This window comes from Saccopteryx leptura, chromosome 2, assembly GCF_036850995.1.
Source record: "Saccopteryx leptura isolate mSacLep1 chromosome 2, mSacLep1_pri_phased_curated, whole genome shotgun sequence".
Taxonomy (NCBI): domain Eukaryota; kingdom Metazoa; phylum Chordata; class Mammalia; order Chiroptera; family Emballonuridae; genus Saccopteryx; species Saccopteryx leptura.
The window spans coordinates 359,614,580-360,147,650 of NC_089504.1; the positions used below are offsets into that span (position 1 = coordinate 359,614,580).

At 50.4% G+C, this 533,071-nt stretch overlaps 8 protein-coding genes and 2 non-coding genes across 20 annotated transcripts in view; 4 read left to right on the top strand and 6 right to left on the bottom strand.

Moving 5' to 3' along the window:
- Window positions 1–3,250: 3,250 nt before the first annotated feature.
- On the bottom strand, window positions 3,251–228,925 carry STX8 (syntaxin 8). Its single transcript, XM_066364862.1, has 8 exons — window positions 228,794–228,925; window positions 223,773–223,872; window positions 219,598–219,692; window positions 208,234–208,344; window positions 181,596–181,720; window positions 171,918–172,010; window positions 97,769–97,870; window positions 3,251–3,425 (listed from the first exon to the last, which is right to left on the bottom strand). Exons 1-8 carry the CDS (start codon window positions 228,808–228,810, stop codon window positions 3,358–3,360), a joined length of 711 nt encoding a protein of 236 aa, XP_066220959.1. The 5' UTR covers window positions 228,811–228,925; the 3' UTR covers window positions 3,251–3,357.
- On the bottom strand, window positions 162,562–162,638 carry TRNAT-AGU (transfer RNA threonine (anticodon AGU)). The gene has a single exon. It is a non-coding gene; the product is annotated as a tRNA-Thr (tRNA).
- Window positions 228,926–229,618: 693 nt separating the features above from the next.
- On the top strand, window positions 229,619–270,010 carry CFAP52 (cilia and flagella associated protein 52). Of its 2 annotated transcripts, none has more exons than XM_066364860.1 (14): window positions 229,619–229,731; window positions 231,760–231,959; window positions 232,734–232,870; window positions 234,399–234,527; window positions 237,632–237,731; window positions 239,315–239,431; window positions 243,586–243,686; window positions 245,017–245,187; window positions 248,439–248,587; window positions 251,995–252,140; window positions 255,675–255,826; window positions 263,060–263,162; window positions 268,640–268,751; window positions 269,587–270,010. In XM_066364860.1, the coding sequence occupies exons 1-14, from the start codon at window positions 229,653–229,655 to the stop codon at window positions 269,760–269,762; spliced, it is 1,872 nt and encodes a 623-aa protein (XP_066220957.1). In that variant the 5' UTR covers window positions 229,619–229,652; the 3' UTR covers window positions 269,763–270,010. The 2 variants fall into 2 exon arrangements, with proteins under 2 accessions (XP_066220957.1, XP_066220958.1); XM_066364861.1 differs by having other exon boundaries at window positions 268,640–268,763; window positions 269,587–269,662.
- TRNAP-CGG (transfer RNA proline (anticodon CGG)) lies at window positions 253,391–253,466 on the top strand. The gene has a single exon. It is a non-coding gene; the product is annotated as a tRNA-Pro (tRNA).
- A 3,570-nt stretch (window positions 270,011–273,580) lies between the features above and the next one.
- On the top strand, window positions 273,581–341,667 carry USP43 (ubiquitin specific peptidase 43). Of its 4 annotated transcripts, none has more exons than XM_066364868.1 (15): window positions 273,581–274,277; window positions 281,872–282,003; window positions 294,561–294,664; window positions 304,745–304,837; window positions 306,684–306,819; window positions 310,895–311,030; window positions 312,520–312,655; window positions 316,666–316,780; window positions 319,699–319,802; window positions 324,526–324,603; window positions 325,856–325,982; window positions 326,099–326,447; window positions 328,765–328,923; window positions 329,826–329,993; window positions 339,924–341,667. In XM_066364868.1, exons 1-15 carry the CDS (start codon window positions 273,780–273,782, stop codon window positions 340,964–340,966), a joined length of 3,378 nt encoding a protein of 1,125 aa, XP_066220965.1. In that variant the 5' UTR covers window positions 273,581–273,779; the 3' UTR covers window positions 340,967–341,667. The 4 variants fall into 4 exon arrangements, with proteins under 4 accessions (XP_066220965.1, XP_066220960.1, XP_066220961.1 ...); XM_066364863.1 differs by having other exon boundaries at window positions 273,643–274,277; window positions 326,099–326,432; XM_066364864.1 differs by having other exon boundaries at window positions 273,643–274,277; window positions 319,768–319,802.
- Window positions 341,668–348,219: 6,552 nt separating this feature from the next.
- Window positions 348,220–365,092, bottom strand: DHRS7C (dehydrogenase/reductase 7C). The gene is made up of 7 exons (XM_066364870.1): window positions 364,912–365,092; window positions 364,530–364,689; window positions 356,393–356,505; window positions 354,102–354,312; window positions 352,364–352,456; window positions 350,380–350,535; window positions 348,220–348,477 (listed from the first exon to the last, which is right to left on the bottom strand). Exons 2-7 carry the CDS (start codon window positions 364,681–364,683, stop codon window positions 348,269–348,271), a joined length of 936 nt encoding a protein of 311 aa, XP_066220967.1. The 5' UTR covers window positions 364,684–364,689; window positions 364,912–365,092; the 3' UTR covers window positions 348,220–348,268.
- A 5,728-nt stretch (window positions 365,093–370,820) lies between these two features.
- GSG1L2 (GSG1 like 2) lies at window positions 370,821–389,460 on the bottom strand. The gene is made up of 5 exons (XM_066366455.1): window positions 389,154–389,460; window positions 376,993–377,040; window positions 375,892–376,044; window positions 373,764–373,875; window positions 370,821–371,487 (listed from the first exon to the last, which is right to left on the bottom strand). Exons 1-5 carry the CDS (start codon window positions 389,458–389,460, stop codon window positions 371,229–371,231), a joined length of 879 nt encoding a protein of 292 aa, XP_066222552.1. The 3' UTR covers window positions 370,821–371,228.
- Window positions 389,461–393,666: 4,206 nt separating this feature from the next.
- On the top strand, window positions 393,667–444,610 carry GLP2R (glucagon like peptide 2 receptor). The gene is made up of 13 exons (XM_066366456.1): window positions 393,667–393,855; window positions 401,919–402,006; window positions 403,996–404,100; window positions 406,857–406,978; window positions 409,936–410,042; window positions 412,732–412,885; window positions 414,496–414,655; window positions 415,553–415,613; window positions 416,783–416,852; window positions 428,791–428,879; window positions 434,377–434,515; window positions 442,336–442,377; window positions 443,337–444,610. The coding sequence occupies exons 1-13, from the start codon at window positions 393,667–393,669 to the stop codon at window positions 443,673–443,675; spliced, it is 1,665 nt and encodes a 554-aa protein (XP_066222553.1). The 3' UTR covers window positions 443,676–444,610.
- Window positions 444,611–450,057: 5,447 nt separating this feature from the next.
- RCVRN (recoverin) lies at window positions 450,058–458,146 on the bottom strand. The gene is made up of 3 exons (XM_066366457.1): window positions 457,618–458,146; window positions 453,622–453,733; window positions 450,058–450,609 (listed from the first exon to the last, which is right to left on the bottom strand). Exons 1-3 carry the CDS (start codon window positions 457,996–457,998, stop codon window positions 450,488–450,490), a joined length of 615 nt encoding a protein of 204 aa, XP_066222554.1. The 5' UTR covers window positions 457,999–458,146; the 3' UTR covers window positions 450,058–450,487.
- Window positions 458,147–464,659: 6,513 nt separating this feature from the next.
- Window positions 464,660–533,071, bottom strand: part of GAS7 (growth arrest specific 7) — a 220,422-nt gene continuing 152,010 nt past the window's right edge. For all 7 annotated transcript variants that reach the window (XM_066364871.1, XM_066364873.1, XM_066364878.1 and 4 more), the window contains exons 3-14: window positions 524,369–524,449; window positions 509,931–510,016; window positions 503,240–503,293; window positions 500,182–500,271; window positions 496,924–497,039; window positions 494,100–494,174; window positions 488,628–488,706; window positions 478,953–479,081; window positions 477,938–478,061; window positions 475,236–475,315; window positions 472,805–472,903; window positions 464,660–471,205 (exon numbers count right to left, since the gene is read on the bottom strand). In XM_066364871.1, coding sequence (XP_066220968.1) covers window positions 471,092–471,205; window positions 472,805–472,903; window positions 475,236–475,315; window positions 477,938–478,061; window positions 478,953–479,081; window positions 488,628–488,706; window positions 494,100–494,174; window positions 496,924–497,039; window positions 500,182–500,271; window positions 503,240–503,293; window positions 509,931–510,016; window positions 524,369–524,449 — 1,127 coding nt within the window. In that variant the 3' untranslated portion in view covers window positions 464,660–471,091. The remainder of the gene's footprint in view (window positions 471,206–472,804; window positions 472,904–475,235; window positions 475,316–477,937; window positions 478,062–478,952; window positions 479,082–488,627; window positions 488,707–494,099; window positions 494,175–496,923; window positions 497,040–500,181; window positions 500,272–503,239; window positions 503,294–509,930; window positions 510,017–524,368; window positions 524,450–533,071) is intronic.

Sequence of the window (533,071 nt, forward strand, 5' to 3'; positions counted from 1 at the left end):
TCGCCCACCCAAGGCCTAGACGGCCGGTCCTCAGGGTCCAACCTGGCCAGCCCCCCAACATGCAAGTCCAGAGAAGTGAAGTCACTTGTCCAGGTCACCCAGCTAGCAGCGAAGGGCCGGGCCTGGAGCCCACTCATTTAAAGAACAGAAGCTGTTGTGTGCGGACATCAGCTCAGCGTTTGGCTGGAAAAGGCCTTTCCGTGTGGCTGAGCCAGCGTGCCGGGCTCTGGTTCCAAGCCAGCCCACGAGTTGCCAGGGCTCCGTGCTGAGCAAGTCAAGAGGAGGTGAGAAAGTCAAACAGACCTTCAATGCTGCCTCCCATGAGCCCCAAAATGGGGGGGGGCTTTAAGGAGACACTGTTGATACAGTCTTGGGGTTTTGCACAGCAACACTGGGAAGACGTGGCTATCCAGATTCTTCATCTTCCATTGGGCGGTCCGTGGGCAACCACCCGGCGCCCACCCCACAGGCAAAATGCATCCCAGGACGCCTCACCGTCCAGGAGTCCTGACGAGCGCGGCGCCTCTCCTCTGGGAACTGAACCATCTTGACACAGCCCGCTCCCTTCTCCTCTCCTTCACCTTGCCACCCGACTCCCTGACAGCATGGCCCTGCTCACGCCCGCCTTCGCTCCCTGCCCAATCCTTTAGCACTGCCAGCAAAACAGCCCGGCCGTTCTACTAACGCGCCCAGGGTCTTGCTGTCCAAGGCCCAGCCTGGGTCTGCGGGCATGTGCGGGCGTCCCCGGAGGTCAGCGGGCATCAGGGTCCAACTAGATAGGAGAGCTTGCTCTGCCCTGACTGATTCACGTGTGTTCACCAGTTTTCTCTGTGGCGCTGGGTGGAGAGTGGGACAGGATCCCCGGGCGTGGATTTGGAGACCAGCTGGCCCGTTAGATTCAGACGTGGGTCGGCGAGGAGTCCTTTTTTGGCTCCCACATGTGGCAGTTCATCTGATCCTCAGAGCGACCCTCTGAGGCAGGACATGTGTTTCTCTCCATTCTCTGAAGCGGGAAATAGATGGAGCCCCTTGGCCACACAGGTGGAAAGAGGTGTGGTCATCAGTGGGGCCGTTCATCACCTAGTTCAGGCTCTCTGCCTTTTGGGCACTTCCTGGCCCCTTCATGGTTGATCAGGGCCAGGTGACGGTCCCGGCGGGGAGCTGTGAGAGGAGGAGACGGGCTCACGTCTGAACCAGACGCTCCACTGTCAGTGTCAGAGTTTCCAAAGTCCCCTTTCCCGTCTGAGCCCACAGTGGCCATTCCACTGGCTCAGCTTCTGGGTGACGGGGTGCCGTCAGAGCTCCTAGTTGACCTTCGGGGGACTTCGAGCAGAAGCAGGACACCTAGGTCAGGGGTGGTGGGTCTAGGCCGCTGCCACTGGGGTGCCTGTGAATGTAGCTCGGTCTGCTCTCGCCACAGGGAGCAGAGTCCCCGTGCTGGACAGGGCTAGGCCGCCCCTCCTGGGGAGAGACGTGTGTCACGGCCACACGCTCACACGGATGGAAGGAGGACTGCTCAGGTGCAGCAGGACCAGGTGGGGCCATGTGGTAGCCCAGCCCTCCTAGGGAAGAGGTGCCAGGAATAGGGTCACCCACATTTTGCAGGGATTTACAACTGACCAGTCCCCGGAAGTCAAGGTTCCACTCACTGCAGGCTGGATGTCTGGACCCAGGTCCTCCCTCCTCACCGGAGTCTCAGGCCTCAGGGTCCTAGGACGTACCCCTGCACCAGGCAGCGCCATGCTTTTGCTCTGTGCCTAGCTCTGGGCACAGGGGTTTGGGTCACGCCCTGTTGAGACTAGTTGCCCACTGTATTCAGAAAATCCATAGGTGAGCCCCCCCACTCCAGGACTTCCCCACCACAGGCCTGTATTTGCTTTTTCTCAGTGAAACCTTATGCTTTGGAACCTGCCCCGTCACCAACCCGAATTCTTTCCCCTTTTGCCACGGAGGGCAAAGCCAGGCCAGCTGGCAGCCTGCTTGCCGTACAGACAGGAGAGAGGGCACGGAGCTGGGCCTCTAGCCTCCACCCTGGAACCCCAGACACGCCCGTGGGCCTGCGGGCCTCTGCCGGCCTGCCCGTCTGCCCTGTTCCACACGCACACGCACACACACGTGCACCGTGCACACTCACGCACACCGTGCACACACACGCACACCGTGCACACTCACGCGCACCGTGCACACTCACGCGCACCGTGCACACTCACGCACACCGTGCACACTCATGCACACCGTGCACACTGGGCTGTCAGACCAGTTAAGGAGCCAGATGAAGGCACTGCTCCCCTGACTTCATAATCACACCTTTCTCTGAACCCTAACTAGTGCTTTCCAGAGTGACCCCTTCCCACGCCCCTCTCCTGGTCCAGCAGACGTGCTTCCGGCTGCTCACAGACGTTTCAGCCTTGGGCGTGGGGTGCACTAGGACCCAGCAAATGAAGAGGAACGTGCTCCTCAGGCTGGACCCCACCGAGCCCAGAAACAGTTCTTAGCAGCAGCAGCAGCAGCCCTGGGAGTGGCGACTCGCGGGGTGACCTGGGCAGGGTGGTGGTGATACACTGAGACGTGCGCCTGTGTCACACTGTGCCCATGTGCCTGTGTCACCGCCCTCATGCCACTCCTTCCTCCCTGCCGGGGCAGTGCGGCCAGGACTGTCCATTTATTTCCTACATGGACATCTGACTTCCTTAGCAGACCAGACATTAGTGTGGGTTACAGACCACCCATTAGTGTGGTGCAGGGGTCCCCAAACTACGGCCCCCTGAGGCCATTTATCCGGCCCCCACCGCACTTCCGGAAGGGGCACCTCTTTCATTGGTGGTCAGTGAGAGGAGCGTAGTTCCCATTGAAATACTGGTCAGTTTGTTGATTTAAATTTACTTGTTCTTTATTTTAAAAATTGTATTTGTTCCCGTTTTGTTTTTTTACTTTAAAATAAAATATGTGCAGTGTGCATAGGGATTTGTTCATAGTTTTTTTATAGTCCGGCCCTCCAACAGTCTGAGGGACAGTGAACTGGCCCCCTGTGTAAAAAGTTTGGGGACCCCTGGTGTGGTGTCATCCCCGAAGGCGCCAGCTCACCTCCGGGTGGGTGGAATCTGTTAGTAGCCACGGGCAGTGACCACGTGAGGAACCTTGGGCTAGCACCAGAACGACCAAGGTAGGACCCAGAAGCGCCTCCCGGAGCCCGACACCCGTAGTGGGTGCCACACAATTTGCTTTCACCAAAGCAACGCACACCAGGAGCTCTGAGCTTTGAGGGAGTTTATTTGAAGCAACTTTCATGTATCAAAACGGTGCTGGGCTTCTCTCCGTCCTTGGCAGGTGGCACAGCTGGAGGTCCCTTTATTGCCACTAGCTGGTAGGCCAGACCGCAACGACCACGATAGCCACGAGCAGCAACAAAATCACCATGATCATCCCTGAAAAACAGAAGCAGAAAAGACCCCTTTGAGTGATCCCCACCGGACGAGCATCACACAGCCCAGTGCGTGTCACACGTCGGCGAGGCTGAGGGAGGCAGGTCTCCGGGGCCCCCGGGGAGCCTCTGCTTTGTGCTTCAGCACCTGACGGGGCGTCAGCAGGTCCAGGGCGCCGCCGCCACACAGCTCTGGCTTTGTGGGCCCGTAGCTGCGGAAGGGAGGGACCTCGGGGGACACTGGTCGGCTCCCACCCCACCACCTCCAGGGCTGTGCCTGCCGGGGGCAGGAGCTCCTGACAGCAGGGCTGGGGGCCTGGGGGGCCTGGGGGGTCTGGGGGGACGCTCCCATTCAGCATTTGGATGGGCGAGGAGGGCCCCAGCTTATGCGTGCAGCCCGGCCCTGTTTTCTGTCTGCATTGATGAGACGCTGACAAAGCCAAGGGCTTCCGAGTTTACAAAGAAATCCATTCTAGAATCCCTTCTCTCCACTCTCCACATGGCTTTGCCTTTTCTTCCAGAGCCCAAGATACTGATGTCATCCATCTATAAAAATAGCCCACAGAGGGACTTCTTCTTCATCTATACATTTTTATGTTAGTATTTTCTCTGTTTTATTTCCCCAAGTTGTTGGCTGAGGAGGGGGGACAAGGGAGAGTTCCTCCCCTCCCCCCCCAGCCAGCCTGCTCCCTGTGCTCTACTCTGCCTGCCCCCCCCCAGCCTGCTCCCTGTGCTCTGCTCTGCCTGCCCCCCCCCCAGCCTGCTCCCTGTGCTCTGCTCTGCCTGCCCCCCCCCCCAGCCTGCTCCCTGTGCTCTGCTCTGCCTGCCCCCCCCCAGCCGGCCTGCTCCCTGTGCTCTGCTCTGCCTGCCCCCCCCCAGCCGGCCTGCTACCCCCCAGCCAGCCTGCTCCCTGTGCTCTGCTCTGCCTGCCCCCCCCCAGCCAGCCTGCTCCCTGTGCTCTGCTCTGCCTGCCCCCCCCCAGCCAGCCTGCTCCCTGTGCTCTGCTCTACCTGACCCCCCCAGCCAGCCTGCCCCCCCCCCCCCAGCCGGCCTGCTCCCTGTGCTCTGCTCTGCCTGCCCGCCCCACCGGCCTGCTCCCTGTGCTCTGCTCTGCCTGCCCCCCCACCCCAGCCAGCCTGCTCCCTGTGCTCTGCTCTGCCTGCCCCCCCCAGCCAGCCTGCTCCCTGTGCTCTGCTCTGCCTGCCCGCCCCACCGGCCTGCTACCTGTGCTCTGCTCTGCCTGCCCCCCCCAGCCTGCTCCCTGTGCTCTGCTCTGCCTGCCCCCCCCCAGCCGGCCTGCTCCCTGTGCTCTGCTCTGCCTGCCCCCCCCCAGCCGGCCTGCTACCCCCCAGCCAGCCTGCTCCCTGTGCTCTGCTCTGCCTGCCCCCCCCCAGCCAGCCTGCTCCCTGTGCTCTGCTCTGCCTGCCCCCCCCAGCCAGCCTGCTCCCTGTGCTCTGCTCTACCTGACCCCCCCAGCCAGCCTGCTCCCCCCCAGCCAGCCTGCTCCCTGTGCTCTGCTCTGCCTGCCCCCCCCAGCCAGCCTGCTCCCTGTGCTCTGCTCTGCCTGCCCCCCCCAGCCAGCCTGCTCCCCCCCAGCCAGCCTGCTCCCTGTGCTCTGCTCTGCCTGCCCCCCCCAGCCTGCTCCCTGTGCTCTGCTCTGCCTGCCCCCCCCAGCCTGCTCCCTGTGCTCTGCTCTGCCTGACCCCCCCAGCCTGCTCCCTGTGCTCTGCTCTGCCTGCCCCCCCCAGCCTGCTCCCTGTGCTCTGCTCTGCCTGCCCCCCCCAGCCTGCTCCCTGTGCTCTGCTCTGCCTGCCCCCCCCAGCCAGCCTGCTCCCCCCCAGCCAGCCTGCTCCCTGTGCTCTGCTCTGCCTGCCCCCCCCAGCCTGCTCCCTGTGCTCTGCTCTGCCTGCCCCCCCCAGCCTGCTCCCTGTGCTCTGCTCTGCCTGCCCCCCCCAGCCTGCTCCCTGTGCTCTGCCTGCCCCCCCCCCCCAGCCGGCCTGCTCCCTGTGCTCTGCTCTGCCTGCCCCCCCCCAGCCGGCCTGCTCCCTGTGCTCTGCTCTGCCTGCCCCCCCCCCAGCCGGCCTGCTCCCTGTGCTCTGCTCTGCCTGCCCGCCCCACCGGCCTGCTCCCTGTGCTCTGCTCTGCCTGCCCCCCCCCCCAGCCAGCCTGCTCCCTGTGCTCTGCTCTGCCTGCCCCCCCCAGCCAGCCTGCTCCCTGTGCTCTGCTCTGCCTGCCCGCCCCACCGGCCTGCTCCCTGTGCTCTGCTCTGCCTGCCCCCCCCCAGCCTGCTCCCTGTGCTCTGCTCTGCCTGCCCCCCCCAGCCTGCTCCCCCCAGCCGGCCTGCTCCCTGTGCTCTGCTCTGCCTGCCCGCCCCCCCAGCCGGCCTGCTCCCTGTGCTCTGCTCTGCCTGCCCCCCACCCCCCAGCCGGCCTGCTCCCTGTGCTCTGCTCTGCCTGCCCGCCCCACCGGCCTGCTCCCTGTGCTCTGCTCTGCCTGCCCCCCCCCCCCCAGCCGGCCTGCTCTCTGTGCTCTGCTCTGCCTGCCCCCCCCCCCCCAGCCGGCCTGCTCTCTGTGCTCTGCTCTGCCTGCCCGCCCCACTGGCCTGCCTGCCCAGCCAGCCTCCCCAGCTCCTGCATCTGGACGCAGGAAGGCCTGCTTCTGCAACACCAATGAAGGGACCAGGAGAACACAGCCCCTCGCTCACGGAGCTCCGTGTCCTCCACACGCGCCCAGTGTGACGAGTGCGTCCCACGGCCAGGCCCACGGGGCCCGCGTGGTCACAGCGTGTACCGGAGAGGCGCCGCTAGTCCAGGGCAAGCACTCAGTGAGCGTTCGCTCGCCGAAGGGTCCCTGAGCGGCCGAGGCCACAGGAGGGAAGCAAGGAGCAGGGAGACGGAGCACCTGCTCTGGAAAGTAACAGGTGAGTCAAACCCTTGGGCCCATGTGGTCTCCCGGCCACCAGGGTCGCCCACCCCAGACTGAGGAGCTGTTTCTGGGAAGGTCCGGGCCCTGAAGACTTCAACCACTTACTCTCAGAGGATGCCATGAACACTTATTCAGCTTCTTAGCTAGATAACCACTGACTGTTTAAGTTTCAATTCATTAAAAGGAAGCAAAGTGAAAAAGTCAGTGTCTCTATGGCACTAACTCACCCTATTCCAAGTGCTTATTAAGGAGCCACATGTGGCCAATGGTCACCATACTCTACGGAGACAGTCAGGGACCTTCCTATCATCACAAAGTGCAAACTGACCAAGTGGCAGCTTTGACTATTCCTGCCATGGCTGCGCCCCGGATACTCGGACAGATCCCGGTGTGGGGGCCGTTGTGGGGGCTCGGTGCGCATTTGCAGCGAGACCCTGAACGCCGGCAGGTCAGCGTCTTTGCTGAGCTCTCTCTGCGCCTGGACGGCTTCGTGCACTGCGGGCTCTGCTGCCCCTTCCTCTAGACCAGGGGTCGGGAACCTATGCTTGCGAGCCAGATGTGGCTCTTTTGATGGCTGCATCTGGCTCACAGACAAATCTTTAATAAAAAAAAATAATAACATTAAAAATATAAAACATTCTCATGTATTACAATCCATTCATTTCCTACTGGTCATGTGCATGGTTGCGGGTGGCTGGAGCCAATCACAGCTGTCCTCCAGGACAACACCAAATTTTTATTGGATAATGCGTAATGTACACAGGTCGTTGTATGGCTCTCACGGAATTACATTTTAAAATATGTGGCGTTCATAGCTCTCTCAGCCAAAAAGGTTCTCGACCACTGCTCTTGAGTTAGTTGTGCTAAATCATCTTTTGTCTGGGACATGGCCCGTTTTTCCTGAGTATTTGAAAGTATTGGCATAAAACAGTTCATTATATTCTTATAATTCAAACACAGTGCTTGCTGTATCTGCGTCTTTCTTTCCCTTTCTAACCACTTCTTTGTGCGTTCTCTTTTCTCTTGACTAGCCTTGCCCCAAGGTGTGCCTTTTTATTCATCTTTTCCCAGATCAAGTTGGACTTGGTGGATCAGCCTTCGTTTGTTTTGCTTTATGAATATCTGCATTTGTTTTCCTGAATCCTACTATTCTTAGACTTTCTCTGGATTTACTTTGCTGTTTTTTCTCTAACTTCTTGACTTGAAATGTAACTCATTCCTTTTCCAGCTTTCTTCCAAATATTACTCCCCTAAACCTTGATAGGAAATAATCAGTAATTGTTGTTAGTTTCCAAATTCTAAATACTTAAAGAATTTCAACAATATCTTCTTTGGTCCAATAATTATTTAGATGTGTGCTTTAAATTTCCAATTATATTGAAATGTACTTATCAAAATATTTATTTTTTTAAATTCTGAGATAACACATGTACAACATTTTGGTGTGAAAAGTATCTGTGATTTCTATTGATGACAAAGTTCTACTAACACCGCTGTGGTCTTGAAGAAAATGCTAAATCTCAGTAAGAGGCCAGTGAAAATAAGAACGCAGTTAGCTTTCTCCTCCACGTTCACAGACTCCCTGAATTCCCACTCACAGATCCCCAGGATTCACTGTGGTTCAGGCTGTGCCAATTTAAAACCCAGTACATCCATGATTTTAAATTCTGACCGCCTCAGAAGTATATAAAAAGCTTCCCTGTCGTCTCCTTGTGGCAGGCGGTGCATTTTTCCTAATATACCTCCTTTCTCTGATGACCCAATCTTTTGAGAGTACTCCTTCTGGGGAATTAAGACTCCCCCCACCCCAACTTCATGTGGCAGGAAACACTACATCAGGGGCCAGCAAACTGCGGCCCACCGACCACATCTGGCTTGTGATTTGTTTTTGTACAACCCATAAACTAAGAATGGTTTATATACATTTAAAAGGTAGTCAAAAAGAAAAAAAAAGATGCCATCCTGTCCGTGGTCTGCAGAGCTGTGCCGACCCTGCTCTGTGTCACTGCGGCCAGTGACGGCCCCGCCGCAGCCTGGGTCACGCCTTCGGGGTCTGGTTTCCAGGTCTCTGTCCGTGCACGCCACCTGGGGATTTCCGTCCTTCCTTGTAATTCAGCTACGCATTGACATTTCAGAGGCTGTTGTAATATTTTATCTAGCATTTCAAGATGCTGGTTGTAGTGAGGTGTGTGTGTGTGTGTGTGTGCGCGCGCACGTGTGTGAACACTATCTCCATCCACCCTTGCCAGAACCAGAAGAACAAATTTCTCTTCATCCATTTCTGCCTCCAGAAATAGCTGTGGGTTGACCACAAGCTGCACCTGGGCTGGAATCGCAGTATTTCTTGACTGGGGTGGAAGGTTTCTATGGCACAATATAAAAACGTAACAGAGGTGAGGGAAGCCGCCGGACCGGGGCAGAGCCCTGGGGAGATGGCGGGCCCTCCGGAGCCCCGGCCCACCCGCGATGAGGAGGGCTGCGTTCCGGAGGAGAGAAGAGAAACAACGAGCGGTGTTCCGGGAAGGGCTGGCGCGGGCGCAGGCGGGTGCCGAGTTGGAGGACGCCCGAGGCTGAGAAGTTCCCCAGTTCCCGGTGTCGCGAGCGTTCTGGACCGAGGCTGCGATGACCCAAAGGAGAGGCCGAGACAAGCGACCTTGAGTTTTCAGATCAGGGTGGTTATGGGGACAGAAGAACAAGTGATGAGAGCAAAGAAACCAAGCTCAGCCACTGGCTGGGGAGAAGAGACCACGCGTCTGGCTTTAAACACGGGAAGCTACAGCGGAAGGGCGGAGGCCGCAGCACCAGCGGTTCTGCCACCGTCTGCGTGCGCCACGGCGGTGGGCCGGCTCGCAGCTCGTACAACCCAGTCCATTCTCCACGATTCAGCTGGAATGGAGATCAGATCAGGCTATTTCCTGGCTTAAAACTCTCTGACGGTTTAAACTGAAACCCAAACCCTCCGTGGTGGCTGTGAAGGCCCTGGATAGTCTGGCCCTTGCCACCCGGGAGCCCCGCTCCGAACCGGTGCTCTAGCCGTCCTGGCCTTCGGTTCCTCCCGTGTGCCACAGTCCTTCTGCCTCCTGGCCTCTCTCCTGACATCCTTTCTACCCGAGGCTCAGTTAACCCCTCCGCACCCTCCAAACTCGGCCGCAATGTCAGCTCCTGTAGGCCCTCCATCCAGACCTCCCGCTGAACAGGCCCTGTTGTCCTTCTGTATCCCTGTAGTCACCCTTATTAAACCATCACGTAGGTCCTCAGTTACTGTCTCCAGTGTTGGCACATGAGCGCCTCTGGCGAGGACTGGACCTGTCCAATCTGCCACCATCTCCCCAGAAACGGGCACAGAGCCTGGCTCACAAAAGACACTTAACACATTCTTTTTATATAAGTAAATAAATGTATGAGATATCTGGAAGGCACAAGAAGAGCCAATAAGAAAGACACAGAAGCAACAATCAATAGTGAGAGAAAAGCTAAAAAAAATGTGTCACAGAGGCTAAGAAAAGAGACAATTTGGAAAGAGGCCAGTGCTGGTCTACATACACGGCAGAGACCCCAGGAGGACAGGGGAAAGGCCGGGACCTCTGAGAGCTCCACCAGCACAGGGTGAGCAGGAGGCTGGGCGGCTCTCCTGGAACTATTATTACCGAGTGTTTTCTCTTTAAGCTGCCAATTACTCTATCGCAGACACTGTGAAGTAGACAAACTGTGCCACAGCACAGGTGTGACAGGTCCACAATACCTGTGACAAATGAAAATGCACTTCAGCCAGAGTACTGTCACTTGATAATATGTGATAAACTGGGTTCTTGTCCCAAGAGGAAAAAGGGGACTTTGAGAACAAATGGCAAATAAGACTTTGCCATTGTCAATCCTTTCGGAACAAACAGGGGTCCTTTGGGTCGGAGATTCTCGCTAGGTTTAAGTAAAATGGTCAACTGAGGAAGTAATTTTAAATGGCAAGTGACAGTGATAAGCCAAAGCCACTCGGAGCCCTTTGGATTCTTTGGGACAAACACTAGGTGTTTACACACCTTATCACCCTTCCTCTTTAAGAAGTGTGGCTTTCCCGGAATGCGAGCCCAGCTCTGGCACCTGTCCTGAATGGAGGCTGTTTCTTCTGCAGGGTGCGTCAGAAAGAGTGACCAAGGGGCTGCTGAGAGCCAGGAGGGCGAGGCCACGCTGCACGCACGTGCGCGTTCTGCGCCGATGGCCAGGGGTGACACGCCTCGCTGGGTGCTCCGCATAGATGACGCTCCTCTCTGCAGGATACACCAGGAGCTGAGGTTCTCAGAGGGTCACGCTCCTACTTACAGTTCGCGCTGGTAAGAGGAAGAGCCAGAACTGGAATCTGGGTTGGGCTGAGCCCCAGGACATGCTCTCCCCAGTTCTCCGCACCTGGGGGCGAGGGGGGGCTGTGCAGAGTGAATTCTGACCCCCCCCCCCCTCGCGTGGGGTGTGACAGGGAAGGAGAGAGAGGTCCAGACGTCTTTGGGCTGCTCTCTTTTCCTACCTTCTTTTCTTTTCTTTCTCCTCCTTTCCTTCCTATAACTTCCTACGGTGAGAAAATGGAAACAGATACAGAAGTAGACAGAAGAGGATAGTGAACCGATTTAACAACGACCGATTCCCGGCCAACGCGGTAGACCCCTGCATTGCTCCCTGCCCCCAGGGTAGGATTTTGAAGCAAATCACAGACAGATTTCATTAACAAATACTTTTGTAAGTATCATCAGAAGATAAGGCATCATTAAGAAAAATAAAAACATAAAGCTCCACGGGCACATGAAGCACAGAGGGGTGGGTGTGTCCTAAAGACAGCGCCCGCGGGAACAGTCTCCGCCGGTTCGGCCCCAGGACACACGCGAAAGAGAGGACTTCTTCCTTTGGCCTCAGAGCAGTGCTCAGACCTCATCCATCTCCTCGCTAAGGAAATACGTGACATTTCAGAACGAGGAAAGACAGCCCAAGTCCTGGGCACCTGCCAACTTCCGAAACAATGGCTGCTCTTTGCCCCCAGCCCCAGCACGCCAGCACCTGGTGAGGCTCCGGACAACGGAGCCGTTCCCTCCGCGCGTGACGCGGCTCCCGGTGCCCTGGGGCCACGGGCACCTGGCGGGGCGGGTTTTCCTGTCCAGTACCCAGGTGCCCCTTCTTGGGGGCGGGCACGGGATGCCAGAGTTATAGGAGTGGAAAGAAATGTCCGTTTCCTTTGGTCCCAGTTTACCAGATGAATATACTATTGCTCAACCACTTATAATATTTGCAAGCCCAGCTCATGGCGATTAAAAAAAGATGTAAGAAAACAAACTCCCCCCTTTTTTTTCATACTGGGAAAGGGCATGAAACGCCGTCTCTCGGGAGCCGTGTTGTGTGTTCCGAAGGTGGTTCGTCTGGAGTCATGGTCCCTATTTTTTTTTCCAGTGGAATACTGGAAACCTGCAAATTAGGGAGGCTGTGCTGCCAACACCTCTGACACAGCCGAGCGTAGGTAACAGCTCGGCCCGTGCTAATGAGGACGAGGAGGAGGAGGACGTGGCGCCTGGCTGTTCTCGCGAGAGGGAGAGCTGACCTGTGTCGGCCACGTCTCCCTTGAAGCTGTAGGAAAGGTGGGGAGTGAGGGGGCGGGACAGAGGGGGAGGGAGGTGGGAGGGGGCGGGACAGAGGGGGCGGGAGGTGGGAGGGGGCGGGACAGAGGGGGCGGGAGGTGGGAGGGGGCGGGACAGAGGGGGCGGGAGGTGGGAGGGGGCGGGAGGTGGGAGGGGGAGGGACAGAGGGGGAGGGAGGTGGGAGGGGGCGGGACAGAGGGGGCGGGAGGTGGGAGGGGGCGGGAGGTGGGAGGGGGCGGGAGGTGGGAGGGGGCGGGAGGTGGGAGGGGGCGGGAGGTGGGAGGGGGCGGGAGGTGGGAGGGGGCGGGAGGTCGGGGGCCTGAGGGGCAGTTCTCTCTGGAAGCCTTCTTACCTGGCTCTGTTTATCACGGAGAAAGCCATACACTGGGCTATCTGTGGTTGGTTGTTTTGAACCGAAATACATAGTCTCCCTCCCATTGCCTGCTCGGGGTTTCACATTGGAAAAGGCAGGGCCAACAAACAACTCTCACGCGGCTAATAACCTTTAAAGACCCACAGAGGACCTTTATGAGAGGGTCCTGCAGCGTTTTCCCCCAGGGTGGCCATCCGTGGGTGACATTTGCTTATGTATTAACCGGTGGGCTCTTGCTGATCAAACCGATTTCTTCTTTTTTGCAGCAGACTCCTGAGTTCAGGTGCAGAGTAAGCAGGAGAGTAGATGAAATTGGAATATTTGTTTTCGAAAGTTCATGTAAATGTTCCCTTTAATCCCGTGCCTGGGCAAACACACTAAGACAAGAACCAACGCCGTGCAGGGAAGGGGCACATACTGACGTTTTGGTTTCCGGATTGGATGGCTGGAGGACTGCAGTGACCCCTGAGGTCACCCCTCGGCCGAGGCCTGCCCGTTCTGGAGCTGACTGCTTCGCTCGTTGGCCGCGGGGCGTGGGCACTCGCCACCTTCCTCCCACCACCCGTCCACGATCTCAGCGGCGCTGGGGAAGCCACCACAGGACTTGGGGTGACAGGCATCTGATGCCTCTGTGGAATCGATGTCACACTGTTCCACACCTTCCTTTCCCCCAGGAGTGCGTTCGCTAAAACACTGCACGAGGCTTCTCTGCTTTGCCGAGCTTGGTTTGGTTCGTACCGGGCATTCTTCCCACCCCACCAGGCTTTCCTTTCTCTGCCTGGGCTAACTCTGCCCTGTAGCTTCAGGGGGTGGCCATCTCCTCAGCTGCCCTCCACCCCTCTTCCCCACCCCCCCCAGTTTACACCCTCCCCCCGGGTTCAGTTTCCACTTCCTCCAGGAAGGCTGCCGGGCCCCGGCCTGACACAGCTCCCCTGCCAGTCACAACCGGGCCATTGCCCTTAAACGCCTGTCCTCCACCTTTAAGTTCTCATATTATTTACGAATCTGTCTCTCCTTAGGTCACAGGACCTCCGAGGACAGGGTCACGTGATCTGATGTGCTAGGAGGGGCACTGGTTTGGGGAGTCAGGAAGCCTGGCTTCAGACCTGTCACTCTCCAGCTAGGAGATGCTGGGGAAGTCCCTTGCTTTCTGAGTTTCACCATCTGGAAAACAAGCCTGGAAACACTGATTTCTTAGGCTCCTTGTGAGGGTTCAGTAAGAGGAAATACATGACACTCCTAGCACGGAACTGGCACTCCATGAACGGTCGCCATGACGATGATAATTATTCCTGCTGCAGAACCCACCACCCAAGAACGGGGCCTTGTGCTCAGCAGAAGCTCCGTCCACGGCCTCAGAGGGCCGGCCGCTCAGTGTGACAACAGAAATAAAGTGTCACTCGTTGCAGAAGGGAAGGAAGAGGAGCCAACACAGAGGCACACCTGGGTGGCATCTGGTTTAGAAACAGAGAGCCCAGTTCTGGCCGAGGCCCCGCGGTGACGACGGCGTCCAGGAAAGGCTGGACGTCCCCAGTGGAACATCTGGTGGCATCCGTGTCGGCTGCGAGCCACAGGAAGGGCAGCTGTGCTGGGCGGGGCGCTGGCTGGGGCGAGAAGGCCAGCAGCGCCCAGCATGCGAACACCAGGTGAGGAGAGCTGAGAGACACCGTGATGGGAAAGGCCACGAGGGAGGGAGGGAGGGTTGGGGCAGGGGCACGCGCCCAGGACGGGGTCGCGGGCACGGGAAGAGGTCAGAGCAGACTGAGGGGGCCTGGCGGAGCTCTGCAGCTGTCCCCGGCACTGTAGCTGGGTAGGCCGTGGGCGAGGCTGGGCAGAGGGGGCTCCGGGCTGGGCAGCTGGGCACGCTAGCTGTGAGGGCACAAATAATAATGACAGCAAAGATAGGAACAGTGAGGACAGATGTGAACGAGATAGGAGCTGCCGGCACGCCATAAGGCACGTGTGCTTAGGATGCGTGCAGCGCCTGAAGTCCTTTTTGCTGTCACCATGGGGACGAACTGATAGAACAGAAAGTTTCCCCAGTTTGCAGGTGAGAAAATGGCAGCTCAGTGCTTGCTCGCCCCCACTGCCCATCAGAGAGCCCGATGGAGGCAGGCGGCCGACAGCTGTGGGCACAGGACCACATTCTCCAGGGGCCAGGGCTCAAGATGGGAGGCGGCGACCGGGAGGCCACGAAAGTCCTTCTAGACAAAGATGGAAACTCAGGGGTTGTGACACAAAAGTGAGAGTGTAACTATAGAAGGGACAGTGTAACTCCTCAAAGAATTCGATGAGAAGGCAAAGAATTGGGCTAGAATCTGCCTGCGGTTTGGTTCTGACTGAAAACAAAGAAAACTCGAAACACGCTTGAACCTTTCCTGGCTTTCTGTCACACTGCCCGCACACATTTGTGCCTGCATCTGCGTCTCACCTGTCAACACGCGACAGTCCAGGGATGGCCCCAGGGGAAGGGGCATGGCTGGACACCCCAGCCTGGCCCCGCGAGCCCACGTGGGCAGGGGCCCCTCCGGCACCTCCACGCTCCGCCTCCTGGGGCCCAGGACAGAGACACACAGTCCCCAAGGCCGCAGGACGATGACGTGGTGTTTCGTAAGGGCCACGGGCCTGGCACACGGTCAGTGCTGGCTAAAACTGGCTCCGTTCGGAAAAGAACAAGCTTCCTGAAGGCAGAGACCGTGGTCCTCTCCCAGGTGGCTCTCTGGAGTGGCAAGCCCGGTGTCCCGGTGTGTCCGGGCTGGATTTGTGCGGAGGTGACGTGGGGAGGACGGTGGTATCTTCTTTCCGCTTGGCCTGTCTGTCTTCTGTCCCCGGGCTGGCGCCCCCGTTTGACGCAGAAGGAGGCGAAGTTCTGCGTAAACAGAGACTCTTGGAAAGCATCAGCTCCGAGGAGAAGGTGCCGGTTGTGGGAGAAGGGAGCAGCGTGGGGACATCTGGGAGCTAGAGTGAGCGAGAGCCGCCTCAGCGGGGAGCAGGAAGGTGACCTGAGAGGTGTGGGGGCTGGGAGGGAAGGAAGGACTTGCCGAGAAACAGGAAATTAAAAGGAATTAAGACGGGGTGAGACGGAGCGGAGCAGCGGGACGGGGGCCTCGCCAGAGGTGGGTCCTGGGGTCTGGGCATCAGGGGGCTCCATCACAGCCACAAGGGCGGTGAGGCGAGGACGCAGCCCCCGGAGACCCCCTGTGAGAGCTCAGCTCACTCTCCCAGGGACAGCTGTTGGTCACAAAGAAGGGGTCAGGCTTGTTGGTCAAGCTGTCGCAACAGGCAGCTGACCAGGGCACCGTGCTGGGTAAGAGTTAGCTGTATGAGACTGACCCACCCCAAAACCGAGTCCCACAACTGTTTATGGGGCGCCCACTGTGGGCCATGTCCAAAGGCTCGTGCAGGGCCTCCCAGTCTCATGATAGGGGCAGAAAAATCAGCCCACCCTGCCTCCCCAAGACAAAGCCAGAACGCTGTGCCGATGATGCCTTCCTTAGAGGGAGTAGGTAAAAACCTCACCCTGTTGCTCTTCCTGCCCAAAAGCACTGACTAGCTTCTTCTCCAGAGGCCCCTTTCCTGTTCCAAAAGTGTTCTCCTTCCTTCCCGTCCCTGAAACAACGGTCAGCCCGGCGATCAGCACAGTTCAGCAGCAGAATTCAATTATAAGTAGATAATCCTTCATATCAGCGCACCCAGAGCAGCTTACGATGCGTTGTCAAGTCAGAAATGGAATGCCACTTCTCTGGCACTGTTAATACTTGCTAAGAAACATCCCTCGCCGTGCCGCGTGCTGCCCCGGGAATGCGCGTCTGCCTGGAGTCTGGCAGAAGGTTAAGTGTCTTTGAAGAGACAGTCAGGAACTCGGCTATGAATATCTTGTTTGGACAATTCCCTCTTGACGGAGTGTCAGGAGATTTCTGGATGGCTCCAGCTGGGCTACGGATTCACCGTTACGGCCCCTTCGCCTGTGCTCTGCGGACTGGGAGGAGTCACCTGGCCCCAATTAGGGACGCCGGGCGAGGCGGCAGGAGAACCTTGCTGCCCAAGTCCCCCTCAGGTACGGAGAGCCAGCCAGAGGCGCAGCCGTCAAAGAGAGGCCTTTCTCAATATATCAAGTGCTTAGCCACCTGATTGTTTTCTTTTAGAACAAATCATTTGACCAAGATGCAAAAGGCTACCGGATGGTAGGTCTAAACTGAGTCTTTGAGCTCCAGACTTCAAAAAAGCATATTATTGGTGGGGGGCGGTGCATGTCTATTCAACCGGACCCTGGCTCCGTACACACAGTTCACTGGGCCAGCGGTGGGGCCCAAGTGAGGCTGACCAGGCCCTCTTCTCCTGGAATTTTGGCTTCTGGACTGACCGTGCTGGGGCTCGGTCACAGTAGTTGTGACACTCTAGAGGGGAGGTCGACAAATGTAGGCTGGAAGTCCCCGGGATGTGCCTTTGTTCAGACTCTTCCCTAAGACGTGGCTGGCCCAGTTACCCCTTAGATTCTTGCAAGTAAGCCAACATCATTCAAATAAATTACATGTTCTTTAACCCAAATGAGCCAGTCATTACCTCTGACTTGTAGCCAAGACCTTTCAGTAAAGACACCATCAGCAAAAGTAAAAGTTTGCCTCTAATTATTTGGAAAACTACAGGAGTAACAGGAGAACGATTTCGCCTTCTTGAACTGGGGGGGGGGGGGGGGGGCGCTAGTTCCAAGGCCCCGCCCCTTGGAGCACCCGGACAGCGCGCGTGGGCTGAGTCCCCGCTGAACCACGTCACTGGTGAGGGGGCGTCTCGGATACGAAGCTCCTCCCTGTCACAGGTACAGAGCTAGCCTGTTATTTTACAAGCATTCTCTGGTGAACGCTCAGATGTACTGAAGAGTCAGGTGAACAGGAGGTGCGTTCAGGTCTGGGACCAGCGGTATGTGGGGCAAAGATGAGAGCGGAGAGTGTCCTCGCTGCGAACACCTGGTGGGGGGTGGGGGAAACCGGCTGCTCAGGGCTTGCTCCTCGGGGATCCCCCGCCCCCGCCCAGGGCACACCACGGGTGAAGCCGGTCTCCGGTGAGGGCACATGGTTCCTGCCGCCGCAGTGCTCTTCGGAAGAGCCATTTCTACCACCTTTAATGGTGCTAGCCCCTTCATATACATGACAGGCACTGACACACTGGGCTGCTCAATACATGTTTAACCAGCCCATCCTCACGTGGTTAGGAAAGCAAACAGGTGGTCCCCGAGCCTCACGTGGTTAGGAAAGCAAAAATTATATCGATAACATCCGCGTTGGCACCTCTATTGGCTCTTGAGTTTTCTAAGAAACATTGAGCTTCTGGGGTTCCAGGCTCTGTTCTAGCCACTGGGGTTACAGCAATAAGCGAAACAACAAGAGTCCCCGTCCTCAACCTCACTGAGTTGCTACTCATGTGTGTGCACATGTGTGTGTGTGTGTGTGTGTGTGTGTGTGTGTGTGTGTTTGCTGAGGGGTGCAATAGGTGAAGATGGACAAAAACCAACATAAGTAAATTGTGTAATGTGCTAGGGGGCCACAAGTACTAAAAAGAAAACCACAGCTCCTCTCTCCCCGTTGTGACTGCGAGTGGTCGCTCAAGGGCAGGCACCCCGCCCCCTCGGGCCCAGGAGAATCTGGGGGAGGGCATGCGGACGCCTTCTCGAAAGGGGCCAGCGCAGCGGGACAGGTAAACACGCGGTGGGTAAGGCCAGGGTGCCTTCCTCCGTGGCATCGAGGAGCTGCCATCCCTGGATGTTAATAACATGAGCTTAGAAATAACACATTACAGAAGGTTGCTGGAATGAGGGTGATGTAATGACCACTGGAAACAGAAAAGGGACTTACTGCGGAGCGCGGGAAGGAGGGAGGGGAGGCGGGGCCGGTCCGTGGGCGCCCAGCGTGCCCAGGGCAGGGACACCCGGTCAGTGGGCTCAGCCACCGCTCCTCTTTTGACAGTTCTCAGACCAAATGAAAAATATGCTTCTCAAAGGGGTGCTGAGGCCTGCACTGGGGCACTGTTTCACTCTATGATAGCCCCGGCTGGGAGTCACCACGTACTGGCCACCAGCTGCTTGCTGCAATCGAGCGGAGGCCAGGTTGTGGTGGGAGAAGTAGCGTGAAGTAATTAGATGCAAGACATCAGCTCTGCAGAACTCTGCGGGCATCCTGATCGATGCCTCTGACGAAAGGGGGGTGGCTGCCATCACTTCCGGTACTTTGGGTGGCGAGCCACGATGTCATCCTGCAGGCCACATCTGCCCCCACCGAGTCTCAGCATTCCTCCGGCCTCCAAGGTGACATGGATTATATATAACCACGAGCCAGGGTGGGGAGGGCAGAAGAAAGATGACTGTGAGACGCTGTGGGAAGAAAGAACAACAAGGGCCGGAGAGAAGCAGCCAGACGCGGTCCTTTCACTTTAAGAGCCGAGCCTCCCCCCAAAGAGCGAGAGCATGTGTCACGATCGCTTAGTTTGGCTGTGAAGCCTGTCCTCATCGTTGGGGCAGGAAGAGTGTTCAGAAGGCCACCCCTGCTTTCAAGTGGGCACCGGGAGGTCACTGTGAGCTAGCTCGCGGTCCCACCAGCTTCCAGCGCCGTGCACTCCCTCCCAGCCGGGCAGCGACACGGGCCGGGGAGCCAGAGGGCTTGCATCCAAATCACGCAAGCACTGTCGTTTGGGTAAGGAATCCAACCTTCCGAACCTGACATCAGGCGACGCGTGCAGGGCTTGGTGCCAAGCACACCACCTGGCGCACGGCGCGTTCTCCACTGAGGGCGGCTGCTGTTACCGCCTCCGGGAAATCATTCTTGCTGCAAAAGGGGCATTCCCAATCACAAATATCTGTATGGAGGACACTTTGATCTGAGGAGGACCCAGCCGCCTGCCTGTCCTCAGGATGGACACGAGCCAGGTAACCAACACGGTGGCCACACCCTTGTTCAGATCTCTCTACTTCGCTCGTCACAGACTCCAGCACAAAAAGAGCTTTTGAAACGTACACTCATGCAAAAATCTTCCAACAGCCTGTATGCCGAAACGTATACAATGACCTAGATGAAGAGCACTGTGATTCGTATTTGCTCAATCAGAGGGGAAGGGAGTCTTCGGCTCAGAGTGCCACCCCTCCCAGTCCCCGTCTTCAAGCCTTGGGACACTCACTGAATGCCTTTGCTGCAGCCAGATGCTTGGTGGCAGGGACGGAGCGAAAACCACCAGGGACAGCGGTCAGCGGCGAGTTTTTCATTAGTAGCAGGAAGAGAGCCATTGGCGTTGTGAGCCCCATGGGCAGCAGCGAGATGGGCAGAGGAAGAACAGAAGAGAGACTTGGACGCTGCTTTGCACCAGGTCACGGAAAAAGGGCCTCCGACCAAAAGTTGCACCAGGCTCGCAGCTCGATCTAGGAGACACGCAGGCGCCCTGGGGACAGTCCGGCTGCAGAGCCCCGACTGAGTGCGCGGTGACGCTCTGGGCACCGCCCCACTGTGGGGTGGGAAACTCTCCCTTTCTTGTGGGTGACGCAACCTTGTCACCTCCGTTCAGTCCTATTCTCAGACACTCTCCCCTGCCCCCAGAGACATCCTTCTCTGAACAGCGGGCCCCCTGAGGGGCCGTGAAACCTGACCTTCATTGAGGGAAGTGCCCCTGGGTGTGGTGGCAGACAGTGAGACGGTGGCCCCGAGTGAAAACTGACAGTGGAAACTGGGTGCCCCCCCAAACCCTCTGACATTGTGCCCAGCTCTAGTGACATCACCCACGAACCCAGTGACAAAAGGCGGACAAAATCTCTGGCTCTACGACATTCCAGAATATGATTGGCCTGAAGATGGTTGAGCAAGGACTCGGTTGGCAAGAAGGATGACAAGAAGCATTTGAGGCCCAAGGATTCAGCGTGGCAGACTGAGGGAACCGGCCCAGAATTCTCTCTTAAATGTGGCTTATGTCACTTTTTTAGGATAAGGCAACCTGGGTAGAAGTCCTTCTTCTCTCCTCTCCTCTGAAGGCAGTGAGTGTGTAAGTAAAACACAGTCACAGAAGGGCACTCTGAGGGTCACAGCTGAGTGTCACGGGTCGCCCATTAGCCGGTTCCAGCCAAGACCAGGTATTGGCCTACCGCACGCCCGGCACAAAATAAAGGTGTTTGAAGATAATATGAAAATCGTATCATCAGCCTTCTCCTTATCCACTTTCTGAAAAAAGAGGAGGACGGTTCAAAATGTCAGATTTGGCTCTGAAATATTTGTTGGCTTACGTGGTCTGTCAGATATTTCTGAAGTCGTTTCAAAGGAAAAGTAAAAAGTGGGATTAGGACCCACTCCCAGTGAAACGGCCCAGTTTCCCCTCTCGCCCTCTCCAGCCGTCCTCCTCACACCTCTGCGCCTCGCCAGGGTCTGTCCACGCTGCGGAGAGCCCCCCGACCGCTCCGCCACGCCCGGGGCGCAACACCAGTGCACAGACACTCCTTCTCCAGAGACGTGGCTCTCGCCCCCCGGCAGCCTGAGGACTGCTCTCTCTGGGTCTCTTCTAAAGAGTGAAAGCACAGGCTACAGAAAGAACCGTATCACTCAGGTAGATTAACAACTGACTGGGTTCACGGCTTAAGTCTGTAAGCTCTTTGAGAGGACAGACCATGAGTGTCCACATCTGTGTGCCAGCAGGTTGTACAGAGGTGACCGGCACACACGTCATTCAGTGCACGCTCAGCATATCTTTGTGTTTTGGCTGACTGGACTCGGTTGTTTAGATTGTCTGGACTCAAATATTGCTCGGATATTAAGAGTCAGTAGTATGGATTTCAAATGACATCTTCACTCGGTGGTAGTTAATGTGGAGATATTCCAGCAGCTAGAACAGTTCTTGGCACATAGTAAGTGCTCAATAAATAAGTGTTGAAAAATGAATGAATGAAGGAATAAAAGAGTATGAACTATCAGTGAAGCTGGTTACTACGGAACCTTGGTTCTAAAGAACTCTAAAAGGATACAAGTAAAGTAAGTACAGTTGGTACTGCCAAAATCAAAATATACTGCCCATTTGTGGTTAAAAATTCTAGGAGAATAGATTCTATATGTATCATATATGTAAATGTAACAGAGTTACATTTTAGTAAAATGTTGGGATTTCACCAGTGTTCATGGGTTTCCTTCTATCACAGATGATTCAAACTCAGAATTCTCAGCCAAATGGATACTTTTTGTATCAAATCCAAAAGTTCCAGTTTAGACTTCATTCATTCCCTGTGATTTTTTTTTAATCACCCTCTCTTTGCAGATATTCCTGAGAAGGTGACTACCAAAGGTCACCTAATGCTAGACATGCTCTGCTTATGTTCAGAGCCGTGCTACCCATAGCATGACCTCAGGTGCATCAGCCTCACCTGAAAGCTGGTTAGAAATGTAACTTAAGGGCCTTGCCTTATACCTGCGGAGTCGGAGGCTATGGAGGTGGGACCCAGGAAGCTGGGTGTTAACAAACCTTCATGTTATTTTTCTGACACTAAAGTTTGCCAAGATCTGCTTTAGAGGTTAGAATCAAAAGTGCACTAGAGCCTGGCCTGTGGTGGCGCAGTGGATAATAGTGTTGACTTGTAATGCTGAGATTGCCAGTTCAAAACCCTGGGCTTGCCTGGTCAAGGCACATGTGGGAGTTGATGCTTCCTGCTCCTCCCCCCTTCTCTCTCCTCTCTCTCTCTTTCTCACTCTCTCTCCTCTCTAAAATAAATAAAAATCTTCAAAAAAAAAAAAAAGTTCCCTCGATGTTCCCTGCACCGTATAACCAAATACCATCTGTTAACATGCTAGGAAGAGCCGTGGCTTTCTCTGGGCGCCGTGAAGACAATGAGTTGGGGACCCCTGCTCAGAAGGCCACTGTCCTGGGGGCAAAAGAGGCACCCACCCACTGACTGCCCTCGCTGGAGACACACAGCCTCATGAGGAAGACGAGCAGCCTGCCTTGTGTTTGACCCACGAACTCACTTGTCATGGTTCGCCTCCAGTCCCACGCCAGGATCACCTTGGCCTCACTTCCTCTGGACAGAGCGAGTTCTGTTCTGAGGAGGTCTGCAGGACCAGCGCCGCAGCTGGCGTGGCCAGAAGACTGCTCTGGCCGAAACAGAGAGAGGCCCCATGAATCATCTCCACTGGACTGCCAGACTTCTCTACTTAGCATCAGGTGGAGCCAGATGGCCGTCAGTGCTCAGGAGCTCTGACCCACTTCCTTGTCCCTGAGGCCCGAGGAGAAGGCCCGAGAGGGGAAGAAGGACCCGAGACGAGGACAAAACCGGTGTGACTTCAGCTTCAAATGCCGTCGCTGGCTGCCAACCGGCCGGGGTGACACTTACGTCCCCACCTCAGGGGTCCTGGTCTTGGAGGACGTTTCTATTTCTAGTGCACCCGAGAATGAAGATTTGGGATGCTAAAAGCACTGGGTGCAGAGGGAGTCAAAAGGAGGGGCTTTGTCACCCCCACAGCAAGCCACAGCGGCCTGCCACCCCACAGGGGCCCTGGAGGAGGGACTCTGTCACCCCCACAGCGAGCCACAGCTGCCTGCCACCCCACGGGGGCCCTGGAGCCAGCGTGCCGGAGAGCTCGCGTTGGAGCGTGGGCAGACTCCCTGTTAGCAGCCTCCTTCGAGCACTGCGGGCGAGGAAATGAGAGGCAATGTCTAATGATTAGTTCCTTATGGTCCTGACATTCTTCAAGCGCACTCTTTACAGCCCCTGGACCACATCTGCATTCTTGGTGGCGGGCGGCGCTGAAGCCCTGCCCTTCCCGAGCGCGTCCTTCATGGACGCTGCAGTGGCCTCGGAGCCGGGCTGCCCCCCCCCTCCGCACGCCCCTCCCTCCCCGCGGCCACACTCTCCACGCAGTCCCTTGTTCTCTTTCTAAGAATGCAATAAACATTTCAGCGCAATCTTCTCAATCCACATTATTTATAATATTCCGAACATCCATCGAGCCTGGCGAGTATGCCGAGTAATAAATCAAAGTTAGCAACAACAAGAGAGCAAGGCGGGGGGGGGGGGGGGGGGGGGTAGAAAAATCACCCTTTGGCTAGGCGAAAGCCTGAGACGTTTCATTCCCCAAAGGGTTTAGTTATGTTAGGAAAACTGAGATGGGGATGAGACTCGGGGTTTAGAATGACAGAGCCAGGAACTCCAATCTGTAGGCCTAATCATAACTTCGTAGGCATCTCAAACAAACTTACCTCTGGGGTGTCAGGAGGATAAACGAGCTACGTGGGAAGCAGTCTGAGTGCAGCCGGAGCCCAGCTCTCCCTGCTGGGTCCGAAAGGTCACCTTCTCAGAAGGCAGGGGCTGAGAGCTCTCCTCCTCTGTGGCCGTCCGTCTGTGCCGATTCACATCCCCGCCGCGAGCCCCACGTGGCCGGGGGCACCTTGAGAAGGGGCCTGCCACAGGGCCCGGGCGGGCAGTGTGATTACGGCAGCCTGGCCTCGGGGTGCTGGCCACGGGGCCACCCTCCCCGTGTTGGTGGCAATGCTCCCCCTCCCCCGCCAGTGAGGACCGTGCCAGGCCACACACAGCCAGAGGTCTCTGTGCTGATGGGTTCCCCGCTTGCCCTGGGGGGTGGGGGGCGGGAAGCGGAACTGGCCCCACACCCGTACAGGGTGGCGCTAGGCAGGTTTATATAGTCTGACTTTCTCCTCACAAAAACGGGGGATCTGGCTCAACAGCTCGCTGATGATTTCAAAATTTATCTAAACAAATGTGGGGGCCAGCAGAGGCTATTGGCTAATTGCATAATTGGCCTGAGGCCTTCCTGCTTTGGCGATCTCCCCGCTCACTCTGAAGCTGGCCCTGGAAACCCAAGCTGCTCGGCCTTGCCGGGGAGCCAGCGTGTGTTTACGTGGCTAGACCTCAGCTTAGCAGCTCGGCGGGCGAGCGTCTGAGGCGCTGGGCGACCCGCTCCTGAGAGGTCCCCTCGCCCAGCTCCCTGGAGATGCGGCACGGCGGCTTGTCCGCTCCGTCCACCGTGCGCACAGACATCAGACGAGCCGAGCCACAGCCCACCTTGTCGGCGCTGGGCCGGGCCGGGCCGGGCGGGGGAACGGCCCTCCCTGGTTGGCCAGGAGACTGTTCTATAAGCGAGTCGGCCGAGAAAGTAACGTTTCTTATTAAAATGGTCAGGGCTGCCAACGAATCTCGCTTCTCCACTCGACCATTTTGCACTTCAACCTACTTTGCTCTTATTGTCGGACAGATTGTTGTCCTCTGCTGGCCCGACTGGGTGGCAGTGAGGTCTCAACCAGTGTTCCAGAAGGGACCAGATACCAGCTTTACTTTGTTCATCGTTTCCACCAACGTCCAAAAAAGAAAAAAAGAAAAAAAACTCAAAAACAAAACACCAAATTTATGGATGATATCCACATTTGTTTTTAAAAAGTTCTTCTAAAACACAATCATTTCAGTACAATGTTCCTCGGTCACAGGAACCACACATCTCCGCTGCTCGACTGTGACAGGTAACGGTCTGTTTGCAGCTTCCACCTCTTCTGCTGCCGATGACAGACGTCTGCTGTGGGCGGGGCCAGCGGGGCGGGGCTCCGCCCAGACCTCAGGATGTGTCCGCTCAGGGCGCCCGCGGGACCTCCTCCCACTCTTCCGTAGAGGGCTGGCACCTCCCGCCTGGAGGCCACCGCTGCTCTCTCTGCTTCCCCTTCAGTGCCCTCTCCCTGGTCACGCCCCGTTCTCCAACCAGACCGCTCATATACACCAGCGTTTGGTCTCTACTCATAGAGTGTCGCTGGTGACCACGTAACCACGTATGGAACGGCTAAGCCCACAACTTTCGAGCCATACTGCTCTGTTCTTATAATGCTAGCTACGCCAGTTCCTAGCTGTGTGACTATGGGCAAGCCACCCAACCTCTCTGGGCCTCACCATAAAATGGGGCATCAGTGGCACATATACTACACTGGGAATAATATCTGTAACACAGTAAGTGCTCAATAAACACTCCCTTCTCTTATTCTTAAGGCTTCGCCAGGCATGTTTTATGGTATGCCCAAAGCCCCCTGCGATGAGCTCTGTTTTTACCCAGCTCTGGCTGAGGGGTCAGCTAAGGCAGCTGTCGTGTATCCCCCATGAGCCCACCCGTCAAGTCACGGTGATCTGGGCATACACAGAGGTCAGCCAACCAAGCCAACCACAGAACCACACACAGCCTGGCCAGCCACCTCTGCCCATTTCAGTCAAGCTCACGAAGCTGCGTTGGGTGGACAGGCTCTTCTCTCTGGAGCTGAACTAGGAAGTGAGCCATGCGGTCTTGCCAGGTGTGCCTCGCTTCCCGACAACGGTACCACGTGCCCTTCCCACCCAGCCACCCTCACTGGGCAGTGGGGACGATTCTGTTCCTCCCCCTCACCCCAACCACAAGGTCTCCCAACGAACAAGAGAGCCCCCAGAAAACCGATCTCCACTGAAGAGGCTGGTTGACCAAAACATTTCTAAATTCCAACCTCTTTCTTACGAATCGGTCATAATCAAGTAGAAACGACAGTTTAAAAGTTTATCGATAACTCAACGAATGAACAGAGAACAAACAAATTAATCGAAATGGGCAGAACTGGTATTTTGACAATCCTGTGACATCGCTGAGGGACACAAAGAAAGAATTTGAAGAGAGAAAGAGAGACACACCAGATTCCGGGTGGGAAGACCCAGCCTGTCCGCATGCCAGTTCTGTCCAGGGGACAGAACACATTTCATTAAGCTGCAAAAACCAGTGACAGGATGTTTTTGGAACCTGGCGAATGAGGTGCGGCAACCAGGACTGGTCCCATTTTGCAGGTGGGGACACCAGGGTCCTGGAGCTGAAGGCGGAGCAGTCGCTCCATGAGGCCTGCTGCAGGGGGGTGTGCGGGCAGCAGACATGGGGGGCAGACCCAGGGCCCGGGGTTGTCAGAGGGGATCTGGGCAGTGGGGGTCTCGGAAAGGCTGATTCATGGAATGGGGAGAGGTGGTGAGGGCGGAGAAGGCGGATGAAAGCATCCCCTCGTTTTCCGAGGCTCACGCCGGCTCCAGGGTGGAGAGGGATTGGGAAGGGGCGGAACGGGAGACCAGAGGTGAGGTGGGAAACAACAGCAGTGACCCTGCAGGGGACGGGTACATGGAGGGGAGGAGGACAATGTGTCCACCTTCCACAGATGGATGCAAAGGAGGGAGAACTGACAAGAACGGGCACCGGCTTGGCTGGGCGCAGGGTCTGAGCGAGAGAGAAGCGCCGGGCACAGTTCCTGAGGACTTGGCTGGAGAAACTGAGCGGGTTGGTGGTCTTGCTCATCAGAAGTGGAAATCAGAGGAAGGAGCAGGGCTGGAGGAGATCACGGCCCAGTGCTGGACACCTTGGGCAGGGTTCTGAGCAAGCTCTGACAGCACACGATTTGCTTTTCTTCTACCGGGATTATGGAGAGCTCGTCTGCGGGGCTAGCAAGCCGCCCAGGGAAGTTTCCTGTTCTGGCAGGGGTCTGGGGACAGAGCTCCGTCGGCTTCATCCTGAATGTGGACCAGAGCCAGTCCTGGGGCGTGATTTAGCAGCGGTAAAGAGGCTCAGGGGTGGGTCCAGCATCAATGGCCCGCTCAGGGTCTTCTTCCCACACTTGCTCGTGCCAGAGGCTACGTGCTGGCCCTTCTCCATTTCCTCTCTCGGCCCAAAGACCCCCAGATAGTCACTTTACATTTCATTTATTTTATTTTTTGTATTTTTCTGAAGTTAGAAGTGGGTAGGCAGAGAGACAGACTCCCGCATGCACCCGACTGGGATCCACCTGGCACGCCCACCAGGGGGCGATACTCTGCCCATCTGGGGCATCACTCTGTTGCAACTGGAGCCATCCTAGCACCTGAGGCAGAGGTCATAGAGCCATCCCCAGCGCCCGGGCCAATTTTGCTCCAATGGAGCCTTGGCTGCAGGAGGGGAAGAGAGAGACAGAGAGGAAGGAGAGGGGGGAGGGGTGGAGAAGCAGATGGGCGCTTCTCCTGTGTGCCCTGGCTGGGGATCAAACCCAGGACTTCCACATGCCGGGCTCATGCTCTACCACTGAGCCAACCAGCCGGGGTCCATTTTATGTTTTTAAACATTTGGTAATATTCTGGCTGGGACTTGATGATATTTTCTTACGACAATCCCTCCTCTTTGCCATCTAGGATGCATTCCTTCACTTCATAATATTCCTTCAAACATTATGTTGTTTTAAAGTCGGGTAAGGAAGTTTTCAACAGGCATATGATTGGGGGCCAGCTTCTTATCACCGAAGCATCGGTGCCTCCGCGTACCCGTTTTCTTACAATGGCCCGCGTCACCCTGGGCCTTGGACTTAGCTCTTTATCACACTGGGGGAGGGGTCGGCCACAGAAAATCTGGCTGTTTGCTCTGTTGGACACCCTGCTGGACGCCCGTTTGTCCAGGAGCAGACCCGTGACACTCTGCTCACCTGTGGCCGCACGCCCAAATGAGGGAAAGGACCCGAGAGGGAACCCAGGGAAGAGCTAACCTGACCATCAGAACACGTGGATTGTTCATTTTTTTTTTTTTACCCAAACAGAAGAACTGCATGTACCTGTTGTCCAGCAAAAGGACATCCGGGACCCCAGCACAGGACGAAGCTTGTCGTGAACCTAGGCAGGGACGCTGGGGGGCAAGAGCACGAAGGACATCGGACACGTGTCCCCAGTAGGAAAGGGGGGTTTGACAACGATAGGCCCCAACATGAACGTGACCCCGGGTGATCAGCACCTGAGAGACTGCGTTTCACAAAGCTCACGCCACCGCCCAGAGTGACTTCTGAACCCTTCCCATCCCAGAGCGTTAACTCCGACCCACGGTCGTGGAGAAGTAGAAATGACTTTTCTTAAACGAAGGAGGTTTTTGGTTTCTAGAAATGTTTAACCTTCTGGGTTTGACACAGAGTTCTCAGAGTGTTCATTTCGTGGAGGTAAAGGACAGACTCAGGAAAAGGTCCTCTGCCCGCTGGGAACGGAGAGCTCCCGCCACGGAGGGGGCGGCGCCCCCGACTGCACGAGCTTACACTGGATGCATCTTTCCAAGTAAGAACAGTTTTCTTAGGCAACTAAATGTTTCCAACAACTTCTGTCTGCAGGGATTATATTATAGTTCCTTTCATTTTTCTGGAATTATTTTATTACTCTAACACAAAATTATTATTGTCTATTCCAAAAAGGCCTGATGGAAACTGTAACCTGAATAACATTCAAGGATTTTCTTTTGAAGCCGAGAGCCAGTAATTACCGTACTGGAAAAGGCCGTTTTTACTATGGTGCATTTCCTCAGGAGAGGAAATGATTTTTGAGAAGACTGAAGCCTTTTTTTATTCTAACGCAGGCCAGCGACACCTGTACACAATCTTTCTAGACAACAATAAGACTTTTCTGAGGTTTCATGTCATGACCATTTAATTTAATAGCTCTGAGAGTTTAAACAGGACACTAATACCTCAGTTAACTGGCACGATTGGCGAACTGGGGATTCCAGTTAATTTCATTTTTCCATCTGCTAATAGTAACCCATTTATGCAACAAAATTTCTCGGCAGGATACGGGGGACGTGGACATCTCTTTTCAGGTATGGACAATTGTATGTTTTGTCTTTCAGTTTTACATTAAATATATATATATATATATATATGTATATGTATATCAGCATTTTTCTCTCCATAAATTTTCAAGTTAGTAAACCAACAAGCAACCACCTAAGAGGCCTCACCAAGAGAGAGAAAGAGAGAGAGAGGGTGAGTTTAACTTTGATGGTTTTAGCTGAACAAAATAAACGGAGGAAGGAAAATAAAATGTATTTCTCTCACCCATTTAGCATTCATTTAACATGCTAGGCATTGATCTGCACGCAGGGGATACAATTCATGGTGTCTTCTGGACCTTAGGAGCTCACGGTTTACATATAGATAAAACTGAAAACTCCAGAGGATATGAGAAAGGACAGGTGTTTAAAATCTTTTTTCTTTCAAAGCATAAAAAAACTCTTGTTTTTGAAAGACAAAGCAAGTGAAAGGTAGTTTTTGAAATCATTTGCGAAAAGAAAATAAATTTAAAGTTGCCTCTGATCTTTTAACCAAGCAGAATAAGGACTTATGTTGTATCTTGATTTCAACTTTGCAGAATTAGAAGCCTTCAAAAGTTCTTCGAAATGCAAACAGGTAAACGGGTAAAAATAGCCAAAACGATGAAAAATCTTATTGGACATGCGTGGGACCCGAGGACACGAGGTCCTCCTCGGTCTCTTGCTAGTTTTATGTTTTATGTTTTAACTAGCAGATGCAGTCTCGGGTGGAGCTTGCTTTCTTTCCTCTGATGGCTTCACAACCTTGGCTCTAAGATCCTAAGATTTCTGGCCCTGGCTAGTTAGCTCAGTCAGGGCGTCATCACCAAGCACCAACGTTGCGGGTTCAATCCCCGGTCAGGGCACATACGGGAAGCAACCAATGAATGTACAACTAAATGGAACAACAAATGAATGCTTTCTCCCCCTTCCTCTCTCTGTCTCTCTAAAATCAAGGGGGAAAAAAAACCAAACCCTTAAGTTTTCTGTAATACTGAGTTCCATTCCCCCTGGTCGCCATGTCCAATCCCTCTGGGGTCCTGAGTCAGTGGTTCCAGAATGAGGCACAGGACTTTGTATGTTTAGTGAGAGTATCATGTGATCCTCACCATCAAGGAAATTGGGAAAACACGGCTGTGGGTAGCATGGTTTGCCTGAGAAGGCAGGGCTGGTGGTGGGAGGGAAAAGCAGACTCCAGGCCCTGGGATCTGGGGAGTAAGGTTCAATAATCCTGGGGTTGAGCTCAGGAATCTGAATTTTTAGTGAGCTCCTCAGGTGACACCTGTGGTCAACAGAAAAACTGCCCTTGCTGCTGATGAGCCATCAAAGTCTATTCTGCAAATGTTGGACACAACACAACCAGAATCAGCCCTTGCCAGGTAGCCTGGTTGGTTAGAGCATCATCCCAGTACAACCAGGTTGCAGGCTTGATCCCTGGTCAGGGCAGGTATAAGAATCAACCAGTGAATGCATAGATAAGTGGAACAACAAATTGATGCTTCTCTCTTTCCCTTCCTTTCTCTCTCTGAGATGAATCAATAAATTTAAAGTAAATAAATAAAACAACCCGAATGAGAAGAAACCAATGTAGAGGTCTGAAGTGATGACACAAAGTGGGGTGGCGTCCGGGACAGCTCCGTCCCCCTGGCCCCAGACTGCTTCCTGCAGTTCCTCATCTAACCGAGATGGGCTGTTTCTTCAAGAAGTGCCTCCAGAAGCCAGGGTAAGCCCAACGCATTGTGGGCAACGAGGTGCCCGTCTGTCCCTACATGGGGAACATCTAGGATGCCCATTGGTGCAACTCTGATATCCACAAGCAGCGATCACTTTAGGGAAGGAAACAGGAAAGTGGCAGAAGGTCTTTGGGAATGGTCACGGCCTGGTTATATCATGCCTGAGACTCGAATGGAACTATTAACACGTACCACAGCCTGGTCATAAACGAACACGCTGTTTACTACAAATGCCGTTGAAACAAACCTGTCTGCACATACAGTTGCTAAGGCATTCTGTGCTTAGAAAAACAAATACTTTCAAGACAAACAATACCTTCATATTTTCCCTTCGCAAGTGACTAATTTACTCAATACCTCTCAAAAGCTGTAATGAACTTTTTCTGGAATCCCCGTATTACTGCATTTCATACTTGCCAATAATTCTATGAACCTCTCCAGAATGCCAAGGGAAATAGAGAAAGAAATGGTAGAGAAAGAAAGAAAGGAAAGAAGAAAGGAAGGAAGGAAGGGAAGGAGGGAGGGAGGGAGGGAGGGAGGGAGGGAGGGAGGGAGGGAGGGAGGGAGGAAGGAAGGAAGGAAGGAAGGAAGGAAGGAAGGAAGGAAGGAAGGAAGGAAGGGGAAAAAGAAAGAAAGAAAGAAAGAAAGAGAGAGAGAGAAAAGAAGTAAGATCATAAATAAAATAAAAAATCCATCTGAATGCTTCCTCATGAAGTCAGTGTATGTTTTGTCCAAATGGTTGAACTCCAAAAGGTCCCCCTGCCTCTCAGCTGTCTTGATTTCAAAACTCTGCCCACATGGCTCAAATTTGCAACTTAAATATTCAGTATGAAAACAAAGTTACTTAACCATTAGCACAGGATTCTTCTCCAAGGGGAGACAGAAAGGCACATGGTTCAGCCCACACACAGATACTGATCCTTGACTTCTAACTATGGTGCACAGCACACAATGATTTTGGCTTTGGAAGACGACACTGTCTGCTACGTTGGGGTGGGCAGCTGAAAAAAATAAAAGAGCTTGCCTCAAATACCGCTGGAGCTGAAGGTTTTTATGCGTGTATAGAACAAATGGTTCTTTTTCATTTTGGAGAGAAAAAGCACTTTAAAAAAAACCAACAACCAGGTTGTGGGGAGGCTTTGCAGTGATATTTCACCTCACTACATCTTTCAAGTTTGATGGCTTGTAAGCTCACGGCTTTGGCTCTCGTCTTCAACCTTCAGACAACTGTAAGCTGTCCACAGCAGCTGTGGAGGCCGGGTCTTTAAATGAAATAAAGAAATAATTGCTTCAGGGAACAAAGGGAAGGGGAAAAAAAGCCCTGTTAGCTGAACTCCAGGGCCCCTGGGGACTGTGTGTGGTATGTATTCCTGATTAATACTGCTCAGTGTGGTCGAAAGGAATCCCTGAGCAATCCCAGAGAACTAGAAAAAAGAGGGATGTGATTGCAAGGGTGTGAGTTTTAGAGTCATACCTGGACTCAAGTTCCAGCTACGCCCCAATTAGCTACACGACCTTGACAAAGCCCTTCGCCTCTCCGGGGGCTTTTCCTTCGCTTCGATATGGGGCTAGCACTACCTACCCCACGGGGCTATAGTGAAGACTCCATTAAACACAGCAAATCGAACCCCCATGGTTGTCTCCACCCCCTCCCCGACTCCACCTAAAGGGAGCAAATAATACAGAAGCCATAAACCAAAAGAGTAGGGGAGAAAATGCTATCCGATCAGACATACCAACCCAGCGTTGAAGCAAAGGGACAGGGATACTGACTGGAGAGTAAAATGAAGCAGAGAACAGTGATGAGGCTGGGGGGGGGTGATCTGAAGGAGGACACCAGTGCCCTGGGTCCCCGGAAAGGCTCAGGGATGGGAGGCACCAGGTGTCGCGACAGGAAGAGTGGAAACAGGCAGACTGGCTCAAGACCGTGGGAGCACCAGTGACATGCCAGGTCTCTCCATCACTCACATAACTCAGCAAGCTACCTCTCCACTCTCCTCTCAGGGAAGAGCCTCGATGGAAAGACTGGACCAAAGGAGTTCTAAACATGGAGCAACAGGCTCAGAAGAAGGAAGGGGTAAGGCAAGAAGGTGAAAACAGGGAGATTAAACACTGGTTTTGATACAAAATGCTGAACTTGCTGTCCCCATCCCCGTGAGGCTCCCAGACACTGACAGCTCAGCTCCAACTCACCGGGCAGGAGACTCCGGGGCTCCTCTCGGCAGAACGGGACTCGGCAAAGAGAACAGACCTACCATTTGGGGCCCCCAGTAAAGTGACTGGGTCCTTCCCGGCTGGTAATCCTTTATGACACCTACGCCCATACATACAGAACTTCTAGATGTCTTTTAAGTGCTTTCCTCTTAAACATTAATGAGTAGCACTTGACATTTGATGAAAAAGGAGGCAAAAAAACCCCCACAAAATTATGCCCTCCGATGACAGCGACAACCAAAACAGAAAGACGAATTCACTGAAAAGATACAGTGCAGAGAACAGAAGAAAACTTCAGAGAAATGCCGATATCCTCGGAGACATATTTTATATCTATAAAACTAGAATCATATTTTGAAATCAGAAAACTTAAGAGTTAACAAAAATAAGCCAGCAGCAATAAAGACAGTCAATAGAAGAATTTAAAGATGTAGTTGAAAAAGCGCTCCAGGGATGAACTAAAAGATAAATGAAAAACAGGAGATAGCCTAATAAGGAAATGAGAAGATGTAACCAGGGAGCCCGATGTTGTCCCTCTCTCGTGCCCCTCCGCTGGAAAGGACAGCTCTGAGGGGCTCCCCTGCTCGACCTGGGGTCGGCTGCGGAGAGGGGACGGCACACAGCCAAGGGGAGCCAAGCTGGGGACAAAGCTTTCCGTCCGTTCTGAAAGGAGCATCAAGTCAGAATAATGTTGCTCTCAACCGAATGAAGGGAATTTCTGTGTGTTCCCTAAAATCACTGTTAAACGATATGCTTGAATTACTCTGATGAATATTCAGTACCAGGAAAAGCTTGCTTTTCTTGAAAAAGTATGTTTCTTTTCTAGCAGATACCATCGCTGGGTAACACGTCCTGGTTCCCTGGCTTGTGTTTTGGTTTCTCGGGATTCCATTCTTGGTGCTGAATCTGACACTCAAACCTGACATTAGTTTAGTATATATTCTATTTAGGTTCTCATAGACAGTAAGTTTAAACGTTTTCTGTTTCTTCTTTAAAAGCTTTGAGAATTTACATACACACACACTATTGAAAGATATCCTCTCTGGGATACAGAAGTTACAACTTACAAATAAAACTATCCCGCGGTAGAATCTGGACCGCCTTTGTTCAAGTTTGCTCTCCCAGATTCTTACATCTCAAGGTGTGGGCAGAGACGAGGCCCTGAAGGGTCTGCAAGCCGCGCTAGCCAGTCTGCATTCCTCGCTGTTTTATCCCTAAGCCTTGGTCAGCAGGCCGGTTAACCTCCGCGGACTTGCCCCATTTATTTATGAGGATGTGTATATTTTGCTGTTGTTTCCAAGGCAAAGTTCTCTTTGCAATCCTCCAGCCTTGCCTGAGCTGAACCAAGGGGGAGGCGGGATCGTTTTCCTCACATGACCATGCGTGCTGGGTGTTGGACACCGCCAGCTAACCGGAGCAGAACCGGAATTCGGGAGGACGCGTCACAGTGGGGGCAGCGGCCGCGTGGATCCAGGAGGGGCTGGACCAGGACAGAGGCGGCCAGATGCTGTGCTGCCCACTGGGCGATCCCTTCACGCGGGCAAAAAACAACTTCAGACAAATAAACTGATACTAAGTCTTATAAAGGGTAAGAGCAAAAGCATCATAAAAGCCAGCAACACGATCTCAATCTTTGGCACACAGGTCGGTGGGCTGCAGGATGCCCGGCTTCCGACACCCACCCCGAGCTCAGGTGGGCGCCACCATGTGGTGGGCAGAGGGAGTGACAGGCGCCCAGGACCCACAGGGTGCTCGTTCTTGGTACAAGGATTTAGAATGCTTTTTTTTCAAGCCAGAGTTTGAGACAAAAATAGAATCTGTTTATTAAACTTGTCTCCTTCCTAATACAACACAGACTTCAGAACGATAATCCTGCAGCAGGCCAAGTCAAGAGAAAGCACTCCATTTCCCAGGCTACCTGAGAAAGGCTACTCTCCGTCAGCGTTGTCCGGAGACCTGCAGGAGGAAGCTTCCTCTCCCCTCCTCCAAGAAGGAGAATCCCTTTGTGATTTTTTACTTCAAACCCTGCACCGCACAGCGCTCCGCTCTGCATCGGCTGACCGGCGCTCGCCAAAGCCGCCCTCGGCTACCAGTCCGGGCAAGGCGCAGTCAGCACGCCTTCACCTCACTGGCCTGCTCTGGCCGGTTACAGGACGCACCCTCAGCCCCTGTGCCCCGCATCTTCCCATACCATGAGGTCATTCAGATGTCAGGCTCCCTCCCCTTCTCCCCAAACTCGCGGTCTTGTACCCGGCCAGCAAGCTGCCTCTTGAAGACCATCTCCTTCCAGATTAAAGTAATCTGACAGAAAACCGAAGGAAACTAAGTGTTTGATCGCTTTCATGATGGGTCTCGGTTGGTTAAGCACATTTAAATTCAATTCACCAACATTGTTGACTTGAGTAGAATCACTAACTACAGAGCTGCAGGGAGACGGTAGCCCTATACCTACAAGTCTGTAAGTAACAACGCAAATAGCAACTGTGCAAGTGTGCTTTAACTCGTCACACCCTCCTGAAGCTCTTCTCAGAATCTCTTACCAGTTTCTCTCCCTCTGTCTCCTGTGTCATGCTGCCCTTCCCACCAATAGCTCTCTGCTGGCCCGGGGGTCCAGTCAGCAAGACAGAGCAGCAGGGGCCGAGAACTGGGGCCCTCGGTTCCCAGGTGACGGGAACAGCAAAGAGGGGTGCTCGGGGTCCCCTGCCCGGCTGGGCAGGAACAGGGCTGGTGCCCCACGCAGGGGGTCAGGCTGTGGGGCTCCCCTTGCAGCCCCACATCACACAGCCTCCCCGCGGAGCCGTGCGCCCTCCCCGACCAGCTTAGGAAGGCTGCTGGGCACCTTTGAGACTGTTTTTAAAGCGAGAGCATTATAACTTGGGCACGGAGAAGGATGCTTCACGTACCTGGGCCGGCTTGGAAAATCCTCAAATACTTCTGCGCTTGTACGTACTCTGACCTAGCAGATGTGGTCGCGTCTGCTGACCCGCCCAGTAAACATTATTGTGGGAAAGGACCTTGAAAAAGGCACGGGCAAAGGGCATGTGTGGAGCCCCAACGAGCGGCATCGGAGGGCCTGGGGGGCCAGGTGGGTCTGAACGCCACAGGGCCAGTGTCCTCATAAGAAGAAGAGACCCTGGAGGGTTCTCCCCCTCCGCGGGCCCACGGAGGACAGGCCACGTGAGGATGCAGCCAGAGGGTGACCGTCTATGCCCCAAGGAGAGGCCTCGCCGAACCAGCTCTGCTAGCTCCTTGATCTCGGACTTCCCGTCTCCAGAGTTGCGAGAAAATAAACTTCTATTGTGTGAGCCACCCAGTGAGCGCTATCTTGTCTGTCGTGTCAGCCCAAGCGGACCAACACAGGCAGCCCTGGCCTGGCTGCTCGAGCCTGGGCAGCACCCACTCCCCTGCTCAGAATGCAAGAATGCAGTGCTGTCCCCTCCGCGGTCCTTCTCACCCGCCTGCCCACTTTCTCCCCGGGGCCCGCACGACAGAAGAATGTGTCTTAGCACCCACAACACTTGCTTGACTTAATTAAAAAAGAGTCTGTCTGCCCCTCTTGGGCCCTGAGCCCTTTGAAAGAAGAGACTGTCTCATTCAGCTTTATATCCCTCGTCCCTGGCACAGGGCAGGCGTTTAATAATCGTCCATGGGCTGAACGAAGACATGGCTGAAGTTAGGGCACTGTCTTCAGAATGCACGAGTATACAGGCGGTCGGACGTGACTGAGTCACGTGCTCGTTACTTTAACGATCAAGAAGTAGGTGGCTGGGGCCCTGGCCGGTTGGCTCAGTGGTAGAGCGTCGGCCTGGCGTGCAGAGGTTCCGGGTTCGATTCTCGGCCAGGGCACAAAGGAGAGGCGCCCATTTGCTTCTCCACTCCCCCCCCTCCTTCCTCTCTGTCTCTCTCTTCCCCTCCCGCAGCCGAGGCTCCATGGGAGCAAAGATGGCCCGGGCGCTGGGGATGGCTCCTTGGCCTCTGCCCCAGGCACTAGAGTGGCTCTGGTCGCGGCAGAGCGACGCCCCGGAGGGGCAGAACATCGCCCCCTGGTGGGCAGAGCGTCGCCCCCCTGGTGGGCAGAGTGTCGCCCCCTTGTGGGCGTGTCAGGTGGATCCCGGTCGGGCGCATGCGGGAGTCTATCTGACTGTCTCTCCCCGTTTCCAGCTTCAGAAAAATACAAAAAAAAAAAAAAAAAAAAAAAAAGAAGTAGGTGGCTGGAAGAAAAACAAGAAAATCACTCAAACAGAAGACTAAAAAAATAGGGGCATGTCTAAACAATAAATGACAACACGAAGAATGAGCTGTGAGAACACAGCAACAGCTACCTGCATGAACAACCCGCCGTGTGCCATGATCACAGCCCACGACGGGATGTGGAGGTGGCCCGGCCGGGAGGGGCTACGTGACCCTCCGAGTGCAGCACGTGGGGGCCGGACCCTGCCTCTGCTCCTACCAGTTAGGTGGCTTTGGGCAAGTTCCCAAACCTTCCCTGGGTTGTAGTCGCCTCACCCTTTTATTTTTTTTATACAACAAAATTTTTAAACAATAAACACGTATACACAAAAGCACACGAGTTGTTAAGGGAAGAGCTCAGTGAGTTTTTTCCTAGTGCCACGTCTCATCAATGGCCATAACAACCGTTATGTGTCACGAAGGGTGAGTATGAAGGTTAAGTGACCTTGATACCTGTAAAGTAGTCTGAACGGCGCCCAAAACATAGGGCGTCCCCATGAATATCAGCTCTCGTTCGCTTCTGTTTGCCCCACGTACCTGCAATTCTAAACTCGGCTCCGAGGGGTTTCAACCTTGTATCATTTTTCATCCAGCCTAGTAGTATACACCCAGACTAAGAAAGAGTTGTGACTACTGCTCCCCAAACCCTTGTGAATGTGGAAACCCACCATCAGGACTGATACCTGAATCTCGTTATTGCCGCCTTCCCTGCCACCCTGGTTTTAGGGAGTGACTCTCCGTCCACATAAGTTGCCGAGCCAGCTTAGAGTTACAAATGGGGCTGAAGGAGGCGATCGAATAGATTTATTTGGACACGTTTCCTTGGTTGGTCCACGAGACAGAGGAAACGAACACTTCTCATTTCAGCTTGTGACTTCTGAAACCAGCTGAGTAGGGAGTCCGGTGCGGGCAGCGCAGACAGACACCCGGGGATGTTCAGTAGCCGAGGACACAGCCGGGACACTTTCGGAAAGGACAGTCCGGGACCCCAGTGTATTTTAAGCAGCAATTTCTATAAACAAGCTATTTCCATGTACCTAACAGGCCAGAGCACACGGTCACCTAGTTGGGGACAACCTGACGAGTGAAAGGAAGTAATTTCTGCTCCCTACTGTCCCCCTAGCACAGGTTCAGGGTGCCCTCAATTTTGCCGCGGGGGGGGGGGGTGTCATGCTGACGTCATGGTCTTTCTCTCACTCTGTTCCCACTAGTGGGGACAACGCTTGTCGCCAATGCCTGAGGGTGAATTTAGGGGGGCCCTTTGCTCTTAGGCAGAAGGGGGTGGACACAGGGCAGGCACACAATGGCTGAGGAGAGTGCAGGTGTGGAGGAGAGCGGGGAGGGGACCTGGGGAGGAAGGCCGGGCCTGGAGAGGCGCTTCCTGACCTGCTGTCCGGGGCCAGCCCTGGAACCCGCAGGCACGGAAGAGTAGCAAAGAAGGCTGACAGAGCAACGGGTCCAGGTGTTCCTCAGCGACTTTCCAACAGCTTCCTCGCCCTGACCTGTGGCTGCCTTCTTTTCTCCCTCTTCCACGTTAATTCCAAAGGGAAAACACCCTTCTGTTGTTCGACTTAAAGACAAGACAACAAAGCCCAAACGTGAGTGGCAGGCATCCGTGCAAACATTCCTCCGCGTGGAGACCCTGCAGAAGGTCCAGGTTCCTCTGAAGTAGCAAGGGCAGATGTGGCTTGAAAGAAAGACGCTCGAGGGGAATTTACAGCCTGTGACCAATTAGCCAGATGGGCGAGCCTGCCTACCTGGTTTTTCTCTCCTCCATGTGCTGTGAGCTCTCTCTCTCACTTTCATTCCCTCTCCATTAGTTGAGCAAGGTCACTTCCCTTTGGCCTCAGGGGTTCCTTGTCTGAGGCCATCCTGGGTTCACATCTGCTTCCCGGACCTCAGATGGCACTGGCCACCAGGACAAGCTTTCTCCGGCATGCATTTTAGCACAGGTGCCATGACCTTTTTCTCCTAGATTCGAGCTCACCAGCGTTTTCCACACGTTTGTGAGCTCCAACTTCAGCTGGTACAAATGTGCTTACGTGATTAATTCCCAACATATGTTGGATGGAATGCTAACTCTTACCCTATCTGCATATCATTTACAAGGCAAGCCGAGGAACCCGGTTTTCATGATGGGGGAGAGGGAGGGGGCGGGCTGCCCGTTTCTGTATTCACTCTCGTGCTGTTCAACAGTGATCACACTATTTCTTGCTTCCAGTCAGTGGGGCAGGGTAACTTATCTTTCTAGAAGCATTCCTTTCAAGTTCTTTGTTATTCTGAGTGTCATGTAAACTCCTCCACTTTCATCCTGGGTTTGCCTCAACCAATGAAATTTTCCAACTCTTGGAGATGAAGAGGACTTTAAATGGTATTAAACCATTTAATGAGCTTTGAACTTAGGCATGGTATGAACATAAATCACATAAGATAAACATTTATCTCGCCTATTTTTACAAATTTCCAGAGTTGCAAATTCCCCTATTGTTTCAAAAACCAAAGTGATTAGACATGACACATATTTACAAAGGCATTATCATGCATTACACATGCACTTTCCCTTTCAGACATGGGTTTCCTTTCCCAAGAAGAATGCATGCCACTTGGGCCTGACCGGTGGTGGCGTAGTGGATGAGGTCCCAGGTTTGAAACTCTGCGGTTGCCAGCTTGAGTGTGGGGTCGCCGGCTTGAGCGTGGGATCATTGGCATGGTTGCTGGGTTGAGCCCAAAGGTCACTGGCTTGAAGCCCAAAGGTCACTAGCTTGAAGCCCAAGGTTGCTGGCTTGAACAAGTGGTCATTGGCTTGGCTAGAGCCCCCCAGTCAAGGCACGTATGAGAATCAATCAATGAACAACTAAAGTTGATGCAACTATGAGTTGATGCTTCTCATCTCTTTACCTTCCTGTCTCTGTCTCTGTCTCTCTCTGTCTCTCTCTCTCTCTCAAAAAAAGTGCCATTTGCAAACAAAAAAAAAAATGACAAATGTCAGTTTTTCCGATCAGCATCTACTCTCCATGCACACACTTTCTAGGCGACATTTCCTCTCCATCTCCTGTTCCTCCTCTGGCTAGGGGAGGCAGGAGTGCATGCTGCCCTGCTATGTCCTCTCCAGCACCACTGAGAAGTTTGTACCAGGCCAGATTCTGACTGCTACTCCACAAATATCCTTATATGTCAACCCACGTCGTCAACAGTTCTTCACCTGCAACCCCTGAATTCCTTTATATACTGTAACTTCAGGTTAGATCTTTACACTTTCTTCCGGCTCTTTCTATTTTGGCAAACTTATTCCCTGATTCAGGACGAGGAATGAGCTACTATAATAATATATTGGAATGATATACCTTTGACCCTTGAACAACATGGGTTTGAATGGCATGGGTCCGCTTATATGTGGGTTATATGCAGAAAAAATCATCATAAGCAAAGTCAAGAGACAAAGAAAAAATATTTGAAACTCATTATCACAAAGGATTGTTTTCTAATGTATAAAGGGTGCCATAAAACTGGCGAGACAGAGACTAGCAGTAGAAAAATGCAGGACATAACAGACTTTTCAGAACAAAAAGAAATACAAACCTTCATTAAAACAGATTCAAAGGAAACCTGTTTTACTCATAAGAAGAACACAAAACAAAGCTATCAAGCTGAACCATATAAAATTATGGATGGTCTACCATTTCTGACATCCATACATTGCCATTTCATGTAGTTCAACCTAATACGACAAAATGATGTTTTTCATCTCTTAGACTGGCAAAATCCCAAAAGCTGGGCGACACGCCCTCCCGGGGAGGCTTCAGGGAAGTGCCCTCACGCGACCCTGCTGGGGGTGCCGCACTGTCAGGCTCTGCAAAGGGCTATTGGCAAAGTGATCCAACTTCCACGTCTGTGCCTTTATCCTACAGATATACCTATGCACCTATAACATAATGAATGTGGAAGATGCAGAATATATATATTATATATATGTAATATATATTATACATATATACTACATATATATAATATGCTGCTTTTCATGGGTGAATAGGGATATAATAACATGCACAACACATATACACCGTATCCATACTTTCCACATTTGCTTGTATCTGCGTTAAGAAACACCAGGAGGATGCCTGACCTGTGGTGGCACAGTGGATAAAGCGTCGACCTGGAAACGCTGAGGTTGCCAGTTCAAAACCCTGGGCTTGCCTGGTCAAGGCACATATGGGAGTTGATGCTTCCTGCTCCTCCCCTTTTCTCTCTTTCTCTCTCTCCCCTCTCTATAATGATGAAATAAAATCTTAAAAAAGAAAGAAAGAAAGAGAGAAGGAAAGGAAGAAAGGAAAGAAAGAAAGAAAGAGAGAGAGAGAGAGAGAGAGAGAGAGAGAGAGAGAAAGAAAGAAAGAAAGAAAGAAAGAAAGAAAGAAAGAAAGAAAGAAAGAAAGAAAGAAAGAAAGAGAAAAAGAAAGACCAGGAGGAGACGTGGGAAAGTCACGGAAGTGGAGGCCTGTAGTGGGAGGGAAACAGCCAAGCAGACAGGAGTAGAATTTCTCAGGGCATCCCTCGTTCCTCGTTGTGGTGTTTAACAACCAAAACAAAAAAGCGCATAGACACGTTAGAAAGTAAAACTGCAGGCGTTTGGAAAAACTGACCATTAAAGCAATTCATCCGCCACAGTCTTAAATAATCAATGTCACTACCATATATACTGCTCACAAAAATTGGGAGATATTTCAAAATGAATATGGAGCAATAAAAAGAAGCATTTGATTTTTTTTATTAAACAAGAACATCAGAAAAGCAAACGACAAGTTAAAGAAAGTTATTCGATTATGCAAATGAGATGCAGCACCAACTTTTATTGCGTTGGTGAAAATGCACTTGTACAAAGGGCTGAAAGTACTGGAGTAGCGGCACATTCCCTGGTCCCCTCGTTTCTGTGAGCAGTTTATAGTTTCTGTACTGACAAAGCTTTTGACCAGCAAAATAAATAAATAAATAATAATAATAATAAAAACCCCACGAATCTGAATTCCCTCCCTGGGCTGCCTGTTTTCCATCGGCCTCTCTGGATCCTTTCTCTACCCTTCTCTGCACTCTGGGGGTTTTTTGGTTTGTTTTTGGGAGGGAGGGAGGGAGGGAGGGATGACTCCTCCACACTGCATCCCCTGAGCTCTCCTGCCTTTTGGCTTCCTGTTGGGTTTGGCGAACAAAGACACTGGCGGAGGTCAGGGGTCAGAGGTCAGAGGTCAGGAGAGAGCTGGGCTGCAGTGTTTCCTCTGTTCTCCTCTTGCCTTAGCGTGGCCACGCTGGCAGTGGCTGCCACGCCCCACCCTGGACGCCCCTGTCACCACACTTGCTGTGGGCTACCCTCCTCTACGGCACTCGCCCCTGGCAAGCTCAGGGACACTGTTTCCTCCCCTTGCCGCTTGGGAACGGGGTGAGGATGAGTAATAGCTCCCCACTACTGCTGGTCCCTGTGTGACCCGATCTCTCCCGGGGGTGCACTCACCCCTTGCTGACACCTCTGCCGGCTTCCCAGCCAAGAACGCAGTGGAGTCCACACTGGGATCCAGGCACCACTCAAAATCCATTCTTCTCTCGTTTTTCTCTCCCCAGGCCAGTTCATTTGTGGGATATTTTACACATGCATCGTCACTACACTTTCTAAGTTCACAATTTTTCTCCCTCCATCTTCCTTTTAACAAGCCTCTCAAGTCCCTTCTGCGTAGCCATCAGCAAACCCACGAAGTCACCCCGGTCTCCTGTGCTGGAAATACTTGTGATCACTGTACTCTCATCTGTCCAGCCATTTGCTCAACAAACACCGTCTGAGGACCTAGATCAGTGGTAATCAGCCTCGTCCCTCCCGCCCACTAGGGGGCGCTCCAGCTCTCATGGTGGGCAGTAACGGAGCAACCAAAGTATAAATAAAAAGATTTAACTATAGTAACTTGTTTTATAAAGATTGATTCTGCCAACTTAGTGAAAATCAGACATAAAGTACTTGGTAAGTAATTGTTATTATGTTTTAACTTGCTGTAACTCTGCTTTATAAATTTTATAAAGTAAAGTTACTTCACTACTTTATAAATCACCATTACTGTGGAACTGGTGGGCAGTTAGAAAATTTTACTACTAACAGAGATACAAAAGCAGGCGGTAGGTGTAAAAAGGTTGACTACCCCTGACCTAGATACTGAGATGATAACAGCATGCTAAAAACAGATGAGATCCCTACTCACGGGGAGGTTAATCTTTCGCGCAGAGAAAGAGATAGGAATTTGACCACACCAGAAATGCACAATCCTCAGTGTGCGGGCGCTATGAAAACAAGACGTGAGGGTGCACAGGAGCCTCTGGGATGAGGACCAGAGAGGGCTTTCCGGAGGAGGTGATGGCTGAGCCGAGCCCTGAAGGGGGGGAGGGCGCCGCCCGAGCGGGAGGGAGAACGGAGGGGGGGAGGGCACCGCCCGAGCGAGAGGGAGAACGGAGGGGGGGGAGGGCACCGCCCGAGCGGGAGGGAGAACGGAGGGGGGAGGGCACCGCCCGAGCGGGAGGGAGAACGGAGGGGGGAGGGCACCGCCCGAGCGGGAGGGAGAACGGAGGGGGGGAGGGCGGAGGGAGAACGGAGGGGGGAGGGCGCCGCCCGAGCGGGAGGGAGAACGGAGGGGGGGAGGGCGGAGGGAGAACGGAGGGGGGAGGGCGCCGCCCGGAGGGGGGGAGGGCGCCGCCCGAGCGGGAGGGAGAACGGAGGAGGGGAGGGCGGAGGGAGAACGGAGGGGGGAGGGCGGAGGGAGAACGGAGGAGGGGAGGGCGCCGCCCGAGCGGAGGGAGAACAGAGGGGGGAGGGCGGAGGGAGAACGGAGGAGGGGAGGGCGCCGCCCGAGCGGAGGGAGAACAGAGGGGGGAGGGCGGAGGGAGAACGGAGGGGGGAGGGCGCCGCCCGAGCGGAGGGAGAACAGAGGGGGGAGGGCGGAGGGAGAACGGAGGAGGGGAGGGCGCCGCCCGAGCGGGAGGGAGAACAGAGGAGGGGAGAGCGGAGGGAGAACAGAGGAGGGGAGGGCGGAGGGAGAACAGAGGGGGGAGGGCGCCGCCCCAGCGGGAGGGAGAACAGAGGGAGGAGCCGGTGTTGCCGATCCCTTTCCTCCCAGCCTTCCTTCCAACAGGAACCTGCTCTTTTCCCCCTAAAGCTGTACCAGGCAGTCAGGTGGTAGTCAACCTGGATCTTTGTTCTGACCCCGGTTTGATTCGCTCTCCTCACCCTCCAGATCTTCCATTCTAAGTCAGGTCGCATGCAATGCTCTCTACCTCCAGGGACACTCTGCAGAATAGCCTTGTCCCCTCCTAAGTACACTGTATTGTATTCTAATGACATTTTCTTAAGTAGAAAGTCCATTTTGTACTTGCTACATTGATCTGTTATAGTATTAAAAACTTCAAGGACAAATGTGACATGAACCTAAGAAAATACAATCAGAAAAGTATCGGAAGAGTGTATTTTATTTTTTCCTACGTGACTTTTCTAGTTGTTTGCTGGCAATGAGCAGCTTATTCTTCAACTCTGACAACTAGAAAAAGGGGGGGGGGGAGGTGGGGACAAATTAGCATGATCTACTGGAAAAATGAAAACAAAAAGCCTCCCCGAACTTCTCTAAGTCGCCACCATCCAGCTTCTAGTCCTATCTCTGGAAGGACAGTTTTCTCACCCGTTGGAAGGGATGAAGGAAACATTTTTAAGATTGCAGCTTTTCAAACGCGTGGTACTTGTGATAAAGGGTGTTTTCAAGCCCCCTTCTTCGCTTAACCTGCCAACGAACATGGGAAACCATTAGCTCAGGCTGCTACAATTAACTCAGGGCTGCTTCTTGAAAGGCTCACACAATTCCCAGCTACTTATGATGCAAACAACCTGGAGGACCCATTTTCCTTGCCGTGGAGTAGGAGGGGTAAATTACTAAGATAAGTAGATTATTGGGGAAAAAGTCACACTCGGAGGCCTTATGAAATGATTAAACCCTGGGAAATTCATCCCCTGAGATTCCTGGCCCCTGATAGTACACATTCATTACTGCCTCCCGGATAACCCACAATGAAGAGCCTTCTTTGGAAGCAACAAACACTCCCGCTCTGCTGAACTTTCACTTAACTTCTCAGACCAGTGGGTTCTTTGGTTTTGATGGGTGAGAGTCGCCATATAGGAAGCAAATTAAAGCAATGGGGGTGGGGGTTCTTGGACTTGTAAGACTTTCAGAAATGGCTACAATAGAAGTGCGAACACTAAATAAAAAGCCAAGGAAAATAGAGTCTTAATGATTCCTTTGCTTCAACTTCAAAAACTCCATATCAAGAGAAACCATGTCACATTTGATTAACAGCCACAGTCAAGTCTCTAGTGACAAACCATATCTTCTCTGTAAGAAGTACTTCCTTACAGAGCATATTAGTCAATGATCAAATTGACTATTATTAGTCAGGTTGACAAAAAGCCTGAAATACTGTTTCAGAAAAAAAACCCAAATATATAGAGAAGTAACATAAATAAATATAAATATAACCTGGAGACAGAAAATGAAACCCTTATTCTCTGGCAAGAGGGAAAACCCAACATACCAACCAGGAGCTCTGATAACCAACATCAACCTAAGAGAACTTCATGGAGGAGGCTGTGCACATCCATGTGAACTTCATGCTCCAGCGACTGAACAGCTGGTACAAACAAGGACAGGTCCCTGTGTGGAAGAGCGCTCAGCAGCCGAGACTTCCCAAGGTGGGGCAGTGAATTCATTCATACTGCTGAAATTCATTCATACTGCTGAAATGCTCAGGGAATAACCAACTCTTTTAAGTCAAGCTTAGATGGAAATACTCAACTTAATGGAGTGAAATACTTCCGCTTCTTCTCTTATAAACAAACTATCACTGACTCCCAGGGACCCCGGCTTCCTCCCACCTGTCCGATAAAGCAGAAGAAAGACAGATCCTGCCTGAGCCGAAGGCAGGAGGCTGAGGACCGAGGGGGTGGGGGGGCTCCCAGGGAAAGAGCAGTGAACAAAACCGTGATTCTTCCTTCTCCTTCCTAAGGGAAGGCTGGCTTTGTGGGGTACAAGGGCACCTGCTCCTCGGTCTGAAGCCTTTAGCACCCTATCATCCTACAACGTCTGGAAACGGTGTTGTGTTTGTACGATGGGCATGTGCTTGTCGGGGAAGAGGGTGGGATATGAGGTACCAGGGTTGACCTTTGGGTTGGGTTGTTTTTGGGGAGGGTAGTGGCGGTGGGAGTCCATGATGATCTGTTCCCGTTCAGTTTATACTGTGGCTGCCCCCATTTTTTTTTGTTTGTTTGTTTGTTTTTACAGAGACAGAGAGAGAGGGACAGATACGGTCAGACAGACAGGAACGGAGAGGGATGAGAAGTATCAATCATTAGTTTTTCATTGTGACACCTTAGTTGTTCATTGATTGCTTTCTCATATGTGCCCTGACCACGGGCCTTCAGCAGACTGAGTAGCCCCTTGCTCGAGCCAGCGACCTTGGGTCCAAGCTAGTGAGCTTTTAGCTCAAGCCAGATGAGCCCGCGCTCAAGCTGGCGACCTCGGGGTCTCGAACCTGAGTCCTCCTCATCCCAGTCCAATGCTCTATCCACTGCGCCACCACCTGGTCAGGCTGCCCCCAATTTTATAGATAAAATACCTGAGGCTTACGAGGTTCAGTCACTTGCCCATGGTCTCAGTGCTTGAGCTGGGATCCAAATCGACACTGTCTGGTTTTGGAACTCAAAGTCTAACACCACACTCGACTTAGAAGACAGTACAGTGGGGAAGTTCCAGCTGGTCTCCCACACTGCTCCTCTTCATTTATGAAAGTGTGCGTTACTGGAGGCAACAGGACGGATATCTGTAGGGTAATACAGACAATCCATCACCCTAGATACTCAGTAGTTGCCTAAATGCATTTGTCATCAGTAGGATAACACTATATTCCACCAACAGAATTAATATTCAAATCAGAATGCACAGCAAAGAAATAATATGGGAGATAAAAAGGACATTTTTTTCCCATTAAATAATGGTGCTATATTAAGGGAGTACTACCTTTCAAAACCACAATATGAGAAAGTAACAGTGAGGTATTAATCATATTTATGCTTAAACAGAAAAAAAGTTTTAATTGGTTAATTTATTTTGAGAGAGAGAGAGAGCGAAAGAGAGAGATATCAATTTGTTGTTCCACTTATGGGTTCATTGGTTGATTCTTGTATGTGCCCTGGCCAGAACAGGGTCCACTTTATCTTTGTGGTCCTAACTACACTCTGGAACTAAACTATTGCCTTTCACTTAGTGGACAACATTTTAGTGTGGTTTATGGACAATATCAAATAAAGATATTTAACACTTCACATTTTCTATAAGGTCAGATGCTTTTAAAATTCAGCATGACAAGATACAGTAGCAAACTCAATTTGTTGTTTCTCTTAGTTATGCACTCATCAGTCAATTCTCATATGTGTCCTGACCAGGGACCAAAGCAAAGCCCTTGGAATATTGGAGTGACACTCTAACCAACTTAGCTACACAGCCAGGGCACTGTGAAGTCTTTAAGTCAGACTAACCTATGATTCAGAATTGTCATGAACAGCTATTAAAAACCAACAGTAGAATTACTGTATACGGGAGAGACAAGATGGCGCTGGAGTAGGCGGACGTACCAACATCTACCTCCTAGAACCAAAGTGGATCACAAACTAACTTTAAGAACTATCATCTGGAAAAAACAACTTTGGACTAAACTAAGAGGACTCTTCAACCAAGGAACACTGAAGAAGCCACACTGAGACTGGTAGGAAACGCGGAGAGGGCTGTCCAGCTCCCCGGAGCGAACGGTAGCCAGGAGAGACTCGCGTGGCGGGAAGTGAGTTTAGCAGAGGGGAAAGGGTCCTGAGCCCCAGGAATAAAGCCCCAGCCTGCAGCTCCAGAGCCCAGAAGAGGCGTAAGGACAGTATTTAGCTGGAAACAAGACAGGATACTGTTTGTGAGAAAGAGTCTGATTTCTCAGACCCAGGATCCTTCTTAAAGGGACCGTGCAGAACATCTCTCTCACAACCACTCACCCGGGGCTCCTGGGATGGGGAGAGAGGAGAGGACCAGAGTAACAGGAAGAGAGTGTAATCTAGGAGGCACAAGGAGAAACATTTTGGGAGATAGCCACCCTAACCCCTGGGACGAGTCACTCCCCAAAGCTGAAGTGAATATTTTCCCCGGAAACAGCAATACCAGCAAAGGGAAGCAGGAGAGCAGCCAAACAAGCTCCCCCGCGACACTCAGAGCAGAATCGCATAGAAGGAGGGAGCTTTTGGGTCTACAGTAGTGAGTCTTAGGGTCCGAGCTGCAACGCCCCCACCCACTGGGCTGAGGTTTCGCCGGAGGGCGGGCAGCAGCAGGAGACAAAAGCAGCAGGTTCTGCTGGCAGGGGCGGAAGCCAGCTGGCCACCACTGGGCTCAGGTGTGAGCTCAATCTTGCCCGGCTGGGGAGAAGGGGGCGTGCAAAAGCGGTCAAGCTCAACTGCCGGCAGCCTGTAATCCAGCCTGTGGGAGAAGGGCGGGAACCCGGGATAGGGTGGAGACCAGCCCCTGAGCAAGGGCGCAGGAGCACAGCCTTGCCCCACCGGTGCAACCCAGGCTTGCAGTTTGACTTGGTAGCCAGCCGGCTCCTCCCGCGGGGGTGGAGCCAAAAGCCCAGAAGAGGCGGAGTTCCGCTACTGAGCTGAGCTTGGGCATGCAGTTCTGCCCGGTGGCAGAGTCAAGGCAAACAGCCATTCCTCGAGCGGGCTCCTCCTGCAAGGGCAGGGCGAAAGCCCGGAAACAGGCTGAGACCCGCAGCTGAGCAAAGGTGCTCACCAGTGCCCTCAGGACCAAGCATAACGTCACACACGGGGGCGGGGCAAAGGCCAAGGCCACCAACGCTTGTGCACCCGAGCACGTGGTCACAGCCACTCCTGTGAAGAGAAAATGCGGAGGCAGAGAAATAAAACACAAATAAACCAAGAGAAATCCCCAGGAAAGGACCTAAGTGAATCAGATATAACCAAATTACCAGATGCAGAGTTTAAAATAACGATTGTTAGGATGCTCAAAGATATTAGAACAACCATAGATGGCCATTACGAAAATCTAAATAAAGAGATAACAAATATAAAAAAGGACATTGATGGCCTGACCTGTGGTGGCGCAGTGGATAAAGCGTCGACCTGGAAATGCTGAGGTCGCTGGTTCAAAACCCTGGGCTTGCCTGGTCAAGGCACATATGGGAGTTGATGCTTCCAGCTCCTCCCCACCTTCTCTCTCTCTCTCTCTCTCTCTCTCTCTCCCTCTCCCTCTCTGTCTTTCTCTCTCTCTTCTCTAAAAATGAATAAATAAAATTTAAAAAAAAAGGACATTGAAATAATAAAAAAGAATCAGTCAGAAATGACAAATATAATATCTGAAATAAAGAATACAATGGAAGGAATTAAAAGCAGGATGGATGAAGCAGAGAATTGAATCAGCAAGTTAGAGGACACGATAAATAAAGGCACAGAAGCAGAGCAGAAAAAAGAAAAGACTCAAAAAGTCTGAGGAAACAAAGAGAGCTCTGTGACAACATGAAGAGAAATAACATCCGCATCATAGGGGTTCCTGAAGAAGAGAAAGTACAAGGGATAGAGACTTTGTTCAAACATATCATAGCGGAAAACTTCCCTCAATTAAGGCAGGAAAACATTTCATATGTTCAGGAAGCACAGAGAACTCCATTAAGGAGAAACCCAAAGAAACCAGCACCAAGACACATCATAATTAAAATACCAAAGCTAAATGATAAAGAGAAAATATTAAAAGCTGCTAGAGAAAAAAAGACTATCACCTACAAAGGAGCCCCCATAAGGATGACTTCTGACTTCTCAACAGAAACACTTGAGGCCAGAAGGGAATGGCAAGAAATATTCAAAGTAATGCAGAACAAGAACCTACAACCAAGACTACTTTATCCAGCAAGGCTATCATTTAAAATCGAAGGAGAAATAAAAAGCTTTACAGACAAAAAAAAAAACTCAAGGAATTCACTGCAAGCAAACCAAGGCTGCAAGAAATGCTAAGGAACGTGTTGTAAACAGATCAAAGGAAAAAAAGAATATAGCAAAAGAGGAATACAGTTTTAAAGAAAAAAATGGCAATAAACAATTACATATCAGTAATAACCTTAAATGTTAATGGATTAAATGATCCGATCAAGAGACATAGGGTAGCTGCGTGGATAAGAAAACAGGATCCATACATATGCTGTCTACAAGAGACACACCTTAAATCAAAAGATGCACACAGACTGAAGATAAAAGGATGGAAAAAAATATTTCACGCAAATGGAAATGAAAAAAAAGCTGGGGTAGCAATACTTATATCAGACAAAATGGACTTTAAAACAAAGACCATAGTTACAGATAAAGAAGGTCACTACAGAATGATAAAGGGAGCAATCCAAAAGGAAGATATAACCATTATAAATATCTACGCACCTAATATAGGAGCACCTAAATATATAAAGCAGACTTTGATGGACTTAAAGGGTGAGATCAACAGCAATACTATAATAGTAGGGGATTTCAATACCCCATTAACATCATTAGCTAGATCCTCAAGAAAGAAAATTAACAAAGAAACAGCAGACTTAAAGGACATATTAGATCAACTCGATTTAATAGATATCTTCAGAACCTTTCACCCTAAAACAGCAGAATATACATTCTTTTCAAGCGCTCATGGTACATTCTCTAGAATAGACCACATGTTAGGGCACAAAAGCGGTCTCAACAAATTAAAGAAGATTGAAATCATATCGAGCACTTTCTCTGATCACAATGTCATTAAACTAGAAATCAACCACAATAGAAAAATTGAAAAATATTCAAACACTTGGAAACTAAATAGCATGTTATTAAATAAAGAATGGGTTAACATTGAGATCAAAGAAGAAATAAAAAAAATTCCTAGAAACAAACGATAATGAGCATATATCAACTCAAAATTTATGGGACACAGCAAAAGCAGTCCTGAGAGGGAAGTTTATAGCATTACAGGCATACCTCAAGAAGCTAGAAAAAGCTCAAATAAACAACTTAACCCTGCATCTAAAAGAACTAGAAAAAGAACAGCAAGTAAAGCCCAGAGCTAGCAGAAGGAAGGAAATAATAAAGATCAGAGCAGAAATAAATGACATAGAGGCTAAAGAAACAATACAGAGGATCAATGAAACCAGGAGCTGGTTCTATGAAAAGGTAAACAAAATTGATGAACCTTTAACCAGACTCACCAAGAAAAAAAGAGAGAGGACTCAAATAAATAAAATTAGAAACGAGTGGGGAAATAACAACTGACACAACAGAAATACAAAATATTGTAAGAAAATACTATGAAGAACTGTACGCCAAAAAACTAGACAACCTAGATGAAATGGACAAATTCCTTGAATCATATAATCTTCCAAAAATCAATCTGGAAGAATCAGAAAACCTAAACAGACCAATTACAACAAATGAGATTGAAACAGCTATCAAAAACTCCCAAAAAAGAAAAGTCCTGGGACTGATGGCTTCACAAGTGAATTCTACCAAATATTCAAAGGAACTAACTCCTATCCTTCTCAAGCTATTTCAAAAAATTCAAGAGGAAGGAAGACTTCCAAACTCCTTTTATGAGGCGAGCATAATTCTGATTCCAAAACCAGGCAAAGACAACACAAAAAAAGAAAATTATAGGCCAATATCCCTGATGAACTTAGATGCAAAAATCCTCAACAAAATATTAGCAAACCGGATCCAGCAATATATGAAAAAATCATACATCAGGATCAAGTGGGATTTATTCTTGGGAGGCAAGGCTAGTACAATATTCACAAATCAATCAATGTGATTCATCACATAAACAAAAGAAAGGAGAAAAACCACATGATAATTTCAATAGATGTAGAAAAAGCATTTGATAAAATCCAGCACCCATTCATGATCAAAACTCTCAGCAAAGTGGGAATACAGGGAACATACCTCAACATGATAAAGGCCATCTATGACAAACCCACAGCCAACATCATACTCAATGGGCAAAAATTAAAAGCAATCCCCTTAAGATCAGGAACAAGGCAGGGGTGCCCCCTTCCACCACTCTTATTCATCATAGATCTGGCAGTCCTAGCCACAGCAATCAGACAAGAAAAAGAAATAAAAGGCATCCAAATTGGAAAAGAAGAATTAAAATTATCATTATTTGCAGATGATATGATATTGTATATAGAAAACCCTAAAGTCTCAGTCAAAAAACTACTAGACCTGATAAATGAATTTGGCAAGGTGGCAGGATATAAAATCAATAGTCAGAAATAAGAAGCATTTTTATACACTAATAATGAACTGTCAGAAAGAGAAATCAAGGAATCAATCCCCTTTACTATTGCAACCAAAAAAATTAAGTACCTAGGAATAAATCTAACCAAGGAGATTAAAGACTTGTACTCAGAAAATTATAGAACATTGATAAAAGAAATCAGGGAAGAAACAAATAAGTGGACGCATATACCGTGCTCATGGTTAGGAAGAATAAACATCATTAAAATGTCTATATTACCCAAAGCAATTTATAAATTTAATGCAATACCGATTAAAATACCAATGACTTACTTCAAAGATATAGATCACATATTCCAAAAATTTATATGGAACCAAAAGAGAACACGAATAGCCTCAGCAATCTTGAAAAGGAAGAATAAAGCAGGAGGTATCACACTTCCAGATATCAAGGTATATTATAAGGCCGTTGTACTCAAAACAGCCTGGTACTGGCATAAGAACAGACACATAGATCAATGGAACAGAACAGAGAACCCAGAAATAAACCCACAGCATTATGGACAACTGATATTTGACAAAGGAGGTAAGGAAATACAATGGAGTAAAGACAGCCTCTTCAACAAATGGTGTTGGGAAAATTGGACAGCTACCTGCAAAAAAATGAAACTAGACCACCAACTTATACCACTCACAAAAATAAACTCAAAATGGATAAAAGACTTAAATGTAAGCCGTGAAACCATAAGCATCTTAGAAGAAAACATAGGCAGTAAGCTCTCTGACATCTGTCGCAGCAATATATTTGCTGATTTGTCTCCACAGGCAAGTGAAATAAAAGACAGGATAAACAAATGGGACTTTATCAAACTAAAAAGCTTCTGCATAGCTAAAGACAATAAGAACAGAATAAAAAGACAAACCATACAATGGGAGAATATATTTGACATTGCGTCTGATAAGGGGTTAATAACCAAAATTTATAAAGAATTTGTAAAACTTAATACCAGGAAGGCAAACAATCCAATCCAAAAATGGGCAAAAGAAATGAATAGACACTTCTCCAAAGAGGACACACAGATGGCCAATAGGCATATGAAAAAATGTTCAACATCATTAATGATTAGAGAAATGCAAATTAAAACCACAATGAGATATCACCTCACACCAGTCAGAATGGTGCTCATCAATAAAACAACACAGAATAAGTGCTGGCGAGGATGTGGAGAAAAGGGAACCCTCCTGCACTGCTGGTGGGAATGCAGACTGGTGCAGCCACTGTGGAAAACAGTATGGAGATTCCTCAAGAAAATAAAAAGTGAACTGCCTTTTGACCCAGCTATACCACTGTTAGGAATATACCCCAAGAACACCATAGCACTGTTTGAAAAGAAGAAATGCACCCCCATGTTTATGGCAGCATTGTTCACAATAGCAAAGATCTGGAAACAGCCCAAGTGTCCATCAGAGGACGAGTGGATTAAAAAGCTTGATATATATATATATATATATATATATATATATATATATACACTATGGAATACTACTCAGCCATAAGAAATGATGACATAGGATCTTTTACAACAACATGGATGGGCCTTGATAACATTATACTGAGCGAAAGAAGTAAATCAGAAAAAACTAAGAACCATATGATTCCATACATAGGTGGGACATAAAGATGAGACTCAGAGACATGGACAACAGTGCTGGGGTTACAGGGGTTGGGGGAGGGGAGGGGCACAAAGATCATGGCTTTTCAGCATTTGCCATATTCCCCCTTTAAGGAATAGACAGACAGCAAATATTTACTTATGGTGTTTCCACTATAAAGACTGCTGTCTTAGGGACAAATGCTGATGAACTATTTCAGCAGTTCCTCCTTCTTCAAAGACTTATATGTCAACATAGAGCTCCATGTTTCATAGGACATACTCAAGCTCACTCCATGCTTCCTGGAGCTTTAGCACAAGGAAATGCCCCCCCCCCCTTTTTTTTCTTTTTTCTTTCTTTTCTTTTTCTCTTTTTTTTTTTGTTGATGTATTTTTTTCTTTTATTTATTTATTTTTTGTATTTTTCTGAAGATGGAAATGGGGAGGCAGTCAGACAGACTCCCGCATGCGCCTGACCGGGATCCACCTGGCATGCCTACCAGGGGAGAATGCTCTGCCCAGCTGGGGTGTTGCTCTGTTGCAACCAGAGCCATTCTAGCGACTGAGGCAGAGGCCATGGGGCCATCCTTAGTGCCCGAGGTGACTTTGCTCCGGTGGAGCCTTGGCTGTAGGAGAGGAAGAGAGAGACAGAGAGGAAAGAGAGGGGAAGGGGTAGAGAAGTAGATGGGCGCTTCTTCTGTGTGCTCTGACTGGGAATCGAACCTGGGAATCCTGCACACCAGGCCAAGGCTCTACCACTGAGCCAACCGGCCAGGGACTAGGAATGCCCTTGTTGAGCAAGCTACCCAAAAGAAAATTATATGGAGCAACCATGACAGACTGAGCAAGTCAGTCTCATACTATTCATCACCAGAACGCTGCAGCCCTGTGTAAACAGTTTCAACTTTCTCGGGAAGCAGCACGGCAGATTGGGAAATCCTATCCAAGGGGTCCTATACTGCCCCTTCATTTGGAGTTAACCCTCAAGGACCTCTACCAGGACAACTTTGGCAGATGAATGTTACTCATATACCTTCATATGGCAAACAGTCGTATATCCACATTACAGTGGATACATAGTAACCTATGTCAGAACAGGAGAGGCTGCTAAGCATGTTATAGCTCATTGTCTGTATGCATTGTTCTATTACTGGATTTCCTAAACTGACTAAACTGAAAATGCTCCTGCATATGGAGCAAAAGCATTTACTGTATTTTGTCATGCTTACAATCTTTAAAGTTAAGGTATTATTAAAGTGTACTCAGCAAACATTTTAAGGTCAATTTAAAAAAAATTTTTTAAAGGGGGTAGTCATATCCTGGAATTCCTACGGGTCTACCATATCATACTTTTTACTTTAAAAAAAAAAAATTACATTTCTTTTGAATGCTGATGAACAGGAGACACCAAATCTTTTTAGCCTGCAAACTACTACCTTCTTTATTAGATCCAGCTAATAACACTGTTTTGTCTTTTTCCAAATAGCTCCAGATATATGGAAAAGATTTATATAGGCGGATGGGGATCCTCAAACCCCTCAGCGAGATCTTCTGAGCATGGCTTTTAAGATACCTAGAGGCAGAAAAAGCCCAATAGAGATCAGGGGAACTACCAGCTTTTAGGATATGCCCTTAAAGGCTCCAATACCCCAAAGGGGTCTCATAGGATGCCATCTGGGTCCTGCTTCAATAGTGGAAAGGAAGGTCATTGAGCTAAAGCCTGCCAGGCTTACATGCCTCTGCTGTGAGGAAACAGGGACACTGGAAGGTAGGCTTCCCCCTCACTCCTCTAAGGGAGGGTTCAGTCTCTTCCAGCCCTGCTCCAGCCACCTATGACCTAACCTTGTCCAGAAAGCTGGGGTTGGCCACTGAAGGCTGAAGGTGCCCAGGGCCGTCGGCCCTATCTACGACACTGTGGACGAGCCTAGGGTATTTTTTCCAAGAAGCAGGTAAACTGATCTCATTTACACAAGGGCCACTTAACTATGTTTTGCCTGGATAGTCAGGTTTTTTATTCTTCCCTCAAAGATCTCTGTTGTGGGTGTTGACAGTCCTATTTTCTGCTGCTTTGCTTAATATATAGTGTTTCCTTTATCCCTCCTACCTCAATGCCCCACTCATATTTCAGGCTGGGACCTACTCCTAATTTAGAGCTCTCTTTCCCCCTTTTGCCAACTTCTATTATAAATCTACCTTTGCCACCCAGCTTAGTGTATCCCAAGGTTCTCTTTACCATGCCACAGTCGCAGAGCTCCAGGGAAAAGCAACCAGCTCTCATCTCTCCAGGCAGAGGAGAACAGAAGCTCCATATCCACGCATGCTGCAAATGGCTTTTCCAGTCTACCTGAATCATTACCAGCTAGAAGCAGCGGTCATTGGGACTTGGACATGAGCTGCAAAGTATAGAATGGTGACAACAATTCCAGTGCCATGCGGACTTTTCCTGGATGTGGACTTTTCCTGGACTCCTGCTCCCTGTGACAGCTCCTAACAGACTGAACTGTGGTTGGGTTGCATTTTTCAGGGATTTGGCATGGTGATGGGGCCAACTTGGACTTGGTGAACATGTTAAGGACACTACTCTTTTATGGATTCTTGCTGTATTGGCCAAGAGTTTGCTTAAAGGCTTTTAATCACTGTAAAAAAAATAGAAGACTGGATAAAGAAGATGGGGCACATATACACCATGGTATACTATATTCAGCTAGAAGAAATGATGACATCGGATCATTTACAGCAGAATGGTTGAATCTTGATAACATTATGTGGAGTAAAATAAGTGAATCATAAAAAAACAAGAACTGCAGAATTCCATACATTGGTGGGACATAAAAGCGAGACTAAGAGACATGGACAGGAGTGTGGTGGTTACGGGGGGTGGGGGGAGGGAGTGAGGGAGAGGGGGAGGGGGAGGGGTACAAAGAAAACTGGATAGAGGGTGATGGAGGACGATCTCTCTTTGGGTGATGGGTATGCAACAGAACTAAATGACAAGATAACCTGGAAATGTTTTCTTTGAATATATGTACCCTGATGTATTGATGTTACCCCATTAAAATAAAAATTTATTTATTAAAAAAAAACAGAATTACTGTATGTGCATGACTGTTCATGGTGCTTTTGTCAACTCACTAGAAGGATTAAAGTACAGGGGAATATTTCAACACAAAATTGTAAAGTTTGTGATCATAAAGCTTAAGAGAATTAAAAACAAAATCAGAAGAAGAAGGAGGAGGAGGAGGAGGAAAAAGAAGAAGAAGGAGGAAGAGGAAGAGGAGGAGGAAGAAGGAAGAGGAAGAAGGAAGAAAGAAGAATGAAGAAAGAAGAAGAAATGACCCTAACAGCTTTCAAAGTGAAACACAAACAATATGACAATGACAGAATAAATAAAAACAGATCAAAAGAACAAGAATCAGACTGGCATGGACTTCTCATCAGCAACACTGAATGTTATTAGACACGAAAGTGAGTTCTGAATAATTTAGAACTGTATGCCTCCTCCAGCTATCAACTGAGCATGAGGATAGAATAAAGCATTTCTACACACGAGAATTCATAAAGCATGCATACTACTTTTGCCCCCCTTTTTAGAAAGTTGAGGATACTCAGCAAAATGAAGGTTAACAGTCCAAGAAAAAGGATGACATGTAATCAGAGACATAGTATAAGGACACAGGATAACAACAAATAGAAAATACAGGATGACAAAATGAGCAATAAGCCCAGAAAAAAACCAAACCAAACCAAAATCAATGTAATTTGGATTGAAGCAGACAGAATGGGGGTCTAGAGGGGAAAACACACACAGCAACAAAAGGTGAACAACAAACAAATGAAAAGATAAAAAATAAAAACCTAGAGAGATTATCTAATAAATTTTCCCATAGGGTTAGGGTTAGGGAAAATTTATTGTGAGGCATTTTAAAGAGACGTTGACATATTGGGAAGAATTACTCACCAGTACATTGAAAACAGAACAAAAGAAAAAAGGAGTTATCAAGATCTAGGAATCAAAAGTGACATAAAACAGGAAATATGACAGTGTCACACCACTTGCGTCAGTAGTAAGCAACAGTTACAGTCCTAAGCCCTTCCAGATCGGATCAGACGAGATCGGGCGCGTTCAGGGTGGTATGGCCGTAGACAACCAGATCGGATCAGGACTTCGGTTAATAGGAGAAGAGGGAGACTCTGATTAGAAACATTTTGAGATAAAATGAAGGCAAGGAATATAAGAAGAAATGAAAAGCATTTGTAAACTCCAGGAAATATAAAAGGCAATATAATTCTTTTTCTGGTATAAGTAAGAACCTATTTAAAACATGTTATTTATTTATTTGCTTGTTTGTTTCAAAGAGAGAAGGGAGAGAGAGACAGGAACATCAATCTATTCCTGTATGTGCCCTGACCAAGGATCAAACCCAAAGCCCTTTGTTGGGCAGATAAAATATATTATGCTCACTTTGTGAAAGATGGCGCTGTCCACATGGAAGCCCGTCACCCAGGTGATATTAATGTGTGTTGGGACCGGGCTGTGGGCAGGCAGGATCCTTGTAGCCTGGGGCTTGGTTTTGGGATTAAGCCTTTCCCACCCTTTTTGATGTGGGGTGGTGCAATCCCATCATGTCTCAGATAAGCGACTTTGTATTAGAGACTTCCCTATTTTGTATATTGGATTAAAGGTTTTGATTTCTGCACTATAAAGTTGGACAGACCGGGAGCTTGCTCTCTTGGTTCCTGAGATTAGCATTAGAGAAGAGAGCAGAGAAAGGCCATGTGGAGCAGAGGAGAAGCAGCCAAGATGGTGGAGTGCTGAGTGAGAAGCCAGTTTGTGCAGAGTTTGTGCAGGGAGAAGGAAGGAGATGGGGAACAGAGGTGAGTAAGTCTGGTGAGCTAGAAACCTTTGATTCTAGGAAACTCGGATAAGTCAGTAGCTTTGTGAGCACGGAATGAGTGCGTTTTGGAGCTCAGTGTGTGTTTTTACTTGCCCACTGGGTGCAAGCTAGGATTAAAGATGATGGCCCACCAGTTTTTGGCTCCATTGTTTCATTACTGACTGCCTGAATCTAATGTGAACTGGCATGGGCCAGGCGGCTGTGATGGTGGCCGTGGACACTGGCCATACACACTTGAATATTGAGATGACGCTCTAACCAACCAAACTATCTGGCCAGGGTGAGAAGCTGCTTAGAGCTAGCAAATTAGAACAGAAAGTCGGTGGGCTTCTAGAATAATAAAATGAGTTAGAAGCTGAAAGATATCCGGGGTATGGTGAAAAAGACACAGGCTGCTTCTCACGACAAGAGAGAAGAAACAATCAGAAGAATTACAAAAACACCAATAACGTCTAAAACTAACGCTTGGCAAACTGCAACGTGGCATGGTTTTAAAGCAACGATGGAATGCAGGAGAAGAGAACGGACCTGGGCGCTCTCCTCTGACTGACGCAGGGGCTGGGCGTGTACTGAGAAGGAAGCTACTCAACCCAACGCAGGGACTGGGCGTGTACCGAGAAGGAACCTACTCAACCCAACGCAGGGACTGGGCGTGTACCGAGAAGGAACCTACTCAACCCAACGCAGGGACTGGGCGTGTACCGAGAAGGAAGCTACTCAACCCAACGCAGGTCTGGGTTTCTCGTGTACCGAGAAGGAACCTACTCAACCCAACGCAGGTCTGGGTTTCTCGGTGCACGACGGCCATACAGATCTAATGACACGGAAGCTATCTCTCGGCGTCTAACTCGGAATCCACCTAACACCAGAGGACAGAAATACGCATTGTGGTCAAAGTGGAATGCAAACTGTCAGTTGCAGGCAGAAGAGAAGGGTAAGAGAGATGAGGAGAGGCAGGAGAAAGGGGAGGCCAGCATACCTCCCATAATCAACGGGACAGGAAATAAAGTTACAACAGTTAGGGCAGAGGAATAAAAACAATGACATTGGAAAGGGGAGAGTATGTGTGAAGTTGGGAGCGAAACCCTATATATCAGATCAGGAAATCAATAGGTAATGTCTAAAGCCGAGGAATAAAAAAAAAATGGTGTGTATAAATACATTACTTAGTATAGTACGCAAATAATCACCAAAAAGAAAGAAAAGCAAAAATGGTGCCGAGTGACTGACTGGGGATCAGGACAGGGAAGGAGGAGGAAGGAGGACTGGACACTGGTTGATTTAAAAACAAAAACAAATCCTGCATACATACATTATTTAATTCTTTTAAAAGTAAATATTTACTCTGGGACCTGGTGATTATGGATCAGGGCTGCTAAAAAGTTAACCTTTGACATGAACGCCTGGAGACACCTGTTTTTCCCAGGATGCTTTGTCTCTGGTTATCTAGACACTGGCTAGCAGTACACCCAGAGGGTATCCCACAGGGCAGGGTGTAAAGGATGTAGGAAGTACGAACGGTGGGTTACCTAGTCCTAGGGGATTTCTCCGACAAGTCACAGAAGAGGAAGATCTCCTCTAGGCTCACGCCAGAACAACCCTGGGTCTCACCAGCCGCCCCTGCTCCCGCTGGACAGAATAAGTAAAATGTCTTATATTTTCCCTTTGAAAGCCCTAGGAATAGCTCAAGGATTTGCACAGCAGAATGAAAGAAGAGCTGTCACTTAGTTCCTTAGGACTCACAGCTTGAAAGGAAAGAAGAGGCCCACAGGGGGCCTGACCATGCCCGGCAGGGGACACCGAGCACTTCCACAGCCCAGGGGGTGGGACCACAGCTCTTAAAGCCACAGATCTCCTCTGTAGGCACAGAGACCCTCTCAGCGGGAATCCATTCACACCAGTCACCCTTGGAGACTGCTATTTATGCTGAAGAAATTTATCCCATTCCATTGTATGTTTCTTGTCCTGAGTTCCCTTGGACGCCTTGTTTAAGGGCCTTAGTCCTATATTGTGAGCGGCCAAATGGACAGGCCGTTTAAGAGGGCAGAGATGGCGAATGATGGGTCTGTTAGCTTTGCAGTCAGTCTTTCTTTTGTGAACCAAACCCAATTTGGGTGCATTTGCTTAAAGAAAGAAAAAAAAAGAAAGAAAGAAAGAAAAAAAGCAAACCCCTATTCGAGGTTGAAGAAATGTTACTTGTGTTCCATTCCTTTTACTAATTGGGAAAAAAAACAACACTGGAAGGAACTTTATAATATTTATAACCCGTTCTTCTGGTTGAAATACATATCCGTTTATTTCAGGTGTAGGTGTAAATACTGCAGCTGTATAAGCTTGGGAGATATTAAAAACAACAACACAGGCCTTTTCATCACTAGAGAAATGCTAATTTTTGTCTTGCAAAAAGTGAGGGGAAGCCCCTTCTGAAATGTTTTCTTTTGAGGCAAAATTTAAACGTATGCTACTGCTTTCGTGAATTCTCAAGCCAAATCCTTATAAATCCTTTGAGTTGACAGATCAATTATTCCTTCTAACAGCTAATGAACTAATAACCCTTGGAAATTTCTCCCTCCCTGGGTTTAAAATAGAAAAAATATAATACTTTAGGGGAAAATTCAATTAAAGACTACATCGCAATAAAAAAAAATAATTCATTATAGCTTCTTTAAAAAGAGCTCTATTTTGTTCGAAGGCCATGATTTTAAAATTAAAAACATGTCCAATAACCTTGTGTTGTATAAACATCGTAAATTTTCCTAAAATGTACCTTAATCTCATATTGTGTCCTGTCAAGGGAAGGGAATTGAGAAAAGGTAGGAAAAATAAAAGAAAAGGAGAAAGATATTGGAGGAGACGCCGACCAGAACGGCGGGGTTGCTGAGTGCCTGCTTGGTATGTGACTCTGTGGTGGGCTCTCAGGGGACCAGAGAGGGGGCAAGGACACACCCCACAGCACTAGAGAAACAGAGAGACCAGAGCAAGGAGGAAGAGACCGTGTCACCCCGGGACTCACTAGACTCGAGTTGCGAGAGGAAGCCTGTCCCGAGTAAGCAAGCGTTTTGCTAACAATAAGGGGCCCTGCAGGGGTGGTGGTAGGAGCTGGTTGATAGTATAGGCTGGACATTCAAGGGGTTAGACCCAAGGTAACACTGAGGGTTAGAGCCAAAGGCAGAAAGGGAGCTGGAAGAATGTGAATGCCGAGGATGCTGGAGTGAGCCCTGCTCCTGAGAATGAAGTGAACGGATGGGTGCGCAGGGCACCACAGGGCAGGGAGGCAGTCATCCCACGCCGTGGGAGATCGGGGACTTGAATAGTTGTGAAAACTAAAGCAGGCCCTGGCCGGTTGGCTCAGTGGTAGAGCGCTGGCTTGGCGTGCAGGAGTCCTGGGTTCGATTTCCGGCCAGGGCACACAGGAGAAGCGCCCATCTGCTTCTCCACCCCTCCCCCTCTCCTTCCTCTCTGTCTCTCTCTTCCCCTCCCACAGCCAAGGTTCCATTGGAGCAAAGTTGGCCCGGGTGCTGGGGGTGGCTCTGTGGCCTCTGCCTCAAGCGCTAGAATGGCTCTGGATGCAACAGAGCTATGCCCCCGGAGGGGCAGAGCATCGCCCCCTGGTGGGCGTGCCGGGTGGATCCCGGTCGGGCGCATGCGGGAGTCTGTCTGATTGCCTCCCCGTTTCCAGCTTTGGAAAAATGAAAAAACAAACAAAAACTAAAGCACTGGGCAGTTGAGTAAATGACTTGTTCAAAGTCATGACCATTGTTCTTGTATGTAGAAGAAAGTCTGTCTGTCTGTCTGTCTGTTTTTAATTGAGGAACAGGAATGTGGTGATGGTCCAACCACTGGCTAGTGAACACCGATTCTCTTTCCTGCGATGCAGTTCTTGGAAGGGAAGCCAGTGTCTTGTTTTAAATCGAGTGAGTGGTCTCTTCTCTGCAACACTGACGTCTCTGGCGGATGATGCCCCGAGAGCACCATGGATGCTCCAGAGCCGGCCACCCAGCTCCCCACTCTACGAGGTCCTGTGCGCGTGGTGTGGGGCACAGAGGGGAACCTTGGAAGTCAGCAGACCTGGGCGAGACCCAGAGGGCAGTGTCACTCAGTCAGCCACACCGGCTCTCACTGGGAAATGGGGATGAGTATCATCACACCTCATGCTGTCGGTAGGAAATAACAGAACGCTGCTAAGGCAGAGTCTACTTATATAGCTGATGAAGGCCCCCAGCCCCAACTGTGGACGGACGCCCGGTCTAGGGAAAGCCGGGACTGGCTTCAGGCATGTGCGCCTCGAGCATGTGCACAGCGCCGTGTGCTTAGAGAGGCCCGTGCGCGGTCTAATGCTTTGATGCTGCCATCCTGCGGCTATCAGTAATAACTTCTGAGCATGGGATCCTCACTTTCACTTTTCGCACGGCCCCCCCCCCAAATAACGTAGCTCCTCTTGGGTAAAGAAAGCTAACATGGTTCAATGAGAGGGGACAGGAAGACGTCCCTCTTTCGCAAGGAACTCCTTATGTGGCCACAAGTCTGCAGTGGATACGGTTTGTCAATTGCTCAGCGTCTGAACCCGTTCCTTACTTTGGAGGAATTCTTAGCTATGGAGGCGTGGCAGGAGCCAGGACCCAAGCAGCCAGGTGTTGGCCCTGGCCTGTCTCCCTACCCACCAGTTTGCAGCCAGGCAGGTGTATGACTTTGGAGCTTGGAGAATTCATTTTGGCGATGGTGGCAGCAACAACATGGGTTCTCCGGGGCATCCATGGCGGTCGCTCTGGCCATGGCCGCTGGTGTCCAGTGCTGGCATCGCCTGCTCATGAGAGGTGTCCAGCAGTTGAGGCCCTGAGACCCCCCACTGGCTGGCCTGGTTCTGCGGCAGGGTTGTGGCTGTGGTTCTAGCTGGCCCGGTTCTGTGGCAGGGTTGTGGTTGTGGTTCTAGCTGGCCCGGTTCTGTGGCAGGGTTGTGGCTGTGGTTCTAGCTGGCCCGGTTCTGTGGCAGGGTTGTGGTTGTGGTTCTAGCTGGCCCGGTTCTGCGGCAGGGTTGTGGCTGTGGTTCTAGCTGGCCCGGTTCTGTGGCAGGGTTGTGGTTGTGGTTCTAGCTGGCCCGGTTCTGTGGCAGGGTTGTGGCTGTGGTTCTAGCTGGCCCGGTTCTGTGGCAGGGTTGTGGTTGTGGTTCTAGCTGGCCCGGTTCTGCGGCAGGGTTGTGGGTGTGGTTCTAGCTGGCCCGGTTCTGCGGCAGGGTTGTGGCTGTGGTTCTAGCTGGCCCGGTTCTGCGGCAGGGTTGTGGCTGTGGTTCTAGCTGGCCCGGTTCTGCAGCAGGGTTGTGGCTGTGGTTCTAGCTGGCCCGGTTCTGCGGCAGGGTTGTGGCTGTGGTTCTAGCTGGCCTGGTTCTGCGGCAGGGTTGTGGCTGTGGTTCTAGCTGGCCCGGTTCTGCGGCAGGGTTGTGGTTGTGGTTCTAGCTGGCCCGGTTCTGTGGCAGGGTTGTGGCTGTGATTCTAGCTGGCCCGGTTCTGTGGCAGGGTTGTGGTTGTGGTTCTAGCTGGCCTGGTTCTGTGGCAGGGTTGTGGTTGTGGTTCTAGCTGGCCCGGTTCTGTGGCAGGGTCATGGCTGTGGTTCTGGCTGGCCCGGTTCTGCGGCAGGGTTGTGGCTGTGGTTCTAGCTGCCCTGGTTCTGCGGTAGAGTTGTGGTTCTAGCTGGCCCGGTTCTGTGGCAGGGTTGTGGCTGTGGTTCTAGCTGCCCTGGTTCTGCAGCAGAGTTGTGGTTCTAGCTGGCCCGGTTCTGTGGCAGGGTTGTGGCTGTGGTTCTAGCTGGCCCGGTTCTGCGACAGGGTTGTGGCTGTGGTTCTAGCTGGCCCGGTTCTGTGGCAGGGTTGTGGTTCTAGCTGGCCCGGTTCTGTGGCAGGGTTGTGGCTGTGGTTCTAGCTGGCCCGGTTCTGTGGCAGGGTTGTGGCTGTGGTTCTGGCCACCTTCAGTTTCTCCCCACGTTCCAGCCTGATTCTCCGCTGTTCTTGATGACTTATTTTCAGACCACCCGATATACTTTTAATAAATTCCTTTTGTATTGGAGGAATCAGAGATGGTTTCTGCTGTTCGTTGCCAAAAGCTTTTTCTGATTTAAAGGTGGACTCCATTATGGCGTCACGACCCTGATGAGTGCTCAGCTGCTACAGAACAGGTGAGTCCTGTGTCCTGGGGCAGAACTGAGTGAGCCATGTGCTCCTGGTGAGGACACAGTGACAGTACAGGCCCCCATGGAAGGGACCTCGGAGGTCATCCAGTCCACACTCCTTCTAAAAGCAGGAATCTTTCCAGAACAATTCAGTGTCTACATAAGATAAAATAGAGCTGCCCCTGGTAACTAGAGGGGTGCTAAGTAGAAAGCCTTATCCTGAGTGACAAGCTTTAAGGCTTGGCAGTTCCCAGTTACACCTCTCCAGGTCAATGGCCATCTTAGCACTTGTCAGATATCCCTAGCTGTCACCACACTGTCACGGGCGAAGTTCAGGGAAATGCCACGTCACTCATGGCCGGTAGCAGGGCTGGCATTCCTTCGGAGCGTGTGATTAAGACGGCAGGTGAGCTGCTAATGGACTTCCAGAGCCCTGGGACCCTGAACACCAGGGCCACCCAGTGAAGACCCCACGCGAAGGTCACGGCCACGCAGGAAACCACAGGTGTCGGACGTGGTGGTGCCGCTCTCAGCACCTTGGTCAAGGACACTCCAGGACATTATTTTATTTTTCTCTGACAGGAACGTTCTCGCGATGGCGACAATACTCTACATTTTGCCAAGGGCTGGGAGAGGGCCACCAGGCTGGCCGCAAGACTTTCCAGGCACTGGGGGAGGGACAGCAGTTCCAGAATGGGGCCATCAGCCTATAAAAGCAGAAAGACCCAGCTACGAGGGGCCGCCCCAGGAAGCCCAAGATGCCACCCACCCAACTGTGATGGCAGATGTGTGAGCGGGGACGGAAGGGCGGTGGGAACAGAGGCGTAGTGGCTAAGATGTAAAGCCACTTGTGTCCCATCAGACCGCAAAGGTGGTTGCAAAGTGGTTTCCGGGCAGAACACTTCCTGCCTAAGTGACCAGCAGCGTCCTTCCCCGTCACTGCCAAGCGCATGGTGGCTGCAGAGCGCTGACCTGGGCGGCGGGAGTCACAGGGCAGGAGAGGCAGAGATGCAGGACTCCAGCAGTCAGTCATCTGGGACCTAAAACTGGGTCCCACACAGTCAGCCAGGTGCAAAGAGGGTCCAGAGGGTCCAGGCGAACAAGGACCAGCAGACCCTGAAGGGTGCCTGGGCCTGTGCAGAGGGCACAGCTGGGCACAGCCAGGAGGGATGCAGGCCTGCAGGGCCCCTCTAGGAGCCAAGGAGAGGGCAGAGGTGCCCTGGGAGGTCTGGACAGCTGCACAGGGAAAGAAAGAGAGGTGGGCAGGGGAAGAGGGGAGGTGGGGAGAGGGGAGGTGGGGGAGAGGGGAGGTGGGGGAGAGGTGGGCAGGGGGAGAGGGGAGGTGGGGGAGAGGTGGGCAGGGGGAGAGGGGAGGTGGGGGAGAGGTGGGCAGGGGGAGAGGGGAGGTAGGGGAGAGGTGGGCAGGGGGAGAGGTGGGCAGAGGGAGAGGGGAAGTGGGGGAGAGGTGGGCAGAGGGAGAGGGGAGGTGGGGGAGAGGTGGGTAGGAGGAGAGGGGGTGAGGGGAAAGGGGTGGGGTGGAGGGGGGAGAAGGGGGCGGGGGGAGAGGTGGGCAGGGGGAGAGGGGGTGAGGGGAAAGGGGGTGGGGGGAAGGGGGCGGGGGGGAGAGGTGGGCAGGGGGAGAGGGGGTGAGGGGAAAGGGGTGGGGTGGAGGGGGGGAGAAGGGGGGAGAGGTGGGCAGGGGGGAAGGGGTGAGGGGAAAGGGGGTGGGGCCGGGGGAGAGGTGGGCGGGGTGGGCAGGGGGAGGTGGCAGGGAAAGCGAAGCAGAAGGGAGAGCCGCTGGTGCCCTGGGCTTTCTTTCCAGCGTGAGCGAAGTCCTGGTACCAGGGCTTTATTTGAATTTATCACCTCTTATTAGCGCCTTTTGAAATGCGAATTAGCTGATTAACCACTGCTCGCGGCCTTCCCACTGCTCTTTATTCCCCAGCATTCAGCAACTTTGTTCTCAATGGGGCCGGCCACGGAAGCCCACCAGGGGGAAATTATTCTCAAGGTTACAAGAACAGTGACCAAGAGAACGTCCTCCCTGGCTGGGCGGAAGGCGGCGGGCGGCGAGGCTGGGCCCGAAGCCGGGCTCGACCCGCCGGCGGTTTACCGGCCGTGCCAGCCCGGGCCGCCGTGGTGGCGGAGGCGCAGGACGCTGGGAACAGATGACTCCCTTCTCCCCCCTCCGCGCCTTTGTTGTCTGTACGCCTCGTCTGAAAGGTTCATTAGTTCTAGGTCCCTCGGGAATGCCCGGCACTTGCTCTAGCTCTCTGTTTGGGCCCTGGGCGCCCATTTACGAACAACAAGGGCTGACCCCTGGCAGAGCTCCGTCCGCGCCTGCTCCCGCCGGCAGTTTGGCAACACGGCACAAAGGCGGCGTGGCCCGTACACGCCGTCCGACCTGAGCCGCTATTCAGAGGGGGCTGCGGCCTGCGTGGGACGGGCCCCCTACGGACAAAGCAAGCAAGTTCCTTAATGAAGTCGAAGTGAAAGACAGACCCCGCTTACGTCTTCAGAGGACCTTCCTGCAGAACTTCAAAACCACCCTGGACTGCCTATCAAATCCAGGCACGAACAACCGGCAGAGCAATTTCTCTCTTTCTCTCTCTCTCTCTCTTTTTAATATAGAAAGCCGAGCCTCGGGCGCCCACTCTTCAGCCCCCTCTCACTTTCCCTGCAATTTTAGACATGCCTCTGGTTTGTAAAACAGGAAACAAAGGGACTTCTTGTGTGTCTGAGACCCTTGGAGGGTCCGCCTTTCAATCCGGCCTTCCCCAGAGCACTGGGCTGTCTAAAGGGCTCTTTAACTGGTTTCGTCTCATTAACATTTCCATGAGGTATCAGAGGGCGTGCTGCGTACAAAACCAGCGCACGGACACACACACAGCACGGGAGGACGGACCCTCGTATGGAATTATATATATTGAAATGAATTATTAAGCTAATTGCCTTTTTCTTTTTTAATGTGATTTTTCACAACCTCCCAACCCCGCCCCACTTTCTAGCCCAGCCTCGGCCACTCTTCTCAGACAGACGGACCCTTCTGTGTTCTGGGCTTTGCTGTGATAATGTTCTTTGCAAACAGACACCAATTATTCTGCAGCAGTAAGTCACCGGGAGTATGAATCGCCTTAATTTTTCCCCCCTTTTACCAGCTGCCCAGGGTGGGTTGGGGGGTGGCCGGAATGAATACTAAAGCAGCCCCTGAGGCCCGGCATCCTGCAGGGAAAATGATGTTCAAAATAAAAATGCACTTTGGCTGTGATAAGCTAATCAATGAGTTAGAGAGGCGTTCCCCCCCAAACTGCGCTTTCTGCTCTGAATTTGCATGGGCAACGCGGCCTTTCTCCGGTGACTCCTGTGCACCTGACTAGCTTGTAAAAATGTCACCTCACTGTCAGTGCTGAAGGCCCCCTGCTTTCCCTCCCTGTTCTCTCCTCCCTGCCCCCTTTTGCCTTTTTTTTCCTTCTGCAATTCTTTGCTTTCTCATTAGAAATGCCCGGCAACGTCTGACAGACAAAGACACTACAAACAAAGTGTATGGAAAGGGGAAAAAAATTTTAAAAGGAAAAAAAAAAAAAGTGTTGAGGAATCCTTCATTCACCGATCTCTAGAATACATTAATATCTGAAGCTGTTGGCACAGCCGACGACACTTGGCCGCGAACAATGCGTGCAATGATTCCGAGTCTGGGATCCTCAAACAAACCGGGCCGCCCAGCCGCCCGGAAGGCGGAGAATGGCCATATTAGCTGACCTTCATCTCGTTGTCTCTTCAGACCTGACTGCCGGACCTCTGTTTGCTTGTTACTAGGATTTCTTGGCTACACTTCTTTCTCTAGCTTTTCCCAGGCCATACAAGAGCCAGTTTATTAGGTAAATAAACCGGCCTTCAGCAGTCTTCTCTGCTTCATCATGGGAACTGGGTGAACTGGCATGAGGGTGGGGTGGGCCGTCAGGGTGGGGGGACCGAGAATCAGATCGCATTGTCTGTCCTTCCTTCACCCGAAGCACCAGTGCGCGACGCGGGCGGACGCACGAGCCAGCGGATCACCACGCTGGCTTCGGTTCCTGTCACTGACCTCACGTGGGCAGGCAGGACCATAAGGCTCGCAGGGAAGGAAAGAGGAAACAGAGCACCTGTCATCCCCTAGCTAGGACATCAAGACCTTCGGTGACACTTCACCTATCTCAAGTTTTACGTGTGACCGGAGGCTACGTGGAAACACATTCCGGTGGAACTGACGATATGGTATTTCACTCATCTGTCATAATTACCTAAAGGCACCTATGTCATCCAAACCAGTGGTCCCCAATCTGTTTTGGGCCACGGACCGGTTTAATGTCAGAAAATATTTTCACGGACTGGCCTTTAGGGTGGGACGGATAAATGCACAAAATAAAATTATGCGACCGTCGTAAAAACTGTAGTATTTTTAAATATAATTGTTGAACTTACGAGACAAGCGTCAAGAGTGAGTCTTAGACGGATGTAACAGGGAATCTGGTCATTTTTTAAAAATAAAACATCGTTCAGACTTAAATATAAATAAAACGGAAATAATGTAAGTTATTTATTCTTTCTCTGCGGACTGGTACCAAATGGCCCATGGACCGGGACCGGTCCGCGGCCCGGGGGTTGGGGACCACTGATCCAAACCACTCTCCAGCCACCGTGTTAATGACTGTTAATAAAGTAAGTTGCACAGAGCTGGGTTCTTTCTGGGGGCCTTCAGGTCCACAGGGTGGGCCTTCTGGCTGTGCACACTGTCACAGTGCTGGTTATTACATGGATGTGTCTGTTTACTGCCTCCCTGCCCCCCCCCACCCCGCTGCAATAGAAGCCGGCAGAGCAAAGACCACTGTTGTGTCCTGTTCCACCCAGCACAGCACTAGCACCCAAGATATCCTGGTCGAGAACAGGATGTTGTTTTATTTTTTATTTGTTTGCCCATCTTTGGAAAAATACACCGTATCTTTAAAAAAGTTCAGCTGCCACACCCAAAGCGCAGGAGCTGAAATACTCTCCCTGAGGCCGGTATTTCTCCACCGAAAATGAACACAGGAATTCAAGTTTCCCGTGGTTCCCAGCTTTCAAATGAAAACATATCTGATGATAAATGCTAGAAATGTTTACTCTTGCTTAAAGCAGGAGGTCATGTAAAAAGATACATAACACACACACACTTTTCAAAACGTTAGAGTCATTAGAGTTGGAAGCTATGTGGAGAGAGAGAGAGAGAGAATTTCAGACTCCAGGAGGTAAGAAAAGCAAACTACATGTCATATAAAATATGACCTCAAAATGGTTTTCAAAAGGTAATACAGTCTGCCTGACCAGGTGGTGGCTCAGTGGATAGAGCGTCGGACTGGGAGGCCGAAGACCCAGGTATGAGGCCCTGAGGTCGCCAGCTTGAGCGCAGGCTCATCTGGTTTGAGCAAAGCGCACCAGCTTGGACCCAAGGTTGCTGGCTCGAGCAAGGGGTTACTCGGTCTGCTGTAGCCCCACGGTCAAGGCACATATAAGAAAGCAATCAATGAACAACTAAGGTGTCGCAACGAAAAACTGATGATTGATGCTTCTCATTTCTCTCCCTTTCTGTCTGTCTGTCCCTATCTATCCCTCTCTCTGACTCTCTCTCTGTCTCTGTAAAAATAAATAAATAAATAAAGTCAAAGGTAATACCATCTGACCTGTGGTGGCACAGTGGATAGTGCATCCGCCTGGAATGCTGAGGCCCCTGGGTGAAACCCCAGGCTTGCCTGGTTAAGGCACATACAAGAAGCAGCTATTATAGTTTGATGCTTCCAGCTCCTCCCCCCTCTTAATCTCTCTCTCTCCTCTCTCTAAATCAACAAATAAAAACTAAAATAAAATAAAAAGGTAATACATGTAGATGCATGTAAGCATGTACACACACAGACGGGAAACATAGACCCAAAATGTTAACAGTGCTTGTAGGCTGTGAATTTTTATTGTTTACTATTCTCTATTTGACCATGTTTCTACAGTAAATTTACTATGTTTAAAATCTGAAAAAGCCTTCAACAAGCTTTTTGTATTATTAAATGAGCTAGATCTCTGCCTTAAGAGTTCTGAGAAATAAATTGTAGCTCAATAAATACAACAGGCCCCCACATGGTGTATCTTATACACACACGCCCACACACGTTTCCTAAATCTATACAGAAACCTGGGCTCTGTGGCTATTTACTTATTCATTTATGCTTGAGCCTATTGAGACAAAACGGCTATGGGAGTCTGGAGGAAGTCTTCTCTCTCAGCTTGAGGCAACCTGGTTTCACATTTCTGGGTTTTAAAGGAGATTATATTCAAGGATGCTCAATTACTTTGAATAGGTGTGACATTCCAAGCTGATGGGTATTCATACCTGTCAACAGCTGTAAATTAGCATTTCAGAACCTTCCACAACCTTTTTCAGTAGGAGGATTCAGCACCTTGCAGAGAAGCAAAGGTTGAGTGCAAACCAGGGTGAAAACCCTCTCTGTTAGGGAGTGGTAGCCAGAAGGAATGTTAGAGACCCAGCTGCAAAATACAACTTCACACAGATGGATCGGTCCGCAGTGACCGTGTCAGGAGTTAGGAGAAAGAACAACTGCTTTACAAGGTGAACCGGGCACTGAGAGGGGCCGGGACTACTTACTCCCGGGGAAATGCCGTGTTCCGGCGGCGATGTGGGGATGTCTCCTGATCTTTACTCACCAAGGTTTGCGCCATTAGCATCGCTCTTTGTTCATTTCTGCTCTTACTCCTGCAGGGTCACAGCGGGAAACGGAAGGGGGTAACAAGTTCAGAACAATTAAACACCTATTTCAACCTAAGACGTTCCCTTGAAAATGTGATTTCGCTGCGAGGCGGAATTAGGTAGTTCCCCACTGTTCAGGAAACAATGGGAGGGAGCAGAGAGCTTCCCACATCAGAAAGACGCCCAGACAACGCCTCAGAAGGCTGGGAAGACCTTTCCAATAAGGTCTTCCCTTCACAGGCAGGTAAAAAAAAACATCCCTGTGGATTCCAGGGGGAGGAATAAATGAAGGGGACCCAGAGTTCGGCCAGCCCGAGGCCGCTGTTGGGGGTCTGGATTCTAAGCCGTGGTTGGGAAACAAGACGCAGAGAGCGACTCTGCCCCTCCCCCACTCCTGCTCAAGAATTCCGACAGAAAGACCTGCTTCAGGAAGGGCCTCCTAGGATGTTGTCCTTAGTCTGATATGAATTACGTGTGGTCAGTAGGAGGGCTCCAGGCAGGGGCCTGTTAGCTAGAACACCCTCCCCCCCCATCTGCCCCATTGTTTCTCAGCTGCCTGGTAGGAATTTGCCGGCCACCTGGGTCCCCCTCGGCCTCCGCTACCTGTAAACGCCCATTCTCACTTCTGAACTCAAGACGTGGGCCCCCATCCTCGCCTCCTTTGTCCAAATGTCACAGGTACCCAGTGCGGCCTCACTGTCTTCGGAATTCCATGCTTACTTGAATTCCTCATGAGCATGTATTACAATTTTTATTTTCTCCCATCAATCTGTTAATTTGATTATTGGCCCAGTCAGAAGAATTTAGAACAGGGGTTCCCAAACTTTTTACACAGGGGGCCAGTTCACTGTCCCTCAGACTGCTGTAGGGCCGGACTATAAAAAAAACTATGAACAAATCCCTATGCACACTGCACATATCTTATTTTAAAGTAAAAAAACGAAACGGGAACAAGTACAATATTTAAAATAAAGAACAAGTAAATTTAAATCAACAAACTGACCAGTATTTTTTTTTTTTTTTGTATTTTTCTGAAGCTGGAAACGGGGAGAGACAGTCAGACAGACTACTGCATGCGCCCCACCGGGATAAACCCGGCACGCCCACCAGGGGACGATGCTCTGCCCCCCCCCCCCAGGGTGTCGCTCTGTCGCAACCAGAGCCACTCTAGCGCCTGGGGCAGAGGCCAAGGAGCCATCCCAAGCGCCCGGGCCATCTTTGCTCCAATAGAGCCTTGGCTGCGGGAGTGGAAGAGAGAGACAGAGAGGAAGGAAAGGGGGAGGGGTGGAGAAGCAGATGGGCGCTTCTCCTGTGTGCCCTGGCCAGGAATCGAACCCGGGACTTCTGCACACCAGGCCGACACTCTACCACTGAGCCAACCGGCCAGGGCCTGACCAGTATTTCAATAGGAACTATGCTCCTCTCACTGACCACCAATAAAAGAGGTGCCTCTTCTGGAAGTGCGGCAGGGGCCGGATAAATGGCCTCAGGGGGCCGCATGTGGCCCACAGGCCGTAGTTTGGGGACCCCTGATTTAGAAGATGGGAGGAAAAGTATTAATTTTCTTTTAGCCCCTACATATGCATCCATTAAAAAAAAACTAAACAAAACTCGGAAGTACAAATAGTAAAGAGAAGCTCCTTTTCCAGAGTACAAAACACAGTTTAAGTTGTGGAAGGAAGAGCTCATCAGTATTTCAAAGGGGGGTGGGCAGTCTCTGGGACAGCAGGGGGCCCAGCGCACTCCCCTCCCCCGTGGACCGCGGCTCTCCCCTCCCCCGTGGACCGCGGCTCGCCCCTCCCCCGTGGACCACTGTTCGCCCCTCCCCCGTGGACCGTGGCTCGCCCCTCCCCCGTGGACCACTGCTCGCCCCTCCCCCGTGGACCACTGTTCGCCCCTCCCCCGTGGACCACTGCTCGCCCCTCCCCCGTGGACCGCGGCTCTCCCCTCTCCCACCCCCTTTCAAGTGGCTGTCTTCATTTTCTCCTGGGCATCTCCTTCTAGGGGGTGTTCCTCCTTCTTTTCAGTATTTGTTGCCTTTATTGATAGGTTTTTCAAGCCTTTTACTCCTAATTTTTCAAGTACAGTATAATAATTCAAGAATAGTAATTGCTTGGAATACGAGGGCCAAAGTTTCTAAAAAATCCCCACCAATGGAGAGAACTCAGTGAAGGAACTTGAAGTGTTATGGGAAAAGAACTGGTTTAAGGTGCTGAGTGGCCCTGAAAGAGAATGCGGAAGACAGAACTCCGGGTACGAGATCAGCAAGGGCACTCCCTCACCGGAGCTGAGTGACACCCAGCACCAGCCAGTGGCTTCCCATGGGTCCAACCTGCTCTCAAGACCTTGCAGGGTCGCCTCCTCCAGTTTCCAGCCAGTGCAGTCTGCGTGGGTGAGACGTGCACGCCAAGCAGTACTGGCCTCTCATGTCAGCCCTCCTTCCAGTTGCCGAGTCGTCCAATGGCACGACCCGGGGCTGGCGGACGGCTCCCAGCCTCCAGCCGCATCCAGAGACACAGGACGCCTGGAGTGGTCAGAGCGCTGTGGTGACAACCCCTTCTTTCCAGTCTCCCTGCCATCTTTCCTTCCGTTCTTCCTTCCCCCTTTCCTCCATCACTCACTGAATAAGTACTTATGAAGGGCCCGTCATGCTGGGCACTGCGTTAAGGGATGGGTCTCCTTCTGTACTTTAAATTGATTCTCTAAGCCCAGGGACCAGCTCTGGTTTGTATCTTCAGTGCCACGCACTGTGTATAAAATAGCACACACGCCCCATCTACCCTTCCTGAGTGAATGGATGAAGGATGAATGGATGAATGAACAAGACAGCCTCTGCTCTTAGCTAGCTAAGGGTCCAGTGAGGCACACAGGGAAAACAGTCCATGGTTGGGAACGAGGACCCATGAGATGGCCGTCATCACCCTGACCTGGGGAGTCTGGGAAGGCTGTCTACTGCAGTGGACCTCAACTGGAACACTGCAATCAGAATGAGGTTCTGATTCTCTGACTAGAATGTCCCCTGAACAACTTGAAGACCCCAATGTAGTATATACTCTCTAGAGCAGGGGTCCCCAAACTGCGGCCCCCTGAGGCCATTTATCCGGCCCCCGCCGCACTTCCAGAAAGGGCACCTCTTTCACTGGTGGTCAGTGAGAGGAGCATAGTTCCCATTGAAATACTGGTCAGTTTGTTGATTTAAATTTACTTGTTCTTTATTTTAAATATTGTATTTGTTCCCGTTTTGTTTTTTTTACTTTAAAATAAGATATGAGCAGTGTGCATAGGGATTTGTTCATAGTTTTTTTTATAGTCCAGCCCTCCAACGGTCTGAGGGACAGTGAACTGGCCCCCTGTGTAAAGAGTTTGGGGACCCCTGCTCTAGAGCAATTAACCTAGAATCTGCAGGGAAGGGGAACTGGTAGTTTTTCACTGTCCTGGAGATTCTGATGTGTAGTCTGGGCAGGTAGACCTGCAGTAGCAGGTCCTTCCCACTCACCTGTGGTCCCTGAAGCAGCAGCACCCACACCCCCAGAGCAGGTCAGACTCACCGAGTGCCCAGGCCCCGCTCCAGACCTGCTGAGTCTTAGAGAGGAAGGGAGGTGCGGGGACGCAGGAGAGAGCGCGAAGCATCAATTCGTTGTTCCACACGGGTGTCCACCCCCGATTGCTTCTCAGACGTGCCCTGACCCGGCTCGAACCGGAAGACTCGGCGCCCCGGGACCACGCGCCACCCGCTGCCCGCCAGCAGGGGCAGACCCGCTCCATCTTAATCCATGTTTTCAGAAGCTCCCCAGCCCCCCACCCAGGTGCTGCTAGGTGTGAGCTGCTCTGGAAGACCTGCCATTTATCCTGGATCCTGAAGGACGGAAAAGTTGGCAAAGGGACGTGAGGAAAAGAAAGAGGCAGGTGCTCCGGGTGGAGGTAGTGATATGTGCAAAACCAGCAAAATAAAGGAAGGTCCAATGGGGATTGCAACTGGCTCGGGGTGGCTAGATTATAGCTCATGAGGGGGGGGAGTGGAAGGGAGGGGAGGGAAGGAAGAGGGAACAGAGAGAGGGAGGAAGGGAGGGAGGGAGGGAGAGAGGAAGGAAGGAGGGAGGGAGGGAGGGAGGGAGGGAGGGAGGGAAGGAAGGAAGGAAGGAAGGAAGGAAGGAAGGAAGGAAGGAAGGAAGGAAGTTAGAAAAGAAGGAAGGAAGAAAAAGAGGGAGGGAGGGAGGGAAGAATGAAGGGAGGAAGGAGGGAGGGAGGGAGGGAAGGAAGGAGGGAGGGAGGGAGGGAAGGAAGGAAGGAAGGAAGGAAGGAAGGAAGGAAGGAAGGAAGGGAGGGAGGGAAGATGGGAGGGAGGGGAAAGAGGCAGAATACGAATGTGTGTGTGCATGCATGTGCGCACGTGTGTGTTGGGGCACAGTGTGGTTGGGGGCCTGGGTTCGGGTCCTGCTAAGTTATGGAAACTGTTTTGGAGTCGGCACTTGATCCCGAGGGCCCTCCCACATTGGACCTTCTCCCGGTCCCTGGTGGCCGGAAATCAGCTCTCTGGACCCGAACTTCAGACCCTTCAGATGGCCCTGACCACGGCCGGCCCTTGTATGTCTGCAGTCGTATCTCATCTACCGTCTTATTTCTAATACTGGACCCAAGCTTTTCAAAGAATGGCTTCCAAGGATCACCTATCTCAGGACCATCTGAGAGTGCTTCTTAGACAAAGAGGCCCGAGACCCCAGATCGGTTTCTCCGCATGTGGGGCTCAGATGTTTGCATTTTAAACAGGGTGCCGGTCGTGAATAACAAAGCTGGGCCATCCGGGCGCAACACTACAGCCCCCTTGAGGTCTGGGCCAGCGGCTCATAAATCCTGGAACCTGACACTGCACCTCTGTGGACAACCTTGACTTCCTCTCTCTACTCATCCACCAGGAAGTAACAAATCAAGGTGCTTCCACAAACGAAGCAAGAAAACTTCCAGGAAGTTGATGAAACGCAGAAAACTGCTCCCTCTAAGAGCCAGGACGGCGTCTGGTCTTTGTCATCACGGACACGAGACGAGACTGGAACCAGGCTCTCCCGCGGAGGTGATGGGAGGCGCCCGGGGGACAGGACCTGGCTCTCAGAAAGCATCGTGGGCACCTCTGCCTCTCGTTACTGTTACCTTTTCAAACAGGCCGTTCAGGAGCTAAGGAAGCACTGAGCGCATCCTCTCTGGATCACTGTGCTTGTGACGCTCCTTCCTCTCTCCGACTAGACTTGAAGTGACTTGCAGGCGGGACTGTGGCCGAGGCACCCGGGCCCTCTCCACAGCTCCCCGTCGGGGAAGGGACTCAATAAATACATGACGAATGGATGAAAGATGGCTATGTCACAGAAACCCAAATGTAATAAATAATAGTTCATTTGGAAGCTGCACCTGTGGGAGAATTCTGTGAACACCTGCTGTGGCCGGCACTCCTGTTTACCTCGCCTATCAAAGAGGGCAGCTGTTCTGTTCCGTTCCCTCCTGTGACCTCCTCTCATTCATCTAATCTGGAAGGGGCTGCAGTCCCCCCCCCACACACACACACAGACTCTCCCAACATTTAATAGGCCCCCTAAATAGACTTGCCCTTTAATGTCAATCTAGTAAAATTCCATTTAGAAACTGGTTTCATTGAATGTTTTCATAGAATGAAAATAACAAGGAGATATTAGGGTAGCTGGTTCCATTACTTAATGGACATGATGTTACACGGCTAATTTCGTCTGTAACAGGAAAGACTGACAAACGCTGCCATATTTTCCTCCTATCATTTAAACCCCAGGATCACAGGATGACATTCAATTCCTGATTTTCTGGAAGAACTACTTTTACAAATCCCGAAGCTGTCCTGAAAAGCAGAAGTGTTACCCTAGTTTGTATTTGTACACTGAACGCATCACTATTTCACATCTGTGTTGTGCATGAAGTAGTCTTTGAACTGTCATTTTAGGCCCTGGCTGGTTGGCTCAGTGGCAGAGACTTGGCCCAGTATGTAGAGGTCCAGGGTTCAATTCCCAGGCAGGGCACATAGGAAAGGAAAGGCAACCATCTGCTTCTCCACCCTTCCCTCGCTTCTTTCTCTCTCTCCCCCCCTCCTGCAGCCATGGCTCGACTGGAGAGAGTTGGCCCTGGGTGCTGAGGATGGCTCCATGGCCTTCACCTCAGCTAAAGAAGAGCTCGGTTGCTCAGCAATGGAGCGACGCCCCAGATGGGCAGAGCATCGCCCCCTAGTGGGCGTGCCGGGTGGATCCCGGTCGGGGTGCATGCAGGAGTCCGTCTCTGCCTCCTCTCCTCTCACTGAATAAAAATAATAAAAGTAAACTGTCATTTTAAGGAACTCTGTTCCTCTGCTTGACACCACCTTTGAGAGATGATGTGAAAATTTTTAAATTAAGCAATTTCACACGGATATTGAGACTTCTGGCTTTCCTTGAAAAGTGAAGGGGGCTTGTGGGCACCCTTACAGCGAGCACCTGGGCTGACCCCTCTGAGAGGGAGCCTGAGTCAGTGGCCCTTCACCTCAAGGTCACTCACATCAGTACCTGCCTGCGCTTGCTGTCCCGCAGTGACCACAGAGATGGAGGCATGGCTCTTTTCCCAAAGGCACTCATGCTTGAATATTGTAAAAAAAATACATGCTTGGCATAGAGTATTAGCCACAACAAAAACAAACCCTTTTTTCTCCCACTGATTGGGGGAGGGGAGTGAGAGAGAAGGAGAGAGAAGCATCTACTCATTGTTCCACTTAGTTATTCCATTTAATTTTGTTCTTGTTGATTGCTTCTTGCACGTGCCCTGACTGAGGGTCGAACCCATGACCTTGGTGCACCGGAATATGCTTTATCCACTGAGTGACCCACCTAGGGCCCAGAAACCGACTCTTAAGTGGAGCTGAAGGAAGACTAGAACAGCACCGGAGAGCAAGCCATCAGAGTCAACAAGTGCTCAGAGGCAGAAAGGAACAAGCTGGGTGAGGAGAAGGGAGACAACGGAGTTGGCTGGACGGGAAGGTTGTCACGGAACCGAGGAAGGAGGTGGCAGCTGAGACAAAGGGCAGCGAGACAGCACAGGGCTGAGATCCGGAGCCGAGGGTCCCAGGCGACCCTCTAGGGGCCAGCGGAGCCCCGGAAGGTCTGCCCCTACCGGCCGGGCATCATGACCGCGTGTTTCACGAGGCCTGCCCGGGCGGCCATATCTAAGATGTGCAGGAGAAAAGTGAGACCAGAGGCGGGGACACTGGTGCGCCCCCCGCCCCCTCACGAGTGGTGGACGGGGGAGGTACGGAGGGAAGCGACCACGTGTGTCAGTAATACTACGGCCTGGGCAGCCGAAGACACTGGAGGGAGAGGGACAGAACGTGAAAAAGTGGCCCAGCGTGAGCTGCCGAGGAAGGGGGCGCAAAGCCCAGACACGGGGCGGAGGCAGCGGCTGCTTCGCGTCAGTGTGTAACGGTGTGTGTGCTGAAGGTAACGGAATGGGAGGCAGCAGGGATGGGTTTGGCTTGAGACATGTCGAGTGCCAGGGAACGGCAGGGCAGCCTACAGGCGGAGGTGCAGGTCAGGGGTGCACACACAGGGGGCGACGCTGCGTGACGGGGACAGCAGAGGACAGAGGACGTTTCTGAGGAAGGAGAGCAGAGGTCTGGAGATGACGCCCCTCACCACCACCAAACCAGCCACAGCTCTGCCCCGTTCCAAGAAACAGTGGGGATCTAAGTCTTCCACACGGAGCCTTGGAAACCAGACCAAACTGTCGTCCCGGCTACTCCCAACCACTCCGTGCCGTTGGTGTGATGGATGGGACTCAGTTTACCCAGAGACAGCAACCGCAGATAAAAGGGATTAATTACAGCAGTTCTCTCTACCCGAGGTGCACAACAGCCACGGGGAAGTCATGACACTACATCTATGTACACAGCCAAAGTGATCACTGTAGCTGCTTTTTCTCTTAAAAAACAAACAAACTTGCCTGACCAGGCAGTGGCGCAGTGGATAGAGCATCGGACTGAGATGTGGAGGACCCAGGTTCAAGACCCCAAGGTCGCCAGCTTGGGCGCGGGCTCATCTGGTTTGAGCAAAGCTCACCAGCTTGGATCCAAGGTCGCTGGCTTGAGCAAGGGGTTACTTGGTCTGCTGAAGGCTCGCGGTCAAGGCACATATGAGAAAGCAATCAATGAACAACTAAGGTGTCGCAATGGAAAACTGATGATTGATGCTTCTCATCTCTCTCCATTCCTGTCTGTCCCTATCTATCCCTCTCTCTGTCTCTGTAAAAACAAAAACAAAAACAAAAAACCCAAAGAAAAAAAACCCCAACACCTTTTAAAGCCATATTCCCGCTTTCCAAAGCCTCTCAAGTCAAGAACCCGAAAGTGAAAGATGCCAACATAATAATCCTAGACCTCGACCCTAAGGAGGCCCTGATTTATCATCCGCAACTGGTTCCCACGCAGCCTCCCTCCCACACCCTTTCCACTCTTTCAGAACTTAACTATAAATTCTGCCACCAGATCTGGGGAGGCTGGCAGGGCAGTGGTGGATGTCAGACCTGGGGTGGGGAAGGTGGCCTGCGGACGGGCTGGGGACACAAGCCTGCACGCTGGCTGGCCTGCTGGCAGATTTCTCACGGGCTGCTCCAGTGGAGACCCGGCCAGCGAGCGCCCTCCGCCCTCCCGCGCCCTCCCACACGGGCCTCCCTTCTGCGCCCCGTGTCTAGCCAGGCTCACTCCTGTGCCGGGGAAATGGGGCTTCTGCTCCTGGTTTGGGTTCTTTTTTATTAAAAAAAGTATCAAGTTAATTCATCCTAATTTAAAACTAAAGTTAATTTTCACCTGGGGTTCCTTTAACTTAAAAAATTTTGGGAGGGGGTAATATAATTTATTGACTGATTTGAGAGCGAGAGAAACATTGATCTGCTGTCGCACTTATTTATGGCGTTCACTGATTGGTCCCTGTGTGTGCCCTGATGGGGGAATCGAACCCACAACTTTGGCATATCGGGATGATGCCATAAATGTTTTGTTTCGTTTTTTAAAGAGGAGATAATGCAAAATTGAGGCCCAAGCACAAGAACTGACTACAGTACAATGAAATAAGTTACAAAATATAAAAAAGAGCCACTTGAAGCAAAGTCCATACCTTGCTAGCGCCCCGGGACTTCTGCTGTGCAGGTGACGGGCTCTTTCTGCAGAGGCTCCACCTCTGAGCCACGGGGGGCAGGGGCACTTCCCAGGGACACGGGGCGGGGGACGGGCGGGGGACACGGGTCAGGATGACTGAGGAGGCTCCAGGTAGATGTGGGAGTCGGCTGTCTGCCCTTGACACCAACCCTCCCTTCCTTCCTATGCCCCTCTCACCTCCGGGCCCTCCTCTGCACTGGGCCTGGGTACCTCGACCCCACTCACAATGCCGTCCCTGGCCCGCACTGCCACCTCACCCAGGCCTCCCCTCTCTCCCCCCAGGGCATAAACTCGTGTCCCCATCCAAGCTCCACTTTCCCTGATATGGACTGATGTTCCGGTGATGTATATATTTCTTAATTGAATTAAGTTACTGTAATGATGAATAACAAACCCTTCGAGCTCCCCTGGCCCCCCACATCATGTCCAGCTTTTGCGTGTGTTATTAGTAATCTGGTGGCTTAATCACTGGTCCTAACTTGGCAGCCAGGGAGCCAGGTCTGGTTTGGGGTTACGTGTTGACCTGGGCAGTGTTTTAAAAACTGGCAGGTTTTACATAAAATCAGGTTTTTCTCCTTCTCCCTTTGCCTCGCCCTGCCCTGCCCTGCCCTGCCTCTCTCTCCTTTCACAAAAGGCAGCAGCTCACCTGGCAGCCCAGGGTCCCAGCTCCAGGGACTGGAGAGCGAGCATCTGTCTGTCCACAGGGCACACGTGCTCCAGCTCAGGGGGATCTTCGTCGCCTCCTGGTCTGTGGCTCTCCTTGTTTTTACCTGACAGACATTTGAATTCATGCCCCTGACCTAAATGACTCTTTATACCAGTGGTTCTCAAAGTGTGAGCCCTAGAAGATTTCCAGGTGTGCCCTATGCTATTCCAGAGAAATACATGCCTGTTGGGGACCAAAAAACCAATAGGGTTTTTGGAGTTTAGATTTTTGGGGGACAGAGGTGTGGGGAATTGGCTGTAAGCTGACAGTCTGCCCAACCCCCCACCTCACTTGAGTGATTAGGTTGCAAAAGGCTGTTAAGCTGTGGTGCTGGATTGTTTACACTACCCCCCATGTTCCCCGGAAAGACTGGAGGCAAGTTTCTTCTATCCTTTGTTTGGTGTCAAGTTAAGATGATATGTATGGTGGGGGTTTTCTGCACTCAACACAATTAAGAGTAAAAAGAGAGGAATTCTTCAATGTATTGACAAGGAAATGAGAGTTTGCCTTTCAAATATATGCCCAAACATTGAAGAAATCACTAGGACACATCAGGCTCTTATTTCTCATAAACACAAGAATGAAAAAACTTAACACATTCCTACCAGGACCTGCTGAATTTACTAAATCTTACTAAGAATGTATCTATATATATATAAAAAGATAACTTTTTTGTCATTTTTTAAATTTTTTTAACCCCTTTTCAACAAATTCTAAAAAGTATAACTCAAAAAATGTAAATAAAAGTGTTTTTTAATGTCAGAATAAATTTAATTTTGTCGTATTTATTTCGTTTAATTACCATAAAAGCATGCTTGGACTTTATATTTTTTTCTTTAATATTTGACTTAATCATTAAAACATATTTCTCAGAAATTTGTATATAGTGCACCTACAATTACTTGTAGGATTTTAAATGCGCCCCGACTTCAGAAAGTTTGAGAGCCACTGCCAACGACGGCACGATTAAAGATCGTCACAGAAGGAGGGAGGAGACCTACTCGAGGTATAGGCCTCCCCTCGCTTTCTGCTACAGATCGGGACCTCTGCAAATGCCTCACCCACAGAGCCCTGGTTTTCACGTTTGTAATTCATTCAGGAACTCTAGAAACACGTCCCTGCAGGGTCCCTCTCTCCTGAGACCAAGGACAGTAAACCCCGTGCAGGCAGCCGGTTCCACAGGGGGACATGGGAAGCGTTCTCAACAGTTGGCTTCCTCCTCTGCCTTTCCCTTCTGCTTTCCACCCCTTCTCCTCCTCTCTCCTCTTCGAAGTGTCTTTTCTTTCCCTTCTCCCCGGCCGCCCCCTGTGGCTCCCCGGGTCAACCACGGAGCCCTCACCATTCAGCAGTTTGCCTGGCCAGCCCGCTTAACCTCAGTCCTCAGCGCTCTGGCATGTCAGGGAAAATGAAGAACCTCTGAGAGGCACTAGGGAGAGAAAAAGTTCAGCAAGTGGTGCCCGCAGACCACAAACACTGGCCACATCTGGTCATTTCCGTCACAGAACTCAAAAACTTCATCAAACACTCACTGGGGGGTCTTCTAGACTGTGCAGGTCTAATGTTGATTTCACACGCATCCAACTCGTGTATTTTAGGAGCAAAGAAAACAAACCCCGAAACCAGGAAGGCAGGAAGTGAACAGGCTCCCCAGAGCGGCTAACTTGTTGACTGACCACAGGGACAGCATTGGAACGGCCGTGCGGAGTCACACCCAATGTTCCCTATGTGCCAGTTTCCACGACCGTGACGAGGGTCACACTCAGAGAGCAAAGCCTCTTCTCGCTAGCAGCTTCAAAAGTTAGATGTACCCACAACCTATCCGAGTTCACTTCAATAACCTATTGTCATTTTATATAAAACCGTTTTCAGCTTTTAAACTGGGACACCCCAGCCCTCCCAAATTGCCTGTGCTGCTTGGAATCATAGGACCCTAGAGATATGACTTTTCTAAGAATTAGTCCTTCTTTTTTTTTTTTTTTTTTTTTTTTTTTTACAGAGACAGAGAGTGAATCAGAGAGGGATAGACAGGGACAGACAGACAGGAACGGAGAGAGACGAGAAGCATCAATCATTAGTTTTTCATTGTGCATTGCAACACCTTAGGTGTTCATTGATTGTTTTCTCATATGTGCCTTGACCGCGGGCCTTCAGCAGATCGAGTAGCCTCTTGTTGGAGCCAGCGACCTTGGGTTCAAGCTGGTGAGCTTTTGCTCAAACCAGATGAGCCCATGCTCAAGCGGGCGACCTCAGGGTCTCGAACCTGGGTCCTCTGTATCCCAGTCCGACGCTCTTTCCACTGCGCCACCGCCTGGTCAGGCTAGTTCTTCTTTTTAATGGCTTCTTCTTCTTCTTTTTTTTTTTTAACCATTTTAACATATACATTCATTGGTATTATTTGCATTCACAATGTTGTACAGCCATTGCTACTGTCTTGATCCAGAATGTTTTCGTTACCCGGAAAGAAAACCTCATACCCATTAAGCAATCTCTCTATTCCTTCCAATCCCCTAACCCCTGGCAACCTTGAATCTGCTGTCTCTATAAATTAACCTATTCTAAACTTGTTGTATAAATTGAATCATTCTATATGTAGATGGGTCTGGCTTCTTTCAGTTAACATAATGTTTCAAAATTCATCCACATTGTAGCATGAATCGGCACCTCATTCCTTGTCCTGGTTGGATAATATTCCATTGTGGGGTGTATGTGTAAGCTTTGCAAAATGAATATTGTGGCTGAATTAGTAGGTGGCTACTGAATTTAAGGAATCTAGCTATGTGACAGGTGGTATTTCTCCTTAGTGGTCCTAGACATGTCAGTATTGTAGACCATGAGAACAGGATCCAAGGGTACCTGACCCACACCATTCACAATCCAATAACTTTGTATCTGTTCAAATTCCATCCTTCCTGACTCATGTGTTGCTAGGTTGTCACATTGCTAGTGACTGTTAAGTTTGATTGCTTTGTTTAAGTATCTTTCCTCCTTTGTAATCAACCAAAAATCCATGGGGTGGTAATTTGAGACTAAGAATATCCTGCTTCCCACAATCTTTTACCCAATAGTTAGCATTCACTGATGATTCGAAAACAATTATATTAGTGGCTGCAAAATGGTGATTTTTATAATTTTTAGCATTCTTCTACATTTACTAGCTTGCAGAAAGACTGTCTCCCTGTCCTCACCTCTGCCTTTTTTGACTATCATGGTGGACTCATGGATGCATTTTTAAATTTTTTGAGTTGATTTTTAGAGAGAAGGAAAGAGAGAGAGAGACATTGATTTGTTGCTCCATCTATTGATGCCATCATTGTTTGAATCATGTATGTGCCCTAATCAGGGATCGAACCTGCAACCTCGACATGTTGAGATGATGCTCTAATTAACCAAGCTACCCGACCAGGGCTTGTGGACTCATTTTTATAACTCAGTGTTAACTCATCATTTTCCTTTTTATTGCTCACTTTCTGCTACTAGCACACAAAGTAGATTCTGAACCACTCTATCAACATCACTCCTGACTGTAGGCAGAGCATCTCCGCAGTCCCGGGGAAAGAGAGCTTACGTGCCAGGAGTCACCTGCTGTTTCCCAGCCGCACACCTGCCCTCCACCCTGCTGAGGCTTGGAGTCTGCAAACTATGTTTCCCAGGCTCCTGTTCTGGAGTTTGCAGTTCCGTTCTGTCAATACCAGGTATTGTTAGGAGCTCAGGAAGCAGGAAGAGGGGTGAAGAGGCTCTTCCTCTCTCTTTCCTCATCCACTTCTAGCAGCATCTCTGCAGGTGTTTGCATGCCTTTGAGGAGCTGAGCTGCACCCACAGCAGCCTCTCTTCAGTGGTCCCAGGGCCACCAAGGTGAGCCCGCCTCTGGTCTGCCGGCACCACCCAGCAGTCACAGGAGCGCAGTGGCGGCTCTGCCCCTGGGCTCTGGACCACCACTGGGCTTCACACAGCTGCTAATTTCTGGGTCACTCTGCTGTCCCCCTTTTATTCTCGCGGTCCTTCCAACGGTCCTGAAACAAGTTCTCAGTACTATCTTCTCTCAGTAGGTTCCTCTTTTTTCCTAATTGGCCCTTGACTAATGGAGCCTCCCTGAGGATAAAAACTTTAAAACAGAAACAAAAACCAAAAAACTCTCTACAAGTACCAGAAAGCAGAAAGAGCTCAGGGCACAGTGGCCTGTCTGTGGTTATGATGGCAAAACTATAATCTGACTTGAACAGTCTTATCAACAAATCATACATCCCTAGAAGATTTCACATTTATCCTAATGGGAGGTCCTAAATTAAAGATATCTACCACTTTCCAAACTAAGCAACTAAATGCATGACAGGCCCATCTCCACAAAGTTTGACTGATAAAAGTGGTCACTAAGATGACCAAGAAACAAAAACACCTTTCAACGAGGAGATGAAACCAAGGTGGGAGAAAGAAGGCTGCTTCAGGTTTCCGTTCTCCGAAATGCAGCCAGGCTGCTGCCTCAGGCACTCGCTCACTACCTTCCAAGCACTTCACAACGAGTGACGGAGATGGCCAGAAAGCAGGTACAAAAGATACCTTTTATAAACAAGTAGCAGGCCCTGGCCGGTTGGCTCAGCGGTGGAGCGTCGGCCTAGCGTGCGGAGGACCCGGGTTCGATTCCCAGCCAGGGCGCGCGGAAGGGGTGCCCATTTGCTTCTCCACCCCTCCCCCGCGCCTTCCTCTCTGTCTCTCTCTTCCCCTCCTGCAGCCAAGGCTCCATTGGAGCAGGGATGGCCCGGGCGCTGGGGATGGCTCTGTGGCCTCTGCCCCAGGCGCTGGAGTGGCTCTGGTCGCAACATGGCGACGCCCAGGATGGGCAGAGCATCGCCCCCTGGTGGGCAGAGCGTCGCCCTCTGGTGGGCGTGCCAGGTGGATCCCGGTCGGGCGCATGCGGGAGTCTGTCTGATTGTCTCTCCCTGTTTCCAGCTTCAGAAAAATGCAAAAAAAAAAAATAAATAAATAAATAAATAAAAATAAAAACAAGTAGCAGAGTCTTTCATAAAGATATCATTCCATAACACATTTTAAATGCACTTCTTGGACTCTTCCTGCATTCTGTTATATTCTAGAACACATTTCCAGATGGCTCCACGCCCTGTAATACAGCAAAGGAGAAAGTGACCATCTGGGCAGACAGGACAAACCAGGGCACAACAGCAGGGTTTTGTACCTGCCGGCTCAGAGGCAGGGAGGAGGCTGCGGAGAGGGTGGGAGGAGGCTGAGGAGATGGCTAAGAACATCCCTTAAAGCAGGGGTAGGGAACCTATGGCTCATGAGCCAGATGTGGCTCTTTTGATGGCTGCGTCTGGCTCACAGACAAATCTTTAATTTAAAAAAATTACATTAAAAATATAAAACATTCTTACGTATTACAATCCATTCATTTCCTACCACTCACATTCATGGCTACGGGTGGCTGGAGCCAATCACAGCTGTAACTCCGGGACAACACCAAGTTTTTACTGGATAATGCGTAACGTACACGGGTCATTGTATGACTCTCATGGAATCACATTTTAAAATATGTGGAGTTCATGGCTCTCTCAGCCAAAAAGGTTCCTGACCCCTGCCTTAAAGGTACAGTCTTACAGAGATGGCGAGTAAAGAAGAACAGTGGAGAGAGGAAGGCTGGAAAGATGAGAAAACAGAAAAGGAGAAAGAAGAAAAGAAAGACTAGAAAGAAGATAGAAGAGAGGCGAGGGGGCAAGCCCAGGAGGACAGGGGGAGCCCAGCACCCCGCAGCCAGGAACGCACCTTCAGGGTGGGGGTTTCATGGCCCAAGTGACTGGCTGACGCAGAGCTCAGAGCCCACCGAAGCGAGCCCCTCCGCGGCAGCCAGTGCCACCGGGCTCTTTGCTCCGAGAAACCTACTTGGGGTTATTCGAGTCTCCTCTCACCGAAGCAAAAAATCAGAGCCTGACTTCCAACGTTAATACGGAGGAAAGAGATATTACTGTCTGTGGGCGTCGTCACCCTCAAAACAGACACAGCAGCCCTAGAGGAAAGGTTGAGCAGCCAGCCTCAAATCCCCACCCAGACATTCTCCCAAGGGCTCCTCATCTTCCTACGTCACCTGTCACCTGCAAACCTAGCAGCTTTCCAGGTGTCCGGTGTCGCCAGAGACACGTGATTGGGCTTAACTGAACAGAGCCGTGTAGACCAGCACAGCTGGTATGCCACTCTGGACAGAAAAACTTAGGTAAAACTACTGGGTGCATTTGAGTTACCATTGATAGATTAGTAGTGATTTTATTTCTTTTTCCAGAGAACCTATATATGCCTTTAAATAGCTAAATCCTCTAATTTGCCAAAGACAAGTCATACTATGTTCAGCTGGGTAGGGATTAGAAGAAGCAGACACAGGACAAAGAGAAGGTCCTCTCAGCGTGTTTTCCTTACCCTTCCCTTTACATAGAAAAAAAACTAGATTACCATAATAGGTTCCACTTTGCAAAGTGGTTAGAAGTATGTTTATTCAGTACTTACAAATGAAAAGGGCTTCTCTCCCAAAAAATCTGCCTACAGTCTAGAATTTATTTATGTAACTGGCAATGAAGGTACTTTTTTTTTTTGCAGGGAGGGAGACATATTCAAACTTAATCCCATTCTGTTAACATAGACTGGCACCATCACATGCCACCAAAAATATAAGCCACAGCTTAAGACCTACTTATGTAAGGAGAAAACCCACAGGAAGCAGTTAGACATCACTCTGGCCGGATAGCTCCATGGTCAGAGCATCGCCTGGATGTGCAGAGGCTATAGGTTCGTTCTGGTCAGGCAACACACACAGAAATACATCAGTGTTTCTGTCTCTCTCTCTCTGTCTCTTCTACTCCTCTTCTCTCTCTAAAAGCAACAAATAAAAAATTAAAATAGGGAGAGAGAAGTAGAGTTGGAAAAAACAGACAAAAGAGAGGTATAACTGGATCACAAAGGATAGCCCTTTTCTGGAAGGCCTGGAAGTTTAACCTTTCTCAGAAACCGAAAGTATAAAATCAATTCAATCTCGCAGCAAGATGTCTACTGCCAAAGAAAAAAAAAAGCTGTTACTGAAATCACCTAAGAGGTACAGTCTCAGAGGGCTGATACTAGAAATCGAGACGTTTCTGCAAATAGAACATCCCAGGCAGAAAATTTTCCTTCCAGGTTTTAAAAGTAAATTGCTAATATTTTAGATGTAGGGATACAGTATATCATCGACCAATTAAAGCAGGGGTCCCCAAACTACGGCCCCGCGGACCGCATGCGGCCCCCTGAGGCCATTTATCCGGCCCCCGCCGCACTTCCGGAAGGGGCACCTCTTTCATTGGTGGTCAGTGAGAGGAGCATAGTCCCCATTGAAATACTGGTCAGTTTGTTGATTTAAATTTACTTGTTCTTTATTTTAAATATTGTATTTGTTCCCGTTTTGTTTTTTTACTTTAAAATAAGATATGTGTAGTGTGCATAGGGATTTGTTCATAGTTTTTTTTATAGTCCGGCCCTCCAATGGTCTGAGTGACAGTGAACTGGCCCCCTGTGTAAAAAGTTTGGGGACCCCTGAGTTAAAGTATGCTTTACGAGTATTAGTAGGAATGGAAAGAAGAAGATACAGTAACAATAATGCTTAATTCACACGCTTATTTTGAAAACGGCCTCTATTTTTGGAGCCATGTTTGCTCCTCTTTCTCTTTTATTTAGGCAAATCAAACAGCTATTAAGATTCTGTTACCACATCATCTAAAAAATGGTCGTGTGGACTAGTGTGGCACATTAGATTAAAGATGCCAAGGAATTTTAGAGATATTATCTTAACTCTGCCATAATTTCATGGGATGGAAGATAGCAAGCAAGTATTTATTCAATTTTTAATTAGAAAAAAAATGTTATTGTGGTAAAATACACATAACAAAAAAATCTAGCTCCTTAATCAGTTTCAGTTCCAGTTCAGAAGCAGGAAGGATATTCACACTTTTGTGCTTACGGCCACCACCGTATTCACTCATTCTTTAAAGTGACCATTTTCAGTCTTCTTACCAGTTCTCTGTATATTTTACAGGTAAGAAGTTATACCAGACCAATGGCAACACAATGATGAAAGACCTTCCATCTATTCTATGATTTTTTTTAAAAAAATAAGACTTTTCAGAAGGCCAAGAGTCATTTGAAAGGAATGATGGCTTAAGGTCCGAAACAGGGAGAAAGGCTCCTGGAAGCACAAGAAGGGCTCTTGGAAGCACAGCAGGCTCAGAAGGACTCGTGGGGGCTGACCAGGGCGCCAAGGCCACCGAGATGCAGGCCAACGTGCGGGAGCTCCTCGCAGACACCCTCGGGGAGACCCGAGGCGCGGCCCTGGGAGGGGCCTGTGCAGCGGACTGCAATACCCGGTCTGCCACAAAGACCATCTTGCTGCTAATCCGGAGAAATGGATCTCAGCACTCACCTTCACGGGCAGAGAAAACCCAACAGTGATGTAAAATGAGCCCCAAATCAATTACACCAAGGAATTTAACACTGGTTCAATGACTGAAAATTGTCAGTATTGCCTGGCTCTGGGATACAAAGAAAAGCAGAGTAAAGAAAACAGGTAAGTTCTGAGTCCCCGGGGAGGGGCTGTTGGAGCTGATTCACGGGTCCCCAGACCTGATAAAAACGTTAATCAATGCAACAACGCCTAGAGTCAAGTTCTTTAATAGTATCCAGACTCAAAATACTGCATTTCCAAAGGGTTTGGTAAAGGAGAATTATCTGTTTTCTGAATACCACAAATTCCCTTAAACAATCCAAGCTCTCCTACTTCGTTTAAAAATGTGCAGTTTGAGCCCTGGCCGGTTTGCTCAGTGGTAGAGCGTAGGCCTGGTATGCAGGGGTCCCCGGTTCGATTCCTGGCCAGGGCACACAGGAGAAGCACCCATCTGCTTCTCCACCCCTCCCCCTCTCCTTCCTCTCTGTCTCTCTCTTCCCCTCCCGCAGCCGAGGCTCCATTGGAGCAAAGTTGGCCCGGGCGCTGAGGATGGCTCTGTGGCCTCTGCCTCAGGCGCTAGAATGGCTCTGGTTGCAGCAGAGCACCAGCCCAGATGGGCAGAGCATCGCCCCCTGGTGGGCTTGCCAGGTGGATCCCAGTCAGGTGCATGCGGGAGTCTGTCTGACTGCCTCCCCGTTTCCAACTTCAGAAAAATACAAAAATAAATAAAAAAATAAAAATAAAAATATGCAGTTTGAAGCGAGCCTCTGTGTCTTTAGGACAAAAAGAAGTTAGGAGGGCAGGTTCTCTGGACGGCAAGCACACTTTGCAATGGAGCGCTTTCCACATGGGCACCCCCCGAAGTGCATGGCGTGGTCAACAGCAGCGGGAGGAACGATTTACTCGTGGACAGAACAGCAAACGTGACCGACCGAGAGGCTTTGTAGAGAGTTAGAAATGACTACCAGGTATTAATTGCTATAATCTCTAAAAATATTTAACTTCTTTAATTTTGCATGTTAATAAGTGAACCCTAAGAAAGAACATACCTCCTAAGAAGGGTTAACTGAGCTCAAATTTTAAAAACAGAGCCTTGTGCCCTGGCCGGATAGCTTGGCTGGTTCATCTGGATGTGCAGAGATGGCTGGTTCGATCCCTGATCAAGGCATATACAGAAACAGATCAATGTTTCTGTCTCTTGCTCTCTCTTTCACTACCAACCAGAGCAGCTCTATTCTGATCGACCTGAGGACAGACCAATCAGGGACCAGGGGCAGGGACTTCTGCCTGTGTAAGCCAGCTCCCCTCACTCTGGGTGCACACTTTCCCTTTCCACCAAAGACTGAAGTCTGGCCAAACTGAAACGCCGGATATCTTGCCAGAGTGAGTGGAGCAGATAGCACCAGCCATGAGCAGGGCAGAGCTGTCTCGCTGGAGAGGGGTCTGGCCCCAGGGGTGCCGCATAACCATTCTGTTTTCACAACTGTGCTGTATCACCATTGAGCTGTTTTGCACTGAATAAAAGTTTCCTTCTTCACCACACCCAAAATTGGGGATGCCTGTCGGTGTTGAATGGGCGCCAACCAGATTGACACTATTCGACTCTATCAGTAGTTACTGTTTCTTGCAGGCAATATTGGGTATCACAGCTAATAATAAAGCGAAACAACCCCATTCTGAGCACACACTAATCACTAGCTGGGGCTGGAAGACCTCTGGCACAGAACGGCAAGCACTAGAAAGTCAAGAGGGCAATGTGACATTTAAATTTTTGTTTTGATAATACACAAAGAAGATGACCCACTTGAGAATAATTATGAGTTTAATAACCCAAAAAGCAGCTACATGTCCACTGAATCTCTTTTATAGTTGTTATAATTTTAAGAGGGGAGAGGCATGCAAATCTCTACCAAACCTTAAATTTTAGGGAACTGCCTCAAAAAATAAAAGACACCTATCAGCTCACATTTAAAAAATGTAACTAAAAATAGCCCCGGAGCTAAAACATCATCTTGAGAGGAAAGCGTAAGGAATCTCTATCCACTACCCACTCTGAACACAGGACTAAAGAGCTATTCTCAATAACCCTGTTCCTTTAGTTTCTTACCCGAACATATACCACCAAACTTTCTCATACCATCATTAAAACATTTCCCTTCTTTCTTGTTTTGGTCTGATGAGAAAAATTAGATATGCTTGTTAAAATTTTTTTTCAACCAACAAAGCAATACCTAACACGGTAAAAGTTTGTTTAGGAGTGATTGACCTCTGCAAGTAATCGTACCTGGCAGCGGCCACCCCTGTGAAAGGAGGAGATTGACAAAGGTCTGACCTAGGTCTGATTTATTGGGGGTGTGTGTGCACGCACGCATGTGCAGGAGAGAGGGGCGTGTCTGATTATCTTCAAAGGCGTATGGAGAAAGGATGAGAGAGTTGGTCAGAAGCTCAAAGACCCTGTGGTCTAAGCCAGGGGTCCCCAAACTACGGCCCCCTGAGGCTATTTATCCGGCCCTTGCCGCATTTCCAGAAGGGGCACCTCTTTCATTGGTGGTCAGTGAGAGGAGCATAGTTCCCATTGAAATACTGGTCAGTTTGTTGATTTAAATTTACTTGTTCTTTATTTTAAATATTGTATTTGTTCCCATTTTGTTTTTTTACTTTAAAATATGTGCAGTGTGCATAGGGATTTGTTCATAGTTTTTTTTATAGTCCGGCCCTCCAATGGTCTGAGGGACAGTGAACTGGCTGGCCCCTTGTGTAAAAAGTTTGGGAACCCCTGGTCTAAGCCATTGACTTTACATGGCAAAAGACATCAAGTGACTTCCCTCCTAGCCTTATCCAGGTTGGATAATTACAGTCACAGCAGAATCCAAGTCTTCGATTTACAGATATAAAATATAAAATAACATCAAGTGATGAATGAGAAGCACTTGAGGGTAATGGTCAGCTCCTGAAGGATCAGGCTGGCTTGGCAATATCTTGAGCGGGGATGGGGGGCTCTTGCCCCATTGGTAGTAGACCAATGACAGAGGTGACACGGACTTTGAGTACACAAAGCATACTCCGGGTAGCCTCTAAATGTAGCCGGTACTTTCTGGCCCCATAAGGCTGGGTGAGAGCAGATGAGTTCTTCGGTGAACAAACATGACCAGAAAACGTGCACAGAAACATCCATCAGCCGTAATGTCAGTGGAGGCCCATGCAGTGCCATTATTACTCCGTAACTACATAACATTATTACTCCATAACTATGTAACATTATTTTTTATTTTCTTTTTTTTTAATGTAACATTATTACTCCATAACTATGTAAGCCACTCTTGGAAATCACACCTTATCTTTCCCAGCCACACCAAGCAAAAGAATAATTTAAAAAAATGATTTGACTTTCTGATCATTTCTGATCTTCCCTTGATGAGAGCAAAAGTCACTGCCTTGTCACAGATCACAGAAGTGCAGGGGCCTCGGAGGCGGTCATGGTGACAGTCCGAGGCTGTCAGCCCCGATCAATCACCTTCCATTAAGTAAAGGTTTTCCAATTTTGTGCTTTTCCCCAAAGCTTCATGTTGCCTGGATTAAGCTGAAGCGTCATGTTGCCTGGATTAAACTGAAGTGTCACCATTTGAATTTACTGCTCCCTAAGTAAATGTTATTATCAGAAAAAAAACTAGTTTTTCCCCAGTAGGAACTCAAAATCGAAGCTGCCAGCAGTGATGTGGCCACCTATAAAAGCTATCTGACCAGACACTTCACAGGGGTGCATTACACAGACTTCACGAGCAACCGGGGGCCCAGGTGGGAGAGAGCATTCACGGGGCCAGGAGAAGGAGAGGCCTACAAGCTACACACATTTTAGCTTAATGAATATGAAGCAATTCCGGAATAGTCATGGTAGTGCCACCGTGCTCTCGGATTTCAGAAGAAGGTTTCCTAGGAGTTTGACGCTATATGGTTTTACTACCTGGTTCCTATTATCTTCATGACGGAAAAGAAGCCACTTTTTTTTTCTAAAATAAAGCAGATATGTCTAGTGGGCAAACAGTTTAAAATCAATTGAAAAGGGACACAGAGGACCAAGGTTCAAAACCCCAAGGTCACTGGTTTGAGCATGGGCTCATCAGCTTGAGCGCAGGGTGGCCAGCTTGAGTGTGGAATCACAGACATGACCCCATGGTCGCTGGCTTGAGCCCAAGGTCGCTGGCTTGAGCAAGGGGTCACTGGCCTGAGCCCTAAGTACTGTCCTCAGAAAAATGAAAGAGAAAGGAAGACAATTAGCACCAGAGGCTCTCCAAGACCTGGGCCCCGCCCTACCTGTGCAGCTTCATTTCCTGCGCCTCCAGCAGTCACTCCTGATCCCAGCCCTCCAGCCCTATTTGTTCTTTCAGACCGAGTACTGTTGCCTGCGTGGGGGCCCATGCTGTCTGGTGCTGATCTTCACCAGCAAACTGCTTCCCTTCCCTAAGACGTCCGCATTCCGAGGAGCTGAAGGCAGATTCAATGGTTCCAGGTTGGGAAAGTGTTAATGCAAGTGTTCGTTGGGCTGATTTCTAACCACATCCCTGAAACCTTGCTAAAACCCCAGTGTGCTCAGACAACATTACACAATGGTCAACATGCCGAGAAGCAACTCTGTCCCTCAACCTGAGTCATTGAGGATTCTTAGTCTGGCCTTTCACAATTGGCCGGGTCCCTCAGACTCAGACAAGGCTCTATTTTGAATTCTAATGAGAACAAGACACACTGAATATTTAAACGGAAATTACAAAGATCCCGCTTTCACACAGATATCTTTCATACGGGTAACAGATCTGGAAATACATACAGGTACCAACGGAAAATACCAGTCTAATTTGCATTTAGAGGCTGGAAAAAGACAACACTGTTTTCTACTTGGTGCTCTCAACAACTTGGGGTGGGTGAAGAAAGGGGGGGGACCATGCAAAGACCTCAGGAAAAATTTTAAAGCCCTGGCTCGGAGTGAAAGATTCACAAAGAGGTGCTTGAATCCTTTGTTAGCAACTGAACAAATTCATCACCACACCCTTCTTTGTGGTCCTCTTGCATTTCAGTCTGTACTTATAACTAGAAATTTCCTCACTGCGGAAGCATCTATGACAGATCCATTGGATCAGCAAGGAAGATATGCTGAGGACAGGGAAACAAAGGCCCATTTCATGGCTCACAACCTAGTTTTTCACCCCCTTAAGTAAAAGAAGGTGCCAGCTGCCGTCCTCAGCTAGCAGAAGCGCTCCTAAACAGTAATAGAGCGTCATGTGACAAGTAACCGAGCTACACGTGAGGGAGTTCCTAATTCCACCCCCCAAATAGTTAAAACATACCTTGCTTGCAGTTTCATGTATGGACGTGTATGTGATTGCATAGGAAATGATTGCTCTGGGCTTGCATTTAGGAAAAGCGGGCGATTAACTCTCCGTTCTGTCTGTCGTCCCAGATGCCTTTCTTATTAGGATCAGGATTTAACTTCCGTGGCAATGGGATAACCTCTTGCAAATGCTAGCACTCATGGAAAAGGAATTTGTCTTTGTGTCCAAAGTTTCGGGATCGAGGGCGAGGAACGGAGACCCTGTGCCCGGAAGTGACGTAAGAAGGTCGGTGAGACAAAGCCAAGGGTGCTCTGCCCCTGGCGGGAAGGAGGACGCGCCCGCCGCTAGGGACGGAGGCGGCCTGGGGGTTGGTACCTGACGAGTCAGAAGCGGGGTGGGGGGAGCAGAACGGGGGAGCACAGGAGAGCACGCCGGCCCCTCCGCGGTTCCGGAGTCCCTGTCCGCCGGGTCCTCGCCCACCGTGTAGTCCCAGCCTTCCATCTCGGCCGTCAACACAGGAGAGGGAGGCGGTGCCTCTCACCGTGTGCGTCTCAGGTGACCTCTGCCCAGAGGTCTCCGTTCCAAATAGATGTAGCAGATGGGAGGGATTCATTACACTTCCCCCATGGAAAGGGCTTCAGGTTAGGCAAAGGCATGTGCGTGGATCACTAGGTTTATTTTATTATTATTTTATTTTATTTATTTTATTTATTTTATTTTATTTTATTTATTTTATTTTATTTTATTGTACCGGATTTCTATTCACACTGAAAGCCTCCGCTTTATCAACTTGTGGCACCTCTGTGAGATGAAACGCCACACAGTAATCACGGCGATGGCCACCGCCGCGCCCACCACTGGGCTTGGCTTCCGTTCGGGCGAGAGCGCTGTTCGCAGGAGCGTGTATTTAAACTTCACAAAAGCCTGCATCGGAACTTCCGCAGAACAGCACCGAGCCGCCTCAGAACTTCCTGGCGTACTCGTTAGACAACGAACATTCTTGAACTCCAACCTCGCGCTGCTCAGTCAGCACCTCCAGGGAGGGCTGGGAATCGCATTTTAGAAATCACTCCGAGTGAGTCTTGTCTTGGCATGTGGGCGCCATTGCACTTACCAGGCGTTAGGAAGTAAAGCGACTGCAATGGGCACCATCACCAAAAGCAGGATTGGAACTCACTCGAACTCACTGGGCTCGTAACTGCTCTAGACTTCGGTCTTCAACAATGAAGCTTGTGGTTTAAATCAAAGCACTGCACATCCGTCAGCAAGATTGCCTTTAAAACCGAGATCTGCCACCACCAATCTGCATACGGTCGTAAATTTCCCAAACTGTTCTTCTCTATAAGCATACAGAAACGTGTCTTATTTTAAATATATATATAAGGTCTACCGGAAAGTTCTGTTTCTATCACAACAAGTTTCGACACGTAAGCACGTTTATTTGGCGCATGTGTGTCTATTTTTATCACTTAACGTATACATACTGACGTAGCAAATTAACTAAAACAAAGTTGATTCACGTTAGTCTTATGTGTGAAGTGATAGTGTACCCATGGCTACTGATAAAGTTCATTTACTCCACTGTATTGTATACGAATTTCAACAAGGAAGAAATGCTACAGAAGCATGTCTGTCGCATCCGCCATATTCCCCGGACTTAGCACCCTCCGACTATCACTTGTTTTTGTCCTTACAAAATTTTTTGAAGGGCAAAAAATTCAAAAATGAAGAAGATATCAAACAAGCACTGGTTCAATTTTTCGCATCGAAAGATAAAACATTTTTCAAAAATGGGATATACAAATTGCCCTCACGCTGGCAAGAAATCATTAATAATAATGGCAACTATATTATTTAATAAAGTTTATTGACGGTAAGAAAAATTTGTATTTTGTTTTAATTCCAAAAACGGACAGAACTTTCCGGTAGACCATATATCTATCTATCTATGCATTATACTTCCCCTGAACTAGTAACAACTCACTTCATCTGAACGAGATTTAGGTTATCTTCCAGCAATTTCGATGCTTCCTCAGACGGGACCGCCTGCTTCAGAGGAGCAACCAAAGCCCTGCAGTCATTAGACAAACGTGGGAACCTGACGCGGAGTCAGCCGCCCGCGATGGGAGGCCGAGCCCTAATAGAGCTCTTCCTTACCACAGGATGTTGACTTCCTGTCCACCATGTTCACACGCCTGGCTTCAGTGCGAAGTTTCTCATCTGTATTCTCCACTAGGTTGGCGAGGTCATCAATTATCTCTAGGAAGGAAAACAAAGATGGACGGTTAATACCCCAAATCCCCCGCTTCCCAGCAAAGCCTTGGAGCTGTGGCGGTCCTTCCGGTGATCATGCTCCCGAGTGCCGTGGGTAAAGAGGCAAAGGACTCGTGTGTGTTCTTTGAAAACTGCCATTCTGACTCAAAACTGGGGGGGGGGGGGGACAGTAGTGGTGGTAAAACAAAACAAAACAAAAACTGGTTTAACACAATTCCAGGACACAGAGGAGAAATGTCAAAAGTCCTGGGGAAAGAAAGCATGGCCCAACAAGTTTATGGCCAGCCGAGTTGTCAGTCAAGTTAACAGACAGACCGACAGTATGTATAGAAGACTTAGGAACAATTGGGATCCTTCTTGGTAAAACTCCTTGATGATGAAATCTAGTCAACGAAGAATGGAGAAGCCAGAGACCATAGCATAAGAGCTGATGGTGAGAACTGAATCCAGGTAAATACTAGGCAGGGAATACACAAATGCATGGATTAGGTTACAGCCAGGTAGGTGAGCATTATAAACAGTGAGGGTATAATTACAATGGAAAACCAGGAGCAGGGGGGGGGGGGTGGAAAGGAAAAGGAGAAAAAAAAATTGAAGGTGCTAATTTCTTCATCACTCACAGAACAGCTATATTAAGTTGTTAAAAAGTGAAACATGGAAATATAGCTTTATAAAATCACCAAAGCTTCAATGTTTCATGTCATTTTTTTTTGGATAATCTTAGATGTATTTTTCAGTCATCACTGTCTCTTGAAAAGAATCTTTTATATGGTTCATCTTTTTTAATATTAATCTTTTAGAAGTGAAATTAAGCACTTAACATTTAAGATAACATACAGAGTATGATCCTAATTATATAAAAATGTTTCTATCTGTCCTTTTATTTGTATAGACCTACAAGGATGTATCTGGATGATGTTAAATTAACCTAATGTCAATACGATTATTTCTAGGTGGTGGGATCTTGGGTGATCTTCCTGATATTTTCTTTATTGTCTGAATTTCTTATAATGAAAATACTATCTTTTTCCATTTTGATTATTTTTTCCTCCCTTCTTCCCTCTGTTCCTCTATTTTCTTTCCTTTTTTTTAGTGATCACTTTAAAGATACACTGTCCAATACCCATCACCAGTTTTATAGAATTAAATGAAACACACAAAGAGGTCAATAAAGCTTCTGGAACAATGTTAGAGTTGGGTTTTGAAGGCCACGTGGGTGAAGGAGCAGAGAAAGGGAATCCATACAAAAAGAACAGCCTGTGAGAGGCCGGAAGAGGTGGGTGTTCTTCCCGCTCACCTCTCGTGCACTTCCTGTAACTCCTTTCTACGTAGAGACCCTTATTTTTGTATTCCAATTATTTGTTTGCATGTCTCTCTTTTTTTTAATTTTTTATTTATTCATTTTAGAGAGGAGAGGGAGAAACAGAGAGAGAGAGAGAGAGAGAGGAGAGACAGAGAGAAGGGGGGAGGAGCTGGAAGCATCAACTCCCATATGTGCCTTGACCAGGCAAGCCCAGGGTTTCGAACCGGAGACCTCAGCATTTCCAGGTTGACGCTTTATCCACTGCGCCACCACAGGTCAGGCGCATGTCTCTCTTTTACAGAAAGACTATGCCAGAAATGAATTTATATTCATGTCTGTATCTCCCATCCCAGGAGCCTACCTGGTACACAGCAAGATAACATAAATAAATACTACACTATCAAGGCAATGAGTGCATGGAGTCTAAAAGATAAAAAAAGAAAAGCATTGATCAAAGCACTTTGCTGCTTCTTTAAAAGGTGGGTCAAAGCCAAGTTTGCCAGACGTTATCTACAGAGCACCTGTCTAGGAACCTTGCACTCTACGTAACTCCCCATTCCCACGTATTCAGTGACAGGCTCTCTCCCCGTTCCTCTCGCGGTAACGTAAGCTCTTCTAGGTTCTCCTCTTCCTCTGAAAGGTTGGCCATCCCAAGGGTTCTGTCCATTTTTACTTTGTAATACTACCGTGGTGATTTCATATACCTTTCAGTTCATCAATATTTACATTAAAAACCTGCCAACTTTCTGCTCTATAGAGCACTCCAAAATTCTTGACCGTACGAGCAGCTGCCAACTACATATCTGCCTGGAAGTTCCTCAGCCTTCTGACTCCCGGGTCTCTCAAGCCCCTCACCTTCCCCCAGATCTCGCACCGTCACCGTCACTCGTCTGTCTGCTCAATGTGGAGATCTTAGGAGCTCCTGGCTCTCCTCCCTTCCCCTCCTCTCCCATCATTCTATTTTTTGGCCATTCCAGTTGATGCTCCCTCCCCAGTGTCTCTCAATCCTACCATTTCTCTTACACTCTGTTTCTAATACCTCACAAACATTTGTCAGTGTTTCTGAGATGATCCCCTAACTCAACCTTCCTGTTTCTACTCCTGAATCCTTTCAATCTATTCGCCATACTATAGCCAGGGACAGATTTTTTTTATATATATTTCAATTAATTAAAGTTTAAATGGTCATATGTGGCTAGTGACTGCTAGCTCTAAGTATGAAAGAAAGAAAGAAAGAAAGAAAGAAAGAAAGAAAGAAAGAAAGAAAGAAAGAAAATGAAAACACATACCTACTACCACTATCACCACCACCACTGAGTTATGGCTTAAAAAAAAAAAAAATCAACAGAGCCTGACCAGTGGTGGCACAATGGATAGGGCGTCGACTTGGAACAGTGAGATCTGAAACTCCGAGGTCACTGCCTTGAGTGCAGGCTCATCAGGCTTGAGCGTGGGATCATCAACAAGATTTCATCGTCACTGGTTTGACCCCAAAGGTCACTGGCTTGCTCAGGGGGTCAGTGGCTCAGCTGCTGGCCCCAAGTCAAAGCATGTATGAGAAAGCAATCAATGAATAACTAAGGTGTTGCAACTATGAGTTAATGATTATCATCTCTCTCTCTCTCTTAAAAAAAGTCAACAGAGGGAATAAAAATAAATACTAAAAATGCATGATTGACTTAAAAGAAGTCAGAGAGGAAGTAGAGGGGAACAAAGAATAGACAGGACAGAGAGGACAGAAATGCCAAGATGGCAGACGGAAAGCTAACTCACATGACTAGTCTATTAAACATAAGTGGACAAACTGCTCAATTAAAAGACAAAGAATGTCAGGCAAGATAAAAGAAAAAAACAACTTTCACAAGAAATTCACTTTAAATATAAAGCATAGAAAGTGTTTGCATGAGAAAGCTGGCGTGGTTTTATTAATATCAGACCAGATAAACTTCAAGCCAAGAAGCACAATCCGAGATAAAAAGGAAGTTTTTGTCATGATGAAAGAACACAGGAGACAAAAACGGAAAAATTTCCCACATGTGAATATCAAGGAAACGACCTCTAAATAACCTGTGGGGTAGAAATCAAATCACAAGAGAACACAGAAAATGTTTTGAACAGAATGATAAGGACAACCTAAAATAAAAGTTTGTGGGATGCAACTAAAACAGTGCTTAGAGGGAAGTTTATTGCTCTAAACACCTAATTAGAAAAGAAGAAAGATCTAAAAACCATTATCAGGCTAAAGTAGATAATCATATGGTCATTTCAATAAATGCATAAAAAGGATCTGACAGAATTCTGTGTTCATTTATTTTAAAGATTTATTTATTTTTTAAAATTTATTCATTTTAGAGAGGAGAGAGAGAGAGAGAGAGAGAGAGAGAGAGAGAGAGGTGGGAGGAGCAGGAAGCATTAACTCCCTTATGTGCCTTGACCAGGCAAGTGCAGGGTTTCGAACTTGCAACCTCAGCGTTCCAGGTCAACGCTTTATCCAATGTGCCACCACAGGTCAGGCTATGTGTTCATTCATGATACAAATCCTCAGCAAACCAGGAATGAAAGGGGCTTCTTCAACCCGGTGAAGGACAGGTATGAAAAGCTTGGAGCTAACATCATACTTAATGGTAAACTCTGAACACTCTTTCTCTAAGCCCAGGAACCAGGCAAAGATAACTGCTCTGACAACCTCTGTTGAACCTTTTATATATATATTGCTTACAAAAATTAGAGGATATTTTATTGCTTCATATTCATTTTGAAATATCCCCTAATTTTTGTGAGCAGTATATACATATATATATTATATTATATACATTATATTATACATATATATACACATTATAATATATATAATATAAACACATTTTATTATAGGTTCTACACTGTTTAATATGAAGAAAAAAGGCAAAAAGATTTCAAAGGAAGATGTAAGTATATATATATATCTGACATAATTCTGTACATAAAATAGTCTATGGAATTTATTTTAAGACTACTAGAATAAGTGAATTTAACAAATCCACAGATATAAAAATCAAACATTAAGAGTACTGTATTTCAAAAAAAAAAAGTGCTGTATTTCTATATACTATGACAAGCAACTGACAAATGAAAGTAAAACATTTCATATAGCTTCAAAAACTATAAATCTAACAAAAAACATGCAAGACCTCTATGCTGAAAACTATAAAATGTTGTGGGAGACATCAAAGACCTAAATAAATGGAGTGCTGTACCATGGTTCATGGATTGAAGAACACAGTGTTCTAAAGTTATCTGTTCATTCTCTTCAATTGATTTATAGATTCAGTGCAATTTCAATCAAAATCCAAGCAGGCTTTAAAAATGAAATTGGCACCGTGGCTGTGTCTCTCAGTGGATAGAGTGTTGTCCTGGTGCGCCGGGTGGGAGGTTCAATCCCGGGTCAGGGCACATATGACAAGCAACTAGTAAGTGCACAGCTAAGTGGAACCAAGAGTTGATGCCCCTCTCTATCTCTCTCCCACCCTCTCCTCATCTATGGAAAAGTAAAAATAAAAAAAAGAAATTGGCAAGTCAATTCTAAAATGTGCAAGGAATGCAAGTCATTTAGAATTGCCAAAATAACCTTGACAAAGAAAAAATAAAGGTGGAAGTTTTATATCGCCCGAATTCAAGATTTGTTATAAGTATATAATAATCAAGATACCATGGTATTGGAATAAGTATAGACAAATAGATCAATGGAACAAAGTAGAATCCAGAGACAAACGTGTGTGTGTGTGTGTGTGTGTGTGTGTGTGTTCAGCAAAAGACTAACCATCCCACTGCCAAGATCTTAAAAGGAGGGAGCAACAGGTGATTCCTCAATGTCTTGAACTTCTAAAATTTAGTTAGAATTATTTGTATTGTCTTTCCAGCATCCATGCAAGTAGACCTGTCTGCCTCCTTCCTTCTTTCTTCCTTCCCTCCCTCCCTCCCTCCCTCCCTCCCTCCCTTCCTTCCTTTCCTCCCTCCCTCCTTTTTTCCTTCCTTCTTTTCTTCCTTCCTAGAAAATCTTAGAAATACCCAAAATTTATAAACTTTTTTGGATTTACATTTGTAATTGAGGTAATAATTTGTATATGACAAAATGCACAGATCTTTAGTGTTCAGTTCTATGTGTTTGACAACTGTATACATTAGTGTGACTATTTAGAACATTTTCATCATCTGAAATATTCTCTCATGGCCCTTTCTTGATTTCTATCCAATAGATTAGGTTTATCCTTATAGTCCATATAAATGGAATCATCAAGTGTATGTTGATATTATTTTCTTCTTTTAGCCAACAAAATGCTTTTGAGATTTATGCAGTTGGTGTATTTATAAAGTAGTGCTTTATTTTTATTGCTGAATAGTATTCCATTGTACAGATCTATCCCAATTTGCTTATTCATTCTCCTACTGATGGACGTTGGGGTTGTTTCTAGTTTGGGGTTTTAATGAATAAGACTGCTGTGTATATATTTTTGTACAGATCTTTTGGGGTAATATGTTTTTATTTTTGTTTGGTAAAAACTTAAGAGTGAAATTTCTGGGTCGTAGGGTAGATGTATAGTTAACTTGATTAAACTGACAAACACTTCTACAATTACCTCTGTGCCAAATCTTTTCCAATAATTAGTATTGGAAGTCTTTGATTTTTAGCATTCTAATGGGTGTGGAGATTTTCCCGATCTTGTGACACCTTGATACTTTGGGCACAATAGTCATTGTGGATACATCATTTCAGTTTTGTCTAGTCAGCAAAGACCACAGCTGAGTTTCTGTAGTATCCTATATACCAGTAGATACTGTTAGGATCCATTCTCCACAGCCTATCAGGATCTCCCACAGTAACACTCCCACTTCCTGCGGTGTCTTGGTACACGGTTCTCAGGCACCCCTGACGGCCAGAGTTCGATGACACACTCGAGCGCTGCACTATGGGGTATGATACTCAGGGTTAGCAAGCCTCTGGCACTATGTGAAAGTCAAGCACAAAATATTCCTTGTCAGACACTAAACATGTCAGCTGTTATATATTAACTGAGTTTCTAGACAGAGTTTTTTAAAATTTGTTAAGTATTAATGACTTAGAGGTAAATAAAAATATTGTAGCAGATTAGCTCAGCAAAATACAGCAGTAAACACTGAAGGGGTTAATATTTTAATATTAGACCAAATGTAAAGTTTTTCATTTTAGTTGGTAAGCCACTTCTGTTGACTAGTTTGCTGTTTATTTTTTTAATTATTAAAAAACTCTATTTTTACGTATGAGTTATTTCATTGAGGTTTATAAATGAGAAGGGAAAAAAGTATAAACAAATAATCCAAATGTCCTAGTAATCACTTCTATGTGCTCCCTTCTAAGATCTGACAAAACTATCTTTTTATATAATTGCAACATAGTAACATGATATCGTTTGTACCCTTTCATGGTGCCACACTGCCCGCACAGTTATACTTTCTAATGGTTATAAAACATCCATTCATTAAATAAACATTCATTAAAAATAACTCATTGTGAAATACTCAGAATGCCTCTCTATTTCTCTGTAATGAGTCAATGAATTCTTTCCTCTATTACCATTTTCCTTCTTTTGTGTCATTTCCTTAAGTTAACAAAGCATGATTATGATGGCTGCATGGACTTTGGAACACATTGCTAAATGGATTTTGTGTTTTTTGTTGTTTTTTATTAAAAAAAAGGTTTATACTGCCACTGTTGGTTGGTTTGATAGAATTACTCCACTTGTCAGTAATTATGACCTTGGAAGGCTATTTCCCAGGGCAGGGGAATTCCCAGCCTGCAGCCCACTGGCTTCTAAGGGGGGATTCCCCTAACCAGAGTCTATTACTAGCAAATTAAACACAGCTTTCAGAGTGCAGGTTGAGAAACAACCAGCTGATTCCAAAAAGAAACTGATCCTTGCTTCCCGGCAGGTACTCGCCTTGGTCTCCAGAGGAGCCTATACAGTTCTATCATGTGTGAACTTGAGGCACCCCGTGCCATTCCGACGTAGAACGGGAATAAAATGGACAATGTGAAGAATGATGCAAAATTAACAGGCTCTAAAGTGGTAACAAATATTTATTACATGGCCTCAAAATATCTGACTCCAGTTATATTTCGTACTTTTTCCTACTCCCAATTACAGTCTCAAAAAATTCTATGGAAAGGCAGAAAGTGTGCTGTATATTTTCAGATAAGTATGATGCCTTTTGTAATCATAATGGATGCTGGCAGTTGTAACATCGTTATGTTATTACGCCTTTTGCTTATATAGCTAATGACATTTGAAGACTGTAATGCCGGTGGCCAGGGCCAGGCAGGCCCACATGGGATTCGGGCAGACAGCAGAGGAACTGCAGAGCCGGAAAGCTTCGGGCCATTCCCGTTTAATAGATTCTTGCAGTGGCAGACGAGCAAACAAGCAGGGGAAACCCCACTTCTCACAGCAGGAGGCGAATGGCCAGCAAAACCGTGGCAGGGGCGGTAAGAGATCCACAATCCGCGCTGAGTGAAAGTGCCTGTAGCCTCACACGGGCTCTGCACACGTGGCTCTGCCACATGCTCACGCACTAATCATGCCAAGTGCAAGCGAGCAAGCCTAACACAGCTGTTTTCCCAACACAGACTACTATTAGAAAACACACAGTGAATGAAGAGCTTTTCTTCTTTTTTTTTTTTTTTGTATCTTTTTTCTGAAGCTGGAAACGGAGAGAGACAGTCAGACAGACTCCCGCATGTGCCCGACCAGGATCCACCCGGCACGCCCACCAGGGGCGATGCTCTGCCCACCAGGGGGTGATGCTCTGCCCCTCCGGGGCGTTGCTCTGCCGAGACCAGAGCCACTCTAGCGCCTGGGGCAGAGGCCAAGGAGCCATCCCCAGCGCCCGGGCCATCTCTGCTCCAATGGAGCCTCGGCTGTGGGAGGGGAAGAGAGAGACAGAGAGGAAGGAGGGGGGGAGGTGTGGAGAAGCAAATGGGCGCTTCTCCTATGTGCCCTGGCCGGGAATCGAACCCGGGACTTCTGCACACCAGGCCGACGCTCTACCACTGAGCCAACCGGCCAGGGCCTAAAGAGCTTTTCTTGAGGGTGTTAGTATAACTCCCTCTATTCCCTATGATGGAAACTAAACATGGGGGGAAGGGAAATGACCTCTAAAAATGCTTAATCCAAGGAAAAAATATCACGGAAATCTGGAACAGAAAGCCCGATCTGTGACTCAGCAAAGAGAAGCTCTAACTCACTGATGGTACCCTCCCTGCAGCAGGGCGGCTGGCAGGGAACTCCCGTACCCCAAGCAGAGCCCCTGGGAAGAGCTCTGGGGGCTCAGGAGACATCCCCTCGGCCACACCTGCTCCAGCAGCATAAGCCGGAGCAGGAGGGCCAGGCTGGGCAGAGAGCACAGGCTCCCTGCCTCTTTGCTCTCTACCAAGGCCTGTCCTTCTTTCTCCATCGGGGCCTAACGGTGTGTGCACCCACACTGAGGCAGCGTCCTACCCAGCTTCTAACAATAGACACATGCCGATCTCTGTGTGCGAAGATGAGCAAACAGCCAACAGGTGCAAATGAAGGCCTCAGAATGAGGGAGCGTCTGGGGATATCTGAGGGGACGCCCTCTCCCCATCCGTCCCTTGTCCCTGCTGCCCCAGAAAACACAGTTCCTTCCAGAGTGTCAGAAACCTTGAGAAATTGGTTTCTTAAAAAAAAAAAAAAAAAAAAAAGAATCAAGAAGATTGGTTAAGTCACGATAGGATAATACAAAATGTAAAATAAATCATGGTAAGTTATGAATCGATTAAATGTAATATAGAATTCACATACAGAAAAGGACATGCACCGAAATACATGTACAGTTCAATGAGTTCTTACGAAGTGAATGCCCGTTTCATTACCGCCTCGGTCAAGAAAGGGGTGTTGCAAGAACCCCAACACCCTCCCCCTCCCCACCCTTGGGTTCCCATCTAATCACCACCTCTGCCCTCTGCCCTCAGCACCTACCATTGCGACTTTTATATAACCACTTTTGTGCCTTCTTGCATAGTTTTAGCACTCAGAAATAACCACTTTTTGCCGCCGCTTAGGTAATAATTGGTTCAGGAAGGAATTGTCCATGAATGTTAAGACCACCTGGGAAAGGGCTGTTGAGAAGCTGCAGGGCCATCATCCCCGAGTCTCACACATGGGCTCCTTCTTAGTTCCACAGTGGAAACGGTACCTTTCCAATGATGAAGTATAGCAGTGAGCAAACTTACCGTCAGCAACAAGAGGACTGACTGTCACTTTAGATCTCCTTCGGTAATGCAATGGAAAGTATACAACTATATTTATGTGGTCTTTTACCAAGAAGAGTTGAACTTCAGTCTGATCATAGGGAAACACTCAGGCAAATTCAGACTGTGGGAAATCTTACAAGACAGCATGCATTCTTTAAAAGAGTCCATAGCAGAAAAGGGGGGAGGGGGAGATGCTCTAAATTAAAGGGCACGGCAAAGAAATGCAATATTTAATTTTTGAATACAGGAGTTAACCCTCAAAAAACAGAGTGATTAAAGAACATTATTGGGGCAATTAGAGAAATTAAATATGGACTCCATATTAAACAATATTACATCAAAGTAAGTCTCTTAGGTATGCTAATGACATTGTGGTTATGTAGGACAACATGATAGTTCTTAGAAGATTCATGATGAAGTATTTTGGAGACACTTTCACCTACTTTTAAACAGTTTACCATGTATATATATACACACACACACATATACATATGTATATGTATTATATATATGTATGTATGTATATATATATTCACACATACACAGACACTAAGAACAAATATCTGAGGGGTATATCTTCAACTCCCTGTAGATTTGAAAAGAAACTAAATAAAAAGCCAAAGATTCAGAAGACTGGTTAAAGAAAAAGAAAAGAAACCTTATTATATATATAGGAGGGAAGTACAGTGTACAGCAGAATGGGGTAATTAAACCCCAGTTTTCAAGCTGGAAGAACAGAAAGGGAGACCCTAAGAGACCAAAAAGTACTAAGAAAATGATGGAGAGGAAGGAGCTTAGGAAAGAAACTCCTTAAAGTTGTTTATAAACTCCTGGACTCCTCTCATCTATGCATTCATGGAGATGAACTACAAGACAGATAACCATCCAACTCCCAGACTGGCCACTCACTGGCACACCAACGGGACAGATCCAAATAGCACTGCAAAAGCTTTGAAAACATAGTTGACGCTAGCACCACAGGCCTTATAAAGCTAGTTGGAAGTTTTGACTTCAAGCCAATCAAGACAAACGCCTGCTAAAACATACAAATATCAACATCCCTGTGGAATTTAAACAAGAGTCAGAGTCTCATGATATAATAACCAAAATGTCCAAGTTACAATTCAAAATTACTAGGCATATGACGGACCAGAAAATCTCAAGCTGCATGAGAAAAGACAATCAACAAATGTCAATGCTGAGATGACAGAGTTCTCTAACAAAGACCTTAAAGCAGTTACAATAAAAATGCCCAACATTGCCTGACCAGGCGGTGGCGCAGTGGATAGAGCGTTGGACTGGGATGCAGAGGACCCAGGTTCGAGACCCCGAGGTCGCCAGCTTGAGCGCGGGTTCATCTGGTTTGAGCAAAAGCTCACCAGCTTGAGCCCAAGGTCGCTGGCTCAAGCAAGGGGTTACTCAGTCTGCTGAAGGCCCACGGTCAAGGCACATATGAGAAAGCAATCAATGAACAACTAAGAAGTCTCAATGCGCAACAAAAAAACTAATGATTGATGCTTCTCATCTGTCTCCATTCCTGTCTGTCTGTCCCTGTCTATCCCTCTGACTCTCTCTGTCTCTGTAAAAAAAAAAAAAAAAAAAAAGCCCAATATTGAAGGTGAACACTCTTGAAACAAATGAAAAGAAAGTTTCAGCAAAGAAACAGAAAACATAGAGAAGAATTAAATTAAATTCTGAAACTGAAAAATATAATAATCAAATTAGAAAATCTCACTGGATAGGCTCAATGGCAGTATGGAGATGGCAGAGGAAAGAGGCAGAGAACTGGAAGATAGGTCAATAGAAATTATCCAGTCAGGACAATAAGGAGAAAAGAGAGTAGGATCAGGGGAGGGGGGAAGACCATAGCCTCAGGCACCTGGAGACAATCACAAAAGGTCAAACTTGTCATCAGAGTCCCAGAAAGAGAGCAAAAGAGTTGTGGGGCAGCCAAAATATTTGAAGAGACAATGGCTGAAATTTTCTTAAATTGGGCAGAAAACATAAACATTCAAGCCCTGGCCAGTTGGCTCAGTGGTAGAGTGCCAGCCTGGCGTGCAGGAGTCCTGGGTTCGATTCCCGGCCAGGGCACACAGGAGAAGCACCCATCTGCTTCTCCAACCCTCCCCCTCTCCTTCCTCTCTGTCTCTGTCTTCCCCTCCTACAGCCAAGGCTCTATTGGAGCAAAGTTGGCCCGAGCACTGAGGATGGCTCTGTGGCCTCTGCCTCAGGCGCTAGAATGGCTCTGATTGCAACAGAGCAATGCCCCAGATGGGCAGAGCATTGCCCCCTGCTGGGTGTGCCGGGTGGATCCCGGTCAGGCACATGTGGGAGTCTGACTGCCTCCCTGTTTCCAACTTCAGAAAAATACAAAAAGAAAAAAAAAAAAAAAGAAACTCAGCAACCCCAAACAGATAAACACAAAGAAATCCACACCCAGACATATCATATGCAAACTGCTGAACACTAAAGACAGAGAAAAAAATCTTAAAAACAATCAAGGAATAATTTGACATATTACTTACAGGTAAACACACATTACTTACAGGTGAACAAAGAGTTGAAAGAAAAAGGAAGTGTAACATTTTTAAAGTTCAACAGAAAGAAAAGAACTGTCAACACAGAATTGTATATCCCATGAAAATATCCTTCAGGAATGAAGGTGGAGGATACACTGTCAGATGAATAAGTACTAAAAAAATTTGTTCTCACCTGACTGGTGTGGTGGCACAGTGGATAGAGAGTCGGCCTGGGATGCTGAGGTCTCAAAACCCCAAGGCTGCTGGCTTGAGCATGGGGTCACTGGCTTGGCTGGAGCCCCCCAGTCAAGGCACATATGAGAAAGCAATCAATGAACAACTCAAGTGCTGTAATTATGAGTTGATGCTTCTCATCCTTGCCTTTCCTGTTACTGTCTGTCACTCTCTCTTGCTTTAAAAAAAGACAAAAAAAACCTGTGCTATGGATGAAAGGGTAATGGGACAGAAGAGTCCAGAAATAGATTCACACATATGGCTCAGTAAAGTTCCAGGGATGTCCTTCAGACTTCAGGTTCCATACGGAACGTCAGCAGGCCTATTTCTTCCATTTTCTTAGGAACCCTATTTATATGCAACAGTGAGAATACGGCAAGGGAATGTGTGAATTTTTGAGAGGCTCCTGAGAGCAATATACTATTTCTGTTAATCCTGAGGAGAACCCTGTGAGGCAGGTGTGACGAGAGGCGAAGCTCAAAGAGGTTCAGTGACTTGCAGTTACACAGCTGGTCCTTGCAATCTGTCTGATTCCAGAGTCTTTTTAGTCACATTCAGAAAGAAAAAAGAAGATACCAGATCAAACATTCCAAGACTACCTTGTTGTTCTGTCTTGTTTTGCTTTGTTTGGAAGATGACATCATTCAAGCTTGCCCTATAAAATATTTCTGAAAACTGTTAAGTAAATGTCTAATTACAATTTACTACAATGAATACATTAGTTTATTAAGCCAAATTTATAATCCAGTTGGGTGTTTTTACATGCTGTGCATACACTTTGTAGTAACTGGGGGCTTTTTTTGCATAGTCAGTGGAATTAATGTAAATGCTATGAAGTTAAAAAATGATCTTATTTGTAACTAATAAAAATATACTGTAGTTACTTGTTATTATGCTGTATCTTGTTGGACACTACCATGATTATCTAATGCCATAGGTATGCTCCAGAATACACCTTCCAACTGAGCCAAGGCCATTCGCTAACATTTCTTTTCTCTCACAACTAATTACAGGGACCCAAACTATTATATCTCTGCTCCCTCTAAAAATAGCACACATCTCAAATCCAACAGGGTATCTCTCTGAGGAATTTCCTTTCCTCTGGGATTCAAAAATGCTAAGAGGAGATCGCAGCCTTGAGTTCCCATATCTGGTGTTGCTACTGCATAGTAAGAGTGTATTCATGATACTGAATATTTAGAGCATGTTCAAATTCTTATAACATCATTAGAACAAAATATATAAACCTGAAAAGAGAACATTAAGAATGGAGAAAGTCTTGAACATTATTTCTGGGCTCGTCCTTTTAGAGCTCAACAAACAAGACTAGCTTTTAATGAAATTCATAAACTGGTGTTGTTTCCAAAGTTAGGGCTTACTCTCCCTGTTTCAACCGGATTTCTTGTAGATGAACAATTTAAAAATTACTGATGATGGTCGTAACACAATTTTAATGCGCTGTAATCATGTTATTATCTCATCTGATACTCCTCACAGTCTGGACAGGTAGACAGGTAAACTGTTACAGTATTTTATAGATGTCAAAACAAGCCCACACAGAGTATGTAACCTGTCCAAGTTACCCCACTAGCAAGTAGTAACGCTTGAGAGAACGGGTCTCTGGATTTTGATTCGAAAGCTTGACCTAGTAGCTCATGCCTTTTATGTCTCAAATTTCAGGTCCATGCCTAACTCCAGACTAAACACAGTCTGCGTTTTTCCCATTCCAGAGGCACAGCGCCTGCCCTCTCCGTATTTTCCTTGCTTACAGAAGATCTCTCATGGCGCTGAGCTAGTTGGGTGAGACTTACGTTCTCCTTGAGTCCCATGACGTCTATCAGGCAGGAAGTTGGAACTTACCAAGTTGGAACAACTTGTTTTTGTTTTTTGTCTTTAAACAAATAACTTGAAAAAGCAACGATCTTCTGCTTTTACAGAAAAGTTCCCTACCTTTTTCCTAACTAGTTTCCACATTCCGGACATATTTTAGATGTGTTTCTCCATTCTGCAAAGGGAAGCGAAAGAAGAGAGACCCAGGCCAACCTTCTCCTGAGGCCGGTATTTACAGGCAGGTCTCTCAGAGCCAGTCTACCCATGCATCTTTGACATTCTGATTACATATACAGTGTATATATACACTTTTAATAATCCTAGTGTTTTACTTTATATGTATTTCTGAATATTCCCAGCACAGGAAAAAGAAAACTTCAAAGGCAAAGTCCCATATGAAGCATACTGTAACTAAACAGGGTGAATGGGTGCCCGTTTAGTTAAAGAACTGCTGACTTGAAGATGGGACAACAGACTGATGCTTTGCATTTTATTTTATGTCTCTGTGCCAATTATCAATCTGTTGTCTCTCAGCTCCAAATTCACCCTTCCCCACCGACTCTGCCGCTAATGGGCTGAACTCTGAGCATCGCTCCTTTGCAGGGAGCATGACGTCACCCCGATCAGCAGAGGGCACTGGAGGGACACGCAAGAGGAAAGGAGCGTTCCAGGGTCCAGCGTGCTCATGTTTTTTCTTCTGCTGCTGCTGCTGTGCCTGTCCCAGTGACTATGGGTCCAAACAACACCCCGTGAGGCTGGGTCCCAGCTGTGAGCCGCGAACAGACAGCCCTGCCGTGAACTCAGAGCCTCGGCCTGGCGACCACCTTGCCATGGTCCTTCAGACATGGACATCCTGCCAGCGGCCCAGTTCCCAGTGCCAGGACTCCCCCCACGTGCCCGCCTACCAGCCTCTGCCTGCCCTCAGCCCCAAGAGTTATATATCCTGCCCGCCAGTCCTGGGTGTGGTTCCTCACTGGCTGGCCTCAGTTCACTGTCAACCCAAGGGCAGCATTTTCTGTGGACCAGCCCTGCCCCGGGCAACCCAACGAACTTCTCTGTCAGCAACTGGGCTGTCGCGAAGTCCACGCCTTCCCCAGTGAGCTCTGAACCCCACCTGGGGAGCTCTGAGTCTGGGACACGGTGCACCGCCAAGGAAGGGTGTATGGCACGAAATGTGGGGTTCCGAATACGGTTCCTGGAGAATGTGTTTCAGGGGAGAACGAGGAAGCCGTGAGAGGAAGGGGAATGAATCCACATCAAAGAAAGACAAAGAACACACTGATTCCCAGAGTGCTGGCCCAAGAACACCCCTCAGTCAGGCAGTTGCCCCAGCACATTCCGTCCAGATTAGACCAGGAGAGAAAAAACGCCAACGGCAAGATGAAACCAACACACGCCTGCCTACACTGGTGGCTCCGCCCCTAAGTCCACGCGACGAAACCCCTAAATTCTGATTTTTTTAGTGGTTTATATAGCATATCGATAGTAGAGTATTTGTATCCCAAAATAATGTGTTGCTGTTTCTTAATGTCTTCAATCTTAGGTCCTGTTGACTTGCTCCAAAGGAAGACGCTCATTTAACCTGCAGCAGTCCTGTACATACATGCACACTTCCCCTCCCCCACTGCTCCCACATTTTAGTTAAATTCGTGTTTACAGAATGTGACTGTGTCAGTGTTGTTGCTCATGCGAAGCCACAGTGTGTACTAGAATGACCGTCTTTCCCCATGAATAAGATGCACCTTTTTTCAACAATTTTGGGGTCTAAAACTGGGTGCATCTCACACAGTGGTTGTAGATTTTTTTTACTTGCATTTCCTGCTTTTTCACGCTTGTTTTTGTGCTCATTATTGTAGCCACCTGCCTACACTGGTGGCTCCACCCCTAAGTTCACGTGACCAACACATGCCTGCCTACACTGGTGGCTCCGCCCCTAAGTTCACGTGACCAACACACGCCTGCCTACACTGGTGGCTCCGCCCCTAAGTCCGCGTGACGAAACCCAGCCTCCCCCCCATGATGACGTCAGGAGGCGGGGCCTTTGGGAGGTACTTAAACCAGGAGGGTGCAGCCCTCATGACGGATGAATGCCGTATAAAGGGGACCCCATAGAGCTCCTGGCCCCTTCTGCCTCTTGCGGACACGGGAGAAGTCTGCAAACCGGAGGAGGGCCCTCACCTGGCCATGCTGGCGGTGGTCGCAGACTTCCGGCCACGGGAAGTGGGAGAAGTCGGTGTCTGTGGTTTCCAGTCCCCGCAGCCTCTGCCCTTGTCTCAGAGCAGCCAGAATGGACCGAGACAGCTACTGACAGCATTCGTGATTGAGAGGAATTTTACAACTCTATCAGACTTTTTTTTGGGGGGGGGGGGGTAAGAATTAAAAAATTTCAATAGAGACAACCAAACAAATTACTGACCTTAACGAGAAAATGGTGTCAGGAAATAACATCTACCATATTTCTCCCAGGTACAAGATGCTCACATGTATAAGACGCACCTTAATTTTGGGGCCCTGGCCCTGGCCGGTTGGCTCAGCGGTAGAGCGTCGGCCTAGCGTGCGGAGGACCCGGGTTCGATTCCCGGCCAGGGCACACAGGAGAAGCGCCCATTTGCTTCTCCACCCCTCCGCCGCGCTTTCCTCTCTGTCTCTCTCTTCCCCTCCCGCAGCCAAGGCTCCATTGGAGCAAAGATGGCCTGGGCGCTGGGGATGGCTCCTTGGCCTCTGCCTCAGGCGCTAGAGTGGCTCTGGTCGCAATATGGCGACGCCCAGGATGGGCAGAGCATCGCCCCCTGGTGGGCAGAGCATCGCCCCTGGTGGGCGTGCCGGGTGGATCCCGGTCGGGCGCATGCGGGAGTCTGTCTGACTGTCTCTCCCCGTTTCCAGCTTCAGAAATGAAAAAAAAAAAAAAAAAATTTTGGGGCCCTAATTTTGAAAAAAACAAAAGAATTACATGAAGTTATTGAACTCAAGTTTTATTCATCATAAAATTCATACAACTCCTCATCACTGTCAAAACTCCCATCCATTAGCTTGTCCTCATCTGTGTCTGATGATGAATCACTGTCTTCAACAACGAGCACAAAAACAAGCGTGAAAAAGCAGGAAATGCAAGTAAAAAAAATCTACAACCACTGTGTGAGATGCACCCAGTTTTAGACCCCAAAATTGTTGAAAAAAGGTGCATCTTATTCATGGGGAAAGACGGTCATTCTAGTACACACTGTCGCTTCACATGAACAACAACACTGACACAGTCATCATTCTGTAAACGCGAATTTAACTAAAATGTGGGAGCAGTGGGGGAGGGGAAGTGTGGATGTATGTACAGGATTACTGCAGGTTAAATGAGCGTCTTCCTTTGGAGCAAGTCAACAGGACCTAAAATTGAAGACATTAAGAAACAGCAGCACATTATTTTGGGATACAAATACTCTACTATCGATATGCCATATAAACCACTAAAAAAATCAGAAGTGCTACTTCTCGGGGGAAGGGCTTCCAGGAGGAGAGGGCTGATGGGAGACCTCCTGCCTCTCCTCTAAACCTTCTAGTCCTCTCTGATTTTCAAACTATGTAGAGGTATTATTTTGATAAAAAAGAAAACAACTTAGAAAATTAAGGCTGAGGAAGAACTGTAAATGAAAAACACCAGGGGTGAATATGACAAAAACTCTTGAAAGTCTTGGTAACGCCACTTAGGTGATGAAGAGACCCTGACGGTTTTTAGTAAGCAAGTAACATGATCGAAACTGTATTTTACAAAGAAAATTATTGAGAAAGAAAAAACAAAGAGTGGAGTGAAAGAGGGAGAGTTTGAAGGTTTAAAAAATAGCCAGACATATTTTGTGGCCATCATACTGATATGAGAGGGAAGAGGGGACCCTGGACCCTGAATTTGGTAGGAATATCAGAAGGGTCTAAGCAGTGACTGCGACAAGGGTGTCTCCCTCTTTATCCATCTAGTAGTGCTCTGTCAGTTAGTATTCGATATAGATAAGGGGAAAGCCAGTACTATTATAGGCCTCTTGTAGAGCATCTTCTCACATATGGATACAGAAGGACCTTGAGTTATGAATCAGTCTTTCAAGAGATTTCCCCTAGTGTGGATGTTAACCATGTAGCAATGAGGCCACCCGTGATACAGCTGACCACCAAAGTCCTGGACCTCAGGGCTGAGAGGCCACACCTTAAAAGCGAGGATGCGTGGTTACAGACCGACAAGCCACACTTAGTCACCCATCCTTTTCCTCACCAGGGCGCTGGCCTCCATGTCCAGGTTAACTGTTTTCCTTTAATAATGCGGCCACAAAAAGCTGGGTCAGAGAAAATGAGGGAGACAATGTATCTGGACTTCAGGAAGATGTGCAACCACAGAGCTGAAGCTATTATCTCCTGCGATTAAGCCATTAAAAACGTGTTCTATTTTGCAAAAGCAGTGGGGGAGGGTGGGCCCTAGGAAGGTCGGTGAGAATCGGGGGCTTCTGAGAAGTTAGGGTACCTGCTCCAAGAAGCAAAGTAAGTCACAAATTGGAAATCAGAGTTAAGCCCCGGGACCCTGCCCCCAACACTCCCCACCTCTACCGTTGAGAACCTTCTCCTCCCTCCCAGTGTGGTCCTCGGGTCAGCAGCGGGGTCCATCCCCTGGGGGCTTGTTAGACACGCAGAACCTCAGGCCCCACCTAGGAGCTAATGACTCAAAATCCCCCGTGATACTTATGCCCATTAAAGTTTGAGAAACACTGGCTTAGAAGATAGAGAACGGAGTCCTTCCAGCTTCCCACTCCCCAGGGCTCTCCAGATGGTGCCGGAAGGGGTGGGACGGACCCCCTCACCCCCGACTCTTGTCTAAAACTGCCCGGCAGCAGAGGGAATGTGTGCCAGTGCGAACGTGGTAAGGGGCACTTGGCAACCACATCTCTTCTAGAAACTGACCGAGGACCATCATTTTATTTTCTCGGGAGCTTGACCTTAGACAAAAATTTAAAGCACAAGGAGGGACCAGAGATTTTCCTTTTCACTGCCTCTTTTATTTAAACAAACAAAAAAAAATACTAAACATTAATTTTAGTTGTACTTAATTGAATAATTTCTCAGGGGAATAGTTCAGGGAGAGTTTAAAACTGCCTGTTTCCAAAAGCCATTACAAATTGGCATATACTAGAATGTCACCGTGCCAACCCAAACAGCGTGCTTCAGTGTCCGGGGCCGCCTCCTCTCCAGATGTGTGCTGCACTCCTAGTAACAGAAGCGGGCGAAACCATATTTACACCAAGTAGTACTTGAATATCCTTTTCCAATTATCTGGACCGAGATAATAGATCCCAAACTGGGAGCACTGGGTGGGCGGAAGACAGGGCTGTGGTTTCTCCCCTGTGAGTACGTTTTATTAGCAAACACTAAGAGAGAGGATGTGTCCAAGAGGAACAGAAACCTCCTTTGCCACATGTCATCATCTGAACATCTATAAAGTTAGAAACTATCCCATGGTCCCCTCTGTCTAGTTCACTAGCAGATTTTTAAAAGATTGATTCTTCCCCCCACCCATGAACCGTAGGGAGAAACGAAACTCGAGTGAAAGACATCCAAGAGAAGACTTTGGCAAGAGAAGTGAGAGAACAGACCTAAGTGGTTGGCGTGCAGGTGCTGCTCCTCCCCGCTCCACCCCGGACGCCAGCCCACCCGGGTGCCCTCCACGCGGCTGGGTACTTGCAAGAATGGCCCGGGTTCTGAATTTACTCTTTGCATTTTTACCATATTTACAATGACACTCCCAGGTCAGCCATCACTGCGCATGACTGATCTGTTAACACATGTCCCACATTAGCTCTGCTGATGAGGGGTCATCTCTTTATTCTCTCATTTAAAGCATGCATACACAAAAATGAAGTCATAGAATGCACACTTTTTGCTAAACTGAAGTTTCCAGCGTTACCATGCATCTAATGAATGCCTATTTAAAAATTCAGGTGTGAGTCCAATAAGTATTTCTGTGCAGAGGGCGCACTGTTGAGTCACGGTGGCCACTGGCCCCCACACATCATGAACTGCGGTAACGCGCCGTGCAACCGCGGCATGCCTGGTGACTGAAGTTGTCTGTTTTCACAGATGTCACAGAGGAGCCATCTGAAAAACTGCGCGTACATGCAGCTGTTCTTGGCCGCTAGCAAGAGACACTTGGAAACCTTGTTCCCTCAAACGTTCAAAATTGGAAAGGGTTTTCTAAATAAAAATTAATTATCGAATTCCATGTGTTGACAAGCAAACACTCTAATGTTTATGCTTCAACTTGACAAGGAAATTTAAGCATATTACCCAGAAACCTCTAAAGAAAACAAAGTCCATGTATGGTACTCACTTCGTTACATTTTTTCCCCCTAAAATGTTTAAAAACATTTTTATCGTGGAATGTAACGTGCATAGAGAAAAAAGACTTATACGTCCAGTTTAGCAAAAAGCAGCAGAGCAAAAACTGTCTAACCCTCACGTGCTCAAGCAACTTGGTATTTCGATACTATATGCCAATCTACCTTGTAAAAATCTAAACTCATTCACTCAACCATGCAATCAACAAACTTTATGCCAGCTACTGTTACATGCAAAGTTAAACACTTTTTACCAAGTATCACTTGCTAGCATATTTGCTCCAATAACTACCACAAGTCCTTAATTGTTACCTATCTGAGTTTCAAAGAAAATAAATATATAACTCTATCATATGGACAGGAGCATTTTCCTCCAATAAATCTACACTAGCGGTTTGTGCTCTTGGGATGCTTAACAATATATCACTTCTGAAAGGACCACAGGAAAGGGCTTGGTGGTCAGTAACAGCCAGATGTGAACTTTTCTCTCTGACCTGTACCCGCAGTGAATGATGTTCCCAATGTCCCTCTGATTAACCCCTGAAGTTAGACCTCTTCCTCCAGAACAAAGGCCTCCACACTTGGGAGCTACTTAGAACTTTCCCAAGCACCTTGCAAATTGTCTTATTTTTCATACGGTTCCTAGGTCTGAAAAAAGCATTTGTTCCAGTATAAAGACACTAAAATCCCCGGTTATAAGATTAATGTTCTCTTAGCTCTAAAAGAAGCTTGATCCGTAGTTTTGCTCTAAGAGAAATAGTTTTACCTTATTGACCACAAAGCTTTCAAGTAAACTCAGTTTGTAAGGTCCTCAGAAGTAGTTCAGCTATTTCCAAATTGCACATCGGAAAATTCCTACGTTACACAGCCCAGGATAATCATGTTAAAACAATATACAAACAGCATCATTTCCTCACGAGGCACCATTTCTGTCGGAAAGGAGGAAGACATTTAAACCAGGATAGTAATTTAAGCCAATAATCTACAAACTTAGGGTGTGTGCAAGATGATTCACTGGAATGCAGAAAGGAAAACCTAAAACTTCTATTAATACGCTGTATTTCTAAAAATCTCAACCTTTTCTAATTTTTAGTTTTAGAAGCCACGTAGTATGGAGAACAGCAGTACATGTAATTTTATAAATGTAATTACCATATTTTTTGCTCCATAAGACACACCTGACCATAAGACACACCTAGAGTTTGTTTTTTTTAATTTTTTTTAATTCATTTTAGAGAGGAGAGAGAGAGAGAGAGAAAGAGAGAGAGAGAGAGAAGAGAGAGAGGGGGGAGGAGCTGGAAGCATCAACTCCCATATGTGCCTTGACCAGGCAAGCCCAGGGTTTCGAACCGGTGACCTCAGCATTTCCAGGTCGACGCTTTATCCACTGCGCCACCACAGGTCAGGCCCACACCTAGAGTTTTAAGGAGGAAAATTAAAAAAAAAAAAATTCTGAACCAAATGGTGTGTTAAACTATTTTTAAAAAATGCCGTATTTTTCGTTCCATAAGACACACAGGGGCATTTTCCCCTCCAATTTTTTGGGGGAGTGCGTTTTATGGAGTGAAAAATACGGTATAGAAGAATGTTGTACAAAGTTGCTCATAATTTTTGCTAATGCGATGCACCCATCCACCCACCTTCCCGTGAAAACAAATGGCAGCATCCAAGAAGTGGTGACTCCCCAGCACAGAGTCCCGGAGGTGGAGGAGAGTGACCGCTCGCTACAGAGCTTCCAAGGGGGGGTGGGGGCGCAGAAGCCTGTCGGTCGGGTCGGAGGGTAGAGGCTAGGACAGTGCAGCTCAGGCTGCTAGAGGTAAGATTTTTTTTTTTTTTAAATTTCTGGTTTGTCACAGGCCAAAGCTTTTGCAAAATACAGTAAAAATGAATTACTAGGAAAATGAACTTTTTAAAAATCCACAGGCCCTGGCCGGTTGGCTCAGTGGTAGAGCGTCGGCCTGGCGTGCAGGAGTCCCGGGTTCAATTCCCGGCCAGGGCACACAGGAGAAGCGCCCATCTGCTTCTCCACCCCTCCCCCTCCTTCCTCTCTGTCTCTCTCTTCCCCTCCCGCAGCCAAGGCTCCATTGGAGCAAAGATGGCCCGGGCGCTGGGTATGGCTCCTTGGCCTCTGCCCCAGGCGCTAGAGTGGCTCTGGTCGCAACAGAGCGACCCCCCGGAGGGGCAGAGCATCGCCCCCTGGTGGGCAGAGCGTCGCCCCCCTGGTGGGCGTGCCGGGTGGATCCCGGTCGGGCACATGCAGGAGTCTATCTGACTGTCTCTCCCCGTTTCCAGCTTCAGAAAAATACAAAAATAAATAAATAAATAAAAATAAAAATAAAAATCCACAAAATGCAAGCCCACTCCTCATGCGTTTTGGTGTCATGGCAGTGTTGAAGTGCTGTATAAAAGTCTGGCTTCTTGCTCTCAGCCGGTGTGCTCAGCTCAGTGTCCCCTGTTCACAAACAGGCAAGAGCAGGCGCCAGCCCAGGAGCCCCAGTTTGGGCGAGGGGCTGGGCCAGAGCCGAGTTCACACAGCAAGCACGCTGTTCATGCTTCTGAAGTGCTCAGTTAGAACTTCAGCTGGTGCCCAGGGTGTCATGGGGTCAGATGGATCTATCCAGGGTCAACCATGAGAACCAGCTAGGTACAAATCTGCTCACGTCTTTCTGGATCTCCCCCAGTCACAAAACCCAGCTTCTGGAGCTTTTTTAGATTCGACACCTGAAGCCTGAATTCTGCATCCCACCCCTCCTCCAGCGTGAGGAGGGACAGCAGGTCTCCACAGAGACTCGTGTTGTGGCCAGGTTGGTGGACAGCCCCTTTCTCTAGAGTCTTCAGGCTTCTTTTCTTTTCTCCAGACACCTTTTCTTCTGCCTGTAAAGACTCACTTCCGTCTGGATTCCCCTCTGGCCCTGGCCACTTTCTCAGTGGTACAGTGTCAGCCTGGCGTGTGGCTGTCCCGGGTTCGATTTCTGGTCAGGGCACACAAGAGAAGCGACCATCTGCTTTTACCTTCCTCCCCCTCCTTCTTCTCTCTCTCACTTCCCCTCCTACAGCCATGGCTCAGCTGATTCAAGCACATTGGCCCCAGATGCTGAGGATGGCTCTGTGGAGTCTCTGCCTCAAGCGCTAAAAACAGCTCGGTTGCAAGCGTGGCCCCAGATGGGCAGAGCATCGGCCCCAGACAGAGGTTGCTGGGTGGATCTTGGTGGGACGCATGCAGGCGTCTCTCTACCTCCCGTCCCTCATTTGGAAAAGAAAGGGGAAAAAAATACACTGGACTAGTTTCTCCTCAGAGTGTGCCCATTTCCAATGTTTTCCCCAGTTTTCTGAAAAGATGGCAAATGTTTTAATTGAGAATTGTCTTAATTGAATATTAAGTCTCTAACTGACTTTACAAAAGCCTGCTAATAATCATTGAGTTGTTTAAACAAGAGGGGTACACTGTGGATTCTGAAAACGTGGCATTACCTGGGATCATTCACAAAAAAAAGGTAGAAGGAGAAAGGTGAGTATCAGCAGCAAAAAGAGTATCAAATACGGGGTAGATATTCAGCATCGGGGATCATTTCATAATGTATATAAATACTGAATCACTATGGTGAACACCTGAAACTAACAGGATATTGTAGGCCAACTATAGTTTAAAAGTTGTTTTAATTTATTTGTTTGAGAGAGGGAGGTGAGGGGGAGAGAGAGAGGAGAGAGAGAGAGAAACATAAATTTGTGGTTCCATTTATGTATGCATTCATTGCCTGATTCTTGTGCATGCCCTGACCAGGGATCAAATCCACAACCTTGGAGTATCAGGATGACGCTCTAACCAAGTGAGCTATTCGGCTAAGGCAATTATATCTCAATTGAAAAAAAAAAGGATGCTCTATCCAAGAAGGCCAAAGGTATGTATCATATCACTGGGTATTGAAAACCTTTGCTATCAGAGTTGGTCACAAACAGGGCCATAAACAGACAATGGTCTCAGGACTCACTCCAAACTTCAAGGGCCACTTGAGCCCTCCACTGAGAGGTCTGTGTGTCCTGAGCTCACAGTTCTCTCTTGCTCTTATAGAACCTGATTTTGTCAGAACACACAAAACACGGAGGAGGGAGAGAGACGGGGGGGACACATGCCCGTCTAGTTACTAAGTGTCAGAGGATTCACAAACACTCTGGATGAATGAGGAATTACCCTTTACTTTAGTTCAGGTTAACTTTTTAGCAGTTGTGTAAAGGTCGCCCACGGTCCCTGACTCACCTATCACAGGACTCTGCCATGGAAATAAAATGACAATGAATCGACGAGCTGAACCCGCTGCTGTCATTACCACCCTGAACAAGAGTGCCGGGCTGTTCAGATGAAGAATGAGGACCACTCCTCATACTGTCTCTCACAACTTTCTTGTTGACAAATTAGAAAAGCATGATCTCATCAAGTATTCTCAGATGGGCGCCCCTCGGAACAGAACACACTCGGTAAACACGTGTGGACTGAGGGAGACCTAGGGACTCATCAATTGTACAGAACGTCAGCCGCCAGGGACGCTTCGGAATCGCCGCCCCCAACCTCCCCTCCCTCCACGCCCTGACCACACCCCCGCCTCCTTCCTCGTTCTCAGCAGGGGAGCTTGTCGGTGATTCCACAGAGAAAATGAGGTCCTTTTGGAGAAACTGCTGCCCAGTTCTCTCCCCGCCACCTCTCAGCGGGCCTGCAGGCAGCCGTCAGTGCGAGCTAGCTGTCCTTCAGTCCCTCTGAGGGGATCTGCCACCGCCCGCTGGGACCCAGTATGCCCCCTTCTTTGCACCGTGCTCCCCCAGTCCCCGTGTCTTCCAGGAGAGGAACGAAGAGGGCTCCTTCCTCCACTGCACACAGGCTCAAACCTCTCCCTCCTACTAAGTGCCGGCCCTGCCGCTCCCACTTTCACGCTGCCTCCTTCCCTTTCGCCGACCCTCCTGACGAGCGCACCTACGGATCTGCCTCCACCACTCGGCCCGCACTCCCTCTCACCCCATCACAGCTGGGCTCGTGGTGCCATGGTTCTGGGGACGCCGTTCCTGCCGAGGTCCCCCTGTGACCTGACTGAGGTCCCCCTGTGACCTGACCTGACCGGGGACACCGTTCCTGCTGAGGTCCCCCTGTGACCTGACCTGACCGGGGACACCATTCCTGCTGAGGTCCCCCTGTGACCTGACCTGACCGAGGACGCCGTTCCTGCTGAGGTCCACCTGTGACCTGACCTGACCGAGGACACCATTCCTGCTGAGGTCCCCCTGTGACCTGACCTGACCGAGGACGCCATTCCTGCTGAGGTCCACCTGTGACCTGACCTGACCGAGGACACCATTCCTGCTGAGGTCCCCCTGTGACCTGACCTGACCGAGGACGCCGTTCCTGCTGAGGTCCACCTGTGACCTGACCTGACCGAGGACGCCGTTCCTGCTGAGGTCCACCTGTGACCTGACCTGACCGAGGACGCCGTTCCTGCTGAGGTCCCCCTGTGACCTGACCTGACCGAGGACGCCGTTCCTGCTGAGGTCCCCCTGTGACCTGACCTGACCGAGGACGCCGTTCCTGCTGAGGTCCCCCTGTGACCTGACCTGACCGAGGACGCCGTTCCTGCTGAGGTCCCCCTGTGACCTGACCTGACCGAGGACGCCGTTCCTGCTGAGGTCCCCCTGTGACCTGACCTGACCGAGGACGCCGTTCCTGCTGAGGTCCCCCTGTGACCTGACCTGACCGAGGACGCCGTTCCTGCTGAGGTCCACCTGTGACCTGACCTGACCGAGGACGCCGTTCCTGCTGAGGTCCACCTGTGACCTGACCTGACTGAGGACGCCATTCCTGACCTGACCGAGGACGCCGTTCCTGCTGAGGTCCACCTGTGACCTGACCTGACCGAGGACGCCGTTCCTGCTGAGGTCCACCTGTGACCTGACCTGACCGAGGACGCCGTTCCTGCTGAGGTCCCCCTGTGACCTGACCTGACCGAGGACGCCGTTCCTGCTGAGGTCCCCCTGTGACCTGACCTGACCGAGGACGCCGTTCCTGCTGAGGTCCCCCTGTGACCTGACCTGACCGAGGACGCCGTTCCTGCTGAGGTCCACCTGTGACCTGACCTGACCGAGGACGCCGTTCCTGCTGAGGTCCACCTGTGACCTGACCTGACTGAGGACGCCATTCCTGACCTGACCGAGGACGCCGTTCCTGCTGAGGTCCACCTGTGACCTGACCTGACCGAGGACGCCGTTCCTGCTGAGGTCCACCTGTGACCTGACCTGACCGAGGACGCCGTTCCTGCTGAGGTCCTCCTGTGACCTGACCTGACTGAGGACGCCGTTCCTGCTGAGGTCCCCCTGTGACCTGACCTGACCGAGGACACCATTCCTGCTGAGGTCCCCCTGTGACCTGACTGAGGTCCCCCTGTGACCTGACCTGACCGAGGACACCATTCCTGCCGAGGTCCACCTGTGACCTGACCTGACCGAGGACACCGTTCCTGCTGAGGTCCACCTGTGACCTGACCTGACCGAGGACACCATTCCTGCCGAGGTCCACCTGTGACCTGACCTGACCGAGGACACCGTTCCTGCTGAGGTCCACCTGTGACCTGACCTGACCGAGGACGCCGTTCCTGACCTGACCGAGGACACCGTTCCTGCTGAGGTCCCCCTGTGACCTGATCTGACCGGGGACGCCGTTCCTGCTGAGGTCCCCCTGTGACCTGATCTGACCGGGGACGCCGTTCCTGCTGAGGTCCCCCTGTGACCTGACCTGTCCGGGGACGCCGTTCCTGCTGAGGTCCCCCTGTGACCTGACCTGACCGAGGACGCCGTTCCTGCTGAGGTCCCCCTGTGACCTGACCTGACTGAGGTCCCCCTGTGACCTGACCTGACCGGGGACGCCGTTCCTGCTGAGGTCCCCCTGTGACCTGACCTGACCGAGGTCCACCTATGACCTGACCTGACTGAGGTCCCCCTGTGACCTGACCTGACCGAGGACGCCGTTCCTGCTGAGGTCCCCCTGTGACCTGACCTGTCCGGGGACGCCGTTCCTGCTGAGGTCCCCCTGTGACCTGACCTGACCGAGGACGCCGTTCCTGCTGAGGTCCACCTATGACCTGACCTGACTGAGGTCCCCCTGTGACCTGACCTGACTGAGGTCCCCCTGTGACCTGACCTGACTGAGGACTCCAGCGGCTTATGTTCCGTTTTCGTCCCGTTGACTTTCTGCAGAACCTGAAATGTCTCGGAACCCTGACTCCCCACCTCCTCACTGCCGTGCTCCCGGTCCCGGAACCGCCCTGGCCAGAACAGGGTCTCTCCACGTGGGGTGCTAAGCCAGCATCTTTACCGGCAACATGGATGTCCGCACTCACAAGTCAATTTCTTAGGGGGTGAAGGGCCCACGTTTCAGCAGCTTTTCAGAGGGCTCCGTGACCGCCCCCGAAGTGCAGAAACACGGCTGGAGGATGGCAATGGCCTCCTCACGGGCTTCCCGGCCTCCAGGCCTTACACCTGTTTCATCCTGACATCTCCCGAACACCTATCCAATCCAGCCTTCACGTTAATATCAAAATTACTTTGCAGAGAATACCAGATGCTGGCTAATCTGGCCTGCCTTCACTTACTGTATGTAAAGTTTACAACACAATGTGTTGAAATACAGCCAGGCTCATTCTCTTCCATGCTGACCACCGGCTACCTCCCCCTGCCCCACACCGAGGTGTGAATTGCTTTTTCTTTCATTGATGTGAAATGCACACGAACGCAAAATGAACAATTTTAAAGTGAACAACTCGGTGGCACTGAGTACAATCACAATGGTGAGCCGCCACCACCTCTGTCTAGTTATCTAGTTCCAAGCACTTCCATCCCCTGCAATGCGAACCCTGCACCCAGGAAGTAGTTGCTTCCCCAAGCCCCGTCCCCAGCCCCTGGCAACCGTCCATCTGTGTTGTCTCCGGGGATCTGTCTATTCTAGGCATTCGATATCAGTGAGTTCATACAACATGTGACCTTCTGTGTCTGACTTCTCTTGCTCAGCACAATGTTTCTGAGGTTTGTCCACGTTATGGGACGTATCAGTGCTTCGTCCTTTTCATGGCTGCATAGTATTCCATTGCGTAGACCACGGTCTGCTTGCTCGAGTGTGACTGCTTCTTCCCTACCACTGCAGAGCTCAGAGAGGAACAGGGAGATCAGATTCTCTGGCCTGCTGCAATGCTGAATATATTTATTCCTTGGCTCTTTACAAAAAAAAAAAAAATTGACAACCCCTGGATTGATACATGCCTTGACCTTCAGAAGTAGTAGTTTTGAGAGTCACCATGTTAATCAGCATGGCAGCACTATCTGGAACAGAAAAATACTAGAAACAAAATGTTTCTCCTTGGAGAACTGGTTAAATTACAGCGAATCCATTCTGTGGACTACTTTGCACGCCTCAGAAGAATCAGGAAATGTGTACTTGCTCATAGGGAAAGATGTCTTGGTTGGAGTAGGGTTTTTTTTGTTTTTGTTTTTAAAGGATTACAATATATACAGTATATATGTATAGTATATATTCCCTTTTTATTAAAAAATAATAAGCCATGAATAAGTACATATGCACACATCTGCATAAAAATTCCCTGAGAATCACAAGACTTTCACTTACCATATTGTACCTTTCTGTGCTGTTTGAAATGTCCAACTTCACATGTGCATATATTAGTGCTGTTATAAGATATTAACTGAGTGAGATTATAGTCCATTTATTTTTATTCTTTATAAAGTCTCTGTTTTTATATGTAATGATGAAAAAGCAATCGAATAAACAGTATGTTTTTAAAAAGAAAAATAAAAAAAAAACATTTCAAAACCTGTTAAAACCGGATATGAATTGTTTTTTTTAAAATGAGCATTCATTATTTTTCCACTTAAAGGTCAGTGATCCTCCAAAGAAAAAGGAAAAATTCCCACCACAGCGCAACACCACACCAGACGACCTTTTCAGAGGCCGTCCGTGTCAGTCACGAACTGGGTTTCGATCCTAGTTTTCCGCTGATTATTACTGAAAAGCATACCACCTCTGTCAGACACAGGACACTGCAAATCTTCTATCGCCAGAGCTCAGTGACACAAGTCAGCCCTGACGGGTTGGTCTGCAGGGCTTATCTACGTCTGCTGATGGTCCCGGAACACTTTCCAGATGTGCTGACCTCGTAAAACTGCCACCTACACAGGCCGGGAAAGAACTGCTCGCTCTAGGAGTGTATTTTCCCCACCCCTTGATGACTGCAGCCCCTTGGCCTCCTGTTTGGGAAGCCCCCTGGGTTTGAAGCCAGGTTGGGTGCCAGTTTTAAACCCTGAAAGGACAGTGATAGCTGGGCAGCTCAGAGGCAGGCGGCTGTGTATCTGCCAAGACCTCCCTGTGTGTGCCCCGGGGCTAGGAGCCTGCCCATTCCTTGTTCCTTGGGATATAAGCTTCTGCTCTGCCCAGGGCTCCTGCATGATTGGGGCCTGCCTTACCTTTCCCAGCCAGTCTATCCTTGTATCCTGCCCCTTTGGTGGGGTCCCTGGAGCTTGCTGCTGAAGCTCCCTGTGGACTATAAACCCACCACAGGCTCCCAGACAGACCGACACCGCCCTCCCCTGCGCCCAGGACGGCGGTGCGTCTGAGGTTCCCCGTGAGACTGCCCTCGAGTCGCGTGGCTGGCCTTCCTCCCTTCACCTACAGCTGGGAGCGCCCTCCTCCCTGGGTCCCCTCTTCTCCCACCACGAACCTCTGGCTGCTGGATTCTTACTCCTCCGCTCTGGCCAGACACTGACCGAGCCCCCTGACGGGATCAGCTCTCTCATCGCAGCATTCTGGACAAGTCACTGGGGCTCGATGGATATTGGCAGTGAGTGTATTTTCTTCAGAGTTACAAACTAAAATCCACGGAGGAGCCGACCCCAAATTGAAAATAACAACTTTCTCGATGTCGTCTATGTACGAGATCTTTGTGTTTCTTCCAAGAAGGCAAAGATAAGGCAGTCTCCTTCCCTCCGGGTGTTTGAAATTCAGTAGAGAAAAAACAAATTGAGAAATAACTATAAATAATCCAACACAAAGAATACTCCAGGACGCAGGAGAGGGACAGAGTGCTAGGGAGTGTGAGATGAAGCGATCGTCTCGGCGGGGAAAGAGAAGGGGAAGACTCCTGAACGGGGCCGCGTCTGCTGCTGATGCTGATGCACGGCCGGGGCTCCTGCGGGGTGGGTGCAGCCACAGTCAGTCTGGGTATCAGCTCCTGCGCATACACGGCGAGCAAACCTGGCCTCTAATCAGCTGACTTTGTGTCTGAAACACTATCCTGTATCATCTGACGTTGTTCCTCTCAGGGAGCCATTATTCCGCCCCATGCTGAATCTCAAAAATTTTTAATTGATCGCACATTTTTAAATTATATCTACTCTTAATATCCACATGCTAACGGTGGGCCTGAAACGAGGGGGCGCTCCACTTGGTGATAACAGCCACCAGCCACTGCGCCCGGCGTGGATCTCACACTCTACCACCCGAAGGTTTTTGCAGTGAAAAGTAAAACCATGTTTAAAAATTTGATTACAATCTGTTATGATCAAAATTTTTATTTATTAAGATACTACCTTCAGCCCGGCCTGTGGTGGTGCAGTGGATAAAGCGTCGACCTGGAATGCTGAAGTCGCCGGTTTGAAACCCTGGGCTTGCCTGGTCAAGGCACGTACAAGAAGAACCAGTGAACAACTAAGGTGAAGCAACTATGAGTTGAAACTTCTCATTCCTGCGCCTCTCCTCTCCTCTCTCTGTAAAATCTATACATAAAATCTTAAAAAAAGAGAAAAGGATGCTACCTTCAGTAATACTTGAAAAATAATTTCGGTGTAGGAATGAGTTCTTTCTTCTAGTTAAGTGACACATAAAATGTACAACTTCAGAAGCTGCGCTAAGCTCCGAAGACTCCCTGAGATAGTCTGCCAACACCCTGCTGAGCTCAGACCCCCAGCAGTTACTTGAGTCAGGGAGTTACAGAAGTCACCCCTTGCAACAGTCAATACCCACAACAAAGGGCCTGCACTCTACAGACAAGTTGGCCTCAATGTCTGCCCTTCTATTACACACACACACACACACACACACGGTTTCAAAGTCCCATCCTTTATGCTTTAATATTTCCCCCTTTCTTCTCCAACAGGATCAGCCAACCACTAGAAGGTACCCTGAGAACTCAAATGCTCTGGCTGGTTGCTCAGTGGATAGAGCATCAGCCTGACATATGGACAGTCTGGGTTTGATTCCTGATCAGGGCACACAGGAGAAGAGACCATCTGCTTTTATCCTCCTCCCTCTCCTCCTTCTCTCCCTCTTTCCCTCCCACAGCCAGTAAGTAGCTTGATTGGTTCCAATGTGGCTACAGGCACTGAGGATAGCTCCCTTGGAGTGTAACAGACTCAGGCACTAAAAATAGCTCGGTACTCAAGCACCAGCCCCAGATGGGGTTGCTGGGTGGATCCTAGTAGGGGCTCACGTGGGAGTCTGCCTCACTATCTCCTTTCCTCTTACCTTAAAAAAAAAAAAAAAAAAGAACCCAGACAGTGTCCTTTAATTTGATCAAGTGCCAAAGTAGCCACCAAACCCTGAATTTCCACATACTGAAGGATTTCTCTGATGTTAATGAACAACTGGGGTGGAAAAAAATCTATTCTCTGAAGATTTTCCAAGGTGCTGGCCTGAGCAAACAAAATGACTCAATATAAATTATGTCTGCACATATTTGCTAAGAGGTAGAAAGGTAGTCTGAAGTTCATGTTTCACCACTAATGACCTTCTAATTTCTATGATTTTCACAACTACCTCCAGCTTCCCAAAGTTGACATTTCCTACTTGCCCCTTATCAAGTGGTAGTGGAGGTGAGAGACTTGTTTTCTAGAGGCTTAGAGGCATTGGCCAATTTGCAAAGAGAATGAATTCCAAAAGTGTATTAGTGAGTTGGTTGTTTACAACTGAAGAATGCCGGAATAAGGGAGCTCAAGCCCCAGCCCCAGATGGGGTTGCTGGGTGGATCCTAGTAGGGGCTCATGTGGGAGTCTGCCTCACTATCTCCTTTCCTCTTACCTTAAAAAAAAAAAAAAAAGAACCCAGACAGTGTCCTTTATAGAAATAACATTGTATCCATGGCAGACTGGGTCCCAGGCAGCCCATAAAACTTACAGGCACCATGTCTAAAGAATATTACTCCAGTCCTAACTGATCATCGTAACACAGTCTCAACCTGAGGCTACTGTGACGTACCAGAGACACCCCTTTCCAGAGTGGCATTCTGGCTGCCACCTTGGCATCCTGAGACTTGTCTCCTGAAAGAGCAGGGCAAGGTTCACGTGACTGTTCCCGCTATAACGTGATACAAGCATTCCTGAAAAACCTTACATCCTGCAAAATCACACTCTAAAAATAACAGGGTTTATGGTGGAAAACACTGTTAGGGGCAGACCACTTGAAACCTATGTAACTTTGTAACCAGAGAACTAACCAAAAGAATAATTAATACCTAGGGGGAAGACTTGGAGAGCCCAGGCCCGCAGCTCAGCGGCGGCGGCGCAGTCTCGGGGGATGTTAACTATGCACAGGACGACAGACGGGCAGGCCTGGCTTGCGCACACAGAGGATCTGAGCAAGGGGGCTGCTGTTATGGTGGACAGGGAGGGAGCACCCCTGCCAGGGGCCCGGAGCCGCCCTGAGAGGCTGGGCTGGGGGTGCCCTCTCTGGGGGAGGGCCCGGGGGCAGGCACTTATTTCTAATTTCCTTAAAACAGAGCAGAAAGGGTTGTCTGCTGCCTGTGAGGGCTCTTTCCTTTCTTGCCCAAGGCTGTAATTCTACCACTCCTGCTATTTCTGCTCCTTTTGCCAAAGAAAAACTGCCTCTGAACCAATCCAGCCTCCAGGACCTACTGACATCATTTCTCTACTTTTTGGTTGAGCCGGTCTGAACCGGCAGATGCAATGGAACCGCGTAGGCGGAGGGTCGGCTGCGCTCCCAGGACAGGACCTGGGGCTCCTCCGCGCCCTCCACCGGCTCAGAGGAGGACCCCTCCTCCGCCTCCCACTTCCCACACTCTGAGTTAGAGAAGGGCAGCCATCCCACGGGGGTGCATTCTCTCCACATCCGCACGATGATTCAGGGAGTTCTTTTTTATTCTTAGTCACAGAAGTGATTCTTACGCTCCCTCCAAGTATGTGACCCCTGGTCCATCAGTCTGATTGTGAGACTAGCCCTGTCAAATAGAAATGTAATATGAGCCACATTAAAAAAGTAAAAAGAAACAAATAGATCTAATATTGTATTTTATATAACCTAGCATATCCAAAGTATGTCATGAATATAAAAATTATTAATATGATTTTTGTATTCCTACATTCATATCAAATCTTCAGAAACCGGTATTATTTTACCCACACAGCACATCTCGATTTGGATTAACCATATACTGAGTGCTCAAAGGCCATGTGTTGCCCGTGACTACTGCACGAGATGCACAGTTCTATTCAGGTCCTCTGTAGACAGTCAAGTGTCCTATTTCTAAAGTTCCATAATTAAAAGACTATACAATTCAGTAAAGCACCAAAAATGTGTAAGTTCATATTTGTATTCCCACCAGGGTATCTTTCATGTTAGTTTCAATATACAGGTATTAATTAGTCCTTAATTATCTAAAACATTGAGTTAGCCCAACATCCCACTCCCAAACTACACTCAGTATTTGAATTTTTTAACAGCTTTATTGAGATATAAAGCACATACCAAAAATTCACCCATTTAAAGTATATAATTCAATGGTTCTTCATTGGTTACATTTATTTTTAAAAACTGTGGCAAAATATATATAACATAAAATTTGCCACATTAACCATTTAAGTGTACACTTCAGTAGCATTAATTACATTTACAATGTTGTACAACCCTCCCTGCCATCTATTTCCAAAGTTGTTTTACTTTATCACCTCCAAAAGAAAGTCTAAACATCTCCATCCTAGAAGGTAGGCCTTCTCTCAATTCTACCGAGGAAAGCAATGTGGTAAAACTGACTTATTTCAGATTGACAGGGTAAGAGCAGTAATAACGCTAAACATCTCGGCATCGGCAGCACGCTCTCCGGACCAGACGTGCGGCACTGTATCTGCAGAAATTTCCCAGAAACCTCCCTTCCTTCCCGTTTCTGAGGACGGAAGGTCCCTGGGACGCCATCGTGGTGCCCACCGTGTTTGAAACGCTCCGAGGACCTCGGCACACGTCACACCCCCTCTACCCCAGTCTCCTGGGTTTCCAACAATGACATCAAATGTTTAAAAATGGTGTCAGTGTAATAGATGAAGGATGTATAACTAACTTCACCATAACTTTAAGTTAAAGACACATATTTGAAGAAATAAAATTCCCATTCTAATGGACATTTGCTTTAAGCAGGAAAACACTGCATCCCGGATTCGTTTTTTCCTCCCATCTAGTTGTGTTTGTTTGTAAGTTCTCAAAAATAAACAAACAAACAAATAAATAAATGCGTCCCAACTGATTTTCTATATTTTATTCTGGCAAAACCAGCAGCGGAGAAACATGGCAGAGTACCGAGCAGAGGTAATGAATTGCAGCGGAGCCTCCTTGCACGGGGCCAGAGCTTGTGAGCAGATGTGCAGGTCGGTCTCAGCACATTATTGAAAGGAGCCTCCTGCCCCTCGCAAGAGCCTGGCGTGCAGTGTGCCTGCAGTCTACGGCAAACACCAGGACCCATGGAACGGTGGAGTTTAATATCTCTTATTTGCGCTCACCATTTACTTCCAAACCTTTGCACCTACACAGGAAAACAAAAAAAGCCCTGTAGTCGCATCCATACCATACTATTAGCCACTGAAGGAAAAAAGACGAGGAAGCGATTTTTAGGCACCGTGACCACAAATGTGTTTGGGGAACTTTCACCTTGTTTCTCATAAACTAGAAAAGTCTACTTTGTGTTTCCTTTGATTTCTAATGACCGATGCATTTCAACTATTAACGTTTCATCTGCAACATGTGTCTGTTTCAGACCCAGCAGCTGGACCATTTATTTTGCTAGCCGGTGATAGAATTAAATACAGAGTCTCTGAAAAAACATTTACCAGCTTTCCCTCTGACCTTCCGTGTACTTTCCAAATTAGGCGACTTTGATTTTTATTAGCTAAAGGTTTACATACTGCAATGCTAACACTGTTACGTTCAGGATAAATTGTTTATGGCTCAGGTGTGGTTTCAAATATTTTCCTCCACGCAATACTCTTGAGATTGAGGAGGAAAAAAGTTGAACTTGTTCACTCTAGATCCACAAGTTTCCTTTGCGAGCCAAACAACATTCAGGCTGCACAGATATAGGTGCAGTTAGGGAAACCAGTTGTGGAAATCGTTTCTAGTCCGCAAAACCGCAGGCTTCCTATGTGAGCTCCCAAGCGCTTCCAAACCACAGAACCACTAACCTTACGAAGAGCCTCGTCATGCATTCTTAAGATTTATTCTTTGACACTAGCATTTTGACACGGTAGACAAGGCCTGAACTGGGACCCTAACCTGACTTATGACTCCTGCTGATGAGCTTTAGAGTCTGAATCAAATAGTTTAGGCTGAGTCTTAGTTTCCAGCTCTGCAAAATGGGAATAATTAATCTCACACTTTAATTGTGAGCACTTGCATCGAACGGATGCTCGATTCAACAGTGCTTGATGGAGTCAAAGACCTTCCATCACAAAGCCTTTCCCAATAGCTTCAGCCCACAACATCGCTCATTGCGCACTCAGAATCCAGCTCTCAGTCAGAAAGAAGCCATTGGCTCTAGTGGAGAGCAAAGGACAGATCAAATTCAGCTGCTTCTCTCGAGGAACATACAGAGTATGTCTGGGCGTTGCAGATGCTAAATGGGGAAAACCCAAAATCGTGAATCCTTGAGTCATTTCGAGGAGTACTGTGGGGCCCCATGGAAAGGGGCCAACCCTTCCTGGGGAAGAGGGGAAGAGTTTCCACGGAGCAGATGGCATCTGAACGATGGCTGTGTCTTTTAGAGGAAGGCAGGAAGAGCATCGCGTGCAGAGGGAACACCCCGTGGGTAGGCAGAGCTGTGACGTGGACTGCTGCGTTCACCGTGTCCGCCCGGGAGATGAGCCTGTCGCGGGCCCACCACGGGCTTTAGCTCATTTTCTCCTAACCGTGACAAGGAGCCGGCCACCAGAGGCTGTGAGCTCGGAAGTAACACAACAGATTATGTTTTGCAGAAGCTGACTCTGTGTCAGAGGAGAAGACAGAATGGAACACTGGAAGCCTGGTGACAGGAAGCAGGTCCCAAAGGGACAAGGTGGGTCTTAGATGACAGCAGGGACACAGATGGGAGAAAATCTGTGAGCAGCAGTTTCAGAGGTAGAATCAACTGAACTTAGCAACTGGCAGCCGATGTCTAACCTGGAAGGTAGCTGGATGGTGACACCAAAACCCAGAAAGAATTGCAGGGAGTGGACAGGTCAGTGGGGGAGATGACAAATTGAGCTTCTAGATAGAGGGCATTAGAAGTACCGGTCTAGGGGGAGATGCCGGGAGACGGAACATGGCTCTAGGATGGCGGAGAGATACAGACTGAGACGCGATCAGCACTTACGTGAGGCTGCTGCTACAGAAATAGATCAGGACGTGTACCGGCCATCAGCCATCAGAAAGGACCCCAGGAACAGCGTGCAGAGTAAGAGGGAACCACGGACCGGCCCTGTAGAGCTCAGGATTTAAGTGCTGCTCACCTGGATGACTCAGTACGTGCTTAATTATATGTTGCCTTTCATCATTATTTATCTGCACTGTGAGAACATACAGTCTTCCCCAATGGATGACAAAGATAGCGCTTATACCCGCTGCTTAAAGGGCACCCAGAGTAACTGCTGTGTAAGAGACACGTGCAGAATTGGAATAGAAAAAAGACATACACGGAGTAGAAGAAAATTAGGGTGTGTCTTAAAAGGGCCTTAAGTACTAGCCTAAGAGATTTGAACATCATCCATTAGTAAGAAAACAACCAAAGCTTTTTGAACACTGAAGTCATAGGACAAAACTAGTATTTTTAAAAGCTTGATGTGGTGTGGGAGAAAAGCAGAGATTCTGCAGCAAAAGAAGCCATTAGAGTGAATGGTGGGGACGGAGCCACCGGTCCCTGGAGGAATGCTAGCGCCAGAGGAGGAGGATCCATCCAGTGGACGGAAAGGGACAACATGCACGGGCCCCAAATTTCTTTTTAAATGGACCCCACTTTAGCCTTGTCGAAAGAGAGAGAACCAAGGATGGCACGAGAGGGTCAAGCAGCGGGCAGGTGGGGTGGGAAAGGCAGGCAAGGATGGCATGAGAGGGTCAAGCAGCGGGCAGGTGGGGTGGGAAAGACAGGCAAGGATGGCACGAGAGAGTCAAGCAGCGGGCAGGTGGGGTGGGAAAGACAGGCAAGGATGGCACGAGAGAGTCAAGCAGCAGGCAGGTGGGGTGGGAAAGGCAGGCAAGGAGGCATGAGAGGGTCAAGCAGCGGGCAGGTGGGGTGGGAAAGGCAGGCAAGGAGGGCACGAGAGGGTCAAGCAGCGGGCAGGTGGGGTGGGAAAGGCAGGCAAGGATGGCACGAGAGGGTCAAGCAGCGGGCAGGTGGGGTGGGAAAGGCAGGCAAGGATGGCACGAGAGGGTCAAGCAGCGGGCAGGTGGGGTGGGAAAGACAGGCAAGGATGGCACGAGAGGGTCAAGCAGCGGGCAGGTGGGGTGGGAAAGGCAGGCAAGGATGGCACGAGAGGGTCAAGCAGCGGGCAGGTGGGGTGGGAAAGGCAGGCAAGGATGGCACGAGAGGGTCAAGCAGCGGGCAGGTGGGGTGGGAAAGGCAGGCAAGGATGGCACGAGAGGGTCAAGCAGCGGGCAGGTGGGTGGGAAAGGCAGGCAAGGAGGGCATGAGAGGGTCAAGCAGCGGGCAGGTGGGTGGGAAAGGCAGGCAAGGAGGCATGAGAGGGTCAAGCAGCGGGCAGGTGGGGTGGGAAAGGCAGGCAAGGATGGCATGAGAGGGTCAAGCAGCGGGCAGGTGGGGTGGGAAAGACAGGCAAGGGTGGCACGAGAGGGTCAAGCAGCGGGCAGGTGGGGTGGGAAAGGCAGGCAAGGAGGGCGGTTTGCTTGTCAACGTGGTCAGAGACCTGGTATCCGTGAGGGAACAGGAAGAGGGGACGAGGCATTGCAAATGGTTATGATTTGGAAAAATACGAATACAGCAGTCCCCTCGCCCTTACTTGTGGCTTCACTTTCCGAGGTTCCTGGTACCTGGTGATCCACTGTGGTCTGAAGGCATTACGTGAAAAACTGCATAAACAAACAGTTCCTAAGTTTCATGTCCCATGTCAGTCTGAGTAGTGTGAGGACAGCTTGTGCGGTCCCCTCCATCCCTCTGTCCAGTGAGCCACCCCTTTGTCCAGTGTCTCCACGCAGTACAAGCTAACAGTCTGCCCGTCATTTTGCGGCATACGGATCATCATATCAACTGTCACAATATTGCAGCGCCTGTGTTCAGACAACACTTATTTTACTTAACAATGGCCTGTACAAGCAAGAGTAGTTAAAACTTTATCAAAGTATGTGTGTGTAAATGAAAAAAATATACTATAGGGCAGTGGTCCCCAACCCCCGGGCTGCGGACCGGTACTGGTCTGTGGGCCATTTGGTACCGGTTTGCAGAGAAAGAATAAATAACTTACATTATTTCTGTTTTATTTATATTTAAGTCTGAATGATGTTTTATTTTTAAAAAATGACCAGATTCCCTCTGTTACCCGTCTAAGACTCACTCTTGACGCTTGTCTCGGTCACATGATACATTTATCCGTCCCACCCTAAAGGCCGGTCCGTGAAAATATTTTCTGACATTAAACTGGTCCGTGGCCCAAAAAAGGTTGGGAAACCACTGCTGTAGGGTTTGTCACTATCTGCGGTGTCAGGCGTCCACTGCAGGTCTTGAAATACTTCCCCTGCAGATCGGGGGACGACCGTAGACACAGAAACAACCTGTTGAGGGAAAGATCACCAACACACTTAGGACAAAATCTGGGTTATGTTACTTGAGTGTTTTGGGGTTTTTTTTTATTACAGTGAGAGGAGGGGAGGCAGAGAGACAGACTCCCACATGTGCCCTGATGGAGATTCACCTGGCAAGCCCCCTAGGGGACAATTTTCTGCCCACTGGAGCTGCTGTTACATTGCTGGGCAACTGAACTATTGTAGTGCCTGAGGTGAGGCCATGGAGACATCCTCGGCGCCTGGGGCCAACTTGCTCAAACAAATGGAGCCATGGCTGTGAGAGGGTAAGAGAGAGAGAGAGAGAGAGAAGTGGGAGGCGGAGGGATGGAGAAACAGATGGTCACTTCTCCTATGTGCCCTGACTGGGAATCAAACCTGGGACTTCCTTCCACACACCGAGTCGACGCTCTACCACTGAGCCAACCAGCCAGGGCCTGTTACTCAGGTTCTAATAATATCAGAGCAACAACTATGATAGCGATGAACACAATATAATGGATGATGAAGAACTGCCTGAGAACTCCGAAAGAGCTGAGAGCTATCTGGCCTGTTTCACCGACCCGGAGCTCTGGGACGTGGGAATCGAGGTGGATTTACAAAAGAAAAGGCAGCATTGTGTGAATGCTGCCTCCCACCATCTGTTCTTCCCCAAAGTTAGCACCATGAAGCAAACTCTCCGGGCAAGATATTGATTCACATTTTTCAAGTGCTGACTCCTGGTTTGGATATAGAGTTGAGGTCAGAATTCCTGAGTCCTTTTCCAACCAAACCGATTTTAGGACAGGCAAGCAATCACAGAGGGCTCTTCCGTGCAATAAATATGAAAATACTTAACCTCCCTAGGGTATTAGGAAACATAAATCATGTCTTTAAAGGCCCCGTGACAAGCTGAAATGAAAAGCATTCGAAGTAAAACACACACACACACACACACACACACACACACACACACACACACACACTGAGGCCACTACCAGAGCCACTCACTGAATTCTGCGTAGATGGTTGTACTATTAACTTATTGAGTTTTATGTCTTTGAAAGCATTCATCAATAGCTAACTATTAGGTTGCTAGACTACTCCATGACTCACTCATCTATTGAGATATGCTACACACTCCAACATCTATCAGCTTGCTCAAAATGGCTAGTTTTGTTTCTTATCCTTCCTTTCCTTCCCTCCCTTCCTTCCTTCCTCCATCCCTCTCTTCTTTCCTTCCTTCCTCCTTCCCTCCCTCCCTCTCTTCTTTCCTTCCTTCCTCCCTCCCTCCCTCCCTCCCTTCCCTCCCTCCCTCCATCCTTCCTCCCCCACCCCTTTCTTTTTAAAGTACTTAAAGGAGCCATGAACAAGAGGACCAACAATGACTTGCAGCTGCAAGACTGAGGACAAGCACCGATCACCTGCTGTAAGGCTGATGGTGACAGATTTCGGGGAAGGGACATGGGAGCGACAAGAGCAAGTGGAGAAAGTAAGAAGGGCGGGGCTCCCTCTCCACTGCTTCACAAGCTACCGAATAAAACCCTGCCTGCGGGTGTGACAACCACCTCCTGCTCCGCGCACGCCAGGGCCGCTTCAGTAATACTGCGTGCAGGTTAAAGGAGGAAAGTCGCCGCTAAACGTTTACTGAGTTCCCTGACCGTTAGGCCTCGATAGTCCGCGCTCCGCTTACAGAAGCAAACGAGCAGCTGTGCCATCTAAGAGAGATCCACCCAGTTAACACCACACCTGCCCATCAGAGGAGGCCTGTATCTGCCACCAATTCAGTCCTGGCTGCCCTCGTTCACGGTCTATCTTCACGTCATCATTGTCCACCAAAGACACCGGCGGGAAGAGAGGAGGACAGTCACCGCTCTCCACCTCGGGAAAGCCTCACCACTTGTCCGGTTCAGGAATCTTCCGAGGCTCCCAGCTTCTCTCCTCGGAGCCCCGGCAGCAACGCTGCTGGGTTTCCCGTCATCGTGGTCATCGTCCGAGAGTCCTTCCTAGGGCAGCGGCCAGAGCAGCGTCCCGGCCCCAGGCCTGGCCTCTGGGCTGAAGTGAAACGAGCCTGTTCCTACTTTACGAGTTTGATCCTCACTCCTTCAGAAAACACCTCTCTGCTTTGCCTCCCCTTCGGCACACCCAGTGTGACACGGGGGCCGGGGGTGTGGGCACTGTCTGCCAGCCTGTCGGAAAAGCGGACCCTCGGGCCCGCCGGACCTGCTCTGAGTCTGTCGTTGAGCAAGACTCCCCAGGAAACTCACGGGCGCCTGAAAGTTTGGCAAACGCTGCTGTCGACCAGCGGCTGGTGAGCACTGTCTGCAGTGGGCCAGGTGGTTAAGATTTCGGGCTTGGCAGGCCATATGTCTCTGTCACAACTGCTCAGCTCCGCTGCTAGAAAGCAAAGGCAACCAGAGATAAAATGGAGTCACACGAGCAGAACCATATTAAAAAAAACAAAACTGTCAGGGACACTGATGTTTGAACTTCATATCATTTTCACGTCATGAGATAGGGTTCTGCTTTGGGGTTTCTTCAACCACTTAAAAATAGAGAGACCTAAATTCTCGCTGTGTACTGCACAGGATCAGGGGGTGGGCTGCAGTGTGCTGGCCCCCCCACAAGATCAGGGGGTGGGCTGCAGTGTGCTGGCCCCCCCACAAGATCAGGGGGTGGGCTGCAGTGTGCTGGCCCCCCCACAAGATCAGGGGGTGGGCTGCAGTGTGCTAGCCCCCCCCACCTGGCACTGCAGTGGGAGCCTGACGGTATCTGCTCCTGCTCCTGGTCCCCGACTCCAGATAGTGCATTCCAGTTCCTTCAGGGGCACGCCTCACCGAAGCAGATCCAACAGATGATTTATAAAGTAGAGCAAGACCGTTATTTCCTTTGTATTTTCACGTAGTATCTCTTTTCCTGTAGACTGAGCGTAACACCACACCCATTTTAACTTAGCGGTACACAACACAGCTGGAAAGATCCCTATTTGTGAACAGTTCAAAGGTGTTTATCTTTTCTGCAAAATGGACTTTCAACTACAATTGCCGTATCTTCTCATACTGTAATCATCGATGGTGACTAACACCGGTATACTTTCCTCTGCGTAAATTTTGTCATCTTTATCAAGGAGGCGCCCTCACGATCCCTTCCTGGTGGGGGAGGGGCAGTCTGGAGCTGGAACATACAACCACAACTACCAGGTTTTAAATTCTCACCAAAATGTCCCTGCCTGCCCCCCTCCCCACTGTGTACGTGGAAAGTAAAAAGGCCCGTGGCGAAGGGGATCCTGTTTAAGTTCCTCTCCACGTGGGAGTTTCCACACTTTGTAAGGACGGAGAAGGGAAAAAGCTGGAGGCTCAGCATGATGATGGCGTAAACTAGCCCATTTCAGGAACCCTGGAAAATGTCACTAGGCAGGGGGCAGAAAGAAGGGACGGAAAGAAAGGAACTGAGAATGACATTTACAACCCAATGGCTTCCACCCGGAGCTCCTCCACTAGATGTGACGGGGACACACCAAATGAGACGACTTCAAAGACGTTTTCTCACTCTCAGATGTGGAGATTTGTCATTGGTAGCATGACTTGTCTAGACACACGGGCTCACAGGCTGGGGGTCACCCCATACACGCCCTGCCCTTACACCTCCTTTCAGACTCATCGCCGAAGTGGGAGGATTCCTCCTTTTTCTCTCTCCAATGCATCCTTCTTTCAGTTCTTATCGTCACCAACCTAGTCAACGCTTCGTCCCAGTAACAGGTGGCTCCACTGGCCACTGACATCCACAGCATTTCCCATCACTGCCTGATTCAATCCACTGCCCTTCGAGACAACCTTCAGAAGTCTCCTTGTACCTGGAACTTCAGCCCCACATCCTGGGGGCACTCTAGTCCCCCAAAGCAATGGCCCACACAGCCTCGTCACTACGACCCGCCTCCTCTGGATCTCCGGCGCCCAGGGGTCAATTTCACTCCTGTTGCTCAACCTTCTCACCTGCCTCCCTCACCTCCAAGCTGGGCTCAGTCTCACCTCGGGCCAACTGGGAGGCACCAAATATATTCAAATAATTAACGACCCTGTCTGTAGGAAATCAAATGCTAAGATGGGTACATTAGAACAGAATAGATTGAAAGGAGAAGGAACCTTAGAAAGTTTGGTCATAATATCCTAGGACCTTGTTTTCCTTGGCTTCCTGAAATCTCTCCGGCTGCTGCCAGACACCACCCTTCTGATCAACGGCAGTTTCCCCGAAACTCTGTCCTAGTCCTCGGCTCTCCTGTGTTCAGAAGCATGGCTTTGACCACCATCCCTGGACTCTGACTGCCGAGCTAAATTTAAAGCTTACTGTTCTTCATTGATCTCCAAACTCAAGAGGAGCGACTCTCTCTGACACGTAGCGTAAGAGTACCCCAGGAACAGAATCTGTCCGCTTCTCTTCCTACCCTCCCCCGACCCTAACCATTCCGGTCTAGCCCTTTAGCTCGTGATTAAACAACTTTGAGCCACCTCTTAACTGGTTCCCCGTCTTCAATCCTGATCTCCTCCTGTCCTTTACCCACATTACCACGAAGTCATCTTTCCCTTAGGTAACGTCCCGTGAGGCCACGCAGGAACTGGCAGTCATGGCGGTGGGAGGCAAGCCTGGTCTCTAAGTGGGGACGGAGAGGGGGGTGCAGGAGCAGCTCAGAGAGCAGAGGGCGTGCAATGTATCCTGGTGGGACCCCCAGATATGTAAAGGGGAGAGTCAGTGAGAATTCAAAGGTAATGTGAACACAGCCTCAGTGGGTGTTAACATCAAAAGTCGTTTATACTCAAAGGCGGGTGAAAGTGGGAGGTGTTCTGACTATAGATAGACAATTTTTTTTTTTCTTTTCATTTTTCCGAAGCTGGAAACAGGGAGGCAGTCAGACAGACTTCCGCATGCGCCCGACCAGGATCCACCCGGCATGCCCACCAGGGGGCGATGCTCTGCCCCTCTGGGGCGTCGCTCTGTTGCATCCAGAGCCATTCTAGCACCTGAGGCAGAGGCCACAGAGCCATCCTCAGTGCCCAGGCCATCTTTGCTCCAATGGAGCCTTGGCTGCGGGAGGGGAAGAGAGAGACAGAGAGGAAGGAGAGGGGGAGGGGTGGAGAAGCAGATGAGTACTTCTCCTGTGTGCCCTGGCCGGGAATCGAACCCAGGACTCCTGCACGCCAGGCCGACGCTCTACCGCTGAGCCAACCGGCCAGGACCTAGATTGACAACTATTTAGATAATCCCATAGATGGGAGGGCCGAGAGGGCTAGGGCTAGTTTCTTAGATGTCTGAGAAGATCCTAGTAAGGCACAGCAGTTAATATAGAAGGAGTCAGGTGCTTCTACAGCATGTTCTCCTAGCACATCACCTTCACAGGCAGGCGCGGGGCCCAGAGGACCGCATGTCCGACCCGAGGGCAATACCACCATTCTTAGGAGTTTGGACTATTCCTGTCTGGGCCTGAATTATTAAGTTGACTCTTAAAAGCAGCTGTAGGGTCTTCAATTCTTTTCTCTTTGCAGAAACAGACCTGAGAATGGAGTCGCTCGTTCATCAAACATCTCCTGTGTGCCATCTGTGTGGGTGAGGACAGTGCAGAGATGGGCCACACACAGTCAGTCCCTACCCTCGGGGGGCATGCAATCCAGCAGTGTGGGACAGCCTGCTACAGTTCCATGTGGGACAGGACGCTGGAAGGTACCATTAAGCTCATCGGATACAAGTGCTCGCTAAGCCAGAAATCCCTTCTATGTCTCAAGAAGAATGTCCCAACTGAGCAGCAAGCTCACGTGATCTCCCCTTTCTTTCCAGAGTTCCCCTCTATCTCATCTACTTTATCTTCACTAGCTCCAACGTGGCCTGGGGACCCCCCACTTTCCCTGGAGAAACGAGGACTCCACCCACCCTGGCCCCGGTGCGAATCACCCCTTGCTCCTTCATACACCTGCGCTACATGCAATAGAATCTGTTTACCCAGAGGGCTCGCGTCCTCACAGGCCAGACAGAACAATCCTCTGCGTTACTAAATCTCCACCGGATGATACACGACTTCTCTTTCTGACCCTTCCCCTCTGCCGTCCCCATCCAGGAAGAGTTCCCTCGCCCCTGTAGTGGATGATACTCCTTGGCGAGCAGGGACTCACTCGCACGGGCGGCAGACACACCTGAGCCCCGTGTCGCAGTGCGGTTCAGTATGCAGAGATCTTCCTGGCACGCCTGCTCCCTGCCCACGGGTCCTCACTCCGTTCCTCGCTCACATGACCCTCCATACATTTTCCTCGCGATTACTTCCTCAGCTCCACCAGCTCAGAGTCCCTCTGCTATGCCATGATTTCTGGACTGTGCAGGCACCTCTCTGCCCTAGTGAACTTTAATGAAGTTCTCTTAAAAGTTCACAGCTAGGCCCTGACCAGTTAGCTCAGTGGGTGAGAGCATCGTCCCAAAACGCCAAGATTGCGGGTTTGATCCCCGGTCAGGGCACGTACGGGAAGCAACCAATGAATGCACAACTAAGTGGAACAACCAATGAATGAATGCTTCTCCTCTCTCCCCCTTCCTCTCTCTGTCTTTCTGAAATCAATTGACCAATATATATTTTTTAAAAGTTCACAACTAGTAAGACCACATTGTGTGTTCTGATTAGCACTGGATCAAGGGAATTATTTCCACCTCAGCTGGTAATCAACTTGTGGCAACGTGTTTGCCTGGACAAACGAGGGGGACCCCTCCACCACGTTATTATTATTTAGGGATAATAATAAGCCTAAATAAGAGCTCTGTAGCACATTTCACATTGGTATCAAACTGTCGGCTTCCCCTTGAGCTCGGAGAAAGCAACTAAAATCCTGACCCCGGGAAGTTCTCACATTGCAGTAAAAAGCCTCCAGCGGTGGCACAAGCAGCTTGCGCACACAGCACTTGCCAAAGAAAGACAAAAGGTATTTACTGTGTGTGTGTGTGTGTGTGTGAATATACAAACGTATTTTTTTTTCTCTTCTTTTTTTAGTGCAACTTCCTGACCCCTCAAAACAATTTACTAAGGGCACTGGCCGTGGGTATTTGCATAGATTTTTCAATAGCTGGTTGTGTTAAGGGAGACAGACTTTTTCTCTTTACCCCCGAAAAGAATTGAAAACAGACCCTTTCTTTCAAAAGTTGGCAGAGAGATGTGGCAGAGGGGTCCGGCTCATTTGTCCAGGCAAACACGGGGCATCGACTGCAGATTGATCACCAGCTGGGAAGCAAGTCATCCCGCTGTAGGCTCACAATAACACTGGCTCTCCGCGGCTCCGCTGACCGTCAGCGACAGATTGATGTGCAGCTCCGAGGGGGGGGGCTGCCTGCGGAGGGGCACTTGGGGAGGCCGAGCAGGTTGCAAGTGTATTTATTCATGGACTCCCTGCCTAGAAAAATAAAAGTTTCCCACCTTTCTGACCCGAATTGGGAGAACTCGTAGGGACTGAGTTTGCTTTGTGACTTGGAAGGCTGTAGCTGCATACAGCTTTGCAGAGCAACATCAAAAACAAATAGCTATATTGGCACTTTCCAAAGAAATGCCAAAATCCACAAAGAGAAATGACCGAGGAGGACTTTTATTCCTTTTCCCACTGCGAGTGAGAAAGAAGAGACATGATATTTCATGTCACTGCCAAGAGAGTTTGTTTTGCAACAACAAATGAAGAAATATAGCTTGTTACACCATTCATACAAGATAGTCCGGGGTCTCAGGAAGAAGAACAGCGTTCTGTGGGGGTTTTCCTAGGACCATGAGACGAGTGCAGCTCCTGAAGGGAAGAGCTTTAAAACACCAGGCAAGCTGTGCTTCGGTTCCAAGAAAATTGGAACCAAAGTGACAAATTTGAAAAAATAGATCAACCTGCTGACATGTTTTATTTTGTATTAAGTTTGAGTTATTAAATTTCCCAAAATTTTGCACTTATTATTATTATTATTACTATTATTATTATTATTAGTGAGAGGAGGGGAGGCAGAGAGACAGACTACCGCATGTGCCCCAACTGGGATCCACCCGGCAAGCCGGCTAGGGGACGATGCTCTGCCCATCAGGGGCCACTGTTTCACTGCTTGGCAACTGAGCTATCTTAGCACCTAAGGTGAGGCCATGGAGCCATGCTCAGTGCTCAGGGCCAACTCACTCGAATGAGCCATGGCTGTGGGAGGAGAGAGATGGAGAGACAGAGAGAAGAGGGACGGGGAGGGTAGAGAAGCAGATGGTCTCTTCTCTTGTGTGCTCTGACCAGGAATCGAACCCGGGACTTCCACACACCGGGCTGACACTCCACCGCTGAGCCAGCCAGCCAGGGACAAATTTTTCACTTTTAATAAACTATTAACATGCTTTCAACTTATCATTTTTTAAGCCATTTTGAAACTTTAGGTACATTTAGGTTTTCTGCACTTGATTTTTTGTCATCTTCTAATAACAGGCATTTTAACCCAAGACATTCAGCTCAGGAACATGGTGCACTTACACAGGGGCCCGGGGCCATCTCACTCACCACGGCACTGCGCAAGCCTAGAGCAGGGGGAGTCCACCTTGTTATACCCACCGCCCACTTTGTATCTCTGTTAGTAGTAAAACTGTCTAACTGCCCACCGGCTCCACAGTAATGGTGATTTATAAAGTAGGGAAGTAACTTTACTTTATAAAATTTATAAAGCAGAGTTACAGCAAGTTAAAGCATATAATAATAATCACTTACCAAGTACTTTATGCCGGATTTTTGCTAAGTTTGGCAGAATAAATCTTTATAAAACAACTTACTATAGTTAAATCTATCTTTTTATTTATACTTTGGTTGCTCCGCTACAACCCACCATGAAAGCTGGAGCGCCCACTAGTGGGCGGGAGGGACCAGGTTGACTACCACTGGCCTAGAAGAACGCCTGGCACATAGTAGATCCTCACTAAATGTTTGCTGACCGACTGCATATTCATTGGAAGCCAACTTAGCAACACCATCATCTACTTTTCTAGACTAATCGAAGGCTTAAGGACAACATGTCATGAACAATTTTGGCACATGTTTCAAAAACACATCTTAATGAAGAAACACAATCATGATTGTACCATTTCTGCTAGTACCCCTTGGTCCACAGTTCACACTATTAAATTAAAGCTGAATAGAAAGAAGACTAGATCTAGCCCAGGGGATTAATTTCTGCCAAGCTAGTGAGAGGGAGGAAGCAAACTACTGTTTTCCTTTGCAAGGGAGTGCTGCCTGGGCTCCTCTCACAAAGATAGGGAGGGATAAATACGCAGTTGTTAATAAAGGGGAGAAGCAACAGGGTTTTGGCAGGAGTACAAAGCCAGGGAATTCAGCAGTTTCCCGAGAGTTGCATGTGCGTCTCAGTGAAAAGGTTTGTGAGATAGCACTTCCTAATGAAATGCCAAAATCCACACCGAGAATGACTGAGCAGCGGTTGGGTTGTTTTCTGTTTCCCACCGAGAGTGAGAGAGAAGACACACAATGTTTCATGTCACCGCCCAAACAGCTTGTTTTGTAACGATATATGGAGAGGGACAGCTTATTACGCCACCTGCACTATACTATGGGCTAGGATGCTAATAGGGAATTAATCTTGATTTGATGGGATTTAAGATTTTTATTTTTTGGCACATATGCTCAAGCTATTAAGTTATAAATCTCAAACATTTCAGCAAATGTCATCCTGATTGTTCCCTACTGCACAGAACACTACCAGTGAAATATTCAAGGTCAAGAACTTGGATTCTTTACCCACTGTATTCAGGAAAACCAATTTATTGTTCTGTCTTAGTAAAGAGGGGTGATTTCTTTGGGGCCTCGATCAGATCGACAGTCAATCTAGAAAAATTATAATTACTTTTAGGCAATAGAGGTTTGTTTGGTACATTAATCTGTCTCTGCGAATTTAAACACACACCCTATAGCAATAACTATGATAAAATTTGGAGGTCAACATTTTATACTACTTTCGGAGAATTAACTGCATGCTTAATACATTGGAATGGTGTACGGGCTCTAACATAAATAAGAGTGTGTTTTTGCAATGGGGTAAAATCTCAGGAACATTTTAAGAGCAACCTGCATATTCCATGGTACTAGGTTAGCAAGTTAATTATCTCACATCAATTTATTGCAACAGACATGTCTAATTATGTTTGGCATTACACCAAATTACTACGTATCATTGTTTAAACCGAACAAAATTTAAGCACGTTCTAAAATACATAATATGGGTGAATTTACCTACTCATCGATACTGATTTGTAACCCCGAATACAATACTGGGGCACTTTCACACTCACGACTAGACATGTGCAAAGTGGCACAAACCTGGGTCCCCTGAGTGACATTCCCAGCTGAGGAGAGGCTCGGTGACGTTTTCCCCTTCTTGATGTCACATCTCATACTCGAAACAAGGGTCTCCTTCCTAGTCTATTTGGTGCCTTGTTTTTCACAATTTTGTGCTTTTTGTTAGTGATTTCGCTCATTTAGAACGACGCTCAAGTATTGGTTGTGACGTGCCTTAGAGGGAAAATGCATGTAGTATTATTAGATAGGCATTGTTCAGAATGTTGACCTTGAACTCACTGGTGAAAAATCAACAAAACTTATTAAATCATGTGTCTTTAGACAGAAACACACTTAAAACAAGGCTACATATTGGTCAGTTGTGAAAACGCTGTGGTCAAAGGCTTGTGGGGACTTAACCCTGTATGACTCTGGTAGTGGGGGCTCAATTCTCATTAATTCAGTGTTCACGGTGACTTTATGGAACATAAGCACCGCAAATAATGAGAATCGGCCCTACTTTTTTAAAACAAACTTAATATAAAAATTTCACTCTTCAGAAAGAGATTTTGCTTTTGAAGTGTAAGGGTAAGCTCTATAAAAAGTATTAATAGAAAAAAATTTTAAAGAGATACTGTACTAAAAAATGGGTAAAAAGTTTTTGGGCCCCAGCTAGTTAGCTCAGTTAGAGCATCATCCCTAAACACCAAGGTTGCAGGTTCCAACCTGGTCAGGGCGCATATGGGAAGTGACCAATGAATATGCAACTAAGCAGAACAACAAATGAATGCTTCTCTCTCTCTCTCTCTCTCTCTCTCCCTCCCTCTCTCTCTCTCTCTCATTCTATCTTTCTCCCTCCTCTCTAAAAATCAATCAAAAAAAGAATTATACAAAACATTGTTTTTGGGTTTTTTTGTTTGTTTGTTTGTTTTTGGGGTTTTTTTTGTATTTTTCTGAAGCTGGAAACGGGGAGGCAGTCAGACAGACTCCCACATGCACCCGACCGGGATCCACCCGACATGCCCCTGCCCGTCTGGGTTGTCTGGGTCATTGCTCTGTTGCAACCAGAGCCATTCTAGTGCCTAAGGCAGAGGCCATAGAGCCATCCTCAGCGCCCAGGCAAACTTTGCTCCAATGGAGCCTTGGCTGCAGGAGGGGAAGAGAGAGACAGAGAGGAAGGAGAGGGGGAGGGGTGGAGAAGCAGAAGGGTGCTTCTCTTGTGTGCCCTGGCCGGGAATCAAACCCGGGACTCCTGCACACCAGGCCAACGCTCTACCACTGAGCCAATCGGCCAGGGCCAAAACATTGTTTTTGAATATTTGAATGACAATACCAGGAGCTGAGAAGAATAAGCTACAACTGAAATTCTCACACGCTGCTGGTGCAGACACTCTGGGAAACAGTTCGTCAATTTCTCAGCAAACTAAACCAATGCTTACCCTATAAACCAGCAATTCTATTCCTGGGCATTTACTCAAGAGAAAGAAAAACATTTGTTCACACAAAAATTTAAACATAAATTGTTTGCAGCATCTTTATTCAATATTGTCAAAAGCTGGAACCTTCAGCTGGTGAATGAATGGACGAGTTGCGGTACAGAGATACAGTGGAATATTCTTCTGCGATAAAAAGAAAACTACTGATACACACAACATGAGTGAGTCTCAGACGCATGTCTTCTCAGTGAAAGGAGTCGGAGACAAGAGCTGCATGCTCTGCTCAGTATTTGGTGCGCATGCATGCTCTTCTCCACCAATGGAAGAAGTCCAACTGACGTCCTGAAACAAGGCCCCCTGTGTGGCCTCTCTCCCTGATGGGTGCTACCTTCTCCTGCCTTCTAACAACAGAACAGGCATTTGCAGAGCACAGACTGTGCACCCGGCGCCTTGCTCAGCCCCAGGAACACAAAAATGGATCAGACGGCTTTGCCTTACATCACTCCTTCACTCCATCTTCAAGTAATGGCGCCCACACAACCTTTAGCCCACAAAACTTCTGCATGAATTTCAGAACTCTCTCCTCTGTTTATACTGCCTTTCCCTTCCAGCATTTATCTTCTGAATTGTTCACTTTTCCCAGATCTCAACCTCACCATGATCCCATTAACTTCTTAAAGTCTGGCTCAAAGACTAGCTGGAGCTGGTTCCGCTTAAATCCATCTCCTGGCAGAGAAAACAGCGGGGTCACACAAGTCAATGTCACTGCATCTCATCTTTTCATCTCACACTTTGTTACTAAGTCTGCTATCTACAAGGACAGACAATCTATTGGAGAACTTACACCAGGCATTATTTCAACGTTTAATGTAATCTTCCAAAGTAAGCACTGATTCCCTTTGGATACAATGTCTTTTGTAATTTTTCCAAATGAGATGGTGCCTGTGACATAGATACGGCCCCTGCTAGAGTTCACGATTTCTAAATGACTTACAGAACTTAAAAGAGTGTCTAGCTTGTGGCTGCTAAGAGTAATGACAGTTCCTATTCCAAGAGTTATAATAGCTCCCACAATACATATGTCTAAATTATTTCTATAATTTTATAAATAAGCCCATCTCTAAGTTTCCCTTTCAAGGAAAAGTAAGTATTTATAGAAGAATGAAAAAATACTCAAGGAGCTGAGTATTTTCCCCCCAAATGATAAGAAAAACGTGTGCAATTTAAATGTACACATAATACATATATATATATATATATATATATATATATATATATACACACACTCACACACATATGTACACAGTCCCTGCATTCTTAGAAAACTGAACAAAAGTTTCGCTGCTTAGAAAAGTTGAGTTGGGCAGTTTGGGTCTTTTTTCTTGTTTGGTTTCATTTGAGCTTCACCGGATGTATGCTTTTCTCTTCAATCTCTTAACTTGGTGATTTACAGCTAAAATGTAGAGGAACCGACTGTAATGTTTCTTAGTCGAAGGTACATGATTTGTTCGGTTGGGGTCAAATAATAACGAGTGAGTATGAGACAGGTCCCAACAGCCGTTTCATCATCACCATGATGGGGCTGGTGTGGGACTCAAATTCCAGCAACTCATAATCTGGAATCTTCTCTGATGTTTTACTCTAAATATCTTAATTTATTTTAACCCCAGACAGTCTCAGCCTTTGAGAACTTCCGGGGGGAGCTTTGTCTGGCCGGACATACCTGAAATGATTAGCTCTCTTTTCCCTCCTTTCAAACACAAGAGTGCTCGTGGGGAAGAAGACCGATGCTAGAGAAAGGTGGGTAAGAGGGAAAGAAAACTCTCTTCAACCGATAACGGGATTTAGCTACCAAATTGAAAAAGAAAAATAGAAAACAAAAAACTTTGTTCAACTAGAAGTTTAACATAAATGTATTTCTATTTCTGAACACTAGAATTTCGTTACGCAATTATATTGCTTCCTAGGAGCGGGAATCGGTCCTTTAAAACACAGTGTAGCTCTGAGAGGTTCTGATGGGACATAGGAAGTACCCAGCTCTGGGGGTTGATGCTGAGCCTAAGGAAGGGCGGGTGGAGAAATGAAAGCAGGGGCCGATGGCCAAGGTGACCGTGACTTCTGGCTCTCTGCATGACAGCAGCAGAACGAGAGGTTCCTGTACACACATGAGCACCTGAAAGATCAGCCCTGCAAGGTCAAGTCACATAGAGAGCACCCCCAGTGAACGAACTCCCCCTCCCGCTGTCGCGGACCTCCGTGTGCAAGTCCTCTAGGGAACTCTCAGTAGGATGGGCTGGGCCTCCCTCTTCTTTTAAGCTCTTCTTGTTTCTAGAGCCCAGCTTGGCTAGAAATTGGTGTGGGGAGCCAGAGGGTTCACTTCCCAGGCCCGGAAGCTCACTGACACTGGTTCATCCAACCCTGTGTGGTCCACGGCCCGTCCCCCGTCTGGGAGTTAGGCTTGTGATGGCCTGTCCCCTGCACGCGCGGCCCCCCCAGCCCCCACCTGCCCCACTCCCCTTACAGTACAAGTCAGATCCCAGGGGACCATCACGACCAAAGGCGCTGAATAGAATATATTAAATATGCGACCAATAGAAGAGGCCCTGGCTGGACGCGCAGAGAGCGGCTGGAGGCTGTGACAGGGAGTCCCGTTTCCCACGGACACGCTCTTCACCGGCTTCAGAAGGAAGACCTTTCTGGTGAAGGGGAGGGAGAGTGGGAGGTGGTGCTCAGCGAGTGTATTTGGGGAGTGGGGGGGGGGGTGTGAGGCGAATGGAGGTGTGGGGCCTGGGATGGTCTTTGGAGAAGAAATTAAAAAGCTAATTTGAAACCCAGAGGTGGTAGGGCGAAGGCCTGGAAACCAACCAAAATAGCATTTGATCTTTGGCCTCTTGGATGTGCAGCCGGGCTGGGCCTCCAGCTGAGTTCACCGAGGCCACGGAACAGCTGTCCGATGATAACTGCTTTCAGGGTTGTCAGCAACATTCGGTGGGAGCGGTCCCGTTCCCACTCCGTGGAGGCGGAGAAGGAGTCGAAGTCCCCCTCCGTTCCCACCTCTGCCGGAGCTATCCTAAATTAGGAAATCGTCTGGATTTGTAAAAATAATCACTTCTTGGCATGGTCACAGAATGTTGGGAAATGGTATTTTGGAAAGTAGAATTTCGAATGCCTGGAGGTCACAATAGGAAATGAATCTGGCAATTGGAAAGTGCACCTGCTGTAGTTCCAGACCATCTCAGTATTCCAGTAATTTATCCGTCCGTCCAAACATCTTTTGTGTCTTTTATTAAAAAAAAAAAAAAGTTTTAAGTTATTACACTTAGGATCAGAAAACAGCCCTGCTTCTTTAGATGTGAATTCTGGAGCTTTTCTCCAACACTTTTTCGCAATTCAAGGAATACTTATTTAGAGTCCACTTTATATACAGTAACTCTGCTAAGCATGTGTGTATCAATCAGGACAGCTGAGGCTACAAGTAGCAGAGAATCAGACTCAAACTAAACAAACAACATAGAAAGACTGTCTCCTGTGCTGAGAAATTCAGGGGTAGCTCCAGGGTCAGCTGGTTCAGAAGTTCAGCAAAGCCATTATGTATCCAGGTTCTTTCCGTCCCTGCATTAATTTCCTGCTGCTGCTGTAACAAATTACCATAGACTTGGTGGCTTAAAACAACACAAGTGTCTTCTCTTACAGTTTTGGAGGTTGGAAGTCTGATGCAGGTCGCACTGGGTTAAAGTCAGTGCGTCAGCAGGGCTGCACTCCTCTCTGGAGGCTCCAAGGAAGAGCCTGTGTCCTTGCTTTTGCCAGGTTCTAGAGGCTGCCTGCATCCCTTGGCTCGTGGCCCCTTCCATCTTTAGAGTCAGCAATGAATGGTGACATCTTTGTCACACTGCATCCCTCTGACACTGACTCTCCTGCCTCCTTCTTCCAAGTTTTTTTTAAAGAGAGAGAGAGAGAGGGAGGGAGAGAGGGAGAGAGAGGGGAAAGGAGAGAGATGAGAGAAGCATCAACTCATAGTTGCAGCATCCTAGTTGTTCATTGATTGCTTCTCATATGTGCCTTGACTGGCGGGGGGGGGGGGGCGCTCCAGCCGAGCCAGTGATCCCTTGCTCAAGCCAGCGACCCTGGGCTCAAGCTAGCGACCTTGGGTTCAAGCCAGTGACCTTTGGGCTCAAGTCAGCAACCTTGAGATCATGTTGATGATCCTGCACTCAAGTCAGTGACCCCTCGCTCAAGCTGGTGAGCCTGCACTTAAGCCGGATGAACCCATGCTCAAACTGGTGACCTTGGGGTTTTGAACCTGGGACCTCAGCATCCCAGGTCGATGCTCTATCCACTGTGCCACCAGGCCTTCCTCTTCCACTTTTAAGGACCCTTGTGATTACATTGTGCTCATTCAAATAATCCAAACTAATCTCTGCCCCTCAAGGCCCACACCCTTAATCACATCTGCAAGGTCACTGTTGCAGCGTAAAGGGATACAGTCCCAGGTTCCAGGGACAAGGACGTGGACTCCCTGGGGGCCACTGGGTCTACCACAATCTCTACCCTCCAGACTCAGAGAGGGCTTTGCCCTCAGGTCGGTTCCTCGTCATAAAATGGGAACGAGAGCAGTTCCAAGTATCATATCCAGACAAGCATTCCAGAGGAAGAAGAGGGTGAGCCACCTATTTCTTGAATCTCTTTCTTAGAAGAAAAAGGAAGCTTTTGTCAGAGGCCTTAGAACAGATCCTCCTTTGTGATTGACTGAGTGGGTCACCTGTCCGTTACCAATCCAGTTTCTGACAAGAATAGGTTCCCTGTAATTGGCACAGACTAGTAACTTGGGATGGCTGTCAGAGTCAGCCGCCAGTCTAGAACGTAGCGAGTGTGAAGACGGGAAGATAGTTACTATTTACAGGATACTTATAACTAAAGGTCCACCACTGTGCTAGATGTCGTACATGTCATCTTGCTTAATCTCACATCGGCCCTGTGAGGCAGGTATTAAACCAAATTTACCAAGAAAATTAAGGCTCGGTTTAAATTTTACTATTTGTGCTAGAGATACTACTTTTTTTTTTTTTTTTTACAGACAGAGAATCAGAGAGAGGGATCGAGAACGAAGAGAGATGAGAGGCATCAATCATTAGTTTTTCGTTGTGACACCTTAGTTGTTCATTGATTACTTTCTAATATGTGCCTTGACTGGGGGGCGGGGCTACCGTAGACCGAGTAAACCCCTTGCTCAAGCCAGCGACCTTGGGTCCAAGCTGGTGAGCTTTGCTCAAACCAGATGAGCCCGCACTCAAGCTGACAACCTCAGGGTCTCGAACCTGGGTCCTCCGCATCCCAGTCCGACACTCTACCCACTGCGCCACCGCCTGGTCAGGCTAGAGATACTTTTGTATATACTATTTTTTTTTTCTTTCTTTCTTTCTTTCTTTTTTTTTTTGTATTTTTCCGAAGCTGGAAACGGGGAGAGACAGTCAGACAGACTCCCGCATGCGCCCGACCGGGATCCACCCGGCATGCCCACCAGGGGGCAATGCTCTGCCCCTCGGTGGGGGGGGTTGCTCTGTTGCGACCAGAGCCATTCTAGCGCCTGGGGCAGAGGCCAAGGAGCCATCCCCAGCGCCCGGGCCATCTTTGCTCCAATGGAGCCTCAGCTGCGGGAGGGGAAGAGAGAGACAGAGAGGAAGGAGAGGGGGAGGGGTGGAGAAGCAGATGGGCGCTTCTCCTGTGTGCCCTGGCCGGGAATCGAACCCAGGACCCCTTGCACGCCAGGCCGAAGCACATTGGCTCTACCACTGAGCCAACCGGCCAGGGCCTTATACTATTTTACATACAGATGTAGGTGTAGATATTCTGGTGTGCTAGGATACACACCCCCTCGCCAGTACATCTCCTGTTCAGCCACACGGAGCAAGCGCAGAGCACAGGGCCTTGATATCAGGAAACCTGAAGTCATCGGAAACCCCCGGAGTGATTTAGTGAGGACAACTAACCTTGTAACTTCGTAATAGCTTTAAGCAAACCAAAGCAGAGATCATTGTGACTTCACTGAGAACAAAACCTCATTTCAACCCTGAGTTCTTTTCCCTTCCAAGGATTTCTATTAGGAGAAAACTACATCAAATGGTGAAACTCTAAATAAAACCCTAAATAACAATCATCTAGGAACACGCTGCTTCCAATAAAGTGAGTCTGTACAGGGAAGGATTGTTGGGGGCACGTTTGTAACCCCTCTGAACTAGGCAACAGCAGCTGAGGAGAGTTAGGGAACCAGCTAAAGAGATGTAGCAGTTGAGGGGCGGGCCACACTCCCCAAGCACCAGAACATGGGGACCCACTATCTAGGCTACAGCCCTTTAAAGTCCAAGAGAAAAATATCCTTTCAACCTGGGGCCTAACGGCAGGAGAGCAAGGTCTCCCGGTCTTCTAGGAAGAAGGGAGAAGAAACTCATTGAGGAGTAACTCAAAAGAAGCCCCTCCGGAACCTATTCCTGTGCCTAACGGGCCGCTTCACTGTGATGTGGTCGTAGGCAAGTATTCAATTCTCTGTCAGTTTTCTCATCTGTAAAGTGGGTCGCTGTGAGGATGGAACTCAGTACTTTACATAAACCAGAAGAACAGCCCTGCACAGAGCAGGAGCCCAATACACATCACCAATATTACAGGGTTTCCTCCGCTACAGAATTCCTGATAACAAAAGGTATCACTGGAATCGACTTCATAAGAGACTTTTTAAAAAAATATTAAGTTCTTCCCTCCTAATCAAAATAACTCCCCAAGGCAAAGTCAGTACTTTATTTACCAAAGGATCAACATATTCTGCTTCTAGTCAGTTACCATGCATGCTCTATACCTTTCTCAAATCTGATTCTTAAAAATCAGCAGCTACAAAAGGCAATTATCAAAAAGAACAGCTAGAAAAAGGCTGTCTAAGGTATTCCTATAAATAGAAAGGTGTATGGAGGGGTTTAAATGACGATCTGCAGTTATGATCTTCAGTGTGCTGTGCAAGTATTTTAGGACACGCCTACGACACGGGCGAATGTTGACACCCACGTTGTAAGTCTGCTGCTACGGAGAATCCTTAAACCAGGTCTCAGGCTTAGGCACGAGCGACAGATGAACGAGCAGTCCTTTACGGTTAGAAAACAGCGTGTGAAGGAAAGAAAGGTAGCTAAATTTGAAATCAAACCGTGATGTCTGGTCTCTGATACTTTACTAAGTCCACTTCTGAGATTCCTGGAGGGCTCTAAGTGCTGAGAAATCTCAAATATGTGTCTTATGTGGAGAGTGTCAGCAGCGGGCATCTGAGACGGGTCCCAACCAGGCATGGATGCCAGACTGGGACCCGCTACAGAGCCCGAGGGCCCTCGGATGCCAATCTCAGCCTCTTAAATACACACTTGCAGCCACGCTGGCGAGCCTTGCAGCTTTTAACATATTCTCCACCACGAAGCTCTTCAGAATTCTTCTTCTCCCCCAAGTCAGGCAATTTTCTCTCCTTTCTCACCGAAAACACTTCCTCGGTAATAGGCAGAGGATGATTGCTTCAGGTTGTTTTTTTAAAACCGGAGAAATGTCAGGCGTGTTATTTTTAGAGTGATTTAAACAGCTCGAGCGCCGTAACTAAACAGAAAGAACAAAGATGCTAAACGATTAATCATCCCGCCCAGCTGTCCACCCCGAGTCGCCGGACGCGGCAGCCTACCTCTGTCCCCGGCTTCGGGTCGGCGAGACTGCCCGCGCGGCTGGCGGACCCGCCCCTTCCGGAACATATGGAGCAGGCTCAGGAAAGAACCGGCCGCAGAGCAGAGCCCTGACCGGCCGATCAAAACCAGAAGGTTCCAAGTTCAGCGACTAACATCAGAAATGAATTGTGCGTGGTGAAAAGGAAATTGGGTGCAGTGGGGAAATTTATACCCTGAGATCAGCCGTATCACAGGTGTGCGGGATCACCTGGAGAAACTGAACTTTCAAAGAGGCGAGTTCAAACACTTCTTCAAGCAGCATGCCTGTCATCACGGAGTATGAAAAACCAAACAGCGCCCGGCGGTTTCCGAGCGCTGTAACAACAAGGGCTGCCATTCCTGCCGGCTGGCGGGCTGGCGGGGGCGCCATGCTGAGTGCTGTGCACACAGGAGGCCACGTGGGTTCCTCCTCACCGCACGGCAGGTGGGTGCTATCGTCCCAGGTCTACGGGGAAAGAAGCTGGGAAGATTAAGTCAGGTCGGTTGTTCTTGGTCACACGGCTAGAGAACTTGGGGGGGAGCTGTCTCTCCCATTTCAAAGCCTTTGTTCTCAGCCACCATGCTGGTCAATATTCTTTAACCCCTTTCTCACGCTTTGCAGTCCACAGAAAAATAGGGAAAATTCAATGGAAGAAATACCTAAACATGACTAGGCGAAGGCTGGTTGAGCAGGACAGTCTTGGAAAGTATGGGGGGGGGGGGCACCTATTTCCAAAGAGGACTATGTTCCTTAATCCCTATGGGAGATATAGTAAGTACTACTTCTGAGATGAAAGACATTTTGGCTATTGAGAGGGACTAACATTTTGACATTTCTTTTTTTTTTTTAAGTGAGTGAGAGAGAGAAAGAGACAGGAAGAGAGAGATGAGAAGCATCAACTCATAGTTATGGTACCTTAGTTGTTCATTGATTGCTTTCTCATATGTGCCTTGACCGGGGCGGGGGGGGGGAGGGGGGGCTCCAGCAGACCAAGTGACCCCTTGACTCAAGCCAGCGACCTTGGGCTCAAGCCAGCGATCATGGGGTCATGTGTATGATCCCACACTCAAGCCAGCAACCCCGCATTCAAGCCAGAGACCTCAGGGTTTCAAACTTGGAGCTCAGGGTCCCCGGTCAACACTCTATCCACTACACCAACATAGGTCAGGCTTGATCAAATTTTAATTGAGAATGGCCCTTAAATTAACATTAGATCCAGTTAAATACTTCTTATAAAGGAGATACTAGGTTCTATTTTATTTTATGTATTTATTATTATTTTTTTTTACAGAGAGAGAGAGAGTCAGAGAGAGGGATAGACAAGAACAGATAGACAGGAACGGAGAAAGATGAGAAGCATCAATCATCAGTTTTTCGTTGCAACACCTTAGTTGTTCATTGATTGCTTTCTCATACGTGCCTTGACCATGGGCCTTCAGCAGACCGAGTAACCCCTTGCTCAAGACAGTGACCTCAGGTCCAAGCTGGTGAGCTTTTGCTCAAACCAGATGAGCCCGCGCTCAAGCTGGCGACCTCGGGATCGCAAACCTGGGTCCTCCACATCCCAGTCCAACGCTCTATCCACTGCACCACTGCCTGGTCAGGCTCGGTTCTATTTTAAAAGGTAAAGAAAGCATAAAAGCTAACTCCTAAGGAAAACCATCTTATTTCCAACTGAACTGGAAGTTTGATTCTTTATGTAATTTCTTCTGGGGAAGTTTACTGGTCTTCGGTTAAAAACCTGCTCACTTCATCTTACCTGCATTAATTAATTAGTTAGTAGTAAGTTTTACCAATGTGAGACATTTTTAAAAGAATAAAGCTATACAGTCTGGTGTTTTGTTTTTTTTTAAGTGAAAGGGGTTGGGATGCTGAAGAGGCAGTCGGTAAAACATGGTCAGACAGAAAATAAAGCAAACAGTCATTTCTGCTGGATTTAGTGTTTCATTCTTATTTCCCGGGTTCCTGCTGGCAGATTCCAGTGTTTCTGAACAAGCACAAATGAGTAGCAGTTTCTAAACACAGAAGGCCCTACAACAGGTAGCCCCACAATGATACACACTGAACTATACAAGGTGAGGAAAGATATGACGCCCTACGTTTTTACCCAACAATTGACAAAGTTATGGTTAGAAACAGGGGTAGCAATATACTGATTTAATTTCAAGGAATTATAAATATCTTTCAAAACTGTTGGGTGTGGGTCAACCATTTCCAGAGACGTGCCTTCTAAGGTACTCACACCCCATCTGAACCGTTCATTTCTTACTCTACAGACCTAACAATCTTCAAATGCTTAAAACTGGTCCAATGTGTGACGGACCCAAAAGAGAGCACCATCCACTCCCCTTCCAGAAGGACTTTCTGCCTCTGCTGCTGGGCCTGCTGTCAGCAGATGGCTTTAGGCCATCAGTCTCCCTGGGATTGTCTCAAGGGCACAGAGCTGTCTGCCTTGCCCTTCCTTGAGCTCTCCATATTCAATGACTGATCCAGATGGAACTATCAAGGCCCAGACATGTGACTTCACCATGGGCCAACTCTGAAAGACCATGTTGGCTCCAGACGCTCCACGGGGTTGGCTGAGGCTGTCTCCAAGCCCAGCTTCTCCTGCCCGTCCTGCATGCATGGCCTCCCTCTCGCAGGCGTTGAGCCCACAGGGACGCCCTCGTAAACACTCCAGCATGCTAACTCTGACCTGCATCTGCCCCCAAGGGAATCCAACTGGTAACTCAATGCCTCTATGACTAAGCAAGAGATACTCAGTTTTCAAAGTACATGGCACAAGTTCAGTAAAGAGGTTGGGGGGAAAAAGCTTTCCTAATTATGATCTTGGTACTTTTCCTTCTCTATTTGACCTATACTCCATGGGGCTTTAAAACTCAACCTAGGTGCCTGACCAGGTGGTGGCGCAGTGGATAAAGCATTGGACTGGGATGCGGAAGGACCCAGGTTCGAGACCCCGAGGTCGCCAGCTTGAGCGCGGGCTCATCTGGCTTGAGCAAAGAGCTCACCAGCTTAGACCCAAGGTCGCTGGCTCCAGCTAGGGGATACTCGGTCTGCTGAAGGCCCGGGGTCAAGGCACATGTGAGAAAGCAATCAATGAACAACTAAGAAGTTGCAATGCGCAACGAGAAACTGATGATTGATGCTTCTCATCTCTCTCCGTTCCTGTCTGTCTGTCCCTGTCTATCTCTGCCTCTGTAAAAAAAAAACAACAAAAAAAAAAACAAAAAAAAACTCAACCTAGAACAAGACTGAGCAGCCCATTCTGGGTTGGCAATCACAGGACTCCAGATAAAGGAGCACAACAGAATCCTCAGTGAAGCAGGTTGAGACGCCCGATCAACCCACAAATTCCCTTGAGCAATGTAAGTAGTACTGCTACCTCGTACTTGCATGTATTGTGAACTCTTAGACCTCAGACATACTCCTATTCAAATCCAAGTCTACGCCCACATCTCTCTCTCTCTCTCTCTCTCTCTCTCTCTTTCTCTCTCTCTCTCACACACACACACACTCTATGTCTCTTTTTCTTCCTTCGTATGGAGAATTGAGGCCTAACTACAGTGGCACTAGTTGGGTTATGTGTACACAAGTGACCACAAGTGATACAAGATGAAAACTGAATACAATCACCTCATCAATTTACATTCCAAACCACGAGCCCACCAAAGTATAATTCCCATAAACACAACTACTTACTTTTCCCTAAATTCTCTGCCCATTTCCGGCAAGAAGAAGAACAAGAGAAAGTATTATTTTTTAAAACAAAGCCAAACAAAAATGGCTACTTTTATGCTCTTTGGTTAGATGACAAAATAAAATAGTGAAGGAGTATTCGCCCTACTCTTCCCATCCCCAGGGACGGGACACACTTAGAATGAATGGGTTTGGTAGCACAAACCCTGTGTGAGTTAGGGGTGAGTCCAGAAACAGAAGTAAGGGTCCCTTCTGTGTGGTCTCAGATGGTCCCTCCCACATGACGCCAAGGGCACAGAAACACGCTGTGGTCTCCTTAAGTTCACTTAGTTGTAGGCATATGACACTTCCCCCTGAAGCACACCCAAAGGCTCACTGTACGTACAGGGGTGGGCAAGAGGAGGTTTATAAAGAACCGTGCCAAAGTATGCACGAGTCCAGCAGTACAGTCCAAGAATGTGTAAATAACGAGGGCCGGAAACCTGAGCACTTCGGGGACCGGCCCTAAGTGCACTGAGCCTCTGGGACATTCCTCCGAGGTAATCAAGTTACCGTAGTCATCACCGTCGTCTTCCTCCACAGGACAGCTCTGAGCCTGCTCTCGCCCACCCTGTGAACATACTCTAACTGACCAGTTCATTCTTTAGTAGACAACAACAAAAAAATTTTTTAAGTTGTGTTTATGGATTTCAAACTAACCAAACTGACAGACAGAACACGTTGACCCTGGATCACAATCCAGCTTCCAGAGTGGACTGGTTTAAAACAGTGCAAACAATTGTCTTCATAAGAAAAAGTAAAACCCAAAGGTCTTGACCACGGCTCTGAGAACGTTTTCTCTAAGACGTCTCTCTCCCCTTGGCAGAGCTGTCCAGATGGAAAGAGAACATGGCGTCCCCACCCAGCACAGACTGTCGGGGCGCTGGGCCGCTGACCCTCCCTTCCCGCCAAGGACCCCGAGTCGGTTGAAACGGCTGCTCAGCAACCTCAGCTCCTCTCCACGCTGTCTCTCCCCGCCCGACCACTTGGTTCTAATCAGGCCATTTCCTTCCAGCTGCTTCAGTTTTTATTACCCACGTTCTTCAGTGCTTTTCATCACCCCACATGCTAAATAGCTTCCACTTTTAGAAGCACATTCTCGGAGACTCCTGAAGGGAGCCGCGCTCAGCTCCAGGTCCTCAATAATGGAACCGGCCTTCCAATGCTCTGACACTGCGGAGAGAGGGAGTTCACCTCCAGCGGCTCTCCCGTGTTTTCTGTCTCCCTCCCCTGTGCTGGAGGGCTCGCCCCGCCTTCCCCCAGGAGCAGTAACAGCATGAGGGAGACATCACAGTGGGTGGAGGGCCCTGCTCACAGCAGGCCTACCTGCTCCTCTTAGAAAGGCCTGCTTACCCCGCTGGGCCTTGGCTGGGCTTTTAGGAGCTTGACTCTGGGGAAGGGCCCCATCATGTACTGATGAGAGCGGTCACTGTTCCTGAATGGCATCAACAGTTTGGTTTGTGCGGAACGCCTGCTGTGCTTCTGGGAGTTGGGGATTTGGGAACGTACCAGGCAGGGGTGCTTTCGTGAAGGTGATGCCCTCTAAATATCCCGGCCTGGGTGAGTCTTTTTTTTTTTTTTTTTTTTTTTGTATTTTTCTGAAGCTGGAAACCGGGAGAGACAGTCAGACAGACTCCCGCATGCGCCCGACCGGGATCCACCCGGCACGCCCACCAGGGGGCGATGCTCTACCCCTCCGGGGCGTTGCTCTGCCGTGACCAGAGCCACTCTAGCGCCTGGGGCAGAGGCCAAGGAGCCATCCCCAGCGCCCGGGCCATCTTTGCTCCAATGGAGCCTTGGCTGCGGGAGGGGAAGAGAGAGACAGAGAGGAAGGAGGGGGTGGTGGAGAAGCAAATGGGCGCTTCTCCTATGTGCCCTGGCCGGGAATCGAACCCGGGTCCCCCCGCACACTAGGCCGACGCTCTACCGCTGAGCCAACCGGCCAGGGCCCTGAGTGAGTCTTTACTGAGCTTCCCCAGTTGGCAGCATTTCACTGGTGTTGCAACACATCGCTGGGGGACTGAAGCACATCTGATGTGGCTCTGCTGGAAGAGGCCCCCCAGGGAACGTAGGCCTGGTTTCCCCTGGACTGCACCCCACGCCCCCTTCCCCTTTGCTGATTTCACTTAGTATTCTTTCTGGGTAACAAATCACGACCATGAGTGTAACTAGAATTGATCCTCATCAATCATGGTAGCTCTGTTGTAGAAAGTCACCATGAACACTGTTTCTAAAGAAAGTATGTTTATATAATGTGTGTGAACATCTTACTTATATCTATCTATTTATCGATCTATCTACATATGTACCTTACATGGACTGTATCTTAAATCCAAAATATAACATTGTGATAGTTTCTATTTTCTCGATGTTTCAAAAGAGAAAATAAAGGTTCAGCCTGACCAGGCGGTGGCGCAGTGGATAGAGCATCCGACTGGGACATGGAGGACCCAGGTTCGAGACTCCGAGGTTGCAGCTTGAGCACGGGCTCATCTGGTTTGAGCAAAGCTCACCAGCTTGAACCCAAGGTCACTGGTTGAGCAAGAGGTTACTCGGTCTGCTGAAGGCCCAGTCAAGGCACATATGAGAAAACAATCAATGAACAACTAATGTGTCGCAATGAAAAACTGATGATTGATGCTCCTCATCTCTCTTCGTTCCTGTCTGTCTGTCCCTGTCTACTCCTCTCTCTGGTTCTCTCTCTGTCCTGGAGAAAACAAGATTCAGAAGTGCTCACTGACTTGCCTGAAGCCGCCCCACTACCAGGAGCCAGAGCTGGGATTCACACCCGGCCACCTGGCCCCAGAGCGAACTCTCACCCTTGGTCATCTCTGAGAGCATTGCCTCATTTGACCTGGGCTGGGCAAGCGTGCCATAGATCACTCACGTGTTTCACCTCTTTGCACGTGTCCGTGAACAGCTGCACCAGTGCTGTGGATACTGATGGGGATTATACATCTCAGTGAGTAGGCACGTATCTGCTGAGTGCTAGGAGTCCTTCTAGCAAACCACCAAATATGGGGTGATCTTGGGGGCCCCTGACGTTCCCCTTCCTGTGAAGGCACCCAGCAGGAGGAACAACAGTATCGTTGGGCTCAGTGGCAGGGGCTGAGCTCCCAGGTGACCCGCCACTCTCCGCAGCTGCGACTGCTTTGGCCTTGCCTCTGAGAGTCTCTCGGCCTCTCATCTTGGCTTCGTTTCTCTGGCGTCCATTTTCCACTTCAGCGGCTACAGTTGGCTTACTAGCATCCGCCTTGGAAGTCAGAAAGAAACTGTGGGGAAGCCCAGGGGACCGCGGGCCCGATGAAGCATGGAGCCGGCCGGCCAGGACCTGAGGCGGAATGCCCTTTCCCTGACAACCGTTTCCACAGCTTTTCCTTTGGAAAATCCTTGCCTCCCTCTCATTAGATGGCCTCTTAGACTGGCCAGGGTGAAGACCAAGATAGGGGCCTAGAAGAAAGGGGTAAAGAAGGCACTAGACCGCCTGACCAATGGTGGCACAGTGGATAGAGCCTCAACCTGGAATGCTGAGGTCTCCGGTTCAAAACCCCGAGGCTGCCGGCTCTGAGTGCGAGCTGGTCAGCGCAGGGTTGCTGGTGTGAGCAGGGGATTGGTCACACAATCCCAAAGCTCGCCAGCTTGAGCCCAAAGGTCACTGGCATGAAAAGCCCAAGCCGCTGACTTTAGGACTGGCACCGCCCTGGTCAAGGCATGTACAAAAAGCTCAATGTACAACTAAAGTAAAGCAACTATGAGTTGATGCTTCTCACCCTCTTTCCCTTCCTGTCTCTCTCTATATATATATATAAAAAAAGGTTCTAGATCAGAAGGAAGAAATCCATCCTTGTGACCAAAGTGGGCCAAACCCACGCTATCATCACCCACAGCTAGCAGCAAGGCCAGATGGTCAGGACGGTGTGTGTGTCTGAATATCGTTTGTGCAGACTCAGCAAATTCAAAGAATCTGGGTTCCTCGTGTGGCCACAGACTCACTCAACCACCCCTGTGTAATAAAACCTCAGGAAAACCTGAACAGTGAGGTTCGGGGAGCTCCTAGCTTGAACACGTAGGTGTGCTAGGAGGGTGACATACCTGGAGAGGGTATGGAAGCTTTAGGGGCATCCCCACCCTAAGACCTTCCCAGGTTCAAACCCCAACGTCACTGGCTTGAGCGCAGGCTCACCAGCTTGAGCACACGGTTGCCGGCTTGAGCGTGGGATCATACACATGACCCCATGGTCACTGGCTCGAGCCCAAGGTCACTGGCTTAGCTGGAGCCCCCCAGTCAAGGCTCAATGAACAAATAAAGTGCTTCAACTATGAGTTGATGCTTCTCATCTCTCTCTTTCTCTTTTCCTGTCTGCCTGTCTGTCTCTTTCACTAAAAAATAAAAATAAAAATAAAAAATACAGGGGTTTACACAGTTGTATGTGAAATACAGACTTTGTTCTTGTATTAATTATTGTGCAATTTTCCATATGAACAACTGTAAACATTTTGCCCACCACTGTATTTCATCTAATATTTCCATGTGTTTGGAGAAGGGAGTAGTGAGAACCCTCTTTCAGCTCAGTCTGTCATTTTGACAAAAACTCTCTACTTTGAACAAATAGAGCTAATAATAAAAAATATTTTCAGAGTGCTAACAAGGTGTGAGGCACTATCCTAAGAGCTCCACACATATCCACTCGTTTCCTCTTCGTAACCACACTATAAAATAGGCACGAATACCCCATTGGTAGACAAGAAAGTTAGTGACAGGGGACCCAAGAGTTAGAGATTTGGCTTCAGTGATAGTAGCTTTTAGTTGTAATCAACGGAAGATTAGGTAAGGGGTTAGACTGCAATCACTTCTTATCAGGGCTCAGTCACAGGATTTCCTAGAAGGGGTTACTAGTAAATACAGGGAGCTCTCCTGCAGAAAAGTTCCCAGAGGCACAGATGGCCCCCAGAGGCGCCAGACCCCGGTCATCCTGGAGCGACATCAAGGACACCAGACAGACCTGTGTCAGTGTCAGAAGGACATTCCAGGGAGACACTCCAGCACACCGAACTCCCAGCTCTCGCTCACCGCCCCCTGACCGAACTCCCAGCTCTCGCTCACTGTTACCTGACCAACTCCCAGCTCTCGCTCACTACTACCTGACCGACTCCCAGCTCTCGCTCACTGCCACCTGACCGACTCTAAGCTCTTGCTCACTGCTACCTGACCAACTCCCAGCTCTCGCTCACTGCCACCTGACCGACTCTAAGCTCTCGCTCACTGCTACCTGACCAACTCCCAGCTCTCGCTCACTGCCACCTGACCAACTCCCAGCTCTCGCTCACTGCCACCTGACCGACTCCAAGCTCTCGCTCACTGCCACCTGACCGACTCCCAGCTCTCGCTCACTGCCACCTGACCGACTCCCAGCTCTCGCTCACTGCCACCTGACCGACTCCCAGCTCTCGCTCACTGCCACCTGACCGACTCCCAGCTCTCGCTCACTGCCACCTGACCGACTCCAAGCTCTCACTCACTGCTCCCTGACCGACTCCCAGCTCTCGCTCACTGCCACCTGACCGACTCCCAGCTCTCGCTCACTGCTCCCTGACCGACTCCCAGCTCTCGCTCACTGCTCCCTGACCAACTCCCAGCTCTCGCTCACTGCTCCCTGACCAACTCCCAGCTCTCGCTCACTGCCACCTGACCAACTCCCAGCTCTCGCTCACTGCCCCCTGACCAACTCCCAGCTCTTGCTCACTGCTCCCTGACCAACTCCCAGCTCTCGCTCACTGCTCCCTGACCAACTCCCAGCTCTCGCTCACTGCTCCCTGACCAACTCCCAGCTCTCGCTCACTGCCACCTGACCAACTCCCAGCTCTCGCTCACTGCTCCCTGACCAACTCCCAGCTCTCGCTCACTGCTCCCTGACCAACTCCCAGCTCTCGCTCACTGCTACCTGACCGACTCCCAGCTCTCGCTCACTACTAACAAACCCCCTCACCCTACAAAACCACAGACAGACCTGAGACTGCCCGGCCGCTTTATGGACGGAGGTCCTCTGCCTTCTCAGGCTGTCGGCTTCTCTGATGAAAGACACTCTTACACCATTCAGTCCCCCGTTCGTGTTTGATTGGCTCAGGTGCAGCGGGAAAGTGACCGGCAGCCCCGAACCCGGCTTCTTCCGGTAATGTTAGGACAGAGAAAGAGTCACTAACTTGCTCAAGATCATGTAGCTAAAACGTATCAGCGGCAGTCTGGCCCTTAACTGATAAATCCTGCCCCTATGGCATTCACTGGTGCCATTCAACCAACATTGTGGGTCTTCCTTCCCCCTCCGAAAGATACATTAGTATGGTTATACCTCCTAGTGGTTGGGTAGAAGCACATGATTCTCTCTGACCCATGAGTTGTGAGTGAAACTGACACATCCTTTCTGGGTCAGAGCCTATAATTGCAGGAACAAGACCTTCTAGATCTCTCTTACTCTCTGGCACAGTGAAACGGTGGCTATTCTATCAGCCAGGGATCTTACGTAACTATTTCCACCATTGACCCAACCTGACTTGGTTTTCTATCGTTGTTGTAACAAATCGCCATGAACTTTGTGGCTTAGAACATAAACTTATTACCTTGCAGTTCTGGAGGTCAGCAGTCTGACAGGGCAAGGGCCAGGTGTCAGCAGGGCTGAGCTCCTTTCTTGAGGCTCTAGGGGAGAAATGCATTTCCCTGCCTTTTCCAGCTTCTAGAGGCTGCTGACATTCCTTGGTTTGTGGCCCCCTCCTCCATCTGCAGAGCCAGGAACAGCTGATTGAGTCCCTCCCACTTTACAGCACTCTGAACTCTAACTTCTAGCACTGCCTTCCACTGGTAAGGACCTCTGTGATTACACTGGGCCCACCTAGATAATCCAGAACAAGCTTCTAAGGTCAACTGACTTAGCCACCTTAATTCCATCTGCAACCTGATGCCCCTGGGCCATGCAGTCTGACACGTTCGCAGGTTCCAGCCTGTAGACATCTTTCAGGGAAGGTGGTGTGCTCTTCTGCCCGCCACAGTACTTGATACCATCAGAGTAGACCCACGCATCAGTACTGTGTATAGCTCCCCAGATGACTTCAAAGTGTGACAAGTCCGAGAACCAGTGCCCTTGTTGAATATGTGGGGAGAGTGTATGTAGTCCCAGACCGCTATACTGCCTTCCAGAGGTTGGCACTTGCAGACATAAACCCCACGCACGCACAGAAGAACGGTCACAGAGTTACACGTGTTCACATCTGCCTCCCTATTCGCACTTCAACCCCGGCCTCCCTGCCCCTCCCCCCACGCCGCCCGCCCTCCTCTCCACTCCAGCCCGGGACACACACGGGTGTGCACGGACGTACACGGGGTGTGTGGCCAAGGGCTGCCAGCGTGAGCTGGTCTTCTGCGCGGTGGCCTCCCAGGGAGACGGCAGTCACGCTGGCGGCTTCCTGACCTGCACATTCGCTCCTAGGAAATAGGGCTGAGTCAGCCGTTTCCCTTCACGGGGACCGAGGGACCGCGAGGACAGAAACGCTCCCCCTGCGAGGGGACCGAGGGACTGCGAGGACAGAAACGCTCCCCCTGCGAGGGGACCGAGGGACTGCGAGGACAGAAACGCTCCCCCTGCGAGGGGACCGAGGGACTGCGAGGACAGAAACGCTCCCCCTGCGAGGGGACCGAGGGACTGCGAGGACAGAAACGCTCCCCCTGTGAGGACTATCCTCAGCCTCTGCCCCTTCTGTCACCATCGAGAAGGCCAGCACGTCCATGGGAGTTGAGAACAGGGCTGCACCCCCCTGGACCTGTCCTGTGACCTGCGTGGGTACCCAGGACTCCGGGCACTGGAGAAGGACACCACCTCTGCTGTGACTCTGACTTGCTGCCCCACTGACTGACTCTTCGCCTTCACTAGAGGAGAGGAGCGAGAGGCTGAGAGAGAGGCCACGCGGAGCACCGTTTGGAGTCAAGCGTCAAAACTTCACGAACAAAATACCTTGTACTTAGAACATAACCACGAAGCCAGAGGGTGACATTACCATCAATTTGGAAATGCAGCTTCCAATCTTCTCATACAGAATTAAAAAGGGTGTGACCAACACTGTGATTATCCTGTTCATATGCCAGAGACCAAGCCTGATGAGGAAAAGGGTGGGCAGTTTGGTGACGATGCCAGGGACGTGCTGGAAGACCTGAATATACAGTGACAGGGGGCAGGGGGCCGGGGGTTGGGGGCCGGGGGTTGGGGGGGCTGCGGGCTGCGGGTGGGGGGCCGGGGGCTGGGGCCCGGGGCAGGGGTGCTGCGGGCTGGGGGCCGGGGCAGGGGTGCTGCGGGCTGGGGGCCGGGGCAGGGGTGCTGCGGGCTGGGGGCCGGGGCAGGGGTGCTGCGGGCTGGAGGCCGGGGCAGGGGTGCTGCGGGCTGGGGGCCGGGGCAGGGGTGCTGCGGGCTGCGGGCTGTGGGTGGGGGGCCGGGGGTTGGGGGCCGGGGCAGGGGTGCTGCGGGCTGCGGGCTGTGGGTGGGGGGCCGGGGGCTGGGGCCCGGGGCAGGGGTGCTGCGGGCTGGGGGCCGGGGCAGGGGTGCTGCGGGCTGGGGGCCGGGGCAGGGGTGCTGCGGGCTGGGGGCCGGGGCAGGGGTGCTGCGGGCTGGGGGCTGGGGCAGGGGTGCTGCGGGCTGGGGGCCGGGGCAGGGGTGCTGTGGGCTGCGGGCTGTGGGTGGGGGGCCAGGGGTTGGGGCCGGGGGCTGGGGCCCGGGGCAGGGGTGCTGCGGGCTGCGGGCTATGGGTGGGGATGGGGGCGGAGGGAGGTGGGGTTGGCAGGACAGGGCAGCGAAGAGCCAGACCACGATCACCTCGTGGAGCCACAGAATTCAGTGCCCTGCGTTCAGGGTGAACTGTACAGGTGGCGAGGCACAAAGGCCCCGTCAGACAGCCAGATGCTGTCCCGAATGCTGAACTGTGGCACTGGTTACCAGACAATTCCTTAGAGTTCATGCTCAGGAGGACGGGGCCTTCTGAAGGGAACAAACCAGAAGATGAATAAGGTGGACTTGGCCACAGCAGATGTGGCTGAGACCCAGATCCAGCATCAGCCACTCTGAGAACCGCACCCCGGGGCCCACAGAGCCACGGCTCTCGTGGAGGAGAGGGCCGCTTCGTGGGACTCTGCCAGTGTGTGCCAGGCCCCGCCACGCTTCCCGAGGTTCGAACGGCCCCAATTCGGCTGATCCTCTTTGTATCTCTCTGCCGATCTTTGAGCCCCCCCCCCCTTGCCTTCTGAAAGAAACCAAGGGGAGATGGAGACCAGCTGTCTCTAGAGCGTCCCCACTGGGGCGGAGGAGAGCCGCTGAATAGGCTCAATCTCCTTGAGATAAAGAACAAGTCTACATATGATAGTTTTTCCACAGAGCTAACTTTCCTACCAACACTGTCTTTAAAGGAAGCAGCTGGCCAAGAAGTGAATTATAGGCAAATACATGAATTAGCACGTCCACATTAGCACCAGCAGGAAAAGAACTAAACCGTCTTCCTCTCTGTGTTTAAACAATTAAGAATCGCCATTAAGATTGCTTTAGTGATCTATTTGCTTATGACAGCTGAGAGACGGGACTTATTTATTTACGGCCCATTCATGGAACAGTACCGTGGGAACAAACGAACGCAGGCTCACAGAGCACAAGGAAAGCACAGTGTGTGCAGAGTGGACCGGGGCGGCCTCCCCCCGAGCGAGCACCGCCCACGCCCAGCTTCCTGTCCTTGAAAACCATTCTGTCATGAGCCTCCATGGTCCAATCAACAACAGCTAAAACCTTGTCACCTCTTACTTTTTTATTTTTCTTTCCCTACTTTGTCTTCCTAAAGAGGCAGCTAGTGGAGCAGAAAAGGCAGTCACGTTAGACTCAGAAGCCCGAGCTGGAATTTCAGTTCCATCCTGTGTAAGGGGTGTGACATCAGGAGGTCCCCCGGCCACTCTGAGCTTCATCTCCGACAAATGGAGATAACATGGCCTTCCTGGCGCTGAGTCAGTGAAATGACACAGATAACAGCGCCTAGCGCACAGTCGGAGCTTCACTGAAACTCAGCTCAAGCACGTCGCCCCTACGCGGAAGCTTCCTTCTCACTCCTGCGGCCGGCATCTCTAACTGGACGTGTCTAAACTGGATTTAGGGTCTCCGCTCACAAACCAGGGACCCTCCCAATGCCCCTGACTGTGTCCATCACAGAGAAAGCGCCATCGGTCCCCTGCCTTCGCCCTCCCTTCTCCATTCCCATTGCCGCCCCTCTCGTTCAGGCCCCGGGGAGCTCCACACCTCACAGCTGGGCTCTCGTTACAGTTCTGTCTCTTCCAAGCCACCCTGCTTGTGGACTGCACATCCATCCTCCTTCAGACACACTCAGCACATCAAGCCCCGGACACAGGTCCTCAGGCACCTCCTTGCCCCGCAGCCTGGCACGTGTGCCGTGTGCCGGAGAGGAGCCAGACTCACTGGGGCCAACAGCGTCCCTGGAGCTTCCGAGTGCCCCGCATCAGTGTGCAGTGGGCCGAGCACTGTCACCGTGCTACACAGGAAGGAACGCACTTGGAATAAATGGGTCACAAAACACCGTATTTTAAAGAGCAGCTCCAGAGAACTAAAGTTTTGTTTGTTTGTTTGTTTTGTATTTTTCTGAAGCTGGAAACGGGGAGGCAGTCAGACAGACTCCCGCATGCGCCTGACCAGAATCCACCCGGCACGCCCACCAGGGGGCGATGCTCTGCCCATCTGGGGCATCGCTCTGTTGCAACCAGAGCCATTCTAGCGCCTGAGGTAGAGGCCACAGAGCCATCCTCAGCGCCTGGGCCAACTTTGCTCCAATGGAGCCTTGGCTGCGGGAGGGGAAGAGAGAGACAGAGAGGAAGGAGAGGGAGAAGGGTGGAGAAGCAGATGGGCGCTTCTCCTGTGTGCCCTGGCCGGGAATCGAACCCAGGACTCCCACACGCCAGGCCGATGCTCTACCACTGAGCAAACCGGCCAGGACTAGAGATTTTTTTTTAAATCAAGTTTCTTTACATAGTATTTAGTAACTACAATCTACATCTGCCTGAAACCACACTTGATTGCATTAAACATAGTCATCTATTGCTATTGAACCACATGACATGTTCTGTGGTAGTGAAATCACTGAAGACACAGCCCAGCCTTCCGCACTGACAGCGCCAGGGCCGTGGGTCTCAGGCTCCTGCTCACCGTTCTGCTCGTCCAGCTCGTTGCCGATCTCCTGCCCCATCTGCTTCTGGCGACTTATGATGGAAGAGAGGGCGTCCAGACCTGCGTCCTGTTCTGAAAGGAAGAGTAGAGCTATGAATTAAAAATCAAAGGAAAACAACTTTAAGTCCAGAAATATACCCAGGCATATTATTAACACAATTCAATATACGATAGAAGCAACATTTTTTTTTTTCCTTTTGTATTTTTCTGAAGCTGGAAACGGGGAGAGATAGTCAGACAGACTCCCGCATGCGCCCGACCGGAATCCACCCGGCACACCCACCAGGGGTGATGCTCTGCCCACCAGGGGGCAATGCTCTGCCCCTCCGGGCCGTCGCTCTGCCGCGACCAGAGCCACTCTAGCGCCTGGGGCAGAGGCCAAGGAGCCATCCCCAGCGCCCGGGCCATCTTTGCTCCAATGGAGCCTTGGCTGCGGGAGGGGAAGAGAGAGACAGAGAGGAAGGAGGGGAGGGTGGAGAAGCAAATGGGCACTTCTCCTATGTGCCCTGGCCGGGAATCGAACCCGGGTCCCCCCGCACACTAGGCCAACGCTCTACCGCTGAGCCAACCGGCCAGGGCCGAAGCAACATTTTAAATCAGTCAGAAAAAGAAAGGAAATCATTAACATTATTGGAACAAAATGAAGAAAAAAATTAAATACCTACCTCATTCCTTAAGCTAAAATGATTTCCAGATGAATTAAAATTTTAAATATTAAAAATAATGAGATTTGACTAGATAAACATTTAAACTTCTGAATACTTAATACATAAAAGGCATGTACAAATCAATAAGACTTACTCTTCCCATTTTCAAAATGAGCCAAGGTTATAGACAAGAAATGAAAATGAGAAAGAATGCTAATACCCAGGGTGAACTAAAGTGTGAAGAACCCAAAGGTCGCCGGCTTCAGCCAAGGGTCGCTGGCTCAGCTTGAGCCCTTGGCCAAGGCACGTATGAGAAACAATCAATAACTAAAGTGACGCAACTATGAGTTGGATGCTTCTCATTTCTCTCCTCCCCCCCCTTTCTGTCTGTCTGTCTCTCTCTAAAAAAAGTATAATACAGCCATATAATAAAACGCTACATAGCCATTAAAAATGATATTGTCCGTGTATATTTTGATGTTGAAACATGTCCATGATACATTATTAAGCAAAAAAGCAGGATCAAAAAAATGAATACTAAAATAGTATTTTTGTTTTTTAAAATGTATTGCTTTTCTAGATTTTGAAAATATAAAGGAAAAAGAACTCAAGTTACTCAAAAGTCCTTTCTTTAAAATGGAAAGTGTTTCATTCTTTGGTTTTGTTTTTTATTCTTTTAACTAGGTAGTTTCGGTGATCTCTCTGCAAGAAACTTTTCCTGTGTTTTCAGGAGCATTGAAGGACGTCCTGAGGCTAAATCTGAGGACCCTTTCCACACAAGCAATATGCCCGACGAGGGGACCGTGCCAATTGTGGCTTCCTTCGCTGATGGAAACTCGTTCCTATAAAGGCATATCTACAAAAGCAGATATCAAAAAATTCTTCTTACCCAAGATCACATTAACATTTACTTATATTTTTTTCCAAGTCTTTTTATGGAATTAAGCCATTGCACTTAACTCTTTAATTCATCTGGAATTTATTTAAACTAATGGTGTGAGGTAAGGACCCCTTAGTGACATTTTTTGACACCACGTATTTTTTAAGCTATACAAATGACTTGCTTTCTCCAGGGATCGTTCTAAGGGACCATTTTATAGCAAAATCTCTTTATAATGAGGTCGTTTTGGTCTTTAGTAACAACCTCTTGGATGGCCTCCAAGATAAATCTATCATCAACCTAGTGCTGCTATAGGATGACCAATATTATAGTAAAATCCCAAAAATAACCTATACATGGGACTGAGGGTCAAGTGTCCACATGAATTAAAAGGTAACACAATTTAAAAAGAGGAAAGAAGTTTCCTCTACAGTTTTCAATGAGGAAAACATTCATTAAAGCTATGAAGTTGCTTTCTCGAATAGAGACGTAGATTATGAATGAAAAATACACTGCTCCCTTTTCTCTCAACCTTTTCACTGCAAGTTTAACTACCTAAAAGTTATCTCTCTAATGCTAAACAGAAAGATGGCTAAAAGTTCTCCACTCAAATTATTTTTATGAAAACTTGGCACCTCCTTCCCATGTTTAAGTCCTACAACAAAATTTCATTCCACAGTCCAAAGACACAGTCCAGAGAGCTAAGATACTGAGTATGTAATGATGATATTGACAACCCGACCTTCTCCACATCCTAAAACAGAATTAGCTAAGGAGAGAAGATTATATGGTATAATCATCATAGAGACAATCAACAAAATAAAATGCTGCTAGTTGCAAAAATATAAACAATAAAGAGCCTTGAGCCCTGGCTGGTTGCCTCAGTGGATAGAGTGTCTGCCCAACATGTGAACATCCCAGATTTGATCCCCAGTCAGGGCACACATGAGAGGCAACCATCTGCTTCTCTCCCCCTCCCCTCCCCAATCTCTCTCTTCTCCCCTCACAGCCAGTAGCTCTGTTGGTCCGAGTGTCAGCCTCGGAGCTGAGGATAGTTAGGTTGATTAGATCAGCCCCAGGCGGGGGTTGCTGGGTGGATCCCAGTCTGAGCGCATGGAGGAGTCTGTCTCTCTATCTTGCCTTCTCCAACTTTGAAAAAAAATAAATAACCCTGCAGACAGTCATGCAGAACCACACAAAATTATGATGTCAGCATGAATCACTCATTACTGTAATCGGCCTTACTCTATCACATATCCCAACTCATTATATCACTATAGATCATTTGCAACATACCATACTCTATTAATCACTCTTCAACTTTATAATAATGTTCTTTTTTTTAAATTTATTGATTTTAGAGAGAGATGAAGGGAGAGAGAGGGAGAGACAGGAACATGTATCTGCTCCCGTACGTGCCCTGGAGGGGATCGAACCGGCCACCTCTGCGTATCTAGACGACACTCGAACCAACCGAGCCATCCAGCCAGGGCATGATTTCATCTTTTAAAAAATGAATGACACCCTGGCCGGTTGGCTCAGTGGTAGAGTGTTGGCCTGGCATGCAGGAGTCCTGGGTTCGATTCCCCGCCAGGCACACAGGAGAAGCGCCCATCTGCTTCTCCACCCCTCCCCCTCTCCTTCCTCTCTGTCTCTCTCTTCCCCTCCCGCAGCCAAGGCTCCACTGGAGCAAAGTTGGCCCGGGCACTGAGGATGGCTCTGTGGTCTCTGCCTCAGGCGCTAGAATGGCTCTGATTGCGACAGAGCGATGCCCCAGATGGGCAGAGCACCGCCCCCTGGTGGGCATGCCGGGTGGATCCTGGTCAGGTGCATGCGGGAGTCTGTCTGACTGCCTCCCGGTTTCCAACTTCAGAAAAATAGAGAAAAAAAAATGAATGACCATTGGAATAGGTAGAATAATGGTTCCCTAAAAGATGTCCACTCCCTAATGCCAGTAGTAATACACGATCTTACTCAGCAAAAGGAACTTTGCAGTTGTGATTAAGATTAAGTCATTTGAAATGGGAGAGTATTCTGGATTACCGACGTGGACCCAGTGTTATCATGAGTCCTTAAAAAAGAAAACCTTTCCCAGCTGTGGTCACAGGGGGACATAGAGAAGGATCTGAGAGATGCAGCTTGCTGGCTTTGAAGACTGAGGACGGGAACCACGAGCCCAGTGACGCTGCCAGCCGGAAAGGCAAGGAGCTGAATTCTCCTCCGGAGCCTCTGCCAAGGGGCCCTGTCTTGACAACACCTTGACCCTGGCCCAGCGACACCCATCTGGAAACTCTGACCTACAGACCGTAAAATAACTGATTTGTATTTTAAGTCACTAACGCTATACTAATTTATTACGACAGACTAGAAAACTAATACAATCATTTTTTTAAAAAATCTCTTTGCAATAGTTTGATGTTTTGTTTGGAGACTTTCTATCCTTAGATACTCAGAAAATCCATCCTCTAACTAAATATCATGTAACTGTGGGCGGAGTATCCGGCGGCTGCAGATAAAGGCACAGTCATCATCCTGCATTCTCACCCAAAGGAACAGACCTGATTCTGATTGAGCTGCTCAATCTAACCACCAATTCACAGAAAATCTACGGGACAGAGGAATATTTTAATATATGGGCATGCAAATAGCAAGATCTAGATGATGGAAACTACCCAGCAAATGACCCGGTTTCTTCAACCAAGAAACTGCTAGGAAAAAGAGAGAGAGCTGGCAAAGGAACCTAGCTATTAAAGAAACTGACGGGTCATCCACTAGTTGCAATGTACAGACTATGTTCAGATCCCGAACTGAACAACCTAAATATGTATATATAATAATAGAAAACTAAGCATCATGGAACAATCAGTGAAATCTGAACAATAACTAGATGTTTGATTATATAACAGAATTACTGTTAAACTTGTTAAGGGTGACATAGCGTTGTGACTATATATATATATATATATATATATATTTTTTTTTTTTTTTAAACCAGCCTTTATTGCTCTCTCTCTTTTTTTTTTAAGCAAGAGAGAGACAGACAGACAGAAAGGGAGAGAGATAAGAAGCACCAACTCATAGTTGCGGCACTTTAGTTGTTCCTTGATTGCTTCTTATATGTGCCTTGATCAGGGGGCTCTAGCTGAGCCAGTGACCACTTGCTCAAGCCAGCGACCTTTGGGCTCAAGCCAACAACCATGGATGGGGTCATGTCTATGACCCCATGCTCAGGCTGGCAACCCCCACACTCAAGCCGGTGAGCCTGCACTCAAGCTGGCGACCTTGGGGTTTGGAATCTGGGACCTCAGCGTCCTAGGTGAATGCTCTATCCACTGTGCCACCATCTGGTCAGGCTAAAACCAGCCCTTATCTTTTAAAAAAACATACTTTAGAGACATATTCTGGAATATTCACCAATAAAATGATATATAATATCTGAGATTTGCTTCAAAAATACCCCATGAAATGCATAGTTGGGTAGACATTGAGATGGAACATGATGGACTATGAGTTGCTAATTGCTGCAACAATTGATGGGTAAAGTAGAATTGTTATCTTACTCTCTCTATGTTTCTATGCTTAAAATTTTCCACAGCAAAAAATTATCAACATTTTCACAAGTAAATACGACAGAGACAGTTCTTTTAAAAATTATTATTATTGTGGTGAGAGAGGAGATACAGGAACATGGATCTGTTCCTGTATGTACCCTGACCGGGGTTCACACCGGCAACCTCTGTGCTTTGGAACAATGCTCTAACTGAGCTCTCTGGCCAGAGTGAGGGGCAATTCTAAGAGCTGCAACCTCAGGCTCCTGACCAAGCACACAACAAGGGCCCCAAGGACGGGGGCTCTGTCTTTTTTTTCCTACGTCTTTGCCCCAATTCAGAGCCCAACTGGTAGTCCAGAGCAGGTACTGAATAAGTGGTGTTTGAGTCAAGGGACAACCAAGAGGCCATGGTAGGAGGTGAGGACTGTAGAACTGGAGATATAAGGGAGCACAGTGTCTCAATCACTAGGTATTTTCACAACAGAATTAGACATCTGCTTTCGGCCAAGATGAATGGACAAGAACCAGATTTACTTCTGGCCTAAAACAGGGGTGGGTGGGAGGGAACCCACAAAACCACAGGCAAAATATACAAAACAATCGTTTCAAGACACAGACATCAGAAACTGAAGGACAGTGATCCCTGAGATGGGAAGCCAAGGAGACGCGCTCTGTGACCGCCTCTGATCACTGCCTCCGAGGAGCGGCCAGGCTGTCGTGTTGGGTTGGGGAGCCCAGCGGGAGCCCAGCCGTCTCAAACAGGTCAAGGCGGCTGGTGTGCACAGGGCCCCGGACCAGAGAGGAGGAGCGGCACATGGAGGTAACTGGAGGTGTGCCTGGGTCCGCCTCGAGGCTTCAGCCGAGTGCTGGGCAGGCCATTTACACGAGGAAACCCACCGGGGCTGGGGGAAGAGCCGCCTGGAAGCGACTTCTGAGCTCACATAGGGCTGGACACCACTCCTCCTACCATTGACCAGGCCACCTCATACTCCACCGGCAGAGTGCGGGCGGGCCTCCTTTTACTGTACTTCGCTATTGCGCGTCACAGATGTGGCGTTTTTTACAAATTGAAGGCAACACCCTCTACCAGCAAAAAGATTACGACTCACTTTATTGCAATGTTGCAAGGGTCTGGAACCGAACCTGCAACATTCCCGAGGTATGTCTGTACTCAGAATGGTTTTGGCTCAGGAGTGGGGTAAATTACCACCAGACTGGTGTCAGCAAACATTCTGTATAAAGGGCCAGATATTAAATATTTTAGGCTTTGTGGTTCATACGGTCTCGAGACCAACTACTAAACTCCGCTGTTGTAGCAGAAAAACACCCGTACATAAAATGAATGAGCATGGTTGTGTCCGCATAAGACTTTATTCATGGACACAAACTTCAAATGTCATATAACTTCTACAGTCACAAAGTATTCCTCTTTTGAATGTTTTTGAGGCACTTAGGAATGTAAAAAAGAACATTTGTACATTCAAAACCAGGTAGCAGGCTGGATGTGGCTCGCAGGCCATGATCTGCTGACCCCTGCTCTAAAGTAAGCATGGCTCTGGTCTACATTACAAAGCAATATCCAAACAACTCATCTCCCTCAAAAAAAATTTTTTTTCAGGAATATTTCTAGAAAAAGAAAAATATCTAGTACCGAACAAAGAAACCTTCACCACACCTGCCTTCCAAATGAACGCTTCCCCTCTAAGGTTAGAAACAAAGCCAGCTGTCTGCTCTCACCACTTCTGTTCACCTCAACATTGTCCTGGAGGTTGTAGCAAGTGTGATAAGGCAAGAAAAAGTAAGTAAGAGGCATCCAAATTTAAATGAAGAAGTAAAACTAGACCAACTAAAAAACAGCCCACCTGAGTGGATCAGAAAACAAGACCAACTATATGTTGTCTACAAGAACCCCGCTTTAAACTTTTTTTCCAATTTTTTTAAATTTATTCATTTTAGAAAGGAGAGAGAGAGGGAAAGAGAGAGAGAGAGAGAGAGAGAGGAGACAGAGAGAGAGAAGGGGGGGAGGAGCTAGAAACATCAACTCCCATATGTGCCTTGACCAGCCAAGCCCAGGGTTTCGAACCGGTGACCTCAACATTTCCAGGTCAATGCTTTATCCACTGTACCACCACAGGTCAGGCAAGAACCCCGCTTTAAATATAAAAGTACATAGAGATGAAAAGCAAATAGACAGAGAATGATCTACCATGCTAACACTAATTAAATTTTTTTTAAATAAGAAAGAAAATGAGAAAGACAAGCCATGGAGTAGGAGAAAGTATTTGCAAAAGACATATCTGATAAAAGTCGGTTTTCCAAAATACACAGGAATCCTGAATGGGCCAAAGACCTTAACAGACACCTCACCAAAGAAGACATAAGCAGATGCAAATAAGGAGATGAAAAAAATACTTCAGAGATGTCATCATAGAAATGCAGATTAAAATGATGAGATACCACCACGTGTCTGTTAGAACCTGACAACAAATGCAGAAGAGGATGTAGATAGGGACCCTCGTCCGTTGCTGGGGGGATGCAAAGTGGGACGGCCACCTGGGAAGAGAGCTTCATGGCCGATGAAAGGAAATCTACTCTTACCATAGAACCCAGAAATCACACAACCTGGCATTTACCCTGAGAGCTGGAAACGATATGAACACAATACCCTGCACGCAGACATTTACAGCAGCTCTGTTCATAACTGCCCAAACTGGGAAGGAACCAGCAGGTCCTTCAGTAGATGAATGAACAAACGTGGTACCTGCAGAATACAGACTCTTACTCAGTGCTGAAAAGAAATGAGCCATCTTATTACTAACTGAAAGAAGCCAATCTGAAAAAGCAACATACTTCTGCACTTCAAATGATATCATGAAAGAAGGAAAAATATAACCCACAGATGGGGAGCAAATATTTGTAAAACTCTGACAAATAACACACAAAAGGATATCTAAGGAAATGCTTACAACTCAATAACAGAAGACACATAACCCAATTAAAAATAGGTAAACAACTTGAAAAGACACTTCACCAGAGAAGACATACTAATGGCAAAGCAGCACATACAAGAGTTCCTTAGTCATTAGGAGGATACACACTAAAACCACAATACAATACAACACACACCTATTAGAATGTCTAAAATTAAAAAGACTGACTACACCAAGTTTTGGTGAGGATCTGAAACAATGAGAAGACATACATTTTTTGGTGGTGATGTATGACTCAGTGGTCCCACTGGTAGGTATTTACTGAGAATGCGTGTCTAAACAAAGACTTGCATATCAATGTTCATAGCAATTTCATCTGTAGTATCAAAATATCCATTGACGTGTACATGGATAAACAGATTGTGCTTAATTCAAACCATGGAATACTAGTCTGTAACACAAAAGTATGGAATATTGACCCATGCAACAATATGGACTAATCTTAAAATAATTACACTTAGATAAAGAAGCTAGACTCCCTCCTCCCAAAAGGAGTACAAACTACATGACTCCATTAACACAAAATTACAGAAAGTAGAAACTAATTTATGGTGACAGAAAGCAGATCAGCAGCTGTCTAGGAACCGGGAGGGACAGCAGTAAGACGTGCAAAAACACATAAAGGAAACTTCTGGGAATAATGATAGTATATTCATTATTTTGATGATAGCGATGGCTTCGCAGGTGTATACATTTGTCAAAACTATACTTTGTGTGCTATTTACAATAATCTCAACTATACCTCCAGAAAGCTGTTTTTAAAAGGCAGAACTAGAAAGAATAAAACACATCTCAATACTGACATGAAAAAATGTCCATGACACAAATTAAGTAAAAAATTAAAAAAGCTGCAGAATTATATATATCATAATCCTGTTTATGCAAAATCTGTTCTTAAACTAAATATATATCTGTAGAAAAAAAATTTACAGGGTGCACAAGAGTCAGTTTGTAGTTGTATGTGAAACACAGTGTTAGTTCTTGTATTATTATTTCTTGATTATCGTATCATTTGCCACATGAACAACGGTAAACCTCCTTGTGCCCCACTCTGTGTATTATTTTGTTTCTATACTAGAGAAGCAATATGGAGAGGTTTTCATTTTATGTATATATATCCCTGTATTGTTTGAACCTTGTATAACAGTCACGCAGCACTTCTGAATTTTAAAAAGTAGGAGACAGTAAAACATAATTAGCAGGTTTAAGGGAAAGGCCAAAATGACTTATTTTATATAAGAAAAAGACGGAGCCCTGTGTTTGGAGAACAAACTCCTGATTGCAGGGAAAGGGAGGGAGCACATAACTCCCATTCCCCTGGGAGGGGGACCAGAGGTGGGGTGGGGCGGGTGGGGGGAGGGGGAGGACCAGAGGCGGAGCTGCCTGCCTTCTAGGCTCCTAATAGAGAAACAGGACCTCCGAGTTACCTCCATGGATGACATCATTTGTCTATTCCTCAGGTATCCTGAGGCAAAAACTACTAAGGGCTTTAAAAGACCTTATCTTCTAGGAGTGGGGGGATGAGGAACATTCAAGGGACAGTGAACACCTGACAGGTTTCTGAGCCCACACTCCTTGGGTGTTCAGTACCTTGGATGATCTTCTGCTGCTGCTGCCGGATTTCACCGAAACCCAAGCCTCTGGTCTCCTCTGACTCCTCCATGAGCCACGGGTTGGGTATGCCTCGCCTAGCCCCTCCCGTCATCAGGCTGGACCTAAGAACAAGAGTAAATGTGTTACATAACTCACAAAGTAAGAGTTCTGCAGCAAATGACTCCCACAAGCGCAGAGGTGGCCAGCCTCAAACGCTTTGAAAATTCAATTCACCCACAATTTATTGCATCCTTAGCCGATGCCAGCACCTGTGCTCAGTGCGGGAAGAGATATGAGGACGAATTAAGCACGAGCCTGGCCCCCTGGAGAACGACAGCCTGTTCCGGAGACTAGGGAAGCACTCAGGCCCTTGCTAACCCTCCAAGACACATTTGAGTCAACAATCCTAAATGGGGGTCTTAAATTTCAGAAACAGAAGGCCACATGGAAGTGGCCTTTTTATCAAGACAAAGTTTGTCTCCCAGGCTATGTGACACAAAAGCACAATGTTTATCTCAAAAACAACCACAGATTTCTAGCATTAAAAAAAAAAAAAAAAGATGACCATATAATATTCTATTAACAGCTATTTGGTAGCTCACAGATAGAAACCCAGGCAGGGTTTCAAATTCAATTTTATGAATTTAATGTAGCATTCATAACATAATAAACACATTCTGAATTATCGATCTTTAACCCTCACTCCCTCTGGCAAGTCACGGGCCCCTTCTGCACTGGACACGCTGGCCTCCTTGCTGTCTGCAGAGCAGGCCCACATGGCTTCAGCCTCAGTGTCCTGTTGATAAGGACTCTTCAGGCCCCAAGCATCTCCTGTCCCCATTCCGTCCAAGCCACGAGGACCATCTTGTTCATGAAACCACCTTTGATCTCTTCAATCCAGATGTGTACAGTCCCTCACTTTAGAGTTCAGAGGATTCATTTAAAAATGACAATAGTGGGGCCCTGGCCAGTGGCTCAGTGGAAGAGCGTCGGCCTGGCGTGCAGGAGTCCCAGGTTCGATTCCCGGCCAGGGCACACAGGAGAAGCGCCCATCTGCTTCTCCACCCCTCCCCCTCTCCTTCCTCTCTGTCTCTCTCTTCCTCTCCCGCAGCTGAGGCTCCAATGGAGCAAAAGTTGGCCCGGGCGCTGGGGATGGCTCTGTGGCCTCTGCCTCAGGCGCTAAAATGGCTCTGGTCACAACAGAGTGACGCCCCAGATGGGCAGAGCATCGCCCCCTGGTGGGCATGCCGGGTGGATACTGGTCAGGCGCATGTGGGAGTCTGTCTGACTGCCTCCCCATTTCCAACTGAAGAAAAATACAAAAAAATAAAATAAAAAAAAATAAAGCAGAAAAAGAAAATGACGATAGTGACAATGGTGACCCAACAATAGTAGCAGTGACAATAAGAGCTAACATGTAGTAAGCATTTGTCACGTGCAAGCACAGCTCCAGGCATTTTATATGCATTTGCTCACCCTATTTGTAATTCTTCTAGCCCTTTCTCTTCAGCTCTCTCGTCTTGTCTACAAGTAGCTGCTACTCTCTTGTTTACCCTTTTACATAAATGAGCCTCCTGTCCATGGGTGGAAGGCAGGAAGAGACAATGCCCCTTGCCACAACTGCACCCTGCCCCCCCCCACACACAGTGTGAACAGCTGTCAGCTGGAGCACACATCCTGGGGCCACACCCACCAGCAAGAGCACACAGCTGCTGGGAATAAAGAAAATAACTCCATTCAGAAAACATTTACTTAGTACTTACTATGTGGGAGGTATTGTTCTCATCAGTGGGGATGGGGGGGGGGGGGGAGGATATAGACAAAACAGACCAAAATTGCTGCCCTTACAAAGTATACATTTTAGTACGGGCGCTGCTCTCATGCTGGTGGGAGTGGGGGTGGGCAGGGAGGGTGCAAGGGCTGGATGCAGTGCTTGGAAGGGTCTAACCTTCAGTAAATGTTCATCAGTAGCATTTTACCAATGACTGTACTGTATTCACAGAGGCACTGAAATACTGCTTTTTAATAAATGGGAATATCTCAAAAGGCTATATTCGTTTCATTTTTACCTTAGCACTAGAAAACTAACAGAATAACGTGATATGTATCAAGAACAAAACACATGCAAAACTAGAAGAAAGTTCCTTAAACTACAGTTTTGAGCACAGAGCTGGTCTCTCTATTCAAGGAGTCTAACGCACCCAATGGAAGTACGACTACCTTCCGCTTCATCAAAGAGACAGACGTGCTTCTTTATAGCCTTACTTTCCTCGGCTGGCCGAGTACCTAAAATGTCAAGATTTCACATTTATTTATTCCCTATGATAACCACTCAATTTCACGTAGCTTTGAGGACGGGAAGAAAGCAATGGGAAAAGGAAAGAAAGAAGGGAGTCTACCATCAAAGGACACCCCCTAACTCTTACACCATCGTGCGCATGCCAGCCCGTGATCGAGACAGCAGTCGCGGGTAACGCAAGGGCCGACAACCGGCCCGGTGGGTGCGAGGCTCCGAGAGCACCCTGGGAAGTGCGTCTCTCACCAGCTGTGAGCATCCGTCCCAGCTGGTACGTTGCTCCGGACTCAACATTGTTCCTGCAAAGCGAACGCTGGAATGTCCCACTGCTGGTTCCTGCCACACCGAGTGCACACTGTTTTTAATTATTGAAGCAGAAAATGCAAGAAAGTTGCTTTAGCAATCTCAAAAAACAACACATGAGAACTACAGCCTTTAACTAGACATGTATACACATTTACAACATCTGCTGGAGAATAAAAGTACAACATGGGCACAAGTTAATATTAATATGGATGGAGCACACGTCACAGGGGGAAAAAACAACACACCAACCACCAGACACACAGGAGAGACTGTCCCAGGGCTCATTCCAGACCTATAAAAGTTCTAAGCATTGAAAAGGTTATCTTCGTCTAGTCACACACAGTTCACCATAAAAGCAATAGTAAGCCGCAGTAAAAATTATTCCCCAATGCCTTCTCTCTTGGTTATCTGGTTCCAAAATTTTTGTTAAGTTATTCGAGGTTAAACTACCTCTCTCTCTATCTATCTCTCTCTCTTTCTCTCTCTCTCTCTTCTCTTTTGGTGTCTGTACTTTGCTGATGCCCAAACCTACCGGGAAACCCAGCAATGGAAATGCCTTTGCTAGTAACGCAGGTAAGGTCACAGGTGTCACTGTGCAGAACACTTGGGTTTTCCTATTAGGTTCTACGCTCAACTTAATGTTTGGACTGGTGCCTATTATTACTCAGTATTCTCCTAGGTAAAAAGGAAAGTACAAAACCATTTAAAATATAATTCTTGCTTTCAAAGAGTTTACAATCAAACTGAAAAGAAAAACTAACCACACATGGAGTGATTACTAACTGAACTTAGAGAACTGCGAGCTTTGTATCCCCTGCAATTCCAATAACCTCTTCAGCCCACAAAACAAGCAAACCGAGGAGGCCAATGGCTGTCAAAGTTCCAGCCCAGCACCTGAAGAATAAGCCACTCTCATCCACAGTGGGGTTGGGAGGGAGGTAGGGGGTCTCATCTCGGTGAGGAGAGCCAGGAATTCCCTTTATTCCTATAAGGAAGATGTTTTCCCATCACTGGAAATCACTGAATAAGATCATCTTTATATCCTTCCTGCTTTAAATTTTTTCTCACTGAGTAGTAAACTGCATAAATAAGTACAGAGAAAAAAGACCAGTCTCCCAGCAAAATCCATTCTCCTCTCCCCCCAGTCTCTCTATTTTCAGTTCAAGACTACCACGGTCCCACTGGCTCAGGGCAAAACCCTCGGAATGACCTCTGACTCTGTCTCTCATACCCAACGGCATCGGGTCCGGCAGCAAACCCTTCAAAACGTACCTAAAATCTGACCACTTCTTCTTCATTCTACTGCTTCTGGCCGAGGACTCCTGTCTCCTGCTCCCGCTCCTGCCCCCTACTGTCTACTCTCCACGACAGAGGTCAGCGTGATCGCTGTCAGTAAATCTGCTTCAAAGAGTGATCATTGTCATAGTAAATCTGCTTCCTCTGTTCAAAACCTTCCTGTGTCTTCCCACTCATCCCTAAAATACAACATCTTTACCATAACCTACAAGCCTTGCTGTTTCTCGACCACAATGAGCTCATCCACCTCTCAGAATCAGGGCACCTGCTGTCCACCCCCTCCCCACCACGGCTAAGGCACTCTCCCCGCCGATGGTCACGTGGCCTTGTTAGGGTTCATGTCTACTCTGCTCTAATGTCCTCTCAGAGAGGGTTCCCTGGTCACTCTACCTAAAATAGCACCCTTCCCGCCATGGCCGGGCAGCTCAGTTGGTTAGAGCATCGTCCCAGTTTGAGGGTTCGATCCCTGGTCAGGGCACATACAAGAATCAACCAATGAATGAATAAGTGGAACAACAAATTGATGTTTCTCTCTCTTTCTCTCTCTCTCAAATCAATAAAAACATACCTACCTACCTACCTACATACATACATACATACATAAAATAGTAACCTTCCCTTAAGCTCCCCAGCCCCCAATCCTGCTTTATTTTTCTTTATAGTACTTAAACCACTTGCTATTATTTATACATTATATTTGTTGACTTTCTGTCTCCTACACAAGACTTAAAGCAGGGGTCCCCAAACTACGGCCCGCGAGCCGCATGCGGCCCTCTGAGGCCATTTATCCGGCCCCCACCACACTTCCGGAAGGGGCACCTCTTTCATTGGTGGTCAGTAAGAGGAGCATAGTTCCCATTGAAATACTGGTCAGTTTGTTGATTTAAATTTACTTGTTCTTTATTTTAAATGTTATATTTGTTCCCGTTTTGTTTTTTTACTTTAAAATAAGATATGTGCAGTGTGCATAGGGATTTGTTCATAGTTTTTTTATAGTCCAGCCCTCCAATGGTCTGAGGGACAGTGAACTGGCCCCCTGTGTAAAAAGTTTGGGGACCCCTGACTTAAAGCTTCACAAGGGTAGGGACGATCTTGTTCATTACTAGATCCTCAATGCCTGGCATAATCAGCACTGAAAAAAAATTAGTGAATGAATTAACTTATTCGGCAAATAACTGAATGAATGAAATAAACAAGCCTGGTCAGGAGATTATATCACGTGCTCTGCAATTCCAAAGGCGTTTCACAAACATCACTTCACTTGGACTGTGCACACAAGCCCGTGTGTCAGTCAGAGCTGGTATCACTGACTAGAAAACCAAGGGTAAGGAAACGTCATCGTGACTTTCTCGAGGTCACGCCCTTGGTGGCAATGCTGAAGGTTCAGCCCACAGCCTCTGACTTGAAACCCCAGGCGCTCGCTTTCCACCACCTCAGGAAAGGTAAGGAGACTCAGGACAGCCTCAAAGGATGGGCACGGTTGAGTTCTGGGAGAGAGAGAGGTGGTAAGACATTCCAAGGAGGAGCAGGAGCACAAAGGATGTCTCCAGGGCGGGGAACGTGAGCCCTGTGTGTCACGGGGTAACAGCGGAGCACGGGTGCAATATGAGGGTCAGAATGGAGTCGCGCTGATTCCAAAGTCGGCAGCCATTGGGAACCTCGGCCAGTTCCCAGTCGCTTCACCCTCACCCTCTTCCAGAGTCCTGTCACCTTAGCCACTCGTTCCCCATCCTATAAATCTCCCAGCTACAACTCTCCTTCCTGTCCACAGCCAAAGTGCCCTAAAGAATAAACTCCGCTCATCGATTCTACCTCCGGACCCTTCCAGGTGGCTCTCCGACCCACTGCAGTCCAACTTCCGCCCGATCTCTCTACTGAAACTCTCCTCCCCTGGAACCTTACTGCTGACCCTCTTCCCGGGGTTGACTCTGCCCCTCCCTCTTCTGGGCCCCACGTGTCCCCGCTGGCCTTTTTCCCTGTCCACGAGCCTCTCCTCCCCAGCTTTGCCCATACCACTCTCAGCCAGAGACAGAGCCCTCTCTGTCGTCTGCAGGTAACTCTCCCTCCATCTGCCCCTTGAATACTGGTGTTCGTCAGGAATGCTATTTAGACCTCTTTTCACTCTATTGTCTCTCTCTGGGTGATTTTTCCATTCCAGTGATTTCAGGTTGTAAGAACGGGAGCTAGCCTCAACACAAAATCAATATACACTTACACTTCCTCTTCTCTTGAGTCATTATGGTCGTGGATTTTGTGTGTGTGTGTGAGAGAGAGGAGGGAAGATAGTGAGGCAGACTCCCTCATGCACCCTGACAAGGATCCACCTGGCAATCCCATCTTGGGCCAATGCTCAAATAAACCGAGCTATTTTTAGTGCCTGAGGCAGATGTGCTCCAACAGAACTATCCTCAGTGCTCGGGGCCACGCTTGAACCAACTGAGCCAATGGCTGTGGGAGGGGAAGAAGATGAGAAGGAAGAGAGAGACGGGGAGGAGAAGATGGTCACTTCTCCTATGCGCCCTGACTGGGAATTGAACCCGGGATGTCCATATGCCAGGTTGATGCTCTATCCACTGAGCCACTAGCCAGGGCCTGGTTGTGGATTCTTAACTGGGGGTGGGAGATGGGCATGCTCCCTTCCCTAGCAGGGCAATATCAGAATCTGGGGGGGTGGGGGGTGGGGGGAACCAGGGATCTAAAGAACAAAACAAACAAACAATGAAAGTAGAAATGGACTCACAGATACAGAAAGCAGACTGACGGCCGCCAGAGGGGAGCAGGGATGGAGACTGGTGAGAAAGGGGAGGGACTGAGGCACAGGCAGGGATGGGGACTGGTGAGAAAGGGGAGGGACTGAGGCACAGGCAGGGGTGGGGACTGGTGAGAAAGGGGAGGGACTGAAGGCACAGGCAGGGGTGGGGACTGGTGAGAAAGGGGAGGGACTGAGGCACAGGCAGGGATGGGGACTGGTGAGAAAGGGGAGGGACTGAGGCACAAGCGGGGATAGAGACTGGTGAGAAAGGGGAAGGGGTTGAAGGCACAGGCAGGGATGGGGACTGGTGAGAAAGGGGAGGGACTGAAGGCACAGGCAGGGGTGGGGACTGGTGAGAAAGGGGAGGGACTGAAGGCACAGGCAGGGATGGGGACTGGTGAGAAAGGGGAGGGACTGAAGGCACAGGCAGGGGTGGGGACTGGTGAGAAAGGGGAGGGACTGAGGCACAGGCAGGGATGGGGACTGGTGAGAAAGGGGAGGGACTGAGGCACAAGCGGGGATAGAGACTGGTGAGAAAGGGGAAGGGGTTGAAGGCACAGGCAGGGATGGGGACTGGTGAGAAAGGGGAGGGACTGAAGGCACAGGCAGGGGTGGGGACTGGTGAGAAAGGGGAGGGACTGAGGCACAGGCAGGAGTGGGGACTGGTGAGAAAGGGGAGGGACTGAGGCACAGGCAGGGGTGGAGACTGGTGAGAAAGGGGAGGGACTGAGGCACAGGCAGGGGTGGAGACTGGTGAGAAAGGGGAGGGACTGAAGGCACAGGCAGGGGTGGAGACTGGTGAGAAAGGGGAGGGACTGAAGGCACAGGCAGGGGTGGAGACTGGTGAGAAAGGGGAGGGACTGAGGCACAGGCAGGGGTGGAGACTGGTGAGAAAGGGGAGGGACTGAGGCACAGGCAGAGATGGGGACTGGTGAGAAAGGGGAGGGACTGAGGCACAGGCAGGGGTGGAGACTGGTGAGAAAGGGGAGGGACTGAGGCACAGGCAGGGATGGGGACTGGTGAGAAAGGGGAGGGACTGAGGGCACAGGCAGGGATGGGGACTGGTGAGAAAGGGGAGGGACTGAGGCACAGGCAGGGATGGGGACTGGTGAGAAAGGGGAGGGACTGAGGCACAGGCAGGGATGGGGACTGGTGAGAAAGGGGAGGGACTGAGGCACAGGCAGAGATGGGGACTGGTGAGAAAGGGGAGGGACTGAAGGCACAGGCAGAGATGGGGACTGGTGAGAAAGGGGAGGGACTGAGGCACAGGCAGGGGTGGAGACTGGTGAGAAAGGGGAGGGACTGAAGGCACAGGCAGGGATGGGGACTGGTGAGAAAGGGGAGGGACTGAAGGCACAGGCAGGGGTGGGGACTGGTGAGAAAGGGGAGGGACTGAAGGCACAGGCAGGGATGGGGACTGGTGAGAAAGGGGAGGGACTGAGGGCACAGGCAGGGGTGGAGACTGGTGAGAAAGGGGAGGGACTGAAGGCACAGGCAGGGGTGGGGACTGGTGAGAAAGGGGAGGGACTGAGGCACAGGCAGGGATGGGGACTGGTGAGAAAGGGGAGGGACTGAAGGCACAGGCAGAGATGGGGACTGGTGAGAAAGGGGAAGGGGTTGAAAGCACAGGCAGGGGTGGGGACTGGTGAGAAAGGGGAGGGACTGAGGCACAGGCAGGGATGGGGACTGGTGAGAAAGGGGAGGGACTGAGGCACAGGCAGGGATGGGGACTGGTGAGAAAGGGGAAGGGGTTGAAAGCACAGGCAGGGATGGGGACTGGTGAGAAAGGGGAAGGGGTTGAAAGCACAGGCAGGGATGGGGACTGGTGAGAAAGGGGAGGGACTGAGGCACAGGCAGAGATGGGGACTGGTGAGAAAGGGGAGGGACTGAGGCACAGGCAGGGGTGGGGACTGGTGAGAAAGGGGAGGGACTGAAGGCACAGGCAGGGGTGGGGACTGGTGAGAAAGGGGAAGGGGTTGAAAGCACAGGCAGAGATGGGGACTGGTGAGAAAGGGGAGGGACTGAGGCACAGGCAGGGGTGGGGACTGGTGAGAAAGGGGAAGGGGTTGAAAGCACAGGCAGAGATGGGGACTGGTGAGAAAGGGGAGGGACTGAGGCACAGGCAGGGGTGGGGACTGGTGAGAAAGGGGAGGGACTGAAGGCACAGGCAGGGATGGGGACTGGTGAGAAAGGGGAGGGACTGAAGGCACAGGCAGGGGTGGAGACTGGTGAGAAAGGGGAGGGACTGAGGCACAGGCAGGGGTGGAGACTGGTGAGAAAGGGGAGGGACTGAAGGCACAGGCAGGGGTGGGGACTGGTGAGAAAGGGGAAGGGGTTGAAAGCACAGGCAGAGATGGGGACTGGTGAGAAAGGGGAGGGACTGAGGCACAGGCAGGGGTGGGGACTGGTGAGAAAGGGGAAGGGGTTGAAAGCACAGGCAGAGATGGGGACTGGTGAGAAAGGGGAGGGACTGAGGCACAGGCAGGGGTGGGGACTGGTGAGAAAGGGGAGGGACTGAAGGCACAGGCAGGGATGGGGACTGGTGAGAAAGGGGAGGGACTGAAGGCACAGGCAGGGGTGGAGACTGGTGAGAAAGGGGAGGGACTGAGGCACAGGCAGGGATGGGGACTGGTGAGAAAGGGGAGGGACTGAAGGCACAGGCAGGGATGGGGACTGGTGAGAAAGGGGAGGGACTGAGGCACAGGCAGGGGTGGGGACTGGTGAGAAAGGGGAAGGACTGAGGCACAGGCAGGGGTGGAGACTGGTGAGAAAGGGGAGGGACTGAAGGCACAGGCAGGGGTGGGGACTGGTGAGAAAGGGGAGGGACTGAGGCACAGGCAGGGGTGGAGACTGGTGAGAAAGGGGAGGGACTGAAGGCACAGGCAGGGATGGGGACTGGTGAGAAAGGGGAGGGACTGAAGGCACAGGCAGGGATGGGGACTGGTGAGAAAGGGGAGGGACTGAGGCACAAGCAGGGATGGGGACTGGTGAGAAAGGGGAGGGACTGAGGCACAGGCAGGGGTGGAGACTGGTGAGAAAGGGGAAGGGGTTGAAAGCACAGGCAGAGATGGGGACTGGTGAGAAAGGGGAGGGACTGAGGCACAGGCAGGGGTGGAGACTGGTGAGAAAGGGGAGGGACTGAAGGCACAGGCAGGGGTGGGGACTGGTGAGAAAGGGGAGGGACTGAAGGCACAGGCAGGGATGGGGACTGGTGAGAAAGGGGAGGGACTGAAGGCACAGGCAGGGGTGGAGACTGGTGAGAAAGGGGAGGGACTGAGGCACAGGCAGGGGTGGAGACTGGTGAGAAAGGGGAGGGACTGAGGCACAGGCAGGGGTGGGGACTGGTGAGAAAGGGGAGGGACTGAAGGCACAGGCAGGGATGGGGACTGGTGAGAAAGGGGAGGGACTGAGGCACAGGCAGGGGTGGAGACTGGTGAGAAAGGGGAGGGACTGAAGGCACAGGCAGGGATGGGGACTGGTGAGAAAGGGGAGGGACTGAGGCACAGGCAGAGATGGGGACTGGTGAGAAAGGGGAGGGACTGAGGCACAGGCAGAGATGGGGACTGGTGAGAAAGGGGAGGGACTGAGGCACAGGCAGAGATGGGGACTGGTGAGAAAGGGGAGGGACTGAGGCACAGGCAGAGATGGGGACTGGTGAGAAAGGGGAGGGACTGAGGCACAGGCAGAGATGGGGACTGGTGAGAAAGGGGAGGGACTGAGGCACAGGCAGAGATGGGGACTGGTGAGAAAGGGGAGGGACTGAAGGCACAGGCAGAGATGGGGACTGGTGAGAAAGGGGAGGGACTGAGGCACAGGCAGAGATGGGGACTGGTGAGAAAGGGGAGGGACTGAGGCACAGGCAGGGGTGGGGACTGGTGAGAAAGGGGAAGGGGTTGAAAGCACAGGCAGAGATGGGGACTGGTGAGAAAGGGGAGGGACTGAGGCACAGGCAGGGGTGGGGACTGGTGAGAAAGGGGAGGGACTGAAGGCACAGGCAGGGATGGGGACTGGTGAGAAAGGGGAGGGACTGAAGGCACAGGCAGGGATGGGGACTGGTGAGAAAGGGGAGGGACTGAAGGCACAGGCAGGGATGGGGACTGGTGAGAAAGGGGAGGGACTGAAGGCACAGGCAGGGGTGGAGACTGGTGAGAAAGGGGAGGGACTGAGGCACAGGCAGGGATGGGGACTGGTGAGAAAGGGGAGGGACTGAAGGCACAGGCAGGGATGGGGACTGGTGAGAAAGGGGAGGGACTGAGGCACAGGCAGGGGTGGAGACTGGTGAGAAAGGGGAGGGACTGAGGCACAGGCAGGGATGGGGACTGGTGAGAAAGGGGAGGGACTGAAGGCACAGGCAGGGATGGGGACTGGTGAGAAAGGGGAGGGACTGAAGGCACAGGCAGGGGTGGAGACTGGTGAGAAAGGGGAGGGACTGAGGCACAGGCAGGGATGGGGACTGGTGAGAAAGGGGAGGGACTGAAGGCACAGGCAGGGATGGGGACTGGTGAGAAAGGGGAGGGACTGAAGGCACAGGCAGGGGTGGAGACTGGTGAGAAAGGGGAGGGACTGAGGCACAGGCAGGGGTGGGGACTGGTGAGAAAGGGGAAGGGGTTGAAGGCACAGGCAGGGGTGGGGACTGGTGAGAAAGGGGAGGGACTGAGGCACAGGCAGGGGTGGGGACTGGTGAGAAAGGGGAGGGACTGAGGCACAGGCAGGGGTGGGGACTGGTGAGAAAGGGGAAGGGGTTGAAGGCACAGGCAGGGGTGGAGACTGGTGAGAAAGGGGAGGGACTGAGGCACAAGCTGGCAGTCACAGAACAGTCCCGGATGTCAAGTACAGGGAATCCAGCCAGTAGTGTTCCAATAACTATGTGTGGTGTTAGATAGGTTCTGGAAATATCAGGGAGACCACTTTGTACAGCATATGCTTGTCCAACCACTGTGCTGCACACCTGGAACTAATACAGAATAATACTGTAATTAAAAAATAAAATTTAGCCTGACCAGGCGGTGGTGCAGTGGATAGAGAGTCAGACTGGGATGCAGAGGACCCAGGTTCCAGACCCTGAGGTCGCCAGCTTAAGCGCGGGCTCATCTGGCTTGAGCAAAAAGCTCACCAGCTTGGACCTAAGGTCACTATCTTGAGCAAGGGGTTACTCGATCTGCTGGGGCCCGCGGTCAAGGCACATATGAGAAAGCAATCAATGAACAACTAAGGTGTCTCAATGAAAAACTGATGATTGATGCTTCTCATCTCTCTCCATTCCTGTCTGTCTGTCCCTATCTATCCCTCTCTCTGACTCTCTCTCTGTCCCTGTAAAAAATCAAATAAAGTAAAATTTAAAATAATTGGGGGGGGAAGTAAAGGAAAAGTACATAAATAGTTGAAAAGAAACCCTACATATACTACCCTGGTGAGACATTTCTTTCCAACCCTCAACCTGATTGAAAATTACTATTAAAAACTTCCAAATTTGCTTGACCAGTGGTGGCACAGTGGACAGAGCATCGACCTGGGATGCTGAGGTCCCTGGTTGGAAACCCCAAAATCCCTGGCCGGAACCCAGCCTCTCCAGCGTGAGTGTAGGCAACATGGTCTAAGGTCGCTGGCTTGAGCCCAAGGTCACTGGCTTGAGCCCAAAGTTGCCGGCTTGAGCCCAAGGTTGCCGACTCAGCTTGAACCCGGGTCAAGGCACATAAGAGAAAGCAATCAATGAACAACTAAGGTGCCACAATGAGGAGTTGATGCTTCTCATCTCTCTCCTCCCTCTCACTTCCTCCTCCCCACCCATCAATAAAAAATAAAATAAAATAAAAACGAAAAGACTTCTAAATTTATCTCTCCCCATGCTACTTTCCTACAGCTGTATATCTGCATTTATTGCTCTTTATTTCCGAGTCTCCGAATGGTGTTCCGCTCCAAATCCAAAATGTCCAATATATCCAAAGTCAGATTCATTCCTTTCACTCCCAAAAGCTGTTTTCCGTCCTCTGCTCTCTACTCCCGTGAGCGGCCTCACCGTCTTCCCAAGTCACCCGAACTTCTCCCTCCTCCCGCCGGGACCCCACGCCCCCTCAATCACCACGGCCCTGTCCCTCCGCGGGGTTCTCCTGCGCACCCTCGTTCCCATCCCCACGGCACTGCCTTGGCTCAGACCCTCCCCAGTGCGCACGTTCAAGACGGCCACGGCCTTCAGACCCGGCCACGGCCTTCAGACCGGGCTCCTTGTCCCCAGTCACCCTCATTCAAGTCGCCTAACGCTTGGCTGCCTGGGCTCTCCCTCCCCAGCGGAGTCTCTCCGTACATAACATCCCCGGCGTCCAGACTTGCGCGGCTCCCCAGAAGGTACAGCACCCCCTCCCGTGCCTTCCCTCCCCGCAGCCCACGGGCGGGCGGCTCAAGCTGCTCAGACCAAAGGCACAAACTTTCACACTCTCGTGTTTTTGTATGAGTCTGGAGGGTCCCCACCCGCCCCCACCCCTTGTGTCCATCTGGCAAAATTCTCTTCACCCCCTGAGGCTCGACTCAAATGTCACTTCTCCTGTTAAGTCTTCCCCGAGCCCCGCCCCACGCCGCCCGCCCTCCGAACCCGTCACTCCCTGGTGCTCCCGCAGCATTTGGTGCCAAACCTCCAGCGCGGCGTTTATCAGGCTGGAGCGCAGTTCGTTATTTACTCATCTGTCTCCCTTCCTAAATTATGAGCTCTGTGAGGAGAGAGGCCACATGACAGTCATGTTTATACCGCTGGGGCCAAATAAACAGTGCTCAGCGTCTGCTGGGGAACAAGCCCGCGGTCCATGTTTATGAGACGGAGCCAGGGAAGCTATTGAGCTTTTTCAGCAGGGGAGAGAGACAAAGTGAGAGGGGCCCTCAACATTTTTATCGTGAGATTTTTTTTTTTTAAGCAGAAAAAAAACTGCTACCTGCCTTTCAGACATTAGCAGCAAAGACTGATACTGTCCCAACAGACAGAGAGAACATTACCTGACAGGGAATTCTGTCACAAAAACACCTTGTAGCTCATCTCCGATTTCAGAAGGATGATGGGGTGTTTCTCGGTTGAAAAGTATGTTAAAGAAAGGAGATGCTTGAATACTGTCCTTCTGAGGTGAGGGTAGACTTGAAATATGTTGTTGTTTTTTTAATAAATACTTTTTCTCCATAGTCTTTCAAGATAGAAGTTAGTTAAAAAGTGGAACTAATCAAATAAATGCCACCTTAGTAGATTAGATGTGTCATATAAAGATTTTTACAAAAAATTTTATAGTTGCTTCTAAAGATCTAAAAATATTGCATTTCGATCCCCCAAAGGGAGATAGAGTTCATTATTAAATTATGATAATACTGGCCCTGGCTGGTTGGCTCAGTGGTAGAGTGTTGGCCCAGTGTGTGGAAGTCCTGGGTTTAATTCCTGGTCAGGGCACACAAGAGAAGTGACTATCTGCTTCTCCACCCTTCCCCCTCTCCTTTCTCTCTATCTCTCTCTTCTCCTCCCACAGCCATGGCCTAACTGGTTCGAGCACATCGGCCCTAGGTGCTGAGGATGGCTCCATGCAGCCTTCACTTCAGGTGCTAAAAATAACTTGGTTGCAAGCATAGCCCCAGATGGGCAGAGCATCAGCCCCAGAGGGGGGGGTGCCAGGTAGATCCTGGTCAGAGCGCATGTGGGAGTGTGCCTCTCTATCTTCTCTCCTCTCACTTGGAAAAAAAAGGAAAAAAATATGATTATACTGAGGGGGGCACAGATAATCCATGCTTTTCTGCTCACAAATGTAGTTGAATTGTTAGAGTTCAAAGGGAAGGTGTTCTTATCCACTGAATATAGAATTGAAAAGGCAGTGAATTCCAAGAAGTCACTCACTTTAGCTTTTCTTAACATTTCAAAAAGATGTCAAAATGACTATATAAAATGTTTGTTTTATCTGGGGGAAAAAAAATATCAGTCAGTATCACAGACCCCAGGGAGATTTGCAGTCAGAAGTAGTGAAAATATTCCCAGGGTGTCAGTGAATTGTGAACATGCTACTATGGTATGAAAGTGTAATTCCTTTGTCAAAACTTTTCCTGGTAATTTCCTTCTGTGATTGTAAAGATGCACAGCGGCTCAAATTTCAATCAGAAAGAGTGTCTTTGACATCAATTCTTTAGAGGCAAAATCTGGCAACAATATGCAGACTGGATCTCGCTGAGGAGAGGCTGCAGTCGGGGAGGTGGGCCCGAGGCCGATGCCATTTAGGCAGAAGGTGACAAGGTCTGGACAAGGGAAATGACAAAAAGTAACAGCAAGAAACAGACAATTCACACAATGAGTCAAAGGAAAACTCCACACGTGTTGGTGGACAGACTGGATACAGGAGATAGACTGCCAGATGGGGTCACTTGGAAAATGGACACAATTTAGGGAAAGGGCAATTTTTCATTTCCTTTCAGAATTTTCTCCAACTTCAACATAGCTCCTAATAACAACCCCAAAGAAAAATTGCACCCAAGACCACGATCTATGGACATAAACCTACTTGCAGCCATATTTACTAGATAGCTAACTTCTTAAGCCCAATACTCTGTCCTGTTCTCCTACCTGTCCCCGTCCCCCTACCCGCCCATCTGTCCTTCCTGCAAATACGGAGTACCTCCTATGTGCCAGGCACTAATCCAGGGGTTTGGAATTGAACAAGTTGACAAATACCTGACCCCAGAAAGCTGATACTCCAGTGACAATAAACGTGACTGTGCCCTTTGCAAAGTAAATACTCAAAATAACTTTTTCTTAAATTGAATAGATAACCTTTTGTGTATTAGTCCAGAGCAATAAGAACTCAAACAAGAAAAATATCTTACAAATCAGTCAAGGGAATTCTTACCAGAGCATCTTTCAAATCAACTGCAGTCAAATATTTTTCTAATTCTAAAGAAATCCCATGTTATCTATATTCATTACTGGCCTAATTTACCAATAAAAAGCTTTAACATTAAATTAAAAACTTAACCAAACAGTTCACATAAAAGAAAAGTGCACGGTGGAAAAGGTCATGAAGTCGTTATTTTGGCCTCCGACGTACATTTAAGTAATCCCAGTGTTCTATTCCTGAGAGTCATGCAGGCAATCTAAAATCAAGCAAATAAAACTAAAGGAACGATTCTTTAAGTGTGACTGTCACCATACCTGAAGAGGGGCAAGAAGGGGTGATATACAAAAACAAGATTTTTAAGTGAAAGATGAATTAGCCACAGTGCTAAACTGACGGTGACTGAGCACCATCTGCTGGTTAGTGACTGAAGTTCAACTACAAGACAAATGTTAATCCAGTAATGAGCATGTATTGGGTACATTTATAAGCATGTCGTTACTTTATTACACAACGCCCTCTTGAAAACATGTTTCAAAACAGAATGAGCAAAAGTCAACAACATGCTCCCATATTATGAGGAACTTCCTAGTGCCAGAGCTGTGCCTTCTTGACACTTTCAAGTAAGAAACACTCTACACCTTCTTTCACTTATTCCTTCACAACCAAACACACTCACGCGGCAAAGCCAGTGAGTGCCCGACCGAGGTTGACAATCTGCACTCAGGTATTCGGTCTGCCCCATGATTCCACTGTCAACTCCACTGGTTTGCACCTTATTTAGTCCACCTGTTTCCATTCTCACTCATTTTATAAACTAAGTGCACTAACATACACAATAACTTGTGCAGATTAACACCGTTCAATGGAGAAAGATGCAAGTCTAAAGAAATAAAATTATTGACTGGCAGGGAGTAAAACTAAACACTCTACAGTGTTTAAACTCTAACATCAAAGATTTTACAGTAGAATTTGCTAGCTGATACATAAAAATCCAAACTCGGCATGAAAAGACTATTTAAGGGTGTCAATGAATAATGCACATGTATCCAAGACGCACAAAAGCCAATAGCCACCTGGGCAGTCACCATGTCCACCCCAACTACCTTGCTTTTCATTACATCAATTAATTGAATTCGTAGTTTAAAAACCCAAGTTGATTAGATGGGAAGCCAGGCGTTCCCTCTGCAGGCCGGGCCCAGGAATCTGTATGTTCCCTCAGGGGATGTTTATGCAACCAGCTGGGAACCTGTGTGCCAATTAGCCTGGCAACGACTGGTCTAGAAAGAGCAGGAGTAGAGAAGTACACAGTAAGCAGGAAAATACATGTGCAAACCTATTCAGTCTACAAGGGCTTCTCAAGTCCTGTTGCTCTCGCGGTCTTCTCAGCTTCCTCCCCTCACTCAGACCTCCTTTGCCCACCCAGATCCCTCTGGCTCCCACCACACAACTTAGCACCTAGTTATAAAGGAGCAGGCACTGTTCTCTGATTACTTTGCGCAGGACAGAAAGACCTCCCGAAACAGCGTGCCAGTTCTGGATTCCCCTCTGCGAGGACTAGTGGCAGCAAGTGTTCAGGATGGTTTCGAAAGCACTTTACAAGGAGAAAACACACACGTTCACGTATGTTGATCTCGTTTGAACTTCACACTATTTTGAGGAGTCACGATTACCTTCATTTCACAGAAGATGAAACGGAGTCAAAATTCAAACCTTTGTCTTCTGATACTAAGCCCTTTTTTCCTGCCACTGAATAATACACGCAAAGTGAGCAGCATACTGCAGGAACAAATGGAGGTAGATAATATCTACGAGGCGTGATGAACAAGAAAAAGGAAAGGACTCAAAACCAGTGTCAGAGCGGACGGGAAGCATTACGACTTTCAAGAAACAGACATGGGGTACCTGTTAAATTTTGAATACCCACACCTTTTGTCCCAGAAACTCCAAGTTGGAGACTGCCTAAGAGAATCCACCCGTTCTTTATGGATATTTGCTGCAACGTTGTTTTGTAATGACAAAAATAAACTGAACAACCCAATCCCCATCACATGGGGAGTGGCTGAAAATGCTGCATATTCATATTGTGGAATAATGTAGCTACTGAAAATAATTTTGTTAGATCTATTGATTTGGGGAAATGCCCAAATTTAAATGAAAAAAAAGTAAATTACAGAGTATGTATAGTATAATTCTGTTTTCATGAAACTCACATTTATGGAAATATATCTGTGAGCACTTGCTGCAGCACAGACAGGGCGGGGGAGTAAGCCCCCAACAGCTGCGCTGGTTTCTCAGGAGAACAGCGCTGCAGGCAAGGGAAGGAGAGACCAGGGCCTCCGCGCTGTGCCCCAGTGTGCTCTGACTTGTTCTGATAAACACCTATCGTGTTGATTATTGTTATAAATCCAATAAAGATGAGTCATTTCCCCACGAGCAGGTGCAACAGGGGAAGGGAACAGACTAGGGGAACGAAAACCCACAAAGGTAAAACATAACCAGTGAAGAGTATTAAAAAGAGGCATTGAAAGCAAACCTTCTCCTTTCAAAATTAACAAAGGGAAACAAAAACCAAAAAGAAAAACACCAAAATTAGGCATCTTTCTCCCCGGGGAAAGAGCGACGGAAGACAAGCTATGACAGGAAGAGGCCGGGAAGGACGCTGAAAGAGACAAAGAAACAGGACTACGGGACCAGGACCGGGGCCGGGCCGCAGGTCTGCGGGGACCGGTCCAGAGAGGGAAGAGGGGAGTGGGAAGTGGCCAGCTCGCCTGCACCTGCACAGAGGAGGGCGCGGGACCAGCGGGTGCGGAACAGTGAGGGGGTCCTTTTCTATTGATAAAATTAGGCAGGACAAGCATCTTAAGATTCTCTCCTCGCACTCAAGGAAGAAAAACACTAATTTTCCAAAATCTTGAAACTGGGACTAATGAGCTGAGTAACTTCCCCTTCCATTGACTCATATCTCCATCTTGTGGTCTGTTCAGAACATAGCTCTTAGTGTGAGTGTGTGTGCTTGTATGTATGCACATGTGTATGGTTAAGTGTATATATGGTTATACACATATACATATATAAGTAGACTTATAAGTATACATGTATTATATATTATACTTACATAATCATACATTATACTTACATATAAACATGTATACATGTATAAGTATACTTAACATATACAAGTATATATAGTACATATATAAGTATAATACATGTGTTATATAAAAATGTATCATATATATACTTACATACATATTTTTACTTTTAATTTATTTTTTATTGATTGATTTTAGAGACAGAGAGAAGTAGGGGAGAGAGAAAGAGAAACATTCATTTGTTGTTCCACTTAGTTGTGCATTCACTGGTTGTTTCCTGTACGTGTCCTGACCAGAGATTGAACCGACAACCTTGGTGTTTTGAGATGACACAATAACTGGTTGAGCTAACTGGCCAGGGCCACATATTTTTAAATCCAAGTACAACATATGAACAGAAAACCATAAGTATATATATAGCTCAGAGATAATTTGCCAAGTGAACACCCCCAGTTAATCACTAGCCAAGGCAAAAAAACGGAGCATTAACAGAACCCCTCATGTACCCTTCTAGTCACTAAGTCCAAAGGGACACACTTGTGATTTATAACACCGTAAGTAAGTCAGCCTTTATAGGAATGGAGCCGTGCGGTGTGGACACTTCTGCCTGGCTCAATTCTCTCAGCCTTGTTTGAGCGATTCATCCACCACGTGGTGTGCGGCTGTAGATCACATCTTCTCATTTGCTGTGCAGTGTCACTGCACAAAGATGCTATGCTGTATTCACCCCCTATAGTGTAGATGTTCTTGGGGTCTTTCTGGGTAGAATGATTAAGAATAATGCTACTACAAACAGTTTTGTACATATCCTCACACACTCCAGTTTTAGGAGATACAGTCAACCAATTTTCCAGAGTGGTTATACAATTGACAGTTCCACCAGTGATATAAGAGAATTCCAAGTCACTCCAACATCCTAGCAGCACTTGACTTGTCTGTCATTTGAATTTCAGCCATTCTGGTAGGTGTAATAATACAACATCATGGTTTTAGTTTGCAATTTCCTGATGACTAATAAAACTGAACACCTTTCCACATGTGTATCAGTCACTAAATATTTCCTATGGCAAAGTCCAACTTCAAGTGTTCTGCCTGTTTGCTTCCTGTGCACTGATTTTCTTGACTACAGAGCTCTTTGTTCCAGTACAACTCCTGAGTCAGCTCCAGGTACTGCAAATAGATTCCCGTTCTGTGGCTGGGCTTTGCACTCTCTTTGTGATATCTTTGAATAAACAGAATTTCTTTTTTTAATGAAATCCAATTTATTGTGTGTTCCCTTCACATTCAATGCTTTTCCTGTCCTGCAGAAGAAATTTTTGCCTATCTCAAGACCATAGACAATCCTCTCCTATATTTTCTTCTAAATGCTTTCTAGTTTTACCTTTCACACTGAGATCTACAATCCCTTTGGAATTGGTTTTTATGGTGTCTGAGGGCACCCTAAAAGCTACACTAGCGTAGTAGCTAAACCAGGCATCACTTGGTTGGGCAGAAGTGCTAAGGACAATCAACACTGTATTCTTTTATTTATATATATATATATATATATATATATTTTTTTTTTTTTTTCCTTCTTTCTGAAGCTGGAAACAGGGAGAGACAGTCAGACAGACTCCCGCATGCGCCCGACCGGGATCCACCCGGCACGCCCACCAGGGGCAAAGCTCTACCCACCGGGGGGCAATGCTCTGCCCCTCCGGGGCGTTGCTCTGCCGTGACCAGAGCCACTCTAGCGCCTGGGGCAGAGGCCAAGGAGCCATCCCCAGCGCCCGGGCCATCTTTGCTCCAATGGAGCCTTGGCTGCGGGAGGGGAAGAGAGAGACAGAGAGGAAGGAGGGGGGAGTGGAGAAGCAAATGGGCGTTTCTCCTATGTGCCCTGGCCGGGAATTGAACCCGGGTCCCCCGCACGCCAGGCCGACGCTCTACCGCTGAGCCAACCGGCCAGGGCCTAACACTGTATTCTTGTTCAGTCCCTTTGCATGCTTTTAATCTTCCTCTCTCTGCTGCAAAACCCTCCCCTTGTAGTCCTCGTTACATATACCCTTCTGCACTTAATTTCTCTTGTGTTGTGGAGTGTCTGCTTTTTCCTATGTTTTCCCTACCTAACTAAACTCTTTAAGAATGAACATTATGAAAGATGAACAAATCCTGCCATAGCCCCCCTTAATTCATGTCAGGTGTCTCTATTATCTCCGGATCCTAAACTCTGCTGACTAAGCAGGCAGCCAGACTGTACCAGTTACTTACTGTTCCATCAAACTACCTACTCAGTGAGGCATAGACAAAGCTATGTTTCCCCAAGATCCATTTCATTTCCCTCTCCATGAACATAAATAAAGACTACATTTCCCAGCCTCCCTTGCAGCTAGGTTGAAGCCATGTGACTGGTTATGGCCAATGAGCTGTATGTGTGAAAATTCCAGGCTGCAGCATATAAGAGGAGTGCTGAATTCTCCACACCCTCTCCCTTCTCATTTCCTCTCTCTTCTCATGTCATAGTGAACATGGAGGACTCATGTCAAGACAATACAACCATAAGCTGAAAATAGGCGAACTCCCCGAGTCCGGGATCTTGAAGGTTGCTGTCCTGGAGCACTGGCAGACTTTATATGAGGCCAAAAAAGCCCAGGTCTGTTTCATTAGCAGGGCCTGGCCTATCAGATCCTGCCTCAGCCAACCTTTCACTCAACAAAAACCAACTGAGTGCCTGCCAAATACCCGACGCTGTGCTAGGTGTCATGGAAAATATAGAAAACAACATTGGTTATTATTATTATGATTTTCATTGAGTAAATATCTATCATGCACTGTGCTAGGCTTTGGTCCCTATGTAATTAGCTCCTCGCTGATTTTCTCTCAAAGCACGATATACAGCACTTTTCTGCGGAACTTACTTATCTGTATGCTTCTCTCCTTTGTATCTGGACATAGCTCCACTGCCCACACGGGGGCTGCGGCTTTGATTCTCTTGCTACCACATTTCCAGTACTGTTCATTGTGTGGCACAGAGCAGGCACTCAATAAATATCTACTTTAATGAAAGAAGGTTTCTCTCTACCACACGTTTTTGCTTCCTTAACTGTATTTTATTAAATTAGCAGGGAATTTTAATACTCTTAACTATACTTAATCCCACCTTGGTTGAACTATCCTTGTGCTCATTGAACTAGAGAGAAGGGCAAAGCTTTCCTGATTCTAGCATATCTTTTACGAATTAAAAAAACTAGGAAGTCAATGAATTTCCAGGATGTGGGATAAATTATTATGGTGTATCCATTGTCTCCCAGGCTGATGATGCAGCTGTATATTTCTCAGCAATTTCCTACTTCTGGAAAAGTAGGCTGGTTGTGTGTTTAACAGAACTTTAAGCAGTATAAAGTATAAATCAATAATTCTATAGGAAATCCCAGTATTATCTGCTACAAATCATGCTTCTTATAAACTGAGCTTTATTTTGCAATAAAACATTCAATGATTTAAAATGGGGGAGGGAACGTACTTTTAATGTGATCTTGAATGTAAACTTTTCTTTTATCTACCTTGGTTGCCAATACAGAGACATGACATGTGAATTGGAAATGTTTTACTTTTTTAGCAGCTCAAAGAAAAAGCAGATCTCTAAAATTAAATTTGAATGAAATGTTTCTATTCCATTATCATCTTCTACTCTTCTGATTTTGGCAATTGCTTTGCTTGTTAATATGCCATTCCTGACACAGAACTACCGTCTTAACCACTAAATAACTTCCTATGTCCTATAATCCTCAATACAGTTGCTGGTGTGAAGATTAAAGGTTCACCAATTAGCCACCCACTCTCACCGAGTTAATCACATAATCTTTGAGATGGTCACAGAGCAGTGGAGTATGCAATGGTAGTTTTTTTCTCTTTACAGACAAAGATTTAACTAATTGTGAGACTCAGCAATGCACTCAAATGCAAAGGGCAGTAGGGTTTTCAGCCGAAGCTGTGTCTGTGCTTTGTAAATCATGGCTTAGCCGCCGAGAGACATTGTTACGCAGAGACTTCTTTAACAAGTTTCCAAATGCCCTAAACTAGTCAACCATTGCTTATTTAGACCAAAGTCTCACATCAAGGCTTTCTGCTTTAGAATAATGACCAGTAATCCTCAAGGTAAAGCTAAAATCCTGTCACATGACAGCTACGCATTCATTTATGGGATTGCCATGTTAATAATGTCTGTCTAAAGGAAATGCTAATCCAACCTGAAGTTCAACAAGTCTCTTCTCTCCTTAATAAGGCCACATATGAACAGGGAGAGAAAAGGGCAGAGCAGGGAGGGGCAGCAGGCCTCCCGGGAATGAGGGGTGGGGAGAAGGAGGGAGGAGGCCAGGGGTTTGGGCGGGAAGGAGAGGAGGAGCACATAGAGGAAACAGGAAAGAGAGAGGGGCCGGAGCTCAGGGCAGTGGGGACCGGCAGGTTTCAGATGAGAGAGGGGCCGGAGCTCAGGGCAGTGGGGACCGGCAGGTTTCAGATGAGAGAGGGGCCGGAGCTCAGGGCAGTGAGGACCGGCAGGTTTCAGATGAGAGAGGGGCCGGAGCTCAGGGCAGTGAGGACCGGCAGGTTTCAGATGAGAGAGGGGTCGGAGCTCAGGGCAGTGGGGACCGGCAGGTTTCAGATGAGAGAGGGGCCGGAGCTCAGGGCAGTGAGGACCGGCAGGTTTCAGATGAGAGAGGGGCCGGAGCTCAGGGCAGTGAGGACCGGCAGGTTTCAGATGAGAGAGGGGCCGGAGCTCAGGGCAGTGGGGACCGGCAGGTTTCAGATGAGTCCTGGTCAGGCCCACTGACCTCGTGGGATTGCTGTCCGTTATCGCGGGGCTCTGACACGCTGATGAGCAGATGAACCCCAGTTCTCCAAGAGCAAGTGTGCTGTGCTGATAACCTAGCACTGATGACAGATGCACCATGGAGAGCACACCTGCGGCATTTTAAAGTTCTGATCAAGCTTTCTGGCCAATGTGTTTCTGTAAGTCATGACCTAGCAGAGGTCTCAAACTCGCAGCCCGCGGGCCGCATGCGGCCCACCCACCAATTTTGTGCGGCCCGCAGACTAATCAAACTTCGTGGATTAGCCCTGGCCGGTTGGCTCAGCGGTAGAGCGTCGGCCTAGCGTGCGGAGGACCCGGGTTCGATTCCCGGCCAGGGCACACAGGAGAAGCGCCCATTTGCTTCTCCACCCCTCCACCGCGCTTTCCTCTCTGTCTCTCTCTTCCCCTCCCGCAGCCGAGGCTCCATTGGAGCAAGGATGGCCCGGGCGCTGGGGATGGCTCCTTGGTCTCTGCCCCAGGCGCTAGAGTGGCTCTGGTCGCAACATGGCGACGCCCAGGATGGGCAGAGCATCACCCCTGGTGGGCGTGCCGGGTGGATCCCAGTCGGGCGCATGCAGGAGTCTGTCTGACTGTCTCTCCCTGTTTCCAGCTTCAGAAAAATGGAAAAAAAAAAAAAAAAAACCAATTCCTCAAAAACTTCGTGGATTAGTCTGCGGGCCGTACAAAATTGGTGGGCGGGCCCGAGTTTGAGACCCTGAAAAGGAAAGACAGATGCCACCGTTCTTCCCCACCTCCCACCAGGGACAAGGCAACCCACATTGATATCAAGAAGTACTAAAGCAAACAAAAATGTGGGAGGAGTCCAGAGATTAGAGAAGCCAAGGAAAAATGTTGGAGGCGCCCAGAGCTAGTCATTGACTGTGAGGAGGATGAGGAAATCCTTGTGAGTCCCTGGAGGACGTCCTAGGCACCCCGACCAGCAGAGAAGGAAGTGAGGTTGCTCCAGAGACGGAGCCGAAAGGCGCCCGACAGGTGGCATCAGAAATCATTAGGCCACCTGACCGTCAGGAGTCAGGAGGGCAAGGCTGAACTGGGACGACACTGGCCGTGTCTACAACTGAACTCAGATCCTTGGAAGGCGAGGTCCAAGCAGAATGATTAGGGTATGAGGAGCTGGGGAAGGAAGAGGCCGCGAGTGTAGGGTTTAGGGGTTAAAAAAAAAAAAGAAGCAAAAATACCACTTTGATATAGGCAGGTGAGTAAAATCAAAGACCAGAAACTCTGGCCTCAAATCTAACCTACTTCTGACAAGCTACTTTAACGCGAATGTTCATTCACTCGTCCACACTTACGTTGTTTGACTTGAGTAAGCATACAATGGTGCGATCCTCCCCGACACGCTGGGTCCACGCTCTCTGAGTGTCCATCTCATAGCCCTTGAACACATTTCCCAGGGACTTTCCTACACAATATTGGAGAATGACTTTATCTAGCACACATTTTCTCATTGATCAGCTGATGGAATGTCTAGGATCGGAACTTCTGGGCTATTTATGGGCTGGATTGTGTCCCCACAAAACCTTTTATGTTGAAGTCCTAACCCCCAAAAGCTCAGAACAGTATTTGGAGATAGGGTCTTCAAAGTGGTTATACAATCAAAATAAGGTCATGTGAATGATCCGTAATTCATGTGACTGTTATCTTCATCAGAAGAGGGCATTTAGACACAGATTCACACAAAGAAATGGCCATGTGAAGACGGAGAAGCGTCTATGAGTCAGGAGAGAGGCTCAGCACGGGCCCTCGCATCGCGGGCCTCAGAAGGAGCCAACGGAGAGGCTGACACCTTGACCCTGGGCTTCTCTGCTGCTCACAAAAGTTAGGGGTATTTCAAAATGAATATAAAGTGATTAAAAAAAAGCATTTGATTTTTTTTTCATTAAACAAGAACATCAGAAAGCAAACGACAAGTCAAAGAAAGTTGTTCAATTATGCAAATGAGATGCAAAACCAACTTTTGGTTCATTGGTGAAAATGCACTGTACAAAAGGCTGAAAGTACTGGAGTGTCTGCATGTTCCCTGGTCCCCTAATTTTTGTCAGCAGTGTAGATTCCAGGACTATGAAAAAAATACCTTTCTGTGGTTTACGCCACCCAGCCGGAGGAGGCTGGAACCAACAGGAAACACGTCCTCTTCAATCTGCCCTAGGGAAGAGGTGCGCAGTCCTGGCTGCAGAATCAAGTGGGACCCGCATGACCCCTTCCCTTGAACTGTCTGAGGCAGGACCTGGTAATGCATAGCCCAGGTCAACACCTCAACACCACTGCCCTTGGGAAGTCATCCTATCCCTGACTAGGAACAAGCAGCCTCTCCTCAATGACATCACCATCCTTGGTGAAGAGAGAGGGAGCTGCTATCCTAAGCACCTTTCCTTCTGTGATTGTTCCCACTGTGATGTTCCCTCAATGACATCACCATCCTTGGTGAAGAGAGAGGGAGCTGCTATCCTAAGCACCTTCCCTTCTGTGATTGTTCCCACAGTGGTGTTCCCTCAATAACATCACCATCCTTGGTGAAGAGAGAGGGAGCTGCTATCCTAAGCACCTTTCCTTCTGTGATTGTTCCCACAGTGGTGTTGAGGGCGTGTGGACACAGGGGGCAGGCTGATTCTAAAGATGTGACTATTTACAGGTCATTAACCTCAACCTTGGAGAGCTGGACCACTTCCCTGGGTCTTCCAGCAGAGCTGGGTACAGAGCGGCTGTCACACCCCCCCCCCCCCCAGGGTGAGAATCACTCGTTGGCAAAGGACACGAAGAAGAATCCAAATGCCGCACTCCCCCACCTCCACGAGCCACAGACTGAGTCTTACCAGGACACATTTTTTCAAGGAGACAATTGAAAAAAAAATTCACAAATAAGTACATGACTTGAGGAGTTTAAAAGGCCACTAACATAGCACACAACAGCTCAACCAAGGAATGCAAAGGAAATGTTATGACTTTGCCTGTATTCCACCTAAATATCCTCCCCCTGAGATGGGATTCAGCTGAACATACCCACTTTACTGAACCTAGAAAACTAATGAAAACTAACTTGAATAGATATAGCGGGAAACGCTATCAGCGATCAGAATATCTTTTCCTATTTAAAGGAATGAAGCCATTCACAGAACAGCTTCTCTCTCTCTGTCTCTCTCTCTCTCTGCAAATAAACCTTCACCCACCACATAATCCCTGAAAGTTAAAACATCATACCTGATGAGGTCTGGCTCTGCACCCTCGTTCTTAAAGGATGCCAGAAGTAGTCTCTCTCGGGTTACAAGGTCATCCAATAGGTTCTGTCTTCGGTCCCCTTCAAGCTGTGTTCTGCAGACATCTCGTTAAGGTCCAACAGTAGGTGAATTACCGCATTTTACCTATCACGTTATTAAGTGAGCTGTCCAAGTCAGTTGTGGCTGTTACGGACTCTAATCAGTCCTATCCAGAAGAGACTAAACCACCCCTCTCCTGCTCTGACCTTCAGCTTCACTGATCTTTAAAGTAAAAGAGCTTCACAAAACCATCACAGGGGACATACAAACACTGACACAGACCCATCACATAAATATTATTTCCTTCCTAGTGACCAGCACTGAAATAATTATTCCTGTGCAGGACAATATGACTTAGTGGTTCCTTAACTTTTGAATTACAGCTGTCAATGGTCAAGGGTGTTTTCCTAAACATCAATATGCTAAATATTCTGTTAAGAACAAAAAAGAGGCCCTGGCCAGTTGGCTCGGCGGTGGAGCGTCGGCCTGGCGTGCGGGGACCCGGGTTTAATTCCCAGCCAGGGCACATAGGAGAGGCGCCCATTTGCTTCTCCACCCCCCCCTCCTTCTTCTCTGTCTCTCTCTTCCCCTCCCGCAGCCGGGGCTCCATTGGAGCAGAGATGGCCCGGGCACTGGGGATGGCTCCTTGGCCTCTGCCCCAGGCACTGGAGTGGCTCTGTTCGCGGCGGAGCGGTGCCCCGGAGGGGCGGAGCGTCACCCCTGGTGGGCGTGCTGGGTGGGTCCCGGTGGGGCGCATGCGGGAGTCTGTCTGGCTGTCTCTCCCCATTTCCAGCTTCGGAAAGATACAAAAAAAAAAAAAAAAAAAAAGAACAAAAAAGAAATAAAAAGTTTTCTATATTAACATCTGTTAACACCTAGACTATATAAATTGCTACTTTATACAACTGATTTGCTCTAAAAGTTGTTATCATCAAGTTACTATTTAAATACATTGCATGATCTTTAAATAATATTACAGAGATAATCATATTTTAATCTGTTAATCTACTAAGCATGCTAGACTAAAATACCAAAGCCTGCTAATCCCATTTTGACCACTAACTATGCTAGCTATGATCTTTTTTTTTTAAGTTAACCGTAGACCATTTTCAATTTATTTATTCATTTTTAGAGAGAGAGGAGAAAGAGAGAGAGTAAGAGAGAATGGGGAGGATCAGGAAACATCAATTCCCATATGTGCCTTGACCAGGCAAGCCTGGGGTTTTGAACTGGCAACCTCACCATTCCAGGTCGATGCTCTACCTACTGCGCCACCACAGGTCAGGCCGCTAGCTATGATCTCAACCAGTTCTTTCACCATTTGGATTTGCTTTTTCTGTGTGGTGCCAGATAAACTAACCCATTTCCTAGCATAATTCATAAATTATGGTTAAAAACAAAATCAGAATTAAGTACAAAGTTTTATATACTAGCTTTCTTGAAGCAACTACATGAGTTTCTTCTAGGCTGAGTGTATGTGTGTTTTAAAAAACAAAGGAAATGTTGAGGGGCAAACATCTGCCATCAAGACAACAAGTGGATAAAGCTAACAAACACTTTTGAAAGGACATATCTGACACTAAACATAAAAAGTAAGCACAAAACTAAGCTACCTCAACATGTTGGGTTTTATCTGGCTTTTAATTTTGTATTAAATGGCCTTTACTTTATTGGAGCTGAAACACTGGTGATTCAGAGTAGCCCTGGCTACAACTACCTAGTTCTACTAAGATACTAGTGAGACTGCTCCTTTGGATTTATAGGTACTTTTGTTTTTTAAGATTTTATTTATTGATCTTTTTAGAGAGAGGAGAAAAGAAGAGGGAGAGAGAGAAAGGGGAAGGTAGAGGATGAGAAGGAAGCATAAACTCTCCCCTATATGCCTTGACCAGGCAAGCCCAGGTATTGGCCTTAAACGACACACTAGACCAAATGGACATAACTGACATTTATAGAATATTTCATCCCAGAACATCAGATTATAAGTTCTTTTCCAGTGTAGATGGAACATTCTCAAGGATAGACCAGATGTTGGGCCACAAAATTAACCTCAACAAATTCAAGAAGAATGAAATTATATCAAGCATATTCTCTGACCATAAGGTTCTGAAATTAGAATTCAAATGCAAAAAGGACATGAAGACACCCACAAAATGGTAGAAATTAAACAACATATTTCTAAGAAATGATGGTGTCAACAAATAAATAAAATCAGAGGTCAAAAGATATATACAAACGAGGCCCTGGCCGGTTGGCTCAGCGGTAGAGCGTCGGCCTGGCGTGCGGGGGACCCGGGATCGATTCCTGGCCAGGGCACATAGGAGAGGAGCCCATTTGCTTCTCCACCCCACCCCCCCTTCCTTCCTCTCTGTCTCTCTCTTCCCCTCCCGCAGCCAAGGCTCCATTGGAGCAAAGATGGCCCGGGCGCTGGGGATGGCTTCTTGGCCTCTGCCCCAGGCGCTAGAGTGGCTCTGGTCGCTGCAGAGCGACGCCCCGGAGGGGCAGAGCATCGCCCCCTGGTGGGCAGAGCATCGCCCCTGGTGGTGTGCCGGGTGGATCCTGGTCGGGCGCATGCGGGAGTCTGTCTGACTGTCTCTCCCCGTTTCCAGCTTCAGAAAAATACAAAAAAAAAGATATATACAAACGAGAATGACAACACGACATACAAAAACTTCTGGGATGCAACAAAAGCAGTAATAAGGGGGAAGTGTATATCATTACAGGCCTTTATCAAGAAACAAGAGAGATCCCAAGTTAACAACCTAACATTACATCTAAAGAACTAGAAAAAGAATAACAAAGACAACCCAAAGTCAGAAGAAAAATAATAAAAATTACAGCAAAACTAAATGAAATAGAAAATATAAAAGCTATAGAAAAAATTAATACAACAAAGAGCTAATTCTTTGAAAAAGATCAATAAAATTGACAAAGCCCTGGCTAGATTTACTAAGGAAAAAAGAAAAAGGACTTATATAAACAAAATACAACCTGACCAGTGGATAGAGCATTGACCTGAGACACTGAGGACCTGGGTTTGAGACCCAAGGTTGCTGGCTAGAGCAGGGGTCCCCAAACTTTTTACACAGGGGGCCAGTTCACTGTCCCTCAGACCGTTGGAGGGCCGGACTATAAAAAAAAACTATGAACAAATCCCTATGCACACTGCATATATCTTATTTTAAAGTAAAAAAACAAAACGGGAACAAATACAATATTTAAAATAAAAAACAAGTAAATTTAAATCAAGAAACTGACCAGTATTTCAATGGGAACTATGGGCTTGCTTTTGGCTAATGAGATGGTCAATGTGCTCCTCTCACTGATCACCAATGAAAGAGGTGCCCCTTCCGGAAGTGCAGCGGGGACCGGATAAATGGCCTCAGGGGGCCACATGTGGCCCGCAGGCCATAGTTTGGGGACCCCTGGGCTAGAGTGTGGGCTCATCTGGTTTGTGCATGAGCTTACTATCTTGAGCACAGGGTCGCAGCTTGAGTGTGGGACCACAGACATAAGCCCAAACGTTACTGGTTTGAAGCCCAAGGTGCTGGCTTGAGCCCAAGGTAGCTGGCTTGAGCAAGGGGTCACTGGCTTGTCTGGAATCTTCCTCACTCCAGTCAAGGCACATATGAGAAAGTATTTAATGAACAATTAAAGTGCTGCAACAATGAGTTGATGCTTCTCATCTCCCTTTCTTCCTGTCTCTCTTTTTCTCTCATGCATGCTAAAAAAAAATTTCTAAAATGAAAGAAAAATACCACAGACATCATAGATATACAAAGAATCATAACAGAGTACTATAAAAGATTATATACCATGAAGTTCAACCATCTAGAAGAAATGGGTAAGTTCCTAGAACTGTACAATCTTCCTAGACTGAGTCACAAAGAAGTGGAAAACCTAAATAGACCGATAACCAATAAGGATATAGAAATAACTATCAAAAATCTCCCCCAAAATAAAAGTCCAGGACCAGACGGCTACACTAGTGCATTCTATCAAATATTCAAAGATTTAGTACCTATCCTTCTCAAAGTCTTCAAAAATATAGAAGAAGCAGCAATTTTCCCTAACACATTTTATGAGACCAACCTAATACTGATACCAAAACCTAGAAAGGACAATACAAAAAAAAAAAAAAAGAAAACTACAGACCAATATCTCTAAAGAATACAGATGCAAAAATCCTAAACAAAATACTAGCATATTAAATACAACAATACTTTTGCCTGACCTGTGGTGGCGCAGTGGATGAAGCGTCGACCTGGAAATGCTGAGGTTACCGGTTCGAAACCCTAGGCTTGCCTGGTCAAGGCACATATGGGAGTTGATGCTTCCTGCTCCTCCCCCACTTCTCTCTCTCTGTCTCTCCCTAGCTCTCCTCTCTAAAATGAATAAATAAATAAAATTAAAAATAAATAAATAAATAAATACAACAATACTTTAAAAAAATAATGCATCATGATCAAGTGGGATTCATTCCAGGAACACAAGGATAGTTCAACATATGCAAATCAATTGATGTAATACACCACATCAACAAAACAAAAGACAAAAATCAATAGATACAGAAAAGGCATCCAATAAGATACATCAATTCATGATCAAAACATTCAATAAAATGGGTATAAAAGGAAAGCACCTCAATATAATAAAGACCATATGTGACAAACTATCAGCTAATATGCAAAATGGTGAAAAACTGAAAGCTTTTCTTCTAAAATCAGGAACAAGGTGAAGATGCCCACTCTCTCCACTCCTATTCAACACAGTACTGGAAGTTCTAGCCAGAGCAATCAGGCGAGAGAAAGAAATAAAAGGCATCCATATTGGGAAAGAAGAAGTAAAGGTATTACTTTTCGCAGATGACATGGTCCTGTATAGAGAAAATCCACCAGCAAACTATTAGAAACAATAAACCAATACAGTAAAGTCACAGGATACAAAGTCAGAATACAAAAATCTACTGCTTTCCTATACATCAACAATAAAACTTCAGAAAACAAACTGAAAAAGCAATTTCTTCTACAATTCCAACAACAAAAACGATAAAATATCTAGGAATAAACTTAACAAAGGATGTGAAGGACCTATATACTGAAAACTACAAAGCAATTTTTTTTTTTTTTTGGTATTTTTCTGAGGTTGGAAACGGGGAGGCAGTCAGACAGATTCCCACATGTGCCTGACCGGGATCCACCCGGCATGCCCACCAGGGGGTGATGCTCTGCCCATCCGGGGCGTCGCTCTGCCACAATCAGAGCCATTCTAGCGCCTCAGGCAGAGGCCGCAGAGCCATCCTCAGCGCCTGGGCAAACTTTGCTCCAATGGAGCCTTGGCTGCGGGAAGGGAAGAGAGAGACAGAGAGGAAGGAGAGGGAGAGGGGTAGAGAAGCAGATGGGCGCTTCTCCTGTGTGCCCTGGCCGGGAATCGAACCCGGGACTCCTGCACGCCAGGCCAACATTCTACCACTGAGCCAACCGACAAGGGCCTACAAAGCATTTTTTAAAGAAATTGAAAAAGACAGAATGAAATAGAAAAATATTTCATATTCATGGATTAGAAGAATCAACATAATTAAAATGGCCATATTATTCAAAGTAATACACAAATTTAATGAAATTTCCATTAAAATCCCAATGTCATTTTTTAAAAGAAATATTACAAAAAATGACCAGGTTTGTATGGAACCATAAAAGACCCTGAATAGCCAAAGCAATCCTGAGAAAAAAGAGTAAAGTCCAAGGTATCAGACTATCTGACTTCAAATCATACTACAGTGCACTACAGTGCACAGTAATCAAGACAGCATGGTATTGTCAGAAAAACAGTATACCAACTAAGGGAACAGAATCAAGAGCCCAGAAATAAAACCATTATATATATATATATATATATATATATATATATATATATATATGTATTAATCCTTGACAAAGGAGCCAAAAACACACAATGTAGAAAAGAAAGCCTCTTCAATAATGGGAAAATTGGAAAAAGAATTAAAACTTGACTACAGTTTGTCCTGCATAAAAATTAAGTCAAAATGGATCAAGGACCAAAATATAAGACCTGAAACAATAAACTACATAGAAGAAAACATAGGTACTAAACTTATGGACTTGGCCATAGAGAACATTTTGTGAATTTGACCCCAAAGGCAAGGAAAGTAAAGATAAAAATAAGTGAATGCAACTATCTCAAACTAAAAAGCTTCTGCACAGCAAAAGAAACCGACCACAAAACAAAAAGGCAGCCAATCAAATGGGAGATAATATTCACAAACAACAGTGCCGATATGGGGTTAATATCCAATACATAAAGAATTCACAAAGCTCAGCAACAAAAAAGCAATCAAATTAAAAAACAGGGAGAGGACCTACACAGACACCTCTCCCAGACAGACTAACAGAGAACAGATACATGAAAAGATGCCCATCCTCACGAGCTATGAGGGAAATGCAAATCAAAACTCCAATGAGATACCACCTCACACCTGTTAGATTAGCTGTTATCAACAAGACAGGTAATAAGTGTTGGAGAGGCTGTGGAGAAAAAGGAACCCCATTCACTGCTGGTGGGAATGTAAACTGGTACAGCCATTATGGAAGACAGCATGGTGGTTCCTCAAAAAATTAAGGATAGAACTACCATATGACCCAGCAATCCCTCTACTGGGTATCTACCCCCAAAACTTGAAAACGCTGGTATATAAAAACACATGCACCCCCATGTTCATCACAGCATTATTCATGGTGGCCAAGACATGGAAACAAACAATGTGTTCCTCGATAGAGAAGATGTGGCATGAATATACAATGGAATCCTACTCAGCCATAAGAAATGATGACATGGTGACATTTACAACATGGATGGACCCTGAGAACATTATACTGAGTGAAATAGTAAATCAGAAAAAGCTAAGAGCTATATGATTTCACACATAGGTGGGATATAAAACTGAGACTCATGGACATGGACAACAGTGAAGTATTACAGGGTGGGTGGGAGTGGAAGGGAGGGGAGTGAAGAGGAACAAATACATGGTGACGGAACATGATCTGACTTTGGGTGGTGGGCACACAGCGCAATCAACTGTTCAAATACGATAGAGATGTTCACCTGAAACTTATGTGTCCTTATGGATCAATGTCACCCCATTAAATTTAATTTCTAAATTTAAAAAAGAGATTTTTGTATTTTCCTATGTATTTATATATATATAAATTTGCTATATATTTACATATATTTGCTATATACCTATACATAGTATTTTCATTATATATATATATATGGTTGTTGCTGGGCATGCCTAGAGAAGCCTGGGTGAAGGGACCAGCCCTCAATATTGTGGACCATGAAGAATGAGCTGGAGTAGGATGGGGATGAGGAACAGAGAGCAGAGTCACTGGTAAAAACTACCAGAACCAAGTGTGTAGGAAGGAAGTACCTTTAATAATAAAAACAATAAAGACAGGTTTTAAACTTTAGCCGACAGTCATCACAGATTTAAACGAGTTAACAATGGACTGAGTTCGTTAGAGAACACCCACATCGAGAGCAGTGAAACTTGGCCACTATGTTCTGTCGATTAGAACCGAAGGTCGGAATGGGACTGCTAGACTAATGCCGGGGGAGGCCTTCGTGGCCCCGATTCCAATGCTCCTGCTCTGCTGACCAGGGGACCAGGCCCAGGGTGGCTGTCACTCGTCTGGCAACGGCAGCACAGGGCCAGAATGGCTCCTTCTGCTCTAAATCTTGGCTTTCCCACAACATTGGGCTGGGCTTGAACATCAAACGTTTGCTCTCACAGTAAAAAACAAGATTTTAACGCTAAAATCTAAAAAGAACCATGTAACATTATAAATCAAAACTTTTCTGGTGACACAGATACAAGCTTGTCTTGACTTCTGTCACATTACTAGGCACCAATGAAAACTGTCACAGACAGCTGAGGGTGTGAGAACCACTCCACTCCTAATGGAGCCACGAGGGACTATCTCCTGAGTCTATTCCTTTAGCCTCTCCACACCTACATTTCTTCAGGTTTGTTACAAGGTGATTGCTGCATCTGTCCATCCATCTACCTCTCTATCGACCTACCTTTTTTCCCCAAAAAAGTAATAAAAAATGGAGAAAAATTATTCATAGATTTTAAAAAATTATTCTACAGAACTTCCCCCAAACACAAAAATACTTTTTGATCATGAATCCCTTTTTAAAGACATTTTTTTTTAATTCAGTGAGAGGAGGGGAGGCAGAGAGACTCCCACATGTGCCCCAACTGGGATCCACCTGGCAAGCCCACTAGAGGGCAGCGCTCTGCACATCTAAGGTGTTGCTCCGTTGCTCAGCAACTGAGCTCTTCTTAGCCCCTGGGGCGGAGACCACTGGAGCCATCCTCAGTGCCTGGGGCCAACTCATTCCAGTCAAGCCATGGCTGCAGGATGGGGGGGGGGGGAGATAGAGAAAGAGAGAGAGAGAGAGAGAAGCGAGAGGAGGAGGGGTAGAAAAGCAGATGGTCATTTCTCCTGTGTGCCTTGACCAGTAATCAAACCTATGACATCCATATGGGGGGCCGATGTTCTACCACTGAGCCAACTAGCCAGGGCCTATAAAGAGATTTTTAAAGTATCTTTAAAGTAGCAAAGATGTTGCCTTTGAGAAGCCAAGCTTCAGGAAAAGTCAATCCTGTGAGTTTAGTACTACCTGAAATTCCAAGTGCAGCCTCCCGCTGCTCACACCCTCTCACAATTGGTGAGACAATTCTAAGTCCCACCTCAAAGAAGCACTGTGAATAGAAGTTAACGTTCCTCAGCAATTTTAAATTCTGGCTGCAGGACTTGGGTTTATGAATTGCAAACTAACCAATTCAAAAGCACAGAACCTTCATCTTAATTTCACATTTATTTTTGCCAAGGGAAAACTAGTTTTGTTTTTTTGCGCAGGAAAGAGAAATAAGATCGTCTGCCTAAACTCCATGAATTTAAATGTTTGGAAGGTATTTTCATAGGATTTATCTTTCTGGCAACTCCTAGTGTTCTTTGGAAAGTTTCACGAATTCAGAAGGGCATAAATTCACTCAGGAAAGTACCATAAACTCTCAACTACCCAACACAGTAAGGAAATGTGGCATTCAAATAGTCACGTTTAAAAAGTCACCCAGTGTTAATTATGCCTCTAAAAAAAAAGGATTAAAAAGTCACTCTATTGGCGATTTATGGACAAAAATTCTTCTAAGAATTACAGCATCATAAAGTGTCCCTAATGACCCGCAGGGAACACTGTTCCATCGCTGTGATGATTAAGAAGGGAGGGTTTGGACTGCAAACGGGATCTGTCCTGGCACCAGAGCTCTGTGCCAATTAACAGGGCATTCCAGCTGAAGACATGCCAAGTGACAGCTGACTGTATTATTTCTACTGAAGTAGAATCCAGCTTTTACACAACTGGCTTCAAGGCCAGATAGCCCTGCATTTGAATCTTAGCTCTTCCGTTTCCCAGCTGCGGGGTCCAGACAGGTTACTTAAGATCTTCAAGATTCTTCTTCTCGGTGGAAAAACTCCCCCCCTGGAAGGCTGGATTCTCTTTCCAACTCTGTCAGTGACTTGGGGTGCAAAGCTCAGCCTGGCCTCAATTCCCTTTTGGAAAGAAGGGAAGGAACCACCAAAGAAACTAAGAATGGGCGGTTATTAGGGCCGACAAGTTGCTATCTGATATGCGTTCAGTCTGGAGGGTAACTGCTCTAGAATTATTTAAAATATCTGGGAGGAGGAAGAGAAGGGGAAGGGGAGGTGTTGGGGGTGGGAAAGAGAATTAAAAAGAGGCCTTCTTAACACAGAACCTGCCTCCTCCTTTCCATTCAGAAGAGCCGCCCTGAAAATGCAGGTTTTGAGCGCCGCCTTGGGGTGGATTATCTCAATTTCATGCTTGGTATTTGGTTTCAGTTCCAGTAGAAATAGACCAAATTGTTTGAAAAAAATACATAGGACTTTAAAGAAATCTGCTATATTCCAACTGAGTTTTTTATTTCTCCTAGGAAATTCTACATTATCCACATTAAGGTTCTTAAATATTTTCCTAGTGTATTTAACAGTTCTGTTTGGGATTTTTAAATGCCTAAGTGCATTCAGCAATTCTGACATCGACACAAAACCAAAGGCTAAGAGATTTCAAAAGATGGTCAGACTGAAAGCATGTAGAAGGACAGAGTCAATTATAACTATAGCGTGCCTAGTACTCTACAATTAATAGCTACCAGATATTATTAATAAAGAAAAGTATACACCTCGGCCTCATGTGCAGACTTCCTAACACTCAGTACTAAAAATAGAGAAAGGAACCTTGCCAATCTGAAATGACTTGAGGTCTACAGAGTAGGACTTGCTAATTTTGATAAAATAAAAGCTCTTTATGTAACAGAATAATTATGCAGGAATAAATGATACAAGATGGAGGGTAAAGTTACAAAATAAATGTATCAGGCTTGCCAAATATGTTAAAAATAAGATCCCGCTTGCTTATTGAAATTAAACTTTTAGTTGAGGCCCTGGCCAGTAGAGCATCATCCCAAAACAAGGAGGTTGTGGGTTCCATCCCCGGTCAGGGCACACATGAGAAGCGACCATCTGCTTCTCTTCCCCTCCCTCTCCCCCTTCTCTCTCTTTTCCTCTCCCGCAGCCAGTGGCTTGATTGGTTCAAGAGTCGGCCCTGGACACTGAGGATAGCTTGGTTGATTCAAGCATCGACCCCAGACGGTTGCCGGGTGATCCTGGTCAGGTGCATGTAGAAACCTGTCTACCTCTACTCCTCCAATTAAAAATCAAAAAACCTGCACAAACTGGGGGGGGGGGGGGTAGTATGGTTTCTACTGGTACTTACTTGCCTCTTAGAAAAGAAAATGGATCATTCAAAACTCCGGTAACTCCAGAAGCAAAATCACAGCTGAGAAGGATCACGGAAGGGTTCCTATGGGAGCTGTGGCTAACCACCTCCAAGGCCGTCTAGACAGGCAGCAGTGCCGGGCCGGGCAAACACAGCACTGACAGAAAGCACGCGCTTCCTGCGCTGGAAAGGTTACACCCAAATACGCTAGCTCCGTCAGCGGGCCTTGCTTCGCCAGCACATTTCACCGTAACGCATGTAATAGACACTTAAAATAGAAATCAAGATTATAGGCAATCTTTTGGAAACCAGGTCTTCCTCAAGCTGTGGAAAAATCTGGGTGGTCCAGATTCCTTCCTTTCGTAAAACAAGACTTGTTTTTCCTCCCACTCTAGAAAAGAGGTGGAAATGTTTACATGGATACATCTGGTGTGTTGACACAGCTCTTAGCAATAAGTCCTTCAAAAGGGCGATCTTTTCCTTCAGATTCTGCAACAAAACTCTGATTGTCACAGTCAGCTGCAAAGAAAACAAAAGCACATCCTAAGTATGCGAGTCCAGAAGGCGACAGTCTACGGCAGTATTATATTATATAAACGTTGCTTTAGGTGCTACGGCTCCAGCAGGGAGGCCTGCGAGAGACACTTAGCCAGCCTCCCAGTGACAACCTCGGGGCCGAGGGAATCTTAAGGGGCACACTCTACAAGCTGACCAGGTGCTGAGCCAGTCTACATCTGAACACTGACACTGACTGGAAACTGTCACCTGTCACTGTGCCCTCTGAACCTACCGAACTCTGTCCCGAGAACAGGCCCCCTGACCCTGTCTCCCACGGAGCCGTGCAGGAAATCGTGTCCCCGGGGCTTCATTCTCCCCAGTGCGAACGCCACGGATACACTCAACCCGGCCTCAGGTGACAAGGCGTCAAGTTGCCCAGCCACCCGCCAGTGCCCAGTCTTCTCTGAACACACAGGTATACTGTAACTCCTGTGACAGTTTCACAGCGGTGTGCTCTTGCTCTGCGAGAGGAATGTGAGCCGCACATCACTCCTTCTCCAGGACTGGGCAACTGGTTTCCAAGCATGCTACAAACCCAGAGGAAACTGGTTTGTGACTCTAAGTGCCACTTTAAAGAATGGAGGACGGGTGGGGGCACGGCATCTCAGGCATTTAGAAATATGAAAAATAAAACTACCCATGTAACTGAAACACAGTCAGCCAGAGATGAAATCAGAGATATGTATAAAGTCAGACTATCACAGGTTTCTTTTGCTATCGTGTTAGAAGTAGCAAGTTTTCCAGTGGAAGCAGGGGTTCCCTCCTCAGATTAACAGTGGGACCCCAGGCCCTGGCCGGTTGGCTCAGCGGTAGAGCGTCGGCCTAGCGTGCGGAGGACCCGGGTTCGATTCCCGGCCAGGGCACACAGGAGAAGCACCCATTTGCTTCTCCACCCCTCCGCCGCGCTTTCCTCTCTGTCTCTCTCTTCCCCTCCCGCAGCCAAGGCTCCATTGGAGCAAAGATGGCCCGGGCGCTGGGGATGGCTCTGTGGCCTCTGCCCCAGGCGCTAGAGTGGCTCTGGTCGCAACATGGCGACGCCCAGGATGGGCAGAGCATCGCCCCCTGGTGGGCAGAGCGTCACCCCATGGTGGGCGTGCGGGGTGGATCCCGGTCGGGTGCATGCGGGAGTCTGTCTGACTGTCTCTCCCTGTTTCCAGCTTCAGAAAAATGAAAAAAAAAACAAAAAAAAAAAAACAGTGGGACCCCAGACACTGGCCAAAGGCTACACACAGGAAGCAACCCTCAAAGGCATCAATAGCCAAGAAAAGTCTAACCTTAACTATTCTAATACCTCTGGGAACCACAGAAAAAGCTCCCACCATGTTTACAGGGAAATGTCAAGGACAGGGGATTCCTCTTCACCCAAGAGGTAAAGTGCAAACAAACAAAAAAGCCACACACACACACACACACACACACACACACACGTGCACGCGCGCGCACGCCTGAGAAGGGTCTACAAAATTAAACACCAAAAGCACTCAAGAGATGAAAGAGTATGTAGCCATTAAAAAGGTATGATGAAAATCTAAATTGTTAACATGGAAAGATATCCATCACTATTTATTTATTTGTTTGTTTTTATTCAGTGAGAGGAGGGGAGGCAGAGAGACAGACTCCCGCTGTGCCTCAACCTCAGCACCTGGGGCCAACTTGCTCCAATCTAGCCATAGCTGCATGAAGGAAAGAGAGAGAGAGAGAGAAGTGAGAGAAGGAGGAGTGGAGAAGCAGATGGGCACCCTGTGTGCCCTGGCCGGGAATTGAACCTGGGACATTCACATGCTGGGCTGATGCTCTACCACTGAGCCAAATGGCCAGGGCCCATCATAATTTATTAAAAGAAAAAAATAATCAAGTCATAAAACAAAATGTCACTGCCTAACTAGGTGGTAGTGCAGTGGATAGAATATCAGCCTGAGACGATGAGGACCCAGGTTCAAACCCGGAGGTTGCCAGCTTGAGTGCATGCTCACAAGCATGAATGCAGGGTCACCAGCTTGAGTGTGGTATCATAAACACAATCCCATGGTCACTGGCTTGAGCCCAAAGATCCCTGGCTTGAAGCCCAAGGTCACTGGCTTGAGACCAACGTTGCTGGCTTGAGCATGGGGTCACTGGCTCAGCTGGAGGTCCCTGTTCAAGGCACATATGAGAAGCAATCAATGAACAACTAAAGTGACACAACTAAAAGTTGATGCTTCTCATCTCTCCTCTCTCTCTCTCTCCCTCTCTCTCAAGTAAAAAAAAAAAATGGCAAAGGACAAGAAGTTAATTAACAGAAAATTACATTCTGTATAAACAGTGCTTAAGCATGTGACAACACAGACGTCAGCCCTGGCTGGACAGCTCGGTTGGTCAGAGCATCACATCATCCCAGGGTGCAGGGGTTGCGGTTTGACCTCGGTCAGGGCACACACAAGAACTGATTAATGTTCCTGTCTCTCTCTCTCTCTCTTTCCATTCCTCCATCCTTCCCTCCCTATCTCACTAAAATCAATAAATAAAAATTTTAAAATAAAAAAACATACCTCACTTGATTCATAATAGAAAAAATTTAAATTAAAACGATATTGAAATACCATATCTCACTTATCAGATTGGCAGAAATTCAGAAGACAGACAAGTCCCTGTTGGCCGGCCTGTGAAGAGAGAAACACTCTCGCCGGGGCTGGGAGGGGGCCGACAGTGACAACCCCTGTGGAGGGAATTCGGCAGCAAGTAAAAGAAACTCACGTATGCCTTGGTTCTGAGAACTCGCCCTTAAAAGACACTGGTCCAAATACAAAGGAAAAAAGCACAAAGCTATTTATTACAGCGTTATTCATAACAGCAAGAGACTGGAAATATGCTAAAGGCCCATCACTACACACTTCTAGTGTGTAGACGTATAGAGAAGACTGTATAACCCTAACGAATTAACACGGAGGGGTTTCTACGATATACAGGGGGTCCTCGGGTTACGGCAGTCTCAACATACGATGTTTTTGAGTTTACGACACTCCCTCATATAAAAACGTTAAGAAATTGAGATGAGAGTGTTTTGGCTTACGCCATTAGCGTCGTACTTATGGACTACGTGGGAGAACTAGGTTGTGTGGCGGAAGAATACACAGTAACACCGCTCATGAGGGAGGGAGTTCGGCCCGCGGTACCCTCACCTACACCATGTTGGACTGTTAAAAGCACAAGTGTTCCATTTGTGTTAGGCTAGGCTGTTTTTCAACTTACACCAAAATTCGGGTTACGTCACTGTCGTAGGGATGAAACTGTGTCATAACCCGAGGGCCTCCTGTATTATTAAATAGAAAAGAGCAAGATACAAAAGAGCATTTTGTTCTAAAGAAAGAGAAAAAATACACACACAGATGGGTATTTCTGCAAAAAGTAACACGGGAACAATAAACCAAAAATTAATAAAAATAGTGATCTGTAAGAAGTAGGTGAAAAAGGAGTGTACTTTTATATATAATTTTGAATTTTTAATAGTATAAATGTTTTACATATTTAAAATTAAATCAACAATGTGTGTGTGGGGGGGAGTAAACTCTAAAAATGAATATAAATAGAAACAAAAGACAGCATAAGACAAAGAAAAAAAAGAATCAATTTTTAGATTTTTAGATGTTAATGTATTAAAAAAAGACTATTATTCCTCTGGTGAGAATGGATACTCAAAAACATGAGGACATTGCCTCTGGACCTGCAAAACCTAAAAGATGTACTATCTGGGTGGAAAGTGTCCTAATCCTAGAACTAGAGTAAAAGTGTTAAAAACTTTTAAGGTAAAACCGAAGAAATTAAAGAGATGTCATGTTTCATTTGTCTCAGGGATTAAGTAACAATGAAGTGTTTGGTTGTAATATCAATTCAATAAATGTAAGTGATAGGCCATTGTTCATGCGCGCGTGCGTGCGTGCGTACACGTACACACACACACACACACACACACACACACACACACACACGCTCAGAAACAGGAGGGTTTTCAGACCTCAAAGCCAAAACAAATCATTTCAAGCACTAATCCTCCCCCGCTCTTACCTTGGATATATTTTCACCAGTTCTTTCATGCCGGTTTCGTTGTTGAATCTTCTCAGCAATCTCCTGTGCAATCTGGCAAGTAGAATCGTAGGTGGAGAACCTGCATTAGTCATGAAGGGTGAAAGATGTTAAGGCTGCTTTAAAAGAAACTTCTGCATTATATATTTATATATTATATACGAATATACATATTTTCATGTATATGAAAAAAAGAACAGGTGATACAAAATAGGAGGGAGGCTCCTAAGGAAAACTGGGTCCTGGTCCAAACTTTGTTACATTTCCTCTCTTTCTCCTCCATTCTGTCACCTACAAAAAAGAACAGCTCAGTGGAAGCATCCCACTCCCTGACCTCAAGTTATACTACAAAGTTACAATAATCAAAACAGCATGGTACTGGCAGAAAAACAGACCCACAGACCAATGGAACAGAATTGAGCCCGGAGAAATAAACCCACATATAGTGGGCAACTTCTATTCAACAAAGGAGCCAAAAACATACAGTGGAGCAAAGAAAGCCTCTGCAATAAATGGTGCTGGGAAAATTGGAAAGCCACATGCAAAAGAATAAGAAAACTACACTGCTATTTGACATCAAACACAAAAATTAACTCAAAATGGATTCAAGACCTGAAACAACAAAATACATAGAAGAAAACATAGGTACTAAACTTGTGGACCTTAGCCTCAGAGAGTATTTTATAAATTTGACCCCAAAGGCAAGGGAGATAAAAGCAAAAATACATGAATGGAACTATGTCAAACTAAAAAGCTTCTACACAATCCCTCAACAAAATGAAAAACAACCAACCAAATAGAAGAAGATATTTGCCAACATTACCTCAGATAAGGGGCTAATATCTAAAATATATAAAGAGCTCATACAACTCAACAAAAAACAAACAATCCAATTTAAAAATGGCCAGAGTACTTGAACAGACACTTCTCCCAAGAAGACACACAAATGGCCACAGAAAAAGGAAAGAGGCATAAAGACACTGTCTTGTACACGGTACTGTGTATTCTCCCACCACACTCAGCCACACTAGCTCACCCATCTAGTCCGTAAGTACGACGCTAACGGCTTACGCCGAAACACTCACATCTCAATTTTTTTTTTTTTTTTTTAAAGGATATCTTTTTTTTTTTTTCTTTTTAATTATTTATTCATTTTAGAGGAGAGAGAGAGAGAGAGAAGGGGGGAGGAGCAGGAAGCTTCAACTCCCATATGTGCCTTGACCGAGCAAGCCCAGGGTTTTGAACCGGCGACCTCAGCATTCCAGGTCAACGCTTTTATCCACTGCGCCACCACAGGTCAGGCTTTTTTAAGTTTTTTATAGGAGTGAGCATCTTAAACTTGAAACGTCGTATGTCAAGGTTGTCATAACCCGAGGAACCCCTGTATTCCACTTTGTATATATTTTTTAATTTCCATAATAAAATTTTTTAAAAGTAAACTGACCAAAAAATAAATATCCAGTGTTCACTAATTCTTTTTTTCCCTGTATTATAAAAGGTATCATAAAAGTAAGCTTAACAAGAATCTAAAACTATTAAGGGTTAACTGTCATTTTTCAGAAATGGTGTATCATCAACAAATAAGTTACCCTAGCGGTAAAGCTAATTAACTTTAGCAAGAGCCCGTTGAGAGACAAGAATCAGTGCCTACTTCTAGTCAGCAGTGAGCTTGCCACCTGCTGTGACAAGCCATGAAACAGTAACTGCTGTATTCCGTTTCTAAGCATCGGAGCACCACTCAGGACTGAAGCATGGTCGACCCGGGATTTCCAACAGCACGTAGGCAGAGCAGAGTCAAGTCTGTTTTTACAGGCTGTTCAAAGTCCCATTCCATTATCTCTTCTACCCTCCAGATGGGCAACCCATTCTGCACAGTAACTGACACTTAGCCCAGCCAAGTTCCCCCACTGTTTCTTTCGATTGTCCAATGAGAAAGCCACTGAGTCGAGCTACTTGACAGGAACAGGAAAAACTGTATTTTTTCAACAATAAGTGTGGAAGCGGCTTCGGGTCCAGTGGTAGCTTCCATGGATCTAAGTGGAGAATCTGGGGCCTCTCCCTTATCTCTGAGCTTTATGTGTGACCTTATGTGTAAAGCGAGGGAGTTAGCTTCCAGGAGGTGGAGAGCAATTTAGCAATATGTTATCAAGGGCCTTAAAAATGTTCAGCACCTTGGATTCAATCGTTTCACTTCTCAGGAGTGAGCCAAGAAAATAAGAGATGGAACAAAGGGGTAGTCGTCCTAATCATTCAAAACATAAAACAGCTTGACCGGCGGTGGTGCAGGGCTCTGGGGGCCCAGTTTGAAACCCCAAGGTCACTGGTTAGATCATCGACTCCTTGGCTCGAGCAATGGCGTGCCAGCTTGCACGAGGAACTGGGGTCATCAACATGATCCCAAGGTTGCTGGCTTGAGCCCAAGGTCACTGGCTTGTGCAAGGTGTCACTGGCTGGGCTTGAGTCCCCCAGTGAAGGCATGTAGAAGCAATCAATGAACAACTAAAGTGAAGCAAGTACAATTGCTACTTCTCATCTCTCTTCTCCCCCTCCTCTCCTTTCCTGTTCTCTCTCTCAAAAACAAAAAGCAAAATAAAAATAACCTAATATTACAAAAAGGTACACAGAGGGGAATAAATAAATATGATTCATGGAATTATTATGCACCATAGAAATGTGTTTTCAGCCTGACCAGGTGGTGGCACAGTGGATAGAACGTTGGACTAGGACGCTGGGTTCGAAACCCGGAGGTCGCCCGCTTCAGCGCGGGCTCATCCGGCTTGAGCGCCGGGTTGCTGGCTTGAGCATGGGATCCTAGACATGACCCCATGGTCGCTGGCTTGAGCCCAAAGGTTGCTAGCTTGAAGCCCAAGGTCGTTGGCTTGAGCCCAAGGTCGCTGGCTTGAGCAAGGGGTCACTTGGTCTGCTGTTGCACCCCAGTAAAGGCACATATGAGAAAGCCATCATTGAACAACTTAGGAGAGGAAAAGAATTGATGCTTCTCCTGTCTGTCCCTAGCTGTCCCTATCTCTGACTCTGTCTCTGTCAAAAAAAATAAGTGTTTTCAGTAAATATTTAATACTATAGAGAAATGTTGCCTTCTTATAAACATGTACATATAAACTTATATGGATTATAATACTAAATTCAATTAAAAATCAATAATGGCTACTAGTCCAAATGATAGAGTTAAAGATGTTAATTTTTTTTCTTCTGCAAATATTCAGTATTTTCTAAAAAAATTTTTTTGGGGGGCAAAGACAGAGAGAATCAGAGAGAGGGACAGATAGGGACAGACAGACAGGAAGAGAGAGAGATGAGAAACATCAATTCTTCATTGCAGCTCCTTATTTGTTCATTGGTTGATTTCTCATATGTGCCTTGATGGGAGAGGGGGGAGGGGGGGCGCTACAGCAGACCGAGTGACCCCCTGCTGAGCCAGCGACCTTGGGCTCAAGCTGGTGGGCTTTTGCTCAAACCAGATGAGCCCGCGCTCAAGCTGGCGACCTCGGGGTCTCAAACCTGGGTCTTCCACATCCCAGTCAGACGCTCTGTCCACTGCGTCACCGCCTGGTCAGGCATTTTCTAAAATTTCTATCAGAGTGTATTCAATTGTTTAAAAAAATAGGCGGATGGCCCTGGCCGGTTGGCTCAGCGGTAGAGCGTCGGCCTGGTGTGCGGGGGACCCAGGTTAGATTCCCGGCCAGGGCACATAGGAGAAGCGCCCATTTGCTTCTCCACCCCCCGCCCTCCTTCCTCTTTGTCTCTCTCTTCCCCTCCTGCAGCCAAGGCTCCATTGGAGCAAAGATGGCCCGGGCGCTGGGGATGGCTCCTTGGCCTCTGCCCCAGGCGCTAGAATGGCTCTGGTCGCGGCAGAGCGACACCCCGGAGGGGCAGAGCATCGCCCCCTGGTGGGCAGAGCGTCGCCCCTGGTGGACGTGCCGGGTGGATCCCAGTCGGGCGCATGCGGGAGTCTGTCTGACTGTCTCTCCCCGTTTCCAGCTTCAGAAAAATACAAAAATATATATATATAATAATAATAAAATAAAATAAAAAATAAAAAAATAGGCGGAAAAATTAATGTTAAATCAATTAAATCACTGGCTCAGGTAACCTAGATCTCAGGTAGCGCTAACTTTGCTCTTGCAATCCATTCTCCTAACGTCCTGATTTAAGCAATTATAAACTGTATTAAAAATGCCAGCATAGGACATATACTCCGACAAGAACTTTACAGAACTATAATATGTTTAAATTGTTAAACAAAAAGCTCAAGTCCGATGTGCTATAGCAATATGCTCCCTGGGGGAGGAGAACTTGTATCTTTTTTCCATCATTCAGTCCTTGGGGGATCTAACTGTTGAATAAATTAAACAATTAAACAGCTCTCGTTTTACCGCAACGGTTGTTCCTGGAGAAAAGTCTTCATGATACTGACTCAGATAAAGTTAAAATCCCTTGTAAACAAAATGCCTTATTTCCCTCCTACATAAATTCCTACAAGTTTTCTGAAGGAACCACAAGACGCACGTCCTAGGGCGAAGTGGTCCCTCACTGGCTGGTGACCACGGATTCTGAACCGCGGTGTCTCCACCTGTGAAACAAGAGGGTTCCCCAGAGGGGCCGGCATCCCACAAAAAGGTTACGTCTCCTCCACTTTCGCAGGAGGCCCGGGAAGCTGGCATCGGCCAGCTCCACGATCAGCAGAGGCGGGGAGTCCCGGCGGCGAGAGGCAGCCGAGAAGGGCTGGAGGAGGGCTCCGATTTCAGCAGGAGCCCCCAGCTCCGAGGGGCTCACCGGGTCTTCTGCCCGCGCCTCCCCGGCAAACACCGAGGATGGATGGATGCGGCAGAGTCCCCGCCGGCAGGGGAAGGGTCCCTGCTGTCCCCCTCCTCTTCGTCGTCCCCAAAGGTCTTCAGCCGCAATGCTCAGCGATCGCCTGCTCCGCGGACACGCGGCCCACCCCAGAGACGTCCCATCCGAGGCCACCTTCACCTGAGACTCACCAGGGGTCCGGAGCCATGGTGCTGTCTCCGCCGGCACCTCGGACACTTCCTGCTTGCGGCAGCTGACTACGGCGGCCCGCGCGGCTCACATCTCCGCGGTTTGACCCGAACGCGACTGGAACCCGGAGTTCGCAAAGTGAATATCCACTAAGTCCTCAAAACTGTATGATGCAGGAAAACGCTGCCGGGGACAGTAGGTTGGAGCAATGTGCATCCGCCAAGAGATGCGAACAGCTCTCTTTAAGGTGCACTTAAAATGAAATTGTTGAACGAAATTTAAGCAGTTTCTGTGGAAGTGGGAGCGCCTCAAAACCTCCAGCAGTTGACACAAAAATTTATCCTGCTTCGAACAAAACGATTGTGGTGATAATTGCACAACTGCATAAATTTATTAAAACTCACTTTAAGTGAATTTAATGATATGTAAATTATACCTCAGCATAGCTTTAATTTTTTTTCTATACCTAGCTTCAAACAAGGGGCCTGAATAAGTATTAATTATATGCTTTATATTAATTATATTACTTTATAGCAGTCTTCCCATCAGAAGCAATCCTCTGTGTTTGACTAATTTTTAAATGCCATTAGGTGCTTGATTATATAATTACCAAAAAGATCACAGACTCTTTACATGGGGGAAGAAGCAATGCGTTCTGTGCATTTGGTGCCTCCTAAATTTCCAGAGAAATGGGGAAAAGAGGCCCTCTCTAGTTGCAGAAAAGCACGCAAACAAATTTTAAACGCGAGCTGGGTTGAGCGCCGGCAAGGATCTGATGCGCGTGCGCACACGTCCGTTACCATAACGACTAGAAGACGCTGCCTGTCTGGAGACTGAGAGGAAAGTGAGAGGTGTAAGGTGATGGAGGACCAAACATCGCTAAAGGCCGAGGTGGCCGAGGTGGCCGAGCTGGAGCTGGAGGCTGTGATCGGCTTCAATGGTGAGGTCGTGAGCATGTCTGGGCGGTGTGGTTTGGGAACCCCAGGGTGTGCAGTGCCAAAAGGAACAGTGAGACACCGTATGATCCCTGGAAGTTAGTGTGGGACTCTGGCACGAGCCTTGGCCAGGGCCAAGCACCAGCTTCTACTACACAAAAGCCTTAGAAAATCACTTCCTCGCTTCAAGTCTCCGTGAGCGGGATGGTTCTTGCCAGCACCCAAAAGGACCAAATGCCTCCTCGCCGGGCAGTAAGGATGGAGTAAGGTTGTAACCTTCTTCCACCAGGTCAGCACCCCCTGGCTCTAAGCCTCCCCAGCGAGCTCGCAAAGCTGCCCTTCCCTCGGTGGCCACTGGATTACCGAGCCCATGATGGCCCCTAGGGCCAGCTAACTTCCAACACTCCAGCTCACGTATATATAAGAAAGAGCTGCGAAGGCAACGTGTGTTTAAACAACCGCTTTAGGAGACGATCTTGTGCTCTAACCCGAAAGGATTTTTCTGGTGAGGACTTCGTACCACGGTCGAATTCAGAAAGGACGCCAGGGGGAGCTGTAGAGGAGAGATGCTTTGGTCAGAGGGTCCCGGTGGTTCTGCTCAAATCCTTATTTGGTACTACTTATTATTTCGAACATTAACGGGAGGAAATGATATTTTATCTTTTTCTAAATGATGGAAACAAGTAACGAATTACATTTTAGAAAGGCAAACTTTTAAAAAGTGTATTGTGAAAAAATAAATAAATAAAAATAAAAAGTGTATTGTGAGGCCCGAGAGCTTTAAAATGGTAAAATCATACATATAGAACAATCAATGATCAAGATTTTAAGAGCATTCTAGAGCATGGCTCTTGACTCATCTTCATTTTAATTTCACCATCCCTGAAAGAAAGCGGGCACATCTGAGACAGTCTCCTAGTGACATATGCATTACTTGGAACTATCATAGGCCAAGTAGTATGCTATTTGCTGAGAATACAAGGACAAATTCATAGTCATACTTAGAAAGAGTTTTAAAAATTAAAAAAATACAGTGAAACTAAAAAAAAGTCAGTCATCATTTTTTTTAAAAAAAGAGACTAAAACAATGACTTTTTTTTTTTTACTTCTCATATTGGCAAAAGCTAAAAATATGAATAACAGTAAGGTGGCAATAAGAAATTATCAGTTTCCAGGCATATAAATTGTGTAACCTTTGTGGAAGATACTTTTGCAGTATCTATTACAATTTCTTTCTTTCTCAAGCCAGATGAGTCCAAGTTCAAGCCAGTGACCTCAGGGCTTCAAACCCTGGTCCTCAGCATCCCAGGCCAATGCTCTACCCACTGCACCACCGCCTGGTCAGGCATACTAACTAATGCTTATTTCAAAAGTGTTCTCCTTCATAATAAAAATTTTAAAATTACTAGCCACTTCTACACTTTATTATTATTATTAAATTTATTGATTAATTTTGGAGAGAGAAGAAAACATTAATTTGTTGTATCACTTACAGGGTGGAGCAAAATAGGTTTCAAGTTGTTTGCATGGGAAATAAAACAATGATTAATAAATAATAATACAAGAATAAGCTCTGCTTTTCACATACGGCTATAAAACTCAAACTCCTTTTGTCCTGCCCTGTTTTTATTTTTTTTTTATTTTTTATTTTTTTTGCATTTTTCTGAAGCTGGAAACAGGGAGAGACAGTCAGACAGACTCCCGCATGCGCCCGACCGGGATCCACCCAGCAAGCCACCAGGGGCGAAGCTCTGCCCACCAGGAGGCGATGCTCTGCCCCTCCGGGGCGTCACTCTGCCTCAACCAGAGCCACTCTAGCACCTGGGGCAGAGGCCAAGGAGCCATCCCCAGCGCCCGGGCCATCTTTGCTCCAATGGAGCCTTCTGCCCTGTTTTTAAACACTCATTGGTTGATTCTTGTACGTCTGTGCCCTGACTGGAGGATTGAACCCACCGCCTTGACCTATTGGGGCAATGCTCTAACCAACTGAACTACCAGGCTGAAGCTTATTATCTCTTCTCTCTCTCTTTTAGGACATGTGCCCACTGGTCTGCAATGCCATCCTGACCAGGAACATCTGATTTACCCGTTGGGTTGCACAGTCCTCATTCAGTCAATAAATACTAACAAACAGAATTTCCTACATGGTCATGGCAACAATGTCTCCTGCGTGGCCATCTCTAAGAGTGGAGTTTACATTGCCTCGGGACAAGTCACATTCATGGGCTTCAAGGTGAATACACCGAAAGTAACTCACTGTGAATTGATTTAGCAGTGCCTGCTGGCAAGACTGCCCACTTCAGGGCAGCCCTGTGCGGATGCACATTTTTATCCTTCCTCTTCTTCCTCTTGACTTGTCTTTGAACTCATTTTCCTCTTCTCAGGCTGAAAGTGAAGGAATCTGCTGTTTTTATACCAGATAATGGTGACAGATAATGCTCAGGAACAAAAGTTACTGTTGAAAACCGCTTCTACTTTGTCACTGTCATGTTTGTAGGACATGATGTAATTTTTTTTTAAGTGAAAGGTGGGGAGGCAGGGAGGCGGGAAGGCAGAGAGACAGACTCCCTCATGCGCCCCAACCGGGATACACTGGGCAAGCCTCCTGCAGGGCAATACTCTGCCCATCTGGGGCCACTGGTCCACTGCTTGGCAACCAAGCTATTTCAGCACCTGAGGACATCCTCCAGGGCCAGCTTGCTCCAACCCTTCGAGCCATGGCTGCAGGAGGGGAAGAGAGAGAGAGAGAGAGAGAGAGAGAGAGAGAGAGAAAAGGAGTAGGGGGAGAGAAGCAGATGGTCACTTATCCTGTGTGCCCTGATTGGAATTGAACCTGGGACTTCCACACACCAGGCCAAAGCTCTACCTCTGAGCCAACTGGCCAGGGCTATGAGATACTTCCTAGAAAAGTGACATCATTGATTATTTTTCCCTGAGAAGGAAGGGTAGTCATCTCCTCGGGTCCTCTGATCCTGTCTGTGATCTGACTGTATATCCCTTCTCCCAGGCAGATATCATTCTGTGGGATTATAAGAAGAAGGAGCTCATGGCTCGGCTGTCACTCCACAAGGGCAAAATCGAAGATCTGGCCTTCTCCCCAAATGACTTGTACTTGGTCTCGCTGGGAGGCCCAGATGATGGAAGGTAATGGACTAAACTAATACGAAATTTACTTCTCTCCCAGCAGGCCTATTTGTAGGCATGTCAAGCACCCTCTCCCCTCTAACATTCCCTGTTGGCCCGTGTGTATTTGAGTGTGTGTTGTGTGAAAGTCTATGAGGAAAATTCCACAGGACAGTGGTTCTCAACCCTGTCTGTACATCGAATTCTGCTGAGGAGCTTTAGAGAATTATTAACGTCCGGTCCCCCTTCAGAGAGTCTGATTTGATTGGCCTGGGCTTTCAGAGTAATCAGAGCTTCCCACACTAATGTGCATCTAAATTCAAGAACCATTGCTGTAAAAAAAAAAAAAAAAAAAAAAAAAGACATCATTATATTATTATATTAGTACTTCATTCCTTTTTATTGTCATATAGTATTCCACTGTATGGCTATACCACTTCTTTCTCCGTTCATGAGTTGATGGATTTTGGGGTCCTTTCCACTGTTAGACTGTTATTAATAAGGCTGCTATGAATATTCAAGTATAAGATTTTATATGTATGCATATTTTTATTTCTCTTAGGTATAAGATACTTGGTTTTAAGAGGTTTGGTTTGTTTGTTCGTTTGTTTCCGGCTTATCTAGTTACCAGTATAACTTTTTAAACTTTTTAAGTAATATGGCTCTTAATTTTTCCACTTTAGATTGTATCTATCAATTTCTTTAAAAAAAATTATGACTCTTACACTATCTGCTATATTCTCATTCTTGGAGCTCTTGGTTATACCTTGATTTTAGATTACTTGTGATCAACTTTCTACATGTAGAAAATTTGGGAAATATAATTAGGCACGTGTGTACTCTGCCAAGGTTTGTAACTTTTGTATTCTATTTTTTTAATACTTTGATTCAGATGTTTAACATGACACCCTCTCCCTAGCATTTTTAGTATCATTATCCAAACACTATTCAATTCCGAACGACGCGTGATTATACACGGAAAGGAGGAAACGGAACCGAGGCAGTTGCTCACAGTGTGATGCCCACACCAACCTCACCCATACCCCTCACCCCGGGCCCCACCTCCCCAGATCTGCTTGAATCAGACGCTCTAGGGAGGGTCCTAGCAGTCTCTGTTTCAACAAGCTCTGCAAGTGATTCTGATACACGTTCAGGTTTGACAATACTGCCTTGTGTTGCCCTCTTTATTTATCTATTTATTTTTTGCTGGAATACTTCCTCAAGGAAATTTTTTACGTGCTATAAAGGGGTGGTGAACTTTTATGCCTCGAATGCCTGAAAATCTCTCTTTGAGCATCAGACCTGATTGGTACACTCACTGGTTTCTAGCTTCGTAATCATTTGCCTTTATAATGTTTTAAGTGTCACTCATGTGTCTTCTCATATCCATTGTGACTGAGGAGATGTTTTTTGGTGGGGGGCGGTCAGTGTAATTGTTTTGTTCCTTTGTAAGTAACCTGTTTACTTCTTTCCAGAACTACTAAAATCAGTGTTTCTTATTTTGAAAGCCTGTGTTCCCCTGACTCTTGGGCCCCTCTCATTCTGGCAGTGTGGTGGTGTGGAGCGTCGCCAAGAGAGATGCCATCTGTGGCAGTCCTGCGGCCGGCCTCAGTGTCGGGAACGCCACCACGGTGATCTTCTCCCGGTGCCACGACGAGATGTTTGTCACCTCTGGCAAGTACGTGCCTGCCGTCTGGGTTTCCAGCACTCATACACCATTCTACTTGCTTATGCAGAAAACACGGTCATTCCAATGTGGGGGAATATGTTTTCACTCCTGAAATCATCTCTTAAAGTCTTAAATATACTCATTTGAAAAATCTGTGCTACCCACGGAAAATATTTCGCTTCTCTGCTAAATCCACTTTCAGTTCCGGTCTGTTTGTTACTGAGAACACACCACCTACAATCCGTGCCCCCAGCGTGCCTTGCACAAGTGCACAAATTCACTTGCTGGTTGATGGGTTTTTTTTGTTTTGTTTTTTTATTTTAATTTTATTTTATTTATTCATTTTAGAGAGGAGAGAGAGGGGGAGAGAGAGAGAGAGAGAGAGAGAGAGAGAGGAGAGAGAGACAGGAGGGAGGAGCTGGAAGCATCAACTCCCATATGTGCCTTGACCAGGCAAGCCCAGGGTTTTGAACCGGCGACCTCAGCATTTCCAGGTCGACGCTTTATCCACTGCGCCACCACAGGTCAGGCTGGTTGATGTTTTTAACCACCTGCTCTTGACTTAGGTTTCATGAAATAACAGTTTGAAAGTGGACTCTTCTAGGAAATTTTAAGTGTTTGACTATTAGTCATAGGAGATCATTTTTAGTAGGGGACCAAACTAAAGGTCTGAACAAAGGTCTGCCTCAGCTTAACAGAAAAAATTAATTTACAGATTCAGCAATTAGAGCCCTGTTTGGAGGCTGAAGTGAAGATTAAACCTATACAAAAGCATCCTATTTTATGTCATACATCAGATCAAAGGTCATATATCTGTGACTATAGGGTTGAAGTATGTGTTGGGTGGAACCATTGTTTTCAGCCCACCCACGGTTCCCCGTCTATGAGAGGCACACATTGTTGGTTGCACATCCAGCCACAGTAAAGCATTGTGCTGCTCGACCCTGCACTCCTTCCTGTCCCCACCTTGTATATGCAGCATGCATTTGTTCCATGGGTCATTCTGAGGAGGGATTGATTCAGAGGCCATAAAACTCACTGGCTGGTATGAAAGCCAGCCCCTAAGGAGCAAATCTCAGCAGGACAGTCCCCTGGTCCTGCAGCAGCTGACCACGTCCTACACTGTCGTCAGAGGCCACCACTGGTGACCACGCAGCTCCTTCCAGGTCTGCAGAGTGGCCTGACTAAGCCCTCATCTTCGGGGGGGTCTCTCCACTCTTCAGCACCTGTTCAAGCAGCGACGACTCTTTTCTGACACCTGTGGACAGTGTTTCTCCAGGAGTCAAAGTTTGAATTTAAGCCAAAGCAAAATTTTGTAGGACAATCTCTACTGTAGACATGACATTAAATCGCTACTCTTTAATGTCATGTGACACTGATGACTGAGGAAAAAGTCCTCTTACGTGAGATATCTGGTGCGGCACCTGTACACTGTGCTTCTCCACAATGGTCCCGGTTTCAAGTGTTTCATTATATTGTCCCCGAGAGATATCCTGCAAATTCCAATAACTGAGCATCCAGATGACAGCTACCAGGAAGGCCATGGAAAAATGTAAAAGCTGGCCCTGGCTGGTTTGTTCAGTGGTGGAGCGTCGGCCTGGCGTGCGGAAGTCCCGGGTTCGATTCCCGGCCAGGGCACACAGGAGAGGCGCCCATTTGCTTCTCCACCCTTCCCCCTCTCCTTCTTCTCTGTCTCTCTCTTCCCCTCCCACAGCGAGGCTCCATTGGAGCAAGGATGGCCCGGGCGCTGGGGATGGCTCCTTGGCCTCTGCCCCAGGCGCTAGAGTGGCTCTGGTCGCAACGGGGCGGAGCATTGCCCCCTGGTGGGCAGAGCATCGCCCCCTGGTGGGCGTGCCAGGTGGATCCCGGTCTGGCGCATGTGGGAGTCTGTCTGGCTGTTTCTCCCCGTTTCCAGCTTCAGAAAAAGAAAAAAAAAATAGAAAAGCTTTTTTTTTTTTAGTCTAGAAAGTACATTCAAAATACTTACAGAACATTTAACTATGTGCATAACTCTAGGGCTAAAGAAAAAGAAAAATTGAACTTGATTGCTATATTTTTTATCTTTTCTGTCTTCGGATATTAGCTAAAGTCTTTGTGATGTTCATATACACACACACATACACACACACACACACACACAATTATTCATTCAGATAACCTCAACAAACAATGATTAAATATCACCTATCTGTCAACTCTTGTGTTAGGTGCTGATTTTGTTAGACTTTTGTTGCTTAGTCTCCCTTCTCCTTCCTTGAAGACAAGACTTTCATAATAAAGTCCTTCCCTTTAAAAAATGTCTTCACGGCCCTGGCCAGTTGGCTCAGCGGTAGAGCGTTGGCCTGGCATGTGGGGGACCCGGGTTCGATTCCCGGCCAGGGCACATAGGAGAAGCGCCCATCTGCTTCTCCACCCCTCCCCCCCTCCTTCCTCTCTGTCTCTCTCTTCCCCTCCCGCAGCCAAGGCTCCATTGGAGCAAAGATGGACCGGGCGCTGGGGATGGCTCCTTGGCCTCTTCCCCAGGCGCTGGGGATGGCTCCTTGGCCTCTCCCCCAGGCGCTGGAGTGGCTCTGGTCGCGGCAGAGCGACGCCCCCTGGTGGGCAGAGCGTCGCCCTGGTGGGCGTGCCGGGTGGATCCCGGTCAGGCGCATGCGGGAGTCTGTCTAACTGTCTCTCCCCGTTTCCAGCTCAGAAAAATACAAAAAAAGAAAAAAGAAAAAGAAAAAAAAAATGTCTTCACAATCAATACTTGAAAGAAACATACCTAATGAACACTGGCTGGCTCTTCCTTTGCGTCCTTGTTTATCTGCATGTTTTTCTAGTCTCGCTCTAGTGGAGAGAGTGTGTGTGTGCTCCAAAGCGCGAGGGCCGGGTGTGATTCCTGGCTCTGGTGCGCGCAGGCTCTGCCTTTTCTTACTTGGAGAGTTGGGGGAGCATCAAACGTCCCCTGCAGCTAGTGTGAGAATCAAGTGGAAGGGCGTTGGTGGAGCACTAGGCTATAACAAACGCTTACGTAGATCTAGTTCTCTTCAGCTTCAAGAAATACAGAAAACAGAAGGCATGACGTGATTGTTAAATGGGGGCCTATTTGATTGTGAATTTCTTTTCTCTAGTGGGACAATTCGGGTATGGGAACTGGACCTCCCAAATAGAAAAATCTGGCCAACTGAGTGCCAGACAGGACAGATGAAAAGAGTGGTCATGAGTATTACAGTAAGTATTACTTTAAGTGTTCTTTTCAGTAACTATTAGTAAGGTGACCAACTTTTTTACAATGAAAAGGAGGACAAAAATAAATAAAAGAAAACAATATCGTAAATGAAACATTTTATTCATTGCAACAATAATACACTATAATATGATAAATGCATAATGAAAACATTAGTAATTATTTTATATTGCAATTATGCTTACATGCCTATTAATTTTTAATAATTGTAAGAAAAAATACTTATTTAGATACTGATCCTTGACAAATCATCATGTCAAATACAAATACGTCACATCACACGCAATGGATCGACTCTGCATCGATCGAATACAGACATTTACAGATTAGTCTTCCAATATCAAAAAGGAGGACATATAGGAGGACACTTTTCGAGGAAGGACAGGACTTACAAAAGAAGGACTGTCCTCCCTAAAGGAGGACGATTGGTCACCTTACTATTAGTACAAGTTCCTGTTAAGCACTGACCAAGATGTGTGTTTGTGCGTGTGGGTGTGTTTGTGTGCGCGCGTGCACATGTGCATATACCTTGGTCTTGGGGTGAGGGGGTGAGGTCTGGACATATGATTGAGGAGGCACAGAGGATGGAGACTCTCATTTCTGGAACTCCCTTCAGAAGTCAGGGAGGCCTGACCAGGCAGTGGATAGAGCATCGGACTGGGATGCTGAGGACCCAGGTTCGAGACCCTGAGGTCGCCAGCTTGAGCACGGGCTCATCTGGTTTGAGCAAAGCTCGCCAGCTTGGACCCAAGGTCGCTGGCTTGAGCAAGGGGTTATTCGGTCTGCTGTAGCCCCACGGTCAAGTCACATATGAGAGAGCAATCAATGAACAACTAAGGTGTCGCAACAAAAAACTAATGATTGATGCTTCTCATCTCTCTCCGTTCCTGTCTGTCTGTCCCTGTCTATCCCTCTCTCTGACTCTCTCTCTCTGTCTCTGTAAAAAACAAAACAAAAAGAAGTCAGGGAGGAGTTAGACTACAGCGGGCAGACACAGCACTGGGTAGACCTCGTGGAAGGATGCAGTGTGGCCAGCAGGCACTTCCCTATGCCACATTTGTCATTTCTGCCACTGGAAAGGAGAGTCAGCCTTTTCATAAAGAGGAATTATTTACATGTTTTTGATGTGGATTCGTACATGTAGACATGTAACTCCATTCTCCACTGACTTGTTCCTCTTGTCGAATGCATGGTCGCTTTATGACATCGCCCTTAGGAACTATGAGATAAAGCAAATGCATATTCTCTTCGGAGGAGGGCAGCTTCGTCTCAGGAGCCCCTTGGAAACTCCTCGGGGGTCGGAGCCAGCAGGGCGGGCATACTAACATCAGACACGAATCGGACTCCAAGTGACGGCACAGGCTACATGGAGTCTAATATTTCCTCCAGTTCTTAGTTTGGCCTCGAGCTTTTCTGACCCACCTTCGAGTGTGAGAAGGTAGAAGTGGCCACGAGCACCTCTGTGGGTCTGGATGTTTCCCAGAAGGCCCAGCGGCTCCCTGACCAGGGCTCATGGGCACCGCTGGGGAAGCCCAGGTCTTCAGGTGTCCTTCTCCCTGCCCCGCAGATGGCCAGCGATGACAGCTTCTTCTACCTTGGCACCACCACTGGTGACATTCTAAAAATGAACCCCAGGACTAAGATGCTGGCTGACGCTGGGCCCGCGAAGGACAAATACAGCATGGTGAGTAGAAGTCTGTCTGCTTCGCTGTTTTCTAGTAGTTTTCCCCCTTTGCTGCCAGTACAGACTTCAGTTAAGGAAGAATCTGTGGAGGTGCTGGGTGGATGGCTCAGTGGATAAAGCGTCGTCTTAGAGCACCAGAGGTCATGGGTTTGACCCCTAGTCAAGGCATGTAGGAGAAGCAACCAATGAATGTTCAACTAAATGGAACTAAGTGAAACAACGAGTTGCTGCTTCTCTCTCTCCTTTCTCTCTCTTTCTCTCCCTTCCTCCCCCCTCTTTCTCTCTCTCAAATCAATAGCAAAAATTTTAAAAAGAAAGAGTGTGTGGGCCCTGGCCAGTTGGCTCAGCGGTAGAGTGTCGGCCTGGCGTGCGGGGGACCCGGGTTCGATTCCCGGCCAGGGCACATAGGAGAAGCGCCCATTTGCTTCTCCAACCCCCCTCCTTCCTCTCTGTCTCTCTCTTCCCCTCCCGCAGCCGAGGCTCCATTGGAGCAAAGATGGCCCGGGCGCTAGGGATGGCTCCTTGGCCTCTGTCCCAGGCGCTAGAGTGGCTCTGGTCATGGCAGAGTGATGCCCCGGAGGGGCAGAGCATCGCCCCCTGGTGGGCAGAATGTCGCCCCTGGTGGGCGTGCCGGGTGGATCCCGGTCAGGCGCATGCGGGAGTCTGTCCAACTGTCTCTCCCCGTTTCCAGCTTCAGAAAAATACAAAAAAAAAAAAAAAAAAAAAGTGTGTGGAAAAAAGAAAAAGTCTATGATATATCGTAATACCTAACGTACTTGGGCCACACCTCAGTTTGCATGGTGCGTGCACTGTTCTTTCAGCCCTCGTCTCCGGTTCACATTCAGGGCAAAAGCTTCCAGGGCAAAGGTATTCCTAGGTATCCTCAATCAGGGAATCAGAGCCACACCTTTTGCACATCTTCAAAGCACAGGGCCCGTGGCCTTGTGATTTGTAAGCACCCTGGTCCCAGCATTTGGGCAGCCCTGTTGCCATGTGCAAGGTGAGTGTGCTTTCTGATCTATAAGACTATATATATATATATGTGTGTATATGTATTTATAATATATATATATTATATATATATATGTATTTTCTAATTTAATAACTAGATCTTAGATTTCAGCCTCGGCCAGCATTCTAAGTCATAAGAAGAGCTAGAAATCGTCAATTGTTCATATTTTCAGAATTCCTAACAACTCTAGTTAAACATCCAGGAAGAGACTTTAATATTTAACTAAAATAAAAAGCCTACAATCAAAGATAATTTTACAGAGTGAAGGTTGCTATTTCCAGTACCCCCCAGAAAGTTACAAGGGCTGTTTGTTCTGCTCAACTTTGAATTTGAAAGCTGTCCACCTGCCCATGTCATGTCTGATAATGAAACAGATGGTTCGAACTAAAGTTAGATTCCCTCCAGCAGATATTCCCAAGAAGCTTTAAAATCACTGTGTTCCTGGGAACATCTCAGAGTTTTCTTAATCACATAATCAGTTGCTATTCAAGCTTTGAAGGTAATGCGTAAGAATGGAAAATGTTTTAATGTAAGGAGAGAAGAGTTTAGAAATAATCCCACAGGAGATTAAGATGTACTCTAGATCAATGTTTTTCAAATTATTTTTGGGGGACCTGGCTGGTTGGCTCAGTGGTAGAGTGTCCACCCACCTGTGGACATCCCGGGTTCAATTCCTGATCAGAACACACAGGAGAAGCGACCATCTGCTTCTCCCCTCCCCTTTCTCTTCCCCTTCTATCTCTTTCTCTGTTCCTCCCACAGACATGGCTTGACTGGTTTGAGCACATCGGAGCCCCTGGCACTGAGGATTGCTCCATGGAACTTCTGCCTCAGGCACTAAAAATAGCTCGGTTGCAAGCATGGCCCCAGATGGGGGTTGCCTGGTAGATCCCAGTTGGGGTGCATGCAGAAGTTTGTTTTTCTATCTCCCCTCTTTTCACTTGAAAAAGATGAAAAAAAATTATTTGGGGGAGAGGAATTCCAATAAATTAAACAGAAGAAGGCAAAGCAAATCAGGTTAAGGGAGGGCAAGGCTGAGGGCTCTGCCAGTTCCGACTCCTGAGTCACCCCCGAAGGGTTCTATAAAATACTACGTGAAAACTGTTGGGCATTTTGGCCTTTTAGCACTTGTGATTTAATTGTCTCCCCAGAAACGATGCTGGCTGTCGTAGTGTTCCTCAGACCTCTGTCACTTAAGTGCTATCCACAGCACCTGGGAATGTTTTCATTCCTAACCATTCAAGTCTGACGGTAAATGTCCCAAAGCAATGATTCCAATATGCCTTTTCTACGAGTGAATAGAAAATCGTCTTTATGGGACTAAGGGACAGGAGGCATTTGGTTGAAATATCCAGGGATCTTGATACCCATTTTGAAATTCTATGTAAATGTTTGCTCCACAGTTTAAAAAGTAAAGAATTGAAATGGTTTCAAGTAGACCTATGTGGCACACAGCACTTAAAAGGAAGACGATTAATGTAGCAATGACATTAAAAACAGTACATGCTCACCTGACCAGGCAGTGGCACAGTGGATAGAGCATCAGACTGGGATGCGGAGGACCCAGGTTTGAGACTCCAAGGTCGCTAGCTTGAGCGCGGGCTCATCTGGTTTGAGCAAAGCTCACCAGCTTGAGCCCAAGGTCACTGGCTCAAGCAGGGGCTCACTCGGTCTGCTGTAGCCCCCCCCACCCCCCCACTCCCGGTCAAGGCACATATGAGAAAGCAATCAATGAACAACTAGGTGTCGCAATGAAAAACTGATGATTGATGCTTCTCATCTCTCTCCGTTCCTGTCTGTCTGTCCCTATCTATCCCTCTCTCTGACTCTTTCTCTGTTTCTGAAAACAAACAAACAAAACAGTACATGCTCAATAAATGTTTACAGGTCAGACACGGAGCAAAGCATTTCTGTTGCTTTGTCTCATTTGATCCTTACCACAGTCTGTAACTTTGAGGTTCTATTTGGAACTCATTACCCCTTCCTTCCCCGAGTCCCTGAAGAAATGCTAAAAGTATTTGTGAGGCTGTCTCTTCATGGGCCAGGCGCTGGCCCTCTGCTCACGTGGCAGGTTAGGAGTTGGGGGTGGGGAGAGCATCTTCTTCCGGTTCACCACTTCCCGGTCTTGCGCATCGGTTTCTTTCTCCCACATCGTGAACTGCCTTTGGAACCAGAGTAGGCAAAATTCAATTGAAAATAACTTGCAAGAACTTAAAATATTTGTTTCATAGTATTCAAACTTGATTAAGATACCAGCCTATAAAGTAATTAGCTATACGATTGTTAAGAATTTTATTTAGGCCCTGGCCGGTTGGCTCAGCGGTAGAGCGTCGGCCTAGCGTGCGGAGGACCCGGGTTCGATTCCCGGCCAGGGCACACAGGAGAAGCGCTCATTTGCTTCTCCACCCCTCTGCCGCGCTTTCCTCTCTGTCTCTCCCTTCCCCTCCCGCAGCCAAGGCTCCATTGGAACAAAGATGGCCCGGGCGCTGGGGATGGCTCTGTGGCCTCTGCCTCAGGCGCTAGAGTGGCTCTGGTCGCAACATGGCGACGCCCAGGATGGGCAGAGCATCGCCCCCTGGTAGGCAGAGCATCGCCCCCTGGTGGGCAGAGCGTCGCCCCTGGTGGGCGTGCCGGGTGGATCCCGGTCGGGCGCATGCGGGAGTCTGTCTGACTGTCTCTCCCTGTTTCCAGCTTCAGAAAAATGAAAAAAAAAAAAAAAAGAATTTTATTTATTTATTTATTTATTTATTTATTTTGAAGGGAAAATCTCTTTACTTATTCCCTGGTACTGTGTTGGATGTTGGACGTTTTCACACTTGTCATTGCTTGCATTTACATTTTTAATTGAATTTATTGGGGTGAAATTGATTAATAAAATTATATAGGTTTCAGGTATAAAATTATTATTTTTTTTTTTTTTTAGTGAGAGAGAGAAGCATCAACTTATTGTTTCACTGAGTTATTCCATTTAGTTGTGTACTCATTGATTGCTTCTCATATGTGCTCTGACCTGGGATCAAACCCACGACCTCAGAGCGCCAGGATAATGTTTAATCCACTGAGCCACCCAGCCAGGGCCCATACATGATTCTTAATGATGAAACCAGTTGGCCTTTTTCTTAATGCTTTTTTCTCCTTCTAGGGAGTGTCAGCCATCAGGTGCCTGCAGATGGGGGGTTTGTTGGTGGGCTCTGGAACCGGTTTGCTGGTCTTCTGTAAAAGCCCCAGCTACAAACCCATCAAGTAAGTTCCAGGTCCCACAGGGCTAGGACGGGGATAGACCCAGCAGAGGGAGATTCACTCAGGGCCAGCAACTAAGTGATCTTTTAAAAACTATTGTAGATGTAACCCTGACCAGGTGGTGGCGCAGTAGATAGAGTGTCAGACCAGGATGTGAAGGACCCAGGTTCGAGACCCCGAGGTCGCCAGTTTGAGCACAGGTTCATCTGGTTTAAGCAAAGCTCACCGGCTTGGACCTAAGGTCTCTGGCTTGAGCAAGGGGTTATTCGGTCTGCTGTAGCCCCACAGTCAAGGCACATATGAGAAAGCAATCAATGAACAACTAAAGTGCTATAGCGGCCTGACCAGGCGGTGGCGCAGTGGATAGAGCATCAGACTGGGATGCGGAGGACCCAGGTTCAAGACCCCGAGGATGCCAGCTTGAGCGCGGGCTCATCTGGTTTGAGCAAAGCTCATCAGCTTGGACCCAAGGTCGCTGGCTCGAGCAAGTGGTTACTCGGTCTGCTGAGGGCCCACAGTCAAGGCACATATGAGAAAGCAATCAATGGACAACTAAGGTGTCACAATGCGCAACGAAAAACTAAAGATTGATGCTTCTCATCTCTCTGTTCCTGTCTCTCTGTCCCTGTCTATCCCTCTCTCTGACTCTCTCTCTGTATCGGAAAAAAAAAAAAAGTGCTATAGCGAAGAACTGATGCTTCTTATCTCTCTCCCTTCCTGTCTGTCTATCCCTCTCTCTGATTCTCTCTGTCTCTGTCAAAAAAGGAGTAAAAAAAACCCCAAAACTATTGTAGATGTATATGTACTCTATAATCTTTTAAATGTGATTTTTAACAACCAAGCAAATATTCTTTGAAGTTGCTATCTCATAGATCATTTAACCATTCCACTACAATTGGATATTTAGGTGGCTTCCAATTTTTTTAATCTTTTAAGTAAGGTGACAATAACATTCTTTGATATAAAGGTACCCCCCACCCCGATTTTAGGATGATTCCCCAGGAATGGAAATTCATAAAGTGTTTAATTGCCATGGTCGTGTGTGCTCATATGTCTGCCTGGAACATTCCCTCTATTCAAATCCTACCACATTGTACAACCCATTTCAGACTAGATCTCACTGGTGAAGATTTCCTGTTGTAACTTCTGCTTTCCCCTCCCTGTGCAGACACGGGTACCCAGTATCGTACCTCCTGCCTGTCTAACTGTGTCGCCTCCTTGAAGGTATTTCCCAGGTCATGCGCCTGATTTGTGTTCTCAGTAATGCTTCAGATGGTTAATGAGTAATTGTTGGGTAAGTGAATCTACTTTACCTTTTTGCTTCTCCTTAAAGGAAAATCCAGTTACAAGGTGGCGTCACTTCTATCAGCCTTCGAGGGGAAGGACACCAGTTTTTTGTAGGAACAGAAGAATCACACATGTACTGTGTCAACTTCACAGATTTCAAAGAGACTCTCATTGCGACTTGTCACTTTGAAGCTGTACAGGACATTGTCTTTCCCTTGTAAGTAGAAGAAGAAGATACTTTCACTCCTAAAAACAATAAGAACGTGAAGATTTGGTGCAGCGTGCAAAGAGATGTCAATTTATTCATATGTTTTTAATATCTAGTAACTAAATACATCATGATAGATTATCGGCATTTTTTTCCTTACATGTGTCTTAGTGAATTATTTTAATAGATTTTTCTATTGCCTTCACCATACAACTACATTAGGTTAAGGCTTCTTTAGAATGTTGGCTTTTCTATTAAATTCATCATGAAAAGGATAAATAGACTGGCAAAATATTTCTACATTTCCCCATTGCTTCTGGAAAAAGCTTAGCAGTGCCTGTTTTCCAGACTTCTTTCAGGTCCTTTGTTCTGCCCCCCTTGAGTCTCCCAGACTTGGCAGACATCATGGCGGTGAGCGTAAGAGGTCTTCTGGGTCTAGTTGCTGTATTTCTTGGTAAATCCCACACACAACAAGGAAACAACTAACCCATCAGCGGTTTTGGTATCAAAAAGAGCTTCAGTCAAAGTTTGCCATTATTTGATTTTGATTTTGAAACACATTTCATCTTGGATGAGAGTTATTCCTTGAAGCTGGTCATACAGCTCTGAACTTCCTCAGTATTTAGCTTGAGTTTACAAAATTCACAATTATTGTTCTACAGGTAGCAAGACTCAGTTTGAAAACTCAATCCTTAAGGTCATGAAATATACTTTTGGTCCCAAGTCGTCATGATTAGATTTGCCCAATTATTTGAGATAGTGAAACTGACTGGTGCTACCCATAAAGCAAATATTTTTTGAATATTAATTGGTCATTTCCTTTTGTCTCACTTTTCTTCCTCTTTTTCTAAGGAGCACATTCTGTAAAAATTACTTGGTCTGTGTGCCTAATATAAGACAAGACTTTTTAACTGTCTTTTCAAATTCTCATATAGTTATTGACCTACTCAGGTTTTTATTTTTTGTACCATTGTTTAGGGGGGAGCAGGTTTTTCGAAATATGATTTATGTACCATAAAGTTCCCACATTTAGAATGTAAAATTCAATTGGCTTTTGGGGGGCATATTTACAGAGCTGTACAACCATTATTGTAATCTAATGTTAGAACATGTTGTTATGCACAAAAGAAATCTACTTGTAGTTACCACACGTCTCCTTCTTCTCTCCCCCTCTGCTGAGTTGTGGAGACAGCTGAGCTAAGAGAAAGAACATGGAGTAAATGAATATCATGGACCAGACCGCATTCTTCTTTTACTTGCAAACTTGGTTGTGTTAACGTACTTTGTTTTCAACTGTTACTACTTTGCATACCAAAATGTTAACGTACAGGGGAAAATGACGCACAAGCCAGTGCAACTTCTGCAATCTTCTGCTATCATTTGCCTGTTTATCTATTGTATGTCTATTCCAACTCTTTCTTCTCAGTCTATTTGTATTGTTTGGTTTTACGTAAGTCTTGGTTTTCCAAAGAATTTAATTTAGTCATAATTATTACTATCTAATAAGTTCATAAGTATTTTCTACTGAACATGTTTTCTTTTTACACTTTCTTGTCGTTTGTTGTTAGTGATTATATTTTATTTAGTCCTGTCTTCCCCTTCCCCACCGCAAATGACTTGGAAATTACTCATTTTACTTTTTTTTATTCTTTTAGTGACTACCCTTGAATATACTTTATTGAATTTATTGAGGTGACATTGGTTAACAACATTATGCAGGTTTCAGGTGCCCAATTCTGAAACACATCATCTGCACACTGTACTGTGTGTTCACCCCAAGTCAAGTCTCTGTCCATCACCATTTATCTCTCCATTGCCCTTGAATTTATTATTATTATTATTATTATTTTTACAGAGACAGAGAGAGAGTCAGAGAGAGGGATAGACAGACAGGAACGGAGAGAGATGAGAAGCATTAATCATCAGTTTTTCATTGTGACACCTTAGTTGTTCATTGATTGCTTTCTCATATGTGCCTTGACCGCAGGCCTTCAGCAGACCGAGTAACCCCTTGCTCAAGCCAGCGACCTTAGGTCCAAGCTGGTGAGCTTTGCTCAAACCAGATGAGCCCGCGCTCAAGCTGGGGACCTCAGGGTCTTGAACCTGGGTCCTCCGCATCCCAGTCCAACACTCTATCCACTGCGCCACTGCCTGGTCAGGTGCCCCTGAATTTTTAATATGCATATTTAAACATATTTTTCTGTCAAAGACTTCAGTTAACCAACATTGATATTCCATTTTACAAAGAAGCAAGAGTCTCAGCATATTTTATTTCCCTCTTCATCTTTCTCTTACCATATTCCATGATAAATTATTTGGATTTATAGGCCAGATTATATTTTTTTTTCACAATTAATTATATTTATCTATGACTTTTGTTCTTTGCTTTTATCATTCTCATTTTTCATATATCTTCCTCTTTGATTTTTGGGGATACTTTTTCAAAGAGAATTCTGTCCTTTTCATTTTCTTCTTTGAAATTGTAACAATTATCTACTTTACAGGAAAAGTTTTGTTTAGTCTCTTTTAATATAAGTATTTCATGTTGTATTTTATTTCAAGAAATATCACGTATTATTCTCCAGTCTGCCAAGACATTGAAAGACTTTTATATTGTTTTTTTAAACCACTTTGTTCCAACCCTTCCTCAAAGGAAAGGGCTACAAAAGCTTATTCACAGATGATTTATGGGCATCAAATGCCATTTTACCTAAGAAATCGAGTCTTGAGATACCTGTAATTGGTGCCTAAGAGGCATCCTTTTCTTTTTTTTTTTTCATTTTTCTGAAGCTGGAAACAGGGAGAGACAGTCAGACAGACTCCCGCATGCGCCCGACCGGGATCCACCCGGCACGCCCACCAGGGGCGACACTCTGCCCACCAGGGGGCGATGCTCTGCCCATCCTGGCGTCGCCATGTTGCGACCAGAGCCACTCCAGCGCCTGAGGCAGAGGCCACAGAGCCATCCCCAGCGCCCGGGCCATCTTTGCTCCAATGGAGCCTCGGCTGCGGGAGGGGAAGAGAGAGACAGGGAGGAAAGCGCGGCGGAGGGGTGGAGAAGCAAATGGGCGCTTCTCCTGTGTGCCCTGGCCGGGAATCGAACCCGGGTCCTGCGCATGCTAGGCCGACGCTCTACCGCTGAGCCAACCGGCCAGGGCCTTCTTTATCCTTATGAAACACATTTTGGTGTCAAACGTGCAGCTAAGAAACTCTCGGCATCTTTTATGGCTGCATCTCATATTCTCTTGGTGGCTTTTCAGTGGCACTTCAGAGCTGTTTGCCACCTGTGCCAAGCAGGACATCAGAGTGTGGCACACACTGTCCAACAGGGAGCTGCTGCGGATCACTGTCCCCAACATGACCTGCCACGCCATTGATTTCATGAGAGACGGCAAGAGCATCATTTCAGGTAATGTTGGCATACCGAGGTTTGGTGTCTGGCTCCGGGCGTGGCTTTGGGTCTTGTCATTCTCATTATCCGTTAGTCTCTACATGTGGATAGCCTGGAACAGCCCCCCACTGTCTACTTAACCCTCCCTTCCTCCAATCTAGCCTCTTTTTGGAATTCCCTTCCAGCTGGCGGACTTTCTGAGCTGGAAAGAACCCCGAATTTCTCTTCTTCCAAATTGCTACACGTAGCATGTAGCTTTCTCTCTAGCAGGGAAATTTAGTAATTCAATTACAAAATGTATTTGAACCCTCAGAGAGTACAAGGCACTTGTGTTAGAACCCCTTTTGTTGTTCAAGGGATGAACCCTGACTTGATTACATCTCAAAGGGAATTTATTTTTAATTTGATTATTTTATGCCAAAATATCTTCACATAAATTATAGACAATAATATTCCACCTATAAATACTTCAGTAAGTATTTCTAAAAATAGCATTTTCCTATAAAATATTAATTTCTTGATATAGTCTTATGTTCAACCCATGTAAAAATTTTCTCAGTCGTCAAAAAACAGACTCACTGGTTTACATCAAGGCAAAGTTCAAGTGGATCTTTAGGTGCAGCTCTTAAAATAAAGACCTCAGCTCTCCTGTCCCTTTCTTCCTGGCTCTGTCCCTGCCGTGCTGGCCTCTCCCTTGCCAGGCTCTTTTCCACCAGGAGTTCTTGCTCACATCACACTCGAGCTGACGAACGTTCAGGTCATCCTTAGCTCCTCTCCCACCCCGCATTCATTGCCCCTAAGGATCCCCCTTCAGAGCCTGTCCCAGGCTCCATCACTTCTCACATTTCAGCCTGTCTCAGTCCCCCTCACTGTCTCCTAGGTTACCGAGTAGCCTCCTCCCGGGTTGCCCTGCTTCTGCCCCTGCCCACCACCCTTCTCCTTCAGTCTGTTCTCAACACAGAAGCCAGAAATCTCATTTTAAAGCAAAAGGCAGATCATGCCATTTCTAGGGTTCAATGGTTTTTTACTCTTCTAGAATAAGGGATAAAGTCCCTGTAACTAACTGCACGCAAGGCCATGACCTTCTTTTTATTTTTTTATTTTTTTTGTATTTTTCTGAAGGTGGAAACGGGGAGAGACAGTCAGACTCCCGCATGCGCCCGACCAGGATCCACCCGGCACACCCACCAGGGGCGACGCTCTGCCCACCAGGGGGCGATGCTCTGCCCCTCCGGGGGGTCGCTCTGTTGCAACCAGAGCCACTCTAGTGCCTGGGGCAGAGGCCAAGGAGCCATCCCCAGCGCCTGGGCCATCTTTGCTCCAATGGAGCCTTGGCTGCGGGAGGGGAAGAGCGAGACAGAGAGGAAGGAGGAGGGGTTGTGGAGAAGCAAATGGGTGCTTCTCCTATGTGCCCTGGCCGGGAATCGAACCCGGGTCCCCCACACACCAGGCCGATGCTCTACCACTGAGCCAACCGGCCAGGGCCGACCTTCTGACCTCCCCAATCTCCACCTCTCTACCTTAGACTTTGACTCTTGCCGGTCACCTCCACTAGCCGTACTTGCTTCTTCAGTGTCCTCACACACTCTGCATGTATGATCTTTGGTCTAGCTGTATGGTTTGCCTGGAATGTTCTTTTCCCAGATAGCCTCATGATTCATTCTCTCACCCCCTCAAGTCTTTGATGAAATGGGATCTGCCTTGAGACACCTGTTTAAAATTGCTAAAGTCAACGGTGGTGGAGCAGTGGATAGAACGTTGACCTGAATGCTGAAGTCCCTGGTTTGAAACCCTGAGGTCGCCAACTTGTACACTGGCTTGCCAGCTTGAATGAAGGGTTTTTGGCTTGAGCATAAGATCATCAACATGATCCCACAGTCGCTGGCTTGAGCCCAAAGGTCACGGACTTGAAGTCCAAGGTCACCGGCTTGAGCCCAAGGTTACTGGCTTGACCAAGGGTCACTGGCTCGATTTGAACCCCCCAGTCAGACACGTATGAGAAGCAATCAATGAACAACTAAAGTGTCACAACTATGAGTTGATGCTTCTCATTCTCTCTGCTCCCTATCTCTCTCTCTCTCTCCACTCCTCTCTCAAAATCGATAAAATAAAATTTTAAAAAACTTATAAAAATGAAATTGTTTAGATCAAGAGGTAACACTAAAGATGGTGAGAAGGAGCCAGCCACATGAAAGTGGGGGAAGAACATTCCAGGCAGAGGGCAGCAAGTACAAAGGCCTTGAGGTGGGAGATAGCTTGGTGTAGGAGAGGGCTGTCTGGGTCTTAGTGGGCGGGGGTGGGGTCAACATTCTGGGAGATTTGTAGTAGAGGAGTCTGAGGCTTTTGAAAGCCCTTGATCAGGGAGATAACATGGTTTTAAGAGTTCCACCCTAACCCCTACATAGATAATTAATTGTGGGGGAATGCAGCGGCTCCTAATAACGGTGTGGAATTAAGGAAACAGACTTATTAAAAAAGATGGGCCTGACCAGGCGGTGGTGCAGTGGATAGAGCGTCGGACTGGGATGCGGAAATATACAAAAAAAAAAAGAATCCAGGAGAGAGACTCTGACGGCTTGGGTGAGGGTGGCCCCGGGGGGTGAATTAAGAGGTGTTCAGATTCAGGATGTTTCTTTTTTTTTTTTTTTTTTTAATTACTTATTTATTTATTCATTTTTAGAGAGGACAGAGAGAGGGAGAAAGAGAGACAGAGAGAGAGAGAGAAGGGGGAGGAGCTGGAAGCATCAACTCCCATATGTGCCTTGACCAGGCAAGCCCAGGGTTTCGAACCGGCGACCTCAGCATTTCCAGGTCGACGTTTTATCCACTGCGCCACCACAGGTCAGGCCAAGGATGTTTCTTGAACCGTAGAGCCGACAGGACTTGTTGGTGGGTTAGGTGCTGGGTTGGGTTGGGTGGATGCGACAAAGAGGAATCAAGAATGCCTCTGAAGTTCTCGGCCTGAGCAACTGGACAGATGGTGGCAACTTTCACTGAGCCGGGGAGATGGCGGGAGAGGGGGAAAGAGCATCGGATCTGAAGGCACGGGAAGAGTGGGAAGTCAATGTTTATTTAGGGGTGTTGATTACGTACCCCAGGTGCCATGTCCAGCTCGTGGGAGAGTGGGAGCTGGTCTCCCTCCTTTCTCCTCATACCCACTGCTCTCCCCAGGAGTGGGATGTCCACAGACACACTGTCAACTAAGGCAGGCCCCTCATTCCCCTCAGCCAGGTGTGAGCAGCTTGGGGACTCACGGGAAAGGGTGATATGATGCCGGGCAGTTGGTAGGAGACCGGCCTCTTTCCTCCATCACCACACCGCTCCCCAACCCTGACTTTCATTGTGATCCAGGAGAGCAGCCGTCTGCAGAGGGAGGAAGGCCGGCATCCTGACCTTGTCTGCCTTTTGTCTTCCTTTCCCACCAGCCTGGGACGACGGTAAAATCCGAGCCTTCGCCCCAGAGACCGGCCGGCTGATGTACGTCATCAACAACGCCCACAGGATCGGTGTGACGGCCATTACCACCACCAGCGACTGCAAAAGGATCATCAGCGGCGGTGGAGAAGGGGAGGTAGAATCTCTTATTTTTATTATTTTTATTTATTTATTAATTAATTTATTTAAATTTACTTTCTTTTTTTTGTATTTTTCTGAAGCTGGAAATGGGGAGGCAGTCAGACAGACTCCCGCATGCGCCCGACCAGGATCCACCCGGCACGCCCACCAGGGGGCGATGCTCTGCCCATCCAGGGCATCGCTCTGTTGCAACCAGAGCCACTCTAGCACCTGACGCAGAGGGCACAGAGCCATCCTCAGCACCTGGGTCAACTTTGCTCCAATGGAGCCTTGGCTACAGGAAGGGAAGAGAGAGACAGAGAGGAAGGAGAGGGGGAGGGGTGGAGAAGCAGATGGGCGCCTCTCCTGTGTGCCCTGGCCGGGAATCGAACCCGGGACTCCTGCACGCCAGACCGACGCTCTACCACTGAGCCAACCGGCCAGGGCCGAGGTAGAATCTTTTAGAAAATAGCTCTTAAGTTAGTGCCACTACCTCTTAAGAGGTCAGTTATTTAATTTTTGTTTGTTTTTTACCTGTCCTGGGATGTAGGCAGGACCAAATTAAAATTCTGATGAAACCCTATCATACGTCATAAATTAAGATTCTTATAATAGAAACACACTTGTTCACAGAAAGGACATTTAAGTTGCAGACATAAAAACATTCTCTATGGAATTGAGCTGTGAGTCCCCGTTGGTGTTTTGCCAGAGTTTTGGAATACATACTTATTCTTTCCCTTCAAAAAAAAACCCATAGTTATATAAGTTGTCTTTATCTTATCTTCTAAAGGAGATGCTATTTTTACAATCGGTTCTGTCACCCGCCCAGAGCTCTGACCATTATTTTGAAGTTATCGCGGTCCACCTCTACCTTCCCTCACTCCAAGGCGTCCCGGGATCTTTCACTCAGACAGGCAGCTGCCTGCCCTCCCTCCCCTGTTCCCCAGCCGGTTTCCTAACCCGCAGCCTTCCCTTTCTGGACATCGGACGTGACCTTCCCCCCCCCCCCCCCTTTTCTTCATGTTCTCGTAGGAACAACATCTGGGAGAAGACAGACACAGCATCTTGCTGTCGCCATTGGCAGAGTCCGGGCCAAGCAGATTAGCGGCCGAGGGTTTGGGTTCTGGCGGGTCACTCGCTGCCTGGGCTCAGATTCGCTTCCAGTGCTTCCCAGCCGTGAGAACTGGGTGTATTCCTTCACCTCCCTGTGTTTCTGTTTCCCCGGGCAAAGTGGAGATAACAAAGCTCCCGTCAAAGAGATTTTTGGCCCTGGCCGGTTGGCTCAGCAGTAGAGCGTCGGCCCCGGGTGTGGAAGTCCTGGGTTCAATTCCCAGCCAGGGCACACAGGAGAAGCACCCATCTGCTTCTCCACCCTTCTCCCTCTCCTTTCTCTCTCTCTCTTTCTCTCTCTCTCTTCCCCTTCTGCAGCCAAGGCTCCATTGGAGCAAAGTTGGCCCGGGCTCTGAGGACAGCTCCATGGCCTCTGCCTCAGGCGCTAGAATGACTCCAGTTGCAATAATGCTCTTCAGATGGGCAGAGCATCACCCCCGGTGGGCATGCCGGGTGGATCCCAGTCGGGCGGATTCAGTCGGGTGCATATAGGAGTCTGTCTCTCTGCCTCCCAGCTTCTCACTTCAGAAAAAAAGAAATATATCTATATCTATATCTATATCTGTATAAAGATATAGATATAAAGATAGATATAGATATAGATATATAAAGATTTTGCACTCTCTCTTTGTACTGAGTATGTTTCTGGACAGATAGGGAAGTTGCTTTCCGGATACACACAGTGATCTGGTGTGTGTTTTACATTCAGGGCACATCTGGACTAGCCACGTATCAGGGCCTCTAGCCCTAGACACTCGCCCGTCTCCGCCTGTCAACACCCTTGTGGCTTTTATCCTCTCCCCAGCCCTCCGCCACACTGTTCCTGGCACCCACAGCACCCTTGCTAACTCCTCCAGCCCTTTGCGGGTGGCATCCGCTTTGCTGATGCCCAGCCTTGGCTTGGACAGACCATCCTGCGTTCAAGGTGCCTGAACCTGAGCCGATGAGAGCTGTGGACGGAAATCACACAGTGCTGAGTCATTGCCCTTGGCTCTGCTCAGCAATCTCCGACAGTGTCAGCGTTTCCTCCCATCCCCCACAGCTATTTCAGAACTTTCCTCCCCAAACACATTGTCTTCAAGGTCTTGGCCAGGACCCCCACGAACCAGGGCCGCCGGCCAGCAGGTGTGCACTGGTACGAACACAGCAGCTGTTAAAATACTCAAGAATTTCCATTTTCACTGGTAAATGGCCATTGTCTGAGTTGTGAAGACCCATGCCCCTCCCCCTAAGCACACCCAAACCACCCCGGCAATCCCACAACTAAAGGGCTAATGCCCGTTACCTCCAAAATTCTAGTCCTGGGGCTGTTCGGCTGTTCCACACCTTACTAGGTAGACCAAATGACTGCCTCCACGTGTAGTGAGATTTCAAGATTGGAGATTTGTTTTCCTTGCCAAAAGTCATTATCCCATCCCATGTCATAATGTGAGAAAGTCACTTGGACACCATAGAAAAGAATGTGGCCCAGGTCATTTGGGATTCCTCATGCTTCTTAATTTTCTAACTAAACAACTTTTCTTTTTTTTAATTATAGTTAAGGCATCATATTGACAGTTTTGAAATTTTGTGTGTGGGTAGTATTGTATTACCTATGAATTTCACTTCAGCAGAGCAAAAGGGTGTTATAAAATATTGTCCTGATAAAAAGTGGGTATTGTCCTTGATAGGGTTGAGACCAATTGATTTTTAAATGATTCAAATTGAGCAGCTGATGTGTGAAAGTTTATATACAGCTCTGAGTACCTAAGAGATTTCCTGGTGTCCCCAGAAATTTGAGATCAATGCACAGAAGAAATGAGTAGACATATTATGTCACTTGGGCTAGCAATGGCCCTTGCGCTGTCGGTCTTAGTGGTAAGAATCGGATAAATTGATGAGAAGCAGGGGCAGGGTCACTGGGACCGTCCTTCTGGCTCCCTGGAAGACTGTCCTTGGCTTGCCACCTAGCATTCCCGCTCAACCGGGGGCAGAACAAGTCAAGCAGAAGAGAGATGGAAACGCTCTTAGAAAATGGTCTTTGTTGCCTGACCAGGCAGTGGCTCAGTGGATAGAGCGTCGGACTGGGATGCGGAAGACCCAGGTTCGAGACCCCCAAGGTCACCAGCTTGAGCGCGGGCTCATTTGGTTTGAGCAAAATCCCACCAGCTTGAACCCAAGGTCGCTGGCTCCAGCAAGGGGTTACTCGGTCTGCTGAAGGCCCGCGGTCAAGGCACATAAGAGAAAGCAGTGAATGAACAATTAAGGTGTTGCAACGCGCAATGAAAAACTAATGATTGATGCTTCTCATCTCTCTCCATCCCTGTCTGTCTGTCCCTGTCTATCCCTCTCTCTGACTCACTCTCTGTCTCTGTAAAAAAAAAAAGAAAGAAAGAAAATTGTCTTTGTTCCTTCCCAAGCCCCCGGAGTGCACTGAGACCCTCTGCTCTGTGGCTTTCAGGTGAGGGTGTGGCAGACCGGCGGCCAGACCCAGAAGCTGGAGGAGGCCCTGAAGGAGCACCAGTCCTCCGTGTCCTGCATCCGGGTGAAGAAGAACAACGAGGAGTGCGTCACAGCCAGCACGGACGGCACTTGCATCATTTGGGACCTCGTGTAGGTACCCGGGATGGGGAGGGTGGAGCGGCATTCACACACCCAACAATCCCATCGTCCTATCGAACTTGAAAGGAGATTCAAACAAAACGTAGGAACCTCACCAAAGGCAACAGCGGAGTGATGTTCGTCCGAAGCCATTCACCTCCGTGGCTGTTCATGGGTCCTGGGAGAAAGGGTCTAGCTTTCACAGAAAGCTGGATGCTAGACGTTTCTGGACAGATAGGGAAGTTGCTTTCCGGATACACACAGTGAATTGTGTTTTAACTTACACTAATTCAACTCTTAAGTATTCCTTCTGAAAGGAGGAGGGAAATAAGGAATGCAAACAGTGCCTCCGGTCGTTCTGCGCAGTCCAGTCAAGCCCAGGATGAGCCTGCCTGCGGTGGGCTGGGAGAGGGGAATTGGCAAAAACTGCCCTTCCCCTCGGTTTGGCCTCATTCTCAGGGACCCCTTATTCTGTAAGTGTATTGCTATCCCCATGGAGTGCATGGCTCTAAGCTAACTATATATATCAAAATGTGTAAACTTTATTGTTGGAGTAATTCAAAGTATTTTCTGTAAGGTATTTTTCCCCACCAAGAAGGAAGGAAGGGGCCGGAGCCACAAAGTGTGAAATAACAAGAGGCTTTATTGAGTACAGAGCATCCCGTCTGACGAGGTTCCCTGGCCCCGAGGAAAGATGGAGGCCAAGGAAGTCGCAAGTGGTGACCCGCGTGGGAGATATTTAAAGGGTCCCTAGGGTGGTCGAGCTAATATGACGTGGTGAAATCTCACTGGCTGGCAGACGGTCGCTGTTTTCCAAAGGGCTCCTGGGAAGTTTTTTTTGGTGCACTTGGTTGTGGGCGGTCCTAGCCAAAGTTCCTGGGTCTGAACTTTCCCCATTATCCACCAACCTTACAATTGTTGGAATAATTCAAAGTATTTTCAAGGATTTTTTTTTTTTACTATAATCATTTTTTTCTGCATGTTTATTTTGAAAATCAGAGCCTGTTCTCTGGCCCAGCACCCTCTACCACTGCCAAGATGCCTCACCTCTATAACTGCATTAGAGAGACTTATGTACAAGGATGGGAGGGAGGTATGGATAGATAGATAGATAGATAGATATAGATATAGATAGATAAATAGATACAGATAATGTTGTTAAGTACTGTACCCCAGATTCTGAAAGGCACCATACCTCACTTCAGTGGGTTTACGTAGAGACACCAAGTCCAGATGAATTTTGAAAGGTTTTATTAAAGGAGGAGATTTATTAAATATGCCAACCGCATATGGCTGACACGGGGCGTAGCAGACCCAAATCGTTGAGCCAAGTATATTTCAGAGGCTGGTTATATACTCTGACTACATACAGGGGGGGGGGGCCTGACAGCATGACACAGTCATTAACAAGATTATAACAGTTGTCTAGGGGATTTACAAAAAAACGTTATGTTGGGCAGATAAAATGTATTATGCTCACTTTGTAAAAGATAACGCTGCCCACGTGGAGGCCGTCGCCTAGGTGATATTAATGTGTGTTGGGGGCAGGCAGTATCGTTGTAGCCTGGGGCTTGGTTTTGGGATTAAGCCTTTCCCACCCTTTTTGATGTGGGGCGGTACAATCCAATCATGCTTCAGAGAAGTGACTTTGTATTAGAGACTTCCCTGTTTTGTATATTGGATTAAAGGTTTTGAATCTACACTATAAAATGGGGGCAGAACAGGAGCTTGCTCTCTCTTGGTTCCTGGGATGATTAGCATGAGAGAGCAGAGGGAGCAGAGCAGAGAGCAGAAAGAGGCCATGTGGCCAGGAGAAGCAGCCAAGATGGCGGAGTGTTGAGTGAGATGCCAGTTTGTGCAGAGTTTGTATCTGGGATAAGGAAGGAGATGGGGAACTGAGGAGAATAAGGCTGGTGAGCTAGAAACCTTTGATTCTAGGAAACTCAGATAACTCAGTGGCTTTGTGAGCACTGAGTGTGAGTGGGTTTTGGAGCCCAGTGTATGTTTTTACTTGCCCGCCGGGTGCAAGCTAGAATTAAAGACTATGGCCCACCAGTTTTTGGCTCCATTGTTTCTTTACTGACTGTAAAGCCAGGAGCCACAGCCAGGGCCAGCATCAGAGCAGCCCAGCCCATGCAGGTTCGCATTGGATTCGGACAGTCGGTAAAGAAACAGCGGAGCCAAAAACTGATGGGCCATAGCCTTTAATCCTACCTTGCACCCGGCGGGCAAGTAAAAACATACACTGGGCTCCAAAACCCAGTCACACTCAGTGCTCACAAAGCCACTGACTTATCCGAGTTTCCTAGAATCAAAGGTTTCTAGCTCACCAGCCTTCTTCTCCTCAGTTCCCCATCTCCTTCCTTATCCCAGATACAAACTCTACACAAACTGGCATCTCACTCAGCACTCCGCCATCTTGGCTGCTTCTCCTGGCCTCCTCCACGTGGCTTCCTTTAGCTGCTGGCTCTACTCTCTCCGCTCTCTCATGCTAACCTCAGGAACCAAGAGCGCAAACTCTCGTTCCGTCCCCATTTTATAGTGTAGAAATCCAAACCCTTAATCCAATATACATAACAGGGAAGTCTCTAATACAAAGTCACTTCTCTGAGGCATGATAGGATTGTACCACCTCACACCAAAAAGGGTGGGACAGGCTTAATCCCAAAACCAAGGCTACAAGGATTCTGCTTGCCCCTAGCCCACCCCAACACACATTAATATCACCTGGGCGACTGCCTCCTCGTGTTATCTTTAACAAAGTGAGCATAATACATTTTATCCGCCCAACACCGACTGTCCGAATCCAATGCGAACCTGCATGGGCCAGGCTGCTGTGATAGTGGCCCTGGCCTTGGCTTCTGGCTTTACAGTATCTATCTTTCCTCCTTTGCCTAGGCAAGGGTCCCCAAACTTTTTACATAGGGGGCCAGTTCTCTGTCCCTCAGACCGTTGGAGGGCCGGAGTATAAAAAAACTATGAACAAATCCCTATGCACACTGCACATATCTTACTTTTTTATTTTTATTTTTACTTTTTTTGTATTTTTCTGAAGCCGGAAACGGAGAGAGACAGTCAGACAGACTCCTGCATGCACCTGACCGGGATCCACCCGGCACGCCCACCAGGGGCGACGCTCTGCCCACCAGGGGGCGATGCTCTGCCCCTCCAGGGCATCGCTCTGCGGGCGACCAGAGCCACTCTAGCGCCTGGGGCAGAGGCCAAGGAGCCATCCCCAACGCCCGGGTCATCTTTGCTCCAATGGGGCCTTGGCTGCGGAAGGGGAAGAGAGAGGCAGAGAGGAAGGAGGGGGGCATGTGGAGAAGCAAATGGGCACTTCTCCTGTGTGCCCTGGCCGGGAATCGAACCCGGGTCCCCTGCACACCAGGCCGACGCTCTACCGCTGAGTCAACCGGCCAGGGCCACATATCTTATTTTTAAGTAAAAAAACGAAACGGGAACAAATACAATATTTAAAATAAAGAACAAGTAAATTTAAATCAACAAACTGACCAGTATTTCAATGGGAACTATGCTCCTCTCACTGACCACCAATGAAACAGGTGCCCCTTCTAGAAGTGCGGTGAGGGCCGGGTAAATGGCCTCAGGGGGCCACATGTGGCCCGCGGGCCGTAGTTTGGGGACCCCTGGCCTAGAGGTACACGTTAATCTCAGATTCTAGGAAGGAAGGAAGAGCTAAAATCAGTGTAGGGTGGTATGTAAATTTTGCCTCTTATTGAAAGCAAAAGAGAGTTCTTCAGATAACCTTAATCCTTTCAGAGAACTTAAAACCAAATGACCCTAGTTGTCCTTGTAAGTCAGGAGACTTCTATATTCTTTTTCTTCCATTCTCCAAAGAAAGGACAGGACAGACAGCCTGACTTCCTCTTTTAAATGGCGTTGCCAATACTAAGTTTTACAGTTCTCTGGCACCTTACCACAATGCAGCAGAAGAATATAACATTTTCTCAATTGGAGAGGAGAGGAGAGAATAGGAACTAAAGGCAAAGGCAGAATACTTTTTATTTAATACATTAGAAAACAGAAACCAACGCACCCCTCCATCTTCCGGTTCTGTGCGTCTGTTGGTCAAATAAATTTGTAAATATGATATATATGTTTGCTCGCTTGTGACTTATATTGGGTGTGGGGGACAGGCTATAAGCAGGCCAGGTCGTTGTAGCCTAAGGTTTGGTTTTAGGACTAAGCTTTTCCCCACACCCTTGACTGATTGGATGATCTGGGTGGTGCACTCTCATGAGGAATCCAATTATGCCTTGGATAAGTGACTTTATATCAGAGACTTCCATGTTTGTATATTGGATTAAGGGATTTTGGTTTTCTACACTATAAAGTGGGACAGACCAGGAGCTGGCTCACTCAGTTCCTGCTATCACGATTGCAGGGGCTTCCCTGATCCCTTGCCCTTCATGGGAAAAGCTGGTTTTCTGCTTTTCCCTTGTCTTCTTTTGTGGTTTGCCTGTCTTGGTGAGACACCAATAAATAGGATGGCCCCCCATCCTCTGACTCCGCCATTTCTTTATCGTCTGCCCGAATCCAATGGGAACCTGCATGTGAATGGCCACGATGGCGGCTCCTGGCCTTACAGCGTCTCTAACTTTGAGGTGTTTGCAGCTCACCTGGGGATCTCATTAAGATGCTGATTTTGATCCAATAGGTCTGAAGTAGCCTCTGAGATCTTGTATTTGTAGGAGATCCCAGATGATGCCCTTGCTACTGGCCCAAGGACCACACTTGCGGGAGGTGTTTGCCTTCACCTTAGCTTCCTGTTGGGAAAATATATAACTAGGAAGGCATGCTTGTTTCCATGAATGGTTCGTGACCACTTCCAGGCTCTGAACCTCCTTGCTCTGTAGCGGGAGTATTTTTGGTTAATTTGTGCCAAACTCTTTTAAAATGCTCCATTCAGATGCCATGTTTGAAAACTCCCACAGTGAGAAGAAAATGTGCAGAAGGTACATTATTTCAGCCAGCAGAGCCTGACCTGCAAGATGGTTTCCCAGCCGCGTCATCTGTGCAAGGGAATTTATGCAGTATATATATTAGTACAGTACCAAAAGGAGGGTTCTCAAACCATGGTACACTTTAGAATGAACTGGGATGCTGATTAAAAACGCAGATCTTGTGGGCTTCATTCCTATGTCCTGGATCCAAATCCCTGTAGGTAAGGTTCAACAATATCCAGTTTTCAAAGCCTTTCCCCACACTTTGCTGCTCAGTTTACAGAGACCTTCATTTCAAAATGGCGGCCCCAGGAATGAAGTACTTTGTGTGAAAGACAGCAGACTGACTCGGGGTTCGGCCTCTTCTCCTTCCTTTTCACTGGAACTCGAGGCTTCCCGTTTAGTTCCATGCCTTCCCTTGGGGCAGGGTTCCCCCCACCCTGGGTATCTTCTGACCTCCCCTCAGGTGCAATGGCAAGATCCCGTGGTGGACTGGGCAGAGGAACAGGGAGTGTGTTTGTTTGGAATAAACAAAACAACTCTAATCCAATCTTGTACCGAATTCTACCTGAGCAGTAATAAGTTTTCTAGGGGAGAAAAAGTCAAGTTTTACAGCTTAGACCAGGGGTCCTCAAACTTTTTACACAGGGGGCCAGTTCACTGTCCCTCAGACTGTTGGAGGACCGGACTATAAAAAAAACTACGGCCTGACCAGGCGGTGGCGCAGTGGATAGAATGTCGGACTGGGATGCTAAGGAACCAAGTTCGAGACCCCGAGGTCACCAGCTCGAGTGCGGGCTCATCTGGTTTAAGCAAGGCTCACCAGCTTGGACCCAAGGTCGCTGGCTCGAGCAAGGGGTTACTTGGTCTGCTGAAGGCCCGCGGTCAAGGCACATATGAGAAAGCAATCAGTGAACAACTAAGGTGTCGCAACAAAAAACTAATGATTGATGCTTCTCATCTCTCTCTGTTTCTGTCTGTCTGTTCCTACCTACTCTCTGACTCTGTCTCTGTAAAAAACAAAGCAAAACTATGAACAAATCCCTATGCACATTGCACATATCTTTTTTTTTTTTTTTTGTATTTTTCCGAAGCTGGAAACGGGGAGGCAGTCAGACAGACTCCCGCATGCGCCCGACCGAGATCCACCGGCACGCCCACCAGGGGGCAATGCTCTGCCCATCCAGGGCGTTGCTCTGTCGCCACCAGAGCCACTCTAGCACCTGAGGCAGAGGCCACAGAGCCATCCCAGCGCCCAGGCCATCTTTGCTCTAATGGAGCCTTGGCTACGGGAGGGGAAGAGAGAGACAGAGAGGAAGGAGGGGGGGAGGGGTGGAGAAGCAGACGGGCGCCTCTCCTGTGTGCCCTGGCTGGGAATCGAACCCGGGACTCCTGCATGCCAGGCCAACGCTCTACCATTGAGCCAACCGGCCAGGGCCACACATATCTTATTTTAAAGTAAAAAAACAGCCTGACCTGTGGTGGCGCAGTGGATAAAGCATTGACCTGGAAATGCTGAGGTCGCCAATTCGAAACCTTGGGCTTGCCTGGTCAAGGCACATATGGGAGTTGATGCTTCCTGCTCCTCCCCCCTTCTCTCTCTCTGTCTCTCCTCTCTCTCCCTCTCTCTCTCTCCTCTCTAAAAATGAATAAATAAATAAATAAATAAATAAATTTATAAAGTAAAAAGACAAAATGGGAACAAATACAATGTTTAAAATAAAGAACAAGTAAATGTAAATTTAAATCAACAAACTGACCAGTATTTCTTTTTTTCTTTTTTTTTTTTTTTTGACCAGTATTTCAATGGGAACTATGGGCCTGCTTTTGGCTAATGAGATGGTCAATGTGCTCCTCTCACTGACCACTAATGAAAGAGTTGCCCCTTCCAGAAGTGAGGATAAATGGCCTCAGGGGCCATATGCAGCCCACGGCTGTAGTTTGGGGACCCCTGGTTTAGACAGACAGGAACGAAGAGAGATAAGAAGCATCAATCATCAGTTTTTCGTTGCAACACCTTAGTTGTTCATTGATTGCTTTCTCCTATGTGCCTTGACCGCGGGGCTACAGCAGACCGAGTAACCCCTTGCTCGAGCCAGCGATCTTGGGTCCAAGCTGGTGGGTGTTTGCTCAAGCCAGATGAGCCCACACTCAAGCCAGATGAGCCCGCGCTCAAGCTGGCGACTTTCGGGGTCTCTAACCTGGTTCCTCCGCATCCCAGTCTGACGCTCTATCCACTGCACGTCAGGCAAGTTTTACAGCTTTTGCATCTGCTTTTCAGACGTCTTCGGAGGAATCAGATGATCCTGGCCAATACCTTATTCCAGTGTGTCTGTTACCACCCTGAAGAGTTTCAGCTCATAACCAGCGGGACAGACAGAAAGGTAAATACTCCTGGCAAGACTTAAGACCTTTCTGGGTCAAGGTAGAAGCAGTGCAGTGTCGTGGCTGAGGGTGAGGCTCCGGAGTCATGCTATGCCAGCTCACATGCCGGTTGTCGTTGCTGATCAGCTGTGCCACATCGGGAATGCTATGTAATCTCCGGTGTCATCACGTCCTCATCTGTCAAATGGAAGTGATGATACTACCAACCTCATAGAGTTGCTGTGAGGAGTAAAGCCATGCTCACAGGTAATGCTAATAGCAGTCTGTCTGCACCTAATAGGTACTCGATACACATTGGTTTTTATTATAAGGAAATTTCTGAAGCTGGAAAGAACCTGTTGTGCCCAAATCAGTTGTCGCTGACTAAATTCAAATTGAATGACAATAGAGCTCCTTATCTCTCCTCAAGGCTCTGCTTCATCAATATATTAAAAATCTTTTAAGTTGAAGATTCATCCTTTTTGGGGGGAGGCATTTCCCCTTGGAGTAAGTAAGAGGTCCATGGAGGGAAAAGGATGCTAGAGTGTCATCCACCCCACCGGTCATATCACATCAGCCTATCTGTATACCCAACAAATGAATTTGGATTCCTCTAATTAAGACTTATAGATGACTTGGAGGTCACTGAAGTAGACGTTGTATATTTATCTTTTTCTAGCTACAGAAAAAGTTGATGAGTTAAACGTATAAGAATATTGTGGGGGGATACTAAAGGTGTCTCTTCCACCTCCCACCGCCCCCTAATTAGAATCTAGGAGTGAAGCTTTGTCCTGTGTAAGCTTCCCAGATGATTGGGACTACGGCTCAAAGATACCTTCTCATAAAACCCCAGAAATGCTGCCTGATCCAACCAGGATTTGCCTGGCACAGACAGAACTTTATGGGAGGTCATGGAGATATTTGCCTCAAGCCCAAAGTAGCTTATGCCTGCCCATCCCCCAACCCCTGTTTGACTTGTGGTCTGATGGGTTTAGTTTTGAAAATGGGATGGAATGAATGTTAGGGAGCTAACCACAACATTACTATAAATGCTTTGCTATATAGCTCATAAAATCTTCAAATTAGTGTATTTACACTGTTGGGCAGATGAAATATATTATGCTCACTGTATTGAAGATGGCACTGCCCACGTGGAAGCCCATCGCCCAGGTGATTATATTAGTTGCCCTTCTTGCTATTAATGTGTGTTGGAGGCGGGCTGTGGGCAGCTAGTATCCTTGTAGCCTGGGGCTTGGTTTTAGGACTAAGCCTTTCCCACCCTTTTTGATGTGGGGTGGTGCACTCTCATGAGGAATTCCATTATGCCTCAGATAAGTTACTCTGTATCAGAGACTTCCTTGTTTGTATATTGGATTAAAGGTTTTGGTTTCTACACTATAAAGGGGGGCAGACCCGGAGCTTGCTCTCACTGGGTTCCTGGGATTAGCATTAGAGAGGAGAGCAGAGAAAGGCCACGTGGAGGAGGCCTGGAGAAGTAGTCAAGATGGTGGAGTGCTGAAAGAGAAGCCAGTTTGTGCAGAGAGAAGGAACAGAGGTTGTAAGGCCAGGAGCCACAATTGTGGCCATTCACATGCAGGTTCCCATTGGATTCGGGCAGATGGCAAAGAAATGGTGGAGGCCCTGGCCGGTTGGCTCAGTGGTAGAGCGTCAGCCTGGCGTGCAGAAGTCCCGGGTTCGATTCCCGGCCAGGGCACACGGGAGAAGTGCCCATCTGCTTCTCCACTCCTCCCCCTCTCCTTCCTCTCTGTCTCTCTCTTCCCCTCCAGCAGCTGAGGCTCCATTTTGGAGCAGAGGATGGCCCGGGCGCTGGGGATGGCTCTGTGGCCTCTGCCTTAGGCGCTAGAGTGGCTCTGGTTGCAACAGAGCGACGCCTGGGATGGGCAGAGCATCGCCCCCTGGTGGGCGTGCTGGGTGGATCCCGGTTGGGCGCATACGGGAGTCTGTCTGACTGCCTCCCTGTTTCCAACTTTAGAAAAATACAAAAAAAAAAAAAAAAAAAGAAATGGTGGTCAGAGGATGGTGGGTGTAAAGCCAGTAGTCATGGCCACCATCATAGCCGCCTGGCCCATGCAGGTTTGCATTGGATTCGGACAGTTGGTAAAGAAACAACAGAGCCAAAAACTGGTGGGCCATCATCTTTAATCCTAGCTTGCACCTGGTGGGCAAGTAAAAAACACACACTGGGCTCCAAAACCCATTCATTCAGTGCTCACAAAGCCACTGACTTATCCGAGTTTCCTAGAATCAAAGATTTCTAGCTCACCAGACTTATTCACTTCTGTTCCCCATCTCCTTCCTTCTCCCTGCACAAACTCTGCACTAACTGGCTTCTCACTCAACACTCCGCCATCTTGGCTGCTTCTCCTGGCCTCCTCCACGTTGCCTCTCTCCCCTCTCCTCTCTGCTCTCTCCTCTAATGATAATTTCAGGAACCGACTCCCGTTCTGCCCCCATTTTATTTTATATTTATTTTTATTTATTTATTTTTTTGTATTTTTCCGAAGCCAGAAACAGGGAGGCAGTCAGACAGACTCCTGCACGCGCCCGACTGGGATCCACCCAGCATGCCCACCAGGGGGCGATGCTCTGCCCATCCGGGGCATCGACCAGAGCCACTCCAGCGCCTGAGGCAGAGGCCACAGAGCCATCCTCAGCGCCCAGGCCAACTTTGGCTCCAATGGAGCCTTGGCTGCAGGAGGGGGAGAGACAGAGAGGAAGGAGAGGGGGAGGGGTAGAGAAGCAGATGAGTGCTCTTCCTGTGTGCCCTGGCCGGGAATCGAACCCGGGACTCCTGCACGCCAGGCCAACGCTCTACCACTGAGCCAACCGGCCAGGGCTTCTGCCCCCATTTTATAGTGTAGATTCAAAACCTTTAATCCAATATACAGAATAGGGAAGTCTCTAATACAAAGACACTTATCTGGGGCATGATGAGATTGCACCGCCCCACCTCAAAAAGGGTGGGAAAGGCTTAATCCTAAAACCAAGCCCAGGTTACAAGGATCCTGCCTGCCCACAGCCTGCCCCCAACACACATTAATATCACCTGGGCTACGGCTTCCATGTGGGCAGCGCCATCTTTAACAAAGTGAGCATAATATATTTTATCTGCCCAACCAAGAGTGGGCCATTCTGTTTATTGGTGTCTGGTGTCTCACCAAGACAGGCAAGCCTCAAGAGAAGACAAGGGAAAAACAGAAAACCTGCCTTTCCCATGAAGGGCAAGGGATCAGGGAGGCCCCTGCAATGGTGATAGCAGGAACTGAGAGGGAGCATGCTCCTGGTCTGCCCCACTTTATAGTGTAGAAACCAAAACCTTTAATCCAATATACAAACGAGGAAGTCTCTGATACAAAATCTGGGCATAATGGAATTCCTCATGAGAGTGCACCACCCCACATCAAAAAGGGTGGGACAGCCAACATCATACTCAATAGGCAAAAAATAAAAGCAATCCCCTTAAGATCAGGAACAAGGCAGGATAGTCCACATGTAAACAAAATACATGAATGAACAATGAATAATAGTGAGCAAGATGACATGAGATGGTGAAAGGACTAAAAAGAAAACAGAATGGGTTATAATCAGGCGTCCCCAATCTATGGCCTGCGGGCCGCAATGCGGCCCCCTGAGGCCATTTATCCAGCCCCCACTACACTTCTGGAAGGGGCACCTCTTTCATTGGTGGTCAGTGAGAGGACCACTGTATTTGGCAGCCCTCCAATGGTCTGAGGGACAGTGAACTGGCCCCCTGTGTAAAAAGTTTGGAGACTCCTGTATGGTGCTGGCTGGGAGGAGGAAGGCTGCCTCAGCTGGGTGGTCTGTGAAGGCCTCCTTGAGGCGGTGACCTCCGAGCTGAGGCCTGCATGACAAAGGGACTGAGCCATGCTTAGACCGCAGGGAAGACCATCCCGGGCAGAGGGCACTCAGGGCAGCCTGAGACCGGGTCAAACTGCTCACTCAGGAGAGGGTCACCTCGACCTCTTCGGCCAGGAAAGCAGGCAGTGGAACACAGACTACCCCCACTGGTGTGCTTCCTGGGAAAGAAGGGTTTGGGTGTGATTTTATAGTTTTTGATAATTTCACAGTGAAAACAGAACTGTATGTTAAAGCGATCAAGCATCAAAGGAAATTATACAGGTGTGTGTGTGTGTGTGTGTGTGTGTGTGTGTGTAGGATACACAATAACTAGCTACATTCAGAGGAACACAGATTTCTGGCACAAGGACAACACCACAGCAAGTTTCCACCAACGTGAGACAAGGAGGGGGTGAGATGCAAGCCCGAGTTCCCGCTCCTGATCCCTGGGCAAGTGCCCTTTGTTTAGAAAGACATTTCAGGTTTGAATAAACTGTACGTTTACGTTTCAAAGTTCAAAAACTATAAATGCAGTATATTCAGAGAAAAAGCACCTCTCCCTGAGTTCCTGTCCCCCCCCACCCCCACCCCTGACTGAGTTTCCCTCCCTGTGGCAGGGGGGGGGGACTGATATTAACAGCTTGTCTTTAAAACTCCCCCCTGTGCGGTTATTGCTCTGAGGCAGAGGAGAAAAGTGGGAAGAAAGAAGGGCAGGGTGAGGAAGAGGAGAGACAGCCTCAGTGAGCTGGTGGCCCTCGAAGGCCCGGCCTCCAGGACCGTGGGGGCTGCTCCTTCTCCATGCGGAAGGAAGGAGCGCTTCTCCCTTGCACTGGACCTGCGGCTTCTCTCTCTGGCTTTGACGGAGAAGTGGGCAGGCGGATGCACTGCTGGTCCTGTGTGTGTGTGTGTGTGTGTGTGTGTGTGTGTGTGTGTGTGTTTTTCTGAAGTGAGAAGTGGGGAGGCAGAGAGACAGGCTTCCACATGTGTCCAACCGGGATCCACCCGGCATGCCCACCAGGGGGCGATGCTCTGCCCATCTGGGGCCTTGCTCTGCTGCAACTGGAGCCATTCTAGCGCCTGAGGCGGAGGCCATGGAGCCATCCTCAGTGCTCGGGCCAACTTTGGAACCTTGGCTGCAGAAGGGGAAGAGAGAGACAGAGAGAAGGGAGAGGGGAAAGGGTGGAGAAGCAGGTGGGTGCTTCTCCTGTGTGCCCTGGCTGGGAATCGAACCTGAAACTTCCACACACCGGGCTGACGCTCTACTGTTGAGCCAAACGGCCAGGGCTGTTCCTCTTCCGTTTACAGCTCACTCCAGACTCAGACTGCTTTGTCTGATCAAAAGCCCCCTTCTGTCGCCCTCTGGGTTTCCAGCATATCAACATCTCTTTTTAAACAGAATGCAAATTAAAAAAAAAAAAAAGCACTCAATACTAAAAATATTAAAATGGCTTCTCCACTCCCTGCTTTAGCTTATTTATAGTTTCAGCCAACATAGCATCCCACGATATATTTTTGCTCCCTCCTATATAAAGTAGAGCCATATTTTGTTAGCATGTATTTGAACAATTCCACTGAGCTGACTGAATCCTGCCTCACGCTCTTCTCTTTGGGATCGCAGATTGCCTACTGGGAGATATTTGATGGGTCAGTCATCCGAGAGCTGGAGGGGTCCCTGTCTGGGTCAATCAACGGGATGGACATCACAGTGGAGGGAGTGCACTTTGTCACAGGTTAGTGCTGAGGTGAGAAAAGGAAGCCAAGCCTGACTCCCTTCAATAGGAACCTGGAGGCACCTGGAAGCGACCTCCGAAGGGTCTAAAGGGCAGATGTGGTTTGATTCAGGTCTGAGTGCTGCAGCCAGTGTAGCTGGAAAGGAAAAATGCAGTCGTCACATTTCAGGGAGAGGAAACGCTGGCTTAGGAGCCTTAGGGGCACGAATAAAGCTAAGTCATTCATGGCTGGCTCTTTTTGTGGTGGGCCTCCATGCTAGAAATGGACCTTTAAATGGCCTGGGTTGTCCACCGTGCCTTGTTCTGTGATTTCCTGCTGAATTCTGAAATGCCAGACTTTTAAATCAGCATATCCGGGGGCATTCACCGCACACACCATGCCTATGGAAACAACATCAATGCCATTTCCTGCCAGGCTCTTTGATTCTTCAGGACATTAACAATTCAATGCCCCAAACTAAAGTTTCGTAAACATATTTATTGAAAACAGGACATAAACCCAGACATACTGTGATCCCAATCACATACGCAGATGTGTCTGCCTCCTGCACACTTACAGAGAAAAGACGGAAAGGAACTGAATGGAGATGTGATCAGCGGGTATTTCTGGGTGGTGGGATCAAAGGTGATGTCACCTCTTTGTAAATGCTTTTCCTTCCAACTTACTGCAACAGCCCTAGACTCTTACAGTCAAGGGGAAGAGTTATTATGAGAACAGGCTTTTCTTCCTTTGAGCTGGCCCATGGGGAATGTGTTGAAAAATGATCAGTTATTTGAAATCAGGGCTGTTTCTCTGTATTCTATTATAGCAATATCCTATAAATGTCTTTTTCAGGTGGAAGTGACCATATGGTCAAAGTTTGGGATTATAACGAGGGTGAAGTGACTCACGTCGGCGTTGGCCACAGTGGCAACATCACGCGCCTTCGGATAAGTCCAGGAAATCAGTACATCATTAGCGTGAGCGCGGATGGAGCCATTCTCAGGTGGAGGTACCCGTACGCCTCGTGAAGCGGCGATGGTTTCCTGAAGGACAGCATTGCACGCAGCCCTGTGGAACGTTGCGCTCAGATAACCAAGATTGGTTTTGATTACTTACATCTGTGTTTTTGTTCTTCAGTCAAAATATTTTATCTGTAGGTGTCTCCTTTTCTTTATGGAATGTATTTGCCATCCTTCAACTGTTAATTAAAATTGAAATATGTTCAAGAATAATTTGCCCAAGCTGTAACGGAAAGTTTTCTTACTGTGAATAAACTTCCCATGTTGCCTTCCTGTCGTAATCTGTTTTCTAGGACTTTGCAAAACCCACAACCCTTCCTCATGACACTTCCACAGGCAGGCAGCTCTGCTGATAGCCTCTAAAAATAAGGAAGGCGAGCTCTCCCCTTCTTCATCAGCGTTTCATCGGGCAAGCTGCACGGGGCAAGACCTAGGTTTGAATTTGGATCTTGTGTAGTTCCTTTAAACCAGGGGTCGGGAACCTTTTTGGCTGAGATAGCCATGAACGCCACATATTTTACTTTTTTTTTTTTTTTTTTTTTGTATTTTTCTGAAGCTGGAAACGGGGAGAGACAGTCAGACAGACTCCCGCATGCACCCGACCAGGATCCACCTGGCACGCCCACCAGGGGCGATGCTCTGCCCCTCCAGGGCATCGCTCTGCCGTGACCAGAGCCACTCTAGCGCCTGGGGCAGAGGCCAAGGAGCCATCCCCAGCGCCCGGGCCATCTTTGCTCCAATGGAGCCTTGGCTGCGGGAGGGGAAGAGAGAGACAGAGATGAAGGAGAGGGGGAGGGGTGGAGAAGCAAATGGGCACTTCTCCTATGTGCCCTGGCCGGGAATCGAACCCGGGTCCCCCGCATGCCAGGCCGACGCTCTACCACTGAGCCAACCGGCCAGGGTCAAACGCCACATATTTTAAAATGTAATTCCGTGAGAGCCATACAACGATCCGTGTATGTTACGCATTATCCAATAAAATTTTGGTGTTGTCCTGGAGGACAGCTGTGATTGGCTCCAGCCACCCACAACCGTGAACATGAGCGGTAGGAAATGAATGGATTGTAATACATGAGAATGTTTTATATTTTTAACATTATTATTATTTTTATTAAAGATTTGTCTGCGAGCCAGATGCAGCCATCAAAAAGAGCCACATCTGGCTCGCGAGCCATAGGTTCCCGACCTCTGCTTCAAACTATTCCCTGAGCCACTGTTTCCTCTTTAGTAGCGCAAGAATACATTTCTCCTCAAAATGTTACTGTAAAAATTCATGAAATGATATATGAAAGCATGGGCAGAATTCCTGACACAGAGAGAGTCAAAGCATAAATTACAGTGCTTTTGCCAAGAAAAGGTGAGTCGTTGAACATCGTGGGGTGATAATCAAGGATGAAGTTTCATAGGTGCTGTTTTGACGTTGGCCATAAAATCTTCCTCCTGTGCTTACTGTAAGGTATTTTCCCACTGAGGAAGAAAGAAGGGTGTAGCCATGAAATGTGGAATAATAAAAGCTTTATTCAGAGTGTTTCCGGAACAATGTTCTCTGGTCTGCCAGACTGGGGCTAGAGAAGTCGCAGGGATTCTCCAGCGTGGGGGTAATTTATAGGGTCGTGTTAGGATGGTTGAGTTGATATGACGAGGAGAAATTTCATTGGCTGACAGACGGTCTTTCTTTTTCAACAGGGCTTCTGGGAAGTTTCTTTTTTTCTTTTTTTTTCTTTTTACAGAGAGTCACAGAGGGATAGATAGGGACAGACAGACAGGAACGGAGAGATGAGAAGCATCAATCATTAGTTTTTTGTTGCGACACCTTTGTTGTTCATTGATTGCTTTCTCATGTGCCTTGTTTGGGGGGGGGGGGAGGCCCTACAGCAGACTAAGTGACCCTCTGTTTGAGCCAGCGACCTTGGGTCCAAGCTGGTGAGCTTTGCTCAAACCAGATGAGCCCACGCTCAAGCTGGCGACCTCGGGTCCCAAAACTGGTTCCTCCGCATCCCAGTCTGACCCTCTATCCACTGCGCCACCACCTGGTCAGGCTGGGAAGTTTCTTTTGGTGCGCGTGGGTGTGAGCGGCTCCAGCCAAAGTTCCCAGGCCTAGTTCCTCACATGACCTTGCGCCATTGCCAACCGACACCATCGGAGGGTGAGAGAATAGAGCTTGCGAATATTCATCATCCAACCGGGTGTTCTTTTCCAGAGAGGGTAAATAACAGTATTTCTCAGAAATATCAAGACCCCAAAGCACAGTTCAGTCTTTTGTTCTAAGCATAATCTTTATCCCTGATGGTGTTCCTTTTATTCATTTACATATTTGCATCTGGTGACTTGCTGCTGCCCTATTTGATATATCAAAGTGGATATTTAATAAATGGTGGTCATTTACCTATAAAAAAAAGTAACATTTTAGGGCATTGATGTAATAATGCATACCACTGTTTTTTTGTTGTTGTTGTGTTTTTTTTTTTGTATTTAAACTAGAAAGCAATGAGAAATGGATTTTCCAAGACTTTGCCTGATTAATTATAAACCTGACAGTTACAGGACAAAGTGAGAGGAGTCCCCTAGTTATCCAGAGAATCCAGGGCAGGGAAAGGTCAAGTAAATTCTGATTGGGTAACAATCCAGCAAGAAAATTTTATTTTTATATTTTTTGTGGCAGAGACAGAGAGAGTCAGAGAGAGGGACAGACAGGAAGGGAGAGAGATGAGAAACATCAACTTTTTGTGGCGGTTCCTTAGTTGTTCATTGATTGATTTCTCATATGTGCCTTGACCGGGGTGGGGAGTGGTACAGCAGACCGAGTAACTCCTTGCTTGAGCCAGCGACCTTGGGCTCAAGCTGGTGAGCCTTGCTCAAACCAGATGAGCCTGCGCTCAAGCTGGGGAGCTCGGGGTCTTGAACCTGGATCCTCCACATCCCAGTCCGACGCTCTATCCACTGCGCCACCATCTGGTCAGGTCCAGCAAAGATTTTTTCTTCAAGGAATGAACAAGTGACAGCGTAGGGAGCGAGTCTGAGACCCAGAACACTTCCTGGTAAGCAAACACTGTCCCAGTGCGGAGGCTGGAAAGAGCCAACCCGCGGGGTTGGCAGTCCATAGACCCAGGCCGAGTTTTGCTTTTTTTGCTTATGGGTTTAGTGGCCTCGCGGTATGTTGCGTTAACCTCTCTGAGCCCGTTTCTCCACCAGCTAAAGCATTTTTTTGGAAAATGATTCTAACCTAGTCTGTAGTTTTAAAAAACAAACTAACATTAACCATCTGGTATTTCATGTGGGGCAACACGGGGCTCCCAGTTCTAGTCCTAGGATGCGGTCCGGGCAGGGGCTCTGCCTTCCTCCCCCGCAGACGGGCGGGCGGAGTGGCGGCTGGTGTCCGCACACCCCCGGGCCTGCGCAGGGACCAGCGGCGCCTGGAGGCGCTCCCCGCCGTTGCCAGTGAGGGTCTCTCACCACGCAAAGTGCTGTCGTGTGTGTGTGTGTGTGTGTGTGTGTGTGTGTGTGTGTGTGTGTGTGTGTGTGTGTGTGTGTGTGTGTGTCTTCTTTTCCCTTTTCTACATATTCCCTTGGATGTAACTGTAAGAAATTTAGAAATAGCCATAACTTTCCGATTTACGAGATCCTTTCAAATGTATCATTCCTCTCGTATTTCCACCGCCCGAAGGCGGGGAGGGAAGGTGCGGAGGTTAAATTCAGGTCGGTCGGTTTATAAGAGGTAAGGGGGTGGGGAGGGAGGGGAACGTGAACTCGGAGACTCCCAGGGTTTCATTCCCAGCCCGCCCCCGGGGGCGGGGCGGGGACCGGGGTGTCTGTCCCGGAGCTGCCCGAGGCGGGACCTGCGGCCGGATTCCCGCGCGGGGCGGGGCGGGGCGGGCGGCCCCTCCCGTGGCTCCGCCTCCGCCCTGTCCCCACACACCTGGCCCGCAGGTAGCCGGTGCCCGGGCGCCAGTCCCGCGTTGTGAAGGCCTGTTAGCGGCCGATCGCCAGGGGCCCGGGCTCAGCTCGGGGAGGCGGCGGACGGGAGCCATGGAGCGGGGCCCGGGGACCGCGGCCGGAGGGGGGTCGCCCGCGTCCCGGCCCCGCCGCCGCCGCTCCCTGCGCCGCCTGCTCAGCCGCTTCCTGCTGGCGCTGGGCAGCCGCTCCCGCCGCGAGGACTCGCCGCCCCGGCCCCATCCGGGACACTGCGATGGCGACGGCGACGGGGGCTTTGCTTGCGCCCCGGCCCCGGCTCCAGCCGCGCCCGGGAGCCCCGGGGAGGAGCGCCCGCCGGGCCCCGACCCTCCGCTGCCTGCGGGCGACGGGGCGCGGCCGCCGGGCGCGCAGGGCTTGAAGAACCACGGCAACACCTGTTTCATGAACGCCGTGGTGCAGTGTCTCAGCAACACCGACCTGCTGGCCGAGTTCCTGGCGCTCGGGCGCTACCGGGCCGCGGCCGGCCGCGCCGAGGTCACCGAGCACCTGGCGGCGCTGGTGCGCGCGCTCTGGACGCGCGAGTACACGCCCCAACTTTCCGCCGAGTTCAAGGTAGGCAGCGCCCGCCGCCCGCGGCACCCGCGTCCCCGCGCACCCGCGGCCCCGCCCTGCTGGCTGGTTTCGCTTCTTGGAAAAGGGTGCGCTCCGTCAGGAAAGGGTTTTCTCGGAGCTTTCCTGAGACCGCGCTTGCCAGTTCCGCCCTGGTTCTGAGTTGATTTGGCTGTGGCATCTCGCAAACGTGTTCTTCGTGAATTAATTCCTCCCAGGTATTTAGAGGGGTTGAAGGGAGGGAGCTAGCGGATTTGAGTAGTGTGTTATGTGTTTTTTGAGTCCAGCAAACATATTGTGGAAGTACGGATAACCTGTGGACCAGGCAGTGTTCTGATGACAGGAGCAGAATTCCCGACCTGAAGAGGGAACTGGGTGGGGAGTCAGACGTTGAAGGCCAAGGTCTGGGCGGAAGGAGGTGATGCTGGAGTTCAGATCTGAATGATGAGGACGCGGCCAGGCCGAGATCTAGTGCTGACCCAGGTAGGAGGAGCAGCGTAGGCCTAAAGGACCGAGACTTAGAGTCACGGAAGGAAAAGTGTGGCTGGAACCCAGGAGGAAAAGTGTGGCTGGAACCCAGGAGGGGAGTGAGGCGTAGGTTACTTAGGTCGGCCAGAGCACTAGGGTCTTGGAGACAACGGTAGGGTGTTTGGGTTTTATTCTAAGCCCAGGGAAGCTGAGAACCTGCTGGCCAGGTCTGTGCTGAGAGCCCAGGAAAGGCAGTGGGCATGCTGTATCAGAGATGCCATCCTTTTGTTTAGTACAAATTAAGTGCTCCAGGGTGAGTTAGCATCTGTTGCCTCCGCTGTCCCCGGGATCACGGGTCTACTCACTCAGGATGCTTCAGGGTCGTGAGGGTTTCCTCGGAAGTTCTGTGTATCACTTCACCTGGGGCGTTCAAGCCAGGTGTTGGTTTGGGCTCCCAGTTGGATTCAAGAGTTCCTGATCGTTGCTGCACATGGCTTGCTTCCTGCTAAAAACAAAACAGAAAAGCCACAGCTCTGGGCAGAGAGCTCCAGCTCCCCATAGAATAGTGCTTGTTGTTCTTGGGGGAGGGGGAACCTGTCAGTGCTCATTCCACAGGCATCACTGCTCTTGAGTTTCAGCCTGAGAAAGCAATCCCGGCCACGTGACCGCCCAGATGCCAGGACTCACCTTCCTCTCCTGCTTCCGCAGGGGAAGCACTGCTGCGGGAATCAGTGGGTCAACCAGGCGTCACTTCTATCTCCTTCGGGCAACATTTTCTTTTTCAATAGAGGCAGTATCATGTAGTGATTAGGGGCAAGATCTCCCGAGCTTTGTGACCTTGAGCAGTTTCCAAAACTTGCTGTGCTGCAACTTCCCCCATCTGTAAAATGGGACCATAAGGACACCTGCCTTATTGCAGTGTAGCCTCGTCGAGATTAAACGAGTTATACTTACAGCATAGAAAACAGCGCCTGGTCCCGAGGAACTTTATTATTCTATCTTTATACCTCCTTGCCCACAGAGACCCAGAAGGAGGGAGGAAGGTACCCTTTGTGTACTTTTCTCAGGCCAGATGCGTTCTCATCCGGGAACTGCAGGGATGGGAGCGGTGGGAGTAGTTTGGAAAAAGCCTTTCAAACTGCTAATCAGCTTGGGTGACTCACCAGGATTTATTTCCTGTCTCTCCAGCTCCCAAACCCCGAAAGCCAGATGAGTCTTGAGGAATGGAAGGATAATCATGTTGTTAATGTCAATGAGGGTGACCTAATCTGGGGTTTTCCAAGACTTTCTGGGTAGTCAGGCTTGCAGAGAGTAAAGGATTCCACAGTCTGGGGTTTTGAATCTTGCTGATTGACAACTAGGGTGAGTCCTCTTATTTTTACAAACGAAGAAATATTCATTCATTCAACCAGTATTTCTTGAGTTGTCCAGATGCTATAGCAGGCGCATGGAAGACGAGAATGATGAGTATAAAGCCTGATTCGAGGGTTGCTCTGCAGAGACTTACATTCTGTGCCAGAGATGGCTGGCAACGGAGTAATCGCACAGGCACGTGATTGGAGCCCGTGGCAAGTGCTAGAAAATAGAAATACGAGGAGCTGCGGCCACTCTGGCCGGAGGCTGGGGTTGGACGAGGGGAGATGGGATCGGTGGAGTGAGGAGGGTTGGGAAGCCTTCCCAGGAGGGGTAACCACTGAGGTGAGTTTTGGAAGAACAAGGGTCAACTAAGGACAAGGAACTGAAAGTGCCCATCCCTGAGGCGGGTGGGGCTGAGGAGCTAGGCAGAGTAAAAGGGAAAGTTAAATGAATTCGTGAAAGCCTAAGGGATTCGGGGTGAGAGGCTGGAGAATTGGTTGGCAGGTAGCCACGTAAGGTTTTATAAAGGCATTTGGTCTTCAGGAGGGGTTTGTGGCTTCTGACAGAGGAAGGGAGGACATTGACAAGGGACCAGCGTGCTGGGGCGAGTTACCCAACCGCTGACATGCTGGGAGGACGGGCGTGCTGTGCTCCCCATTCCTGTCCCGGTCACCCCGCCTCCCACCGATGGCAGGGCCAGGCTTTGTTTTTTTTTTTTTTTTTTTTTTTTCTTTCTGAAGCTGGAAACGGGGAGAGACAGTCAGACAGACTCCCGCATGCGCCCCACCTGGCACGCCCACCAGGGGCGATGCTCTGCCCCTCCGGGGCGTCGCCCTGCCGCGACCAGAGCCACTCCAGCGCCTGGGGCAGAGGCCAAGGAGCCATCCCCAGCGCCCGGGCCATCTTTGCTCCAATGGAGCCTTGGCTGCGGGAGGGGAAGAGAGAGACAGAGAGGAAGGAGGGGGTGGGGGGTGGAGAAGCAAATGGGTGCTTCTCCTATGTGCCCTGGCCGGGAATCGAACCCAGGTCCCCCGCACGCCAGGCCGACGCTCTACCGCTGAGCCAACCGGCCAGGGCCCCAGGCTTTGTTTTAATGGCAAATGAGTAAATACGTTTGAAATATTTTGTTTATGGTATTATCTATAATACTTTTCTTTTTTGTGTGTGTGTGTATTTTTCTGAAGCTGGAAACGGGGAGAGACAGTCAGACAGACTCCCGCATGCGCCCGACCGGGATCCACCCGGCACGCTCACCAGGGGCAACGCTCTGCCCACCAGGGGGCGATGCTCTGCCCCTCCGGGGCTTCGCTCTGCCGCGACCAGAGCCACTCCAGCACGCTCTGCCCACCAGGGGGCGATGCTCTGCCCCTCCGGGGCTTCGCTCTGCCGCGACCAGAGCCACTCCAGCACCTGGCCATCTTTGCTCCAATGGAGCCTCGGCTGCGGGAGGGGAAGAGAGAGACAGAGAGGAAGGAGGGGGGCGGGGGGCGGAGAAGCAAATGGGCGCTTCTCTTATGTGCCCTGGCCGGGAATCGAACCCGGGTCCCCCGCACTCCAGGCCGACGCTCTACCGCTGAGCCAAACAACCAGGGCCATATAATACTTTGCTTTTCTAACGACACAGTGAAATATGTGTATGCTATAAAGAATTGAAAGTTTACAAATGTAAACACCGACCTGGGGCTGCACTGGGGACAACCATCTCTAGAGGCAACAATAAATATTGGTCTGTTTCAAAGCATTTGCCAACAACTGGAAAGCCTAGTTTTGTAACCTGCTTTCCCCCCCCCAATGTTTATTTTATTGATTTTTAGAGAGAGAGGAAGGGAGAGAGCAGGAGAAAGACAGGAACATCTGTTTCTGTACGTTCCCTGACCGGGGACCGAACCAGCAACCTCTGTGCTTCAGGACAATGTTTCTAAGCAACAGAGCTATCTGGCAAGCACTATAACCTGCTTTTTGAAAACTATTATATAAGACTTTCTCCTGATCATTAAACTATTCTAGAGAAGTTAATTTCTGGACCCTGGCCAGTTGGCTCAGTGGTAGAGCGTCGGCCTGGCGTGCAAGGGGTCCCGGGTTCGATTCCCGGCCAGGGCACACAGGAGAGGCGCCCATCTGCTTGTCCACCCCTCCCCCTCTCCTTCCTCTCTGTCTCTCTCTTCCCCTCCCGCAGCCGAGGCTCCAATGGAGCAAAAGATGGCTCGGGCGCTGGGGATGGCTCCTTGGCCTCTGCCCCAGGCGCTAGAGTGGCTCTGGTCGCGACAGAGCGACGCCCCGGGTGGGCAGAGCATCGCCCCCTGGAGGGCATGCTGGGTGGATCCCGGTTGGGCGCATACGGGAGTCTGTCTGACTGCCTCCCCGTTTACAGCTTCAGAAAAATACAAAAAAAAAAAAAAAAAAAAAAGTTAATTTCTAATGATTGTATAATATTTTATTTTATTTTTTTATATATTTTAAAGATTTTATTTATTCATCTGAAAGAGAGAGAGAGAGAGAGAGAGAGAGAGAAGGGAGGAGGAGCAGGAAGCCTCAACTCCCATATGTGCCTAGACCGGGTGAGCCCAGGGCTTCGAACCAGCAACCTCAGCATTTCCAGGTTGACACTTTATCCACTGCACCACCACAGGTCAGGCTGTATAATATTTTATTAAATTAACCAATCCCTATGGAGATATTTCTGTACTGTAGAATTTTCCAGTTATAACCCTGCATTATTAAAAAATCTTGTATTTAAATCATTGTTTTCAGCTCTGTTCATTTCCATAAGCTTAATTCCTTGAAGTGAAATTGTGTGGTCAAAACAAAGATGACTATTTTGTTATTTTTATGCTTTTTGGTTTTAAAACCAACTTTATTATATTTTTTTTATTTTATTTATTTTTTTTACAGAGAGACGGAGAGAGTCAGAGAGAGGGACAGACAGGGACAGAGAGAGATGGGAAGCATCAATCATCAGTTTTTTGTTGTGACACCATAGTTGTTCATTGATTGCTTTCTCATATGTGCCTTGACCACGGGCCTTCAGCAGACCGAGTAACCCCTTGCTCAAGCCAGAGACCTTGAGTCCAAGCTGGTGGGATTTTGCTCAAACCAGATGAGCCTGCGCTCAAGCTGGCAACCTCGGTGTCTTGAACCTGGGTCTTCTGCATCCCAGTCCAACACTCTATCCACTGGGCCACCGCCTAGTCAGGCTAAAACCAACTTTATTAAAATATAAGTGATGTACAGTGAAATGTATCCATTTAGAAAAAAATTGAGTTATATTTGACAACATTGTGTACATTTAAGGTATATAGTAGTCCCCCCTTTTCCTCAGGAGATACATTTCAAGACCTCCAAAGGATACCTGAAACCACATATATAAATTCTATATATGTTTTTCCTATATATACATTCCTATTACAAAGTTTAGTTTATAGTCACATCATGAGATGAACAACAACAATAATAAAACAGGACAATTATAACAAGACAGTCTAATAAAAGTTACATGAATGTGGTCTCTCTCTGTCTCAGAGTATCTTATTTATTTATTTATTTATTTATTTATTATTTTTTACAGAGACAGAGAGAGAGTGTCAGAGAGAGGGATAGACAGGGACAGACAGACAGGAACGGAGAGATGAGAAGCATCAATCATTAGTTTTTTGCTGCGCATCGCAACACCTTAATTGTTCATTGATTAGCCTCTCATACGTGCCTTGACCTCGGGCCTTCAGCAGACCGCGGGCCTTCAGCAGACCGAGTAAACCAGGGGTCCCCAAACTTTTTACACAGGGGGCCAGTTCACTGTCCCTCAGACCATTGGAGGGCCAGACTATAGAAAAAAACTATGAACAAATCCCTATGCACACTGCACATATCTTATTAATATTTTAAAGTAAAAAAAACAAAATGAGAACAAACACAAAATAAAGAACAAGTAAATTTAAATCAACAAACTGACCAGTATTTCAATGGGAACTATGCTCCTCTCATTGACCACCAATGAAAGAGGTACCCCTTCTGGAAGTGCAGTGGGGGCCGGATAAATGGCCTCAGGGGGCCGCATGCGGCCTGTGGGCCGTAGTTTGGGGACCCCTGGAGTAAACCCTTGCTTGAGCCAGCGACTTGGGCTCAAGCTGGTGAGCTTTTGCTCAAACCAGATGAGCCATCGCTCAAGCTGGCGACCCCGGGGTCTCGAACCTGGGTCTTCTGCATCCCAGTCCGACGCTCTATCCACTGCACCACCGCCCGGTCAGCTCAGAGTATCTTATTGTACTGTATTCACACTTCTTGTGATTATGTGAGCTTATAAAATCCCTGCATGAAGTGAAGTGAGGTGACTGACAGGTGTTGTGACATTGCGTGATGTTCAAGAGTTACTTGAACACAATAACTCAGATCCTGAGACAGTCGATCTGATAACCAAGATTAGCTACTAAGTGACTGGTGGGCAGGAGCACATCCAGCCCGGATGCATGGGCGTAAGGGATGACTCGTGCCCTAAGCGGCATGGAGCAAGACCGTGCGAGGCTTCTCAGGCTATTCAGAATGGAGTGCAACTTAAACCTTGTAAGTTGTTTATTTGTGAAATTTTCCATTTAATATTTTCTGTCTTCAGTTGGCCTCATGTAACTGCAGGTGTGCAAAGCAAAACCAAGTGGTAAAGGAGGACTAGTGTCCATCGTATTGATTTGATACATTTAAATTGCCATAGGATTGTCATAGTAGCATTAGCTAACATCTGTATAATGTCACGTAGTTATCATTTCTTCTAGTGTTAACAATGAAAAAGAATGAAGATTAAAAATAATCAACTATTTTGTGACCTAACCACAGAAAGAGAAGTTTGTGCTAAGATTTCACACGTTAGACGAGGCAGTACAGGAGCTACATGCATGGTATTTATGGAAGTCCACCACGCTGGGTGGTCATTCACAAAGAGAGCTGCAACTGTGGGAGAGAAGGAAATCACGGAGGGAGAGGGTAAGGCAAGCAGCTGCTCCACCTGTGTGTGGGGTGAACAGAGGGAGACAGCGTGGAAGTGGACTGGTGGAGGGGGACTGGGTGTGCCCCGGCGACTAAGGGGGGGCAACAACAGAATCAAAATATTCAACAGAGCCTGACCAGGCTGTGGCGCAGTGGATAGAGCATTAACCTGGGATGCTGAGGACCCAGTTTCAAACCCCCGAGATCGATGGCCTGAGCTCAGGCTCATCTGGCTTGAACATGGGGTCACCTGCTTGAGTGCAGGGTCGCTGGCTTGAGCATGAGATTGTAGATATTACCCCATTGTCTCTGGCTTGACCCAAGGCCACTGGCTTGAGGCCAAGGTTGCTAGCATGAGAAAGGGGTCACTGGCTTGGCTGGAGCCCCCTGGTCAAAGCTCGTAGGAGAAGCAATCAGTGAACAACAACAGTGTCACAAATACAAGTTGATGCTTCTCATCTCTCTCTCCCTTCCTATCTGTCTCTCTCTCTTGTTTAAAAAAATAAAAATATATTTAATTGAGACTACCCTGTGTGTTTTCAAAGGACAGCACGTACATTGCTAGTCTTTCTAGAGGAAAACGTTGCCTTCTCCCATACAGAAAACCCTTAGCATCTGGGAGACTGCCCCCAGAGGGAAGACTTTTGCAGAAAAGACCATTTTTCACCCCATATTGTTTCCATGTTGTCATCCCGTGAGAGGGCTGAGGCGTGAGCACTGGTAGACCTGGAGCTGATAGGCCCTCCGTTGGTTGCTGGAGGGCCCAGGTGACCCTCTGGTTTTCTGCGTTTCCTTTTAGAACGCTGTTTCCAAGTATGGAGCTCAGTTCCAAGGCAACTCCCAGCACGACGCCCTGGAGTTCCTGCTCTGGTTGCTGGACCGTGTGCACGAGGACCTGGAGAGCGCGTCCCCAGGGCCGGCGTCCGAGAAGGTCAGTCACTCTCAGAACAGCACGTTGCGCTTGATTTTCTTTGCTTCCCTTGAATAGTGACTCACCTCCTCAAAACTACATCTTGAAATTTGGATCCTTAGATTCCTGTGGGTTCTGGCTCCTGCATCCACTGTGCTGTTCTTGCCCCTTTCCTTTCGCTCTGCTTTGTAGACAATGCATCTCCCGCCACGGCAGTGTGTTCAACCTCTCCAACCTCAGAAATGTAGCGAAGAGGGTTTCCTTTCGGCTTCAGGTTTGAAGAATCTCCGTTTCGTCACTATTCGGCGCATTCGTGTGCTCTTCTTCTTTTTTTTTTAACAGACAGAGACAGAGAGAGAGTCAGAGAGAGGGATAGATAGGGACAGACAGACAGGAACGGAGAGAGATGAGAAGCATCAATCATCAGTTTTTCGTTGCAACGTCGTAGTTGTTCATTGATTGCTTTCCCATATGTGCCATGACCGCGGGCCTTCAGCAGACTGAGTAACCCCCTGCTCAAGCCAGTGACCTTGAGTCCAAGCTAGTCAGCTTTTTGCTCAAGCCAGATGAGCCCGTGCTCAAGCTGGCAACCCTGGGGTCTCGAACCTGGGTCCTTCCGCATCCCAGTCCGACGCTCTATCCACTGCACCACCACCTGGCCAGGCAGGAGATTCATTTTAAACAACAATATAATGGAATTAAAAGCTAAGCGTTGGACAGAGCTGCCAAAGCCTTACTCATGCCCAAGACAGCAGGGTGTCAGATGCACGGACCAAGGGAAGTAATGGTTGTACCGTCCTCGGTATTCCTCAGATCGCATCTTGGACTGTTAGATACAATGTAACTGTTGTCATTTATGGCGAGTGTTATGGTTCTTATCCTCGTTTATATATATATATACACACATCTGTCCTTATGTAGAAATCTATCTAGATAGATATCTATATAAATTTTATATATTGATATATACTTATTTATTTCGAGGGATTGGGTAACTTTTCCCAAAGCAACACAGATAAAGAAGGGACAAAATCAAGATTCAGGTTGGGGGTGGTTCTATCTTGAAAGCTTGTTTTCTTATTTTAAAAAGAACCACCTCAGTCACCTGCAAAACACACAGATGAAGCAAAGCAAAGACATCACCACAGTAGGACCTGAGAGGGGACAACTCCCAGGTTAAAGTGTTTCCCTGGGCTGTGGGGTTCTGGGGGATTTTTCTTTTACGTCCAGTGATTTTAAGTCTATCTTATTTAGACCCTCTTAGTTGCAAGTGACAAAAAATTTATCTTGATTCAACTTAAGGAAAGGACATTTATTGGCTTTCATACCTTGCAGGTCAGAAGGTTGAACCAGCTGTAGGCGAGGCTGGAGCCCAGTACACAGATGGTGTTCCCAGGCCTTTGACTCTCTGCCTCTGGTCTCTGGCTTCCTTCTCAGGCTGGCTCTGCCCACCTGGTGACAAGAGGGAAGAGGGACCCCTGAAATGCTTCCATGTTCTTTAGAGTTTGAAATTCTGGATAAAAGCCCAGGGAAGATGTGATTATCCTGGAGTGGTTCATGTGTCCATTGCTGGGCCGGTGGCCTGCAGAATGGGATGCTCTGATTGAGCATACCTGAGTCAGGTATGTGTGTGTGTGTGTGTGTGTGTGTGTGTGTGTGTGTGTGAACTCCACCCAAACTACATGGCCCAGGAGGGCTTCTTTAGCTTCTGACTAGGTTGCTTCCCCAAAGAAAGGAATGCTGAACAAATAAGCATGTCCACTAGACCAGTGGTCCCCAACCCCCCGGCCGCGGACCGGTACCGGTCCGTGGGCCATTTGGTACCAGTCCGCAGAGAAAGAATAAATAACTTACACTATTTCTGTTTTATTTATATTTAAGTCTGAACGATGTTTTATTTTTTATTTTTATATTTTATTATTATTATTATTTTTTGTATTTTTCTGAAGCTGGAAACAGGGAGAGACAGTCAGACAGACTCCCGCATGCGCCCGACCGGGATCCACCCGGCACGCCCACCAGGGGTGACGCTCTGCCCACCAGGGGGCGATGCTCTGCCCCTCCGGGGTGTCGCTCTGCCATGACCAGAGCCACTCTAGCGCCTGGGGCAGAGGCCAAGGAGCCATCCCCAGCGCCCGGGCCATCTTTGCTCCAGTGGAGCCTCGCTGCAGGAGGGGAAGAGAGAGACAGAGAGAAAGGAGAGTGGGAAAGGTGGAGAATTAAATGGGCACCTCTCCTGTGTGCCCTGGCCGGGAATCGAACCCGGGTCCCCCACATGCCAGGCCAACGCTCTACCGCTGAGTCAACCGGCCAGGGCATGTTTTATTTTTTAAAAATGACCAGATTCCCTCTGTTCCATCCGTCTAAGACTCACCTTTGACGCTTGTCTCGATCACGTGATACATTTATCCGTCCCACCCTAAAGGCCGGTCCGTGAAAATATTTTCTGACATTAAACTGGTCCGTGGCCCAAAAAAGGTTGGGGACCACTGCACTAGACTGTGTATTCCCTAATCTTAGAGTGAACACATTTTTAAATCACAGTGATATGTTTTTTAAAATAGATACTGTTTATTGAGTATTTGCTGTGTGCCACACATCCAATTTGCTGCTTTTCATGATTTATTTTGCTCCTGACACACAAGAGGCACTCAGTAAGCTCCGGAACGGCTGAATGAATTGAGTAGTTATCATGCTTTAATATCTGTAAGGATCGCTCACATGTTACAGTGACCAGGTATTTAGGTTACGTTGCCCAAAGTCACTCAGCTTCTACCTGGGAGAAAGAGACCTGAACCTGAGTCTCTTTGTGTCAAAGCCAACATGCTGGATCTCTTTCCTCAGCATGTGTGTCCTGCGCATGCTCAGTCCCCAGTGGGGGAGGGGGAGGAAGCCAGCTCGCTGCTTCGAAGGCCCTCCTGTCCTGTTCCCCTCTCCCTGCTCCCAGGCTGTGCTGGCAGCTCTTCCTATCGGGAACGTAGGAGGGATCAGCAGCCTTCTCAGTTTCTTTCTTTCTTTTCTTCCCTCCCTCCCTCCCTCCCTCCCTCCCTCCCTCCCTCCCTTCCTTCCTTCCTTCCTTCCTTCCTTCCTTCCTTCCTTCCTTCCTCTTCCTATCAGGAAAGTAGGAGGGATCAGCAGCCTTCTCAGTTTCTTTCCTTCCTTCCTTCCTTCCTTCCTTCCTTCCTTCCTTCCTTCCTTCCTTCTTTCCCTTAGAAAGATTTTATTTATTGATTTTAGAAAGTGGAGAAAGAGAGAGAAGGGGGGCAGGCAGGAGCAGGAAGCATCAACTTAGCTTGCAGGAAGCAATAGTAGCTGCTTCTTGTATGTACCTTGACCCAGCAAGCCCTGGGTTTCGAACCAGTGACCTCAGCATTCCAAGTTGATTCTTTATCCAGGGTGCCACCACAGGTCAGGCTCAATTGTCTTTCAATTTTCCTGTTTGTCCCTTGGTGGCAGGTAGAAGCAAGATAACAGAGATGTTAAGTAACTTGCCCCAGGTCACACAGCAAGTAAGTGGGAGAGCCAGGATCCAATCTAGGAAATAAAACTTCTAGAACAGGGCTTCTTAACCTCAGCACTTTCGACATTTGGTGCTGGGCAACTCTTTGTTGTGGCGGCTGCCCTGTGCCTTGTAGCATCCCCCACCCAGTAGATGCCAGTGGCACTCCCAGTTGTGATTGATAAATAAAGTGTCTCCAGACATTGCCAAATGTCCTCTGGGGGACAAAAACACAGCACCCTCTTTCTGTCGAGAGCCTCTGCTTTCAGCCAGACCTTTCTTTCAGATAACATTGACTGTATTTATGCCAAGAGAGCTGCAAATAATTTTATTTTTTTTAACAACTTCAAGACCCATGGGAGATGCAGCCATAATTCCGATTTCCAATACACCTCACTATTACGTGTTCTTCACACTCTAACCAGAGTGATTGTTTCAGAAAGGAAACAAGGTCATGTCACTGTTCTGCTTAAATTCCTTGGTGGCTTCCGGCCCTGGCCGGTTGGCTCAGTGGTAGAGCGTCGGCTTAGCGTGCGGAGGACCCGGGTTCGATTCCCGGCCAGGGCACACAGGAGAAGCGCCCATTTGCTTCTCCACCCCTCCGCCACGCTTTCCTCTCTGTCTCTCTCTTCCCCTCCCACAGCCGAGGCTCCATTGGAGCAAAGATGGCCCGGGCGCTGGGGATGGCTCTGTGGCCTCTGCCCCAGGCACTAGAGTGGCTCTGGTCGCATCATGGCGTCACCCAGGATGGGCAGAGCATCGCCCCTTGGTGGGCAGAGCGTCGCCCCATGGTGGGCGTGCCGGGTGGATCCCGGTCGGGCGCATGCGGGAGTCTGTCTGACTGTCTCTCCCTGTTTCCAGCTTCAGAAAAATGAAGAAAAAAAAAAAAAAAGACAAAAAAAAAAATTCCTTGGTGGCTTCCTGTGACACTTAAAACAAAATCCTGGGCCGGCCATCACTTAGCCTGGTTCCAGGCCCCTCTGCCCCCCCCCCCATTGTTCTGGCCACACTGGCTCCTTCCCCCTTTAATAGGCCAAGCATGCTAGGCGTCCACTTTGACCAGGCAAGAACAGGGGTGGCGGTTGGCCAGAGACAGGAGCTTGCCCAGCTATTAATTTGACCTGATTGAAACCAGAAAAAGCTCTTTTTCTCTGTCTGGGGGTCAAAGCCTCTATTGAAACCTGCTGTCAGAATAATTGGGCCACCCACGGAGGCCTGGCTGCTCATGCTTGAAGGGAAGGAGAGGAGAGAGCTGGTGGGGTGATGTAGCATGAAACTTCATGTTCCATTCCAGAAGGAAAGGGACCATCCTCTGTGTAACTGAACAATGTTTTCTTTTTTGAGGTTATTTCTGTTTCAAAACATAAAAGCCATAGAGCTAGATTTATTGAAACTAACAGAAAACAGAAGGATCGCTTTCTTCTCTGTCACCGGAATAATTCTCAAATGTTTTTCATGTGGCAGAAAGGGCATATTTTTACTCTGCTCACGACACTGTTGCACAAGCGGTCCTTTTGACAGTTTACCTGGGAGAAAATGCCACTTTTACAGAATGAAGAAAGGGAGGAGGCTGGCGAGAGGACCGGGAAGCCAGTGCTCATTGAGCACCTACTATGTGCCAGGCAGGATACACACACACACACACATCATCTTTTCAGATGTTAACGATGGCCCCATGAGGTGGATGTGATACTCCTATTTTTTTTTCTTTCTTTTAGATGGGGAATGAGGCTCAGAAAGGTTGAGGGTCACTTGGCCAGCAGAGTAGGGCCAGCCTGGTCTGACCGCACAGTCCAGGCTTTGTGAAGGACCCTCTGCTGCCTGTTAGCCCAGGCTCGTTGGGGAGTTTATCTTTCCACGACCCCATCCGTGGGTGAGCTTGTCCGCCGCTGCTCCCACTGTGCGACCTTATCGCCCTGGTGCGGAAGCAGCCTGCATCCTTGTGAGGTCGTCTGCTGACTCAAGAAAGGAGGGAGCTCATGAGAAGGCGAAGGGGCAGCATGCAAGGTCAGCAGGAAGGCTGAGGAACCAGGCTCGGGACCCCCGAGAGCCAGGCAGCTCTGGGGGTGGAGGGCGGTCTCACTGGCAGGCTCTCTTCTGGCCTGGAATCTGCCAGAACCACTGTTTTCAGCTCTTTGGTCACTCTGCTTGTGGTTCCCAATGGCCGTCTTATCAGACTAGCTTCCGTCACGGGCCTGTCCTTTGGTAAGGGAGGGCGGGACCCCTGGTTAGAAAGCCTTCCCCACCTCCCCACGGGCTAGATTGGACTCAGCGTTCCAAAAGGGATGCTGCTACCAGAAGGGAGTGAATGCTGGGCCGCCCAGCATACCGGTGTCCGCTCTGCACCTGACTTCTCTCTCCTCCGAGCCCCTCATTTATCAGCTGTGAGAGGTCGCTGCCTGGAGCTGGGTCGCCCTCCAGCTCGGCAAGCCCTTCCCTGACCCACGTCTGTCGACTCTGCTGATGGAACAGACTGGAAGCTTGGAGCTGGTCCCGTCTCTCTGCTCCCTTTTCCTCCCTCCGTGCCCCGATCGGGTGCCCAGTCGCGAGCTGCACACACAGGGGCGTCTGAGTCCATCCCTCCTCACCCTTCTTGCAGCTCCTGCCCTAGCTCCCCCTGTGGTGAGCGGGGCCTTGAGCCTCCGACTCCCTGTCTCAACTCCAGGCTTCCTCTCCTTCATCCTGTGCACGTCTGCCAAGGTAGAGCATCTCTCCCTGCGTGCGGCCCCCACGAGGTCCGGAACCCTCGCTGCTGCTCCCCGTGTGTAACAACTACGTTTTTTTTTTGTTGTTGTTGTTTATTTGTTTTAATTATTTTTAATGGGGCGACATCAATAAATCAGGATACATATATTCAAAGATAACAACTCCAGGTTATCTTGTCGTTCACTTATGTTGCATACCCATCACCCAAAGTCAGATTGTCCTCTGTCACCTTCTATCTAGTTTTCTTTGTGCCCCTCCCCCTTTCCCTTTCCCTTTCCCTCTTCCCCCTCCCCCCGTAACCACCACACTCTTATCAATGTCTGTTAGTTTCACTTTTATGTCCCACCTACTTATGGAATAATGCAGTTCCTGTTTTTTTCTGATTTACTTATTTCACTTCGTATAATGTTATCAAGATCCCACCATTTTGCTGTAAATGATCCGATGTCATCATTTCTTATGGCTGAGTAGTATTTCATAGTGTATATGTGCCACATCTTCTTTATCCAGTCGTCTATTGACGGGCTTTTTGGTTGTTTCCATGTCCTGGCCACTGTGAACAATGCTGCAATGAACATGGGGCTGCATGTGTCTTTACGTATCAATGTTTCTGAGTTTTTGGGGTATATACCCAGTAGAGGGATTGCTGGGTCATAAGGTAATTCTATTTTCAGTTTTTTGAGGAACCACCATACTTTCTTCCATAATGGTTGTACTACTTTACATTCCCACCAACAGTGTATGAGGGTTCCTTTTTCTCCACAGCCTCTCCAACATTTGCTATTACCTGTCTTGTTAATAACAGCTAATCTAACAGGTGTGAGGTGGTATCTCATTGCAGTTTTGATTTGCATTTCTCTAATAACTAAAGAAGATGAGCATCTTTTCATATATCTGTTGGCCATTTGTATTTCTTCCTGGGAGAAGTGTCTGTTCATGTCCTCTTCCCATTTTTTTATTGGATTGTTTGTTTGTTTGTTGTTGAGTTTTATGAGTTCTTTGTATATTTTGGATATTAGGCCCTTATCTGAGCTGTTGTTTGAAAATATCATTTCCCATTTAGTTGGCTGTCTGTTTATTTTGTTATCAGTTTCTCTTGCTGAGCAAAAACTTCTTAGTCTGATGCAGTCCCATTCATTAATTTTTGCCTTCACTTCTCTTGCCATTGGAGTCAAATTCATAAAATGCTCTTTAAAACCTAGGTCCATGAGTTTAGTACCTATGTCTTCTTCTATGTTCTTAATTAACAACTACGTTTAAACAGTGCTTACTGTGCGCCAGCCACTGCTCTTGAGTACTTTATGTCTATTAACCCTTTTCATCTCAAAGCCTTCCCATCAGATCCTTATCATCATTCATTATCTCTTTATTACCGTCGGGAAACCTTGGGGCAAAGAGTGAATGAAGTAAGTTGCTTAGCTGGATCAGAGGCTGGGTAACCCTACCAGCTCAGTGCCAGGTCAGGGACTTGAACCCAGACAGTCTGACTCCAGCGTTTAATGTTTAACTCCGGTCCTGCGCCGGGTCTGGACCAGCTGGTCCCCTTTGGGACGCCGAAGGCCCCGCCCGGGGCGGCTCCGACACCTGCTGCGGCCTGTTTCCCACTTGACTTTGCACATCCTGTATTCTGGTCACACGGGGCTCAATAAAGTAGTGGGGCAAGAAAGAGGGACCGTTCTGAGTGTTTGTTATTCTTATTTGTTCCACGATTATGAAAAATTTCAAACATGGGGACAGATTGAATTAATGACATAGTGACTATCTCATACCTACCACCTCGATTCTATAATTTGTATTTTCCTAACATTCCTTTATCACCTGTTAATGCAACGGCTCGTCCCTCTGTCCGCCCATCTCTCCCTCTTTGTTTTCCTCATCTTATATATATATATATATATATATATATATATATATATATATATATATATATTTTTTTTTTAATTTATTGTTTACAGAGACAGAGAGTAAGTCAGAGAGAGGGATAGACAGGGACAGAGAGACAGAAACGGAGAGAGATGAGAAGCATCAATCATTAGTTTTTCATTGCGCGTTGCAACACCTTAGTTGTTCATTGATTGCTTTCTCATACGTGCCTTGACCGCGGGCCTTCAGCAGACTGAGTAACCCCTTGCTGGAGCTAGCAACCTTGGGTTCAAGCTGGTGGGCTTTTGCTCAAGCCAGATAAGCCCACGCTCAAGCTGGCGAGCTCGGGATCTCGAACCTGGGTCCTCTGCATCCCAGTTTGACGCTCTATCCACTGCGCCACCGCCTGGTTAGGCCTCATCTTATATTTTTGACGCATTTGAAATTAAGTTTCCGACATTGGTAAACTTCACCCCCAAACTCTTCACACGTGTTCCTTCCTCCGGCTCTCGGAAGATGCCGGCGGTGAAGGCCACCGTGGTGGCCACAAGCCAGGGACTGCCGGCAGCCCCAGAGGCCGGAGGGAGGCCCGCATGGAGTCTGGACGCTGGAGGAGGCAGGGACACCGGAGCAAGTGCAGGCTGGCCAGCCCCTCGATGCGGGGCCGGTGTTGCCGAGTTTGGTTTCTGGCCTTGACAACTAAGAGAGAAGACAGGTCCGTTATTTTCAGCCACCAGTGGTAATTGGCTGTGGCAATCACAGGAGACAAACACAACACAGGAGAACACTAGGAAGGCTGAAACAGAGCCACCATGCGGACTGAAAGAGGCCATGGCTCACTCTCAGGATCCAGGGGGTGTGTCTGAGGACGATGGTGGCCATGGCTCACTCTCAGGGGCCAGGGGGTGTGTCAGGGAATGATGGTGGCCATGGCTCACTCTCAGGGGTCCAGGGGTGTGTCAGAGAATGATGGTGGCCATGGCTCACTCTCAGGAGCCAGGGGGTGTGTCAGAGAATGATGGTGGCTATGGCTCACTCTCGGGCTAGGTGTGTCAGAGAATGATGGTGGCCATGGCTCACTCTCAGGGGCCAGGGTGTGTGTCTGAGAATGATGGTGGCCATGGCTCACTCTCAGGGGCCAGGGGGTGTGTCAGAGAATGATGGTGGCCATTGCTCACTCTCAGGGCAGGGGGTGTGTCTGAGAATGATGGTGGCCATGGCTCACTCTCGGGCTAGGTGTGTCAGAGAATGATGGTGGCCATGGCTCACTCTCAGGGGCCAGGGGGTGTGTCAGGGAATGATGGTGGCCATGGCTCACTCTCAGGGGCCAGGGGGTGTGTCAGGGAATGATGGTGGCCATGGCTCACTCTCAGGGGCCAGGGGGTGTGTCAGAGAATGATGGTGGCCATGGCTCACTCTCAGGGGCCAGGGGGTGTGTCTGAGAATGATGGTGGCCATGGCTCACTCTCAGGGGCCAGGGGGTGTGTCAGAGAATGATGGTGGCCATGGCTCACTCTCAGGGGCCAGGGGGTGTGTCTGAGATGATGGTGGCCATGGCTCACTCTCAGGGGCCAGGGGGTGTGTCTGAGATGATGGTGGCCATGGCTCACTCTCAGGGGCCAGGGGGTGTGTCTGAGATGATGGTGGCCATGGCTCACTCTCAGGGGCCAGGGGGTGTGTCAGAGAATGATGGTGGCCATGGCTCACTCTCAGTGGCCAGGGGGTGTGTCTGAGAATGATGGTGGCCATGGCTCACTCTCAGGGGCCAGGAGATGTGTCAGGGAATGATGGTGGCCATGGCTCACTCTCAGGGGCCAGGGGGTGTGTCAGAGAATGATGGTGGCCATGGCTCACTCTCAAGGGCCAGGGGGTGTGTCAGGGAATGATGGTGGCCATGGCTCACTCTCAGGGGCCAAGGGGTGTGTCAGAGAATGATGGTGGCCATGGCTCACTCTCAGGGGCCAGGGGGTGTGTCTGAGATGATGGTGGCCATGGCTCACTCTCAGGGGCCAGGGGGTGTGTCTGAGATGATGGTGGCCATGGCTCACTCTCAGGGGCCAGGGGGTGTGTCAGAGGATGATGGTGGCCATGGCTCACTCTCAGGGGCCAGGGGGTGTGTCTGAGATGATGGTGGCCATGGCTCACTCTCAGGGGCCAGGGGGTGTGTCTGAGATGATGGTGGCCATGGCTCACTCTCAGGGGCCAGGGGGTGTGTCAGAGAATGACGGTGGCCATGGCTCACTCTCAGTGGCCAGGGGGTGTGTCTGAGAATGATGGTGGCCATGGCTCACTCTCAGGGGCCAGGGGGTGTGTCAGGGAATGATGGTGGCCATGGCTCACTCTCAGGGGCCAGGGGGTGTGTCAGAGAATGATGGTGGCCATGGCTCACTCTCAAGGGCCAGGGGGTGTGTCAGGGAATGATGGTGGCCATGGCTCACTCTCAGGGGCCAAGGGGTGTGTCAGAGAATGATGGTGGCCATGGCTCACTCTCAAGGGCCAGGGGGTGTGTCAGGGAATGATGGTGGCCATGGCTCACTCAGGGGCCAGGGGGTGTGTCTGAGAATGATGGTGGCCATGGCTCACTCTCAGGGGCCAGGGGGTGTGTCAGGGAATGATGGTGGCCATGGCTCACTCTCAGGGGCCAGGGGATGTGTCAGGGGATGATGGTGGCCATGGCTCACTCTCAGGGGCCAGGGGGTATATCTGAGGACGATGGTGGCCATGGCTCACTCAGGGGCCAGGGGGTGTGTCTGAGAATGATGGTGGCCATGGCTCACTCTCAGGGGCCAGGGGGTGTGTCAGGGAATGATGGTGGCCATGGCTCACTCTCAGGGGCCAGGGGGTGTGTCAGGAAATGATGGTGGCCATGGCTCACTCTCAGGGGCCAGGGAGTGTGTCAGAATGATGGTGACCATGGCTCACTCTCAGGGGCCAGGGTGTGTGTCAGAGAATGACGGTGGTCATGGCTCACTCTCAGGGGCCAGGGGGTGTGTCAGAGAATGACGGTGGCCATGGCTCACTCTCAGGGGCCAGGGTGTGTGTCAGAGAATGACGGTGGTCATGGCTCACTCTCAGGGGCCAGGGTGTGTGTCAGAGAATGACGGTGGTCATGGCTCACTCTCAGGGGCCAGGGGGTGTGTCAGGGAATGATGGTGGCCATGGCTCACTCTCAGAGGCCAGGAGATGTGTCAGGGAATGATGGTGGCCATGGCTCACTCTCAGGGGCCAGGGGGTGTGTCAGAGAATGATGGTGGCCATGGCTCACTCTCAGGGGCCAGGGGTATATCTGAGGACGATGGTGGCCATGGCTCACTCTCAGGGGCCAGGGGGTGTGTCTGAGAATGATGGTGGCCATGGCTCACTCTCAGGGGCCAGGGGATGTGTCAGGGGATGATGGTGGCCATGGCTCACTCTCAGGGGCCAGGGGGTATGTCTGAGAATGATGGTGGCCATGGCTCACTCTCAGGGGCCAGGGGGTGTGTCTGAGAATGATGGTGGCCATGGCTCACTCTCAGGAGCCAGGGGGTGTGTCAGGGAATGATGGTGGCCATGGCTCACTCTCAGGGGCCAGGGGGTGGGTCTGAGAATGATGGTGGCCATGGCTCACTCTCAGGGGCCAGGGGGTGTGTCTGAGAATGATGGTGGCCATGGCTCACTCTCAGGGGCCAGGGGGTATGTCTGAGAATGATGGTGGCCATGGCTCACTCTCAGGGGCCAGGGGGTGTGTCTGAGAATGATGGTGGCCATGGCTCACTCTCAGGGGCCAGGGGGTGTGTCAGGGAATGATGGTGGCCATGGCTCACTCTCAGGGGCCAGGGGTTGTGTCTGAGATGATGGTGGCCATGGCTCACTCTCAGGGGCCAGGGGGTGTGTCAGGGAATGATGGTGGCCATGGCTCACTCTCAGGGGCCAGGGGGTGTGTCTGAGGACAATGGTGGCCATGGCTCACTCTCAGGGGCCAGGGGTTGTGTCTGAGATGATGGTGGCCATGGCTCACTCTCAGGGGCCAGGGGGTGTGTCTGAGATGATGGTGGCCATGGCTCACTCTCAGGGGCCAGGGGGTGTGTCTGAGATGATGGTGGTCTGGTGAAGGCTGGCTGACTGGAAAATGTGGCCAGAAACGGCTTAGTTGGTGGAGAACGTGGTACAGACGTGTCTGCAGTCACGGCGGTGCACCCCAGTGCAATGTTCTGAGGCGCCTGTGCCCACGAGGCCCAGCAGGGCGGAGAGAAAGGACAGGGTAGCCAGTTCAGAGGTGGTGACGGAGGCCGGGTGAGTCATGCATCTGCTCTCTCTCTCTCAGCACGTCGTCTCTCTCAGGGGGTTTGGGGAGTCGGGAGACTGGAGGAGCAAGGAATTATGGTAAAGACAACACTGAAGGTCCCGACTGTGCAGAGTCCAGGCCCAGGAAGGGGCGACGGGGCCCAGGAGGAGGCCGAGACTCCGCGGGTCGGAAGCAGCGGCGTGTGGGAGGTGCGTTAACTGGCTTCCTTCCCTGCTCTCTTCGCAGCTTCAGCCCGAAGCCAGCAAAACTTCCGAGAACCACCTGTCGCCACCGGCCCAGCTTTCTCTCGGTCAAAGCTTTGTGCGAAGCCACTTCCAAGCACAGTATAGGTAAGCACGGGACGTGGTCAGAGTCACCCAGGAGTTCGGCCGTGTTCTATGCCGGACACCCGTCTCCCCTGGCCAGGGTTACCTTGAGATTACATAACAGCAGAAGCCACAGACACCCTCCTTTCTCCCCATTATTAATTCAAATTAATCACTCAGCCCTATGGCTTCTGGTCAGTAGTGTTTCTTCTCTCCTTGCTGGTTTCTGGGCCTCCCCTGCCCCCACTGAAGGAGGGCCAGAGTGAGGGTGGTTCTGCAGATTGTGACTGCAGAGGCCCGGGTCCCCCAGCACCCAGTCTCGCTGGGTGAGACCCTTTCTATTTGTTCTTTGTAGCCAGAGAGCCCAGTTTAACAAGTGATTATGAGTTCAGGATTTCCCAGCATTCTACAGGACATAAAAAATAAAAGTAGGCCTGACCTGTGGTGGCGCAGTGGATAAAGCATTGACCTGGAAATGCTGAGGTCGCCGGTTCGAAACCCTGGGCTTGCCTGGTCAAGGCACATATGGGAGTTGATGCTTCCAGCTTCTCCCCCCCCCTTCTCTCTCTCTGTCTCTCCCTCTCCTTTCTAAAATGAATAAATAAATTTAAAAAAATGTATATAATTGCATAGCCTTCAACTTCAGAAAAGTTCTCTTTGGGCTTTTGTCTATGACAGTTCAGAGATTCATATAAAGCAGAATATTTTTAAGTATTGCAATGTGTCTTTTTTTCATATAAATATGAAACCATATTTTATTCTACATTAGACACTTAGAAGCAATTTACCAAGTTATTTTTTAAATATTTCAATTACAGGCCCTGGCCAGTTGGCTCAGCGGTAGAGCGTCGGCCTAGCGTGCGGAGGACCCGGGTTCGATTCCCGGCCAGGGCACACAGGAGAAGCGCTCATTTGCTTCTCCACCCCTCCGCCGCGCTTTCCCTCTCTGTCTCTCTCTTCCCCTCCCGCAACCAAGGCTCCATTGGAGCAAAGATGGCCCGGGCGCTGGGGATGGCTCTGTGGCCTCTGCCCCAGGCGCTAGAGTGGCTCTGGTCGCAACATGGCGACGCCCAGGATGGGCAGAGCGTCGCCCCCTGGTGGGCAGAGCGTCGCCCCTGGTGGGCATGCCGGGTGGATCCCGGTCGGGCGCATGCGGGAGTCTGTCTGACTGTCTCTCCCTGTTTCTAGCTTCAGAAAAATGAAAAAAAAAAAAAAAAAAAATTTCAATTACAGTTACAATATTTTTTTTAAAATTTTTTTTGTATTTTTCCGAAGCTGGAAACGGGGAGGCAGTCAGACAGACTCCCGCATGCGCCCGACTGGGATCCACCCAGCATGCCCACCAGGGGGCGATGCTCTGCCGCAATCAGAGCCATTCTAGCGCCTGAGGCAGAGGCCACAGAGCCATCCTCAGCGCCCGGGCAAACTTTGCTCCAGTGGAGCCTTGGCTGCGGGAGGGGAAGAGAGAGACAGAGAGGAAGGAGAGGGGGAGGGGTGGAGAAGCAGATGGGCGCTTCTCCTGTGTGCCCTGGCCGGGAATTGAACCCGGGACTCCTGCACGCCAGGCCAACGCTCTACCACTGAGCCAACCGGCCAGGGCTTACAATATTATTTTATATTAGTTTCGGGTGTAGGGCGTAGTGGTTATATAATTTGTAAAATGGTCCCCCTAATAAGCCTAGTGCCCACCTGGTGCTCTACATGGTTCATACGATATTATTAACTGTGTTCCCTATGCTGTGCCTTCCTGCTGTTACTACTGTGCTGTACTCCATGACTGTTTGGTAACTACCCGTTCATACATCTTAATCCCTTCAGCTTCTTCACCCAGCCCCTTGGCCCCTCCCATCTGGCAACAGTCAAAACGTTCTCTACGAGTCTGTTTCTGTTTTGTCTTTCTATCTTGTTCTTTAGATTCCACAGATAAGTGAAGTCATATGGTATTTGTCTTTGTCTTATTTCACTCACCATACAGTATTCCATTATTTTAATGAAAGTACTCATTTCAGTCAGAGGTCAGAAAGGGGAGAACCCCCGTTGGCTTCTCAGAGAGGAGGTGTGTGCCTTTTGATGGGCTCTGAAGGATGACTGGGACTGAATGGGCGGGGACCTAGTCAACAGGAATGAGACATGCGTAGGGGTGGGTATGGGCACAACCATCAGGACGGGGGAGCCCATTGTTACAGAGAACACCCTCCGAGCGGCAGGTTCCTTCGGATTTGTTTATGTTTATTCCCTCTAAGAGCCTCAGGAGATGAGCCAGTCTGGGACGCTGGGCTCTCTGTGAGCTCACACAGAGTGAGTGGCGGGACCGGGGTCTGCCCCTTGGCAGAGCTCTCTCGGAAGCACGGTCCTGCCCTTGCTTCTTTGTGATTCTCCCTCTCCTGTTGCTTCTCCATCTCACCTTGTTTTAAGTCAAGATCCTCTGCTGCTACTTCGGTTGCACAGAAACTCTGCCTTCCGGTTCTGCATTACGGATACCGAGCGATTCTTAAAGTATTTTTCTTCTGGGTGCTGCATCCACTCATTTTCAGAGGTGGGCTTTTCTCTGCGTCTTCTGGACACACACGTCTCTCTTTTACTTAGCTGTGTTTTTCATAGGACTTCTGTTGTTGTTTTTCCTCTTATTTACTTTAAGCCGGTGAACAATTATTCAGTGTTCTAGAATTCACTTATTTATAGCCATGTACTTCCATACTTTTCTTTTTTTTTTTTTTTTAAGATTTTATTTATTCATTTTAGAGAAGGGGGGAGAAAGAAAAGGGGGAGGAGCAGGAAGCCTCAACTCCCATATGTGCCTTGACCGGGCAAGCCCAGGGTTTTGAACCGGCGACCTCAGTGTTCCAGGTCAATGCTTTATCCACTGCGCCACCACAGGTCAGGCTACTTCCATACTTTTCATTATGACTCTATACTTGTATCCTTTGTGTTTGGGAAGGAGGAGATCACTTAAAATTGCCCAGAGACTTTCTTGGATTAGGATTTATATTCAGTAATTGCCAAGAAAGTTAACCAGACGTGATCACTGTCTTTGAGATGATTGTTTATTTAGAAAGACCAAATAGTCTGAAACACTTTGGGAAGATGCTCAAGTGGCTTTTCACTGAAGCGGAAAATCCACAGCACCCGAGAAGTTCTCTGCGTCCCTGCCCGGCCGCAGTGGTGGGGGGATGACAGGGGGGCATTCCCCTTCTGCCCTTGGTGGGGGGGATGACAGGGGGACATGCCCCTTCTGCCCTTGGTGGGGGGGATGACAGGGGGACATGCCCCTTCTGCCCTTGGTGGGGGGGATGACAGGGGGGCATTCCCCTTCTGCCCTTGGTGGGGGGGATGACAGGGGACATGCCCTTTCTGCCCTTGGTGGCCAGAGTTCATTGTTGCACACGTAAAGACGCCCACTTCTTTCCTGAGCAGCGCAGTGACGCACTACAAGGTCTGCACGGAGGAAGCCTAGATTTCACGGCTGCTGACCTTTCCAGCCGTGTGAGCTACCTGTAGAGCCTCGGTCTTCTCTTCAGGTGTGCAAAGCTCGGGCTGGTTGAAACAAAAATGAGACAGAGGGAAAGAAGACTAGAGGAGGGGGGAGAAAAGAACATACAGAGGGGGGAGAGTGAGGTGTGGGCGTGTCAGAGAGCCAGGAAGGGTCACCAGTACGGCAATTGCCATCAGGTACCACTCATCGGTATCCTTGTACAATAAATTCACTCATCTCTCTGCTCACTCCGTTCTCTCTACCCTCTTCCCCTCTTTCCTACATGTACTCTCTCCTCTTGCTCTTCTTTCCAATAGCTGAGTGTCGGATATTGCGCTGGGTCCAGCCGTTACCACGAGGAACATCATAATTCCTTGCCCATGAGAGAGAAATACTAATTCAGTGTGTCCACTGATTTTCCCGCTAGTTCATTCATGCCTACTGTGCGCCCCAAGGTCTCTGCTAAGTGCTGGGGCGTGAGCTGTGAACGAGCCCCAGCGCCTGTTCTCATGGGGCTCACATTCTGCTGGGGAGGTGTTAGGTGATACACACAACAAACACTTGTCATGGTGATACACGGAGTGATAAGCTGTAACTTGGGAGGTGGGAGAGGCAGCCAACCTTAGATAAGGTGGTCAGGGAAGGCTTCTTCCCAGCGAGGACATCTGAGCTAAGAACTGAGCGACAAGGAGTCAGCCATTCAAATTCTCGGGGACAGGGTGTTCCAGGCAGAGGAAGCAGCCAAGACAAAGGGCCTGGGGTGGGGATGATCTCGGCAGGTTCAAGCAGAGAGGGGTGGGAGTTGAGGCTGGAAAGGTGAACAGGGGAGACCTGGCCGTGCAGGTGTGTCCAGTCCGTGTGTGGGGTTTGGTCTAAAGGATGCAGGAAGCCTCTGCAAGATTTAAAGAAGGGCGTGGTCTAGTTCATGGAAGAGATGACGCTGGTTGTCATGGGCAACGAAGAGGGGCGAGACCGGAAGCTGGAGCTGCGGCTGACGTTGTGCAGTCAGTCTCCCCAGGGGTTGAACGATGGTGGCTGGGACCCCGGGGGTAGTGGTGGAGGTTGGGGAGACGTGGGTGGGGGCAGGGGACATGTTCGGGGTATAAAGTCAACAGGACTCGCTAATGGGTTTAAGGGCGCAGGGTAGAGAGACCGAGGGAAAGATGAGCACCTAGGATGACTCCCGGGTTTGTACATAGTTACGTCTGGGAAGGGCTTTGAGAAAAAAAGGAGGGTGCTTTGAAGGACACATTACAGGTGTGAAAGAGACAGAAACTCTTGCTCTCTTGCACTGCTCTTCACTACAGCCACACGTACTTCTGAAACCAGACGTGTGGCTGTTGTGCCCCCACCGAGCGGTTCCAAACTGCTCTGGACGCCAGCTGGCTGTCCTGCAATTTAACCCAATCCTGGCGCTGCCCGCCTGGAGATAGCATCAGCTCCCGCCGGTTCAGGGCTCCGTCCCACAGGCTGCTCCCCACCAGACACCAATTACAAGGTCCAGGTTGTCACCTGTGCTTCTGACTCACTGGCTATAAATCAGGGGTTTCCATGAACCCGTCCTCAGAGTCGACAATTTGCTAGGGCGACTCACAGAACTCAGGAAGACAGTTGACTTCCTAGATTACTCTACTGGTTTATGATGAAGGGGTACACCCCAAGTATATAGCCAGATGGCGGAGAGGCACAGGGCCAGGTGTGGGGGTAGGGGGGGAGCTTCCATGCCCTCTTTGGGGACCCCGCCCTCCCAGTACCTTCCTATGTCCCTCAACCTGGAAGCTTTCCCAACCCCTTCTGCTAGGGTGTTAATGGAGGCTTCATTATATAGGTGGGACTGAGTCAATTATTGGTCATTAGTGAAGTCAACCTCTGGGCTCCCTTCCCTTCCCCAGGAGAGAGGGGGCTGAAAGTTCCCACCATCTAATTGCATGGTCGGCAGCCAACCCCACCCTATGGTTATCTGGGTGCTTCCCCCAAAGTCAGCTTAATAATATAACTCAGGTGCGGCTGTCAGGGGTTGGTTATGAATAATAAAACTTGATCCTCTTCGCCTTTATTCTTGCTCTTACCGGGAAATTTCTGTGCCGGGGGCAGGCGTGGAGATCAAATGTATATTTCCTATTAAAGTCACACTGTTGCAGAGTGCCTGGCTGACACAGGGTGAGTCAGGGGAGGAGGCTTCCTGAGGGATTGACATCAGAGCCAATCAAATATGAAGGACGACCAGTGCCCTCTCGGTGGGTCACTGTAGGCTGGTGAGTAAGAAGCGAGGCTACCCCGCCGAACAAGGGCACCAGTGACAACCTGATAATCTGTAGTAAAGAAAAAGGAACAGTTTGGGGGGTCCACCAGGCCGGGGCTTTCAGGTCTAAGTGGGTTTCTGCGGTGGTCAGCGAAGACCAGCTCCACGCTGGTCCCCCGAGCGGGGGGTGTCTGCTGGACCCTCCTCAGCCTGCCGCTCCCCTTTGGGAGGAAGGAGTTGCCTGGGATGAACAGTCACCCTGGCGTCAGCCTCCTTTATGACACTGAAGGCTGGAAGTGGTAGTATGGGTGAATTTGGAGGCCCTTGTTCAGTGGGGTTCTCCCTCCTCCCCTGCTCTCCCCCCGCTTTGAGGGGGCTGAGTGTTTGACTTTGGCTGGAGGACAGAGGGAGGGATAATATTAGGGAGCTGGAGACAGGAGCAAGAGGAAGAATGGTGAGCTATTCTATATGACCAGGACCACGACCTGAAACGTCTGCGGGTCGAATACCCAAGGCCACGGCTCTGCTGGCGTTTGGCTGGAGGAGGGGGTGGAGCGGATGTGCTCATTTCCTCCTGCCGCCATTCATAGCTCTGTCCACGGACCGGCTGGTCTGGTCCCCGTCACAGGCGGCTGTCCCCTTTGCGGGTTATGTTTTAAAAGGCTCTCAGGACAGATCTCAGAGGGATGACATCTTCCTGGGGTGTTGTCGCAATGACCGGTGGCGCTGTAGACAGAGTCCCACCGTCCAGCAGGCAGGTGAAGCCGGGTTTGGGGTGTGGAATATATGTGTGTGTGTGTGGCAGTCGTGACAGGCCAGAGCGGCGAACTGTGCAGCGTCAGAGCCTGGGACTCAGAGCTGGCCTTCATAGCTGGGGGAGAGAGGGGCCGTGCTGAGGCTGGGGGGCCCGACTGGGTAGGGGGAGAGAGGGGCCGTGCTGAGGCTGGGGGGCCCGGACTGGGTAGGGGGAGAGAGGGGCCGTGCTGGGGCTGGGGAGCCTGACTGGGTAGGGGGAGAAAGGGGCCGTGCTGAGGCTCGGGAGCCCGACTGGGTAGGTGCTGCGACAGAAGCCGTCTGCCAGGAGAGCGCGCGCTTTGGGGCGCGGGGTGAGCGGGGTGAGTTTCTGTCCCTGTCCCCTGCGCGTGTTTTGGGGGACAGTGGGACAGGCTGGGCACTCATGCTCTAGTCTTGAGGGCGGAAGAACCGCTCAGCTGGAGCCTGAGAGTTTCCGGGGTTCCCTGTAAGAGTGACACTGCCCCTCTCTCTCTCTTCCGGATCTGTTGGTCCCTCTCTGTCCATGCTTCTCATCCTTTGAGAAACAGGTGCCTGTCACATCTCTTCTGTCATTTTTATTATGCGAGCAATCTGTCGTTTTCATCCTTTAGAGATCAAATTAGACCCTTGCATGTTTTTGTTTTTTTTCCCCAAACTACACATCTGCTTCCTGACAGTGGTCGGTCCGTGCCTCAGCATCAAGGCCGGTCCTGAGCAAGGTGAAGAGGACACGCACGACTCTACAAGAGAAACGCAGCCTAGCTTAGTTTTCGTAAGGTTTAATTTAAATAAAAGGGTCAGTCAAAGAGACCTATTCCTTTCCCATTTGTTCATTTAAACGTGAAACAGGGATTCGGAAATTTCCCAACAACAGAGATCTGTTCTTCAGGTCTCAGTTATGTTTAGGTGTGTGATGCGTGATGGCGGGAGGAAACTTGGAAGAGAAATGGGGTGACTGAGGGGACCCCGCAAGGTTAGGTCCCCTTGATGGTGGGAGCCAATGTCTGATACATAGTTTCTTTTTTTTTTTTTAACAAACCATTACCATGGTTTTCCAGAAGAGAAATTTATCAGAGGCAGCGAGTGTGATGGAATGTTAGATACTTGGACATGTTTTCTAACATTGTGGTTGATAGTCTGTTAACTTGCGCCCAGGAGACCTGGCTGATGATGAACAGATCGCTTGGGGTCACCTTGGGCAGCACCCAGAAAACCTCAGGGTTTTTTTTTCTATTCTGTTTGCTCAACAGAAAACCAATCAGACAGGACCAAGTGCTTTACCCAGAGAGTCAGGATCCGGTTTTTACACTGACTGTGGTTTAGCCTTGGGCAGCTAGTGGTGGATATTGTTCCGTATTCCCAGGGAAGTGTATGTAGATTTGGGGGTATGGAAAGTATCATTCAAGATCCCTTAGATCTTGGAAGAAATGGTGCACCACACGATTAAGGAAGTAACTTGGGCACCCACGTGGAAAATAGAAGTGGTGCTCCACGTTCAACGGGAGCTCCAGCCGAGCCAGCGACCCCTTGCTCAAGCCAGCGACCTTTGGGCTCAAGCCAGCTGAGCCCGCGCTCAAGCTGGCGACTTCAGGGTTTGGAACCTGGGTCCTGGGCATCCCAGGTTGAAGCTCCAGCCCCTGTGCCACCGCCTGGTCAGGCAATGCTGTATCATTTTTTAGCTGCTACTATTAGCTGCTCTTTTCTGAACTTTGTTTCTCTGTTGGAACAATAGGGAGGGTGGACCGCATTAGTGGTTCTTCCCCCTGCCCTGGCTGACCACAAGCATCACCTGGGGAGGTTTTAAAATTCCGAAGGCGGTGCCTCCCCCTGCTCTCTTTGAAACAGAATCTCCAGGCTTTGGGCCTGGATGTCTTCCTATGTGATTCTGGGGCCCAGGTCGGCCCAAGGGCATAGACAGTCCTGAGACTCCCAGCCCGATAGTCAGCACAGTGAGTTTCTGTTCGGAAGAGCTCCAGCCTCCTTCCCACGCTCAGTGCACTCATACGTACTCGGTGCCCTAATGCAGTGTGATTACGCTTTTTTCCTTTTTAAAGACATTGAAGTGAAAGTCTTATAACCCAGAATCCATCCTCTGACAGTGCACAGTTCAGTGCAGATACATTCGCAATGTCCTGTGCAGCCGCAACCTCTTTCTAGTTCCTCAACGTTGTCGTTGCTCCAGAGGAAACCTGCTCCCTGTCACCTGCTACCTGTGACTCCTCACCCTCCATCCTCCCGGCACCTGGCGGCCACCGATTGGCCTTTTGTCTCTGTGGCTTGACTCATTCTGGATATGTCCTGTAAATGAAATCATAACTTCTGTGACTTTCTGTCACTGGACTCCCTCCCCTAAGCGTGCGGTGCTCAGGTGTCAGCCGCGGTATCGCCTGGCTCGGGATTTCATGGCTGAATAATAGCCCATTGTGTGCATACAACATACTGTCACCATTCATCCGTTGGTGGCCGTTTGGGTTGCTTTCACCCTTTGACTATGGTGAACAACGCTGCTGTGAACATCTGTGTGCAACTATTCATGTGAATACCTGTTCTCAATGCTTTTGGGCAGGGGTCCCCAAACTATGGCCCGCGGGCCACATGCGGCCCCCTGAGGCCATTTATCTGGCCCTCTCTGCACTTCCAGAAGGGGCACCTCTTTCTTTTTTTTTTTTTTTTCATTTTTTTTCTGAAGCTGGAAACAGGGAGAGACAGTCAGACAGACTCCCGCATGCGCCCGACCGGGATCCACCCAGCACGCCCACCAGGGGCGATGCTCTGCCCACCAGGGAGCGATGCTCTGCCCATCCTGGGTGTCGCCATATTGCGACCAGAGCCACTCCAGCGCCTGGGGCAGAGGCCAAGGAGCCATCCCCAGCGCCCGGGCCATCTTTGCTCCAATGGAGCCTTGGCTGCGGGAGGGGAAGAGAGAGACAGAGAGGAAAGTGCGGCGGAGGGGTGGAGAAGCAAATGGGTGCTTCTCCTGTGTGCCCTGGCCGGGAATCGAACCCGGGTCCTCCGCACGCTAGGCCGACGCTCTACCGCTGAGCCAACCGGCCAGGGGGGCACCTCTTTCATTGGTGGTCAGTGAGAGGATGCACCCTGTGCTCCTGGAGTACTGTATGTGGCGGTGCCGCAAAGTCCGGCGCCGCTCACGTACAGTACTACTTCCAGTGAAGCAGGTCGCAGGTATCATGGCTCCGAAAGCGCATCATATCACTTGTTACGGCTAGCAGTGACAAATATGGAACCGGACATTGACCTTCTCATTAGCCAAAAGCAGGCCCATAGTTCCCATTGAAATACTGGTCAGTTTGTTGATTTAAATTTACTTGTTCTTTATTTTAAATATTGTATTTGTTCCCGTTTTGTTTTTTTACTTTAAAATAAGATATGTGCAGTGTGCATAGGGATTTGTTCATAGTTTTTTTATAGTATGGCCCTCCAATGGTCTGAGGGACAGTGAACTGGCCCCCTGTGTAAAAAGTTTGGGGACCCTTGCTTTTGGGTATTGTTCCCCCAGGAGTAGAATTGCAGTGGTGATCCTAGATTTGACTTTTTGAGCAACCACTCAGCTGTCGAAGGGTGACTGAACTTTAACCTCCATCGTTTGTTTCCGCAGATCTTCCTTGACGTGCCCCCACTGCCTGAAACAGAGCAACACCTTCGATCCCTTCCTGTGCGTGTCCCTGCCCATCCCCTTGCGCCAGACGCGGTAGGTGAGCGGCGTGCCCGTTCCCCGGGGACCTTGACATCCTTCCTTCTTCCTGGGGACCCTCTGGCCTTGCGTTGGCCATCGTCTCTCTTTTGCTTCTCAGTCTGTGTTTGTCTGGAAACTCGCCTTACCGCGGCTTGACATTCAGTTACTGAATGTGACAATTGAAGTGAAAGGTGACTGTGCCCCTTGTTTCTGATGCAGCAGGAATGATAAACAGTGCTTTTGTTTATCAGCACCGGGCTCGTCTCTTTGACCCATTCAGAAGCGGTCCTGGGCCGGTGGGTACCGCTCGGTCAGACCGGCACCCCGGAGAAAACCTGGCGCGACCAGCTTTCCCGTGCTTCATTTCCAATTCCTTGTTCTTTTCGTGACGCTGTAGGAGAAGGTGTATGTAAGGAGCAAAGAAAAAGGAAAAGGACTATGGGAAGAGATGAGAAATAAAAGGAGGGGGGAGCTGGGATTGGGTAGCAGCCCTGGTGGCACCCAGCGTTATAAGTGTCAGAAGCAAACAGAGCAGGCTTCCCAGGGCCCGGGTCTTCACAGTGACCATCCGGCCACTGGCCAGTGTCAGTGTCACAGAAGTGGAATGAGCTCCTGGACGGGGCGCCTTCACTGGCACCGAGATGGTGGCATGTCTTCCTTGTGTCCCCCCCCCTCTGTAAATACCACCTCTCTTGCCCTCTATCTGTTGACCTACGCCATCTTTAGGATGCCGCTGAAGGCAGGACAGCCTCGCAAAGCAACATAATCACCCTTTCTGCTCTGAATTCCTGTGCTGCGGCTAGTCCATGCCACAGATACAATGCTGGCGTGTCCTATCACCCGTGACCCCATCGGATGATGTCTTCTGATAGGTGGGAGTTCAGCTTGCTGGCTTGGCGTGGCATAGCACATTGGTTAGGACCACTGGCTCTGGGTGCAGACTGCCTGGGTTCGAACCCCAGCTCTACTAACTAGCTGTGCATATAGAACAGGAGACTCAGGAGCTGGAGGGGTGAGGTCTGGTGTGCTGGGGGGGGGGGGGCGGCACCAGCGAAGAGCCCTATCTCATTGCAAGGGAGACATTCGATAAGGGAAGGAGGGCCTCGTCGGCAGTGCTGAGTCGTACTGAAGTCGGATTGCTTTACTTCTCAAACGAACTTCAGAGTCTGTTTTTGGTTAAAATGATCTGTTTCGAAAACAGAACCTTGAGACCCTAGGTCTATATTGTGATTATTGGTCAGATACTGTTTATTTATTTTTTTTGTATTTTTTTTTTTTTTTTTGTATTTTTCTGAAGCTGGAAACAGGGAGAGACAGTCAAACAGACTCCCGCATGCGCCCGACCGGGATCCACCCAGCACGCCCACCAGGGGGCGAGGCTCTGCCCCTCCGGGGCATCACTCTGTTGTGACCAGAGCCACTCTAGCGCCTGGGCCAGAGGCCAAGGAGCCATCCCCAGCGCCCAGGCCATCTTTGCTCCAATGGAGCCTCGGCTGCGGGAGGGGAAGAGAGAGATAGAGAGGAAGGAGAGGGGGAGGGGTGGAGAAGCAGATGGGCGCTTCTCCTGTGTGCCCTGGCCGGGAATCGAACCCGGGATTTCTGCACGCCAGGCTGATGCACTACCACTGAGCCAAACGGCCAGGGCCAGATACTGTTTATTTTTAACTTGCGGGGGAAGCACTCAGCTGATACCTTCAAAGAGCTGGTGCGCCAGAGTCCCCTGGTGACAGTGTACCGGAAATGCAGTGACCCAGCCTGAAAGCAGAGCTAAGCCAAAGTCCTGAACTTGACCTGGTGTCAGTGGTGTTGGTGACAGTCCATGTCAGCCCTTTAAGGATGTGGAGTCTTCCCTATTTTTCAGATTCTTGAGCGTCACCTTGGTCTTCCTCTCCAAGAGCCAGCAGTTCCTGCGGGTTGGCCTGGCCGTGCCAATCCTCAGCACGGTGGCAGCGCTGAGGAAGATGGTGGCAGAGGAAGGCGGCGTCCCTGTGGATGAGGTATGATGGAATGGCATGGGGCCTGGTCACTGGAGGGCCAGATGCTACCCAAAACCACGGCAGCTGTCTCAGTTGTTTAGGCTGATTTCCAGTTCCCGGGTGACTCCAGCGTGATCCATGAGTTTCTGTTTGGTTAGGAGTCCCTGGATTCTGTGATGACTAGGCCTTGACCTTGCTGGGAATTTGCACAGAATAACCAGAAAAAGACACTACTTTTTACTTTTGTCTTCCAAGAAGGTGAAGATGATTGCAATGACAGTAATTTCAACACTAACCATCCCTCGGTAGTATATAGTAAGTGCTGGGTACTGCTCTGTGAACTTTCTCTTCATAACCAATTTAATTCTCACAGCCATCCTACGTGTGAGCAAAGAAGAGGCATTGAGAGGTTGGGTGACTTCTCCAGGGTCAAGCAGCCGGTACGTGACCGAGGCAGGATTTGAACACAGACCGTTTGATTTCACAGCCTCAGCCACCATCTATATTGTCATTCTCAAGGACGTAAGCCAGAATGCCGAGGGGGCCACAGGGGAAATATGAGGACTGCGGAGGAAACTGAGGATGTGTAATGTGCGAGGGGAGATTTGGGGGGGGGGGAGAAGGATTGGCTATGCTCTACTTTATTTTTTTTAAATCCTGTTTTATTTTATTTCATCTTTTATTTAAAGGAGTCTTGGTAAAGAGATTGGATTCTTTGTGACTTTGGAGGACAGAACCCATAACAGAGGCTCCCCTCCCTCCATGAAAGGACAGGGTAGAGGGGGTGGTGGTGAAAATCAATGGGGCATGAAAGGAAGGGGTCAAAATGGGGTTTTAATTGTGATTCAGTCACCTTCTAGTTTTCTGACCTTAGACCAAGTAATTGATCCTCTGTTTCTTTAACTGTAAAATAGAAATTTTATACTTCCCTGATGATCTCATGGGATTTTTTTTAATTAAAAAATATTTTAACTTTTTTGTTAAGGAATAACATACAATACAATGTACACCAAAATTTGTTGAATTTTTTTCATGCCTATCCATCCACGTAAGCCTCCATGATTACCGAGTCTTTCCATCGCCCAGTGAGTTTCTCTCTGTCCCCACCCACTCAATCCCTCTGACTTCGACAGCCATTTTTTTTTTTTTTTTTTTTTTTTGTATTTTTCCGAAGCTGGAAACGGGGAGAGACAGTCAGACAGACTCCTGCATGCGCCCGACCGGGATCCACCTGGCACGCCCACCAGGGGGCGACGCTCTGCCTACCAGGGGTCAATGCTCTGCCCCTCCGGGGCGTCGCTCTGTTGCGACCAGAGCCACTCTAGCGCCTGGGGCAGAGGCCAAGGAGCCATCCCCAGCGCCCGGGCCATCTTTGCTCCAATGGAGCCTCGCTGCGGAAGAGGAAGAGAGAGACAGAGAGGAAGGAGAGGGGGAGGGGTGGAGAAGCAGATGGGCGCTTCTCCTGTGTGCCCTGGCCGGCAATCAAACCCGGGACCCCTTGCACGCCAGACCGACGCTCTACCACTGAGCCAACCGGCCAGGGCCTCGACAGCCATTTTTATTAGGATCTCAAGTGGGTAAAAATGTGTGTATCTTACTTGGAAACCTCGCAGTGCTCTATGGGTACTTATTTTTATTATGGAGAGCAAAGAAGGGAGGAAGAGAGAAGTATCCACTTGTTCCCCTTAGTTATGACATTGATTGCTTCTCATGTGGGCCCTAACCACAGCTCGAACTGGCAACCTTCGGGTTGAGCTGGTGCCCTCAGGGTTGAGCCCTCACCAGGGCTGGAACTGGCGACCCTGGTGATTGAACCAATAACCTCCGACCTCAGTGCTCTGGGTTGATGCCCTATCCACTGCACCACCACCAGGGCACTCTATGGGGATCTATTGAGAGAATGAGAGAGAGCCTAGGACAGTAGATACGAGTCTTGGGAGGTGGGGTGGGGAAAGTGTCAGTAATAAAAGATTAAAAGTCTGAGAGGTAGAGTTTGAATAATTAAGAAAGTCAAAGGAATGTCAGGAATTTGAGAGATGTGAAGCGTTTGTTCAGAGAGATACATATCACTTGGGATTCCTAAGTGCAGAAGTGGGCACTTTGATTGAAACTTAAAAATCTCTTTTAGTTTTAATTAGCCACTTGATTCCCTTTTATATTATATAGGATCATGGACATATTTGGACTTATTTTACTTGCATTGTCCTTGTTTCTTCTGTACTGCTTTTTTTTTTTAGATTGTACAATTTCTCTTCATTTTATCTCTTTAGGCTTGGGACATATACATTATATTTCTGTGTTCTTACGGGTTATCATTACGATGTCAATATGTATGATTAACAAAGACTTATGTTACTTTTCCCAAACAGCACAAGGATCTTGGCACGCTTTAATTTCCTTCATACTTTTTTGATTTAGATATTATTGTAGATGGATAATTTCTCCTCCTTGTTCTCTCTGATTGTAGAAGTAGTATAGTTATACACTTATTTATTTTTTAAAGATTTTATTTATTGATTTTACAGAGAGAGGAGGGTGGGGGATGAGAAGTAGTTGCTTCACTCTCGCTGTTCATTGGTTTCTTTTTTTTTTATAAATAAATTTTTATTTTAATGGGGTGACATCAATAAATCAGGGTACATATATTCAAAGAAAACATTTCCAGGTTATCTTGTCATTTAGTTCTGTTGCATACCCATCACCCAAAGAGAGAACGTCCTCTGTCACCCTCTATCCAGTTTTCTTTGTACCCCTCCCCCTCTCCCTGCTCCCCTCCCCCCACCCCCCGTAACCACCCCACGCCTGTCCATGTCTCTTAGTCTCGTTTTTATGTCCCACCAATGTATGGAATCCTGCAGTTCTTGTTTTTTTCTGATTCACTTATTTCATTCTGCATAATGTTATCAAGATTCCACCATTCTGCTGTAAGTGATCTGATGTCATCATTTCTTCTAGCTGAATAGTATACCATGGTGTATATGTGCCCCATCTTCTTTGTTCATTGGTTTCTTGTTGTATGTGCCTTGACTGGGCAAGCTCAGGGTTTTGAGGTTGGTTGCAGCACCAGCGTTCCAAGTTGGTGCTCCATCCACTGCGCCACCACAGGCCAGGCAGTAGTATACCAGTAGTTATTATGGGTATATAGTCAATGCATATTTACATTTACCAATGTTTACCTTTTTTTTGTTGTTCATCATTTCTCCTTTAAACTCAAGTTTGCCTTCTGGACTTGATTTTTTTTTTCAACCCTGAAATATATTTTTTACAGGGACATTTTTAGCCACTGTGCCTTGAACGGTTTATGTGTGTTGAAGTGTTAATTCCTTCAGCCCTTGAGGTGACAGAATTGAGCCTGTTGCAGCCAGGACCCTCAAGGCAGTGATCCTTCTTTTTTGCTATAAAACCAGCTTCTTCTGCTTACCTCAGTGTTCCATAAAAGTATTTTTCATATATGTCATAATGTGACAACTGTAGGTGATACTCTTTAGAAGTTCTTTCAGTGAAGATCTGTCAGTGGTCAACACTCTCACTTTTTGTTTATCTGAAGAAGACTTAACTTTATGCTCATCTTGCCTGATACTTTAGCTGGGTATTAAACTTTAGATTTTCAATTTTCTTTCCCCCAGCATTCCCTAGGGCAATTTGATATTTTATTGTTGCAGTTGAAATGTCTGTTGTCAATCTAATTGTTATACCTACTGTGTTTTAGTACTAAAAATATGTTGTATTTCTCAGTAGCTTGAAGGGAGGAAAGGGTAAAAAGAAGTTAAGGCTATCAGTCACTTTTATTATTTAAAATATTTTTTAAAGTTTTTAACTACAGTTGGCATTTAATATTATATTAGTTTCAGCTGTATAGCGTAGTGTTTAGACATTTATAGAACTTAGGAGGTGATCCTCCATATGTCTAGTACCCACCGGACACCATGTATAATTATTACATTATTATTGACTATATTCCCTATGCTGTACTTTACATCTCTGTGACTGTTCTGAGACTGGCAGTTTGTACTTCTTAATCCTTTCACTTTTAGATTTATCATTTGTGAAGTTCCCTTTGAGAAATCAAGGTGGAAAATGATCCTTCTCATTCCAGGTGATCTTGGTTGAACTGTACCCCAGCGGACTCCAGCGGTCTTTCTTTGATGAAGAGGACCTGAACACTATTGCAGAGGGAGATAACGTGTATGCCTTTCAAGCCCCTCCAGCACCTGGCCAGGAGATGCTCTCAGGTACAGTGGGGCTTGAATAGTATGAGTTACGGGTTTGAGAGAACATTCGATGGGTACTAAGGCATAAGACATTTAATTTTAATACTTGGAACTATCAAACTTATTCTCTCTGATATTCGTTGTACAGATGATTGATTATTTAAAAATATTCAACAAATGCAGGGGTTTTCAGGACCTTAGTGAGTATGAGAGTTACCTGGAAGGCTTGTTCAAGCAGATTTCTGAGCCCTACCCACAAAGTTTCTGATTTGTAGGCCAGGAGCAGGGCCTGAGAATTTGCAAGTGTGCCAGATTCCCAGGTGGTGCTGATTCTGCTGGTCCTGAGACCATACTTAATACTGATCAGAGTGGGTGCTGGAGTCATCTTTGTTTTCAGACAAAGATTCAAGGTCTGTGCTTAATGTAATTTTCCTTTTTAAAAACTGAAGCAGTTGATGGACAAAGAAGTTATTAAATGATGCTTTGTTAAGAGTCCCACTCCCCAATGCTTGCTATTTCTAAACTTTAGATCGGCTAAGATGGCCAATTCACGACAGTCTTTTGTTGCAGGTCAGTATATGTTTTGGCCCAATTAGCCAGTCAAGAAGGCCCATCTTTAGAGGACCCTGTCCCGTGTTCCCATGTATCCCAGGTGAATCTGGTGCCCAAGCCCCGTGTCCTCAGCCAGCCCAGGTGGCAGACTCGGGGACGGGGTGTCTGTGGTTGCTCTGGGTCAACAGGGAGACTCAGGCAAGGAAACTGGAGCAGACATTGACTGGCCTTGATTGTGTGGTAACTCAGTGAACCAAGCCCTCACTTCCAATTTAATCACAGGTGACACATCTGTGCCTTAAAAAAGTCAAGTTTGCAGAACTGATTGGCTGTTGAGGAAAGTCCAATTCCTCTCCTTCCTCAAGGGTAAAAAGACTCTTACCTTCTCTTTGTGCCTATGTTGGCTTTCTGAGACAGTGGGTAAGCTGATCAGGTGTACAAACATTCCAGATAATTCTAGAGCACTTCTCAGATTGGTTTTGAAAAGTGTTCATTGAAATCCCTGCCCTTATTTTACAATTATTGACTGAACACAACATACATGTCCTACTATTTAACGGCCTGCGTGTGCCAGGTGCCAGATGGCACGGGTGCCATGAACTTGATCTTTCTTCCCCTGGAGCTCTCTGGTGTCTCCAACGGTGGTTCACAGATGCTCAAAGAGAAAGAGGGACTAGAGGAGCCAGGGCTGTGACCCAGCGAAGTGGCTCCTTTAAGAATACAAATGGCCTGACCTGTGGTGGCGCAGTGGATAAAGCGTCGACCTGGAAATGCTGAGGTCGCCGGTTCGAAACCCTGGGCTTGCCTGGTCAGGCACATATGGGAGTTGATGCTTCCTGCTCCTCCCCCTTCTCTCTCTCTGTTTTTCTCTCTCTCTCTCCTTTCTAAAAATGAATAAATAAAATAAAAATAAATATTTTAAAAAAAAAAGAATACAAATGAAGTTCTCTCTCTTCAGCTCATCCACCTGGTCTGTCCGTCTCCCCTTGCTTGGCAGCCCGTGAGGGTCAGCGGTTCTCCCTGCCTGCCCATAGTGAGAACAAGGTGCTAATCCTCTTCTGTAACTTGGTGGGGTCAGGGCAGCTGGCTAGCAGGTAGGTTTAATTTTACCTCTCTGTTTTATGTGGTGTCCGGGATGTGTAGATATGTATAAATATTTGGAATTCTGTCTAGAATAATTCTCATTTGATAAAATTAAACACCCACACTCAAGGTTAACCAACTAGGACTAGGGAATAGGGTACTTTCTGATCAAAAGATTAGGATTAACTACCTTAAGCAGATGACAGACATTGTCCTTGACAATAGAACATTGAAAGCTTTTTTATTAATTTCAGGAGCAATAATTATTACTCTCACCACTATTATTTTGTACTATGTCCTAAGGCAGGGGTCCCCAAACTACGGCCCGCGGGCCACATGCAGCCCCCTGAGGCCATTTATCCGGCCCCTGCCGCACTTCCAGAAGGGGCACCTCTTTCATTGGTGATCAGTGAGAGGAGCACATTGACCATCTCATTAGCCAAAAGCAGGCCCATAGTTCCCATTGAAATACTGGTCAGTTTGTTGATTTAAATTTACTTGTTCTTTATTTTAAATATTGTATTTGTTCCCATTTTGTTATTTTACTTTAAAATATGTGCAATGTGCATAGGGATTTGTTTATAGTTTTTTTTTTTATAGTCCAGCCCTCCAACGGTCTGAGGGACAGTGAACTGGCCCCCTGTGTAAAAAGTTTGGGGACCCCTGTCCTAAGGCCTGGGCTGTACGGTGGGACAAGGAAAAAGAAACTGGTAGAAGAAAAGAGGAGAGAATTACCACTGTTTGCAGATGATAGTATATTGTTGCCTGTCCAGAGAACTAAGAACTTGAAAGGGATTAAAGCTCACGAAAGAGTTCAGGAAAGTTACTGGTTTCATAACTAATATACAGAATCAGGGAGTTTTCTTGTCTCGTCCAAATGAAATGTGTTTAAAAGATGTAACTCCAATAAAAATTTATAGATTGGTAAAATGTAAAATTTATCTAGAATAATAAGCATGTAAGAATGGCTGGAAAGCCTGACCAGGCGGTGGCGCAGTGGATAGAGCATCGGACTGGGATGCAGAAGACCCAGGTTCGAGATCCCGAGGTCGCCAGCTTGAGCGTGGGCTCATCTGGTTTGAGCAAAAGCCCACCAGCTTGAACCCAAGGTCGCTGGCTCCAGCAAGGGGTTACTCGGTCTGCTGAAGGCCCGCGGTCAAGGCACATATGAGAAAGCAATCAATAAACAACTAAGATGTTGCAAAGCGCAATGAAAAACTAATGATTGATGCTTCTCATCTCTCTGCGTTCCTGTCTGTCTGTCCCTGTCTATCCCTCTCTCTGACTCACTCTCTGTCTCTGTAAAATAAATAAATAAAAATAAAAAAAGAATGGCTGGAAAATATAGGGGAGGGAAAAAGGGAGAAGAGGGATTCCTCTATGAAAACAGAATGAAGTTTTAAATCTTAAAATATTGTGATATAGGTAGAAGAACAGACATTTGAGCCAATGGAACAGAACAGGCCAAAGTACATTCAAATATTATATGATAAAAATGGTATATTTCATATGACTAGATAGTGAACAAATTATTCAATATATAAGGCTGGGCTCACTGATTTTTAAAAATATTTTAGGCCTTGCCTGACCTGTGGTGGTGCAATGGATAAAGCATCAACCTGGAAATGCTGAGGTTGCTGGTTCAAAACCCTGAGCTTGCCTGGTCAAGGCACATATGAGAGTTGATGCTTCCAGCTCCTCCCCCCTTCTCTCTCTGTCTCTCTCTCCTCTCTTTCTCCCTCTCTGTCTCTCTCTCTCCCTTTCTCTCTCCTCTCTAAAAATGAATAAAAAAATTAAAAAAAAATATTTTAGGCCTTGGCTGGTTGGCTCAGTGGTAGAACATCGGCCTGGCATGCAGAAGCCCTGGGTTCAATTCCCGGCCAGGGCACACAGGAGAAGCACCCATCTGCTTCTCCACCCCTCCCTCTCTCCTTCCTCTCTGTCTCTCTCTTCCTCTCCCACAGCCGAGGCTCCATTGGAGCAAAGTTGGCCTGGGCGCTGAGGATGGCTCTGTGGCCTCTGCCTCAGGTGCTAGAATGGCTCTGGTTGCGGCAGAGCAATGCCCCAGGTGGGCAGAGCATTGCCCCCTGGTGGGCATGCCGGGTGGATCCCAGTCGGGCGCATGCGGGAGTCTGTCTGACTGCCTCCCCGTTTCCAACTTCAGAAAAATACAAACAAACAAACAAACAAAAAAATATATATGTGTATTTTATATAATCGATTTTTTACTCCCACTATAAATTCACATGTAGAAATTCTAGATTGATTAAAGAGCTAGTTGTAGTAAAGGGATCCATAAAATAATTTGAAGATAACTTAGGGGCATATTTATGTCTTTGGTTGGGGGCTGTTTTAGCACTTAAAGTCAGGGGCTATACAGGAACAGGATAATGTTTTTAAATACATTTACCATTTTAAACTAAAAGCAAATTTGAAAGGCAAAGCACAAAGAGGAAAAATACTTACATCATGTGGCAGATAAAGGTTCATATTCATCCTATGAAGCCTAGCTCTTCAATTAGTGAGAGAAATGCTCCTACAGTGAAACGAGCCTCAGAGATTAGCACTGGTTCACAGAAGAAGTACAAGCTTCAGTGGGAACATTGAGCTTCATGTGCTGGTAGATGAAATTCTGAGTGCAACAGCAAGACGCTATTCTTAGCTTTTGAGACTGTTTAAAGAACTTTTAAAAACTGGTGATGTTCATTCTGGGCCAGTGTCCGGGAAGGGGCACATTTCTCCTCGGTGTGTGGGTGTGGTTTTTCTGGAGTGCAGCTGGGGCATACATACCTCTGGTCTTGTGTTTCTGCTTCTGGAACTTTCCTTTTGTCAATGAAACAATTAGTCATGTGTACCCGAAGGTGTATGTATAAGAACATATATAATTCCAGTCATAAACAAACAAGCATTGTTTGAATAAAAAAATGGGAGCTACCCGAATGCCTAATAATAAAGGATAGGGCAATAAACTGGTCTGTCCATACAACGGTGGATGGCACAGTGCGCTTGCCTGTCTGGACACGCCACCTCAGGGTCGTGCTGTTTCAGCAAAGTTTAGGCGACAGTTTCACATTCTTAACACACCGGATTGTCACACCACCTCGTGTGGTGTGTCCATGGAAAATCAATGGGCAGTGCCTGACCTGGTGGTGGCGCAATGGATAGAGCGTCGGACTGGGATGTGGAAGGACCCAGGTTCGAGACCCTGAGGTCGCCAGCTTGAGTGCGGGCTCATCTGGTTTGAGCGAGGCTCACGAGGTCGCTGGCTCCAGCAAGGGGTTGCTCAGTCTGCTGAAGGCCCGCGGTCAAGGCACATGTGAGAGGGCAATCAATGAACAACTAAGGTGTTGCAACGCGCAATGAAAAACTAATGACTGATGCTTCTCATCTCTCTCCGTTCCTGTCTATCCCTCTCTCTGACTCACTCTCTGTCTCTGTAAAAAAAAAAAAAAAAAAAATAAATAAAAAATCTTTGCTCCTCTGCATAAGTCATCAGTTTGGGAAAAAAAAAAAAAAAGAAAATCAATGGGCAGTGATTCGCCCAGAGTCCCCAGTGGCTGAGGTAGAAACAGTTGCCACAGCCCACACTGCCGTTGTCAGCACTAGAAGCTCACTGCTGTGTGGCAAACATTCCCGTGATGACGATGTTCCCGGTGCACGAAACCAGAGGTGCCAGCTGGGCTGGTTCCCTCTGGGTTTATCGCTGCCTTGATTTCCGCTGGTTCCGGTGGGTGTTCTCTGACTCTTCTCTCATCTATGGGGAAGAGGCTTTCCAGCCAGCTGGTCATTAGGAGCCATGGCTTTACGTTGCCGTGTCTCTGCTCGGCTTTGCATCCCTGGCCTCAGTTTATGCCTCAGTGTCTCTGTTGGCAGCGTGGTTCTCCGGCTGGCAGTTTTGCGTTGGGCTTGGTGTTAACTCTTACACAGTGGAGAGGAACCTTGAGGGGGATACAGGCTCCCAGCTGTTGGGTATTGCTGGTTCTGCCTTTGCTGAAATAACCTGATGTCCTTGGACTTCTAGATTTGGGCCACCATTCCTGATAAGGGAAGACAGAACCATCTCCTGGGTCCAGCTTGAGCAGTGCATTCTCAGTAAGGTCCGCCACTTCATGAAGAGTGAGACCCCACGCCAGCAGGTCAGAGAGTGTGTGTGTGTGTGTGTGCGTGTGTGTGTGTGTGTGCGCGCGTGCGTGCGCGAGCGTGTGTGTGCATTGTGAGGGGGGTGGAAACGGGGGCAGGAAGCTAGTCATAGCTCAGGAGAGACAAGAATTTGTTATTAATAAGTATTCACATTGTTGTATAAAACCACTTTGATTCATGCGCAAGGGAATAAGCAATCTAGGGTCTGTAGTGTTTCACCCTTTATGGCTTTACAAAATACCTTTCATGGCCACAGCTTTTTTTCCTCGTTAAATCTTACAAAGCACTGTCGGAATAGAGAGCGAGGTTTACATTATTCTTCTCAACTTCCCACATTTACAGCTTACCACCGTTCTTCCCAGAGGATAGGAATAATTCGTAACTTTTATGTTTGGATCGCAATGCATTGTAACTTTTATGTCTGGATCAAAAAATGTCAAGGGATTTCAGAGATGATGTCTGTAGAAAATTAAAATGGATGTTTATGCTCAACAATGAAGACCTAGATCTTAAAATAATTTTGGCCAGGTTTTGAAAAACTGAAAGGGGAACTCAAGAAAAAACACCTTTCTGCCTTTGCTCGTTTATTTATTCTCAGTTTGGTAGTTTTCAAATAAAAGCACCATTTTCTAAAACCACCACCCTTAGCCTGGTGGTATCGTGAGCCGTTCTGATGGTTGCCGGGCATGGGGATCTTGACATTTTTTAGTGACAGGTGGACAGCGCTGGGGTTTTGTTTTCCCCTAACAATACATCCTCTTAGTAAGAACTTTTCATTTGGAGACATGGACCACACTTTTTTCAGTGGTGATTCTTTATAATTTATGTTCCTTCGAGCTCAGGGAAAACCATACGTTTAATTTAGGATTTACGCCAAATGTCCCTTTGTTAAAAGACCTTCCCTGCCTTCAGACCAATCGTTATCTCTGAGGGAGGTTTCCCTCTGTTCTGCCCAGCAGAGCTGCCACAGCGCCCAAATTAGAAACAGGACTTCTCTCTAAGTAGGTCACCGCGTCTATGAATAGCTGTAGCCTCTGCCCAAACCCTGTGCTGCTGGTTCTTGAAAGTGGGTGAAATCGCTTTCATGTCAACATTGAACTTCGCTGGCCGTATTCTCCGCCTGGACACGCGTGTGCTTTGACTCTGCACCGCTATGGGCATTCTGACTTTGGAAGCCAATCAGGCAGTCAGTGGTGCCTGAATTCTGCTACAGGTATCCCCCAGCTTGCCTCTGGGCGCTTCTCCGCAGCCACTGGGAAAATGTGCTGGTGGATGTGCTTTTCTGTAGGAAGAATGTATTCTAAGTAGTTGTGAGGTCCCCAGACTGGCCCAGCCGTTTGACTCATAATATTTTTAGTATAGAATATGTTATTCCATGTGAAAAGGATACATTCAGATTTCACAACACTGAGCTGAAGAGGTAATTAATAGTGGACGTATATTGGAGGTTCTGAAATGAATTCCTCTACCCAAGAGGAGAGGACAGGAAAGTGTCTTTTACAAAAAGATGACCAATGTGCTGGACAGAGATTTATCGTTGCCAAGACAATGATAAACATCTTGGTGAGTTTCTAAACCTTCCTGTGTGTAGGCAGGGCAAGCTGCTTGCTGGCACTGAGGCCTTGATTGTGTCATGTTGCCATCCGAACGGCAGAGCTCAATTAGGAGCGTTGGGAGAAAGAGCCTCCCCCGCCCCCAGATTTAAGTGCATTCTTCTTAGGAAGTACAGCAGGTCCTCAAATAAAAATATTATTCAACATGTCTGCGTGGCTTCTCCCACTTCCCAACGATGTGCACGTGAGGTGCCTGGGTGTGTAAATAGTCCCGGTCTGAGCGTGGGTGGTGTGAGTGCGGTGTGAGCGTGCCCTGTGACAGAGGGGCGTCCTGTCTGGGGTGGGTCCTGCTTTGTGCCCTGAGGTGACAGGAGAGGCTCCGGTCACCTGAGACCCCAGGTGACTGGAATAAGTGGGTCAAAAAATCATTCTCTTACTTGTTTTCATTCATCTTTTAAATGCTCATATAGCTCCCATTTATTTCTGTGTTAAAAAGTGTTTTGGGTCTTTATTTAGAAGTTGGATGGTATTTCTGTGACCAGAAATATGCGTTAGGAACTTAGAATAAAAACCTAGTTGGCATTTCTTTTTTTTTTTTTTAAACAGACAGAGACAGAGTCAGAAAGAGGGGTAGATAGGGACAGACAGACAGGAACAGAGAGAGATGAGAAGTATCAATCATCAGTTTTCTACCGCGACACCTTAGTTGTTCATTGATTGCTTTCTCACATGTGCCTTGACTATGGGCCTTCAGCAGACCGAGTGACCCCTTACTCGGGCCAGTGACCTTGGGTCCAAGCTGGTGAGCTTTGCTCAAACCAGATGAGCCTGCGCTCAAACTGGTGACCTCGGGGTCTCGAACCTGGGTCCTCGGCATCCCAGTCTGACACTCTATCCACTGCGCCACTGCCTGGTCAGGCATAATTGGTATTTCTTTATGTGGCTTATTTTTGAAGTGTTTACTTAGCATTTGGTATGTAAAATATATACTAATTTGCTTTTAGGTTATTGGCTCATTTTGACAATCTTCTTAAAGTTAAATCACCTGTTAATAATTCATGAACATAATTGATTTATTTTTCCAATGACTGCCAGCTTCTGTTCCAATTAAATGTGAGTTATTTAAAAACAGGATGTTTATCCTTTTAGAAAATATAACCTGTTAAAACAGTGTTAGATCTCTGTGTTAAAAGATACAGTGTATTCACACTTCTAGGTTTTGAATACTAATTATTAAGGGAATATTTGAAACAGACTATAAACAAAGGAAAATTACATTTTTGGAGTCATGCATTTGCACTTAAGAGTCTAGCTGAGGTCAGCGGGCAACACAACACACTTCTCTGTTTTTGTCTTGGCAGAAACCAGGGTCGCTGTTCTCCCTCCGGGTTGTGGGGCAATCCCTGACCTGTAGCTACTTATCCCCGCAGGACAGCAGGCCCCTCTGTCACTGGGCCGTTGACAGGTAAGCGGATGTTCCAGATTGGGTAAGAGAATGAATGTGACCTCATTTGACTAGATTTCCTTCGAAGCGACGTGTCAATAAAGTTGATTACAATCTTAGCCGCCCTCGGTTAGGTTACTTACCTCTCCAGTGCCTGCCACCGTGTTAGGTCCTTATATGCATTCTCTCCTTGGAGTCCTTATCTCCAGAGAGGTGCTATGACGGCCACGTCAAAGATGAGGAGACACCGAGGTTCCCAGAGGCCAGTGAACTTGCTCACATTCACACAGCCTGTTAAGGGCGGAACCTGAATTTGAATTCGGGTCTGACTGAACAAGTGAAATTCGTTCCATTTGTCATGCTACTGAATTCGACAGGAATTCCCCCTCTAGGGCAGGGGGGATCACTACCACTGAACCACTGGCCCCAAAGAGTAGGAGACTGTGGACGCTGGCTGAGGATTCAACCGGCGTGGCCGTGTCTCCCGTGGCGCGGCTTCCTGACTCTCCACGGGCCACGGGCCCACGCCACAGCAGCCCGCAGGAGACGGCCTTGCCCAGCGGTCCACGGGGGCAGCGCTGTGTCTCAGGGACAGTTCTGCTCATTTTCCCTCAGAGTTCTCCTAAGGTTCTCTTGTTTCCTGACTTGGTCAACCAAAGCTGACTGTGATATTTTGATTTATAATAAGAAATATATAAATATATTTGGGGTTCCCAGTTCTGGTGTAGAGCTCATAAAACCCTTGGAATTCACTAAATGATAAAAGCAACAAGATGTTATTATTCAGAATAAATTTCTTTCAACCACACCCATGTTTTTGTGTTCATGAGGTGACTTTTGGAAGGCACCTAACGTGGGGGCTGTCGGGTGAGGGGGGGAAGGGGGACCAACCATGTGATTAGAGCTGGAACTTTCAGTCCCGCCCCCTGACCTTGGGGTGGGGAGAGAGAGGGGCTGGAGGTTGAGTCTATGTCCAGCGGCTAATGATTTCATCAGTCATGACGAGATAATGAAGCCGCCATAGAAACCCAGAGGACATTGGGGAGGTTCTGGACTGATGAGCAGGTGGAGGTGCTGAGGGGGTGGGTGCTGAGGGGTGGGTGCTGGGGGGATGGGTGCTGAGGGGGTGGGTGCTGGGGGGGTGGGTGCTGAGGGGTGGGTGCTGAGGGGGTGGGTGCTGGGGGGATGGGTGCTGAGGGGGTGGGTGCTGAGGGGTGGGTGCTGAGGGGGTGGGTGCTGAGGGGGTGGGTGCTGGGGGCGTGGGTGCTGAGGGGTGGGTGCTGAGGGGGTGGGTGCTGAGGGGTGGGTGCTGAGGGGGTGTGGGTGCTGAGGGGGTGTGGGTGCTGAGGGGGTGGGTGCTGAGGGGGTGTGGGTGCTGAGGGGGTGTGGGTGCTGAGGGGTGGGTGCTGAGGGGGTGGGTGCTGAGGGGGTGGGTGCTGAGGGGTGGGTGCTGAGGGGGTGGGTGCTGAGGGGTGGGTGCTGAGGGGTGGGTGCTGAGGGGGTGTGGGTGCTGAGGGGGTGTGGGTGCTGAGGGGGTGGGTGCTGAGGCGGTGGGTGCTGAGGGGTGGGTGCTGAGGGGGGGGGTGCTGAGGGGTGGGTGCTGAGGGGGGTGGGTGCTGAGGCGGTGGGTGCTGAGGGGGGTGGGTGCTGAGGGGTGGGTGCTGAGGGGGTGGGTGCTGAGGGGGTGGGTGCTGAGGCGGTGGGTGCTGAGGGGGTGGGTGCTGAGGCGGTGGGTGCTGAGGGGGTGGGTGCTGAGGGGGTGTGGGTGCTGAGGGGGTGGGTGCTGAGGGGTGGGTGCTGAGGGGTGGGTGCTGAGGGGGTGTGGGTGCTGAGGGGGTGGGTGCTGAGGGGGTGTGGGTGCTGAGGGGGTGGGTGCTGAGGGGGTGGGTGCTGAGGGGGTGGGTGCTGAGGGGGTGTGGGTGCTGAGGGGGTGGGTGCTGAGGGGGTGGGTGCTGAGGGGGTATGGGTGCCCCCCCCCCCGTTCCCACATATCTTGTCCGATGCGTCTCTCCCAACTGTGTTTCTGAGTTACCTTGTTTTATAGTAAACTGGCGATCCAGTTAGTAACCTGTTTCTCGGAGTTCTGTAAGCTGCCCTAAGGAAATTCATGGAACCCAACCTGGGGACCCTTGGACCTTCCAATCTACTGTTTGGGTTGGTCAGTTCATATTGTAGCATATATCAGAACTTCCTTCCTTTATAAGGCTGATTAATATTTCATTGTATGCTTACAGTAGGGTTTGTTTATCTTCTAGATTTCTTTGTGTTTTGTTTTTCTTCTTGGAGGTTTCTCTCCCTTTCTGGGGCCCTCAGTGCCCCAGCCCGCCCTCCGCATGGTCCCTCCGTGTTCCATCCTGGGTCACCTTGTCCTGCTTCTGCTACCGCCTTTCGGCCCAGCTCTCTCAGACCTGGATCTCCAGCCTGGATTCTGGTCTGTGGTGCAGACTCACCTGGCCTACTCCACTGTCTCGCAGACACGCAAACCCAGTGTTTGCCCATCTGAACTCTTCCTGTGTAAGCCTCTCCTATCCCTGCCTTCCGTGACTGAATGGTGGCCGCCATTGACCTCAGTGACCCAGCATGGTGGCCTGGGAATCACCCTTGATTCCTCCTTTTCTCTTCCCCCTCACGTTTAACCCACCATCAAGTCTTCTTGTTCCAAATCCTGGTGATGCCTCCTGTCCGTTCCTCCATTCCACGTTGGCACCATTGCCCGAGTCAGACCTTTATCGGCCTCTTAGCTGGATGCCCCGGGGACCTCTGCTCGGACATACCTGCCCCTGGACCAGTGTCCCTCTCATCCGTCTGCTTCTGTACCTGTCTGTTTAAAACCCTTTGGTGGCCCACAGGGCAAAGGCCCCACCTGCAAGGGTAGCCTAAAAGCCCTGCCTCCCTCCGAAGAGGCCTGGGCCCACCCACCGGGCCCACCCACCATCTCACTGTGAGGCCTGCCCCCTCCCAGCCTCTGCTCCTCATTCCAGCGCGTACCCTGCCCTTTGCTGCCCGAGGCCTCTGCCTGTACAACCCTCTGGCCCTTCCCTCCACCGTTCACCGTTCACCTGACACCCCCTGCTCATCCTCTCTGCACGATGTCTTCTCTGGGCTCCAGAGCAGCCGGGGTGCACTTCCGGAGTCCCCATCCACACGCTGGGAACATTGCAGCTGTCGCTTTCTGGGTCTCTCGCCTCAGACTCCGCCTCTTCAGGGTAGAGATTAGGTCCACCTGCTGCTGGGAAACACATCGTGCCATAGAATCAAACAGCGTCCTCGTTCCTGTCTGAGTAAGAAGGCTTCTCTTGTGGCCCCGGGGTTTTCTATAACAGAGGGAAAGCCTAAAGCTACGGATTCTCCCGCTCCACCCCCAAGCTGAGGCTCTGGGTGAAAAGGAGGCTGAGGATCGAGGCAGAAAGGGATCAACACAGTTTGATTAGATGATCCTTTACTGATGAAAGGCTGCGGCCTCGATATGAGTCCAGTGCGAGCTTTTGACTAGGTTCTCCGGAATTAAATACCCTGCCCTCTAGCAAGGTAGATCTCTCCCACGGTGGAAATGCAGAATTTGAGGGTCCCAAAGGAAGAGGCGTAGGTCTAGGGCTACAAATGGGCTCCCCAGTGTGTCTCCTCTGAATTGAACAGACACCCCAATCTGCCAGCCTTCCACCTGCAGGGACGGAGCTGCTTCCAGGAAGCTCACGGCAGGGATGAGATCTGGTGTCAGCTTGCTAGCAAATTAGCGCAGGGAGGAGAAAGCAGGAGGGGTGAGCTGGTCACTCCCACCCCACCCCCCACCCCTGGGGTCCCATCAACCAGATAAGGCGCTGCTTCTCCTTCGGGGGCATGAGGCAGGTGGAGGAAGACAGTCACATGCCCATAGCTTAGTTCCCTGCATTCTACAGAAAGGTGAGGGCGGGAGTCATACATCTGGAATGGTGAGCTGGGAGGGCTTCTCCCAGACACACCTTGTTCCTTGCGCCCTGCTGGCTCTTGTTCCTCTGGGTGGTGCCACGATGCCACTCCAGACCCATTTGTGCTCAGCGCAGAATGTCATGCCCTCCGTGAGCTCCAACCCTGGTTTTGAATCATCCTGGTGACAGGGACTCATGTGACATCCCCGCTTCCTTTCTTACAGTACATTCTAGCCACGGGTACATGTCTTGTTGATTTGGGGACAAAGCCTCATCTCCTCCACTCTTTTCTTGACTTCTCTTCTGTGTTAAGAACAGCCGGCCTTTTCAGAAGTGGGCTGAGCCCACGTGGCTGGGAAGAGCTACAGGTCGGTTCACCTGGAGAGTCTCTGGGTACCTGGGTCTGCAGGAGAGGACGCTTCAGGCTGTGGAAGGGGACCGGTGGGTGTTCCTGTCGCAGTGTGGTGGCGGAAAGTCAGCAGCTTACTTTAGGCATGGTTGGAATTGGGGATTTGTGTAGGATGCTCCAGGGGAGCTGCTCCCCAGACCTTGGGAAGGCTCTGGGGTGCAGGGAGAGTCGCTCTGTGTCCCTGCAGGAACCCGAATTCTCAGAGCGTGCTCAGTCCCCGAGGCAGCCAGAGGGCGTGTTTAGAGGTAGATTAGGACCAAGCCTCCTGCAGACCACACGCCGCTCCCCACAACACTGGCACGGGTTACCCTCAGCATCGGGCGTTTCCGATTGCGACGTCAGTTCAGGGGCGGAGGCGGGCCGCTGCGCCCCGCGGAGACGCGGTGAAGAGGCCCCATGCTTTCTGATGGGCTCCTTGTTGTCTCCTCAGGGCTTTGCAGCTCCGGAGGCCCGGAGGACCCCCGCACGTCAAACTGGCTGTCGAGTGGGAGGGCCGTGTCAAGGAGCGGTGAGTCCCTAGAGTTTGACTCTGGCAGGGAGAGATGGGGCGTGTCTGTGCCCACTTTCCCCCAGTGCCCCGAGGCAGTGTGCACATCCTGATGCCCTGTGGTCCTGCCTCTGAGAGACCCTCGCGGCCGCTGTCTGTAGAAACAGCAAGGATAGTAGAGGCTTACCTGGTGATGCTGCAGGTTCGGTTCCAGACCCTGGCAATAAACAAGTGTTGTGGGTAAAGTGAGCCACAGTCTTTTTGCTGGGGGAGGGCCTTGCCTTCAGTTTGTGAGAGAACACATGGGGGAAGCGCCATTAATCGAGATCTGCCTGTGGTAGTAATACCAGTAATAATGACAGTGGTGGGTGGTGGTAGTCGTAGTAACGGTTGTCATAGCAAACTGTTACGTGATGCTTACTCACTCCCCTGTGCCAGTCACTGCTCTGTGCACTTGACGTCTTTGCAACTTATTTAATCTTTATCACATTCTATGAGGTAGTGGGATGTGGAAACGGATGCACAGAGAGGTTAAACAGTTGCTCAACGTCACACAGCTCATGCATAACACAGCTGGGATGTGAACCCATGTCATCCTGCTTTAGGCCTTTTTTTTTTTTAAGGTAAGGGATGGAGAGATAGTGAGGTAGACTCCCACATACACCCCAACTGGGATCCACCCGGCAACCCCATCTGGGGGCTGATGCTCATGTACTGAGCTATTTTTAGCACCTGAGACTGTTGCATTTGGACCAACCAAGCTATTCTCAGCACCCAGAGCCAAGCTCAACCTAATCGAGCCACTGGCTGTGGGAAGGGAAGAGGGAAGAGAAGGGAGAGACGGAGGGGAAGAGAAGCAGATGGTCACTTCTCTGTGCCCTGACCAGGAATCAAACCTGGGATATCCATATGCTGGGCCAATGCTCTATCTGCTGAGCCACCGGCCAGGGACTAGGCCACGCTCTTAATCATTAAACTTAGCTGCTTCCTTAACACTGAGTGCATCAGCCCTACTTTGAAAAAGGACACCATTCAGCCCAGCAAGTATTTATGAACCTTCTATAGATGGCAGGCCCGGGGCTAGGCCCAGGAAGCAAAGGCAGTAAGCCAAGGACTCGGCCCCTCAGGGAGCCGTGGGGGAGACGGGAATTCCAATAAGAGGCGTGAGCGCTGAGTCAGGTATGCACGAGGCACCAGTGGCTGGGGGCAGGGACTTCAGAGAGCCCCGCGCGGGAGGCGGGAAGCGCTGAGTGCGTGGGTGTCCCGCCCGCAGCCTGTTCGGGAGCCTGCAGGAGGAGCGGGTGCAGGACGCCGACAGCGTGTGGCGGCAGCAGCAGGCGCACCAGCAGCACAGCTGCACCCTGGACGAGTGTTTCCAGTTCTACACCAAGGAGGAGCAGGTCCTGCCCTGGGGCCCCCTCCCCGCCAGGAAGGGGGCTGGCTGTGGTTTGGCGGGGCTGGCCCGGCACCGGCACCGGCACCGGGGGCCTCACAGCCCCGGGGGCTTCCTCTCCAGCTGGCCCAGGACGACGCGTGGAAGTGCCCGCACTGCAGAGCCCTCCAGCAGGGCGTGGTGAAGCTCAGCCTGTGGACGCTGCCCGACATCCTGGTCATCCACCTCAAACGCTTCTGCCAGGTGGGGGAGCGGAGGAACAAGCTCTCCACCCTGGTGCGGTTCCCGCTCCGCGGCCTCAACATGGCGCCCCACGTGGCCCAGAGGAGCGCGGGTCCCCAGCCCGTGCCCGGCGCCTGGCCCTCCTGGAAGCAGCCGGCCGGCCTGCCCACCAGCTACCCGCCCGACTTCCTGTATGACCTGTACGCCGTCTGCAACCACCACGGCAGTCTGCAAGGTGGGCATTACACAGGTGAGCTGTGGCCCTGTGTCGTGGTGTGGCCCATGGCCCTGTGTCGTGGTGTGGCCTGGGCCTCAGGGTGTCCCGCAGAGAGGCACTCCTGGCATGCCAGGTCCACTCAGGCACCCGACGTGAGCTGACCCCTCACCCGGGGCTCACCAGGCATCTGTCAGAGGGCAGGTGGGGGACGGCAGGCCTGGTCCAAGCTGTAGAGCTGAGCTAGGTTGGTGGTTGGCACACAGAGTTAGTTACAGCCCGAATTTTCGACCATATCAAGTATAGGAGGAGAGTTGGTAGAACCAAGGGACTGTCCTTTATCCTTACCTTTATCATTCAATACAAGGACGCTGACTCATTAGACTTGGACTCTGACACAGCAGATTTTTTTCTTTCCGTGGGGTGTAATGTATGTGATTGTTGTCCTTCCGAGGAACTTGGGAGAAGCAGATGACTGGTGGACGGAAATAAGCGCATCTGGATGAACTGTTCAGTTGTTCATCATCATGTACCTCAGTCTATTCTAGAATAGCATAGATGACTTCATTTTTAAAAGGCTGTAAAATATTCTTTCTTCACAAAGTGCCCTGTTGTGGTGTGCTCAGGTACTTATAGCTTGGAAGACACTGGGCTGTGTAGAGACCCATGACCGTCACTCATTCATTCGCTGGACAGATATTGTTCCGTGCTCATTCTATATGCCAGAGCCTGTGCTCGGTGCTGGACTCAGATGGGAGCCCTGCCTCAGGGCACTCCAGTCTCATTGCAGACACTGACAATTAGAAAGGGCTTGCCACTTGAGCACTTTCCCTACGTGGCCTTGTGAAAGGGTGACCACCTGATAATTGTGTCTGTGGCAGAGAGAAGGCCTTTCTGAGAATGTCACCTTTATTGAAAATTTTATTTTTTATATTGATTTCTGCAAGAGAGGAAGGAAGAGAGGCAGAGATAGGAACATCAATCTGTTCCTGTATGTGCCCGACCAGAGATTGAACCGGCAACCTCTGCACTTTTGGAACAATGCTCCAACCAACCGAGCGATCGGTCAGGGCAAGGATGTCACCTTCAGGTCAAGAGCTGAAGGATGAGGTAGACCTAGCTATATGAATAAGGGGAGGAACAGTATTATGGGCAGAGCTACTAGCACGTGCAAAGGCCCTGAGGCAAAGTTTTGGTATGTTTGAGAACTGACGAAAGCCTGTCATAGCTGAAGTGCAGTGGTTCAGGGGTAAGCAAGACAAGAAGGAGCCAGATCAGAAGGCACTGTAAAGCCATGGACAAGAGCTTGTATTTTTTTCCACAGGGTCATGGGAAACCATTGAAAGGTTTTAGAGTAAAGGTGAAATCGTGCTTGCACACTGAGGTGGTAGCTCTGTTCTATGGAGAATGCATAGAAGGGAGCAAGAGTGCAAGTTGTAATTCCAGTAAAGATGCTCCCGGGCTCAAGCGAGAGATGGTAGTATTTGGGGTTTGGGTGATGACAAACAAGGTATTCAAGGCATTTTCTGGAAGTGGAGTCAGGAAAGCTGGCTTTTGGACTGGGTGTGGGGTGGACGGGAAAGGGGGAGAGCGAAGATGAACTCCTAGGTGCCTGGCTTGCGGAAGTGCAGGGGTCCCCAGCCTGGCTTGTGGGCCACATCCAGTCCAGCACCTGTTTTTGTACTGCTCGTAAGTTAAAAATGGCCTTTGCTTTTAAAATGCAGTCAGAAAGAAGAACAAGAATGTATGGCAGAGGCTGTATGTGCCATCTGTAACCTGCAAAGCCTAAAATGATTTCTGTCTAGTCTATTGCAGAAAAATGTGGCCCTCTCCAGGTGAGTGGCTGATGGTCCCATTCACTGAGATGTGGATGGAAGGAAAGGAAGAGAACATTTTAATTGTTAGGAAGGTGGTGAGACTTATTTATGATCATTTTCTTAAATGTGTGGCTTCAATTCTTGGTTAGGAAAGAAATATACATCATCTGACTGCTTGTTGTCATTGCATACTGAATCAGAGATGTGCATCGTGAAGCTTTTCAGAAGAAATGGGGTGCATGTGGCCAGCATTGCCTGGCTGAGTAATTCGGGGCTCCCTTTTGTTGGAGATCTAGCTGGCACAAGGGCTGCAGTATAAGGATTCGGGGTAAAGTAGCGGCCCACTTGATCAGCAAGTATCTGGGAGTGTAACCGATTGATTCTTCTTAGTTCCACAAAATTCACTTCTGGCCAAAGATAGACCAATATTTCTCATTCTGTAACACACATGTCCATTTCTGAGTTATAATGGTGGGGGATGTTTTCTTGCTTTGGGGTTCTCCAATAACGGGACTTGGGGGTCTGGGCCTTCGCAGCCTATTGCCGGAACTCTCTGGACGGCCAGTGGTACAGTTATGACGACAGCATGGTAGAATCACTCCTAGAAGATGACGTCATTACCCGAGGGGCTTACATCCTGTTCTATCAGAAACGGAACAGCATCCCTTCCTGGTCAGCCAGCAGCTCCATGAGAGGTAGGTGCTGCTGCTCACTGTTGGACAAGGGAGAATTGGGAAGTCCTTTGCGGACTGGGAAGGCGCTTGGCCGACCATCGGGGACCGGAAGAGGTAGGCAGGGCTCTGCGAGCGGAAGCTACAGCCGCTGCTCTATCCCTCCGCACACTGCCGGCTGGAATCCCGTTTGTAAGGATGCCGCGTGGGCGCATCGCAGCCTAAGAAAGGGGAGGAGTCGTGCTCTGTATCCAGGGCGGGTGACTCTTGGTGGCGTGGGGTTTCCCATTCCCAGGCTCATTCCTGCGGAGCCAGACTTTAATTAAGTGTGGGAGATACAAACCTCATTAATCCTGTGGGAAGGGAGGGAAAGTGTGAGGGTGCAGGGCCTTCATAGGAATGTATCTGCTCAACTACCGCAATAATAGAAGAATAAAAGCAGTGCTTTTATTAGCTAACCCTAACCTCAAGCTTGGTTGGAAGTCCGGAGGGGGAAGAAAAAAAGGACTTTTTATGTGACTTATTTCCCTCTGAAAACTAGCCATCCTTACCTTTGGGAGGGAAGAGCATTTTTTTTAATTACTCAGATTTTCTCTCCAACAATTGTTGGGAAATGTCCAAGTAAAACTGAGATGCACCTAAGTGGTCCAGGTCGACCCTGATGCAACACTGCCTTCCTTTCCCGGAAGGTAGAGGGAGGAAGGAGGAAAGACGGAGCATATTTAGAAAACCGCGGTTGGTGACAAGTAATGTCACGGAAAGCCCATCAGTACTCATCAGGGTCTGTCCCCTTCTGTGCCCAAACGCAGATCCCGACGTTTGCAGCCTGGTCACGCGGCTCGTCGGGCTCATCGGTCCGGGCCCCTCAGGGGACCCCCGAAAGCGTGGAGCAGGCCCAGCTTTCCCTCTCTGTGCTTCCTCCGCAGGCTCCACCAGCTCCTCGCTGTCGGACCACTGGCTCCTGCGCCTCGGGAGCAGTAATGGCAGCGCCAGGGGAAGCCTCTTGTCCTGGAGCCCTGCCCCCAGCCCCTCCCGGCCCCCGGGGCCCGCCCCGCCCACCATTTTCACAGACAGCCTCTCCAGCCAGGAGAAGGGTAGGTTTTTATCCCGTGGATTCAGTGTGCTGAGTTCACTTTCATTGTCTTTAACGACCACGACTCCTTAACGTTTTGTGGGGGGTTTTTTTGGCAAGTGCCAGCCTTTCACGGCCTTGAGTACCCGGTGCCCATCATTATGAGAGGTTTATCCATGTCTCAGATAGGGTCTTCCGTGACCTGGCTCTTGCCTGCCCCACCTCCCCTGTCCACCCCAGCAGCAGGTGACATTCTGTCTGCTCCTCGGAGCTCACTGGGTGATGAGGAGGGCTCCGTGGTAAACGACTGTATGACAGAATGTCAAGCAGGGGAGTTCCAAATCTGAGTTTATTCTGTCCCGACACTACAAGAACCTGGCTTCCAAAGGGAGCTTTCCCTCTTGGGGTTTGACTAAAACGGAGATAGATGTTGAAACCTGTTTGAGAAGCCAGGGTTGAAAACGCAGCCTGTTTCATCTTGTTAGCACGACCCCTGGGGAAGATGGACATCTGCCTATCTAGGTTTTCAGCAGTGGTTGGTGCGACGCCCTCTCCCCGTGGCTGTGTGGGGGAAGTGTCTGCTGCCAGAGGCAGGGAGTCTAACTGTCCTTCTGTGCCCAGGGATGGCGCTGCTTGGCACAGAACTGCCCCTCCCAAACACCAGCAGTCCTCTGCAGAGAAACACTCACAGCTTGGGAACTTCGTCCTTCCCGTAGCTCTGGTTATGGGACGTTGGATAATGAAGGCATTTGAAACTGAAGTGAAGGGACCTGGGTTTTGTGGTTTTCTGCCCAGGAATCGGAGAGGCTCTGCAAGAAAAGGATATAGGAACAGCTTACTTTTGCAACTCTTTTGCTGGAGTCCCTGGGACTTAAGCTCCCCTGGTTTTCAACAGTATAGGTGCTTCGATGATAAATTTCTCTGATGGCTTTAATCGGGCCTCCAAAGTTGTTTTGTCTTTCTTTCGGTCAGTGATTTCAGATAGTATGTTATTTCAGTTCTGTTTTCTTCTTTGACCGAAAGGTTATCTGGAAGTTTCAAGCATTGAAGTTTTTTTTTTTTTTTTTTTTTTTTTTTTTTTTTTCATTTTTCTGAAGCTGGAAACGGGGATAGACAGTCAGACAGACTCCCGCATGCGCCCGACCGGGATCCACCCGGCACGCCCACCAGGGGCGGTGCTCTGCCCCCCAGGGGGCGATGCTCTGCCCATCCTGGGCGTCGCCATATTGCGACCAGAGCCACTCTAGCGCCTGAGGCAGAGGCCACAGAGCCATGCCCAGCGCCCGGGCCATCTTTGCTCCAATGGAGCCTTGGCTGCGGGAGGGGAAGAGAGAGACAGAGAGGAAAGCGCGGCGGAGGGGTGGAGAAGCAAATGGGCGCTTCTCCTATGTGCCCTGGCCGGGAATCGAACCCGGGTCCTCCGCACGCTAGGCCGACGCTCTACCGCTGAGCCAACCGGCCAGGGCGCATTGAAGTTTTTTTTATGGGGGGGGGGGGTGTTATTTTTTTTGGTTACCTTTTTAGTCTTTAATTCTAATTTTGTGGATTGTGGTCCAAGAATGGCTCTCACACATTCCTTTTTTGTGATTAAGTTAAGTACATGAGTATTATTTTGTAAGTGGTCTGTGTACACATAAAATAATGTGTATCATCTATTTGAAGAATGTGAGCTTTATATCATATCATTACTATTAAGCTAGGTGAGTTGAAAGTTGTGTTTAACTCGCCAGTGTCTTTAAGTTGACCTTATGTAGGATTTTGCCTGGCTAAGAAGGAGGTGCATTGACATTATAATTTGTGTCTTTTCTCATGGTACTGTTGCTCTTCATCCTGCTTAATGCTTTTAATCTTAAATTCTACCTTGTTCAAGACTAATAATTACATCCTTCTTCCTTTCCTTTTTTTTTTTTTGCATTTGCCTGGTAACATTTTGCCCTTCTCTCTCTCTTTATTTTAATTTTTATTTATTTATTTATTGCAACAGAGACAGAGTCAGAGAGAGGGACAGTTAGGGACAGACAGACAGGAAAGGAAAGAGATGAGAAGCATCAACTCTTTGTTGTTTAGGCACCTTAGTTGTTCATTATTGCTTTCTCATATGTGCCTTGACCAGGGGGCTACAGCAGAGCCAGTGACCCCTTGCTCGAGTCAGCAACCTTGGGCTCAAGCTGGTGAGTCTTTCTCAAACCGGATGAGCCCGTGCTCAAGCTGGCGACCTCAGGGTTTTGAACCTGGGTCCTCCGCGTCCTAGTCTGATGCTCTATCCACTGCGCCACTGCCTGGTCAGGCTGCCCTTCTCATTTGCTTTATGAATATTTCTTTTAGAGTTAGGTTTAAGTAGTGTGATGAACAGCAAGTTGCTTTTCTTTTTTTTTTTACAGAGACAGAGAGTCAGAGAGAGGGATAGATAGGAACAGACAGACAGGAACAGAGAGAGATAAGAAGCATCAATCATTAGTTTTTTGTTGCGCGTTGCGACACCTTAGTTGTTCATTGATTGCTTTCTCATATGTGCCTTGACCATGGGCCTTCAGCAGACCGAGTAACCCCTTGCTTGAGCCAGCGACCTTGGGTCCAAGCTGGTGAATTTTTGCTCAAACCAGATGAGCCCACGCTCAAGCTGGCGACCTCGGAGTCTCGAACCTGGGTCTTCCGCATCCCAGTCCGACGCTTTATCCACTGTGCCACTGCCTGGTCAGGCACTTTTCTTCATGTAAAAAAATCCAGAACCTAGTTTATAAGGGGGAGAGATTGGTCCATTTATATTTAATATAACAACTACAAAACTTGATTTCATTTTGTTTAAAACCTTTTTTCCCATTACTTGTTTCTTTTTTTTCTTATTATTTTACTGATTTGATCCTGTTGCTCTCTATTCTCTTTATTTTTCCTCTTTCATTTGGAAGTTCTGTTGTTTATTTTAATGGATTTTATTGGGGTGACACTGGTTAACATAAGCGTACAGGTCTCAAGTGTGCAGTTCTACCACGCATCTCTGCACACTGTATTGTGCTCACCCCCCCAAGTCACTAAGTCTCTGACAATCACCACCTATCCTCTCCTCCACTTCCTCTCCCTCTAAAACCCTCCCCCCTGAACCCCCCCCCCCAATCATCACACTGTTGTCCGTCCATGAGTATTTTTTTTTCTTTTTTGTCCTTTTTTGCTCAGTCCTTCCATCACCCCCAACCAGACCCCCTAGACCCTGGAAGTTCTTCCTTTTTTCCATCTTGCTAATTGTTGCTTTATATTTCCCAATGTTTATAATCAACTGCCTTTTCCTGTTATTATGTGGATATGAGAAGCCAGCTGGGACTTCTACTTCCTCATTGCGTTCTCTCCTCCCTCCCGGTGATACGAGACCTACGGGACGCCTCCCTGTCACTCCCTCCACAGGAGAGCCTGGAATGCCTTCACGTGTTCCCTCTGGTCTGTTTCAGCAACTCCCCCACCTCAGTTCCGACTCTTAGGTTCTGCCGAGATGGTCTCACAGCCTTCCTGACTGTTATTAGAATTCCTCTCGCAGTACCTTCCCCATCCCAAACCCACTTACGTGACGTTATGTTACGCGTTCTAAGACCATCTGACCCCCACGGGGGGTGGGTGGGACATGCACTACAGGGTCCACCACACACCACGGACTGACTTCTCTCTGTCACCCTCTCTCCTGAGGTCTCAGTTCTCATTGTTGCTGTTTGGTTGGAGTTATTGTCCGGTATGCGCGGCATATCCTCTAACTCTTTGCATAGCCACAGGTATTTTCTTTCACTTGGGAGCGGATGGCGGCTTGGCTGGGTGGAGGACTCTTGGGTTGCAGCCCTTTTCTCTCAGGTGGCTGCGGACATTTTCCCACGATCTGCCAGGCCTCCGGGGTGCAGGTGAGAAGCACGTTCTTTTCCACGTGAGAATCGCTTGCTCTTTCTGGCTGGAAGCTTTTAAGGTTCTGCCTTAGACCTTGGAGTTTCAGAAATTCTACCAGAATGTGCATGTGCTTTCTTCGTCAGCCCTACCTGGAATTTGGGGAGGCCTTTTCTATTACAGAGCAGGCTTTTCTGTAGGGAGATGTTCTTTTTGTTGTTGTTTATTTAATTATCATCTCACCTACTTTCCAAATCCCTATTATTTTCCTGTTGGATCTCCTGGACCTGTCCTCAGAGTTGCCTTGTTTCCCCCTGTAATGTCTATCTCTTTGCCATTTTGTTCTACGGTGTGAGACATTGCTTTTTCACAATTATGGGATTGTCACACATTGTATAAATTTCAAGATCATTTCAGGCCACTAATTTGAGTTCCAGTAGTGACTTTGGATATCCTCAATTTATTGAATTTAAAACCCTGAAATTTATATTTTCAGTCTCCAGTTGTTTTTTGTTTTTTTTGTTTTTTTTTCATTTTTCTGAAGCTGGAAACAGGGAGAGACAGTCAGACAGACTCCCGCATGCGCCCGACCGGGATCCACCCGGCACGCCCACCATGGGGCGGCGCTCTGCCCACCAGGGGGCGATGCTCTGCCCATCCTGGGCGTCGCCATATTGCGACCAGAGCCACTCTAGCGCCTGGGGCAGAGGCCAAGGAGCCATCCCCAGCGCCTGGGCCATCTTTGCTCCAATGGAGCCTTGGCTGCGGGAGGGGAAGAGAGAGACAGAGAGGAAAGCGCGGCGGAGGGGTGGAGAAGCAAATGGGCGCTTCTCCTGTGTGCCCTGGCCGGGAATCGAACCCGGGTCCTCCGCACGCTAGGCCGACGCTCTACCGCTGAGCCAACCGGCCAGGGCCTCTCCAGTTGTTTTATACTTGAATCTCCTTGAGAACTTGAATTCTAAGTTATCTGTTTCCTCCAATGGCTCAGTTTCCTAACGGGGCTCTTTTGATGGCTGCATGTTCGCCTCCTCTGATGGTTGGACCCCCTTATGTGTGTTGCCATTTTTCTGTCTCTCTCCGTGGGGCCCCCCTCCACCGTCTCTTGAGCAGTGATTATTGCGGTGGGGGAGGGGTGGCCTCAGCTTCTGAGTGAGACTGTCCCCTCGCCAGCTTCGTCCTGCGGCTCAGTCTCAGAGGGAAGAAGGCTGAGCTCATCTGTGTAGCTTCTCCTTATTTCTAGACGTTTGAGGGTCCGGCTTGCTCCAGGTTGTACTCTGGAGCGAGAGGCAGATGTCTCCAACTGCAGATTGGGGCTCAGAAGAGGGAGACCGGTAGGGGGGGCATTTCCTCCCTTGATTCCCACCGTGGTAATCTCCCTCCCGCGCCCCTGACCTGCGGAGCTTGACTGTGCCTCAGAGCCTCTGAGCTCGCGCTCCCTCTGCCTGCAGCCTGTGTTCCCCTGGCCTGCACGTGGCTTCTTCCCTCTCCTTACTCGGGCCTCTCATCAAGGGTCACTCACTGACCACCCTGTGTGTCTCCCTCATGCTTCCTCATAGTTCCTGTCGTTATATGTCATGAGACCATACATTTTCGTTCTTTGTCAAACGCCATAATGGCCTGACCTGTGGTGGCACAGTGGATAAAGCATTGACCTGGAATGCTGAGGTCGCCGGTTCCAAACTCTGGGCTTGCCCGGTCAAGGCACACACCACGAGCAACTTTCATGAGTTGATGCTTCCTGCTTCTCCCCTCTCCTTCATCCGCTCTCTCTCTCCTCTCTCTAAAATCAATAAAGATAATCTTTAAGAAAACACTGCCACGCAGGATAAGCACTTTGTATTTTCTCAACAACACTGAAAGCCGTCCTCAGTACACAGTAGGCTCTTACTATTAACCGAATGCCCAGGTAAGTGGGAGCCTTGGAGAGACAGGCAGCACTGGACGAGGAGCCGTCCCAGCGGTCGCAGGGGGCTGAGAATGGAAGAGAGGCGCTTGCCCACCACCCTACCCCCCATTCACAGCACACACTGTGAGTCGGCTCCCTGCCTGATTTCATTCGCATCAGCCCAGGATAAAAAGTCGTGCAGGAACGGATGTGGGCGGGACTGAGCCACCATGTGGGTGGGACTGGGCTGGGGGCCATCTGGGTGAGGAGCCCTGTGTGGACGTGGGCAGCGCGCTGTGCATGTTCTGGGGTTTGTATGACCTCCAGGAGGAGCCTAGGTTCACCTCAGTGTGGCTTAGACTCCAGCCCTTTCTAGTTCCCAAGCCAGACCGTGCTTGAAGAGTAAGGTGGGAGGAGCCACCACTCAAGTGGGGCGGGGGTCTCTGAGTACCGCCTCTGCCTCTGCCTCTGCCTGCCAGGACCTCCGGGCGGGAGCTGCAGACTCGCCCTCCCACTCCCCCAGAAGCAGGAGATTGAAGTACGTCAACAGTACGCGCTGCATTCCCTATGTCCTCCGGCCTGTGGCCATTTATTTCTCCGTTTACCTAAAACTCTGGTTCTCTCTCGGGTCCGGTTACAACCCAGTAAATAGAATGAAACGAGGGGCAGATAGCAAAGGTGCCTTCCCACTCTGGCCTGCGAAAGGACCCGCGTGGGCGTCTGCGGTTCCCAGGAGAGGGAGCCGCCGGCCCATTCACGCTGGAGAGAATGGCAGGTCGGCCGTCGGGGAAGGCCAGGCAGCCCCTGCACCTGCCGGGCCTGCGGGCCGCGGCTCTGGCTTTGAAAGGCTGAGAGTCACGGCTTTGTCTCAACACAAAGCCGCTCTTTCTGCCCTCGCCAGCGCATTGGAAGAGGAGAAATTCCGCGCGCGCCTTGGGCCCCAGAATGGGTTTCTGTGGGGTTTTTGTTTGTTTTCTTTGAGGTATGGGAATTGAATGGTGGAGCAACAGTGTCAATCAAAACTGAAATTACCAAATATTTTTAGTGCGGTTGTGTCTCTCGCTGGCAGATCTAAAGAAATGCTTTAGAGGAAAAAAAAAAAAAAAAAAAAAGATAAAAAATGACGCTAAAGAACGTCCAGGGTCTAAGTCTCAAGGAGCCTCTGAGATGCTGCGAACCGCGTCCTGTCCTGTCGTGCGTGGGCGGCTCCCTTCTTTCCCTTCCGTGAGGGCTTCCCGGGAAGCCGGATTGATTGGCGGGCTGCCCCGCCCACTGGCAACGTGTGACCCCTTGTGCCATGTCCTCCGACCGCCCTGAGCGGTCCCTGTGGCCCCGAGTCTCCCTGCCTTGGTGCGCTACTGCCTGTGGGGCATGGGGGGGCGGTGGTTCTCTCCCGTTTGGAGTTGCCCCCATCCCCCACCCGTGATGAGAGGACAGCTGTGGGCGTCAGCCTCGCGGGGCTGACTCAGGGTCTTTCTCTACACGCGTGTGGCTCTCCCTGCGCCACGTGCGATGTGTGCCTCAAGTGCCTTCTGTCTCAGTGATTGCAGGCATCTTATAAATCAAGGTGCCTTCGTGGGACAGTGACTGATGACCTTTGTTTTTTTCTTTTTTTTACTTTTTTAGGTGAGTGGAATACATAAAATACACAGAAAATAAAAACAAAAGTTTACCATTTTTAAGTGTACAGTTTAGTGGTGTTGAATAGACTCACCTGGGTGTGTGGCCAGCACCACCGTCCGTCCCTGTATCTCTTTCCATCTGTAATCTGCAACTGTACACCCATTAAATGCAACTCTCTATCCCCCCCCCCCCCCCCCCACACACACACCCCGGCCCTGGTAATCACATTTGTGCTTTCTGTCTCTCCGGTTTTATTTATTTATTTATTTATTTATTTTTATTTATTTTTTACAGAGACAGAGAGTGAGTCAGAGAGAGGGATAGACAGGGACGGAGAGAGATGAGAAGCATCAATCATCAGTTTCTCATTGAGAGAGCTTAGTTGTTCATTGATTGCTTTCTCATATGTGCCTTGACCACGGGCCTTCAGCAGACCGAGTAACCCCTTGCTGGAGCCAGCGACCTTGGGTCCAAGCTGGTGGGCTTTTCCTCAAACCAGATGAGCCCACACTCAGGCTGGCGACCTCGGGTCTCGAACCCGAGTCCTCTGCATCCCAGTCCGACGCTCTATCCACTGCGCCACCGCCTGGTCAGGCTGTCTCTCTGTTTTGACTATAAGCTCCTCAGAAAGTGAAATCATATGGTATTCGTCTTTTTGTGACTACTGTACAGTATTTGAGACCCTTTGAGATTCCATTATACATTTTAGGATGGGTTTTTCTATTTCTGCAAAAAATAATCTTCATTGGGATTGTTGATAGAGATGTCATTGAATCTGTCGATTGCTTTGAGTAGTATTGACATTTTAGCAGTATTGTCTTTCTTCCCATCCATGAATAAGGGATGTGTTTCCACTGATTTATGCCTTCTTTAATTTGTCACAGCGATGTTTGGTCGTTTTCATCGTATGAGTCTTTTACACCCACACACCCCCTCTTGGTTAAGTCAATTCCTAAGTATTTTTATTCTTTTTGATGCTATTGTAAATGGCACTGTTTTTGTCATTGAATGGATATTTCTTAAAAAAAAATACACAGGTTTGTTTTCAAGTATGTTTCCTTTAGAAACTTTGAGATACAGAAAAGAATTAAGAGGCGTATCACTCATTATCAGTCATAGACAGCACCCACACCATCCTCTCTGCATCTTGTCATCCTGGTATTTATTTCTCCACACTCGTTTGTATGTTTTCACATGTGTGCCTCACACATGCACACACATATCGGCACACATCTTTATTATATGTGGCTTAAGTGTCTGTTTGTCGCCGATAGCTTATTGGTTGCTTGCGTAACTGTACTAGCCAATGGGGTGAAGTTGCCATGGCTGAACACAAATTGAGCGGGTCAGGGGGAAGGTGAACATTTGTTTGCATTGGCAATCATCTGTTTTACATAAAAACTACGTCTTAACATAATTTCTTTTAAGAATGCCTCCTAGAAAATACAGCACTGAAGAGGAGAGAAAAGGAGCTAAAGCTGCACAAAAACGGCTTTCTTGACAAAAAGAAACCACTGAGCAGAGAAAGACAAGGCTTGCTTCAGTAGCAGAGCAAATGCCTAGAGGTTCTCCAGTTGAAAAATAATGTCATAATAGCTAAGTCTTTGACTGGCTCCTCTAAAGGTGAAATACATGTCATTCCAAGAATTGATTTGGCTCCATCTCAAACAGGGTTGCCATTTCAATTGAGACGTAGACAATTTCCTGTAAAACTTGCCTTTGCTATGACCATCAATAAGTCTCAGGGCCAAACGCTTAAGCATGTTGGCATTTTTTTTACCTGAGCCTGCATTTGGACACGGTCAACTTTATGTTGCCTGTTCAAGAGTTCGTGAAAGAACAGATGTAAAATTAAAAATAATTGATGGTCCTCTGCAAGGCGAGCTTAAAAATGATGGAAAGATCTACACAAGAAATGTGTACAAAGAGATCTTTGACATGTGAATTAACATTTTATTATTTAAATCACCTTTATTTATTGAGCTAGCGGTGGCTCTTAAGAAATGTACCGCCAGTGGTTTCCTTCATTGCACTCTACTTTAAGCAATTAAGCAAGTAGAAGGGGGAAACCCCGTGGGGCACTAAGCAAAGGGGCGTCCTCGCTGCCTGCCCTGGGTAATTCAGTTTGAATTAGCAGACACCTTTGCACAAATCATTTTAAGTACAATTTATAATATCTAGAACAGCGGTCATTTCGTATGACCGCTGGGCTTTCTAGTATGTGAATATGTAATTTTGCATGTTGAGTTACCTCATGGTTTTTAACCTTTTTACACTTGGGGACCAGTGAAAATCAGAGAATTATTTCAGGGACCGCTAAGGCAGAAATCACCCTGAGCATACGCGAATTTGACGGAGATCACTGGGTCTATAATTTGTAAACAGATTCAGTGGAATCGTGGGTGACAACACGGTGGTCCCAAGGACAGGAACCACAGCATCTTGCTCACTAGTGTGTCCCTGTGCCCAGCACAGTGCCTGGTACGTCAGGTGCTCAATCGGTGCCCGTTAACTGACCGGCACAGCCGTGGTGCTCATTGCAGCTGGAGGCGCCTTTGGACACTGATGCTCTTGGGTCTCTTTCAGGAGGCCAGGAGGCCGGGCCTTTGGTACGGGGCGTAAGAGGCCGCAGCATCAGCCTGAAGGCACCCGCTCCTTCTCGAGCCAAGCAGGGGTCCTTCAAGACCATGCCCCTCCGGTGGTCTTTTGGACACAGAGAGAAGCCGGCCGTGGCATCCGTCGACCTGGTGGAGTACCTGGAGTCCAGGCGGAGACCTCGGTCCACGAGTCAGTCCATCGTGCCGCTGTTGACGGGCGCGGCTGGTGGGGCCGAGAAGTCAGCAGTGCCCAGGTCAAGTGCCACCCCTTCCGCTAAGGGGGAGGACAGCGAGCGAGCCCGTGAGAGCGTGCTGGCCGGAGTGCCCTGCCCCTCGGGCCACCGTCGCCACGGTGCAGTGTCTGCAGCCTCGGATGGCAACACAGCCAGGACACCCAAGGAACACGCAAGGCAGGATGTCAGGCTTCCCAAGCAGTTTGACCTGCCCCTCGTAGTGATGCCCTCGGTGGAGAATGAGAAGCAAGCCCCGCCCCAGGGCCAGAGGACCACGAGCCGGAAGGGAAGTGGCCAGGCAGGGGACAGCGGCGGAGCACCCTCCCACGAGGAGGTGCCAAGCGACACTCGCCGAAACCCCTTAGCCAAGGTCAGGACCGAGGCGGAGGGGCGGGACTCCGAGGCAGACAGGTTCCCACAGGGGACCCTCACCCTTCTGAGGTCGGTCTTCTGGAAGAAGGAGAACAAGCACAGTAACAGGGCTGAGCAGGCCCCCCGCGTGTCCCCTCTCTCCCTGGAGAGTGGCAGCCCGAGCCCGGCTGAGGGTGAGCAGGCCCGAGCCTCGTCCGCTTCCCCGAGGACGCCGGATCCGGCCAGGGGCCTGGCGGGCACCGTCCGCTCTGCGCCCAGCTCCCTGCGCCTCCCCCGCAAGGCCGGCAGGCCGGCGAGGACCGGCGCCCCGAGCGCGCCCCAGAGGAGTGTCCCGGGGGAGCAGACCTCTTTCGGCACCTTGCCGAAGGCGAGGTACCGCACCCTTTCCTTAGGTCGGAAGAAGACATTGCCGGAGTCCAGCTTCTGATGGTGTCTTTCAGGATTGGCTGAAGCCCTGAACTCTCTCCCCTCGGCACTGAGCACCTGTCGGCAGCCTGCCTGGAGACTGAGATTCGGGGAAGCCGCTCGTGCTGTGACCCCTGAAAAGTCAACCTGTTTTGCTCTTCACCCCTGGATTTCCGACACCTCCTATATCCAAATACCGTCCTGTATTGTTGGCTGCTTTTATACTTACAGGGCACTAGAGGGTGCTGTTGGGTCAGCATTACCATTTCAGGGTGAAAACTGTTTCATTTCGGGACCCGAGTACTTGTGTTAATGAGTGATTGATTGTATGTGGGCAAACCTTACAGCAAAACTGTGGGAAGCCTGGTTAATAGGAATCTTACATATCAAATCAAATATTGTCATTGGCTTCTCCTATTTAAAAGGAATTTTTTTTTTAAATTTAAACAGTTCACTTAACAGGAAAAGCTTTTTCTTTTAACGCGTCTCTGGGATAAACCATTAAAGTTGCCAAAAAAAATAAAAAAGGTCGCGCCAGTGAGGCACAGTTCTAGGAGAGAGAGATGATTGAGATTTTAGGAGAATATTTAATATATAACAGAATAATTGTATTAAAGATTTTCCGGGTATTTTTTTAAAAAGTAACTATTTTGATACTAGGACAAAAGTTCTTGTTTTTTTCAAAAAAAAGTTTGAGATCTATGTACAATTTTAATAAAGCATGTCAGTGGACATAGAAATGGCTCTCTGAATTATTCAAACGATTCCAAAAATTCAAATTATTCAAAAAATTCAAAATTATTTTGTTTGTTTTACGGAGACAGAGAGAGAGGGATAGACAGGGACAGACAGACAGGAACAAAGAAAGATGAGAAGCATCAATCATCAGTTTTTCATTGCGACACCTTAGTTGTTCATCAATTGCTTTCTCATATGTGCCTTGACCATGGGCCTTCAGCAGACCGAGTAACCCCTTGCTCGAGCCAGAGACCTCGGGTCCAAACTGGTGAGCTTTTGTTCAAACCAGATGAGCCCGCGCTCAAACAGGCGACCTCTGGGTCTCAAACCTGGGTCCTGGGCATCCCAGTCCGATGCTCTAGCCACTGCGCCACCCCCTGGTCAGGCTGAATTATTCAAGTTTTTAAAAATGGGATTGTTTTGTTCCTCGACAGTTGTTACTTGAGTTGTTACTGAAATTTTAAACTGCTTTCCATGACAAGGACTTGTTTTTATAAGAAGTCGAAAGCCCCATGGGTCTCACCGTGGAAGTCTCTCTCTTCCCTGGGAGGACGTGGGAGTCTGAGCCCATCAGTCCCGTCCCCTGGAGCTTTGCACAGTCCTCAGCAGCTGTTCTCACAAACGTCCTGTCACCACTTACCAGCGAAACTGCGAAACCCCACCCCAGGCCTGTGGCCTCACCTTTGAGGTTACTGGTGAGTTTGTCCTTAAACATAGTCTTTTTTTTTTTTTTTTTTAAAGTACTTCCTTTCTGATAGGAACCATTTGTTCAAGACATCCAACTCCCAAGACGTAGTTTTTCCTCCTACAGACTGCGTGACTCACTGGTGTGACTATGCTACTTACTTTTTTCTTAAGAAGAAACAATGAATTTCTGTTTTTCCCCCAGCGAGAAAGACTGCTTACTTTTGAGCAGGAATTCTTAGAAAGAGCTGACAGGACAGGAAGAGAAAGCAGGAAGACCCAGCCACCTGACTCACCCAGAGGGCGTTGCTGAGACCAGCTGGGCAATGGGTTTGCCCGAGAGGAAGGCGCTGCAGGACTTAAGAAAAACATACACGACACAACCTAGAGAAAAGATGGGTACAGGGGACTCCCAGCCTCTGGGACTGAGAGTCCAGATCTCTGCAGCTCATCGTATTTACTGGTCTCTTTGCTCATCAAGCAAATTAGCAGAGCCTGAGTCAAATTAGTCTATAATGGATTCAGGTGCAGAGAAAGACTACTGCCCAACGCCCCCCAGGCTTGTAGGAAATGGCTACAGGGCTCCCTGTAAACAGTCTTAGTAGTGCTTGCTGGGTGGCGTTCCGCCCACGCAGGACTTGGCCTTCGGAAGTCCACACCAGAGACTTGTCTCAAGGCTGCAGTTGAATCTCTCAGCCTTTTTCCTACAGGGCGCACGTGTGCATTTCAAAAGAAGCGCAGGGTCCTCTCCACTCTCAGCTGCTGCACTCTCGGGCGTGGGAGACCGGACTGTCCGTGCCTCTCGGGTTATGGAAGCCTCAGTCTTCCTGCTTTATATCTGGTTCTTTCTCTTCAGATGACACTCATGTGTCATGTTTAGGTCCCATGCTCTTTCAGCGCTCAGCCTCACCTTTGTCCTCTAAGGGGTTGGCTTGTGACTCTCGGAAGGTAACAGTGTGTAAGGTAGGTGTGCTTCCTTCTCTCCAACCCCTCATATTCGACCTAGACCAGACAAAGAGCTAGCACACGCAGCAAAGGCAATGTCAGGTAGTAGAAGTATCACGAGAGGAGCGGACAGGGTCCCAGGAGAGGAGGTCAGGGGAGAACCAAGGTGCACTCTGCTACTTGCTTGAGGCCCAATAGTTCATTAAACACTCAGAATGTTAAAATACCCTCAGAAAGGGCCCAGATATAAAGAGCTTGCCAAGACACAAAATTCGGTGAAAAGTCCGTTTGTCACCAGGTCACGGTATACCGCCATGCAGACCAACAAGGCGGGCGGAGGTCCCAGCTCCCAGCACGAGGGTCAGCCTAGACCAGGGGTCCCCAAACTTTTTACACAGGGGACCAGTTCACTGTCCCTCAGACCATTGGAGGGCCAGACTATAAAAAAACTATGAACAAATCCTTACGCACACTGCACATATTTTAAAGTAAGAAAACAAAATGGGAACAAATACAATATTTAAAATAAAGAACAAGTAAATTTAAATCAATAAGCTGACCAGTATTTCAATGGGAACTATGCTCCTCTCACTGACCACCAATGAAAGAGGTGCCCCTTCCGGAAGTGCAGCGGGGGGCCGGATAAATGGCCTCAGGGGGCCGCATGTGGCCCGCGGGCCGTAGTTTGGGGACCCTGGCCTAGACGGAGGCTTGTGGGGCAGATGCAACATCAGGACGGGATCCTTCCACAGTGGGACCCAATCACAGTGTCACAACCTTATGAGAAATAGACCAAAGTTTGTCCACTCCGTGTTTAGCGACCCTCTAACTGTGTCGGCCCACGGCTCAGCTCTTAGGGCTGCGTTTACTCTCGTCCATGGCTGCACCCAAGAGCCCCCGACCTAGGGCATGCTCCGAAATCCTTCATGAAAAATGCTCAGGAAATCATTTTGTCCTTAACCTAAATCTTCGTTTCTTTCTGGTAGGTTCTACCCTGAGTGGGTGCTGGTAAGTCTGGGTCACAGCTCACAGTCAAGGGCAGTATTCACTTTATAATTGCCCTGCTGATTGAATAGAATGTGAGCGGGACTGTGGCGCCCTGGGATGATGTGAGGGCGGGCCTGGCTGCTTCAGAGGTTTTTAAAGGCCCCTCTGTAACTGTGAGGTTCCATCATTTTAGGATAAAGGAACATGAGACCCTGGCTCCCAGAAGAAGCTGCCGTAACAGGAAGAAACCCTGTATGTGCATGTCGTGGTGCTCAGCTCAGACCAGTTTCAGGTCAAAAGTGAATTTATTGGCTTACATAACTGAAAGCCTTTTCTTAAATTTGAAGTTCACTTTATCTATCAAATTTATTGAGACATAATTGACATAGCATTGTATAAGTGTAAAGTGTTGATTTGATACATCTGTATACAGGGGTGGGCAAAACTAGGCTTACAGCTGTAAGTGAAACAGTTTGTGTTATTTCTTATTGTATTATTTTCTATATGAACAACTGTAAACTTACTTTTGCCCCACCCTGTATTGCAATATAATTAGCAATACCTCTATTACACCACATAATAATAATAATTATTATTAACTTTTGTAGTGGGAACAGTTAAGATCTAGTGTCTTGGCAGCTTTGAAGTTTATCATACAGTGTTGTTGCCTACACCATTAGGTCTCCTGTGAAATGGGTTTGTCAGCCCTGGAGTGAATCAGAGTTGATGTGAAGGCCAAATAACATCTTGGAGGGGAATGCTTACTAGAGATTACAAATTGCATATAATTTTGTGGTATTATCATTATTAAACTCTGCAGTGTTTTAGTGGAATGGAAGTAGCTATAAAAAATAGCTGTGGAGCCACACTGACATCTGGTGGTCATCCCTCAAATTGCATGACACTTCCCACCCTCAAAAAACTGGTTTTTTTCTGTTTGAAGCTTTCCTTGTGGGTTTTCCTTTACTAGACTGGTGAGATTCCCCATCCTGAGAGGGCAGCAGAGCACGGGCGGACATAGGGACATTTGAAAGCTAATAAGGGCATCCAGTCAGAGGGACACCAAGATCCATGGACAGAAACTTTAATTTATGGGCGTTGGGTGTGTGGGACAGTCAGTCTTGAAGCTGGGTCCAACAGGAGGTCTGTGACCCTCCCCCTTGGCTGCAGGGCGCCCTCTGCCAGGCCACAGAGGAACAGCAGAGCCGACCCACTGACAAGCGAGGTCCTTATTCCTGCTCCTTGGCTAGGTACTTTCAGGGAATCCCCGGGGGTCTGTGGTCTCCCCCCACCACAGTCCTTGCTCTCCAAGAATATAGCTCAGTGCTACTGTAGATGAGTCCTGACGCTGTCCCCCCCACTCCCACCAAAGGATCATCCCCCGGGCCCCACTGCAGCGAGCTCATCTGAGAGGAGGCAGAGCCTTACAGGGGGCCAGTCAGGACCCCATCAACCGGGGTCTGGGTCATGGCCAGCCTAGGCCTGGAGCCCCGCCCTCACGTATCCTCAGGACTGGCTGCTTGTGGACCTGGCTCCAGTCCTACGTGTCCTGAAGCTGCCATCTCTGTCTCTGGCCACCAATCAAGTGTTAGGCCTCCCCCCACTGCTACTGTTTCCCCCTCCACCCCTAAGCGCCCACCTGTCCTCCAGTGATTCTGGTCTGAGCACCCCTACAGCACCCCACTGCCCCAGCAACAACAGCGGAACCTCTCAGAAGGTAGACGGTTATCTTGCTGATTTGAGACCTGTCCTGCCTGCGACTTCACTGACTCTCCTGAGGTCCTGAGCATCAGCCTCACCCCGGGCACACCGGGTTCTACCCTGACCATGTCAGCCTAGGTATTTTGCTTTTTAAAATAAGGTTTGGCCCTGGCCGGTTGGCTCAGCGGTAGAGCGTCGGCCTAGCGTGCGGAGGACCCGGGTTCGATTCCCGGCCAGGGCACATAGGAGAAGCGCCCATTTGCTTCTCCACCCCTCCGCCGCGCCTTCCTCTCTGTCTCTCTCTTCCCCTCCCGCAGCCGAGGCTCCATTGGAGCAAAGATGGCCCGGGCACTGGGGATGGCTCTGTGGCCTCTGCCCCAGGCGCTAGAGTGGCTCTGGTCGCAACATGGCGACGCCCAGGATGGGCAGAGCATCGCCCCCTGGTGGGCAGAGCGTCGCCCCTGGTGGGCGTGCCGGGTGGATCCCAGTCGGGCGCATGCGGGAGTCTGTCTGACTGTCTCTCCCTGTTTCCAGCTTCAGAAAAATGCAAAAAAAAAAAAAAAGAAAAAAAAGAAAAAAATAAGGTTTGAGCCCTCCTTCATTCCGTAAATATTAGAAAAATTTGAATCAGCTGTTACACTATTAGTGCAAAAAAGTGAACCCCTACATTTCCAGGACCCCAAGTATCTTGAACTGTTTTGTATAAGGAGAACTCAGCTAGGAGAAACACCCATCAATCACAAGGACGGCCGTTTTAAGTAAGCTTTGTTTTGAGAATGTAAGCAAAGGCTGGAAAGAGGTGGACGCTCCAGAGCCGAAGTTCTGAACATTCACCTCATCTGAGAATCAGCTGAGCAACTTTCTGAGAACAGCCGTGCCTGGGCCCCTCTCCCTTCCAGGAAAGGGACTCATTCCAGGGCACTGTGAGGATGGGAAGGCGGGGCTCTCTCTGCTGCCAGCCCCGGAGCTGCTAGCCACATGGGACTATTTCAATTCAAATTAATGGAAATTAAAAAATAAAAAAGTCAGTTTCTTAGTTGATGGGGCAACATGTCAAGTGCTCGGCAGCCACATGTGGCTAGAGGCGGCCATACTGAACAGCGCCGAGGATAGACTGTTTCCATCTGTAGATGGAAAAGGGGCCACATGCTCAACCTGGAATTGGAGGGGCCAGCCTGGCGGACCTTAAACCTCAGAGGCCTCAAGTAACCACAGAGGATGGCCTGAGATCAAACGTCCAGACTGAAAGGAAGTCATGGCAGGTACTCATGTCCTAGGCCGGTATGTCCCCTGACAAAGGTCAGTCTTGACCTTGACTGAGTCTGTCTATTGTCTTTTTGCACCCATGATGACATACTTTTGGAATGTCAGGGTTATTTCCTTTCCTCCCCCTCCCCCCACTCCTCACCACACCAGAGCAGAGACCACAAAACCCCTCATGTTATTGTTATGGTTATCAATGGGAATTGTTTACTGCTCACCATCCTGTCCCCACAGGTGTAAAAGAAGTATGTGTCTATTCAGTTTACTTTGTATCCAGTCTCAGGGATTTCCCAGCTTTGCTTTCTCCCCCCTCCCTAATCTATTTCCAGTGAATTTCCTGTAACCGCCCCTCCACCTTGTCCTTTGATTCTAATGTATAAAATAAGGTACAACATTGCCATTCTCTCAATTCATTGAGATTTTGCTTCCCAGCAATTGTCCTCAGTTTGGCTCAAATAAACTCATAAAAATTCTCTACCGGTTTAAATGTTTGTTACATCGCCACATTGTTACAGAAAGTTCTCTACAGGTTTAAATGTTATGTTGCTACATTGTTACACAAAGTTCTGTTGGGTCAGGCTGCCTTTAAGGGTTGCCGAATCCTGCTTCTGTTGTTGGAGGCCAATGTGGGCAAGTCCCCCTTAACACGATGGGAGTGATTTTCTGAGTGAGTTCCTAAGCAGGCCAATAACCGTGTGTGTGTGTGCGTGTGTGTGTGTGTGTGTGTGTGTGTGTGTGTGTGTGTGTGTGTGTGGGGGGGGGGCAGGTGTCAGATCTATTCTGGTTCCTGCTTTTCTACTCAGTTCTCACCTACAGAGTTGAGAGGTTTCCGAAAGTGTATCCTGAGAATGTCGCCTCCGGGCCATCCTTGCCAGGATGGTGACGTCTCCCCCCAGAAAGGACGGAGGAGGTGGCCGTCTGGGGCCCCCAGTGCTGAGAGGACAGAGGAACCAGCAGTGCCAGGAGAGCCTTTATTCCCAGCAGGGTGACCCGCTCGCCCGCCTGGTTAACTGTCCTCTGGGACACTGAGTTTGTCCTTCACCCCGCAGGCCACCACGGCGAAGAAGAACTCGGGGAAGAAGGTGCGGACGTACACGGCGGCTTTGGGGATGGGGTTGGCCATGAAAACCTCCTGCTTCTTCCGCCTCACCGTGCGCATCACCTCCTCGGCCACGTCCACCGGGTGCACCCCGTAGGTCAGCTTCCTGGAAAAGACTAGAGTCCCCAGGAGGGGGCGGGCGTTAGAGCCTCACAGGACCTGGCTGGTCAGACCCCTCACTCCCCCCGCGCACAGGGACATGCGTGCCAAGCCTGGAGCCCTGGGCTCGGGGCCAGCTCTGCTTCCCACTGTCCGTGAGGCCCTGGGAAAAACACTTTACCCCCCTGCACCTCGGCTTCCTCATCTGTAGAATGGGCGCAGCTCCCTGCCCTGTGCACTTCACAGGGTGGTTAGGGACCGTGGAGGGGTCAGAAAGAGCTGAGAGAATTCGAAGGTGTCAGATGAATTTAGGGGCTGTTGTTTATAATTGTGGCGAAGCTGTGTTTGTCACGAGTCTCCTGGAAACAATTGGCCTCATCGGGGTTCACTCGATTCCCTAATGTCGCTAGAACCTTGGGCAGAGTATAGCAGCTTCCTGTTCGGAGCATTCTAGAATAGTAACGATCACCACAGTGCATTTACAGAGCACTTACTATGTGCTGGGAACTGCTCCACACCCGCTATGAGCCAGAACCTTCGGCCCTCCCAGTGACTCCACCAGGTAGATGTCACCACCATCCCTCATTTTCTAAAAGGGAAACTGAGGCCCAGAGCTTCAGGGACGTGCTCGGGTTCGAACATTTGATACGAGGCAGCGGCAAGGTTCAAGCACAGGCCGCCTGGTGCCAGTTCCCAGCCTCTGCTCCGTGCTGCCGGCTGCAGAAAGGGGGTGCGGGTCTTCAAAGACCGAGTCCTGCTCTTCCGCCTGGACCAGAGGCCCGGGGACGGCCGTTCCATGGCCCAGGTCACAGCCTGTGAGCGACCCCGCTGGCCCCAATCTGCTGGTTGCAGGCTGAGAGTCTGTCCCCCTGGTGCCTGTGGGCTGCAGCGTTCGGGTCCCTTCCCTGCCGTGAGGGGGTACAGGGGGTGCCTGTGGGCTGCAGCGTTCGGGCCCCTTCCCTGCCGTGAGGGGGTGCAGGGGGTGCCTGTGGGCTGCAGCGTTCGGGCCCCTTCCCTGCCGTGAGGGGGTGCAGGGGGTGCCTGTGGGCTGAGTGTTCAGGCCCCTTCCCTGCCGTGAGGGGGTGCAGGGGGTGCCTGTGGGCTGAGTGTTCAGGCCCCTTCCCTGCCGTGAGGGGGTGCAGGGGGTGCCTGTGGGCTGAGTGTTCAGGCCCCTTCCCTGCCGTGAGGGGGTACAGGGGGTGCCTGTGGGCTGCAGCGTTCGGGTCCCTTCCCTGCCGTGAGGGGGTGCAGGGGGTGCCTGTGGGCTGCAGCGTTCGGGCCCCTTCCCTGCCGTGAGGGGGTGCAGGGGGTGCCTGTGGGCTGAGTGTTCAGGCCCCTTCCCTGCCGTGAGGGGGTGCAGGGGGTGCCTGTGGGCTGAGTGTTCAGGCCCCTTCCCTGCCGTGAGGGGGCGCAGGGGGTGCCTGTGGGCTGCAGTGTTCGGGTCCCTTCTCTGCCGTGAGGGGGTGCAGGGGGTGCCTGTGGGCTGAGTGTTCGGGCCCCTTCCCTGCCGTGCGGGGGTGCAGGGGGAGCCTGTGGGCTGAGTGTTCGGGCCCCTTCCCTGCCGTGCGGGGGCGCAGGGGGTGCCTGTGGGCTGAGTGTTCGGGCCCCTTCCCTGCCGTGCGGGGGTGCAGGGGGTGCCTGTGGGCTGAGTGTTCGGGCCCCTTCCCTGCCGTGAGGGGGTGCAGGGGGTGCCTGTGGGCTGCAGTGTTCAGGCCCCTTCCCTGCCGTGAGGGGGTGCAGGGGCACCCTTGCCCAGCGCCACGCTTCAGGAACGCTCCACCCCCACGCCCGGCTCAGGGGCGTCTGGCTGTCCCTCCCGGCGGCCCCACGCCCGGCTCAGGGGCGTCTGGCTGTCCCTCCCGGCGGCCCTCTGGGAGCCCTCCTCACCCCCACCCCCTGGCTTCCCTCTAAAAGCTCACATTTCCAAATGGAGGCATCCCAGTTCCCTTGGCCCGGGTGAGCGTGGTGCGACCGGACGAACGTGGGGCTGACGGTGCTGACCACGACGTCGTACTCCTCCACCTCGGCCCGGAGGCAGTCGAAGAAGCCCAGCGCGGCGTGCTTGGAGGCGGCATCTGGAAGAGAGACCGGCCAGGGTGGGCGCGGGGGGCCCGCCCCGTCTCCCGGGAGGCACATCCCTACAAGCCCAGCAGAAGAGTCTTCGGAAACCACCTGGCCCTGCCCTACACTCCGTGGAGAGGAAAGGAGACCCTTGGGAAGGGCAGACAGGGGCAGAGATGGGCGTGACCCCAGTGTACTACCTGTCCCACTCTGTGGCCCTGGGCAAACGGCTTTACTGTCCTGGGCTCAGTTTTCCTATCTTTAAAATGGGGCTAATAGCATCCCTGGCCAGTTGGCTCAGTGGTAGAGCATCAGCCCGGCATGTGGAAGTCCCAGGTTCGATTCCAGGCCAGGGCACACAGGAGAAGCGCCCATCTGCTTCTCCACCCTTCCCCTTCTCCTTTCACTCTATCTCTCTCTTCCCCTCCTGCAGCCAAGGCTCCATTGAAACAAAAGTTGGCCCAGGCTCTGATCATGGCTCCATAGCCTCCACCTCAGGCACTAGAATGGCTCCTGCCACTACGGAGCAATGCCCCAAATGGGCTGAGCATCGTCCCCTGCTGGGTATGCCCGGTGGATCCTGATTGGGCGCATGTGGGAGTCTGTCTGTCTGCCTTCCCCCGCTTCTCACTTTGGAAAAAAATACACACAAAAGGGGCTAATAGCACCCTTGCCAAGAAGCTGTGAAGGTCAAATGCGAGCATGTATACGAAATGCCCGGCCTGAGCCAAGTTCCCATTACCTCCCAGGAAGGCTGTAAAACAGGGCAGCGGCTTTGGAGAACAGTCTGGCAGTTTCTTCAACATTAAATCATACAGCTACCATGTGAGCAATGAAAATATGCGTCCACATGAAACCTTGTACATGAATATTCATAGCAGCATTATTCAGAATGGCCCAAAAGCCAAAACATCCCCCAAAGCCATCCACTGATGAATGGAAACATAAAATGTGGTCTATTCATATGAAGTAATACCATTCAGCCATAAAAAGGAACAGAGCTCTGACACACGCTGCCACTTGGATGAACCTTAAAACATCATGCTGGCCCTGGCCAGTTGTCTCAGTGGATAGAGTGTCAGCCTGGCATGCAGATGTCCCAGGTTCAATTCCCGGTAATGGCACACAAGAGAAGAGACCATCTGCTTCTCTTCCCCTCCCTCTCCCCCTTCTCTCTGTCTTCCCCTTCTGAAACCAGTGGCTCGATTGGTTGGAGCATCAGCCCCGGGCACTGAGAATAACTGAGTTGGTCTGAGTGCGTCAGCCTTTGGTGCTATAAATAGTTTAGTTGATTCAAGCATTGGCCCCAGATGGGGGTTGCCAGGTGGATCCTAGTCAGGGCACATATAGGAGTCTGTCTCACTATCTCCCCTCCTCTGACTTAAAAGAAAACAACAAAAAACAAAAACAAATGCATCATGTTTAGTGAAAGAAGACAGTCACAAAGGACCTCAGATTGTAGGACTCCAGTTATATGAAAGGTAAAATCTGTAGAGGCCACTGAGCAGGGTCTGTACCCATGTCGGGGTGTGAGCTTCATCTGGCACTGGTCATATTCAGCCAGGGCCTGTCTTGACCACCTGTGAGATGTGAGCTTCTAGGTGGGAGTAGGGTGGGGCGGGGCTGGGAGGGGACCTTATCTTTCATGTTCCCATGTCTCCCATCGTCACCTGCAGGCCCTAGGTGCTCAAAAATAGGCACTGAAGGGAAGAACGAAGAAAACCAACCAGGCATTTCATTTCTACTCCCCCCGTATGACCATATGCCCAGACGCAACACAACATCTCTTGTCTTACGAGACAGAGCGCACAGGACAAAACATTGTTTGTCTTGGCAACTTACAAGCCGTACGAAATGGGATTCCCAGCTTCCCCTGGATGGTGTTCACCAGCACGATTTGGCCCGTCCTCCGGGAGATCATGTTGGGCAGCAGGACTGAGGAGCAGAGGACAAGGAGTCAAGGTCACCACCCTGAGACCGAGCCGGGCGGCGGCAGACCTCTCCCCCAGGCCCCGTCCTCGCTCAGGGCTCCTCCCTGCGAACAGGGTGACTATGGAACGGTCCCCGCCCTCAACAGCCCGGTGTTCCTGAGAGTGGGCTGGGATCCACTGGTGAACTGCCGGGTGATTTCACACAACCCACCCACGCGTGTGAAGTGACACGGTTTCAGTAGTGAGAGGGGTCACCCCTTTTCAACTCTGTCACCTCCCGTAGGAAGTCTCACGGGGGTTCTAATGTGTCTCCAAACACTCTTTTGCACCTGCTCATATTTTAACAAAGAGAGGAAAGACCTCCACCCCCGTGTCTCGGGACAATGGGCTACTTTGTCTTGATTTCAGGCTTTTATTTATTGAGAGAGAAAAGGGTGTTCAATTTATGGTGGTATTATAAAGCTTTGCTCCTACAACAAATTAACTTAAAAATGAGAAAGCTATGAAGTCAGTCATTGTGCTGGTGGAAGGGGAAGGCAGCAGAAATGAAAAGACGCCACTTTCTGAAGGGTCCGTTCAGTTCGGCGCCCGTGTGCCTGCGACGGGCGAACAGGGACCCAGAACTAGTGGGTACGTTCAGGTCTCTCAGCAAGTGGGAGGCCAGCCGGGGGAAACCAGGCCTGGCCCTGTCCACTCCCTGTTGTGCCTTCCTCACGCTGATGTCAGTGAGCCCTGACCTCTCCGAGTTCAGTTTGAATGACACAGCTTGATGTGTCCCCAGCACTGGGGCTGAAGGAAACTTCTATCTCGGGGGCACCATTCTGGAAGTTCTGGGAGACCATGTCTCTGGCGGAAGTGTCTTTATTCCTCATCTGTTAGGGGACCCGTTGTCACGGAGACCCAGGCTGCAGAGAAGGAAGCTCTCAGCTTCTCCCAGAGAACCCTACCCTCTAAATGTAGAACGTCTCCATGCTTATATTCTCAGTTTGGATTCTGCTTTGATCCAATTTTCCTGGGGGAGGAGCTTCACCTCTTCGTTCTATTCTATGTCATCTCCTGCCCGAGCCCCTGGGCTTCAGATCTGCGCTCGAGCTTGGCAGTGAGAAATCTCCAAACAGGGACCACCATTTTATCCTGAGAAGAGATTCCTGGCTCGCCCTGATCCTTGCAAAGGGACGGACAGTATTCTGGGTCCCTTGAACTTTGGGGATAAACTTGTTTTCTTTTTCATTACTGAAGACGTAAGCTCTACTTTAAAAAAAATACAACTTTCATGTTTAGAAGCAAATCAACTGCAAGGCTGACATATCAAAATATACGCAAAGCATGAAGACTGGTCCAGAGACACGGAACGGGATTGGAAGGGAGCCGGGGATGTTGGGGAGGTGGGTAACGGGAGAGCTTGGGGGGCGGGTCTCCCTGAGGGGAAGGTTGGAATACACCTGTAAGGTGCTTCTTCCCAAACCCCTCTTCTGTCATCAACATCCACAGTCGGAATGTGGAAAACCTTCACCAAATAAGCAGGGGTTTTCCTGGGTGGGGCTGGAGACCCCATCTAGGATTGGATGACCATCTATCTGTCTACATCAGGGAGCCCTCTCAACCAGCGAATGGCCCAGAGACCCGGAGGAAGGCCAGACTCATGAGACCTTTGGTCAACGTGATGGGCCCAAAGTAGTTGGCGTCCATGATCTTCTTGTCCAGCTCCAGCGAAATCTTATCGGCAGGACCTTTCAGCTTCATGCTGGCGTTGTTGATGAGGATGTCCACGCAGCCGTAGCAGTCCAGGACCTCTTTGGCCACGTCCTGCACACAGCTGATGTCCGAGAGGTCTAAGAGGGCCAGCTTTGGGGTGAATGTCTGCTGAGGCAATGAGACAGTTAAGGCACCTGCGGGAACACCTACCTCCCTCTTGAGAGCTCGGGGCCCTGCCTGCTAAGAAATTCAGAAATTCAGAGCACGTGAAATGACAACAGAAAATGCTGAGGAAAGAACAGGAAGGACCACACGACCAAGGAAAGTGATAAAAATGCTTTCGCCCTGGCCGGTTGGCTCAGCGGTAGAGCGTCGGCCTGGCGTGCGGGGGACCCGGGTTCGATTCCCGGCCAGGGCACACAGGAGAAGCGCCCATCTGCTTCTCCATCCCCCCCCCCTTCCTCTCTGTCTCTCTCTTCCCCTCCCGCAGCCAAGGCTCCATTGGAGCAAAGATGGCCCGGGCGCTGGGGATGGCTCCTTGGCCTCTGCCCCAGGTGCTAGAGTGGCTCTGGTCGCGGCAGAGTGACCCCCCCGGAGGGGCAGAGCATCGCCCCCTGGTGGGCAGAGCATCGCCCCCTGGTGGGCGTGCCGGGTGGATCCTGGTCGGGCACATGCGGGAGTCTGACTGTCTCTCCCCGTTTCCAGCTTCAAAAGGAAAAAAAAAAAAAAAAAAAAGAATGCTTTCTTGGGGTCCAGAGCAGCAGCAGCAACAAAAATCCCAACATGCAAATATGCAGCCATAGTCTGAACTTTTGGCCGCGGAGTCACAACTAATAAATCCAGGTGAAGATCGTCCTTCCCAGAGAAGGCTGCGTACGGATTCCAGGGGTGACATCATTGCCTAAAACCTTTCTGAGCTTTTGATAATTGCTATCCAAACTGGCTTACAAGCCACGTCTAGCTTTAAAAAGAATTTTTTTTTTTGTTTTGATTTTTCAGTGACATTTGACATTCAATATTATATCGGTTTTAGGTGTATAGCATTAGTAGTTAGACATTTATATAACTTACAAAGTGACTCCACCCCCCCCCCCGTCCCGCCCCCACCTCCCGCCGTAAATCTAGAACCCACCCACCTGACACCATACATAGTTACTCTGGTTTTATTGACTCGGTTCCCTGGGTTGTGCTTTGCAGCCCTATGACGATTTTGTCACTGCCCACTGGTGCTCCTGAAGGCACATCTAGCCAGTAGTCACAGTTTGCTTTTGATCAAAATCACACACTCAAATCAAGATGGGAGGCCCATCCGCGTGCCAGGCACGGCAGTCAGCCCCAGAGGTGGGCTGCTGTTGAGACTCATTGTTTAGATGGGGGCACGGATGGGAACCACCATGACACCACGCGGTAAATGCAACCTCGCTGTTCTCCAAACATCAGTCCCGAGACACCCCTTGGAGAAAGGGTGTCCTGGTCAAATTTCTTTGGGAAATACAGACTATTAAATTCTTGTTTTTTTTGGAGATACACAATGCACATTAGCATATCAAAGGCTCTGGAATGCCCTGTGGTAAAGTAACCAGTGAGACAAGCTTGGCTTAACTCGGCATTTCCCCCACAATTGACCTCAGAACCTGTTGTTGTTGTTGTTGTTGTTTTTTAACTCAATATTGAATCCTCTCCCAAGAAACACACCTTGAAGAGTGATGTGTTGTCCTGTTTGCTCCATCTTTTTAAATACCACACTTAGATCTGCATTATCTCTGGCTAGTACCAAAAAACAAATTCAACATCCAGGGAAAAGATCTGAAAAACGCTGAAGAGAGCTCCGAAGGCCACGTCCTGGCCAGCCCTCCAGAAAGGCTGGGGCACCGCGGGTGGCCGAAATGCACCACCTCCCAGGTGACTCCTTAGAAGACAACTCCATTCCACCGATTTCTTTGAAGAACATATCCTCACAGGCATTAAACCAGTGACATACCCTCCTGGACCCTGTCCGGGTCCGACCTAAATAGCATGGGCTGGGCTGGGGCAGGGCAGTGGCTGGAGAACACATTTCTTGGCATGGTGAGTGGCCAGCATGACTGGACCCCTTTTGACTGGCAGACACGCCTGGATCAAGATTCATGAGACCATTGTCCTAATCACCAAATTTGACCCATGTGACCAAAGAGCTACTCTTCAACAATCAAGGAAGGCTAAGGGTTCTCAGGAGTTCCCCCAGCTGACTGCCGGCAGCCCTTACCTTGCTGGGGTCCGCCGCGCTGGTCAGGGAGTCGTACAGACTCTCCAGCCTCTCCCAGTTCTTCCCGCACAGCACCAGCCTCGCGCCGCCCGTGTGGAAGACCCGAGCGCACTCTGTGGGGAAGAAGGAAGGAGGGCAGGGCGCACTGTGTGGGTGGAGCCACTGATGGCTGAGCCCCTCTGTCTTACAAATTCAAGCATTCAGAGAATCTAATAGTCTTAGGACTGTGAGGCCTCTCAGAGGTCATTTCATTCCATCTCCTCTCTGGGCTGGGGTTTTTTCTCATCTCTAACCTTGCCTCCTGGGAAAGGGAGCTCAGAGCGAAGGGAAACAGCTCTTCCCTCATTGGCTAGTTCAGGTTATTAGGACATTCTTCTTTAAACTGGACACAAAGAGGACCCTTTCCACCTGGGCCTCCAGAGGCATAGACCTACAGGTGGCTCAATCTAAAGATATTGGGAACAGCCACTCACTGTCTTTTTCAGACCAAGGGACACTTGTTTTCTTTACATTGTCTCTGTATGTAAATAGTTCAGCTAGGGCTATTTTCATTAAAAAAGGAAACCTGCCTTCTGTCGGGTTCATTGTACTCTGGACTAATTCCCAGCTGAGCCAACAATACAGGAACTTTCTCTACGGGACAGTGGCTGGTAGACACGCTGCGTTCTTGCATAGCAATAGCACTGACATTCAAGAACCAGACAAGCTAACAGATTTTGAGAGTTTGCTTGTTCTAGGGACTAGTCAAAGAGAGGCGCATAGGTTATTAGCACATTTGATTCTCACAGTAACCCTATGAGGTAGCATCTGAGGTTAAGTTCCCTAGAAGTGGGCTCAGAGACAAGGCTTCAGGTGGCCAGGATTTCCTGAGGGAGTGATCTTTGGGGAAAACCCACGGGGAGTGAGGCCACAGGGCCGCGACCAGGCCAGGATGTGGCTGGGCCCGAGGAAGGCTCTGGAGTGTGAGCCCCACTGCGGAGCTGTTCTTCCTGAGGCGAGAGCAGCAGCTACTACACACTCGTGCCGGCGGATCCCTGACTGCGCTGCCTCCCTCTGCATGTGGACGCCAAGGGTGTTCAACTCCCGGGCAAGTCAGTGTGCACTGGCAGATGGCAGGTCTCCGAGCCTCAGCAGCCACGGAGCCGGGGGAACGGATGGACCGGCCAGGTACAGAGGTCTGGGGAGGGCGCCCCACCCCACTCCACCCCACCCCACCCCACCCCACCCCACCCCACCCCACCCCACCCCACCCCACCCCACCCCACCCCACCCCACCCCACCCCACCCCACCCCACCCCACCCCACTCCACCCCACCCCACCCCACCCCACCCCACCCCACCCCACCCCACTCCACTCCACCCCACCCCACCCCACTCCACCCCACCCCACCCCACCCCACTCCACCCCACCCCACCCCACCCCACCCCACCCCACCCCACCCCACTCCACCCCACCCCACCCCACTCCACCCCACCCCACCCCACTCCACCCCACCCCACCCCACCCCACCCCACCCCAACCCACCCCACCCCCCGACTGTTTCTGTCCCATTCTACCCTGGGCAGCCAGCCGCGGCAGGCCTGCACTGACCCCGGACGCTGAAGGAGGGATGGACTGGCCAGGTACAGAGGTCTGGGGAGGGCGCCCCACCCCCGACTGTTTCTGTCCCATTCTACCCTGGGCAGCCAGCCGCGGCAGGCCTGCACTGACCCCGGACGCTGAAGGGGGGCTGGGCCGTGCTGGGAGGCTGGGTTTCCCCAGGGCAAGGGCTCAAAGTGACCCCACGGTTGTGTGACAGTCTCCTGCGAGCCTGCAGCCGGTGCGGGCGGAGAGAAGGGAGCTGGACCGTTGTCTGGGACAGCCGCGGGGACGGGGGACGGCGTATCGGAGGGAGAGCCGGTAAGGCGTCAGGCCCTGTGGCCTCCGCCGGGCCAGGCAGGAGCAGGAGGGAAGGCAGGAGGCTTAGTTATCACAGAAGAGAAGCAGAGGCCTGTGAAGTCTGGAAGCAGGTGTGGTAGGGGTGACCGAGGGAGCCGGGAGGGTGATGCCACCCTGAGCTCTGCTGACCCAGGAGAAACCCGAATCAGCACATCAGCCTGGTGCCTCCCCGCCAACCTGGAGCGGCAGGACGGCTCCCGCACAGAGGGGTGGCGAGAAGGGCCGTTCTGCCGTCAGGGAGGTGGTGACCAGAGAGCACACCCTCAGCGTCCACAGGGCATCCGTGGGGCGGCATTTAAGAGGCATGACTCGCTCACAGAGATCTGGAAATGTGCCACGAAGGAGACGGGAACTCCAGCTGTGACCACTGGCGCCAGCCCAGGGCTGAGAAAGAAGGATGCTGGAGGGGGTGGTGTTGTCTCCCACCCACCCTCTCCCTCCCTCTCATGAAGATGGCCACATATTTACAAGCTGGGCACAAGCTGAGAAGCCTGCGGCCAAGAGCCAGAGCCAACCTGTGGCCTTGACCTCCTTAAGAGAGGCAGCCAGGAGTGTCCCTTACCCTCACCCCATCTCCCCTCCTGCTGCTCGTACCTTGCCTTTTCCAGGTGGGTTTGAGAGAGGGAGCCCCATGGCGCAAATCGCTGCTTTGGTCCAGCAAGTCCCAAAGGCACGCTCCCGAACACGTGGTGAGTCGCTTTTGCTGATGCCAGGCATCAGGCATACCCAGGTGTTCTTGTTTTTATTCTTCACCAGCTTAGCTCAGTATAGCCTTTATCTTGTGTCAAGCAAGCGGGCACCAGGCTTTTCTATTTCTCATGCAACAAACATAGATTGAACCCCTTACACCCGAGAGGTCAATGGACTATAAGATGCTTCCGGCTGTCAGAGATATCCAAATTCAAACAGATGGCCTGTGAATACTGTAAAACGCTGCCGATTGCAAGACAATCAGCTCGACCTCAGAAACATTTTAGGATGAATACCTGCGTCTTAGAGGTGATAAAACACAGGGCTGTGCTCTCTGGTGTGAGGAGTTTTGAGAGTTACTCTTGCCGCAGAGACAGTGGATACCAGGTGACTCGGTTCTGGACTTGGCGGAACGGTGCTGGTTTGGGGTGAGGGTTCGATGTCTTGCTCTTTGGCCGTTTGATGCCCCGAGTGAACAGCTTGGCCCTGGGCTCCTTGCTGCTGCCCACAGGTTTGGTCAGGTCCCAGGGGGCCGGGGGTATGCTGTGGGCTGTGCCTAGCCAGTGCCCTCTGCCAGTGCCCTCTGCTCAGTGCCCCTCACTTTTTTCTTGCCTTGGACCTGAGACATGGAGCCATTTGAACCGAGGACGGCTGTGGTCAGCAGCACATTCTGGCTGAGGTTTTTTTTTTTTTTTTTTTTTTTTTTTTTTTTTTTTTTCATTTTTCTGAAGCTGGAAACAGGGAGAGACAGTCAGACAGACTCCCGCATGCGCCCGACCGGGATCCACCCGGCACGCCCACCATGGGGCGGCGCTCTGCCCACCAGGGGGCGATGCTCTGCCCATCCTGGGCGTCGCCATATTGCGACCAGAGCCACTCTAGCGCCTGGGGCAGAGGCCGAGGAGCCATCCCCAGCGCCCGGGCCATCCTTGCTCCAATGGAGCCTTGGCTGCGGGAGGGGAAGAGAGAGACAGAGAGGAAAGCGCGGCGGAGGGGTGGAGAAGCAAATGGGCGCTTCTCCTGTGTGCCCTGGCCGGGAATCGACTGGCTGAGGTTTTATTTAAGGTCACGTACACACCCAGCTTCTCAAGTTACTTCTAAATATGCGAAATTAATTTTTTTCTGTTTTGCATTTCTTTCCAAAGTGGGTCTGTAACATACAGTTAAAAAACAAAACAAAACAACAATAAAAAACACCGACGGGCCTGACCAGGCGGTGGCGCAGTGGATAGAGCGTCGGACTGGGATGTGGAGGACCCAGGTTCGAGACCCCGAGGTCGCCAGCTTGAGCGCGGGCTCATCTGGTTTGAGCAAAGCTCACTTGGACCCAAGGTCGCTGGCTTGAGCAAGGGGTTACTCGGTCTGCTGTAGCCCCACAGTCAAGGCACATATGAGAAAGCAATCAATGAACAACGAAAGTGCCACAACGAAAAACTGATGATTGATGCTTCTCATCTCTCTGCGTTCCTGTCTGTCTATCCCTATCTATCCCTCTCTCTGACTCTCGCTCTGTCTCTGTAAAAATAAATAAATAAATAAAAATTATAAAACAAACAAACACCGACTGTAGTCAGGACAGAGACTAGACCAGTGGTTCTCAAACTCTTTGAAGTCAGGGCGCATTTAAAATCCTACAGATAATTGTAGGTGCACTATATACAAATTTCTGAGAAATATGTTATATTAATTAAGTCAAATATTAAAGAAAAAAATATAAAGTCCAAGCATGCTTTTTATGGTAATTAAATAAAATAAATAGGACAAAATTAAATTTATTCTGACATTAAAAAACACTTTTATGTTACATTTTTTGAGTTACGCTTTTTAGAATTAGTAAAAAAGAGATATTAAAAAATATAAAAACAGGCCCTGGCTGGTTGGCTCAGTGGTAGAGCGTCGGCCTGGTGTGCAGGAGTCCTGGATTCGATTCCCAAACAGGGCACACAGGAGAAGCGCCCATCTGCTTCTCCACCCCTCCCCCTCTCCTTCCTCTCTGTCTCTCTCTTCCCCTCCCGCAGCCGAGGCTCCATTGGAGCAAAGATGGCCCGGGCGCTGAGGATGGCTCTGTGGCCTCTGCCTCAGGCGCTAGAATGGCTCTGGATGCAACAGAGCAACGCCCCAGATGGGCAGAGCATCGCCCCCTGGTGGGCATGCTGGGTGGATCCTGGTCGGGCGCATGCCGGAGTCTGTCTTGATTGCCTCCCTGTTTCCAACTTCAGAAAAATACAAAAAAATAAAATAAAATAAACAACAAAAAAGTTATCTTTTTATATATATAGAGACATTGTTAGTAAGATTTAGAAAATTCCGCAGGTCCCTGCACGAATGTGTTAACTTTTTTCATTCTTGTGTTTATGAGAAATATGAGCCTGATGCGTCCTAGCGATTTCTTCAATGTTTGGGCATATATTTGAAAGGCAAACTCTCATTTTCTCATCAATACAATGAAGAAGAATTCCTCTCTTTTTACTCTTAATTGTGTTGAGTGTAGAAAATCCCCACCATACATATCATCTTAGCTTGACACCAAACACAGGATAGAAGAAACTTGCCTCCAGTCTTTCCGGGGAACATGGGGGGCAGTGTAAACAATCCAGCACCACAGCTTAACAGCCTTTTGCAACCTAATCAGGCAAGTGAGGTGGGGGGTTGGGCAGACTGTCAGTTTACAGCCAGTTCCCCACACTTCTGTCCCCAAAAATCTAAACTCCAAAAACCCTGGTCCCGAACAGGCACATATTTCTCTGGAATACCATAGGGCACACCTGGAAATCTAGGGCGCCCTGGCGCACACTTTGAGAACCACTAGACTATACCATAGACCCCTGAAAATGCCATTTTTCCCTGAGCTGTATTCATCTGGGCACCTGATTTGTCCTGTGTGTGACTATGACTTCATGGGACTTAAGAAAACAGTGAGACTACGAGAACAAAGACACATCTCTCAACAACAGAGCAGCGTTCTCTCTAGTGGGACAGAGAATCAGAAAGGATTTAGGAGAACTCAACAGCCTTCTCAACCAACAGGATCTACTCCACATCTGTTGAACACTCTGCCCACAAACAGCAGAACGCACACTCATTCCCAGCGCCCACGGACAGTGCATCAAGGGAGCTCCTATCCTGGAACAGAAATCACACTCACTGAATGTAAAAAAACCCCCAAACCATACAGAGTTTGTTCTCTGATCATGTTGGAATCTAGTTAGAAATCAATAAGACAAACATATCACGACAGGCTTATCCAAAGGAGTGCCTTCTCTCGTCTGATGGCCACTTTTAGAGGCTATTTATTAAATATACATTTTTCAAGTGCTTATTCTATGCCAGGCTTTGAGCTAGGTGCTGAGGAGACTCCAGGGTGGACAGAACACAGTGTCCAGCATAGGGGAGCGTGTGTCACGCAGACCAGCTGAGAGGCACGCAGAGACAGGGCAGCGTGAGACCCGTGCCCGTGGGGCCGTGATTCTGTGAGGGGACACGGGAACCCGGAGGCCAGTTCCTCCGGGAACACTGAGGGGGTCAGGGAAGGAAGACACCACGACGACGACGGGGCCTCGTGAAGGCAGCTGGCCTGATGCTGGGTGGGTTTGTTCCACTTGGAGAACAAGGGCTCCCCAACGACTTTGACTCTGAGTGCCTGTGAGTGGATGTCTCTGCCCCAGTTTCCCAGGACAACCACGACTTCCTGTAGTCATGTGTCCAGTCTGGCTGACACGTGGATGTTCCTTAGTTTGTTCCTGTAGAACAAGGGTCCCCAAACTACGGCCGGCATGCGGCCCCTGAGGCCATTTATCCGGCCCCTGCCACACTTCCAGGAGGGGCACCTCTTTCATTGGTCAGTGAGAGGAGCACAGGATACATCCGCATCCTGTGACCCTGGAGTACTGTATGTGGCGGCGCTGCAAAGCGCTACGTCACTCGCGTACAGTACTACTTCCGGTGACGTGGGATGCACGCATCATGGCTCCGGAAGTGTGTCATATCACTTGTTACAGCCAGCATTGACAAATATGGAACCGGGCATTGACCATCTCATTAGCCAAAAGCAGGCCCATAGTTCCCATTGAAATACTGGTTAGTTTGTTGATTTAAATTTACTTATTCTTTATTTTAAATATTGTATTTGTTCCCATTGTGGTTTTTTACTTTAAAATAAGATATGTGCAGTGTGCATAGGGATTTGTTCATAGTTTTTTTTTATAGTCCGGCCCTCCAACGGTCTGAGGGACAGTGAACTGGCACCCTGTGTAAAACGTTTGGGGACCCCTGCTGTAGAAGATGGTGTTTGTGTTGCCCCTCCCTTTTGAGTACTGAATGTAACGATACAGGATTGTCCTCTCGGGGAATTGCTTCTGGGACCTGGATAGGGGCTACGCAGAGAACTTAGTTTATCTGCCATATGCTTTAAACAAAAACGACACGGTGAACCCAAGTTGATCACCCACTGGCATGGAGCCCAGCATCACGGCATGAGGCTTAGCTCCCACTGGGCAGGAGCATGTGGCTCTGAGTGGGGACTTCCCAGAGAGGAGGTCACAAGGGTTCTCATGACGAGGGCCCCATGGGGGTAAGTCTTGGGAGGGGCCGTGCTCATCTCAATACCCAGGATATAGTAGAAGAAATGGACACTTGTTAAGGGACCTAATGCATGTTGGACGGGGTCTGTTCTATGTTCGATTAAAAATAACAGAACAACCACAAAAATTATACTCTAACTCTGTAACCTATGGGGCTGCACTACTGTGGTTAGGAATGCTAGAGTCAGAATCTTACCAACCAAAGGACATCCTGTCACAGACGTCACCAGTGCAAGGGCCCTCCAAGACCATCTAATTCAGGGGCCGCAAACATAAATGCCTTTTAGGCCGGGAGGTAATATGACTGCGAGAATCAGGCTGAGGGTGAGACAATAAGGAGCAGTGGGGTCTGCGGCATGCCGGAGGATGCTCCCATTATTCACGCTTGAGTGGCACCCCCTACAGCTCCAGCCACTGTCCTCAGATCTTCCCACCTATGAATTCCCTTACTCCTCACCGCAACATTATGAGGTGGAGATGGCTGGAACCCTCACTTCACGGGTGACGGGTCCAAGGCAGAGAAGTGGAGTCACCGCTGGGACACGGTAGCATCAGGAATTGAACTCAGCTCCCAGGTCTGGGCTTATCACCAGCACACCGACCCAGCTCAGGGTTTCAAATTTTAAAATTTCTGAAGACTCTATGAAGGCCAAGCAGATGGCCCCTGTAGACCCCTGCAGACCCCAGCAGACCCCTTAGGTGGTGCGTGTGCGCCTCCAGAGGTTTCAGTGCCCTCCTGTCTCAGGCGAGGGAGCTGCAGCCTCCCGAAGAGGAGATTTACCGTGTGGGACCTGCTGGTTAATGGCAGACACGAGGGGAGAACCCAGCCTCGACCCCCACCCGCCTGGCAGGCGAGCCCGTGCCCCACCCTGCCACTGCACAGCCCTCAGGGCAGGAGCGGGTCCGAGCGGGGCTGAAACTAGCTTACCCTTGCCCAGTCCGGAGATGGCATCGGTGATCACCACCACCTTGTTCTGCACGGCTGACTTGGACCACAGCCTGGACACCTCTTGATAGATGAAGAGAAGGCCGCTGACCCCCAAGAGCAGCAAAGGCAGGATGAGCACGGCGGTGACCCCCATCTCGTTCTGGGGGAAACGGGGACAGAATTAGCTTTGCACACAGACTCTGGTCAGGGCCCTGGGACGGGGCGGGGGTGGGGGTGGGGCGGCAAGGCTATGGGCACAGCCACTCGTGCCCCAGGCCCCGAGTGTCCTCTCCAGGGAGCCGGGCTCTGTGCGAGTCCCAGCCGCTTCCGAGCTGCACACCCTGCTAATCCCCAAATGTCCGACGAATAGGAAATTACTCACAGTGTCTCCGAAAGCAAGCTGTATCCAGGGGCCTGCCTTCCTGAAGGTTAATTATAAATTTAATTAAAATGGGTCTGCATTTTTGGAAGGAAATCCATGTGTTAAGGCCACTTGCTTGAGCCCCAATGGCTATTTATAGCTCTCGGTGCTCTGAAGGGCCTTTCAGGGTAAATATAGTGTCTATTCTGCTATTCGGGACACATGCTGGCTGGGTCTGATTTCAGAGGTCCTGCCAGGACTTTTAAAGCTCCCTGGCTTTGCCTGACTATTAGAGGCTTCCTCTGGAGTTTGGGGCTGGGCATTAGGGATCAGGTCTGGGGATTTCAGCACAAGCACCCTTGCCCTCACATACTGGACCCCTCCTGTCACATAGCTTCCAGTAAGTAGCTCGGACAGGCACGGCCAGGAGCCATCTGGCCCTCCCGTCCCGGGTGGGGACGAGAAGCTTAGGAAAGCTGTTGAACCGAATGGAGCCTAAAGCAGAATAAGCCACTTGGAGGTGTGACCTGAACTATTAGAGCAGCGTGTGGGGGCGTTTCCCGTTAGTCCCAGCAGCCCGCCTCAGTGAGGGTTAACTACCTCATCTGAGCCACGGGCGGGACAGTGTTTGTTATCTTACAGGACTGTTGGGAGGAAAGAGAAGACACTGCCTATTACCTGGGAATAAATCCTGTCTCACAAGAAGACAACTATTGTTATCTTCAGTAATTAAGGATATTAAGAATTGATCTCAACTGTTAAAAATTTATTTTACTTTCTGGGAGGAGAGGAGAGAGAGAGAAAAAGAGAGAGAGAGAGAGAGAGCTAGAAAGAGTGTGAGAGACTGACAAGAAGGGAGAGAGAGAGAGAGAGAGAAGCATTAACTCATAGTTGTGTCACTTTACTTGTTTATTGGCTGCTTCTTATACGTGCCTTGACTGGGGGGCAAAGGGAGCTCCAGCCGAGCCAGTGATGACCCCTTGCTCAAGCCAGTGACCTTGGGCTTCAAGCCAGTGAGTGACCTTTGGGCCTATGCCAGTGGCCATAGGGTCATGTTGATGAGTCCACACTCAAGCTGGCAACCTTGTGCTCAAACCAAAAGAGCTCATACTCAAGTCAGTGACCTCGGGGTTTCAAACCTGGGACCTCAACGTCCCAGGTTGACACTCTATCTACTGTGCCACTACCGGTCCAGCCCAACTGTTAAAGATTTTAAATATACAAGAGAAGTCAACAGATTAGAAAGAGGAGACATAAATAGCTAACTTCCAATTCAAGTGCTACCACCATGGAAAACCGAAGACCCATCATAGTGACATCCTAATCTGTGTGGAAAGGATTGTTGGGCTGACCAGGAAGAGGGGCAGGAAGCAGGGCATGGGAGGGGAGGGGCGGAGAACCTGCATCTCTTCCTTGGACGTTGAGACTGACCAGAAGCCTGTGACCCACTAGAAGTCTGCCCATGTCCTACGTGTGGCCTTCCTGACTCCTCATAAATTGAACACGCCTTTGTGGTCAGTGCCCAGGTCAAGAAGCAGAACATTGGCAGCATGCCCCCCCCCCCCCCCCCCATGTCTCTTTCCAGCCCCTCAGGGTCCCTGCTTCCTAAGTTGTACAAACCTCTATCAGTTTTACCTGTACTTTCAAACACTGCTTTTGTTTAAATACATCCACCAGTTATCACTGTTTCGGTGAACATGACGTTTGTGAGATTCACCCGTATTGCCGTGTGTAGTTGGAGATCTTGCGTTTCGTTGTGAGAACACACCTCACATTTTTAATTTGTTCCTCTGGGAGGGGGCACCGGGCTGGTTTTCGGTGTGGAGCTATTACCAGTAGTGCTGCCACAAGCACGCACGGCTCTTGGTGACATGAGCACTAGTTCAGGGGGAATTTTGGATGACACAATAAGAAAGGTTAGCTCTGATGACCTTCCTGTCTAAGGACATTGGCTGAAAAAAAAAAAGCAAAATAGAGAGGTCACTGTAAAGTCTACCTCCCTGTCGTAGTGTCTGGGACTCAGGAGTTCAGCCCCGGAAGGGTGTAATACTGAGCGGGACACTTGAGACCATGTCAACACAATAGAGTAAAATAAAAATGTTCAATTGAAACAAAGTCTCTGCCTGACCTGTGGTGGCGCAGTGGATAAAGCGTCGACCTGGAAACACTGAGGTTGCCGGTTCAAAACCCTGGGCTTGCCTGGTCAAGGCTCATATGGGGAGTTGATGCTTCCTGCTCCTCCCCCCTTCTCTCTCTCTCTCTAATGAATAAATAAAATTAAAAAAAAAAAAAAAAAAAGAAACAAAGTCTCTGGTATTTCCCTGCACACCCACAGACAAGAATGGAGGTATTTTAAATTCATTAAAATGATGAACTAGGGAACTTCTTACAGAGCATTTTTTTTGGTTTTGGATTTTTCTGAAGCTGGAAACGGGGAGAGACAGTCAGACAGACTCCCGCATGCGCCCAACCGGGATCCACCCCCGGCACGCCCACCAGGGGGCGACGCTCTGCCCACCAGGGGGCGATGCTCTGCCCCTCCGGGGCGTCGCTCTGTTGCAACCAGAGCCACTCTAGCGCCTGGGGCAGAGCCAAGGAGCCATCCCCAGCACCTGGGCCATCTTTGCTCCAATGGAGCCTCGGCTGCGGGAGGGGAAGAGAGAGACAGAGAGGAAGGAGAGGGGGAGGGGTGGAGAAGCAGATGGGCGCTTCTCCTGTGTGCCCTGGCCGGGAATCGAACCCGGGACTTCTGCACGCCAGGCCGACGCTCTACCACTGAGCCAACCGGCCAGGGCACAAAGCATTTTTTTGAGGGAAGGAGACTAGCTTACATCGGAAGGTTTACAATATTATCGCTATTATAATGTCTCCAAGGCCAGGGTTGGTTTGGTCAACACAGAAATTCATTAGTCACGTGGTGCAAACGCGGTCTCTCCTGTCGTAGAACACTTGACAAGCCCTCTGTTGGAAGATGAGCCCAGGGAGGCACAAGACCCTTTGTCAGAGAAGTGTGTCTGGGCCTCCTGTAGTGTGGATGGCGTCTCCCTGTTGAAGCAGACGCAGCTGATCATGGTCACCCACGCCCGGACGTCACGACAAGCCAGCCACCCCTTCCACACGGTCTGCAGGCCTCCTCGGTCCAGGCTCCTGTGCCACAGGCCACAGCGACTCCCTGGACGGCATCCCACCTGATGGCGAGTCAGCGTCCCCAGACCTCGGCGTCAAGGTGGCAGGAGGTGGTTCAAGCCGTCCGCAAGTATCACGCAAAGGTTTATACATCTATTCTGCAACCATTATGGGTGCACAGCTGCTTCGAGCTGGGCAGTGTCTCAAATCTGAGCAACATAGCAGTGAAGGAAATAAAGACAGCTTTTTCACTTCTTGAGTTGGGAAATGCCCAGTAAACCGACAAGAAAATCATCGCGTCCTATGTCGGAAGGTGGTAAGTCCCACAAGAAAAGAACAGCAGTAGGGAGTCGCTTGCATCCAGGCAGGAAACCACATCACCCTGGCTGACTCCATTGGAGAGACTTGCACGGATGAGCCCCTTACAGGACTGTGGAGGGTGAAGGTGACACAGGGCAGAGAGGTGCCCTAGACCAGCCGCAGCGGGAAGTGTTACCACCCCTCAGAACAAGGGGTAGAGAAAGAGCAATCGCAGCCTCGTGAGAGGTGGACCGTGGGTGGGGTGGGCACCCAGCAGGCTCTGTAGTCATAGAAAGTCCCGGCCGCTGCTACTGACCAAAGCCACAGCGGGTGGAAACCCCGACAGATCTCCTCCCGGTCTCTGACGCGTGGCCACCATCAGCACACATGGGCACGATGAAGAGAGGCCAGCCAACAGGGACGACACGGGTATCTTGCCCACCTGATTAATAAGAATGCTGTGTGATGATTACTGTCTGGAGAACGTTCTCACGGGACCAGACATACTCGTACTCAGTGTCACTACAAGGGGAGTGTCCGTACACCCCCTCCCCAGACTTCCTGGTCACCAGTGTTTTTCTCCAACCCAATATCCAACTGCCAACTGTGTGTGGGGCTCTGTGACTCAGGCCATCTTTACTTCCAAAGACAGCGGGCAACAGGTGCGACAGGTGTTGCTCAGGGCTCTGTGCAGAGCGGGTTTCCCTTCTCCACTGGGTACCAGAGCTGCTTCAAGGGACTGTCCCCCTCCCGCCGATGCCACTGTGTCCGACAAGGTCCCCTGCAAGCCGGTCCCACCTCTCCCCTCGAACAGAAAGCCGAGGCCGTCCGTCAGCACAGGTGGGTGTCACGGAGTGCTGCTGTCACATAATGATGCCTCTGCTACCTGCTCAGGTCCGAGGTCAGGTTTCTCTCGCTGCGGGGACCCAGGGAGGGGCTGATGGCTGGCTACCCGCGGACTGCACGGCCGGCATCGGGGCCACAGGTCCCACACTGACGGAGTCTGGGCGGCACATCGCAGGGTCCAGCCCAGGAGAGGGGAGGAGGCTCACTGAGAAGGAGTCACCCCCAGAGGTGACCAGAGAAAGTCTTGATGAAAGATGACCTTTGAACAGATGCCCAAACCTCTAAATGTCAGAGTGCTGAAGAGATCAGCCCTCAGACGTCCCCCTGCCCACACGCATCTCTTAGGTGACCGTATCCCATTGCCTGTCTGGCCACGCCACCTACCGTGAGGACTCCCAAATGTGTAACCTGCTTGAGAATTCAGCAGGCTGTACACTTCGGATTTGTGTGTTTTTCTCTACATATGTTAAGCTTCAACAAAATTGACATTACGAAAAATTTCAAGTGCCTTGGAGCGCAGAGGACGCAGGGAAGTCAGGTTTGAGTTGAGCCTCCGGCTTGCCCTGGTGTGGCACTGACCACGGGCTCCTACTTCCACGTGCCGCCCGGGACCTCTGGGGACCCAGAGCATGCATGTCTTCCTCGACACCTTCAGCTCCATTCTCGACAGGTGCGTTTTTATTTCCTTTTGTTTTTGAGAGAGACCTAAGTGAGTGTCTGTTTGGAAGCATTTCCAGGGCGTGCCTCTCTCTAGGATCAGATTCTGACTCGGGTTTGCGAGAGGGACACAGTCTGCCTATCCGCACACGCAGTGGTGATGAGTCACAGAGCAGAACACGCTCCCTGTGGAGGAGAGAGGCCGCTGGGTGCCGACCCCTCTGCTCCCGGCGAAGAGATGGTCCGGGGGACCCCGGCATGCCTCCTCTGTATTGGGCTAATATTCCGGAAAATTCCATTTTATATCTCCTCACAGATGCTTCGTTCGACAGCGGGAACATCATCTCTTAGGCAGGTCCTTGACCAGAGCCCCACCATGAAAAAGTTAGCTGGAGTCCCCTCATTCTAAGAAGGTATAAACGTTACAGTTCAGCAGAAGCAGACTGAGTGATTTTATTTGAAACATTCAAAGTTCTTTATTTTTTTCCCCCCAGAAATAACATGTTCACTAAACTTTTAAATACATTTTAAAAAATAAATCTGATCAAGAACATATTTGGCATTGTTAGAATTTGCCCATTTTTTCCCCCAAGCCCCACCAAATTACATGTCTAACAATCTGTGTCCTCAATAAAATGTTAATTTAAAATATAAGATACATTTATACAACACTGTAACTGAACACATTAGGGAACATGGATGTCCTACAGCTTCAAACAAGGCTTGCAGCTTTAGCATTGCTTATTTTTAGAAGCAGAAGTGCCTGGCAAATTTAAGCACAACAGCTCAAACATTTGTTCCACTTAACTGAAATAAGGTCTCATTCCATTTGACGGTTCTTGTTTTGTTTTATCATTTAATTAATCCTTGCAACCTGATTCAATTGTAGGTAGAAAATAGAAAACTTAGAAAAAAATATTTTTAAAAATAACACAAAACTTATTTTTAAATTACAAGGAAAGTAAGGGATAGTTACGCATACTATCAAGTTGTGTTGTGTCAATTAAGGAAAAACAATTCTGGACTCTTTCGTCAAGAAAGCTGTGAGGGCAATACATTTTATCTTCTTTGCAGTTTAAGCTTTGCTTCCCCCTTTATTTTGCTTCTTGTGTTCTTAGGGCTCACACGCCCCCCTCTCTCTTTGTTGCACTTATTAAACTCACAGTCAGGAAAGCTTGAGGTGTTCATTTAGACTAGAGTGTCAATGACTGATATCTTTTGTAAGCATTATCTCACTTAAAGAAACTGGAGTTAGAGACGGAAGCCAAAGGTGTTTAGTGAAGGGTGAGAGAGTGGGTGTGGGAGTTTTACCTGGATGGCAGCTTTCTGAAGCCCACCCCGTGGATATTCACTGTGGACAGAGGCTCCTGGCTTCTCTGCCTGCACAGATCTGGCCCCGCAAGCACTGGCTAGCACATGGACACCTTGATGGGGGCACCTGGTGGCAGGTGCTCAGAGAAACTCACGAGGGTATGCCCCGCAAGGCTGGCAGCGACTTCTGTTTCCCAGACATTGTCTGAAGCCTCAGGTTCCGGGGCAATGTGTTGAGAATGCCGACTGCCTGTCTGTCCCCTCTGCTTCTCTGAGAATTCCAGGCGGGCGGCTGTGTATCTGCTCATGGCCGTGACGGACACAGCCATGCAGAGGGCAAAGGAGCTCCAGGCGAGGCTGTGAATATAAAGGCACAGATAAGAAAGGGCGTCGGGCTTGGTTCCAGGGCTTCCTGCTGGGCTCAGTCTGGTGACAGTCCAGGCCCCAGTTCTACCCAATTTGGACCTAGATTTTGAATCACAAGTTTCAGAGCTCCGTCGATGTGTTGTTGTAGACCAGGGGTAGTCAACCTGTTTATACCTACCACCCACTTTTGTATCTCGGTTAATAGTAACATTTTCTAACTGCCCACCGGTTCCACAGTCATGGTGATTTATAAAGTAGGGAAGTAACTTTACTTTATAAAATTTATAAAGCAGAGTGACAGCAAGTTAAAGCATATAATAATAATTTAATAATTACTTACCAAGTACTTTATGTCGGATTTTCTCTAAGTTTGGCAGAATAAATCTTTATAAAACAACTTACTATAGTTAAATCTATCTTTTTATTTATACTTTGGTTGCTCCACTACCACCCACCATGAAAGCTGGAGCGCCCCCTAGTGGGCGGGAGGGACCAGGTTGACTACCACTGTTGTAGACCGACAGTGACGAGAGCCAAATTCTGGAGTCACTGTGCTAAACTGCCCCGGGGGTTGGCGTCCATCTCTTAACTGTGCGACTGTGAGCGGGTGACCTCATCTCTCTGTGTCAGTGTCCTCACCTGCAAGACTGGAATAAGAGTAACCCGCGGCCCGCAGGGTGGTTGCAAGGAGTTCAGTGAGTTAGTGAGTGGGAAGTGCTGAGCGTGCCATCTGCTGCCTGCGCGCCACTTTTTGTCACTGGTGGTGTTGCCTCCAACCCAGGCCACTCGCACTGGGTGTGGCTATTTTTGATATCCCTGCCCTCTGGAAACCTGTTGCCTCGTCGAGAGGATGGTGTGCACTCCGTCTTTCACAGACCCCAGCAGGGTGGCGGCTGAGAAAGAGTCACCGTCACCCGACGTTAGCGGATCTTCCCTTGGGTTTGCCTTCTCGGGGGAAATGGATGGCTTCGTCCTCCGTCGCTTACAGAACAAAGCCTGTGAGTAGGTAAGTCCTCGCTCCGCCCCAGGCCTTGCAAGCGTCCTTAAATCTGACTTGGCAACCAAGCAGCATATGGATCACGGTAACAGAGGCACATTCTCCAAACCCTGGCCCAGGGAGTGAGCCCTGACCGTGGCATTTCTTCCACAAGCACAGGAGGTTGTTATACAGGATGAAAACCTAAGTGTGTGCACGTATGTTTTTAAGATGAAGGTTGAATTCGGAGGTCCACATCAGAGAACGCCATGTCTTGTACAACATGGCCAAGTCGTTCTGTTAGAGACAGAAGTTCCAGGTCATGGCCTTGTCTTTCCACTAGAAACAGTGACGCCTGAGCTGTGCGGGTGCAGTGGGGAGACCATCGACCTGAAATGCGTGAAATGCTGAGGTCGCTGGTTCGAAACCCCAGGCCTGCCTGGTCAAGGCACGTTCGAGAAGCAAATACTATGAGCTGATGCCCCTCCCTTTCTCTCTTGCTCTCTAAAATTGAAGAAATGAAATCTTTTTTAAAAGATTACAAATAGAATCAGTGACCGGGTTTGCCCCCATTAAAGTATTTATTAGGAGTTGTAGCTCAGCACTTTGCCCCCTAAGCTGTGTTTAAGAATGGAATGACACTGAGGCCGGTTGGCTCAGTGGTAGAGCATCGGCCTGGGGTGCAGGAGTCCCGGGTTTGATTCTCGGCCAAGGCACACAGGAGAAGCACCCATCTGCTTCTCCACCCCTCCCCCTCTCCTTCCTCTCTGTCTCTCTCTTCCCCTCCTGCAGCCAAGGCTCCATTGGAGCAAAGTTGGCCCGGGCGCTGAGGATGGCTCTGTGGCCTCTGCCTCAGGCGCTAGAGTGGCTCTGATTGTGGCAGAGCGATGCCCTGCATGGGCAGAGCATCGCCCCCTGGTGGGCATGCCGGGTGGATCCCGGTTGGGCCCATGCGGGAGTCTGTCTGACTGCCTCCCCGTTTCCAGCTTCAGAATAATACAAAAAAAAAAAAGAAAAAAAAAAAAGAATGGAATGACAATGACTTCATCTCCTGAAGATTTTACTCGGTACCAAGCATTTTAGAAACATAATCTCTCTAGATCTATGAAAACATTTGAGACAGGTATCCTCACTTTAAAGATGAGGGAATCGGGGTACTGAGAGGCTAGGAAGCGAATCCAGCCACAAGAGCAGCAGGCGGCCGAGCTGTGACCAGAGTCGGCCGTCCGACAGCCCCCGCGTGCACCCTGGCCGGTCCGTCAGAGCCCGAGCGCCTCGGACAACCACTCACCAGTACGACCAGCCGTAGTCCCAGGTCTGAGGCCTCCAGTCCTCCGGCCCGAGGTTCACGGTGATTTGGAAGATGGTTGTGTACATCATGTGGGCCACCATGCCCAGGAGCCCTGCTCGAGGAAAGCTTGGTGAACCACCGTTAGGAATGGAGTTCCTCTGACCGGCAGGCTTTGGATGTGAGGGGCCCATAGCATCCGGCTTGACCCGGCCTGAGCCGCCTCCACGTTCCACAGACACACGAATGTCTTCCGGCCACGATTCTAGGTGGTGGCGCGGGTCCCGTGGCCCTGTCGTTTCTCCCATGACCAGCTCTTTCCATTTTAATATGCCCCTGTGTCCCTGTGGTCAGAGGCTCCCATGTTAGAGCCTCGCTTTCCCTGCACAAAGCGGGGGTCCTGGAGCTACCTCTGGCCTGAAGCCACACTTGACATTGTTCTGTCATGCTGTATTTTTTATTGTGAATTGTTTGCTAACACTTAAAAACCGGGTACTTTACACAAAACCCTGCCTGTGTTCTGACTGCACGAGACTCACGTGGCAGTTAGCAGGGGGGATGGAAGTCAGTCGCAAGTATGATTTTCTCCCCTTCGTAAGTGACTTGGTCTTTTAGCCTGGGGACCCAGAGGATTTTGTTTTCTTTCATAGTTTTAGTAACCCTGGCTGGGCAGCTCAGTTGGTTAGAGTGTCATCCTGATATGCCAAGGTTGTGGGTTCGATTTCTGGCCGGGGCACATACAGGACTCAACCAATGGATGCATTAAGTAAGTGGAACACAAAGTGATGTTTCTCTCTTTCTCTCTCAAAATCAATCACTATATTAGAACAACAACCACAAAACAGTTTTGGTAGGATAGGATGTGTCTGGAAGGGGCTATGCCGACTTTTCCAGTTATTTGGAGGAATTTTCCGGTATGTAGACTTTGGTCTTTTGTTCAAGGATGTTTCCATGAATTATACTTTTAAATATTAGTTGTTTCATCTTTCTTTTTCAGGGACGCTAATTACAAATACATTTTAACTTAATAAAAGTATGGTGAGCAGATGTCCACTAGGGGTCGATGTCAATGATTCAAATAGAAACGAGCTTTGACTGGTGGCAGCGATTATTTATATGTGAAGGGAGATATCTAAAGGCCTTACGATGTATCTGAACCCTTATGAACCCTTAAAATGCCCTCCCAGATATCTCGTTCACACAGCTGGACCTAAAGCAGACATCTAGAAGGAGGCACACTCATGGCCTTGGGGGGCCTTGGGGGATGCCAGGACGCGGGGAGGAGCCTCCAGGAGTCCATGGCCTGGCTCTGTGCTGTGGAAATCCAGAAATTAGATTTTATCTTTTTTTTTTTTTTTTCATGCATGAGAGAGAGAGACAGAGATGAGAAGCATCAACTTGTAGCTGCAGCACTTTAGTTGCTCATTGTTTCTCATGCGTGCCTTGATGCGGGGCGGGGGGGGGGGCTCCAGCTGAGCCAGGGACCTCTTGCTCATGAACCAGGGACCCCTTGCTCAAGCCAGCGACCTTGGGCTTCAAGGCAGCGACCATGGGATCATTTTTATGGTCCCACGCTCAAGTCAGCAACCCTGTACTCAAGTGGGTGAGCCTGAGCTCAAGCTGGATGAGCCCACGCTCAAGCCAGGACCTTAGGGGTTTTGAGCTTGGGACGTCAGGTCAATGCTCTATCCACTGACCCACCACAGGCCAGGCCATCACCACAGCTTTTTAAGATGTCTAGCATAGAGAAACTAGATAACTTGCCCGGGGTCACACAGCCATCAGGTAGCAGAGGTCTGAGCCCAGACAGGACTTCCCCCATAGACCCAGGCCTAACCACGGCCCTAAACTGAGCCACTTCTGTTCTCGGGGCCGGTGGGCTCCCCTCCCAGGGCTGTGATAAAGCACACTTATACATCTTATTCACCTCCCCTGCCTCTCCCCTTTCTTCTCACCCATCACCCTAAGCCTCCTGGTGCCCCCCAGGGGGATTAGCTCGGTGACTTTTCCGGTGGCCCAGGTCTCCTGCGTAACTGGCCACGGACCGGGCAGAGCCAGCCTGAAGCTTTGCGATGCCCTCAGGGGCAGGCCGAGGGGGCGTGCCTGCTCTGGCGACGCTGTCGGGGAGTACCTGCCAGCACCATGAGGATGGCCACGGAGGCGTCCACCTTGAACCAGTGGGATCCGGAGCTGCGATCGCTCACCCTGGAGCCCAGAAGAATGGCACTTGTCAGCATCAGAAGGATGTTCAGGACCTCCGCCCCGATGGACAGCCACAGCACACCTGCAGAAGGCGGGAGTGAGAGGGACACTGGGCATTTGGAATTCAGCCGTATTAGGATACTCAATCCTAATTGAAGTTCATGTCAGAAACAAAAAATAAACAACAAACACCACAAGGTGAAAATCAGACACCTCTGCTGAATCTTGAGCAGCTAGCCAGGAAAGGGGGCTCCTAGGGCTTGCAAGAAGACTTCGTAAAAACTATCCTTAGCTGGGAGTAAAAAAATAAAATAAAGGCCCTGGCCGGTTGGCTCAGTGGTAGAGTGTTGGCCCGGCGTGCAGGAGTCCCGGGTTCGATTCCCAGCCAGGGCACACAGGAGAAGCGCCCATCTGCTTCTCCACCCCTCACCCTCTCCTTCCTCTCTGTCTCTCTCCTCCCCTCCTGCAGCCAAGGCTCCATTGGAGCAAAGCTGGCCTAGGCACCGAGGACGGCTCCATGGCCTCTGCCTCAGGCACTAGAATGGCTCCAGTTGCAACAGAGCAATGCCCCAGATGGGCAGAGCATCGCCCCCTGGTGGGCATGCCAGGTGGATCCCAGTTGGGTACATTAGGGAGTCTGTCTCTCTGCCTCCCCACTTCTTACTTCAGAAAAATAAATAAATAAATAAATAAAATAACTAGAGCAAAACTCTGATGTGGGTGCATGAGAGATACTAGTGTCTCCATTCCCTAGTTTGAAAATTAACATGTGTTTTCATTCTACCAGAACATGTTGTCTTTTTAAAGAAGAAGCTAAACAAACTTATACAAGTTTTTTTTTAATCATTTTCTAACACCACTGACTACAAGGTACATGAAGAGAGCCAGTGGTTCTAACTTTTGGACTCAATTTAACAAAAACATTTATAAAGAATTCTCTCATCTTTTCTCCCACTCCAACAAAAATAATAATAAAAATTATTCAGATTGTGAGAGGAGCCGGTGGACAGAACATAAATAAGGTTTTCACCTTGTTCTTCAGCTGGGATTATACTCTGGAAACTCTTACACTTTTCGCCTAGAAGATAAAGAGAATATCTCTGTAAGTACTGTCAACCTTGACAATTAGGGGCCAGCTGTGTTCCCAGGTCCTCGAGCGGATCCCAGGTCATTTTGAACGAGGACTGGGGAGCGTGGCAGGCTGTTTCACGGTTCCAGACATGCGGTGACCCTGTCAAGAACACGATCCAATCCGGCCCCAGTGAAGCCAGGCTTGGCCATGTGACTTTCTCTGGTGAATGAATTGGGAGCAGAAGTCAGGTGGGTCACTTCCGGTCAGAAGTTTGCAAAGCCAGTGTACTGTCCACTCGGTGTTTGCCCCCTTGCCTCTGTGATCACAGAAACACATGTCCAGATAGGGCTCGAGTCCCTGAATGGTTACTGTGGGGAGACATTCTTTGTCAACCAAAAAAGTATATATAGAATGAGCTACAAATGAATTTGTTGGTATAAACCACTGGGATTTGGGGGTTGTCTGTTACTGTGACAGAACCTAGCCCATCCAGCCAGCCTGATACCGACAGCCTTAGACCAGTTGTTCTCAGCTTCCCAAATGGCATCCATTATGGTACCAGTCTCAAATAATTTGTTTCTGGCTAGAGGGAAAGAAACAAAGTTAATGATTCTTTTAAAATGCATTTGAACAGATACAGAACTATTTCTGTTACTAAATGACCCAGTTACTTGCCTTCCATCATGCTTCCTGCAGTACGAAGAGAAAGGGAGAAGGTATTGTGCATGCACCAGGTACTGGGCAGAAGCCATCCGCACACTTACCCGCACACTTACTCAGCATACCTGGGAGGTGCACTTTGCCTTTCTGATCGTCCCATAGCACCCCCTGCCTGTCAAAGCTTGCATTGCTACCTTGGAGGCAGAGTTCATTTGAAAGAGCTCAGTCCATGAATATCCACTTGGTGTATGGATGTAACCAAATTCTGGCTTGGAGCTGAATGACCGATGGAGGATTGAGACCACAGCAAATCACTTGTGGGGACCTGTCCCAGGTGGGTACCCCACTTTCCATTAATATCTCAGCCCCAAATTGAAGACTGGAGTGAGAGGAGCCCAGGAAATCACCTGGCTTTTCCCTGCATATTGTGTTATATTTTTCCCCCTGCATGTTTTAGATGAGTGTGTCCAGAGACCGCAGAGGCGGAATGATGGGTAGAAGACAAACAGGTAGAGGCAGTTTCCGCTTTAGAACTCAGGTCTGCAGAGGCCCAGCCCAATGCTGTCTCCCCACATCACTGATTTAATGCCATCCAGCGGGTAGCAGGGAAGTTGCCCGGGATACAAAGATGCCCAAGACCCAGGGAGCTGCTCCCAGTCTGGGCCAGCGGTAGCTGAAATGGCTCAAGGCGCCAAAGCTAAGGGGCTTAGGTCACCAACTCTTCAAAGGGATGGCTTTCAGTTGACATCAGAGCAATGGCGGCATGGGAGATACCCTTGATCCCTACCCTGGAAACACCGACAGACTGAACAGCTAGGAACCTCAGCTGGGCTCGCGGTATCACAGAATCGCTGGAAAGATCTGTGCATCCAGGCGGCTAAAGGTGGGAAGGTAGGGTCCGGGGGGCGGTGGAGGAGAAGAGCTCAAGGCAGGGCTCGGGACAGGGAAGGGGCCCGGTCTGTCTGGGTTTTCCTCTGCGTGGAAGAGCGGAGGAATTGGGGCGGGGCGGGGGCACTTGGAGAAGTGCTCAAACAAAGCAGACGCGCTGTGGGGACAAGGCAGGAGACGAAACTCGAAACTCGGGGACACGGGCAGGGCTCCCTCTGTCTGCTGGTGGCCCACACTCAGGACAGAGACTGAGAAATACAAAGGACGGCCCCCCAGCCTCCTGGACCCCAACTCCCTCCCCTTGTGGGGTACAGAGAATGACAGTGGCATACCCCAGAACCACTGCTTCCCCTGAAGGACAGGGGCACTGTCTCTCTGGTCCCCGGTCTGCCAGGACACAGGCAAGAACACATGGGGGCCTGAGATTGCCGCAGTAGCCAGGAGGAAAATAGACAAAGAGAGCCTGAAAGCCCTCACAGCCCGCCTCACGGTCATCAACACGGTGGCTGCATCTCAGGGAGCTCAGCCTGAGGATTTTGGAGCTAAAACTTGTGATCCGGCGCCACCTACTGGAAAGTAATAGAAAAACATCTGGCAAGGGCACTACCGCTCTCACATGTTACCTGAGCAGAGATAAAGTGCCTTGAATAACAGAGAGAGACACAGTACAGAAAGAAAATGAAAAATCTCTAGAAAGCAATCTCAATCACACGGGAACTTGGGAGTTAAATGGCAGAGAATTCAAACATGAAGTTTTGAAAAATACTCAATGAGATGTGAGAAAACACCGATAGGCAACTTACTGAGCTCAGAAAACAAAATGCCTACTTCCCCAAGGAGATTGCAACTTTAACAACAGAGATGAAGAACTCAATACATGACCTGAAAAGTGAACTAGCATGTTTAGCCAGATAGAGGATAGAACCAGTGACACTGAAGACTGAGAAGAAGAGAGAGACTCAATAATTTAAAAAAAAAAGTGATAGTTATACGAGAATTGTCTCACTTCATCAGAAAGCAATATAAGAATAACAGGTATATGAGGAGAAGAAGAGAAGGAGCAGGGGCTGGAAATTTTATTCAAACAAATAATTGATGAGAACTTCCCAAGCCTATGGAAAGAGTTAGAGCCTCAAATTGAACATAACAATACAACAAAAAAATGCATCACAATCAAGTGGGATTCATTCCAGGTGCACAAGGATGGTTCAGCATACGTAAATCAGTCAATATGATACACCACATCAACAAGAAAGGACAAAACCATATGATCCTATCAATAGGTGCAGAAAAAATTCGATAAGATACAACATCCATTTATGATTAAAGGACTCAATAAAATGGGTGTAGAAGGAAAGTACCTCAACATAATAAAGGCTATGTGTGACAAACCGTCAGCCAATATCATACTAAATGGTGAAAAACAGAAAGCTTTTCCTCTAAAATCAGGAACAAGACAAGGCTGCCCACTCTCTTCACTCTTATTCAATATAGTGCTGGAAGTCTTAGCCAGAGAAAAGAATAAAACGGTATCACTTTTTGCATATGTCATCATCTTGTATGTAGAAAACCCCAAAGACTCCACTGAAGAACTATGAGAAACAATAAACAAATAGAGTAAAGTTGCAGGATACAAAACATACAAAAGTCCACTGCTTTCTATATACCAACAATGAAACTTCAGAAGATGAAATGAAAAAAAAATGCCTTTACAATTGCAACAACAACAACAAAAATCAAATACCTAGGAATAAACTTAACAAAGAATGTGAAGAACCTATATACTGAAAACAACAAAGAATTACTGAAAGAAATTCAAAAAGGCACAATGAAATGGAAAAATATTCTATGTTCATGGATCAGAAGAATCAAATAGTTATGATGGCCATATTACCCAAAACAAACACAAATTTAATGCTATCCCCATTTAAAAATCCAATGTTATTTTAAAAAGAAATAGATCAAAGAAATCACCAGATTTGTATGGAACTACTAAAAACCCTGAATAGGCAAAAACAATCCTGAGAAAAAAGAATGAAGCCAGAGGTATCACACTACCTGAATTCCAATTATACCACGGTGCCACGATAATCAAAACAGCATGGAAGTGGCAGAAAAACAGACATACAGACCAATGGGACAGAATCCAGAGCCCAGAAATAAAATCACATATATATGGACAAATAATTTTTGACAAAGGAGCCAAAAACACACAATGAAGAAAGCCTCTTCAATAAATGTTGCTGGGAAAATTGAAAAGCTACATGCAAAAGAATGAAACTTGACTACAGTTTGTGCTCTTGCACAAAAATTAATTTAAAATGGATCAAAGATCACCCTGGCCGGTTGGCTCATTGGTAGAGCATCCGCCCGGCATGTGGAAGTCCTGGGTTCAATTCCCGGTCAGGGCACACAGGAGAAGCGCCCATCTGCTTCTCCATCCTTCCCCCTCTCCTTTTTCTCTAACTCTCTCTTCTCCTCCCACAGCCAAGTTTCCATTGGAGCAAAGTTGGCCCGGACACTGAGGATGGCTCCCTGGCTTCTGCCTCAGGTGCTAGAATGGCTCTGATTGCAACAGAGCAACACCCCAGATGGGCAAAGCATCACCCCTTAGTGGGCATGCCGGGTGGATCCCAGTCAGGCACATGCAGGAGTCTGTCTCTCTGCCTCCCTGCGTCTCACTTCAGAAAAATACAAAAAAAAAAAAAAATAATAATAATAAATAAAAATAAAATGGATCAAAGGCCTAAATGCTTATGGACTTCGGCCATAAAGAACATTTTATGAATTTGACCCCAAAGGCAAAGGAAGTAAAGGCAAAAATAAACGAATGGGACTATCTCAAATCAAAAAGTTTCTGCACAGCAAAAGAAACTACAAAACAAAAAAAGAGACAACTAAGTAGGAGTTGATTGATATTCACAAACAACAGCTCTAATAAGGGGATACTATTCAAAATATATAAAGAACTCACAAAGTTCAGCAACAAACAAACAATCCAGTTAAAAAACATTGAGAAGACCTGAGCAGGCTCTTCCCTCATGAAACCACACAAACAACAAACGGCTGAAAAGACGTTCATCTTCGTTGGCTGTTAGAGAAATGCAAATCAAAACCACAACGAGGTAACAGCTCACACCTGTTAGGTTGGCTGTTCTCAACAAGACAGGTAATAACAGGTGTTGGAGAGGCTGTGGAGAAAAAGGAACCCTCATTCACTGCTGGTGGAAATGCAAATTATACCATCATTATGGAAGAAAGTATGGCGGTTCCTCAAAAAAAAAAAATAGAGCTACTCTATGATGCAGCAATCTCTCTACTGGGTATCTACCCCCAAAACTCAAAACATTGGTAGGCAAACACACATGCACCCCATGGTCACTGCAGCATTATTCACAGTGGCTAAGATATGGAAACAACTACAGTGTATCTCGAAAGAGGATTGGATAAAGAAGATGTGGCATGCATATGCAATGGAATCCTACTCAGCCACGAGAAATGATGACATATTGCCATTCACGACAACATGGATGGACCCTGAGAACATTATACTGAGGGAAATAAGTAAATCAGAAAAAGCTGAGAACTATATGACTTCACACATAGGTGGGATATAAAACTGAGACTCATGGACATACATAAAAGTGAAGTATTACTGGGGGGTGGGGGGCGAAGGAGAGAGGGAAACAGAGGGACAAGTATACGGTGACGGAACATGATCGGACTTTGAGTGATGGGCACACACACAGTCAACAGTTCTAATGCTATAGAGATGTTTACTTGAAACCTATGTACTCTTATGGATCAGTGCGACCCCATTAAATTTAATTTCTTAAAAAAGGAAAAGAGGAATGAATGGTTTTACTTTCTCTAAAGTTGCTTCAATAGTCCCCATGTTAGCCTTGCTTTGCCGATTGACTGAGACAGCGGAAAACTTCTCTCACAGTTAACACGCGCTTACACCGTATTGGAACAGCGCGAGTTCTCCCGGACGACAGCACAGGCACACCTTGTTTCATTGTGTGTCGCTTTACTGCGCTCTGCCGCTGTGGTGAGTTTTACAGCTTGAGAGCAAGTCCCCCCACCAGCAAGACGATTACAGCTCGCTGCAGGCTCAGGTGATGGTGAGCATTATTTAGCAATAAAGTATTTTTAACTAGCATGCACATTTCTTTTCCTGCAGTGGCACATTTACTAGACTACGGTATAAACCAAAGGTGAGCCTGCACTGGGAAACCAGCAAGACTTAGGACTTCATGTGACTCGCTTTAGCTCGGCTCAGTGTGCGCTTTCCTGAGCTGGTCTGGAGCTCAGAGAGCAAGAGTATCTCCTGGAGGTCATCAACTTGACGCTCTGCCAGCCTGTCCTCCCCAAACGGGGCCCCGTCCCTTCGCCCAATTCAGCGGCAGGGGCCTTACAGCTTTGTCACTGAGTCACCCCTGGCTTGATGAAAGTGCACACTTTTCCTGGCTGAGTCCCCGATCGTGGCAGCGGTGGAGGGATTACGATCACAGTGGCAGAAACTTGTCCCAGTCCCTCGGTCCTACCAGGGAGGTCCCCCCCAGCACAGGGGAATCTCAGGGTTCACCCTGCTCCCTCACAGAGCACAGGGGGCTGCTGCATGCGACCCCTCTCCCGTTCCATCTCATCAGATCCCTCCGACGCCCCGGTGAGTCGGGCCGGCAGTGAGGACAACAGAGGGGGAGGGACATCAGGGTGGCACGTGGCGTTTACATTCAAGGGGCCTGGCTCTTTCTTGTGCCTGGCTCTGCCACGGTCAGTCGTCAGAGGCAGTTTCTTCACCGCTAAGCCTCGCTTTCTTCATCTGAAAAGTGGGCATGATAAGAGCCCTCCAATGTGAGAGCGCTTTGTGAACTGCCTCACACTTGTTTCTGTGTCTAATTACTGATGGAGGGGGGTCCAAACATCCACACAGTGCGGGTTTGGTGGCCAGGCTCAAACCAGCTGCAAGAGCCAGGAATTGAACTTGGGTCCCCCGCCCCTCGTCCCAAGACCCAGGCCCTTTTCTTCGTCAACACCTGCTGTCCTTCCGCATTGTGCACGGATGAAAAACTGTCTCTTTCGTCTTCGGAAGAGGCGCCCCTTCTCCCGGGACTAAGGCAGGGGCCAGGTCCGGAGCCAGTGGCCGGGCCAAGGAGATGAAGAGAGCTGACAATAGCTCAGGAGGACGAGTTAGCCTGGGCGACAGCAGTCAGACCGCGGTGACCCCTTGATTCCCATCAATCCCCAGAAGTGGCGTTCCTTTTGAGTAAGGCCAGCAGGATTAAAAAGAAAAACCCTTACAAATCCCATGAAGCCAGGGCGGCGGGCGCTCCGTAGCTCGGCAGCGTGTGGCCAGCCAGCCGAGGGCGTGATGTCCAAGGCCCTGGAGGTGGCCTCTGTCATGCCTCCTCCGCTGTCCCCTGCCCCTGGTGGGGCACCCGGGCCCCTCTGTCCTTACACTTTTTGAGGTTAGCAGAGCGCCGTACAATCGGAGACCAACACAGCTTGTTCACTAATTCATTAACCCACAGAGGGGCGTTTTGTCTAAGCCAGGGGTCCCAAACTTTTTACACAGGGGGCCAGTTCACTGTCCCTCAGACCGTTGGAGGGCCAGACTATAAAAAAAACAACAACTATGAACAAATCCCTATGCACACTGCACATATCTTATTTTAAAGTAAAAAAAACAAAACAGGAACAAATACAATATTTAAAATAAAGAACAAGTAAATTTAAATCAACCAACTGACCAGTATTTCAATGGGAACTATACTCCTCTCACTGACCACCAATGAAAGAGGTGCCCCTTCTGGAAGTGCGGTGGGGGCCGGATAAATGGCCTCAGGGGGCCGCATGTGGCCCGCGGGCCGTAGTTTGGGGACCCCTGGTCTAAGCACTGCCTCAGCCAGGACTTTCCGTCTCTAAGGTTCATTTCAGAGAGAGGCAGCCAAGGTGCTGTCTCCCTTCATTCATTTATTTATTTAAATTTTTCCATCAATGTTTTAGAGGTGATTTTTCTAAGTATATGACTGGTTTCCCTCTTTCATTTTATCCTAAAATATACTTTCATTCCTATGAAGAAACTGCTTGAAAATAAAACCATTTCTTTTTTTTTTTTTTTTTTGGTTTTCTTTTGGACAGTGGGAGAAAGAGGGACAGACAGGAACAGACAGACAGGCAGGGAGGTGAGAAGCATCAACCTGTACTTGCCGCGCTTTAGTTGTTCATTGACTGTTTTCTCATAGGTGCCTTGACGGGGGGGGGGGGGGGGGGGCTCCAGCCAAGCCAGTGACCCCTTGCTCAAGTCAGCAACCTTGGTGTTAAGCCAGTGACCTTTGGATTCAAGCCAGGGACCTTGGGGTCATGTCTATGATCCCACGTTCCAGCCAGCGACGCCGCGCTCCAGCTTGCGACCTCGGGGTTTTGCACTTGGGTCCTCAGCGTCCCAGGCTGAGCTGCTGTCTCCCTTTAGAGGCCCGCGAGGGCACAGGAGGCGAGGGCAGAGCTGCTCGAGGCCCCTCGCGCAGAGGCCGCCTTGAAATGGCACTTCAGGGACAGGCTCCCAGGGAGGGCCCCCTGTTAGGGGTCAGAGACGGAGCTGATGTGGAGGGAAACACCCGTGCGCCCCGTCCCCGGAGCCCAGGAGTAGCCTCCTCAGACCGGGGTCCGCGGGTCCGCACAGCCAGCCTGCCGAGCTCCCCTCGCGCCTCTGACCCTCTCTCTGCAGCGCCGTCTGGGAGCATCCCTGTTCACCCGAACCTCCCAGATGCTCGGGACAGATGAGACAAGGGAGCAAACGTCCACATTCAGTGACGTCCCCCTGGGAGCCCCCGGCCACGGTCTGCTGCAGACGTGCTTCCTGGGGCCGAGAAATGACTATTCAGACTCTTTTTATTTAATAGCAGGCGTCTCTGGGCAGTAATCTCTGAATAAACCCACCAAGACACAGGTTCAAGTCTCTCTGGCTCGAGGTAAATCATATGAGATGCACGTAAATGAGCAAGGGGTCCGTACATCCCTTGTTTCTGCCTGGCCTTGCCCACGCATCCCCGGGGACCTCACCCTCCTGTGGACTCCGGCGGCGTGTTCGTGACGAGGTATGAAAACCTGTCGGTGACGGGATCCCCGAGAAGGTGGTGGGTGTGGTGCACACTCCGTGGTTGGTAAGAGCACCCCGGGGACTCCTGTCTCCGGAGGAAAAAGCCTGCAAGACCCTCCCTGCGCTTTCGGCCCTGTTTTAGGCTGACGAAGCCCCCCTTCTGCCACGGGGGCAACGGTAGCTTGTCTCAGGGACCCCAGGGACCATGTGTCACCCATGTGCCCAGCGTCTGTGCCAACACGGGAGGCACACGCCACGTGCGGGCAGGACGTCCGCAGCTGCGTGGAATCCTCCCGCATCTCGTAGCTTTGCTGTCACCTGAGGGATGAGGGTTCCTGTCCCACCGTGTCCTCAAGCCCCGCCCACGAAAAGCCCTTTCTCCCGGCCCCCTGGCCCTGCCTGGGGAAGCAGCTCCCATGCCCCTCATTTTCTAACCCTTGTTCTCAAGTCCAGTTCCGCCGCGGCCTCGCCTCTCTGACATGACGAGGAGGGGAGGGGGTGCGGCTCATTTTCTCCAAGAAGGAGTTTTCGTTCCAGGGAACGTCGTCCCACGCAGTTCCTTGTCCTGGGGGGACCATGACCCCGCCTTGCAGGGGACGAGCGGCTGCCTCAGGCGTCACGGAAGAGCCCCGTGAGTTAAGTTCTCCTGTGACGGAGCTTCCTCCTCTGCCCTGTTTGTGTCCTCATACGACACCTGGACTGTCCTGCCTCCGACCTCAGCTCGCTCAGTGTCCGCCTGGGATTACCGCCTGCCCGGTGTCCACCTCGTAAAATCAGTCCGGCTCTGAGGCCTGTACCCCTGGCCACCTCCTTTCTGGAAACTTCCTTCTGCCCGGAGCTCAAATAACCTCTTCCTCCTTTCCACCCCCACATCAGGTGTGAGTCTTTGATACAACCATTGTCACAGTTCTCCTTGTAGTTTTATCTCAGTTCTCACCACTATGGTTCACTCACCTCGTGTTTCCTCCTTCTCCTCGTCCTGGGGCCAATATGGGAATGGTTATTAGTGACCTGTCCCACACTTCAGTGAGTCCCCCCTTCCGGGGCGCTTTGCTGTCCCCTGGGGCACGGGGGAGCCGATCGTAAATACAGGTAACACCAGGGTTTTGAACCTGGGTCCTCAGCACCCCAGGTCGACGCTCTATCCACTGCGCCACTACCGGTCCGGCCTTGTAGGTTTTCTTGTAAGCCTTTCAGAATGATTCAATATCTCATCTATGCGAAAATGCCACCTTGGCTAAACTATTTTTCAAAGGAATGCAGATTTTTAGACCCCATTTCAGACCTGTTGAGTCAGAATCTCCAGGGCCAGGCACCTGGAGTTTGAAAAAATTCCTGGATGACTAATGCACACCAACATTTGCTAAGTGGTGAGACGCTTACACGTGGCCATGGCAATAGAACTAGACAGCCCTTCAGCGGGGACTTGGAAGGGAGTAGAAGTTCCCCCCAATTTGCCTATGAGTATGGGGACCATACTTTCCAAACCCACAATCTGAGACTGTCTCAGAGACCCTCCGGAAGGCGGGTCATGAGTTCCCGAGTCTGTCGTGAGGGTAGCGACAGCGACAGCGACAGCGGACTCACAAGGAGAAGGGGCGCTGCCCACGGGAGGGGTGAGGAAGGGGCTATTGCCCTCCCGTAGCCTCAGCTCCCGGTGCCCCTGCAGTGTCCGCTCCACGCTGACGCCAAGGCCACGGGCACTGGCCTCCTGTGCAGGAGGGAGGGAAGGTGGGCACTGCCCCCTGCAGTGTCCGCTCCATGCTGACGCCAAGGCCACGGGCACTGGCCTCCTGTGCAGGAGGGAGGGAAGGTGGGCACTGCCCCCTGCAGTGACCACTCCACGCTGATGCCAAGGCCACGGGCACTGGCCTCCTGTGCAGGAGGGAGGGAAGGTGGGCACTGCCCCCTGCAGTGACCACTCCACGCTGACGCCAAGGCCATGGGCACTGGCCTCCTGTGCAGGAGGGAGGGAAGGTGGGCACTGCCCCCTGCAGTGTCTGCTCCACGCTGACGCCAAGGCCAAGGCCACTGGCACTGGCCTCCTGTGCAGGAGGGAGGGAAGGTGGGCACTGCCCCCTGCAGTGACCGCTCCACGCTGACGCCAAGGCCAAGGCCACGGGCACTGGCCTCCTGTGCAGGAGGGAGGGAAGGTGGGCACTGCCCCCTGCAGTGTCCGCTCCACGCTGATGCCAAGGCCACGGGCACTGGCCTCCTGTGCAGGAGGGAGGGAAGGCTGGGCACTGCCCCCTGCAGTGACCACTCCACGCTGACGCCAAGGCCAAGGCCACGGGCACTGGCCTCCTGTGCAGGAGGGAGGGAAGGTGGGCACTGCCCCCTGCAGTGTCCGCTCCACGCTGATGCCAAGGCCACGGGCACTGGCCTCCTGTGCAGGAGGGAGGGAAGGTGGGCACTGCCCCCTGCAATGACCCTCGGGCGGGGATGGGGAGGAGCACACAGCGTCTCAGAGGGTTCTTTATTGTTGCCTGTTACTTAGACACCCCCTTTCCACCCTGAGGGCGTGCTCTCAGCAGGACAGAAGAGCGAGCTGGCCTTGCACAGGGGCCAGGCCACAGGCTGCCTTCCACTGAGGAGTCCACCCCCCCCTCAGTTTTTTTTATGATGCAAAAACACTCTTTTCTAAAACATGCTCCAAATCCTCCTCCTTCCTTTTCCTCTCTTCCTCCATTTCCCTCACCCCCGTCCTGTCCAACGCACAGAAGTTAAAAGGATGTTGAGGGGTCGAGGCTGAGGATTGCGGTGGGGTAGGGAGGGAATAGGCTCGGTGGGGAAGGGAGGGAATGGGCTGGTCAGCTCCCTGAGGTCACACCCCCTGAGGCTCCGGTTCCACTCGGGAGCTGAGGACGTAGCATCCACTTGCTGGGTTGTTTCAAGAATAACCAGAGATAAAGGTCCCACTTGTGAAGGGCGTTGTTCCTGGGAGGTGCTCTGCAGAGGGGCTCCCTGACCAGTGGATGATGTTCAAGATCTGTTCTCTAAGAGGACCTTCCATGCCTAGAGCCCTTAAAAATGCGGGGACGCAGCTTAGAGTCAAGTGAGGTCACTTTCAATTCTCCCGGGGGCGAGTAACACCAGAAAGTGTAAAAACTAATGTTGAATAATACTGACACCATGTTAAGTTCCATTGCCAGGGCGTTATGTGAATCTGGTCATTTCATTTTTATACCGCTATTGCTCCTATTGTATAGATGAGAAAACTGAGGCTTGGCCACGAGATGAGATATACCTCAAGGCTACACACCAGCTGTCAGCTTTATACCGCTATTGCTCCCATTGTATAGATGAGAAAACTGAGGCTTGGAGAAGAGATGAGATATACCTCAAGGCTGCACACCTGCAGTCAGCAGCAGAGCTGGGATTCAAACCCAGGCAGCCCGGTCCCGGGTTCCCGCTCCGGGACTGTGTTCCGCGCCCCCCCCCCCCCCCCCCAGCCTGCGCGCACGCTCACCTGCGCTGCTGAGACTCTCCTCGCAAGACTGCCAGAGCCCCGCGTGGAACCTGCGGTCGATAAACTTGTCGTCCCCGGTCTCCCAGATGTACTGGACGGCCTGGCTCTCGTTGTCCTTCCGGCCGTCACCGCTGCCCCTGCTGACATGAATGCAGTGCGGCCCTCCCGCGTGGTCCTGGCACAGTGGCTTTGACACCCGCTGGGTCCCCTCGCACCAGTGGCTGCTGCCCAGGGCGGTCAGGGCCAGGGCCAGGGCGAGACAGATGGGCAGGAGCACCAGTGCCCGCTGCTGCCGGGCCCTGTCCATGGCTAAATGAGGTGCACAGAGCCCGGGTGAGCAGTGGGCCCCTCCTCCCCTCCCCGTCACCGTGCCCACCCTGCCCAGCCCTGCCATCTGGCATCCTCACCGTCTGAGTGAAACTCCCCGGGGAAGCCGGGCACGCGGGCCCCGTGGTATCTGTGCGCGCCTGGGGCCTGAAGGCCGCGTGAGAAAGCGCAGAGCTGGGCTGTGCTCTCTTCACACTCCTCCCCGGGACGCAGCTATTTCAGGAGAGCGTTGCTTTTCAACTTTTGTTTTTTTAGAAATTGCAGTGAAATACACATAATGGAAAACTTGCCATCTTAACCATTTTTAAATGCACAGTTAAGTGCGTTCCCATTGGGCAATCAACCTCCAGAACTCTGCATCCTGCACACCTGAAGCGCCGTACCCGTTCAACAGCGACGCCCCATCTTCCGCCCCCTGACCCCCTCCCCTGGCGGCCGCCATTCTTCTCTCTGTCTCTGTGAATCTGGTCACACTAGGTGTAAGTGGGATTTGCCTTTTTATGACGTAGGGCTTATCTCACTTAGGATGATGTTTTCAAGGTTCATCTAGGTTTACCTGTTTCAGAATTTCCTTCCTTTTATTTTATTTATTAAAATTTTTTTTAAATTTATTCATTTTAGAGAGGAGAGAGAGAGAGAGAGAGGAGAGACAGAGAGAGAGAAGGGGGGAGGAGCTGGAAGCATCAACTCCCATATGTGCCTTCACCAGGCAAGCCCAGGGTTTCGAACCGGCGACCTCAGCATTTCTAGGTCCACGCTTTATCCACTGCGCCACCACAGGTCAGGCCAGAATTTCCTTCCTTTTAAATGCTGAGTCATACATATCCCACTGAGTGATATACCACATTTTGTTTACCCACTTATCTGATGTGCATTGGGCTTTTTTCCACCTTTTGGCTCTTGTGGAGGGTGGTGGATTTTGACAGAAGATCAGGGGCGGTTTGGGTAGGTTTCTGGGTGTCGTCTCCCTACCCCTCGCCTTTACACCGAGCAGGTCCTCAGTGTTGGATTTGGGGAGTCTCAAGGCCTGCACAGCCTGCTGCCCACCCAGCCCTGCAATGAGGGCCCTCTTGTTGAAGAAAATCTGAGAGACTCGGGGTACAGGCAGCTGGCTTCAGGCCCAAGTGCCTCCAGTGGGTGCAGAATTCAGTGCTACCCTGGAGCCCGTGGCCCGTCCATCACTCCTGCCCTTACGAGGAAGGCGCTGCAGGGTGGTGATGTGCGGGAGACTTGAGTTTCTTCTCGGGTGAAAGACATTCATGAAGCAGTGAGAGCAGGAGAAGGGCAGAAGCTTCCATGGGGCATTGGAAACACACAGCAGCTTCCTCCTCCTCCTCCTCCTCCTCCTCCTCCTCTTCTTCTTCTTTTTGTATTTTTCTGAAGTGATAAGCAGGGAGGCAGACAGACAGACTACCGCATGCCCCCCAGGGGGCGATGCTCTGCCCATCTGGGGCGTTGCTCCCATGTGACCAGAGCCATTCTAGCACCTAAGTTGGAGACCATGAAGCCGTCCTCAGTGCCCTGGTCAACTTTGCTCCAATGGAGCCTTGGCTGCAAGAGGGGAAGAGAGAGAGAGAGAGAGAGAGAGAGAGAAAGGAGAGGGAGAAGGGTGGAGAAGTAGATGGGCACTTCTCCTGTGTGCCCTGGCCAGGAATCAAACCTGGGACTTCCACACACTGGGCCGACGCTCTACCACTGAGCCAACCAGCCAGGGCCAGCTTATTATTTTTTAAATCAATTAAATTTAGAGAAAGAGTTAGGAAGGGAGAGAGACAGAGCAGGATGCATTCCTTTGTGTTCCACTTAGTTGGGCACTCATTGGTCACTTTCTGTATGTGCCCTGACCGGGGATGGAACCTGCAGCCTTGGCGTTTCAGGACGATGTTCTTGATTGACTGAGCTACACAGCCAGGTCCATCATACAGGTCCTTGACTACTACATGTGAGACAGACAGCCCCTGAAGGACCCCCCGCCCATACAACTGAGGATCCACCAGCCTGGGCAGGTGGGAGAAAAGGGCCGTGCCATTTGGGTTAAAATCACTCGGTCTGTGCTCCCCTGATGGGGAAGGCTGGGGCACTGTGCTGTCAGCAGCCGGTGAGCTGTGTGCGTCTGGTTTACCACGTTTTATCGCTAGATGGCATCCATCCAACGGACAGGGAAGCCGTGTGTGGCCCCAACCCCTGTACTTTCAGGAAAAACAGGATGTTTTTCAGAAAAAGAGATTAGACAGAATATTCTTAGCAAGCAGGCATTTTCTTTGCCAGCAGGCAACTTGGAAGACAGCTGCCCACGTGCAGTTGCAGAACTCCGGCCCCACCAGAAGGGTCAGAACTCCGGCCCCACCAGAATGGTCATTTCCAGCCTGTTTTCTGTCGTCCCACAGAGATGACCCCGTGGCTTCCAGAGGCCACGCCATTGGATGAGTCCATGTAGTGGGGAGGGGGCCTTTGTTCATTATGAGCATTCATTGCTAAGGTTTAAAATCTTGCCACATGGAGTTGTTCAGACCTCTGAGGGTTTCCGTTAAGTGACGCTCACCTGTCTTCTCCAACTGTTCTGAATTCGTTGTCAGTAAGTTGACCAGGATGAGCTCCTAGGGCTCAACTTGAATGGGGAAAAAATTAGAATTTTTTAAAAAATCTCTTGCTGACCTGCATCTCATCCAATCAGGATATATTTTCTCTGGGTCTCCGGTCTGGGGTTCTGGGAAGACTTGAAAGCGGACACTGGGAGCCAGACTGGGGACAGGGGAGGTGACAAGGGCCAGGCCGAGCCTTTCAGAGGCACGGCGATGACACTACTAGACCCGGGGGAGTCCACCTTTTCATACCTACCGCCCACTTCTGTATCTCTGTTAGTAGTACAATTTTCTAACCGCCCACGGGTTCCACAGTAATGGTGATTTATAAAGTAGGGAATTTATAAAGCAGAGTTATAGCTAGTTAAAGCATATAATAATAATTACTTACCAAGTACTTCACGTCGGGTTTTCGCTAAGTTTGGCAGAATAAATCTTTATAAAACAACTTACCCTAGTTAAATCTATCTTTCTATTTATATATACTTTGGTTGCTCCGCTACCGCCCACCATGAAAGCTGGAACGCCCACTAGGGGGCGGTAGGGACCAGGTTGACTACCACTGTACTAGAGAAGTGGGACTCTCCTGGAGTGTTAGGGTACCATAAGTCGACTCAGCCAATAGCGGCGGTCAGGTGACTCGGGTTGGAAGACCTTGGGTTAGTATCCTGGTTCTGCCAGTGACTTGCTGTGCGGCCTTGGCAAGCAACTGAACCTCTCTGAACCTCAATTTCTCAGCTGTCAAAGTGGGGAGATGTCCCACCCTCGCGGGAGCAGTGTGAGGATGAATGAAGCAGGGTGTTGGGAGAAAGGCTCTGTGAATTGCGATGAGGAAGCACGAACACGGTAGCTAGTAAGTGACGGATGACGTAGTCCGTAAAAGGGTCTGCCAGGTGGTCCGAACAACATGTTCAGAACCAGTTGGCAATGAAGCGGAGTGCCCATTTGGCCTTTTGGCGTGTTGTTGAGCTATTACATAGACAGAACTCGAGTCACTGATTGGGTTTTTTTGCCTCAGACCCTGGGTCCAGAGCCGTTCTCTCCCGGGCAGGGCAGCTGTTTCTCTTGAAGTCTTGGCATGCACAGGGCTCAGAGGAGGCCTGGACAAGCTTGGTGGCTGGGCCCAGCCTGGACCAGAAATGCCTCAGTCAGAAATGTTTCCCTCGTGAAGGCGCCCACCGCAGGACTGGCTCCGGGTCCATCATCTCCACAGTTCCCCAGTGGCTCGAACCCAAGCCCGTCGCGTCCTGGTCTGGTGCATTGAGCGGGGCCTCGGGGGTGGACCTTACTGACCGCCCTGCTTTTTCTCCGTGGCCTCTGCTGAGGGCGTCCCAGGAAGCACAGCTGACTTGGGGGAGGTCTGGGAAACATCTCCCTGCCTTCGGAGGGGGGCGGGGAGCCGCGTGGACCGGGCTGAGAGGCTGAGGGTGAGAACCCTGGAGATGCAGTAGATTGGTCCAGACGGGTCAGACGCTCTTGACGCGGGGCGGACAGGACCGCAGATATTTCCCCGCCGGACGGAGGAATGCTTGGCGAGGCCGCCTGTGGTACATCTTGGACTCGGGGACAGATGTGCCCGCACTTGTGAAAGCACATCAGGGAAGATGAGGCCGGAGCCGAGCCGGGGGGCGCCTGGGGGAGCGGTCCGGGGGCCTGTGCGCGGGGCCCGTGGGCTGCCCGCCCGCAGCCCCGCTCCCCGGGGGACCCGTCCTCCCCCCGCCCTCCGGCCCCCCGCCCTCCGGCCCCCCGCCAGGCCCTTCCTGGCTCTGCTGCTTCTGGTTTCCATCAAGCAAGTAAGGCCCGTTTTTATTATTATTACTACTGTTATTGTTGTCAGTCGCAAATAAATTTCTGATTATAGGAGCAGCGTTAGCTTCTTGTCAGCAATTTGGGAAATAAAAAAAAACAGTGTTAGGACAATAATGATCAACCGTAATCCTAGCATTCCCAGTGCTTCACTGCTAATATTTTGTCATATTTTCTTCAAATCCTTTTTCTGTGCATTGTTTTCTCACATGGCTGAAATGGTGATGCAGGAAACATTTTGTATCTTGGTTTCCCCTTTACATTATGGTATAAGCATTTTCCCATGTCTGTGTGGATTCTGTAAACGGAGTTTAAATTGCTGCATGCGGCTCCTGTCTGTTCTTATTCTCTCCCAGTTGAGGATGTAGGTTGAGTGGAGATTTCTTTTTATTTTTTCTTTCCTTTTCTTTCCCCTCCCTCCCTCCTTCTTCCTTCCTTCCTTCCTTCCTTCCTTCCTTCCTTCCTTCCTTCCTTCCTTCCTTCCTTCCTCCCATCTTTCCTCCCTCCTTCCTTCTTGCTTCCTTCCTCCCTTCCTCTCTCCTTCCTTCCTTCCTTCCTTCCTTCCTTCCTTCCTTCCCTCCCTCCCTCCCTCCCTCCCTTCCTTCCTTCTTTCCTTCTTTCCTTCCTCCCACCCATCTTTCCTCCCTCCTTCCGTCTTGCTTCCTTCTTCCCTTCCTCTCTCCTTCCTTCCTTCCTTCCTTCCTTCTTTTTTTATTTCTTCTTATTATTAAGAATATAGACTGTTCATGTTTAAAAAAGTAAACTTATAAACCCACAGAAGTATAAATACTGACTACAGCTCACTGTAGTGCCACCACCCAGAGATCTTTCATAGTCACATTTTGGGGTTCATACTACCAGATATTTTTCTACCACTTATTTATATATAGTATTAAAAAAAACCCTAGGATAGTACTATGAGTGTTATCTTACAATCTGCTTTCTTTCTTAACAAATACACTAATAACATAGGTTAACATTTTTTATTGAACACTTACTATGTGTTAGGTTCAGGACCAGGTGCCTCCCTTATATAGTCTCATGTCACGCTTTCAGCAATCTGGTAAGGGGAGTTTTATTAATCCCATTTTACAGATGAGTAAACTGAGTCTCAGGGAGATTGGACATTTTCTACATAAGTAAATGTAGCTCCATGAGGTTTAAAGGCTCCGAGGATGTATTCTAATGTGTGAACTCATTCTCTTCGGTTGGGTCGTTTGGTAGTGTGTCTTAGTCTCATCCAAGGAGATGAAACCTTTGTTCCCTCCCTTTCTAAGGTTCCATTTATACTGGGCCACGCTGCGAAGGAACCCTGGCTCCATTCATCTGAGTAAAGAAGGTGCCTTGAGGAGTGTTCTCTTATCCCTTTGGTCCACGCACAGAGTTAGCTCCTGGTTGCAACCTCGGAATTAGTTCTAAACCCTTCCTGCCCCTCCAGAGGCAGGGCTAGGGGCCAGGTCTCAGGGGTGCGCCTTGTCAGGCTTTCTTTCCAGCCAAGACCAAAGAGGCAGAAACGCCCTAGCAAACCTTCTGCATCCAGGTTCTCTCCGAGGCTGCCTGAAGCTGCCTGGCAGACTGTCGATGGTTTCGTGGAGTTCTCGCATGGTGGCAGACCCTTGGTTACTGACCAGAACACTTCTGAGGGGCAGGCAGCCCTGGCCTGCCTCCTACCCCAGGACTTAATCAGGGAGTGGCAGAGTCATTGTTGGGACAGTTAACACAGAACCCTCACTCTGTTTCAGTCCTCTATCTCCTATTAAAACTGAATGCTTTCAGCGAGTTATCTGGTTTTGGTCACCTTCTATCCACAGCTGCGTCTCGGTGGCCTCGTAGGTGTCCAGCGCCGCTACAGAACTTTGCACTTATCATAGATCACCTGGCTTAATGCCCACAGCAAGCCTCTGAGAAAAGTATTACTAAACCCATTTCACAGACAGGGAAGTTAAGAGTCACGAGAGTTAAATGATCAACAGCAATCATGTAGCTCACAAGCCATGGAGCTGTGTCTCTGCAGGGTGTTTAATGAAATGTGTTCTTCTTCCCTCTGCACGCCTGGGGAGCTGTCGACAGGGGAATATTTCTATGTTCGAACAGCAGAATCTGCAGTGCCCCAGGCTGACGAGGGCTCAGCTGAGACAACCTTCATCCTTTACTCTGGTACCTTCATAATCCATAATGTGCCTGTCGGCGCGGCCACCCAGTGGGCTTTCAGAGCCTCCTGGCTCCGCCGTCCTGCAGGGCGTCTGGGATCCTGACAGCCCTCCTCTTAGTTCTCTGTCTTAAACCCCGTATTCTTCTCCAGATGTTTATATGATGAGGCTTTGTGTAGACGTCCACGGTGAAGCTTGCTCGTAGATGCACGGGTTATAAATGATCGTGGTGCGTTTTCCGGCAGGAAGTGGTCATAAAAATTCACTCAGTGGGAAATTCTCAGGGACAGTGTTGCTATTAAATTCAAGCAGTGAAATAATGCTGTTGCCTAGTTTTCTCCTCTCCCCCTTCTCACAACGCACTTAAGCTAACGAGCAGTTGCTGGGGCACCCAAAGACATAAGCTCTTGAAGGCTATTCAGGAAGTGAATTTGTGGCCCTTTCATACATTGCTGATGGGATTGTAAAAAGGTGCATACTTATGAATTAAAACTATTTTTTTGGCAATACTTCTTCATGCTCTTTCAAAATGTGTACTCTGTGATCCAGAAATTCCACTTCAAAGAATTTCTCTTGATAAAGAGGTCTTCAAATGTTTAACTGAGCCTGACCAGGTGGTGGTGCAGTGGATAGAGTGTCAGACTGGGATGTGGAGGACCCAGGTTCGAGACCCCGAGGCCGCCAGCTTAAACACGGGCTCATCTGGTTTGAGCAAGGCTCACCAGCTTGGATCCAAGGTTGCTGGCTTGAGCAAGGGGTCACTCGGTCTGCTGTGGCCCCCCCCCCCCCCATCAAGGCACGTATGAGAAATCAATGAACAACTAAGGAGCTGCAAGGAAGAATTGATGTTTCTTATCTCTGTTCCTTCCTGTCTGTCTGTCCCTATCTGTCCTTCTCTCTGACTCTCTCTGTCTCTCCCACACATACACAAAAAAAGTTTAACTGAATATTTTCATTATAGCAAGCAGTTAAACCAACATAGATGACCAAAGCTAGAGAATTTTTTATTATTTATTGATTGATTTTTTAGAGACAGAGAGTCGAAGGACAGAGACAGAGAGAGAGAGAAAAGCATTCACTTGCTCCACTTTAATTATATGTTCATTGGTTGCATCCCATATGTGCCCTGAGAGGGGATCGAAAGCTCCAGAATTTAAAAAATGAATTATATCACATCCATCCCTAGAAAACGTTGTAGCTGTTAAAATGGTGTTTTAGAAGACCAGTTCTTGAAACAGGAATATATTTACAATATGTCTTCCCCTGAAAAAGAAGCCACAGAACAATCAATTTAAAGTCAGCAGAAGGCTTTTCCCCTCCGTTTTCCTGAATTCCTTCACAGCCAAGTCCGTCACTGACGCTGTTCCCTCAGCAAGAAGAAGAGGAATCAGAATCCAGCTGGACTTTTCCAGTTAGAAAACGTCCACCCGTGAATCCCCTTTCCTCACGACCGGGTTTGGGTCTGGCTGTGATTGAACGTGGATTTGCCTTTTGTGTTTTTGGTGTCTTTAGGACAAGTAGCTGGGAAGATAGTGCGAGTTTGTCTGGCCCCTCTTAGACTGACCAAATTCAGTGTTCCTTATGGTTTGCCTTTGTTTTCTGTTTTGTTTTGTTTTTAGCATGGCTATTAGTCATGGCAAAGAGCAGGGGATAGGGAAATGTTAGTGCAGGGACAGCTCACATATATGACTGATTTTATCGTCCCTTCCTCAGCCAAGTCCCAGTGAGATCCCCATGAGATCTCCAAGAACACACACAGCACTTTATTCAAGAAAAGTTCTTGCTTTTGTGACTTGGAAGATCCTGGAAGTTTATGATTTGTTTATGAACCTCCCTGCTAAATTTATAAAAATAATATAAAGTTAGTTATGGTCCCATTAGGGTGTAAAACATCCAAATGTGTTAATAAACATTTATCTTTCCTCTAGGGCCATAATGCCAAGTGATATATTGTTATAACGGGGACTTAAAACTCAACGGAAACCGAAATCAGAGGGATCGACACCAATGATTTCATCATCATTATCCCCATTATGATCACTTACTGGCTAATCCCCTGGCTCCCAAATGGGGTTTAGGGCACCCCCAGGGCCCTGTGAATTCACGGGGGTGCTGTAACGTATTTTAATTTTCTGAGGGAAGCGGCGGTCCGTGACACTTGCCAGATGCTGTGTGAATTACCAGCTTGAGGTAGTCCATGGTTTCCATGTTGGAGCATGCCGCGTGCCTTTCCCTGAAGTTGTATTTTTGCAAAGCTGGGTTTTCTGACATTTCTGTGCTGTAAAAGCAAGTACTGCACAAACATCAGTGTGGAACAAAGGCGGTGGTGTCCAAGCTGAGTCTGAGGTTTGAGAAGTTGGGGAGGGGTGCCCAGGGGCACTAAACTATCAAGATGTAAATAGTTACTCAGTTGTTGGACCTACCTACTTCATAAGCAGGACTTCAGATACTTCTCTTGGCTTAAGGGCGCTGTGGAATCGTGAGTGAGACACCAAACGCAGCCAGGGATTGAGAAAGTTGGGGACTCTGTGGTCTAATGATGACCGTGTTAAGTCTTCAAAAGTTGGCTCCATGGCTCTCTGGAAGAAAAGCAAGGGGCTACTCACAGACCCCAATTTATAGGCTAATGCAGGGGTCGGGAATCTATAGCCTGCGAGCCAGATGTGGCTCTTTTGATGGCTGCATCTGGCTCGCAGACAACTCTTTAATAAAAAAATAATAACGTTAAAAATATAAAACATCCTCATGTATTATAATCCATTCATTTCCTACCGCTCATGTTCATGGTTGCAGGTGGCTGGAGCCAATCACAGCTGTCCTCCGGGACAACACCAAATTTTTATTGGATAATGCGTAATGTACACGGGCCATTGTATTGCTCTCACGGAATTACATTTTAAAATATGTGGTGTTCATACCTCTCTCAGCCAGAAAGGTTCCCGACCCCTGGGCTATAGTATTGGGGTGGGACAAGTTGGGCAGAGAGCAGAGGGTAGACTGGACTAATTATTCAAGAGGTAAAAACTGGCTACCTATTAAGTTCATAGATGATTTTTTTGATTGTTGGTTTTATCTTGTATATATTTGTGTGTGTGTGTGTGTGTTTGAACACCTTTCAGTGGGGTATTTCCCGATGTACAGTAGACTCCTCCACTCCCTGCTGTTCTACCTGTCCTGCTTCAGTCTTCCAGGTTATCCACCTGGCCCAAGAAAGCATCTGAGTTTGTTAACCCTTGTGAGAGGAGACAGAGTCTCCAAGTCAATGATGAATGGGTTGATCTAGCCCAGTTGACATATGTAAACCCTCCCATGTTCATGCCCCTCTTCCTCCGCTCCACCCCACAACTGCCCCTATGTCTTCAGGTGGGAAATGAGGGAGAATGAGGACAGTAACTCCTGCCCAGTGCTAGCGCCTTTTATTCAGAGATGAAAGGCACACCTCAATCCTCAGAGAATGTATGGGGGTCTGACTGGTGATGGTGCAGTGGATGCTGGGGTCCCAGGTTTGAAACTCTGAGGTCGCCAGCTTGAGCATGGGCTCCCCGGTTTGAGCATGAGATCATCAACATGATCCCATGGTTGCTGGCTTAAGCCCAAGGTCACTGGCTTGAGCAAGGGGTCACTGGCTCAGCTGGAGCCTCCCAGTCAAGGTACATAGGAGAAAGCAATCAATGAACAACCACAGATGACGGACCATTGGAATCAGTCATGTGTGGGGTCAAAAAACTCTGAAGAGTTACTAGGTGGAGACTTCAGTGCGAGAAGGGGTCACATATGAGCTGGGCTCATTAGGCTTGAGTTGAACTTTGAGAGATGACTAGAGAGTGAGCCCGGTGGAGCCATGCGTAGGAGGGCACACCAGAGGGAAGTGCAGAGATACGATGTCATGAAAGAGGGGACTGGGGTGGAGGCAGCTTGGGACCGGGTGGCTGAGTTACACCTTGAGTCAGCAAGGCCGAGGGGGGCAGACCTCAGACAGGAGAGCCCTGTGCTCAGGCTGCTCTGTGGCCCTATGGCTCAGGGACAGAGTGAGGGAGAGACCGCGGCACCAGGTCAGCGGTGGAGAAAATGGGAGGCAGGGCTGGACAGGAGAGGGATTTAGGAGGACAGAATCTGGTGCCCGGGTGGATGTGAGGGTGACGGAGAAGCAGGAGTGGAGGGAAACTCCTGGTTTCTGGTCTGTGACGGGGACGACAGTGGTGCCAATACTGAGCCACTAGGGAGAGGGCCTGTCTGGGAGCAGAGGGTGATGGGGTAAGGATGCCACGTGACTTCGTATGCCAGCCAATCAGATACAGTCGAGCCTTGAACATTATGGGTTTGAACTGCCTGGATCCACTTATACATGGATTTTAAAAATAAAGACCTGTACTGTTTTGATCCTCAGTCGGGAGTCCAAGGATGTGGAGGCCGACTCTACGCGCTGATCCACACCGTTTTATACAGGGGAAGCGAGCGTCCGCAGAGCTCGGTATCGGCAGGGAGTCCTGGAGCCAGTCCCCTGAGGATACCAGGGGAAACTAAGTTCTGGGGTGTCAGTGAGAGGACCTCCACCTCTCATTGTGAAGGAACATGGGAGTGGGGATACATACACTTGTGGTCATCTTTGGTAAAAGTCATACACGGATTGCTGCCTGCATGGCCCGGGGTGGTGGGGTCGGCACCCCCTAACTAGCCCCAGCATCGTTCAAGGTCAACTGTACTTGTTTTACCTTTAGCAGCTTCTAAGTCCTTTAGGGCAGAGAACGTGTCTTGTTCATTTTTGTACCCCCTTCATTCCTCCCGAATGCAAAATCTGGGACACCGTAAGCACTCGATAAAAACGAGTCAATTAAAGAAGAAAAATCCCCTTTTAAAGCCAGAAGAAGTGGTACAGAGACACAACTAAAAGTCGTTAGCCAGCTCAGTTACCTGGAAGGAAGGCCCCAAGAGGATGTTCGTTATATCTGAGGTTCTGTGGGAGAGAGAGTTCGTATCAGAGAGGAAAGCACACCCCACAGCCCAGGGCCATCATCAGCGCATCTGTCTGACCAACGTCTTCAACTCCAGACCTCAGGCACCTCAGAGGGAAGGTGCAGGCGCTTGCGGTTCCTGTGGCCGTTCTCTGACCCAGACCGAGCCTCTCAGTGTGCAGGCCTCCCTTGGACATCCGCACGGTCTGAGAAGCACCTCGCTCTTCGTCCGGTAGGCTGTGCAACTACAGGGCGGGCACGTCGCATCCTCCTGAGATGTCAGCCTCACTTGAAGACTTCGAAAAGAATCTTCTGGCCCTGGCCGGTTGGCTCAGTGGTAGAGCGTTGGCCTGGCGTGCAGGAGTCCTGGGTTCGATTCCTGGCCAGGGCACACAGGAGAAGCGCCCATCTGCTTCTCCACCCCTCCCTCTCTTCTTCCTCTCTGTCTCTCTCTTCCCCTCCCGCAGCCGAGGCTCCATTGGAGCAAAAGATGGCCCGGGAGCTGAGGATGGCTCTATGGCCTCTGCCTCAGGCACTAGAATGACTCTGGTTGCCGCAGAGCGACGCCCCAGATGGGCAGAGTGTTGCCCCCTGGTGGGCATGCTGGGTGGATCCCGGTCGGGCGCATGCGGGAGTCTGTCTGACTGTCTCTCCCTGTTTCCAGCTTCAGAAAAATGAAAAAAACAACAAAAAAAACAAAAAAAAAAAAAGGAAAAGAATCTTCCATCATTGCGTTAGAACCAACATGATTACATTATGGAGGGGGAATGTAAGATTCACATGTATCTTTTCAATAGAACATATGACGCCAAAGACATTCCATTTCTTGGGACAGGCTGTGATGAGTGCTTCGATGACAGGTTTGAGAATCACGGTAGGAGATGGTACAGCAAGGCCACCTCCGTGCTTGCGGCTAACTAGGGGCTCACCATAGTTGTTTCTGCTCAGGTTCCAGGATCTCTCCTTGAGGAGACAACTCGAAAGTGGGCCCAGTACAGAGAGAAGTGCCTTAGAGACTTACTCAAAGAACCGTCTGGTAAGCATGCGTATCTGCTATTTATGGCTGTGGAACAAATGGTCCCCAAGCTTAGTGGCTTAAAACTGGGATAATAATTACTTGCTGTCTCTCAGTTTCTGTGGGCCAGGAGTTCAAACCGAGCACATTGGGGGTAGATTGTTCCTGCTTTACAATGCCTGGAGTTTAGTTGGAAGATTTAAAGACAGGGGCCTGAAATCAACCGAAGTCTTGTTCACACCCACGTCTGCCGGTTGATGCCGGCTCTCGGCTGCGAGCCGAGCTGAGAATGTTGGCCAGAAAACTTCCACGTGGCCTTGCCATATGGCCTGGGCTTCCTCACAGCATGGTGGCCGGGTTCCAAGGACAAGCATGGCCAGAGGCCAGCTTGCCTTTTATGACTTAGCCTTGGAAGTCAGTTCTGTTGTGTTCAGTTGGTCAGACACTTACAGAGCCTTACCCAGGTCCAAGGGGAGGGACCCCAGGCTCTCATTGTAAAAGAGCAGGTGAGAGGGTGAGAGGGGACACATACACTTGTGGCCATCTTTGATCAAAGCCATCTGTCACAGCATAGTCACCACCTCATCACGTAACTTGAACAACTGCCATAGATTGACCTGGAAATCCGTTGAGTGTTGGGGTGGGGGTGGAGGGCCTCCTTCCCCGGTGTTAACCGGAGCTGCGTCATGACACATCTCTTACCCAGATCTACACTAGGTTCAGCGCATCCTAACACATTTGTTAACGGTTTGGTCAGTCCACGGCCTCTCCCGCCCACAGTCCTGACTCTTCGGTGTGTCCAGATTATTTTTCTTTTCTCTATCAAGGAGCATTGGCTCACTGCCTCCGAGCCCTGAGGACTGTGGATGAAAGCTGCCCCTTTCTTGTTTTCCTGGCTTTTTTTTTTTTTTTTTGATCATCTCATTCAGGGTCTGAAGGTTGACAAGACACCATAAACACTCAGTTCCTTTTCCTGACCCAAAGGCAGTGCCAACTTTCAAGCCACACCTTCTCCCTGTAGCTACCCCTTCAGCCCGGGCAGCCGCGATCACGGTTGCCTTGGACAAGAAGTATTCTCCACTTTGGTCAAAGGAGAGCAGGGCCCCTCCGACTGGAGCCACGCTTTGAGTGGCTCCGCACTGCGTCACGCAGATGGGGAGGCGGCACCTGGCAGCCGGACCCATCAGGTGCTTGAGTTGGGTCATCTTCACCTGGCAGACTGGCGTTTGTAGGGTCCCCAGGTCAGGACCCTGGCTGTTCACCCTGAGTTCTAGCCTACTAGAGGGCAGATGGTGGGGGACGGTGCCTGGTCCCCAGGGGTGAGGAGCCCGCAGTGTAGACCTTTGGGGATCCATCCTGAAACTCCTCCCTCTGATACCAGGTAGCCCATCAGGCTAGGGCTTCTTATCACCATGCATGGGGGCAGACATCATCCCCTGAGCTTGAGATGGCTCCAATATTTTGTAGATTAACAGATTAATATTCCAATGGAGAAATAGGGCCAGGGAGTGCCTCTGTCAGGTGCATAGGACAAAACGCTTCACCTCTGCAGATGCCCTTAGAGCCACCAGGTCCTTCTGAACATTTCACAGTCAGGGTGTTCCAGGATCTAACTGGCGAAGGCTTGGCAATTATTGAGTTCATGATTCCATGATGGTTGACCCTCCAAGTGCCCTCCTGACCCTGAGTTCCTGTGAGAATTCAGTTCGTGTACAGTAAACCAAACTTAGCATGGCGTGCACATTGACGTCATCTATGGGATCACTGCCAGCGGACGCGTGGGCAGGTCAGAGCCTCGGTGCACGGGGCCGGGTGAAGCCTTCCTGTCTCTGCATGGTGTTCCTCATCCCTGACCTGTCTGAAGAGCGGGTTGCCCAAGCCGATCCCTGTGCAGGTGATCACAGCTTCCGAGGCCAGGAAGGCGGGCTGCAGGCGCCTGGTGCCTGCACCTCCATCACTGGGCCTGATGTTCCAGCATTGCTGCCCATCCAGCCCTTCTTCTCTCCGCAGGCGTCTTCTGTAATGGAACCTTTGATCGGTATGTGTGCTGGCCTCATTCTGCTCCAGGAAATGTCTCTGTTCCCTGCCCTTCATACTTACCTGGGTGGCGTGAAGGTAATGCCTTACTTTTACCAATCTCTGACAGTTTCCTTCAAGGCTAGTCCCTCTTGGGCAAACCAGCGAAGGGGTGGTCAGAGAAAGGGCGGCCACCAGGTGCTGTTGTTCTCAAGTCTTCTCCTCCCACAAAAGGTTTCCTTCTAAGCCGTCGGCAATACACCTTCCTTTTTCTCTCTGCTCCTCTTATTTTCCTGCAATCCTTCTGTGTCCGGATGTTCTATTAATGTAATCGTCCTCTCTCCTTTGAAGTGATAAAGTCCAGGCCTGCCTTCCACAGAATTGGCTGCAGGGAGTGTAAGAAGTAGCACCGTCTCGTAGAGGAGAAAGAGGTGGAGAAAAAGCTTGGGACGCTCCCACCCGTGCCACTTTGGCTTGTCAGATAAAGAGCAAGGACATCAAAAGCACCCTTGCAGCAGGACTGGAAGGAAGTGCTGTTGAACTGGTGTTTTTAAGCCTTATGGGACTTAGATGGAGAGTTTAAACCGCTTAACTTGCCTTGGTCCTGCTTAACGCAAGTGACCACCTGCTCAGCCATTCCCTCCCAGGGCCTTTGTGCACTTGTGTCTGTCTATCCACCCAACTTTAATCCTCTGCTTGCAACTTTCAATCCTCTAGAGCATTTCTCAGACGACTCCCCACAAGTGCAATGGCCCCTGCCTTTGTGAGGCCTCGTGTGTACCTGTGCGGTGCCCCATCATGGCATCTGCAACACTGGGGGACACTTTGATTTGCATGTCTCCTCCCCTCGCGAGAGTGGGAACCACGCCTCCTTCCTCTTCGCATCCCCGAGCACAGGACAATTATGGCTGGCACAGAGAACAGTGTCAGGTGCCCTCACTGCCGTTCACTCATTCAACAAATACTTGTCAAAGACCTACTGTGGGCCAGGCATTGTTTTAAGCGTGTAGGATATATTTGTGACCAAAAACAGAATAAAATTCCTCTCCTTGTGGAGGCTCACATTCCAGCAGTAGACAAACAATGATCATGGATCATCATATATGAGCAAATGATAATGTGTTTGAATGTGGTGTATTTTAAACAAGACAGGAGGGAGAGAGATGGGAAGGTTGGAATGGGCTTTATGACAAGGTGATGTTTTGGTTAAAACGTAGAGGGTAAAGGATTTAGCCAATAGGGAAAGAGTGTTCAGAAGGGGAGGAGTTAAAGATGCAAATTGATGCTCTATTGGACAGCGTGTCTGAAGGCGGCAGGAAGCAATAGGAGGTGAGGTCAGAGGGCACTGGGGCCACACCTCACAGGACTGATGGGAGGTCATAAGGACTCGTTTTCAGAGAGCCCTTGGGTGACTCTGAGTGAGGCATGGCATGGCGCGGCTGAGGTCTGTCTGAGCTCATTCTGACTGCTGGGTTAACCGTGGCCGGTGAGTACTGGAGGTGTGCACAAGCATTAGAGGCGTGCACAGCAATCAGGGTGAGAGACTATGGTGGTCCCAGCTGGGGTGGCAGCAGGGGTGAGAGGCAGGGCTTGGACTCTGGAAGGTCGAGACAGCAGGATTGGCGGGTGGCCCAGACAAAGGGGAGGACAGACAGGCAGGAAACAAGGACCACCCCGCGGTCTGCACCAGAATCCAGGAAGATGGGGTTGCCATCAACAGGTGGAGAATCCAAGGGCAGAGCGGGTTTGGGGAGAAGCCAGGAGTTTGGTTTAGGGAGTGTTTGTTGAGATGTCAATTAGACACCCTAATAAAACGGTCAGGTGGGCAGGTGAAGGTACCATGTTGGGATCAAAACATTCAATTCAGCAAATAGTCTCCTGGCTGATGGTGCAGTGGATAGAGCATCATCCTGGAAGCACCAGGGTCTCTGGCTTAATCCCGAGGGCACAGGCGCGACCCCACCAGCTCAAGGCCCGGTCAGGGCACATGTGAGAAGCAATCAACGGCACAACTAGGTGAAATAATGAGTTGATGCTTCTCTCTCTTTCTCAAAATAAATGAGTAAATAAGCACAACAAATAGTTATTGCTGGCCTGTGACCTGCTGGGTCAGGAGCAGGAAGTTCCGACAAATTTTAATTGCTCATTTGCAAGTCCAGTCCCCGGTCCTCCAGGTAGGAGGGCGGTCCCTCTGGGGAAAGGCTCATGGAATAGATGTGGTCGAGTCATAGCAGCTGTGGTTACGGGCAGTGGGCTCTGCCGGTCACTCGCACACACACACACTTTCACTCAGCCACCCCCCCCCACTCCCCCCCCCCCCCCCCCCCTCCGCAGAGGCTCAGTGCCATCCTCATGTCCGGCTCTGATGACGGAACCAGACGGCACAGAGTTCGTCCGGGAGGTTCGGTCCCGAGGCCACAAAGCTCGTAAGAGGCTGAGCAGGCCCCGTCCACCGCGTTCTCTCCTTCACGCGGCCACCTCTTGAGCCCAGGGAGGAGATGTCCCCCTGAGCACGTGCCAGGAGCCCGGCGCGGGGGACCAGCTGGCCTGCGCCAGGAGCGCTGCTCCCTCTGAGTTACGGGGGGCTGTTCCACCCCGGGGGACTTGGGTAAACCCAGCAACCATGAGCAGATCATGGATTCTTACGAAGTATAGGGGCTTTCGTGTTTTTCTTTCTGTCCCAAATAAACAGTAGGAATGTTAATAACTCCCCCTGTCCCTGGTGGGGGCGGGGGAGTAAAATCCCCTTTCCCTGGGAGTTTCCGCAGCTCCGTGGGGAGGCCCGGGCCCCATCACATGCTGCGGGGGAGGCGGGTGCTCTCTGACCTCCCCCCCAGAGCGGTGTTTACTTTCAGGGAACCCGGGGAGGGCCTACAGACACTGCTCGGCCTGGGGCACTTGGCGGACGCGGGGCAACACCACGGACGTCTGGCAGGACGACTCCGAGTGCTCTGAGAGCCACAGCCTTGAGGAAAACGTGAGTCTGCTTGGCGCAGGGACACAGTGCTGGGGCCTGAGCACACCCTGCTGCCCGCCGCCCCGCTGCCACCGCCGCCGCCGGGGCCCCTCATGGCCGGCTGGCTTCAGGGGCCACGTGGAGGGCCTTCCCACCACTTGTCTGTCCCAGACTCACCGAGGGAAGGTCCTCAGTCCCACGAGGTGCCACCCTTCCCCCTCCGTGGCAGCCGCTAAATTTCTTCTACTTGAACCCCTCAGGGAAGTCAGTCAGCCGTTCAGCGAGGTACTAGCCTCGTCACCGCTGTCCCCTCTGCCTCGGCTGTTTGGTGGCTTCTCCTTCTTGTCATTCAGGTTCAGTTTCAACGTCCCCTACAAAATAAAGTCTTCCGTGGCCACCCCACCAAGAGTCCCTTCCATGGTCACGTTCCATCACAGCCCTGTCACCTTCTGACAGGCGTCTGTGTAATTTGACTTTCAAAAAAAAAAAACAACCAACAACTTCTGTTAAGATATGACATTTTATACCATCTGAAAGGTCTGTCAATTACCTTTATATGTGTGGGGCAGTGCCCGGACAATTCAATGGGGAGAACTAACCTTGGCAACAAACAGTGCCAGGATATATATCAACAACTCCTCCCCTTGCCTCACACTGTCGATACAGAATGAACGAGATCCAGATCACAGACCTAAATGGAAGCATCCAATCTGTTAAACTTCTAGGAAAAAATATAGCTGAACATCTTAAGGCATTGGGTTAGGTAAAGTTTTAAAAGATAGGATTGAGGCCCTGGCAGGTTGGCTCAGCGGTAGAGCGTCGGCCTGGCGTGCGGGGGACCCGGGTTCGATTCCCGGCCAGGGCACATAGGAGAAGTGCCCATTTGCTTCTCCACCCCCCCCCCCTCCTTCCTCTCTGTCTCTCTCTTCCCCTCCCGTAGCCAAGGCTCCATTGGAGCAAAGATGGCCCGGGCACTGGGGATGGCTCCTTGGCCTCTGCCCCAGGCGCTAGAGTGGCTCTGGTCTCGGCAGAGCGACGCCCCGGAGGAGCAGAGCATCGCCCCCTGGTGGGCAGAGCGTCGTCCCTGGTGGGCGTGCTGGGTGGATCCTGGTCGGGCGCATGCGGGAGTCTGTCTGACTGTCTCTCCCCGTTTCTAGCTGCAGAAAAATACAAAAAAAAAAAAAAAAAAAAAAAAGGATGGAAAACATATACTGCATAATAAAAAAATGTTGACAAATTAGACTTTAGCAAAATTCAAAAAGAAACTTCTGCTCTTCTATAGACATCATTAAAAAAATAAAAGGACGAGTCACAGAATGGGAGAGAATCCTTGCAAAATACATATCTAACAAGATATTTATATCTAGATTATATAAAGAACATTTACAGTGCAAAAGTAAGACAATTTAATTTAAAAAATGGCCAAATATTTGAACAGCTAGTTTACCAAACAAGATCTACAGATTGCAAAGAAGCCCATGAAATGATTCACAACTAGAGAAGCGCTAGAGAAGCACAAATGAAAACCACAGATACAACTCCGTACCCATTAGAATGGCTAAAAGTTAAAACACTGATTACACGAAGTGTTCATAGAACCCAGAGCAGCTGGAGACCTCAGACACTGCTGGTGGGAATGAAAACCGGCCCCACTTATGTCAAAAACAGTTCGGCAGTTTCTCGAGAAGCTAAAACACACACCATACTATTCCACCCTGCTACATCTAGACAGTTATCTGGAGAAATAAAAATCCATGGTTACATAAAATGTTGTCCAGAAAAATTTCACAGCAACTTTATTTGTAAAAACTAAACTCTGAAAACTATCCAAATGTTCATCAATAGGTGAACAGATCAATAAATTGTGGTACCTTCACAGTGGAATACTACTCAGCAATGAGAAGGAAATGAACTGTTGATACGTGCTATAATATGGATGGATCTCGAAATAACTATTCCAACGGAACTAAGCCTTACCAAAAGAGAGTACATATTACAAGATTTCATTTTATATAAAATTTTAGAAAATGCAAACTGAAATAACAGAAAGCAGACCAGTGTTCGCTTGGGCTGTGGAGGCCAGAAAGTAGTGAGAGGGGACGCATTACAAAGGACCAACCAGGAACTTTTGGGAGGTGATGGAAATGTTCATTATCCTGAGTGTGGTAATGAAATCACGGATCTATTCACGTCCAAATTCATTAAGGTTGATGCTTTAAATGTGTGCAGTTTATTGAACATCAGCGTTACTTCCACGACACTGATAAAAGTTACGCGGAGAAGTGTAAGACCTAATTTAGCAGGTGATAAGTATGCCCAGTGGCTTCTTCTTATAAAATTTACTTAGAACTGCTACCAAACTTTTGTTTCTAAATAAACTTTGTAGAAGAATCCACAGCATCTCGATGGCAGTATGCATGGCGAATTGGATGAGAAGGTCAGATTCCATGGGGAGAGCTGACTTAAAATGGAATTTCTAGTAAATTATCTTTTGTTCACAATCAGGCTATTCTGGGACCCACAGAAAAATATTCCAGTGCTTTATTAGGTCTTTGTTTAAGAGGTCATCTATGAAAAGTGGTTTTAGGAAGGAAACAGCCAGTTGGAAATGTGGCCCAACTTTCCAGAGAGAGGGACTACGATACTCCAGGGACAGCACACCCCGAGGCAGAGAACCCGTCCTCATTCCCAAGACACCCTCTAGTCCACGCACAGTGTCCCCAGGTCACTGTGAGTCTCGGTGCACCAATGCTGGGCTGTGGGACCAGCCGTAAAGGTTTGACCCAGGGTGGGCTCTTCGCTCATCAAGACTCCTTGGCCTCTGAGATGGTCCAGAGAGATGTCTAAGCTCACCGTACTCGGATGTCAACAAGGATAGGGCGCGTGCTTAAAACCTTGGTGTTCCCGGGCCCGGAGCTCGGGACTGGGGACCACAGCCGTCTCGCTTGGTGATCGTGTTTGCTCTTCTCTGTGTGCAGGTGGGACACCATGACTTGCTGTCGACCTTGCAGCTGTTGTACACCGTGGGGTATTCGCTCTCCATCGTATCCCTCCTCCTGGCTCTCACGCTCCTCCTGTTCCTTCGGTGAGTGGCACTTCTGTCAGCACGTGCTCAGATGTGCAGCCTGGGATGGGCTCACGGGCTACCTCTAGAAGGCAGAGGAAGACTGGGCTGGGTGATGTCATGGCTCATGAGAGCTAGAAAGGGATCTGAAAGAGTCCCTAGTCCATCCATCCCATTTAGCAGGGGAAGGGGGAAGGGAGATCAGGGGTCCACAGAGAGGCACTGAGCCACCCCAGGTCACAAAGCACAGTGCGAGTTGGAATCTGGGAGTTAGATAGCCTCCTACGTGCCAGGCCCTGGTTGGAATTCCTAGTCATTCCCGTTCCCACCACAGCCTGTTCTCACTGCAACTCTACCAGAGGCATTGGTTTTACAGAAGAGATTAAGTAACTTCTCCAAAGCAGATTAATTCATGAGTGGTAGAGATGAGATTTTAATCCAGGGCCCAGAAAGGAGTGAGAGGGGACGCATTGCAAAGGACCAACCAGGAACTTTTGGGAGGTGATGGAAATGTTCATAATCTTGAATGTGGTAATGAAATCTATTCACGTCCAAATTCATTAAGGTTGATGCTTTAAATGTGTGCAGTTTATTGAACATCAGTGTTACTTCCATGACACTGATAAAAGTTACACAGAGACTGGGCTGGGTGATGTCATGGCTCATGAGAGCTAGAAAGGGATCCGAAAGGCCCACTAATTCTGATTAGCTATGCTTTCTTGGTGCCCAGGCGCTGTTCTGAGCAGGTTACATACATTAAGTCATTTCAGCCTTATCCTAATCAGAATTAAGATGAATTCTAATCCTAGGAAGTTAACATTGCTAGTACCCCCCCTCTTTTATAAGCGAGGTACCTGAAATACGGAGTGACCCAGTGACTTGCCCAGGACCACACCGCTGGTGAGTGATGGAGCCAGGACCACAACCAGGCAGTCCAGAGCCCAAGCGCTCCACTCCCGCCTGCTCTCAGAATCCAGAGCCCAAGTGCGTTGTATTAAATCACAATTTTTAGAAATTACTCAAGTGATTTTTTTTTTTTTTAGTACATGTGTGCATGCAAGACAGAGAGATAGAGACAGATAGACAGGAAGGGAGAGATGAGAAGCATCAACTTATAGTTGCAGCACCTTAGTTGTTCATTGATTGCTTTCTCATACATGCCTTGATGGGGGTCTCCAGCTGAGCCAGTGACCCCTTGCTCAAGCCAGCGACCTTGGGCTTAAGCCAGTGACCTTGGGGCTCAAGCCAGCGACCTGGGGTTTCAAACCCCATGTCTATGACCCCACGCTCAAGTCCATAACCCCACGCTCAAGCCAGTGACTTTGTGTTTTGAACCAGGGTCATCAGCATTCCAGGTCAATGCTTTATCCACTGTACCACCACCTGGTCAGGCCCAAGTGAGATATTTATTGAATCACTAGAGAGCCCTCTAAAGCCGTCTCTTAGTCCAGCCCTTTCAGGAACATAACTGAGCACACAATGAGGCAGAATGAGAGTTCAGCCTGGAAGCAGAGGACCCAGTTGGGGACCACAGAGACCTGGTCCCCCTCTGTGTCCCCTGTGGATGTGCCACGACATCCACATTAGCTGCCAGTTCTGGAGCAGCTCCCCACCTGGGGGCTCGGCTAGCCCCGGGTCTCGCCCTAGCCAGCTCTGGTCTCAGGATGGTCTACGGCTTCGAAGCAGAGTCATCGCCACCTACCCCACTGGAGAGAGCAGTTCTTGGACAGCGGGAGAATTCCCCAGCCTGTGCTCACTGCTGTTTGTGACCTCCTCCACTCTCCTTCCCAGAGTCTCAGAACCGAGCCAGGAGGACATAACTGCCTGGTCCCTGCAGGAGGCAACTTGGGCAGAGTCTGAGCCAACCAAATGCCCGTTTTGCCTCAGGCACTGGGTAGAGCAAGACCCAGTCCCTGCCCTTGCACGGTCCCCGGGCTAGTTATGAAGAAGAGTGCATAAACGGGAAAACAGAAGGACCTGCTCCAAAACTGTTTTCAAAATTTAAAAAGAGTAATAGGTCTCATGACAGGACTGGGTGTGTCCTGCACGGGGCCCAGGCGGGGCTGAGAGAGCAGAGACCGGGAGACTGAGGACGCGGTCGTCCCTCGGCCAGGACAGAGCCGGACTGCAGGAGGCTCCCCGTGGTGAGGGAGAGGCAAGGAGGACTGGCATGTTCCTGGGCACTCATTAAGTGCCCAGGTACTGTGTGGGCACTTTTCACCCATTAACTGATTGAATCCTTCCGCGGCCCTTTGAGTTAAGTCCTCTTGTTCTTATAGGCTGTAGGGCCTCAGAGAGCCATATTTTAGCCTTAGAATTTCTGGGTTCAGATCTCAGATCTACTCTTACGGCTCTGGGTCTTTGGACAGGTGACTTTACCTTTCTGCTTCAATCTCCCCCCCCCAGGCGCCCCCCCCCCCCGTTTGCAAAATCAGGGCAATAATAGTACCCCCTTTTCCAGTGGTGGTAAGGAGTCAGGATGCCCCTAAGTGTCGGGCGTGTTAAATATGTTACACAGGTGTGAGCTATTCTTGTCCTTGTTTTACTGGTGAGGAGAATGAGTCACAGGGAAGTAAGATCACGTAACCCAGCTATCCCGCCCTGGAGCCTACACTATGGACCCTGGCTCTTGAGTGAGTGTGTCGGGCACACAGCGATTGGTCCGAGCCGTTCTTTCCTGAGGAAGGCACTCGGCTTTCTCCTCGCACAGAAAACTCCACTGCACGCGCTACTACATCCACATGAACTTGTTCGCTTCTTTCATCCTGAGAGCCCTGGCCGTGCTGGCGAAGGACGTCATCGTTTACAACTCTTACTCCAAGAGGCCCGACAGCGAGAAAGCGTGGCTGTCCTTTGTGTCAGAGGTGCGTCCTCCCACCTGGTGGGTCAGTCCTGGGAATCGGAGGGGAGGAAGGTGGGGGTGGGGAAGGGAAGGAGGAGATATAGGAGTTGCCGATGGCTTTGTGGTTAGACTTGCATCATCTGACTTAGACAGCCGCAGAGAAGTTCACTGTGAGGCTACTTGGTTGGGAAGTTTCTTTGTTTGTAAATAAAAGAAAGAATTAAATCAGATTAACCTTTTTTTTTCTTATCAGTACTATTTTTTTTTTTTAAAGCAGCAAAGCGTTTCCACATTGAAATTTGCATCTGTTGACATGGTGTTTCTTTTATCTTGTTCACAATGAATGCTTCTAAACTAACTGCATTCCTGGAACAAACCCAACGAGGTGCTGATCTATTATTCTTCCTTTTCTATTGCTGGCTTTCGCTGGCTGTTCCTTGTCTTTTGTTTGGCATTTCTCATCTATGCTCATGAATGATTTCCTTTTCTTGGAATGCCTTTGCTAAGTTTTTGGATAAAGTTTATGCAGACTCTTAAAACAAACCAGGCTGGTTTACTCTTTCTCTGTTCTCCGGAAGAGCTTATTTAAGATGGGTATGATTTCTTCCTTCAGTGTTTGATAGGTCGCGCCAATGAAGCCATTGGGGCTTTTAACGAAGAACTCATTATGACTCCCACAGTTAGATTTTCTATTTCTTCTGGTGTCACATGATAACTCGTGTCTTTCTAGGAATCTGTCTACTTCATCTCATGTTTCAAATTTGTTGGCACAATATTTGTTCCCCGTCTCTGAAGATCTTTTAAAGGCCTAATGCATCAATAGTGCTATTCCTTTCTTCACTCCTGATACTGATTATCTGTTGTGTCTTCACTTTCTCGTTCCTTCTTTCATCATCCTTGCAAAGAGTTTCTCAGTTTTATTGGATTATTTTTTATAAAAACAACCTTTTGACGCTATTGATGCTCTTCATTTTACATTCTCTATTTCATTAATTTCCGAGTTCATCTTTACTATTTTTCCATGTAGTTTTTTTGGGTTCAATCTTCTGTTTGTTTTCCTGACATAATATTTATAGTGATTTATTTTCAGCCTTTTTCTTATTTAATTAACTCATTGAAGGCTATTAGTTTCCTGCCACGTGTGGCATCAGCTGCCTAACATGCACTTTGATATGTGGCATCTTCCGTTGATTCTGTTCAGGAATAAGTTTTAATTTCTATTGTCATTTCTCCTTTGATTCATGAATCATTTAGAAATTGATGTACTCACTTCTAATTATATGAAGAACTTTTTTTCTTTTTTTTGGTTGTTGATTTCTAGCTTACTTGAACTGATATCAGAGAACATACCCTTTACTGTCTCCTTTAGGGAAGTTACTGATGAGATTTCTCTCTGTTTGTGTTTGTCTAAAAAAAAAATGCCTATAGTGTCAAGAAAGAAGCTGGGCTTTGGAAGCTGCACGAGGCACTCTTTGACATTTTGATATTGTGGCCACGTCTCTGCGATGGTCAGCCAGGGTTTGGGAGAGGGGAGTAAAGAGGGGGGCAATGCATAGGGGGCCCTGCTCCGCCCTCTGGGGGTCCGGGCCCCGGGAAGCCCGGACTCACCGCCAGGTGCGCTGTTCTCTGCAGATGTCCGCCCCCTGTCGCTCAGCCCAGGTGCTCCTGCACTACTTCGTGGGTGCCAACTACTCGTGGCTGCTGGTGGAAGGCCTGTATCTGCACACGCTGCTGGAGCCCACCGTGCTTTCTGAAATGCGGCTGTGGCCCCGATACCTGCTGCTGGGTTGGGGTGAGCAACCTGAGCCCCGGCCTCTGTTGCTGGGGACTCTTCAGAACATGGGAGCCCAAGAGCGCCTTTGGCCAGGGTTAGAGACCCAGCTGGAAGGAGGGGTATGGGACAGAGAATTCCTCAATGACAAGAGTCTCTGAGGAGTTGTGTGTATGCGTGTGTTCGTGCACACACATGAGCAGGCAATGCACACATACACTCGTCGGCACCAGTGCCGCAGACCCAATGTGCACGTCCACAAGCTGAGGAGGGTTTTGGTAGAATGAGATGACATTTCTCCTACCCTGCCTCCGACTCTACTGGTCTGCTCAGGATGTCATAACAAAGTACCAGAGGCCGCGTGGCTTACGCCGTAGACATTTGCGTCTCACAGTTACGGAGGCTGGGCAGGTGGAAGTCAGGATGCCAGCATGATTGAGTTCTGGTGCGGCGCTCTTTGTGGTTTGCAGACAGTTCCCTTCTGAGAGAGGGAGAGAGAGAGAGAGAGAGATCATCACAAATAGGGTTACAGCATCAATATATGGATTTTGGGGGACACAAACCATGCCCCCAACTAAGTCTTCCGGATGAGGTCTGGAACCCCTGTTGTCACAGCTTTTAGAGAATTTGAAGCTGCAGGATTCAGAGAAAATAACAACCTGAGCCTGAAATTCAGAAGAATTTGGTTAACGTCTCTGAATTTCCTCAAAGCCGCTCGGTGACATGTGGCGTCTGTTCTCCTCCCCACTTCCGGGCTTGCCCGAAGGTAAAACAAGAGACGGGCTCTGTGCCACCCGGGTCTCCGGGTCTCACTCTCTGATGCTCAGGCTTCTGTAGGATTTAAGCAGCTGTGCGTGGCCGGGCAGCGGGGAGGTTGGCCAGCCAGCTCCTAACCGCATGTCCCTGCTGCCCCCCCAGCCTTCCCACTGCTGTCCGTGGTGCCCTGGAGTGTCGCCCGCGCGCAGCTGGAAAACACCGGGTAGGTAAAGCCCCTGTTTCTCACTTCCATGAGCCAGGAGTTCCCAAATCTGCCCAGTTACAAGGATACATATCCTTTTCCTGAAGAGGCTACCCAACCCCATTCCACTTTGGCCATCTAGAATGTACCTAGGAATGTAGATAAAATAACCAAAGATTTTTCTTATAGGAGTTAGTTTATTGATTTATTAAGTTACACTTGAAAATTAGCACAAAATTAACACCAATTAGCATAAAACTTGTGGCATACCTTATCTGTGACCCTGGGTGTATAAGGATACAGGTACAAGAATAGTTACTGCATCGTAGTTCAAAGTGGGAGGGGGGGGAAGCAAAATGAAATGAGTGAAAGTGGTCAAAAGTTTCCAAGTTTCCCTTATAAATAACTAACTCCTGGGGATGTAATGTACAGCTGGTACATTCCTGTTAACATGACTGCATTGCGACTTTGAAAGGTGTTAAGAGAGTAGACCTTAGAAGTTCTCATCACAAGAAAAACAATCGTGACCCTTTGAGGTGATAGATATTAACTAGACTTATTGTGGTGACCATTTCCCAATATATTCATACACTGAATCACCATGCTGTCCACCTGAAACTAATATAATGTTAATGTGCCAATTATACCTCAATTTAAAAATAAAACAAAACAAAACAAAAAAAAACCCCCTAACCAAAGAAACCAACCCCCGAGCATGCCTCAATACGAGAATCCATGAGTAAATTGTGACTTACCTATGTTGTGGAATATTATGAGACTACCAAGAAAACATGTTAGTCCCGTTCCTGTTGGCTTCTAGGCGCTGGATCTCAACAACGCGTTGCTGAATAATGAGTATCATGTGATCCCATTTTTCTCTCTCCAAATAATCACCGCCAAAAAGTCCTCTATATAATTAAGAGTTTACATTTCTATGAACACAAAGACAGATGTAGACAAATATCCATCAAGCTTTAGCACTGAAGAGCACTGAACTGGTAAGAAAAGTCAGCACCGCTATACTAGCAAAGGAGTTTGAGTCCTCTCTTCTCTCCCACCCATCAGGAGAGTGACAGGGTGAAGGTGGGTCAGGGGTGTGAACAGCTCTTTCCAGAGGGCGTGCGGCTTCTGCATTCAACCTTGTCTCCATGTAATGTCTCCTCTCCTCTCCCCTCTGCTCTTTGCTGCAGGTGCTGGGGGATCAACGAGAACAAGCGAATCTGGTGGATCATCCGAGGGCCCATGCTCGTTTGTGTAGCGGTAAGGACCACCCACCCTCCTTTTCCCCTCTGAGCTCGGCAGCTGTGCAGGACCATCGCCCCCCCCACCCCCACCCCCGTCCCCTCCAAATTCTCTGGCTCAGAACAAGCCTGGGCCAGACACCTTGAGAAGGAGATGCTGAGCTGTGAATTGGGTCGACCGAACGATAAAAGGAACAAGTTCCAAACTTCTTGTTCTGGCTCAGGACCTAAATTCAGGGTTATACTACAAGACTCCTTCTCTTTGGGCCTTCAAACTCTGCATAGAACTGTGCTCGGTGGCTGTGTATTGAGTGGTTGTGATGTACGAGGTCCTGGGGATACCTGCATCTTCAGTCACAGACCAGGGGTAACAAAGCTATTGGCTTAGTTTAGCATCTATGTTTTTTTTTTTACATACCGTAATTTATTGTTTCAGATCTTTTATTTAGGTCTTTGATCCATTTTGAATTAATTTTTTTGTGCAGGGGGACAAGGTGGAGTCAAGTTTTATTCTTTTGCCTGTGGCTTTCCAATTTCCCCAGCACCATTTATTGAAGAGGCTTTCTTTTCTCCATTGTGTGTTTTTGGCTCCTTTGTTGAAGATGATTTGTCCATATATATGTGGTTTTATTTCTGAGTTCTTGATTCTGTTCCATTGGTCTGTATGCCTGTGTTTTCTGCCAATACCATGCTATATTGATTATCATGGCTTTGTAGTACAATTTGGAGTCAGGTAGTCTGATACCTCTGGCTTCATTCTTTTTTCTCAGGATTGCTTTTGCTATTTGGGATCTTTCATGGTTCCATAAAAATCTGGTGATTTTTTTTTTGTTTCTATTACTTTAAAAAATGACATTGGGATATTAATGGGGATTGCATTAAATTTGTATATTGCTTTGGGTAATATGGCCATTTTAACTATGTTGCTTCTTCCTGTCCATGAACATGGGATATTTTTCCATTTCATTGTATCTTTTTCAGTTTCTCCCCTACTCGTGTTTCATTCACAAAACGAAGCATTGCAGTCTAGCTTGTGCTTCTACTTGTGAACTGCAGCTTCTCTTAGTAGACTCCTTGTTGCTAAAGGCTGTCTTATTTTTGCTTAAATTTCATGGCACATTTAAATATTAAGGTTCTTCCTCTTGCTAACCGCTAGGATACCATTTCCTTGTGGTTCACTCCAACTCCCTAGCAACTCTTTCTCAGTCTCCTTTGCTGTCTCCACTTCCTCCTCCACCTCTCTCTTTGTTACAAGTTGGTTCTCTTAACCCTCCTGTTCTCCCTGCCTATCCAGTGTCCTTAGATAATCTCACCTACTCCATTGGTCATCCTCTGGCTGTGACCTCTCTGCTCAGATCCAGAAATAAATATCTCAGTGCCTTGGGACATCTTGTGTCCAGAATTACTAGGCTCCTCCCCCTTCTCCCATCAGTGCTCTTCCTCCATCGTGTGGGCACACTCTTGGTGAATGGCGCGACCACACATCTGAGATCTACTGAGAAACTTTGCGCTCATCCTGACCCCCACGTCCAAAAAGTAACAGCGATCAGTTGACACAAACTCCTTAATAATTTTTGAATTCATCTCCTCTCCATCCCTGATACACCTTCTCCAGTCTTGCCTTCATGCAATCCATTCTCCACACAGGTATCAAAATGATCTCTCTAAAATTCAGAATGCAGATCTGATCAGATCACTTGCCGGCTTCAAGCTCACCAGTGTCTGGCTCTCCCTTGCTTTCCGAAGAAAGCTCAAGGTCCTCAGTGTGACCGTGAACTGCTCCACAGAAAGTGGTTCTCTCTCCACCTGCCGTATCGCTTCTCACAAACCCGGTCTCACTCTCTGCACCCCAGCCACACTCACCACGTGCTCTTCTGCTTCTCCGGGAGACTCATGATTTCTCATGAGGGTGCCTTCAGGGGCTGGCAGGGATGCACACAGGAGGGCTTGACTTGGGCGAGAGCAGTGGTCCCCAACCCCCGGGCCGTGGACCAGTACCAGTCCATGGGCCATTTGGTACTGGTCCGCAGAGAAAGAATAAATAACTTACATTATTTCCGTTTTATTTATATTTAAGTCTGAACGATGTTTTATTTTTAAAAAATGACCAGATTCCCTCTGTTATATCCGTCTAAGACTCACTCTTGACGCTTGTCTCGTAAGTTCGACAATTATATATATTTAAAAATACCACCGTTTTTACGCCGGTCACAATTTTATTTTGTGCATTTATCCGTCCCACCCTAAAGGCTGGTCCGTGAAAATATTTTCTGACATTAAACCGGTCCATGGCCCAAAAAAGGTTGGGGACCACTGGGCTAGAGGATCAACCTGTAAGGTGGCTCATACACACGGCTGGCATGTGAGGCTGGCTGTTGGTAGGAGGATGCAATTCCCCCACGTGGGCCTTTCAACAGGCTCCTGGAGTGTTCTTGTAACATGGAGGCTGCCGTTCCCCAGAGTTAACAAGAGTGAGGAGAGAGAGAGAGATGATATAGACAGACAGACAAATAGATGATAGACAGATAGATAGATAGATGGTAGGTAGACAGATGCCAGATAGAAGCCATCCTTTTGAGGATCTAGCCTTTGAAGTCACACAGCATCTTTCCCCATATATATTTTTTTTCATTAGATGCAAGTGCCTCAATTACTTTATAGCTCACACTCCAGAGGGAAGAGGGAACATATTAGCCTTTTGGTGGTAAAGGTGTCAAAGAATTGGTAAATAAATTTTAAAATTTCTACCGAGGCTGGTAATGAAGAGCTGAATTTTCCTAGTTCCTACAGCCGTGGAAATCTGGCTAGGTGGAGGACGCCTGCTTCCCAGTGAATTCTGTGGCGGCAACTGGATCTCAAATTAGACACCAGTAGTGCTGGAGTTCCTTACAAGAGGGAGGCCATGAGGCATTTTTTTTAAATTAAATTTAATGCAGTGACATTGATAAATCAGGGTACATATGTTGAGAGAAAACATCTCCAGATTATTTTGACATTTGATTGTGCTGTATACCCCTCCCCCAAAGTCAAATTGTCTTCGTCACCTTCTCTCTGGTTTTCTTTGTGCCCCTCCCCTCCCCCACCCCCTCTCTCCTTCCTCCCTCCTCCCCCCTCCCCCCACCCCCACCCCCCGTTGCCATTACATTCTTGTTCATGTCTCTGAGTCTCATTTTTATGTCCCATCTATGTATGGATTCATATAGTTCTTAGTTTTTTCTGATTTACTTATTTTACTCCATATAATGTTATCAAGGTCCATCCATGTTATTGTAAATGATCCGATGTCATCATTTCTTATATGTATTCCATAGTATATATGTACCAAAGCTTTTTAATCCACTCATCCTCTGATGGACTCTTGGGCTGTTTCCAGATCTTCGCTATTGTGAACCATGCTGCCACGAACGTGGGGGTGCATTTCTCCTTTTGGAGCCCTTCTATGGTGTTCTTGGGGTATATTCCTAAAAGTGGGATAGCTGGGTCAAAAGGCAGTTTGATTTTCAGTTTTTTGAGGAATCTCCATACTGTTTTCCACAGTGGCTGCACCAGTCTGCATTCCCACCTGCAGTGCAGGAAGGTTCCCTTTTCTCCACATCCTTGCCAGCACTTATTCTGTGTTGTTTTGTTGATAAGCGCCATTCTGACTGGTATGAGGTGATATCTCATTGTGGTTTTAATTCGAATTTCTCTAATGATTAGTGATGTTGAGCATTTTTTCATATGCCTATTGGCCATCTGTATGTCCTCTTTGGAGAAGTGTCTATTCATTTCTTTTTCCCATTTTTTGATTGGATTGTTTGTCTTCCTGGTGTTGAGATTTACAAGTTCTTTTTAAATTTTGGTTATTAACCCCTTATCAGATGTATTGTCAAATATGTTCTCCCATTGTGTAGTTTGTCTTTTTATTCTGTTCTTATTGTCTTTAGCTGTGCAAAAGCTTTTTAGTTTGATATAGTCCCATTTGTTTATCCTGTCTTTTATTTCACTTCCCCATGGAGATAAATCAGCAAATATATTGCTGCGAGAGATGTCAGAGAGCTTACTGCCTATGTTTTCTTCTAAGATGCTTATGGTTTCACGGCCTACATTTAAGTCTTTTATCTATTTTGAGATTATTTTTGTGAGTGGTGTAAGCTGGTGATCTAGTTTCATTTTTTTGCAGGTAGCTGTCCAATTTTACCAACACCATTTGTTAAAGAGGCTGTCTTTACTCCATTGTATTTCCTTGCCTCCTTTGTCAAATATCAGTTGTCCATAGAGTTGTGGGTTTATTTCTGGGTTCTCTGTTCTGTTCCATTGATCTATATGCCTGTTATTATGCCAGTACCAGGCTGTTTGGAGTACAATGGCCTTGCAGTATAATTTGATATCAGGAAGTGTGATATCTCCCACTTTATTCTTCTTTTTTTAAGATTGCTGAGGCTATTCGTGTTCTCTTTTGGTTCCATATAAAATTTTGGAATATGTGATCTATATCTTTGAAGTATGTCATTGGTATTTTAATTGGTATTGCATTGAATTTATAGATTGCTTTGGGTAATATAGACATTTTAATGGTGTTTATTCTTCCTAACCATGAGCACGGTATATGCTTCCACTTGTTTGTATCTTCCTTGATTTCTGTTATCAATGCTTTGTAATTTTCCGAGTACAAGTCTTTATTTATTTATTTTTTATTTTTTTTTTTAAATTTTTATTTTATTTTTAGTTTTTTTACAGGGACAGAGATAGAGTCAAAGAGAGGGACAGATAGGGACAGACAGACAGGAACGGAGAGAGACGAGAAGCACCAATCATCGGTTTCTCATTGTGACACCATAGTTGTTCATTGATTGCTTTCTCATATGTGCCTTGACCGCGGGCCTTCAGCAGACCAAGCGACCCCCTGCTCGAGCCAGTGACCTTGGGTCCATGCTATTGAACTTTTTGCTCAAGCCAGATGAGCCCGCGCTCAAGCTGGCAACCCCCGGGTCTCGAACCTTGGTCCTTCGCATTCCAGTCCAACGCTCTATCCACTGCGCCACCGCCTGGTCAGGCCCGAGTACAAGTCTTTAGTCTCCTTGGTTAAGTTTACTCCTAAGTACTTTATTTTTTTGGTTGTAATAGTGAAGGGGATTGTTTCCTTAATTTCTCTTTCTGACTGTTCATTGTTGGTGTATAAAAATGCTTCTGATTTCTGAGTGTTGATTTTATATCCTGCCACATTGCTGAATTCATTTATCAGGTCCAGTAGTTTTTTTGACTGAGACTTTAGGGTTTTCTATATACAATATCATGTCATCTGCAAATAATGATAGTTTTACTTCTTCTTTTCCAACTTGAATGCCTTTTATTTCTTCTTCTTGTCTGATTGCTGTGGCTAGGACTTCTAGGACTATGTTAAATAAGAGTGGTGAAAGGTGGCACCCCTGCCTTGTTCCTGATCTTAAGGGTATTGCTTTTAATTTTTGCCCATTGAGTATGATGTTGGCTGTGGGTTTCTCATAGATGGCTTTTATTATGTTGAGGTATGTTCCCTGTATTCCCACTTTGCTGAGAGTTTTGATCATGAATGGATGCTGGATTTTATCAAATGCTTTTTCTGCATCTATTGAAATTATCATATGGTTTTTCTCCTTCTTTTTGTTTATGTGATGAATCACATTGATTGATTTATGAATATTGTACGAGCCTTGCCTCCCCAGAATAAATCCCACTTGATCTTGGTGTATGATTTTTTCCATATATTGTTGGATCCGGTTTGCTAATATTTTGTTGAGGATTTTAGCATCTATATTCATCAGAGATATTGGCCTATAATTTTCTTTCTTTGTGTTGTCTTTGCCTGGTTTTGGAATCAGAATTATGCTTGCCTCACAAAAGGAGCTTAGAGGTCTTCCTTCCTCTTGAATTTTTTGAAATAGTTTGAGAAGGATAGGAGTTAGTTCTTCTTTGAATATTTGGTAGAATTCAGTTGTGAAGCCATCAGGCCCCGGACTTTTCTTTGTTGGGAGTTTTTTGATAACTGTTTTGATCTCATTTGGTGTAATCGGTCTGTTTAGGTTTTCTGATTCTTCCAGATTGATTTTTGGAAGATTGTATGTTTCAAGGAATTTGTTCATTTCATCTAGGTTGTCTAGTTTTTTGGCATACAGTTCTTCATAGTATTTTCTTACAATATTTTGTATTTCTGTTGTGTCAGTTGTTATTTCTCCACTCGCATTTCTAATTTTATTTATTTGAGTCCTCTCTCTCTTTTTCTTGGTGATTCTAGTTAAAGGTTCATCAATCTTGTTTACCTTTTCAAAGAACCAGCTCCTAGTTTCATTGATCCTCTGTATTGTTTCTTTAGCCTCTATGTCATTTATTTTTGCTCTGATCTTTATTATTTCCTTCCTTCTACTACATTTGGGCTTTACTTGCTGTTCTTTTTCTAGTTCTTTTAGATGCAGGGTTAAGTTGTTTATTTGAGCTTTTTCTAGCTTCTTAAAGTGTGCCTGTAGTGCTATGAACTTCCCTCTCAGCACTGCTTTTGCTGTGTCCCATAAATTTTGAGTTGTTGTATGCTCATTGTCATTTATTTCTAGGAATTTTTTTATTTCTTCTTTGGTCTCATTCTTAATCCATTTGTTATTTAACAACCTGCTATTTAGTTTCCATGTGTTTGAGAATTTTTGAGCTTTTCTGTTGTGGTTCATTTCTAGTTTCATGCCATTGTGATTGAAGAAAGTGCTTGATATGATTTCAATCTTCTTCAATTTGTTGAGACCACTTTTGTGCCCTAACATGTGGTCTATCCTAGAGAATGTACCATGAGCACTTGAAAAGAATGTATATTCTGCTGCTTTAGGGTGAAAGGTTCTGAAGATATCTATTAAATCGAGTTGATCTAGTGTGTCCAATAAGTCTGCTGTTTCTTTGTTAATTTTCTTTCTTGAGGATCTATCTAGTGATGTTAGTGGGGTATTGAAATCCCCTACTATTATAGTATTGCTGTTGATCTCGCCCTTTAAATCCATCAAAGTCTGCTTTATATATTTAGGTGCTCCTATATTAGGTGCATAGATATTTATAATAGTTATATCTTCCTGTTGGATTACTCCCTTTATCATTATATAGTGGCCTTATTTATCTCTTACTATATCCTTTGTTTTAAAGTCCAATTTGTCTGATATAAGTATTGCTACCCCAGCTTTTTTTTCGTTTCCATTTGCATGAAATGGTTTTTTCCATCCTTTTACCTTCAGTCTATGTGTATCTTTTGTTCTAAGGTGTGTCTCTTGTAGACAGCATATGTACAGGTCCTGTTTTCTTATCCACGCAGCTACCCTATGTCTTTTGATTGGATCATTTAATCCATTTACATTTAAGGTTATTATTGATATGTAGTTGTTTATTGCCATTTTATTCTTTAAACCTGTATTCCTTTTTTGCTATATTTTTTTCCCACTTTGATCTGTTTACAACAGGCCCCTTAACATTTCCTTCAGCATTGGTTTGGTTGTAATGAATTTCTTGATTTGTTTTTTGTCTGGGAAGCTTTTTATTTCTCCTTCGATTTTATTTATTTATTTTTATTTTATTCTTTTGGTGTTTTTCTGAAGCTGGAAACGGGGAGAGACAGTCAGACAGACTCCCGCATGCGCCCGACCAGGATCCACCCGGCACGCCCACCAGGGGCGACGCTCTGCCCACCAGGGGGCGATGCTCTGCCCCTCCGGGGTGTCGCTCTGCCATGACCAGAGCCACTCTAGCGACTGGGGCAGAGGCCAAGGAGCCATCCCCAGTGCCCGGGCCATCTTTGCTCCAATGGAGCCTTGGCTGCGGGAGGGGAAGAGAGAGACAGAGAGGAAGGAGGGGGGGTGGAGAAGCAAATGGGCGCTTCTCCCATGTGCCCTGGCCGGGAATTGAACCCGGGTCCCCCGCATGCCCGGCCGACGCTCTACCGCTGAGCCAACTGGCCAGGGCCTCTCCTTCGATTTTAAATGATAGCCTTGCTGGATAAAGTAGTCTTGGTTGTAGGTTCTTTTTCTGCATTACTTTGAATATTTCTTGCCATTCCTTTCTGGCCTCAAGTGTTTCTGTTGAGAAGTCGGATGTCATCCTTATGGGGGCTCCTTTGTAAGTGATAGCTTTTTTTTTTTCCTCTTGCAGCTTTTAATATTTTCTCTTTATCGCTTAGCTTTGGTATTTTAATTATGATGTGTCTTGGTGTAGGTTTCTTTGGGTTTCTCTTTAATGGAGTCCTCTGTGCTTCTTAACTTGTGAGAAGCACAAGTTCTCCTGCATTAATTTAGGGAAGTTTTCAGCTATGATATGATTGAACAAAGTCTCTATCCCTTGTTCTTTTTATTCTTCTTCAGGAACCCCTATGATGCGGATGTTATTTCTCTTCATGTTGTCACAGAGCTAAGAGTTTCCTCAGACTTTTTGAGTCTCTTTTCTTTTTTCTTCTCTGCTTTCATGCCTTCATTCCAGTTGTCCTCCAACTCGCTGATTTGATCCTCAGCTCTATATATCCTGTTTTTAATTCCTTCCATTGTGGTCTTTATTTCTGATATTGTATTTGTCATCTCCGACTGATTCTTTTATATACTTGCTATTTCTTTATTTAGGTGTTCATAATGACCATCCATTTTTGTTCTAAGATCCCTAAGCATCCTTACAATCATTATTTTGAACTCTGCATCTGGAAGTTTGATTATTTCCATATCACTCAGTTCATCTCCTGTAGATTTCTCTTGTGGTTTCATTTGGATTGCACTTTTTCGTCTTCTCATTATGTTTGTGTTTGGGTGTTTTGTTTGTAGAGTTGGTTGAGTCTAGGCTTGGTGTTGTCTGCCTCCAGTTTTCAGTTGTGTTATTTCTAGGTCTTCTTGGGTTGGTATCGGCTATTATTTGTAATCCACTTTTGGATTTGGGCAGCTTTGAAGTCTTGATTTATTTGTTTTCTTAACAGGTGATAGTCTTGTTTACTGATCTCAGCAGGGGGCTTCCTTGAAACTGTATCCAGGAATGCCATGGGTGTAACCTGAGACTCTGAAGGCCTCTTCCACCAACTAATCTCTCTGGGGGCAGGGTGTTTTCTCAGCTTCGATAGGGGGAGGTGTATCTCAGATCTCCATGGAGACCTGAGTTACTGCCCCTCCTCCCCACTTCTTGTTCAGCTGTGTCTCGTTGCGCTGATTGGAGCTGGAGAGATGTCTGGAGATCTCTGATCCCGAAGCAATTCAGTACTGTTTTGTGGGGAAGGATCTGTCCCTCCCCCAGCTATGGCCGCCTCCAGCATGGATGAGTCAGCTTTTTTTAGGTCGTGTCCTGCATTCCTTAGCCCCTCACAGTCTGTCCCTCTCTCTTTCCTTTCCACTTGGGAGATAAGCTGGTGTTTTCAACACACCTTGCTCCCTGGTCGCCAGGCAAGTGGCTGTGAGCAGTATTTTCTGCTCTTTCCCTGGAGTGAGATCCCCTCTGGGCTCTCAGCCTCACCTCCCCCCCCTCCGTTCCTATAAGCAGGGGAGATTCACGTGCTCCCTACCAGGTTTGTTGTGGCTTCTTCTTTGCTCTTTGGTTTTTGAGAGCTGTTCTTGTAGTCCAGAGTTGGTTTTTCATGCTGATTTTTCCTAAATTGATTTGTATTCCAGTTTGGTGATGAGAGCTGGGCGTCTGTGCGTCTGCCTACTCCACTGCTATCTTTTATCCATCGCATTTTTTTTTAAGTGAAAGGAGGCTTGTAATCAGGTAAATCTAGATCTAAGCACTGACTCAGCCACTTACTAGCTGTGCAGCCTAGAGAATTCTTCTTGTCCCCTCTGTGCCTCTGTGTTCTCATAGTATCATGCCATCAGAAGAATAGTGGCTTTGTCAGAAGGTAATTGTGAGGATTAAATAAAATAAAGTGTGGGAAGTTAGCCAATGTCTGGCATAGTAAGTACTTAATAAATATTTGCTGATGATAATGTACCATATTTCCCCATGTATAAGACGCTTCTATGTATAAGACACACCTTAATTTTGGGGCCAGAAATTTGAGAAAAAAGTATTACAGAAAGTTATTGAACTCGTTTTATTCATCATAAAATTCATACAACTCCTCATTACTGTCAAAACTCCCATCCATTAGCTCTTCCTCCTCTGTGTCTGATGACGAATCTCTGTCTTCAATAATGTGCACAGAAACAAGCGCAAAAAAGTGGGAAATGCCAGGAAAAAAAAATCTGCAACCACTGTATGAGATACACCTAGTTTTTAGACCCCAAATTTTTTGAAAAAGGGTGCATCTTATACATGGGGAAATGTGGTAAGTGTCCCTCTGCCTTTCTCCGATGCATGTCATTGTGGGCATCCCCGTCGTGGTGGGCATCCCTGTCGTGATGGGCATCCCTGTCCTGGTGGGCATCCCTGTCCTGGCGGGCATCCCTCTTGTGGTGGGCATCCCTGTCCTGGTGGACATCCCTGTCATGGTAGACATCCCTGTCATGGTGGGCATCCCTGTCCTGGCGGGCATCCCTGTCCTGGTGGGCATCCCTGTCGTGGCGGGCATCCCTGTCGTGGCGGGCATCCCTGTCGTGGTGGACATCCCTGTCCTGGTGGGCATCCCTGTCGTGGTGGGCATCCCTGTCCTGGTGGGCATCCCTGTCATGGTGGGCATCCCTGTCCTGGTGGGCATCCCTGTCATGATGGGCATCCCTGTCCTGGCGGGCATCCCTGTCCTGGCGGGCATCCCTCTTGTGGTGGGCATCCCTGTTCTGGTGGACATCCCTGTCATGGTAGACATCCCTGTCATGGTGGGCATCCCTGTCGTGGCGGGCATCCCTGTCATGGTGGGCATCCCTGTCGTGGCGGGCATCCCTGTCGTGGCGGGCATCCCTGTCCTGGTGGGCATCCCTGTCCTGGTGGGCATCCCTGTCTTGGCGGGCATCCGTGTCCTGGTGGGCATCCCTGTCGTGGCGGGCATCCCTGTCGTGGTAGACATCCCTGTCATAGTGGGCATCCCTGTCCTGGTGGGCATCCCTGTCATGCTGGGCATCCCTGTCCTGGTAGGCATCCTTGTTGCAGTGGGCATCCCTGTCCTGGTGGGCATCCCTGTCATGCTGGGCATCCCTGTCCTGGTAGGCATCCCTGTTGTGGCGGGCATCCCTGTCCTGGTGGGCATCCCTGTCGTGGCGGGCATCCCTGTCGTGGTGGGTATCCCTGTCCTGGTGGGCATCCCTGTCGTGGTGGGCATCCCTGTCCTGGTGGACATCCCTGTCCTGGTGGGCATCCCTGTCGTGGCGGGCATCCCTGTCGTGGTGGGCATCCCTGTCCTGGTGGGCATCCCTGTCCTGGTGGGCATCCCTGTTGTGGTGGGTATCCCTGTCCTGGTGGGCATCCCTGTTGTGGCGGGCATCCCTGTCCTGGTGGGCATCCCTGTCCTGGTGGGCATCCCTGTCATGGCGGGCATCCCTGTTGTGGTGGACATCCCTGTTGTGGTGGTCATCCCTGTTCTGGCGGGCATCCCTGTCCTGGTGGGCATCCCTGTCATGGCGGGCATCCCTGTCGTGGTGGACATCCCTGTTGTGGTGGTCATCCCTGTTCTGGCGGGCATCCCTGTCCTGGTGGGCATCCCTGTCATGATGGACATCCTTGTTGCAGTGGACATCCCTGTTGTGGTAGGCATCCCTCTTGTGGTGGGCATCCCTGTCCTGGTAGGCATTCCTCTTGTGGTGGGCATCCCTGTTCTGGCGGGCATCCCTGTCGTAGTGGGCATCCCTGAAGCAGAAGAATAAACTAAATGATGGATCAGGATATTTTCCAGGTTCTCAGTAGAAGATGGCGTTAGGGAGGGTGGGGGTTACTGCATACTCGTCCTACCTGGCTGGCTGACTGCCAAAATGCCCCTAGTTTACATGGGTACGACTCTGATGGTCAGGCCCGAAGTGACCATGACATTCATAGCCATACAAAGTTCATCACTTACCAATGTCTGCTTTTTTTTCAAGGTCAATTTTTTCATCTTCCTGAAAATTCTCAAGCTTCTCATTTCTAAGCTCAAAGCCCGTCAAACGTGCTTCAGAGAATATAAATACAGGTGAGTGGTCTGGAGTTGGTATCCAATAGTTTCCAAGTGTTTTAACCCCTTGTGGCTGTTCTGGCCAATGTGATACCAACCGAACTCACAAGAGGCTATAGATAAATCAGGCTCTACAACTATTCATTCTTAGAGACTTTGGAAGGCAGAGGTTGGGTGTCAGGGGGCGTCCTTCTAGTGTCCCCGGTCTTTGTAGAGTTGATACCAGAAGATCCAGAAACATATAGCAGTCACTAGAATGTTGTTGGTGATCACATCATCTAAGTCAGTGGTTCCCATACCCTGGGCCGCAGACCAGTACCAGTCCGTGGGCCATTTGGTACCGGTCTGCAGAGAAAGAATAAATAACTTACATTATTTCTGTTTTATTTATATTTAAGTCTGAATGATGTTTTATTTAAAAAAAATTACCAGATTCCCTCTGTTACATTCGTCTAAGACTCACTCCTGACGCTTGTCTCGGTCATGTGATACATTTATCCGTCCCACCCTAAAGGCCGGTCCGTGAAAATATTTTTTTTTTTTTTCAGAGAGAGAAAGGGATAGACAGGGACAGACAGACAAGAACGGAGAGAGATGAGAAGCATCAATCATTAGTTTTTCATTGCGTGTTGCAACACCTTAGTTGTTCCTTTATTGCTCTCTCATATGTGCCTCGACCGCGGGCCTTCAGCGGACCGAGTAACCCCTTGCTGGAGCCAACAACCTTGGGTTCAAGCTGGTGGGCTTTTTGCTCAAACCAGATGTGCCCGCGCTCAATCTGGCGACCTCGGGGTCTCGAACCTGGGTCCTCTGCATCCCAGTCCAATGCTCTATCCACTGCACCACTGCCTGGTCAGGCCGTGAAAATACTTTTTGACATTAAACCGGTCCGTGGCCCAAAAAAGGTTGGGGACCACTGCTCTAAGCAGAGTGACTGGCGAAGAAGGATCCTTGACAGTGGCCTGAGAAACCAACACTGCCCTGTGGTGCCACCTATCTGGTGAGAGGCGAGTTCACTCCCTGGTCTCCCCAGGTAGGGCTGGATAGGTACTGACAATGTCTTGCTTTTTCTGTGATATTTCCCGCCATTTTGGTTGGCCATCTGCTTTCTGTTTGCTGACTTTCTTCCTGCGCAGAGTACAATGCAATTGATTAGCTCAGGGGTCGGGAACCTATGACTCACGAGCCAGATGTGGCTCCTTTGATGGCTACATCTGACTTGCAGACAAATCTTTAATAAAAAAAATAATAACATTAAAAATATAAAACATTCTCATGTATTACAATCCATTTATTTCCTGCCGCTCATGTTCATGGTTGCAGGTGGCTGGAGCCAATCACAGCTGTCCTCTGGGACAACACCAAATTTTTACTGGATAATGCATAACGTACACGGGTTGTTGTATGGCTCTCATGGAATTACATTTAAAAATATATGGCGTTGTGGTTCTCTCAGCCAAAAAGGTTCCCGACCCCTGGATTAGCTCATGCATATTAATTAGCCCTACCTCTCCGGACACACTCAGGCCTCCTGATGTTACTCCCTGGGCTGGTGAACCCTATGGCAGCCGTGAGCGCCATTGCCCACGTTTCTCTCTGAGCAGTGCTAACTCCCTCATTTCCAAGTTCCGGGAGGGCTGCCCTGGGCCGCCGCACCCCCAGCGGACACTGCCCTCTTCCACACTCAGAGGTTATCCTCTCCCATAGCCCCACCCCCATGTTTGTTTTCCATTAGCTCCCACCCCTAAGGTAAGGGTGGGGGCGTGATAGGGCCTAGTGCATTTTTATACAAACTCTGGTAGGAACAGAGTCCTGCCTCCAACTTTCCCAGATCCTGAGAACGTTCAGAACATAGCTCTTAGGATCTGGCCTCCCTCCAGGAGTCTATTTTAGGAATGTTTACATTAAACACATTCAAGTCTCGCCAAGGAGGCAACGTTGCTAGAATCTGGAGAACCTTCGGGGACCTGGCCCTCGTTGCTGAGTTTCTACTGTTCTAGCGGAGGAAATCGTAACCAGCCGTCTCTCTGGCCCGGAGAGGGACAGCCGTGGGCCTGGAACGTGGGCAGACCCCCGCAGACCCTCCGCGTGGTCGGGTCTCTGCTCCCGGGGGTCCCAGCAGGGAGGTGGCTCGCTTCCCCCGGAGAAACTGTCCTCGCTGTCCACGTGATGCGTGGGCAGAGCTCTGAATGAATTTATAAAGGAGAGTCGTTTCTTAACACGCTAAACTCCGGAACCCTCTCTCAAAGGACCTTCTGGGGGGCCACCAGAGATGAAACATGTCACAGATGGAAGCAAAATTGATCCAAGTTGTGCAGGTTGACAAAGTCAAGCAACTTGAGGGCAGGGGTGGCTTCTTTAAATATAGGAATAGCTAAATTTCAGTGGTCATCTCTCATGATATCAGATACCATTCATTCTGAGGGTTTTCCAGGCGTCAATCCTTACAATGACACGGTCGGGTATTATTATTAGCAATAATTTATTTTTATTTCAGTGGTTTATATTCTATTGTTATGTGTATAGCCCTCATTTTTTACCAATAAAAAGGTTAAATGATTTGCCTAAGGCCACACAGCTCAGCAATGGGCAGCGCTGGGATTTGAACCCAGGCCACAGATAGACTGCTGCCTTTAATTCCAGTTCCTCCTCTCCCACTGTACTCGCTCATGTGCCACAGCAGATGTAAATATTTATCCAATAGCTAACTGACTGCAATAAACTAAGCCATTTAAATAAACAAATGATTAAAGATGAAAAATAAGCATAAGCCCAGTTCATCAGAGTGAACTGCTGCAGATCTTTATGGGTTGGATCTGAACAAGGGCACAAACAGTACCTTGTCTCAGGAGGAGATAAAATGCGGTGAGGAGTGGGAAATCCCTCCCACCATCTGTCCCGACACGTGCGAGGTACTAACGTGGCCCAAGACTTCATCAAAAGGTGGGTCAGTCTTTAAAAATCATCCCATGCTCAATGTGGAACCTTGGATCGGATCCTGGTGTGTGGAAAGAAGCAATGGAACATTAATGAAATTTGACTAAAGTCTGGAGTACATAGTTACCAGTCACATATCAATGTTGGTTTCTCAGTTTTGACAAACGCACCGTGATTGTATGACTCTAACATTCGGGAAAGGGAGTGAATGGTATCCGGGAACTCTCTGGGCCACCTTGGCTACTTTTCTACATATCAAAAATGATTCTGAAATTAGAAGTTTATTTTAAAAACATAATGCTGGCCCCGGCTGGCGGCTCAGTAGATAGAGCATCATCCTGGCACATGGATGTTCTGGGTTCAATCCCCAGTCAGGGCACACAAGAGAAGTGACTATCTACTTCTCTCCCCCTCCCTCTCCCCCTTCTCTCCCTCTTCTCCTCCTGCAGCCAGTGGCTCAGTTGGTTTGAGCATTGGCTCTGGGTGCTGAGGATAGCTCAGTTGGTTCTAGAGGTCAGCTTCAGGCTCTAAAAATAGCTCAATACTTGAGCATCAGCCCCAGACAGGGATGCCAGGTGGATCCTAGTCAGGGAGCATGCAGAGTCTGCCTCGCTATCTCCCCTCCTCTTATCTAAAAAAGAAACAAAACAAAACAAAATAAAACAAAAAGCATAATGCCATAGCAAGGTCTTAAGGATAAGTTGATGATAAGACACAGGTCTGCATATAAGAATGTAACCCAGAGCAAGCATTGCAAACTCATAAGCCTGCTAGGGCCCTCCAGACTGGTCGGGGGTTGGAAAACTCACGCTTCCCTAAAGGGACAGCCACCAGCAGGCTGTAGCTGAGACTGCCAAGCAGGAAACTGCGCCCAGCTCCCCATTTGTTTTCAAATGAAGCTGGGAATCTGGACCTCACTCCTTGACGTCTCCGTATCATTTAAAGGTGGTTTCAATAACAAAATCTCTTCCTAGCAGAGGCAGAAAATGTCCGGGGGTCAAATACAACTCATGTTGCCGTTTTGCAACCTCCGAGCTAGAAGGGTTTAAAACACTCTTGGAAATCAAAACCAATAAAACAGCAACCACAAACCCTCTTGAAAGAGTCTGTCCTTGGGAGCACCTTCCTGCTGCTCAGCTCAGGGAATGCTGGGGGTGGGGGTGGGATATGAAGGCAGGAGAACCTGGGAGTTTGGCCAAGCCAGGGCCTGGGCCTCAGACTCCCTACTCCTTGGCCGTTCCTTGAAGGTCAAGGCCGTGGGCCACACAACCCAGGTGCCTGGGTGGAGTCCCTCTCTCTTGGTGACTCCTGCTACTGGCTTTAGGTCCTTTGGGGCACAAAGGTGCGTTGTTCCGTTCCCTTGATAACATTGCTTTTGGATGGCTCTCCCAGACTCAGGCTTCATAGGAAGTGGCGCTTTCTCTTGGATAGAGTTAAACCTTCCTGAAGACATTGCCCAGGGGCTGCTGCTGACCTTCGTGTTTCCGCATCTTTAATTCCACAGGATTTGGGGGAAAACTCTTTGCCTGGCCCTGTGAGTTGGGCTAAAAAATCATTACAATTAAGCTCTTTTATCCAAATGTGTATTAAACACCAGCTTTGTTTATGCCGTCAATCTGAATCACCGTTGCCGATGGAGTCAGTTTTACATCAGGAAGCAAGGCCAACAATAAAGGCTGTTTTCCCCAATGTGGCTGCTTTTGAGAATCCCATGGAGGAATTCCTTAAAAATCGACATTCCCGGGAGTTAGACTCCAGAGGTTTTGATTCAGAGAATTGTCCCTGGGGCCAAGAAGATGAGTATATGTATCGCGTATGTGTATATGTATCTGTGAGGGATTATAATCATCAAACAGCCAGCCGTATCTGGGAACCACCGGCATGGGGACAGGGAATGTTTGGGCGGCAGCTGTGCACTTTGCATGTGGGTGGTACAAAGGAATGTTTGTCTTTTTTTGTGTAGAGTGTATACAGCAGGGAGCTCCCACACAGCACTTTTTATGAAGAGGATCAGTTTCTCATTTCCTGCAGCCCTTGTCATTACCAGGGTTGTGGCGCAACATGGGGGCTGAGAGTAGGGCCCCGCACAGAGAGTGAAGTCAGGCGCCCCACTTCCAAGCAGGTATTTGGCACTTACTGGCTCTGAGACCCTGGGCAAGTGGCTTTTTCCCCCTCCTCTCAGGCTCAGTAAAACACTGACAGTGGAAGTCCTGAATAGAGAAAGAGACAGAGGCACCACTAACCTGGTAATAGGACATTTGTCAAACATGGGAGAGGTGTGTGCTTCAGGGTGACAGCCATGTGCTGGGGCATCTATCCATCAGGCAAAATGTTGGTATATCATTCATTTATTCATTCACTTCATGTTTTCTGAGCATCCGCCATGAGTCAGGGGTTGGGATGCACCAGTGAATAAGACCACACTGGCCCTTAGAGCATTCAGTGGGAAGCCAAGAAAACAAACTGGAAAATCAACTGTGTTTCAATACAAAACCAGCTACAAGAGGGGCACGCACAGAGGATCAGGTAACGTTGCTCACCCCACTGTGGCCCTCACGGTCTCTGGTTGTCGTTGCAGATTGGCAAGATCAACGCTGGTTCTCATTCCTTTACTGGGTGTTCATGAGATTCTCTTCTCTTTTATCACGGACGACCAAGTTCAAGGATTTTCAAAACGTATACGACTCTTTGTGCAGTTGACTCTGAGCTCCTTCCATGTAAGTAGGCGTCCGAACCAGAGTGCCTTGCCTTTGGAGAAAACAACATGCCCTTGGTCCAGACAGACCCAAAATTGAGAAAAGCCCACAGGTAGAAAGGAGGGTTCTAGAATCAGCAGGCTTTATCAGCGAGAGCCTTTGGCATTGGAAGGGTGCGTCGATGGAAATGTTGCCTTAATCCTGCCAGCATGGTGTGGTGACTAAGAAGGAAAAAATGGTCTGTTTCCTAGGCTATAATCATTGGTGTGACTCATGATCACATCAACTGTGAGTGTCAACCTGAAGCCTTTTATTAAGTGCCTATTTTGGCTGGGTCCTCTGCAGAGCAGGGCGCAGAATGAACACTGTGTATGTGTCAGGTGATGTACTCGAACACAAGTGAATAGGGACCAGCGAGTTGAGATCAGGAGGCTCTTGAACCTTGAAAGGTGTGTGGAGGCTGAAATAAGAACCAGGAGGCCAGCTGTGGATAATTTACCTGGATATTTTAGTCATCCAGTGCTTGAACTGCTATGCTTTGTTCAGTAAGCTTTAAATGACAGTAATTATTGTTCTCATGAGTCTGGGGGTCAGAAATCCAGGGAAGACCTAACGAGGATGGGTCGCCTCTGCTCCACGTGACGCCTGCTGGGGCTGGGACCTCCAGGAGGGCGTCTCCACTCACGTGCCTGGTGCCTAAGCTGGGAAGGGCTCGCGTGGCTAGGACTGGCTGCAGTGGCTTCATCGGGGTCAAGTATCTTGAGCTCTGTTTTTCACTGTCAACTACACTCCTCAGGCCCACGCAGTCTTAGGGCCTCTCACTTGCTGCAGGCCCTCTCCTCCTGGTTTCTCCAGCAGGGTAGCGAAGCTTCTCACGTGGAAGCTCAGGGCTCACAAGAGCACAGAAGCAGGAACTTCCAGGCCTTCTCAGTGTCTCGGCCTGGCACTTGCCATCATGACACAGCTACTGCAGTTTACTCTTTAAAGCAGGTTGCAGACCCAGCCTGGATTAAAGGGGAGGAGACCGCACATGGCATAAAAGCTGGGGGGGCGTGGCTCATTAACAAAGGCCTCTAATGCAAAAGACTACCACAAACAGGGTGGACACAAGAAAAGGTCCCGCACGTAGTAATATTGGGATTAAAGATCTTAAAATGCCAGAATGGAGAAGAGAGGGAGCTTGGCAAAGTCTATCTGCCAAAAGCAAATGTAAAATTGGATTAAAATGTTAATAACATCCATTTCAGGACCTTGGAAACTGACCAAAGGCATACAAGGATTGAGAAGAGTTTATTCAAGGAAAATTACTGATCCTGAGTAAGAACAGTGGGACTCTGAGTTGTTTCTTGTTGTTGAGACTGTTCATGTCCTCCAATCGCTCCTCCATCAATGAGCAGATTCTGTTGAAAACTAACAGCTTCACTGAATAGAGAGGCTGACTTGATATAGATCAGAGAGTGTAACACACCCACACCCCTGGGCATTTTCAGATACAGTAATGATCTTCGTGGGTAAAGGACAAGGAAAGACAAGCCACAGGAGAGGACTGTGATCCCAGTTGGGACAGAGAGGCTCAATATCAGATTAAGGTGGAGGAGGAAAGCATCAGTGAACTTGAAGATAGTTCAGTTATGGTTACACAGTCTGAGAAACAGAAAAAAAAATAAAAAAGAAAAATAACAGAGCTGCAGGGGTCTCTGTAATGCCATCAGGAAAATCAATATACAAATAGGGGAGTCCCAAGAAGGAGAAGAGAGATAGAAAAAAAGTAGGAGACATGATGGTTGAAAACATTCCAAATTTGATGAAGAATGGAGATCTAGGCATCCATCCAGGAAATTCAGTGAGCTCCAAGTAGGATAAAACAAAGAGATTCACATTATGGTTAAACTGTTAGAAATCAAACACAAAAAGAAAATCCCGAAAGTAACAAGAGAAAAGCGATTCATTACACATGGGGACCAACAATCCAATCCTAGCTGACTATGATCAGAAGCAGTGGAGTCCAGAAAGCAATGATATGACATAATCAAAATGCTGAAAGAAAATAATTCAACCAAGAATCCTCTATTTAGCAAAATTATGTGTCAAGATTAAGTCAAAATAAAGATATATCCCCCTCCAATAAAAAAGCAAGACTAAGAGAATTTATTGCTAGCCAACGCTCCCTATGGGAAGTATCCAGAGAAGTCTGTCTGGCTGGAAGGAAACAACACTAATCGGTAACTCAAACCCACAGAGAAAAGCACTAGAAAAGCTAAACACGTAGGTCAATATGAAAACTATAAATATATTTTTTCTCTTTTATTGAATTGATTTTAAGGACATAAGATTGCATAAAACAGTTATAAACTGTTATTGTTACAAGCTGTATTATATAAAGATCTAGTATATTACGAACAATAATAACACAAAAGAACAAGGAGGAGTTAGAGTTGTATGGGAGGTAAGTTTCTATCGTTTACAGAATTGTTAGTATTCATAAGAAATAGATTATGATAAATTAAGATGCAGGTTGTAACCTCTATTGCAAACACTAGGAAAATAACTCAAAAAGTATAGTAAGCAAGCCAGCAGCGGAATTGAAATGGTACACTAGAAAATATGTTTGCCGCCAAACACTGTCAATCTCATTGACTCCTCACGTTACCTTGTGAGGGAGAAATTATAGTACCGTGTTAAAAATGAAGGAACTGAAGCTCTGGCCGGGTAGATCAGTTGGTTAGAATGTTGTTCTGCTACGCCAAAGTTGCAAGTTCCATCCCCGGTCAGGGCACATACAAGAATCAACCAATGAATGCAAAAATAAGTGGAACAACGAATCTCTCTCTCTCTCTCTCTCTCTCTCTCTCTCTTTTCCTTCCTTTCTAAAATCAACCAATCAATATATATTTTTAAATGACGGAACTGAGGCTCAGATGAGAACTTGAAGACACTAACAGGTGCCGGAGATGAGATTTGCATGCGGAGGTTAAGCCCTTGCTTATAGCCATTACGCCAGCTTGCCCCTCAGGTGCCCATGAGGGTCAGAACCAGGAGACAGCAGATTCTCTATCAGAGTCTTAAGGACACCTTACCAGACAGGTCAGGTGCTGCTGTTCTGGGGACAGAGTGGAGACAATGTGTCTGCCCACTGCACTCCTGAAAGGCCAAGGACACAGAGCCTGAGGCATCATCGGAGCAGTTGGGCAATGGCTGTTTTTTCCTCCTAATAGAGCTGAATTTCGTGCAGTTTGAACTGAGACAGAGGACCAATCAGTAACTTTTTCTTTTTATTATGAAACCATGTTAAATTCATGCCAATCATTTGGGAGATTTCAAAATCCAAGGTTTAGTAATTTGGGTTTCCTATGTTGTTCGGTCTTAATCTTCTTTAAGAGATAAGCCCAAAATAGAAAACAACATCAAAAAGCTGCAGCTGTTATCTCAGTAGTATTCGGTGGCCTTTTCCCCCCTAAGGGACAGATTTCTGAGAAGGAATTCTTGTCTATCATACTCCTCTGTCAAGGGGGTGTATTTTGGGTCATCTATTGCTATACAGTGGGCTACCCCAAAACTTCCCGGCTTAAAGCAGTAACCATGACATTATCTTTAATGATTCCATGAGCTGGGCTATCTGGACTCAGCGGAGTGGTCCTTTGAATCCATGTAGTTTTTGGCTGAGGCTGCAGACACTTAAAGGCTTGATTGGCTGAAACATCCAAGACGACCCATTCACATGGCTAGACATTGATCTGGGCGGTTGGCTGGGCTCAGCTGAAGCTGTCATTTAGAGTCTCGTTTCCCCTCCATGTGGTCTTTCCATATACCCGGGCATCTCCCAACCATGGCAGCTGGACTCTCAGAGCATCCCAAGACCATATGTTCTAGGAGAGAGAAAGTAGAAACTTCCAACCTTTTTTGAGGCATGGGCTTTGAAGTCCCAGAGTGTCATTTTACCACATTGCATCAGTAGAAGGAGTCACAAGTTCATCCCACATTCAAGGAGAAAATAAGGTTGACCTCTTGATGGGAAGAGTAGCGTCTGCCTACAGGGAGGGGAGGAATCGTTGGGGCCATCTCGGAGACACGGTGTCACACTGGGTCACTGGGTTCTACAGCCAGATGGGGCTCTGCTCACCCCCGTGCAACACGGAGGGATGTGAGCGAGCAAAGTGGATCTGCGGACCGAGCCAGGAAACTCACCGAGAGGGCTTGTGCATGGCCAGAGGCCTCCCACTGTCTGGATCCCCTGCGCTGTTCCCTTGTCCCACCAGGCAGAGGTGAGGATGTGGATGGGCAGATGCATGGGGGTGTCTTTGGTGCATCATATTGTAGCGAAACCAGCAGGAATCCACACTGAATCGAGCAGCTCCTTCTCTTGCTGCTTCGGAGGGTCCTTCACTCTCCTGAGGGCTTCTCGCTCGGCGATTTTCATTTCTTTTTCTTTTTGGTTTTTAATTTAGAAATGAAGTGTAATGGGCTGATACAAGTTTCAGGTAAACACTTCCAGAGCATTTGAACTGTTGCTTGCGTAGTGATTTTCACCATCCAAGAACCTTTAGAGAGATGGCCAAGTGGTGGTGACGTGTGTTCTGTGGGACCTCTCCCTTCACACACGCTTTATCTAAGGATAAGAGTGAATCGGACTCCGGGATGTTCCTGGAGCAGTGAGTCGAGGACCCGAGGGAATGAAAGACGTGTTTGAGGTGCAGAATCCTATTTCAGCTAACTCATTTATGAGAATTTGCCCAGAGGCAAACACTACTAGATCTGCCAACGACACAGGGCACCTGTGAACCTCCAATGAGATTGCATGTGTGAAAATGATTAACCGGTACCGCCGTGCCCTTGTGTGGGAGCTACAGCCTTGAGATATCTAGAAAAATACCACACTGGGTAGGGAGAATCCAAGCATTTGATTGATGTAGTGATAACCGGCCTGTAGAGTGCTGGCTCCCATGCAGCGGATCGTAAAAATCTTCCCCCAGGGCAACGTTCTATAATTCCTTTCCAATTTCATCATTTTTACCAGTGCTGTGTTCCCTCTCCAGCAGCAGGGTTGAGAGAAATAGTATTAAGAGAAATGGGACTAGTCAACCTGCCCTGTGACCTTCATGTTGGAATGTGATTTTTCCTTGTGAATTCTGGCGTTTTACGAGATGCTTCCCATAAACACTCAAGTAATTGGGTCCTATACACATATCCAGCTTCAAAGAATTAGACACACAGCCCAAGTGCTACAGACCCTCCCCTCACAGAGAAAATCCTGGCGTTTAGGTGATCACGTGTGACTGTTTAACAAATCAGGAGAAGTAGGAGTCTGGAAAAACAATGAAAACAAACATTTATTAAAGCATCTTTGATGCCAGACCTCTGACAGTTAAGGAGTGAATCCAGAAAAAATTTTCCAACCTCAAGAGATGATCCCTTAATTGAAACTTCCCTGACACAAATCTTTTGTCATTGAAAATGCCGTATGAAGGTGGCCTGTTGTTCTCATTGTGATCCTTGCGTTCGCAATCCTAAATAACTAGGAAGAGAACAGAAAGAAATGGTCCTATCATATTTTGCAATGTACAAGGCAAGACTCTTTTAGTTGTAAGTGACAGAAACCTAACTCATTCATTCATTCACTCATTTGTTCCCTTATTCACTCATCAGATACTGTTCAGCTCTTATTATGTGCCCAGCATTTGTTTATTTCAGGTTCTGGAGATCTGGCAGGGATAAGACTAAAGAAAGATGCTAGTCTTGTTTGGGGGGGAGGGACAGATAATAACCACATTGATAAATAAATAATATGCTCTGGTGTTGTGAAAAATATCAAACGGGGTCCTGTGATAGTGACGAGAGTGCTCACCAGAGATTAAGTGGTCATGAAAGACCTCTCCATTAGGTAATATTTGAGCTAAGACCTGAGTTATTTATTTATTTAGTTATTTATTTATTTATTTATTTATTTTTTGTATTTTTCTGAAGTTGGAAATGGGGAAGCAGTCAGACAGACTCCCGCATGCACCTGACCGGGATCCACCCAGCATGCCCACCAGGGGACGATGCTCTGCCCATCTGGGGTGTCGCTCTGATGCAACCAGAGCCATTCTAGCGCCTGAGACAGAGGCCACAGAGCCATCCCAGTGCCCGGGCCAACTTTGCTCCAATGGAGCCTTGGCTGCAGGAGAGGAAGAGAGAGACAGAGAGGAAGAAGAGGGGGAGGGGTGGAGAAGCAGATGGGCGCTTCTCCTGTGTGCCCTGGCTGGGAATTGAACCCAGGACTCCTGCACGCCAGGCCGACGCTCTACCACTGAGCCAACTGGCCAGGGCCAAGACCTGAGTTTTGATAAGTAAGTTAGGCAGAGATTTGAAAGAGGAAAGATTCATCAAACAAAAAGTGAAAAGGAACCTGAGGAAGAAGCCGGCAATGGTAGCTGGTTTCCAATGTGGCTCCCAGTGATCTTTGTCTCCTGGTATCCACAGCTTTGTGTAGTCCTCTCTCACACCGAAGTAGGTGATATGGGTGACCACTCAAGTATTGTGGACATGAAGGTATGTGGCTTTTCAGGGCAGGTCAGAAAGCAGTGTGGCTTCTGCCTCAATCCCTTGAATTGTCCCCTCTGGGGGCAGCCAGCTGCCATGTCAGGACGACACTCAAGCAGCTCTATGGAGAGAGACCGAGGCCTCTACCAACAACCAGCACCAACTTGCCAGCCATGTGAGCCATCGTGGGAGCAGGTCAAGCCTTCAGGTGACGGAGGTTCCAATCAATATCTTGACGGCACCCTGAGCAATGAGTCCGAGCCAGACTTCCCAGCTCGGCCGCCGCCAGATCCGTGGCCCGTGGGAAGTTTGGGGGATGATACATCTTTATTGTTCTGGCCTCTACGTTATACAGCGGCAGACAACTCACACGTGAGCCCGAGAGGCTGGAGGACGCCAGAGGCCCGCACGGCTGGCACCCAGTGGCTGGGGAAGTGCGGTGAAGATGGTGTCAGGGACCCAGACAGAGCCCAGATCCCCTTAGTGACTTTGTGCTTCAGTTTTATTTTAATCTAAGTGTGATGAGAAACCACTGGTGTGAAAGCATCTATCTTCTCAAGAGAAATATTTTGACAAGAGAAAGGGGTATTCACGATCTCACATAAATGAAAATGTCAGAGACAGGCCTGGCCGGGTCCAGATACTCAAACAATACCATCAGAATTCTGCCTCTCCCCATCTGCAGCTTCTGCTTTTCCCTCTGTTGGCTTCGTTCTCCGGCGGGCTTGCCCCGTGTTGACGGCGAGATGCCAGATGTATCTCCAGGCTGACTTGGGCCAGAAAGTTGGCACAGCCAGGGAAGGGAGTACAGCCCTCTCTTCTTTCCCAGTGAAAAGAACTCAGGTTGGCCCTGCTTGGGTCACGTGACCATACGGGCTGGCTATTTTGTGTGGACGGCCATCCTGGAACATGGGGACCACATGATTGACCTTGATAGAAGCCGAGGTAGGAGAGGGTCAGTGTCCAAAAGGAGAGTATTCAAGTGAGGCAATAAGTTAGCCAGCAGCCTCTGCGGACAAGTAGAAATGGGTCAGTGACCTTGCATGGCATTTGTGTAGTTGAATGAATGATACAAGGTCCTTGGGATTTAACGTTCATCGACTTATGAGCACCTAAGCAAACACCCAGGCTGGTACGTGTGGCGGCTGTCGTGGAAATCCAAGTTACACAATATGACTAACTCTAGTCAAGGCAAGTGGTGTCGTTGTCTGCTTCCCCGGGGGTTACCAGGACTGGGGCAGACCGTGGGACTTTCCGAGAAACTCGCAGACACATCTTCCATTAGGATCAAAGTTCACGCCTCTTCTTCTTTTTCGTTCCAGGGACTGCTTGTGGCCTTGCAGTATTGCTTTGCCAACGGAGAGGTATGTTTTCCACGCTGTCATTCCACACTGTCATACCAGCTTCTGGTGGGGCTGGGCTGGCATCCTGCCGCCCCCAGGTTTCCGTGTTTCTATGAGGGCACCATGCGGGATTGTGCCATGGGGCAGATCTGTGAGCCTCCAGGGGCAGGGGCAGGAGGCAGCTTAGATAAGTGGGCAAAGGACATGGGATGAGTGTCAGGAAGCTGGGAACCCAACCGTGGCCCGGCTGGGGACATGCGGGGAGCGTTGGTGCGAGACAGGAAACAAGCTAGAACTTGGCGTCCAAACATCTGAGCTCAAGCACTAAGGACCTCTGGGTTAGTCAGGTCTCTGTGGCTCTTTGAACCTCAGTTTTCTCAAATGTAAAGTGGGAAAAATGACTGTCCCTACCTTTTACTGTTGCCCTGGGCATGTTGAGCCCATGGCAAAGGCCCGATACCTGATAACTATGATTGTTTTTATTATGAATATCATTGCATGCCCCCAGCCAGCTTTCTGCTGCTCTGGTGAGAGGCTTGGAAGGGGCAGGGGCAGAGGCCAGAGCAGTTTTCTCCTGACCTCAGGACTTGGTGAGACTTCCAGTCCCCTTTCCGTCCCCTCCCGCTAGAGTAAGCTTCCCGACAGCAAGCCCTCTTCCGTCTTGCTCAGGGTTGCTTCTTCCGTATCTTCACCCAAGGGGCTCCTTCATCCATCACGTGGGCCTCAAACGCCCCCTCGACCCGGTCCTTTCCGTTTCCTTTCTGTTCATCCATATCTCAAATTATGTCTCCTCGCCCCGTTGTCCTGCTTAATGGACGCACGGTGCCAGTACCATCTGCCATGCTTGCAGGTACTGGTTCGCTCTGCTTGGCTCATCTCCCCCATTAGCAGAGAAGTTTCCCACGCCATAGCTGTTTGTTGAGTGGCTGGGTGAGTGGCCAATGAGCGGGAGACAGTAAGCCCCGCCCTCTCCCCGGCAGGTGAAGGCGGAGCTGTGGAAGCACTGGGGCCGCTTCCTGCTGGCCCACCACTCAGGCTGCAGAGCCTGGTTCCTGCAGAAGAACTTCCCGTTCCTGGGGAAATGGTCCAAGAAGCTTTCCAGGAGAGACGGCGGCAGGACGCTGCAGAAGCCGCAGTCCGCACCTGGCCGTGGTGGGCAGCGCCTGCAGATGTGTGTGCAGGGCCAGGGCGGGCCGGGCACCCCGTCCCCCCGGGGCCACGCCGCCTGGCGCTGGGGCAGCAGCCTGTCCGAGAGCAGCGAGGGGGACTTCACCCTGGCCCACACCATGGAGGAGGTTCTCGAGGAGAGTGAGATCTAGGCGGGTGCCGCGCGCTGGCTCTGCCCCTCGGGGATCCCTGAGACGGCGGAGGGAGGAGGAGGAGGCCAAGCCGGACGCTTGTCAGGGGTTGCGGTCCTGACAGTTGGCTCTCGTGCGCTAGGTCCACTTTGATATGAAGTCTGTCTCGAGGTTCTTCATGTTCTATATGAGGTTGTGTGAGAACGCACTGCTTCTGCCTGCCATTGTAATCCTAACGACCCCCACTGGTGTATCTCCCAGAAGGACCACCGGCCTCTGGGGCTGGCCCCTAAACTCAGGTGAATGGAGCCCCAAGATAGAGACAGGTGTCTGTTCCGAGCTGGAGAGCAGCCGGTACCTCCTCCTCGACCCCGCACGGCGCAGGGTTTCCATCTCAGCTGGGTTAGGATGGAAAGGCCACCTGGGAAGTGTTTGCTAAGCAAGCTTGACTCCTGGAAGAGTCTAAGAACGATGGCCCGTGATGGGAGCGTGTAACAAGCGTCCAGGTAACGCTGATGCAAGCGCAGGGTGTGCAGGGGCTGGAAGCCCACTGAGCTGGCCAGTGGCAGGGGGAAGCCGGAGGTGTTCCGAATGCTACAGCTCAGCGCCCAACCCCGCGCTGCCCACAGAACCCGACCCGTTTCCATCTCTCCTCCTTCTCTCTGGTCATGTCTCTCCTTCCTATGGGCATCCCAGCTCTTCATCCATGGTCAGCAGACGTTCTCACTGGTTTGTAACAGCCCCCTCCCTCCTCTCAGGGTGGCCCCAGCTCCGAGACCCCCCCTGAATGTCGCCATTAATCTTATCTGAGCTTGGCTGCTTCGAGCCTCAATGCCTCACCATTGTCTGCCGTTTTGGGTTTGCGTGGACACACTGATGCTCCAGGAGGTTTGCCCACTGCTCTACCCGACCCTAGTCCCCACTGATAAGAATGCCACTCTCTGTGCGGAAATGGACGTTGAATGCTGGAGGGGCCCAGGTAAAGCCCTGGTCTGACAGGCCGAGGGCATCACTGAGGGTCCCGGCCTGTGGGGCGGGTGTGGCCCAGGAGGAATTAGAGTGGCGCTCCAGACCCTGAGAAGTGGGCGTGTCTGGAGGCTGAGGAGGACCCAGGTGACTACGGTCAAGCTCGGAGGCTGAAGCTTCAAGACAATCAAAGAAGGAACAGCCTATGGAAATGGGGTGTTAATGCCCAGGAATGTCGCTTAAAAAAAAAAATTAAATGCAAATTTTATTAAGTACTCCCAATTACATATTTCAAATTTCTTGAGTGGAATAGAACCATTTTGAACTGGAGAGACGGCACAGATGAACCCGGATAGCTCTTGGAACCCCAGCCTTACTGAGAGAACAAAGCCTCTGCGAACCGCATCACCCTTACAGAACAGGACGAAAATGTATCCCCTCCCTCCCGTTGGCAATAGCTATTTCCTAAAGGAATGAAGAAAAAAAAGTGGTTTTGCTACTTTAAGTTCATTAAAAATGGGATCCTCTCTTCAGACTGGAATGTCGCTCTTACAGTGTATAACGTGTGCGTGCATGTGGGCGGGGCATGTTGCCATGGGACTAAGCGCGGCCTGCGATTAGAGAGGGCTGCGTGTCAGTCCTCAAGTAGGGTTGCCAGATTTAGCAAGGAAAACTACAGGGTGCTCCATTCAATCTGAACTCCAGGTAAACAAATAACTTGCTTGTGTAAGTATATCCCATGGGGCGTGCTTTATTTAAAATTCAATTTTGACTGTGTCTCCTGTCTTTTACCTGGCAACCCTCTTTGCAAGGATACTTTGCAGTAGGATCGGAACTAGAGGCAAGTGAGGGTGTAACATTGAAGAGGATATTTAAAAAAATAACCTGAATTGTCAAGATCAGTAATATTTTAATGCAATATAATATCTTTATATATATATGATATATATATGATATTTATGTATGTATGTGTATATATATATATATATATATATATACACACACACACACACACACACACACACATGATCCTAAACTACAGCTTGCAGACCATTAGACAGATAATGTTTTATTGAAACCGGGGCAGGGATGAGGGGAAGGAGGTTAGGGCCACTCACACAAATGCACCGTTGGATCCTGGCTTTACTTAACATGTTGATATTCCGCTCATTTATGGACTTTTCATCACTGATTGTTATCTTTAAGCTAGTGCATGGAGATATTTATTTTGATCACTGAGTGTTTCGCCCCTCCCCCTTGCCTTTGGCACCCGAGGCCCGGCTCACATTGCCCTCACCCTCGTCCTGGCTCCGCTCTGCCCCCGCTCTGCCCCTGCCCTGCCCCCGCTCTGCCCCCGCTCTGCCCCTGCCCTGCCCCCGCTCTGCCCCTGCCCTGCCCCCGCTCTGCCCCCACTCTGCCCCTGCCCTGCCCCCGCTCTGCCCCCGCTCTGCCCCTGCCCTGCCCCTGCCCTGCCCCGCTCTGCCCCCGCTCTGCCCCCGCTCTGCCCTGCCCTGCCCCCGCCCTGCCCCCGCTCTGCCCCCGCTCTGCCCCTGCCCTGCCCCCGCCCTGCCCCTGCCCTGCCCCTGCCCTGCCCCCGCCCTGCCCCTGCCCTGCCCCCGCTCTGCCCCCGCTCTGCCCCCGCCCTGCCCCCGCCCTGCCCCCGCTCTCCCAGGGGGAAACTGACACAAGGCCTTGGGCAAGTGCACAGCGCAGGTTTGTTTTCTGAAGTGCAGGTTATCCACAATTCAACTGTCAAATCCGATGTCCTCCTAATTTTTCCTTTCTGTGAAATGTCCCTTTCCTCAAGAGCCTATTAGCTTCTAGAAAGCGGGGCCAGCTTGTAGTCCCAGTGTGTACCCAGCACAGCTGGACCAGGGTCAGTGCTCGGTACACACACTGTTGAATGACACAGGACAGGAATGTCTCGGGAGCATTAGATGCTGGGGGGGTGGGGTGTCATTTACCCAGGACCCTGTCATTCATAGGAAAAGGAAGTTGTTTTCTTCATAGCATTTGTAAATATGTCCTTGCCCCCCTCACTCCACAAATTGGGTGGCATAAGCACACCACTTGCTCTTGACCTGCTAATGATTAAAAGAACAAGTTTATTTACTTGGCTTTGTATTATGTTGATTCTTTTACATTGGTTTCTCGCTGGAACTGGAGGTCTCTCATGCCCAAGAAAATCCAGTGCCCTGTTCCTGGCATGAAGCGACCTGTTGGTGAATCTGTAGGGATGCTGAGAAATACCTGAGGGGCACCACACAAGAGGCTGGTGTCCTGTGAGAGCAGGTGGCAGCAGGGGACTGGCAGTTTGGTTTATTGTTCTGGGTGAGGCCCATTTCTCCCCATGAGTTTTCATGTACATGAGGAAGCAGAAATTTAAACATGAAGTGACTTCCCAAAGTGCGCATGGTGGACATCTATTTTTATAATCCATCCCTCTTATACTAATAGCAACCAAATTTTCCTCTTGGAAACCTCACATCTCCCACTCTTGGTCCCTGAAGTTAGATTGTCCCAACTCCATCCTCAGCCCCAACGATGGGCATGAAAACCCACCTGGCCGGTCTGAGCCTGATGTCCTGCTGGCACCGGACATTGGGTCAGGGATGAGCATATAACCAAATCAGGGACAGCCCTGGGATTGTGGCTCAGGCTACGATAGAAAGGCGTTTTCTCTTTCCTACTGAAATTAGAACCATCCAGTCAGCCTGGATCTGCTGGTAGCCATCTCGCCAGCACGGGGCGAAGCTCCCTGAAAACAGCCGCCAGCAGCAAGCAGACCCAGGAGGTGGAGAAAGAGCCCTGAGATGTTACTGGGTCCTCGGACTGAGCAAGACCTAGGGCTCCTGCTGCTCCTGGAATGTCAGTGTCATGAGCCGGTCAGTTCCTCTCTGTGCCCCAGCAACCCTGTTGTGTCTTCTGTCCCTTGCATCTGGAAGAGTCTTGATGACATCTCACCACCACCTCTCCCTCTTTAGTCAGGTTGAACTTGACACTGACTCTGGGCTCTCCAGCCATCTTCCCCACGGTGACCCTAGAGAGCTGCTGTACAGGACCCCTGTCCCAGCAGCCCCGCCACCCCGAGCTAACACGAGATGTGCTAATTACATTACCACTCTTGGGTTGTCCACTGGCCAGTAGCAGATCTAGAAGCCCCTTTATATTGCTTATTGAACTACAGACCAACAAGGTAATTACACAGTGTCAATCATTTGTTCCACATGGATACCCTGACTTCAGGGAAGTGAAAAGCTGCCAGCCTCACACCCCAGCCAACCAGATTCACTCATGGGGGGTGGTGTGCAGGGTGGGGAAGGGGCATGAGAGTGAGGCTCTGAGCCTCTGGTTCTGTCCCGAGACCACCCCGGACTCGACCCCAGGTCTTTCTTCTTCTTTTTTTTTTTCATTTTCTTTTGCATTTTTCTGAAGCTGGAAACAGGGAGAGACAGTCAGACAGACTCCCGCATGCGCCCGACCGGGATCCACCCGGCACGCCCACCAGGGGGCGATGCTCTGCCCACCAGGGGGCGATGCTCTGCCCATCCTGGGCGTCGCCATGTTGCGACCAGAGCCACTCTAGTGCCTGAGGCAGAGGCCACAGAGCCATCTCCAGCGCCCGGGCCATTTTTGCTCCAATGGAGCCTTGGCTGCAGGAGGGGAAGAGAGAGACAGAGAAGAAGGAGAGGGGGAGGGGTGGAGAAGCAAATGGGCGCTTCTCCTGTGTGCCCTGGCCAGGAATCAAACCCGGGTCCTCCGCACGCTAGGCCGACGCTCTACTGCTGAGCCAACCAGCCAGGGCCCCAGGTCTTTCTTCTTGACTTGTGTTGCCTCCCGTGTGGCCCACTATGTCTCTCTCATCAGGGGGTGTCTTGTCAGGTGACTCTAATAATAACTCTGCTCCTCCCAGAACCGCTGGACCAGATGTTATGTTGCCCACCCCCTCTTCCATCTTCAACGTTGGGGAATCACAGGGTTCCCTGTACTGTCATCTCCAGGTCAAAAGTCCTGAGGCAGCTTAGTGCAGTCACAGGGACTCTGGTTTAAGTGCCAGATCTGACTCTCACTTCGTGGCCTCAGGGACCCCACCTATAACACAGGGGTAACACCTCCATCAGTGAAACACTGCCGAGCATCTAGCAGGATGCCTGGCTCCGTACTCGAGTCGGATCGCTCTCCGGTTCCCTCCACGAACAGCAGCGCTCTCCAGCAGTGAGGATTGCGCCGTGGCCGTGGCTGAGGGGGGAGGTAGGAGTCACCCCAACATCGGCAAGCAGAGGCCCCCTTGTTTCAGGGAGATAGATGCACACAGCTCGGTCAAGTGTCCAGGATGTCTCTATATTTTTCTGATCTCATCTTGGAACTTAAAGCTGGAGAAGAAATGGGCCTTCAACACAAGGACTCCAGTGGTCCTCAGCACCCACTGGTGGAGTGTCTTCCCCAGGCCCTGGAGCTCTGATAAAGCAACAAGGGTCCGCGGGCATCCCCGGCCCGGCCTCTGCTTGTTCTCTGGCTGACCCTGGGTGTGCCGCTTGCTGTCTCTGGGCCTCCTTTTCCTGTCTCGGTAAGGAGGGCCCCCCAGGACATCTGTCTCCACCTCTCGCCATATCAAAATTGAACTGGTTCTTGTCCCCTGAAACCAGCGACTCTCCCTGGGTCCCGTCTCGTAAGTTGCGTCACCATTCCCCCAGCGCCCAAGCCACACACCCGACTGCCATCCTTGCTCCTCCCTCCTCCACCTGCAGCCACTCAGGAGTCTCCTGCTTCCTAGACACCTCGGAGCCCTCCCATGCTCTCCGCCCACTGCTTTCCCTAGCCAGGCCACCTGGGCGACTATAGAAGTGACATCTGCAGCCTCCCTGCCCCCCCCCCGTCTTCCCCTTCTGATTTATTCCCACCCCGCCAGAGTGTGCCCTTACCAACCCAGATCCCTCCCATTCCCAACCCCACAATGCCACCCACTATCCCCACGGTGACGCTGAATGCGTCCCATGGGCTGCAGGGAAGGTCCGGTGTGGTCTGGGTGCTGGCTACACTGGCCTCCTCACAGGACATGCTCGTTCCTGCCTCGGGGTCTCTCCTGAGACACGATGCTTCCCCACCCCTGCCCTTCCTTCTACAACAGTCCACTGGGTCTTAATTCAAACGTCTCTTCATCAAGGATGTCTTCTCTGGTCCTCTGGACAAGGCAGACCCTCCTGTGACAGCTCGCAGGGCTTTGTGTGTCTCCATGGTAACCTCCCCACTTGTATTGGCTTTTGCAAGGTCTGTAGCTCTCTCTGCCCCCCGAGCCCTGCGAGAGCAGGCGTGCCCGTCTCCCTCACCACAGTGGACCCAGCGCCCTGGTCAGTGACTGCAGTGGCAACACGACCCTGTCTTTGAGGCGAATGGAAATAATTTCTCTTTCCAGTTCAAGAACAAGCGGCCAGCCATGTGCCCAGAAACCCTGGCGTTTATTTGAACCTGCTTACCCAGCAAGCCACAAAGGAGCTTACCCCGGGGGTGATATTGAGGACTCCTGTGACCTAATCCTGGGATTAGCAGGGGAGGCATGGGTTGGTGGGCAGGGGCGGGGAGGTGGGTGTCCCGGGAAGGGCTCTACGACCTAGGGAAGAAGGAACCAGTGGACTGCTAAAGACACTTCCGTTTGCAGGAAGATGTGCGGAGGGTTACTGTGCTGTGGGGTGGCAGGCCTCTCCCTTGGCGCCTGGGGGTGTTGTGTGTGCATGCACATGTGTGTGCATGTGTGTGTGCGCGTGTGTGCGCACGTGTGTGCGTGTGTGCATGTGTGTGCACGTGTGTGTGTGCGCATGAGTGTGTTTACATGAGTGCGAAGGGGAGCCAGGAGAGCGGGGCTGTTGGCATCAGGGGTTCTTCTCCTTTTCCTTTAACTTGTCTTTCACTTTCTGAGGCTCAAACTGGATCAGCCGCAGAATTTCTTTATTGGCCAGGGTCCCGTTGATGAACTCCTCCTCCGTGAGCTTATCTGCGAGGAGGAGAAGAACGTTGCGGTCAGCACGGGCTGTTCCAGACTGCGTTGAGGCTGACACCCGCCAGCCCGCCCTGCGCAAGGGAATCTATTACACAGACCGAGAGTCTTAGTGCCCCGGGGATCCCCCCACCCCCGCCCCAGATACCCAGCTTATACCCCGGACTGCCCCCTGAGCCAGCGATAACAGGGTTGGTGACTGGTACAGCCGGGGGGTCCAGGATGCATTCCGGCACCCAAGATGCTTCTGTTCTGGTGGGTCCATGCCTCCACCTCGCTGGTTATTAGATACTTCGAGTAGCACCCTAGGTCTTGAGCCCAACCAAGCAAAGCAGAGTTTCAGCTGAGTAGCAGGAAACAGTGTCCACTCAGGGAGAGGGGAGCGAAAGTTGGGAGGTCCAGTGAGGAGCCAGCAAGAGCCTGGCTTGTGAAGGCGGCTCTCCGTTCGCTCAGTCCGGATGCGTGAGCAGCCCCGTGACTCTCAGCTCCTCAGCGATTCTTCCCTACGCCTCCCTGCGTCCCCATCTACCTGCCCACATGGGACCAAGAGAGAGCCTTGCCCCGCCTACTGCGTTCGATTCTACCCAGTTAAATGCTTTTCCCTGAGCTTTTCCTCTGTGCCAGAGCCACTATGCTTGGGGCCGAGGTCACTTCAGGGGGCAGAGGGCGGGGTGTGGCACAGATGGGAGGCAAAGTCCCTGGCCCCAGGAAACTCTTGGTCTGCGGGGGCACATGGAGAAATAACTCTAAAACGAGACAGGCGCTCTTTCAGACCACGGTCATGCTCAGGGTTGCCTGCACGTAGCAGGTGTTCAACAAAGCTTGTCTGGACTGAGCTGCACTTCCGTTAGCTTATGTTCCAGGCCTTCTGAACATCCTGCATCTTAATCCTGGATTAGGACACATGGCTCCTGGTGCAGGTGCAAATGGTCAGACTGGGGTTTTCAAGTCCCAGCCGGCCTATCCACCTCACAAAGAGCTTGAAACTCCCGCCGTCAAAGACCGATTCTGGGGTGAGACGCTGCCCCAAGGCCCTGGGCTGTGTAGATAGGAGAGCAGTCACACGCCAGCCCTGGCCAGGGAGCTCGGTCAGGTAGAGCGTCACCCCAAAGCACAGAGGTTGCTGGTTCGATCCCCGGTCAGGGCACATGTAAAAACAGATCACTGTTCCTGTCTTTTTCTCCCTCCCTTCCTCTCAAAAAAACCACACACGTCACCTGGCGGGAGTAATACATCGGCCCCCTAACACCACCGCCTCCTGTGACGTTCACCTGGGTCAGTTTTCAACTCAGCAAGTGACAGAACAGGGGACTTGGCATGTGGTAGACCCAGAGGGATGTCACAAAAGGGGGCGAAAGAGCTTGTGGGGTGAGGTGCTAGAGGGAGTCATTGTAAACAGCCGAGAGCTGTGCCCATGAGAAGGTGTTCAAAGGGGCGTTGCCATCCAGGCTGGGACTAAGGCAGAGCGAGTGTCTAAGGAGCTGCCCCCCTCCGGGTCATGCCCGCATGGTGGCCCCTGAGAACGGGAGCCTCCTCACATGCTGAGCCTGGGCACCCCGCCGGCCTCATCCCACTTCCGGCCCTGCGGCCAGCGACCTCCTTGCTTTGCTGACTCCTTCCTGGGCTGCGGGCTGGCAGGGCCAGTGTCACCTCTACCAGCCCCTTATTTAACACCCTGCTGAGGGGCCTGTCCCCTGGACTCCTGGCGAGAGACTGCCCCAGACAGGGCCAACCCTGTAAAAGTCTCAGTTGCGGGCTCCTTTCTTTAAAAACCATCTGATGAGGCACCTGTGGGCTCTGTAGCCCCACGTGGAGGGCATCAGACCGGGCGTCCACTCTCCACTATTTCCCAGTCTCTCTCCTTACGAGGGCTGCTGGCTACTTCTCTCACTTCCACCATCTGGGCCCCGGCGGCCATGTGAGTTGGCAGTACCCCCTGGACCAGCTCCTCTGCCATCCTCCTGGTGAGGGCCGTGAGCACCCTGCCCTGGCGGCCCGGTTCTGAGATTCACCACCGCTTTTCAGGGCAAGTCCATGCACCCCAGAGGCTGTTCCAGGCGAAGACCGGACAGGGCGGGGCACCAGGACTGGGCGGCGCCTAGAAGAAGGGGCTGGGGCTTGGGGGCACCCCCTCAGCTTTGCCAAGCCTTCTGTAGACTGGCACTGCAGTCTAAGGCTTTCTTTGCCCAACCTTCTTTCCTTGCTTCTTTGCCCACAGGGGTCCCTTCTGCTCGGCATTCTGGTGGCTCCCCAACTTTCTCTGAACCCCTCCCCATCTCCCCTCATTGGCCTTTCCCCCCAACAGGTCTCTCTCAGTCTAAGGGAGATCTAATCAGATCTGTCAGTGCTTCTTGGGGGAGCCCGGTTAACTTCCTAAGTGAAACCACGTAATTTGAGATCCCACTTACTGGGGACAGGATGCTAATTCAGACGTAGACCGAGTTACCAACATTGGCCCTGTCCTACCTGTCTAGAAAGCATTTCTGACAACAAGCAAAGGAAACCCGAGTGTCTGCAAACTGGCCCTCCCCTGAAACAGGAAGTGGTTTGAATTCTTCTAAATGCCACATTTGCGTACTAACTTCTCACATACTAGTATTGCCTTTCCTTTTGACTGTTACTTCAATGTGGGTCAACTCTTGACTATGAATTCAATGTAGATCAACTCTGACTTATAACCAAAGATGTTTTTCTTCAAAAGCAGTCTGCTATTTCCAGCCTTCCTTCTGCCCAGAAACTCCCAGGCAGCCATGGAGCTGGGGAAGCCCAGGGGATACGGCGCCATGCCCACTGGCAGGGGCAGCCCCAGAGGGGCAGCAGGACTGGACCTGTGGACAGGGCTGCCCGTCCCCCCAGAGGCCCTTCGGCCAGCCCCTCAGTGCCTGACCCGGGGAGGGGTCCCCTGTCCCGTCTGGGCGTGCGGGGACTGGGAAGGCTGAATCTTGTGGGAGTCCCCAGGCGGCCCTCCGTGACTGTCAAAGGAAAGGTCAGGCGGGAGAGAGCATTCACCGTCATCTTTCTTTCCGAAGAAGCCCCAGATCTTTCCAGCCCGCTTTTCCGGGGTGTTCTCGTCATCTGGAAGGTGCTTCACGTCCTCGGGGCTGATCATTTTGAAGATCGCCTGTATCACATCAAGAAGAATGACTGGTCAGAAGGCGCAGTTGGGGCTGGCGGCCCTGGGTGGGGGTGGGGGGGGGAGCACGGATTGCTGACCAGGCATCCTCTACAAGCGGAGGTCAAAACGCAGACTCCCAGGCCCCGGCCTGCTCTACTGACTCTGAGCTCCTGGGAGGGGGCTGGGGCACCTGTACCTCTGAGAGCTTCCGACGGGACGGGGCACCTGTGGTGGGGGGAGAAGGCTTTCCCTTCTTATCTGTCCCTTTCTGTGCTGTTCGAATTTCCTGACCATGCCATTTCAAAAATGAAAATATGAAATAAAGCGCAGCCTGAGGCCACAGTTTGGGAACTGCTACCTTGGACCCTGTTAAGGTTGAGAGTATCTAAGGGCTTCTCCCAGGTCTCTGTGGTGCCTGGTTGCCCAGCTGGGTTGGCTTCTGGTAACAGAGGCTAACCTTTGTTGAGCGTGTAACACGGTCCACTCTTCTGAGCACTTCTCCATGGAACTTGCACAGCCCGATGAGGTGGGCTGAATCGACCCCATTTTACAGATGAAGAAACCGAGACATCTAATTTGCTGGAAGCCACCCCACCAGAAGCAGGTGAGCAGAGGCCGACCCAGGCACTTTGATTTTAGTTGGCATTATGCCGCTCCCAACTTACTCTTATGCCCTGGAGAGCATTTCAGCGCTAGGGACGGGAGGGAGGAGGCGTCAGCAAGAACATCCCCAAGGTCTCCCCGAGGCTCAGGGAGCCCCTCGTTAACTCTTCTGCTTGGCGTCGGAGCCAGCGAAAGGTTCAGCTTTGGGCTCAAGGGTCCTCTCACCTCCTTCTGCTCCTGATGTACTCATGTGCCATGTGGGCAGACCAGGGCGTGCCTCTGGCTTCTGATCAGGGACAGGGACAGGGACAGGGACAGGCAGACTCGGTGTGGCCGTCCAGCTCCAGGTTACAAGGGTTCCACCGGTTCAGTAGCCCCAGGGAGAGCCAGGCCCAGAGAGGACAGTCGAGGCCACGGCCCTCGTGCCTGTCCCAGCCTGTGCCCTTGCTCGGGGCAGGCTCAGGGTGCAGGCAGTGTGTCGGCTGGGAGTCAGGAGGGGCCCTTGGAGACACCTGGGAGCACAGCCAGGCAGGGGCAGCGACGCCTGTGAGATCAGCCTACAGGGAAGGTGAAAACTTTGAAATGTGCCCTCTCGGCCTGGCCTTGCTGTAACAGGAGAAGCAAGGAAATCCGACCCAGCAGCTCGGGGCAGCAGCCTCGGTGGGCAGGTGGCACCATGCACTTCTCTCTCTGTCCCGAGCCGTGGGAGCACGTGGCTAAATGCTGGGAGTCACAGGCTGCCTGCCCCACCCTGCTTCTAACACCAAGGGCAGACTGCCAAGGCCTCGGTGACAGAACCAAGAAAGAGCCATCGGATGCTCGCCCTGAGCCCTGGGAGGTTATATACGGCTTCCTTCCAGGCCATGCAGCTAGTTGGTGGCATAGGTGGGACTCGAACCCCTAACTCCTGACTCTAAGGCCAGTGATCTTGTGAAACAGTGAACAGCAGAGCCTCAACACTACCCTGCACAGCCTCGGCCACAGATAGTCCCTCCCCTCCCCTCCCCTCCCCTCCCCTCCCCTCCCCTCCCCTCCCCTCCCCTCCCCTCCGCTCCCCCCCTTCCCCCCCCTTCCCCTCCACTCCCCCTCCCCTCCCCCTCCCCTCCCCTCCCCCTCCCCTCCCCTCCCCTCCCCTCCCCTCCCCTCCCCTCCCCTCCCCTCCCCTCCCCTCCCCTCCCCTCCCCTCCCCTCCCCTCCCCTCCCCTCCCCTCTCCTCCCCTCCCCTCCCCCCCTCATCTTGTCTCCTTTCCCTCCCTTTCTCCCCCTCTTCCACTTCCTCCTCCTTTTTCCCAAGGAGCTCCCACTTGTAGGTCTCTGCTGGGTCTGCCATCCTTCAGGTGGCTCTGAGGATGTGGTCCCCACCCCAGGCCACCTGCCAATCCAGGGAAGTTTGGTCTGAGGGTCCTGGGAGGTTCCCACACATGCTTGCCCCTAACAGGAAGCCCAGGCAGAGTCCACTAACCCCCAGCTGAGTGCTTGCTTATTTTACTGTATTTATGGTGTCTCCTGACAGGCCGGGAGGGTTGGTGCAGGATTACACATGCATCAATAATTATATAAAATATGAAAAACAGTCTCAGGAATAAGAATTAGGAAAATAAAGCAAGTGGCATGAGGTAGGGGAATAAAAAAAATCAGGTAAAAGATACTAAAGGAAGGTCAATATAAATAATAGGAAAAACAGAAACATCCTAATTATCCACAATATAGAAATGGTTAAATAGTTTTATGACATGTCTACAGATGGGATTCCAAGCAGCTATTAAAAATGACTCTGAAGGCTCTGGCCGGTTGGCTCAGTGGTAGAGCGTCGGCCTGGTGTGCAGGAGTCCCAGGTTCGATTCCCGGCCAGGGCACACAGGAGAGGCACCCATTTGCTTCTCCACCCCTCCCCCTCTCCTTCCTCTCTGTCTCTCTCTTCCCCTCCCGCAGCGAGGCTCCATTGGAGCAAAGATGGCCCGGGCGCTGGGGATGGCTCTGTGGCCTCTGCCTCAGGCGCTAGAATGGCTCTGGATGCAACAGAGCGACGCCCCAGAGGGGCAGAGCATTGCCCCCTGGTGGGCATGCTGGGTGGGTCCTGGTCGGGCGCCTGCGGGAGTCTGTCTGACTGCCTCCCCGTTTCCAGCTTTGGAAAAATGGGGGAAAAAAAAAAAAGACTGGAAAATATTCAAAATAAAATAACAGCGGAAAAACGGATGATAAAGATCACCGAGGAATAGTTCACATAGTTCTAAAATTATTTAAAATATATAGCTAAAAAAACTGGAAATGTATATGCCAATAGGTTGACAGATTTCTCTGGATGGTGACATTAAAGGTAATTTTCTTTTGTGTATGCTTTTAAATTTCATGAATTACTTTTGTGCAAAATAAACTATTTTCCCTACACCTAAAATGTTCGCAACAAAAGAACGTTCTGATCCCGGGCCAGTGCGGTGGGGGTGGGGGCGGGGGTGGGGAAGGGGGTCCCCGTGTGCTGAGGGGCGTGGCTGCTGGGAGTCCCGGGACCCTGTGGGCCAGCCCCGGGCACCACAGACAGAAAGCTGCGGCTCCTGGCGCCCTGAGGGAAGTGCTGTGAAGATCATCAGAACTAGAACCAGATTTCACACACACACACCCCCCCCACTGCCTTTTTCTACTGGGTATTTGAAACAAGTTGTGGAGTCTGAGTATGTATGGTGGAAGACTTTGAAGGACATTTTAAAGAACAAAGGAAGGATGGAAGGAAAGAAGGAAGGAAGGAAGGAAGGAAGGAAGGAAGGAAGGAAGGAAGGAAAGAAGGAAGGAAGGAAGGAAGGAAGGAAGGAAGGAAGGAAGGAAGGAAAGGAAGGGAGGTAAGGAGGAAGTAGAGGAAGGGAGGAAGGGAGGGAGGAGGGAAGGAAGGAAGGAAAGAAGGAAGGAAGGAAAGAAGGAAGGAAGGAAAGGAAGGGAGGTAAGGAAGAAGTAGAGGAAGGGATGAAGGGAGGGAGGAGGGAAGGAAGGAAAGAAGGAAGTGTGAAAACAAACAAAAATAGTAAATAATAAGGAATATCCAGATTCATCATTGAGGAAGAAAATGGAGCTGTGGGGAGTGCGCAGCCTGCTATCAGTATCAGTATAGTAGAGACCCCTCACCACGCTCTCAGAACCATCGAGTCACAGAGCCAGGACCCCCACTGCGCCCTCCAGCCCCGCCCCCAGCTGCGGCCCCCAGTGCACAAGCAGCAGCGGCTGCAGGGAGGCCCCGTGACCCTGGCTGACCCCGGGGTCTTGCACGGGAAGAAGGAGAGAGGACCGCGGAGACTGACCATGACAATCTCAAGCACTTCGTTCTTGCTGATGGCCCCGTTGCCGTCCACGTCGTAGAGGGAGAAGGCCCACTCCAGCTTCTGGCTGGGCTTGCCCGCGGTGGTCATGTGCAGGGCGATGACGTACTCCTTGAAGTCCAGGGTGCCATCGTTGTTGGAGTCGAAGCTGCGGAAGACGTGCTCGGCGTAGGCCTTGGGGTCGGCGTCCGGGAAGAACTTGGCGTAGATGCTCTGGAACTGCTGGCGGGTGATGCGGCCGCTGGGGCACTCCTTGAGGAAGGACTGGTACCAGGCGCACAGCTCCTCCTCCGTGAACTTGGTGTTCAGCTGCAGCTCCTCCAGGATGTCCTTGGACAGGGCCCCGCTCCTGCTGTTCCCCATGGCCGAGGGCGTGGGCCCGGCAGGGCAGTCGCCGCGGAGTGGGTGGATGGATGGGCGCGTGGGTGGGAGCGATGTGGTCTCCCTGGTGCCCCTGGAGACCGACCGGGACCGACCGCAGAGGTGCCGCCGGCTTAGGAGGATTTGCGGCAGGTTCACCCTGGGTCTCACAGGGAGGAGGGGCTGGGAGCTTGATGGGGGGGCAGGCAAGCTCCCAGAACCCCCCGGGAGATTAAAACAAAAAGCTGACAGCAGGTGGTCAATCCAGTTTGGCCTTCTGGGAGGACAGGCCAGGAGGTCAGAACCAGAGGCCAGGTGTTGGGCCCAAGGCTGTCCCCACTGCTCCCGATGGGTCCCTCTTCCGTCCCCAACTCCAGCTAAGAGCAAAACGGCCGGTCCTCCGCCCTGACTCTGAGGGTCTCACCCCTCACTGAGCTCTGCAAGCAGGAATCAGGAGCCGGGATCCGGAGACCACCCGGGTCCTAACCCAGCTCTGCCATTTACTAGCGGTCTGACCCCAGGCTGGTTTTTTTTTTTTTTTTAACCTTTCTCTGCATAGATTGCCCTTGCCCTAATCCTTCACCTCCTTCGGGGCTTTCCTTAAATGTCACCTTCCCAGCAACACCTATACTGTCCACTCTGTTTACAATTGCACACCCCGCCCCCAGCCCTCAGCACCCCCTAGATCAGGGGTCCCCAAACTTTTTACACAGGGGGCCAGTTCACTGTCCCTCAGACCGTTGGAGGGCTGGACTATAAAAAAAAACTATGAACAAATCCCTATGCACACTGCACATATCTTATTTTAAAGTAAAAAAACAAAACGGGAACAAATACAATATTTAAAATAAAAAACAAGTAAATTTAAATCAAGAAACTGACCAGAATTTCAATGGGAACTATGGGCCTGCTTTTGGCTAATGAGATGGTCAATGTGCTCCTTTCATTGACCACCAATGAAAGAGGTGCCCCTTCCGGAAGTGCAGCAGGGGCCAGATAAATGGCCTCAGGGGGCCGCATGTGGCCACGGGCCGTAGTTTGGGGACCCCTGCCCTAGATAGACCGTCCATCCTGCTTTGCTGTGCTCCTTCCCCTGTACACAGTGCTGGGATTCAGATAATTTAACAACTGGCTCTCTGCCCTAACGACCGTATTAAGTATAAAATAACGATATACCGGATGGTAGCTTATTATTTCATGCACTTAATACTTTTAAATAAGAACAATAAAAGAGGCATACAAAACCAGACTGTTATAAGAAAGAGTTTTAAAATATTAATGAAAAAATATTAAATAATACCTGACAAAAAACCCATAAAACTGTTATTTAAGATATTTCCATATTGCTTCTTGAATGGCGTCCTCGCTTGCAAATTCTTTTTTTCACCTATGGACAGAATGAACATTCCTACGGGCGCTTAGAATACGCTGTTGCGCCGATGAACGTTCAAAAAGAGTAAGGGATGTAAATTTGTGACTTCCACATTGGGCGGCTGCCCAGACGCCCACCTTAGAGAGAACCCTTGATGACAAGTGCCATTTCAACAACTGGTTCTCCGAACTCAACAAAAAACTAGGTACTGGTTCTGCTGAACTGGTGCAAACCGGCTGAATCCCACACCTGCTGATTTAGTCTTTATTTTTTCCATGTGCTGTCCGTACCCTCCTCACTCACCAGAATGGAAGGTCGGTCAGAGCAAGGATCCGTCTCTCTTGGTTCCAGCTGTGTCTTCACTGCTGGGGTGGTACCTGGCAGGTGTGGGCATCAGTGATTATGTTTTTTGTGAGGCTGAAATGAGTTAATATGTGCAACATATGTAGAATAGAGCCCGGCACCTACTAAGTGCTAAGTACACGTTCATTTTTGTTACTATTCATCTGTAATAGGAATCAAAACCTGAACTGCCCACAGGAGCCGGCAGGTGGTGGGAGGGCGTGATACGGCTGAATCGGGGAGGCAATGGGGAGTGCTGAGGCCTGTGTCCCACGTGGGAGGGGCGGCTTCATTTGAATGTGGTCATATGGGACTTGTGGCCTAGTGTTACTAGATTTTTCCATTATTAGAAATCTAGAGGTCAGATTTTTAGATGCAATTTTCAAACTTGTAAACTTGGAGAGTTAATTCAAAAACACGTCAAAGCATGGTGTGGGTCAAATACAGCATCTCCGTGGTTCAGTTCCAGCTTGCCGGTTGTCAGTTTGCAAGCCAGCCCGATGCCTGGAGCTAGCAGACCTCAGGTCGTGCTTGCTGGGTGAGTGAATGGATAGAGGGGGGATGGCGAGTTCCACAAGGGGAAGCCTTCCCATCCCTGCGACCAACTCGGCTGTGGGTACAGGACACAAAGAAGAACCCTGGTGAGTATGTTTTGTACCTGGATTCTCATCACCCAGAAGAAAGGTTGGCAGTGCCTTGGCTTGGCTGAACATAATGTTGGAGGGGTGTGTGCTTGGAACCCACCAGGTTGGATGGGAGAGATGTCTTCTCTTTGACCAGGGGTCATAACTACAAAAAATAAACCTTACGATTTCTAGGCAGGTGAGTAAGAGTTTGTCCCCCTCCTCTCAGGTGAATGGCAGAGGACGTCAGCTCCCTGTGGCCGGGAGAAAGCCGCTCCTCTCAGGTGAATGGCAGAGGACGTCAGCTCCCTGTGGCCGGGAGAAAGCCGCTCCTCTCAGGTGAATGGCAGAGGACGTCAGCTCCCTGTGGCCGGGAGAAAGCCACTCCTCTCAGGTGAATGGCAGAGGACGTCAGCTCCCTGTGGCCGGGAGAAAGCCACCTTCCAGGCCTCCCCTGATGTTGGTAGGAAGGACTGGGAGTTCGCACACGGACCGTGCTGACCCCTCCCTCCTGCCCACCCACTCCCGGTGGTTCCAGAGCGTTCCTCAGGAGGCCTGGATGTCCGAGTCACCGTGTGTGCGATTCTCCCCCCTCAGTTTGTGAGAGTGTGTTCTTATCAGATGCCCTCTTGCTCTTGCTAGATGTCATCACCCTGCAGTAAGGCACTGTAAAGCCAGTGGGCAGGGCTACTTTCACAGCAGCCTGGCCCATGCAGGTTCGCATTGGATTCAGACAGTTGGTAAAGAAACAACAGAGCCAAAAGTTGATGGGCCGTAGTCTTTAATCCTGGCTTGCACTCGGCGGGCAAGCAAAAAACACACACTGGGCTCCAAAACCCACTCACATTCAGTGCTCACAAAACTACTGACTTATCCGAGTTTCCTAGAATCAAAGGTTTCTAGCTCACCAGACTTATTCACCTCTGTTCCCCATCTCCTTCCTTCTCCCTGCACAAACTCTACACAAACTGGCTTCTCACTCAACACTCCACCATCTTGGCTGCTTCTCCTGGCCTCCTCCATGTGGCCTTTCTCTGCTCTCCTCTCTGCTCTCTCCTCTAATCTCAGGAACCAAGAGAACAAGCTCCCGTTCTGCCCCTATTTTATAGTGTAGAAATCCAAACTTTTAATCCAATATACAAAATAGGGAAGTCTCTGATACAAAGTCACTTATCTGGGGCATGATGGGATTGTACCACCCCACATCAAAAAGGGTAGGAAAGGCTTAATCCCAAAACCAAGCCCCAGGCTACAATTATCCTGTCTGCCCACAGCCAGCCCCCAACACACATTAATATCACCTAGGCAACGGCCTCCACGTGGGCAGCGTCATCTTTAACAAAGTGAGCATAATATATTTCATCTGCCCAACAGGCACTCGTTCTCCGGAGCAGTTAGAGACCAGACAGTCGCTAAGCTCGAAAACCCACAGAACCCAGGGCAGGAGAGCGAGGCCAGAGGTGTGACCTCTTCACCTCTGACCCAGGTGTGAGGGGTGACTTAGAAGAGCCTCTGGGTTCCAGGCCATACACACCCAGACAGCAGATGAGGCCAGGCTGGTGTTCCGGGGCAGAAGCAGAGGTCGGAAACACACAGCGCCTGCCCCCGTCACACGGCGGGCCGGGGGGACAGCCCGGATCGGCCAGGCCACCCCGGTCAGGGCCCTTTCTGCTCCATTACAACTGCCTCTTCTGTCAAAGAGGCTTGAGCCCCTGTGGCTGGGAAGCTGCCTTCCTGCAGGTGAGCAGCTGGGGTTGCCATGACGACAGATGTGGGCGAGGAAACAGGGCCCTGGGCAGAGGCAGCTGGAAGGCGGCTAGAGCTCCCCAACCTCTTCTGCCCTTTCCAAGGGCAAGGAGGAAGCTGTCCAGCCAGGTCTGCGGCAGCCTGGTACTGTCCACATTCTTCAGGTTGCTGTGCTCGGGACCACAGGCAGCTGTGTTGATGCTACTGAGAGAGGGGTCATGACCTGAAGGTTTGTTTGAAAACCTGCGTAAACATCTTCTATCAGAGGGAGAGTTTATGCTCCTTAGCCAAACAAGTTGTTGGAGATGATGTATGGTGAATGGATTTGTTAAGTCTGAGCCGGGGCCGTAAACTGTCCCCGAAGCCCGAGGACCGCTGGGGAGAAGGCCTCGTCTCCAGTCTGTCTCTGTCTGTGTCCCCCCTCCCGGTCCTGCCTGGACTGAAGGAAGCAGGCCCTTCCCGGAGGCTGGCCCTGTCGCACCCCGAGCCAGGAGCTGTGGCTGAGCTGACAGCCAGGGCCCAGCCCCCCAGCCCGACCCCCAGCCCCCCAGCCCGACCCCCAGCCTGATCCCCAGCCTGATCCCCAGCCCCCCAGCCTGACCCCCAGCCTGACCCCCAGCCCCCCAGCCTGACCCCCAGCCTGACCCCCAGCCCAACCCCCAGCCCGACCCCCAGCCTGACTCCCAGCCCGACCCCCAGCCCAACCCCCAGCCCGACCCCCAGCCCCCCAGCCTGATCCCCAGCCTGACCCCCAGCCCCCCAGCCTGACCCCCAGCCTGATCCCCAGCCCGACCCCCAGCCTGACCCCCAGCCCCCCAGCCTGACCCCCAGCCTGACCCCCAGCCCGACCCCCAGCCCCCCAGCCCGACCCCCAGCCCGACCCCCAGCCCCCCAGCCCGACCCCCAGCCTGACCCCCAGCCCGACCCCCAGCCCCCCAGCCTGACCCCCAGCCCGACCCCCAGCCTGACCCCCAGCCCCCCAGCCTGCCCCCCAGCCTGACCCCCAGCCCCCCAGCCTGACCCCCAGCCCGACCCCCAGCCCCCCAGCCTGACCCCCAGCCCCCCAGCCTGACCCCCAGCCTGACCCCCAGCCCCCCAGCCTGACCCCCAGCCCGACCCCCAGCCCCCCAGCCTGACCCCCAGCCCGACCCCCAGCCCGACCCCCAGCCCCCCAGCCTGCCCCCCAGCCCGACCCCCAGCCTGACCCCCAGCCCCCTGACTCCCAGCCTGACCCCCAGCCCGACCCCCAGCGCCCTATGTTTCCCGGCTGCGAGCTGGACGGGATGCCTTCCTCCTCCCTGGCCCGGCCAGAGCCTGCTCACAGCTTGCTCTGAGAGGGAACTGGAGAGGGTGATGGGAGGCTCAGGATGGGGAACGACCTTCCTCCCACGGCCGCTCCATTGCACGTGTGGGGGCTCGGACGGAAACCCTGGGCGTCACCCCGCTCAGGACCTCTCATTCTGTCGCACCCCACTCCAGTCACTCCTGTCAGTCTGTCGGCAGAGTCCACAGGAACCGGCCACCCTCCCCCTGGCCACCCTCAACACTGTCTGCGGACACCATCGCCTGCCCCTGTGCTCTGGCTGCTGCGGCTGTTTCTCCGTTACCCCTCCCAGCGGTCGGCGGGCGCAGGGGCGGTGAAGACAGACCGTGTGCTCCTCGGCTGGGACCCCGGAGTAAAGGTCGCGGGCCTTACCCCACCAGCACAGCCCTGCAGAAGCTGCCCCTCCTCTCCCACGCCTCTGCTCCAGCCACTGGCCACCGACAGGCAGCCCTCCGCCCCCTCCCACTGCTCGCACACCCCTCGCCTTTAACCAGGCCGCCTCCTCTGCCTGGGACATCCTTCCCCCAGCTCCTGCTAGGCCTGCTCCACAATCTTCCATCTTTAATGAAATGCCACGTTCTCAGTGAGGCTCTCCCCTAGTAACCGCCCATCCCCTCGCTCTGCCCTGTTCCCCTTTCTCTATAACACATAGTACCCTCTACACCCACACTACGTCCTGCCGTCTTAGCTATCGTGTTCAATGGTCTCTCCTTGCCAGCAAGTAAGCGCAGGAGGGCAGGGCTTTCTCTGTGTCATCCACTGTGTTCCCAGGACCTAGAACAGGGTCTGGCTTTTAGTAGGTGCTCAATAATTATGGCAGGAAAGAAGGAAGGGCTGCATGAATGGATGGATGGATGGATGGATGGACGGATGGATGGTGGATGATGGGTGGATGGATGAGAAAAGAAACAATAGTCAAGAGCCCCTTCTATCCATAGGGACAAAAGTCAGCAGAGGAGGGGCCTGGGGCTGGGGTCAGGTGTGTGGGTCTGTCTGGCAGCATGACAACCACCTGGGAAGTCAATGCCTCGACTGCCTCGTGTCCCTCTGCTAAGTAAAACCCTCAGCAGTCCTGGGAGCCCGGAGGAATGTGGAGGCCATTTGTCCAAAGGAGAACGTGGCAGCCCTCCAGGAAGGAGGGTCACCCAGCAGGACCCAGTGTCTCCGGACAGTTTATTTCACACGGGGCGAATCTAAGCATCTCGAGTGTACAGACAGAGCCAGAGAGGGAAGAAAAAGAACGGGAGAGCATTTAACTTCCTGAAAACTCTTTATAATAATGCAGAACAATTATCTATAGCAAATGCCTTCAAAATTTAAACTCCTGAAACATTTAATTCCTTAGCGTTAATACACACAGGTGCTCTTACAGGAGGTGGGGGGGGGGGTGTGGGCACAGCAGATTAACAGCCTCCGTAGGGATCAGAGTTGCAACAGCGTTATTTATAAATTATATTACATCCGTTTCATTTGCTGACCTAGGCAGCCAGAGGGTGGAAAGGTATACAATTTGGAGGAAACACATTCATACCAGAGTGAGGGATGCTGGCGGGAGACACAGCTTTGTAACGTTAAAAATGTATAAAGTATTTAGCAAAAGTTACAGAAAACAGACCAAACAAGCTAGTTTATTTTGTTAGAAAATTCCACTTGCCCAGGGTTTGATGTGCTCGCGTCTATGCAAGGACTGCTGTGTCCCCCCACCCCCATTATCTCCTTCCTAAGAGAAGGCAGAGATGCAGATTTGGGGCCCGTTGCCCAGGGTGCCTGGCGTCCCTTTGAATGTGTGTCCCTGGGTCCACATGGTTTGCCTGGAGGCCAGCCTGTTGCATAGGGAGAGTCTCAATTGACTGATGAGTCCGTGATGGTCCCAGAAGGGGGTGTGACAGCTTCAGGTTACAGGACTTACGGGACAGCAGAGTGGGTTGAGTCCAGTGCTCTGGCCTCTGGAAACCGTCCCAGCTCCCCACTGTCCTGCCCCCATCGCGGAGCCCACGTGCTGTCTGTCCCTTCTGCATTTGTTCCACCATTGCAGTCCCATGAGGAATCCTTGACACACGAAGGGTCAGTGTCCCCTGAACAGCACACAGAGAGTGTCCCCTCCCCTTCAGAGACCCCTCTGAATCAAGGCTCTGAGAAGAGCCTGGGTGTAGGGAAAATAGAACACTGCTTTTTTTTTTTGGTCACATCTTATTGTCACCCACACCTGCTGCCACAGGAGTTGGGTCCTGTGTCACTGCCAGGAAAGGCCTGAGAGGAATGATACTCTTGGGGGTGGGAGGAGCAGTGACAGGAGCCCTCCTTGGCGGAGTCAGCCCAGAGCGGCCCAGCGGCGTAGCTCCTTGGCCCCCACCATGGGAGCCTGGGGGCCCGGGCTCCCCGGACCTTGTCCTGGACCAGGTATGTTTTCAGTTTGCTTGGGGAGGGCTCACCTGTCACTGAGCAGGGCCCGATCAAGACATGGCTTGGATCAAGACATCATCTTGGGGGGGCCTAAGAGGAACTACCACATTCTCAAAAGCTCACATAACTCTTTAATTGCAGCTCCGTTTGTGTCCCAGTGGAGAAATGCCAGGGCACCCCTCTCATGAGGACTCTAGGTACCACCGTGCCCCCCTGTGCCGCCGGGACCCAGCTCCGGTGTGACCGTGCGCACAGGGTACAAAGTAGGAACCGAGAGGGGGAAGACCAGGCAGCGACTGCGGAAGAATCAACACCCTCGGCGCAAGAATCAACACCCTCGGCGCGCAGGAGAAGCGGAGGTCCCAGTCTGCTCGCCTTCCACACCCCCACCCCAGGTGCTCAACAAATGCCAGGGACCGTGTGAGCAGCCGCGAGGACCCCCAGGACAGGGGTCTGTGGGCGGAGAGGTGAGCTTCGGGGCACAGCAGGAGTGAAAGCAGCCGGGAGACCCCGCCTGCCCCTCCCCGCACTCCCTGGCAACTCTCTGCTTTGTCAGCTCCTAACCCTGACCGAGAAGGCGTGTGTGGCCCCAAGAACCGCCTGCGGGCACAGCTGGCATTTGGAGAAGGGCTCTCGGGAGCTTTAGGAAGCAGCAAGCTAGAAGTAGCCGTGCAAACAAGCTGCAGACCCCAGAGCAGGACCTCCTGGGGCGAACAACACATTTTAAAAGCAAGGAAGCCACGGGGCACACCCGTGCCGTGGAACGCTGCTTGGCAGTGCAAGAGAAGAAGCTCACGGGCACACGACGGCACGGGCGACTCCAAAACCACGAGGCTGAGAGAAAGAAGCCAGACTCAAGGGCTCCACGGTGTGACTCCATTTATACAACATTTGAGAAACGGCAAAAACCCAAAACCAAAACCCCACAAAAACTATAAGGTCAGAAAAATGAAATTGGGGGTTGCCCAGGGCTGGGGATAGGAGGGATAGATCGACTAGAGCGTTCTGGGGGACCTTGCGGAGTGATGGAAATAGTGTGTTGATTTGGTGGTGGCGGTGACAAGTAGAAGCTTGTCAAATTTCACAGAACCATATACTTCAGAAGGGCGAGTTTTACCGTAGGTCAACAAGCCCCAAGACTGCATGTCAAATACGTCAGTGAACCTGTGAAGAGGAAAGGCGGGGGTCTTACCGGAGCGGGAGGGCTCTGGGAGGAAGATGGTGTGCAGGTTAAGCAAGCACGCTGCCGGCCGGCACCCCACTTAGCATCTGCAGATCCCCTGCCTACATAATCACGGGCGGGTCCGCAGGACTCTGTGTAAACTCTCTGGGTCCAGGCTGCTCACAGCTGGAAGGAAAAATCACTTAGACAAGCCAAGGCCTTTGACGTGCTTTGAATTTTATGGCTTGTGTTTCCAAGAAGGGACTCGGGTTCCGCCAAGATCTTGATGCATCCGTCCACGAATCCAGCGACTGACTGGTTTTCACGGAGGGAAGGTAACACAGCCCCGGTTTCTGAACGTGCACACTGGTTCTGTGTGCTTCTGCCGTTGCTCAGCTCTGGCGAGCAGAGACCTGCTGACTGCAAAGCTCTCCCGCCACCAGGCTCTGGGTGGGGGAAGAAAGGGGGCTCAGGGGGGTCCCACGAGCAGAATCTCAGAGGCCACCCCTGTGGATCAGGTGACCAGTGCTTTGCAATACCGCTCGCAAACACTGGAAATAAATGATGGAGAGAAACGAGCGGTTTTTCCTAAAGTTTGTATGGCAACCAGCTCAGTTTGAACACCATTTGTCTTGGATATATATATATTTTTTGGTGTGTGCATGTGTGTGTGTGTGGGGGCAGAGAGACAGAAGAGAGAGAGAGAGAGAGAGAGAGAGAGAGATGAGAAGCATCAACTTGTAGTTGCATCACCTTAGTTGTTCACTGATAGCTTCTCATTTGTGCCTTGACGGAGGACTCAAGCCAAGACAGTGACCCCTTGCTCAAGCCAGTGATCTTGGGGCTCAAGCCGGCGACCCTGGGATCATGTTGATGATCCCTGCTCAAGCCGAAAACCCCACGCTCAAGCCAGGTGAGTCTACACTCAAGGTGGGGACCTTGGGGTTTTGAACTGGGACCTCAACCTCCCAGGTTGATGATCTATCCACTGCGCCACCACCGGTCAAGTGACGTATGTGTATATATTTTAAGCCGGGTTTTCACAGACAAAAGTGAGTAGGGAGAAGGGGCTCGCTTGTTCTCCGCAATGGAACAACAGATGTGCTCAAGGATAACCCACACTCTCCTTTTCTGAATCGTCCTAATAACCTAAACACCAAAACACAAGCAAAACCAGAACAACAACGCGGAGAGAGTGTCTGCTGCCCGAGTGCGCTTTCAGACTCTCTAGACTTCCTCCCGACTCTGACTTTCCCTGGAGGCGGTGCTGTCACCAGTGCCGGGGCCGGGACTGCGGACCTCAGCTCTGCTCCTCATTCAGTGTGTTCATTTTCGGGTGCTCACTGCCCATGCTTGGGCTCCAGCCCCTTGGTAAAGTGAGTTTTTAGTGAAGTTATAAACAAAAGACCTCTCAGAAATGCAAGTTGGATACGGACTGCGAGGGTCTCGTGACCAGGTGTCCGGGGTCTGGAGTCTAGGGTTCAGGTTGCTGAACGCTTACTGCTGTCTAGCCACCACCCAGCGGGTGAATGCCATGTGGTGGCAGTGGCACTGTAATTACAGGCTGCCAGTGGGTTCCGTGTGGAAGGTTCCGTGCGCCCATTCTCCAGAGAGGTCAAACTACTCCCCTGCCTGTGTGGAGCCCCGAGGTCGGGAGAGTGCCTGTCTGGTAGGCGGCAACATTTCCGGCACCTCACACAGTGCCTGGCTGGTGCCCCGTCTGCTCAACAGAGAAACGGCGGCACGAATGCAGACCTATCAGCACACAGACAGTATCTCCAAAAACCCAAATTCTGCCGAGAGGACCTGTATGTATGTGAATGCCAAAGCTACCAACCTGCAGAAACCCCGGGAGAAAAGAGAAGTCAAGAGAAGTCTACAGCATAACGGGTCATGGGCTTCCCTGATGACAAGCTCATATCCTGTCCTCAGGCCTTAGCACATTGCTTGGTTTTAGTTAAATGCTTGATGTGAAGGATGGGGGGTGTGTGTGTGAAGAATGACTTCAGGAAACAGGCTATCCCACAAAGGGCCAACTCAGATTGCCCTGGAAGAGGCGAGAGAGCTCCCTCTGTCCCGGGGAGGGACGGGAGACTCCGGAGTCCTCAGATGAAAACAAAAAGGTAAAATCCATGGGCACAGCCACTCAAAACATCTGTGTCCGTAACAAGGCTATCGGCTTTGAACATCTGAAAATCAACTACAAACTAGTTTACCAAGCCACAAAGCCATGACTACTAGCACCTGTTTTTAATAAAGAAACTAAGAAATAATACCCTGAAGCTGGTGGCTGGTGTCGCGGCCTGAGCCCAGGGCCAGAAGGCGTGGTTCTTCACGCAGGTGGACAGAAGGCCTTCACACTGACCTTTCTGATGGGGATGCTTCCGTAAGAGAAGTGGGACAGTTTGGTTTGCTTTAGTAGAGTTGGTATCTTTCTACCATAAACTGTGAGAGAGCGATTCTGACTCAATGGAGAGGAAGGTAGCAAAAGATTCAAGGTGACGAGTCATCAGATACCAACATGTAAGACTGAAAGACCGGTGGGTGGTGCTCTCAGAATTCTGCGCTCTCGGGAAACACACCACAAGTCCTGTAAACCCAAAGCCATCTATGGGAAGGTTAAGAAAGATGGGTGGGTTCTCAGGGTGTGGGTTCCAAGCAGGAATCTGCCCCTTGCTAGCTGCATGACTTCCTTTCAGTCCCTTTTCTTCTTCTGGTCCTTTTGAACTGATTCTCAAGACTTAACATGATGGATGTCCTGGCCGGATAGCTCAGTTGGTTAGAACGTCATCTGGAAGCACAGAAGTTGCCGGCTCGATCCCCAGTCAGGGCACACACGTATACACAGACAGATCTATGTTCCCCTCTCTCTTTTCCCTTTCCTCTCTCTCTCAAATGATAATAACAGTAGTAAAAGGCAACATGATGGACACGTTGTTCTGTGGTTGGGAACAGGAGAAAGTGATGGCCAGGGGCCTGACTACAAGCCTGAAAGCTTCCTAAGTCGTACGCAGACCAGGTGTTTGCAGAAACTGGGAGATGACGTGGGGTTCCAGGACGTGCAGAAGGCGCTGAGAGACCCAGGTGGCAGGACACTGCCTCGGAGGCGAGGCGACAACCCAGTGTGGCCACCGTAGTCTTCAATGCCTGTACAGTGACCACCAGTGAGATAGAGCCACACATGGGACAGTGAGTCCAATCCCGCCATGCAAAAGCAGGTGGAGCCATCTGGGGGGTGACAGAGACCTGCCCCAACCCGTCTCCCACACGGGACTGAACCATTCCCCCGCCTTTAAGAGCATGGAGAGGGCTGGGGGGGGGGGAGGAAGTAGCATCTGAAGGTGGGGTGGACTGGGGTGTTCAGAGAGGAGACTTCACAGAGGATGCCTGATCTCCTAGGACACACGGTTCAACACCAACAGAGGGCTAATTTGCTGAATGAGGTAGTTCCATTCTGACCTCTCCAGGCAGGGTCAGTCTGGGAGGGCAGGAGCCAGGCCTGCTTCCCAAGACTCTTGATCAGGAAAGGTGACAGAGGAGAGCCAGAACGCGGGCTCCCAGAATGCCGTGGGAGGGGCTGCAAAGGGTTCTGAGTGCGGGCTGTCCCGCTGAACGGTGCCTCCCGTCCACGGCTGTGATCCTGACACTTGGCTTGGAGCCAGAGACCTCCCTCCCCCCACCCTGCAAAGCCCTGGAGACAAGAGGGCCAGCTGGAGGAAGGACCTTGGGACTTCCAGGGGCACAAGCACGTGACACAGGTGGTGCTGGGCGGGGAGAGGACCCCTACAGTGCGCTGCAGGGACCCCAAAGTTCCAGCCGCAGTTTGTTCTCGAAGCGGCAAGCACAGCATGGGAGTTGGGGGTCTGCAGCCTCAGAGACAAGAGTGGGGCTGCGGATCCGTCCTCTGGGCCTGGGAACGTTAGGGACCCCCCAGGGGGGCCATCCAGGCTGCCCATCCGGAGTCACCAGCTGCAGGCCACACCCTTGCCTCTCCCCAGTGGGCCAGGAGAGTGGGGGGGCAAGCCCCCCCTGGCAGCAGGCCCCATGGCGGGAACCACCACCTCCTCTCCACGGGACGCCCAGCCCCTCTCCTGGGCGGGACCCCCGGGGCGGCATGTGCCCGTCTAGATCTCCATGTCCACAGGGCGGATGTTCCCCGTCTTGTGCTCTCTGACCCACAGCTCCCTGTCTTTGGCTGGGTCCACTTTTCGAAGCAATTGGTCCACAGGCTCAACTGTCTGCAAGGGATGGAGAAGAGAGGTCACTGTCAAGAGACGGCAGCAGAGCCTCTGAGCCACGCTGCTCACATCTCTGTGCCTGTCGGGGCGGCCTGTCAGAGGGGACAGACAGACGTGCAGAGGGCTGTGGGTCCCAGGGGAAGCCCGCACGACAGACAGACAGACGTGCAGACAGACAGACGTGCAGACAGACAGATGTGCAGAGGGCTGTGGGTCCCAGGGGAAGCCCGCACGACAGACAGACAGACGTGCAGACAGACAGATGTGCAGAGGGCTGTGGGTCCCAGGGGAGGTCTGCACGACAGACAGACAGATAGACGTGCAGAGGGCTGTGGGTCCCAGGGGAAGCCCGCATGACAGACAGACAGACGTGCAGACAGACAGATGTGCAGAGGGCTGTGGGTCCCAGGGGAAGCCCGCACGACAGACAGACAGACGTGCAGACAGAGAGATGTGCAGAGGGCTGTGGGTCCCAGGGGAAGCCCGCACGACAGACAGACAGACGTGCAGACAGACAGACGTGCAGAGGGCTGTGGGTCCCAGGGGAAGCCCGCATGACAGACAGACGTGCAGACAGATGTGCAAAGGGCTGTGGGTCCCAGGGGAGGCCCGCACGACAGACGGACAGACAGATGGACATGCTGAGGGTCCCAGGGGAGGTCTGCACGACAGACAGACAGATAGACGTGCAGAGGGCTGTGGGTCCCAGGGGAGGCCCGCACGACAGACAGACAGACATGCAGACAGACAGATGTGCAAAGGGCTGTGGGTCCCAGGGGAGGCCCGCACGACAGATGGACAGACATGCAGACAGACAGATGTGCAAAGGGCTGTGGGTCCCAGGGGAAGCCCGCACGACAGACAGACAGACGTGCAGACAGACAGATGTGCAAAGGGCTGTGGGTCCCAGGGGAGGCCCGCACGACAGACAGACAGATGTGCAGACAGACAGACGTGCAGAGGGCTGTGGGTCCCAGGGGAGGCCTGCACAACAGACAAACAGATAGACAGACAGACAGATGGACGTGCTGAGGGTCCCAGGGGAGGTCTGCACGACAGACAGACAGATAGACAGACAGACAGATAGACAGACAGACAGATAGACGTGCAGAGGGCTGTGGGAGTGGGGGGGGGGCTGGAGGACTGCGCCTCCCCACCCAGTTTCTCACTCGGGCGCGTCACCCTCTAGACCTCAGGGCTGGGCGAGAGGGCAGAGTGGCCTCCATGGCCCCAGGTCTGTGAACAGCCCCACCATTTGTTCCCCCAGTCCCCACGCCGGACAGGACAAATGAAATTCTAGCTTGAGATATCCTGAATCCTTCTAGCCTGTTTTCCCACTCAGGAAGGAACGCCCCGAGCAGGCCAGGCGTCTCAGGCCAGGCGTCTCCAGAGACATGAACCCTCGTGAGCTTCCTCCTCCCTGGGGCTCTCAGGCCTGTGTCTGCTTCCTGTGCTTGGGATGAGTTCGCAAGCGACCCACCAGTCCACCCCCAGGTGGCCCACCGTCCACCTTCAGGGCAGATTCGTTTGTGAGGACCACCTGACCAGCCCCAGAGCGGGGGCAGGCGCGCCTCCGGGCCCAGACCCCCAGGCACTCACGCTTTGGTTGAACATGTCGGTCTCGTGCCGCAGCTGGGTGTACTGGCACAGGTGTTGCCGGATCATCTCCACCCTCTCCACCTCCAGCCGCTCCAGCTCCTGCACCGGGGGGAGAGCCCAGGGGCCGCTGAGCATGCCCCCTCCACCAGGGACCTCCCCCCCACGCGGGCCCCAGACCACTGTCTCCCACGAGACGAGTCACTGCACGAGTCGCTGCCTGCTGAGACCCGATCCCTTCCCCCCACGCGGGCCCCAGACCACTCTCTCCCACGAGACGAGTCGCTGCCTGCTGAGACCCGATCCCTCCCCTCCACACGGGCCCCAGACCACTCTCTCCCACGAGACCAGTCGCTGCCTGCTGAGACCCGATCCCTTCCCCCCACGCGGGCCCCAGACCACTCTCTCCCACGAGACCAGTCGCTGCCTGCTGAGACCCGATCCCTTCCCCCCACGCGGGCCCCAGACCACTCTCTCCCACGAGACGAGTCGCTGCCTGCTGAGACCCGATCCCTTCCCCCCACGCGGGGCCCCAGACCACTCTCTCCCACGAGACCAGTCGCTGCCTGCTGAGACCCGACCCCTCCCCCCCCCGCGGGCCCCAGACCACTCTCTCCCACGAGACCAGTCGCTGCCTGCTGAGACCCGATCCCTCCCCCCCACACGGGCCCCAGACCACTCTCTCCCACGAGACCAGTCGCTGCCTGCTGAGACCCGATCCCTTCCCCCCACGCGGGCCCCAGACCACTCTCTCCCACGAGACCAGTCGCTGCCTGCTGAGACCCGATCCCTCCCCCCCACACGGGCCCCAGACCACTCTCTCCCACGAGACCAGTCGCTGCCTGCTGAGACCTGATCCCTCCCCCCCACACGGGCCCCAGACCACTCTCTCCCACGAGACCAGTCGCTGCCTGCTGAGACCCGATCCCTTCCCCCCACGCGGGCCCCAGACCACTCTCTCCCACGAGACCAGTCGCTGCCTGCTGAGACCTGATCCCTTCCCCCCACGCGGGCCCCAGACCACTCTCTCCCACGAGACCAGTCGCTGCCTGCTGAGACCCGATCCCTCCCCCCCCCGCGGGCCCCAGACCACTCTCTCCCACGAGACCAGTCGCTGCCTGCTGAGACCCGATCCCTCCCCCCCACACGGGCCCCAGACCACTCTCTCCCACGAGACCAGTCGCTGCCTGCTGAGACCTGATCCCCTCTGACCCTCAGGGCTGACGGAGAACTCGCCCCACATCTCGCAGTGGAGGCGACGATAGTAACACAGCACCTGCTATTTCCTGAATCCTAGGACGGGACTGTCCTCCTAATAATCTTAACAGGTTCTGTTCCTCTCTGCATTTTCCAAACAAGGGAATGAACGGCCGGAGAGGTAATACCCCTGCCCAGAGTGACAGGGAATTGTGGGAGGAGCGAGATTTGAACCAGGGTCTGGTGTGGTCTTAAATCATGACTCTACACCAGGGTGGCTCCAGTTCCAGGTCCCCGGCAGGGTAGAGATGTGGGACACGTGCAGGAGTGTCTACCTCCCTGGGCCTCTGTCCTCTGTCCACCCCCCGTGCTGAGGGACAGGCCAGGGACCAGGCCAGGGGAGGCTGGGGGGTGGGAGCGGGCGGGCTGGGAGTCGGGTGGCCGCTGTCAAAGGGAAGAGCGGAAAGGGTTTGTCCTTTGGTTTCTAGGTGGTCCCACATTTCTGGCATTTAGGGGATCAGGATGTTATTCGGTGCATAACTAGGTCACTGCCCAGGTGATTAACCAGGGAGGGAATAAAGCAGGGGACTTAATTAGGAGATTAACCGGGAGGAAAACCAGGTCACCGTCTTGTGCCGGATGGACGCGGGTGGCTACAGGCCATGGGACGCTGTGATAGACACCTGGCAGGACCCTGCTTTCTCATCAGGCCCAACGGCCCAAGTGCCCGCTGCACTTCACTGCAACAAAGTGTGAGCAAGGAGGAGGCGCTGCCCCGTCCGTCACAAGGAGAACTCATGAAGGCAAGAAAAGGGGCTGAGGCCTGGGCCCCCCGCCCTCCTACAGAGCGCCCCACCCTCAGCACTCACGTGCCCGGTGCGGGCCTCCTCTGCAGGACGAACCTGAACTCTCCCGGGGTGAGAAGGTCACGCTTCCTCAACTCGGCTATTTGTCCTAAAGGGGCCACCGTCGTCTCGGCTGAGGACACTCCCAGTTAAACCTGACTCTTCAGGGGATCGCCAAGGAGGACACAGCAAGATCCAACCCTCCCCCACGTTCACACTGCTAGGGAGCGCCAGAGCCCGAACCAGCACCGGCTGGCCCGAGTCCAGGTCCTGACCCCACCGTGAGCAGGCAGAATGACCGTCTCCACAGCCACCTCCACGTTGTCACCCACCCGGGGCTTCCCGGGTGCCAGTCCCCGGACGGGGGTTCTGACACATCTCTGGGCACTCACCAATGTCGTGGTCACCATCTCTTCAAACCACTTGGACTGGGCCTGGTTGTAGAGGTCCACACAGCGCATAAGGTCGTCTCCTAGAGAAGGCCAGGACTACCATCACCCTCTGTCCTGTCCTTGTCATGGCGACCCTCTCCCGCCCGCACCCCCTGCCGTGCCTTCTCCTCTCCTTGGGGTCATGGAGGCCATTGGAAAGTGGGGGTGGGGGAAAGAAAAGCAGAACAAAGAGAGGGGGCGACCCAACACGACCAGAGACCAGCTTCAATGTGCCCAACTGAACTCGACCCCAGACAAAACATCTAGAATATGAATATGAAAACCCTGCAAATCAGAACTTGTGAAATACTTAATATTAGGCACTGGCATGAGAAAAAATAAACGTCTGGTGGCCTAACTACAGGGTAGGGCAAAAATAGAGTGACAGTTGTTCATATGAAAAATAATACAACAATTAATAAATTATAATACAAGAATAAACTTTGTTTCGTGTATTCACAACTGTAAACCTACCTTTGCCCCACCCTATATTTAATTTTTTTTAACCTGAAGTCAAAAGAATATTATTAAGAAGTGATTAAAAAAAATAACTTGAAAGGGGATGTCCTTTCCAAAAAAAACCACAAAAAAACAAAGAAACAAATTAAAAGATCAACAAGCTAGAAAAAATATTTGCACCTCAAATGACAAAAGGTTAATTTCCCTACCCTATCTGTGATCTCTATCAATCAATCAGTAAGAATAAGACCAGTCACCGGACTAGAAAAATGGGGTAGGGATGTGCATTATTCAGTTCACAGAAGAAAGTCACAGGTGACTTGTGAGTCTATTTTAAAAAGGCTCCACCTCGTTCTGGCTGGTTAGCTCAGTGGTAGAGCATCAGCCCGGTGTGTGGAAGTCCCAGGTTCGATCCCAGCCAGGGCACACAGGAAAAGCACCCATCTGTTTCTCCCCCCTACCCCTCTTCTTTCTCTCTATCTCTCTCTTCCCCTCCCGCAGCCAAGGTTCCACTGGAGCAAAGTTGGCCCGGGTGCTGAGGTTGGCTCCATGGCCTCTGCCTAAGGCACTAGAATGGCTCCCGTTGCAACAGAGCAATGCCCCAGATGGGCAGAGCATTGCCCCCTGGTGGGCATGCCAGGTGGATCCCGGTCGGGCACATTCAGGAGTTTGTTGATCTGTTTGCCGCCTCCCCTTCTCACTTCAGAGAAAACACACACACACACACACACACACACACACACACACACACACACACACAGGCTCGACTTCACTCAAAAAGAAATGCAAATTAAATGAACAACAAGATATCATTTTCACCGGCGAGTATGAGGTCACCCTGTGTCACACAGTGCTGACAAGACTTTAGGAAACATTGATGCTGTTGGTGGGCACGCCTCTTTGGAAGGCAGTTTGGAGACACCTGTCAAAGTGAATACACATTCACATCTCTGTTCTCGCTCTGTATGGATTTAGACTCACACACAGACACATTTATAACACAGCATTTTACACAGCATTGCGGGCACTGCCAAACACGCCAACACAATCGAAAGGCCCTACAGAAATCAGTGAGGGAAACGATGAAATGAAGTTGGAGACAATCCTACACTTGGATACTATTCAGACACTAAAAATGTTTGATGTCCGTGAATGGATGGGTAATTAAACATATAGGTAATGGAATCACGCTATTTCTAAGACATATTATTAATGAAGATATAACTTTAGAACACAGAATATATATATATATATATAAAACAACCTCATCTGTAGAAATTTAAATGTAAATATGAAAAACACTTTAAAAATTAAAACGCTAGCAAGTATTGATGGTGATTATATTGGGCAAAATACGATTTTGTATTTTCATGTGCTGATTAAACTTTTTTCAGCAAGCGAAGATATGGATTGGGTAATGTAATTTTATTTAATGACGTAATAAAATGAATTTAAATATACCTCTCCTCATCCTGGCCTTCCCTCCCCACCCCCAGTAAGTAATATTACGCCTTGTCTTTCTGGACCCAGCCATTTATCACTGCACATGATAAGATCTTTATCTCACATGCTATGTGTCTATTATTCTATTATTGACATTTTTATACCATCTCATTTCAAAATGTCCATACAGTGGCTCCTTCCCTCTATAATAAACTGATTGTACCGGGTTCACCAGAAGTTGAGGTGGAAGGGACCTACTGACCATCGATCCAAACCTAATCCCACCGCAGACACGTTGATCCTGGAAAGCAATGTGCACTGTCCTTGCGTGCAATGAGACTTTTTTTAAAAATAGAAATATTTGAGAAGATTTTACTGGCTTTTCTGCCCCTTCCGTGGGCATCAGCTGATTTTTACCCCTTGGTGGACGCAGAAACCAACTCACTGGACGCATTTTTTAGGGAGACTCCGAAATGGGGTTATTTTCTTAAAAATGTCAGCCGTTGACGGGGACGGGGCAGAAGCCCATCAGCAGAGGCGAACCTCTGGAGGGCCACTCCCTGAGTGGGTGGGGTTTGTACTTCTAGGGGCTCCGCAGTGACAGGCCTCCTGAATTGTGGGGACAGGAGGCAGTAACCTGTCCTGGTCAGAGAGCCAGGGCCGGGAGACAGATGTGCCGACGCCCCGCCCCCGCCCCGCCCCCACGCTAAGCCTCACTGCGTGCAGGCACCGCCCCAGGCCAGGCGCCACCCCCCACTCACCGGCCTGCGTGGACTTCCTCCGGGCCTTCTTGATGTCTTCCTCCGTCTTGTTGCTCAGCTTGATCTCCAGCTGCTGGGTCTTCATCTCCAGGTCCCTCTGCCTCTCGGTGAGGGCTTTCCGCGCCTGGGGGCCAAGGGCGTGCGTGGGCCAGCTGTTCAGAGGGCTCAGAGCCCACAGGGTCCCGCGGGTCCCGCGGCCTGGCCACCCCCTCCTGGGTAAGGGTCCTCTCCTCTCCGCGTCTGTGGATGGTGGCCCTGCAGCTCTGCGAGGCCACCCACCAGACCGGCCTCTCGGCCAGGGGGCCGCCGTGTAGGTGCGGCCCAGCGCGTCCTCCCTCTTCTCTTTCCACTGCACCCTGGCTTGGCCTGCAGCCAGGACCTCAGCCCAGGGTTTCACGGGTCCTGGGCACCTGCAGGTGGTCCTAAAATCACAGCCTGTGAGTGGGGACGGAGCACAGGGTCCTCTCTGTCAGCTCCCAGAAGTGCTTAGCGGATAGCAGCGCCAGCCGCTCCATTCTGGGGCAGGACTGGCCTTCAGTGACAGCAGCTGGCAGTGTAGGGTGCCTGCAGCGTGCTCCCCCTCCGCCCTCCCCTGAGTCACTGCGTGGTCCTCGCCCTGGGGGACAGCTCTCTTCCCCCCAGTGTTGGCCATCAGCAGGGGGCACTCAGCTCAGACTTCCCCAACTTTGGGGAGGGGTGTGGTTAAGTCAGGAGAGGATCCCCCAGGTGCGGCCCAGACAAAGGGGCGCATGCAGACCAGAGCGCACCATCCGGGCCGCGTCCCGGGAAAGTACCGGTACACCTCTCTCAGGGGCTTGACGGGGCCCACTATAGCTCCTCTCCTGCTCCCACTGGACCTCTGGGCAGTGGCCGAGTGCCACGGCAGGCAGGTCCTACTGACCTTCAGTGAGTGCGGAGGCAGGTTCCCCAGGTGTGGGCTGGAATCCCCCCGCCCCGCCCCCCTCTTCCAGGAGGCCTCCGCCCCCCACCCGCCCCCGCGTCCTGGGCCCCTCACCTTCTCCACCGCAGCGTAGCGGCTGGCGAGCTGCTTGCGGAGGTCAGCGATGTGGTGGTCACACTTCTTCATGTCCTTCTTGAAGTTCTCACGGAAGTTCATTAGGGGCTTCTCGACCTCACTGTGAAGCTGTTGAGAGTGAGGGGGACGGACTCAGGACCCCGGGCATCAACTGCAAGGAAGTGAGGGGGGAGGGCACCTCCCAGCCCCGCAGGGGAGGGTGGGGCCTGGGGCAGTGGCCTGGCCCCTCCGACAGGAAGGGTACGAATGGCCACTGATCAGGTCGAGGTTCAGGAAGTCGCTTTGGCTGGCCAGGCCGCAGGGTTCTCACCGCAGGATGGACAGGTTAGAGTCTGGAGGCTTTCTGAGCCCCACGTTGGCCACCTCCTCCCCGTCTAAGCTCCCACAGCTTCCTGTAGGGCTATTTTCCAAACTAGAAGCTTTCTGGGGACAGAAACCGAGCTACCATACCTATGTCCCCAGGCGCTTATCATTTGCAGGGATGTCATTTAGCGTGGGTGATCACAGTCCACCTGCTATGTGCCGGCTGCAGAAACTACGAAGGTGATCTGGACATGGTCCAGAGCTTGAGGCATCTGCGGTGGGAACCACCTGCGGCCGGGGTGGGGGCTCACAGGGCCCCTCCAGCGGGCTGCACAGGGAGGCTCTGCCCGTCTCACCGCTGTGCGCGGGGACGGTCACCTTTCTGTCCCACCACAGGTAACCGGCCTCGCCTTCCGAAAGCCGGAGAAAGGTCTAACTACGCTCTGAGAGGGGCGGGCTGTGCTTCTCAAGCATTTTCCTTCTCTTTTATTTTTTCCCTTTCCTTTCTGAAGGAGAACGTATAATACTTTCTTTTTTGGTGTGGCCATGAGATATATCTGGTAAGAAATCAGATACACGTGGAGGTGAGCAGCCCTGCCCTGTGGAGCCAGCCTCCACGCGCCTCACCCACTCCTGACTCGGCCCCCGGAGCCCCACCCAATCCAGCCTCCTGTGCCCTCCGACCAGCCTTCCTGGGTCCCGTGCCCCCCCCCCCCCCGCCCCCGCGGTGCCTCCGGAAAGTGCAGCTGAACTTCCCCGTGTGTGTGAACTCCATGGCCTCCCGTCCACCACACACACCCCACACTCGGATTCTGTGATTTCTCCCTTCCCTCTCAGCAGGCTCTTGTTTCATGATCTTTTTCTCCGGAGACCTTGAGGACTGATATGGTCCTCGTTCTACACACCCGGCTACACGTGACCGTGGGTGCCAAGAGGGCAGGAGCCTCGCCACCTGGGCCACGACCGTGTCTGCACCTGGATGGAGCTGGTGCGGCGTGAGCACGCTTTCACAACTTGGGGGAATGACAAAACCTTTAGTGCCCAACGCCCCGCGTATCAACAGCTTTGCGCTTGGGTGACCTAGGCTAGCCAGGGAGTGGGCTACCCAAGCACCCTCTCCTTCTGATGTTGGCTGTGACTGTCCACTATTACATATATTTTTTGAACCCATGCACGTTTCCTTGCATAGGAAAACACCCCCATCTGGTGGCAGTTTGCACGATGCTGCAAACTTGAAAGCTATAGAGGACGTGCCACACAGAGGAGGTATTTCCCCAGGAGGAGGAGGAGGAGCTGCATCTCTCAGCTGCCATGGAAACTTGTTCCTCACGGGGTTGGGGAGGTCTGTGACGGTTAGTTAGCTCAGCCTACTGACGCGGTGACGCTGAGGTCTCTTTCTGAGGACCCTAAAAGTGCCCAGGAGTGACCGGCAGGGGCTTTACGATACTCAGGATTCCCAGGCTCTGCCAACGTACAGAAATGCTTTTCCCAAATCCCAAATGACATTCCGGAAACGTAACGCTAGCGGCTGTCAGAGGTGGTTCAATTCCATGGATTCTTCTTTTATGTCAGTGGTTTTTAACCTTTTTAATTTCAACCTTTTTTGTGTGTATGCACTTGGGGACTAGTGAAAATAGGAGAATTATTTCGGGGACAGCTAAGGCAGAAATCACCCTGAGCGTAAGGGAATTCGATTGAGATCACTGGGTCTATAATTTTCATACAACGTCAGGGAGGTGAACTCTTTTGCAGAACAGCACGAAATTTCTAGCAGGTCCACAGTTGAAAACCCTGCTCTGTATTTTAAATACTTTGAAAAGACATAGTTTTTCTTTTTTTTTTTTTTTAAACAAATAGTTGACCAGGTATATTTTCATACTCATTTTTAACTTTTGAGCATCCTTGTTTAACTGGGAGTCACATGTCCTCAGAAGCGTGTCCTCATGAACTTGCAAGCCAGCCCACCTTGGATGGGACAGGCTGGGGATCCATTCAGCTTGTCTGCTCAGAACCCCTAACTCTCAGCCTCCCCCTGTTCTCACCTCACACAGGCGGCAGGAAGAGAAATCTCAAGATGCAAAAAAAAAAAAAAAAAAAAAAATGTCAGAGACCGTGGTTCAGCGATTTTCAAACGGTGGGATGCTAAGAGTAGCGGAAACAGCTTAGTGGGTCAGGACCAGCTCTTTGATGGAAATAGACCAGACAGGAGAAAAACATCAGAGTGCATTTTAGGCGCAGAGATGAGTACTGTTCCGTGAAATGTGCCTCCACTGTGTGCGTGTGCGTGTGTACCCGCAGGTGTGGGGTGTGTGCGTGTGCGTGTGCGTGTGTACCCGCAGGTGTGGGGTGTGTGCGTGTGCGTGTGCGTGTGTACCCGCAGGTGTGGGGTGTGTGCGTGTGCGTGTGCGTGTGTACCCGCAGGTGTGGGGTGTGTGCGTGTGCGTGTGCGTGTGTACCCGCAGGTGTGGGGTGTGTGCGTGTGCGTGTGCGTGTGTACCCGCAGGTGTGGGATGTGTGCGTGTGCGTGTGCGTGTGTACCCGCAGGTGTGGGGTGTGTGCGTGTGCGTGTGCGTGTGTACCCGCAGGTGTGGGGTGTGTGCGTGTGCGTGTGCGTGTGTACCCGCAGGTGTGGGGTGTGTGCGTGTGCGTGTGCGTGTGTACCCGCAGGTGTGGGGTGTGTGCGTGTGCGTGTGTACCCGCAGGTGTGGGGTGTGTGCGTGTGCGTGTGCGTGTGTACCCGCAGGTGTGGGGTGTGTGCGTGTGCGTGTGCGTGTGTACCCGCAGGTGTGGGGTGTGTGCGTGTGCGTGTGCATGTGTACCCGCAGGTGTGGGGTGTGTGTGTGCGTGTGCATGTGTACCCGCAGGTGTGGGGTGTGTGCGTGTGCGTGTGCATGTGTACCCGCAGGTGTGGGGTGTGTGTGTGTGCGTGTGTACCCGCAGGTGTGGGGTGTGTGTGTGTGCGTGTGCATGTGTACCCGCAGGTGTGGGGTGTGTGTGTGTGCGTGTGCATGTGTACCCGCAGGTGTGGGGTGTGTGTGTGTGCGTGTGCGTGTGTACCCGCAGGTGTGGGGTGTGTGTGTGTGCGTGTGCATGTGTACCCGCAGGTGTGGGGTGTGTGTGTGTGCGTGTGCATGTGTACCCGCAGGTGGCTACTGGGCACGGATGGATACTTGTGTGCTGTGTGTGTGTGTGTAAAATGTATTACTGTGGATCACCATCAGGTAAGTCTCAGATGAAAAAATAAAAGAAAAAAGAAGCTCAGAGATGCTTAGTGGTTAGTTCAAGGTCAGAGAGCTCGTTGGTAATAGCACTGACTGAGACTCATGGCTTCCAGCTCTCACTCTGCCCACAAAAATCTTCTGCCTGAATGCATGCCCTCTAATGGCACGATTAGATTCTCTCCCATCACAAGCCATCGTTCTGGTCTCCTTTCTTCAGTGACAGCCAGGTTCGACTTCTGTGGATGGTAATCACTTCTTTGTAGCAGCCTGTTGCCACTAACTGGTTTGAGCTGGTTGACTAGCAAAGCCCGAAAGATTGCTGTCACAAAACTGCAGTTCTTACAGAGCTCTTACCCTCGACACAGAACGGCGGTGTTTCAACGAGCCTCTTGGAACAGAGGCTAAGAGCGGTTTTAGGCGTATGGAGTCACATTATATCCCTGGCAAACCATAAATCCTTGGAGCTCTCCTTTCTTTTCAAAGAAGAGCAGGGTAGCCACGGGGCTGCTGCTGAAATCACTGAAGGCCACCAATGCTGACAAGAGGCTGGAGGCAGCCCAGGGTCTCCGAGGAAAACCCACCTTAAGCGAACATTCTTTGTAAGCTTCCCATCCCGCGACCCTGGGCATTTGGGGGGGCAGCTGTACCACCCTGGTCAGCCCCTAAGTGAGGGCAGAGCACTCCTTGGAACAGGGTTTTGAGCTTTACACGCCATTGGTCTGCCTGGAGAAGAGGTCTGGGGTCAAGTATCCGATTCCCTCAGTCCTCACCATTGCCTCCCCAGTAGCTGAGCCCCCTCTGAGGGACCCTAGGCTAGGCTCTGACCCCGGCACCCCTTTGCATTTGTGAGAAGGGAGTGCTGTCTTGCAGGCTGTGTGATAAAACGCAGAGGGATGAGTTTATTCCCGGCACCTAACTATCTAGAACTCTTCTATGACTGGGATCCTGTGATATAAAAACAAGGGTAAATTCTGGTCCTTGTCCTCAGCTCCTGGCCAGAGCTCCTACAACCTGTGAAACATCCTAAGAGGTAGAGGTGCTGGGAGCATCTTTTGTTCTAATCTTTGGTTGTGGACCCTGGTTCCTGTCCCAGCGTTCCCACGACCCTTGGAATTTCCTGGGTGACAGGAGCCTCTTTTGTTCTGACGACGTGACTCTTCGTGGGCTCCCTGAATAGCTGCAGGATGGGGCTGGCCGCCAGAAAGACCGAGCCATGATGACAAGCCTGGGACTCTAAGGCCCATCGCGCCAACCTCTGCGGGGAGGGGAGAAGCCGGAGAGCGAGGAACTGACCGCTCGTGCCCACACGATGAAGCTACTAGAAAAATCTGTCAGCTACAGTGTTCAGGGAGCTGCTGGGTCAGTGACCACATCCACGTGCGAAAAGGGTGAAGCACCCGACTCCACAGGGACTGAGCTCTTGGGCTCGGGACCCTTCTAAATCTTGTCCTACGTGCCTCTTCATCTGTCTGTCCGGCTGTAGCATCTATCTTGTCCTGCACTATGTGATACACAGGTAAGCCTAAGGAAGTGCTTCCCAGAGTCCTGGGAGCCGTTCTAGCAAACGATCAGACCTCACAACCCCCAATTTGTAGCCAAGTCAACCGAAGTGTGGGTGACCTGGGCACCCACTCCTTGCAAGTGGCGTCCAAAGTGGGGGAAGTCTTGGGGGACTGGGCCCTGACCTGTTGGGGGGCCTGTGCTAATAACTCCAGGTGACTAGCGTCGGAATGCAGTTCTAGCGTAGGACCCCAGGTAGTGTCAGAACTGGTCAGCGCCAGAAACACCACCGCTGGCCCGAAGTGGTGGCGTGAGTCCCGGTAGTGAAAGGAATAGGATGTTTTGTCACCGGTGTGCTCTATAAACAATCCAGAGTCAGGGGTCCTGCGGATGGGAAGTCAGGGCCAGCAGGACTCCCGGGGGGCCACAGGAGCCCTTTCAGAAGCTTGGGCAGAGTGGGCTCCCAGCCCCACCCCCATGACGGCAGCCTTCCCGTCCATCTGGTCAGTCCACGGAGGGTTCTACCAGCCGAGAACAGAGCTGTCGGGGGCCAGGATGGAAGGGAGACCTCAGAGGGAACACTGCCCAGGGTCTGTGGCTCAAAAATAACTTGCTGCTTTGTATGCAAGGCAGAAAAGAGCCTAATTCACTAAGTCCCCTTTTCTCTCTCTCTCTCTCTCTCTCTCTCTCTCTCTCAGAGCGTGAGTGGCAATTTCCTTGTGAAGTCCTTGGTGTCTGTGGTTAGTGTGCTATTGTTGGCCAGGGCTTCTCCTCACATCTGGGTGTCAGCTCCCTCTTGGGACACTAAATACCCTTTAGCAGGAAGGAGCTAGTGATGGAGCTGCTAGTGATGGAGCTGCCTCTCTCTTCCATCCCAGCTCCTTCTAAAGCTCCTGCCCGTGTCTGTTATCTGAGTCATTCCTTCCGCCCTCTGTGGGCCGGGAACCATCGCGACAGGGGCTGGGGGAGGCCTGGCACAAGCCAGACTCCTGTCCTCCGACAGCACACGTCCCACGGGGCCCCCAAGGCCCCGCACGGCGACTGCTGTGGGATTAGCACCAGGAAAGAGTGAGGACCCGTGAGCACCGAGTGTGGAAGCCCCGGGAAGCAGCAGACATCTTTGGGGAGGGGCAGTCCTTGCAGGCAGTCAAGGAGGTAGTATGCCCCCTCATTTGAAAATGGGGGCTCAGACAGGTTGAGTACTTTGTCCCAGTGTCCTCCCAGGCGGCCGTGGCTGACTGGGGATGGCGGGAAGGCCGAGGGAAGAGTGTGGCCCCCCAGAGGCAAAGGCCACTGGGGATAGTGGTCTCAGCATCTCTCTTCCTTTCAAAGCCAAGCATGACAGCGGGTAGCCCCGCCATGCATGCACACGTTAGTGTGGATTATCTCACTCAAGACACGGGTCATTTTCCCCCTGAAAAGTTAAGAGTCTGAGGGAATTTGGAGACATGAGCCAGGGAGTGGGGGAGAGAGGGCTCTTTGGAAACATGAATATAGTGGAAACACAGTCCCATGGCTGCGCTCCTGTGCATCTCTACCGGACCCTTGACGCTTACATCTTAGGAACTGGTCAACACTACACACAGGAGTCAGCTGTGACGAGCTGAGCAGCCCCCCCCCGTGTGTGTGAGAGCCCCCCCAGTGTGTGAGAGCCCCCCCAGTGTGTGAGCCCCCCAGTGTGTGAGAGCCCCCCAGTGTGTGAGAGCCCCCAGTGTGTGAGAGCCCCCCCGAGTGTGTGAGAGCCCCCCGAGTGTGAGAGCCCCCCCGTGTGTGAGAGCCCCCCAGTGTGTGAGAGCCCACAGTGTGTGAGAGCCCCCGTGTGTGAGAGCCCCCCCATGTGTGAGAGCCCCCCCAGTGTGTGAGAGCCCCCAGTGTGTGAGAGCCCCCGTGTGTGTGAGAGCCCCCCAGTGTGTGAGAGCCCCCCCGTGTGTGAGAGCCCCCCAGTGTGTGAGAGCCCACAGTGTGTGAGAGCCCCCCCTGTGTGTGAGCCCCCCCAGTGTGTGAGAGCCCCTGTGTGTGAGAGCCCCCAGTGTGTGAGCCCCCCCAGTGTGTGAGAGCCCCCAGTGTGTGAGAGCCCCAGTGTGTGAGAGCCCCCGTGTGTGTGAGAGCCCCCCGTGTGTGAGAGCCCCCCAGTGTGTGAGAGCCCCCCGTGTGTGAGCCCCCCAGTGTGTGAGAGCCCCCTGTGTGTGAGCCCCCCAGTGTGTGAGAGCCCCCCGTGTGTGAGCCCCCCAGTGTGTGAGAGCCCCCCCGTGTGTGAGAGCCCCCCAGTGTGTGAGCCCCCCAGTGTGTGTGAGCCCCCCGTGTGTGAGAGCCCCCCGTGTGTGAGCCCCCCAGTGTGTGTGAGCCCCCCAGTGTGTGAGAGCCCCCCGTGTGTGAGCCCCCCAGTGTGTGAGAGCCCCCCCGTGTGTGAGAGCCCCCCAGTGTGTGAGCCCCCCAGTGTGTGTGAGCCCCCCGTGTGTGAGAGCCCCCAGTGTGTGAGAGCCCCCCCCGTGTGTGAGAGCCCCCGTGTGTGTGAGAGCCCCCCAGTGTGTGAGCCCCCCAGTGTGTGTGAGCCCCCCGTGTGTGAGAGCCCCCAGTGTGTGAGAGCCCCCCCCGTGTGTGAGAGCCCCCCAGTGTGTGAGCCCCCCAGTGTGTGTGAGCCCCCCGTGTGTGAGAGCCCCCAGTGTGTGAGAGCCCCCCCAGTGTGTGAGAGCCCCCCGTGTGTGAGAGCCCCCCCAGTGTGTGAGAGCCCCCCGTGTGTGAGAGCCCCCCCAGTGTGTGAGAGCCCCCCTGTGTGTGAGAGCCCCCGTGTGTGAGAGCCCCCCCAGTGTGTGAGAGCCCCAGTGTGTGAGAGCCCCCCCATGTGTGAGCCCCCCAGTGTGTGAGAGCCCCCCGTGTGTGTGAGCCCCCCGTGTGTGTGAGAGCCCTCCCGTGTGTGAGAGCCCCCCCGTGTGTGAGAGCCCCCCCAGTGTGTGAGAGCCCCCGTGTGTGTGAGAGCCCCCGTGTGTGAGAGCCCCCATGTGTGAGATCCCCCCCAGTGTGTGAGAGCCCCAGTGTGTGAGAGCCCCAGTGTGTGAGAGCCCCCCCAGTGTGTGAGAGCCCCCCCAGTGTGTGAGAGCCCCCCCAGTGTGTGAGAGCCCCCCCAGTGTGTGAGAGCCCCAGTGTGTGAGAGCCCCCAGTGTGTGAGAGCCCCCCCCATGTGTGAGAGCCCCCCCCATGTGTGAGAGCCCCCGTGTGTGTGAGAGCCCCCGTGTGTGAGAGCCCCCCCAGTGTGTGAGAGCCCCAGTGTGTGTGAGCCCCCCAGTGTGTGAGAGCCCCCCGTGTGTGAGAGCCCCCCGTGTGTGTGAGCCCCCCGTGTGTGTGAGAGCCCCCCCGTGTGTGAGAGCCCCCCCGTGTGTGAGAGCCCCCCCAGTGTGTGAGAGCCCCCCCAGTGTGTGAGAGCCCCCCTGTGTGTGAGAGCCCCCGTGTGTGAGAGCCCCCCAGTGTGTGAGAGCCCCAGTGTGTGAGAGCTCCCAGTGTGTGAGAGCCCCCCCAGTGTGTGAGAGCCTCCCTGTGTGTGAGAGCCCCCCTGTGTGTGAGAGCCCCCGTGTGTGAGAGCCCCCCCAGTGTGTGAGAGCCCCCCCAGTGTGTGAGAGCCCCCCATGTGTGAGAGCCCCCCCAGTGTGTGAGAGCCCCCAGTGTGTGAGAGCCCCAATGTATGAGAGCCCCCCCAGTGTGTGAGAGCCCCCCCAGTGTGTGAGAGCCCCCCCTGTGTGTGAGCCCCCCCAGTGTGTGAGAGCCCCAGTGTGTGAGAGCCCCAGTGTGTGAGAGCCCCCCCAGTGTGTGAGAGCCCCCCCAGTGTGTGAGAGCCCCCCCTGTATGTGAGAGCCCCCCCAGTGTGTGAGAGCCCCAGTGTGTGAGAGCCCCCGTGTGTGAGAGCCCCCAGTGTGTGAGAGCCCCCAGTGTGTGAGAGCCCCCGTGTGTGAGAGCCCCCAGTGTGTGAGAGCCCCCCGTGTGTGAGAGCCCCCGTGTGTGAGAGCCCCCAGTGTGTGAGAGCCCCCGTGTGTGAGAGCCCCCAGTGTGTGAGAGCCCCCAGTGTGTGAGAGCCCCCGTGTGTGTGAGAGCCCCCCCAGTGTGAGAGCCCCCCCAGTGTGAGAGCCCCCCCGTGTGTGAAAGCCCCAGTGTGTGAGAGCCCCCCCAGTGTGTGAGAGCCCCCGTGTGTGAGAGCCCCCAGTGTGTGAGAGCCCCCTGTGTGTGAGAGCCCCCGTGTGTGAGAGCCCCCAGTGTGTGAGAGCCCCCGTGTGAGAGCCCCCGTGTGTGTGAGAGCCCCCGTGTGTGTGAGAGCCCCCCCAGTGTGTGAGAGCCCCCCCGTGTGTGAGAGCCCCCCCGTGTGTGAGAGCCCCAGTGTGTGAGAGCCCCCCCGTGTGTGAGCCCCCCCGTGTGTGAGAGCCCCCCGTGTGTGTGAGAGCCCCCCTGTGTGTGAGAGCCCCCCTGTGTGTGAGAGCCCCCCCAGTGTGTGAGAGCCCCCCAGTGTGTGAGAGCCCCCATGTGTGAGAGCCCCCCTATGTGTGAGAGCCCCCCCAGTGTGTGAGAGCCCCCGTGAGTGAGAGCCCCAGTGTGTGACAGCATCCGGGGGGACTGCAGGGAGGAAGGGGCAGCAGGGAGGACGTACCTTGGCGGAGAACTTGAGGTGAACTTCTGCCTCGTCTGCAAGACTCTTCTTCACCTGTGCCCACGCCTCGCCCAGGGAGCTGCAACAGGAAGCAGATGGTCAGACTGGAGCGAGCCGCAGGGACCTGATGTCTGGGACCCCGAGTCTTGGGGAAGTGCCCAGCAGCAGAGATCGCAGGCTTGGATGAGGCAGAGGCCAGGCACGAAACAAACTTGAACGTTGTGTTTCAACCCAAGCCGTCCCAAACTGACCGGAGCAGACTGGGGAAATTATCCCCAAACCCAGAGAACAGGGGCCGGGGGCACAAGGGAGGCAAAGTGCAGCGGGTGGGGGCGGGGGCTCCGTAGTCACCCCATGCTTCCCATTGCCCCTCCCTGGGCGACAAGGGCACAAACACCTGCTGGTAAGCCACAGTAGACATGGGAATAGAACGCCAGGTCCAACAACAGACTCAAGAATGCCAAGTCCTCAGTGGAGGACGGACAGTCTTTTAACGAATGGTGCAGAGACCACTGTCTATCACGGGAAAAGGGGATCTTGACCCTGACCTCAGCCACACACACGGATTATCTCGAGGGATCAAGGACCTCACGTTCAAGTCCACACTAGACAAAGCTTACAGCGGGAACTTGATGAGAGGGTCCCTGCAGCTGAGCCTGGGGAAGGTGACATGACAGCCCACAAGCCCCAAAGGCCCTGGGTAGCAAGGACTGGGAATCTGCACATCCACCATCAGCAGAGCACGTGGTCAGTCACTGGCACAGTGACACCCGTGGTGGCCTGAGGTGTCCTTTCAGGGAACAGCCCTTCTCAAAGGGAAGGTGCCATGCCTGCAGGCACACCTCCACAGCCTGGCTTCCAGGAGGGGCCAGGGAGGGCCCTCTGGGTCTCAGACCTCCTAGGGATGCCCACACGGCGGCAGAGGCCCTCCGTCTTCATCAGCAGGAGTACGGCCCTCCGTGGGCACTGGTCCCGGGCTGTGAGCCTGAGCGGTGGGCACAGCTTTGCCGGAGAATGGCAGAGCCTCCAGGCGAAATCACTTTCCCCTCCAAGACCTTCCAAGTGGAAGCTGGCTCCTGAAGTCCCCTGGGACTCTCACCTCTCCCACCTCCCCGACGGGCCCCGGGACCTCGTTCAAGACCTCTCCGCTCAGCCCCTACGCCCGAGCTGAACGTTCAGTTGACTTCATTTCATCCCAAAGCCACTTTCCCCGAAGGCTTCATTAAACTCCAGCGGCGAGAGCGGATTAAAAGAGCACAGAGCGAGGCTTCAGGTCTTGAGCGGAGAAGCGAGCTGCTGAGAACCGCCCAGCAGGACAGAGCGGACCCCTCCCACCGCAGCCCAGGCCTCTCTGCTGGCGGTGCGGGCTCAGGCGGAGGTGAGTGTTCACAGGAAATGACCGGCTGACTGCAGCCAGGAGCCTGGCAGCCAAGGACGGTCCCCGTGGGTGATCCCGGCAGAGAAGAGATGGAGTGAGAAATGGGGCGACCCAAGCTGTTGACGTTTCTCTCGGCCTCCAGGGTCTGAGCTCCAGGGGGCTGTGCTGGGACAGCTCCGGGTGGCCTGGCTCCTCAGCTGACCTGGGAGGTGGGCAGGAGGCTCAGGGCAGGGGAAGGAGGGGTGCAAGCAGATGAGCTTTCCATGTAGACATGGGAATAGAACACCATCCAGCAACAGACTCAAGAATGCCAAGTCCTCAGTGGAGGACGGACAGTCTTTTAACGAATGGTGCAGAGACCACTGTCTATCACGGGAAAAGGGGATCTTGACCCTGACCTCAGCCACATACACGGATTATCTCGAGGGATCAAGGACCTCACGTTCAAGTCCACACTAGACAAAGCTTACAGCGGGAACTTGATGAAAGGGTCCCTGCAGCGGAGCCTGGGGAAGGTGACATGACAGCCCACAAGCCCCAAAGGCCCTGGGTAGCAAGGACTGGGAATCTGCACATCCACCATCAGCAGAGCACATGGTCAGTCACTGGCACAGTGACACCCGCGGTGGCCTGAGAATGTCATCTGAGGGCCGTTGGGGGGACAGGAGAGGAAGCCCAGTTCCAGAATCAGGACAGTGTCCTCGTCCTCACCTCCGGGCTGGGCATTCATTCCCAGGTGGGAGGATGTCACTAAACATTCGATCAGTCTGTCTGCACTAACACATGCCCCATGCACCCCTCCCAGCCTTCCAGGCCCCTTGGAGCCACTTTAGAATTAAAGCAATTTAGAAATTTCCCCATTTGGAGAGGAATCTTTCATCTGGTAAGGTGTTAATGAAAAAATAAAATAAATCAGAGCTATAATTCTATTCTAACATACAGACCAAGACGGGGACACCGTACACATGCAAAGCAGTGCTGTCGAGCGCTCTGGGGAGGGGGCCCGTGAGTATGGACCCCTGACGGCGTCCACAGGGAGCAGTCTGTGTGTGGGCTAGCACGTGTGTGCACGGGTTAGCACATGTGTGCTGTGGGGATGGGGCACGTGTTCAGGCGCAGGCTGGAGGTGAGCGGCGTTGATGCATGCATGTGAGCGTGTGTGTGTGAGCGTGTGTGTGAGCGTGTGTCTGTAGGAGCGTGTGTGTGTGAGCGTGTGTCTGTAGGAGCGTGTGTGTGAGCGTGTGTGTGTGAGCATGTGTCTGTAGGAGCGTGTGTGTGTGAGCGTGTGTCTGTGTGAGCGTGTGTGTGTGAGCGTGTGTCTGTGTGAGCGTGTGTGTGTGAGCGTGTGTGTGAGCGTGTGTCTGTAGGAGCGTGTGTGTAGGAGCATGTGTGGGAGCGTGTGTCTGTGGGAGCGTGTGTGTGTGAGCGTGTGTCTGTGGGAGCGTGTGTCTGTAGGAGCGTGTGTGTGAGCGTGTGTCTGTAGGAGCGTGTGTGTGTGAGCGTGTGTCTGTAGGAGCATGTGTGGGAGTGTGTGTCTGTGGGAGCATGTGTCTGTAGGAGCGTGTGTGTGTGAGTGTGTGTGTGTGAGCGTGTGTCTGTAGGAGCATGTGTGGGAGTGTGTGTCTGTGGGAGCATGTGTCTGTAGGAGCGTGTGTGTGTGAGTGTGTGTGTGTGAGCGTGTGTGTGTAGGAGCGTGTGTGTGAGCGTGTGTCTGTGGGAGCGTGTGTGTGTGAGTGTGTGTGTGTGAGCGTGTGTGTGTGAGCGTGTGTGTGTAGGAGCGTGTGTGTGAGCGTGTGTCTGTGGGAGCGTGTGTGTGTGAGTGTGTGTGTGTGAGCGTGTGTCTTTGGGAGCGTGTGTGTGTGAGCGTGTGTGTGTGAGCATGTGTCTGTAGGAGCGTGTGTGTGTGAGTGTGTGTCTGTAGGAGCGTGTGTGCACAGCATGGCGGGCACAGGCCTGGCTCGTTCAGCTGGGAGCATATGGGCGCACATCGGCAGGACGCAGAGTCCTTGGCAGCAGCCCAGGCTGCGGGGGCGGGGGCGGAGGCGGGGAGACTCTAGGGCAGCACTCCAGTCCCAGGGCACACAGATACCGGGGAAAGCCCCCTGCCCCGGCCAGTGGCGGGGCAGCTCCTCCGTGCTCCTCCTTCCCGCCCTCATCGCGGGCCCCGTGCACGGAGCGGGAGGGCCCCCGAGATACCCTCGTCTGTGCCTGTGGAAGAGCGCCCTGCCTTCTTGCTGTGGCCTGCGGCAGGCGGGTCGGCGAGAACCATCCGGAGGCGGCCTGTGTCTGCACCGTGAACCCATGCAGAGGCCACAACCAAAACCACGTGGGGTTGGCAGAGCCCTGGCCCCTGAGGGACTTCGGGCCCCGCTGGCCGCCCTGGGCTTGTTCGCGTCATGGCTGTCTGGGAAGCTGGCCGTCCCAGGACAGAGTGCCTTCCGTCCCTCCCCCGGGCTCACTTCCCCTGGGGTGGGGGCCAGACCCTGCACCGGAGGGAGGTCGGACCAGACAGAGGACCTCAGCGACCTTCCAACTCCAACTTCCCAGCCCTCCTTTTTCTTATTGAGGTGAAATGCGCACGACATAAAATTGACCATTTCAACGAGACCAATCCAGTGGCGTTTAGTATATTCGCCACATTGTGTAGCCACCGCCTCTGTCTGGTCCTGAACTGTTTCCATTACCCAGCTACGGACTGAATGTTTGCATTCCCCTAAATGCTCACGTTGAAGCCCTAACCGCCCAGTGTGATCGCTGTCTGGAGATGCGCCCTCTATAACAGAAGCTGAGGTCACATGAGGTCATGAGGGTGGGGCCCAGATCCGACAGGATTCGTGGCCCTACAGGAAGAGACCCTGCAGAACTTGCTCTCTCCTCGCAGGGAAAGGCCACAGCAAGAAGGCAGAGTGCTCCCACCAGACACCGACCCTGCTGGCACCTCGAGGCTGGACTCCCAGCCCCCAGAACTGTGATAAATTACATTTCTGTTGTTTAAGCCGTCCAGTCTGTGGTATTACATCAGATGAATACATATCCCACCAGTAGAAACCGCATGCCCATTAAGTAGGACTCTCCACTCCCATCCTGCCCGCCAAACCCAGGGAACCACCGGTCTTCATTCTGTCTCTGTGAATTTGTCTGGTCTGGATTTTTCACACAAAGGGAACCATACAATAGGCCACTTTTGTGTCTTGCTTCTTTTACTTGATCCACAAAGCAGTATGGTTCAGCATCCATTCCTTTTTTTTGGCTGTGCAGTATTCCATCGTACGTCCGTACACCCAGTGTGGCCACACCATGGTTTGTTAACCCATTTGTCCCTTGACAGACATCTGAGTTGTTTCCACCTTCAGGCGACCGTGAATCGGGCTGCTGTGAACTCGCATATATTAATACATATATTTGCATATCTGTTTTCAATTCTTTGGGGTATAAACCTGTGAGTGGAGCTGCTGGGTCATACCGTAGTTCTAGGGTTAGTTTCTTGAGGCTCTGCTGAGCTCTGCCCTATGGTGGCTGCACCATGTTACCCCCATGCCACCCCCAGCAGGCTGGAACTCTCCTAACAAGACAGAGCAGAGAAGGCTGCAGCCTCCCTTCCACTAGGGATCCTTCCGTGGCTGAGCGGGTGCTGCTGAGCCTCCTCCCGCAGCCCAGATCCCACGCACGGGGGTCTGGACAGTCACAGCTGGAAGGAGAGGGGAACCTGAGCTGCAGGCCAATGGGAGAGAATTCTAAACCAGGGGCCAGACGTGGCACCTCTCCCGCCCGGTTCCTGCCAGCCTGCCCTCAGAGAGAGGGAAGCAGGGTGGGTGTCTGGGGTCTGGTGCCCAGCGACCAGGGGACAGGGCAGAGGGGTCCTGACACACTCCAGCAGGTGGCAGGAGGCCCTTGGCCCCAAGAGATAAACGTGGCAGCGCTAACCTAGAGCATTCCTGCCCACAGCTTGGGCATGGGCGCCCACCTTGAGCCAGGCCGATGGAGACTTCCCCATGCCCTGGGCCCAAGGCAATAGTCGGAGCTCGGCAGAAAGGGATCCCCCTGCCCGAGTGTCTCCTTTCCCTCCCCACTCCCACGCCGTCCTCCCCACTCACCCTTCCTCCTGGGAGGCCAAGGAGTTCTGAGAGAGCTTAGCTAAGTTCTTCGCATAGTCTTCTTCGATCTTGATCCTGCAGAGGGAGAGAACCAGCACACGTCAGCTCTCCCGTGCCGGACTGTGTGGCTGACCGGGAGCCCCCAGACCAGAAGCTCTGAGCGACAGTCTGTGGCTCTCGTCTGTCTGTCTGGCACCTAGTAGGTGCTTAGTAGATATCCGCTGAACGAATGAATACACGAAATTGTCCAAAACTCTGTCTCCCCATCTGCAAAACGGGCTATTCCCAGCTGCCTCCCTGGTTGTGAAGATGAAACTGTCATCTGCACAGGTCCTGACACAGAGCTGGACACGTGGAGACCCTTGCAGGAATGACTGTAACTCGTGATGGACCAGAGACGTCCAGTGTTGTCTGCTCCCTCCCAGCCCCCGAGCTCTGGCTTTAGGCCCTCCCAGGTGGCACCGCTCCCGTGGAAGCAGAAATAGAACCCATCCTTACCATCTCCCAGCCCCCCCCCCACGCCTCCAACTGTTTACCCTGCAGGGCACAAGTGTTTCCATGGAAACCAGGCAGTGCCCAGAGCTGGCTGATTCCGTTTCCCCAGGGAAGGAAGTTGCCTTGGATTTTGCTCCCAGCAGGCCAGCCCCTGACACACTTTTCAGGGCCGTTCTCTGGAGAGCGGAGAGCGCTGGGTCTTATCTGGCGCACCCACGTTCAGCCTGCTGTCAGGGGGATGGTGCCCCCGGGCCGGTCACTTGGCAAATGGAAAAATCCCAGAGACGCTCCTGGGCCGCTCAGAAGCGGGGTCCCGAGGGCGCAGTGATGTGCACAGAGCGGCCTCACCCAGCCCCAGGGCAGCGTTGTGAGTCATAACCATCTCCTGGTCCTTTCACTCTGCCTGGAGCCCCCTCCCTCCCCAGGATGACAGGCACGGCCAGTCTGCAGCCTCTAGCCTGTGGCCAACAGACCTCTCTGGAAAGCAGGTGTACCCATGCCACATTCTCTACTGCCAATCTCTAACGGCCCCTCCGAGGACAGCCATGTGCACCAGGCATGCAGCCCACCCATCTGCTTCCAGAATGTCACCTCCGGTGCCAGCGCCTACCTCACCTCCACCCCCTGCCAGCTTCCTTATGCTGAGACCCGCAGCCAGCCCCGGGTCATCTGCCCCCTGGCCCGGCCACTGCTCACTCCGCACCCCCGTGCCCACCTCTCCTGGCCCCGGAAGGCCCTTCCTCTGCGAGCCCAGCGGGACCAAGACAAACCCCCCGTCTCAGTAAGGGCCAGAGCTCTCCAACGGTCGATCCCACTTCTTCGCAAACATGGCATTTTTTTTAAGGAAGTATAAACCAGAGGTGTGTTCAGACATCGGCTTTTACAGTCGTTTTCTTCTTTGCCTGTTTATACTGTTGTTTGCTTGCACCTGAGCTGTGCAAACTCTCAATTCCCTACTCGTTTAATGGATCAGAAAATAAAGATTTCATTATGTAAATGGAAAATGGGGCTCCTAAGGAAAAGAGGTGCTTTAAGAGGGCCAAGAATTATTACTTGATGATTTTTGTTATAATTGAAAAATAAATCATTTAAAAATACCTTGCCATTTATCATAAATATTTCCAGCATTCCCTGGAAACTCCAGATAGAAAGTTGTGTGTATGTGTGTGTGTGGGAGGGGTACAGGTGTGTGAATGTGTGAGGTGTACTTAACAGGGTGACAGGACTTGGAGAGTGAGATAGAAAAGGAACTTCTTTTTGGAGCTTTTCATATTTTTTTCCAGTGAGAGCAGGGGAGGCAGAGAGACAGACTCCTCATGCACCCAACTGGGATCCACCTGGCAAGCCCTCTAGGGGGCGATGCTCGCCCATCTGGGGGGTTGCTCTGTTGCTCAGCAACTGAGCTCTTCTTAGTGCCTGAGGCAGAGGCCATGGAGCCATCCTCAGCACCAGGGGCTAACTCACTCCAATTAAGCCATGGCTGTAGGAGGGAGAGAGAGAGAGAGAGAGAGAGAAGCAAGAGGGGAAGGGGTGGAGAAGCAGATGGGTGCTTCTCCTGTGTGCTCTGACCAGGAATCAAACCTGGTACATCCACATGCTGGGCCAATGCTCTATCACTGAGCCAACTGGCCAGGGCAGCTTTACATATTTTCATCAAGCTGAATTTATTGTCTCCTTACCTATTTTATCTAAACTACTATTAGGATCGCTCTGCTTTTCATGATCAAATTACCTGACTTGCCCATTAGACTGAGCTCCCTGGGGTAGGAATGAGGCTGCATGCCCAGGTCCAGGACCCGGATTTGGTTTAAAGGTGAAATAAAAGGTCACACTCTCTTTTGTTGTTATGCTAAGGAACAATGCATGAAATAGAAGCCATGTAGGTAAGTCAAGGAGCCAAGCAGTCTATGGGGACAGTAGGGAATGGTGGAGACTGTGGCAAACTGGGAACACACGCTCCGCCTGCAGAGCCAGCTGCTGCTCAGCTCCTGCCGAGTGCTACACGAGGGACGTCGGGCCCCTGATGCCAGACTCGCTGCTGTCTCCAGAGGCACCTCATATCCAGATGTTGATGTGAAAAATCTACCAACTTAAAAATAAAGTTGGTTCCAATTTTTAAAAATACTACAAAGGCCAAAACAACACATTTGCTGGCCAGATCTGTCCCGAGGGCCATTAGTCTGTGGTTCCAATCTCACGTTCACCCTTGTTCCCCTTGCTGCGAACCGAGCCCCGTGCTGGGCGTGCACCTGCTGCCACCTCCCTCGCGCGAAGGGGCCACCACAGGAACTGTCACCGGTGCCCCGAGCTGGGAGGGCCCAGGCCTCACCTTTCCCGAACGAATTCTGACATTTCCTTCTGCATCTGTTTGCCCTTCAGTTGTTTCTGAAGCAGCAGCTCAAACCCAGCCACGGTGCCATTGCCTTGGGGGTCCCTCTTATCAGCCTGGAAAAGAAACATCGCAGGAGTTCAGGGCTTGGTAGGAGCCGGAGGGAGTAGAGCGCAAAGAAGACAGAACCCAGGAGGGGCCCACACACTCCTGGCAGCCCTGACCTCGGCCCGAGAGGAAGGGACGCCCCGACTTGTGTCTCTCCCGGTGCCCGGCTGCCCTGTGCTCTCTGATGCCTAAGCCCTTACCGCTGCTGCTGCCCCCGTCCCCCCACCCTCCCCGCTCCCCCTGGAAAGAAGAAAAGGAAGGGCAAGTGGCCAAGGGCACAGGTTCTGATACCCAGTGACCTATGACCCTTAACCAGGGGCTGCAGAGTCTCGGCGTCCTGGACTCTAAGCTGTAACCGTCTGTGACCTTGGGGGTGTGGGCCCCTACCCCTGAACCATCCCGTCTCTGGTCAGCTTCCTGCACTGGCCGGAGAGTGACATCTTCCAGTGCACACTCATAAAAGATCACAGAGACTTCCGGAGTGGAAACCGGGTTGAAGGGAAGCCGGAGTGGAGAGGGCAGGCTTCCAGGGCTGGCATCCCAGCCCGGGGACCTCAGGAGCTCGTCCTTCCCTCGCGTCAAGCCTGGGCCGCTTCGTCCGCCATACTGGACAAGCAACGGCCCCACCGCATGCGGTCACTTCAGGATAAATGACGTGGAAGTGCATGTGCTCAGCATACAGGGAATACTTGGTCAATAGTAGCTACTACTAGTTACTTTTAAATGAAAGTCAGGACTCAGAAAAGATGGCCAAATGAATGAAAGGGAAACTTAGTATCCATTTTGCAAGTGAACAGTCTTAACATTTCAACATGGAATGCTTTTGCTTTGTTTTGCCTGCACTTCCTCAGGGGCACCCATCTCTTTCTCGCTCTCCCCTGCCCCACGTCCCCCTGGCACCCTCACGGGGCCTTCCTCCGAACATTCATCCAGCATCTGCCCTCACAGCCACAGGGCTGGAGAACATTCTCAGAGACTCCCCGGGTCCCGGCTGGGACCTCCTTCATTGCAGCCTTTACCCCCAGGAATCCAGGGTCACCCGCTTTGCCATGTAACGGAATGAGTTCAAGTTATGTCCTCTGACATCACAGAGAGGTGCAGGTCTGTGCATCGGGGGGGGGGGGGGGCCCGGGCCAGGGTCAGCGCAGCCACTGTGCGCCCCAGTCTGGTCCTTCCAGTCCCAGGCTGTGCCCTCTGCAGCACGTCCCTGCAATCGCAGTGGGCTGCCTCTCTAAGGCCCCCTCTCTTAGGCAAGGGGCTGGTGACGCTTGGAGAGAATCCCACTGGTGAGCAGAGGAAAGGTTCTGTGGACACCTCCTCGTTCCCTCCCCACGTGGGATCTTTTCCTAGCTGCCCTGACCCGAGCAGGATAATGCCAAGTGACTCATCTACCCGGGGAAGAAGCAGCCGGAAGAAATGGGCTTTGATGACGGTGTCAGCTGGGAGGTTTCTATCGGAGGGAAAGAACTGGATGGTCAGGGCATTAAAGCCCCAGAGTACGCGCCAGAGTCCCCGGAGAGCTTGAGTTAAGAGGAGAAGTCACACGTGCTAAGCTCTCTGATGCTGCTGCCAAAGAGCGCAGGGCCACACACTCCCCGATGTCCCCACGTGGTACCCGGCCGCCGACCCCTGGCTCCCTGGGAGCCCGTTCCCGGGACTCCAGCCCCTCTCTCCTGAGCGCCCTTTCCTTCTTTAGGGACAAGGTCTCTGGACGCTTCTCCTTTTCTCCACCTCCATGGCTCCTTCCTGGTGTCCTGCGCCTGGTGGCTAGCTCCCACCCCCGCCCGTTGCTCAGGCCTCACTGCCCAACACATAAACTGGACCGCATCACACGTCCACTCACAACCCTCCGGCCCCTCCCTACTACAAACAATACCTCCCGTGAAGTCTCACACTCTCAGCCCTGCTCCCTTTCGCCCTGAGCTCGCCCACCCGGGTCTTCCTGTGCCAACGACGGAGCCCCTTGTGTCAAGTTGGCTGCCTCTGCCCAGACCTCAGACCTGGGAGAAACACAGCCGATGGGCACTGCCCCTTCCGACGGGCAGCGGGAACCACTGACTCTATCTTCTGAAGCACACCCGACTTGGTGGAAATACAGATGCACTTCGTCCAGTACTTGGTTAGCAACTCTAAAACGGGCTGGGTGATCCATTCTGCACGGTGGTGAAAAAAATGTTTTTATTTTATTTATTGTTCCTCGGGGTTTTTGCCAAAGTTTTTGGGGTTTTTTTTTTTGGGGGGGGAGGGTGTTATTTATTTATTTAACATATAGTTTGGTGGTTTTTTAACATGTACAACTTTTTATGGACATTTTTATTTTTTATGTACATTTTATTTTTTAACATGTACAATTTATTTAATGTAAATTTGGTGGTTTTTCCCAAGGTTGTGCAAGCAGCATCCCTAGCTGAGTTCACTCTGAAAGGCCTTGCTGACTTTGAAATGCAAATGCCCAGGACTATGACCAGTTTCTGAGGGGCTGGGCTGTGCATTTCTCAAGAGACATTTCATTGTGGGAAGATACACGTAACATAGCATTTACCCTCCCGACCAGTTTTCAGTGTACAGCTCAGTGGCACTGAGCACATTCAGGTTGTCATACACCATCACCACCATCCGTCCCCAGAACTTTATTTTTTTAATCTTGAAAAATGGAAACTTTGCACCCATTAAACACTGGGCAAAAGTTTTGGAACCACAGAATTGTTAAGGCTGAAGCTTCAGAGAGATCCTTGAGCCCAACCTCCTCATGACTCTGATGCGAACAGGGGGGCCCAGAGGGTGAAGCCCTTGCCCGAGGTCACTCACAAGTGTGACAGAGCAGGTGCCACCTCCAGATCCCTTCACTGAAGTTGGTTCCAGTTTTCCGCTTTCACTGAGCAGCAGAGAGAGCCACTCCCCAGCTTCCTGGCTTCCTGCCCAGGGTCTCCGTATCGATAGCCGCGAATGAAAACCCTCCTGGTTCTCTGAGATTTACGGAATGGTCTGGACTCCGAGAAGGTCTTCCCTTCCTGCCTCGGATGCGGAATCTACTGCCAGCACTGTAGGTTTCCACAAGGGAGGCCCCTCGCCTCTGAGCGCCCCTCCTGGGTGTCCACTCTTGGTCCCGGGGGCTGCACTGTGGGGGAAACTGAGGCACCCACCGCTTACCCAGAAATAGTCGCAGTAACTCCACTCGGTTGGTTTCAGCAGCTGCTGCTCCGGCATCGTGTCTGGATGAGGGAACGTCACACAGTTTATCTGGAGGACACAGACCAGGAAAGAACGTGACTTGGCCGCAGGGCGGGCAGAGGCCGGGAAGGTTTGCCGCCCGAACAGAGCGCTGCAGAGGCCTCCCTTCAGGGTCGGCTTGATAAGAACGCACACGGGGATCGTGGGATGTTCCCGCGGCCAGCACTTCAAACGAGGGCCAATCAGTACTCACACCCCCCTGCAGGGCTGCCTTCCTACAACCTCCCCGGAGGGCAGAATGACAGTGTCTGCCAACACCGCCACCACAGAGCCTTCCGCCCAGCGGCTGCGTTCCCAGAGTCCCTCCGACAGACAGATCCGCCCAGGTGTGCACTGACACACGGACGTGGCCTTTCGCCGCCACACTGTCTGTAATAGCAAGGGGCCGGACACAAGTCCGCTGCCCATCAGCAGGGGGAGCGTATAAACAAAGCACCAGACAGACAGGCATCTCCGGGAACTGTATCCATGGTGACAGACACGGCGAGAAAGTTCTTAGCGCTGGCAAAGGAGGGTGGGTCGGAAAGAGAGGGAGCGAGGTGAAGAAGACTATGTGCTGCACCCCACAGTTTGTGTAACAAAAGGAGGGGGTTCTGCACCCTTGTGATTATGCACACACAGAGCACCTCTGGAGGCTGACAAGCCCGTTCGCCAGCGGGAGCCCCGCTGTCCTCCCTGCCGTGTCCCCCAGGGGGAGGCCTGGCGACATCTCCTCCTCCGGAGACCACGGGCTCTGGAGGGTCACGCCCAGAGGGCTGGGGTCAGGGGGAGTGCGTGCTACGTGGACAGGAGGGCACAGCGCCGCCGGCCTCAGCCGCCGCCCTGGAGATGTGTGCGGCCACCTGGGCTCAAGGGCAGCAGCTGGCAAAGCCAGGTCAGGTCCGGGGCTCTGCACAGCCTCAGTGTCCTCCGCAGATATTCCCCGGGGGCCTGAGTGTCCACTGAAACCCTGGGGTGCCGGCCACAGTGCGGACTTTCCAGCGGGCCACAGAGACGTGGACTGTAGGTCTGAGATCCCCTGCGTTTTAAACCAGCACCGCAGAGGTTTCGGATGCCGACTCCCCTTTGCAGGCTAGCTCCGGAAGCCCTGATCTAGGTCTGTGGGAAGGCGGAGGGAAGGTGTCCAGGCAGAGGGACAAGGTGCCCTGGCCGAGGAGACCCCTGGTCATGCCCGGTCCACTCTGACAGAGCCCGAAGCACTGGTGCCAAGGCAAGGCACAGCGGGTCACTGGGGCCCCATCCGATGGCCTGGGCACCCTCGCCCAAGGCCTTCCGGGCAGCTCTGGGGGGCCTCCCACTCTCCCTTCCACTTTTCATTGCTCTTTTCTCCTGAGCTCTGCAATTCCAGTGTCTCCTTCCTCTCCCAGCCCTGTCCCTCTCTGCCCTCTGAAGGGGACTTCAGGAGTTCCCGCTTTGCGCCACCACTCTGGGGCATTCTGGGGCAACGTGCAGAGAAGGACGATGCCCTTGGCAAGTATGGCCGGCCCCCATGCCCAGCCCCCCTGCCCCGCCCCCTGCCCGGCCCCCCTGCCCTAGCCCCCCTGCCCCACCCCCCTGCCCTAGCCCCCCCCCTGCCCCGCCCCCTGCCCCGCCCCCCTGCCCGGCCCCGTCAGCTCTGGTCACAGGAAGCTGCTGCGGATCCCGCCATTCAGGCTGAGCCCCCTGCCCTGCCCTCAGGAGGCAACTTCCCCTGCAGGGGGCAGGAGCACAGGCCTGGAACCCTAATGGTGCCTAGCTGTGTGGCTTTGGGCGGGGCACGCGCCATGCCTCAGTTTCCTCATCTGTAAACAGGGTGATGAGAATATGAGTGCCCACTGAGCACTGACTATGTGCCAGACCTTGTTTAAAGTGCGTTCCGCATACGGACTTGCTCCTTACGCTGTCCCTGCGGCCCGGATACCCCTCCCCCACCACCACCTTTCCATGGTACAGACATGGACAGAGACACGAAGATGCAGAGAAACTTTCCCAGGCTGCCACACAGCCGACAGGTCCTGTGACCCACCCTCCAGCTGCAGAGCCCTGGTTGATAGTTACCACACGACATCAGTCCGGTCGCCCTACACGTCCCACAGCGGGCGGAGAGCTCAGTGAGCCGTTCGGGACAGGACATGTGCGTAATCCGTGCGCACACGAGTGGCAGCACGTATGGGTGTTATTGTGTGCCTAACCTTGTTTTTCCGTCCCAAGCTGGGTGTTCCGCCCGCGTGAGCTGAGGCTGCTCACCCACTCTCGGTGTCCCGTCCGTGGGGTGGCCAGATGCGCTCAGAACTGTGCGGTGGAGCCCGAGAGAGCGGCTCCCCGTCCCCAGCTCTGCTGTGCGTGTGCCAAGCGGCACAGCGAGGACCACACTCTGCTGTCTCCAAGTCCTTGGCTGTTTGAGCGCCTGGGCACCCTGTCCGCCCACCCGGAGGGGCCCCTGATGCCCAGCGCCCACCTTCCCCAAGCATATGGCTGCGGGGTGTGGGCGGTCCTCAGCCTGCACGTGGGGCCTGGCGGGGTTTTGGAAGAACCCTGGGAGGCGGTGTGGCCACTCCGGGCAGCGGCTGCTTCCTCTCAGGGGCTCCCAGCAACTCTCTTCTTGGGGCTCACTCCCTTGTTTTCAGCGTGGACACCTCCTAGAAGTTATCCTGCACAAAAGCAGCCCCGCGGCAGCTGCGATGTACACACCATGGCCCTCGCAGGGAGCAGTCCACCCCCGTCACCCCACGCCTGCCAGCCCTGCAGGAAAGCACCATTCCCACCTCCGCCCCTTCCACCTGCTCCGGAGAGAGAGACGTGAGCTGTGAAGTCGACAGGAGGGGGGACCCAGGGGGAACTCTGGCTACATCTGAGCTTTGGAACTTCCCCGGATTCCGGCAGGGCATCACTCCACTCTCTCTGTGTCCTCGTCGTCATGGCAACAGCCCAGCTGTGGCCGGAAAGCCCCAGTTCGCCCTCGCCCAACCGGGGGGGCCACTCCCAGGGAGCCGCTTACCGTGATGGTGTTTTCCTTGCTCTGCCTTTTGCCTGGCGAGGGGGACCCCAGGTTCTGCAGAGAAAGACAAGGAGCATCATCAAAGCTGTTCTCCATATTGGACGCTCTCTTCTCACTCGGGTCCCCTGGAGGTGGTGGGACTGGTTCAAAAGCCCGGTGCAGGGGAAGTTCGGGGATGCTGAGTCTGCCGTTAACTCCTAAGTCACCATGTTCCGGGAGAGGGCAGGCGGAAGTTCCCGGGACCCCACACCAGTGCTGTCTATGCACCGGAGGAGCTCACTGTCCACACTGGGCGCCCTCCTCTTCGCAGGCTGTGATTGGGGAGTTAACCCCTCCGCTGCCCTCTGCTGGCAAGTGGCTGCGCCTGCTGCCGGAACCGGCAGAGTCCGCTGGGGAGCAGAGAGTTAAGGTGGAGTGCAGGCCACCACCTCCTGGCACTGAAGGTTCAGAACATGTCATCCTGATCGGAACCCTCGGGTTGGACATGCATGTGCCATGGGCACGGGCAGGGGGGGGGAGCTCAGCCCCCTCCTCACTGCTCTCTGTCCCCGAGAGCAGGGAGGGATCTCTCTGCGGAAAGCCCGGGTTCCAGCTTTCATTTGGACTTTAAATTGCCCTTTTTACGTCTTCCTGTTGCTGGCCAGAAAACCCCTGTCCTGAGTACCTCTGAGCCCAGGGGTTCTCAGCAGCGTGCCGGGGTCTCTGGGGATGGTTTTGACACGGAAAATTAAGGAGGGCCAGCTGAAACTGGCACGCTGGTCACAGAAGCCTATGACCCGAGGGGGAGGGTCAACTCCAGGTCTCTGCTGTGGCACTCCCAGCTGTTACATAAACAGGCTCGTCCCTGAGGCGGTGTGTGTGTGTGTGTGTGTGTGTGTGGCCACTGACGCGAGTCCTTAATCTTTCTCTAGGGGAATGTAAGGAAGTGGCCGTCAAGACTTTATAGATAAAAGTCCCAGAAAAAGCACAGAGGGGTTTCTCCGCAAATGTCTGGGACCCAACAGCCCCCTGCCCCACTCCTGGGGCGGCTCAGCCCTGCTCCCCCGGGGCAGGGGGTCACCTGGGGGGTGGGCCAGCCCCTGCCTCAGGAACCCACCTGCTCATCAGGCAACACGGGGGGGCTTGACTGAGTCGCTGCTTATGGTCCCCTCACTCCCTCACTCCCATCCAGACCTCCTCTGGCTGGTAAGTAAAAGCGACTAATGAAAATCGACACCCTAAGACAGTCGAGAGAAAGAGGACCTCCCAGATCATCCAGGTCACACACAAGAACGTGAACTCACTAGCTTTCCCGTCCTGCCAAGGAACAAGACTTATCCGAGCTGCCGTTTCACCACGCGCTATCAGCGGCCCTCACCGAGGAATGTGCCCCAGATTTGAGTCCCAGCCAGCATCACCCAGAGCCTCTGACCCAGCCGGCCTCTGGTGGGCTAGCGCCTCTGAGGAAGGGTCTGGGGGCCTCGCTTGGAGGCATGCAGGTCTGTGTTCTGCAACTCCATCACGGCCCCCCTGCTTGGGGCAGATTCTCTAGCGGCCCTAGCGGGATCTGGGGCAACGTCAGGCCGGTGACCAGTCACAGCTTGTCAGTGTCCTTAACGGATGCGTTCATCCAGCTCACGTCTCCTGGACCCTCCCGAGTTGTCAGTTCTGCCCCGGGGCCCTTGCCCAAACCGGGCTGCCCTGGAGGAAGGCAGACAGAGGCCGCAGGGCGTGCACCTCGGTGCCAACTCTCCAGGGAGGAGAGACGGGCAGAGCTCGCGGAGGCTCATGACGTGAGGCGCCGGCCAAGCAAACAGTCGCTCCTTGAACAACACGGATATTTGAACTGTGTGAATCCACCTAAACAGAGATTCTTTTTTCCCCCCAATAAATATATAGTTAGCCTCTATGTCCTGGTTTTACCTTCTCCATTCACACAGTATTTTCTTCTTCTTTTTTTTAAAAAAAATTTATTGACTGAGTTTCAGGAGAGAGGAAGAGGGAGTGAGAGAGAGAGAGAGAAACGTTGATGGGGGAAACACCTTCTAGCTACAGGTTGGATCCTAAATGCTATTTCCTACTAAAGGGAACTGACGCTTCTTGAGAAGTGGCTCATTCCAAATGTCAGGTGAACCTGGAATCACTTATTGTTCTGGGAGGTCAGGAGGGATTCCAAAAATGATTTGATATAACAAAAGCACACAGAAGCCGGCTTCAGGGGACTCCCACCAGTCAAACTTGGGACAATTTGAGCCTGACCTGTGATGGCGCAGTGGATAAAGCATCGACCTGGAAATGCTGAGGTCGCGGGTTCGAAACCCTGGGCTTGCCTGGTCAAGGCACATATGGGAGTTGATGCTTCCAGCTCCTCCCCCCTGTCTCTCTCTCCTCTCTCTCTGTCTCTCTCTCTCTCTCTCTCCCCCTCTCTCTCCTCTCTAAAATGAATAAATAAAATAAAAAACAAAACAAAACAAAAAAAACTTGGGACAATTTGAGCATGAATCTGAAAAATGACGACAAATGATGAACTCCCAAAGCAGTGGTGGAGGAGGGGAGGGCAGGAGTCCTTACAATGGAAAGCATATAAAGAGTTGGAAAATAACCATTTGCAAAACGCCGATGTCAAAATGGATTCAGGTCACGACTGTCCAGGATGCTCAAAGCCCTCGGTGAAAAGATGGTCAGGGACCACAGGAGAGGCAGGCGGGCTCACCTGATCACCGCACAGTTCGCTGACACGTTAAAAAGCAAAAAGGTACCCCTGCGAAGGAGAAATCCGGTCCTCACCCCAATAAGTAGGAGCTCAAACCCAGCATCGGCCGGCAGGGCGGGAGCCTGGGCGTGCACACACCCAGCGAGAAGCACTCAACAGGCCCCGGGTGGTACTTGTGGCAAAACTGCTGACTCTGAATCGAAGCCGAAGAAAACAATCAGACCAAGAATGAAGGTCCTTCTACAAGACAACTGGCCAGGACCCTCTCCCAAGATAGCCAGCACAAGGAGGGACAGAGGGACACGTGTGGAGGAAATACAGTTGAGATGAAAAGACGCTCCAGTCCACCTGGAACACCGTGTCCCCACCTGCTGGCCAGCCCAAGCCCTTGCTCATCTTCACGCTCCTTTTCTAAAGGGGTCTTTCCCTGACCCCCTCACCACGACCCCCCACCACCCCACCAGGTCCCTGCAGCACACACTTCCTCCAGCCCCTTCTCTGCAGAGGTGAGACAACCCTTTCCCTCCCGTCTGCCTGCAGCACCGGCTACAACCCCCATCAGGCACGGGCCGTGTCTGTCTGTGACCCGGCCGGGCAAGGAGGACATGCTCAATGGAACCCGTGTTTCTGAAGGGTTGGGGGGGGAGGGGCTAGGGGAGGGGAGAAGGATTAAATAAATCACCTTGCAGTATTTTACCTCTCTCTCTCCCCCAAATTCTCTTTTCCAATGGGCCCCCTAAGTTTCCAAGCCCTGAGTCCCATCCCTTTCCCTTCTCCTATGTCTTCCTGGGGGGAAGATCAAAGGAAGCCAGGACAGGTGGAAAAGGTGGATCGCAGAGGGGTCTGAGAGGGTCCCGACCACCGCAGCCCCAGTAGCCAGGCAGGGCACAGGCTAGGATGTGCTTCTACAAAGGCTAGCCGTACTATCTCTCTTTGATTCCCGGACCTCTCCAACCAGGTGGGTCCTATTTATTTACCCAATACCCAGGCAGCCTGCCCAGGGCTGCACGCTCGGACACCTCCACTGGGTGGCGCCAGATACCCACTGCCTGTGCTGGGCACTGCCGACTCCCAGGGCTGGGACCAGGAGGGGCAGGTCTCCTGGGACTGCTGGACTCCCAGCCAGGGTCAGGCCCAGTGGGGCACCCAGTCCTGGTTACCATGAAAGGGTGGGTACGCCCCACCCCTGCCAATCCCCCACCCCATTCTCATCTTCCTGATGAGCTTGTCCAAAGAGGCAGCTACCAAGTACCAGAAAAAGAACACAAAAAGGGTTTGAACAGCTCCTCTGCCCACCTCCACCCTGCACTGCAAATAGTCAGGCGTTCCTCTGCTCATTCATTCATTCTTCAAATATTAAGTCATAACTGTTATTAATCATAACCGACAGCCTGGGACCGTGGAAGCGCCATGCACGCTGAGGAGAGCCGGATGTGCTTGGGGGAGCTGTCGGGAGCACTCCGTGGCTACCACGCCCGCCCCCCTGCTCCCCGACTGGCCTCTGGCACCTCTGTGGGCAGCCAGCCAGCCAGCCAGCCCAGCCTTCTACCATTCAGCCCCGGGGACCTGCGCACAGACGCGTTATCTGCCTTCTCCACGCACCGCACCGTGTTCTTTACTCTTGTTACTTTGATACTTCGATTGCCAACATTACCATCCAAAAAGAAGACACACACCTCCAGCTGTCCTGACCGCGGAGGCCACTCCGGCACCCCCAATACCAGTACCTCGCCTCTCACTTCTTCCTTCTCTTCTTCTTTTTACATCGTGCTCATTCTAGTTATCTTCTATAAAAGTACAATGCGTTCATTTCCGGAAATTTGAAAGAAATAGATAAAGAAAGTCAAAATCACCAAGACCAAGGTTCTCAACCTCATCACCCTTCATCTTTTCGAACTGGGACATTCTTTGGTGACAGGGGCTGTCCTGTGCATTAGCCTACCGTGGACTCCTACTAATGAGAAGCCAGCAAGCAGTCCCCCTGGCCCAGCTGTGACAACCAAAATGTCCCCAAACATTGCCGAATGTCCCCGGCTTGAGCATCGCAGTCTCGGGTGCAGACTCCAGCTCCCTGTCTCCCCGCCCGGAGAGGACGGACAGACTGCCCGTGCAGTTTCTCTTCCGCTGTCCTCACTCAGTAGGGTGTTGCCAGCATTCCCCAACAGCAGTCGCTTTCCTTCAGAAGAATGCTTTATCTAATGGGCTGCATGACATCACTGGCAGGCTGGAGGTCCGGTGCCACGATCCACCTCACCCCCCACCCCCTGCTGCTGGACGGTTAGGTGGGTTCAGTTCCATAAACGCTGCCTAGGCGAGCCGCTTCACACGGAGGTTGGAACCTGGGAGTAGACCCCAAGAGCAGCCGCTGGAAGGGAGGTTACCGGGGCAGAGGCTGAAGGCACGCACCACCGGAGAAGGTTGTGATGGGCACGTATTTTTGTCTTCAGTGATGGAGTAACAACTCTGTAGGATTTCGGGGCGGGGGGTGGGGAGCCATGTTCTGCTGGGAAGAGTGATGGGGGAGTCATTGGCAATATTCTTCCCGGTGCTGCGCAGGGCGGCCCCGGGGGTCTTCCGCCGTTGACGAACCACCGCAGAGCTTAGCCGGTGCCTTCAGGAAACACTCCCCAGCCAGGCTGTAAAGCAGCTTGATCTCAGACGGACTGAGCGAGGCCAGTGGAGAAGGCTGAGGGGGTGGCTCAGCAGGGAGCCCACGCGGCCAGGGCTCCGCTGGGCGCCACAGGCACGGGCAGTGCAGGGGGACACCCACGCCGTGTACCAGGGACCCCGCCTAGATCCTCGCTGCCCCCCAGCGGGTCCCCCAGCCAGCACCACCGTCTGGGGGCTGTCGGAGACACAGAACCTCGGGCGCCTCCCTAGCCCTCCCGAGTCGGCATCTGCGTTCTAACGGGAGGCTCGGGGGGCTCTGAAGTCCACCGGAGAGAGGACGCCTCGGCCCGCACGCGTCTCAGAACTCCTCCCCAGACTTTGAACTGAGCCCGAGCCCCGCGCTCAGCTGTCCGAGACAACAAGTCCATTACGTTTCCGAAAACGAGCGCTCTGGCCTGCGTGAACGCTCCGAGTCGCCTCTGAGCCGGCCGGAGCGGCGGACCCCGAGGTGGGTCTCTTGGTGAGAGGCACGTGCTCCCCACGATTGCTGATAACAAGCAGCTGTTGTGATCACCATCAGCACCGCCGCGCTTGGGGCCTGGCACGTTCATTCCCGGGAGGGGCTGGTGTTTGGAAGCCTCACCGAGGACGTCTTCTAGATAATTTATGAACAGACTCAGGTAAGACATGCCCTCAGCTCCTGAGACGCAGCGTGATGCCACTGAGGACCACAGGACTTGGCATCGAGGTCCAGTCTCATCCCTGAGTGACCATGTCAACCTCAACGGGTCACTCACCCAGGCGGGGCCTCACTGACCTCACCTATGACGTGGGAAGTGTATGGTGGCCAACCTCGTGCGTTTGCACAAGTGTCTGTCGACTGGGACGATGGATGCAAAGCCGTTTGGGGATCTCACACGCACTCCCATTTTCTTGTAGCCTATGGCTGTCTCTGCGCTGGATTATGAAACGTGAGGAAACATTTTTATCAGATTCCATCTGGGTCAGGTCTGGGGCAGGAGGGGAATGTAAAGAAACGGAAAATGACCCGGTCTCCTCCATATTCTTCAAGTCATGGGAAACCTAGACTCTGTATCAGGAATCCAAAGAGCAGGCTGACACCCTGTGTCCGAACAACAGTGACAACCCGGTCACCATCTCCCCACACCAAACCACCCCAACTTCGAGAGAAAACCGGACGAACCACAGGTGCCCAACCTTCCCCCGTCGGGGCCCATTGGAATGACCCAGGTAGACCAACTACTTTCTGCTCAGGGCAGCAGTGGGCTGGATGTGGCCACCTTAACCCCCATGATGCACCCACCTTCACGACACCTCCCTGGTCCTGCACAGTGGCCTACCCCTGCCTCCCACACCGGGACCCCTTACCTGGGAATCGACGGTGGACTTTCGGACACTCATGTGGGCAGTCTCGGGAGGGTATGCTGGGGTCCCTGATGTGTGGTATCCATTCACTGTGGGGACAGAAACACTGCTCAGCTGCTGTGCTGGCCACAGGCGGGCCCCTCTGACTTCCTGTCAACCGCGGCCCCTTCTGCCACCTCACGGCCTGATCCGGAGAGGTCTCGAGCGGCGAAGACCCTGTCTCAGGATCTTACCGGTATTCACAGGGCCGGGAACGGGTATAGAGCGTCTCTCTGATCCCCGGCTCCCAATTACTGAACGCCTTGGGAACAAGTCTCTTTCTGAACCACAGAGGAAAAGGAATGTGCTTCTACGAGGTGAGGCCACGACCATCCAAAGGCCATCACGGAAAACGCCACACCAGCTGTGGTCACGGGTGCTGACCCAGGGCCCGGTCTCTCTCCGCGGGGTCAGGAGGCCCCCCAGCACCTTCCTATAATCCCCCCCAACCCTCTCTCTGGTCCTCTCCCCTTCACCGTCATAGTATGGTGTGGGTGTAAGGGGAAGAGGACTGCGGTTACCAGTTTCCATGACAACGGGCTTTGCCAATTAATAGCCAGGTGATCCTATAAAAATTTTCCTTGAGTGGGTTTCCCCAAAGTTTTTTTTTCTTTTTAATTCAAGGCTCTTAAATTTTATGCCTATGATGTTCACTCATTCTCCTAATGTGAGCAGCTAGACCTGCCCCAGGGCCGGAGGAGGGGTGCTGGTTTGCAGCATTTACCAATGTCTGTGGCACAAACACCCTCACCATAGCTGAGGTGGCCCGTGCGGGCCCAGCTCCCCCACGGGGCGCTGCTCCCCCGGGGACGGGCAGTGAGCTGAGCTGCAGAGTGGTCCCTCCCAGTGAGCCCGGCCTCCCTGTCCACCCCCACGGGGTGCTGCTCCCCCGGGGACGGGCAGTGAGCTGAGCTGCAGAGTGGTCCCTCCCAGTGAGCCCGGCCTCCCTGTCCACCCCCACGGGGTGCTGCTCCCCCGGGGACGGGCAGTGAGCTGAGCTGCAGAGTGGTCCCTCCCAGTGAGCCCGGCCTCCCTGTCCACCCCCACGGGGCGCTGCTCCCCCGGGGACGGGCAGTGAGCTGAGCTGCAGAGTGGTCCCTCCCAGTGAGCCCCGGCCTCCCTGTCCACCCCCACGGGGCGCTACTCCCCTGGGAACGGGCAGTGAGCTGCAGAGTGGTCCCTCCCAGTGAGCCCGGCCTCCCTGTCCACCCCCACGGGGCGCTGCTCCCCCGGGGACGGGCAGTGAGCTGCAGAGTGGTCCCTCCCAGTGAGCCCGGCCTCCCTGTCCACCCCCACGGGGCGCTGCTCCCCCGGGGACGGGCAGTGAGCTGAGCTGCAGAGTGGTTCCTCCCAGTGAGCCCCGGCCTCCCTGTCCACCCCCACGGGGCGCTGCTCCCCCGGGGACGGGTAGTGAGCTGAGCTGCAGAGTGGTTCCTCCCAGTGAGCCCGGCCTCCCTGTCCACCCCCACGGGGCGCTGCTCCCCCGGGGACGGGTAGTGAGCTGCAGAGTGGTCCCTCCCAGTGAGCCCGGCCTCCCTGTCCACCCCCACGGGGCGCTGCTCCCCCGGGGACGGGTAGTGAGCTGCAGAGTGGTCCCTCCCAGTGAGCCCGGCCTCCCTGTCCACCCCCACGGGGCGCTGCTCCCCCGGGGACGGGCAGTGAGCTGAGCTGCAGAGTGGTTCCTCCCAGTGAGCCCCAGCCTCCCTGTCCACCCCCACGGGGCGCTGCTCCCCCGGGGACGGGCAGTGAGCTGCAGAGTGGTCCCTCCCAGTGAGCCCCGGCCTCCCTGTCCACCCCCACGGGGCGCTGCTCCCCCGGGGACGGGCAGTGAGCTGCAGAGTGGTCCCTCCCAGTGAGCCCCGCCTCCCTGTCCACCCCCACGGGGCGCTGCTCCCCCGGGGACGGGCAGTGAGCTGAGCTGCAGAGTGGTCCCTCCCAGTGAGCCCGGCCTCCCTGTCCACCCCCACGGGACGCTGCTCCCCCGGGGACGGGCAGTGAGCTGAGCTGCAGAGTGGTTCCTCCCAGTGAGCCCGGCCTCCCTGTCCACCCCCACGGGGCGCTGCTCCCCCAGGGACGGGCAGTGAGCTGAGCTGCAGAGTGGTCCCTCCCAGTGAGCCCGGCCTCCCTGTCCACCCCCACGGGGCGCTGCTCCCCCGGGGACGGGCAGTGAGCTGCAGAGTGGTCCCTCCCAGTGAGCCCCGGCCTCCCTGTCCACCCCCACGGGGCGCTGCTCCCCCGGGGACGGGCAGTGAGCTGCAGAGTGGTTCCTCCCAGTGAGCCCCGCCTCCCTGTCCACCCCCACGGGGCGCTGCTCCCCCGGGGACGGGCAGTGAGCTGAGCTGCAGAGTGGTTCCTCCCAGTGAGCCCCGCCTCCCTGTCCACAAAGTGGGGACGATTCTGCCCAGTCGCCAGTCCTACTTTGTTGGTATGAACGTCACATGAGACAATACTTGTAGAACGGATCTGTGAATGATAGGGGACCTCCTGAGAATAAAGGGGAGTGTGGGGGTGGAGACAGGGAGGCCTGCTGCCTTGTTCCCGCACGTGGCTGTCTGGGGCCTCGAGACCTCATGGTCGCTGGAGACCCGAGAAAGCCCGCCGTCCCCACGCCCGGGCTTGTGGGAACCGCCACCACACATGTCCCCCACGGGCCAGACTGGGGGTCTGGGTGCACAGGGCCGCCCAAATCACAGCCCGTGTGGAGAGAGCTCTGCATGTGGCCGAAGGCAGGCGGGAGAAGCAGGGAAAGTCAGCCACACCTGCTCATCTGGAGTGGCGCGGGGCGGGAGGCAAGCCACGGGGGGGGGGGGAGGAAGGCCCCCCACGGAGAGCTTCCTCATGCTGCCCCCCCCCCCCCCCCCCCGTCCCGTCCTCCACCGCTGGCAGAGGAAGATCAGCGCCACCTGCAGGCAGAGCTGCACGTGCAGGTTCCCGGGGCAGCCGACTGGGCTGCCCCTGATGGACAGGGTCGATGGGCACAGAGATCTGGGCACAGCGCCGGCCCCCAGTGCAGTGACTCGGGAAACAACAAGGAAAACATTAAGCCCGGGTGGGCAGCCACAGTCCTGGCTTGCACCGGACCTCTGGGCAGCTGGTCAAACGCTGACTCTCCCCAGGAGTGCCCCCCAGGGAAAGGGGTGACAGGATTCCAAGCGCTGCAGAGAATGCCAGGCCGAGGGGGGCAGAGGACAGTCTACTCATATCCGCATAAGCGATGCCACCGAGGGCGTCAGACCGCTGCTAAACACGACCCACCGGAAGGCAGCACACTCGAGAAACTCTCCTTATCCAGCGGCACAGCACTGGGACGAAAACGCTCAGAGAGGGACAGCAGGAGGCCCTGACACACCGCTCTCTCCGTCCGTCTGCGCCCGACTCGTGGACAGCAGGAGGCCCTGACACGCCGCTCTCTCCGTCCGTCTGCGCCCGACTCGTGGACAGCAGGAGGCCCTGACACGCCGCTCTCTCCGTCTGTGCCTGACTCGTGGACAGCAGGAGGCCCTGACACGCCGCTCTCTCCGTCTGTGCCTGACTCGTGGACAGCAGGAGGCCCTGACACGCCGCTCTCTCCGTCTGTGCCTGACTCGTGGACAGCAGGAGGCCCTGACACGCCGCTCTCTCCGTCTGTCTGCACCCGACTCGTGGACAGCAGGAGGCCCTGACACACCGCTCTCTCTGTCCGTCCACGCCCGACTCGTGGACAGCAGGAGGCCCTGACACACCACTGTCTCCGTCCGTCCGTGCCCGACTCGTGGACAGCAGGACACCCTGACACGCCGCTCTCTCCGTCCGTCTGCGCCCGACTCGTGGACAGCAGGACGTCCTGACACGCCGCTCTCTCCGTCTGTCCGTCCGTCTACACCCGACTCGTGGACAGCAGGAGGCCCTGACACGCCGCTCTCTCCGTCCATCTGCGCCCGACTCGTGGACAGCAGGACGTCCTGACACGCCGCTCTCTCCGTCTGTCCGTCCGTCTACACCCGACTCGTGGACAGCAGGAGGCCCTGACACACCGCTCTCTCCATCCGTCTGCGCCCGACTCGTGGACAGCAGGACGTCCTGACACGCCGCTCTCTCCGTCCGTCTGCGCCCGACTCGTGGACAGCAGGAGGCCCTGACACGCCGCTCTCTCCGTCCGTCTGCGCCCGACTCGTGGACAGCAGGAGGCCCTGACACGCCGCTCTCTCCGTCCGTCTGCACCCGACTCGTGGACAGCAGGAGGCCCTGACACGCCGCTCTCTCCGTCCGTCTACACCCGACTCGTGGACAGCAGGAGGCCCTGACACGCCGCTCTCTCCGTCCGTCTGCACCCGACTCGTGGACAGCAGGAGGCCCTGACACGCCGCTCTCTCCATCTGTCTACGCCCGACTCGTGGACAGCAGGAGGCCCTGACACACCACTCTCTCCCTCCGTCTACGCCCGACTCGTGGACAGCAGGAGGCCCTGACACACCGCTCTCTCCGTCCGTCTGCGCCCGACTCGTGGACAGCAGGAGGCCCTGACACACCGCTCTCTCCGTCTGTCCGCGCCCGACTCGTGGACAGCAGGACGCCCTGACACACCGCTCTCTCCGTCCATCTGTGCCCGACTTGTGGACAGCAGGAGGCCCTGACACACCACTGTCTCCGTCCGTCTGCACCCGACTCGTGGACAGCAGGAGGCCCTGACACACCGCTCTCTCTGTCCGTCCGCGCCCGACTCGTGGACAGCAGGAGGCCCTGACACACCGCTCTCTCTGTCCGTCCGCGCCCGACTCGTGGACAGCAGGAGGCCCTGACACACCGCTCTCTCCATCTGCCCGTCTGTGCCCGACTTGTGGAGAGCAGGACGCCCTGACACGCCGCTCTCTCCGTCCACGCCCGACTCATGGACAGCAGGAGGCCCTGACACACCGCTCTCTCCTTCTCGCCCAACTCGTGGACAGCAGGAGGCCCTGACACACCGCTGTCTCTGTCCATCTGTGCCCGACTCGTGGACAGCAGGAGGCCCTGACACGCCGCTGTCTCTGTCCGTCCACGCCCGACTCGTGGACAGCAGGAGGCCCTGACACACCGCTCTCTCTGTCCGTCCACGCCCGACTCGTGGACAGCAGGAGGCCCTGACACACCGCTCTCTCTGTCCACGCCCGACTCGTGGACAGCAGGAGGCCCTGACACACCGCTCTCTCCATCTGTCTACGCCCGACTCGTGGACAGCAGGAGGCCCTGACACGCCGCTGTCTCTGTCCGTCCACGCCCGACTCGTGGACAGCAGGAGGCCCTGACACACCGCTCTCTCCGTCTGCGCCCGACTCGTGGACAGCAGGAGGCCCTGACACACCGCTCTCTCCATCTGCCCGTCTGTGCCCGACTCGTGGAGAGCAGGACGCCCTGACACGCCGCTCTCTCCGTCCACGCCCGACTCATGGACAGCAGGAGGCCCTGACACACCGCTCTCTCCTTCTCGCCCAACTCGTGGACAGCAGGAGGCCCTGACACACCGCTCTCTCCATCTGTCTACGCCCGACTCGTGGACAGCAGGACGCCCTGACACGCCGCTCTCTCCGTCCGTCCTCGCCCGACTCGTGGACAGCAGGGCGCCCTGACACACCACTCTCTCCGTCCGTCTGCGCCCGACTCGTGGACAGCAGGAGGCCCTGACACACCGCTCTCTCCGTCTGTCTGTCCACGCCCGACTCGTGGACAGCAGGAGACCCTGACACACCGCTCTCTCCGTCTGTCTGTCCACGCCCGACTCGTGGACAGCAGGACGCCCTGACACACCGCTCTCTCCGTCTGTCTGTCCACGCCCGACTCGTGGACAGCAGGAGACCCTGACACGCCGCTCTCTCCGTCCACGCCCGACTCGTGGACAGCAGGAGGCCCTGACACGCCGCTGTCTCTGTCCGTCCACGCCCGACTCGTGGACAGCAGGGCGGACGTGGGGAGATCTCGCTAATATCATTTAAAAGGCTGATGGAACGAGATGCATGATACATAATACTCTACAAACAAAGAGAGTATCTTTTGCCAAGAAGTCATGGAAGATTAAAAAAATATATATGTGTGTGTATAAATATTGGGCATACTTAAGCCATAAATAATGTCTCAATAAATTGCAAAGGGCACAAATCACACAAGCCACTTTCTTTGAGCAGAAAGGTAATAAAAGTGGACATTGATAATAAAAGAACAAACGTATAGCTCCCCGTCTCCCCAACTCCCAAATGCTTAGAAATGTGAGAAAATGCCCTGTTAGATAATCACAGGTTGAGGAGGAATTTACAACAATAATGACATAATATTTAGGAGGTAAGAAGGGAGAATGTAGCAAAAACAAATGGGACAAGACTCGAATTATATTTGGAGGAAAACTTACAGCCTCAATGACCTCATCACTAAAGCCAAGGATAAATAAAAAATGAACTAAACATTCCATTTAAGAGTTTAGGAAAAAAAAAAAAAAAGCAAAAGCCAATGAAATAAACCAAAGGAAAACACGAGAACGAGGTATAAATATGGCGACAGAAATTCATGAGTTAGGAAGCGGGATAACGTTAATAACCCTGGCTGGTTCTCTTTGTTTGTGGTTTATTTGGGGGGAGGGGCGGGGGGAAGGTCACAGCAATAAAAAAAAGCCAATCAGCCCGTGTAATCCGAGTGTGAAAGAGAACACAAATGTTTAGAATTGGGAATTGGAAAGAAAACATAAGCCCAACAAAAAGCAGACATTTTATTTATTTATTTTTAAAGATTTCATTTATTCATTTTAGAGAGGAGAGAGGGAGAGAGAGAGAGAATGAGGGGAGGAGCGGGAGGCATCAACTGCCATTTGTGCCTTGACCAGGCAAGCCCAGGGTTTTGACCCGGCGACCTCAGCATTCCAGGTCAATGCTTTATCCACTGCCCCACCACAGGCCAGGCGAAATTATTTTTTTAATACAAGAGTATAGGATTTATAATTCCACGCTAAACACATACAAAACCTTTCTTAAGATTCCGGTGATCAAAATGGTTTCAAAAGACACTAGAAACACCAAGGTGAGTAAAGCCTTGGAAAAATGACCTCCCTCCAAAAGGCACTAGACCCAGAGAGTTGGATGAGCACATTCATTTGAACTCTCAACAACAAAACAAAACACCCAGGCACAAACCGCACCACAGTACAGACGTTCACGGTGTGTCTCTCTGTTTACTATACGATGGCCAACACGACCCTGATTGTAACGCCTACCATGACGATGAAACAGAGAACCACCTTTCAGTGGGACTCTGACAACAGAATGTGGGAGCTCTTACCTGAGCAACCCTTCGTTTAGAATCAGTCACTACCCCCTTTCATGGTGTGGGGTCCCTGTAAACCAAGATCGCCCCCAACTCCTTGAGGGCAGGGGCTCTCCTCTACTTACTCACAGCACCCCAACAGGACACTCTCACTCAACCCCCTTCTTTCTCCTGCTGCTGGCGTACCCCCAGCCCCCGCCCCCCCGGCTCCCAGCCCACTGAGCCAGCGCGGCTAGGAACTGTCTGACACAGGGCATTTCGTCCCTAATCCACCCTCTTGTTCTCACTTCGGTTCTGGTCCGTCAGCTGTGAGCTAATTACTGCTCATGTCAAAACAATTACTGGGAAAGAAAAACTAATTTTCCATCCAACCGTTTCTCCCCACGCAGCGGCTCTCTGCTCTGACACCTCGTCTCCCTGCCTTTTGTGTCCCAGCCTGGCACACTCAGAGGAGGAGCGATGGGGAGAACCGCAGGGTCATGGCGCACCCCAGGGGGGCTCAATAGGCGACAGACGTCCTTCGTCTTAAAAAATAAAAAAAGCAAAAAACAGAAATGCAAGTTCATTGATCATCTAGGCTCACAAGCTCAGAAAAGAATTCACTGGCCGCACCTGCCCAGTGATGAGGTTGCCACTGGCTACAGTGGCTTTTATTTATTTTATTTATCTATTTATTTTAGTTTTGAGAGAGGAAGAGGGGAGGGAAAGAGAGAAGGAGAACGAGGGAGAGAGAGAGAGAGAGAGAGAGATTTGTTGTTCCACTTATTTATGCATTTATTGGTTGATCCTTGCATGTGCCCTGACCGGGGAGGGAACCCGCAACTTTGGCGTATCAGTACATAACACCCTAACCAACTGGGCTGCCTGGCCAGGGCCCACAGGTGGCTATTGAAATTTAAAAGAAAGAAAGAAAGAAAGAATGAATGAATGAAAGAAAGAAAGAAGGAAGGAAGAAAGGAAAGAAGGGAGGGAGGAAGGGAGGGTGGGAGGGAGGGAGGGAGGGAGGGAGGAAGGGAGGGAGGGAGGGAGGAAGGAAGGAAGGAGGGAAGGAGGGAAGATAGATCGATCTAAATGCAATGTGGTATCTGGGACTGGATCCCAGAACAGAAAAAGGAACACTGCTGAAGTCCAGCTCTATTCCACTGACAGGAATGCACAGCGCTCGTTGCTCAGCAGTGACAAGAGCACCGGGGTACGTGAGATGCTAGCGTTAGGGGAAGCTGAGTAGAAGGTACACAAGACCTCTCTGTCCTGTCTTGACCACGTCTCAGTAAATCTAAAATTATTCCAACACCGAAGAGGTACCGTATTAAGTTAAAGTAAACGAACAATTCAATTCCTCAGGGAACGCTGGTCACATCAGCCACCTGTGACTGGCGGCTACCATGCCACACAGGGCGGCTACGGAACATTTCCGTTGTGGCAGAAGCTGCGACTGGACAGTCCTCTGTCCACTCATTCCTTCTGCCCGGTGACTCACACATGAACTCCCAGAACCTCATTTTCACTCACATTTCCTTTCCCTCTGGCTGTTGCTATTTCTTGCTCGATAAATCATTATGTCCACACCGCATATTAAACCAGCTCAGAGACGATGTTCAGTGTTCGCCGTGGTTACCTAATAGCACCTTAGCTATTCTGTTTGGGCTTGAACTTGACTTCTGTGAGCCTCACCCAGAAGGCCTGGCAGGGACCGACTCTAAGTCAGCCTCCGGACTGAACGCAGCTCCCACAACGCTGGCAACGGACGGAACTGGCAGGGGAAGTCCCCCGTCCAGTGGCCCGGTGGTGACCCTGGTAGTACCCGACACCCAGAGAGCGGAACGCAATGGGTGGGGGCACTGAGTGGGCCCTCTGGCCTCTCTCCCCAGCTAGGGGTGTGATGGCTATGCTTCCTATACGGCACGCCTGCACGGGAGGGAGAGCCAGCCCGTCTGTCGGTGGCCCTCTCTGAAGCGCACGTCGTAGCTAGGACTGAAGTAAAACCCTGTCCCCACCCCCTACCCCACCTACCTTGCTGGTTAAATACTCCAATCCCCATCACAGCTATTCAAGAACTGTCTTGACAGAGCCACAGGCTGCCTGGCAGCTTCTCGTGAAGGTAACACATCTCCACTGATTGCTGCTCTTACCCCCCCGCCCCCCGCGGACGGTCATTCTCAGAATGAAATCCCAACACCTTCCTCTGTCTTGGAAAGCCCAGCAGGTTCCACTGACACTCTGCCTTCTCTTAATCTTCTACCCTCTAGCCACACTGGCCTGCTTCCTGTTCTCAGACACACCACGATCACTCCTGCCCCAGGGCCTTTGCACTAGCTATTCCTAGAACAATCTCACCACTGCCGCACACACTTACACATCTCATGGTCTTTAAAGGTGCACGTGAATTGTCACTTTCTTACTGAAACCTTCCCTGATTCTCCAATCCCTCCGCCCAGGTTCGATTCCTTGCATCAGAACACACACCAGGAAAACTGGACAGTTTCCTGTGTGCTTGTTTGTCCAGCACCCCTAGTAATGTAGGTTCACAGGAGCAGAGATTGCACAGGTCTGGATTGTCTGTGGCTGTGTCCCCCGTACAGAGAACAGCACCTCTCATATCGTCTGAATGAAAAGGTCTGGGATGCCATCATGAAGCGCACGCTGGACAGAAGGGGCTGAGATCCAGGGCCCCCCGGTGGTCCCCAGGAGGGGAGTCAGCAAGGACAGAGCATGGGGATGGGGGCGGCTCAGTTCTGAAGCAACCTCCGGTCCTCACCGAATCTGCGTCTCCCCCCACGAGAAAATGCAATCTCCGGAAAACTGCTTGTAAAACGGAATGAAAGAATGGCTGGAAAACCATGTTGTGCTCCCCCTGTAGGGAGAGAACCATTGTGACTATTATTGTATTCTTCAGCGATGAGATTTAGGTTAAAAAATAAAAACAAAATCAAACTAGGGCAGATGTCATAATATCCGGGATCCTGCTCTAGTGTCCCTGGTGGGTCCTGTCCCCTTCCATCCCAGAGAGCTGGGGGAGGGGGAGGCTGGCCCGTGCTCATGCCCCAGGGGAGAGACATCACAGATCACCACCCACGCTGGCCTGGGCGGGACCTCGGCCGGGACCCTCCTCCCGGCCCTCTACTGACGAATGGGCCGAGGGAGGCCTGGCAAGGAGAAGCGAGGTGCCCGAGGCCCCGGTTGTCATCAATCTAAGATGGCACTGCCTGTTAGAGGCACCCTTATCTTAAGAATGATAAGAAAGAAAGAAAGAAAGAAAGAAAGAAAGAAAGAAAGAAAGAAAGAAAGAAAAGATGCTTTCAGTGAAACTGGGATATACCATGGGCTGCAGGATGCATCTTATGTCCAAGATACAGGGGCGGGCAAAAGGAGGTTGACAGCTGTTTGTGTGGAAAATGATCCAATTAATAAGGAATACTAAAGAACAGACTCTGTGTTTCACGTGCTCTTGCCCACCCCTGTGTTAAAATGTGGGGAGAGGGAGATGAAAGGTGGGTCTCAGAATCAAAGAACTAGGGCTCTGGAGGTTTTGTCTGCTTCTCCTTCCAATGGGCCATGCGGTCTGCCGCCCTGACCCATGAGCCGGGCTGAACGGATGCTCTGAGTGCCCCTAACAGCCCAGCTTCTCAACCCCGGCGCTGGGCACACGTGGGGCTGGGCGAAGCTTTGCGGTGGGGACTGTGCTCTCCTGTGCCCTGTAGAATGTTAGCAGCGTCCCTGGCCTCCACCCACTGGACACCTGTAGCACTGACCCTGCATGGTGACTGCCCAAAACGACAGACATTGCCAGATGTGCCCCGCTAAGTAAAAGCACCCCAGAGCTGAGAACATGGCACCGGAGCCGGAAGAGCTGGGCCAGCATGTGCCGCAGCCCCTCTTACCACCGGTTCATTTTCCGAGGTTTCAGTCACCCGGGGCCGACCACGATCCAAAAACATTACATGGAAAATTCCTGCAATAAACAACTCATAGCTTTAGCCTGCTTGCCATTCTGAGAACATCGTGACGGAATCCAGCCCCGTCCTGTCCCGGGAATCACCCCTTTGTCCTGCACCTCCACACTGCACACGCTTCCCGGCCGCTGGCCACTCCTAGCCATCTCGGTTGTCATCGACTGTGCCGGCAGCTCAGTGCCTGTGCTCGGGGAACCCTTGCTTTATAAAGCCACATTCCTGTCCTTTTTATGATGTTACATTGTTATCGTTCTGTTATGTTTTAGTTTTTTTGTTACTCTCTTACTGCGCCTAATTTACTAATTAAACGTTATCATAGGTATACATATATGTATGCAGGTATAGGAAAGACATATACATGTATATAAAGGGTTAAGTACCATATGATATTTCAGGTGTCCACCAGGGGACTTGGGGGCATCCCTCCAGGTATGGGGGGACTATTGTACACCCACTGCAAACACACCAAAGGGCAGGAGCTCCAGGCCAGGTGGCCCCCTGCACGCCTCCTCCGAGCCTGCGGAGCGCTGATGTGCGCGGTGCGTCTCCCAAGGGGAGGGGAGTGGGTTTCCGCCTGTATTTACTGCAGAGCCTCCTTGGCAGAGAGCCTGCAGGCTCAGGCTCCCCTGACGGCCCTTTGGGAGACACCGCCCTAGGTCTCGGCAGCGGGGCCAGAGAAGGGAGAGCTGGCGTCCACACACTCTGTCCCTGTGCCCACACACTCTAACACCGTGGCCACCTCGCCCGTTCGCATCACCGAATCTGAGCCTCTCTACTCCGCCCCCCACCTTTCTGGCCCCCCTCGCAGCCCCAGCACCCAGCTCTGCACGGGGCAGACAGGGGTGTCACTGTGTTTGTCGGGTGGAGGCAGTAATTTGTCACACGTTGGTCTCCGGCCAGGTGGTCAGAGCCAGCTCTTCCCTGTCCCTCTTCTGGGGAACGAAGCCCATGAACGACGGGAAAGAGCGCTGTCTGGGGACAGAACCAGGAACAGTGAGCTTTAGAGAGGTGACCCCACTGCTCAAAGGATAAGCTCCCTGACCAGCCCCACCAACAGAGCAGGCTGTGGCAGTTCACACACACCATCTCCACACGCCCCGGCCTCCACGGCCCGTGTCCCTGTCCTGTCCTGCCCCAGGGACCGCGCTGGCTGGGAAAGACAGCCAGGTTTCTTTCCAACGTCCAGCTGGCCCGGCGCCAGCCAGGACAGAGGGCCACACCTCACACTACTCACGCTGTCATTTCTGTTGTCAAAAAGCACCAGAACCACAAAACAGAAGTCAGTGCGCCCAGGACTCTGCCTGTTGTCACCCTGCAGGGAGGAAGACGGAACGGCCCGTTTCTGGGGACGGAATCCGAGCACGGCTAGGTAGCACTGACCTCATCCCTAGGGAGTCAGGCGCAAGTGGCACACTTCCCTTCCCCCGGGGCAACTCTTTCTTCTTAAAAAAAGAAAATCATTTTAAAGTAAAAACAACAACAACAAAAGAATCAGTTTTAAAAAGTTAAAAGCCTGGAAGGACTTTCCATAGGAAACACCCGCTCCCCCTCTCCCATCCTCAGCTGGCCCTCCGGATGTTGGTTTTTTCTCCCAATTCGGTTCTGAGTTCTGCTCCGATGATCTTCTTATCCCTAACATGTCCCACGACCACACTCTGATTTCTTCACGTGTCAGTGGTCCAGAATGTCTAAAGACTCCCCCCCCCCCGCTATGAAAGGTGTGTGTGTGGGGGGTCTGCCCACTCTTGCTGCGTCTGCCCTCCCTTCCCCTGATCTAGGGTTTTTCAGAGTCTGGTTAGTTAGTTTTTACTTCTTATTATTATTTAAAAATTATTTTGGCTCTTCCTTGGATTATGTGGGATGTATTCAGTAAACTATTAAACCTGATGATTCTGTGTTCCGTGAAGGTTGAGGGTTCTCAGCCACCCTCCCTGCCCCCCAGGTAAGCTGAGGCTGGTCACGCTGGCTCGCTGCCCCCCAGGTAAGCTGAGGCTGGTCACGGCTGGCTCGCTGCCCCCCAGGTAAGCTGAGGCTGGTCACGGCTGGCTCGCTGCCCCCCAGGTAAGCTGAGGCTGGTCACGGCTGGCTCGCTGCCCCCCAGGTAAGCTGAGGCTGGTCACGGCTGGCTCGCTGCCCCCCAGGTAAGCTGAGGCTGGTCACGCTGGCTCGCTGCCCCCCAGGTAAGCTGAGGCTGGTCACGCTGGCTCGCTGCCCCCCTCCCGGGCGCCGCCTGTCCTCTGTCCGGCCACAACTGTTGGCACAGTTTCAAAGCCACCACGTTTGCATTCCGAGGTATAACCACAATCATCTAGGTTGACATCGAAAGTGGAAAACCAATAAGCGGGGCTCACCACCCCATTTGACTTTGGACACATTTGTAAATTTGCTCCCCTTTGAGGCCAGGCTCCGTGTGGGGCCTGAGGACTCCATAAAGGAAAAGTAGAGACCAAGTCCCCACCTGTAGGAAGCGTACAGTCCAGCATGGAGAGTGACTCTCTGGGAATAATGCAGCAGCACGCTGCTAGAATCTAGAGTCATTCGGCAAGGGCACTAAATCGAGCAGTCAGGGAAGGCTTCTTGGAGGAGGTGACATTTAAAACAAGTCCTAAACCATAAGAAGTCTGAAGCTGTGCTTCTCACTGGTGCGACTCACAATCCATCTCCTGGGATCTCAGAACTCAATGCCTCCTAAAAGCAACACACATCCCACCTATTACAGGAGTTATCTATCCTGACCACCTCCCCTTGGTTACCTCTTCTGAGGGAGAACTCACACCCTCACAAGGAACCCCATTTCCCTTTCCAGAATGTTCTGTTTGAAAACTGCCCTAGAAATAGTCACCTTCTTTTAACTTCTACTCCTTGATGACTCTGGGAACCATATGGGGCAGTTCTGCCCCTGCTTCAGGTCCCTGCACCTGCGGACAGGTGAGGGCTCTGATGCCTCCCCTCCCCCGGCCCCGGTCCACCTGAGCGGGAGCGAGGGCGAGCGGCCAGGGCAGTGCCAGCCGGCTGGGCAGCGGGCGCGGGGGCCTCTCCACGCGGGGGCCTCTCCAGGCGCCTCCCTGGGTTTGGTCTCTATGGTCACCAGCCAGGTTTCAGACCCCAGGTGCAGAGTCTTGAGCGTCCACTGACCGTGGTGGTGCGGCCCCTCCCAGCTGCCTCGAGAGAGTAAGTGAACAGTACCTGTCGGAGGCAGCGCGCTTCTGTGCGTGCCCGGGCTGGCTGGGATCCCAGGAGAACCGCCGGGCCGTTCCCAGGTGGTCTCTGGTCAGAGAAAGAAACAAAACCGCTTTCAGGATTTCATAAGGTCAAACCTCAGAGGGTCACAGAGAAGAACTAGAAAATCAGAGCTGAAAAGAATGGTCTGAGCCAGTCACCTTCCCCCCTGTACCCAGGAACCAGGGGCCCGCTCTCTGCTCTCAGTCACCTTCCCTCCTGCACCCAGGAACCAGGGGCCCGCTCTCTGCTCCCACAGTCACCTTCCTCCTACACCCAGGAACCAGGGGCCCACTCTCTGCTCCCACAGTCACCTTCCCCCCTCACCCAGGAACCAGGAGCCCGCTCTCTGCTCCCACAGTCACCTTCCCCCCTGCACCCAGGAACCAGGGGCCCGCTCTCTGCTCCCACAGTCACCTTCCCCCCTGCACCCAGGAACCAGGGGCCCGCTCTCTGCTCCCACAGTCACCTTCCCCCCTGCACCCAGGAACCAGGAGCCCACTTTCTGCTCCCACAGTCACCTTCCCTCCTGCACCCAGGAACCAGGGGCCCGCTCTCTGCTCCCACAGTCACCTTCCTCCTACACCCAGGAACCAGGGGCCCACTCTCTGCTCCCACAGTCACCTTCCCCCCTCACCCAGGAACCAGGAGCCCGCTCTCTGCTCCCACAGTCACCTTCCCCCCTGCACCCAGGAACCAGGGGCCCGCTCTCTGCTCCCACAGTCACCTTCCCCCCTGCACCCAGGAACCAGGAGCCCACTTTCTGCTCCCACAGTCACCTTCCTCCCTACACCCAGGAACCAGGGGCCCGCTCTCTGCTCCCACAGTCACCTTCCCCCCTGCACCCAGGAACCAGGAGCCCACTTTCTGCTCCCACAGTCACCTTCCTCCCTACACCCAGGAACCAGGGGCCCGCTCTCTGCTCCCACAGTCACCTTCCTCCCTACACCCAGGAACCAGGGGCCCGCTCTCTGCTCCCACACCCTCCCCACCTCCCATGACGACAGGATTTCTCTTTGCTAGGGACCCTTCTCCACGCAGCGGGGACCAGAGGGAGGTGGCCTTCCAGCTGGCATCCTCTGAAATGTCCCCCCACCCTGTGCCCCTCCCTCTCTTATCCCCAGAGGCTGCCACCTCCTGAAGCTCCAGGAACCCTCCTGTCCCCAGCTGCCAACCGGGCATCTCTCCCTAATGCCATTGTCACCTGACACCCCAAAGTGCAGAGGAGAGAGCCTTGTGCAGAGACATGGTCCTCTGTCAAAGGGGGTGATACTCAAAGTCTGTTCTACGTCTTGTTTGAATGACAATTGCTGCGTCTGACTGGTCCCCTCTTCCGGATACACAGCTACCTGGTCCAGCCAGGAGCAAAGCTAAGACTGAACCGATATTAGTGATGTATATACCTCGTTATAGAGATAGTCCCCCAAACACGGCCCACGTCACCCCTATGAACAGACTTCTCACAGAATTATCTAAGGATGAAAAGAAACACTTTCTCACCATATAACATCGAACGCTATAGAAAAGCCCAGAGAAGAAAAATGTTATCATCCATAATCCCACACCCCGGAGATCATCACTACCAACACTTCCACTTCCAAATGTCAACTTGTTTTCTAGACATACATACAGCTTTAACACAGAACAAAATCAAACTATTCTTTTCAAGGGTAGACTTTTGTGAGTATCTTTACAAAATCATTAAACGTGCCGGACAGTATGCAGGGGTCCCTAAACTTTTTACATAGGGGTCCAGTTCACTGTCCCTCAGACCGTTGGAGGGCCGCCACATACAGTGCTCCTCTCACTGACCACCAATGAAAGAGGTGCTCCTTCCTGAAGTGCTGCAGGGGGCCGGATAAATGGCCTCAGGCGGCTACATGCGGCCCGCGGGCCACAGTTTGGGGATGCCTGGTTAGAATCCATTAACAGCAGAGGGTCTAGAGCCAGACTGCCTGACTTCGAATCCCAGCTCTGCCTCTGACCACCAGGGTCCCCTGGCTAAGCTAACTGTCTTCTCTGGGCCTCAGAGGTCAAGGATGGTATCCACCCTAAGTGGTCGTTGTATTCAGGCCAAATGTCCATAGACAAGTCCTTAGTGTAAAGTTGTTTTTAAAGTTAGCCCAATGTATGAATAACACTAGTTAATCAAAAAATTCTAATCCTGAAATTTCAATTGTCTCAAATATTAAAAATAAAAAAAGCAGAACTCTTTCAATGGCTCTCACAATTAGCATTGAAATGAACTGGGTGTTTTGCCTGACCATTGGTGGTGCAGTGGACAGAGCATCGACCCGGGATGCTGAGGTCCCAGGTCCAAAAGCCTGAGGTCACTGGCTTGAGCATGGGGTCGCCGGCTTGAGTCCAAAGGTGACTGGCTTGAAGCTCAAAGTCACTGGCTTGAGTGCAAGTTCACTGGCATGAGCAAGAGGTCACTGGCTTGGCTGTAGCCCCCCCCCCCCCCCCCCAGTCAACGCACGTATGAGAAGCAATCAATGAACAACTAAAGTGATGCAACTACGAGTTGATGCTTCTCACCTCTCCTCTTCATGTCTGTCTTGTCTGTCTGCCTCTCTCTCTCTCTCTCTCTCTCTCTCTCTCACACACACACACACAAAGAAAGAAAAAGAAAAAGAAAAGAAGAGAAAACTGGGTTTTTGCTTCAGCTCTTCCGATCTGCTGTGCAGCCTAGGGTAAGACACTCTACACCACTCTGGTGCTCCCATACTTAACCCAAAAAGGTGTGAGGCTGACTGGTCCTTTAGGCCTCAGTACTCCTGTCCTGCAGCTTTTATTGGTGACTTGAAACTCTTGCGACCCACTGTTTGGGTTTAAGGAGTTGACAGCTGCGGGGGGGGGGGGGGGGTGTGTAACGGGGACCCTTTCTTTCTCAGGGGAAGGAGACGGACCAGAGGCCTGGAGAGGGGAGCAGCAGGGAGGGCGTGGAAGCTGGGGTCTTCCCCGAAGGAGGACGGGTGCACTGACCGGCACTCAGACAACAGGGCATGGAGGACCCACCAGGGCCCAGCAGAGACAGGGTAGCGCCCACTGTCGGCCAGCTCTGACCCGTCCAGAGCACACACAGCCACTGACAGCCAGGGGCAGGGGTGAGGCCAGGCCAGGCCGACATCTGGAGAGAGCCACCAGATCTCTGGCTGAGTGACCTCAGCAGCAGGAGGAAAGATCACCCCACACAGGGAGGAAGCCATTTCCAGGTCTTTTCCGACGGAACATTCGCTAATCGATTTATGGCACACCAGGCCCCCTGACAAAGAGAAACTGCGGAGGTGGCTTGGGGCCCGTGGTACTCCGGACTGAGGCCCTTTTGCATTCTCTGGGCTTCCATTCCTGGACTTCTAGGTCATTCCAGGTGACCATGCAGACTCCTAACAGAGTCACTGCCATGCAGGTCCCAGAGGCTCTGGGGACAGGGTCAGGTCAGAGAGGAAGAAGTGAGACTTTCTTTCAGAGAACCCCATCCAACTCAGGTCATGAGAAACGTGTGTTTTTTCCTAAAGGGAACTCCAGCTTAATGCGGACCCCTCCCACTGCAACCAGGGGAGCCCGGCACAGACAGACAGACAGACTGGCTGTGGACCACACCAGTCTGAGGGAGGCTGCTATTCTAGTCATCGAGGTGACAAGCTGGAAATGACAATTTTTCCATCAGTGGATCATAGCGGCTGCCCCATGTAGAATAAAACTTTTTAAAGAGAGACTATACTTGAAAGGTAGAAAGTGATGTAAATCTGGGTTTCAGACCACACCTGTGCCCTCCTTGAGATCACAACAACGTCCTGCCCTGAGGTGGCGCGGAGGATAAAGCATCAACCTGGAATGCTGAGGTCGCCGGTTCCAAGCCTGGGCTTGCCGGATCAAGGCACATGCGACAATTAGAGTGAAACAACCATGAGTTGATACTTCTTGCTCCCCGCCCTCCTCTCTGTAAACTCTGTAAATAAAACCTTAAAAAAAAATAGATCACCACAACAGTAATGTCAATAACAAAACAGTACATGAGGTCAGAGCTATTAATTTTCAAGTCACTTCTGGACTTCATTTCCCCTTGCTAAGACTGCATCCTGCTTCCGCCAGAGGTATTAGCTTCTAGTCAGAAGGCCACAACAAGCCCTGCACCTAGGCCACTGGTCGTAGGGATTATTACCCTTGGGCCCACGGGTAAGCCTTGGGCCCCCCACTCCCCCAATCTGCACCCATCCACTGTGAGATGGTTCTCTGCTGCGCCCAGCAGGCTAAATAACCAGCGGTATCAGTCGAGGGGATTTCAGCTTTCTGGTCCTGGCTGAATCTGAGCTTCTTGTAGACCCCTCCTCTTTCTGGGACTCTCACTCCCTGCTCCTCTACCTCTTGCTTCTTCCTTTCCCTTGTTTGGTGGTGGCCCCAATCGTGGCTTCTCTCCTGGCCCCTGTTTTCTTCACCAGCGGGGGTGGGGGGAATGGCGACTCAGGTTTCCCAGACAGACAGACAGACAGACAGCAGCCCTGCTGCCGGCTTCTCCAGCCCTTGACTCTCCTCGTCTGGAAGCTGGATTACCACCAAGCCGCTCTGCCATGTCCTCCAGCCCACCAGGACGGCGAGTCCGAGGAGAGTCACAGGAGCCCCGGTGCCCCGGCCCAGGGGTCGGCCTGCCCGCCCTCCCGAGAACGCAGGCCGCGGCTATGGGAGCCTGTCAGCATCTGGGGGTCTGGCTCGGCTCCCTTGGGGGCCTCAGCTGCAGAGCCTCTGGTCCCCTACTGGACACCAGTGTTTCCTTGCTTGCGCCGGAATCCACTTCCAGTTAGAGCTCCCTGGCGACACGATACTCCTGACCCTCCTGAAGTTCAGCGAGTACTACTTCTGCTCTCTGAACCTCGGTTTGCGCCCGGGCCACTTCACGCCCCCCACCCCGGCTGTCTCCTTCCGCGGTCGTGCGACTCCGTGCCATGCCTGCGACCATTTCTGTTGCTTAGTGGACGAAACCAAGGCCTCAGGCGGAGCCGGCACGCAGTGTGACTGCCCAGACCGCCGCGTGCACGCCGCGCCCGCCCCAGCTCTGCGGGGGGCTCTGGAGGAGCCGCAGCCAAACCGCGCTGTTTTCATCTACACACACCGCTGTCTGCTTGAGGACCACCCTCACAATTAGTATTATCCCGCTAATTGAACGTAAGAAATACTTATAATCCCAATGTGATGAATAGTTAATAAGTTACATTATTGATTACAAGATCAAGAGGTGATTTTGTATCTCGATCTATTCTTCATTATCATGACGTAGGAGGACCTCCTTTGTACTGGGCGCTGTGGCTGGCCCTGGGGGGACTTCAGGGTCTCTGACAGGTCACACTCCCTCTTCCCCCTTCAGCTTACACTCTAATCGTCGTGGTGCAACCCTATCTTTGAGCACCAGTCTATAAACTTTCCGATGAGGAGAAGTGTAAAATATTTCTTGTGGGGGTGGAGGGAGGACGTCAGGCCAAGAGACAGGCAGTAAGTAAGATTGTTAGGTGAGCTGGTAGCATGCGTGAAAGAGGAGAGAGCAGAGACGGGGGTCAGGGGTGTTATCGGAAAGGGATACATTTTTGGTCAGGTGGCCAAGGAGGGCCTCCCGTACTGAGAAAGGCCCACGCACTGTTCTTTATCCATCGCTGCCTCACACACGACCCCACCCTCAGCAGCTGCACTCAGGCACTCATTGTCACATGGATTCCGTGAGTCAGGGCTTGGGCTCTCCCAGGAGGCTGCCATCAGTACCTCATCATCTTCTGCATCATGGAGGGCTTGAGTGAGGGCGGGGGTGGGCGTCCAATGGCTCACAGGATGCTGGCAGGTGGCAGGGGCCGAAGTTCCCAGCCAGGGGGCTGGCCGCTCACCCCACAGGCAGAGAACCGCCCAGAGTGGGCGAACCGAGCTGAGAGAGCAGCAGCAGAAGTCACGACGTCTCTTATAACCCAGCTCCATTCCGACTGCCAAATTCTGCTGGTCCCCCAGTCCAGTCCTGACACAGGTGGGAGGGACTCACTAGGGCGCGAGTGATGGGAGGTGGGCGCACGGGGGGCCGGACGGGAAGCTGGCTACTGCACGCATGCGCGAAGGAGCAGGCCATGCACATACCGGGGGGAAGAGAATTCCAAGCGGAAAGAATGGAAAACAGAAAGGATCTGATGCAGGCGGTCTGTTGTCTGCACAGAGCATTAAGGACTGTGGCACAGCTGAGGAGGTCAGCTGTGACGGACTGGCGTGGGTCTTCGGGGCAGGGCAGTGGCACTCCACGTGGGGTCCCCAAACCCGCAGCATCAGCAAGTCTGGGCTCTGCTGGAGTTTCCGAGTCAGGCACTTGAAGGCGGGACCCACGATCTGGCTTAACCAGCCCTCCAGATGGTTCTGCCCTACGCTTGGGTTTAAGAACCACGCTCTGGGGTCTTCAAGGTCATGGCAAGGACTCTGGCTTTTATTTTGAAGGTAGGGACAGCCACTGCAGAGTTTCAAGCAGAGAAGTGGTGGGATGAGTAACCAAGGCAGCTCAGACAGCTTCCAGCAGTCGCTGGGCAGGGGGAGACGGGATGGGGAGGTGGTAGCGAACCCCAAACAGATCAAACAACGACACCAATAAAACAAAGGCCTCGCCACTCTTCCTTCTCTCTGCTTCCTACCTTCCGGCCTCCAAGCCCCGCCCCTGCCCCATTCCTCCTTCCCACGCCTTCACAGAGCACATCTCCCAAAGGGACAGGGTGGAAGGGCCCCTCTACGGTGCTAGAGGGGAAGGGGTGCTGGAATGCCTTCTCAGCATGTCTGAGCTGCAGGGGTGTCTCATGGTTGACCAGAGAAACATCACCATCGGTGGTGGTTCACAACTTTCTACTTCCCAGCGGCTCAGAGGGTCCTTATGCGGCTCGGTGGTGGTGGTGGGGCAGCGCAGGTGTCCGTATGCGCTCCGTATGCGCATTTCACAGGTGGTACAGAGGCTGGTGAGATCCTGGCTCTTTGATATCGGCCTGAACCAAGCTCTGAACTGCCTCTAGCCTCCACCAAGGTCCTGGGACCAGCAGGGCCAGGAGCGGTGGGGGGACTCTAGTGGGCTGCGGGAACTCTCCGTGCCTGTCCTTGAACCCCTCTAGGGTCCCTGAGGACAACCCCCTTACAGGGCACACACCTGGGCAAGCACGCTGGGATCCCTGGATGCGGGCTGACGGGTGATGAGGGCTGACCACATTGTAGGAAGAGGGTGTCTCATCATTGAGCCCAGCAATGTCGGCGGCTAGCTGCCAGTGCATAGACACAATGACCCCCGTTTTAGGGTTAAGAAAATAGTACGTAGATGTCAAGAAGGAAACGCTCAAAGCCTGGACACTCAGCATCCCAAACCTAAGCCCAGGTACCTGGCAAAGCTCCAGTCTCATTTCCCGAACGTAGTGATTCATCGGGATCAGAAGTACCACTTGTTAAAAGGACTGATTCCCACACCCCACACTTCAAGATGCTGGTTTAGTAAGTCTTAGGCAGAACCAGAAGTCAGCATGTTAACAAGCAAAGTCTCAGTGACTAGCCAGATGGGGAGAAACCAGTCAAGTCCATAGTAACATGGTCACGGGGAGCAGCCACAGACCGGAGGTGACCCAGACAAGACAAAACCCCACGGCGTGGGTCAGATGGAGGCTCAGGCAAGGGGAGGAGCAAGGTGTGGGGTAGCAATTAAGGGCAGTTCCCCCACCCCCCACCCCAAATGTCCATCATCTCCATCCCAAGCTTCCATAAATATCAGGTTCACAACATCTGCCCCAGCTTTGACATGAGGCTTTCTTCTCTGTTTTGGTTCCCAGGGGAGACTTAGGAATGAAAGTAGATTGCCATAAACCCTTTAGTGTGACTGAGTCCTTGGAGTCTGTCCTAGAATAGGGCGATGAAGGAGGGAGAGGAGAAAGCACCGCACTGCAGGAGGCCGGAGGGAGAACAGTCCAGTGAGCGGGCGCAGGGTGGCAGGCGCACCGCCTGGCGCTCCAGCAGGGCTCCGCCTCCTCACTAAGCCTTATCTGGAGCCCCTGAGGGCGAAGTCCTGAGTTAGGACAAGAAAGATGAGGTTTATGCAATCCTGCTCCCAGGTGTTCGGTGTAGACAGAGCTGACAGATCAGGGCCAACAGGATCTTCTCATCCCGGCGGGGAGGGACATGGGGAGAGTCCAGGTGCTCATGGGCCTGTGTGTTGTCAACATCATTCAGACGTTCTGAGCACTGACTACGAACAGGCGCCAGGCATGGGGAGGAGGTGCAGCTCCCCAGCCCCGCCCCCAGGGGGTTGCCAGGCTGGCGGGGGAGCATTGGGTGACCCCTTCGTCCCTCAGCTCTAAGTTGTGCCCAATGCACACACACCTATGTCCCAGGCACTGAGCACAGTAGGCGCTGAGTGTGTGATGAACCAGGACTTGGCTCAAAACAGCTGTTAAAATTAAGTTTGCTTACACGGCCAAAGGCCGATTTAAAAAACGAGCAGGTGAGTGAGCGTGTGAGCGTGTGGATAAGAAGACACAAATGGACGGGACGGCAGAAGACGGCCCGGGAGAGCAGAGAGAGCACCATTCCCTTCACATCGGACGGACCACAAGTCCAGCAAACAGCCCACACAGAAAGGAACAAAGAACAGACAAGGTGGTTCACAGAAGAACGACGACGAGGTGC

Coding starts and splice junctions, on each gene's coding strand:
- STX8 (XM_066364862.1), bottom strand. Junction 172,011..181,595: donor GCAGCAGAAGATCATCCAAG/GTACTGAACACC, acceptor TCTTCCTTTCAG/AACAGGACGCAGGTCTGGAC. Junction 97,871..171,917: donor CGAGCTGGACGAGCAGAACG/GTGAGCAGGAGC, acceptor TTTCCTTCCTAG/AGATAATTGATGACCTCGCC.
- GSG1L2 (XM_066366455.1), bottom strand. CDS start 389,460: ATGGACAGGGCCCGGCAGCAGCGGGCACTGGTGCTCCTGCCCATCTGT. Junction 376,045..376,992: donor AATCCCAGCTGAAGAACAAG/GTGAAAACCTTA, acceptor CGCCTTCTGCAG/GTGTGCTGTGGCTGTCCATC. Junction 373,876..375,891: donor CATCCTCATGGTGCTGGCAG/GTACTCCCCGAC, acceptor TTCCTCGAGCAG/GGCTCCTGGGCATGGTGGCC.
- GLP2R (XM_066366456.1), top strand. CDS start 393,667: ATGAGGCCGGAGCCGAGCCGGGGGGCGCCTGGGGGAGCGGTCCGGGGG. Junction 412,886..414,495: donor GGCTGTCCTTTGTGTCAGAG/GTGCGTCCTCCC, acceptor TGTTCTCTGCAG/ATGTCCGCCCCCTGTCGCTC. Junction 428,880..434,376: donor TTCAGAGAATATAAATACAG/GTGAGTGGTCTG, acceptor TTGTCGTTGCAG/ATTGGCAAGATCAACGCTGG.
- CFAP52 (XM_066364860.1), top strand. CDS start 229,653: ATGGAGGACCAAACATCGCTAAAGGCCGAGGTGGCCGAGGTGGCCGAG. Junction 231,960..232,733: donor TCACATTCATGGGCTTCAAG/GTGAATACACCG, acceptor CCCTTCTCCCAG/GCAGATATCATTCTGTGGGA. Junction 245,188..248,438: donor CAGGACATTGTCTTTCCCTT/GTAAGTAGAAGA, acceptor GTGGCTTTTCAG/TGGCACTTCAGAGCTGTTTG.
- DHRS7C (XM_066364870.1), bottom strand. CDS start 364,683: ATGGGGGTCACCGCCGTGCTCATCCTGCCTTTGCTGCTCTTGGGGGTC. Junction 352,457..354,101: donor GCCCATCACGTTGACCAAAG/GTCTCATGAGTC, acceptor TCTGCTCCTCAG/TCCTGCTGCCCAACATGATC. Junction 350,536..352,363: donor AATCCCATTTCGTACGGCTT/GTAAGTTGCCAA, acceptor TCTCTCTTCCAG/ATGCCGCCTCCAAGCACGCC.
- USP43 (XM_066364868.1), top strand. CDS start 273,780: ATGGAGCGGGGCCCGGGGACCGCGGCCGGAGGGGGGTCGCCCGCGTCC. Junction 319,803..324,525: donor TGTCACTGGGCCGTTGACAG/GTAAGCGGATGT, acceptor TTGTCTCCTCAG/GGCTTTGCAGCTCCGGAGGC. Junction 328,924..329,825: donor AGCCAGCAGCTCCATGAGAG/GTAGGTGCTGCT, acceptor CTTCCTCCGCAG/GCTCCACCAGCTCCTCGCTG.
- RCVRN (XM_066366457.1), bottom strand. CDS start 457,998: ATGGGGAACAGCAGGAGCGGGGCCCTGTCCAAGGACATCCTGGAGGAG. Junction 453,734..457,617: donor AAGTGCTTGAGATTGTCATG/GTCAGTCTCCGC, acceptor GATGTGATACAG/GCGATCTTCAAAATGATCAG. Junction 450,610..453,621: donor CTTCGGAAAGAAAGATGACG/GTGAATGCTCTC, acceptor TCCTCCTCGCAG/ATAAGCTCACGGAGGAGGAG.